At 46.1% G+C, this 547,476-nt stretch overlaps 81 protein-coding genes, 4 long non-coding RNA genes, 1 other non-coding gene and 3 pseudogenes across 121 annotated transcripts; 47 read left to right on the top strand and 42 right to left on the bottom strand.

The window, feature by feature from the left end:
* Window positions 1–21,187: 21,187 nt before the first annotated feature.
* LOC117188567 lies at window positions 21,188–22,580 on the bottom strand. 2 transcript variants are annotated; one of them, XR_004472662.1, is made up of 5 exons: window positions 22,474–22,579; window positions 22,120–22,387; window positions 21,962–22,054; window positions 21,779–21,890; window positions 21,189–21,682 (listed from the first exon to the last, which is right to left on the bottom strand). It is a non-coding gene; the product is annotated as an uncharacterized LOC117188567 (long non-coding RNA). The 2 variants fall into 2 exon arrangements; XR_004472661.1 differs by having other exon boundaries at window positions 21,188–21,682; window positions 21,962–22,387; window positions 22,474–22,580.
* A 15,599-nt stretch (window positions 22,581–38,179) lies between these two features.
* On the bottom strand, window positions 38,180–50,442 carry LOC108163434 (tyrosine-protein kinase Dnt). 2 transcript variants are annotated; one of them, XM_017298718.2, is made up of 4 exons: window positions 49,974–50,442; window positions 39,267–40,473; window positions 38,889–39,185; window positions 38,180–38,825 (listed from the first exon to the last, which is right to left on the bottom strand). In XM_017298718.2, the coding sequence occupies exons 1-4, from the start codon at window positions 50,113–50,115 to the stop codon at window positions 38,714–38,716; spliced, it is 1,758 nt and encodes a 585-aa protein (XP_017154207.1). In that variant the 5' UTR covers window positions 50,116–50,442; the 3' UTR covers window positions 38,180–38,713. The 2 variants fall into 2 exon arrangements, with proteins under 2 accessions (XP_017154207.1, XP_017154208.2); XM_017298719.2 differs by lacking the exon at window positions 49,974–50,442 and adding an exon at window positions 40,536–40,639 and having other exon boundaries at window positions 38,714–38,825.
* Window positions 50,443–58,432: 7,990 nt separating this feature from the next.
* On the bottom strand, window positions 58,433–59,801 carry LOC108161125 (annotated as a pseudogene).
* Window positions 59,802–62,907: 3,106 nt separating this feature from the next.
* Window positions 62,908–64,063, top strand: LOC108164252. Its single transcript, XM_017299886.2, has 3 exons — window positions 62,908–63,011; window positions 63,073–63,461; window positions 63,541–64,063. The coding sequence occupies exons 1-3, from the start codon at window positions 62,984–62,986 to the stop codon at window positions 63,916–63,918; spliced, it is 795 nt and encodes a 264-aa protein (XP_017155375.2). The 5' UTR covers window positions 62,908–62,983; the 3' UTR covers window positions 63,919–64,063.
* Window positions 64,064–64,207: 144 nt separating this feature from the next.
* On the top strand, window positions 64,208–65,032 carry LOC108164251. Its single transcript, XM_017299885.2, has 2 exons — window positions 64,208–64,373; window positions 64,436–65,032. Exons 1-2 carry the CDS (start codon window positions 64,254–64,256, stop codon window positions 65,003–65,005), a joined length of 690 nt encoding a protein of 229 aa, XP_017155374.1. The 5' UTR covers window positions 64,208–64,253; the 3' UTR covers window positions 65,006–65,032.
* An 8,356-nt stretch (window positions 65,033–73,388) lies between these two features.
* LOC108161446 (parkin coregulated gene protein homolog) lies at window positions 73,389–74,847 on the top strand. The gene is made up of 4 exons (XM_017295708.2): window positions 73,389–73,660; window positions 73,836–73,906; window positions 73,976–74,355; window positions 74,433–74,847. The coding sequence occupies exons 1-4, from the start codon at window positions 73,574–73,576 to the stop codon at window positions 74,687–74,689; spliced, it is 795 nt and encodes a 264-aa protein (XP_017151197.1). The 5' UTR covers window positions 73,389–73,573; the 3' UTR covers window positions 74,690–74,847.
* A 2,471-nt stretch (window positions 74,848–77,318) lies between these two features.
* Window positions 77,319–77,868, top strand: LOC117188708 (C-type lectin 37Db-like). Its single transcript, XM_033392956.1, has 2 exons — window positions 77,319–77,456; window positions 77,518–77,868. Exons 1-2 carry the CDS (start codon window positions 77,319–77,321, stop codon window positions 77,866–77,868), a joined length of 489 nt encoding a protein of 162 aa, XP_033248847.1.
* A 508-nt stretch (window positions 77,869–78,376) lies between these two features.
* On the bottom strand, window positions 78,377–79,083 carry LOC108161522 (C-type lectin 37Db). The gene is made up of 2 exons (XM_017295800.2): window positions 78,941–79,083; window positions 78,377–78,879 (listed from the first exon to the last, which is right to left on the bottom strand). The coding sequence occupies exons 1-2, from the start codon at window positions 79,064–79,066 to the stop codon at window positions 78,508–78,510; spliced, it is 498 nt and encodes a 165-aa protein (XP_017151289.2). The 5' UTR covers window positions 79,067–79,083; the 3' UTR covers window positions 78,377–78,507.
* A 5,314-nt stretch (window positions 79,084–84,397) lies between these two features.
* Window positions 84,398–86,736, top strand: LOC108164067 (hyphally regulated cell wall protein 3). Its single transcript, XM_017299651.2, is given in 5 exon segments — window positions 84,398–84,638; window positions 85,609–85,890; window positions 86,000–86,137; window positions 86,209–86,265; window positions 86,268–86,736. Coding segments are annotated over 5 exon segments (960 nt in total). The 5' UTR covers window positions 84,398–84,556; the 3' UTR covers window positions 86,669–86,736.
* A 4,043-nt stretch (window positions 86,737–90,779) lies between these two features.
* Window positions 90,780–93,194, bottom strand: LOC108164068 (cell wall protein IFF6). 2 transcript variants are annotated; one of them, XM_017299653.2, is made up of 5 exons: window positions 93,083–93,194; window positions 92,793–92,805; window positions 92,687–92,716; window positions 91,076–92,513; window positions 90,780–91,013 (listed from the first exon to the last, which is right to left on the bottom strand). In XM_017299653.2, the coding sequence occupies exons 1-5, from the start codon at window positions 93,129–93,131 to the stop codon at window positions 90,861–90,863; spliced, it is 1,683 nt and encodes a 560-aa protein (XP_017155142.2). In that variant the 5' UTR covers window positions 93,132–93,194; the 3' UTR covers window positions 90,780–90,860. The 2 variants fall into 2 exon arrangements, with proteins under 2 accessions (XP_017155142.2, XP_033249445.1); XM_033393554.1 differs by lacking the exon at window positions 92,687–92,716.
* Window positions 93,195–94,936: 1,742 nt separating this feature from the next.
* Window positions 94,937–97,866, bottom strand: LOC108163433 (putative glycine-rich cell wall structural protein 1). 2 transcript variants are annotated; one of them, XM_017298716.2, is made up of 6 exons: window positions 97,739–97,866; window positions 96,207–96,313; window positions 95,832–96,126; window positions 95,660–95,734; window positions 95,343–95,550; window positions 94,937–95,259 (listed from the first exon to the last, which is right to left on the bottom strand). In XM_017298716.2, exons 2-6 carry the CDS (start codon window positions 96,265–96,267, stop codon window positions 95,086–95,088), a joined length of 813 nt encoding a protein of 270 aa, XP_017154205.1. In that variant the 5' UTR covers window positions 96,268–96,313; window positions 97,739–97,866; the 3' UTR covers window positions 94,937–95,085. The 2 variants fall into 2 exon arrangements, with proteins under 2 accessions (XP_017154205.1, XP_017154206.1); XM_017298717.2 differs by lacking the exon at window positions 95,660–95,734.
* A 503-nt stretch (window positions 97,867–98,369) lies between these two features.
* On the bottom strand, window positions 98,370–106,583 carry LOC108163431 (peroxisomal acyl-coenzyme A oxidase 3). Its single transcript, XM_033394204.1, has 6 exons — window positions 106,261–106,583; window positions 100,972–101,139; window positions 99,972–100,895; window positions 99,780–99,905; window positions 99,341–99,686; window positions 98,370–99,285 (listed from the first exon to the last, which is right to left on the bottom strand). The coding sequence occupies exons 2-6, from the start codon at window positions 101,104–101,106 to the stop codon at window positions 98,723–98,725; spliced, it is 2,094 nt and encodes a 697-aa protein (XP_033250095.1). The 5' UTR covers window positions 101,107–101,139; window positions 106,261–106,583; the 3' UTR covers window positions 98,370–98,722.
* On the top strand, window positions 102,142–103,896 carry LOC108163432. The gene is made up of 3 exons (XM_017298714.2): window positions 102,142–103,006; window positions 103,071–103,266; window positions 103,318–103,896. The coding sequence occupies exons 1-3, from the start codon at window positions 102,223–102,225 to the stop codon at window positions 103,805–103,807; spliced, it is 1,470 nt and encodes a 489-aa protein (XP_017154203.2). The 5' UTR covers window positions 102,142–102,222; the 3' UTR covers window positions 103,808–103,896.
* A 1,358-nt stretch (window positions 106,584–107,941) lies between the features above and the next one.
* LOC108162996 (leupaxin) lies at window positions 107,942–132,488 on the bottom strand. 6 transcript variants are annotated; one of them, XM_017298011.2, is made up of 9 exons: window positions 121,240–121,348; window positions 118,940–119,178; window positions 117,941–118,107; window positions 117,641–117,872; window positions 117,431–117,572; window positions 117,269–117,360; window positions 117,039–117,199; window positions 111,071–111,778; window positions 107,942–108,565 (listed from the first exon to the last, which is right to left on the bottom strand). In XM_017298011.2, exons 2-9 carry the CDS (start codon window positions 119,022–119,024, stop codon window positions 108,299–108,301), a joined length of 1,854 nt encoding a protein of 617 aa, XP_017153500.2. In that variant the 5' UTR covers window positions 119,025–119,178; window positions 121,240–121,348; the 3' UTR covers window positions 107,942–108,298. The 6 variants fall into 6 exon arrangements, with proteins under 6 accessions (XP_017153500.2, XP_033250099.1, XP_033250096.1 ...); XM_033394210.1 differs by lacking the exon at window positions 107,942–108,565 and adding an exon at window positions 110,573–110,938 and having other exon boundaries at window positions 121,240–121,347; XM_033394208.1 differs by lacking the exons at window positions 118,940–119,178; window positions 121,240–121,348 and adding an exon at window positions 132,201–132,488.
* LOC108162998 (C-type lectin 37Da-like) lies at window positions 125,647–126,376 on the top strand. Its single transcript, XM_017298016.2, has 2 exons — window positions 125,647–125,761; window positions 125,822–126,376. The coding sequence occupies exons 1-2, from the start codon at window positions 125,671–125,673 to the stop codon at window positions 126,289–126,291; spliced, it is 561 nt and encodes a 186-aa protein (XP_017153505.1). The 5' UTR covers window positions 125,647–125,670; the 3' UTR covers window positions 126,292–126,376.
* Window positions 130,833–133,665, top strand: LOC108162997. Of its 4 annotated transcripts, none has more exons than XM_017298014.2 (2): window positions 130,833–130,974; window positions 132,863–133,665. In XM_017298014.2, exons 1-2 carry the CDS (start codon window positions 130,959–130,961, stop codon window positions 133,594–133,596), a joined length of 750 nt encoding a protein of 249 aa, XP_017153503.2. In that variant the 5' UTR covers window positions 130,833–130,958; the 3' UTR covers window positions 133,597–133,665. The 4 variants fall into 4 exon arrangements, with proteins under 4 accessions (XP_017153503.2, XP_017153502.2, XP_017153504.2 ...); XM_017298013.2 differs by having other exon boundaries at window positions 132,860–133,665; XM_017298015.2 differs by having other exon boundaries at window positions 132,844–133,665.
* A 715-nt stretch (window positions 133,666–134,380) lies between these two features.
* LOC108163778 (tRNA-splicing ligase RtcB homolog) lies at window positions 134,381–136,528 on the top strand. Its single transcript, XM_017299257.2, has 2 exons — window positions 134,381–135,787; window positions 135,860–136,528. The coding sequence occupies exons 1-2, from the start codon at window positions 134,495–134,497 to the stop codon at window positions 136,085–136,087; spliced, it is 1,521 nt and encodes a 506-aa protein (XP_017154746.2). The 5' UTR covers window positions 134,381–134,494; the 3' UTR covers window positions 136,088–136,528.
* A 1,061-nt stretch (window positions 136,529–137,589) lies between these two features.
* On the top strand, window positions 137,590–141,132 carry LOC108163223 (ras-related protein Rab-9B). 2 transcript variants are annotated; one of them, XM_017298379.2, is made up of 3 exons: window positions 137,590–138,095; window positions 139,567–139,761; window positions 139,826–141,132. In XM_017298379.2, the coding sequence occupies exons 1-3, from the start codon at window positions 137,904–137,906 to the stop codon at window positions 140,216–140,218; spliced, it is 780 nt and encodes a 259-aa protein (XP_017153868.1). In that variant the 5' UTR covers window positions 137,590–137,903; the 3' UTR covers window positions 140,219–141,132. The 2 variants fall into 2 exon arrangements, with proteins under 2 accessions (XP_017153868.1, XP_017153869.1); XM_017298380.2 differs by lacking the exon at window positions 137,590–138,095 and adding an exon at window positions 138,616–138,789.
* Window positions 141,026–148,001, bottom strand: LOC108163222 (alpha-tocopherol transfer protein-like). Of its 3 annotated transcripts, none has more exons than XM_017298378.2 (6): window positions 147,833–148,001; window positions 146,719–146,831; window positions 142,635–142,814; window positions 142,145–142,239; window positions 141,925–142,078; window positions 141,026–141,850 (listed from the first exon to the last, which is right to left on the bottom strand). In XM_017298378.2, exons 3-6 carry the CDS (start codon window positions 142,801–142,803, stop codon window positions 141,363–141,365), a joined length of 906 nt encoding a protein of 301 aa, XP_017153867.1. In that variant the 5' UTR covers window positions 142,804–142,814; window positions 146,719–146,831; window positions 147,833–148,001; the 3' UTR covers window positions 141,026–141,362. The 3 variants fall into 3 exon arrangements, with proteins under 3 accessions (XP_017153867.1, XP_017153866.1, XP_033249685.1); XM_017298377.2 differs by lacking the exons at window positions 146,719–146,831; window positions 147,833–148,001 and adding exons at window positions 143,014–143,126; window positions 143,902–144,021; XM_033393794.1 differs by lacking the exons at window positions 146,719–146,831; window positions 147,833–148,001 and adding an exon at window positions 145,490–145,567.
* On the top strand, window positions 142,765–143,615 carry LOC117188990. Its single transcript, XR_004473045.1, has 2 exons — window positions 142,765–142,855; window positions 143,137–143,615. It is a non-coding gene; the product is annotated as an uncharacterized LOC117188990 (long non-coding RNA).
* Window positions 148,002–148,459: 458 nt separating the features above from the next.
* On the bottom strand, window positions 148,460–150,493 carry LOC108163221 (heparin sulfate O-sulfotransferase). The gene is made up of 5 exons (XM_017298375.2): window positions 150,231–150,493; window positions 149,828–150,164; window positions 149,637–149,775; window positions 149,352–149,572; window positions 148,460–149,286 (listed from the first exon to the last, which is right to left on the bottom strand). The coding sequence occupies exons 1-5, from the start codon at window positions 150,343–150,345 to the stop codon at window positions 149,043–149,045; spliced, it is 1,056 nt and encodes a 351-aa protein (XP_017153864.1). The 5' UTR covers window positions 150,346–150,493; the 3' UTR covers window positions 148,460–149,042.
* Window positions 150,494–151,934: 1,441 nt separating this feature from the next.
* Window positions 151,935–154,235, top strand: LOC108162644 (ran GTPase-activating protein). Its single transcript, XM_033393793.1, has 5 exons — window positions 151,935–152,149; window positions 152,213–152,894; window positions 152,965–153,442; window positions 153,505–153,681; window positions 153,759–154,235. The coding sequence occupies exons 1-5, from the start codon at window positions 152,044–152,046 to the stop codon at window positions 154,086–154,088; spliced, it is 1,773 nt and encodes a 590-aa protein (XP_033249684.1). The 5' UTR covers window positions 151,935–152,043; the 3' UTR covers window positions 154,089–154,235.
* Window positions 154,236–154,597: 362 nt separating this feature from the next.
* LOC108162643 (DNA topoisomerase 2) lies at window positions 154,598–160,635 on the bottom strand. Its single transcript, XM_017297467.2, has 5 exons — window positions 160,372–160,635; window positions 158,996–159,592; window positions 158,503–158,926; window positions 155,399–158,418; window positions 154,598–155,338 (listed from the first exon to the last, which is right to left on the bottom strand). The coding sequence occupies exons 2-5, from the start codon at window positions 159,548–159,550 to the stop codon at window positions 154,988–154,990; spliced, it is 4,350 nt and encodes a 1,449-aa protein (XP_017152956.2). The 5' UTR covers window positions 159,551–159,592; window positions 160,372–160,635; the 3' UTR covers window positions 154,598–154,987.
* Window positions 160,636–166,107: 5,472 nt separating this feature from the next.
* LOC108163941 (alpha-tocopherol transfer protein) lies at window positions 166,108–168,882 on the top strand. 3 transcript variants are annotated; one of them, XM_017299479.2, is made up of 6 exons: window positions 166,108–166,211; window positions 167,515–167,674; window positions 167,737–167,831; window positions 167,895–168,239; window positions 168,312–168,490; window positions 168,566–168,882. In XM_017299479.2, the coding sequence occupies exons 2-6, from the start codon at window positions 167,539–167,541 to the stop codon at window positions 168,681–168,683; spliced, it is 873 nt and encodes a 290-aa protein (XP_017154968.1). In that variant the 5' UTR covers window positions 166,108–166,211; window positions 167,515–167,538; the 3' UTR covers window positions 168,684–168,882. The 3 variants fall into 3 exon arrangements, with proteins under 3 accessions (XP_017154968.1, XP_017154967.1, XP_017154966.1); XM_017299478.2 differs by having other exon boundaries at window positions 166,117–166,268; XM_017299477.2 differs by lacking the exon at window positions 166,108–166,211 and adding an exon at window positions 167,038–167,156.
* A 6,752-nt stretch (window positions 168,883–175,634) lies between these two features.
* On the top strand, window positions 175,635–177,878 carry LOC108163942 (transcription factor MafB). The gene has a single exon (XM_033393367.1). It carries the CDS (start codon window positions 176,024–176,026, stop codon window positions 177,533–177,535), a length of 1,512 nt encoding a protein of 503 aa, XP_033249258.1. The 5' UTR covers window positions 175,635–176,023; the 3' UTR covers window positions 177,536–177,878.
* A 16,998-nt stretch (window positions 177,879–194,876) lies between these two features.
* LOC108163917 (nucleoside diphosphate-linked moiety X motif 19) lies at window positions 194,877–196,525 on the bottom strand. The gene is given in 8 exon segments (XM_017299444.2): window positions 194,877–195,313; window positions 195,369–195,576; window positions 195,634–195,715; window positions 195,772–196,029; window positions 196,097–196,280; window positions 196,283–196,315; window positions 196,318–196,339; window positions 196,393–196,525. Coding segments are annotated over 8 exon segments (1,074 nt in total). The 5' UTR covers window positions 196,477–196,525; the 3' UTR covers window positions 194,877–195,110.
* Window positions 196,526–196,639: 114 nt separating this feature from the next.
* LOC108164236 (serine/arginine repetitive matrix protein 1) lies at window positions 196,640–198,611 on the top strand. The gene is given in 3 exon segments (XM_017299869.2): window positions 196,640–197,010; window positions 197,013–197,978; window positions 198,049–198,611. Coding segments are annotated over 3 exon segments (1,632 nt in total). The 5' UTR covers window positions 196,640–196,784; the 3' UTR covers window positions 198,489–198,611.
* A 1,413-nt stretch (window positions 198,612–200,024) lies between these two features.
* Window positions 200,025–201,108, top strand: LOC108163059. Its single transcript, XM_017298131.2, has 2 exons — window positions 200,025–200,936; window positions 200,993–201,108. The coding sequence occupies exons 1-2, from the start codon at window positions 200,080–200,082 to the stop codon at window positions 201,093–201,095; spliced, it is 960 nt and encodes a 319-aa protein (XP_017153620.1). The 5' UTR covers window positions 200,025–200,079; the 3' UTR covers window positions 201,096–201,108.
* LOC108163058 (nucleoside diphosphate-linked moiety X motif 19) lies at window positions 201,105–202,469 on the bottom strand. Its single transcript, XM_017298130.2, has 4 exons — window positions 202,356–202,469; window positions 202,083–202,297; window positions 201,676–202,018; window positions 201,105–201,609 (listed from the first exon to the last, which is right to left on the bottom strand). The coding sequence occupies exons 1-4, from the start codon at window positions 202,449–202,451 to the stop codon at window positions 201,205–201,207; spliced, it is 1,059 nt and encodes a 352-aa protein (XP_017153619.2). The 5' UTR covers window positions 202,452–202,469; the 3' UTR covers window positions 201,105–201,204.
* Window positions 202,470–202,556: 87 nt separating this feature from the next.
* Window positions 202,557–203,761, top strand: LOC108163057 (nucleoside diphosphate-linked moiety X motif 19). Its single transcript, XM_017298129.2, has 2 exons — window positions 202,557–202,662; window positions 202,718–203,761. The coding sequence occupies exons 1-2, from the start codon at window positions 202,570–202,572 to the stop codon at window positions 203,711–203,713; spliced, it is 1,089 nt and encodes a 362-aa protein (XP_017153618.1). The 5' UTR covers window positions 202,557–202,569; the 3' UTR covers window positions 203,714–203,761.
* On the bottom strand, window positions 203,714–205,067 carry LOC108163056 (cytoplasmic tRNA 2-thiolation protein 2). Its single transcript, XM_017298128.2, has one exon. The coding sequence runs from the start codon at window positions 204,969–204,971 to the stop codon at window positions 203,754–203,756; it is 1,218 nt and encodes a 405-aa protein (XP_017153617.1). The 5' UTR covers window positions 204,972–205,067; the 3' UTR covers window positions 203,714–203,753.
* Window positions 205,068–205,087: 20 nt separating this feature from the next.
* On the top strand, window positions 205,088–210,006 carry LOC108163055 (zinc finger protein swm). Its single transcript, XM_017298127.2, has 6 exons — window positions 205,088–205,209; window positions 205,525–205,822; window positions 205,897–206,395; window positions 206,462–208,774; window positions 208,850–208,978; window positions 209,046–210,006. Exons 2-6 carry the CDS (start codon window positions 205,764–205,766, stop codon window positions 209,271–209,273), a joined length of 3,228 nt encoding a protein of 1,075 aa, XP_017153616.1. The 5' UTR covers window positions 205,088–205,209; window positions 205,525–205,763; the 3' UTR covers window positions 209,274–210,006.
* Window positions 210,007–213,594: 3,588 nt separating this feature from the next.
* Window positions 213,595–217,807, top strand: LOC108162176 (DNA topoisomerase 3-alpha). The gene is made up of 5 exons (XM_017296769.2): window positions 213,595–213,829; window positions 213,884–214,517; window positions 214,569–215,030; window positions 215,099–217,297; window positions 217,355–217,807. The coding sequence occupies exons 1-5, from the start codon at window positions 213,671–213,673 to the stop codon at window positions 217,513–217,515; spliced, it is 3,615 nt and encodes a 1,204-aa protein (XP_017152258.2). The 5' UTR covers window positions 213,595–213,670; the 3' UTR covers window positions 217,516–217,807.
* Window positions 217,525–223,288, bottom strand: LOC108162171 (rho guanine nucleotide exchange factor 18). The gene is made up of 3 exons (XM_017296764.2): window positions 222,866–223,288; window positions 222,007–222,794; window positions 217,525–221,545 (listed from the first exon to the last, which is right to left on the bottom strand). The coding sequence occupies exons 2-3, from the start codon at window positions 222,746–222,748 to the stop codon at window positions 218,274–218,276; spliced, it is 4,014 nt and encodes a 1,337-aa protein (XP_017152253.2). The 5' UTR covers window positions 222,749–222,794; window positions 222,866–223,288; the 3' UTR covers window positions 217,525–218,273.
* A 514-nt stretch (window positions 223,289–223,802) lies between these two features.
* Window positions 223,803–226,642, top strand: LOC108162172 (transmembrane 9 superfamily member 4). The gene is made up of 6 exons (XM_017296765.2): window positions 223,803–223,950; window positions 224,089–225,335; window positions 225,397–225,624; window positions 225,701–225,884; window positions 225,938–226,076; window positions 226,142–226,642. The coding sequence occupies exons 1-6, from the start codon at window positions 223,945–223,947 to the stop codon at window positions 226,240–226,242; spliced, it is 1,905 nt and encodes a 634-aa protein (XP_017152254.1). The 5' UTR covers window positions 223,803–223,944; the 3' UTR covers window positions 226,243–226,642.
* A 330-nt stretch (window positions 226,643–226,972) lies between these two features.
* On the bottom strand, window positions 226,973–233,095 carry LOC108162174 (glucose-6-phosphate 1-epimerase). Of its 5 annotated transcripts, none has more exons than XR_004473062.1 (8): window positions 232,563–233,095; window positions 231,010–231,061; window positions 228,967–229,025; window positions 228,725–228,881; window positions 228,318–228,655; window positions 228,098–228,249; window positions 227,824–228,032; window positions 226,973–227,761 (listed from the first exon to the last, which is right to left on the bottom strand). XR_004473062.1 is itself a non-coding variant. In XM_033393854.1 (8 exons), exons 1-7 carry the CDS (start codon window positions 232,648–232,650, stop codon window positions 227,850–227,852), a joined length of 894 nt encoding a protein of 297 aa, XP_033249745.1. In that variant the 5' UTR covers window positions 232,651–233,095; the 3' UTR covers window positions 226,973–227,761; window positions 227,824–227,849. The 5 variants fall into 5 exon arrangements, 4 of the variants coding, with proteins under 4 accessions (XP_033249745.1, XP_017152256.2, XP_033249744.1 ...); XM_033393854.1 differs by having other exon boundaries at window positions 227,824–227,897; XM_017296767.2 differs by having other exon boundaries at window positions 226,973–228,032.
* Window positions 233,096–233,657: 562 nt separating this feature from the next.
* Window positions 233,658–235,587, top strand: LOC108162173 (mitogen-activated protein kinase p38b). Its single transcript, XM_017296766.2, has 2 exons — window positions 233,658–233,674; window positions 233,803–235,587. Exon 2 carries the CDS (start codon window positions 233,920–233,922, stop codon window positions 235,015–235,017), a length of 1,098 nt encoding a protein of 365 aa, XP_017152255.1. The 5' UTR covers window positions 233,658–233,674; window positions 233,803–233,919; the 3' UTR covers window positions 235,018–235,587.
* On the bottom strand, window positions 235,225–236,450 carry LOC108162175 (protein FRA10AC1 homolog). The gene is made up of 2 exons (XM_017296768.2): window positions 235,980–236,450; window positions 235,225–235,906 (listed from the first exon to the last, which is right to left on the bottom strand). Exons 1-2 carry the CDS (start codon window positions 236,418–236,420, stop codon window positions 235,580–235,582), a joined length of 768 nt encoding a protein of 255 aa, XP_017152257.1. The 5' UTR covers window positions 236,421–236,450; the 3' UTR covers window positions 235,225–235,579.
* A 6,190-nt stretch (window positions 236,451–242,640) lies between these two features.
* LOC108162732 (ATP-binding cassette sub-family A member 3) lies at window positions 242,641–254,041 on the top strand. Of its 3 annotated transcripts, XM_033393742.1 has the most exons (16): window positions 242,916–242,957; window positions 243,955–244,028; window positions 244,102–244,225; window positions 244,290–244,490; window positions 244,569–245,039; window positions 245,109–245,261; window positions 245,336–245,514; window positions 245,570–245,786; window positions 245,856–246,156; window positions 246,218–246,530; window positions 246,597–246,748; window positions 246,805–246,991; window positions 247,101–247,335; window positions 250,780–251,403; window positions 251,471–252,476; window positions 252,540–254,041. In XM_033393742.1, the coding sequence occupies exons 3-16, from the start codon at window positions 244,186–244,188 to the stop codon at window positions 252,997–252,999; spliced, it is 4,539 nt and encodes a 1,512-aa protein (XP_033249633.1). In that variant the 5' UTR covers window positions 242,916–242,957; window positions 243,955–244,028; window positions 244,102–244,185; the 3' UTR covers window positions 253,000–254,041. The 3 variants fall into 3 exon arrangements, with proteins under 3 accessions (XP_017153094.2, XP_033249633.1, XP_017153093.2); XM_017297605.2 differs by lacking the exon at window positions 243,955–244,028 and having other exon boundaries at window positions 242,641–242,957; XM_017297604.2 differs by lacking the exon at window positions 242,916–242,957 and having other exon boundaries at window positions 243,672–244,028.
* Window positions 254,042–255,320: 1,279 nt separating this feature from the next.
* Window positions 255,321–257,641, top strand: LOC108163733 (zinc finger BED domain-containing protein 1). The gene is made up of 3 exons (XM_017299190.2): window positions 255,321–255,532; window positions 255,599–255,961; window positions 256,022–257,641. Exons 1-3 carry the CDS (start codon window positions 255,396–255,398, stop codon window positions 257,541–257,543), a joined length of 2,022 nt encoding a protein of 673 aa, XP_017154679.1. The 5' UTR covers window positions 255,321–255,395; the 3' UTR covers window positions 257,544–257,641.
* Window positions 257,642–257,875: 234 nt separating this feature from the next.
* On the top strand, window positions 257,876–263,835 carry LOC108163134 (brefeldin A-inhibited guanine nucleotide-exchange protein 1). Its single transcript, XM_017298248.1, has 3 exons — window positions 257,876–258,955; window positions 259,111–263,150; window positions 263,210–263,835. The coding sequence occupies exons 1-3, from the start codon at window positions 258,190–258,192 to the stop codon at window positions 263,345–263,347; spliced, it is 4,944 nt and encodes a 1,647-aa protein (XP_017153737.1). The 5' UTR covers window positions 257,876–258,189; the 3' UTR covers window positions 263,348–263,835.
* Window positions 263,836–268,350: 4,515 nt separating this feature from the next.
* On the top strand, window positions 268,351–276,261 carry LOC108163775 (carbonic anhydrase). Its single transcript, XM_017299252.2, has 3 exons — window positions 268,351–268,616; window positions 275,197–275,355; window positions 275,422–276,261. The coding sequence occupies exons 1-3, from the start codon at window positions 268,583–268,585 to the stop codon at window positions 276,039–276,041; spliced, it is 813 nt and encodes a 270-aa protein (XP_017154741.1). The 5' UTR covers window positions 268,351–268,582; the 3' UTR covers window positions 276,042–276,261.
* A 63-nt stretch (window positions 276,262–276,324) lies between these two features.
* LOC108163774 (tRNA-specific adenosine deaminase 1) lies at window positions 276,325–278,319 on the bottom strand. The gene is given in 4 exon segments (XM_017299250.2): window positions 276,325–276,894; window positions 276,961–277,306; window positions 277,366–277,444; window positions 277,447–278,319. Coding segments are annotated over 3 exon segments (1,209 nt in total). The 5' UTR covers window positions 278,267–278,319; the 3' UTR covers window positions 276,325–276,894; window positions 276,961–276,996.
* Window positions 278,320–279,402: 1,083 nt separating this feature from the next.
* On the bottom strand, window positions 279,403–280,396 carry LOC108161127 (annotated as a pseudogene).
* Window positions 280,397–280,401: 5 nt separating this feature from the next.
* On the top strand, window positions 280,402–281,512 carry LOC108163795 (UPF0428 protein CG16865). Its single transcript, XM_017299285.2, has 4 exons — window positions 280,402–280,522; window positions 280,585–280,745; window positions 280,801–281,115; window positions 281,197–281,512. Exons 1-4 carry the CDS (start codon window positions 280,402–280,404, stop codon window positions 281,350–281,352), a joined length of 753 nt encoding a protein of 250 aa, XP_017154774.2. The 3' UTR covers window positions 281,353–281,512.
* On the top strand, window positions 281,448–284,129 carry LOC108163794 (kallikrein-15-like). 3 transcript variants are annotated; one of them, XM_017299283.2, is made up of 4 exons: window positions 281,448–281,508; window positions 282,039–282,301; window positions 283,101–283,317; window positions 283,413–284,129. In XM_017299283.2, the coding sequence occupies exons 2-4, from the start codon at window positions 282,076–282,078 to the stop codon at window positions 283,999–284,001; spliced, it is 1,032 nt and encodes a 343-aa protein (XP_017154772.1). In that variant the 5' UTR covers window positions 281,448–281,508; window positions 282,039–282,075; the 3' UTR covers window positions 284,002–284,129. The 3 variants fall into 3 exon arrangements, with proteins under 3 accessions (XP_017154772.1, XP_017154773.1, XP_017154771.1); XM_017299284.2 differs by lacking the exon at window positions 281,448–281,508 and adding an exon at window positions 281,656–281,747 and having other exon boundaries at window positions 283,206–283,317; XM_017299282.2 differs by lacking the exon at window positions 281,448–281,508 and adding an exon at window positions 281,656–281,747.
* Window positions 284,130–286,358: 2,229 nt separating this feature from the next.
* LOC108163133 (protein son of sevenless) lies at window positions 286,359–292,569 on the top strand. Its single transcript, XM_017298247.2, has 7 exons — window positions 286,359–287,859; window positions 287,924–288,281; window positions 288,346–289,268; window positions 289,354–290,202; window positions 290,275–291,198; window positions 291,267–292,026; window positions 292,089–292,569. Exons 1-7 carry the CDS (start codon window positions 286,852–286,854, stop codon window positions 292,130–292,132), a joined length of 4,866 nt encoding a protein of 1,621 aa, XP_017153736.2. The 5' UTR covers window positions 286,359–286,851; the 3' UTR covers window positions 292,133–292,569.
* A 2,109-nt stretch (window positions 292,570–294,678) lies between these two features.
* On the top strand, window positions 294,679–297,677 carry LOC108164040 (cysteine sulfinic acid decarboxylase). Its single transcript, XM_017299618.2, has 3 exons — window positions 294,679–295,722; window positions 296,461–296,828; window positions 296,897–297,677. Exons 1-3 carry the CDS (start codon window positions 294,904–294,906, stop codon window positions 297,492–297,494), a joined length of 1,785 nt encoding a protein of 594 aa, XP_017155107.2. The 5' UTR covers window positions 294,679–294,903; the 3' UTR covers window positions 297,495–297,677.
* Window positions 297,678–299,988: 2,311 nt separating this feature from the next.
* LOC108163696 (DNA polymerase subunit gamma-1, mitochondrial) lies at window positions 299,989–303,936 on the bottom strand. The gene is made up of 3 exons (XM_017299129.2): window positions 301,892–303,936; window positions 301,004–301,826; window positions 299,989–300,940 (listed from the first exon to the last, which is right to left on the bottom strand). Exons 1-3 carry the CDS (start codon window positions 303,861–303,863, stop codon window positions 300,274–300,276), a joined length of 3,462 nt encoding a protein of 1,153 aa, XP_017154618.2. The 5' UTR covers window positions 303,864–303,936; the 3' UTR covers window positions 299,989–300,273.
* Window positions 303,937–304,219: 283 nt separating this feature from the next.
* LOC108163158 (actin-related protein 2/3 complex subunit 1A-B) lies at window positions 304,220–306,016 on the bottom strand. Its single transcript, XM_017298278.2, has 3 exons — window positions 305,914–306,016; window positions 305,573–305,848; window positions 304,220–305,502 (listed from the first exon to the last, which is right to left on the bottom strand). Exons 2-3 carry the CDS (start codon window positions 305,643–305,645, stop codon window positions 304,442–304,444), a joined length of 1,134 nt encoding a protein of 377 aa, XP_017153767.1. The 5' UTR covers window positions 305,646–305,848; window positions 305,914–306,016; the 3' UTR covers window positions 304,220–304,441.
* A 505-nt stretch (window positions 306,017–306,521) lies between these two features.
* On the top strand, window positions 306,522–308,096 carry LOC108163157 (origin recognition complex subunit 5). The gene is made up of 2 exons (XM_033393062.1): window positions 306,522–307,686; window positions 307,756–308,096. The coding sequence occupies exons 1-2, from the start codon at window positions 306,583–306,585 to the stop codon at window positions 308,038–308,040; spliced, it is 1,389 nt and encodes a 462-aa protein (XP_033248953.1). The 5' UTR covers window positions 306,522–306,582; the 3' UTR covers window positions 308,041–308,096.
* Window positions 308,045–309,225, bottom strand: LOC108163159 (DNA polymerase subunit gamma-2, mitochondrial). Its single transcript, XM_017298279.2, has 2 exons — window positions 308,511–309,225; window positions 308,045–308,447 (listed from the first exon to the last, which is right to left on the bottom strand). Exons 1-2 carry the CDS (start codon window positions 309,202–309,204, stop codon window positions 308,053–308,055), a joined length of 1,089 nt encoding a protein of 362 aa, XP_017153768.2. The 5' UTR covers window positions 309,205–309,225; the 3' UTR covers window positions 308,045–308,052.
* On the bottom strand, window positions 309,177–309,683 carry LOC108163160 (glutamyl-tRNA(Gln) amidotransferase subunit C, mitochondrial). The gene has a single exon (XM_017298280.2). It carries the CDS (start codon window positions 309,645–309,647, stop codon window positions 309,201–309,203), a length of 447 nt encoding a protein of 148 aa, XP_017153769.1. The 5' UTR covers window positions 309,648–309,683; the 3' UTR covers window positions 309,177–309,200.
* A 265-nt stretch (window positions 309,684–309,948) lies between these two features.
* On the top strand, window positions 309,949–310,905 carry LOC108162629 (DNA-directed RNA polymerase II subunit RPB3). Its single transcript, XM_017297452.2, has one exon. The coding sequence runs from the start codon at window positions 310,033–310,035 to the stop codon at window positions 310,858–310,860; it is 828 nt and encodes a 275-aa protein (XP_017152941.1). The 5' UTR covers window positions 309,949–310,032; the 3' UTR covers window positions 310,861–310,905.
* LOC108162631 (probable 28S ribosomal protein S23, mitochondrial) lies at window positions 310,854–311,700 on the bottom strand. The gene is made up of 3 exons (XM_017297454.2): window positions 311,565–311,700; window positions 311,340–311,501; window positions 310,854–311,275 (listed from the first exon to the last, which is right to left on the bottom strand). The coding sequence occupies exons 1-3, from the start codon at window positions 311,606–311,608 to the stop codon at window positions 310,912–310,914; spliced, it is 570 nt and encodes a 189-aa protein (XP_017152943.2). The 5' UTR covers window positions 311,609–311,700; the 3' UTR covers window positions 310,854–310,911.
* Window positions 311,701–311,757: 57 nt separating this feature from the next.
* On the top strand, window positions 311,758–373,706 carry LOC108162626 (centaurin-gamma-1A). 3 transcript variants are annotated; one of them, XM_017297449.2, is made up of 8 exons: window positions 311,758–312,533; window positions 365,216–365,448; window positions 370,017–370,158; window positions 370,227–370,361; window positions 370,428–371,822; window positions 371,893–372,010; window positions 372,073–372,448; window positions 372,512–373,706. In XM_017297449.2, exons 1-8 carry the CDS (start codon window positions 312,176–312,178, stop codon window positions 372,833–372,835), a joined length of 3,081 nt encoding a protein of 1,026 aa, XP_017152938.2. In that variant the 5' UTR covers window positions 311,758–312,175; the 3' UTR covers window positions 372,836–373,706. The 3 variants fall into 3 exon arrangements, with proteins under 3 accessions (XP_017152938.2, XP_033248433.1, XP_033248434.1); XM_033392542.1 differs by lacking the exon at window positions 311,758–312,533 and adding an exon at window positions 352,281–353,027; XM_033392543.1 differs by lacking the exons at window positions 311,758–312,533; window positions 365,216–365,448 and adding an exon at window positions 369,110–369,255.
* Window positions 316,313–317,072, bottom strand: LOC108162632. The gene is given in 4 exon segments (XM_033392546.1): window positions 316,313–316,502; window positions 316,505–316,568; window positions 316,624–316,905; window positions 316,961–317,072. Coding segments are annotated over 4 exon segments (531 nt in total). The 5' UTR covers window positions 317,000–317,072; the 3' UTR covers window positions 316,313–316,356.
* LOC108161119 lies at window positions 318,574–320,690 on the bottom strand. The gene is made up of 4 exons (XM_033392851.1): window positions 320,550–320,690; window positions 319,917–320,476; window positions 319,335–319,431; window positions 318,574–319,273 (listed from the first exon to the last, which is right to left on the bottom strand). The coding sequence occupies exons 1-4, from the start codon at window positions 320,617–320,619 to the stop codon at window positions 318,621–318,623; spliced, it is 1,380 nt and encodes a 459-aa protein (XP_033248742.1). The 5' UTR covers window positions 320,620–320,690; the 3' UTR covers window positions 318,574–318,620.
* LOC108162628 lies at window positions 322,285–323,340 on the top strand. The gene is given in 4 exon segments (XM_017297451.2): window positions 322,285–322,407; window positions 322,472–322,492; window positions 322,495–322,636; window positions 322,709–323,340. Coding segments are annotated over 4 exon segments (861 nt in total). The 5' UTR covers window positions 322,285–322,301; the 3' UTR covers window positions 323,301–323,340.
* On the top strand, window positions 323,490–324,572 carry LOC108162627. Its single transcript, XM_017297450.2, has 2 exons — window positions 323,490–323,693; window positions 323,770–324,572. Exons 1-2 carry the CDS (start codon window positions 323,546–323,548, stop codon window positions 324,516–324,518), a joined length of 897 nt encoding a protein of 298 aa, XP_017152939.2. The 5' UTR covers window positions 323,490–323,545; the 3' UTR covers window positions 324,519–324,572.
* LOC108162630 lies at window positions 325,082–326,016 on the top strand. The gene is made up of 2 exons (XM_033392545.1): window positions 325,082–325,309; window positions 325,374–326,016. The coding sequence occupies exons 1-2, from the start codon at window positions 325,110–325,112 to the stop codon at window positions 325,924–325,926; spliced, it is 753 nt and encodes a 250-aa protein (XP_033248436.1). The 5' UTR covers window positions 325,082–325,109; the 3' UTR covers window positions 325,927–326,016.
* Window positions 373,707–376,502: 2,796 nt separating the features above from the next.
* Window positions 376,503–376,918, top strand: LOC108163096. Its single transcript, XR_001775628.2, has 2 exons — window positions 376,503–376,673; window positions 376,729–376,918. It is a non-coding gene; the product is annotated as an uncharacterized LOC108163096 (long non-coding RNA).
* Window positions 376,919–377,258: 340 nt separating this feature from the next.
* Window positions 377,259–382,840, bottom strand: LOC108163095 (protein SMG5). 6 transcript variants are annotated; one of them, XR_004472806.1, is made up of 6 exons: window positions 381,969–382,592; window positions 380,264–381,906; window positions 378,793–380,205; window positions 378,558–378,716; window positions 377,507–378,488; window positions 377,259–377,437 (listed from the first exon to the last, which is right to left on the bottom strand). XR_004472806.1 is itself a non-coding variant. In XM_033392987.1 (6 exons), exons 2-6 carry the CDS (start codon window positions 382,139–382,141, stop codon window positions 378,247–378,249), a joined length of 3,630 nt encoding a protein of 1,209 aa, XP_033248878.1. In that variant the 5' UTR covers window positions 382,142–382,158; window positions 382,743–382,840; the 3' UTR covers window positions 377,259–378,246. The 6 variants fall into 6 exon arrangements, 5 of the variants coding, with proteins under 5 accessions (XP_033248878.1, XP_017153673.1, XP_017153671.1 ...); XM_033392987.1 differs by adding an exon at window positions 382,743–382,840 and having other exon boundaries at window positions 377,259–378,488; window positions 381,969–382,158; XM_017298184.2 differs by adding an exon at window positions 382,611–382,712 and having other exon boundaries at window positions 377,259–378,488; window positions 381,969–382,158.
* A 3,279-nt stretch (window positions 382,841–386,119) lies between these two features.
* Window positions 386,120–389,408, top strand: LOC108163732 (angiotensin-converting enzyme). 2 transcript variants are annotated; one of them, XM_033393329.1, is made up of 8 exons: window positions 386,120–386,218; window positions 387,076–387,137; window positions 387,193–387,739; window positions 387,801–388,164; window positions 388,230–388,796; window positions 388,863–389,003; window positions 389,072–389,244; window positions 389,316–389,408. In XM_033393329.1, exons 2-8 carry the CDS (start codon window positions 387,099–387,101, stop codon window positions 389,330–389,332), a joined length of 1,848 nt encoding a protein of 615 aa, XP_033249220.1. In that variant the 5' UTR covers window positions 386,120–386,218; window positions 387,076–387,098; the 3' UTR covers window positions 389,333–389,408. The 2 variants fall into 2 exon arrangements, with proteins under 2 accessions (XP_033249220.1, XP_017154678.1); XM_017299189.2 differs by lacking the exon at window positions 386,120–386,218 and adding an exon at window positions 386,308–386,481 and having other exon boundaries at window positions 387,078–387,137.
* Window positions 389,409–389,695: 287 nt separating this feature from the next.
* LOC108161508 (angiotensin-converting enzyme) lies at window positions 389,696–391,957 on the top strand. The gene is made up of 4 exons (XM_017295783.2): window positions 389,696–389,924; window positions 389,993–390,939; window positions 390,998–391,558; window positions 391,617–391,957. The coding sequence occupies exons 1-4, from the start codon at window positions 389,901–389,903 to the stop codon at window positions 391,921–391,923; spliced, it is 1,839 nt and encodes a 612-aa protein (XP_017151272.2). The 5' UTR covers window positions 389,696–389,900; the 3' UTR covers window positions 391,924–391,957.
* Window positions 391,958–394,502: 2,545 nt separating this feature from the next.
* On the bottom strand, window positions 394,503–397,144 carry LOC108163596 (angiotensin-converting enzyme-like). Of its 2 annotated transcripts, none has more exons than XM_033393914.1 (7): window positions 396,862–397,144; window positions 396,260–396,806; window positions 395,835–396,198; window positions 395,203–395,769; window positions 395,012–395,152; window positions 394,771–394,943; window positions 394,503–394,699 (listed from the first exon to the last, which is right to left on the bottom strand). In XM_033393914.1, the coding sequence occupies exons 1-7, from the start codon at window positions 396,898–396,900 to the stop codon at window positions 394,683–394,685; spliced, it is 1,848 nt and encodes a 615-aa protein (XP_033249805.1). In that variant the 5' UTR covers window positions 396,901–397,144; the 3' UTR covers window positions 394,503–394,682. The 2 variants fall into 2 exon arrangements, with proteins under 2 accessions (XP_033249805.1, XP_033249806.1); XM_033393915.1 differs by having other exon boundaries at window positions 395,212–395,769.
* A 3,126-nt stretch (window positions 397,145–400,270) lies between these two features.
* On the top strand, window positions 400,271–402,789 carry LOC108163597 (angiotensin-converting enzyme-like). The gene is made up of 8 exons (XM_033393874.1): window positions 400,271–400,361; window positions 400,446–400,505; window positions 400,574–401,120; window positions 401,182–401,545; window positions 401,611–402,177; window positions 402,244–402,384; window positions 402,453–402,625; window positions 402,697–402,789. The coding sequence occupies exons 2-8, from the start codon at window positions 400,467–400,469 to the stop codon at window positions 402,711–402,713; spliced, it is 1,848 nt and encodes a 615-aa protein (XP_033249765.1). The 5' UTR covers window positions 400,271–400,361; window positions 400,446–400,466; the 3' UTR covers window positions 402,714–402,789.
* Window positions 402,790–402,941: 152 nt separating this feature from the next.
* LOC108161129 lies at window positions 402,942–405,332 on the top strand (annotated as a pseudogene).
* Window positions 405,333–406,022: 690 nt separating this feature from the next.
* On the top strand, window positions 406,023–406,849 carry LOC108161551 (acylphosphatase-1). The gene is made up of 2 exons (XM_017295833.2): window positions 406,023–406,600; window positions 406,658–406,849. Exon 1 carries the CDS (start codon window positions 406,153–406,155, stop codon window positions 406,501–406,503), a length of 351 nt encoding a protein of 116 aa, XP_017151322.2. The 5' UTR covers window positions 406,023–406,152; the 3' UTR covers window positions 406,504–406,600; window positions 406,658–406,849.
* Window positions 406,850–408,493: 1,644 nt separating this feature from the next.
* Window positions 408,494–451,588, top strand: LOC108163743 (angiotensin-converting enzyme). Its single transcript, XM_017299210.2, has 9 exons — window positions 408,494–409,041; window positions 409,119–409,640; window positions 410,076–410,234; window positions 410,294–410,534; window positions 410,588–411,312; window positions 411,375–411,478; window positions 411,538–411,636; window positions 450,720–450,860; window positions 451,023–451,588. Exons 1-9 carry the CDS (start codon window positions 408,799–408,801, stop codon window positions 451,327–451,329), a joined length of 2,541 nt encoding a protein of 846 aa, XP_017154699.1. The 5' UTR covers window positions 408,494–408,798; the 3' UTR covers window positions 451,330–451,588.
* LOC108163744 (MAGE-like protein 2) lies at window positions 414,490–417,366 on the bottom strand. 2 transcript variants are annotated; one of them, XM_017299212.2, is made up of 4 exons: window positions 417,120–417,365; window positions 416,356–416,832; window positions 415,701–416,294; window positions 414,491–415,602 (listed from the first exon to the last, which is right to left on the bottom strand). In XM_017299212.2, exons 1-4 carry the CDS (start codon window positions 417,129–417,131, stop codon window positions 415,597–415,599), a joined length of 1,089 nt encoding a protein of 362 aa, XP_017154701.2. In that variant the 5' UTR covers window positions 417,132–417,365; the 3' UTR covers window positions 414,491–415,596. The 2 variants fall into 2 exon arrangements, with proteins under 2 accessions (XP_017154700.2, XP_017154701.2); XM_017299211.2 differs by having other exon boundaries at window positions 414,490–416,294; window positions 417,120–417,366.
* Window positions 425,329–426,204, bottom strand: LOC108163748. The gene is made up of 2 exons (XM_017299215.2): window positions 425,985–426,204; window positions 425,329–425,929 (listed from the first exon to the last, which is right to left on the bottom strand). Exons 1-2 carry the CDS (start codon window positions 426,177–426,179, stop codon window positions 425,489–425,491), a joined length of 636 nt encoding a protein of 211 aa, XP_017154704.1. The 5' UTR covers window positions 426,180–426,204; the 3' UTR covers window positions 425,329–425,488.
* Window positions 427,177–429,570, bottom strand: LOC108163745 (chorion protein S38). The gene is made up of 2 exons (XM_017299213.2): window positions 429,470–429,570; window positions 427,177–428,499 (listed from the first exon to the last, which is right to left on the bottom strand). The coding sequence occupies exons 1-2, from the start codon at window positions 429,479–429,481 to the stop codon at window positions 427,645–427,647; spliced, it is 867 nt and encodes a 288-aa protein (XP_017154702.1). The 5' UTR covers window positions 429,482–429,570; the 3' UTR covers window positions 427,177–427,644.
* Window positions 440,315–443,099, bottom strand: LOC108163747 (zinc finger protein 512B). The gene is made up of 3 exons (XM_017299214.2): window positions 442,993–443,099; window positions 442,683–442,721; window positions 440,315–441,617 (listed from the first exon to the last, which is right to left on the bottom strand). The coding sequence occupies exons 2-3, from the start codon at window positions 442,692–442,694 to the stop codon at window positions 440,769–440,771; spliced, it is 861 nt and encodes a 286-aa protein (XP_017154703.1). The 5' UTR covers window positions 442,695–442,721; window positions 442,993–443,099; the 3' UTR covers window positions 440,315–440,768.
* A 1,306-nt stretch (window positions 451,589–452,894) lies between the features above and the next one.
* LOC108164160 lies at window positions 452,895–461,288 on the top strand. Its single transcript, XM_033392953.1, is given in 10 exon segments — window positions 452,895–454,065; window positions 456,735–456,909; window positions 456,964–457,081; window positions 457,140–457,165; window positions 457,168–457,857; window positions 458,042–458,441; window positions 459,600–459,851; window positions 459,915–460,472; window positions 460,555–460,758; window positions 460,816–461,288. Coding segments are annotated over 10 exon segments (2,985 nt in total). The 5' UTR covers window positions 452,895–453,762; the 3' UTR covers window positions 461,075–461,288.
* A 986-nt stretch (window positions 461,289–462,274) lies between these two features.
* Window positions 462,275–464,716, bottom strand: LOC108163809 (tenascin). The gene is made up of 3 exons (XM_017299299.2): window positions 464,216–464,716; window positions 462,813–463,349; window positions 462,275–462,757 (listed from the first exon to the last, which is right to left on the bottom strand). The coding sequence occupies exons 1-3, from the start codon at window positions 464,623–464,625 to the stop codon at window positions 462,448–462,450; spliced, it is 1,257 nt and encodes a 418-aa protein (XP_017154788.2). The 5' UTR covers window positions 464,626–464,716; the 3' UTR covers window positions 462,275–462,447.
* Window positions 464,717–465,602: 886 nt separating this feature from the next.
* Window positions 465,603–466,283, bottom strand: LOC108163812. The gene is given in 3 exon segments (XM_017299302.2): window positions 465,603–465,812; window positions 465,815–465,918; window positions 465,982–466,283. Coding segments are annotated over 3 exon segments (360 nt in total). The 5' UTR covers window positions 466,143–466,283; the 3' UTR covers window positions 465,603–465,717.
* A 139-nt stretch (window positions 466,284–466,422) lies between these two features.
* On the bottom strand, window positions 466,423–468,454 carry LOC108163808 (von Willebrand factor D and EGF domain-containing protein). The gene is made up of 3 exons (XM_017299298.2): window positions 468,101–468,454; window positions 467,388–467,951; window positions 466,423–467,056 (listed from the first exon to the last, which is right to left on the bottom strand). The coding sequence occupies exons 1-3, from the start codon at window positions 468,388–468,390 to the stop codon at window positions 466,552–466,554; spliced, it is 1,359 nt and encodes a 452-aa protein (XP_017154787.1). The 5' UTR covers window positions 468,391–468,454; the 3' UTR covers window positions 466,423–466,551.
* A 695-nt stretch (window positions 468,455–469,149) lies between these two features.
* LOC108163810 (cell death abnormality protein 1) lies at window positions 469,150–470,441 on the top strand. Its single transcript, XM_017299300.2, has 3 exons — window positions 469,150–469,568; window positions 469,641–470,183; window positions 470,251–470,441. Exons 1-3 carry the CDS (start codon window positions 469,228–469,230, stop codon window positions 470,345–470,347), a joined length of 981 nt encoding a protein of 326 aa, XP_017154789.2. The 5' UTR covers window positions 469,150–469,227; the 3' UTR covers window positions 470,348–470,441.
* A 98-nt stretch (window positions 470,442–470,539) lies between these two features.
* LOC108163807 (multiple epidermal growth factor-like domains protein 11) lies at window positions 470,540–472,891 on the bottom strand. Its single transcript, XM_017299297.2, has 2 exons — window positions 472,563–472,891; window positions 470,540–472,406 (listed from the first exon to the last, which is right to left on the bottom strand). Exons 1-2 carry the CDS (start codon window positions 472,773–472,775, stop codon window positions 470,565–470,567), a joined length of 2,055 nt encoding a protein of 684 aa, XP_017154786.2. The 5' UTR covers window positions 472,776–472,891; the 3' UTR covers window positions 470,540–470,564.
* A 1,630-nt stretch (window positions 472,892–474,521) lies between these two features.
* On the top strand, window positions 474,522–477,141 carry LOC108162213 (multiple epidermal growth factor-like domains protein 10). The gene is made up of 4 exons (XM_033393310.1): window positions 474,522–474,682; window positions 474,751–474,853; window positions 474,989–475,044; window positions 475,113–477,141. Exons 1-4 carry the CDS (start codon window positions 474,612–474,614, stop codon window positions 477,001–477,003), a joined length of 2,121 nt encoding a protein of 706 aa, XP_033249201.1. The 5' UTR covers window positions 474,522–474,611; the 3' UTR covers window positions 477,004–477,141.
* Window positions 477,142–477,229: 88 nt separating this feature from the next.
* Window positions 477,230–489,416, bottom strand: LOC108162221 (leucine-rich repeat-containing G-protein coupled receptor 6). Its single transcript, XM_033393306.1, is given in 15 exon segments — window positions 477,230–478,080; window positions 478,152–479,228; window positions 479,231–479,923; window positions 480,659–481,026; window positions 481,093–481,236; window positions 481,290–481,355; window positions 481,425–481,565; window positions 481,628–481,765; window positions 482,969–483,037; window positions 484,681–484,752; window positions 484,831–484,902; window positions 485,551–485,694; window positions 486,077–486,220; window positions 486,904–486,975; window positions 488,066–489,416. Coding segments are annotated over 15 exon segments (4,113 nt in total). The 5' UTR covers window positions 488,671–489,416; the 3' UTR covers window positions 477,230–477,772.
* An 18,745-nt stretch (window positions 489,417–508,161) lies between these two features.
* Window positions 508,162–509,108, bottom strand: LOC108162222. Its single transcript, XR_001775560.2, has 4 exons — window positions 508,887–509,108; window positions 508,596–508,812; window positions 508,419–508,527; window positions 508,162–508,360 (listed from the first exon to the last, which is right to left on the bottom strand). It is a non-coding gene; the product is annotated as an uncharacterized LOC108162222 (long non-coding RNA).
* Window positions 509,109–511,630: 2,522 nt separating this feature from the next.
* Trnaq-cug lies at window positions 511,631–511,702 on the bottom strand. Its single transcript has one exon. It is a non-coding gene; the product is annotated as a tRNA-Gln (tRNA).
* A 4,115-nt stretch (window positions 511,703–515,817) lies between these two features.
* On the top strand, window positions 515,818–521,549 carry LOC108162215 (very long-chain-fatty-acid--CoA ligase bubblegum). The gene is made up of 6 exons (XM_017296833.2): window positions 515,818–515,980; window positions 518,102–518,352; window positions 518,458–518,803; window positions 518,872–519,371; window positions 520,186–520,777; window positions 520,837–521,549. The coding sequence occupies exons 2-6, from the start codon at window positions 518,114–518,116 to the stop codon at window positions 521,158–521,160; spliced, it is 2,001 nt and encodes a 666-aa protein (XP_017152322.2). The 5' UTR covers window positions 515,818–515,980; window positions 518,102–518,113; the 3' UTR covers window positions 521,161–521,549.
* A 437-nt stretch (window positions 521,550–521,986) lies between these two features.
* LOC108162220 lies at window positions 521,987–523,025 on the bottom strand. The gene has a single exon (XM_017296840.2). It carries the CDS (start codon window positions 522,904–522,906, stop codon window positions 522,235–522,237), a length of 672 nt encoding a protein of 223 aa, XP_017152329.1. The 5' UTR covers window positions 522,907–523,025; the 3' UTR covers window positions 521,987–522,234.
* A 7,236-nt stretch (window positions 523,026–530,261) lies between these two features.
* Window positions 530,262–532,549, top strand: LOC108162214 (long-chain-fatty-acid--CoA ligase heimdall). Its single transcript, XM_017296832.2, has 2 exons — window positions 530,262–531,387; window positions 531,451–532,549. Exons 1-2 carry the CDS (start codon window positions 530,294–530,296, stop codon window positions 532,424–532,426), a joined length of 2,070 nt encoding a protein of 689 aa, XP_017152321.2. The 5' UTR covers window positions 530,262–530,293; the 3' UTR covers window positions 532,427–532,549.
* LOC108162217 (insulin-like growth factor-binding protein complex acid labile subunit) lies at window positions 532,446–534,553 on the bottom strand. Its single transcript, XM_033393311.1, is given in 5 exon segments — window positions 532,446–532,629; window positions 532,688–532,886; window positions 532,948–533,531; window positions 533,676–533,749; window positions 533,752–534,553. Coding segments are annotated over 5 exon segments (1,689 nt in total). The 5' UTR covers window positions 534,530–534,553; the 3' UTR covers window positions 532,446–532,575.
* A 9,019-nt stretch (window positions 534,554–543,572) lies between these two features.
* On the bottom strand, window positions 543,573–544,255 carry LOC108162219. Its single transcript, XM_017296839.2, has one exon. The coding sequence runs from the start codon at window positions 544,188–544,190 to the stop codon at window positions 543,606–543,608; it is 585 nt and encodes a 194-aa protein (XP_017152328.2). The 5' UTR covers window positions 544,191–544,255; the 3' UTR covers window positions 543,573–543,605.
* Window positions 544,256–547,476: the final 3,221 nt, after the last annotated feature.

Raw genomic sequence — 547,476 nt, 5'->3', positions numbered from 1 at the left:
CGCTCTCTCAACAGCCATTCCGTTCCGAACTTTGGATGGTCCGCATCCGCATCCACAGTCTCTGTCTCTGGCTCTGGCTCTGGCTCAGGCTCAGAGGCGTGGCACTTGTCTTTTATTCAATTTGCTTTATTTGATTTGCGATTTTTGCTGATATCAGCTGGAAAAGGAACTCCCACGAGCAAGAGGAGCACAAGAGTCGAGGATAGACCTAGGCAGGAAATCAAATCAAATGGAAAGCAAAATAAAATGCAAGGACATTTATTTTTAACAAAAAATACTCGAAAAGAAATCAAACTAGTTTGCCAAAGTCAACATTGGGTTTATTTAAATGGACCGTGTGGACAGCCCACAAGTAGTCCTGGCCCCCGCCTCCTGGTCCCTGGTCGCTAGAGGACTTATTTTTATTTTTTCTGTATCGGATTTGGTGGGTTTTTGGTCTTCCAGACCAGACTCGTCGAAGAGCCAGCAATTACATTAAGTTGTTCCCCCTCTCAGGCTTTTGCTTTTCTCTTTTAGGCAAATGGTGTAAACACTTAAGATTTGTAGAATGTCATTTAAATAATTGAAAAGTGCATTCCATTCTTGTTCGGCTTGGATTTTTTAGCAGATACATGATTGAAGTGCTTCCGAATTAAGGAAAATAAATAGGAGACGGTCTACTCAGAGGATAATGCCTGATAACTATGACAACTACCATCTCCGCTGTTGTCCTCTCCTCTCCCCTACACTCCTCTCAGCGAGGACAATAAAGCCTAATGGCATTCCCAGCTAATCTCTTAATTGCATTACAATTACCAGTCTGTGAATTAAATAATATTACTAGCCACGTTCTGTAGGTGAATTCAGGCAACTGCAGCTGCGTGGGCAGTTTCAGAAATTATTCGGAAATTAAATCGCAGTGGAGCAGAGTTTCCTTTAATTGGTTTATTTTAAGACTGTTAATGGGTAAAATACACATGTAGTTGAATTCACAATAAAATAAAACGAATTATACAGATATTCCGCGTAGAAAATCATCAAATGACTGTTTTGATGTTGTTTTAAAGAACTTCCCATTAAATTCCCCGCAATATCGTTTTCGGAATACCTACGCGTTCATAGTACAGGAATATTTATCCAATTATTCCATTCAAAACTTCTTCAACTACTCCCGGCCGCGCCGCCAGTGGCTCTTTTTTCTGCCTAGTGGGCGAAACACTTAATTTAACTTTACAAGTTCTTAATGTGACGGCCAGACAGCTTTTCTGTGTGAGGGGTGGTCTGAAGGACACTGCGACAAATGGCAATTAGAGAAACAATGCAAGCAAATGCCTGGAAAGCAAAAGACGAACAGCAAGTGCCAACCAGCCAAGCAGCCAACAAGACAAGACAAGATAACAGGCCGGCGAATCGAAATCAAGGGACACTTTCAAACGCTCCACTCTGGAGGACTTAAAGCCAGTATTACCTCGGGATCCCAGGGGTAACTGCAATAAATGTCGAGCGATTACCTCGCCAGCAGCAACAGTGGCCAAGGAGAACAGCCAGAGGAGAAGGAGCAAAAGACAGGCAGCCGGTTGATTAATACTATAACACATGATTTATTATGCCTGTCAATCGACGAGGAGGAAGCCCATTATGAAAGCTCGCTTCAGAGATTGAAATCGGAGTCAGAATCGGAATCGGAATCAGAATCAGAATCTGAGGTGGAGTCGCAGTCAAAAGCGGACACGGAGACTGAGATGGCGAGGGAATCAAAAGCCGTGTAGCGGGATGGGGATGGGCATGGGGATGGGCATGGGCCTGTGATAAGATGGCAAATCGGCTTATGCCCTGGGACAACAACAATCGTCATCATCAATTCACTTGGTGACATTAATATCCTCCTCCTGCTCGCAGGACGGATCCGAAAGCAGTCGTCTGACATTTGTGACACCTGCATTGATTTGTCTTCCTTTTCTGTGTCGTGCTGTTGGGGGATTAGGGGCTGGAAAGGACAGGAAACCACCTGCCCCTGACTGAGTACCTTTCATGTCGTACAAATGCCTTTTTTATGCGCTAATGTTGCTGTGGCTTCTCCCAACTTAAAGTTCCCTTCCCTGCCCTTCCATCTCATCCCAGTGCCCAATGAGACCCATTAGGGCCGACTTCTAATAGCCTGACGACAAGGCCCTGCAATTAGAGCACACACGTACACTCGTACTCTCGTACAGTCGTACACAGAAGTTAACTACTCGACAGCATTAGAAGAACGCAACGACTTCTCCTACCTCACATAGTTGATAATTTATTCATTTGCCGGCTAGAACCCCAACATTTATGGACCCCCGTCTCCGTCGTCTTCTGTGCTCGGGTCCTGTGTGTTTGCCAAAAGTTAACCGCACACATGCAAAGCCGAGGAGAGCTAAGAACTACCCAGCAACCCTTAACGACTTCATTAGAGATGCGAGGCCAGGAACAACCCTAGACATGGGACCACTGGAAGAAAGGGAGTTTAAATTTTTTAATTTTATTTGATTGAGCGTTGAAATCAACAGCTTAAATAGTTGACAAAATATGTGTTAAACATCTGCGGCATTGTTCCACAAATCCCTATCCCATTGTTGTCAGACCCTCAGCTAGGGCCATGGAACCATTCATTTCATTGTTCGATTTTAAAGACTTTGGCACAACTGTTTGAAAATTGAAATCGAAATTGGAATTGTAAATTTTACACTTATCAGGAGGCATTTGTTCGCTTTTTATTAAGCCGAATTGTGCTCGGCATATGCCCGTCCGTAGAACCTTACATACTCGTGCGTGTGCCTTTTGCTCTCTTGATTACAATTTGCATAAAAATATCATTCAGATTGAAGGCCCTGAGAATTATGTTGGAGTTTTATGGCCCCCGAATCGAATCGAACCCAAACGGAAGCGGCCTGAAGTCGTTTCTCGTTTTCTTTTGTTATCCGGCGACAGGAGATTGGGAGTCTCAGTCAAAAGGGTTAAGATGGATAACAGGAGAAATTTATTATGCCTAATGATTGTCAAATGTGGGTTAGGCAATTTAAGCCACCAGTTGAACCCTGTTTATGAGAACTGCGAGAACTTAAGGGATGATTCCAGATCTCGATCCAACCAATTGTATCTCTCCATATTTTATTGAAAAATACGAGTATTGAAATCGAAACGAGGACACGAGAAAAGCTCACAAATTTATGATAATATTTCCAAAACAAAACAAAACGAGGTGGAACGTTGTGAGTTGCTGCGGACACCGCAACTCTACAGTTATACCCGATACTAAGTTAGTATGGCTCTCCTGCGGCAGACGCCGCTAATATTGAACCACCCGACAAAGAGTGCGTGCGAGAGAGACAGAAAATCAGTCTGAGCGTGACGTCGGGCGATGCGTAGCCACTGAAAATTGATTTCTTGCTTTTGGCTACAAAAATGATCTGATCTGATCCAGATTCAGCAATCTGATAGATATGGTCATTATCTATGATTCTGCGTTTTTAGTTTTCTCGAATGTGCAATATTGTGGATGCAACAGATTTTCGTCTTTTGTGGGGGCGGAAGGGGGTGGGGCGAAATTCTGAGATATACGTTTTATAGTGAGATCTAACAAAAGTGCGGATACCAAGTTTGGTTACTCTAGCCTTAATAGTCTCTGAGATTTGTGGATGCCCCAGATTTTCGTCCTTTGCGTAGGCGGAAGGGGGTGTGGCGAAATTTGGACACAAAACGGTCAAGGTCCGATATCACAGGAGTGTGGATACCAAATTTGGTTGCTCTAGCTTTTGTAGTCTCTGAGATCTAGGCGCTAATGTTTTACTCTAAGCAAAGCCGCCTATGTTACGTGTGTGTTAGAGAGAGACAGGGCGAGAAAAAATGAAATTGTTTTCTTGATGCTGGCTTTAGAAATAATACGATGCAAATCAGATTCCGCAGTCTTAAAGATATGGTCATTCTCTACAATTCTACGTTTTTGGTTTTCTCATATCTTTAAAATTGTGGATGCCACAGATTTTCGTCCTTTGTGGGGGCGGAAGTGGGCGGGGCGAAGTTTTGAAATATTTTTGTAGCAGTGACATATCACAGAAGTCTGGATCCAAAACATCGTTGCTCTAGCTCTTATAGTCTTTGAGCACTAGGCGCTGAAGGGGACGGACAGACGGACGGACGGACAGACGGACAGATCCGATCTGATACAGATTCGGCAACCTGATAGATAATAATTTTCTTTCATTCTGCGTTTTCGGTTAACTCGTATCTTCCAAAATTGTGGTTGTCAGACATGGAAAAATTTTTGAATACACTTGATTCAGTGTGATATGACACGATCTTACACACAATCTTATAGTCTCTGCGAACTACATATGTGTCAAACAGGACGGATGGACGTACAGGCTTAAAAGGCTATATAGACATATAGACATACATATGTACTTTATGGGACTCCAATCGATTCCTTCTGGGTGTTACACACATCCACATCCACCACAATACTAATATCTACCTAAACTCTACCGGAGTCTACGATCTTTGTTTTTATACCCGATACTCAAAATGAGTATTGGGGTATATTAGATTTGTGGTAAAAGTGGATGTGTGTAACGTCCAGAAGGAATCGTTTCCGACCCATAAAGTATATATATTCTTGATCAGCATCAATAGCCGAGTCGATTGAGCCATGTCTGTCTGTCCGTCCGTCCGTCTGTCCGTCTGTCCGTCTGTCCGTCCGTCCGTCCGTCCGTCCGTCCGTCCGTCCGTCCCCTTCAGCGCCTAGTGCTCAAAGACTATAAGAGCTAGAGCAACGATGTTTTGGATCCAGACTTCTGTGATACGTCACTGCTACAAAAATATTTCAAAACTTCGCCCCGCCCACTTCCGCCCCCACAAAGGACGAAAATCTGTGGCATCCACATTTTTAAAGATACGATAAAACCAAAAACGCAGAATCGGTGAGGATGACCATATCTTCTACAGTGCAAAATCTGAACCAGATCGTATAATTATTATAGCCAGAATCAAGAAAACAATTTCATTCTTTCTCGCTCTGTCTCTCTCTAACACACAGGTTTCATGGTCGCATATTTTATTGCAAAGTATGAGTTCAAGGATCTCAGAACCTATAGGAGCCAGAGCAACCAAATTTGGTATCCACACTCCTGTGATATCGGACCTTGACCGTTTTGTGTCCAAATTTCGCCACACCCCCTTCCGCCCCCGCAAAGGACGAAAATCTGGAGCATCCACAAATCTCAGAGACTATTAAGGCTAGAGTAACCAAATTTGGTATCCGCACTCCTGTTAGATCTTACTATAAAACGTGTATCTCAAAATTTCGCCCCACCCCCTTCCGCCCCCACAAAAGACGAAAATCTGTTGCATCCACAATATTGCACATTCGAGAAAACTAAAAACGCAGAATCATAGATAATGACCATATCTATCAGATTGCTGAATCTGGATCAGATCAGATCATTTTTATAGCCAATAGGAACAAATCCATTTGCAGTGGCTACGCAGCGCCCGACGTCACGCTCAGACTGATTTTCTGTCTCTCTCGCACGCACTCTTTGTCGTGTCGTTTAATATTAGCGGCGTCTGCCGGAGGAGAGCCCTACTGACTTAGTATCGGGTATAACTGTAGAGTTGCGGTGTCCGCAGCAACTCACAACGTTCCCCCTCGTTTGAATGTGTAAAATAGGTGGACAACTTTTTATTATTTTTCGATGATTAGCACTTTAAATTTACTAAATTGATAAAAACAAAGAAAGGTACCTTCAGGTTTATCCCACATCAAAATACGACTTGAATCCCGCTCCCCGTAAGATTTCTCGTATCTGGGCCTTTCTCCCACTTGCGGGGGTCCTGTCACTGATACAATCCACCTAGATACATAGACAACCACCAAGAGCCACTCCAAGCCACAACAGAGCTGTGGCTCCAATCCTGCCGGGTCTTGCCACCGTTCGTGGCGTGTAAATATTTATAAATATTGACAGCTTAAAGTGAAGTTTATAAGTGACACGAGGCAGACACCCCCTCGACGAGGAAAAAGGAAGCTTTTTAGGTAACGCCAACAGCACCAGACCCAGCACCAGCACTAGCAACAGCAACAGCACTTGTGGTCAGACCTGAAAGTCTCTTTGATGGTTGGCAGTGGAGATGGCGGTGGAGCCCTCGATTCGGGAGCTGGGGTGGGTAATGAAGTTCGCTCCTTGAAGCTGTCAGAAGTGCGTGCTATAGAGACAGATGGGTGGAGGTGGAGAAGGATGAGGATGCGAATGAGGGGTATGACTTGGAGAAAATATTGACAAAGCAATTTGCTTGTCAGACAATTAAGTGCTTAATTGTATAAATGTATGGCTCGCGGGGGTGATGGAACAGATATAATAATATACAGTCTGTGAGGGGGAGTCAGGGACTGTAACCGGAAGTTGTATAAGTTTAAATCTCCTCCGGCCTCCGGCCACCACCTCCCCTCCCACCACTGAATGCCTTGGCCCCACAGCCAATAAACCAATCCAAACTGACGTAGGATTTATGAGACGGATTCTGTTATATCTTCAGACAAGTGAAGCAATAATCACAGGGTCATAAATCTCAAGTGCTCATCCTCTTGCAAAGAAGAAGAGAGAGGGGGAATGCTAGCATAGGCGGTAATTTTTAATATAACTCAGAGAGATATGGCTGGAATGTCAGAACAGACGACCCTTCCTGACACTTTGTCACGAAACGAAACAACGTTGAGTGCCGTTCCTGCAAAAGTATATATGCTCGTATCAAGTGCATTATGGCAGTCCAGCGGAGGAGGAAGAGTGTCCAGAGCTACTGCTGCTGCTCCTGCTGGCCTCGGCTCAAGGACTAGCTGCCATTTGCATACCAGAGATGTGTCCGAGCCGTAGTTGCAGAGAAGTGAAGCTTAAAGCTGTGTGCTGGGAGCCGGAATACGGGACAGTGAAAGTGCCCTCAGAGGGTCGAGTGAGTGTGCACTCAGCTTAACTGGCACTAAGTGGACTGCATCGCGATGCCAGATAGCTGCATTAAGAGCTATCAAAACGCCATTCAGATCGCTTAGAAAACCGTAATCAAGTCGCCCCAAGTCAACTCATCCTCCCAAAGGAAACGGGGTCAGGCAAATAAAAAATGCCAAGCAAAGGTAAGCCAAAGCAAGGCAGAGCAGTGAAGGGAAGTATCCCCCGCATGTGTGAAAAGTATTTACACAGTGCACAGGGGAGCTCTCTCCCCATTCAGGCGTTTCCTTTTACAAATTGTCGCCATTTGCCGGATAAACGAAGACGATGTGGATGTGGAGCACCCAAAAGATCCTTGGCAGCAAGTCAAGCTCTGTCGTGCCCTGCCCAGCCATGCCCAGCCCTGCCCTGGATAAACATGACTCCATTCAGAGTCCTTGCAATTTACATCTACTCAATTCAACTAGTTTCTGATTTATGTCCTGCAATTGACATGAGATTTTTCGGTTGTCAATGTGATGGACTGATGGACTGACAGCCAAACAAATTGCCAGTCACCTAACATCTCGCAAAGGGTGTTATATCTCTTCGACTTTCCCACTCCTCTCCTTTAAGCTAGTCGTCAGATGACTTTAAGCACTCCCACCACATCGCCTCCAACCCTATTCGCACCTTGATCCGTTCCGTTCCGTTCCGTTCCGACCACAGACCACAGAAACCACAAGCTATGCATAGACAGAGAGCATTCCAAAAACTTAATTACCGCCTGGTCAGCAGCTACTTATGAGTATTGGGTGGGGCAATGGAGGAGTGGGGGATTGGAGGGCCATGATTATTGGCCCCTTCACACCTCATAAGGACGAACGATGTGCGCTGGCGAGATAGACCACAGTAATAAACGCAATTTTAGCAGAAATCCAATTAAGTGCCAAGGCATATGAGCCAAGACGTCTCTCCAAGAAAGTTTGCCAAATAAGAAACTAGAAAATACACAAGCGCTGGGCGAAAGCGACGCTTAAATACTCTAACCAGAATCCCAGAGAAGCTGATTCCTAAATTACATTTATGAGAACATGTGGTATCACATAAATATCTCATAGCTCTATTTAGATAGTAGAGTAGTAGACACTCTCAAAGGGTTATATATCACTTTTCCAAACGTGCATGACAATCGTCTAGCACAATCGCAGAGTATCCCCAGCCCGCCAAAAACGAACACATCATTGTTGTCTCCGATGCCAATGACGATGAGTATTATAACCACGATAGTGAGTGGATAGTTGGGCAATTCCACTCGAGTAGGGGTCGCCTGCTCCCGCCTGGCATTTATTGCGTTCTCTGATAAAAATTGCAATTATTTAGCCAAAACGTCCAACTATGGAGGCGATGACGGAGGCAGAGGAGAGTGGGAGAAAGAAGGCTAAGAGGGCTGACTTGGCAGAGTGGACAACATGACAAAGTCCTCTGTAATTTATTTCCACTTGGACAGTGTTGATTTAGCCCGGCCCACGGGGAGAGTGAAAGAGGAGACACAGAGTAAACAGGCAGCGACAACTTGCAATTTGGGATTGTCATTGATGTGGCCAGAGGACAGATGGATAGATGGCCCTAGCCCTGGGCCTGGACCTGGGCCTAATCGTGGATGGATGTGTGAAGTGGTCTAAGCTGCCATGTGGGCGTCGGAATACTGCGGCTAATGAAGTGCATGCAAATCCCTTGATGTGAGTCTCCCTTGAAGCAGAGCTCGGCGCCTTCTAATGAGTTCAAGTTTGCGGCCAGAAAAGGTGTGGCATCAGGGCCTCAACCTCAAGTCTGGTCCTAGTTGATGCTGTAGCTCCTGAGCCCCTCAGTCTGCTGCTGAGAGTGCAATACCACTTCAGAATGAATCAGAAGGAAGCCCAACTCCTGCCGGCCCTTTGCCGTGCTTGTCCCCTTCCTCGCTGCCCCTAGTTGATGCGGCCAATGTGCTGCCGTTTGCTGTTTTGATGTTGATAAATGATGTTGCATTTTCATTTAGAAAATTTGTTGCCAAAGAAAAGTCATTGATTGACTAACACGATGACGATGTGGAGGCCAACTGCAGCTGGGATGAGGCGAGAGATGGTGACTTGCCCAGACAAGTGGCTGCTTGTCAGCAAAACGTTTAGTGGCAAAGTACACATTGGCAGAGATACTCGAACAGGAGCCACCAACACCAGCAGCAGCACCAGCACCAGCACCAGGACCAGCATGAACTTCAGGAGAAGCTGAAGCTTCAGTGGTTGGCGAATCAATTATGCCACAGACACCAGTTGCAATCAGGTCCGGCAGCAACATCAGCACTGGTAGAAACAATGAGACGGAAAAAGAGAGGGAGAGGGAGATGGACTAGTGGCAGCTGCTAATGCAAAAAGTTTTCAAGCTGGAGATGCTTGACTAGAGTTGGGCTAGGAGTTCGACTCAATGCGGCGCCATCTTTGGATACGCAAACACCACTCTACAGGCACGTAGTGTTAGCAGATTGATTGGGGCGTGGGCACTCCTGAGGAGATTGCAAGCACCTATCTGTAATGGTAGGTGGCTGAACTCTTAGGGCAAGTATACTCAGTTATGACTCCATTAACACATAGTTTCAGAGCCTATTACCTTTAGAGGTAATACTAAGAGACTAGGATGTGCTTAGAACTTCTTAAATATACTCGTATATTATGGATATACTTATAGAAACAAATCTACTGGTAAATATTGTTGTATGGACCAGGCATAGACCATCCTCTGATGGGGTCCACAACACTTTAGTAACCATCAACTTTAGTTTAGCAGATATCTTAAATTACTTATGTCAGACATTTCCCGGCTTAGTCCGGAAGAGGTCTTCCTGCACCAGCTGGTTGAGCAAGGACAAGGCCGTGCACTCACTTATCCACCCACAGCCTCCCTCCCACGTCATCAGTGGCAACAACGTGAGCTCGGCTTGCTGCTGGAGCAGAGCACTGACATTGCAATTCCGCCTGCCATTCTTTTTTGCAAATGTTTCAAGCACTTTCGTTGTGTGTGCGGGCTGCACGAGGGGTTCCTTTCCGGACCAGGACCCGGACCCGGACCCGCACCCGCACCCGGTCCCGTGCCTGGAGCCTGGGGCCCACTTGTAAGCGTCGTCGTCGTACGGCTGGCCGCCCATTGTCAGTGCAACTTTTGTTGCAAGGCGCAAAGCTTTAATCTTAAACATGCCAGCGGAACACTTGAGCACTGTCGAGTGGCTGCCAGCTGCCGCAGTCACAGTCCCCGAGTCGGGGACGGAGATGAAGATGGAGATGGAGAGGAGACGCCCCCAACACGACACCGACAGTTGTCCTGGGCACACGCAAAGTAGACAGTTGACTTGCAGTCAGCACCCAGCTCTTGGCCACAGCTAGATAGGGTGGGAGCAGGAGGAGCAACAGAAGCTCCTGAGTGGGTGCAGCCTTGACTGGGGTCTGGCGTGGTCCCTGCTTGCTGGCTGCTTGCTTTCCGCTCAAGTGTCGCACTGGCTTAAAGTCCTGCCTGATTTCCATTTCATGCCACGCCCGCGAAAGCAGCTTAGACACCCAAAGTCGATATAGAAATCCTTTTTCCATACTCAAGTGTTTATCTATATCACTTACGCGATGGAACTCAACCCAATGGGTTCCCCCAATCCCCCCGGCTCCCTTCCGATTTCTGTGGCTTGGCCCAAACTGGCTTTGGGTGTCCTTTTCGGGATGTGCGCATTTAATTGAAATTCCCAGAGACGCACCATTTTCGAGTCCACGCCTCCATGCCACGCCTTCCCAGCCAGCTCCATTACGCACTCGCCCTCGTCTTGGACAAATTTTAATTAAAATTTTCGTTAAGCATTCGCGCTCTCTCGTTTTTTCCTCATTGCCGCTTTAAAGTGTGAACTTCCGAGACAATTTTCCGGTTACTAGATGTTGTACCCTTCCCCCGCCCGCTCTTTCGGTTTTGGGGAAATATTTAACATGCAAATGAGTTTGGCTCTGCATAAAGTTCCGCTTTAAATGTGTTTATTTTGGCTGGCACACGCCCAGCCGCAGCTCCAGCCCAAGCCCGGGCCGCCCTCTTCTACGCATCGCTCGTTAAAAAGAGTTACAAAGTTGGTGAATATTTTAACACTTCTTCGCTCCGTTTTAACATTTATTTAGTCCGGGCAGGATTTGCCCTTTTCCTTCTTCCTCCCCACGCCACCTCTTGTTGGGCTTTAATGAGTTTTACAATTTCAATGACTTTGCGACAGCCCGGACACATTAGCTGTTACTTCATTAGGCAACACACACCTGGAAATAGAACAGTGGAAAAGCAAAAAGAAACCGAATACTCTTGCAGATCGATCAGTACAGCAGATTAGTCCGTTCTGAAATAAATGATGTAATCAAAGCACCAAAGATTTAGTAATATTTTTTAACTCTCATACATCCGCTATTTCGAGAAAGGCCAAAGAAGTCCTTGGTTTTGTCAAAAGATGGCCTAGGGAATTTTCTTACGGCCCTTGTACGGCCTATATTAGAATATGGTTCCTGTGTCTGATCCCCATATAACCAAAAATATGAAGTTTTGCTTGAGTCCGTTCGAAAACAATTCGATATCTTTGCCCTTTTAGACATCTTCCTTCTTTTGAGAGTCGGCTGCATCTTATTAACTTGCACTCTCTTGCACTTGTCATGGAATTCTATTTCTCCATAGGCTTCTCCTTGGCGAGGTTGAATCCACGGCCCTCAGCAGCCTTATTAGTATCGCTGTCCCGTCCCGCCCGACTAGGCATCACTTTCCTCTCCGTCATCCTCTCTGTCCTTCAAATCTTTCCGCAGCCTTTGCCGCAATTACAATCAATTTTTCCATCTATTTTCCTTCGATACTTGTGCTTCCAAAGTCAAATCTTCATTAATGAATAATTTAAGTTAACTTTCTTCCGTATTGAATTGTGTTAGCAAACAGTAGTTGATAATTTATGATGTGTACATTCTTCATTCTACACAGTTTAACTGATCATAGTTGAACTAAAAACTCTAAACAATAAACAAGCTTCGGTAGATAAAGTATTTGTGGGTAGCCCCAAATTTCGGGAAAATTCATTGATACTTTTCGAATAACACGACCTTTTCTAAGTAAAATAAACTAAACCTGCTCAGGGACTATACCCTATTACATTTGGATGTTGGATAGCTATGGTATAGCTGGAGGTTTCTGCACACAGCAGGTACTATGGAAATCTATATGCATCTACTACGTACATATGCATGAATGAATGTACATCCTCATTTTACCACACCAGCGGGCCTCATCTTCATTATCTTTATCAGAGGATTGGGCCCAATTTCGGCACGTTTCAATTCATTAGCTCGATGACATTTGTCATTTGATTTCACTTGGGCAATAACTCTGTCGCCGCACGCCCCACGCGCCCTGGCCCCAGCGCTTTGGTGCGCTCGCTCATTCATGCATTCATTCACCATTCACACGCACGCCTACCCCTCCACTCCCCCCCTTCATGCAGCTGCCAGCTCCGCCCTTTGGCTTTTGGCTGCAATGAAACGCATTGTGGTCGAAATTGTTAACAAAATGTCAAACGGAAACGACGACAACGCTGACAGCGGCGGCGGCATTGCCAACAGCAGCGCAGCAGACGTAGACGTAGTCCGGCGTCCGTCGTCCGTCGTTCGTCGCTCGTCGTCGGTGCCCAATAAAACTTCAATACCCGGCGACGACCGAATGAGTGCGGAAGGAGGGGCTAGGAGGGGGCTGCCAACTGATTGTGCGGTTGCTGCTACGATTGTTGGCATTGTTGTAGCTGTTGTTCCCACTCGCACGTGATGAGTGCAGCACGAGTAATGATGCACAGAAAGGTTCTGGGACATGGACAGGGAAGGGACTGTGTCTAGAGGAAAGCCGGTGATTTCGCAATCAACGAGATTAGGGAGCAAGTGATTAGGATCTGGCAGAGAGCGCCAAAAGTTATGAACGCGGTAACGACGATTCGGGTTGTTCACTAAACAGTCACTATATTTATATATATATGGAGATGAAATTAAATCACTAACTTAGCTCTTTAATCTTAAAAGACAGGGAAATCGCAACTCGAGTTATGAATAGCCGAGAAGAACATTTTCACAGCAAATGATTGTGTCTTTTATGCGTAACATCCCGTGATCCCGTGATCTACCTGTGATCCGCTTCCCAGCTCTAATGCCGTCGATACATTCCGACGGAATCAACTATGCGACACCTTTGCACTGTGGGCTCAGAGCAGGTTATTTTCGACAAAATAATGCACGATATCGCTGTGTTGTTGTCCATTGCTGCTTCTGCTCACGTTGCATGTGTTGTCGCTGTTGTTTTTGGTGTTGTTTTTGGTGTTGCCACCATTGTCACTGTTGTTGTTGTTGTTGTTGTTGTATTGCTCTTAATTTCGGGTTTCGGTGGCCGGCACGTAGACAGCTGCGATGTAATTATGGAGCGCCCATGTGTTTGCCTGATTAGGCGATAGGTGGGCGTGGCCGCTGCTCACAGCGACAGTGGCTGCAATTTGTATGCAGCTCCACGCGTACGGCTGGGAGCTGTGGGCAGCGAGAGGGCCTTCGGTTTGGCTTTTTCTGCTGGGTGTCTGTGCGGTGCGTGACCGGCAGTTGTTGCGATGTTTGACTTACAATTAAAAGCGAATACATATGTACAACTCATTATCAAATTTGTCGCAAATTTGTATCCAGTGTGTTTTATAGTGCACTGTAAACTGCACCACCATTCATTTATCCTAGCTGGGCACTGGGTGGCAGGTGGTGGGTGGTGTGTGGTGTGTGGAGGCTGGTTGTTTGCGAAAGGGGTACAGTACGAAGGCTGCAGTTGTTGCCATAAGTGCTTCTGGCGTCTGGGCTATGCCAAAATCCATCCCCATGCCATTATATGTAGATGGCAGTCCCTCCTGTAGATGTAATCTATTGGATTTCGATTTATCTTTAACTCTTCGTACTCGTGACTTTACTGAGAACCAGGCCCGTCTTGTCCAGCGTACTCCAGTGTGCAAGTCTTGATGCATGTCGACGTCTGTGTCAAACTCATTTGCAACTTACGAGCTACCTGACGCAGTGCAGTCTCCGACTTACGAGTATGCAGCCTCCACTGCTCCTCCTGTGGGGGGGCCATTTGCGTATCCAGCTAACGAGATGGGAGTATGGGATGAAATGCAAACCAATTTGCGGCAAGTGACTCGGTTGCCATCGTGACACATGCCGCGGACATGGGATGCCTGCCTGTCCGCCTGTCCGCCGCCCGACTCGGCTCGGCCCTTTGCGGAATGATGTATTGCTTCCGAATATGATGACGAGGCGTGCTAAATGTTCCCCCAGCAGTGGCAATGGCAGCAAAAATCAGAGACTGAAATCTGCCAGGCGATGGCGACCAGCAGTCGCTGCAGTCCCGCCAGTTGACGTCAGTCGTGTCATGGGCCACGCTCGGAATTTATTACCCAGTTGTTAAGTACGAAATGCGTCGTAATTAGTTGCAACTTGAGTTATTTGTGCAACAATGCAACAAGGGGAGTTCGTCCAAGGAGCGACTGGGGAGGCAGCACAGGCCCTTTTGCTCATTAGAGCCTCGTCGCATTCGCACATTAGACACGTACTCGCATGTACTCTCCTTCCTCTCCGGCCTCTCCTTCCTCCCCGTACATCTCCCTCCCTCTCTCAACCGGGCTAACTTACATTTTAAAATACATAAATTTTTGTTTGCCATAAATTTGATGGCCTTTCCGTCTTCGTCGTCGTCGTAGTCGTCGTCGTCTTCGTCGCCGTCGCTGCCATTCGCGGCATGCCAATGAGCAAAAGAACCCAATCCGATGCCAAATAGCCAAAACCCCACAGCCATATCCATACCCGACTCTACACGATTTATCAGGAAATTGTTTATTATATTGTATGGTAGGAGACCTTTTTTATGGCGCTGCTCTGCTCTCCCTTCCTCCTTTCCTCCCTACGGGGACAACGCATGGTTTACGACCCCACCATTGCCTCCTCCTCCTCCGCCTCCCCTGCTGCTGCTGGGTGGCAGGCCGTCCGCCAATGCCAAGGCGTGGGAAAAGTCCCCGGGCCGCCATGGGCATGGCAATTGCAAACAGCCAGTGATGACTGCTATTCTGATTTATGCGATAGATCCGAGATAGGAACGTGCCAGCGATGCGACAAGATGGAAAGTGGTTCTCCGTCCATGTGCTGCGGGATATTGGCTGTGAATAGTAATGCTCGAGCAATAATGAACCGGATAATATTCCGCTATAAGATCTGTGAGAAAGAAGAGTTCTTCTTGGATGACACTGTTTTGTTTCTCAATTACTGCGGATACAAACTAGTGCCTTCAAGTGCCACCAGTGCCCCTGGCTGTGTCCCAGCTAATGTTTACCCAACTCCCAGCCGCAGGCATCCCAAAATAGAGCAAATTGCCCCAGCCCAGCTCCCTCCCCCCTGCGCTGCAGCAGCTCCCACGCCAACTCCCCTTGAATACTCCTGCTGCGTGCTGTGTGTGTGGGCCACCCATGAACCCGCCAAGTATATGTCAGAAATGATTTTCCCGTAGCCACAGCCACACGAGCAGAGTGTGGATCCCCGTACACCGTACACCGTACACTCGTCCGTACGTACGTATCCCGTTTCCCCAGTCGCGCACACATGCCTCGGTCTGCTCCAATTATCCCTCGCTCGAATATCAAATTAAGTGCCCAATGCTATGACAGTTTTAATGTCTTTAGCACCATAAAACCGCACACCCCTAAACGGGGTGGGCAGAAAGAACAGAGCCGAGAAAAGAACATGAATATATATACTATATACAAAGGCATAGTCCCCACACAACAACAACTATGGAAATCCGAGCAGTTCCACACCTACGCACAGAGACACAGAATTCATCTCTGTCGGAGAGAGGAGTGACAAAATATGACATGGAAATTCCTTTCCCCGCTCTCACGACAGTGGAATAATTTTTCATAAATAGGCAAATATGCGGCTTGGGTTTCTCAACCTCAGCCCCAACTGCACCCCTTCCGACCAAGGCATCCTCCGGAGGGAAGGGCAGTGTGGGAGAGGATCTCGTCCCGTCCCTTACCGCTGCGTTCCGTTCCGAACAGCTGCTGGTAATTAATGTCTGGTCGCGTTCAATGCACTGGATAATCACGCGGCTGGGACCCAATGGGACGGGGGCCACAACTCTTTCCCCAAATCTCAGCAAATAAATCTTTGTCGATGCTACAAAAGAGTTGTTCCTCCTTAGCCGCAATATAAATGGAAGTCTTGGGTGCAAGGACTGCGATTTGTTGGCCCCGGACTCAAGCCTGGGAGGGATTTCCACTCCGCGAGCCAAGACTTTAATTGAGTTGAGTGAAAATGTTAGAAGAGAGATACTTACTTATCCTGTCCATCTGCGAAAGCCGGCTTGTGGTGGATTTAGGGTTGCAAAAGTTGGAGTATACGTTGAGACCCTTGTCTTGGGGTGAATCTTCGTCGAAACTGAAGTATATTTCGTTTTAAAGAATTTCTGAATGCTTCAAAACGTTTAGCCAATCAAGCTGGAACACATGTATCTGTAATATATATTAGTTTCACAGTACCTAGGACCAGGCCCTGCCGAACAGCATGCCACAGTTGCCATTTGCAGTAACCATTCAGTGCCTAATCCCGATTTGGCCCCGAGCCCACACAGCCATTCAGAGCCCTAGTGCTGCTTGCTGCTCTCTGCTGCTGCTGTTGTTGTTGCGTTCGCTTTAACTAAGTTCTTTGTCAATTTTACGGCCCTGGTCCATCCATGGACCATGCCATGGGGCATTATGTGTGCTCGGTGGGGTAGGAGCCGGGCAGGAAGGAAGCCTCTGTATTCGCACTAAAGCCACGATACAATAAACCAACCGTCCCACCGGACACGCATATTGAGCAATCAAAGCCAACTGTGTTCCAGCTACAGCTCCAATCCCCGCCCCGCCCCAATAAACCGCTCCTCGCCTTTATTCCGGCCAGCTGCTCCTCCCGGTCTCCCTCAACCGCTACCTCTACCTCTACCTCTCATTCTCATTCTCCTTCTCAAATTGCATGTAGTGGGTTCTCGTTTGCATTGTCGCTTCTCGTGCGCTCCATCAGCTGCCTCCATCCTCCATCCTGCGTCCTCCGCTGCCAATCCTCTCTGCCTTCCTCTCTGGCTTCGCGCTTTTGAGTTGTTTTACATTTTTAATTGAATTTTCGCCATAGTTTGCATTCTTTTACAGCACTTGATGCTCTCATTTCTCTCTCCCTCTCTCTTTCTCTCTCTCTATGTCGTCCCCTTTCTTCTATTTTTTAACGCTTTTTTCATTAGAATTTACACTTATTCACTGGCTGGGGCATGCAACAGCTGCAGCAGCGTTGTGTATAATCAAATTTTATTCCATTATTACAGAGACAATTCATTAGGCGACCCGAGCCAGATACTACGATACGAAAGCAGATGCAGAAAATAGTTATCGATGATGTAAGCCACTGAATTGGACCACATATTTTGATCGGATGTGATTTTTATTTCCTCCCAGTATGTCCCACAATATTCCCACCTCGACGCAAATGTGGTCCCTAGATTCCCACAATAAAAACGATTGTTGTTGCCTATCCCGGGGGGTCAAGAAATGTAAATGAGAAATAGACAAGGAAGAACTCATCCTGTTCCATTTTCACCCGTAAGTGGCACTTGAAAACGTATTTCGACTTGGGCGACTCAGACACACTCTGAGAGGCCCATGCCCATAAAAACATAAACAGAACATAACCGAAAAATTGTGAGTAAAGAAATGGCAAAGTGAAATTCGAGTTGATGAGGAGGAGACCCGGACGCAGGAGACGCATCTGCATATTATTAATGACCGGTAATTACCTAGGCGGAGTCTGAGGGCCTGGGCCCGCGGTGGGGATCGGTGGGGAGTGTTCGGGGACCCTGAGAAATGGCGCACATCACAGCCAGGGAGGCAATGGAGCTAATGGCTGGCCATCCCTGCCAGAAATGAAAGAAGAAACTCCAGATTGCCCCAAGAGAGAGAGAGAGAGAGAGCGGAGAATGAGAGCCCACAAGTTTCCGCTTGCCGAGTGATTCATGGGTTTATAAACTGACTCATTCTCTCTCTTAGAATTCGCTCCCGGTTTATGATTTGGGCAACAAAAAAGCTACAAAAATAAATAAAAACTTCAACAAATATAAATTAAAATAAACAACACCAGAATAGTTTCGGTGCAGCCCGCTGACGGGTTTATGGCACAATTAAAGCACTCGTGTAAGAGCCGCACGGATCGGATCCCACAAGTGCGGAGGCAGAAAATGGAAATTAATTTCCCCCTTGACGCTGTTGAAATACACCAGCCAGCCTCCGCCCCGCCCCCGGGCCACAATAATCCTCCCCAGCAACCACCTCAACCCGTTCAGAGGAAACTGGAGGGAGCCGGCGCTCCGCAAGTCTCACGTTTACAAAAAATATTGATCTTCATTGGAACGAAGTGTTAATAAAATATTTTCCTTGGGACTCGGCCTCGGCCACGGCCCTTGCTCCCATCTCCTTTGCCTGACTCTTTTCCGGTGACTTTCCTTTCGATTCTTTTCTTTTATGAAAATTTACGTAATTCGTCCATAAAAAATGTGTAAAAATAAAGAATTTACAGACCTTTATGACGCATTCATGTTTAAATTATAGCTCAAGGGAGTTGGGTATGTTGGCCATAAAAAAATTATAGTTTATATGCCCGATGATTATATGATGAGTGTGGCGGCGGAAGAATTGTGTCTTCAAGTAGCGACGTGATTTACAAAACCATTTATTCGATTCGGTTGGAAAAGTTTGTTTGCTGCGAGAAGTGTAGACTATATAAGCATTGGTTTACCTCTCTTTAAGCTTCCAGAAAAGTGCAAAAGATAATCATAGCCATTTACATCAAGGAGTCTCTTTAACACAACATTTTCATAATTTGTTGGCTAATAATAAAATACTGATTATAATAATAATCTATTCGATATAAGACAGCATTGATCATTTTCCGATTCCTATTTTGATACCTAGCTGGTGCATTCGTGTAACGATCAATCCAGATAGTTCGATCAGAACATAGTCCGTTGCAAATTCAAAGATAAGATTGAGTATACTTTGATAAGCTTGCATCAGAGAAGAGAAAGCTGAAAGTAGAAAGAGATGCGCGCCGTAGATAAGATAGGGAACCAGTATTGATGGGACTTGGACATGTTCATATGGGTGCAACAGACGATACCCCAACACCCTTGATCCCAGCTATACGTATGTATTGTTCTGCGGCTAATCTATCATAAGGAGTAACCCGAAACTATAAAGCCCCCATATCGCATCTCATCTCACCTAAACAAGCCATAAACCAAATGACAAACGATGCCACATAAATTTTCCCACTGCCCAGAAGGGCCGAGGGACCGAGCCGGCAGACTTTGGGGGAACTTATCAAAACATTTAGGTAGAATAAACGCCTGACAATAAAAAGCGCGACAAGACGAAGAGAGAAAAGTTCCTACAAGAATAAGAGCGAGATAATCAAGCGGCACGATAAACAACGACGATAAAAAATGAATGCGGAACAACTTTCTTAATGAGCTGCCAAAGGCGGTCAGTCCCGCTCGAGCCATTCAGATTCAGATTCAGGTATGAACTCCCCTGCAAGTGGTATGGAAAACTAAATCAAATTTGAATAATAAATGGCCCCAGACTGTTGTGGAAAGCCAATCGAAGAGCATTTGATTGGATGACAACGTCTCGAACCTGTGATCAAGTGATTTCGGCCCTTGGCCATGTAACCTCTCCCGCTCCCCGTCCACAGTCCACCGTCGACCGTCCTACAGCTCCTCGTCCTAATCTCCGATGATCTGTAGGCGGCTGCTGTGCGGCCATAAAACGTTTACCATTCGTTCCCCACTGGGGGAGTGGGGTCTCGGACTGTGTCTCTCCCAACGAAATTGGGTCGATTGGATAAAGAAATTGTAATTAATTAAATTTATGCGACATGTTTACAGTTTTCTCATTGCCGGCCCAAATTTACATAATTTTCCATGCTCTTTCGGGGCAGAACCCAAATCGAGTGTTGTGCCTGTTTGGGGCTGTTTGGCTCATAAAACGAACGATGTAGTTCGATTTGATTTCAAATGCTAACAATGGATATGGCTGGGAAATTCTTAAAAAATGGATTACAGAGTTAATGATTATTGTTCAAATTTGAGTCTGAATTGATGTTTCAATTAAAAGTAAGTGTGCTCTAACGAATGATTCTGAATCATAGACACGGGTCATACCTAGCTACCACTAGCCACAGTTTACTTTAAATCTTTTTCCACATCCAAAGCGTTCCACATCAGTTTCTCTGCCGTATTTCAATAAGCTGAAAAAGCCCCGAAGTAAGCAGAATACATCATTCACAATCTGCCGGACATATTGCACTGCAGGCAGCCCAGCTCCCAGCCGATCCGAAAGTATGAAGTGTGGAGCCAAACCAAAGCCATTGGCCTGGCTCCAGCCAGAATTATTAATTCCTTCGCTTGGACCGCTTGGCCCGCTTGTCCGCTTGGCCGTTGGTCGTCTGCACTGCAGGTGATTTTGCTAACAAGACCGCTGTGGATACCGATGGGGTCATCGATTATGAGGCAGGGCACGCACAAAGGACGGGGTAAACAAATACCAGTTGGGGCAATAAATTTCCATTTAACCGGGTCTCTGTTTGAGCCAGTCTCTGGCTGATTAGAATTTTTATGAGCTATTGTCATTGGATGAGACTGCCAGTCCAGTGTGGCTGCGATTTTGGGAATGCATTAAATCCGTTTAGGAGAAGTCCCTTCACAAGGGCATATAAAGACGTGAACTGTTGTTAAACTTCAATTAAGATTTCCTTTGTGATCAAGGGCCGCGACACGCCTTTTTCCTGCATTCAAGTGGCAGAAAAATGGTGACGTGACTGGCGACTTTCACACATCTGGCAAGGGCGGTAGGGGCGATAAGGGCTTATTGTTATGTTGGATGCTACCCTGCTCCTATTCTGCACCAACACCAGAACCAGACCAGATCCGACCAGACCGCGACCGCAGCTCCGTCAAATCAAGAGATGTGACAAATGAACTGTCAAAATAATGCCAGCGACGAAAGGGAATGACGACACATATGTTGGTGGCTCCATCCCTGGGTGTGGCTCGATCTGGTTTCTGGGTAGGGGCGGGGCAGGGGCAGGGGCAGGGCCTTCAGCCAACTATCAAGTGCTGACAGCTGACTAAGCCGCAGGCAGAAGACAGTTTTATCTCTTCCTCCTTTCCTTCCATGCCCAAGCGTCTGTAATTTGTAAACAAAATTAAGTTGATGAAGTTTTTGGAGCAAAGCTCCTTCTGGTAGAGCAAATTATAAAACACTTAATAACGCGCTTCCTGCTGGAGCCGGTGGATAAGTGAAAATGGTCGGATCCATGCGATTGGAATCGCTTAATCGATAGCCCAAGTACAAGCTCGTTAAGAACACACAGAGAATCCACCCAGATCTGCCCCTCACTCTTTCTCTTTCTCTCTTGAGACAGAGAGAGGCAAGACTGGCAATCAAAACAAGAACCCAGATGGAAATGGAGATGGGGTTTGAGTTGGAGCTCGAGACTGGTCTCAAAGACGGAGTGAAAGACTAACGATGCTTGATGTTTATCGCACCCGATCCAGAGAAGGTCCAGAGACGGTCCAGAGACGGGCTGGCGAGGAGAGAAAGGGTTCATTATGGCCCAAACCTTGGGCAGCCCGGGCACGTAGTGTGGACCGAAGCAGCAAGAAGATGCCCATACCCTTACCCAGAACCAGACCCTAGAAAGGGTCGCGAGTCGGCCTCTCTGGTACCCGCTGCGAGCTGTTATTTATCGTGTTTGCTGTTGTTCTCTTGTTGTATTCCAAAGCGAGATTGCCCTGTTGTGATAATAATGCAAGACATTGGATGAGGCCGAGAGCAATCAATTAAAAAGGCAGTCAGCCAGCACCTTTTCTCCGTCCTTGCGTTCCTGCGTTCCTGCGTCCCTTCGTCCCAGCGTCCCCGCTCGCTATCTTTTTACGAGTGGATGGCAAAAAGTTCTCTGGAAAGGAGGTGGACTGTGGCCTGTAATGAAGCAATTCGAGGAGATTTCGGGTCAGCGATTACCTCTTTGTGTGCGTTTCGCTTATCGCATGTAGGGCGCATGTAGGGCAGCTCCTGATAAGAGCGCTTCGAAAGAAAAACCGTGATTTATGGTCAGGTGCAGGGCAGCTATCGATGCGCTTATCGATAATTTACAAGTACTCGGGGGGGGGCTGGAGCCCTTGCTGGAGCCGTTGCTGGAGCTGGAGCTGCCAACGCGGATTATTGTAAAAAGGTAGCGGCAGCCAGCCCGAACTCCTGTGCTGCCTGATTCTCCCCAAGACAAAGGGCCCTGTCGCATAATTATGCAAATTACTTTTTGAATGTTTATCATAAACGCGTAGCGTTTACATTAATCATCTGTTCGGAGCTGCTTACATGTGAGAATATCTCTAAAAATTGTCTTTACGGTGGTTGCTGGCGCCAAATGACAGTTTTCTCCCTTTGATTTATTATCTGGTGTGTGTTTGTTTGTGTGGAAAATACTGTGGAAATGATTTATAATCCTTATCTGAACAGGCTGATCGTGTCAGGAGACGGTCTACGGGTCATGAGATAGCCATGAGAGCCATGGGAGGAAAAAGAAACAAAATGGAGGGGAACACAGGTAGTAAGACCACTTCCATATTCCATGCACCCGATGGGCTAAACCCTTTCCTTTCCCAAAACCAAGATCCAAGGCAGGGCAGACTTATTCCCCTGTTTCTGCTTCCCACCGAAAGCTAGGAAAACTTTCACGGCACACGCCCCAAAGGCACAGGCTCCAACGTGGAGCATATTTCTCTCCGTCTCTGGTCTGCGATTATCAATTAAATGGGCGCTGCACAAAGAGCTGGGCGGGACTCAGAGTAGGAGTAAGAGTCGGAGCCAGAGCAAGAGCCGGAGGAGTCCGAGGAGAAGCGGAGAATGTGTGTCAAAGTTCAGGCATTGGAAACGTGCAGGCCGCAAAAATCTACTGGCCACAAGGGAGACAGCCAGCCCGAGCGGAGAAGACGGGGTCAGCGGGGTTAGGTCTGGTGACGGCACCCACGCTCCCATCCCCGGGCTCCCTGCCTCCCAGCCCTCCCCTGTTGACAAGTCTGTGAGTTATGGCCATGGCCAGCAAATAATTGCGAAATTACATTTCCCCTCTTCTTCCGCCGACCTCCGAGACTCGTATCGAAATTTACACTGAGCAGCAAAATCGGCACCGAAGAGCCTCTCTTCAAAGGAAATACGGGTTGAATGCTCGTATCGTAAGTACTAAGTAACTAGAAAAAGTGTGATACTCAAATAGAGAAGACACAGTGTTTAGCTTAATTCCGAGTCCAGCCGCGTGGCCGGTTGCACAGTGCAATTCCTGAGGTTGTCTTTTTGGTCAGTTCAATATGAAAATGCCTACAAATTGTGGCTGTTGCTGTTGCTGTTGCAGGCGTTGTCTGTGCCGTCCGCTAACCAGTCAACAGTCAACTGTTAGTCAGATGCAGAGGAGAGACACGGGCAGGCGGTGGCTGGGAGGAGAGCAGCTGGATAGGCATGCTTTCAACATAAATTTCCATTAGATTGCGGCAAGTTGCATGTGGCATGCGGCATGGAAAGTTGTCCCAGCCACAGGAAATATCTTTCGCCAACCGCAAATAATTCTCCACGTTTGCGTTCGCACTTTGACATCTGGTTGGAGCGGGGGCTCGGCTCGGAGATGGGAGCTGGGAGCTGGGGCTGGGTATGGGGCTGGGGCTGGGCTGGGGCTGCCGCGGCACCGGAGGTCTTTGGGGTCTGGTCTGAGATGCACTCACGGCCCGTCTCCATTGCCTCCAGGGGGATATTATAATATTTGTCTCTTTGTTGACATTAAAATGCAATTTATGCAGCGTCATTATTATCAAAGTTTGAGTTGAGTGCGAGCTGGGCCTGGACCCGGTCCATGTCCTGCCTCTGGTCCTGGCGGTGGACCTGCAACTTTGTGCATTTTTATGCGCATGTTATGCGAGTTTATCGTATGTGCCGTCTTGAAAGAGTTTTGCATTCTGTTTAATGGTTTCGGGCTGGGCTGGACGAGTGCGAATACGAATCGCTTAAAGGAAGAGTTAAGAGATTCCCCCGAACGAGATATCCCAATCCATTCCCACTCAAAAAAAATCCAAATAAAAGAGCAACGGAAACCTTTGAAGAAGACCTCCAGCTGCTGCTCACGAAACCACAAAGCCGTGTCACGGATGATCCTCCCGCATGTGCGTCGGATTCCTAGGCGTAGCCCAGACACTGATTGCCTCTCAGCAGGGCTGACAGCTCGAAAATTGAAAAATACACACATCCATGTACTGGTACGTATTCTCCCGAAAGGGGCGTGCCTGTCAGCCCGCTGAAAGTGTCACGCTGTCTTTATGAAAGGTCACGATTCGGAAATAGAAAATTGGAATTGGAATGTTTCCCGCTCAGGTAGAAAAGAAAGGGACGAAGGGCCCAGCATCGAACTGCCAAGGTGATTAGGTTAAAACAAAGTGAGTGCCTGGGACTGTGTTTGTGTTTGTGTGTGGAAATCGGATTAGATACGGTTTAATTGAGGTCAACCGTTGGGTTAAGTGGAAGATTGCCTTTTCAAGGGTACCCCGCACGCACAAAGAGGGAATCCGTATCATCCGTATCAAAATATGATTATGAATATAATGATTGAACTGTACGTTGCTAGGGCACAAAGACAGATTTCTGGTAGATGGACTTGGATTTAGCAAAGCCCTCGGTTGCAAGGGTCAGATCTGTCCAGTGACAGATTTATCCAGACCAAAAGCCATAAAAACTTGCTTCGCCAGCAGCCACTAAATGGATCCTGGGGAAGGGGGAGGCGGAGGGACTAAGAACATTCTCTTGTTCGTGTCGCAGCAACAATCAAAACTTTGTAATGCTTCTGCAGTCAGGCCTGAAATTGCGGAAGAGGACGGAGCGGAGAGAATAAAAGATTTGTCCCGCCAGTTGAATGAAAATTCAAAACTGTTGAGGACAGCACCACCGCAAAACTGCAGCAATTGCAGTTGATTAAGCCCGGGCCAGGGACACAAGACAAAAACTGCAATTGGCCAACACCACAGACAATAAATTCTGTGCAGAGTAGAAGCAGAGGGTCACGAGTAGGGGCCAGGAGCAGCAGCCAGGAGGCAGCAGACCTAAGCGCCACAAAAGTTTAGCCAACAATAATTTCGAGTTAACTTTGACACTTGCAACTGCAACTGGAGCTCGGAGCTCGGAACTCAGAGCTCAGAACTGGGAGTCGAGCCGGGGACTCGGACTGGAGACCTCCCGCCAGGCTGCCACTGTTGCCGAGTCCGAGTCCGAGGCTGGCTTACTGCAAATGCAGTTGTCATAATTTTGCATTTCTTTCTCTGGTCCCCCCTCCAGTTCGGTGCATCCCAGCACTACCCAACAATTTGTCCGATCCGACGGCCTGCTGTGACTTTGGCCCAAGCTGTATTTTGGATGTTTGTTGGTTCCGAGACGGAGGCAGAGGGGAATCCCAAGCTTATTGTCGGCTGACAGGACAAAAGGTCTCTCTCGGTTACCGCCACCGCCACCGCCACAGGTGCCAATGTGGATCGAGAATCACATCGTGAATCGCAGCTGCAGGTGCAGACTCCCATTCCGGGACTGTAGTCACTTTTCAGCTTAGCATCGGGCTCATTATGTGTCGGCTTATGTGTCGGTGCCCGGTCCCCGGAAAGTGTCTCCCCGAAAAGTGGGTCAAATCATAGCGTGACTGGCAGCCACTAAATGGCCAACGCGAGGAGCAGAGAGTGGACCCGACCCCCACTGGACGTGGACCGCATAAATCCTGACGCTGCAGTTGAAAAACAATTTTCTACGGGTATGTTAAACATCTCGCTCCCGCTGGGGGAACGACACGGGCAACGGGACGGCGACGGCGCCGGCGACATGCCTAAGCTGACAAACGATACCCAGGCGGGGACCCAACACTCGGGACTAAGCGTCTGTCCAGATTCGGATTCAGAGTCAGAGACGCCAGCGAGGATGATGATGAGAACGAGGATGGGGATGAGGATGAGGATGAGGATGATGATGACGATGATGATGATGACGAGCACCAAACGCAATGTCATGTCTGCAATAGTGGGGATGTTGTAGGGCGTGGCATGTCACTGGTCGTCCATTCTCCAAACACTGAGCGAAGTGTATGGTAGAGCGAGGAAAATCACATGGGAATCATTTAAAGGATGAAGTAAAAAGGTCCGAGGACTAGGCCTTTCGTAGAGGCGGGGAAAGACAACTGTCGGTAGGGTCTTTGTGGTCCTTGCAAGTTCGCAACGATTTCTCTCAGTGCCTCCATTGCAAAAACCGCTTCAACAGAAATGACGTAGCACATTTCAGAGGACAGCATCACCCTCTATGGGGCAACGTTAGTTTTGCGACTCTGATCAATATGTGCCGTTTTCTGGCACACTTTTGGGAGAACAAAGGGAGATATTTGCCCATCTTATAAAAAAATTCTACCGATAATTGTGCATTTGGGGGATAGCTCGGAAGATGCAATCTTTGCTGTCTTCGGCAAGGGTATCCAAGCTTCGGCCATCACGAATCTTCTTCTTCCTTGTGCGACCCTCTACCCCGTCCGCCACAGCTTGAGGCTGCTGCCGGCCAGCGACTGCGACATGTTGCTGATGTTGCAGCAGCAGCAGCGGAGGAGCAGCAGCCGCCACGGCAGCAAAATGCAAACAAGTATGTCAAAAATCTGCATGTCTGCCACCACTTGCTGGCTGCTGCCCCAGCCACAGTCACAGCTAGAGCCCCAGGCGCAGGGGAGCTGAAGGCAGAGACACCAACAGCAACAGCAACAGCAACAGAAACAGCAACAACGGCGACACGAAATCGCCTTTTTAATTTATTGCACAAGTGCTTTAAAAGCCACAGCAGCAGCAGCAAGAGCAGCAGCAGCAGCAGCAACAACATCCTACGCCACCTCCTCCCACTCCTGGCTGGGCTCCGATTCATTTCGGAGCCGCAGGCCTTAAGCAGCAGGAGGCGAAAATATGACTTGCCTGGTTATTAAATTACAACAACGGGGCCCCGGCCACAAAACTGAAAAAGACACAAAAATTATTCAAAAGAAAAATGAAGATGGAGATGGAGTTGCAGTTGGACCCGAAGCTGCAGCTGAAGCAGAGGAGGCTGCAAAGATTCCATGTCTCCTCAATTCCACTGAAATTATTTGCATAAGTAACGCGATACGCGATACGAACAAGCTCCGGCTGCGACGGCAGCCAGATATACATACGTACTTGTGCGGCAGATCCACATCCAACCACACACTCGGAACACGGGACTCGTCTGATGAGATGCCTCCCAAACACGATCGTTAGCCACATAATGCCAACGAGGCAGTGCGTCACGCACGCCTGTAGAGGAGGATGAGAAGGAGTTGGGGTTGGATTTGGATTTGGATTTGGAGAAGGCGGATCACGAGGCAAAGTTGAAGGAGGTGCCGACGCCGACACAGCCCACGCAATCGGTGGGGCACTTTAAGGTGCTTAAGTAGTCGCCGAACTCCGGTTTCCCCCTGCCGTTGGAAGGTCCTAGTCGGGGCTTTGTTATACCGTGCAAACCGAGACAAAAGACACTCGATTTGGTCGGTCCAGAGATTTGTTTTGCCTGAAAACTTTGCAAAGGGTTGACACAAGGTGCTCCAATAAATGGATATTTTAACTCTCGAAAAGAAAACCATTGTAATTTTGAACCTATCTCATTGTACTAGTTTCTTCAGTGGACACCCTGTAGGAAAGCCCTGGGACTGCTACTTGACCTCTTCTGCTATTCAATAGAGTTGAACAAACTGAAAACTAACTCATTGGGTCAGTGGCATCAACGCGAGTCATGAGTGCCCCCGGGAACGGGGGGCCTTTTCAATGCCGGGCCGGACAAATACGGAACATATACGGAACAGGGCAGTCTTCATAGATCTGAATTCGAAATCTGTTGCAGCTGTCTGTTTGCAGCTCTTTGCAACAATTTGCTCTAGATCCTAATCGGCTACGGAAATGTCTCTGGCGACTTATCATAATTAAAAATCACCAAGTTCACCCACCAAATCCTTCCCGTTCCTGCCGGACAGTGTCACGAAGTGGAAAATCTATGCGCATAATTTCTGCCTGTACGTCCTCATCCTCAAATGTATTTATACACACACCCAATGGTATGTGTGCAAGTGCGAGTGTATGTGTGTGTATGCTGTGTTTGGAGAGGCCGAGAGGGTTTTGCCCCAAACTGACAGCCAACTGACAGAAATTGATTAAAAAAGAGCGAGAGAGAGCCTGGAAAAAGAAGGAATTGCAAGGCGCTTTGCAGTAGGCAGCAGACGACGAGCGGAATACGAAATTGAGGACTTGCCACACATAGATTTCCCCTCCCAGTTTTCCCTGTGTGGGACTTTTTTCAATGCAAATGAAGCAACAACGTGGGTAGCACTGCAACAACGTCATGAGAAACAGCAAAAAACAGAAGAGGAAAACTTTTGCATGCCCAAATTTATTTCAGATTTACATTTATGCCCGCCTTGACTTTGATTTGATTTAAGTTTTGTGTCTGCACTAGGGACTCAGCCGCCTAGAATAGAACTCTACATCTACATATTCAGAAACGAAAAAAAAACCCTTTAGATCAGAGTCCTCTATCACCCACGACCCAGAGCCAGAATAATTTAAAAAAGGCTAAGGCTACTGCAAGCAAAGTATATGGGCAGGGCGGATCGCAATTGTCACTGACCATACAGGAATACATTGGTAACAACTACTGTGTTTAGGACCCAATAATTGAACAGTTTTCCGTTCAGCCCCAATCGTAGGGAGTTTCCGCAGAGCTGTATGAAGAAAACCACTTGTCTACTAGCTCTTTTCGTAAATCATCAAACAGACAGGAAACATATGTATCAAGTCAGTTTCAAACTCTGCTTGAGACTACCATACAATAGACCTTCCATAAGATATATGTACATAGCTATTATATTTTGCTTGTGAGACCTTCTCTGATTTCCTTTTTTCTTAATTTGCTTTGCATACGAATCGAAAAATATTCCTCTGATCTCATTCTTTTCTTGGCTATTTGTTTAATATTATTTCATCACCAACATATGCCATTATTCAAATATGAAGTCAAGAATTCCAACAATTGTAGAATAATAATTTCCTGTTTGTTTACAGAAATTCTCTAACTTTGGCTCCAAGCCTAAGTGTGTGTATCGCCCCTGTTGTAAAGCCCTCTTCAATGCCCCCCACCACGTGGGGCCGACCCCCAGAACCGAACCCAATCGAAGCCTAGTGTTGAGAGTTGTCAACTAATTTGCATGCAAATGCCAGCGCGTTGCACCTGCAACATGAACATGAGCATTTGCATAAGGCCATCCAGGAGATGCAGGGAGCCGGGAGAATCATAGAATCAGAGGCATCGGACTCGGAATCGGCATTGGGCAAATGCTAATCAATAGGCCACATGAGTGCCAATGATTATTTTGCCATAAAATTCAGTTAGTTCTCGTGATTTCTAGGATTGCAAATTCCAAAATTTCAATAGCATTTTGGGGAGGTCTGCTCTGACCCACCCGAAGAGGCCGGCAAGGCCCGGCCTGGGCCCAAGTTTGCATACGGAATTAGTTTGCCATGTTTGGGAGTTTGTTCTCCGGCTCTGGCCCGAAACGGGAGGCGGGCCAGAGCTAATACTAAATAAGCCACAGAGCCATGCCCCCACCCTCTGAAGCAGCTGCACAGAAGAAAATGTGCAACAAGAAAGAGAAAAAAAAACGCATACAAAAAAACTTCTGAACCATAAAGGAAAACTAGGAGACTCCAACTTCAAAGTCCTCCCTTTTTTTAATGCTAGTTATTTTTTCGTATTTATTTTATTTCCGCTGGCAGTGCAGCGAATTTGTACAGTTCCTCTTCTCTATATATAGCACATAGTCGTACTATCTATCCGCCCAAGACATCTCTCTCTCCCTCTCTCTCGCTTTCTCTCCACTTTTTTAATATGTTCAACAAACTTGGGCAAATTCAACTCGTACTCTCCCCCCTAGACAATTTTCCGCGCTGCCATAAAGACTCAAAAGTTTGTGCTGTGTGCACTTTATTTCCGCTGCAAAATACCTTGGATCTGCCGCCTGATGGTAGGTTCGGATGGATGCTGGGTGTTGGCAGGGGCTGCAGAAGCTGCAGGAGCTGCAGGAGCAGGCAGGGATGTGGGTGTGGGCGAGAGGAAGTGGCTGGTTCTTCGTGTGGACCGCATCTGTTGACGTCTGATGTTGTCGGCTGCTTTTGTCAACACTTTCGCCGTTGATGGCTGACAGTTGTATACAGCGTCTTCGACTGGAGACAGTGCGTTTCATAACTGCCACACAGTTGAAAGTTTCCCCAGCCTCTACTGTGCAAAGAGGATCGCCTGGAAGTGCATTAAGTGTGAGGAGAACTGGAAAAGCGGTCATTAATTTGAATCCACTTTCCCAATGTCAAGATACGTTGTATCTGCCAAAGGTCAAGCTGTTTCAGCTATCAGATCCAACTGAACCACGGATCTATTTAAATTGAATCACTCTGCGAGACCATTCCTGGCTCTACGCCTCTACGTTGCAGCTCTCGTACACTTTTCAGACGCACTGTATAAATATACGTTTATTCAGTCAGTTGGTTTGGCTCTACTCGAGCCTGGAGGGAAGGTCCTGCCGGTTGGTGGCGTCTCCTCTCCAGCTATTTCCCTGCGCAGAGATGGTGCGGCTGAGATGCCAAGTCAAAGATGTTTTCGAGCAACTCAGTTGACAAATAAGGTGCTTCGAGTGCGAGCTGCTTATGATTTAAATGGAATCCTTTATTGTCGGAGGTTATCTATTCGTAGTTGTGGGACTATCCAAACGGAAATTAGTTTATCTCTCTGTACGAGAACGTGTGTACCATGAACATACCCGATCTAGTCTGAGAACTGTTCGATTATGGGATTCAGTTGCTAACAGCAATATATTACTATATTTTACATATGTACTACACCATATTATATACTATGTTTACATACATAGGAATAATTTCCCATCTCTTAGTTGAAAGACTAGAAAATTACACGATAGCTGAACCGAAGTTGCTTGATACGCTTTCACATTCTGGTTCTGTCTTTTTTCTGACGAGTTTCTGGATTTTTGTACACCCAATGCTCAAGAGGTTAATATTTTGAAAGCATTCATCACTGTCTTTTCTCCCTTCCTCGGTGTAGACTCTCGCTGTGTTTTTCCTACCAATACCCCTTCAATCAGTCCCAAAAATAAAAAGTCATTAATTGAGCGTTTTCACTTCCTCGTTTTGTCAGCCCTTACATGCGAGTATTCTCTCCCTTATTCCGCCGAATGCCGAATGCCAAATGCCAACCCCTTCAACACTCGCCGAGTGTCTTAGGGGAGAACAAGGGGTTTTCCATATTCCCATTCATTAATCAAATGGAACAAATGAAAAGTAGCCCCTCCAGCCGCGGATCTGATAATAATAATCAACATTAATCAGTTGGCTTAAAGAGGCTCAGCCCGAGATTATCGATAAATGAATTGCGTCTGGAAAGGCCTTCCGTCTCGTCTAAAACTCTCTTTTGGCGCGGAGTCTCCACAGAGGGTGCCCTCCATGGAGGACTGGAGCCTCTGTCACCGGCAACAGCAGCATCATCATCAGCAATCATTATGGCCGACCAGTTTTCGAGTCTAGGCATGGCTCGGGAATTGTTTACCTTTTCGGAGCGGCCTAATTGATTACACCCAGAACCCGTGTGGCTTTCCTCTGACCCTGACTGCACTGAGAAAAACAGCGAAGAAACTATGCAAAGTAATTCGATAATATAAAAGAGAACTGAACGGCAAAGCATGGCCAGTCCATCAGTTGTTCCATATTTAGATACGATTGATAGGAATACGTTCTACCTTTATTGGGAACTGTTTTGTGCGAACGGATGGCCTTTAAAAAGCTCTCAGTTCGTTACAATTTTATATGAACCCAACAAGAATGGATTTTGGAAAGCAAGACTAGCAAAGGCCTCATTTTTCGTGGTGTTTTTGTTTCAGTGTACGTTTTAAAATGAATTTAACCCGACTTGCCCCTTGGCCCTGCCGATTGTAGGTTGTAGATTGTGTAGATAAGTGTTGGCCCCCATCCCACTCCCATCCCCCAGACAGATGCTATCTGAGGCCGGAGCTGAGTCCCCTGTGATTGCGACTGTGATTTGTATCGCTTGTTGGCTTTTGATGTTCTACATGTCTACCAGACTGCTCTCGGAGACGAGATATGTATTTTATATTTCATATTTTCCATATTTATTTACATTTTAATGCGGGGGAAATTCAATGCATATTTCCATTGGGTGGGGAGTCTCCTTTGAGATCAGAATCGAAATTTATTTTGGGACACGATGTGGTGGAGTGGGGCTTGGCAGGGTCGGGAATTGTCAACTCAATATAATTTCGCTTGATCTCCTTTCCTTCTTTTGTTTACTCAGCCAGCCAGCACTGGAAATCCTGCCAATATCTGCCGGAGGCTGAGCTGAGCTCGGCTGAGCCGCCACGCCGCTTCTACCCGACTAATTCCTATAAACGGTTCTACTCATCCACGGCTTGACCCACAGAGAGACCCAAAACAAACACATAAATCACTAGCAAAATAAAGAACGCAACAGAACAGAACAGAACGGAAAAGTAAAGAAAACAAACAAACAAAAGAAACAACAGCCCAGCCAAAATTTAAAAGCAATCTGCCCGGAAGAAGAGTCCTTCGTCCCTCTTCCTCTGCACTGTATTGTGTGTGAGCGTGTGTGTGTGGCCTTTGGCCAATTTTCTTATTAAAAACAACAGAGAGCCGAAAAATGTTTACCAAACACAATTCCGGCAAATCCTTAGTCCCTTGCCACAGCCACAGCCACACCACATACTCGTACTCGTACTCGTAGTCGTACTCGGAGTAGCAGTAGGAGTCCACGTACACCCCCGACCCGTAAACTGTAAATAGAGCGCGGAGTGCAGTGAAAGTGCGGACGGACAAATGGACCCAGGGACGGAGGGAGAGTCGGGCAAGGAAACCAAATCCCTTGCACCACATGCTGAGAGGCGACTCTAGCTCTAAATCTCGGGCTGAGCCCCGGTCGGAGGGAGGTCCTTGCGAAACGAGTTTCTGGTAGGGCGAAAGCCATGAAAACGAGCCTCGAAGTGGCACAAGACAGCACATTGCTCCAGTGGCTGTGTTGTCCCTTTGTTTTTCCATGTTTTTCGTTAGTTTTTCCGTGACTTTCACTCCGGTCTGGCTTGGGAGAGACTCGAATAAATATTTGGGCAGGGTTTGATTAGTGGCCACTGTCAAATGAACAAACCAATTTGCTGTCAGCCTCAATTCGAGATCTTTAATCGAAACTTTAAGGCGGCCGCCCCTTCCTTGGGCAGTGGCAGTGGCAGGGCAGGGGCAGGGGCAGGGGAGGTTCAACCCCTGCCCAAACAACAACTAACAGCACAAACATCAATCAAGCCCCGAGTTTGGTTTGGTTTTCTTTTTGGGTGCTTGTATTTTTGTCAACTTCTTGCAAGAAGTGTGTGGGACATCGTCTTGAGCACTCGCATTTCTTTGGAAATCCACCCACAGCCACAGCCCACATCCGAAGTCCTCAGCTCCACACGCTCTTCTCCTCCTCCACTCTTGCCTCACGGCTCCCACATGATTTACTACAACATTTCCTGTGGCCGCTCTCGTCGGCCCCCCATCTCCCCATCTGCACATCTCCGCATATCCACATCTCCGCATCTCTGGCTCGGTTCCTGCCATGTTTGACTTGATTTCGTCTAAATTGAGTTCAGTATCAACAGAAAATACTTCCGTTTCCCTTTCATCCTCCGCCTGTGCTCCTGTCTCTTATGTTCTGTTCTGTTCAGTTCTGTTCCATTCTGCTCTGCTCTGTTCTGTTGTGTGTACCTTTGCTCTGCTTGATTTTTCAGAGTAAAAAAAGGACTCCCAACTAGAAAAGGAACTTTCTCTCCTAGTTTTCGGTGACGCTGTCGCTGTCGTCGTTGTCGGTGACGGTGACGGTCCCTGGCTATGGTACTATATGTGTTTACTTTGGCAGCAGCTCGTCTTCGTCTTCGTCTGGGTTCTCGGCCTGGCTCCTGGCTCCTGGCTCCTGCCTCTGGGCTGCTGCCTCCTGGCTCCTGGCACCTTGCCTGCTCCTGTGCGTCATCGTCGAGGTGTTTGCTTTATTTTGAATGCTTTTTATGTTCAATTTGTTTCAATTTAATGTTGTTTTTGCTTTCCTGCTTGCCAGAGATCAGACCCGCCCGACCGCCCGACCCGGTCGAAGAGATGCCAGTGCCAGGATGCGTTGTATTTTACATGAATTTCCAATGTGTGCGCCTTGTATGATAAATGGCATTAAAGGATTTGCGTGAATAACTCAGTTAGGACTTACACTTTTCCATCTGCCAAATAGTTCCCCCAACGAGTGCTATCCACACAAATGCCAAACAGAACACGCGGTGGGTCGATGGGGATAGGACCTGAACACCCCCGAGCATGCTGCACCGTGCTGGATAGAGGATAGTGGAATAGCTAATACATCTGGACAGATACAACATATCTCGCATAGGAAAATAAATCAATCAATAAAGAGATACGATGAGATAGGATATGACCAATGATTGACAGGATAATTCGGGACCTAAAACCTCTTCTTCGCACTTAAGATTGTCGACAGTTTTTTAAATGTAAATAAATTTGAGCACAGGTAACAGTACTCAGCTGTTGTTCTGTTCTAAAACTCTGAAGTGAGCTCTGCATAATGGGAATAGTTTATTCAAGTTGCGTCGGCACTTCCCCATCCACCTGCCTGCGATATCCCCTCCCCCCTCCCGTGCCAGGTGCCTTCCGATTAAAAACAATTCAAAAATGTTTCTCGTTTCTCTTGTGTGTTTTTCCCCATTTCTGTGGAATTGCGGCGCCAACGGACTAAATGGGCCAACTCTTTTACTCATAACAACAATTTCACTTGTTAGCCATCGAATGGGAGAAATATACATTTATTGGAAACTCTCTCAATGAGGTTTTTCTCCAGCCGCGACAGGCCCCCGACAGGGTCCGATTCTCGTTTTTTTTCTGACCAAAAGCAAAATTTATGCGTCTATTTCAAATGAAACATTAAAATTCCATTAGCGGAAGCGGTGCACATAAATTTGTGCCCCCATTCCCCGACAGCCCCACGATGCCAGCAGGGGGATTCGATCTGCCTATATAATGCCTATATAACATATAGTTGAGAAGTTGAGGAGGGGGCCTTATCGACAAATGACCAGAACTTTGAGTTTTGTTTAGCTTTAATTGCAGTGCAATGTAGTATTTATTCAGTTCTCGGGAAGCGGATGGTAGATGGTGGATGGTGGATGGTGGACGGTGGACGGGGAGCGATAATCGAAAATAATTTATAGAAAATAAATATTTCCACACAATGGCCCGCCCTCGTCGATGGGAAACTTGAACTTCTTTCCCAGTTCGCTCGGTTTTTTCTTGGGACTTTTCCCCCACAGAGTCCCCGGCATTCCATGCCATGCCATGCCGTAGCGTGGTGTGGCGCAGTAGTTGTTTATTTAAGTTGTCATTAGAATGGAGAAAAACAGCAGCAGCAGCAGCCCCGGCAATCCGTGGCAGTTTGGCTATATAAACTTTTTAAATTATCACCGAAGCGCTGTCGGTGGGGGGACTGGAGCTGGAGCTGTTGCTGGAGCTGGGTGCGGCTGCCACTTGAGGCCGTCGTTGTCGTTGTGTCGATGCGATGTACATGGAAATCGCATGGCCATGTGAAATTGAAATGGAAACGGTGGCAACCCACTCCCCGCCCTCCCCTGTCCACAAGTAGCCCCTTTTCCGATTCCCTGGAAATGTTCGAAAAGTACATCCCACTGATGCACTGAGGCACTGATGAGGTGCAGGAGGAGTGCAGCGCCAGCTCTGTGAATGATTTCGTTGTTGCTCTTCTCCGGCGATGGCGCCCGATCTGAAGCCGGAAACGCAAGACAGTATTTTAGTTATCCACTGGAAGCTTGTTTACATCGTGCTTCGAGAGGTCGAAGGGAACGGCGAGGACTGCAGATGAATTGGAGGAAATGTTAAACGCACATGGACAACTATCGGAAGCGATCATAGGATGAGTGCTCTTTATTCATCGAAGATAATAAATAGATCGGGTCAAAATGTACAATTTTCAAGGGTATATCCAGGAATATTCCTTTAGACAACTGCGGCTTCTATGAGATGCCCTGTACTCGAAGACTCGAAGATGCAACCACTCATCGAATCATTCCGTAAACGGTTCCATCAGAATTCCATTAAATTAAAGATTTTCGGCTGTAAAGATACTTAGTGTTTGTCCTTTATGGACACACGGATCTACCCAATTTTTGATCATCAGTAAAAACATCTTCTTTGGGTGCTAATATCTTCTGGGATGTACTTGGAGATTAACCTTCTGGGGAAACAAAACAAAAGTCAAAATTCCCAAAGCAATCGCATCGTACGGATGTATGTATTATGGACATGACTAAGACAATCTGGGCATTGAATGGTCAGGATTATCCAGTTTTGGGTTAACCAAACGGATTTGTTATACTATTCAGTATAGACTGGTGGTGTATGGGGCTTTAAACACTTCATTACTACCTATACCTAAAATATACATACCGCATGTCTGTCCTTTTTAATGGGAACTAGCTTCCATCCATAGAATAATGTGTACCCTAATCCCCAGAGGAAACGTCCAACATCCGACAGAAAAGAGGCAACTGTCTGCAGCTGTCAGATATCACGGCAAACGACAGTCAATCTCCCATCTGACACTCGTATTGCACGAGCAGTTGCACTTGCCACATGCCACACATATTATCCACTAATAACTATAAACAAACTATGAGCTTAAGCAAACTGTTTACTCTTTGGGGTTCCAAATGTCCTGTCGTTTTATGCGGCGAATACACACGCACATACTCCTGCTCGTATCATATCGCTCTTTGAAAACAAGTCACACAAAGCAGCAGGCAGCAGGCAACAGGCAACAGGCAACGGGAAAGCGGCAGCACGAACGTAACTTTAAAGCCGCTTAAGGCTATAACCAGAAATGCCAGGCCAAACGAAGCAGGTCAAGTCACACAAACACAGGGATTACCACTGCAAGGCTGTTCACTGTTCACTGTTCCCTGCTGTGGTTGTTGCTGTTGTTCTGTGTACACTTTCAGGCAGCAGGTGCCTCATGCCAAGGATAAGACGTATAGAAGCTGGCAATACAATGGCCGAAACGCCAAGCCAACAGCAACAGAAACAGCAAAAGCAAAAGGCGATTCTGTCAAAATATTTACGATATGTCGTCGTCTCCGGTCTCTATCCTCTGGCCTTGCCTGCCAGCCAGCCTGCCTGCCTGCCTGCCTGCCTGCCTGCCGCCTGGCTTCTAAAGCGTAAGGACCACCCACACAGCACACACAATAGCTGAACCAACAGCCAGCAGCCCACAGCCAACAGCCAGGGCGGGCAAGGACGTCGCAGGACATGTGTAGCACATGCTATTTGCGGGATACACTTTTCCCAGGACCCGCAACAATATATTCGACCTCGTCCGTGGCGGCCATTACTTAGCCAAGGACGAGGCACACACAGGAAAATTGATTCATCTTACTGCCTCCTCTTAGCCGTAGGCGTAGGCGCTTCTGTCCTTCGGGTTTCCCTCCGTCCCTGCGCTGGCAAAACATTGTCATGTAAAATTAAAATTTATGGCTAATTTGTGTGCGTGAACGTGAATTTGTTGGCTGTCCTTTCCTGTCCTTTACTTGCTCATTTTTTTTTCAAGTAGGGACGTGCTTGCGTTTCATTTGTCTTTTGTCGCATTTCCATACCCATTTCCCAGTTACGCTGCGGCCAGCAGAGTCGTAAATTTCCCTCATTTGCTCGGGCAATTTTCACTGGAAAAGTGGAAAAAAATGTGTGAGAAAACCTCTGAGTTCAGAGGGCAAGGGCGTGACCTGTAAAGTTCAACCATGAGACCATAATAAAATCGAAAACTCGAATAAAACACTCAATTGCGGGAGTCTTTTGGCTCAGTGGTGTATATATTTGTGTATATCATGTTTTAATCTCTCGTATAAACGGTAAATGTACCAAAATTCAGATCATGCTATCGATCCACATCCATGTGCACTATTCAGATAAATACGTGTTCCGTTTTTCTACTCGTAAATGCTATTGATAAATATCACTATATTTGATTTTCGGTTCTGTAGGTTCTTTAGGTTCTTTAGCTAGTGGATTGATGCTGGATGCCGTTCATATGTATGTAAATAAGTATCTGAAATCTACCGTTATATGTGTATTAAATGTTTTATGCTGTATGTTCTATGTGTGATAAAAGTTAAGTCTTTCCTTCGATGATCTTAAAGTAGGTCTATCCATAATCTACATATATGTATGTATATATACAGGCGAACATTCGATTTGGCAGATATCGTTACAAAGCTAACGAAACTAAACTAAACTAAATTAGACTGCAGGACTTCGACTAACTAAAAATAGACAGATGGAGAGGTTCAGGCCTTGGGCACACTCTCCAGATCGTCCTAGACATAGCGCGTGATCTGTGAGTAGAAGTCGGAGAGGCAGGACTGCAGCTGGGCGAAGGTGGGACGCTCTCCGGGCAGAAGAGCCCAGCAGTAGGCCATGATGGTGAACCTGTTGGAAGAGAGGGGAGTCAAGGGAAGTGCTCTCTCTCCTCGCGCGCATTCAGATACTCACAGCTCGTCGGGACAGTTGAAGGGCTGGGCCAGGCGATAGCCATCCTTCAGATAGTGCTCCATCTCGAAGGGATCCACCTCGGCGTAGGGCTGCTTGGCCGAGGTGCAAAGCTCCCACATGAGCACCCCGAAGGCCCACGAGTCGCTGGCCTCCGAGAACTGCTTGTGCTGCAGGGCCTCGAGCGACATCCACTTGACGGGCCGGTTCTCGCTGTCCCCCAGGCAATTGTAGTCCGAGGGGAAGAGGTCGCGCGACAGCGAGCTGTCCGACAGCTTGACTCGCAGCTGGTCGTCGATCCTGAAAAGAGATCCCAATTTCCATCAGCATAGGCCCCAGCGGAAGACTCAAGACTCGTTCTCGTTCATGTTCTGTACTTACACACAGTTCCTCGTGGCAATGTCCTTGTGGACCACCCCATGGCTGTGGAGATGGTCCAGAGCCATCGAGAGCTGGGAGGCCATCATCACGATCTGGATGGTGGTGACGGTGCGGGCGCAGGCCGGGTCCAGCAGGAAGAGCTTCAGATTGCGCGTGTTGTTCAGGGCGGGGTACAGGACGAACGGAGTGGTGTGATCCTCGATGGAGACGCCCAGGACCGAGAGTATTCCCGGGTGGGAGGCCCCGTAGAGCAGCATGCCCTCCTGGAGGAGCAGCAGCACCTGCATCTGGCTGGCGTGCTGGGCCACTGTCTTGACCAGGACGTCCTGGTTGTCGTTGTAGGTGCCGCGGTAGACGCGCCCGAAGGTGCCCTCCTGCAGCAGGCTGGACAGGCGCACGCGGCACCGCTCCACCGTCAGCTCGGAGATGCGGCGATGCAGCTCCTCCGGATGCTGCTGCTGCTCCACGGCAGCCGCCACCTTGCGCGGCAGCGATGACCCGTGCACGGGGGCAATCATCGAGGGCGTCATGTAGGCGGCGGAGCCTCCGCCCAAGGAGGCCTGGCAGGGATGGATCGAGGGATGGGTGTTCAGGCGCTGGAAGCTCGAGGTCCGCATGGGCTGGCCCCCGTGCTGGTGCTGCTGCCGCTTGTTGGCCGCCCCCCGCACGCAGTAGGCGATCATCAGGAGGAAACACACAGAGCCCATGGCCACCGACACTCCCACCACGAGGGTGATCAGGCCCGTCGGCGGGGACAGCACAGTCTCCAGCATCAGCGGATCGTCCACGTCCTCCCCAGCCCCGCTCTGCTGCTGGTCCTCGTCCCCCCCCTCGCTGTCGTTGAGCAGGCAGATCTTCTTCCGCCGGAACACCAGATGGGTCACGTTGTTCAGCGACCGATTGAGCACCACCTCCAGGCTGACGGTCACGTCCACCTCCGCCGCCCGCACTCCGCTGCACCGCAGCTCGATGGCCCACGTCTGGATGTAGGTGGGGATCTCCCCGCTGTGGGACACGTTCAGCGACGGCCGCGGCAGCACCTCCTGGTCGGAGCTGACCACGTTGATGCTGTACGGCAGCCCCCGCCCGGCCAGCGACTGCCACGTGAAGCTGATGTCCCGCACATTCGCGGGCACTGGCACAATGAAGTTCAGGGCGTAGTTGTTGATCAGTCCCTCGCGCACGTAGTACACCTCAGCGGATACACCTGCGGAAAGAGGGGGTTGACAATCGATTAGGAACCACTGACTATTATATCGGATAAGTAACTTGAGCCTGGAGTTGATTGTTTGATGCGCAAGGGCCTGATTAGACTCATTCCCATCCCGCTTGCCTGTACATTAATCCATCTTGCAGATGCACTACCGCCAATGAGATACTATCCCGAAGATACACACATACATACATGGTTGCTTTTCTGGGGTTTTGTTTGCTCAACCCGATCCGACCGACAGTCGCTGGCAACATTTTATATAAATAAATAAACATGGGAGTGGAGTGGAGTGGAGTGGAGTGCGGAGGAGAGGAGGGGAGATTTTAGGGAATTCCTTGGAAACTATTTTCGGGTTTATCCGTATCTGTATCTGTGGCTGTAGCTGTATCTGCAGCTGAACATCTATGTAGAACGACGCGGGCACAGGCAGTGGCACAGCGGGTTTCAGGAGAAACAAAACGAGACAAGAGGCAGTACAGAACAGAACAGAACAAACAAACTGAGATTTCTTCGCTCTCTATCTGTATCTGTATCTGTATCCCTATATCTGTAGATTGTCCGCCTGGATTGTCTGTCTCTGGTTTATTAAAATATTGTTCTTTGCGGTTTGACCCGGTTCCAGTCTCGAGTCTTGCGTCCCGCGTCTCCCGTTTCGAGTTAATGAGGCTTCTGCGGCAGGGTTTCCTTCAGCCTCGGCTTCAGCTTGGATATGTCTGCCACCGATTGCCAACTCATTTGGCTTGTTATGATATCTTATGCTAATGATATGACGCAGTGGCAGTGGCAGTGGCAGTGGTAGTGGCAGGGGCAGCAGGTAGACCTTTCTTCGAAGACCACACACAGGCCCTTAAGAGAATCGAACCCGCGACTGACGGACTCTCGTTGCTCTATTCCGCATCTTTCTCGCCTGCCAGTGCATTCACCTCCCTGATTGGAGCTCCGTGGCGGCTTGCAGCAAACTGTGGCACAGGAAATAATTTACGAAAATTGCAGCAGAAGCAGGCACGAGCGCACTTCCTTCTTCCTTTCTCCTTTGACAACTGGCAATAACAATAAAAATCAGCGGCCAGACATAGACCAGAAAGGGGACGTACGAGTAGATGTGGCAGTGGCAGTGGCTGTGGCTGTGGAGGTTGCCCCTAGGCAAATGACTCCACTGGGTGGCATATAAATTGTGTCAGGCACTGCTGCATATAGACGCGCCCTGGCTGTGGCTGCCTCGCGAACGTGCAACATGTTGCACGTTGTCGTCTGTCGAGTCTGTTCACATTCCTCGCCAGCATTTTAAAAATAGCGCCCATGACTTAATCAAATGCAACGCGTCCTGTCTCCAGGCCCGGGCCAGGCCTCGTTGGGGCACACTCCCATTGACCCCTGCCTCCACGAGGGTACATGGGGCTGGGCTGGGGGCTTGAAGGTGAAGCTGTGGCTGAGGCTGTGGCTGAGGCTGAGGGTTCACAGGTTCATGTGAAAGTTTCGCTTTATTGCATTTGTACGAGGAGAAGGTGAACGGAGAGCTTAGGGACCTCCAAGGGCCAAGGAGGCGAGGCGTCTTCGAGTGGCATCGTCGTCGCTGCCTCCGTCTGCCTCATGTCACGAGCAAATGTCACTTGCATGTGCCCGGCGCATGTGTCGGCTCTTGAACTTCTTTAACCTTTTGTATGTGGCATTATCCGGCATGTTCATAACTGGCTCTGGCTCTGGCTCCGGCTTTGGCTTTGGCTTTGGCTTTGGCTTCGGCTCTGTTGTATTTCTGCCTCTTTTCTGGGCGTGGCGTGCTGTCCGTGAAGGAGCGGCACGGCCAGGGGCAGGGGCAGGAGTCGAGTCTTTCCTCGAGTCGGGCTTGGATCTCTCTCCCAGTATATCGTATGTCGAATTTTCGGAGCGTGCAGTCATGACGCCGTCGATGTAGCTGTGGCTGTGGCTGTCGCTGCGAGTACTTTTTGCAACCTTTTTTTAATAGCTCTCTGGCTACTGCGCTTGCCGCGGTACGAGTGTATCTGCACAGCGTGGAGTCGTGACCATTGTTGCACCGTGCCCCACTGGGATGGGGATGGGGAAGGTGAAGGGTAAGGGGAGCGACGAGAGACCAGATAGAAGGAGCTGCAACTGGAGCTCTGGAGACACTCAAAAAATGTTAAAATGTTTGCGGTTTAGTTTCCATTTTCATGTAATTAGCGTTGCAATTCGTGAAGTGCTTTCCGCAGCGCCGATTTCCTATGCTGATTTTTCCCAGTCCCAGTCCCAGCCTCAGCCCAGAGTCTTCTGTGAGGTCATCCAGGGGTCAGCGGCTGAGCATTCTCATAACTCTGGAGCACTTCTGGGGCAGGGAGTGGGGCAATGGGAAACATGTGGCGGAAACACGTGTGTGTGTGTGTTTTGGGATTGCAAGCGGAAGACTGCGAGTGGATGCAACCTCCACTTCTCCACTTCTGGTGGCACCACAAGATACAAAATGTACCAAAAGATACAGCACATATCTGGGAGGAGCACAAAACATAGATGTATGCGATACGCAAAGACACCGACAGATTCAAAGGGAGCCAAAGAGATACAGCGGAAACCAGTCGGAGATGGCATTCTTAAGTGCTAAGCCACTTTGTGAGAGAGACGGGAAACTTGTTTTCACAATTCTGTCTGTATTACTAATCCGATTGCAACGAGTCTCGAGATGTATAGAGAGTAGTACGAGTATCGTCTGCGGGACTTAACCCTCCAGTAGATACTCAAGGAGAGAGGCCAGGAAAGTGTGTCCCACCTCTGGGCCTAATGACTCCTTCGATGCCATCGAAGTATCCATCCGTTTGCATAAGGTATCTGCTATCACCAGCTTCCCGATTTGACAAATATCCCAGGCTCATCCGGGGACTACCCTCAAGCGATGGCCCAGCAAACGACGAACCCGTGCGTGGCGGCAGGCGACGAACCCTCTGCCGCTCTGCCGCTCTCCCGCTCTCATCTCTTATCCAATCCCCAACCCGAGACCAAATTGCAATAGATGATAAATGATGTACAGGGACTCCATCTGCACCGTGAACCGCATTGAACCCAGCCTCAGCTCCAGCGCCATCTCTAACCCCCATCTAATGGCTAATATGTCACTTTGACTGCTGCATTGGCTCTGGCCTGGGCTTTGGCTCCAGCCCCAGCTCCCCTTCGTGTCTGAGGCTGGGACTCTTTTGTGCAGTTTGTGCCCAAATCGAAAAATAAATAAAACAAATGATCGGCGCATGCCAGGACCCGCCCGCCCCCACCCTTATCCACGCACAACCCACAACAATCTCGCCTCCAGGCCTGCAACTCCACCCCCAGGGACGCCCACCACATGTCAACATTTAACATGTTTTCGAGCCACATCATCTCCTGCCCAGCATCCGTATCTGGTGTCTACTATCTGCGAATCGTTGCTCAGTTGCCTCACGTCGTCGTTATGATAAATGATTCTCCTGATTCGCTTTCCTTTGTCCCGCCCGACAGTTATTTTGCGCTCCCTGCGGCTCCCTGCGCCGCTCGATCCCTGCCAGGCAGCGGCCGCGGCCGCGGGCTTGGGCTTCGGCTTTTGATTGTAACAAATTTGTTGGCAACGGAATTAGCCATTTCCAGCTCCATCTCCATCTCCAGCTCCAGCTTCAGCGATTTGGCACAGTTAACGCGGCGCAGATTTCGTTCTCCCTTCCGGCACTGACGATGGCTCTGTCTTCGGCTCTGTCTTTGGCTCTGGCTTTGGCTCTGTCTTTAGCTGTGGCTCTCAAAATTAGCTCAAATTAATCATTCAAATTTTCGAGTTGACGTTTTCTCGCCGCTCCATTCGGCGGCTCGGCGGCTAGGCAGCTCGGCTTATTGTAATGGCCAAAATCAATAGTAATTAACCTTAATCGTTAGTCATTTCTTGGTTGCTTTTCGTATCTGTGTCTGGGGGGCTGTCGCTCGGTGTTGAGTGGCCGTCAGAAAGATACGGCAGATGATGCGGGTCAAGAGCGAAGAGTGGTGTGGTGTGGTGTGGTGTGAAGATATAATTGGACTTGGACTGGGACTGGGACATCCACTGCACTGCCATGGAACATATTATTAGACACAAGCTTACGGTTTCTGGTTGTACCTCAGAGTGGCAGAGTGTCTGTGGGAATAGGGGCATAGCTTTGGCAGAGAAAGATACAAAAGTATCTCTCGAGCGGACACCAAATTTAAAGATACACATCTATTCGTATCGTTGGCAAATGTATCTGTAGAGCACAGAAACCAGCAGCACTCGAGTCCCAGCATCATGCACATGCAATGAATGTTGTTTTCGCCATTCTCGAGCATCGGTGCGTCTTCCAAAGGTAGTTGTTTCTTCTTGAGAATGGAAATGCATCCCGCAGGCAACAGAGCACCCAAGATGCATCTGCATCCATAAAATGGTGACACTGAGACACAGATTCGTATCTCGGGAGATCCGTATCTCCCATTGCAAGTGCAATCTATTCCAATACTTCAAAACTTGATCACGAATTTCGCATCGATTGTGGGAACTGTGGGCTGTCAAGCGAATCGTGTTGGCAGCCTCACATGCAGCCCACAGATACCACCAGATACTGTGCCGCGTAGTTAACGAAGCATGTGGCAGAGATACAGGCCAAATGCATGTACATTCCATTGCCATTGTGCCGTTGCCCTTCCGCCGGTGGCACTGCCCCTCCCCATGCAGCATGCCCCATGCAAGCGGCGCTTTTCTGCAGCGGAAAACTCCCACGGCGACGCAGCGGCACAGCGGCACAGCGACACAGCGACTCGCGTAACCCAAATAAACAGCATACCCGTACAACTCAATAAACAGACGAGCGGCAGATACATATACACATACGTGGATACGTGCATCTGCATCTTTACTGTTGCACAAAGTTCGATGGAGCACCACGCCCCCATCATGGCACCCATGTCATCCATGTGACATGGAAATAAACTCTCTCTCCAGTCCCTACTCTCCAGCCCCGTCCCAGAGAGAGAGAGGGATCCCCCCCCCCCCCCCCCCCTCTGTTGTTGTTTAATGTAAATATGATTATTCCTTTTTGCCATACTATATGCATATACATACATGTATGCTCGTATTCGTATTCGTATTCGTATTCTGTGGATGGATGCGTGTACAGATTGTACAAATACGCGGCATATAGGACGAGGGCAGGGGAGGGCACTGGAAGGGGAAGAGGATGCAAACAATGGATGATATTTATTATTGACATGCTCCGTGTTACTGCCACTGCTGCATGCCCCGCGGCGGGGTTATCAGAGTTACTGTCAGTGCTCCTCAGTGATAACCGCAGCCCCCAGAATCCAGAATCCAGAGCCCAGAACCCAGAACCCAGAACCCAGAACCGCCTCTCAATGTAAGCCTTTGACGAGCGGAGTCCCACATTGGATCCCCACTTCCACTCCCGCTCCCATTCGCCCCCCACTGTGCGTCGGAAAACCCTTTTGTTTATTTGCGATGGCAGTGTGGCAGTCGCTTTTATTGCTGCACAATCGGTTTATGCGATTTTCATTTATTTAAATGCCGCTCTTTTGCCATTAATAGTTCTGCATGCAAATCCATATGGAAACGGAAATTAAAATGGAAAAGGCATTCGCTTTAAGCGCTGGCTTAGCCAAGTTTATGACGGCCGACAGCCCCGCCCCTCTGCTCCTCCTCTAATCACATCCCAGCCACCTATACAGATAGACATATTCCAAATGTTTCTGTAATGCGACACTCCACAGCCGAAAGAAATCCCAGAGAGAGAGAGAGAGATATTAGAGATCTCCAGAGATCTGTGGTGTGGTTTGTGCCACTTTACGACCTGTCAAGTGGCCATCAAATCGATTTGAAACCGATACGAGGCCGAAGCCCCACCCTCTACGATTCATGATCCATGATCCATGATCCGTGAACCGCAATCCGTGATACACGATTAAAAATTGATTGAAAATCAAATCTATTTGGGAACAAACATTTGGGCAGCCGACGCGCAAGTCACGTACGAAAGGCCTAAGCCTTAAAGATAAAGAACTCTAACGACTGAACGGAGGAAGTGATCAGAGGTCGATGATAGATCATCGGGGAGGCCGGAGATAATCGGTCGATGTCTCGTGGAATCACTTTGCACCACGAGAGAGTAAAGATAGTTCAGATCCAGAAAGGTATTCGACAAGCTTCCGTTTCACTGTACTCGCACAAAGTTGCCATAAACGAACGGAGACATCATCCGATCAGCAGCACCATTCCAGTGAAACGCTGATGGTTCAAGGAGATAACGATAGACGATCTGTGGAGCAGCGACAGCTGTTTGCAGCACTCTTTACGATCTGTCGGGTGTCTGGAGAGCTGTTAACTCTGGCACATCATGTGGCAAAAGGTGACGTGATGTTAATAAACCGCTTTCGGGGTGGGACAGGGCGACAGCTTCATTAGCTAATGGCCACTTCATTATGTGGAGGAGCCACTAGGAGTCACTGCAGCAGGCTCCAATTAAAATATAGATCATGCCTCCTGATCATATCAGAGAGAGAGAGCAGCCTCGCGGGGGATCGGAGGCAGGAAGGAGGAGGCAGTGGAAGGCTTTTAGCACGATAAAGTGGGGAAGGTGGGGAAGATGGGGCGGCTGCCTCTCGTTCCTTCCCAATTATCGTCTTGGCCCGATCTTGGCCAAGAGAGTGGCCGCAGGGAGGAGCCGGGGAGCGCAACGTTCGACAAGAACACGACTCTCGCGACTCGAACATAAACGAGATACGCGTACAAGCCGGGCCTGTGGCTTGTTATGGCCATCCGGCAGATACTCCGAACAACAGCAGCAGCAGCAGCGGCAGCAGCAGCATAGGTGCTAAAAGTTGCCACAGTAGCGCTCGCTCGTTGTGTGTATCTCCCAGATACAGATACTTGCCAGCTTGTTTGCCGTGTAAGCCGCTTAGCCGCGGCTCACTTCAAATACAAAGCCCATCAATACCTAGCGGAAGGGGGGGGCGGAGGGGGATACCTATGCAAATATGAAAATATTTAAATTGGCCTAAACAAAAGCCCCTCCAAGCGACTCGAAGCTCTCAATTTATTTAACACAGTTGGTGGTAGATCTAACACATCCGAGCATTCGAGCACCCGAGTCTCTCCTCCTCCTCCTCCCCCTCCTCCTCCTCCTCCTCCTCTGCCTCTTCTCTTGTGCTACAAAATGTATCGCCGGTTTGTTTGGGAGCTAATTTATGGCTTGGATTGGCCGCCAATCGATCATGGCGCTGCCATTGGTGGGCGTGGCAGCGTTTTAGCACCGCAGCGTTAAATTCCATTCCATTCCACACCAGGCCAAGTGTGAAGAAACGTGCCCGAGAACTTCGTTCCTCCGGGGATCGTCTACTTTCAAGATTCCTTTAATTTAAGTCTAAGTTTAATTTCAATGGCATCAAAAATCAAAGCACAGCCAAAGCACCCAAAGAGGGCCATTAAAAGGCGAGGAAAACTACGGGGAAATTGTTTCAGTGACCCCAAAGGCAGTAAAATTAAATTAAACTTTGAATTGAATGCATTTTTGGGTATTTAAAATGTAGCGCGTGTCACAGCAGCGGCAAACGCGACAACGCGCATTATTTCGGGTGTTTATGATCGGAATCGAAGTGGAAATCACTGGACGGGGAGGGAGTGGATGCTCTTGTGGATCGTGTGGATGGAGTGGATCGTGTACGGCCAACCCATCAGACGGGGATCGTATTTCATATCGCGCTGCGCTGTCAGATGCCTTGCCCCACGGATTTTATGACTCAAAGTTTTTACCATTGAACTTTTGCGGAGACACCCCCCGTGGATAGCACGGGGATGGAGAAGGGGAAGGAGCTGGATCTTCTCTGTGTTCGTCTCCTGTGCGATCAACTGCGGGCTATAAATTAAATGCAAATGAAATATATTTAAGCCTTTTTCCTTTGGCAACTGCCGCAACGGCAACCCTTCTCTGGCACTGCGCCCGCACCGCCCCTGCCCGGCATTCTTCTGCTCCTCGGCTGCGCTGCACACAAATCAAATGCAAATTATGCAGCTTAATTGATTTATGGCAGTCCGCGGAGTGCGTTTGCATTTCTTTATTGTATAAACCGCACGCATTTCCCGGGCGGGCGGGTCTGCAAACTTTTCAGCTCTGTCTTAATTACATACCCCCAGTCCACAGGTTCCCCCCCCCCCACACACACACACGCAGAAGAAGTTTTCCTCCCCCTTCCCCCGTTCCACATGTTGAGTGTTTTGAGCCCACAGTGCACGGTGCACAGAGCCCACAGAGCTCACAGTTAGAAATCCGAATTCGTACCCCCCTCCACTCCACATACGAGTACGAGTATTCTGCATATTTGATTCGACGCCCCCGAAACGAAATGCACATCGCCATAGTTATCGCTTGGCGTTCGGCGTTCCGCGTTCGGCGTTTGGGGCTCGGTGGAAGGAGCGAAGAAGTGCTCCCACACACACATTTGGCTAGAAAAAGGCAACTTCGATTTAACAAGCAGCGGCGGGACGGCAGCACGTTGCATGCCAAAAGCTGCAACAACAAGACCCACAACCGAAACGACAATCACTGCAGGGGAAGGGTGGGTGGGCTGGAAGGGTGAGCGGGGGAGGGGCTTGTCATCCGAAAGGCGACGACGACTGCCAAAAATACTGTTGAGAGCAGAGCCCAACACAAGCGCTGAGCCCTGACAGGCAGATACCCTGCACAGTGGGCAAAACTATCGTGCGCATACGAGAGGATGCAGATGGTTATAGAGATGCTCGTACAAAAAATAATGAAGGGCATGGAAGAAGATGGAACACGAACACGGGCGGAATTGCAGACAGATACGATCGTTCGATATTTAACTGATTAACGGTGTAACTATGCTTAAATTCTCTTTGTTAAATGTCTTTGTTTCTTCGATTCGTTCCACTGTGCCTTTGCATCCACCCCACACACAGCTGACACTGCGTGCCGTGCCCCCACTGGCACCCCTTGCATATTCCCCTCCCGCCACTGCACAAAGTCACGTTTTGGCTCTGCCTTCGCCTCTCGCAGCATGTTCGCGCGTTTCCGGCGAGGGGGGTGGAGGCTGGTGGTACCCCAGAGTCAAGGAATTTCAGTTCCAAGAAATATTCAAAAATACAAAATTGTAATGCTTATTTTTGCGTGTCTCTCTTTGCATCTCCTTCTCGTTTCGCTTCTTCTTCTTTTCGATTTACGAAGCGTAAAATTTCTTCAGCATGGTTGTTTTTTTTTGTTTGCGTTTGTTTATTTATTTTACTGTTTAACAACACCTGTAAGATAGAAAGAGAGAGAGACAGAGAGCAGACAGACGGCATTCAAGGGAAGCAAGACAGAGAGAGGGAATCTAAATTAAGCTAAAACAAATATGTACACATAATTTTTCTGGGGAAAAGCAGCGTGCCTTCCTACGTTGAATGAAAACTTTAATGTTTCCTCTTCGTTGACACAAATTGTTGCTGTTGCTGTTTCAATGTGCAATGTACTCACCCAGCAGCCGCATCACCTCCTCCGGATTCAGGAAGACATTTAGATGCCCGGACACTCCACTGCCCGGGAGCAGGAGCAGAGCAGTCAGCGCCAGCAGCGACAGCGACAGCACTGTTGGGCGACATTTAACGGTGGAATTCATGTGGAAATTCGTGATTTTCCGGCAATTCTTTTGCACTTTTGTAACAACAATTTATTTGTAAACAATTGACTGCAAGACGCACTCACACAGGCACGCGCACAATAGTGACAGGGAGAGAGAGAGCAAGAGAGTGCGCAAACGTTAGCAACGGAAATGCAACGAAAACATTCTCCCCCAGCTTTCACAATCTTGTATTTTTATCACTTTTTCACGGACTTCTATTTAGTTAACTATTCGTTTCCGTCAAACCGATTTTCACCGCTCGTTCAACGCATCGATCGTTTCGCTTGTTGTTTTTCTTGTGTTGTTGTTTGCGATAGAGGTGGAAAAACATCGATGCTACCATCAAAAACATCGATAGCTCCAAGCATCGATGGTTTTCCACCGATGAAAAAACAAATTTAACCCACTTAACCCCCCCTTGATTTAAACAGGTGTGCAGCTTGAGTTAAGCCGCGGAAAACAATACTGTTTGTAAATTCTTCTTGAAAATACTGTCACTTTACTTACAAAATAAAAAGACCACGATATCTTTCCCCTGAACTGAGGAAACTTTATTTTAAGGACATCATATTCGTGGAGAATATTTTAATACCCACTGCTCAACAATGGGTTAATTGTTCTCTGAGCATGATCGGAAGTCAAATTCGTCGATTTTGATATTTCATTTAATATAACTAGCTAGGCAAAACCCTCAGCCCTGAACACATAATTTTACCTGATTGATTAACTAACTTCCTAGTTGACTGGCTCATTTGAAATACTTGCTTTTATTGGATTTTTTCTAAAAAGAGACATTAGCCAAAAAGGACAAACAAAAAAACGAAAGAGAAATATCGTTCCTATTACTCAATTTTGATATTCCGTTGAATAATTATGGCTAACTAAGACTCTTAGCACTGCCCACATATTTGTATCCCATTTATGAGTACATTTTCTACAAGATTGGCTAGTTTTGAGTCCTTGTTTTTATATTATTTTGCCCAAAACAAGGTTTAAACCAAAAAGTTTAACAACAAAACAGTCGCAATGTTGTCCTGTCAATATTGTTGGTATTCGAAAGACTTGTTGCTTGTCAACCGGAGTCATTTGTATACCATATTATGTTAATTTTATATAAAGATACTGTTTTAAAACGTAATTAATAAAAACAATTTTCTCAATATGATATGCTTTAGACGTATTCATGCATTTGATTAGTGTCCTTTATATCATGATCCCGATACTTATTCTTGGTCTCTTTAAAATAAATACCTTTTAAACAGAGACTAGTTTATGCATTCATGAAAGCCTGGGATGACAAACATTTCCGCAATTCTATAATACGCTTTTCCCTAGGGTATGCAGAATGTTGTCTATGTTGCAGGACATGCTGCTCGTTTTCTCGGTACATGAGTCTGGCCCATATATGTAATTGAATGTTTACATGTTTCAACAGTATGCATTTAGGAACATTTAGCTAAAGCAGCATGTTTGAAAGAATTTGAATTTATTACAATAATACTACGATAATACTAATACTAAAAATACTATAAAATATTACCGCGGTATTTTTGAATGTTTGAATGTGAGGGTCAATCGAATTATTTAATTATTAATAATTATAATCAAATTTACCAATAACCTTTCCAGCCTTTGCAAATGTGAAATTGAATAAATGAAAATATTTCCATCTCTATGAATTTTTGGTGGTCCTGAAAAGGACCGATTTGTTGACGCATGGCAACATCATCCAACGTCGACAGGGCCGGTTCCCGGTTTGGGAGTGATCCTTTCGACGACTCCAACGACAGTCGTCATGAACCGATATGGATCTCTCTCAAACTCCAGCCGATATGCAGGCACGACTTCCATATGTTGGACTATTCTGTGCACCTGGCTAGCAATCACCGATCCGCACAGCTCCAGGTTGGTGCTGTTAAGGTGGTTCAAAGTGGTGAACGGTGTCGCCCCCGGGTAGGAAACAACCCGTTCCACAAACCGTTCAACCTGTGCCAACTCCGTGATAGTCCGAGTCCGTAAGGTATTGTCGGATCATAGGTGTACGTCGGGACCGGTGGATACACGGTGTCCTGCCAGTGCTCGGCTGTGAATTTCAGCTGATAGAGCTGCTCCAGCACCGTGTCCGTCACCTCGAACTTCTCCGCGATTACTTTGCGCAGGTGAACGACATCCCAGAGCACAGGGTACTCCTGGGCGGTGTTCGTCTTTGAAAGTATATTGGCGGGGCAGCCATCACATATGATGCACATCAATCTCGGGCCATATCCTCGCCGACGAATGTTGTCGAAGACGAAGGACAAACCGGAGTCGATGGCATGGCTACCCAACACCTCCTGCGATACGAGGGCCTGCAAATAATTAAATTGATTATAATACCAAAAAATATTCATTCTAATGAATATTACCAGCTTCAGGCGGAGGAAATGGAAATTCCTTCCATCCAAGTTGAAGGCTGCTATCATCTTCCACTTGTTGCCACGCACGTCCCACTTCAAATGTATTTCGTCGTAAATCACGACGAAAGGAGCATTCCCATAATGCTGGAGGTTGTAGATCAAGTTGACCACACCAACTCCCATTTCATGGGAATGCCCCTCTCGAGTGACACGGCCGATTGCATTTATTACCCTTTCCTCGCTTACGCGCAGGAATGGCATTATTAAGGAGTGTAACATGATGTTACTGCTCGGTAAGCTCAGTAACAACTGGTAAGAATTCTTGCACATTTCAGCTCTATATATACCAATTTCTCTATTCCTAACTGTTCTTCTTGACAATTTCTTTACTCACTCAACCCTCTTGTAAAACTATATTACAAGTTTAACTTTTAGCTAAACATAGCACAATCATAGAAATTTACCATATCATATCTACCAGATTGCTGAGTCTGGATCAAATCGGAATGTTGGTCTGACTGATTTTCTGTTTTTCCCTTTCAAACTCTTTGTCGTTCAATGTTAGCGCCCTCTGGCGGCGGAGAACCATACTAACTAAGTATCGGGTATAAATGTAGAGTGGCGGCCGTAGCAGCGACTCACAACGTTCCCCGCCCGTTTTATGTTAGTACATAATGGTCAAGCTTTACTTTCGTTTCATTTTTACGGCACTTAGCGTATGATATTTATTAGAAATAATCACTCCTATCTGCAGTACTTCTTTTGGTTTTGGTTGTGCATAGCCGAGTTTAGGAACAACAATTTTCCAACCCATTTGTATGACAATCCACTGGTACAGTTTGGTATTGCATAATTGAGCATCTAAACTGTTAAACCACCGTCAAACAAAATCACCACTGGTCAAAATAATATGTTCATATTTATCGTACTAATTTGATATGAAATAGCTCGAATTTTGTTGAATGTATGGATGTCAATTGTTTGTGTTTGGAAAAGTTACAGTCTTGCTGGATGGGCATATTTTGTTTGGTCAAAATAATAATAAAATATTATTGAGCGACGAAACGAAATAAATCTTTTTGGAGAAAAAGCTATACGTTATGCAGTGGCCAAGTCATTCTTCTGAAACCCAATAACAAGAAAATAATACAAAATGTTGATACGCTTTGTGTTTTTGGTTTTGTAGACTTGCTGTACTTATTATTTTGACCACCTCTTTATTATGTCTTTTAGATTCAATCGAACAAAAACTAAGTATATATTTGAAGTGCGGAATTAATTTGTTTCAGATTCTTATAATCTATTGTAGGTCGGAAAACTAAAAGTGAATTACGTTTATTGAAAAGGTCAAAAGCGTGTACTTATTATTTTGACCAGTAGTGTTTTAAAACCGTTTCAAAACCGTTAACAAAACCGGTTCCGTTATGTACAATATATTTGAAACTGTGGAAAGGGTACCCAAACACATGGAAAAATAAGTTTATATGGATATATTATGTGATAGACATATTAAAAGTAATTCCGAATGTCTCCAGCGTTTGACTATTCAAATGGCTCAGCATGAATACTACTATCCTAGGACAATTTCTGCCGAACAACATTCTGAATCCTGAATCCACCCTTCTAATAGTTGGGATATGTAGTTCCAATCATCACCATATTTCCGATCAATGTACAGTAAAAAAATTACACAATTATATTAAGTACGGAATGTGCCGTAAGTGTGAAATCTAGGGACAGTGTTGAGCTGAAAAGGGACATTGTGACTCCATTCACTATATAAATACATTTTTTGTAAATCTACAAACTTTGGAAGTAGAAAACTTCTGTCCATGGGAGGAGGTGGGCTGAGACTATCATATGGACGTTGACTTGCAATGACTGCATCTTTCAAGAGGCGATGCAATTACTGCACCGTCAAATGGCCCGTGTGACACCATCAGAAGGCTGTTACGCGCGGATCCCAGGCAAAACGCAGCCCTCCTCCCGCCCACCGACCGAGGGGCGCTGCCGCATGCCGCACGACGCGTTAACCGAACCGGAAGCGAACATGCAGGAAAGATAGCTGTTAGACTAATATGAGAGGAAAATTATAACTAAACATTACTAGGAGAACTAAGCATGCATTCAAAATACAAATACCAGCACAATTACTAATTACGAGAAAGGTATGTGAGCATTAGTAATTGAATAAGAGGAAGGGAATTAGTGGTGGAAACCCTAAACGGTTCATGCAAGGAATAATTCGATCAACAAAGTGGAAGGGACAACGGTGTATAGTTTCTAGTGAATCGTGAAGTTTATGCAGCTCAACAGATCAGGGCTATCTACGTCATCAAGTTGTGCATAAAAATCACACCAAGCATTTTTCTACGGTTAACAAAGGATGGGAGGTTTACTAAGTAATTTTTTGCGCCAGACTTGCTACCCTTTTTATGGACAGAAGCAAGAAGAATCAATGTATGGGATGAATAGTTTAAGCAAGGGTCCACGCAGAAAAAAAAGCGATTGTCCCTACAAAATACTAAAAAGAGAATACAGAATACTGAAGAGAAGAATCTTTGTGGTATTGGTTGATTTTTTTGTTTTTATATGAACAAATATGAAGTGACTAAGATTTAAATAATATGATGATAAACTCTGTTAGATAAATATTTAGTTTACCCCATCCCATCGAAAAACGATTGAATTCGTTGTAAAATAACAACCAAAAACGAGCTTGAATATAGATGATAACTAGAGACGAATACTTTAGTGACTGACTGTCCATATACGAGAGCAACAATATAACATCGAAAATATTTTTATTGTTCTTGTGGTCATTTTCTCAGATGTCACAATATTTATTAGGTGCTTACTTATCAGATAAAACGTCAAAATATTTTTCATGTGTTTACAAAATTTGAATCTGCTTTGAAATGGCAATTTACTTATTGTACCCAGAGGAACGCGAGAAGCTCGACAATTGGCTCCAGAAATGGGACAAAAAACTCGACTACCGCACTCGTCACCAGTTCCGGGATGCCATGCCCGTTGCCAGACTCGTGGACAAGATACACAAGAATCTTGTGAATCTCAGCATACACCGAGCCTGCACCAGCGTGCCAATGATGCAGAAAAACTGGAAAATATTCAAAATTCACGTGTTGAATGGACTGAAGATAGGCCTATCCGCTGTGGATCAAAAACAGCTGGAACTGGGCACCGAGGGAGCAATTGATCAAGTTCTCTTTTTTGTAATGTACAGCCAGAAGGAACACCTTTGAATTGGGGTTTGTCCATTCGAAATAATAAACTACTAGTGGGAATTACTTGAATGAATTCGGCCATTTGTAGATACATCTATTTTCACATTACAGGAGGCACTAAGTATTTTTAAGACTATTTGGTATAACACTAATTACTTTTACAAACTTTGATGCGGCAATAGCCGCTGCAGATTGTTCAAATGCTCCCACATCAGCATAGATTTTAATTGCAAAGCTTACTGTATCAGAAAATAGCTTTACAAATATGTGGGTTTGTGGCTTATTGATTTTCGTTCGCAGAATTTTCCACGAACGTTGAGACCCACCTGGGTACGTCTTTCATGTACTCTATTAATAATTTTTTTCAATTTCTCCACATGTTTTGTGTGGGAAAGTAAATGCAATTCCAAATATAAATTCCCATTGAGACCTTCTCTCATCATGAACGAGACCGCTTTTTTTGCTACATGTGGTCCAATACGGTCCTTAGCTGAAAGACCATCTCCTAGATCAGTGAGCCCACAAGCCTTCTCAAGCTGGAGTCTTTTATTAAAAGCTACACAATTACTGTCGATCTGATTCATGTTTTTGACCACTTTCGATAAATGTTTCAAATGATCGTCCTTAAAATCCGGTACGAATCTTTTGAGTGGCAACCTTCAATATTATTTGCTATTCGCAGTGCCCACTGTACCAAATCATTGTTTTACCGCATAAGCTTACGCGCGACAGCTGCCGTTCTTTCGCCTCCCTACCCTCCTTCTTCGTTCCTGCAGATCTCCCCCGTTCCATCTATCTTTCGTTCTTAGCTTAGCTGTAACCCGAGCTGCTCTAGCGCTCTCCTTCTATCGCTCTATTTCGTTCTCTTACTTTTATTAGGTCCGCTTGCCCCTGATCAGACTTTCGCTGATCCATGATGCCCGTGATCGTGCCGTGGGTCGGCTGGGAATTAAATATTCTAATTTCGGTTTTCAAAACGACAAAAATTACTAATATTATTATATTATATTCTTATTATAGTATTACAAATATATTGAACTATTTTTTTAGTTTACAAGGCGTTGAAACTTTTAGAACCAATGTACAATGTATATATGTATATATTTCCTTCTTTCTCATCTTATTTCGTATTATTTCTATATTTCTTCGCAATATTAATTTTTTCGTTTAATTTTTATATTTGTAGAACCATAAAACTTAGTTTTTGAGTAAAAGTAATGGTTTTTGATCAATATCCTTATATTCAATTAATAAACATATATAAAATAATAATTAAGAATAATATATATAATATTCCATACTGAATGTTTTGTGCAATTACATAAACATTTAGTTTCCATTGGGTTAAAAAGAATACATGTGAAATTTTGGCCGGCTAAACGATCTGATCTCGAAACGTATGGGTCTGTCTTGGTCATGTTTGGCTTGTCGGGCGATTGAGGCCGAAATTTGCACTTACATGAGACAAACTTGAACTGGGTTTCTCGACGAGAAATTTCTAGAATCACACTTTCTTGGGCTCAAACTCTTGAGCGAATCGCGTAGACGGAAAATTCCGCATACTAATACCAATCTCTTCCAGCCTAATCCGATTGGTGCGCCTGCTTCCCACCTTCATCCATCGGAACCATTTGTTAATCCGTGTCGTCATGCCTCGCGGTTAGCAGTAAATCCGCCAACGGCAGCTCCGGTGTTTTTTACACCGACCAATGTACTACCTTCGATCATCCAAGTTCCCATCAGCATCAATCCCATCCCTACAGTTTCTACTGCCATCACTACCGACGTGGTGAGTGCTCCTAGTGCGGGTGTGTTGGTTGCTGGTGATGTCTTGCCAATTCCTGATCCAGCCGTTGCTGTCAATTCTTCTGCCCCAGGACCGAGATCTCTTTCAGGAGAGGCTCCACCATCACGATCTCGCTCACTTCAACTTAGAGCAGTGGTCCCTCGCAAGCAATATTTGTTTCCCGTCTTATTCCTGAGGCTACAACGGAGGATGTTAAGCAATATGTTTCCTCTGAACTTAACGCTTCGCCTGATGATATAATTGTGACTTAATTTAATAATTATCATCATTTCAAATTCTCCTCCCTGATTTTTTTCTATATAAATATTTTGAACCGTCTATATGGCCTGAGCATTCAAATATGCATGAGTTCCTTCATAAAGATTCTAACCCGACTGCCAGAATTACCAAACCTGCTGCTTCAAAAAACTGATGTACCATTTTTTTCGCTTTCACTGAAACCTGGCTAAACACTTCTATCAATGATCACGAAATTTTCATTGACAATTACACTATTTATTGAATAGACCGCCCATCGTTCGCTGGCGGGGATTGCAGTCAAATCTGATTTCTCAGCTGAGTTATTCCCATTCAATAACATCCATGGAATAGAAATTGTTGCAGTCAAAGTTCGCATTGCGTCGGCATTTTTTTATTTAACCTGCTCCTACATTCCTCCCAGGTCTGACACTGAGGTTTACTTAAACCACCTCTCTGCAATTAACGTAATACTGTCGTATCTGCATTAGGTTGCAATGATCATATTATTGACATGGGTGACTTGAACCTACCATTTCATTCTTGGCTGCCTTGCGATGACGCTAACCTGTTGCTTCCCAATTGCCACAATGATTTTATCAATGGGCTAACGGAAATTTCCCTTGTCCAAATTAATGCCGTTAAAAACATTAGGGACAGACTTCTTGACCTGATGTTTGTTAATGCTGCTTCTCTAGCAACGTTATTCAGAGCAAGCCCAATATCATTTCCTGAAGATCCTTACCATCCAAGTCTGTCGACAACCTTTGAATTTACTCGATCTGTTCGTGCTGACAGTTCCACCGCTCCTTGCCGCATACAGTGATTCGAAAAACAAACTTTATTGATTTAAATCTACATCTCTCGCTTGTTAATTGGTCTTTTCTTGAGTTTCTTGCCGTTAATAGTCAGTGTTATATCAACACCTTTGACAATGCAGTAAAAACTTTCGTGGGGATCGTAAAGCACTCTTTATTAGGATTCCCAAAGAATCTTCTACATTGGATTTAGTCCTATCCTATCTCTCTAACCGTACTCAACGTGTTATTGTAGCGTAGTGTCTATATATGTATGTCTATTTAATTGTTTGAATTGAAATACAATTAAATGGTATTTCCTTCACAGAAGAACATTTTGATTCCTTCCTGTTATCGTGTTCAAGAATGTAATAATAATAATGTAACACGCGTACAAATTAGCGCGCAATTTTTTTTCCAGCTCCCATGTTGAAATGACTTTTGCCAGGGAGCTGGCGGCGGCGGCCACTCAGGCTAGGGAATTCTGCATCGTTATCAAGGGACCCTCCGTAGACACTGTGATCTCTGGGCACGTAGGCCCTAGATGCGGACTGATGGCTCCTCCACGGTGATAAGTCACGCGATCCCATCTCCTTCTGGATTCGCAATGGCGCTAAATAATACGAATCAAACGAAATCTCGTCAAAGTTTGTCGAAGGAGTGGAATGCCCAGGTCTTCACACATGTAGTCGCTAAAGGTGAATCCCCAACGCTTGACCATACTGTTGGTACAATATTTAGAGCGATCGATCTACTCATGGTAGTCGCACGCACTCCCTTCCGTAAATTCAAAAAAGGCTTTGACAAAAAATTTGTTTGTCATATGGAAGTTGATCCGATTTTTCATCTTCATCATTGCGAACGGATAACCAATTCAAGATATCAATACATAATTTTCCCATGTTAGTCTCGCCATGTCTCGCCATGATGTAGGGCATTGCGGCCTTGTCGGAAGATGATGTGGCCCGGATTAATTATGGTGCTGTAATTAGAGCTTATGCCTCCCTTCAGTGAGTAACGGTATATCCCCAGTGAAGGCCTTGGTAAAATAATTGAAGCTAGCAAAACACAAAAATTTCTCATTCTCCAACTCCACAGAATTTTTTGCTGTCAAAATAATGCGTTCGATCTTTCGCTTCATTTAAAGCTCTGCATTTATGGCCTCGCGTTTTTCCATTTCCATTTCTGCGGCGGAACCGCCAAGACAGTTAAGACGCTCGTTCTTTTCTTATTTGCGTGCCAGTCTGTGACGAAAGTCATGAACGGAGATTATCGATCGCTCGTTCTCTATCGTAGTGACCAGACGTGTTTCTTTTTTTTTTTATAAAAACTTAATTTGATATTAATTCTGTGCGTTGGTTATTCGTGTGTTTGTGTGTTGCTTTCCGTAAGTAAGCTCACGCTAAGTTTTGCCCGCTCTTATCCCGAAAACTTTGCTATAGCTATCACTATCATTATCCAAACCCAAACAAGTGTTGTTTTTCTCTTGCTCTTTAAACTTTTTGAGCAATAGCGCTCTCTGCTTAGTAGCTCTCGCTATAACCGCTCTCCTCCCTGCTCTCTTTTTTCACTAATTCCGCTTTGAGAGTTGTCTGGCACATTGGTCTGATACCAATTTTTTTTGAAATTTTTCTTGCAAATTTTTAAATAAATAAATAATTAAAATGGAATTCGCTGTGGTCTGCGCCAAAAAAAACTTGTAAGAAGCAGATCAATGTTATCCTATGTGTTGTGAAATATCTTTAACGTTACTTCAGGATTGCCACAGGGAAGTCATCTGGGCCCGCTTCTGTTTATTTTATTTGTGAATGACCTTCCTCAAGTTATAACATACTCTACTACTACTACACACGCCTTCAACTGGATCTAAATGAACTACTATTGTGGTGTTCAGCTGGTGGTGTTCTTTTTCTGAACCTTTCTAAATGTAAACTTATGACATTTTACCGTTGCGCCCCACATTTTGTCTCATACGTTCTAGGAAATCATCTCCTGGAGCGAATTTCGAGTTCAAATGACCTCGGAGTCCTCTTTGAATATAAGATGTTTTTTAACAGCCATATAGCCGCAACAGTAAAGAATGCTAAGGGTGTTTTAGCGTTCATCAAGCGTTGGTCCAAGGAGTTTGACGACCCGTACGTGACGAAACAACTGTGTTAGTACGTTCGATACTAGAGTATTGTTCTTGTGTGTGTAGCCCGCAGTGTAAAGAGCAGCTGGTGCAAAAGAAATTCTTATTTTTTGCACTTAATCTTAAACGTAACTTAAACTGGGACTTGGGTAGAATCGTGCCACCCTACCGATCTAGACTAAATCTGATTGACCTGCCGTCGTTGCACCATCGCAGAATATGTAATGGGGTAATGTTCGAGCACAAACTCCTTCTTGGGACTGTTGACTCCCAATTATGAACTAACTAATTTCATGGGTATCCGCTTATCCATACATATGTAGGTCTAATTATGCCCAACATGAACCTTTTAGGCTTATATGTATATGCCACAACTATAACTATAACTCCCTCTGTCATACCTTATCCCCTGAACTATCCCCTAAGCCAATAGCATGTAATATTTACAATCACCTAAATTTAACAAACTTTTAACTTCTCTTCATTCCTTCTTTTGTAACTAAGTTTCATTATTAGCAGATAATTGTTAAATAAATAAATAAATACAATGGAAAGCTTCCGGCGAAATTCGACGAATTGATTCGCTTTACTTTGGTTTAAATTCGGAAGAATCAATCGGGTAACAGCAGATTGGCAAGAAAGTAAAGATGGCGCCATGAAACTGTTATACCCGCAGTAAATGTTTCTTCAACATCTTGACTGAACATGTTCTGCAGCATGCTGACAAAACATCTTTGATAAAATGCTTAAAGTTTGATGACAATGTTTAAAGCAAAACACTCATGTTAAAACCGATTTAAAACATAAACTATTCTTTATGTTTAAAATATTTGTCAGCAAAATTTTGATTATTGTTGTACGCAACTTGTTGAAGCAACACATGCTGCTGAATGAATGTTGCAAACGGGATGGAATGTACATATGTGTGGATAGCACATGTTTGTTCGTATTGTTTGTTTATTTAGTTTGGATATTTTTTTGAAATATATGCTGCAATGGGAGATTTAAAAATGTGTGTTTTTTTTTAAATAGTAAATATTTTCTTTATATTTTAGAAACCCCATATAGAAGATCACTTTCCAGCGAGACGGTAACCCGAAGCACACGGCTAAAATCATGACAAATCGTCCTTATAATTCAAGTTTTCACTTATTCCAGGGACCTGCTCAATAGCCCAGATCTAAAGCTTATTGCTTAAAAAACATTAAAAGAGTACGAGTCTGCACCAAAGGGATTGGATGAGTTTTGGGAGCGCCTGCAGTCGGAGTGGAGCATGATACCTTGCAAGCACATACTAAATTTAGTCGAGAGTATGTCAAAACTTATTCAGAATGTGATAGAAGCTTAGTCCCTTTGGACGATGTGTTAAAAACAATGATTAAAGCAAAAAATTCCAAACGTGCAAAAGTTTGCACACGGGCTTTTTTTAAAAAAAAATAAAATTTCGTAAGGAAACCGATCTCTTTGAATTGAAACTATTTTGTTTTTTTCTTTATCATTACATTAAAGAATCTATGCAAAAGAAAAAACAAGGATTGATTAATTTATAAAGATTTTACAGGTTATAGATTTTACGCTTAAACTTAAAAGTGCTCGCCACCGTATATTACATTGCGACAAAAGTTTGTGTTGCTGCTCCTTTGTGTTGTTTCAAAATATTATGCTGTTTTTTTTGTAATCCAAAAATATCGATATTACTGTATCATTAATGTACTTATTCAAAAGTAAATAAGAGCAAGTCCAGCTTTTACATAGTGCCAATGTAGAAATGTATTTGCCATTAGCGTATATTGACTGCCAGCTTCCAAAAATTAGAAAAATATAATCCACTATTTTTGTATCAACTGTGTGTCCAACAGACTATATTATTAAATTAAAGTTTGATCGGTGCAACAGCTAAAATTCTGCAGCTAGTGATTTCTACGATTTGCACGGTATTGAGCATGAGATGCATAGATGTGTAGTACTCACAATTCTATCCGAACCAAGTCTGAATGCTGATTAAAATATGCTAACAAAAATATCACATAAGTTGTTCTTCATATGATTGCGTATATGTATAGAGAATTCCAATCCAAGGAATACTTGGAATGAAACAGAACATTCGACGAATGAAAGGGTAAATATTCATATAATTATAAGTGAATATAAACACTAACTCAGTGGCAGCAATCAACCCCGAGACAAAGAACCTAGCGGAAGAAATTTGGGTCCTTACTTTTGATTGAGGATGACCAGATCCAACGTAAATGAAAGTGTTCATGGCCCAGAGATGTGGTAAGTGGAGGACAGACTAGCAGAGCCCTGTATCTGACTGAACCTTTACTCTGTGCGACAGTTCCGCGTATGTGGAGAGGCTCTGAGACGTCATTCAATTCTGATAGCATTCGTAGATTCTCTGACCTTGAACCAAATAGTTCGGTGAAGTCTTCTTATCAGCGAGGCCCGAATCTAAAACAGAGCGATCGTTTCATAGCGCCTCTCCCAATGGGCTCGTCGCTGGCGATTGCGCTAGTGGATCAACATCAACCCATTCACAGTTTTACCGAAGCCACAATGCCAAATGGCCAGAATGCACGGAAGAAAGAGAACCTGCTTCTTGGGTTGCTCGGCTTCCTGGTACTCTTCTTGGATCAGTGGGGAGCAGTGGCTGGAATGCGATGCAAGGTGCCCTACGAGAAGGTGCAGGAGAAGTACTGCTACTTCATAGCCGACGAAGAGCCGCTGGTGAGTAGTGGTCCAGTTGTCCGTCTAAGGACTTCGATATGATTTGTCGAATATCAGCCTCTTTTCGCGGGATCTGCAGCACACCTCGTTCCACAACTTCTGCTACCAGGACAAGAAGACTTCGCGCGTCTGCCTAGACAGCGACGAAGAGATGCGAATACTAGCGCGGCACCTCTACGAGAACGGCTTCCAGAACGGCACCCAGTTCTGGAGCGCCGGCCACCGCTGGCCCGGCGACATGCGCTTCTACTGGAACTATTTCGGCCGCGCCCGGGCTCTTAACTACTCGAACTGGGCTCCGGAAGAGCCCACTCCCCTCATGGGCCGTAACTGTCTGATTCTCACGCTACGAGCCGGAGAGCTGTTCATGAGCAGTGAGTCGTGCTACACCCGAGCCGTCGATATCTGCGAGCAGACGCTCAACACCGAAAGCGAGTCGCGAACGGTTATTCACTAATAGAAGTCTTTACAAATTCTCTTGCTTCCACTTTTAAAAGGTCTGTGCAACTACATGAAATCGATGAAATAAGTATTGTTTCAAATAACAGTTAGGCTCGAGGCATCAGATATTGCAAAATATTAAAGATCTTATTGCACACTTTCGTGTACGAGTCTCACTGGGAAAATGCTATCGCTGGAGAAAAAGAGAGAGGGAGACTACTAACAAATCGAGAGGGAACGTTGTGAAACGTGGAAACGTTTATATATATATATATAAATATATATATAAGACGCCTTGAGAGAGTGAAATCAGTTGCTCACACGCTTTGTCAAGTGAACAGCGAAAGTCGGATGACTTCAGAAATGAGAATATTTTCAATTTTATGCCTTTGCCTGTTGGCGGTTTGGCAGAGTGAGGCCACGTTTGATCTGGTCGGCAAAGGGCTCTACTATATAGGCAATGAAGATGGCGTAAGTGGAATATAGGAAAGGGAATTCAAAGGCTTCACCTAAAATCGTTTCAATCGTTTCAGACTTTAAGAAACTGTGACTGGTTTCTTTCGAGAAGAGACTGCTGGAAGCACAACAGCCAGCTAGTGTCCGTGGAAACGATCGAGGAGTTAAAGGCGCTCGAGGACTACGTGCTGTCCAAGGGCCTCGCCGATGGCTGCACCTTTGCCACATCAGGCCACAGCTTCGACAGTGAAATGCCCTACTCCTGGGAGGGCGTCAAGCAGCCGCTGACCTTCACCCGCTGGATGCCCGGTACGGAAAAGCCGCTGTCCAAAAGCTATCTCAGTCTGGTGCTGTCCAACTCGACATTGTATATGAGGAGATCTTTCGGGTACGACAACTACTATATCTGCGAGTATCAGCCAGCGCTTCTGCGTCTTTGGCTATCCCTGAGCACAACGAACTGGATGGTACTGGCAGGTTCAGTGCTCATTTCCATTTGCTGCATGATCTTTTTGTGTAGTCGAAAGACAAGATCGAAGGCAAAAGTATCTGACAAAGAAAAGCTCATATCAACAGCAGATTCAGTACAATGTGTACAATGCACAATGTGCATTCATAAATGTTCAAAAATACTCTTTACACACTGAAAATAAATTTAATTTTTATACCCGATACCCAAAACGAGTATTGGGGTATATTAGATTTGTGGTAAAAGTGGATGTGTGTAACGTCCAGAAGGAATCGTTTCCGACCCCATAAAGTACATATATTCTTGATCAGCATCAATAGCCGAGTCGATTGAGCGCTGTCTATCTGTCCGTCTGTCCGTCTGTCCGTCCCCTTCAGCGCCTAGTGCTCAAAGACTATAAGAGCTAGAGCAACGATGTTTTGGATCCAGATTCTGCTACAAAAATATTTCAAAACTTCAACCGCGCCCACTTCCGCCCCCACAAAGGACGAAAATCTGTGGCACCCACATTTTTAAAGATACGATAAAACCAAAAACGCAGAATCGTAGAGGATGACTATATGTTCTAGAATGTAAAATTTCAACCAGATCGTATAATTATTATAGCCAGAATCAAGAAAACAATTTCATTCTTTCTCGCTCTGTCTCTCTCTAACACACAGGTTTCATGGTCGCATATTTTATTGCAAAGTATGAGTTCAAGGATCTCAGAACCTATAAGAGCCAGAGCAACCAAATTTGGTATCCACACTCCTGTGATATCGGACCTTGACCATTTTGTGTCAAAATTTCGCCACACCCCCTTCCGCCCCCGCAAAGGACGAAAATCTGAGGCATCCACAAATCTCAGAGACTATTAAGGCTGGAGTAACCAAATTTGGTATCCGCACTTCTGTTAGATCTCACTATAAAACGTATATCTCAGAATTTCGCCCCACCGCCTTCCGCCCCCACAAAGGACGAAAATCTGTTTCATCCACAATATTGCAGATTCGAGAAAACTAAAAACGCAGAATCATAAATAACGACCATATCTATCAGGTTGCTGAATCTGGATCAGATCGGATCATTTTTGTAGCCAAAAGCAAGAAATCAATTTGCAGTGGCTACGCAGCGCCTGACGCAATTGTAGGTAGCAAAAATGTAGGGGAATTCCCTTTTTCCGATATATATATATCTATTAGTATATACTATTAGTATACTATACAGTATACTGTATGATTAGTGATTGTAGGTAGCAAAAATGTAGGGGAATTCCCTTTAATTTAATACTATGAGTCTCTCATATCGCCCGTCGCTTTTAATTTAAGCGCTAGCCCTAATCTGCAGGAAATACAAATAAATACCACACTCACACTCGAGTCGAGTGACTTGACCCGTTCGAAATCTCGTTTTAAGCAAAGTACTCGTATGTGCTATAGAGCTCGTCGCTGTAATATAAAGTTCAGTATAAAAAAGCTCTTATATTGTTTACTGTTTATTGAGTAATAACAACTAATTAGGATAACCAACTGTTGGTTTTTTTTGCTCCGAGCCCTATTGAAGTACCTAATCATTGCAGATTTATCGACGATTAACTTAGAAGAACTGTATATAGGTGGTTCTATTAAGTTTATATATTGGATATAATGTAAATATGTACACATATAATATATACATATTTTGTTATCGCTACGCGTGGCAACTCGTCATAAATTTTTTTACAGCCTGAACAAAGATTGTTTTTATAAGACTATAATCAGCGAAATTCGCCCATATAATATTCTACCGCAAAGCGAATGAAGATAAGTTTTTAGCAAGAAATAATTAAATTCCCTCTGCACTCGAGCTTGGATAGTGCCGTTGAAAAGTATACGATTGCAAAAGCACAGAAAAAACAAAAATAATTTAATCGATAGCCGAGCCAACAGCTGAGACCATATAGCCAAGTCCATAGTCCCTACATTCGAAGATCTCAAACGATGGATCTGTAAGGGTATGCAAGAAGTTGACACAGAATCTGGACTTTCCTTCTGTTGAGCTGCTGAGTTACTCAGCAGAGTATTTTTGCGATCTATATCTGTATATATTAAAAGTCGATGACCGATGACTGTTTAATACGGTTTATACTGAGTGATGGTATATGTATGTAAATTAAATAACTGCGGTAGCGGATTGCGTTTTTTAAAAAGTTTTTATTTAACTTCTAAGTTTACAGATATAGATTTAAGTTGAGGGTCACAAAGGATTCCGGACAAAGGGTTTGCGCGATCTTAGTTTTTAGCTCGACTTTTCGGTGTCGCTTCTGGATCAAGACTGACTTGAACTTTTTGATCTTTGCATCGTCGATCCCTTTTGGGAATAGTTTTTCTATAAACATCTCAATTGATTTCGCCATCCCGAGTATTGCATTTCGTCATCCAAAGAGAGAATTGTAAAATGCCCAAAGTGCAGGATCTGCAGAAAGCCGGGTGTGAGATTGTTTATGGGAAGCCGGGTGTGGGCAAACATTTTTTTTTCATTTAGGCAAGTGTCAAAGATTGGGATTGCGGCGGGAGCCCTTGAGATTGTACATCTTAGAAATCAATTAGGCGGAGGCCCAAGATTGAAATTGTTTTCGTTTTAGAAAGCCAAAGATTGTTTACAACTCGTATAAGAGCTCAATAGAATTGGGTACGTTAACTTGTATGTATACTGCGATACAGAGTCGGAAGGGATAGCGAAAAGTATGACGAGAGCATAACGAGTCCGATTGATGATTAGCTCGATTCAAAACGGTGTCGGATTTAAGAGCTATTCCCAATAAACGTGAAAGAAGTGAGTGCTAGGTCCAGACTAAATTTCACTAAAATGTGGCACAGTGGGCAGTGCAAAAATGAAACAATAATAGGGATTTGCTTTACTGCTGCACCACTGGTTACAATCTATGGATCGTTGCTAATATCGAGCTGCGTAACCCAACACCTTCATTATTTATTCGATTGATAGCTGATACATAAGGACTGTTGTTTTATTCCAAATATTACCGATGAAACTACATCCTCCAAGTGTCGAATAGTTTTGAGACGCACTGTACTCCACTATTCTTAGTGCTCCAACACCTGTTCGACCAGCACGCTCTTTCCTTTGGCGAAACTTCTGTCGGTTGGACAAAATTTGTGCTATAATCAAACAAGAACTTAATTCAATAATTCAACGGGCCCCTCCCTCTCCTTGTGGCTATCTCCGCTCTCTATCCTTCCTGCCTTCTCTGTCGCACGCCTGCAGTGCTGGAAGTGTCTGCCGTTTTGGCTTGTTATACAAATAAATTTCGACTAAACGCTTTTAAACAGTCACAGACAATGCGTCGTCGTGTCGTCTGGGAGCTCCAGGAGGCCGGGACAGGCAAGGCCGTCCCGCCCCAAACCGGAAGTGACGACAACACGACCGGCAATGGAGCCCATTCCGCCCACGATAGCTGCGGCAATTAACTCAAATTGATAATGACAACGAAAAGTTGTAGGCAACCTCTCCAGGAGCGGATGATGGTGGTGCTTGTGGGGGTGCTGGTCCTGGGAGAAATCGTTGACGTGATTTCATTTTGAGTGCATGCAAAATGGCGACACATTTCGACACGTCCTTTGACAACGCCCTTTGGCATAATTAAAACGAAATAATTTTCGACAAGTTTGGTTTGCCTTTTTTCGTTCTCTGTATCCTTCTCCTGGCGGTAGCCTGGCCCTGGCCTGGGCCTGGCTTACTCATCGACTCGGGGCACGTAGATTGAGTCTGTCATGTGGAGAGCGAAACTTGCTCCTCCGGAAGCTCTCTGGTTCCGGCTCTGCTATTGCTATCAGCGTTCATGTTGGAATTTTTATTTAATTTGCTTTTGCTGTCGTGGGGCTTTAGCTTCTTTTTCTTCCGAGCTCCTGTTTTGTTGTCTTCACAGCTTACTGCATTGTTTGAAATTAATTTCACTTGTCGTACATTGAACCATCACAAGGGTCTTCTCGAACCCCGCCGAGCCGTGCTTCTCCTTTGTCAAACGATGTGTGCGTGCCGTTGTCAATGCCGCTTAGCACTGCATACATATCTATGTATGTCTGAAGAGACAAAAGGACTAAAGGGAGGTGCTTTCGATCTGAGAGAGTTGGCAAGTCAAACGCTGTTGAGGAAGCACAAATTCTAGCTTGGAGCTCCAATCGCCTGGCAATCAACGCGCTAATCATTTTGGCAGCCGACAGTGCACTTCCCGAACTGGCTAACTGACGGACTGAGTGACATTCCGGGATGCCAACAACTCGTCGTCCGGTCCCAGGCTGGAGCTGGGGCTAGGGCCTGTGGCATTTCTGCCTACTGCACTTTTCTCCGTTTTTACTCCCAGCTACCGGCGAAGGCAGTTTGGGCCAACTGACAGCAACAGCTAACTTATGTGGCCAGAGCTCGTTTCAGAGCTAGGGATGGCAAAGAAGACGCCGATATTCAGCAGGATACGATGGACAGGATTTCTGTGAACAGACCAGGACCACGAACACATACATATGTACATGAAAATTGTATCCAGTCAAGAGAGTTTTCAAGAAAATGCACTGTTTCCAACGATCAATGTCGTTTCCACTCCATATCAGTTTTTTTTACAGATAATACACGAGTTTTCAGTCGTACTTCTTTACTTGAAGACACTTTAGAGAGCCGCTGATCGCCATGTCTCAGGAACAACCACAATCTTAATTGAGGATAGTTTTAACATGTTTATTGATGTAGACTTTGTGAGCGACATCGGTATCTGATGAATTTTAAAATGGATGTTTCATCACGGATCCCCATCATCCCTAGGCAGAGCTCGTGCCGGGTTGCATCCATCTGCGCCTCTCGCGCATTAATCACTGACAATAATGAACTTCCTGGAACTGCTGTTGTCATTAGCGCAATGTTGCAGAATTTATCGTGTGACTTATGAGAGAAACGACGTGGAACCCGGCGTGGTCCAGGCCCGGCCCTCGTTCGTTCTGGCCCAGTCTAGAGTCTAGACTGACTGACCGCTCTCTCTGGTCGTAAGTATTTGCAGGCTGGGGCTGTTTTTGTGTTAGCTTTTCTTATTTTTTGTGATTTTTATCGCTTCGATTTACGACTCATAAAAATGTTAGAGGAGATACTTTTATATGTCGCCGCCATCCCCCATCAGCCATCCTCCATTCACATGGGATAGATATGCTGCTCCGCTCCTCAATAGTCGCCTCTCTTGCGGCCATTTAATGCTCGACTGCTCCTGCAAGCCAGTTGGCAGGGCTGTAGCTGTATGTCTCAATGTTGTTGATTTTATGGGGTTTTAGCGATGCAGAAATTATTCGTACGCTGCCGGCGGCGCAGTTGTTCCAAATAAACATAGTGAAAGCCATTATAAATGGTGAAAGAAGCTTGAACTTTGAATGGATGCCCAGAGGAGTGACCCCTAGGTTGGCTGGCGTATTGGCCCTCTATCGTCCCAGCTTCACTATCACTGTATTTTCAGTACAATACATCTTTGACTTTGAGCTGTATATGATTATAATTACAATTGCAATTAGCAACAAATCTCTATCTAAAGTAGCATCTAAGTCATGTTAAAGCCCATGCATATGGGATTTATGAATGTGACAAGCTTTGAAAAACTAAATAATGGAAATATAAGCAGATGTGCCCCAAGCCCTTTAGCTGAGCCCCACAGAGTGCTGATCACATCTGAATACAATTTGTTATTCCCTGCACACGAGTTAGTTAGTTAGCAGCAATTTCCCTACCAACATCCTGCATTTGACAGTTATTAGATTAACACCTATCTGCCATAGGGCGGCCACGGAAAGGACTCTTCTCCTCTCTCTTCAGCGTGCGACAGACAACGGATACTCGATTACTCTCTCTCAGGCTGGGCCAGGCCTGGGCCTGGGCCTGGGCTTGGGCACAGGCGATGTTGCACGAAATTGGACAAACAATAAAGCGCTCAAAATGTATGCGAACATAAAATCTCGGCCCGACTCCGACCCCGGTCCGGGGTCCATCCATCCCATGAGTCGATGGCCGATGAGGAGGAGCAGGTCGAAACAAAAGGCAACTCTGTCGGCCATGTTCAATGATAAAGACCAAAATGGGAGCTCCTGCATGGGATGTCAATTTCAGACAAACAACCCAACTAAGGCGCATCTACATATATACATACATATGTATGTATGTATGTAGTACATATTGATAGATGAGCAGGATATTGATATATACAATATATGTATATGTATATGTATATGTATATGTATATGTGTATGGCTTATATGGCATTCAAGATGGTGGGCCCTGTTCCCGACTGTCGTCTGCCGACTGTCCATTTTGAGCAGCACATAAAAAGCTGTTGCCGGTCGGAGTGACTCTGGATGTGGGAGTGAATTTCAGTTGAAAGCTGTCAGTGGCTGTTTAGATTTACGTGCCGCACTGCAGCCATGTCAGATGAATGGACAACACCCACAGACCAGCTGCCCCCAGTCCTGATCCCAGGACCCATTCATACTCATACCCATACTCGTCCGAACTCCCAACCCACAATTGCACTTTGTAACAATGCAAAAACACAGAGACCCGGCCACAGACACAGACACACACGCACACACACACACAAAATCGCCCTGATGGCAGACGCCCGTTGTCATCGCTCTGACTTTTTGTTAATGAAAGTGTCAGCTAGACAAACGCACTCAAACCATCCACTCACCTCACCTCACATCACATCACCCCACCTCGCCTCACCTTACCTAACCCATGGAACCCTCCCCAGACCCATTATCCTGGCATGGCAAGCCTTTGTGTCGGCTTTCGGCCTATTTTGAGCTGGTGTTCTATAGGCCTTCCATTTCGGGCCAATAAATTATGATCTGGCTGATTTTCGCTGTGGCCATTGTAAGCGCTCGGAGCCCTTGTGATATTATTGTCTGGTTTGTTCAAGGAACATTTCATTTTCCCATTTTGCCCGAGCGCCTAATGGAGAAAATTTTATAATTATTTTCTACATGACATAATGCCAACTATTGGCCGATCTAAAGTTTGTCTTTAAAATTTTCCGTGCTACAAAACACTGCCAATGCATCCTAAAAGTATGCACCCAATAGCACGTTTTTCTAGCATTGCATTGCGCGTAATTATGCTGAAAAGACAGGTGTTAAAAGAGCCAAACGACAGGAGTTTTGCCTATGCTGGCCATAATAATTTTAATAATGATCCTACTACTTTATGGAGCTTCCCTCTGGCTGGTACTTAAATTAATACAAATTTTTTGCATTCGTGAAAATTAATGTTTATTCGTATTGTATGCAGCTCTCTTTTCAGTTTAAAATTAAAAATTAAAATAAATGGTATTATTGCCTTTCTATCTATTACTCTCACTAGATTTCTAACCGGCAATCAGTCCACTTTGTTTCATATTTGGCTGTTCAATAAATATTTTCTGCCTTGTGAGAGCATTTTCCAGGGTAATATTATCCGAAAACTTTTTCAGCAATTAGCGAGGGAGTTGGCAGCTCTTGACTCTTCCAGTCCTTATGCTCCATAATGCTAAATGCTCCCAACTCAATTTACATGCCAGAAAGCTCAAGAAGCTACATAAAAATGGAAATGGAAATGTGGAAAGGGGGAAATGGGGAAGGTAACAAGTCTTGACTTAGGCCAAGGCACATTATTAAAACGCGGATAAGTCGCGACTTGCAACGATGTGTTGAATGAAAGTGAAAAGCTGTGCGTGGGCAATTAGAGAGCGAAGGAGGGGGAAAAGCCGGAAAAGTCGAGGCTGAAAACTAAGTCGGATAAGGGCGGAGAGATGTAATTCGCATGCTGGATTTTAATTAATTCAGGGCACACGAAACAGAGCCGAGATGGAGGTACTGATAGCACCTCAACCCCAACCCCACTACCCCTCACCAGTTCCAAGTAGGTTAATGCTGTGATGGGAGATGCAGAGATGGAGAGATAGAGAGGGGGTGTCTGGGTCTGAGGGCTAGGGATACGATCCCCACCAGACGCCTTAATTGACGGGCGTTACAAAATATTTACCGGTACGCGTACACTTACCTCTGGCCCACCGCTGACAGGGAAATGGAAAAGATGATAAAGTGCGCAAATGTTTGCACTTTCCCTTTATGACTCTTTAGAGACGCGAACAGTTTTGGGTGTGATGTCGGTGTGTGTGGGTGGGGGTGTGGGGGAATACCCATCCCAAGTGCCCGCACAGCCCCCAACGCATTATTCTACCCAAATTGTTTGGTTTAGAGCATACCCATTCCGTATAGGTATGGGGATGCGGATTCGGATGCGAGTGGTGATGGAGGTATGGGTCGCACCCTCGGCGTGTCGACGTCTTGATAAGAAGGTGTCGCTACATAAATATTTTCATATTTATACGAATAATTTATTTACATTTTCCGGCATGTGTGCCTGCTGCTTGAGGGTGCCCTGAATTTCGGCCCTGTTTGGGGATGCGGAGGTGTGCTTCGGGGCCCCAGAGCCATGTCGAGGCAATCCCCCACCCCACTGTCAACCCCAATTCCGATATTCGACTAGTTCGAGCCAGGCTCACTGGCATTCGTATCTAGTAGCCCATTCATATCACATCTTGGCTGTACATTTCTCATATCAAATCTAAAAAACCCAGTCCGAAAATAGTCTTCCAATAATTCAAATCTGAATTTCAGCTCCAAAAGTGTCCAGATTTTTATACTTTTCTACAAAACAAATCAGATATTTCTTTATTTTCTGCTGTTCAGAAGAAAGTGAAATGTGCTCGAATACTCAGGAACGTGCAACGCGTGCCCACGAGCCGGGGCGAGTGTGCCGAGAGTTTCTCTACTTGCGATCGAAGCGGGTGAGTATTCTGCATTAGAATAGGTTTGAACCGCAAATCCCACACAAGAAGAGCTCAGAGAAGAGGTTCGCGCCGCAATATCCTTTTTAGGGCATTCTATTTCTATAAAGTGGGGCCGAACCGGTCTCTTACGTTCCCAGCATTCCCAGATTGATTTCATCTTCTCTTCGAACAGCCCAATCGCGTGGTTCCTGCCTTCACCTATCAGGCTCTGCAGAAGAACACTGTGGTAAAGCCTCCTGCAAAGTGAGTACGAATACACAGCTGAAAGGGAAGTGGGACTATAGAACTCGATCCTCCGACTGCACCCCTTAGGATCGACATTTTCAAGCGACGACCCGTGAAGGAGACAGTCTTTAAGATCTATTTCAGTCGCGGGGACATCCCGTGCGTCCTGGCCGGTCGCAGCAGCAAGCAGGACCCCACCAAAGATCGCTCTGTGCGCTGGACCTGCGTGCCAGAGGAGCTAGACTACTGCTACTATCTGCCGATCTTCGTAGACGGGCTGGCGGACATGAACAGCGACACGCGGCTGCTGGCCATCAACGGAGCCATCGACCTGATCATTCGGTCGCCCAAGAAAGTGCTGCCCGTGCTGCCAAAACTGATTCTGCCGCTGAAACGGGCCTTCCAGACCCGCGACAAGCGCATCATCATCTCCGCCCTTCAGGTGGTCCAGCTAATGGTGCGACTGGGTAAGATCTGCTGGTGAAGCAATTAAAAGAGATCTATAGCCCTTTTTGGTCCTTGGTCCTTGCTCCTTGCTCCCTAGGTCCCTGTGTTGGAGAGGCCTTGGTGCCGTTCTATCGCCAGCTGCTGGCCGTGTGCAACATTTACAAGAACATCAACGTGAATCTGGGCGAGGGCATCGACCCGGACCGCAGCAAGCGCATTGGCGATGTCATCGAGGACACCCTGAAGCTGCTCGAGTACTGCGGCGGTCCGAACGCCTTCATCAACATCAAGTACATGGTGCCGACCTACGAGAGCAGCGTCTTTCCCCGCTGCGAGATGCCGGCGCCATCGTAATCAATTCGACATCTCGATCTAATCAAGTTTTGGTTTCGATTTTAGTTTATTAAGTTTCGTTTTTCGGCAGGGAATTACTAAAACAAATTTCAACGAAATTGTTAATTTTCTGAATTTTAAAATCAGAGTACATTAAATCAATAGTTACATGCATTCAATAAGCTGAATCGATGAGCTGAGACGGGGCTGGGACTAGTCCCAGACTTTCCCGGAAACCCTGTTCTGTAGACTCATTTCCATAAGATCTGTCAGGTCTTTCGGGATACATAGATCTCGTCTGGGACCGGACTCCTTGCCTGAGAGAGTATTCGTGTTCCGGTTCACTTACCCCGAACTTGTTTCCGCCCCTCCTCCAGGAAAGCCGCCATCTGTTAGATAGTCAAGTGATAAATGCCTAATTAATTTTTAATTTTCAGAAAACAAAGGGCAGACGCTGCAATGGATTCCAGTAGGAGTGCGAGTACATGCTTATTTTTTGTAGCCAATTGAAGGAACGTGCCATAAATAAAAAGCTCATTACCATAAATCATAAAGTGGAAATTTTTCAATGCACTGCGGCACTTTTAATGGAATATCCATGTAAAGAGTGTTGACTGTCTGGCAGATACATTTGTCTAACGGGAGGGTGTTCTGGCCTCCCTCTGCCAGCGTTCGAGCCTGCCTGCATGTCTGTGTCTGTGTCTGCCACCGTGTCTGCCTTCCGTTATCCTGTGCCCTGGTCCCCAGAACCTTATCTCTGGCCAAAATCAAGCAATGGGCCACACACTTTTGACTTTTGAGTACTCTCCCACTCTCCACCATCTGAAAATCGAAGGATGGGCACACTCCAAATTTAATTTACCTAAATTGCTTGGGGTGGATGTGGTTTAGGCATGGCTATTGCTATTGCTGTTGCTCCTCCGACTCCCATCTCGCAGCTCCTGGCTATTGCCATTTGGAAATTGCTCATTGCGCTTTTCAGCGTAATTAAGGACGACCCTCCATAATTTTTGAAAAACAAATCTTGTTATCAACGCGCACCAACACGAAACAGTTGTCCGGAGTCCGGAGTCCGTTCTCTGTTCTGCTCCTTGCGGATAGTGGGATGGATGGTCACTCCGCCTATGGTCTGGTCCGAGATGGCTGATGGCATGGTCTGGGCTGCGACCTCTCCCTGGGCCCCCCGTCCAGACTGGTTGTTCGGCTGCTTGGTTGCTGGGTGGGTCGGTGGGTAGATTGTGGTGCGTAGATAAAAACCTGCCAAGTGTTGCAACTCAATTTGCCCCACACCCGGGCGAAACCAGCCACCCCTCTGGGCTGCTGGCTTCGCGTCGTGTCGCGCCGCGTAGCGTCGTTCCAGCACACAAGTTCTTAATTCACTTTTTGGTAGCGTGTTTTTCCCCGCTGCCGATTCTATTTCGTTTTTTTTTAATCTCCTGTTGACGGTAAATCAAACAGTCCCCCTGGGTGCAGCGTCACTTGACGACCCTCCTGTTTGCTAAATTGCATTTGCTTGCTGCGAATTTTCCATTTTATTGTTTGGCCGTGGATCGGCTTCAGCTTCAGCTTCAAAATGCTGGTAAAACGTTTTGACATTTTATACGCACTTCTCGAGGAGCGGTTTTTATTGCTTCGAGACCCCAGACACACTGACAGTAGTCGCCATAATGGAAGGGCACGACCGGGGATGGGAATGGGAATGGGAATGGGGATGGGGACGGGGATGGTCTGGGAAAGGGGTTCGCTGCAGGGCGCCCAAACTTTGATTTAGATGGTAAATCCTTTCAAACGATTGCTTTCGAAATGGGTATATAATAAGATTCGAGGCCCAGTTTTCCAAAATTGAATACTTTGGAGTTCCAGAGCCAAAGTGGTTGAGATATATAACAGGTAGCATCCGAATCAGGGTTCTAGCTGTATGTGAGTTATGTAGTACTCAACAATTGAAGAGACCTGAAGCTGCAGATGGGCTGGATACAGGAATCCATTAAGTGACTACGTCAAATAAGTTTGAGACCGTTCCAGATTTGGGTGATTTTATACCTGTTAAGAAATCGAAGTAGACCCCGCTCTCTCGCACCATATCCAAATATGATATCAATTTTTGTGCTGCTGCCATAAAGCACTCTAGCCTTACTCTCCTGATGCTCGTCAATTCGCCCACACTTTAGTTACATCGATGCCCAGGAGGGCTTTTCCTTCGCACACACGCACACAGCTCAAACACATCCACATCCATAGAGAGCAGTCATATGCAGGACTCCCCCATTAAGTCGTGCCCATAGCCCATGACAGAGTCTGTGTACTCGTGGCAGTGTGTCCGTGCGCTGTGGCCAGTGGGTTGGAAATTGCTTTAATATACCGGAAATTGCAGGAGAGTTGCATAAATTGACACGAAACGCCTGCGGGCACAATTCGGGCCATCCAATGTAATGAGCATTTCAGACATCAGCGCAGAAAACGAAAGTATTGCCCACTCCACCTCGAGGTCTTATCGATTGGGGACTGCGGACTGGGGGCCGCCCCAAATTTCCATCAATCGATGCCGCGACTCGAGTAAATATGCAGAACAAAGAAGGCCCAACGATGGTCTTCTATATAAATCAGAAAATTACCTGATTGGAACATCACTCGATCCACACACTAAGAGATGAAACTATTTGCTTCGGCTTTGGGGCTCCTTCTCAGCCTGGCTGCTATGGGCTTATCTCGCGTCGAGGGCTTCAACTGCACGCTGCCATTGACCAGAGTAGGGGAGAAGCATTACTTTGTGGAGAGCAGGGATAAGGTGAGTACCCGTTACATAGGCGTCTTTCCTGGAATCTCCTAACCCTTCCCTTCCTCTCCAGCTCACCTGGTACGATGCCAACGAGCGCTGCATTCGGTCGGGCCTCCAGCTGGCCACCGTCGACTCCGAGTACAAGTTCACTGAGCTGACCGACTTCTTGACGAGCATGGGCTATCGCGCCGACTGGATCTGGATTGGGGGCTTTGGCCGGCAGGGCAGCTGGCTGCAGTTTGGTCCTGCCCGGCCCCTGCCCTATGCCAAATGGTACATCAGCCAGCCGGACAACCTGAACAGCGAGAACTGCATGAACCTATATCGCATCGGGGAGCACTGGTTCATGAACGATTACTCCTGCCGTGTCAAGCTCTCGTACATCTGTGAACTTGACTCGACAAGAGTGTATATCAACTAATTTGAATATACATACATATATATTCGAGCTAAAAAAGTACAACTAGTACGATCTATTTTCATGATGCATTGCTGATGGTCTTTATCGGTATCTGACATATCGAAGAGAATACACACTAAATCGTGAAGAAAGAAAAACAAAAACCATGAATTTAGCTCAATGCTTTAATTTTACGAAGAATTATTCCAATTTGTTGTTTTGGTTTGAGTCGCGAAGCTTCGAAGCTGATATCGATAGGTTCAGAACCGATTATATTTACAACGGCGCGATAGTAAGGAATGTGTCGTAAGCATTCACCAGCACTCAAAACACGATTCATGATACATTCTGCTGGAAAGGCATTGAGCTCATGGTCTCATTCGGTATACTAACCGACGAAATTGCTATAAGCAATATTGGAGTACGTATGGGGCCGCTTTCAGCGATCAGAAGCATAATCCTTTGTTTTCCAAACCTAATCCTACAAATAAAAACTCAGGCTAGGAAAAATAAACGAGAGTGATTAAAGTAATTTTAATTTATTGCAAACAAATTTATTGGAAACTAAGGATAATTAACGTTGTGGACATGTATGAACAGTGTACACATGTATCTATGTACATACTTGATATGTTACGATTAATCATTTCAAAGATAGTCCTACACTGCCAACTCGTTGTCCTCTGTCTTCTTGGGAACACCCTCGCATAGATATGAGTATTCTTTGAAGCAACTCAGGTCATTCATGAACCAATTACCACTGTTGGCCTTGATGCCCAGACAGTTTTCCGCACTGTACAAGTCATTGGGTTCGGCGGATGCCCACTTGAAGTACGTCTGGATCTTGGAGTTCGCCAGCGAGATCCAGGCTCCGGACTTGATGCCAAAGCCAGAGAACCACACCGCTTCGTCTGGACCGAAACCCAATTGATTGAGGTATTTCGATATGGCATTGAGCTCCTCTTCGCTGTCGATGGTGGCCAACTGTGTTCCCAGGGCCATGCAACTTCTGGCCGCATCCCACCAGTTGAACTGAAATTGGAGGCTATCATTGCAGTGGTTATACCATCTGGAGCACGGAGTATGGTAGTACCTTGCCGCGTTCTATTTTATAGGCGCTGTCTCCCAACGAGACATAGTCTACCGAGCACTTGAGATCCTGAGCTAGGACGAACTTGAGAGCTAGCTGCAGGACGAGTAGCTGAAGAAAGCCCTTCATGGTGACTGAGTACTGATTATCGTCTGTCCATCTGCAGCAATGCAGGCGAATTTATATGCATGGTCTTATCAGCTAATGGGTGATTAGGAAATTCTCTAGGTTCGGGCTTAGTTTGCTTTCGTCGTTCCAGTTCCCCCATTCCGGGAGGTCGGGGTCGGGCCTAAGTACACTGACAGTGCACTGTCTGTGATCGGTGTTGTTTGAGCAGACATAAAGAGGCCATTCCATCCATTTGCAATCCCTGTTTAGCCGGTCACGACCAGACATAAAGAGTGCAGGGCGCAGCTGGTCGCATTTTCACGAATCACGTGCGCGCTGCGTTCCGTGGAAGCTGCCCGGAAGCAAATCGAAATTATCACCAATTTGCAGTCATCGAAATCCAATTACGGGGCAGGGCGTGTTGGTGTGGGAGTGGGATTGGAATTGGAAGTGGACTGGGGCGAGTGTAACCTCGGATTCCACGTCGGACAATGAGTGTAAGTGCCGACCTCCACTATCCATGCACGCCATATGCTGGCAACGAGATACACAAAAGTGCAGCGCAACAGCGGCGGGACCTGGACCTGGACCTGTCCCCCGGATCGGGAGCAATAATCGGATTAGGTTGGCGGCTGCTGCAGGGGAAAAAAATACATAATTTGCGAGAATTGTCACACGACACGGTCCGGGACCCATGCAGCACTGGACGACTTATTTGCAATTTGCGAAATGGAATCGAAACGAGACTCCGGCCAGCGGCAGGGGCAGGGCAGGGCAGGGCAGGTTCAACAGGACACTAAATCATGCGTGTCAAGTCGAGGAGTTCTTGTCTCTATCAAACTCATCATAATCGCTCCTGCGTACGCATCATTATCGACTGCATTCTCGTCCCTATGGGGGTTGAGTCGACTACCCTTGTGTCGGGTTCCTCTGTTGTCGTTTAGTTCCGGCATGCGACAGATGCAACAGACGTGCAGACGGTCCGGGTCTGGGCCTGGGTCTGGGTCTGAATCCTGGGGTTTGGGGTCTGTGGCACGACCGCAAGCGGCTCTCAATAGAACATCCCGGCGGTGGAATCCTATCCGCTCCACCCCTGGTAGCTGTCACTGCTCATTGTCAGCTAAGTGCCGGGGTGTGGAAGGCGCAGGGGTGACGGCGGATGGTCACCAAGCCGCAGCGGCAGGAGTGGGAGGGGCAGCCCTCGAAACGAGGTTGTCGGCTGCGGCAGAGAACATTTTCATTTTCAAGGACCTTAAACCAACTTTTTTGCACTCCAGCAACCTGCCAGCTCTTTGGGGAAGGTGACCATGGGAGAAACATTGCATGCACAGTGGGACATCGCATGGAGAAACTGGCACTAGAAATTGAAAGATTAGCAAAAGCACAGAAGTTGTTCTGAAATTAATTTAAATAACCCCATGCACTTCTACAGCAAAAGCACAGAACCGAAGCAATCAGGATGTCAGTATGACAGGCATTCTTAAATTATTTCGAGAGACTAGAATCCAAACAGACTCGAATGGGCATACCGTACTATTGCTCTCATTATCCACATCGAAGTTTTGAAGATGCAAGGTAGCCTCCTGCCGTTTCGGATCTCCACCAATACGAAAATCCTGATCTCATTTACCGCCGGCATGGGCGCGTTAGGGGTAGTCTCGCACTTTCTGCTTCGCCGCAGGAAGTACCCGTGCAAAGCTGCTCGTCCTGTAGACGTCCACAAACTTGGCATCATGGGAATGCATGCTCTGGGTACGGCAACCAGTTGCTGGGAGGATGCAGCAAATGTCCACAACTCGTCAGGACGCCATGCCCAGTGCTCGGAGTTTTACCACGAGATTCAGAACCTTCTGGAGATGGCTTACTCGCTGCAGGAGCAGAGTAGGCTGCTCTTTTGCGCCGAGGACAGCGCATCAGACATGGACGAATAGTTATGCAAATTCGAATTAATCGTACTCTTTAAACAGCCGTATATTTTGGAACTTAATAATAACTTTTTTTCGTTTTGATACTCGTACCAAATTAGCTGTAGCTTTAATTCCATTCAATATCGATATGATACGTACCACTGTAAGTATACACAGGGGCCAAATAGGGTAAATATCTTGACAATTGTTCCTAACTCAGCCATATGATTACTCACCCTATTTTAAGCCTTCAGTGGATCTTCAGAAACAATAGAGGCTATTAAAGAGCGAAATTCGATCCTGATTGAATCCAGGATTTATTATTTTCAGACAGAATACAATATGTGTCTGTGCAGGGGTAATGGGGTCTCGGAGATACTCGTTCTGTGGATAAAACGGACTTACAGATAGTACGAGTATTTAAACAAGAGATTGAGGGGTTCTCCAGTACAGTTTTGCATATTTGCATTTTTAGAGCAGTTCAAGTTGGCTTGTGCCCACTGTGCCTGCCACCCCCGTCACACGTTCCCGACCGCGACACAACAAAGGAGACGATAAGACGACAGACGCAGCCGACGCTCTTCGGCTTCCGCTGCGCTGCACGGATGATTTCCACTTGGGCAAGGGAGGGTGCCAGCCCGCTGGTTGGCAGCCGACAACAATAAAAGGAAATTCAATGAGTTTTGTGATAATTTCGCACTACACGAGAAACGATAAACCCGAGCACACGAATCCAAAGAGCAGGCAGACAGAGAGGGGGAGAGAAAAATCCGTAAACGAGCAAATAATAAAAAGTTTATATATAGAAATAATAATAATAATAACACGTATAGAGCGCGATATAGAAATACACGAGTGTGAATAGGCAATGAGGAGGGGGCGGACTCGGATGCGGAAGCGGATTCGGATTCGGATCGCGGTGAGGTGAGGTCGCTGGGATCGGCCGGGGAGGGTTGTTCCGCCGAGGTGTCGGATGGCCCTTGGTGGGTGATTCGGTTGGTGGGTTGTTGGGTTTCTGGGGTTCGAGTGGTTGCAAATCAAACGGCAACAATGCAATCAAAAAAAAAATAGAAAAGAAAAACTCCATCCCATCGTGGGTGCAAATTTAGTTATTGTCTAGAGGTCCTTCTGGGCCTCTGGGAATGCCTTGGCCATAATTTAATTCGCCGGCCCATTATTTCATTAGTTCAGGGATGCCCCTGGAAAATTGCGCAATTTATTCTGGGAGAGCGGATAGAGGGCATAGGAGATGGGGGAGGGGGATGGTTATGGGATAGGCATATTGTAGAAACTGTAAATGGCAGCTAGACGCATAAATTTGTAAATTTCGATTTTGATTTTGGCATTTTAATTGTTGGCAGTGCAAAGCTAACAAGGCCAACAAACGCCGACCGGCGACTGTCTGGTTTAGGTCCTGGCACCATTGTCTTTTGCTGGTCGAACATGTTGTATCTTTGTATCTGCATCTGCTGGATACTGCTACGAGTAGGTGTTGCTCTCGGTGCGGCTCTCAATAGCCATTCAGACTACTGTCTGCTATTAAAATAAATATATGTATATTTGTGTAATTATTATTTATGGGACTAACAAATTTAAATGGCAAGTAATTCCCCAAACCTTTGTTGCATTTGCTCAAACCATACTTTGTGCTATAAGGGGAGCACTGTCCCTCTCCTCCCCGAAATTCAAGCAAGTTTTTCTGGTCTTGAAGTACCCATGGAATTATGCAAGCCACTCGCTGGAAACGCACTTGAACTTCTCTGGTATCTGGTATCTGGTCGCTGGTCTCTGGTCTCTGGTCCGCCGAGTGCAGCACAAATGCATAGAGACAATGAAAATTAAGTTGATGTAAGCAGAGGCAGAACTTTATGCAAAACACTGCCAACGAACACACAGAACAAGAAGCTGTCAGTCAGAGCCAGGTCGAGAGCAGATATCAAAGCACATTCAGAACCGATTCAGAGGGGGTGGCAGAGGCAGTGGCAGTGGCAGGACTACAGTCCAGCCAAGCCGAGAGTCCACAAAAAGTATATTACAAAAGTTGACAAAGAAATCCATCTGTTTAATGGGCTTCTATCCGCCGCCTCCCACGTGTCCACATACTATATGCTGTGCTGAGCGCCTGTCTAATCCCTAAGATTACAAAAGGTCTCCCATAGAGACCCCACTATTACGCTTGATAAATTCGAGATTAAAGTGCACTTGCAGCCGAACCGCACCGTACTGAACGGAAATGAGACCAGGAGCACCGCACCCACAGTAAGAGCCAGGCCCAAAGGGCATACAATTTATGGTCATACATTTGGCAGGATTTCTTTCGCTCCTTCTATGGGAGGAGTAGAGCCGGGAGGCCTTTTAATTATCACACGTAATGACAGCACCAAATGCAATTGCTAATTAATTGCTCTGGACCTGGACCACTCCTGTTCTTGGGAGGATGATCCCCTGAATGGGGGGATGAATTTATGGCCTATACATTTGCTTTGCCTGACATTATTATTCCAACATGTGCGGTTATGGGGGGTTGGACTGGCTTGGCCTGGCTTGTCGTGGCTTGTCCTGGCTTGGGCTGGGTGCAGATCTAGATACTTCTAATGCAATTTCCTTTCTTGAGAAAGTGGTTGATTCGGGGGCGTTGTTTGACAAATGGGAAAATGCTTCATTAGGCTTGAGGAAACTGTCGAATTACTTTGGCGAGGGTAGGATTGTACAATGCAACCCAAGATGCGGATAGGAAAGAACAAAATTTAACCAGATAAACCTTCAGATACAACGCAATTTAGACTCGGACTCAACTTGAACTTGAGACGAGCCGAACTTCATATTCGCTTTGGAGGCTGCCGCCGCATCTGTGGCTAATGATGATAATCGTTTTGCGCTGTCAAAATTGCCACAGAATATAATGACGATATCCATAGATAAACGCACGTCCCATGATTAACGATGAGAGCATTATGAAAAACCCAAAGCACAGAAGCGAAATAAAACTAAGCTCAGAACAAAAAGGTTCACCCGATACACAATGGAATGGAATCTTTAAGATACAACGGAAACTACATCAAAACAATCTCAAAAGATGCTAGCCAACCGATTAGAGACAATTACTGGACGGAGGGGCGGGGGCTACAGTCTCCTCCCGCCTTACACCCACACCTACACCTGCACCCCTGCACCCCTGCCGTAGCCCCAGCCTCCAGTGCAACAGCAACAACTCACTTAGAGACCTGCGACCAAGATCAAGTCAAGATCTTATCTGCAAAGCTCAAACAGCAGAAGCAGAGGCAGAAACAGCAAACAGCAAACAGCAAAAGTCCACTGAAATGGAAACACTTAGAATTGGAAGCAAAGGCAACTTTTTTCTACTCCCCAGCTTTGCCAGTTAATTTTAATGAATCTCTGTAGGTATTCGGACTCGGTTTTGTTTTGTTTTGTTTCGTCTCGTCTCGAGTCTGGTCGTTTTGCTTAGTTGCTTGTCGACGGCTTTCAAGTGTGCACACGGAACGCGCTCAAAGTTCAAGTGTCTATTACGAAACTCCTTAGAAAAACCCCTAATAAAAATACCCCGTGCGCCAGCACTTATTTCGGTTCTCTGCTCCAAGGCGAGATGCTGCCAATACCAAGATCTTTCACCGCCTTCCTCTTGCTGTGGTTCTGCAGCGTTCTGTTAACTCATCGCGGTGTCCAAGGTTGCTACGAGTAATTGGTAGTTAATAATCAATCAAACGACAGGTGGCAGGCAGATCCCTCTGAATCATCTGATCACTTTTAGGGCAGCAGTTACGTGTCTCTTTAAATTGGGGGTAATTCCAGTCGTGGGGGAACTACGACACTGCGAATCCAAAAGATTATTGCTAACAGATGAGTGATTAGACATCGATATCGTATAGGAAAAAAGTCACAAAATCTGGAGCCGAACCCAAAGAACCTCCAGGCTTCTAAAAGGATATTTTAATAGATGCATCCAAAACTATTTCGTCTAATGGGTAACCTATACTTTGTGATGGCGAATGCTGTATTATTTTTAGGCCAAACATATCTAGGTGTTTAATATACCGTACAATTCATGTAAATTATACACGAAAGTATTATTTATGGAGTCAGTAAGCTGCTAGTAAACGATACCGTAAAAGACACTGTTCCTGTAATTTAACTGAGCGAAACTTTAAATTAAAACATAATTGATGTCCCTTCAGTCGTCAGTTTAGAAAGAGGCTGGGAAAGCCGTAAAATATTAAATTCAAGAGCCCAGGGGTTGGCCTCTGGATAGAGGTCACTCCCCGTCGCTAATCCGATTTTGATTAGGACAAATCCAATAATTATAATTCCGCCTGCGTATACGAGTATTCGAGTGTAGTGGCAAATCGAGGCAGTCGACTCGGCTCTGCTCAGCCAGCCGGATTGCTTACGAGCGATGCATCCATAAATAAGTCAGCGTGTGCTAATTGCACCACTTACGAGTATATGCCACGGACGACCGGGCGGTGGCTGTGGCGGTGGCGGACACGCTCCAATTCACCTGATTAAAGTAGAAGCTGAGGATTGCCAGGGACGGGAGATGGTTGCAAGTGTTTGCATAACTTTAATTAAATTTCTGCTAAATCTAATTTCTATGCTAAACCGAAAACAAACAACGACGACGACGTGGCGTGCAACCAGGTCAGGCGAATAAAGTGTCATCCAAGTTGGATTTCGATGAGAGCGATGGCAACTCCAACAGCAACAACAACCAGACGGGGATGCAACCCGGAATGCAGGGACAGGGTGGAAACGGGAGTGGCAGCTATGACCAGGGCACTGGTCGTGGCTTTGCAGAAGGAGACAGGGGAAATGCCAATGAAAGAGGAGGCGGCGGCGGCGGCGGAAACAGCAGCAATCGCCCCAAGATACACGGCGTGCGGGTAACCGTCGATACGGGCGATGGACAGCAGCAAACGAAAGGTAATTAGATTGGCCCACACCCACACCCACACCCGCACCAAAGCATAAGCTTGAAATGCAAAAAAAGAACATGCTGAAAGTAAAAATTGCAATCCCAAAAAATCTAAAGAGTCCAAAGAGAGCGTGGAAATTACGGACCTCGGCAAGCACAAGAAGCGGGTGGGCATCCACACGGACATCACGTTCGAGATAACCTCCGAGGGGGAGGGCAACGAAACCAGTTCGGCCCAGAGCCATGGGGAGAAGGGTGAGTGAGAAAGTGAGAGTCCTCAGTCACTTTCGCCCTCGTCTAACCCATTTCTCACCTTCGACTTTCAGAGGACGCCAGTGTGCCCATCTACAAGGGCCGCGGGGGCAGCGACTCAAAGCACAAGACCCAAAGCCCTACGATCCAAAGTCGCAGTGGAACCCGAACTACTCCAGCGAGCACCGCGGCTATGAGGGAGGAAGTCGAGGCGGGTACTACCCGCAGTACTATCCTCAGCATGAATATACCAGTCGAGGATCTGACTCAGGGAGTATTCATCGCACAGGAGAGACCTGGACGCACTACGTCCCTGTCTGGACCACAGAACGCGCCCCCCAGGAGCAGAGCCAGATCTACCGCAGACCCAGCTGGAAGCCCTGCTACTGCATGTCCTCCACCGATTACCGGCGACGGCGGGACAGCAAGGCCAGTCGGGAAATAGGAATAGGAATAGGAAATGGAGCCAAGAGAGTGATCAACAGTGGGGTGGTCCAGGTGGTCGATGGCAAGCTGGAAAGGCCCTTCTCTTGATAAAGCATTCTGTCACTTTATTCTCTTTTCACCTTTTCCCAGAATAAAAACGCACACTTTTATGTTTATTTATTTGGCGAGTTATATGAGTAATACGCTCTTAGCGTTTCTGGTATCGAAACTATTAGGTATTTCACTTTTCTGCATCTACATATATTACGAGAGCTAGGATCGACGCTTCAAGCCAAGCAGCCGAAAATTTGGCATAAATTATTATCGAAAAATTAGGTTAGAGACTTGAATTTATGTACAGTTGATTGCATCGATCAACAGAATAGACTCAATGCATTTTTGTGAGTTCAGCTTTCAACGACATTTTTTTTTTGTGTTTGTTGGAGCAGTACAGTTTACAAAAGTGGACTGAGAGTGGACTGCAGATATTGTACAGCTATGATTTATTTTAATTCTGCTTTACCCTATGCCGAAAAATGAGAATTTTAGGCGATCATTAGAATAGACTCAGAGGCTGCGGTTTCAGTTACTGATAAGCTAAATATAATAGAGAATGATGGCTTTGAAGATGTTGAATCATTGAACCATGCCATCAAAAACGCCAGGAGCGAAATATCTCTGGACTATTTGAAGTCCCTGTATAATTCAATGCCAAATTGAATTTTCGAAGTCATTTCTAATGAAGGTGGCTACACCCATTATTAAACAGACTTTAAATATCATAAAAATACACTTCAACATTAAGATTCTGAAAAACTTTTTCTTTTATATAGATTAATTTTAAGCACTTGAGTCTATTCCATTGATCGATAAAAATGTCAACTTTTTTTAGGTTCAAAGACAAATCAAAATATTAAAAGAAACCTTTTTTATTAAAGAATAGAATCTTGAATATTAAAAAAAAAAATGATTTCCAAATTCATTCGTATCTTGATTTTTAAAATGAAATTTCCTATGGAATATACATTAAGTCTATTCTATTGATTGGCAGTGTATATAAGAACTGAGATAAATATCAGACCTATCCGACCGCGCCCACCACTACCGCCCATATAACGCGCTATACAGTATTATTGATATTATAATTTGATGAGTATTTATATAATTCTTCTATTAATGGTTATTTAAGACAATAGCCATTCGAAATGCATGTCCTTAAATGTTTGATATTTCAACAGAAACAAACCTTTTTTGTACAAACATTCTACATTCTTTAAATTTAAAACAATTACAAGCTTATAAACTCAAGCTAACGCTTTTTTAACACCAACTCATAGCAGTACGAACATCTGACTTTGAAGGGCTGCAAACATTTCAGGGCTGACTTAAAGTCAAAAATATAAAGGCAGTTTTCCTAGCCAGTGTATGCATTATGATAAGGAATCATTCAAAAGAGGGTTTGCGTTCATGCCATTCCTTGAATTTATGTCAGAATATGGGCCAACTAGACTGCACTAGAGAGATTTTATGAGACATAACGATAAATGTTATATCCTTCGCGGATGATATTGGATCCACTGGGATGTAACAGCCGACAATCGTCTATTTTTTGCTATAAATTGAAAATTGCCAATCATTTGCATAATTGACGACTAATATTACAAAGTCTTTTTTTTTGTTGAATTTATTTGTAAGGTGCACGAATATCTTGGGATAAGTGGTTTCTGGCCGTGCCAAGTGCACTGGTCTAAAAATCACCACTAAGCTCAGGTATCTTCTCTATATTTGCACGGCTCGGGTAAAAGCAACGGGACCGTCGAAAGTAGACACCGATAAGAACGACGCAACTAACACGCTCTCACATATGCATAAATATGTATGTGAAAAACAGATAAAAGCCAAAGCGCGATAATGCATAATGCACTCAACGATAAGCCGGCAGAGAAGAGCGCAACGACAGCGAAAGAACGTACGCCAAGCCTAGGCCGAGAGCGAAGTCCAGCGGGAGCAACAGAATCCCCGAAGAGCGGGCAGAACCCTACGGAGCAGCTCTAGAACAGCCGCCAGAGTGAGAGAGAAGACAATCAGAGGCTGGCTGTGGGCTTCGAGAAGTGCAAACGCTTGGAATCATTTCGAAAGCTACCGTCCCCCGAATCGGGAGTAAAATATTTCAAGCCGGGCCGTGCAAAGTTGATTATGGATTATTGTTGGGGGCATGTCGTTCCTTACCTCTTAAGCGAGATCATTGGAATACATATGTATGTATGTATGTATGTGCACGCAAAATGGGGATCTCGGGAAACTCTGTGCTATCCTCTCTCCTCTGAGTTTTTACTAACTCTGATACAAAATCGATTTGTTTCTTTTAAAAAATTTTAATAATGGTATTTTCTGTTGTTTGCTGTCTCAAAAACCTACAAGAAGGAGATCACCCATGATCAGCCGAGTGTCACCTGCTGGCTCTACGATTGCGTAGTGCTAGCAAAATGCACTGTGTTTTCGAGCCTCGTGGGTTATGATTCCTGACCCCACATCTAATCTTTTATACAAAGCAAAGGTGGAGGAGTTTAACTTTTCTTATGCCAGGGAGATAGCTTCCTTTAAGATAAGCGTCTTCCCAACTCAATTCGATACCATTTGCTCTGCCAAATTTTAACGGGAGCATTTTGTTGTGAATGAGTTTAAGGCTAAGAAGAAGAATAGGCACCCCATAACTCTTCCTTCCCGGTCTACTTCCAACCGTAGAAAGAACTTCTCTTGTAGTGACCTATCAGAATGTTAAAGGTTTTCGCAGGAAACTCAGCACTCTATTTCGGGATAGTGTCTGTTAGTTGTATGTTCGTTATTGGTGTTTCTAACTTGCTAGGTGATGTTTGGTATTCGGTAAATGAGTCTAATAACCTTGTGCCCATGTCACGGCATGACTTTAGGCAGGAAACGCTTTTCTCATGACGCTTAACAGTTTTACAGCTTCGTTAACAGTAAGCATAAACGTCCGCACACCCATCCTCGCTATCATTTATTAATTCGTTGGCAATTAATGATCAGGCAATCGCCGATATTTTTGCCCAATTTTTCAAAGCCACCTATTCTCAGGGAACCTACTCTGGTCAGCCGTACCCATACGTAGCCAGCCGTACTAATCTTCGACTAGTTAAGCGGTGTTTTCAGCAGGTCCAGACGGAGTTCCTGGCTATGTATGTTACTTAGGTACTGCGCTGAAACCCTTGGTTAAACTATTCATTCTATCCATTGATTCTGTATGCTTACCCCGATCTGGAACGAATAGTTTACATTTCCTCTTCATAGAACAGGTAGAACTTGACGCACAGAATTAGAGGTATATCTAAGTTATCCGCTATTCATTAAATGTTTGAGAAAATTGTAACTCCGCACATCAACAAAACCTAGTGGTAACCAGACAGATAGGCCGATATTAACATGGTATTCTGATAGAGGTCATGGCGGTTACATAAATCCGGATCATTTATCGGAGGCGTCGTCAATTAAATATACATTGGGAATGCCAGAGGAGAAGTATTGTATATTGCAACAATCCTTAGTCCAGCATAACGACAACATTCTGCCTGGATATACCAAATATGAGATGCTAAGCAGGAGTCAACCTTCAAGACCTGGTAGTCTTCCAGAAAACCTGACGTCGATCAGCCACTGGGGCTACGATGGATCTTCTGCGCAAAGTGCATTTAAGAAAAGCATAGCCCATGCTTGGTGTGATTTTTGTGCACAATTTGGTCCAGGGCGACGTAGATAGCCCTGACTTGTTGAGCCGCATTAACTTCACGATTCCTGCTAAATCCACTAGAAACTATATATACCGTTGACCCTTCCGTTTTGTAGATCGAATTATTTCCTGCATGAGCCGTTTAGGATCTTATGCTCGGAATATAATAACCTCTACCGTATAATATCTACACATAATTCTCTCCACTTCTTAAATCACTAATATTAGCATACCTTGCTCGTAGTTCGAATTAGTAGTTATATTTTGAATGCATGCTTAGCTATTTTAGCAAGTTTCTAGATTTCCCGAATAATAGCCTAACAGCTATCTTTCCTGCATGTTACCACGCGCCATGCGGCAGCGCCCCTCGGACAGTTGGGCGGAAGGTGGGCTGCTTTGTTCCTGGGATCCGCGCGTAACAGCCTTGTGCTGGTGTCAGACGGGCCACTTTATGTTTATGTAAGTTGAATTATGTAAGTTTAAATGTGAGACATTTAATCATTTCGTTATACATTCGCTGATTCACAAAATCATTATTGCCTTAGAGTAAACTGCTTAGGAGTGGACACTGTAGGTGCTGACCTTGCCGTTGTCATCCACAGAGGCGGTGGCCGCGTTGTAGCCAAACTGCTTTCCATTGATGTTGTAGTTCTCGCTCTCGCCAGTGGCCAGGTCCTTGTAGTTCTTCACGTGGCCGGTCGAGTCGAACTGTGGAGACAGAACCGCGTTGATTATAAATGTGCTCAAATCTTCTGTCGAGCACTACTCACCTCAGACTGGGAGGACCATTTGGACTGCTTCTCCCATTGCTTGGTCTGGTAGCCACCGGAGCCGGCACCACTAGCCCCAAAGTTACCGGCACCCGAATCCTGCTGCTGCTGTTGGCCGCTGGCAAGACCGCCGGAGACACCGAAGTTGCTCTGACCGCCAAGAAGGGAGCCCTGGCTGCCGCCCAACAGAGAACCGCTCAGTAGAGAGCCACTCAGGAGAGAACCGCTGTTTCCGGCATTCAAGGAGCTGGCGGCGTTCAAGGAGCTGGCAGAGTTCAAGGAGCTGGCAGAGTTGAAGCCAAAGCCCGAGTTGGAATTGAATGCGGTGTTGGAGCCGAAACCAGCGTTCGAGCCGTAGCCGCTGCCCGTCTGCGTCTGCGCGACTTGGTTGCCACTCGTCAGGCCGCTGTTGAAGCCGCCGGCCGTGGATAGTCCGGAACCAGTGCTCACCGAGCTGGATGCTGCCTGCTGTCTAGCGGTCTGGTGTACCTGGTTGAGTAGCTGCTGCAGCTGCGAGTTGCTGGCTTGCTGGACGTTGAGCCCTGCCGAATGGCCGAAGGAGCTGCCAAGGTTTGAACTGAAGGCTGCGTTGGAGCCAAAGTTGGAGCCATAGTTGGAGCCATAGGTTAGGCGGCTGGAGGGCTGCTGCTGCACAAGAACCTGGGGAGCCGATGCGGTGGTGGTGACCTTGCGCTGGTAGTAGTGCTGGGTGCTGGCTGGAGCCTGGACGATCTGCACTGGGGCCTGCTGCTCGACAATGCGCTCCACATGCTGGACATACTTCTCGGAGCCGCCGGAGGGGGCGGTGTAGAAAACCTGCCTGGGGGCCGAGACAATCTTCTCCTGGCGAATGTACTCGACGTTAGCGCCGCTCCTTACGGGGGCTGCCTGGACCGTATGGACAGTCTGTTGGGCTCCATTGACAAGCTGGGACTCGGAGTTCAAAGTGTTCGCGCCGCCAAAGTTGACCTCAGCGCCGGCATTCGAGTTGTCGGCAAACTCCACATTGCTGCCCACGTTGTGGGCGGACGAGGCTCCAAAGTTGGACGAGTGGCTGGTCTTGAAGGCGGCGTTGCTGGCGAACGAAGACCCAAACTGGGCCGCGTTCTGGGAGCCGAAGGAAGCAGCATTCTGGGCGCCGAAGGAAGCAGCGTTCTGAGAACCAAACCCGGCAGAATTGCTACCTGCAAAGTTGACACCAGATTCGAGACCAAAGTTAGAGCCAGCACCAAAAGTCTCGCTGGCACTTCCCTGGCCGGAGGCGCCTTCAGCGGCCTCTACGGCACCCACGGAATCGTAGGAGCTCTCCAGGTTACCCAGACTGCCGCCTGCTAAAGAGGCATCTCCACCGACGCCTGCTCCTAGTCCGGCCGAACCACTGGATGCATAGGCATTCTTGCGGGCGGTCGCGATGGCTTGGTTGTGGGCAGTGTAGTGGCTAAAGAGTTTGAGCAAAGGATATATTAGATAAGTCAAATTGGTGTACAATACATCTCCTGCCGAATGATTTCTATTTTGGAGTACCATGTTGCTTGCCAATGGGAAAATTGCAATTTTTTTCAAAAGGAAACAAAAGCGTATTTTTCATCAACATTGCTACACGGCACTTACCGACTATGGAAGTCGTCTCGTTTGAGTCGTCTACCCACACGTCATCGTTGTGGAATAAAAGAGAGATCGTAAGTCGAAGCTCAGCAGTAATTATCGCCAAACTTACCCTCCCTGGAAATCTGTAAAGATCGAGACAAAATACCGCATTAGTTGTTTTAGAAAACAAGACGTAAAAGCCTCTTATCGCCACGTGTTTCGAACACTCAAAATTACACAAGTCTGAAGGGTGTAGTGTAAATCCCCGTAGTTCATTGAGGGAAAATACGCGATGACAACACTTGGGATCCAACAGAGGCAAAGACGAAAAGCGTGCCCAAGGAAGAAAATGCACAACCACAGGATCAGAATATCACTTTTCCCAACACTCTCATGCCTTCAATATTCAAAGATCTCTACCTGCAGCAGCCACGCCCAGACAAAGCGCCAGTATAAGCAGCTTATTCATATTTGTAGAATTTGATTTTAGTGCGGAAAACGTTCGATGCTCGCGCTTGAAAGTGTACTAATGAATCGAGCGAGTGGAATCGCGCTTTAAAGCCGAGACGGCGAAGACACGGCGCGATCACTGATAAGCTCCATATACCAACTCAGACTTGAACCGATTGATTCTTGACCTAGAGAGGATGCCACTCTGGGCCGCGGCACTGATAATGTGTACTATATTCCTCAAAACGGAGCTCGCAATTGGTGCAGAAAGCTGAATGATGAAAGTTAATTGCGACATCACCTCCCTATATAGATGCTTTACTTTACATTTGTGCCGGTTGGTTTCGCAGAACCTTGGTCAGCCTCCTACATAGTATATAGTTGCCATGTATGATTGTGGAAATGAGCAGATCATTGATTGTCTACTCGTATATGCCTGTATGCTTGCAAGAGTATACATATGTGGAAGATGATTGCAATTAGCTTGAGCTTGAACTTAGAAAATTGAGAGTAAGGGGAAGAAACATATAAACAACCTTGAGTCCAGTTTGAGGAAGTACTAATTTCGTTCTCAGCGAAAGTTCTCTTGCGGCTTTAGTTATTGTTTTGTAAACAAACTTGGATACAGTTTTATAGCTTCCGGTAGGGGTTCGATGAGATAGCGATCAATTCAATCAGATTGGAAGATGCCGCCGCTACCCTGGAAAAATACTACTCCCGATCCCATAAGGTAGATATATTCTTGATCAGCACAAAAAGCCGGGCCGATATAGGCTGTTTCTTGTGCTTCTATGGAAACTACTCTCACAGTTAAATAGGCAAAAAGGGGTTTCTACACTTGTATGTTGGATATGTGCTCACACATAATCATGGGTCCCATTTCGACTAAGCATCATCGCTAGGATCTTATAGATAGCGCAATAAATAGATATATAGTGGAGGTGGACCTCAATAAATATGCAACGGGCATTGGAATGCATCCGAAACCCATTGCACACCTCAGTTAACAATTTCAACCATCAAAAATGTATACAAACAGCACATTTAAACAAAGAAAAATCAGTAATCATCGAATACTTATTCTCATTCGTACTCTAATACATATGTAGCTCGTCAAAAGGTGGTGAGAGCTCCCGTAGGCCGCAAGGAAGCCACCGTGGACTAATATCTTAGTGATGAATACACAATGCACAAATTTGTTTCTTGCTGTTTAGCCACTTTATATGGTTTAATAAGCCCCCTTGGTATTAGATCATTTCCTGTCACCCCTGATAAGGCCCACCAATCCAAAGAAACGGACACAAAAAATCAAGTGAGAGTTTTAGTTGGTCTTTCCGACTGAATGATACCTGTTCATCACACTTGCGTATACTCTTCTGAATTTTATGGCAAAGTTTATTATTAACTTCAACATAAAAGGCTTGTCTACGCATGTACAGATCCCGCTGGACTTACAAGAGCAAGGAGCGGTTCCAAATGCTCTTGCTTATCGCATAAAGCGAAGCAATCACCATACGAGCATACTAAACGAGAACCACTTTGAATATAATCAGAAGAACGAAACCATCTAGTTTATATATAGAAACAAATACGACAACTCGAGTAGGTGTAAAGCATAGTACACAAGACTCTTTCCAGCCGCTGAGTCAAAATCAAGGTCATCTCAAAATTTGCATTTGATTGAATTTTGAATTTGTATGTGAATGTGTTACGTATGGGTGTGCCATGCCTATAGAAAGAGAGGGAGCAACTTTCTAATAAAAGAAAGCTCCATATTGAAAAGCCCACAGATAAGAAAGTCCGCGAATATAATCGTATTTATAATAAAATACACATAATATATATTTTCTGTCATACAAATAAAACGGCCATTGGTTAGCTTTTGTTAGACTGGATTCGAGGCTAGCCCAGGCCCAGCTGCCGTCTTCCAGCTTCCAATAGGAGTCGGGAGGACTCTCGACTCTCGAATCCCTCTAAGAGTGCGTTGAGTACGAGGTGACTTTGCCATTGTCGTTGACAGTGGTCTGGGCGCCACGACGGCTGGTGCCATCGCCATTGCTGTGGCTGTAGGAGGAGACGGAGACACCTTTGTAGCCGCCACCTGAGGACGAGCCGCCTCCGAACCGATTCACAATGTTGGGCGAGGCCTGTAGAGGAAGGGAGGAAGGTATATTCATTAGTAAAAGGTTAAAGGAAAACTGCTGCTCTGGAAGGTCCGCTGTCCACTCACCGGATTAGCGGGGCTGATGTAGGCCGTTTGGCGGTACCCATTGGGTCCAATGGAGCCCGAGGCAGCGGCGTAGCTGGGGGCATAGCGATGCGAGTTGTAGGAGCCGCTGGAGGATCCCGATCCCGATCCCGATCCTCCCCTGTATCGGTTCTGACGCACTAGATTGTCGTGGTAGGCCTGCTGTGCGGCAATCTGCTGCTGGATGCGACTGGTAAAAACAATATGGAAACCTATATTAGTATTCTGCTTAAGTGTCAGTGGAGATCTGGAGCTCTGGTTAGGTGGTAGATTGGTTAGGTTTAGCTAGAAGTAATTACGTGTCGTCGTCGTCGACCAGAGAGGCATCCGCAGATGCGAAAGCATTGCCAGCCGTGGCCAGACCCGTTATAGCTCTACAAGAATAGATGAACAAGCGGTTAAGTTGACCCTCATCCCTCACTACAGACTACCAAAAATAACATCATCCCCCAAGACGGGATCAGTGCTCACTGTTGGTTCGCGTAGTTCTGGGCCAGGATGTGGTTGGTCAGCTGCTGGTGGAACAGATACGGGTCGATGATGCCAAAGTTCGGCGAGTTGCCGTCGTAGTCATCGTAGTCGTAGTAGCCCCCACCGCCACCGCCACCGCCGCCGCCGCCGCCGGTTCCCACATAGCTGCTGTGGCCCACGCCTCCGCTGCCGCTGTTGTAGGTGCCCGTATAGCCACCGGCTCCTCCTCCGCTGCTGGCAAAGCCCCCGGCATACCCGCCGGCGTATCCGCGACGTCTCCGGGGCTGCTGGCCAGCTGTGGGGATTGCAGAAGGAGGACAAGAAGAGTTAGTTGCACGCCCTGCTAGGACTGCTGGGACTGTACTTCTGACTTACCCGCCGACGATTCCCCGTTGAGGGCACTCATCACCACACAAATCAACAGATACTTCCACATTCTATTGAACTCGCATTGGCGCACGGAAATTCGGTTTGGGTCTGATCTGAAGGGAAAAAAGAGAAAAAGAGAGACGAGTCGTGAAAAACTGGTTCGACAATTAGTGTAAACGAACCGGTTTACACTCTTAGATGCATATTTTTAAGATGGATTCTGCGTGTGTAAAACGCAAATGCGACATTGATCCAAGCGGAAGCTTATGTAAGCAGAGAAGCACATCTGAAAAAGGCTGGGGCTGGCTCATTGTTTCCCGATACTCTCTCACCCATCATTATCATTAGCAGCCCTCAAGGCGGACGCCATAAATCTGCTTGCACAAGTGTAATGGAAAGGGAAGGGGTCTACAGGGGCTTAAGGGGGATTCTTGAAAGGGCATTGGCTTCACAGTGCATTCCCGGTCCATCCATCCGGAGACAAGCCCAGCCCCGATGCCTATTCGTAACCAATAATTAACCATTTGCAGCAGCCAAATCGCATTTAATTGCCCTTACACGATTTTCCAATAATGAAATTGCAAAAACCACCGACACTCTGTGCCTGGGAAGGGGGGAAGAGACAGAGACAGAGAATGGAGAGATAGTCCCACCAAATTGAAAACGGAAATCCCCAAAATGTAAATTAATGGATCTCCATATGACTATGTATATTATTGACTCAATTTGTTTGTCCGGCCGCAGAGAGAGGACCGAACCGGTTCTCAATAATTTTTTTAGCGTTTAAAAATTGATACCGAATGTATTTCTTGTTGATTGTTTTGGGGGCCTTAGGCAGAATTTATATTCCAATTTGTTTATGTTCCTATTGGTGTTTTTTACAGAAGATCTTCCTACAAGTTGTCTTGAGAACGGGGATTTCTATCCGTATTTCTTTTTGGGTACTCCAAGTGCTCTGTTCTAATTGAATGACTTTTGGAGTAGGAAACAACCGGTCGCGCAAGATGATTTATAATTTGGTTTTTCTAATTTCGGACATTAAGTGCTGCATATGAATTGTAATTAACAACTTTTTGCACAACTTTAGCTGTTTTGCCGGGAGCACAGTCGGAACAAAGGAACGGCACTGAGTCGCGTCGCACTTTAGAAGAACACGTTCTGCTACTTTGGCCTTTACAATGCCATGACATTGATGCTCAGTGAGCTGTTTGATTGGGATACTCGCAGAGCATCATGTCAATCGCTCTGCTGATAAAGCACCGATCGCCCGCCCCACCCATGCACCCAGGCACCCAGGCACCGGAACACTCTACGAGTACCAACCACACCACATACATACTGAACCGACACTGGCCAACTACAAAACAAAAACTGCGCCACAAATTGGCAAAACCAACAACATTACGAGTGTACTATAGAGATCGCTGGAAGAGACGAGTCGGCTCGACTGTCCGATTCGGGGAGCGTTACTTCTGTACAATTCTATTCTCAGCCCCGAAACGCTGCGAGCACCGACACTCCGATTCGCCTCCACTCACTTAATGATGTGCTTATGATTCGGTTCTTGACCAGTTTTCTGTCGGGTTCAGCTTGGATTTCGGTGGCGGATTCTCTCGACCGCTCTCTCGCGCTTCTTCACTGTGCCGCAACTGTGGAACGTCTGAGCCGGATCGGGGACCAGGTCCTCTTATAACCAGGCCGACACCTGTGGCTGGGCTGGCGGTGATGACGGCGGCGATGACACTGTCGTTCGGCGACTGCCTAGAAAAACACTCGGCTCATCGTTCGCTTGGAAGCATCACAGCGAGAGGGGAACTTCACTCCGATTCCATGGCTGACTAATTATAATACAAACAAAAAAAAACGTTTCGTCTGTTTTACTTGTTTTTGATCCAAAGGGTTACATTTGGCAAAAATCTTATAGCAATTTATGGCCAGTAGCTAGCAATACTTTAAAGAAAACATTTTAAAATTTTGTATCTATTTGGTGGCTTACTGTCCTTCCGTATACAGACTTGTACCGTGATGTATCCTAGCTAAAATTTAAATTTATTTCTATTTAATGTTGTTTTTGCATTGTTTACCAATTTAAACATTGTCAGACCGCTCCGAAATTCTCCAAATGGAGCGATGGCCAAATCTTTGATTCAAAAAAGGGAGTACCGAGTGTACTTTTCAGTTTACATATATGTATTTAATGCATCATCGATTAATACAAACAGTGGATGATAAATAATATTTTTTGATGGTGGTTCAACACAGGCTGCTCTTTCCCCATTGCCCTCGCGGGATATCATTTAATGTTTATTTAACTTGTTGAATCTTACCATTCGATTAGTAACAGATTTGATCTTAAAATACTCGAATGTACGGCGTAGTGTATGTGGATTATACATGATTTCCAAAGAGCCAATAACAATAACTACTACATGGTTTTCCGCTAGGATTGGGTTTGGGATTTGGACAACCACCAGGCACTTGGTTTCGGTCTTGACCTCGACCTCGACCTCGATCGATTTCCTTCAGAGCTTGGACTTCTCCTGGGGCTGGGGCTGGGGTATGATGACATCGCGCCACCAAGATGAGCGCTGGAAGGCACCCTCGTTGGTCATAAATTCGTTTTGCAGATTCTCATACAGCAGGCCGTCGGCTCGGGCAATCACCGAGTTGAGGGCAAAGTCGGGGGGTGCAATGGCGTCGGCTACGCTCACGGCCACGTCCTTCAGCTGCAAACAGCTATCCAGCAGGAGCCTGCGCACAGCCGCGGAAAAGTCCTTTCCTTCGGCAAATCCGCCCACATAGAAGGTGGTCATGTGCTTCTCCAGCAGCCACATGGCGTACACGTCGAAGAGCAGGCGCAACACCTTGCAATACGCAGGCTCCACCTGCAGCCGACGCACGTGCTCCACATAGCGGGTCAGGGCAAAGTACTCGGCGTAGGCGAGAGAAAGCTCGCGAGCTCCTGCCACCTGGGAGTTGTTCCGGGCGTCGAACTTGGTCCCTCCAGCCGCCAGCTCCCCCTCGATGTGGGCCGTGGTGTGGGCCATCAGGTGGCACAGCAGCCACTCATAGCACCTGAGCGAGACTGCAAGGAAACAAAGAATTAGTCAGCACACCCGACTAGGCGATCTTCCACTCACACTCCCAGCTGGAAAGCGGACTCTGAGCCACCAGTTGAGCGTATCTGAGACTCATGAGATGCTCCCGTCGCTCCAGGAACCTTACGCTGCCAATTGGCGTCTCCAGATTCTTGGCCGCCCACTGACGGAGCAGCCAGTTCGACGCCTGCTGGCCCAGCACGTTGTTGTCGCCCTCGTAGGTGCACAGGGGATCGTGATCGGTCCGCATCTGACCAAGCTTGGCAGCCGCCAAATAGCCGTGGCCACCGCAGGCCTCGCGCGCCTCCTGAATGGCATCCCGTGCTGCCCAAGTTATGCGCGGCTTGGAGGCCGAGATCAGGGCATGAATCTCCGCAGCGTTCTGGGTCTGCAAGGAAAGCAGAGTTAAATTCGTTATTACAGCGGGTGGCCTATCGTACATGAGGGATGAGGATGAGGGATAAGGGATTAAGTTACTCACCAGTATATCAAAGCCATTGGAATCCGCCTGGGAGCGGGCTATGATCTCCAGATATGTGGTGGTCAGCTCTTCGACGGCAATCTTCTGCACACAGGCGGCAGCCAGGTAGGGGAATATACGGTATTGCTAAGGTCATAGAGAGGATAAACAGATGAGAGACGCTTCCCAGGACACATGTAGTGCTCCACTCACGTGCAACTGGTACTCCAGGATGGCCATTTCTTCGCCCTGACGCTCCGGGCCGAACTGCTTGCGGACCGCAGCATAGCGGACGGCGATGACAGCGGCACTGCACAGGGTGTTGGCCGACTCCTGCATAATGCCGATGCGACCGGCGGAGAAGCTCTCAAGGGCGGCTCCAAGGGCCTTGCCTGGCTCTGCGAAGACGCTCTCGTAGACGCCCTCGGGAGTGACGTCGCCGGTGCGGTTGAGAAGGTTGTCGCGTGGAATGCGGTAGTTACTGAAGACCATAAAGCCGTTGTCGATGCCGTTTAGGCCGCACTTCTCGCCGATGTCGCCTACCAGGACGCCTGGATAGGAGAGAAGTGTCTTAGGATCGCGCACGGGGATGAGGAAGCCGTGCAGTCCGTGGTTCTGGCCATCGGCCGTGTACAGGTTGGCGAAGGTCATGGCTACCGTAGCCGTCTTTCCCAGGTTTCCCACCCAACACTTGGCCGCCTGAAAGTCAGGCGTGTTGATCACAAACTCCTGTGTGCTCGGATCGTAAGTGGCCGTGGTACGGATGCTCTTCGTGTTGCTGCCGTGCGAGAGCTCTGTGATAGCCAGGCAGGTGATCACCTCGCGGTTCCAGGCCGCCTCGATGTACTTGGTGTGCTTCTCCGTTCCCATCGCCCGGATCGCGTTGTTGAACAGTCCCACGCCCAGAGCGATCTTCACGGAGAGACTGGGAGAGTAGCTGGCTAGTGCCTCGTTTATGTACATGAGGTACTTGGTCTTTGCGGAGAAGCTCAGGCTCTCGATCTCCCTGGGCACCAGGTCCAGCTGCTTCATGCGGTTCACCTGCATGGCGCACAGCCGCTTCTGCTCGTCCATGGGGAGCGTGCGCGAGGAATGGGCGAAGAGGGGGTCGCTCTCCAAGCGATGCCATACCTTGTACTGCATTTCAGGGGAAAATGCAGGAGAATGTGGTTAGTCAGGGGCTCGCTCTGAGTGGAATCAGCGCTGCACTCACCTTGATGCGCAGTCCCTGCTCCTTCTCGAAGATCAGACGCAATCGTTTCCAGTCAAAGTTGGCCCGCTTGCGGTAGACCGATAGAGGTCCGCCCGGTGGCAGATCGGGAATAAAGCTGGTGTCCTCGTTGGCCATTCTGTGGTTTGGTTGCTGTGGTTGTTTTGCTTGCTGGAAGAAAGCGAAATCTGTCTGAGTTGAGTCGAGTTGAACTTTGGACAGCTGCCCGTCCACTGAGCAAGTGCGCCCTCACCGGCTCTACGAGCACGAGTGGCTTTAATATTTGCCCAACGCCGCTAGACATCTGTCTGTCTATCTTTCTAACTATCGACGACCCGCCCGCAAGTGGAAGTACTCCAATCGAGCATTATCTGCAAGCGTGCAGTGGGCCGAAGCCATAGTAAGCCCCAACCTCAAGAGCAGTGTCTTTCCGTTGCAACAATTGCAAGTGCTTTCCGTTGCAACAATTGGAACGGCAATAGTCTAGGCTTTACTGGGGCTTTCCAGCAAATATGACCCTTGCGGACATTAGCCCTTTTCCGACTCCATTCAGTCACTTTTCATATGATATTTGGCTTTTAAGGAGAATCTTTCGCTAAAAAGATTAGGAAATCTTCAAAGTGAGCAGTAATACACCACATTGAAAGGGAACACTCAATAAAGTACGGATATATATTGTTATTTATCTGTGTCATACAGTGCTGCCAGAATCTTCTAAGCTAAAATTGCTAGATTTGGGAGAGATATTTGGGATATTTATTCTCCATATTTGAAATGAACGTTGGGCGCGCGAACTCTTTTGAAAATTTGTCTGCTATCTGTTTCATGGCGGCCAGCTTGTGTCAGGTAACATAGCGATATTCTATTCGATACTATTACATCCGATTCGTAGCATATTTTTGGGCGTACGCGCAAAAGTCCATTAGAGGGTGAGCGCGAAATTCAAAGGTGTCGATGGTGTTGACAGCACTTTGTTGTTGTTACGGCTCACCGGATTTAACTGGAACGCGGATTGCATATAATGCATATAACAACGAGTAACAAAAGTTCATGATAAAAACGGAAAGAACCAGTTTTTTACATTTTTCCAAGAAAATCCGATACCCATAAAAGTGAGTTTTATGTAAGGGTTCGACTTTGCATAGTTTTATTGTATTTAGATAGGTATATAGTAGTAGTCTATTTACCTGCTATAAAGCAATCAAGAAAAAGAGCAGAGCTACAACAGAAATACCTAGTCAAACAATTTGCGTCATGGCGCAACGACATAAGGAAATGATGTTCCTTTCGCGGCAAATAAAATCTAAATTCCCGCATCGCGCCTTCCGCGAAATCACCTTCGACCGGGAGGTCATCCGCGAGAGCATCACTCCACTGACATTCGAAGCGGCGCGCCGCGTGAAGGGTCCGGTCTACGAGGCTCTCGAGGACGAGCTGCGCTGCGCAGGTTGCCGTATGCTGCCGGAGTTCTTGCGCTGCCTGGCCATCAAGGAGCAGAGCCTCTTCGACAGCCTTAACATCCGGGAGCGAATCACCGACGACCGCCCGCTGCTCTACGCATTGATTGAAAATCTGAAGCAGGCCGAGCTGGCAGTGCTCCAGCGCAAGCTGAAGGGCCTCAAGGAGTGCTTCTCACTGTTCTACCAGACGATGGTGCTGCTGGAGCCCTACCGCCAGAAGTACAGCTACGCCCTGACCGCGGTGCTGGAGCACATTGTGGGGCTGTGCCACAACATCGATGGCCAGGAGCGGGACGCCGCCGAAATGATCGCCCGCATTTACCACACCTATGCCATGTACCTGGTCCGCCTGGGCCAGCGCTCCTCCGCGATCAGCTACTTCCAGATCGCCATGAATCTTGTGCGGGGCCACGTGTGGACCGCCCAGGTGGACATGCGCGCCGGCAGTCAGACGCTCCACGAACTGGTGGCACAGGACCTGGCGCGCCAGCTCCTCATCCACGGCAAGCAGATTGTACGCCAGCAGCCGCAGGAGGCCATAGCCATAGCCCGCAAGGCCACAGTCCTCATTGCGGAAAGTAAGTTATTCTGCGACCCTGGTCCGCGACTATCCCCATCCTATCCCAATCCCAACCCGTTTAGTTGGCAGGGAAAAGAACCTGGACATCTTTTGCGACACCTTCCTGGAGCGGGCCTTCTTTCTGATGGAGAGCGGCAACTACAACGCCGCCCAGCAGTGCCTGGAGCAGATCAGACCACAGATCATAGCCTGCACAGACTACAAGTTCGTCAAGCTGAACATCAAGTACTACCTTTTCCACGGACAGTGCGCCGAGATGTGAGTAAATCACTCCAAAGTGGGCTGTGACGATTTCTCGCCTCTATTCAGATTCGAGAACCCGGACAAGGCCATATCCAGCTACAAGAAAGCTCTCCGTCTATCCCGCCTGTACTCACACAAGGACACTGAGGCTGAGATCCTGCTCTACCTGGGCAAAATATTCGCCAAGGACACGCAGAAGACGAGCATTGCCAAAAAGTGCTACGAGCAGGCCAGGCGCATCTACGTCGACTTCAACGACGTCCACAGCCTGAAGATGGCAAACTACCTTCTGGCCAAGCTGATGGCCGACGAGATCACTCCCCTGTACATGGCCATGCTCAAGTCCTCCACCTCGCAGTACTGCGCCTTCTTCAACCTGCGCCAATGGAAGAACCGCTGCCGTCCTTTCTGGAAGAAGCTCGGGGGCGAGATCATCAAGCAGGAGACCGACGACATATACTGCCTGCTCGACGAAGAAAAGGAGGATCCCGCCAGCGACAGCTCCTACACCGGCCTGGACCGCAAGGTATTCAACGTAGAAGAGGGCGATGTGTGAGCTCTCTTCGACTTCTCTGACATGACATGAAAATTATATTTGTTATTGATTTTTCCTATGCGTAATGATTAAAGGCTTCGGCAATCATTCGCGGGGCTGCTGTTTTTCACGGCCTGAGCAGACGGCTAGCCATGGAATGTTCTAGGGGCTTCCCACTGAAGTGCCTTCAATTGGGGTCGTAAATGTTGAATGTATCGAAGCTAATCAAGGCGATGATTTAATATTCCCCACATCCGCATATCATATTTTTATTTACTGAAAAACAACGGCTTTGAAGTGCCTTTAAGTACTGATCATGCACGCCTGCATGCTTTGATAATGCCACAATTTTAACTAATCGATTTGGATCAGGATATTTATATAGATGTGTATTCACTCCGCCAGTGGGCTGCAAACTTCTGGCCTCAAAAACATTGAGGGTCAAGGCCAGATAGGGGGGAAATCGATAGAGAGTCCGAAACTGCTCAGCGAAATTGATAAGATGGGCCTCTGTATGGGATTGGTGGATAGCTGGTCCCGAAGCAATCTCAGCTGTAAGAATCGTCAACTGAGTTTGTAAGGTATTCCAGAATCGGATTCCAAGAAACGGGCTAAATAGTATGATAAGGCGCGTGAGATAAGTGAGTGCAAAGAAGTGTGCAAAAATAGTGCTATGATCACAGGTTGCCGAGCCAATCTTATAATTTTTCCTTTAACTTACTCTTACGGGCTCAATCTTTGTACTTTGACAAAGTGGGTGCTAAATCGGACGTAGAAAGTAAGCAATAAAAATATGTCTGTTGTACACACAAAGAATTGGGCGAGAATTGCTTGGCGAGAGATCAAGGTATGACGCTCCTAAAAATATGAAAAATCAAGTTTGGGGGGACCGACTCACCAGCTGGGTGGAACAAAAGCCAACCGATTGATCGACAATTAGCTATAATTATGCCAATAATTATATGGCCCAATGAATGGTGACGGGCACTCGCTTGAAGCTCAGCCATGGTCGTGATAACAGCACATTGTCTAGGTTCGGGCCCCGAGCGAGAAGACTGTCAAGTAACCATCCATAAGTCGTTAAGGTTTATGGGTTTCAGGGAATGTTTACTGGTTCATTTAAATTGCTCGACGCGGTTCGTAATCTCAGATATGCACTCGGGGACCGGCAACGCGCAGTCTTGAGAACATTGGAAAGACGCTCGAATCGCTCGAGTCGCTCGATTGTTTGCCTTTACCCGGTGCGATGGGGAGTCATGGCGGAAATATTTTCCAAGAAACTCGGCTGGGTTTTTGATTTAATAGAAATAGAAAAACCAAGACAGGGGCGGGAACAAATAAATATGTAAACAAGAACGAAAGCTCTGGAGCTGAGCGGCCACTTTGTAGAGTCTGAAATGGATAATTCTCAACCAAAGGGCGATTCGATCGTTGTTTGCAAACATCTGCAGAAAGAACCGAAAATAACTGATAAGCTCCGGCAAGCGTTGCTCTCGGCAGCCCCCAGCCCGCAGACCCCAGCTACCAGCTAAACTGCTGGCTTACGTGACACTCTGGCAGGAGGGGCCCCGGCCACGGGCCACTCTGACATGCGCGACTCTAAAGCACCGGCCAGGTGGAGATTGCATGTAAAATAATGAACAAAATAGTGTACACCAGACCTCAGACCCCTTCCGCTGGCCCACTTGAGGAGCGAAGCTGTTGCGTGCCGTTGGAAATTGTCACAAATCGTTGGACCCTCCCCTCCCCTCCTGACGGGGTGGAGGGGGTGGCCATTAGCCTTGAACATGAAAATAACTGAAAAACTTATTTTTACTCGTTCGCCCCGTTAATTGAGAGGCGGGACACGACTCCGAGTCCGAACCCGAACTGGAACCCGAACCCGAAAACGAACACTGAAGGCCTGTTAAACGAATTATAATGCAATTTGCCGTCCAACTGGCGACAATAACTACTGCACTGCTAATTTCACTTTTATTTACACACCACACCGCTGACAAATTAGCACACAATCACCACCCTCTCACACAGATTCAGATACAGATACAGATATGGGTGGAGGAGCAGAGCCATCTATTGGGAGCACAATACACCCAATTGCCAATTGCCGTCGCTGCTCCCTATTGTCCAGCAATGATTCAGGGCTTGGCCAGACCAGACCAGGTCAGTTGTAGTGATATCATGAGGCCAACGATGACTACTACATGTTTGGTTAAGGACTCGGATTATCAAGGGCTCCTATTCCTACTGCTATTACATCACTGCGAAAACAACAAGTAGGTAGCAAACGAAACGCGTTGGCGAGCAGTAAGAGCGACAGAGAGCGAGAGGGAGAGAGAGGCTGAGGAAAATATTCTCGATAATCGCACAGATGTGTCTGTGAGTATCTGTGTTTATTCTTTTAGGCCTGAGGAGTACAGGTCACACCAACACCACACACACACACACACACAAGCACAAACACTACCACCAACCTGTAGCGCTTCTTCTTCTTCCGGAGTCACTTGATGCTGGCTGCCCGCTCTTTTCCGATGGAGCTGTCTCTGCCGGCACCGGCTGAGCTCACGACACACTGGGCTGGCTGGCTGACGGCTAATTAAACAAACGATGCGACGTCGAGTACGCACGTTCGTACGAGCTCACAGAACACGCCCACGCGGAATTAAAAAAGGCACAAAAATAACTAGAATACAACTAGAAGGCGGCACACGACCGACGGACGACGAGCGATGAGCGATGAGCGAAGAGCGACGCTGGAAACTGGCAACCGACCCGGACGATGGATTCTTTCCGAATGACTGCTGATTCATAACAAACGGACGTGCTGGGAACCCTACAGCGCTACAGCGTTTTATAGGGGCGCACCTCACGCACACATGCTCGTGGGGAACCACGCTTCATTCTGCCCCAATGTCAAGTGGCTGGTGCGAGAGCAAGAGCGAGGCGGCAAACAAACCGGCCGGCGTCGAGCAGCGTCAGTGTGTGTGAGTTAACGTGCAAAGATACAGATACAAAGATACACAAAACCACAGAGCTGAACCGACTGGCTGAGCATGCAGGGGATTCATGAAACTGATTATGGTTAAATTTAGATTTGTTTCGTGGGTCGGGTGCTCCACGCACAGGGTTGCACCCGGCTCTATTTAAGTATAATCTAAATAGACCCAAAGAGTGATTTCATGCAGAAAAGTTAATGGGTTGGCGTGTCGGACGTGTGCGCTTCAAATATACTATATTGTTATTTTTTGTCACAGAACACAGAACAGTCCCTTTCATTGGGATGCAGTATCCGTTGAGATACACTCCACACATATGTACACACAAAAAAACTCATAGAGCAGTAAAGCCCTTAAATGGCGGATTAGTTTATGGACTTCTCTTGCAGAACAAAGTTCGTTTGGCCGAATCTCCCAATCAATTTGAGCACTGTGTTTATCTCCATGCTATTTATAAGAATGATGTCGGTTCGCTTATGGGAAACTTGTTCAGGGTATTCGCATTAGCAAAACACCGTTGTTACAGAAATTGCTCTTTTGTAAATAAGAAGAAATCCGGCATTAATTTTTCGGGTGTACTTGTAGTTAGATGCCCATTTTTCGACCGCTTTGTTCGATATGTTCATTGTATTTGATTACTTTTATTCTTCTACTAGTGCATATATTAAATTTAACAGCAAGTTGTGAGAGTTGAGTCTATGGTTTGTTGGTGGGATGATGGGGCGTAGCTGTGCCTCCTTAATCCTCCGACACTTTCCTTTCCCCTCTCCGTAGCTCCCGCATTATAGTGACGGCGATATGTAATTGTATATGTGTGGAAAATCATTGGATCATTTAACTTATATGATATATGGAAGAGACGGAAGAAAGTCTACGGGTACTATACAACGGGCTCTAAAAAGATTATGCGATAGGTAGAGATTATGTCGCATGAACCGACCAGGGACTTTATAAGCTAAGATCCAGGATTAGCCGCTTGGCTAAGCTTTTTTAACACTTCTGAAATTTAGTATTCCTCTCTTTCCCGATGCAGTCGATCGGTATAACGCGAAGGCAATCGAAATCGAGAAAGCTCCATGATGATGTCCTGTTTCAGGAAAAGAAACCACTATGATCCCAACTAGAGCTGTGGAAGTGAGCAAATAAAATAGACCGAGACTTTCTTAGTTTTCTCATTTGTTTATTATCATTCTGTGGTCATTCTGTGTGTTTGTTGAAAGAGTAGAAATATCTAAGTGACTGACATAATTGATTTGGATTAGTGTCCGCGCTAATTGATCACGATTGCAGGGCGATTCCATCGTTTCGTCCCTCCATCTCGGTCTGCGTTAATTAAATTACTAATTTGACTCGGTTATACAATGCACTGCAAGTTTGTGTGTGGGTAGTGCGTGGGTTGGGTTGGGTTGGGTGTGGGTCGGGGTCGGGGACAAGGTCGTAAATCGTATAAAAAACAGTATTATGTGTGTATATCCATAGCTATTGTATAGTTTGGCAGCTGCGGTCCGACCGGCTATCAACCGAATATCTTATCGAAACAGACATGGCAGTAGGGCTTGTCCTTCTGCTCCTTGAACGTGCCCTTGTTCAGCTGCTTGAGGCAGAAGGCGCAGACGAAGTGCTCCGGGTGGAACTTCTTGAACATGGCCGTGATGCAGCGTCCAGTGATGGGCTTCGAGCAGCCGGCGCAGAGCGATCCCCTCTTGGCGTGGTAGTGCGTCTCGCAGTAGGGCAGGCCCTCGTGGTCGAAGAACGATCCGCCCTGGAAGGGTTGCCGACAGTCCTGCAAGAGAATGCAAGCAAATTTCAGTAAGTCTTCCGCTTCGGACAAATAGAAATGGTTGCTGCGTCATAAAAACGAAACTACAATCTAATGGCACTTGATGAGATGAGAGGATGAGCACATGAGAATTATGATGGGGTTGGACGAGAAGGAGAGCCTTTTTGGATGATCTATTGTGGGCCAAGTGGCGGTGCAGCCGCCGTCCGAGGCTAATTACGACCATAAATTAGTTGCCATAATGCATGACCGACCACCGCCAGCAAACCGATCGAGCTGTTCATATAATATTTTCTGCACTTTCGGCGCTTTTTACGCCTGGCATGAAAAACCTAATTACAATTTATTCAGACAAGAAATGTGCCAAAGTAAAATATTCTCGAATGGACAGCACTCGTACCCAGTCTGGCTCCTGCCCTGCCCCTGCCCCTGGCCCTGGCCCCACTGTCCCCAGTGGATGGCTAATTGGCAACACAAAAGTGAACAGAACGAGAAAACAAGACAGCATGAAATTTAAATATGATAAATATACAAATCTCATACACACATAGTATGGGATCTCTGAGTCCGGCATTTGTTTAATTTTCTTTGGCTTTTGGAAAAACATTTCAGCAACAACAACAGGAGTCTTAAGACAATAACATTTTGCGCACGCTTTTGGCCAACTTCCAAGGAAAAAGAAATGGGAAGAGCGAGAACAAAAGAACCTGTTCGGATGGATGGAAGGGCATTGAAGAGCGCTTCGGTAGCTATTTTCGGGTTCCACTGCCCTCTCTCTCTCTCTACAATCAATCAAATTTCCATAAACAACAGGTGCAACAGTTTCCTTTGAGGCATCTCATAAATGTGCTCTGTGGATTATTCGAAAGTGGACCACAGAGCGAAACAAACAATCAATACCGAATATACAACAGAAATATACCAAAGTGTGGGAGAGTCAATGGGGGATTTCTACAATATGATATCTGTGATATTCTAACGATTGCACTTCTGAATGGCTATTTTTGGAAAATATTTTAAGAATCTTTTGCACTCCAGCGGCCAAGAATGGACGAATTCGTCCGATTTTAGTCTGGCCAATCAATTCGATCAACACCCCGAGATCCCCATTATATCGGGGCCATAAGCAGTGCAAATCCCATCGCCTACACTTATAGTAGACAGGGATGGGGTCTCGGATGGGATGGGATCCGGCCGAGGGACGAGCACTAGAGGCTAGAGCGTACGATTCTCGGAACGATACTCGTACGTAAGCAGCGAAAATAGTTTCCACAAGTAATTTATTCCCCCAGGCTTCCGCTGGGAGATCGAGATCGCTGACCAGAAGATCCAAGTCAACGAATATATAGTACATATATGGCATACAATATTGTAATTTGTTTAACAAGAGCAGCAGAGCAACAGAGCAACAACTGAGGCGACAGGCGACAGACGACTGGCAGACACACATGTCAAGGTCAGCACACGCTGACCCTGACCTTGGCACGAGGTCCGTCCGCCTGTCGTCTGTCGTCTGTGGGGGAGGAGGAAGGTGGGCGTCGAAGCCTCCGCCTTGAAAAACAGAAAAAGCTTTTCCACTTTTCCCTGCTCTCCCCTTTTCACCACTCTTTGGCGTTGTTTCTGCGCCTTTTTTATGTTTTAATATGTAATTATTTAAATTTTATTTACAAAAACAAATTACAATATTGTTGCTCATCTTCATAAACGATTAAATTTAAAAAGTACCTAAAGACTTAAGCCTACCAAAGTTTCATAGAAAAGTTCAACAAGTCAAGAGGGGGACAGGGTCAGGGGCAATCAGAGACCATCATGGAGGGTGGCTACTGTATCCGTGTGTATACGTTCTCCAGCGGCACCTGCTGTGGCAGCGGGCCAGCTTGGAGAGGGATACAGATACAGATACAGATACAGATAGAGGTCAGGTAAGGGCTTGCTCGGTTGCAGTTGGTTCTTGCATGCTGGATGTTGCCAATGCTGTTGTGCTGTGGTGCTGCGGTGCTGTGGTTCTGGTTGTGGTTGCAGTTGCTCGTAGACCCGCAACCCGAAAATAGCCAGAGACGGACGGCGGGCAGCTGCTGCCCCAGCGGGGATGGTGGTGATAGTAAAAAGTGAGCGGCCACAAAAAGTGGCACGCAGCTCGCGCATACTCGTACAAAAATGTGTCTGACTGTATCGTATCTGTATCTGGCTCTGGGTCTATTTTTGTTGGCTGCTGAACTTCAACAACAGTTTCTTGCTTCTTGCTTCTTGTTGATGTGTGTGTGCGTGTGTGTATCTGGCTCCCTATTCCTCCTCATCCACGCCCACGCACTGTGGACACACGGGCTTGCCCTCCATGGCATAGAAGGACTTGCCGCGCACAGCCTTCTTGCAGTCCTGGATAATGGATAATGAAGCATGACGGATGACGGATGATCGTGCGAATGCGGAATAATTACATTAATATGTTCTCGTAAGTATGTGGATATCTTGAGATAGACATCAAGGGTCTATGGCTGCAGAACTTACCCGGCAGACAAAGCAGTCCGGATGCCACTGCGAGTTCAGGGCGGAGATGTAATTCTCCATGATGGCCCGGTTGCAGCCGTTGCACTTGGGGGCAAACATCTCGAAGTAGTCGTTGCGGCAGTAGGGCTTGCCGTCGCGCTCGTGGAAGCCCTCCTCGCCGAACTGCTGGCCACACTGGGCGCAGAAGAAGTGCTCCGTGTGCCAGGTCTTGTCCAGGGCGGTGACGCACTTGTCCAGGATGGCGCCGTTGCAGTAGGCGCAGCGCGGGCTGAACAGGTTGTGGTAGTCCGTCTCGCAGTAGGGGAAGCCGTCGCGCTCGAAGAAGTTGCGGGTGCCCAGCTCCTGGCTGCAGTGGTTGCACGTGAAGTGCTCCGGATGCCAGGTCTTGCCCAGGGCGGTGATCACCTGGCCGACGATCGGCTTCTCGCACGCGTTGCAGCAGCCCTTCTGCACTGTGTTGACTCCTTGGCGACTCATGTTGGCCTGTAGGTTCCCTAGCATAGAATCCAGCTGGTCCTCGCGACTGTCCTCGACGATGGTCGTCTCCTCGATGGTCTGCGTGAGATGTGCCTGCTGGCTGCCCTTGTTCGGTCTGGCGTAGTCCGTTACCGTCTGGTGCTGCACCGTCGAAGAGTGCTGCTGCTGGCTCGAGTTCGGGTAGTGTCCGCTGGCGCCGTTCGTTCCGTTGCTGCTTCCGTTGACGCTGACCTGTGGGGGGCGGGAAGGGTGTATAAATTAGTACTATCTTCCCCTGAACGACTGAAATGACTGAAGCGACATGGATGGACAGACGGTATCCTGGGCCCATCCGTAGCCGTGCTGCGCTCTTACTCGTGCGTCGATGTGCCTGCCTCGACTGAATCAAATCTTGTGCGAGCGCTAGCACAAAAACTTTTGCTTTTAGCCGCCGCCACAAAAAATATCAAAAATAATTCTTCTCTTCCTCTTTCCATAGATTCTCCTGCCTGATTTCTTTACATGAGTATGTGTATCTGTATCTGTATCTGTATCTGTATCTGTGTATTTGTGTAACTCTCAGTATCTGAGTATGTGTGTGTTTGTGTGTGGATCTCGTTGCGCACGACGCTCTCCTCATATGAAAAGCATTTTTCTTGCACGTTGACGTAGTTTTCATTCTGTTCATTGCCAAAAATACAAGCACTTTGTGGCGGGGGCGGGGGGGTCTTGGGTTGTCTTGGTTGTCTTGGGTGGGTGGCGGGGAGGTGCCTTCTTCCATCTGTATATCTGTGTTTCTGTCTGTACATGTGTGTGTGTGTGTGTGTGTGGATCTTGTCTGTCGTTGTGCGAGTTTCCATTTCAATGTTCATTTTTCTTTCATAAACTTTGCATTTTCATTTAGTGTGCTGTTGGTGTCGCCTCTTTTTAACTACATAAGTAGACGCCTAATTGAGCGTATGCTGCTTTCGACAGGTGCGGAACAGGCCCCGAAGGGCAGTTGGGCGCTCGAGAAGGGATTAGGTTTGATCAATTTCACAAATGCCCCTCTCCTCACTGCTGTTGATTCCACTGGGATGTTGCATCCCCGCCTTAACAGGACAGGCGATTGTCCGTTTAATCAACCAATTTTCTGTTGGCAAACAAAAACTCCCTCGCTCCTTCTACTACGTATAGTTGCATTTTCGTATATTCGTTGGAACAATTTGGAAAACTTTTTCTCTTATTCTTACTCAACTTCGGTGCATTTCGGGATAGCACCTTTTAAAATCTGAAATCGCTCGTGGGGAATTGTCCCCTTTCGCTTATGGGAAATTTGTCCAGGGAATAGATTGCAGTTTCCCTTGTGGAACAGAATAGAATACAGGTAATTGGAGAAGAGCTCATCAACGATAATATCCACAGCGACATCCACCGTGTAGGCAGATGTCTTGTTGTCTCATTTTGGGGGCCCAACCCGCAAACGGGCTCGCCCCGCTCCTGTACCGTCGCCAAAGCAATTGCCATTGGGTTGGGCGATGGCGATGGCGATGGCGTTGGCGGGTTGTTCGTTTTTCAATATTCCGTTGTGCTATTTTAAGGCCCAAATCGTACACAAAATAGACAGAAGTAGAAGCCGAAATCGTCGCTTGGCGCGGACTATAAAAATGAATGCCGACCGGCTGGCCAACAGGATTTCCCCATAAAAAGCGCATGGGCGTGTGCCAGAGCCAAACACGATGGAAGCGGTATACAATCGCTAGCGAGTGGAGGATAGAGGGAGGATGGTGGAAGGGTGGAAGGCGGAAGGGCGGAAGGATGGCAGGAAGGAGCCGAAGAGGAAATCTCGATCAATGCGAAACGGACAGAGCAGATGGGGAAATGCAAATTCGGGCACTCTGGCAGTGCTGATGATGATTACGATGATGGCAATGAAAAGCCAACTAAAATATACAAAAAACCTATATATTTTCGTATACAAACACGCACACACACGCACACGAACACACAGGTACGTGTGCATGTGTATGTAGATCGCATAATTATATGGATATTTGGTTATAGAAAAAGAGAGACCTATTCAAAAATAGCCATGCAAATGATTTGCAATGAAAAACTAAAGCAAAGCGGCGCTGTGGAAAATCTCTGTGTTGACAGCGGCCAGGAAGGAGCAGGGGTGTGGCAGGGGGTGGCAGGGGGACAGGCGGAGGCAGGAGGAAGTGCGGCCGACTAACTGTCCGTTTGTGTCTGACCAAAGTTGTGTGTGGGCGACCCCTCACCCCTCCACCCAGCACTCCGCCGCGGAACCAAACGGACCACGAGAATATCCAATGCGGAAAATGTACACGGGCCGTGTGCAATATTGTTTATATCCGAATATATTTTTATGTTTTTCTTGTTCTTTTTTGCGCTTTCCACACACACACACACACACACACACACACGCACGCACACATAGAGAGAGAGAGAGAGAGAGAGAGAGAGAGAGAGATGGAGGGAGAGCCTATTTCATTTTCATATTTATCATATCAACAAAAGTCACGGACACGCATTGCCTTGCCTTGTCCTTCCCGCACCCATCAGTCCCGTGGGGCCGTGTGGCAGAAAATTGAAAATGATATTAAATAATTAACAGACACGACCTCCTCTACATATACACATGTATATATGTATGTATACATATATGTACATGTCTTCTCTCGTCAATGACATTGAATTGCAATTTACTCGGATCCACAGATCACAGATCCCCCTGCCCCCCATCCCCCATCAGACACATTCACTCGCCCCAATCGGTGTCTGCTTGATTGCAGCCAAGATTCTGCTAATTCTGTTGCTGCGCGGCATCGCATCGATTGCCAAAAGAATGAAGAATATATACTTTTCACTTGGTAATTAATTATTAATGAATGCGATTCGAATAACTAAGCGACAGAGCGATAATACCTTCTGCATACCTCTCGCTAAGTGCTTGGAAGAAACACACGAGTGCGAAGGCCGTAGGAAGAGGGATTTACCCTTCCCAGAAGGGCTCTCGCCATTCAGAATACTGAGAACTATCTTCAAGCGTTAATAAGAGTGCGGACTATAAGAGTGGATACTCTTCAGATTCCTTTAAATAGGATACCCTTGAAGAGAGGGTGTTCGAAAATGCGTCCGATATTTGTAGGCAAACTAGCCTCTCAGGTTCGGAGACGTCTGACAAGCCTATCCTTCCATTCGATGTTAACTGGTTTAGTCTCGAGAGCTATCACTTCTAAGAGCAGCTTGGAATCGAAGAATTTAGAGGTTTACTTGTTCCAATCCTATTTAGCACTTCGAAGGTCGATCGGTTTGAAAGAAACAAACTAACAAAAACAATCGATCGAAAATATGTACATATTTATACTTTTCAGCATCGAAGATACTTATGTACTTCCTTCTGTGGGATGCAAACATCTGCTCAAGATCATTATACCCTCTGAAAGGGGATCGCTATCTTGTTATATTAAAAGACAGCCACCACTTTGAGTGTCAAATAAACCACAAGCCATTTGACATTTTAAATATTATCAAAATCAACATAAAATGAAACATTTTTCATAAATCAAATGGTCCTCTGCGGCGGATCAAAATATTTCAAATATGTGCGTTTGATATGGCAATTTGGCTATAAAGATACAGATACAGATATTCAAGAAGAATCTATCTGCTACGGAATTGGGAATTAAAGTCTCTGGACTTCGACGTGCCAGGGCTACGAGTATATAAGAGTGGGAGTGTGCCCTAAACACTTGTTAAGGGCATACAAATCTCCAACCCCATAAAGTACATATATTTATATAAAAATACGTACTATATCCACGCTAAGGACGCCTCCCTCCAGCCCTGACCCAAAAACTGCAACATTTCAAGAGGAAAGGAGCAAACGGGCAGAAGTAAAAAAAAATGTATTTTTAAAAATGTCCGAATAAAATTCAGAAGACATCTGTTAAGATACATCATCTTCAAGATGTTGTGTACACGTTGTGTTCTACAAACGAACGTCGAAGTACAAAAAGAAAATATTCTAATCCGCATGAAGGCTGTGTATCTTTTGGATACACATATTTGAAGATGTGCAACGCAGAAATAATAAAGCGAATGGTTTGTTTACTCGAATTGATTGATGGCTTAATTAGAATTGCAGATACACTGTATAAACAAGCAAGAACGATGGGATCTATGGGGCACAAGCTATTCAAACCAAACCCCTGTCGATACATGGCCACCTGTGGCCCTTACTGTCCAATCAGGATGTGGATTTACTGTGGATGGATGGAGAGGATATTTCACAGCTTCTAGGAATCAAGAATATAGTGATCAAGCCTGCCATCATAGTAATCGGACCTCATTAGCTAGATCAATTTATGTATTCCATAAAAAGATCAGATCCACCTTCTGTGGGCCTTTGTATATCATACTCGTACCATGTCAAAGTCAAGAACCATCTGCCGATGGCACGAGGACGATGTGGACGAGGTGGCATCCGACTAAGGGCGCTTGAATGCGATGGGGTGGGGTGGGATTGGATTGGGTCGGGGAACCAGCCCGCGGTGTCCATTGGGTTCGCTTGGTTGGCCTGCGTCACACGAGTTGCGATGATAAATCTGTTCGTTTTATGGTTTTTATTACCGCCAACAGAGCATTGGACGTGTTGTTGTGGGCTAAAAATATCTAATATCCACCTATTTGAGGGCGAGAGAGAGTGTCGGTTGAAGAGGAGCAGAGACTCCGCCTCCCTCTCCCTCTCCGGCCATATGCAATTTGTTTTGACGCTGTTCAAAGTGAGCGGAACACCCCTCCGACAGGTGAGAAAAGTGAAAACATTTGTTCGGATTGCAACAAACTAACGGCAAATTTCGTTAGACAATTTTTGGGCTTGAAGGAGAATGGAAGGAATATTGATTTGGGATACTAAGTCGTTTATATAAATGCACTCCAATAAACTACCTCTAGATCGGTATCTCTAGATGCCACAATGAACTTTGGATACTGAGAGCAAAGGATGATTGATAAGAGTGATCTTATCTACTGGATACTGGTCTCTCCCTCCACCTGCCGGTGGACATCGGGCGTGGGTTTGCTCCGACTGGTTTATACATATTTTGTGATCGGTAAGCTTCGTTAAATTTAATGAAGGGCATTGCCCAGTGGAATCTATGTTCTAGAATTCTTAAATGGGAGACTACTATTCCATTCCAACTAGATTGGTATCTGAGATCAAGTTAATCGCATTCCGCGCTTCTTCCTTGCCAACTTGCGTCTAGCCGATGCCACATTCCTCCGAGTAACTTTTGCTTTGTTCTTATCTTAATCTTATCTCCTCATGCTATGCTAATATAGAACCATTGTCTCAATGGTATTCCTCATTATCTTTTACGGTGGAGTGCGTGTGCGTGCTTTTCGTGCTTTCATTTAGGTTATTTTCTGATCAAACATAATCCCACACTAAAGTTCTACTCCTGCAACAATCACGCGTCCTCTGGCTGGTCTCTAGTCGCCGGTCACTCACCTTAAAGTCGGATAGCGATGCCATCAGGTCGTCTAGTTCCTTGGTGGCCTGCGATGTGTATTCCTGGTGCTGCTGCTGGTGCTGGTGGTGAGGCCGCGGTGCGACACTGTTCTGTGTGTACGAATCTTTCTGCTGCACAATCTGCTCCTCCAGCGAGCCAACTGCAAACATAAGAGAACACACATCAGCAGGGTAAAGACTGAACGGCTGTGGGATTACAAGGTAAATACCTGGACCGTCGGGTCCTGTCAGCTTCTCCGTCTTTGTTTCGCGCACTGTGATGGTGACATGGCGTCCGGGCGTTGGGGACTTGTGTCCAGATCTGCGTGCGAATAGAGAAGAATTGACTTAGTGGCCGTTCGTTCTGCTCTGGTCTGATCTGATCTGCTTACCCATTGGGCACGGCGTAGATGTGGGCGTTGTCCAGCTCGTTGAGCAGGCTGTCCATGGTGGGGCGCTCCTCGACTGTGGCATAGCTGTTGAACGTATTGTACTTAGAGACTGGCGTGCTGTAGTTGGCTGGCACATCGATTTCTGCGAGGAATAGAAGGATACGAGTCATATATTGCCTTCGATGGAGTCTAAGTTGTGTCGGGCCTCACCCTTCAGTCCCTTGTCCGCTCCTCCGTTGTTGTAGCGGGCATTCTGCAGATCCTGCAGCAGCGAGTCCAGCTCCGACAACCCCGAGCTGTTCTGCCCCACCGCCGAGGCTGCGGGCCTGCGTGGCAGGGAGCCCACGCCCTGGCTCGGGTAGCCGTTGCTCGGAATGGAGGAGGAGCCATTGAAGTCGCCTACCGTTGGGGAGCGCGTCTCTGCGCTATAGTGCTCCTGGTACTGAAGGGAGATCGGTTAGAGACGTGGCTTTAGGCGAAGGTAGCGCGGGTCTCCTCCGCTGTACTCACCACCTGCGGTTGGGCCTTGCCCCTGAGGCTGCCATAGCCTGGTGTATTGTCCACGAACTGCTGCTGCTGCTGCTGCTGATGCTGCTTCGGTTGCACGGTTCCATACTGGGGCTGAGGCTGTTGGGGTTGACCCGGAACACTGTTCTGCAGATCGGCTAGAAGGGCATCTGCAAAGAGGGAAATCACTTTGTAAGTAGTTGGTCTTGGCAATAGAAAGAAAGATCTTAGGGGCTACCAAGATTGTCGTAATCGCCATAGTTGGCCATGGCCAATATGAAACTGTGAATTCACTCTTTCCGGGAACTCTCGTAACTTCTGCTTAACTCCCCAATTCCAAGCACCTGGCACTGCGCCTCTGACGCATAGCTCTTTGATAACTGAACGGAGAATCCATTCACTCGACTGTTGTTGCTGCCTGGCAGTATCTTCGGACAAAAGTTGCTTATCGGAAACGTTCCGTTTGTTTGTTCTCTCTCTTCTTTCCAACTAGCGCTAAGAACTTGGGACCTTTCCACAGCTCTCGCCTGTGGTGTGTGTCTTGGCTAATGGCGAGGGCGGGAACTGAAAGCTTGCCCCATAAGTGCGGCAGATGACCAGATATGGTCGCAGATAGGATCACTCGAGCATCACTGTACCGCGGCTCATAGGAGCGATTAGAGCTGCTGGGAGAAAGGACGTGCCAACCGGGCCCAATAATGGATTGCATTTTGGTTTGTCAGGAATCCTAGGCAAACTGCAGTTGCAATAAAACTTTAATTAGATAGGAATCAACTTGTTTTCTGTAATACAGTATTTGTTGGAGTCTCAAGCTACAGCTAATCATTTGTGCTTGCTGCAGACGTAGGCCTGTTTGTCGAACTTGACCCCACGGCCATTGAGGGGGTTGGCCCCCGCAAAAGGGCATGAATGACTTTATCATTAGCCCCACATTAACACCCACAGCATCGAATCGAACAAACAGTCACGTCACGAGCGACGAGCGACGAGCGACGAACTTACCCAAACGTCTCTCAAACGCGCCCACTTTAAAGCAGTCGTTGAGGGGCGTACTGTGGAACGACGATGATATCAGTTTGGCAGGCATCGCGGGCGGGCCAGGAGGAACACAGAAACACAGTTAGCAGCTAACGAATATGGCCAGAAGCGAAGATGTTGAAATATTCCTCTTATTCGATTCGCACTTTGTTGCCTTTGCAGTATGCTAATGCTAAATTCCGCTTCGGACTTCCACTGGACCACTATAAACGGTATGCGTTTAGTCGCAGCACAACAGCAACAGAAACAGCAACAAAATCAGACACAGACACAGAAACAGAAACGGCAGCAACAACCGAAAGTTCAGTTGCCATCCGAGCAAATTTGATCACTGAAAACTCAATCAACTCGAAGAGTTGGTCCAGAGTTGGACCAAGCCAAACAAAGTCAAGCCGAAAAGACACCCACACTGCAGCCACATCGAAAACTGGCCAACGACGGAGACAGCAAGAGAGGGACACGGGACACGGACACGGGACACCGACGGCTGTCTACACACAATATTTGTTTGATTCAGTTTTCGTGGGTCGAACTTGTCGAACGGGCTAAAAGTCGCACCAAGTCTAGAAATATCGCGATATCTACGCGATGCCATAATACTACGAGCTTGTGTGTGCGTATGGGTACTGGCACTGGTGTGGGTATGAATATGTGGATTCCTTATGGACGCTATACACATATTTGATCAAATTAATGTTGTTTGCATTCTTTTCGCTTATAATTTGGCTGAGAACGGGCAAATGGCCGAGGAAATGGCGGCAAATGGCTATGAAACATGAACATGTTGTTTTCGGATAGGGTGTGGGGCTCAATCATACTTGTAGAACAGGATAGGGTATACCCATTCAATGCAATGCAGAGCAAAAAAACATCGATGACTCTATGAAAGCTCTACAGAAATATCTCCGTTGGCTGTATGTTAATGGTCGCATGCACGAACTCTCAGGGGTAGCCGTCACCTTGAAGCAGCTGTCATCTCATCGCACTCCAACACATCCAATCCGTTTGACCCACCAATAACACCGAAGACAAACACACCAACAAAGTCACTATCCACAAGCAGGGGGAAACAGGGGAAACATGACAGCAGGCGCTTAGGGCATCAAATAAATCTAACAAAATTCTTAAGGTTCAAAAGTTGATGGTCCGACTCTAGAGGGAGCACACAGCATCACACCTGTAGGCCAAACAGAGAGCGAGAGCGAACGGATGGGAGCCCAAGAGTAAACATATTTCCCACTCGCTCAATTGAATGAAACGATTTTGAGTTACATAAAGGAAAATAAGGTGTGACGCGATTTATATTATTTTGTTGGCAGCCACATCTATAACGGATATAATAAAAGCATCCAAAGTGGGGGAGCAGGGGGCCTCTGGGAGGGAGGGCGCGAGGGGGAATATTGGGAAGCGAGATCGAGCAATTTATTTCGCAATATGCTTATAAATAGTACCAAATGGAAGATCGAACATGTGGTTGACGGGGAAATCATTCATTCCGCCATATGTGGGTATGGTCTATACGTCGGGCGGTCGGGCGGTCGGGCGGTCCCAGATGGCTTTCGATTTTCTGGGATGTGTCTGGGTCTGGGAAGGGGGTCTAAAAATAGGACAGGGCAGGGTTATCAGAACGTCACGCAACAGTGGGTCAACGTCGAAGATGAAGACGGGGACACGCACGTACATACATGTACACAACATTTATGTACATTTGTATGAATATTCTATGCGGTGGAGACGGGCCAATGTAACTGAATTTAAAAGACACTCGGAATATTATTTATATGGAATGCAATGGAACAATTGCAATTAAAATCAATTGAAAGCGATGGCTGGGCAGAGTTTCACTCAATCAAGGCGTCGGAGTGGAGAGGAGGGGAGAGTCAGAGCACATGACATACAGCAGCTGTTGAGATGGCAGTGACAGCTTGCTTGCACAATGCTGCAGTAAGAGAGAGGGCACCACTACATGCACAATATGCTGTGCACAGAGCGAGAGAGAGAGAGATAGAGAGCGAGAGAGACGTGGATGCAGGGAGAGAGCGTGGGTGAGCAGGTGAAGCAATGTTGTTGTTCTGCCTCTTCTCGCTTCCACACACGTTACACACGTCCCGACCCGACCACGACTCTTCTCTGTATTTCTGCATTGGTGTGTTTTATGCGGCTCCTTTTTTTGGCCCTTTCGTTTTCATTTGCTTTCTGTTTCGATTTCGGTTTCGGTTTGTTGCCGTTGTTGTTGTTGCTTTAATTGCTGATCGATTGCGTACGGTTTAATTAAACTCCCACACTCTCAGACACACGCACACTCAGGCACTCGCGGGACTCATTCGCGGACTCTCGAGTCAAAGCAAAGTCGCTCGGCAAAATCTTGAAAGCAACTGAACAAACTGTAAAAACGACGACCGACAACAAACGGCGCCGATGCTGAATAACTCAAAGCATAGCCAACTCAAACGGAAAACTCACTCGCCTCGCATGGCTATGTTGTCGAGTGTCTCGACCCGCGGGATATCTCGCACTCAGTGGAGGCCATTGTGGGTACTCTATGTATGCACTTTCTGCAAGCACAGTGTTCGGTGACCAACCACTTTTTGAATAGTTATCTAGGCTCTAGGAGAGCGGGAGTGCCAGCCTCGCCTGGGAGCCTAATTCTGACTGCAATAATTACACGATAGCAATGACAGCACTATTTATGAGTCCACAAGCTCGAGTCCCCGTATATGCTAAAAAAACTTGATCTAATCTGATGTCATACTAGACGCACACCCAAAAATTGGTTGCTGTAGCTCCTCAGGTCTCTGGGAAACTCTTCATTCTGGGTGTTACACTGATAGCTGCCAACACCATATACCCTTGATCTCTACGAGGCCCGGGTATGAGCATTTTACTGTTTACACAGCAATGGACAACATAAGACACAGAGAGCTCTCTCACTCTCTTTCTCTGTGTCTCATTTTCACTCTGATCTTTTAGTGTTTTGAGTGATTTTTTTTTTGGTAGATGAATCACTTGACTTTGAAACGAAAACTAAAATTAGTAAAACAACAAAAACAGAACACAGAAAACAGAAAATGAGCAAATAGCAACAAATTGAAATTGCTTTTATTCATTCTGTTTTGTTTTGATCGCGATTTGGCTCAATTGATCTTGTGGATCAAAGGTTAACAGCGTACATAGATTCCACAGACCGGATTCCACAATGGGCGCGAGATTATCAAAAAGAAGAGCCCGAAGGCCCTCCTTCCCGTGTCAACCATGAGAACTGGTTCTGCATTACCGATAAGCTCTTGAAGTGTTTTTTTAACTCATTGTTTTCTGAGCTTTTATCCAAGTCGACTTCCGCACTGGGACTGTAAGACCTCTAATTTATGGGATCATATCACCCATCAATATCAATGTAATCAATCAATTGGGGCTCAGATACCGGTGCCCGGAGGCGATCACCACAGCAATTATTGTAGAATATCTTTGGTAATCCCCCTACACAGGTGCACAATACTCGTATATACTGAATCAGTATACAGTGCGTTACAAGACTATCCGACCAAATGCGCGGATTATAATTAAAGGAGAGCTTGCATTGAAATTAATTTACTCAGTAATAATTAGGGACATAAACTGGAACCAGACAGAATCTTGTCGACAGAAAACACGTGCTAAGCGACATTGGGAGAGTTAAATAGATTGACAGAGAGGCGGGGGAATTCTACCTGTCAATTTTCATTTGGAATAAATCTTTCAAATTGTGGATGCCACTAGATTACGCGATATCCAGGAGGGATTCAGAAAACAAGGCAACAAGCAAGACGGGCAGACATGCCTATAACCACTCGGCTGGATGCTGATTGTTGCGGATCAAGAATATATATGTACACTTGATGGGGTCGGAAAACGTTTCCGACGAAAAGGATGTGGAGCACATTCACACTATGAAGTTTCTTAATTATTGAGTTATTTATAAATCATGTTCCGATTTCATTTCATGTAGTACCACCGAAGATAAATATTTAAATTCATACTAAATTCTCAGTGTATTTTTAACATCATTTCACTAATGCCTTATATTGTTTTGGGGGATTTGCCTTTCTGATACTTTTGAAACGCGCTACCTATACACTACAGGCATATGGGGATGTCCATACATACAGACAATGTGTACGCATACAGAGTGTACGAACAGAGGGTCGTGCCTGGCAATAAATAGAACAGTGTTCGAATGAAAACCACAAACGCCCACTGCCAAGAATTGGTTTTGCTGTCGCCTCAATGGGAACAATGATCTAATGATCTAATGAATGAGTCGCGTAGTAAGGTCGTCGACTACCAGATACCAGATAGTAATACGAGTGAGCCCCACACCTCCACAGCCCACAGCAGACTCCGCTTACCGATTCTCATTTCAATTGATTCACTTTTCTGGCTGTTTCTGCTGCAGTTGAGAGACCCGACGAGACAGACGATGCGATGAGGACTGCACGGCGACGCAGTGCAAACTGAATTGGAAGTATTCAAATGAAGCTCCGACAGCTGGAGAATTCACTTGGCAAGCAGTCGAGGGGCTGGCTGCTCGTCTTTGGGTCATTAACAGTACTCCCAGCCAAATGTAAACTAAATGCTGCAAGGCGTGTGGGCCAACAGTGTAGCAGTCGCACAGGCAGCATTCCATGGCCAAGCCTCTCAGAGGCGGCAAACTTCAGGTAGCCGAAAGGTATTTACCCTTCTAGTTGGGGTGATCCTAGGGATTCGATAAAACGTGGATTCGTCTAACAAATTTCCCATAAGCAAACTGGCTCATTCGCATAGAGAGTAGAACAATAATAATGTCATCCGAGAACGTAAATTTGCTACCAATGGAGCTTTCTCGCACTCGGAAACACCAAGGAGACCCGCTCTTTCGATTCTCTTTGAGCGAGTCTTTCAGACGCACTCTCTCTCCCACGAGTGCAGCAATGGAATAGAAACTGGAAAGAATAACGCCCAGCAGTAAGGTATAAAGTAAAGAAGGGCATAGAACGGCCACAGTACACTGAGAACAACCGAAGCAGACACTAAGAAGAGTCCTACGATCCAACAAACACATACCTTTACATAGACCTTTAGGAACAACACAGGAAGGTAGACCACGGACAGGCTATTCAAGGGAAAAGAGGGGCGGACGATGTGCATCGTTTGTGTTACAATTACGTCACCCCCTGTGTGTGTGCGTGTTTTGTTTACATAGCCGACGTGTCGGCTGATGTTAACTTGAATGCCTCTCTCTCGCTCTGTCCCGACTAACGATTTACTCCGTAGATTTGCGACATTCCGGCTGCAAGTACGGAAAGCAGCGCTAGAACGGAAAATACCATTCCTTTGCGGACTAAAGTCTGATGTCTAATCTCATCAACCTCTTCAGAGTCTAATTCAAGGAATTTTAGTATGATAAAAGGCACCCAATGCCTGATGAAAATTCGACAGTACCCATTTTACAGTTTTACAGTTTGCTACATTTATTCCCTACAAATATCTACATCCCAACTACATGTCTCCTTCTTTACACGACGAAGATTTTGCATCAAAATTGTCCTCTTTTTGTTTCGAGACCGCATTTTGACGGAGATCAGGAGTACGTACATTTATGTGCTTGGGACACTCCTCAAAATGTAAATTGCACACGATTTTCGCATGAATTCTACACCGAAATGGTTTCTGTTTAAAGCCCCAAAAGTATGCCCCACATACTTTAACAAGCACTGCAATTTATTTTGTTTTCATTTAAACTTATCTCGCACGGGCAATTTTATACGAGCCTTGGTCCTTGTGCCCGCAGCCTCGCCCAATCTGTTAAGCTGAATTTCAAGGCACCCATGGTCCAGGAAACTTACCTTTTAAGAACTTTATTGACCACCTGGACCCTTGCTTCTCGCACTTTTTTAAACGACCAGCCTTCGGTGAAACAAACTCCCGAATACTTATGTATCTATGAGTCCAGCAAACGATTGTAATGTCCGATCTCAATAATTTCGCGACCCTCGTAACTCTCTTAAGAGAACTATCCAGAATAATGTGTTGTGCGATTTTATCCACTACTAACTACCTTCCTCTCCTTAAAATACTAACACAATTAGGCGGCTCCTAGTCAGAAACATCCCGACCGAGGGGCTCTGCCGGATGACGCGCTGCACATATGAATACAAAAAGTCCCTGGCTTGCAGGAAAACCAGAACCTGAAAGAACCCAAACACAAATTAAAGAGTTCCCCCTGTGGAATGTGATGCTTGGATGCCTAGAATCTGCTCGGCTACAGAGTCGAGTCCCATCTCTTCATCGTCCTGCCATTCTGTTCAGCTATTTCTGATATTTGAGTGTCCATGCTTACCGTGAGTCCATCTACTTAAATCCGAATTCCAACAGATGCGAGGACAGCTGGAAGCGAGAGGTTGCAGCTGCATAAAACATCCTTTCGGCTCTCATTAGCAAAATACAAATTGAAAATAACGATGAATAACGATCTCTCCCAATACATTCAGATTGCTTTATTTCTAGTGAACCTTTCTGAACTTTCTTTGTTTTAAAATCGCATCGACCAAAAGTAAGACAATCAGTATTTCTGTGAAATGATTACGAAATGTAATTAAAACGAAAGAAACGCGAAATACAACAGAAATTCGTCCACGTAGTGCCTCGAGTCGCAGTCAAAGCAGTCAGTGGGCAAAGAAATGCTGAAGTACACGGTTCTGTTCCTCGCTTTGGTGTCCAGCGCAAAGGAAGGCTGGGGCCGCGAAAGGTTCACCATTGAAACACATGATGGTAAGGCTCCAAAGTGAAGTACAAATCCGAGGAGGAAATAACGAATTTCTGCGGGAACAGGCAATCACATTGGTGCTGTCCTGAAATCGGAACCATTCATCAAGATCGGCGATGGATACTACTTCTTTGGGAGGGAGTCAGTCAACTGGTACGTGGCCTACGAGAAATGCCGGGAGCTGGAAGCCGAGCTGGTTACCTTCGAGACAGACGAGGAGTTCGACGCCATTGCCAGGTATCTAACGGCAAATGCAGATCGGGGCAACTACTGGAGCTCTGGGAACGATCTGGGCAAGACGGGAACCCACAAGTGGTTCTCCAATGGCCAGCGGATCAACAGTCTGAGATGGGCTCACGGACAACCCGACAACGCGGGGAACAAAGAGCATTGCATTCACTTGGGCTACATATATAAGGACTCCCAAGGATTCGAGCTGAACGATCGTCCCTGCGCCTACGATGGAAACAGTCTGTTTAGGTTTATATGCGAGGCGCCGAAGCTGGAGACAATATCGATTGTTGTGTGGAAGTAGATCGGTGGAGTATCGGTGGAATTCGTTAACAATTATTGTATGGGTTATATATGGTTGTGGATTAAACTTTTTATTAGAAACCAAACATTCACTTGTGTTAACAAAAGATAACTTTTGACAACAAAAGTGTCTGGTGTCTTGCTGGACATCTGGTAGTTATTGGTATTGGCGTGGTGGGAACTAGAGGTCTTCTAGAATGGCTAAAACCGGCATTCAAAATAACAGTTCTTAAAATATAACGCTGCGCTGATAGAGTTTGAATTAATGAGTGCGCTCACTCGGACGCACAACATTTAAAAGAAGTAGCACGAATTGAATGTGTGAGAATTACGATTGGTTTTCGAATGCATTTTCTTACATATTTGCAGCAAAAATCACAAGGATCTTTTCATTGGTCTAGTTTAGAAAAGCAATGCAAGTAGCGCCCATATGCAATTTCTTTCATTTCGTTTTCCGTTCTTTTACCCTAGCTCATATAACCGAATGACCTATCCCATTTACATAAACTCGTTTAATCGTATGCCTCGCACTCGCTCAATTCAATTCGATTCGAGTGCATTCTATTGGAATTACGAGTATGTTGCGAGTGAAACCATGCCGCGCAGATCTCTGGTGGGAAGATACAACTGGTTGGTTTCTCAATCCTCCATCTCAATGGAAAATTAACAAAGCAGGAAGATTAGAAAGAATTGCATATCAATTTCTCTTTTATTTAAATCGGGAGATATGTACATCTGTTACCTCCATCGTCATCTACATCTACCTAGACAACAGATCTCTCCTGCCAGAGGACTTGAATTGGGAATACTATTGTGGATACTTACAGCCAGGCAGGATGCCCTTGCTCCGAGCTGTACGATATGGCTGTCGTGCTCCTGGGTCGATTTTTCCGTACATTGTTCTATCCATTGTTCCGATGGAGTTATTCGCTTTCAACTCACTGGTTTTTTTTTACGGAGAAGTCAATAAATAACCAAGGAACTGTCTAATGACATTTTTATTTTGTATCTGAGGTTTGTGTTTCTTTTATTTTGCCTGCTTTTGTGGCTGGCTCTCATCTACCGGCAGCTAAAAGTTTCATTTGAATTATTTATAAGCGCATTTTTATTTTTGGCCTTTCGGGGCTCGACGACGGATTTGTCGTTTTGTTTGCATTGAGTTCTGCCTGTCAGTGTGGATTTTGTGGATTTCGTCGATGGGTCGTTGTTGTCGTTGTCGTCGTCGACAGAGCTTTGCCCCCGAGCATACATGAAGAAACTATTGTAGGCGCCCCATTCCCTGCTCCAACAAATGGTTGTCTAGGGAGTGTGCCTTCGGAGTGCATTTGAGAGAATGAAGCGACGAAAGATATATTTTGGATGGAAAATCACTGAAGCTGATTGACCATTAATCCGCAGAGAGCGTTTGAGATCAGAAGTAATCAATCAGTGAATGATTTGAGATGAAAGGAATATCTCTTCAGCCGAATAAATGCTCCCCAGACAATCTGCAGACAGAAGATTACATGGGGATCCCTTAGACCAATAAACTGAACCTGGAGGAGTGAGGTGAGGTCTCTTAATCTATGTGATCACCAGATCAAAAGCCAGACAGCATGATCTATAAATCAGCTAAAGAAGGTGCGTGCGTGGGTGGGTGGGTGAGTCTCAATAGATGATCTATGGATCCAACAGAATTTACGATCAACTGCGGATACATAGTACATATACTAGATCTATGCCCAGATCAAGTTGAGCGCCAAACGATCCATAAAGACAGATTTATGGAATCATAAAAATACCCAAACGAACATCCCGGCCACACATTTTGTTTCGTTTCGCGTTTGTTTCAAACAAAACACGCAGCGACGACACATTGGAAAAGGTAAAAAATAATAAAGATAAATTCTGAAACTAAAAACAAAGCGATACCAAAAATACCCGTCAACGGGATGGGATAGAAAGGGAAAGAAAAGGAAAGGAAAGGCAGGGGAAGGGGGGGAATCAAGGTTGCCAAATTACGTCAACACCAATGATTGGCAACTAAAAATACAACCAAAACCAAAAAACAACTACAATTTCTGGCAAATCAAAGGCGACGTCTCGGTCGTCGTCTTTGGATCTCCTCTCTGGTATGAGAACGAACCCGTGACTAACGAAGGGAGACCCAAACTGGGGAGAATGGGGGAGAATTAATTGAAAATGCGGCAAAAGATTTCCGCAGAGCCTTGCCAAAAAAAAAAAAAAAAAAGAAAGATAGAAAGGTGAAAGAAACCTGCGAAACTCACTTTCCACGTTCCAGGCTATTTTATAAACAAATAAGTTTCCCTCCGACCGACAGAAACACCTGTGGGGAGTGGCGGGGAGGGGAGGGGCCTCCCGTTACATTACTCCGTGCGGATGGATGATGGGCAATGACGTTCGTTGGCAATCGTTTCGGCCAACGGTCTGGGGTCTGCCTTCTACTACGAGTCTCTGTATCTAAAAGTCAAAGGCACGAAAGGAAATTCCACGAGATCGGTGCGATCTCAATATAAATATTTTATTAGCAAGTAGATAAAATGTGTGCGTGAATGCGGGTTGCGAGTGTTGACCTTGCTGAAGGCGCAAGAAGGTGAAAAGAACAGAGAGCGGGCCCAACAAAAGCAGGACGGAGAACACACCGCGAGACTCGTGATCTTCGGGCAGATATGTATATTATCCGATCTCTGGGCATATCATTGGCCTTTCTGCCGATAAACCAGCCCAATTTATGGCGTACATTCCCCAACGGATTGTCCATGGAGTACCCTTCTGTAATCTTGCGTGGTGATAAGATAAGTGGGACTTTTGCGTTACAGAAGTGGATGGTGGTGTGGATTGCTCCAGAAAGTACATAAATATTTAACAAGGGATTTTCCTGGAGTTTTCCCTGCTTTGAATGCTTTTTAAAGTGAGCTACGAGGAAGTGAAAATACATAAGGAATGTGCCAACAAGTACCCCCTCCTCTGAAGCAACAGAAACAAACACTAATTGAAATTTAATGGCTTAGAGATAAGAATCATTGTGTTAAATGTGCCGGAGAGCGATCGGCAGAGATGGAGGGAATAGGAATAGGAACCTGCTGAGCAGCAATCGAAATTCGACATTCGAACAGCGATGAACTCATTGCACTAAGAATAAGCTGAGGAGAGGTGCTAAGTAGTGCCAGATTAGGCGTGGACTGAGCCGAGAGAGGAGCTTCAAACGGAAGTTATCGACAGATCTGGCTTCAGGCCAGACAGTGGCATCAGCTGTGCTTCGGTCGCATCCGAGAGATCCGGGAGATTCGAGAGATACAGCAGGGCCAAAGAAAGTGCTTTACGTGGGTGGGCAGGGGCAGGGACAGGGGCAGGGGCAGGCCAGGGCAGTCCGAAAGGGGATTCTCATGAGTGCATTCGATTGAACACCACAACAACAACGAAATGTTTATTTGTGAGCACTTTGTCAGGCGTTTGCGTTTACATCATTCTCCAGCGTTTCCATTTGCTTTCGTAACCCGAGATACTTTTGTAATTTTTCCCCTAGGAAACGCTTCGCTCCCTTCGCTCCCTCCCCACTGCTCTCTTTATTTCGAGTGCTTAAAATATGTGAAATATGTCATAATTTTAATAGATTAAGTGGGCACAATTTAATTGGTTTTGTGTTTGGTATTTTGTATTTCTTTTCAATCATTTCCCCTCCAGAAATACACAAAACAAATTTCCATCTCAACGCCTACGATCTAATCCGTTCAGTCGGTCGGTCCCCCACAAAATTAATGACGGCCAACAAATCTCTATGCGCTGCCACAAGGGGGCAAACGCCTCATCTATCTGGATGTCTTGTAGCTTTCTAATTGGATCCATAATTAGTGCAAATTAAGATGTTTGGAGGAAAGCAAAACATTGTCCGTTAATCTGAGTAGATCCCAAGTCCCCAATGCGATTTTTAGCTACTGGCGACATTCCTCGCCTATCTTTTATCTTTTATCATTGCTTTTCGGATTGTTTTATCTGCTATTTGTCTTACTTTCCTACTCTGATGTTTTCCTCCGAGCAAAGTAAACAATTTCCCACGCTACCACCTGCCGCAATATCACCAACCGAGTTCCAATGATTTTTCATCAATTTTTGTTGACTTTTTGTTGCTTCGTTACGCGTCTGCGAGCATTGAACACTTGACTGATGGATGGCTTTTGCTGGTTTTTATTGTTTTTCCTCCCGATTGCACTTTTCCGCACTTTTCAATGCACTTTGACAGTTTGTTGTCCTTATATTTTGTTAGAACCGATGATACGCGCGCGCACCGCGCTCTCTATTGAGTTAAAGGCGTCGCGAGCGACTAAAACCGAAATGGAACCGACCCCATCAAATGGGGGCTCCATTAGAAATAGTCCGCTCTCTGAGAGCCCCTTCAGACAGAGAGACAGAGAGACAGAGAGAGAGAGAGAGAGGTTAACAATCTGCTGGCGCTCTGAGAGCCAGCCCATTTTCATTTTGCCTTCGGAGTCAGTCGCTTTTCATTTTGTTTCGTGGGGCCTGCGGCTGCCGAAGCATCGACTCGACCAGACCGCAAGTGGGAGGCACACGAAGGAAACCAAAGCGGAGACAAAGATTGTCGTAAGGTTGTTGTTTGTGCGTGTGCACAGTGTGCCAACAGTTATTTGGAAAGGAAGCCACAGTCCGTAAATGGATAGAGGAAATCGTAAGTCAATTCATTTGCATTGGCGGGGTATTAGGAGTACTGCGGTTATAGTGGTTGAATACAAAACAATCATTCGTTCATACTCGTTGCCTCTTGATGAACCACCCTGTAGGTCTCCTTGTGGGGTAGACAAAGACGGTATTTAGGGGTCTAGGGTTCCGTTTTATATCGCATTTTGTACCAGTGTGCGGCTGCTGGGCTCCCAAGCTAGAGAGTGGCTAACCACTCGCTAACCAACGCCAGCGACCCTTAAAGCCAGACACAACCGATCTCAAAAGATCATACCAGACAGCTGCACAGTCAACAGCTCTTACAGTGCGCACACGCAACACGAACAGATCTGGACTGGGCAGACATTGCGTGTCGAGTGGGTAGACGGCTCCATCAATGAAGTGGGCGCGCGCTCACTAATGGCTGCGAAATTGATGCAAGTGTGGCACAATGCGGAGAAGACGAGGAGCAGAAGCATCAGTTTCCTGTACGCGGTCTGGTGATGGCACTCTGCACTTTTCAATTGTATGCGACCCACTGTGCGTAGGTGGATTGTCAGTCAGCTGGAATTTTGGAGCTGCATGCGCGTGCTTGTGTGTGCGTGTGTGTGACCTGGCCTTTCTTTACTTTACTCATTTCTCAAGAATGTCTGATCAGCCAGAAACAAGCTCACACACACACAAACACACAGAGGAACTGGAAAACAGCAAAGAATTGTGTCATAATGAAAATAAAGTAAGCTTCCAGATACACTTATGAGACGACAACTTTTTTTGCTGATGATGACTAAAAGTGTGCGCGAAGTGTCGGTCGTTCCAGAGAATCGAAATGGAAGGAGGGAAAAAACGAAAAACAAATAAGAACATTATGTCGGATGTTCGTCCAGATCATTAACAAATCAAGGGTCCGTTCGCGTTCGCGTTCGGCAATCGGGAAGAACCACACCCTCGCACGACGATATCGTTTTGTGTGCAATTTCCAGGAATGAACAGAGCCCGGAATGCAAATCGTAAATAGGCACTCCGGCTAGTAAATTTGAATAAGAAAAGTAGGCTGATTGGTAATCACTTGGCTTGATTAACACGATAAGAATCCATTGTCCAAAATTATTCATTCGCCACTTGGCGGCCGTTTTCGGGCCCGCACGGAATGCTAATTAACTGTTGACCTTGAGCCGCAGCATAAGTTTGTGGCTTGCACTGCTGGAATGTTGCAGGAAGTTTTGTTTCACTCACCTAAGTCATCCATTGTGTTTGCTAGTGTATGTGTGTGGATAGCGCTTTCTGCTCCAATTTCGCCGCACAGTCAACCCAGGGAATTCGGCACCAGCACACGAGTACCTAATTGATTTTGATTGATGGTAAAAGCTAAGCCAAAACGAAAATTTTAATCCACGCAAACACTTTTTATTTGCACTCCGCCGCCGCGATTCGTGGAGTTTGACTCTGCTCTTGGAATCGAAACAAATTTCTGTCGAGGCAGAGCGACTATACGTGATACGTGAGTTTCGCCGCGAGTTGGAGACGAGTTTTATATGAATCACTAATTTTGGAGCGGCGGCGGCCATAAACAATACAACATCAACACTCGCACACACTCACATACATGGGGGAGAGTAACAGCTGCTTTCGCGAACCGAACTACTGACTCGTTCGCGCCACTAACCATACGTATGTGCCAGTTCATAAAACGCAAAGGTACCAAGCTGCGACAGCTCCCAGAGCCGAAGACCTCTAAAAGCTCTCGATTCAATTTCTGTTGGTCTTAGATTTTGGCTATGTTTTATGTTTAGTTTTATTTGTTGGCTCCAACGAGCTTAATTTATATCATTCATCCCACTCTCAGCGCATGCGTTTCCCATACCAATACCACTAATAGTCCTGCTCCATTTCAGAAGAACCTAAGATGAACTTCTTGGAACTCCACGACGACTGTCTGGACAATATTTTACTTCATTTTGGCTTCGACGAGATACTGCCGCTTTTTAATGAACTCCATACACGTTTCGATGAGGCCATTGAACGTCAGCTGCACCGGTTTCGTGACTTGCAGTTCAGTATGCGGCATCCTCCTCCCTTTCATGAGGGCTTGATGCTGTTGCTGGGTCGCCATTTGAACAGCCTGCACATAACGGTAGGTTACTCGACCAGCGACAGAGATTTCCTTCGATATCTGAATCCCCTGTGCCAAGGGGCGTCGGAGAGCCTGCGCCTTCGGGCCCTCAAATTGGATCATGCCAAGTGGTCGCCTGACATCGTGAATGCTGTCTGTAAGGTGGCACGTTCCCTGCTCTTCTTGGACATGCGTCACTGCGATGTGCGGGATTATCAGATAACACGGCTCTTGGAATCGACGGATAAGATGGAGGCTCTGGCTCTGCTGCATGTGCACAATCAGACGGGAGACTCTTATCTGCAACACAATGTACTCAACAGAGTGCCAGCTCTAAAACTCATCCATATAACAATCCTCGGAATCTTACCGTTTTCACCTGAAGAGCTGTCCCAGCAGTGTCCACATCTTAGCTTCCTGATTAGCGACTTGATCAACAGAGAATTCAAAATCTACGGACCACCAGCTTACTTACAAGACTACTATAAATATTACCATGAATATTTTAAGACCCCCTGAGGATTACTAAGTAATATTTTAAATGATCTCAAAATAAAACAGTTCACGGTGAAACACAGTTCGATTGTGCTTGGTGGTTTTTTTTTTGATAATTCGCAATATCGAGTATTTCAAATCACCAAATAGTGCTGGCTAGCTCGTAAAATTAAACCGAATATTAAAAACGAGGAATATGACTTCTAGTCATGGACAGAGAAGAATTAACCCGATTTCTCGATCAGTGGTTATTAAAATCTTGAATCTTCAAGAATTTAAGCTCAGTTCAGGTGAAAGATGTCTTAGCTTTTTTTATTTTTTAAGTAAAGAGAAAGGATACAGGAAGAATTTCCGCCATTTACCTCAAGTCGTTGAACTGTTTAAATATAGGGGGCTTAAGTGGGTTAAGTTCGTTTTTCCTCATACGAGACGCCATATTTTTGTTGAAGAACAAAAATTTAGGCAAAAACAATCAAAGTCAAGTATTTAAAATAAGCCATTCAATTAGGAAATAGGTTTATTAATTGGATATGGACATTATATGAGGACATAACTAAATGTTCTATCTAGCTAATAATATTTGACGGAATATCAAAGTTGAACAAAATGATTTCCAATCCTTGACGGAGAACGATTAAGCTATTATAAGCCAAAGTGGTATTTTAATTTTTCCCCGAAAATAATGCAAATTTAATAATTTTAGTGCAGTTCAGGTGAAAGATATCGTGGTTTTTTATAAGTTCAGAGGAAAGGTGACATGAATCTACAAGAAGAATTTACAATCGTTAATATTTTCCACCATTTACCAACTGTTTAAATAGAGGGGGCTGAAGTGGGCTAAGTTCGGTTTTTCATCATATTGTTGTTGAAGGAGAACTAAATAAAAACAACGTCCAGTAAAGTCAAGTTAATTGATTTCACAATGGTGGTTCGCTCTTACAATGATGAGCTCGGGTATCTTGAGAAGATCAACGACCACTGCTGGAAGATCAAAAAGGGCTTCCAGCCGAACATGAACGTCGAGGGATGCTTCTATGTGAACAGCCGGCTGGAGCGGCTCATGCTGGAGGAACTGAAGAATTCGTGCCGTCCCGGAGCAGTCGGTGGTTTCCTGCCCGGCGTCAAGCAAATCGCAAATGTGGCCGCCCTGCCCGGTATTGTGGGTCGCTCAATTGGCCTGCCCGACATACACTCAGGCTATGGATTCGCCATCGGCAATATGGCCGCATTCGACATGGATAACCCGCTGTCGATAGTGAGCCCTGGCGGCGTGGGCTTCGACATCAATTGCGGGGTTCGCCTGCTGCGCACCAATCTGTTCGAGAAGGACGTGCAGCCGGTGAAGGAGCAGCTGGCCCAGTCTCTGTTCGACCACATACCCGTCGGCGTGGGCTCAAAAGGCATCATTCCGATGAACGCCCGCGACCTGGAGGAGGCCCTGGAAATGGGAATGGACTGGTCGCTGCGCGAGGGCTACGTCTGGGCCGAGGACAAGGAGCACTGCGAGGAGTACGGCCGCATGTTGAACGCCGATCCCGCTAAGGTGAGCATGCGGGCCAAGAAGCGTGGGCTGCCGCAGCTTGGAACTCTGGGCGCGGGCAACCACTACGCCGAAATCCAGGTGGTGGACGAAATCTACGACAAGTGGAGCGCCTCCAAGATGGGCATCGAGGAGAAGGGCCAGGTGGTCGTCATGATACACTCTGGAAGCCGCGGCTTTGGTCACCAGGTCGCCACCGACGCGCTGGTGCAAATGGAAAAGGCCATGAAACGGGACAAGATTGAGACCAACGATCGGCAGCTGGCCTGCGCCCGCATTAACTCTGTTGAGGGACAGGACTACCTGAAGGCCATGGCGGCGGCGGCCAACTTCGCCTGGGTCAACCGCAGCTCCATGACCTTCCTCACCCGCCAGGCGTTCGCCAAGATGTTCAACACCACTCCGGACGATCTCGACATGCACGTCATCTACGATGTCTCGCACAACATCGCCAAAGTGGAGAACCACATTGTGGACGGCAAGGAGCGCAAGCTGCTCGTCCACCGCAAGGGTTCCACGCGCGCCTTTCCTCCCCACCATCCACTGATCCCAGTGGACTATCAGCTGACTGGCCAGCCCGTACTCGTGGGCGGCACCATGGGCACCTGCAGCTACGTGCTGACTGGCACAGAGCAGGGCATGCAGGAGACCTTCGGCAGCACCTGCCACGGAGCTGTAAGTTATCTCTCGATCTCAAAGATTTTTGTTCCTTCTCATCTCATCTCATCCCTTTCCGACTTTTGCTAGGGTCGCGCCTTGTCACGTGCCAAATCTCGGCGCAATCTCGACTACAAGGAGGTGCTGGACAAGCTGGAGCAAATCGGCATTGCCATACGCGTAGCCTCACCCAAGCTAGTCATGGAGGAGGCTCCTGAGTCGTACAAGGATGTAACCGATGTTGTTGACACCTGTCACGCGGCGGGTATTAGCAAGAAGTGCATCAAAATGCGACCAATAGCAGTCATTAAGGGCTGACAGCGTCTGTACTCGTAAGATATTTATGTTTGTGATTAAATCGAGGATGATTTAAATTTAAAGGAGAAAGAACCCTATTAGCTTCAATGTTGAATATTCCCAGAACTGGAGCACTGTCTGCTCACTTTGAAGACCAAATGCGGCAAAAATTTGTGAATTAAGAGGGAATTCTGGACTTTTTATTATTGTGTTTGGCTTTTTTCAGCTTTTTTTCTGTTGCCCCCGGTTATATAAAAAGTGGAAAAAAAATGTGACCGGTTCATCATTATGTTCAGATAATTTAGAAATTCTAAAACAGGTTGACTTTTTCCCGTCAACAAAATCTTGTGTGCTTAGAAAATTGGAGTTAGCAAAATTTTTGAGTAAAGTTAAAAATATTCAAAAATTTAATGCAAATATAGCTACATATATTCATTAATTAAAGAGAGAAGATATCAACTAGGTTTTGAAGTGAGACTTACTTCTGTAAAGATTTTGGTGAAAACCACAGATTTATTGACCTGACAGTTGTTGCGCTGCAAATGCTATCATTGCCGTGGTCAAACGCGGAAACTAAGCGGGCATTAAGCCAGGAATGCCATGAAACTAAGCAGAGCCAATTCTGAGTTCTGTGCTTAAGGTAAGGTTTTATTGTCAGTGCAAGGATATTACTATTGGTACGACCATGTCGTACGAATGCGAAACAGAAACTAGCCCCACAGAGCTGGATGAGTTAATGAATATTCTATAAAATACATATTAAATATCACTTTAATACAGAATTGTTAACACCATTATTTAAGCTTTTTCTTGGATTTTGATTGAAAACGTTCAGCTTTTTTCGCTTTTTTAAATTAGAAACAGTTTTTTCCTGATAAAAAGTTGGCAGCACTGCTGCTGGCACACTCACGCATGGTAGGATAATCTAAAGGTGCTAACCACTAAGCCAGCTGACTCTTCATTGAGTATCTGAGATACATTACACTTTTTGTTTGTTTTGCCTGCTGTCTGTCCGTCCTGATGAGCGCATTGATCGTAGAGTCGTAGAGAATGGCCATATCTCGCAGAAACACGTTTTGTTAACGAGAATTTAAAAAAAAAAATGCCATTGGATGGCTCCCCTATATCAGTTTCTCGTACAGTGTCACCCCTTGGCGGAGTGATGGAGAGAGTATGGAAACAGATCAGATAGAATATTGCTCATTAGGTGGCAAGAGGTAAAGAGGTAGACGAAGTGCGTAAGAGAGTATACGATAATAAAAAAGACAGGAATGAGTTACTTAAATCATTAGATTACATATGGATCGCGGCACGTGTGGCTGCGATTCAAACGTTTGTTCCCTTAATTATCTAAAACGATTTCAATTAAATCGCTACTGGCTTCATTTTAATATTAGTGGAAGTGGAATTTGTGGGCAATGGAGACAGAGCCAGAAAAAGAGGGTGAATAACAACTTAGGCTACCAAGGTACCTTTCGAGCAATTCGACCATGCTGCCACGCTCTTTCGTGCTTCCCGCTCTGTTAGTTGTCAGCTGACAGCCCCATCGCCCACCGCCCACCGCCCTCCACAACCGAATTTGACTTGTCCCACAGCGCGGTTTTCAGTTTCGCATTTGTTTCATTTAAATTTGACTCGATACACGTAACTTTGTATTTGGCAAAGTGCAGATTCGATGCATCTGGCCAAGTGATAGAAAATCGATGCGAAATCGTGAGTTAATCGAACAAATTGCAAAGTCAGACCGGAGGGCTTTACTAGCTGCGCAATTGTAAAAAAGTTCGACCAAATCCTACACACCGTTGCCGGGCTTAAGTGTGGAAGAAAAACAAACAAAATGGCAAATATGCGCCCACCGCAGAAATCCAAGCTGCTGAAGGTCGTCATACTGGGCGATGGGGGCGTGGGGAAGTCTGCACTGCTCACCCGCTTCGTATCGAACCGCTACGAGGAGAACAATTTCCATACGATTGGTGTCGAGTTCATGAACAAGGATATCGTGGTCGACGGAGAGCAATACACCCTGCAGGTGGGTCTGGTTGTGGGGCTGGTCTGGTCTCTCTGCCCTAGAATATTTCGTAATCTGCGCCACAGTTGAGTGGCTTGAGGCTGAAGAAATCGCCAAGCCAAGCCTAGCCAAGTATATCCCTTCTAGTTTCCGAACGATCCAACGTACCATGCAATGTGTACTTATATATATATACATACATATGTCGTTCACTTGAAGCTATTTGTTTCGATCCATCATGATGTAACGACAGATAAGATATTCCCTTCGGAAGTAGTATAGACAGCTCCCAGTGGAGAGGCTGTGGCGTAACTGTTACACACATAGTCAACGTTTTCGTTGGTCAGCGCAAGTGTTTAAAAGTTGAACAACGATCGAGCATTGTTTTCCCCTCTGTGCCATCCACAGTACTTGTGTTTGTAGTTGTATCTGTTTCATCTGCCCCCATACACACACACACACACGCACGCAAACACACATCAAATTCGTAGTCAATTAACGTACAGTTTAGCATTGCAAAAAAAGAATGACAAATAATGGAAACAGTTCCTTTGCTCGACATCAGATTATTTCATCATTCGCCGCACCCGCCACCTTTCCTGCTCCGAGTTCGTTTTTCCCTTATGCTGTCATGGATACATCGAAATTAGAAGAACCAAAACACACAACACAGACCGTCAAGCTCTGAAAACTTATGAATATTGAGTGCGTCTCAGTGAGTAAGCAAAGTGCTGCAAATGGCATCGGAATGGAATAATGATTATTATAATGGATGCAATCGATGCCCGACCCGACCAAGCGCTTTGGAAAGCATAAGAATGTCAGCTCGTATGAGTAATGCTCGGGAAATGTCACATATTTGAGGTGTTTTTTGTGGCAAGCTCTAGAAAATGATGCTGGTTCACGGTTCGCTTATTCTGGACCCCGACAAGAACCGGGAATCCGACGATTCTCATGTCAGAGGGAAACTACCAAACAGGAAATCCTCTCCGACTATGGGTGGAATGGGTTCCCCCCTATGACGTTTCGGGCTGTACTTGCTTAACGAGTGTATTTTCTAAGAACCGACAGAACCTTGACGTGTTAGTTAATGTAGATTCCGCTCTCGAACTGCATTAGGCATACGCTCAGAAAAAGCATTTTTTTTTGTCGTTTGGAACCACACTACAGGCTGAATTTGCTTCAAGTTATTTTGTTTGGTTTTTTTAGCTTATCACTGAAGCTTCGTTATCAGTCATTTGGGTTGGATTTGGTGGCACTGACTACCTCTGAGGCTGAATATTTGTAGAGCAAATAATATGGCATGATATGAGTCACTAGAGACTCTGATTTCTGGCAAGGTACATACTCATAGTTCTTGAATGCCTTGGGAATGGGAGCACATTCAGAACACTGAATGCCGCACAAGCTATGGAACAATGATGCAAATATCAATAGAATGCCCACTAAAGGTACAACAATTGACGAATTTCTTTGTTTTCGAACAATCTAGATTTGGGACACGGCTGGCCAGGAACGATTCCGGGCCCTACGCACGCCCTTCTATCGGGGATCGGACATTTGCCTGCTCTGCTATGCCCTGGACGACCGGGACAGTTTGAGGGGACTGGGTCTCTGGCGGAACGAGTTTCTGACCTATGCCGACGTGGAGGCGGATAAGTTTCCTTTCATTGTGGTGGGCAACAAGGTGAGTGGAAGAGGCCAAATACGATCTAAAACAATAACCCCCAGTAATGTCTTCTCCCGCGCAGAACGACATCCTGCCGCAAAAGCGCCAGGTCAGCTACGAGAGTGTCCAGCAGTGGTGCGCGGAGCAGGAGATTGTCTCCCACATCGAGACCTCCTCGAAGGCGGCGACGAATGTGAGCGACGCCTTTGTGCTCGGCCTGCGCCAGTGGAAGCACATGGAATGCGTGGCCGAGGCCGAGCTCCGCCACAACGGCGACACCATCGACTTGACACGACCCATACGGCTCGTGCAGCGGCGGCTCTGCTGCACAGGAGGTGGTGGCGCCGGGGACGTCGATAAGGACGGGAATGGGGATGGGGATGGGTATGACGCCGCCATGCGCACCCCATCCAAGAAACTGTTCGGACAGAAGCGCAGTGCACCGAAGGCGCCAGCGACCAATTACCGGCTATGAGCACTGAAGCTGTCAGTGAATTTACGCTTAATTTAACCACTAGGGTGGCTAGGGTCGGCTCCTATACACGCTATTCATTCCAACCGCAGGAGACGGAGGAGACAAGGAGTCGTCAAAGCACAGACCAAAAAGTAAATCGATATAACGTACAATTGTATGAAATGTACGGAAGAAATCGATTGATATTCTAAATGAAGCTAAGGCATAAATGTTAGGTTTAAGCGCTGACCGCCTCTATAATGCAAACATAAGAGATGCAGATTGCTCGTATTGATTGATTCACATGTGCTGTACGCACAATGTTTGGTATAACAAACAATCTGATATTATTTTTGATACTATTAAATTGAATGTAAGAGAAGACAACAGACTGGACTGCGGAACAGTCTAATCATATGTTACAATGCATGAAGATATTAGATATTGTTATCCAGTATAGCGGTTTGAGCAAAAACTATGACTGTCCATTATTTGTCGTCTATAACTTCAACCTCGGAAATGGTTGAACTACTATTTTGCAATTTGTATTCCGCTGATACAAAAACCATTCGAATAACGACTAAGAAACCAGTCATTTATTATAAATAGCTGAAAATTAATTCGTACAAAAAGCCGCTTGAAGGAAAAGCCACTTACAACAAGGAAAATAGATTTTGTATTTATTTTAAGTGCCTTAAACAGGAGCAGAACAGAGTGTATTTATTTGTTTTATGCACGGTCTCTGTCCAGGACATGTACACTGTACCAAAGTGTACGGATGGTACATTGAATCCCTTTGATTCCATAAACAGTATACAAAAAAAATGCTTTATATGGATGTGTGTTTATATTTCAACGATTTGTTTAACATGTATAATAAGTATTAACACAATATAAATACGCTTACCCCGGATTAAATATAATATGTACGAGCATGTATAACACTTTCGCTGGATTGGAATCGGATCGATTAAGACTACGGCAAACTCTAGGCGCTGTCGCTAACGGGACAAGCGTAAAACAGACTGAGTGCTTAACTATTATATGCCTAACTTGCGTGACTGTGAGTGTGCAGTGGAGTGGAGCGGGCATTGTGGGGCATATTGGGGAAAGAAAAGGAAATTATCACTTGCTGCAGACCCGGAAGGCACACCGAGCAATCACGTTACTTTTTTTTGTAGCCATACGAGTTAATGGCATCGAACTCGGTGTCGCACTTGAGAAGGAGCTGGTACCACTGATCGCTTTCCACGCGCTTGAGTTCCAGGATGCCGCCGTAGGCAGGGGGCAGGCACTTGGGCGACATATACTTGTGTAGGGAGTCGCGATCAGTGCCGTGGAAGATGATGCGGCCGCGCAGCTTCTCGCGAAGGAATGGTTTGAAGAGGGCGAAGACCACATTGAACATCTTCGGCTGGTTCACGATGTGGATGGCCTTGATGCGTAGCGGCACCGAATCCTGCAACCAGTCGACTATGCGCTTGGCGAAGGGCGGCGTGAACTGCCAGGTCTGCTGCAGACTCAGGCCATCCATGTCGAAGATGACGACGGCACCGTGGATCTGCGTCTCTGGCTCCAGCATGGCCGCCTCCAGGAAGATGACCGCTCCCTTGAATACCTCATCGAGTGACACCTGCTTGTGCTTCCAGCGTTCTGTCAAGGACAACGAGAGATTATAATCTATATAGCCGAGGTCCACGAAGACTGGGGGGTCCCGTGCCACTTACTGCCCAGCTCCAGTACCAGGATGCGGCGTCCACACTGATCGCGATTGGGAAAAACGGTCAGTATGTTGTTCTTGAAGATGTTGGCCTCGCCCGAGGGCTTCAGGTTGTTGTACACGTCCGAGTGCTTTACCTTGAAGGAGTAGTAGCGTTTGATCTGCCAAAAGAGTCAAAGTTCATTGAGGATCGTTCATTTAGCTATTCATTATTTATTTATTCCTACCAGATCGCGTGCACTCTCCGGATAATACTTGCACGGACGCAGGAATCGTATTAGCCATTCCTCGTTGTCCTTGGGATAGTGCAGATCGGTCTCCGCTGCAATCAATGCTCAGATTAGTATTTCAGGGGATACATTATCACTAGGTCTACAGTCTACAAATTACAGCGCCACTTAGCACCCCTGAACTTTGAACTCTAAGGTAACACAAATATAAAATTTCAAAACTAACATTAAGCTGATTAAGTTCTCGACGTACATATATAATTATGAAGATCTAACGATCGTTGATCACTGATCGTAGAACTTATCATTACATGACAGCAACCGCTAGACAACAATACTATAACCTTCGAATATATAACCTGTGATTAGTGGCATGAGATTGTCAGGCAATGAGGATTTGAAAATATTATTATTACTCCTATCATCCCAGAAATCACAGAAACCCCAGAATAAGATAGATCAGATTGAACTCCTGATCAGCACTCACCCTCCAACAAGCGAGCGAGTTCCTTGACGGCCTCCTTCTGGCGCTCTGGACTCTCGCGCAGCTCCTTGATGGCCACCTCCTTGCCCATGGCCGTGGGCTCGCCCAGCTCGAACTGGAGCGTGTACTCTCCCAGCTGGATCGAGGGCAGCTGATCGATGTCCGACAGCATTGTGGGCACTCCTGGAAGGGCATCGCATCAGTTGCAAGGGAGAATAAATTCGGTTAGTATGCAACAAGCGAAAGCTTCTGTACTTTGAGCTCTGAAGTGTGTGTTTAGGGTCTAAGCCCCTCTGAAACTTCAAGCTACCAAGTAAGTGACTATTAGCAACGATTGGCAATTAGTTAGCCATATTTGTGTAATGACGCTTCAATTACTTACTCATTTTGCAATTTGCTCTCTACTTTTCGCTGCTAAAATTTTTTTGTAATAATATTCAATAGCTGTGCTGTGTCGAACACAATCTCTGTTTGCCTTGTGACAAATTGTGCACTCTATTTATAGGTAGGAGGAGAGAGAATTTGTATTCATTAATTAGACAAACGAATCGGAACCGGCTTGGAAACTGCATCGAAGACTTCCCCACTTATTGATCGCGTTATTGATCACCTGGCCAGCCACCTTCACCTTCACCTTCACCTTGACATTCGCATGGGTATCGGAAGCAGAATTAAAGCAAAGCAAAGCGGATCAAAGATTTTGCAGCATCGGAAGCCATGGACTCCCGTTGAGGGTTATATCCACAATGCAATTCTTGCTAATCTCCGACTCAGGCTCGGCCTCAGGTGATCTTTGATCAGACGAAATGCGAAACACCTTGAACTGAATTCAAAGCTGAATCTCTTGACAAGTTCTACTTGGGCAACAAGTTTTAAATTACGAGTGCAAGCAAGTACTGGATTAAGTATAAGTATCTATCTGTATGGTATGGTGTATACCATAGTATGTATATATTTCAAATGAAATGGAACCATTGGAACAAACAACATAATCTGTTCAGCTTGTGGCGCAGATCCACCATCTTCATGAACCAAAACAAAAGACTTGGAAATTAGCATCAGAGGCATGTGCCTGCGCCTGTGCCTGACATTGAATCACTTTGATTAGATGGGCCGCCAGGTGATAACTTCGAGATCTTTCATACGGAGGTGGAGCTTGGCGAATCAAAACAATTCGCAGATATCACATAATTATTCATAGCTTATGGGTGCATGGGTGTCTGAGGCTGGGAAATACAGAGTTTAGTCGAATAATTTAAGTAGTACGCACAGAGCACAACACAAATGGAAACTTGTTTGGTAAGCGACTTCGACAACCGCGATTTTGGCCAAAGGCGGCCACAAAAAGGGGGCTAGGAGAAACGCGTGCAACGGGGCCGAAAGCGCAGATGAAACTGTTGTGGCCAAAAGCGCGCTGCGGAGATTTTATGCCAGGCCAAGAATCGAAACTGGATTCGGAAGAGAGTCGCAGCCGGAGCTACAGCTGGAGCTGGGAGAGCGAAGCTCGGTCTGGCCTGAACTTGAGCATGACATTCACGTGTGCCAGTCAGAAAGAGAGACAGACGGGGCTAAGTTGGGTGCATCACCATTGGGAAATATTGCCAGCAAAAGCCGGTTTCGATTTCAGTTTCAAAGTTTTCTCAGCTGCTGATGCTGTGCTGCTGCTGGCATATTTCATGGGCCTACCACTATTCGTACTCGTATTCAGTTTTCTTCGAGTGTAATTGTGGAGCACAGCAGAGCAGTCTGTAGTCTGTAGTCTGTAGTGGCTGGTAGGCCTTTCCTATGAATTGACGTTGACCCTGAACACGTTGTACTATCCGGTTTCAATGCTGATGCGCTACGCTCTACGCCAATTAGGGCTTACACCTGTCCAGCAATCATATTCGAGGCATATTTTGTATAATTAGCACGTCTCCAAGCCGCAGCCCAGACCATCACCTCACCTCACCTCACGCCGTAGACATGATCTCTGGGCGCCTCGCCTGCTTTTGGGCAAGTCGCTCAATCGCACAATCGCACGATCGCACGTGCAGAGACTTGAGCCCCATTCATGGTTTCACGCTTCGTTATACTCTCGTTTTCGTTTTTGGTCTATTTTTGGTTTATCTGAGCTGTGCTGGCGACGGAGAGCCGGCCACAAGCTGGCTGCCATAAAACTGAGAATAGTGTGACTGGGGTAAAGAGTTCCCAAAGCACCAGAGAGACGCTGGACTGGGGTTAAGACCGAATGCAATGCCCTTCGTTGAAGTGGCAAAAACAAAAGACATAAAATAAAGGAAGATACTGGAGTTTTAAGACTGGCAATGGCAAGGGCAGTTCCAATGTAAAAAGTGCTTTGACCTTACTCTGCAAAAAACTGTCAAAAGGTACATATGTACATATGTACATATTAATGTATGTACAGATGTACAAGTACGAGTTTTTTTGGCTGTGAAATTCACAATAACCTGTTAAGGGTACTGCCGACTATGGAATACCCGCTAGTCGGGCGTATTTGTTGAGCACTGACTCACGTCACCGTCCCGTCACTTTACCCGATGGGAATGCCATTCGAGTATAAATAGTACTCGTTCTGAGAACTGTGGATAGTACATATTTTCATGGAAAGTCGGGAAATCGGAAACCAAGTAGTACACGAGTAGCGTAGCGGGTGTTGTTAACCAAAAAATAAAATCAATAGAGCAGGAATGCGGTAACAGTACACATACACATGCAAGTAGGAATGTGTGTAGAAGCAGCGTACACATGCAAACATACATACATATGTATATGTATGTGCACATAGTAAAGATGTTTAAACAATGCATATAAGTACTATCAATTTGTAGGCCATGCGAGGCTTCACTGTTTCTCACCCGAATCGAAAGCCGCCACACGAGACAGAGCCACCGCCGCTGACGTTTGCTGTTGGGGCAGGCCACTCGTTCTGAGAACTGTGGATAGTACATACATATTTTCATGGAAAGTCGGGAAATCGGAAACCAAGTAGTACACGAGTAGCGTAGCGGGTGTTGTTAACCAAAAAATAAAATCAATAGAGCAGGAATGCGGTAACAGTACACATACACATGCAAGTAGGAATGTGTGTAGAAGCAGCGTACACATGCAAACATACATACATATGTATATGTATGTGCACATAGTAAAGATGTTTAAACAATGCATATAAGTACTATCAATTTGTAGGCCATGCGAGGCTTCACTGTTTCTCACCCGAATCGAAAGCCGCCACACGAGACAGAGCCACCGCCGCTGACGTTTGCTGTTGGGGCAGGCCGCGGACTGCGGCTGCAGTGCTCAGCATTGTCATGCTGATGCCAGTCAAATGCGATATGCTCGTCGGCTATATGACCACTCACGAACACGCGATGCACCAGCAACTTGCGATATTAGGAATGCAAATAAATTAATATATTTTAAGCAGTACAAGTCGCTGCACCGCTGCGCCGGTCACTTCGAGCTCGAGCACACTCGAAATGGGTCAATGCCAGTAAGTTACTGAACCTTACATGAGATTCTCGAGCGGACAGCGAACCAGTCGCCAGCGACCAGCCACCATCTACCAGCACAGCACCGGCAGAATGGGGATGTAGGAGGAGTGCTCGCAAAAAAACGAAATGAAAAAGGAAAGGAGAACGAATGCACGAATGCACGAAAGCTGAAGCACCGACGTTTATACGATACGATACCCGTGCACTTCGCGGACCACCAAAAGTTAATGTACACCGAATTGGTGTACTAATATTAGTTTTTCTTAAAGGAGCTCTGTGAGATAGTACTTTGAGAGCTTCACTTTGAGATACTCTTACTATGTTACACTATTTAGATATACATATGTATGTATGTACATATTTCATTGCTGTTCGTTACAAACATCTGGCTTGAGCTGTGATACCCTGTGGAGGGGCTTAGCGGGCAAAGCTCAAGTGAGGGATGAGTATTGTTATGTTATTCTCAGACGGACATTGAATTTTTAATTGTTCAAGCTCAAAGAGCAGCAAAACAGCCCGAAGCGAACAAAAGAAACCACAGAGAGAGGTAATGAAAGCGTGAGATATGTGCATAAGTTGAGACTCAAACTCACCGAAAGGTAATTAAGGCTCAGCTAATCCAAATATAGGGGATCCAAGTGTTTGTACAGAGATCCTTTTTGGGCTCGGTGCAGATTGTGTATCTAGCTCGGATCGCGATTATAGACTGGAAATATAAAGCAGCTTGTCAAATCATTTTATACCCCACCGGCCTATGAATAACGCTCATTACACGTACTCGTACATACATATATGTATGTATGTATGTATGTTATATCAAAATTATCAAGAAACGAGCGCCAGTCCAGTCAGAATAGTCTGTCTTATTAAGCCACATTTAATAGGCCATTAAAAGTAGCCGGAGGGAGAGGAAAGTGGCAGTGGCAGTGGCAAAGAGCACGGTTACGAACTACCGATTGCCTTGTCTTGGGTTTTCTTTTCATAAATCAAGTTCAAAAGTCGCGCGTGTGCTTGGGTCGGAAAGCACTGAACAAGCATTTTATATATACATACATATGTATGTAGGCACTTACAATTGTTACACGCACTTTTTTCTCATTTCTTATTTCGAAAAATGGTTGAACGACATAAAAGCGTATATTCTGGTATACAGAAAAGTTCATCATTTTAAGTATTTCAAAGCAATTTCTAGTCTTGAAATAATAAGATCTGTGCCACAACTACACGTTATATCATTGATATTTGATTTGATCGTGAGAAATGTATTTAATCAATCTTCTTTTTGGTCACTTTTCCTAATCGAAGATAGCTTAAATATGCAATAGAAGAAGTGGGGTATTTTCTTACACTTTCCATATAATAGATATATATGTACAAAGTACTAAAATTTCCGTAGTCTGATATGCACTTCACTTAACATTTTGCTGTTAACATTCTAGGCTGTTATATGCACTGTTATATGACATAATATAATTTAATTGCAGTTTCTCGCAGTGTTGTTCATCTTCTACTGGTAGCTTTTTACATAACATACGCGACATAAACGCAATTAGACTTGAACTTTTGAACGCGCTCAGAAAACAGAACGAGTTTAGAGACCAATCACCAGTAAGTACGGCTGCCATATATGAGTACTTGTACTCCTACTCTTATATATGTGGTATATGTACGGGTATCTTTGTAAAACTTGTTATAAATCTCTCTTACGGGTCGCTTAAACGGTCGGTCGGTCAGCTGTAGTGTAGTTAATACTTTAGTAATCAAAGGCCAGCGCGCGATTAATTTCAACTACTGGGATTGCTGGTTCAAGACCTCCAGATCTCTCAAGTCTTGGATATAGTAAGCGAGACGTGCCGAAGTCTAGCAGCGATCAGATGTAGACCTGCGTGCCCGCGATCCACGATGAAATGAACAACTGACGGGTGACGAGCAACGCAAACTCATTTGCCTTTGGTTTCAAGCTCGAGCAATTAATTAAGTATTTCGCTGTGTTGTTGTGTTGTTGTGTTGTTTCCAAATGTATTTCAATTTCATTTTCTTGCACTTGCCTGAGCTGAGCCCATTCTGTACTGTCCGACCCACCTGAGCCACCGCCAGTCCGTCTTATTGTCAGTCAGTCTATCAGCCAGTCAGTCACCTTCATTCGGGTGGTACAGCTACGTCAGCTCTTAAAGTCCAGCGGGATTTCGCCAGGCAACCAATTGCAATTAGCTTAGGCAAAGTACAACATGTTGCTGAAAGTTGAAAGTAACCCAATGATGGCATTAATCAATTTACAAACACGCGATCTGGCCGACAGCTGCTGATACGCAGAGCAGAACAATAGACATTCAATTGTTATCAATTATTTACATGCATTTAATTTGAAAGTCAAATTCGAGAGAGAGAGAGACCCTCAAACAATCTTTAGCTTAAGTTAGATTACAGAGAGAGTTACAATTAATGAGAGAGTTGCTTACGTTACGGCCAAGACCAATATCAATAAATATCGTTACACTTATGGAAAACTACGAGAAATCGATACACTGCAGATCAATGGTTCCAACTACGAATTATCTTTGTATTGTCGAGTATAAAAGAGTACATTTTACTAAACGAAGGATATTGTGCATTCAATTGTTGCTAGATATTGCTTACGATCAACTAGAAAAGCGCTCTGCTCTCGAGTGTTACACAGCGGGGTTTTGAGGCTTAGGCTACATACATACAAAATGTTCGATTTATATGCCAACGATATTCAATGCTTAAGTCTTTAGTGTCTTTCACAAAGTCGTTTCACTTGCTATTAAGTACAGATCAAATCTAATTTGGATATTTACAGCACAAGCATCGGAGAGTGGAGGGGAGTGGACACAACGCAACTCTACACAACGGAAGTCGGCTTGATTCGCCTGCGACTCCTGCTGCGCCTACGCAATCATTTTGGTCGAATCTTCTCGTACATGAACTTCTGCAGATGCTTGTTATCCGGCTGCATCAGTTTCTTCTTGTTGAACTCAAACTGAGCCAGCGCGAACTCGTAGAGGTCGTTCTCCATTTGCCAGATCTTGGTCTTCTGTATGCTTTTGATCGTGGATTCGCTGGGCGGAAGCTTTGAGGACGTCACGCGTAAATGAGATTTATTGGAGGTTTGATAATGCTCACGAAAGCCATGGAAGATTCTTGAAGTCAGAGAGTTGCATTTACAATGTGATTTGGATTCAAAGCGATAAAAGGGCAGCGTTACCTGGGTAGCGATCTCTCCAGCAGATCTACAAATTCATACATTTGCTCTGTGACTCCGACTAGAAAGTATTCGTTGACCAGATTGCGCTTGGCCTGGTCGAGGGCCCAATCGCTGCCGGGTTCCCAGCACTCGGCAGCGTGGCCACAAAAGAAGGGTATCTGCAGCCACATGTTCTTGGGATCACAGTCGGGTTGCTTCTGGACTACGCACTCGTCGAACGTCTATGTACAGAATCGAGAGAAGTAATGTGGATGTGATTGTGGATGGTACTCGTTAAGTACTCACAATTTTATTGCCCGCCTTCTTCCGCACTAAATTCGGTCGATAGTTGTCGCCAAAACGTAGGAAGTAGTAGTAGGAGACAAGTCTGTCAAGGGGCTTGCGCACTAGGTTTATATAGATGGGTTTGTGGGCTATTTGGAATCTGAAAAATTACACTTAAGTAAAGGTTTCATGACATATTATACTGATCCTACTTGGAGAAATCTAAAAACGCCATGTGGCCGTGGTAGAGCGCCGGCTTCATCTCATGCCACTTGGAGACATTTCGCACAAAGGCGATCTGGTTTGGAAGCGACAGAACGTGCATATTGGCAGTTACGTTAATGTGCAAAACATGGTATTTGTTGAGCTTGCACAGATCGTATGCTATGTTGACGAAGCTGGTCGAGCCCGTCTTTGGCACACGGTTATAGAGCACCACCAGCTGTTCCTCGTAGTCGAAGCTGTCCACAGTGGCGGTCGCCACAGGAGCAGACAATGATTGTTCCAGCGCACTACCACCCTCCGTCACCTTGGTCAACGGCTTGAAGGCTGCTCAAACAATCAATTTAGTAAGATGAAGATCGCAGATAAGGGGGAAACAGAACAACAACGAACCATTTTCCAGGCGTATTTCAGACCAGAGCAACCAATAGCCAGCACAGGTCAGAATGCAAAGGGCGATGAGTACTAGCCAGTGTGTAGGACGCAGAAGAATCAACATCTTGAGCATTTTCCTAGATAAGCCGCCAGCCGAATTTCTCTAATGGGTGTCGCTGCAGCACATTTTCAGCCTGTATTTCAGCTAAATTCTATGCTGTTTTGCATGTTTTGTTTGACTTTTTGGCTTAGTATTTAAACAATTCGCACCAGTGTGACCGCCGATTTCTTGTGAAACTTAGAAATATACCAAAATATACCGTTTCATTTTAAAAGTATACCGTAAATATACTGACGAATTCAAGCTCTATTTTACATATTCCTTGATTTTGATATTCCGTGGAATATTACTAGCTAGAAAGAACGTCCAGCTATGCCCACATAATTTTATACAATTTATGAATCTATTTTCAACTTGACTGGTTTATTTTAACTCTTGCTTTTGTTGGATTTGGTCTAAAAAACGGTTTTAGCGAAAAAGGTCAAATAAAAAAAAACTTAATAAGAGAAAAATCAATTCTATTGCTCAATTTTGATATTCTGTTGAATAATGCTGAGTAACTATGAGTCTCAGCCCTTCCTACATAGTTTCATCCGATAAATGAATCAATTTTCTACTTAACTGGTTTGTTTTGAATACTTGACTTGTTTTCTTGCTACGGCGATTGCTGTTTTTAATCCTCAACAACAATATAGCGTCTCGTTATGATGTAAAACCGAACTTAGCCCACTTCAGCCCCCTCTATTTAAATAGTTCAACCACTTGTGGTAAATGGCTGAAAATATTACTATTAGACCGTAATTAATAAACACCTTTTCACAAATTGATATGTTTTAGACATATTAATGCACATGATTAGAGTCTTGTATATATATATCTCGATCCCGATTCCTATTCTTGGTCTCTTTGAGAAGACAATAAGCCGCACAATATCGTTGAAACAGCTTTAAAACAGATACTAAATTGGCCACCGATGACAGAGGTTAACCTTAAGATTAGTTTAACAGTAGCTCAGTAAATACTTCCGTAAATACTACGCTGGGTAGCCGGGGACACTTTGCGTATCGCTGTCCAGTCTGTCAGTCCTGTACGAAATGCAATGATATGGGAATCACGCATATATCTGCAGTGGTACTCATCCTTTTCTGACATTCTGACTCTGGCATAGTTTTCCCATATCCGGAGAATTGATTGTGCTGCGAACTCAGGTAGATATGCTGCGTTTCAAGCGAGAAATGATTTCGCGGAAAGCCTCCTGCAGGAGGAGATTTCGTGCGGCGTAAAGTGCAATGAAAATTCCATAATTTCAACAAAATCTTTCGTATTTCGTTCGGACTTTGGTCGTGGCTGGTGAATGTTGTTGAATGTGCATGCATGTGAGCGAAACAAAGTGAAGAAAGAAAGAAAAAGTCAAGAATTTATAAATTTGCTTATCGATAAATTATATTTTTATTTTTTATTATTTTTATTTCGTTTCTGCGGAAATTTCAACAAATAGGAACAAATATAGTATAGGAATCTAATCTCGTAAATCTCGTATGCGATATAATTTGTAAGCGTTTACGGTAATACTTTTAATACTTTAATACTTTTAGGTATTTTTTAAGATCAAATTTGAAGCGACGGTATATTTACGGTATATCCGTACATAATGCCAATTCTAGCGCCTATTTTTGCGAGGTTATAACGAATTTTGCAGCCGGCGTCCCAAGCGTCCAGAAGTACAGTTCTAGAAGTGTCATTAATTAGTAAGATTAAAATTGTTGAATCATGTCGATGTCTACCTTCAACTTTGCGAGCATGGCGGCCCAAATTACCGAAGAACAGGGCATATCATTCCAGGACAAGGGCAAAACCTGGAACTCTGCATCGGATGGTGAGTGGCGAACGACGCCAAACATTGCAGACTGAAATTTATGCTCTTTATGCTGTTGCACAGTTCAGGACGTGGTGGATGCTCTCAACAGCCAAGCCAAGGTTCATTTCCTGATCCTTGATGGCAACACGCTGGGAGTGGAGGCAGCCATTGCCATTGGGGAGGCCCTGAAGCGTCATCCGGAGTTCCGCAAGGCGCTGTGGAAGAATATGTTTACGAGCCGTCTTAAAAATGAAATTCCAGACGCGTTAAAGCATCTTGGAGCCGGTCTCATTGAAGCAAAAGCAAAACTGACGGTTTTGGATCTGAGCGACAATGCCCTCGGCCCCAATGGCATGCGTGGACTGGAAGCGTTTCTGCGCTCGCCAGTCTGTTACTCGCTTCAGGAGCTGCACCTCTACAACTGTGGCCTTGGCTCCGAGGGCGGTGCCATGTTGTCCAGGGCTCTCATCGATCTTCATGCTAATGCGAAAAAGGCGGGAACGCCGCTCCAACTCCGTCTCTTTATGGGCGGACGTAATCGCCTAGAGAATGCCGGCGCGAAGGCAATGGCCAACGCCTTTGCCACTCTGAAAACGTTCCAGGAGATTGTCCTGCTACAGAACTCTATATACTTGGAAGGGGTTAAAGCTCTGGCTGATTCCTTTAAGGCGAATCCACACCTGCGAGTGCTTAATATGTACGACAACACCCTGAAGTTCAAGGGAGCTGATGAGATCGCCGAGGTCATTAAAAGCCTAACAATGTAAGTATAGTACTGTATGGAATCCTCGCTAATGAAATTACTTATTCCCCCTGCAACTTATGCCACACAGGCTTCGGGAGATCAACTTTGGCGACTGCCTTATAGGCACGAATGGCGCCTACCAAATTGCCGAGGCCTTGGAGAACTCGAATTATGATTTGGAGGTGATTGACCTAAGCTCCAATGAGATCAACTCTGATGGCGGTCTGGTGCTCGTTACGGCCATCCAGAACAAGCCCAAGCTGCGTGTGCTCAACATTGATAGCAATTGCTTCGGAGAGGAGGGCTGCGCGCAGATCATCGAGCAGATGTCCATGTATCCGAATGCTGTTGCTCTGCAACCTTTAGAGAATGACGAGGGTGAGATGGAGGGCGAAGAGTCTATTGAGGAGGAGGAAGAGGAGGAAAATGACGACGAGTACGATAAAAGAAACGACGAGTACGACGAGCACGAGCACGCCAATGATACGACCGAAGAGGCAGACGAAGATGACGAGGAGTACGCCGAAGAGACCGCCTATTTGACCACCACTGCATACACCTCAAAGGTTTGTTACCGCGACAATGCACCGAAGCGAATGATTCTCCTGTAACCCATCTATCTATTCAGTTGTGCAACGAGTCGATAAACTCCAAAGCCAGCGACACCTTCGCCATCGGAAACAAGTCGTCCATCAAGAGCTGTAACCCCGAACAGTTTTGCCTGAGCCAGACGCCCTGCTCCCTTCAACAGTTCGAGTCCCTTGACGACGAGAATAAGCTGCAGGCCCTACAGGGGATTATAAATGTGAGTTGGCCTTTGTCCCACATGCCTCACCACACCGCTGACACGCCTTTCTTTCACTTCTCTATTTTCTTGCACAGCAATTCACCGATGACAACCATTTGCTGCTCCTCGTCTTCACCACCCTGAAGTGCGCGCATTTGTCGCAGTTATCTCAGCCGGCTCTAGAGCTCGCCGTTTCGCTCTTCCAGGCCACCTTCGACTATGCCGTAAAAACCAAGCAGGAGACACGTGTCATGAACTATGTCCTGAAGCAGTTGGCCCTGTTGCGCTGCGAAGAGGCCTTCAAGACAGAGTACGATGTGAAAAGTTGCCGCTACGCCCTTCGCGAGGCTCTGCAAAAACCGCAGTTCGCCAATGACAACATCAAAAATACATTTAAGCTATTTCTGGATAAAGTCGATGCATAAACTGGTCCCAAATTATGACTCAAAATCAGTTTAAATTTGATCAAATTCCCCTTTGTTGGAGAAAATATATGCGTATGACTTATTTATAGTTATTTTATTTTCGGCACCCGATAGTTTGAATAAAACCATGCTCTGCCCAAAGGAAAACACTGAAAACCGCACTTTCCGGCCAATACTACACTAGATCAAACTACGCTCAGACATGAACCTTTTGAATCATACGCCACAATTATAATACCCAATCCAATCCCCGGAAAGTATCTTCAATCGTCAAAAATGCGACTACTCTTTTTATTTTTCCTTTAATGTGGTATGTGGTCTTAATCTTTTGATATGGTTAGCACTTGGTTTTTACCTAGAGAAATAACCAAATCCATCAGCGGGAGATCAACTAGCGACTAGGAGAACTCAATTAGTTCTAATGAGATGGTCGTTCACGCGGTCCTCTGACGTGCGTCCTGCGTGCCATTATGGCTTTGGCTGATGGAAAGAGAGGAGTCACGCTTGAATTGGGTAAAATTATTTATTTACATGAAAAAATTGTACGACTCTAAAAACTATGTTTATAAAACATGTTAATACATCGATAGTATGTGTATGCGTATTTCTGCTGGTGGATTATTCGCTGCTATCCGACTGAGAACAGCTACAGTAGACGAATGTAATGAAGTGGTTTCCTAAAATACAAATTAAAACACCAAAAATAAACATTGATTGATGATCGGGGGGTAGCAGGAGCAGGAGACTCAGCGGACAATGGGTTGTATAAACAATCAAGCCATCGGATTGTGGCCAATGGGACAGGACAGGACAGTCTCCGAGATGCTTGCCAAATACTTTTCATAGAATTATGCGAAACAGGAGACCTTGAAACGATTTTCTTGTGCGTTTCGTTTCCCTCAGAAATCGAAATCGGAATCATCATCCTCATTTACATCGTCCTCATCGCTCTCGATAACGGCGCACTTCTTCTTTGGCTGCGATTTCTTCTTGGATCCGCTACTGCTGTCTTCGTCGCGTGTGCGCTTGACCGGTCGTTTAATGGGAGTGTCGCCGTCATCATCCTCGCCGCCGCTTGTCTTCCCATCAGATGCCGCGGCAGCGGATTCCTCTTCATCGGAGATGAGAGCGCTGTAATCGATTTTCTTGCTTGCCGCCCTGCGACCAGGACGCACTGCTCGCGGCTCCACTTCCGCGACTTCCACGCATTCGACATCGTCCGAGCTGTCATTGGCATGTCCTTTCTTGGCCTAGGAGTGATATAACATTTAATTAATAAATAAGAATTATATTCGATGTCTGATGCTCACCTTGGCCTTGCTGAAATCAAGCTTTCCCTGCTTCAAGGCGCCACCATTCTCCTTCTTCTGGCGCGGCTTCTTCTCGGCCGGTTCCTTCTTGGCGGCCGGCTCCTTTTTGACGGCGGGTGCCTTTTTGGCCTTTGGAGATATCTTTGGTCCAGCGTCGACCAAAGCATCGAACTCGTCCACCTCCTCGACCTTAGTTTCACCCGGTTCAGATTTGACTGCTTTGCCCGTTGGCTCCTTCTTGGCTCTGGTGGCTAGCTTGGCCGCCGCTGCCATCTTCTTGACAATTTCGTCGGTTACCTTGAACTCGACACGCTCGCCATCTGGGTCGGGGAAGACGTCCCCGGTGGGAGCCGCCGCCGCGCCTTTGACCTTCCTACCTTTGGCCGTGGTAGTCTTTTGGCCCTTCATGGCCTTGGCTGTCTTCAGATTGACGCCCTGCTCTTCGAGTCGCTCCTTCTCCTCAACCTCGTTCAACTTCTGCTCCAGGGCATCGAGATCATCCAGCCAGAGCTGGTGGGGAGTCCGCTTGCGCAGGTTGTCCAGCTCGCTCAGCTTATAGTCGCGCTGCTTGAGCAACTCGTTCTTCTTCTCCTCGGTCAGCATCCACATGGACATGCCTAAGAGGTAGTCGAACTTCTTCACGTCCGTTAGCTTCTTAAAGGCTTTGTCGGGGTCGACCTCCTTTTTGACATCCTTCTTGCTGCTGCTCGGAGCCGCCTGTTCGCCCTCTTCGTCCTCCTCCTCCTCGTTCTCCGGCTCGGCATCCTCCATCTTTATGCGGCGCTGCCACTCCTTGACTGGGTCCGGGCGATACCCTCGCTTCGTCAGCTCGTCGCACATGGCCTTGCGCTGCTTGTTCTCCACCACCAGCGTCTTCTCGCACTTTTCCAGAATAAAGCGAGCCTGATCGCTCAGTCGGTCCGCCAATGCCGTCAGCTGGCCCACCAAATATTCCTTCCTGCGGCCGTAGTACTCCACGCGCAGCCGGTAGAACTCCTTCAGCACGTCCGTGGACGAGGCGTATCGCCTCAGGCAATTGTTCTGATCGAAGGCGTGCATCTGATTGATCGACAGGGTGGAGCTCAGCTTGAACACGCGATAGAATCCGCCGTCCTCGGACTGAATGCGTCTGAACTCGCCCGGGGCAAAGCTGATCACGAATCGGACTGTGGTGTCCGTGTGGTATTCACGATATTCCGACACAACGGCCTTGACCTTTTCCGTGCCATTTGAGAGCGCTTCGAGGACGTTTTCCTTGTAGTTCTGCGTCCATACACCGATGGGCAGTTCCGTGATCTCGACTCGTTCGCCGGGCAAGATCTGGATGTTACCAGTATGCACGTAGCGTCCGTCTGAGATGTACTCCATGCGTCCGGTGAAGTTCTTGTACCACGGATGCATCGGCAAGGGCTCCTCCTCGTTGATCATGCGCCTCAGATTCCTGGTAATCTCGCGGGGATTGTAGTTTGCTATCTTGGTGGACCATCCAGTGCCGATGCCCTCGGCTCCGTTCACCAGAACCATCGGTATGATGGGCAGATACCACAATGGCTCGATCCTCTGGCCATCGTCGGTCTGGTACTCCAGCAGCGGATCGTCCAGGGGATGGTAGATGAGGCGCGTCAGCGGCGACATCAGTGTGAAAATGTAACGAGCGCTGGCACAGTCCTTGCCGCCCGTCAGCCGAGTACCAAACTGACCGCGCGGCTCCAGCAAGTTGATGTTGTTCGAACCAACGTAGTTCTGGGCCAGATTCACGATGGTCATCTGGAGGGAGACCTCGCCGTGGTGGTAGGCCGACATCTCCGCCACGGAGCCAGACAGCTGGGCCACCTTCACCTCGCGCTTGTCGTTGCGCTTGAAGCAAGTGAACATGACCTTGCGCTGGCCGGGCTTCAGGCCATCCACCAGGCTGGGGATGGAGCGCTCGTTGTCGGCGTTGGAGAAGAGTACCAGCTCGAGATTGATGAAGTCCGAGTAGCTGATGTGCTTGGTGCCCTTGGTGTAGAGGTAGCGCTCGGGTAGACCCAGCTCCCTGCGGCGCTTCACCTCGTCCATGTGGTTGGTGAGCCAGACCTTTCGCGATTCGATATGCTTGCGGGAGAAGGCCATCATTATGTTGTCGTCATCCACCTGTCCGTCGTACTTGAAGAGGATGCGATGGCGCTCCATGTCCTGGAAGTACTCCTTCGCCTCCTTAGAGGTCGAAGTACCCAGACCCTTGTAGTACTTGACGTTGTACGTGTGGTGATTGGGCGTGTCCATCTTCCACTCCTCGAATTCGGGCAGCGAGTAGAAAGAGAGCTCCTCGTTCTTCTTGCTGACCTTCACAATGGGCGTTATGAACTCCTCGAGGAAGGGCAGGCGCAGCAGCTCCGGCCAGTTGGTGTGCACAAAGTTGATCAGCAGACCCTTGATGTGGGAGCCGTCCTGATCCTGATCCGTCATGATCATCACCTTGCCGTAGCGCAGCGTCTTCAGGTCGTCCTCGGTCAGATACTTTTTCTTATACTGGAGGCCGATGATCTTGCACAGATTGTTGATCTCGGCGTTCTCAGACAGCTGTTTGAAGTTTGCCTCGCGCACATTGAGCAGCTTGCCGCGCAGTGGGAACACCCCGTAGTAGTTGCGCCCAATCACGCCCAGGCCAGAGACGGCCAGCGACTTGGCCGAGTCTCCCTCGGTCAGGATGAGGGTGCAATTGATCGAGTTCTTGCCGCCGGCCTCGTTGGCATCCTCCAGCTTGGGTATGCCCTTGATCTTGCTCGACTTCCTGCCCCCCGTCTTGGCTATGTCGTTCTGGGCCTTGAATTTTGCCCATGCCAGCACAGACTCCACAATGCCCGACTTGGACAAGCTGGATATGAACTTGTCGGACAGAGTGCACTTGGAGCCGAAGCCCTTCGCCTGCAGGGTCATGTTCTCCTTCGTTTGCGAGTCAAAGGTGGGGTTCTCGATCAGACAGTTCACGAAGATCCACAGATGGTTGCGCACCTGGAACGGTTTGATGTTGATTCCGCCTAACCCAGGGAAATAACGGGGGAAACGTAACCATTAGATATTTTAGTTCGATAGCATCCTAGTGCCTAGTAGGCGGGCATTACCTTTATTTTTCTTCTTCAGAACCTCGATGAGCTGCTTGATTACATTGTCGACAACATGGTCGACATGTCTGCCGCCCTTTGTGGTGGCTATGGAGTTCACAAACGACACCTGCTGGAAGCCGCGGTCGGAGGGACAGCAGGCCACCTCCCATCTCTCGTTGGCCACCTCGTGTACTATCTTTATCGGCTGGCCGCAATCATCGTCCTGGCTCTTTACGTGTAGATCGATGTAGTCCTTGAAGTTCTTCACCGTCAGTTTATTGCCATTGAGGAAGACGGAGACGCCCTTCGAAGAGGCAGCCACATCGAAGGCACGACGCGACATTAGGGCCACGATGTCCTCGTCCAGCCTCTCCATCTTGAACTTGGCCAGATCAGGGCTGAATGTGATGCGGGTAAAGTCGGTCCCATTGAAGTCCTTAATCTGTATGGGGGGCGGGAGGAGAAGGTTATAGAATATATGTATAAAGGATAAGGAGCTGGGGGAGTTTACCGTCACATCAGAAGCCTTTGACATGTTGGATCCCCAGGTCTGCTTAAAGTTCTTTTTGTACTGCTTGGTGGCTGTTTCCACAGTGAAGCTGGTGGAGAATATGTTGCAGAGCTTCGCTCCGTAGCCGTTGCGGCCGCCGGTGACCTTCTTCTCGTCATCGTTGTAGTTGGACGAAGTCAGCAGGTGGCCAAAGATCATGGTCGGCACATACATTTTCTGCTCCTTGTGCATGGTTACTGGAATACCCTGGCCGTTGTTCCAGATGGACACGACATTTTTCTCGGCATCAATGTCAATCTTAATGGTGTTCATTGACTTGTCGCGCTGCTTGTTGTCGGCGGCGTTGACCAGGATCTCGTCATAGATCTTGTACAGGCCCGGAACGAATGCGATCTCCCGCTGGATCATGCGCGCCTTCTCAAAGTCGTAGACCCACATCAGCTCCTTGGTGAACTCCACGGAGCCGATGTACGAGTCGGGCCGCAGCAGAATGTGCTCCAGCTGCGACTTCTTCTGGTACATCTGCTCGATGGACAAAGCGTTTCCGTTCTCCATGATTCTGCTCTTGCTCGTGCTGCTGCTTCTGGTGTGGTTGAGCTGTTTGTATTCAAATAAATTGTTCATTATGAATTGTTGAGTTGAGTGCCGTCTATAATCTAACATCTAACCAACGTTACTGTACCCAGTAGAAGTCCTACACTTCGCTAAACAGCTATTAATCACGCGTGGATTGGGACAATGCCGAACCTTCTTGCCCAGACGAGCTCGTGCTCGTGCTCGGGTTCCTACGAGTCTGCGACTGCACCAGACTAAAGCACGATACGGTGAGCAGTCGAAAGTTTGGAAACTATAATATCACAATGCATGGAAATAAAATCCAAGGCATATAAAATATGCACATGAATGCATATCTGAATAAAAGATTGTTGCTACTGTACTGGCGGGCGTCTAACGCGTCTAACAACCCTGGCTTTGGCGGCATTTGTGTGTGTTCGTGAAAAAATGCCGCCGTGCGTGTGCTGTGTGTAAATCGGTCTTTGCCGGCATTCGCCGCATTAAGCAGAACTTAGATATACCGTATCGATTGACACCCATTTTTTTTTTTTTTTTTCAATAAATAGCATTAGACAGCAAGCGTGCATACATTTACTTGTATTGCGGTGAGTGGGGACGGGGACATTTTTGTACAGCGCAATGCAGTTCTTGATGTCTATACCAGCAGCGCCATTTTTAATTTGCGAGCAAAAAACAAACGACGCGCAGGGAAAAATTGAATTCTACACGAATAACGTGAATCACATGGGGAAATATCTGCCTGTTTTCGCTATACAAATTTAATCGCAGCTATATATACAACTATCTATGACCCGGCTTACCTTATTTATTGGTTGCGAGGTTTTAAGTATATTCAGTTGCTGCCGTCGAAAAAAAATTCTCGTCGAAATCGTCTCTTTTACACAAAGTAGAAGACGACGTGCTACAATTTTCGTTATCCGTGCGCGGCCTAGCCTCTGCTGCCGTGGAAGCTATTTTCAGATCGAACTTATTAATTATATTAAAACATTTAAAAGCCTTCAAACACTCCAAACACACAACCAGACGACGAGATGCAGGGAAAAAAACACCTTTTTGTTGTAGGCAGTGTAACCGCGGATTTATCTTTAAAACATACCTCCGATCCTCAGAAATATACCAAAATATACCGTCTCATTTTAAAAATATACCGTATATATACTGACGAATTCAAGTTCTATATTCGATTTTTATATTCTGTGGAATATTACTAGCTATCTAGATCTCTTAGCCCTGCCCAGCCCTACTTGACTGGATTATTTTAGATACTTGATTATGATATTTTTGCCTCAATTTTGGTTCCTTAACAACAATATAGCGTCTCGTATGATGACAAACCGTACTTACCCACTTAAGCCCCCCTATTTAAGCACTTCAACGACTTGAGGTAAATTGCGGAAAATATTAACGATTGTAAATTCTTCCTGTAGATTCAGACCATCTTTCCACTGAACTTAAAAAAAAAAAACACTATATCTTTCACCTGAACTGCGCTAACATTATTGGATTTTCATTATATGCGGTTTAAAATTGAAAAGCCCCCTTGGCGTTCTCCGTCAAGGTCTGGAAACCATATTGCTCAATTTTGTTGTTCCGTCGAATATTATTAGCTATATAGAGCATTTAGCCATGCCCACATAGTTTTATACGATTGATGAAGCATTTTTCTACTTAACTGCTTTATTCTTCATACTTGATTTTATTGGATTTTGCGAAAAAAAAGGTTATAGCGAAATTGGTCAAACCAAAAAAAGGGTTTAGCGAAAATGGGTAAACAAGACAAAAAAAGAGGATAGTCGTTCATATTGCTATATTTTGATATTCCGTCGAATGTTACTAGCTAGAAAGAACGCCCAGCTGTGCCCACATAATTTTATACAGTTAATGAATTTATTTTCCACTTGACTGGTTTATTTTAACTCTTGCTTTTGTTGGATTTGGTCTAAAAAACGGTTTTAGCGAAGAAGGTCAAATAAAAAGAAACTTAATAAGACGTAAGAGAAAATCCATACTATTGCTCAATTTTGATATTCTGTTGAATAATGCTGAGTAACTAAAACTCTCAGCCCTGGCAACATAATTTTATCCGATTAATCAATCAATTTCCTAACAGACTGGTTTATTTTAGTGCTCCGTTTTATTTGAGGTCAACAACAATTTCAACTAAATTAATTATTGTACTACCTTGTAACCTCGCGTTCTACATATTAACTACATAGTTAGAAAAAGTACTGTAACATTGCGCGTCATAGGTTAGACGCACCGAATTTTTTTTTAAATAATGTTTTATTCACCTTTGGCATGCATTATTTGTTGAAAAATTTAGAAAGAAGAAAAGGAAACACTAACTGCAGAAATTGAACATGCTTGGAGCGAGATTTCTACGAGCTACCCTGACACCCTGTATCGTTCTATGAAGGACCGGATATATGAAGTTATTTTAAACAAGGAAGGCAGTACTCATTCCTGAAATTGTTTTTTCTTTTCTTTTTCTAATAAATCTAAGATTCACAATATCTAAAAATTAAATTTTAATATAAGTTACTTTTCTCTGAAAAAATGAATTAGTTTTAGTACGTTATTTAACACATCTTTAAGAAACTTTCTAAAAAAAAATATTTGTCCAAATTACCCTACTTTTTCGAATAATTTTGTTAAAGAATCATAAAATAACCAAAGTTCTTTAAAAATAAAAAGTTATAATTAAAATTTTGATACAACGATGGCTGCGTCTAAACTGTTTCTGTTTTCTGTTGTGTCTCCAGTATATTTAAATGTATGGGTGCACACGCGCTCTCACGGTGGAACCAAAATTTGAGTTTGGTTTTGGTTTGAGTCTTCAACTGATAAACAGATCTGACCGCCACAAAATAAATGAAGAATGGGCAGGGTCGACGACATAGTGAATTTAATAAACGCGCTCAAGCAAAGCGGAATTTAATAGATAAAGGACGTGTTGATTGCAATTTTTGTTTCGCAAGAATGGATTGTCGTCCTTGAGCGCTACAATCCTTGTTACACTTTGCCCCTAGCGAAATGTATTTCACGTTTTGCAGGGAAAACTGTTTTCGGATCTGAGTCCTATGCTTAAATGGTATTTTTTTAATTAGAAAGCTTAATAGTTCCCCGAAACTACAAAGTGTTTGGGTACAATAAATAGTTGCATTTATCAGCTCTTCATTTATCAACCAGATGTAATTTATGTGAAAACAAGAAGTCCCAATGGAAGTCGCTGGCAATAGCTTACTGCCGGATAGGTGGAACACATTCTGAGCGTTGAAAATCTAGCAGATAGCAAGCGTTAAGATGTCACATCGTGAGGAAGGTAATGAAGCTACTAAGTGCGAAAACTGGATGCTTTGCCAATGAGGACGTCCAGAGATATCCCGTCTTGAAGGACATTCTCCATTTACGGCGTGGAATATCGAAGACTTATGGCCATTTGGACGAATTTAGTTTAATCGCACATATCGTGGTAATGATGTTGAACAGCAGTTCCTTACAATTGACTAGGTGAACTCACCGGAAAATGCTCGTTAGGTTCATATTCAGGAGCTGGAGAAGACTCGGGATTTTGAGCGGAAAAAATTGGCCATTCAGGCTGAGCCGAATGGAGAAATTTAGACAGTAAATATGCCGCAAATATGGCGAAAGGATTCTGTTGTTGTTGATCCTGCTGCTGCAATATGTTCAGTATGTCCCTCTTTTGCTGTCTCAATTCGTGGCAAGTTACAGCTCGACGTCGAGGCAACAGGCGACCTATTGCTAGCCACCGCTAGCAAAGACGATGGGGGGCCGTTTGTCAGATTCTTGTTGCTGCTGCCATAACGGCTGTTGTTGTTGTTCTCATCGTCGTCGTCGTTGTGGCACTGCCGGTGCTGATAATTGGGGCAGAGGCTGCCCCACAGCCGCACGTGTGCTGTTTCAGTTTCAGTTCCATGAAATAGGCGAAATGGAGGGAAAATTCTGCTCTCGTTCTGGGGGGCTGACATCAATTCGATACTGAACTAGAGCATTATATACCATTATTTACCTCTCACTATCACTGCATGATTTTTTCCAAAAGGTGTGTAGTACTGGTCTGACACTCTTCAATTGAAATTTATTGCAATACGACGAATTTGCTGCGTGAACTGAGCATGCAGAATCTGTTATTCCTGTAATTAATGAAGAATGTTTTAAATACGAAAAATTAGGTTAGAGAATTGAAACTAGGTACTGTTGATTGTGTTGATATGTATATAAGAACTGAAATATCCTACCTCGCCCACCCCTACCGCCCATATAACGTGCAATTTTTACTAGTTTTTTTATTGGGTAATACAGTTCTATTCATTTATTAATAGTTATGTAAGATACTAGACATTAAAAAAGCATGTCCTTAAATTGTCCTTAAAATCTTTTTTACTTATTTCTTCGTCTTTCTCCGTGACTGAGTTAAATGTACATATCCCTGCAGTTGCTAAAATATCAAGCTTACAACAGTGGAGGCAAGTATCGAGCAGCGTTTTTTTTTTTTCAAATTCAGCCATACGGCCACCTTGAGTCCTTAAGTCCATGGCTTCTAATAATAAAAAGCAATCACGGAGTTGGTATTCAATAAAAAAAATTTCCGTTTGCAGGCATTTGCCACGGTAAATTAAGTAGCGAAGCGAAAAGTCACCGACTGTAAAAATTGTATCGGCTTATTTAATAGCATTAGCCGTATGGAGATGTTTAATCATTTATCAACTTGTTAAGAAAGAGAAGCGCTAGAAACAGTAAAGGCTTGCCAAGTGACCGAACAAAATTATCAAATGTATTATCAAATACTTATCAAATACAAAGCAATTATCAAAATTGCCAAGCAATTCCATAGCAACATTTATCGGCTGAAGAGACTAGTTAAAGGCGACCTAAAAGTAAAAAGGAAAGACAGGATTTACCGAGCAAGCAACCTGGAAAAACCCCTGGAAATTGAAAAACATGGAATTTAGATCAATTGGCTGCCAATTGAGCTCATTCTGATTTACGTGTATTTTTAGGGGAAAAGGAAACCTCACGCCTTAAGGAAGGTGATCATAGAGTAGTGTAAAACTTTCGCGGCAATAAGACAAGTTATTATACTCTTTATTTATTATTTCACTGGCACTGTATGTACATATGGGCAGTTCCATTCTCCATTATAAGGTAGCTCTTGATAAGCCCTACAATTGGTGCTAAGGTCGATTTTGAACAACTATTCGCGGCGATCAATTCAGACTCAGATATCAGCAAAAGTTGAGGCAGTATATTTATGAAAAATGTTGTGCATTGATGTCTCTTTAAATTGGTTATCATTTTAGGCAAATGTGATTTGTTTATATTTTTGTATAAATTTAATTTAGGTCTCTCTCTAATAAAACTCATAAAATTTACCGTTAACCGACATTCAGCTAATTTTCTGGGATTTTATTTTTAACTGAATACGTAGGGAGAGTCTTTGTGAAAGAAGTTTTATCATGATTCATCTCTCTTATATGAAACATGATTGAAAACTATAGCAGTTCTTTTCTGCACATAACATTCTGTGTTTTATAAAATTTTATTATTAAATTCTTAGCAAAACAATTTGTTCTGATTAACGTTTCTACATGGTAACTAAATGTAGACTACACATTTTGCTACATATTAAATACATATGGATGTAATTATCATCAGAATGTTAAGAATAAAATGTTCATAGCATCCTTGACCACAAACATAAATGTTCATACATTTCAGCTTTTGTCGAGCGACTGCCCGAGAATTTACATTTTGTATGTAGCATGTCACACAAACGAAAATGTAAGATGTCGAATGTTAAAGCTAGGTGTCGATGCTCAATTTTTAATTTGAAAATATTTGCTGTGGAGGCGACAATGTTGCAGCAACATAAGGCTGTAATGTTGGCTGGCTGCTGTCAAGTAACAGTTTTTTTCAATTTTATTTAACAACTATATTTTTTGACTATCCTATAATTGTCCTTCAATTAACCACCTGCAAATTGCATTTAGATAGACTGCAATCAATGGCAATTAAAGCCAACTTCGTCGAAGGTAACAGCCAAAGCCATGGCCGATCGAACAGGTTTGGTTTAGCACTGACCTTGCCCAACAAGACGAGACATCATCAACGTAATTTCGCCTGCTCCTGGTGCAATTTTCTCTGTTATCTGAAACCAGTTTCGCTGCAAAAGCAAAGAACATTCTGTAGCTTTGAATGCCCCCTCTGTGACGTCACCGCAGCTCATTGAACTTATCCAGCAGAAGATCTCGCGAAAAGTGCATGTGGTCTCGCTCTCCTCTCTCTGTATAAGCACAACCTTAAAACCGAAATGGACTTTATTATTCACCCTCCTAGAGGAACGGAACGTCATCTCATGGAAGATTCCCATGCCAAGGGTCTGGCAGCTTCGTTTTCTTGTTCAGCTTCACACTCGTACATACAGATTCTTAATTTAAATATTTTTTTTTGTTTTGTATCGAGAGTTCTGTTCAGAGGGGCATAAAACGTTTTGTTCTGAACGATCTTTTGGTCAGTTTCCACTTGGAACTTGGCTTGAGCTCACTAGAAGCAAGCGTGATAAGCGGCAATACCAGAAGTACAATACAAGTACAAATATACATACGTGCATGCCATATATGTATGTATAGTACATATACATAATAACAAAAAAGTGTATCAGATATTCCATTACCTGGTAATGAAAGTGGAGATTCCACACCGTGTGGTTATAAATCGGGTGTTGACTCTGAGGCCATTATAAATAGAGTCTAGTGATTATTTACAATTATGTATAAGTGTATATTATCCAGCTCTCTGTTGAGTTGAGCATTTGCTGTAATTAATTGCCAGTGCGGAGCCAATTACCGACTTCAACTAAAGGAGTTCATTAACACTTGAACCGCGGATCTGTGAGATGATGCATACGGGCTGCAGTTGGTGGGAGTGGGTTAAGTGTCACTGGGGTATTTTAGTGTTAATGTTAGTAGACGTCTTGAAAGGCATGTGAGCCATGTAATTAGTTGCAATTTGTTGAAGATCTTTTAAATATTGGCACGGATACTTTGCACATCTCCAGATATTCACATACATACATACATGTATGTGTGTGCACTTTGAGATTTCTGTGGTGTGGCATCATCACCTGTAGGGTACGTGCTGGGGTCGGTCGCATCGCTGTCATCGGCGTGTTGACGCTGCACCGACCCCACCGACCTGATTAGCAAACACAGTGGTGGGCTGGCCGGCTTATCAGGGCCTGGTCGAATATATTGGGGAAAACGTAATCGTTCGGTTCGAGGTTCAGTTCCAGGGGACAGGGGCACCAGAGCAACGGAGCAGCTCCATCCGGCGATAATCGCTCGTTTGACAGTCGCTCTGCTGTCTCTTTTCCGCTATCGCAGCTCTGGGGTGTTCTTTGTTGTTCTGTTCGGCTCTGTGTACTGTTTATACTTAATATTCAATGGAATGGTCCCCATACATGTGTAACGACAAACAACACTTTGCATGAGACTGGGAACATTTGGCCTGATTCAAGTTTCCAACTTGAAGTCGAGCGGATCGCGGTAGAACAAACGTTCAAATGGTAAAGGAAAAGCCCACCCCACGCCCATAATTCTTACAAAATAATGAATCACACCAAAAAAGTTGGGAGTTGGGAGCTCGGAGTTCGGAGTTCGGATGGGGTATGAGGGAGAGCTGCAATGTCAAAGTTGATTGAAAATTCCCAAATGTGGCTAACCATGAGACACGTGAGGCTAATTGCATTCAAATACAATGTTATGTGGCCTAAGCCAGAGCTTGACGTTTGTATAATTTTTGTTTCTGTTGCTGGTGTTGTGACTCCCGTGTGGAAACTGCTTGTAGAGGTTTAGAGACCTTGAGACAATTTAATAGCTAAATTAGAATTAAGCTTTACGCTTTCCCGCTTTCTTATTTTTTAGACGAGCAGTACCAGACCCCGAGCCATGCCAGCCGTCGAGCACAAACTAAACGTCTCCGAGGAAGAGGTTCCTGAGCACATCCGTCGCATTGCCAACGAACAGGGCGAATGCCCAAAGACCAAGAAACAAACCATCGAACAGTTTCGTAGCTATATTTTGGGTGGGTCGACGCCGAGATTCCTCAGATTCCTCCTCTAGACTAAGCAATCAATTTTCCTTCAGAGCGGAACGAATGCCAGCCACATCGTAACGATGACCAATATCTGGAGAAGTTTTTACGTGCACGGTACTGGAAGATCGAAAATAGCTATCGATTGGTAAGTTTTTTAACTGTTGAGCAAAAATCGAACGAAGGACTATAGCCAAATTATATTTTACAGCTCTGCAGCTATTATAAATTTCGTGAACACAACAAAGGCTACTACGAGAAGGTTCGTCCCCTAGATCTGCGTCATTTGGGCGATTCAGACATCCTGACAGTGACGCCATATCGCGATCAGCACGGCCACCGCATACTCATCTATCGATTCGGAATTTGGCGACCCAATCGCGTCACGGTCGATGATATTTTTAGGGCCACCATTGTCCTGCAGGAGCTGGGTAGCCTAGAGCCAATCTCTCAGATTATGGGTGGAGTGGGAATCTTTGATCTCAAGGATCTAGGCCTGGAACATATACTCCATCTTAGTCCCAGTGTAGCACAGAAGATGATTGCTCTGTTGGTGGTAAGAACCAGATCAAGACCATAAATGGGGCCAAAAATGATAGATATGAAACTATTTTCGTTGTTATTGAAGACCTCCATGCCAATTCGTACCTCTGCCCTGCATATTGTGAACCAGAATTGGGTCTTCAATGCGGGGTTCAAGATGTTCAAGCCCTTCCTTAATTCTGCCATGAGAGAGCGGCTCTACATCCATGGCAGTGATATGAGATCCCTGCACAAGTACATCGCTCCCGAGCATCTGCCCAAGCGGTAAGTCTACCTAAATATCTTTAACTCGTGATACTCGTGGCTATAGCTCTTACGTCTCTTTCGTGTGCCCCTTAGATATGGTGGATTGCATGAGGATTACTCTTACACGCTCTGGTTGGACATGCTGAAAGATCAATGCACTGGTAGCAGTGTGCAAAAGGATATGGAGCAGTTGGGCTTTATTTTCGACTAGGACGCGATGATGATGGTTTCCTTATTAATATTATGAAAGATACGAAAGTGGATGTACTTGATTTACAGCTGGAGTCTGTACCTAAACAGAAAATTGAAGCATGGATATTGAAAATAAGGATAATGTAGGCTTTCTCAGTTCTCAGTCTATCCGGTAGTTTAAGAATGAAAACTCGAAATAAAATCTTCTAAATTTCATAGCTCGTTTGAGGTTATGAGGAGGACACAACAATTTGAGGTCGGAGCTGACATCAATTTTAATGCTTCGCACATTTGCCGGCCTCACAAACGCAAGAATACACCCGGCCACTTCGTAGAGTGGTCACATCAAAGGCCGATGACAATAACAATCTGGCCCGGCATAACCAAATCAAATGAGCAAACGAGCCCACAAGCTGAATTTGTTCCGGTCAAGGAAGCTCCAGCTCCAGCCACACAACGCCTCGCCACGCCTCCGATGACATGTTCGTTTTATGTGTTTTCTATGCAAAATCACTGTAGGTGCGGGAAGGAGACAGCTGTCTGTTCCCGTTATGGTAATTGAGTGTTGGACAACGCATAAAATGCAGTCGGCGACCATAAATATGTTTGCACTCGTAGCCAGGACCCGCGGCATGCTGTGGGTGTGTGAGGGGGACGGGATAGGCAGAAGGGAAAGTATGTGTGATTCCTCTGACCGTTACAAATATGTTTGATATTTTTTATTGAATCCCGTTGTCTTGCCCTACCCCTGCTGACCCCCACACACACCCCCACAGGAAGTTGTTGCCGTCTGTGTCTGTGCCAGGGCTCACAAACAAACAGTAAAAAAGTTTCGCTCTCCCTCACTCGTTCAGACCTGCCCTTTGGTCAATGATAGTGAAATTGATTTTGCTGCTAACGCGGAGAGAGGTCTGAGGGGTCCATAATCTGTATGTGTGTGTGTGTGTGTGTTTGTGCGTATAAAAGGCAGCGACATTTGTGCGATTAAAGCGACAAGATTAAAAAATTTATTGCGCAAATATTTATGGGGGGACAGTAGCAGTCGGAAGAAAAAACGAACGACCACCCACCCACACACACACACACACACACACAGACATACAGAAAAAGCACATATCCCATAGCCTACATTTTGGGAGGCACGACCAATGTCCCGTTATTAGTTGGCTTCTGGTAACACGTGTGAGTGTGTGTGCGTATCTCCCTCCGTGTCTCGCCTTACATGTGAGTCAGGACTGAACTGGACATAATTTATGGCTTGCAAACTGAATTTATTTGAATTTTATTGAAAAATAAAGAAAGTGGAGAAGGACGGAGCCCTAAGGAAATCCTCAACTCCAACATATGGCACACAGAACTGTCACCATACGATGCACCACACCACAGACGGATGTGGACAGTGGACGGACACTCCTCTGGTTGGCAATGATGGACGCCGATAAATGTGTACATATTTCCTAAGGACTTTCGACAGTGCACTCTGAAGGGATACTGCACATACACTTTTCACATGCATATCTCCAAGAGTTTTAATCATTCTGCGTCTCACATATCTCGTATTCGAGTCGCTAACAACGTCATAGCAAAGAAATATCTCTCGCTGATGGTCAACCTGTTCACCACTAAAGATGATGACAAGCAGACAGACAGGACTTATGCAGGTACTTTCATTATCCATGACTTAATTGCCCAATAAATGATAATTCAATAGACGCATGTACCGATTGAGAAAACATCTCCAAACCCTATTGGCGAAGGTCAATTATTAATATTAATAATGGACGTTTAAATGGAAATATTTCATAAAATTGAATAACACACGCAGAAATTTTTTCAAGGCAATGACATGGCTAACGCCATAAGAGTATGTTTTATGTTCTATAATAAACAACGAGATTCGTTCCCTTTAAGAACTTGCCAATTGCAATTTACACCTCCCTTCCGAAATTAACCATATTATTCAGACAACACATTTGTGGGCGTTGCCGCAGCTGTCAACAATCCATTGCACTGTCACACTCACATTCGTTGACATCTGACAGAACGTACGCGTACCTGACCTTCAATTCTTCCCGAAGAGTGTCCAAGAGAGTGACAGAGAGAGAGAGAGAGAGAGAGAGATAGGGCGAATAGAGGGGTGTAACGCAACCCTAAACATATAATTGCTTCCTAATGATCTGGCAAGGGCAGCAACCCCTCGCTCACACCCCTGAGTACCCAGATGCCTTGGGTTGCCTTGGGTAGCCTTGGGTCGTGGTATCGTGGCTTATCACCAAAAGCAGTTTATCATTCAGCGATTGGCAGGCACGAAGCCGGACCAAAACAATGGCAGCAAATAAATTATGTCCAACGATTTGTAAACAGACATAAACTGGTCCTTTTGATTTCATAAATAAAGTCCGGAGCAGAATAATTGAAATATTTGCTGTCAATTTGTTGACTCCGTGCGTCTTTCCGCCTGAGGCGAAGGTGTAAACAGAATAAATGGTGGCTCGTTATGACCCTGGTTACCGCAGACACCACGGATACTACCACAGATCACAGGACACCCACGACCTCGAACGCTGCCTGTTTGCTCAGAGAAGGACTGGCCCGACCTCCCAAGTTGATAAATGGATGGCAAATTTATTTTCCTCTTGCTGCCATTGACCCGTGTGTGTCCAAGGAAATCATTGTGGATTATCCAAAATTGAAACATTAAGAGGGATAGACATCTGGATATGTTGACAAATAAGAGATACAAAATCCTTTGAGATTCCCCATCAATGGTTTTCAGATTACAGTTTCGATAAAAACAAGGAGCTATTGGAGAAAGATTTAACTTCAATTCGTGGAGTAAATCGAGGGACCAATATTAATGCTTTGCTTTTCCAACGATCTTGTGACTTTAGTTACAAGACTCTGCCCGTGACATGTTTCTGCTTCTAGCTTATACCGTCAAAAAAACCTTTATTGAAGAAAATACCACTGTTTAGGACCTAGAGAGCATGTTTCAGCAGGCATAGGCCTCAAACACTTGTATCCCATAGGGGCAAGGTCTGTTCTGCGCGGCTCTGATCCTTCTGCTCTTGCACATGTCATTAAACCCGAGCGAAGACCGTTGAAGAGGAAATTTTTCATTGCCTGGCACCGACCCCCAGGGCGGGCTGCACTCACGCAGAGATGTGCAACGAAAGGGGGCATTGATATGGGTATGCGGCGAGGGATATTAAGAGTGGTGAGAAAGAGAAGTGCGGCACATGTCAACGCTTTGCCCATTTGTGTTGTACGGTGTTGAATTTCCAATCGATTTTCTGTTGATTTACCGGAAATTATTTGTGATAAAACACGACTTTACTTCATGCTTAAAGTGCACTGCACTCCAAGCGATGATCTAAAACCGCAGCCACCATACACTGGGAGAAAATATCGTCTTTATATAGTATAAAGTAGATTATAAATGTGGATGCATGGAATGTAATTTCTATGAATAGGAATATTGCGGTTGTGCAAGACGGAGGAGCCCCCAAAGTGCAGGACGAGGTCAAAAAACCAATGTATATAAGGCAGGTCAGCTGACAACACGCTGAAAAGAGGGTTTATTACAATATCATCGAAGATATTGTACTCAATTTTCTCAGTGCAGTGGGCAGGGCAGACATGCTGCATGGTGGCAGGGTGGCAGGGACAACCAGACCGCCTGGCACAGTCAATCACATCAGGACCAAGAATAAGCGTCTTTTTTCTGTAAGTCGTACGAGTAATGCTGCCTAATCCGGCGTAATAAACATTGTCAATTGCGAGATGAGAGGAGTCCGCATCATCATCATCAACAATTGAAATGCAATTGAAAGGAATCGCGTTCAAATATTTGCACTTGTATTTGAATTCCAGGAATCGAATCGATTGCAAATGAGCAGAGATGGAAATATAACGTTGCATACTTTCCCGCATGAGGGTTAAAGGCAAATAGTGGCGGGAGATGGAGATTGGAGAAAACTTGGCTAGCACGTGGCTGACTCCGTCCGCGCACTGCTCTGACTCGCCTCGAGTTGGTTATTAAAAGTATTTTTAATTGGCCTCAGATAAATATTTGCACACCTTTAACCCTTTTTAATATGCCCAAGTGCTGCCACAGAGCAGGATCAGGAGCAGGAGCAAGAGTAGTCCTAGCCGCCTTTTTCTCCTTCTCTCCCTCTGAAAAAATCTCTTCTTATATGAATATGTATATGTATGGTCTGTCTTCCTCGTGGTCCTGCTCATACGTACCCCAGTTTTCGTCAGAAATCAGCGCAGGCAGCCAAATGGAGCATTCAGAGGATAATTCGATTGTGTTCAATTTAATTCTGACAAGCTTCAGTGAAGACTAGTACTCAACCACCTCCCACCCACCAAACTTGATTTGATTTTGTTTTATGTTTTTCCTGCTGGCAGAAGAGAAGCATGTTTTATGCCTCCTTGCCCTCCCACTCCCACTCCTACTCCCTTTCCCATCCGCCCTTTCCCAATTTTTTCCCGACACAACAATTGCGTGGAGAATGGGTGTGACAGGGGGGAATAAGAGGCTGCGGGTCTGATGGTCTGATGGTCCGAAGGGGGAAGATAACCCAGTTACAGAAGCAGCCAAATGAAAGTTTTTGTGGTCACTTTTGTGGCTTACAAGTTAACCAAATACGAGAATAGTTCTCAAGCTTTTGGCCCGTTTGGGGAAATGAGTTTCGGTTATTGAAAATTCGTATGCGAGAAAAAAAAAAATCAAATAAAGTGAGGATTTCTGAAATGTTTTTATTAAATGTATACATTTTGTTGTACGGAAAGACTTAACCAAATACATGCAGTCTCAAGCATTTTTCTATAATGCAATGTTTACAGCAAATTGTATGTTTATTTATGTTGCAAAAAGAGTTAACAAGTGGAGTGGTTCTTATGTTGTAGCCGGCAACTGGGTAGATCTAGAAATTTCCATATTCGGACTCTATGACAGGCAATGTTTTCGAATTTGTACAGTTAAAGTTTCAAAATCGAACAACCATCTAACAAAAAGATGTTAAAGATATTTAATAACCGGTTACATTTTGTATAAAGGTTTTCAGTTGAACATTTAATAAATAATAATAACATAATAATAAGTTCACATCTGCCTGATACTTACATAAATCGTATATATGTATGGCATATATTTATAATATTAAAATAACGTATCGAAAATGTATCGTGACTTAAATAGCCACCATTTTTGAAAGTCCACTTTTTCTGCTCCTTCCGGGCGGCCCTTCAAGCAAAATTGAACTTGTTGCACAAACAAAAGAGAATCCCAGCTCATATCTCACAACAATATTACATCACGGAAATCTGTTTGGCCAACGTAGACAAAACATTTGCACAAAACAAAAAAAAAACCAGGTCCAAATTAAAATAAAACATGAAAAACTCATGTCGAAGATGGGAGGATGGGGATGGAGGTGCGGATGCGGATGCGGAGGGCGGCGGAGGACAGAAGAAGGTTGGTAAGGTATCCGGGGCCATTTCTGCTGGCTCAGCAAGTAAATGCACCTGTGCACTCTGAAATCCTTTACACAGAGCAAACAGATATACAAACACACAGATACTCTCACACACACAACATTACGTGTATCCATGGAGAAAGAGAGAGAGAGAGACGCGTATTATATACGAGCCAAAACAAATCGAGCGACTTATCAGGGCTAAAACATCTCGCATTGACTTATGCACTGGAAAATGGAACAATGGATGGGACCACAGCCCCTCGGCTCTTCCAGTCCGGACCAATTGAGCGCCAACCAAACGATGGCCAGCTAAATGGGACTGGAAACGATGACGCTCCGCTCCGTTGCGGCGATGGCCAGCGGAAGCGGCTATGTAGGAATGTGTGTGTAGAGAGGGCACAGAGAGAGAGGGCCAGACGGTACGTACAAGCATTCACACATAAGTAAGTATGTATGTACATAGATACTCGTAGATATGGCCAAGTGGGCGGAGCCGAGGCAGCATAATGTGTATATGTATCTATGTAAGCTCGACTGTATGTGTGTGTGTGCCATTTTTTATGCGCTCCATGGCAATTCAAAAACGCCTACTTCAGAGAACAGACCCACAACAGCAGCTATTCCACCACCAAAATTGACCCCAGCCAGAGGCAACGGCAGGGCAGCAGCAGGGGAGAACGCGGATGGAGTCGCCGACGGGAGGCGGGAAGGGGGACACACGAAACCAAACCCAAATGAGAGATAGAGAGCAAGCCGAAGTTTATGCTCCTGCACAGTGGGCCGAATGTTGGATTTAAAGTTCAAGCTTCGATTCTAAGGCAAAGGCATCCTCGCCAACAAAATGATATTGATATTTATGTAATACCCTATTATTATGTACCCCAACATCAAAAACCGAATTCGTTCTTGGGAACGTAACGTCAGGTCGCATTTTGGCTTATATCTTTAAAACCGTACTTATGTATTGTTGTCATTATTTGTTTTTGGTAAGTATAGCGCTAATTAGTTCAAGTAGACCATTATTTGTTTACGTTTTGTCGTACGAATGAAACGTAACGCCAGAATAGGGCAGAATGCAGTGACTGGAGAATAGTGTCCCATAGAGTCCATTTTCTGCGCTTCTGTCCCCACTGTGCACAGCACCGAGATGCGGAGCTTTCTCAGTTGGCTTTTCTTTCTCTCCGCTTGGTTGGTGCTCTGGCTCTCGTCGATTGCTGGTTGTTGGTGTTGTTTCTGCTGCTGCTGTCGACAAGTGTGCGGTGGCGGCAGGGCGAGCTTTTCGCCATACGTTCCGTACCATTTCCAATTCCAGTTCCAGGAGTCAAACGAGCCACCAGCGAATGGCGTTCGAGCTGCCGATGTAGCTGTTGTCGTGGTCGTCGCATTCGGTTTTTGCATTTCGTGTCTCTTAGCTTTACCGTTACACACTACACTCGTACATGTATATAAAATTGAGGCGCTGCGCGCGTCGCGGCCATTCCTCGGCCCAGGGCCACCCTTCAGTCATCAGCCAGACGGAGAGCCAGAGCCAGACTCATTCGCCACCGTTAACTCTTTGAAATTGGACGCAGTGGGCGGCAGAACGCGTTCGCGAAAAAATCCAAAATAAATTCCAAGTGAGCAATAGAAAGAGAAAGTAAGAGAGAGAGAGCAGGCACACAGATAATGCCAAAAAGATAGTGCCCAAAGTGATCAACACTCGAAAAGCGAGGAAAATTTAAGGAAGAAGATAGATTAAAGAAAAACTTCGGCCCGACACGGTACGAGTATCCGAGTGCTAAGTGCGAAGTGGGCCCCCGAAAGCCCCGATAGTTGTCCTAGTTGACCCTGCCCCGACCCTCGCATGTGAGACCGGCTGGTCGCGGTCGATCCAATGAAAATGGAAGATCCCACTATAGCCGATACGTACGTGCAGGAGTTCGATCTGCACCACCTGGAGGTGCCGGCTGCCGGCAGCAGCAGCAGCAGCAGCAACGCCAACGGCAACGGCAACGCGAACAACAGCGCGGCTGTGGCCGCCGCCATCGGGCACGTGAAACGGGAGGATCACAGTCCGCCGCAGCCGGTGGCGGTAAAGTGGACCACTGTGCATGGGGAGCCACCGGTTCCCGACGAGGTGGTGCCGGAGCCCCTGGCCCTGGCTGTCCCAGAGCCAGCCGTTGCCGAGGAGCTGTCACCATCGCCGCACATCAAGCTCCGCTCCTTCTCGGGCCACCAGTGGCACATAGATGAGCGGCGGCTGCAACCCCTCTCGCCACCCCCGGAGCAGTACGGCCCGATGCCCGGCCAGGCGATATTGGTCAACACATCCTCCTCTTCGGCTGCCGGAGTGCCAGGCGGCGTGCCCTCCACTCCGCCGGAGACTCCGCCCGTTGTGGGCTCGCCGACGGGCAGCAGTAGCTGTAGGAAGGAAGTTCCGCCAGTGGTCAGTGCCGGACTGAGCCACGAAATGATGTGGCTGACCAACTCCATACGTGCTGACCAGCAGCCCCTCGATCTGCGGCCGCTGCCCTATCCCGGCTCCCAGGAAGAGGCCGAGGAGTGGGATCGCCAGCGGGACTACGCCCTGCAGGCGGCCGCCGCCCACCATCACCACCACGGACAGCCGCTGATGCAGAGCCAACACCATCCGCACTCCCATCCGCATCCATATCCGCACGGCCATCCCCACGCGCATCCCAACCCGCTCCCGCACCCGCACCCGCACCCGCACCCGCACCAGGTCGTGCTCCAGCAGGCCAAGTATCCGCATCACCACTTCCACAACCTCGACCTGGCCCCCATCAACATGCACTCGAACCCACACGCCCACTCCCACACGGCAACGTACGCGGCAGCCTCCGGCTCGGTCACGCCCACCTGCCTGCCCCAGGTTCCGAGCAACATCAGCAGCGGCAGCAGCAGCGTGGGAGGGGGTTGCGTGCTCACCCGAGCGGCCCTCCAGCCCTGCCGACCCATGTCGGCCAGCTCGACGAGATCCTCGAACAACATGTCGCCCAGGACCTGCTCGGGAGCGTACAGCACCGCCACGCTGGAGGACTGCATCAACGACGACATGCTGACCACGCTGACGGTGCGGGAGCTGAACAAGCGGCTTCACGGCTGCCCCCGCGAGGAGGTGGTGCGTCTGAAGCAGAAGCGGCGCACCCTGAAGAACCGCGGCTACGCCCAGAACTGCCGCTCCAAGCGCCTCCACCAACGCCACGAGCTGGAGAAGGCCAATCGCCAGCTCAACCAGGACCTGCACCGTCTCAAGCATGAGTACTCGCGCGTGTGCCAAGAGCGGGACGCGCTCATGCAGCGTCTCCAAAGGATCAGTGCTGCCGGAGGAGGTGGTCCGCCTGCAGCTGGCGACAGCCAGAACTCGCCAGAGTTCTACCTATGACGCCAGCTGGCGGCAGCCACCTCGTCCTCCTCAACAGCCTCGCATCGCGGCCACCAGTGGGCCGCCCAGCAGCTGGCCAACTGAATGGCTAAATGGAACTGATTCCAAAAGGTATTTTCCCCCAGGAGTTTTCTTCTATCTAGTTTTGTGGCCATAAGCCTAACCCAATTCTCTCTTTTTTAGGATTGTGACAATAAATTCCGTTAACATTTAAGTTTGAAATCTTTTAAAGCTATAGATAGAGAAAGAGAGAGAGAGAGAGATCAGGGAGAGTGGGCATGTTTGGACGGAACTTTTGCTGATTATCAGCCTGACTATAGGCAAAAATTGATTATTGATTATGAAAAAAAAAACGCATTTGTATAGAGAACAAACATTGTATAAAGACGAAAAGCAAAATCAAATAGAAATCGAAAAAGGGAAGAGTGGAGAATCATTTGCAGGTTCTGATTACCGATCGCTACATTGTATTACGATTAAAAATTACAATTACAAATTACGAGTTAGGAACACACGCTTATTTGTTGATTAGTTCTAGCCTTAGTTTCCCCCCTAGTATTAAGCGAGCAGGAGCGAATAGATATCATAACTGACGAAATAAGGGTAGCTGTAATGTTGATGTTAGAGGCCGCGATTCTGTATTTTCTTTCCTCTTCGTTCCACCCTCCGCCCTGAGCCATACACATACTAAACAAAGGTTGTATTACGGTTAAATACTTCAAGTACTTGCACTGACAAAATAGTACCACACTCGAAGCCGAATCTGTAAAAAGTGAAACTGAAGCAAAACGAAACAAATCAAAACTAAACTAAACTAAACTGAACAAACAAGTCCTATACGATGTAATAATGAAAACGAAGAAAGAGCTCATTGCAGACGATAATGTAAATACACACCCACACACCGATTTAAATAAAACGAAGATACAACGCCAATTCTGTACATTTAAGTTTTTTTGGGAAACATTCGAGTCTCTCTCTTTGTGAAATGTCAAGAATAGGACGAATACTGAATACCGAATACCGAATACTGAATGCAAGAAATTATAAATAAATTAAAATTAAAGAAACATTGTGAGTAGTCGATAAGTGTGCATAAATCAAGTTAGTAATAAATCTAATTTAAAAAAATTACAATCCCAAGTGTACTTTTCCTGGGTACATATGTATGTATTTTCGACTGAAGGGAATTCAATTCATAATGAGTAAGCCTAATAGGAGCAGGTCGCAATTGATTGAATTTATGGCAGGGATCCTAAATTCTGGAAACGAGGAGCCGGGTCTAGTCAGAAGGAAGAGATGGGCCTCCACTAAATCTAAATCCACTAAATGATACGAAAAGCGATAAAGGATGGACAGTCATAAGCAAAACTTCTAATTATATGGTAAAGTTCTGAACAAAGCACGCTTCGATCAGCCATAATGTACACACTTGAAATAGCCGGATAGACGGGGGTAGACCGCCGTAGCCGTCGTAGCCTTCGTCTCTGATCATGTATGTATGTACAAGTGTACAATTCAGTGACACCAGAGGAGTTTTGACACTCCGAAACGGAGGAACACGGGGAAAATAACCAACCATGCTTACTTATTCTGCTTACCATGCTTATTTATTTGTTTAAAAAACAAACTAGACTCTAGTCAGGTGAAATCTTACTTTATTCTAACAACAGTAAAAAACGTGGTTGCTGAGTTTAACAAGGACCCCACCCCTGATGAATCATCTTTGATCATTAATTTCAATACCAACTATACTTAAAAGAACAGTACAGAACACAATTTGTGGATACTAATTCTTATCACAGTTTTACTTGGGTACAATATCACAGTGCAACGTCAGCCCAAGTAAAAATAGATCAGTCCAAATCTTTATAATATACGCATATCTGTATTTACTGAACAGCTGTCTTGTGTCTTTGAAAGTACTGGAATCATAAGTGTCCGCCCCACAAACGGCTTTCGCCGGATCCAAAATCGTACGACTTACTGATTTACCAGTATAATAAAGTGCTCGTTACATGATACATAGCTTGGCCGATCTTCATTTATTGCCCCACATCGGGCTTCTTTCTTTTTCTGCTGAAAAACCCTTTGGCTCGATCTCAGCTTGCACCCTTAGTGGAGGCGATCGCGAACACCCCCTCATTTTCACAGAACTGCATACGCTGTGTGGTCTGTCGGCATTGATAAAGCGGGCCAGAATCAACATAAACAAATCCAGTCCAATCCAATCTCCGGAGTGGCCCAAGCTACGAGTACTATCAACAAACAGGGGTCGCGTAACGGCGCATGCAGGAGCAGAAGGAGGCGATGCCGATGCCGATGCCGATGCCCATGTTTATGTCGATGGAGCTGCAGCATCGAATTACAATCATCAACATGAAGATCAACAACATCAGAAGCGGTCCCAAAGAGGGGACCGAGACCACCGCCTTTGACTCTGACTCTGGCTCTGGTTCTGGCTCTGGATCTGGCTCTGAGTCGCAGTCCAAGGGCCCATCAGGCGGCGTAATTCGGTAAAGAGTCGATCCGGCCAGCAGATCGGTTTTGGATCTGGATGTGGGTATGGATCAGTGTTGGCCCGTGTAATTTTTCATTAATAAAACTCTAGTTTTTCAAGTTTGTTTGTATTCATCGCATTTCAGATTTGGCTCTGATTGAGGTCCGGGCTGGGGTTCGGGCGTCTTTTAGCACTCTGGGTCTTGAATTTATTTATTATTTGGATTATATGAGTTTCCTGTCTTCTCCTCCTCCTCCCCCTCTCCGACTCCTTCTCCTCAGTAGCGATGGCGGTCGTCTTTGAGCCCTCGAATGAGCAATGAGCAATGAGACTGAGACGACCACAACCCAACCCGATCGACCAAGTTGCGCAACAATTTTTGTCGAATCTGATTTTTACGAGTATTATTTGCCCATCAAGTGGCCATTTTATTCCGAGCTCTTTTCATTTCGTTCTTTTTTATTCTGTATTATTTATTTTGGTTCCAGCGTGCTTCTTGTCCAGCAGGAAGTGTCGGATTTCGTTTTCGGTCATGAAATCGGCGCATGCAAGAAGTCAAAAAGCGAAGGGAAAGCGAGGGGAAACCACTTCTAACCGCCATTTAAATAAATATAAGTGCGAAACATTTCGGTAAAGCAAAAATGGTTCTCCATGGAGAGCCTATTGCTAGAATCTGGCTTCAATGGTTCTCCATTCCACTTGGACTTTTGGACTGCCGCCCAACTCATGGCTATTCAATATATTTCTCTCTTCAGCTCTGCGACATTTCGGTATTCTTCGGATTCAAGTGCAGATTAAACAATAATTATGAAATTCTGATGCAAATCGCCGGCGCCCGAAAGTCTTTCTCCCGTCTCTCCGTCCGCCGGATCTGCCGCAGCCGGAGGCCAGACACGAGTGAATTCAGGCAGCTTGAGTGGATGTCGAGTGTGGATGGGACGGAGAGCACCGGGCTGGGGGACAGGGATGGGCTCTTGTCAAACAAAATTTATAGACACGACAATGACAATCGGTAAATTGTCATGACCATGGGGCTAAGTTCATCTCGGGCATAATCAGTGCTTAGGGGCAGGCGGCAGAGCCAGGACCATCTCGGCCAACTGGGATGATTGTCAACATTATTATGGTCCGCACACCGTTTGATTATGCTGCGTACTCGGGGCACTCTTTTTATGCCTGCACTGCGACGTGTGACGGCTTTGATGAGCGGTGGCTATGGGATTGGATTAGATGGAATGGGATGCGATGCGATGCGATGCGATGGGACAGGGGGAATCTCTAGCAGGTCCGGTGCGGGGGGATGGTGCGTTTTTTATTACGTTCCTCAAGTGGATGAGGACCAGCCAGCATCGAGCCCCGCACGACGACCGTCAAGCGACACGCTTAAGTGGCTGTCCCTGCCTCATCTCCGGGTCTGTCGTCAGACCAGACCCTCCGGCCCCTGCTCGGCTTGTCTTAATTCAATCGATAGTTCACACATGTAATCGCATGGCCGGATGATTGGGGGGCTTCCTCCGGCTCTTTACTTTTACTCTGCTACTCTGTTTCCTTCCTCTGTTCTCTGTTCCTCTTTCACCGTGTCTGTCGCGTGTTCCTCTTTGCTTTGCATGCCGCACACGTACCTCTGACATTGACGGAGGGAGCTGGGGGCTCCCAGTGTTGGCTCTGTTTTGTTCCCATTTTGCGATCTGACTTTAACCTTAAATCGTTAACACATCAGTTCCCATTCGAAACATTTGCGCCGTCATTCCAGGGGCAGCCACTCATTAGCTTAATGAAGATTTCCAATACTCTGTTCTGCGGTCCTTCAAGCCCTCATTAGTCGCCGCTTTGTTCAGCTCAGTCGCAGTTCTGTTATGGGGAAAGTTTTTCCAAAATATGCTCGTAAATCTCATTTTGGCAGCGCTGAAAAGGGAAATTTATCGCGTCAAAGGACAAGTGCCAAAAAGTTTTTGGCCAAAAGCTTATCAATCATTGACGAACGAGTATGGGCATTCGGGGAAACGTAGGAAACTATAACTAACTTCTGTAACAGCTCGTTTGTACACCACTTTTTTGTATTAACCCAATCGGAAAGCTTGTTTTCGACGACCAGAGCATCTCTTTGAAAGAGGATTTGAAGGGGGTTGTCGTTGGGATTGAGCAGGTGATATTGCCTTTCGACCGATCGTTCCTATAGCAGAAGCTGTCGAATTAGTGATTCGATCTGGCATACTCCCCGCACCGTTTTCTATTCGTTAAAATTGATAGACCAATTTGCATGAAAACAGACGTACAGACATCGCTGGGTCGACTTGGAATTCCTTACGATTCCCTTCAGAGAATACACGTATGGGAATTTCCTCTTTACCTACTCAGCAGCTTGATTTAATTGACAGGCATTCCGAATCAATAAGATGGGCTGTGTTTTCCTTAGGTCTGGTATAAGGAACAGCCGCACAGCTGTTGATAATAGACCAAGCATAATCTCAACAATGAGATCGCGTCACTTCCTTTTTCACTGACTTATTCCCAGCTCTAATCTCTGGGCTGGCATCTTCTGAGAGAGTCTAAAGCTTCCTTCGTCCTTCCCATGGATTACGCTCCCCCAGGGCGGAGGGCTCCTCAGGGCACGGTCCATTGTCTTGCGTTTTTTATTGATGGGCTGCTCTGCTGTTTTTTACGACTTCACCCCAGTCCGTGTCAGTGGGCAGGCCAGTGCCGACCCGTCTGCTTGTCCAGTGTCATTCATACCGTATATCCTTTGCCATGCAGTTGTCGTCGTCCCAGAGGCGATTTTCATACTTCGACTTCCGTTTGCAATGTATCTTTATCGTTTTATACCGCTTCCGTGCCCAGTATATCTACTCTGGGGCCGGTGGCTGGGGGCTGGAGCTGCTTCGGCGTCGCATAATTTCCGTAATGACCAATGATATAAATGGAACTCATTTGCCAGTCCCCGCGTCCTTCTTCTGCCGTTGAATTGATGCGCTGCCGTAAATCGCTTTCGACCCCCCTATCCCTTCCACAGATCCGAACTTTGTCTGGACCCTGTCCAGGGACGTCTTCGTCCTCGACTCCTTTAACGTTTGTAATAATAAATTAAATCACATTTCTGTTTTTCCCCCTCTGTGTCCATACCCTGTAAGTGTAGGCTGCAAGGATAGGCTGCAAATAAGGATCAACAGCCGTGGATCACTTCCTATCCACAATTTTAATGAAGATCTGGCGACCTGGAACAATAAAAAAAACAATGTCTTCCCTTTAATCTTGTTCTGCTTAAATGTATTGTGATAAATTGTGATACGAACCTGAGTGCCGGGTATCTTCTAGTCGGAACACTAGTCCAGAGCGCTCTGAATGGGTTTGGGCGCACGGGTGGTTCTGTGTGTGGGCCACGCAGGATGTCTATCTGGTTCATTGGCTGTGGCCCATAAAAAAGAGACAGAACGAAGAGGAAGCCTTAGCATGAAGCATATGAAGACATTTGCCTTTTCCTTCAATTCCGGGCCATTACAAATTGGTTGAATTTGATTTTGCCCCAAAAAGAACTGTGGTCTCCCCTCCCCGATACTCCCGGTACTGGTGGTAGGGGGAGGGGGCAGGGAGATGGGTGAAGCTATTCTGGGGCAACCTTCACGGAGCGTTCGCGTTTACCAGAAGGTTGAGCCCGCCTCAGAGCCCCGCTGCTAGCCCCCGCTGCCCGTGGCAGCAATCCAAGAAGCCAGAACCAGGTAGTGGTGTCGCCACACAGGTGCATTCAAATTGTTTTTACTTTTATAATTCTTTCTTTTCATATTTCATTTTAGAGTATTGTATTTTTTTTGTTCTCTTTGGTCCGGTGTTTTCTTTCCGCCGATTCGGCAGATTTCATTTTCGTTTTCTTTTTTCTTTTTCCTTATTTTTGTTTTTTTGGGACTTATGTAAAGAGGCGAATGAGTAATGAGTGCAAGCCAAAAGCTACTCTTCTACATATACAGAACTAATGTATCTTAATAAGGCTTGAGATGGAGATGGAGTACAATCCCCTAGAGTTTCGCGGAACCCCAGATGGAATGTGGAAGGTGGGCAACAGGTTCGCCCTGCAGCAGTTGGAAGGAATGTTTTGAATTAGAAGCCTCAACTTTGGAACATTATAGAGTGTCAGGTATTCCTGGAAAAAATGAAAGATCACTGTTTGGAGATCCATCGTGGAGTTGGAATATCCCCCCATATATATATATATGTATGTACGTACATACATACATATTTATAAAACAAAATCACTGAAAGAATTTCCCCCTAGATATGTAAACAGCGAACGTAAAGTCGATCTGTTGATATCGTCACTTAGATTCTCGGTTACCTTGAAATTTATCCAACAACCGTGGGAACATAAACAATGGCTTCCCTCACGTTTTCGCGAAGCGAAACCCAACCGTAAACAGTGCCTTTTCCAGCGACATTCAACAGTACAGACAAGTGCAACGCGATACTCATAGCTTTGAAGTCATCAATCATTTGTAAAACACTTAAAACGCTAAACAGATTGATATGCGATTGAGTAGGATTGTAAAGGATAGTCCTGGTTTTCCAGGGACTGTCTGTATCCTGTCCCTATCATTGAAAACTTAAAGCTGATCAAAGATTTGAGGGATACTCACTAACCCTACGGCAATAGTTCTACAAGAGCCAAAAGGTCATCCAAAAACTATACATATGTATGTATATACATATATCATCTTAGATCATTAAGATGGTATAAATATCAGGTATTTAATGAAGGAGTACTCTTTCAGAGTACGTTCCTGCCCCTCACCAACCATGCGGTTTCCCAATAAGTTAATGATCTTTCAATTAGACTTATACTATTTCCACCTTGCACAGGCGCCCGGCTTTGCTGGTGGAGAACCAATGCATCATTCCACAAATACAACAAGGGAAGATGATCTATCTGTGGATTCTGCTCTCGAGCGCGCTCTCTCGCACAGCTCTTCCCGGGGAAATGATCACCTCAGTCTCGCAACGATTTTCGCTGATTAGGAAGAAACGCAAAAGCAAAAAGACCGGAGACCGGAGACGCGAAGCGAAGCGAAGCGATTGCAACACGAGGCTGGGCAAAGGGGCGACATCGAAGCTCGTGTCAGCACTCTGGGGTCGACACTGTCGGTCAACGAACCCCGGCGGAAAACTAAAATAAAATATACGTACAAAAGCCAACAAAAAGTAACAACAGTGAAAAAGTGATTGGCGCGGCAGAATCGCGCATTCAAGTCGGGCTCGGCCCCGCCCCGCACCTCCTTCTCGACGACACAACGACTACAACAACCAGTGCACGCGCGACTTGAGCGCATAATGAGGTTATAAAATAAAAAAATTCACAATTTTTAATAAATCAATTTAAATATTTCGCCAACATATTGTTACCAGAGCAACTAGCCGCCAAAATTACACAAAAAACGAATGAAATTAAATACATTTTTCGCAAATGGTTTCTGCTGAATTTGCAATAAATTGGAGCAAAAAATATGAAAAAGAACGAGGCACCGAATCGATTGCAGGGATCAGCATTCCGTCAGGCCGCCGCTTAATTTATTTATTGTTGTCGACAATTGGATGATTTAATTAATATTGAATTACACTGCCAACAGAGCCGGCTCGATAATTATACAATCTCTGCCATGGCCAGAACATTTCAATTTCAGGACTTTCCACACTCCGTGACCCTCTCCAACACCGACTCCGATTCCGACTCCGACTCCGACACGTCTCTGTCTCTTATTATCGACGCTTGTCTGCTGGCGGTGGGACTGTACCTGGCTGGAGTGCGAGTGCGAGTGCGAGGGCGGCCTTAACTTATGCCATGGCAAATATTTAGCAAGCAAACACACAACTTTTGGCCGGGCTTATTAATTAAGAGCGAGTCTCAGACACACAGTTTCCACTCTTCCACCGTCCTCTCCTGTCCGTGTACTCTCCGTATGCCCGTACGTCCCCTGGTGTTCTTTCCGACCAAAATCGAGAAATCATAAAAGCGTAAAATCGAAATGCCGCCATTCCGTGGTGGCTGCCAAACTGGTTACTTCCTGTCTCGACCTCCTCTGTCTCTGCGTGCCATCCTGCTCCCTGTTTATTAACACGCATATCAATTCATTTTGATTGTAATTTATGCCGTAGCCAATCGCTGCATATCGCTCACATCATGCCCCATACCCCACCCCGCCAGCCTGCCTGCCCGCCTGCCCACCATGCCTCCCTGGCATGTCCTTGTCGCGGGGTTATAAAATTATTGCTTATAGATAGATGTTGCGGCTGCAGTTAAAAGCAACTCAAATCTCTCCCCACCCCCCCCAATCGGATGTACTCCCATATTTCTCATTTATTCGAAGGATCAACTCATATGCGGATACGGGCTCGGGCTCGGATTTGGCTACTTTTCCTTTTGTTTCCTGTTTAGTGGAGCGTGATCTTGAAATGGAAACCGTTTGATGGCAGGCGGGGAAGATTTATGGGGTTATGTTGGTGTGCAATAGGATTCTTTTAAAAACGGTTATATGTATGATGGTATCGCAACTTTTATATGACTTCTTCCAGACTGTTTGACGAATCTAACACGATTGTATATAGAAACTGGTATGGCTTACATCTTACATCTTTATCAAAGAAAAATATCGGGAAATAAAGTATTAAATACAGTATCCTTATACCGAACCTTGTGTCGACTGAACCGAACCCGACCCTGACCATGATGCACTAATCAACCTAATTGAGCTGCCCCAATGGCCAACTTCTGCCACCAACACCGCCACCACTCAGCCTCCTCCTCATCCATTCCGCCGCAGCCAGCCCCAAACTGTTCCAAATCAAAAGACAAACGTCGACAAATGACCCGGCGCAGTGAATAAATGAATACCAGAAAAGCTGAACGAGAACGAGAACGAGAGCGAGAACTCGGTGCGAATGTATTCGGTAACAATTCATTAAGCAAATAGAAATGTGCGCTAAACGCATTAAGAGATTAGCACACATACGAGTACATCCAGCGATACCGGGGGAACACAATACCCTACCCATCGATAAATGTGCTCTGGCACTGGGAACTGGGGACTGGGCAGCTTAATGACCCTCATTTGATGTAAATACAAGCGGCCTGTACTCCACCACTCGATCCCAAGGAGAGGGACGCGGTTTGGGGGAAAGTCCAAATTTAATTGCGGCCCAAAGGAGACTCTTCATGTGTGGTTAGCTCTGGAATCGGTATTCGGTATTCGGTGTTCGGATTGGTCTCCATGGGTGGAAAGGTGAAATCTGTGCTGCTGCTCGGCTTGCTAAGTGCTCATTGTTTCGCCAACAATGCTGCCACGCCCACTCACATGTGCCGACAGGCTCCGAGCACAGTGCAGAGCGGAAGTTGCCAGTTTAAAATCACTTAAGAGCAATTTTAGGGTTTCCTGTTTTTGATTGGAGGTGGCTGGGTTGATGGTTGGTGGCAGAATGGAGATGGATGATGGGAGATGATGGAAAGCACTCGTAGTCTCATATGTGAAAAGGACACTTACAAGCCAACATAACATGGCATTTATTATTATTATTATGTATCTTATACATAGGAAACCATTTGAAAGTAGTGGAAAGTAAATTCATGCTTTTCATCTAACGACCATTTCCCCTTTATTTTATGGGTTTATCAAAAACACAATATATGTACAAGTATATGGACTATAGTCTCGACTTTCCGTTGGTGCATTTCGAATCGGAAGCTCCTCAAGGAGGGGACTTTCAACAGCAGTAAATGTTATCGGCTCGGAATTGGACCTTGATTTTTATACATACTCGTCTTGAAAACAAAATGAACACAAAACTCGAGGTGAAGGAAATAATTGAATGTATCTGAGTGTTCTACCTGTCTCCTCTACCCCTGGAATCTAGAGTCTAGATGGAGGATCAATCATTTGTTACCGTGCAATTTGAATAAATAATAAATAATATTAGTATTAGTAGGCAGCAGAAAACTCTTCTGGGAGTAGAGCTGATGTCTTAAAATGTGTGTGTCAATTAGCAAAAATCCAGTAACAAAGGGATTTCTTACGGTCTAGATAATCGTGTATCTCCTTTATACTTACTTCTCAATGTTGCCTGCTCAATGGAATACTCTCGTTCCCGCTTCCTGCCCAATCGGTGTTTCGTCCAACCCCACTTGGAGTGACCCACATTGATTCCTTCGCTCCATTGGAGCAAATATCGCGTTCCATCACGTTCCTTTCTTGTTCGAATTTGCGCTATCCTTTTCATCAAATCTCTTACATAGCCATCCCCATCCCCATCCCCATCCTATATTCCTATTTTCTCCTGTCGCTTCTGTCCTGTCCGCTGGTCATGTGATAAACGTTTATGATTATTTTTATGCTCATCCGTTTGAGTCTCGACTCCTGGCTTGCCAATTTGGCGCTGATATATCCGGGACTTGATTTAGTTTAAATAACGTTGGGGATAGCAGGGGTAGGGGTGGAGGTAGAGGTAGAGGACTGTTGGAATCTCCCGGAAAATGCAATTTATGTGTTGGGGAAAGGGCAGCACGACACACATGAAAAAAGAGGGAGGCGAGTCACACGTGACTGCAGTGGCCGTTGCTGGTCAAGTCCTGACCCCCCCACTCCCCCGCACATGTGTGAACAAATATTTTTTAGAGGGTGTCCTGCCCGCCTTGGATGCGGGTCCGTTCTGGGTCCGGGGTCAGCTACGTGTCATTTGTCCTATCTGGCTGTGCAAATCTTTCCTCTCCCTTGGCCTCTACATCGCTGATTCTCCTTCCGCCTCAGACGATTTCCATAATCGTTGGTTAAACAAGACCGCACACCCGCACGGACACCCATGCGGACACACACCCGGACACACACCCGGACACTGACACGGACACATGCTCGGCCAAGCTGACCGCAGGATTCGTCGCCCGACGGTTTATGCTCTTGGTTTTATGTCCATAAGCCTTTCTGCTTATGCTCTAAGTCCACGGATCCATTTTGGACCCTGTTTGAATTATGCTTTTACATATTTTTATTCACTTACCACATTCCCCCGGACAACGGGGTTAGCTTAATCAAATTATGGCTTATCTTGGCGGAGGTCGAAACGCAAATAGCCATAAACATGTAGATTATATCCCCATTGACCACGTCCAGGAGTCGAGCGGTCACCCACATTGCCACGCCTTGGCCGAGGGTTCCGTGTGACCTTGTTTCCTCCGGCGATTTTATTATGTGAGAGAATAAACCCTTTAATGGTCTCCACAGTGCAGCGCATAAATTTCAGCACTGACTCTGGTAATTAAAAGTCCAGTGTTATAGATTGTGTGTGCACAGCAGAGATCTAAGGATTGATCGGGGACAGTACTCGTAACTATCTGACCGAAATAACCATCGGGTGTGCTGGCCCAGTTTGTTGTAGAACATACCAGAGGGTGCAAGCCCAAAGATTTTAAAAATGTGTACATATACGGGGCCAATAGGTCGATCGCTTCTGTTCAATGCTGGTTAAGGAAGGTTTGGTTTGGTTGAAATATCTTAGTAAGCTGTCAAATACGACATAGTCGTACATATATGAAACTTTTCTTTCGATCGATCCTATCAATAATGTAATATGCTCTTTGACCACTCTTATGTAAATACCCGCAAACCTATGCAATCAATATTCATTAAAACTACTCTTCAGTCTAAATAAATGGACACACCAGAGCTTTAACATTCTTGTGGCTATTTCCCGCAAAAAATTAACCAAAACAATCCATAAATATCGACTCGTTAGGGCACATACGAATACGAAAACGAGTACGATGGGATGGGGATGGGGGAGAGCAGCAGAAGGACCAACCGGCATCATTTCATGCTCCATTCAAATGTTGTTCAATCTCATTCAAACAATTTGTATTGTAGTTTTATTACCACAATAAAACGGATAAAGCAGCTCCGTCTTTGCCCGAGAAAGGGATACAATAAGGGCAGACCCGAGAAAAGGGGGCGTGCCGTCTCCAGTCGTGTGTGCTCTCCTTTTAAATTGGTTAAATTTCCGCACGGACTAAATTCTCCTTGCAAACTGAAAGAAGTAAAAATATTTCACGCTTCATGGAACTGACGATTTGGGCATGGGTGAAGAGACGAAGGCCGTTTTATAGAGTTCTTTCCGGAATATTTCACACTTTGCCCCCGTACAAATCGGTGACACGTGGCAAGTGCCATATAATTTATACCAGAAAGAATAAAGCACGGACGAAGAAGAGCTGTGGCGAGACTTTGCCGAGTGTCAAATTTGATACGCTCAATCTGGCCAAGAATTTTTCAGCATTTTTCGTCGCCGGAAACTTTAAACTTTTGCGGGTCTTAGTTTGCGGAACTTTTCCATTGAATGACCCAACTCATTTGGCTTAAAATTCCATTTCCCATTTTCCCCACTCTCAAAGAGAGTAAATTAATTTTTCTCTTTTGTGGCGTTTTGCAACTTATTTTTGAGCGTTTTTCTTTCATGTATCACAAGAAAAAAGTTATCTTCAATCAATTTGCTTGGATTATACGCTGTAGCTGCTCCTTTCAGTGGCCCAGAGCCAGACTTTTGTTGGGAACCCCTCCATATCCATACAGACATATGTATTTCCGATTCATATCTAAATCTATTACAATTCATATTCATATGCCGAGCACACAGATATCCACCCTCCTTCGTCCGACCTTCCCTGACGCGTGAGGGTATCGGATACAGTGCGTCTCGCTCCGATACGTCATGGCATGATGACAATTTATGTTGAATTTGAGGACTAACTTTACTTATTTACTCCTCAATACACAACTAATGTTTGATACGCAAATCTCTTGGGATTCGACATATGTACCCTCTCTTTTGATCATCAATAAATTTTAATAAATTAAAGAATTATTAAATAAATGACCCAAGGAAATTATTACCCAAGGAAAAACTTTTAGCGTTTAAGATTTTTACACAAATTTAAATGGTTTAATAAATCATACTTGATACATTTCTTTATTCATTCCTTCCTGCCTGATTAATAAACATTAATTTTGTAATTGTATTAATCCTTAAGCAAATAAATCCCACAGCTGAACTTATTCGATATCGTATTACTCCTACATACGATCCTACTATATACGATATATAGAATAAAATGGTTATTTTCATATGGATACGGCTACAACTGCCGTATTGCTCTGGCACGGACTGTACTCGCAGAAGTTAAATCAAGTGTTAAAGAGTTTTTTAAGAAACGTCTTCTTCTAGACCGTCTCGTGTCGCAAGTTCTTTTTCGACTTTCTACCCCTTTTATGGGCCTTTTCGGTTCAGTTCAGTTCCGTTCCGTTCTGCCGCTGCTTAGCCTAATATCCAAATAAACATACTTTATCCGTTATTGCCGTCGAATTTATGGTTTTTTAAATGACGGCCCACCTCCTCGGAGAACTCCCCGAATGGAAATATGAAATGCGAGGGCTTTGATAAGGGTATCTGGTTTTCTTTGAGAGAGTCAGCTCAGACGGGTTGGGTTGTGTTGAGTCTATTGGTGGACCGTTTGACAGCTGGCCGAAAATGTTTGGGTGGGGAGCGTCGAGGAGGCGAATCTTTGCTAAATCTTTTCCAGAATAAAGCACGGTCCACCCCTTCGAATGGCAGCACATTCGCCAGCGCATCCACGATAATCCCAATGCATATTCTCAATCGCAATTAAAACTAGTGACAAGGTCACACTTTTTGCAAAGATAACAGAAAAATGCTAAAAGTGACGACGACGATGGCGGCGCCGCTAACGAAATTGCAAATGCTGCACATGGGAAACACATGTACATACATGTACAATCAGGCCCAGACATGCACCGCCGCTTGTGTGTGTGCGTGTGTGTCTGCACTTTTCAATGGAATGCAATGGAGATCCGTGACAACATAATGCCCCTCCGCCCCAGCAGACAGAGAGACACCTACCCCAACGTAGCCAGCCGGGCTTATGCGCAGGCCCGAGACTGGAAAATGAATTACGAAGCGACCCGGTAGGGCGGGGTAGGGAGGGACACCGACACCACTCAGCATCTGTAATGGGGGCTGCTGCTGCTGCTGCTGTTACTTCTGCTTAGGTGTGAATTCTGTTGAGAGAAAGAGAGAGCGAAATTACATAGAAATTAAGCAGAGGAGTGGAGCCGCAGCACCAACAACAGGAACAAACTTGTTGGAGCAAGCGCATATTTCATATTTTGCCAGAACCGTTACGCCCCCAGTGCGTTTGTGTGCGTGTTCGTGTGCGTTTGAGTGTGAAAAGCTTCAGCCATATCTGAACAAGTGCGTGTGCGTGTGCGTGTGTGTTCAGGTAGCTTTCAATTATGTTTTGTGGAATGTTAAATATGCATATGTGTGTACATACATACATACTCATTATTATGTACTCAACTGTTTCTTGTTTGAACCATACCACCTGCAGGCATATATACGAGTACATATTTATGTATACGAACACGTACCACGTACATTTAGTGAAAGCTCCATCCAAGTTTGATGTCCGTACAACAGAGAAGGCTTTCGACTGATCGACGAGCGAAGGATCATCAGAATTGACAGATACAAGACCTACAACTATTCAGACTACAACAAATAAAATGTTCACCAAATATGTACATATGCTCATATTCGATGTGCATTTAATATAAGAAGGAAAATTCAAATTGAGAAGCATTATTTGATGTTGTTTCACGTCCAATCAAATGTGCATTTGCATAGTGCTTTCGTTCAACGTGAAAGAGCGATTTTCATTGTATTTCAAATAGAAACAATAAGTTCGATTGCGTTTCTTTAGTATTTGTATAAAAATCAAATTATTTTAAGAGTATAATCCACAGCTTCCCTCCTTACCTCACATAGAGATAGATGGTCGGGGAGAAACGGAACAAAAATAAGAAAGATACAAAAGCTAGTTACCCTTGAAGATATGTAGATCGGCCCTACTACCCACCAGGTAAGAGCTGGCTTGGTTTTCAGTTCTTTTTAAAAGTCCTCAAACGGAACGGAACTGGTGTAATCAACCGCAATTCAAAGATCCTTTGGTGCTCCATACCTGTTTCTCAGCTACGAAATAAAGACATCATTAGAAAATCATGTAACACATTAGTCCAACTGTCGTCACCACACCCACAGGGGGCAGAGGCAGGCAAAATTGCCATTATGTTGAACACGCAAGTCAATTGATGCAATTTGTCCGACCAGTTGGAGTACAAGGCTCCCCCAGCCCAAGTTTCTGCCCTGGACGGCAATTTCCCCAGTGACAATCTGACATCCCGTAACAGGTTCACGGTCTGACGAGTAGTGGGTGGTTCCCCATCTCCCTGTGGGTTCGGGCTCGGGCTCTGGTTCGGGGGTGTAGATGGAGATGGCTTTCTCTCATCAACAGTTAGCAGCTTCTCCTGCTGCTGCTGGCTGATTTAAGGGTTGCCAGCCCGGTGCCCGACCCTTAAATGAATTGCGGCGATTTATTGCGGTAATACTCATTTAGTTGCCCGCCAAACGCTTTCGCCCCCCGGTTCTGTCCTTGCCTCGAGCGGGCGAACCGAACGAAGTCGAGTTGAGTGCAAACAATGCACGCCATAAAAATAAATCTCTCGCTGTGGTAGTGTGTGGAGTGTGGAGTGTTTGGTTATACCCGTGGGAAGTCCCGGCGAGAAGTTGTCAATTACTTGCGAATCGATCTGGATGGGTTTTGGTATTCATGTCACTTGCAGGTGCAGGACATCTCGGACCTTGTCCGGGTCTGTCTAGAGGAGTAATCACTATAATTGGGCACTGGGCTTGACAAAGACTGAGAAAAAAGTACGTGATATGCATTTGTACGCTTTTGGCCAATTAATAAGCCAATTCCAACAGTACGTACCCACACCTTATCGGCGACCACGTAAATCAGCTTTATATCATGAAAATGAGCTCAAAATTCAATTACATGGTGTCTTGTCTTCTCTCTCGGTATACCATCTACCATATACCACCGAGTACCGCCTACTCGTGCATAAATCAAGAAGTTTTTCAACCTGTCGGCCTGGGATTCTCATTTGCCCAAGCACCCAACATCTTAGCAGCTTCTAAGCCGCTTTGCCTGCCGCCGCTCATAACTCACACAGGCATTTTGTCACATTATGCATTTAAATTTAATTTGTAATTTATGAGAAGCTTTGCAGACCTCTCGGCCTGCGTTGCCAACTAATTAGGATTTCAGTGCTTCAGGTACCCTCCCAGCATCTCCCAGCATAGCTGAACAGCCTCCCTCCCAGTTCCCCGCCACTTAATAGCATAATTAATCGATATTAAATGAACATCAGAACAATAAACGCCGGAAGAAACCCACAAAAGGTTAAATTAAACGAAGTAATTGTTACAGAGGCAAGCTTCCCCTGTCCCACTCTTACCCACCCCCTGTGTGCCAGTCATTCAGTCCCCCCGTCGAGGGTTGGCCTGGTCCTTTACAATGCATAATAAACAGTCGAGCAGGCACGAAGCAAACAGAAGTGGGGAGCAGTGCGCTCAGTTTTTGATTTTTAAACGGCATGCCTGAGAGCCTGGGGCTCAGAACAAGGCTGTAAAGCGCACAAAGTCACACGGCAGGTGGCGGAACGACACAGATTGGGGGAGGCAAACACAAAGTGATTTAAATGCATTCCTAATGGGATGAAATCATGTCCTCTGTCTGGCCATCCACTTGCCCTTCCAGTCCCACTTCGATTTGCGGTTGCCAGGGGGACATGAATATGCATAGAGTTGCGCTTTTGATGTGCGCATCCATCCCCCTCTGAGACAACACGGCTTAAATCTTACGCTAACTTATGGCAGAGTTGAACCTAAACTAGAGTTTTTTAATTAAAGTGTCGCCTATAAAATTATAATTAATGCCGTCCAGAGCAGGGACTGGATATTTTGTTGCCCAGCCAAATCCGCTTAGAATAATTTCATAACGATTTGAGGCCCCGCCGTTTAAAAGGTCACATTAAGTATCTTATCAGAGCTAAGCAGATGGGGTGAGGTTACTGGGGTGGGAGGTCACTGGAGGTCACCTCGACGGGCAGCCCAGCAGGATCTATCTGTGGAATGTGGCTAAAGCTTTTGACGCTCGTTAGAGACACTCTGCGGTCTCAAGTGCCCATTTGGTGGGGGAATGTTAATTTCCAGGTTCTGAACCAAGGCCCCAAAAGTGTACCGGTGCAAGTGCTTTGAGCGCGCCCTAAACTCATCAACGGTGCCGGCAAAACTGATGATCTCATCGACATGTTGCGGCTCTGGCAAGTAGTAGTCATCGCCTGAAGCAGAGAATCTGGTTAGGTCTTATCAAGGTATAATATTCATTAAACCAACCAGGCAAGACATACACCATAGAGCCCTCGCAAGCATAGAGCAAAGGCATGAACACGGTGGTACCCATCCTGCTGCGATTTGTGGCAAAGCCCAGAAGAGATTTGTAGGTCCCGACTCCAGCAAGTCGCGACAGCTCGTAGAATTGAGGGGGCATAAACCAGAGATTCCCCCCTTTGTTCAGTCGCAGAAACTCCAACGGAGTTAGCCACTAAGTGAAAAGGTGAACAAAATTGGTAAAACGGGTAATATTAAAGCCAAAGCTCACCAGAGTCTCCTTGACCTCAGAAGGCTCCTCAAGCAGGCTGGGCTGTGTGTCCACAAAAGCTGCGAAGAAGACAGTCTCATAGCTGTGAAGTTAGTTTTTTAGTTTCAGTATAAAAACTGCAAGCATTCTATTACCAACCCTTTGCGGACGATGGAAGGACTGGCCCAGGCCGACCATTCGTGTAGGGCCCACAAATCCGGAACCACCTGTAGATGCCGACACAGGTTAAGAAATTCGCTGGGTTTGTTGTGCACTCGTCGCTGCCAAGCCTTCCGATCTGTGAGCTCCTTTGGCAAGGCAATATTACCGAAGTTCAATTCATTTTTACTGCGACCCAGGAGAATTCCAACCTCTTCAAAGCACTCCCTCAAAGCGGTCAGGCGCAGTGTAATCTCACTAGACGAAAAGAGTACAAAGATCAGTTCAATAATCTTTGTGATACATGTGCCACCTTTGGACCCACCGCGACCAAATGTTCGAGCGCTTGAAGAACCGGTCATAGCAGCCCGTGCCCTGGGGCGCCAGTATAGCTGGCCTGTCATCCCGGATCAGCACCAGGCGCCTCAGGGCCTCCTGTGGCACACCGAACTCCTCGAAATACTGCAGCCAGGAAACGTCTTCATCCGCCTCGCTGTCCAGCAGGCCCCAGGGAAGACAGTTTGGTTCGTTACGATTGCTGTGGATCGCTGCGCTTGAGCATCAATAGCTGAAAGATCAGAAGGGTTTAATTCCCATTATACACTTGTGCCTTATACTTACATTGTAATCTTGGTGCCTGTTGGCCTCTTTAGAGACTAGGATGAGACTGGCCGAGGCTCGCCACTTGCTAGTTGCAGTAGACATTTCAAAACATTAACAAATTGAATATTGAATATCAGCTGATTGCCTATCGATATCGATATCCTGGTCTGAGCAACAAAAAACACGTTATCTTTACCAGCACTAGAGAGTTTCGAATTCGTGCAAAATTCAAAATTTTGCAGCCTGATAAAACCGTTCACTAAAAATATTTTTAAAGTGGAGGAAACAAGAACAGAACAAAGCAAAATTGATAGCCGCGTGCACACGTGTTGCGAAACATATTTAAGCGCTGAAAGCGAAGCAAAGAAGACACTTCCAGTTGGAATTCTAGTTTGAAAGCAACTTGGGCAATGAATATTCTGCTGTCGCTCTTGTTTGTCGGCTGCATCTGCAGCTGCCTTGGGGATGATGAACGCATCACGGAGCTGCTGACGAAGAACACCGAGGAGCTGAGCGAAACCAATGCTCTGTTGACCAGCATCGACACAGTCGGTAAAAGAATCGAAGCGAATTTGAAAGAGCAGCGCGAAGCTCTCCAAGTCATTGGTCTGGTCGAGCAGCTACTAGCCAAGCAGAATAATTTCCTGAGGCCCAAGCCGAAGCATTATTGGAAACCTTCGCCAATAACTCCCGGCAGGGGCATGATTATGCCAAGAGAACGGCAAAGGAGCTCCACGATCTGGCTCTGCTCCAGGAGGGAACCAAGCACTTGATCCTCCACCTGGAGGCCAAGCTTGACGCCTATCAGAAGCACTTAATCCAAAGTGCCCGCGGGATCGACCGCAGCATCGACGGCCTCACGAAGCTGGTTACGCGAACTGTCTTGCCCCAACTCAATGGACTGCAGTGCTCATTCGACAGTCTAGAAACTTCGCAAATTAACATTGAAGTGGAGCTGAAGAGCTTGTCCGGTGTAAAGGAGTTGAGCGAGGACTCCAACCACAAATTGGGCATTCTGGATCACCAACTCAAGCATCTCAATCGCACCCAGGAGACTCGTCTCGAGGGTCTCTCGAGTGCAGTGAGAGATCTCAGGCCGTTGAACACGAGGCAAATCGAAGGTGCTCTTCGCGAGCTGATTATTTCCCAGAAACGCATCGAGCTGGATTTGGAGGAATGCGGCAAGCACTCCCACAACCCACATCATATTCCTCGACCTGAATCCCACTCCCAAAGCTATGGACCCACACCACCTCAGCACTCGCATCACGGTTCTCAGCGTGAATCGCATTCTCACAGCTATGGAGCCCCAGTCCCACACCACCCGCATCACGCTCCTCCACCTGAATCCCATTCCCAAAGCTATGCACCCGCACCCCTTCAGCACTCGCATCACGCTCCTCAGCCTGAATCCCACTCCCAAAGCTATGTAGCCCCAGCCCCACACCACCCGCATCATGGCTCACAGCAGGAATCCCACCTCCACAGCTATGGAATCGCAGCTCCACAGCCGCACCACCCCAACCAACAGTCGTACAAACAGACGAGGTCCAAGCCCGTGGATCTTGTTCAGGTGTGGAGCATTAAGGAGCCACAGAACCCTGGTAAGTGGAGCATACATCACGAACTCTCCTTCTGAGATTTCTGAGATCATAATATCACATCGATTTCCAGGCGAACATTCCGAGAACCATCGCGTGAGCGCCTATGCCGAGTCGCCGGAGCCCAGGGCAGAGCATGCCTCGTCGTCAAACCCAAGACATAATGAGAAGTCGGAGTCTCACCAGAACACTGGAGCCGCGTCTTCCCACTCGGTGTCCTGGCAACACCCTCTGCCCTGGGAGGAGGTCTCTCCCTACCATTCCGCTCCTAATCCTAGTCAGCCCTGGAAACCAGCGTCTCCCCACCAACCTCTTCCCAGGCCCCAGCCCAAGCAGAAACCATGCGAGAAGGGACATTCGGCTGGATATGCATCGTCACCAGCTTCCCCACAATCCTATAAGCCTCAGAAGGGCTCTAAATCTGGCTCTGGCTCTGTCCATGAACATATAGCCCAGCCGGACGACTCGATCAGGATCTGGTATGGGGATGATTCCATAAAAGATGCTTACTAAAGAAAATTGGAACTTGACAAACGGATTTCTTCGAATAGGAAATTAGAACAATGGATACTGGTTAATTACTAGTACACATTCGAAATATACCATTCATCTTTAAATAAAAAAACAATAATGCAACCCGATAGAGTGTGAAACTAAAGACTATATAATACCAAGATATTGCATGAGGGAGCTGTTTTATGGCGGGGTATTCCGTTACGCCCCGTAGACAGAGGGCGCGCACGGGGATTCAATTCTTTTTTCATCTATGCTTCGTCTGTTCAGCTCGTCTGCGACGACTCAGCTACCTAAAGGCATTGACGAACAGACGAAGCCGAGTAAGCAGCGGAGCCGCGGTCAAAGGATAGCCTTAAAGAGAATTTAAATGGAAATTGTTCCTTTGACGTTTGACGGTTTCCATTAGAATTGGTCTACTAACAGACTCTAACATCTGCCTGAAACTTTGTACAGACCCTTCTTTTAAATCCAGGCAGTTAGTATGTATAAGTCGGAAACCCAAAGATTAACCGATCAGGAGCTCAACAAGGTGGCCAAGTCCGTCGGCAGACATCTGGAAGAGATCGATGAACCTAACCTAACCTTCTTTTAAATCCAGGCAGTAAGTATGTATAAGTCGGAAACCCAAAGATCAACCGATATCATATAAATTCCATAGGAGCAATCAGTCGAAAACAGGTCTTTACCATAATTTGTTTGTTTCTGAATATAAACCAACCAAAATCTGGTAAAAGCTGTTTAATTGGTCCCAGGAATTATCGGATCAACTAAAAAGCAGAATCAAAATCTGATGATTAAATAGCTGAAATAGCAAATGCTCGAGTTACTAGGATATACATAACATATATCTAAGTCTTCGCTAACTTCCTCCCTGGTGACATATTTGTTCAAGAACATTTCGAAAATGTCTTTTCACGTGAACTTACGATAAACTCATAATTCGTAAAATTTAATACATGTATTTTCTGCTCGCCATTATCTCAAATATGGTTTGGTTTTCGAAATGAGCAGGCCTATTTTTGAATGGAATTCAGGCCACAAACAGCTGAGCTAAGATGGAATAGTCACGTTTAGACTCTGGTATCGCCCATGACACACAAAAAAGCCAGAAAATCTCTTCCCTAAAATACCTATTTATAAGAAAAGACCAATGCACGACGAACGTGCCTATCACCACTCTTTTCTAAGCTCTCGAAAAGTCGTTGAACCAAACAAATCAGTGTAGTACACATGGATGATAGAGCATGGGTAAACAAGTGATGTTACATGTTGGTATCCGATTGTGGTCCAAATTCCAGCTGGTTATTATCTATCCAGACGAAATAGGAATCAAGTGCGATCTACTATACGTACGTACATAACTTGTTCCTGTCATTGGGAGGAAGATTAGCCATGAGCAGCTATGAGCTTGCAGCTGTGTCCACTAGCTTAATTTGAGAGTCTTGGGAGATAAAAGCAAACCGAAGCTAAGACACGTTTCAAATTGGATTGACGTTGTTGCCCAGTTAGTCTGGCTACTTAAGGTGCAGCCTACGCCGAGTGAGGGCAGTCAGCCGTGGAGATCCATCACAGACACTCGACGCACACAATGAGGGCCCAATCGGTATTGCTATTGATCTGCATCAGTGGTGTTTGGACCGTTGCCGTGGAGCAAGAGGAGAAGTCGGGCGACAGGAAGATCGTACGCATATTGACGGAGATCAGCGCGCAGCTGGAGACGCTGGACATCAAGGCGAGTGACGTAATCAAACATCAGAAAGGATTCGAGCATAAACTCAAGGATCAACGCGATCAGATAGAGGGAATTGTCAGACTAGAGGCTGGGCTGCTCAAACTGGAACAGGACACGGTCAACAGTTTCCAGTTGACGGCCACAGCAGTGAGGAACCTGACGGCCATCATTAACTCTGCCCATAGCCAGAACGAAAAGGCCATCCGGAATCTGGGCAAGGTAGAGATCGACATCAAAAGAGCCCTAGGCCAGGTCGATGCTGTTCAAAACAAACACGAGCAAGAACTCAACAAGGTGGCCAAGTCCGTCGACAGACATCTGGAGGAGATCGAGCAGCTCCTCAAGGAGTCTGTAATCAGAGAGATCGCCTCACTGGACAGGAAGGCCAAGGGTCTGCAGCAGCAGCAGAGGAACATCGAGGCCAAAGTGGTCTACTTGGATGAGCTGAATGCTCTGACCAGCCGGGCGAACCGGAAAGTGGATCAACTGCAGCAGGGACTGCGCTCTCTAAACTACACGCAAGCGGAGAGCCTGGATGGCATTGAGAAGGTGATACTCGCGGTGCAGGGAGGCAGCTCGCAGATTGACCACAAGCTGGGGGCCCTGCTCAGGAATCAGAAGAACATTGAGAGCACTCTCGACGTCTGCAAGCGAGGCCATTATGCACACCCAGGCAATAAGAAGCCCCAGGACAGATGGTCCTCCGCCCACCAGTAAGTCCTTTGATCAGCAAGATTCTTTGAAACTTATGAAGCTGTTCTCTCTTCAGATCGCAGCCAGGACAAAAGCCGACGGAGTACGAGACCAGCTATGCTACAGAGGAAGAGGCCGAATACCTCTACAAGCTCTGGTACGGCAAGGAGAATGAATAAACGAACATCTGCAGAATCTTATGTCAACTCTCTTGCTTAAACTGACAATCCGAGCATCTCACTCAAATTAAACCTAAGTAAATACACATTTGATCCTGTTCGTTCTGTTCTACATCTTAGTTGGGTCCAAAGGGTTGATCTGTCCATCAGTCGGAGCAAAGTTAATGATTAGTTTCGCTTGGTGCTGGTCCCTGTGCTCCGAACGATGCAACTTAGTTCTGACTTGTGAACGAAAGTCCTCTACAGAGAGGCCAGTGTCTATTTTATCGCTACAGGCATCTGGATTGACCGGATAGGCATCGTCGCCGGGAAGCAGATGCACAATGCCGTCGTTGCATTTGTACATGACAGGATGGGTGAGAACGATGCCTTTGGGGGCACGTTTAATGGCAAATTGACGCAGCTCCTCCAGGGAGCCAAAGTTAAGGCAGCGAGAAAGTTCGTAGAACTGAGGAGGCGGCAGCCAGAGCTCTTTTCTTAGAGAGGCCAGAAGATAATCCAAGGGAGAACGCCACTGTTTAGAGCGAAAAAAGGGTTTAGTGGGTGTTCAGCGACTACTCATTGGATTTGATCGACCTACCGCACAGTCCTTGACCTCATTGGGCTCAATGTGCAGGCTGGGCGCCTGTTCTAGAGTGGTCAGGAAGAACGCCGTCACAAAACGCTTCTTAAACGTCGAAGGCGTGCGCCAGACAGACCAATCGTGGAGTGACCAAATATCTGGCACCACTTCCAGCTGCTTGCAGAGTTCCAGGAACTGGCTGGCATCATTATGGACCAAATGCTGCCAGTGGGCGCGATCGAATTGCTCATAGAACTGCCCATAGCCGCTGGTCGAGGTCAAGGTCTTGGCATCCCGACACAATAAGATGCCCAATTCCTCAAAGGTTTCCCGTAAGGCAGTCAGACGCAGCGACAAGCCGCTGCGTAAAAGATCAGAGGCCTTGACAAAGAAGTTCCGCACTTGCGACAATCTAGCAATCTCACGTGTCTATCGCATCGGTATCTTCCTGCGAATTGAATATCTCGGGACGCGGAGCCTTCACGTGGCAGACGTCGCGCAGCATGGCTGAACTAATGTTATGCCGCTGAAAGTGCGATAGCCATGTAGGGGAGCTGTCCGTGGCCTCGCACACTCCCCCTGGAAAGACGGACGAGTTCGGCATGAAGCTGGACTTTGAGGTCCGCGTGAGCAGCAGCGCCTTAAATAATAGGTTCGATATTTATTAGACTATACCTAATCCAATTAGATTGTCTTACATTGTAGTCGAAGGATTGCCTTGTGGCTCCTTTATCCCTGGCCAGCAGTATCAAGCTAGAGGACGGGCGTATTTTGGCCAGCACCTGCTTCGACATATCGCTTAGGTAACAACCGATATCGATTGCATGTACTCGATAGGTCCATTGGTAATCTCACGAATTGGATCAAAGGTTTTTTTGACTGGAATAACTGATTTCTGATATATGATTTACAATGGTTGCTGCCCACGACACTGGAACGTACAGACCCTCGGCCAGCCTCATATTGGCTGCTAGGGAGGATTCCTCTGCAAAGTTTGACTACAGCGTAAGGCTGGAACGAAAGGGGAATGGTATTTAAATTTAATTTTTTTTGCCCATAGTTACTTTTAATAAAACGCAGCGAGCGCACTTCTTATGCTTTGAATCACTGCGTCTTTCCTGGTGGCGTGTTCGATGCCGGGGCGGACGAGTCTCCAGAGTGGATAACATATTTTCACTCTTTTGGCGTGACCGACGAGGATTTTAAGCGACTGAGCAGCGACCAGGTGTCCGCCAGGTCAAAGTTCCTGTCCTCCGGCCAGAACTTTTCCAGAGATATCTCATTGCGGCTGACCGCTCTAAGGGAGACTTTCGAGGAAGTCGGCCTCCTGCTTTGCTCCAACGAAGAGGGCATCAGGAGTTGGAATTGCACGACAGGCGAGCCGCGGACTTTGCTCCTCCAGCCAGAAGATCGCTCCCATTGGCAACAGCGAGTGCACAACGATGCCACTCAGTTCCTGGCATTATGTAGGCATCTCCGCGTCCTTCCCAATCTCTGGTCCCTCCAAGAATGGTCCATTTGGAGGACACCAGCCACTGCAAGTCGCAAGTACGACACTGTTTATTACATTACCGCTCTGCAAGCGCCGTCGAAGCAGGTGAGCCTTTTGCTAGAGCCGCAAGAGGTGGCCTCGGCGCACTGGCTGGCTCCGGAAGACGCCTGGACCCATTCCCAAGATGGCACTATATGGCTGCCGTTCATGCTGCTCTACGATACGGCGCGCCTGATGAACCTGCATCGTTTGGAGGACCTCTTAAAGTTCTCTCGGGAGCGCAGTGCTTTGGGGACCACATTGGTGCAGCCTGTGTACTACCGCTGCGACGGATGCATGTTTGGAGTGCTTCCAGGCGACGAACTCTACGTAAACCAGCCGGAGAACTGCACACAAGCCATTATCCTGTCCGGCTCTGTTGCCGAACTAAACCGCCGTGCCAGGCAGTACAATCGATACATCATCTACGACTTTCACAAGGTTGTGCTGGCCTCAAACGTTCCTCCCTTGGATGGACATCTCCAGCTGCAGGCGAACGTCAACACCCAGCTAGCAAAATTGTAATAGAAATGGCCCCATTTATGGGAGAAAATATATTTTTTTGCTACGACAGAGTATCATATCCCAGCTCTAGCTGTATGCAGCGGCAGGCGTGACACAGTCCATCCTTAAACTCAAGTCGCTGCTTGGCCAGACTCTCTGAAGCGTCGCCATCCTTGGACAGGCCCACTCCAGCCTCTGAAACGGCTCTCGAGTACTCGATGGCCAAGAGTGTGTCGGAGAGCTTCGCGTCTAGCGGGGATTGGCAATGAGCACAAGAAGTCTGCTCCATGTGGGCATTTACAGCAATTTTATCGCCGGTCCGAAACACCGTGGACACTGTGGCAGGGTAGTTCTGTTGCAGGTTTCCCACAAAGACGGCGGTCAGGTTCTGCAGACTGGCAGTCTGGCCACGCTCCTGTCCATAGCTGCTGCCGCTCTCCCGCAGCGGCTTCAGTTGGCGGGCATGCACATAGAATCGCACTTCCTGTTCGTTGAGATCCCTTAGGGGACGCAGTAACTTGACCCCGGCTGCCAGCCTGTCGTCCAAGAGGGCCACATCCAAAGCAGCGCTTCCTCCGCGCCCCAATGCAATGGACGTCAGCAGCTGTGTGGCCAGGTCGCCACTGACGCTCGGCTCAAAGACGTGACTGCAGCTTAGCTTCTGGGCCACAGAGGCCAGCAGGTTCTTGCGTTGCTGCTGGTGGTAATCCTGTCGAGCTGTCAGGCTGCGGAGTTTCTCAAGCTTCGTGTTAAGACCGTTGGGCTCCTTTGGAGACGTAAAGTATTGCCCAAGACGCTGCAGCGAGCAGGCCGATGCTCCAAGCTCAACCACATAGAATTCAAGTGGTTCGTATCGAGTTCCGAGTGCTTGAAGAGCCTGCAGATTCATCGATTCACCGCCATGCACGGACTGATCGTCTATGTAGACCACTCGAGCATTGCAATGCAGTCGCCTGAATGTGTTTTGTGTCTGCGCGAAGTGGAGCATGTCCAGGAGCACCAGAGACTCGGCAGAGCCATCCACCGCGAGAAGGACTTCAGCGTTGCGCGGCAGGACCTTGGCAGCCCCCAATGACGCTCGAAACTTGTGTCGAGCGTGGTTCAAGAAGCAGTCACGGCACTCGGCCACGCGAAAGTTCAGTTTGTACAGCTCACTGGAGAACACTCCGCACTTGTTGCAATCTCCTGGACTTATCACTATCCCAGTGGGCAAGGACTCCGCTACCATGGCATGGGTAGCGCCCTCGTCGCCAAAATCATCCTCTCCAATGCTGCACATGCCAATCCAAATCAATTAAAATATATTTCACAGATAAACGAAATTCCCAGTTCTGGATAGTTAGACGATAGTCATCGATGACAACACAGATATATCGATATATCGTCTACGCAGCCCACTCGTCAAGCAACCTTGCAACAAGGCAGCAGGAAAAAGTGCAGTGAAAAACACAAATATAGCCATTAAAACTGAAATTTGTTGTAGAAAAATTATTGATAAGTTAAATTTAAGGCCCAAGGTATGTCCAGTTTGTGTTTGTGAGCAGAAATGTCCGCAGAAAGTGCAATAAATTTGGGCGCAAAAAACTGGGTGCTGTCGTACGAACATATATACATGCATATGTAAATTCGCGTGCGTGTGTGTGTGCGTGAGAGTGTCAGTGTGCGTGTAGTTGTATGTCTGCTACTCGTAGGCAGCAAAAAGTATCGGGTAGCATAATCGAGAAACTTTCTTATTGACGATAGCAGAAGAAGCAGAGCAGATAATGAAAATCAGGGAAAACTGTCAGATATTCGAGTAAAATATAAAATCCAGGAATCTCGTGTATTTACAGCGCAGAAAATCACAATCAGCAAATACAATCGTAAACAGCATCGTACCCATCGCGGTCCCTGGCACTGTGACGTAGACAGGACCCCAGCGTCAGAGGTCATATTAAAAATATATAGTTGGGCGCGTGTGCATGTGTGTGCCCAAGCACAATTAACCAACCGATCGACCGACCAAGCAACCCCCCACCCAGCTTCAGAAGAAGGCCGACCAACGCAGCCATAACGACGACCCGTCATCGAAATGATATTAGAAAATTCGGATAAGCTCAAGGACTGGCTGAGCGTAGTGCTGGAGCCACTGTAAGTACACCCTTACTCTGACTGCTGCGTTGAATTTTCACAATTTTACTCCTATTTACTTTTGTAAAAAATAGCTGCGATGCGGACTCGTCTGCTTTGGCGCGCTATGTCATCGCGCTGCTCAAAAAAGACAAATCGGATAAGGAACTCAAACGCATCATGATAGAGCAGCTGGATGTCTTTCTGTCCGAGGAGACGACGCGCTTCGTGGAGCGTCTGTTCGATGCCATTGCCACCGAGGAATACTTGACGCTGCCCGCTCCCCTGCCTGTGGCAAGTGGAGCTGTTGAGCTCGACGTCGATCTGGACTTGGCGCTGGCCATGGATGGGTCCACCGACATTGAGGCTATGTTAGCCGCTCCCTCACCGCCTCCGGCGCCGTCAAACGACATTGTGATAAAGCTCGAAAGCAATCAGCCGCAGCTCGACCAGCAGCAGCCCCAGCCGAGCACCGATACCCAGGAAGCAGAAGCCCTGGCCACCGCCGCCGCCTACGTCAGTCAAGAAGCCAGTATTGCCTCCATCCCCACAACAGATGCCAATTCGACAACACACCCCGAGCCAGCCTTCGATGTGAGTAGAAAGATCATCCCGCAAGACCATGTCAGTGCTCTTATTGTTATCCCTGTCGAATTGCAGCAAAAAACCAAAGACTCGCAGAACCCACAACAGCAGTCTGCGTCGCATTATCATCATGTGCGCAGTGCCAGTCCTCCAGGGCGGAGCAGCGGGGGAAACGGTGCCTTGGGGCTGGGAGGATTGGCGGGAAGCAGCGCTGGATATGCCGACAAGGAGAACCAGCCACGGGAAGGTCGCCGGCGGCGAGCGTCCCTTCGTTCGCGCTCACGGTCCCGCTCACGCTCCAACGAGCGTGCCCTCCGGCGCTCCAGATCTAGGGATCGTCGTGTGAATGAGCGCGAGAAAGGCCAGCGCCAGTTCCGCAACAAATCCCCGCCGGGCGCGGCTGACAACCGTCACCATGGGCGTCGCAATTTCGATCGTCGCCGCATCGGCGGCAACACGGATGAGCGCCAGCGATTCGGCAACAACAAGAGCCGACGCTCGCACAGTCGCTCCGTGTCGCCCGAGCGCAATGCGCGCCGCAACCAGAGCTCCCCTGAGCGGGGACAAGCCCTGCCAGCCAACCAGCCGACGGTCGCGGTTCCAGTCCCCATGCCAGTGGAGCATCCGGCGGCACACCCGCGCCAGCGGTGTCGGGACTTTGACGAGAAGGGATACTGCGTGCGCGGCGAGACCTGTCCCTGGGATCACGGCATCAATCCGGTTGTCTTTGAGGGTATCAACAACTCCGCCCTGATGATGTCCATGCGGGAGTACAATCCAGACGCGCCGGAAATCTGGGCACATGGCGGAGTGCCCCCTCCGACTGCTGGCCAGGGCCCAGCGGGACCGGGAGGACCTAACCAACCCGGCCAGACCAGCATCAATCCTTTCTCCGGAAATGTGCGTCCGAACCCCCTGATGGGCGGCTCTGGACCCAATCCAATGGGCGTGCCCAATCCCGCGGACTATGCGCGCAACCCTGCCGCTCCCCCGCAGCCAGCCATGATGCCATTCTCCTTCAATCCCACGGCCGTGACCACACCGCTACAGCGGCAGCTGATTCCCATACCTGTGGTGGATGGCGACCCCTCTGGTGGAGTGGCCGAAATCGGCAAGCGGCGCTTCGAGCTGGAGGACACCGTGGCCATAGCCGATGTGCCCACAAAGCGCAAGGTCCCGATCAACAGTCGCCTGGGTCCGCGGGTCAATCCGAACATGCAGCAGCACAACAGCTCGCTTGAGCTGCGGAAAGTGCCGCGAGGACTCAACACCATAGCGCATTTGAACAATCACTTTGCCAAGTTCGGAAAGATCGTCAACATCCAGGTGTCGTACGAGGGTGACCCAGAGGCTGCCATCGTGACCTTCTCGACGCACGCCGAGGCGAATGTGGCCTACAGGAGTACGGAGGCTGTGCTCAACAACCGGTTCATCAAGGTCTTCTGGCACAACGAGAGCACGGGAGCGGAGGGCGGACAGATGAATCCCATAGGCGGCGGTGCCATGGGTGCCGGCGGCGGCGGCGGGAGGAAGAACGCCAGTCAGTACCACTTACATAATGTCCCCGCTGTGCCCACTCCCAATGCGGACAGTGCGAAGATCAGCAATGCCACGCCTCTGGCTGAGGCGGGGGCGGGCAACAATGCCACGCCGACGGCAGAGCAGGCCAGCACTGCAGCGCCCGCCTCGATGCGACTCAAGCTGAACACCAGCGCGGGAGCAGGCGGCGTCGGCGGAGCTGGGGCAGCAGCAGGAGGGGCGGCAGCAGCTCGTCCGCTAAATCCGTCGGCCAATGCGGCCAGCATTCGAAAGAAGCAAGAGGAACAGCAGAAGGCCGTGCACCAGCTGGCCAATGGGCTTCGCAAGCGCAAGCAGGAGCTGCTCCAGAGCTACGTGAAACAAATGAAGACCGCACTGGAGCTGGTCGAGCGGCTGGATAACCAGGATCCCCAGCGGGCGAACACACTGGAGACAATTAAAGTCCTGCAGGAGACCATCGACAAGCTGCGCAAGGATGTCCATGCCGATCAGGACCAGCTGCAGGCCCAGATCCAGCAGCAACAACAGCCGCCCGTCAAGAAGACCAAAGAGCAACAGAAGAAGGAGCTGCTCGACATGGAGCTGGAGCTCTTCGCACAGCAGCAGGAGGGCAACGATACAACGGCCATACAGAAGCGTCTCGAGGAGCTCCAGCGCACACTGGGAGGGAGCCAGGCCCCAAACAACACGAAGGCCCCCCACTTTGCAGCCACACCGGGGGCAGCCGGTGGTGGCCGCAAGCGGGCCAACTTCCCGGAGGGCTCGACGCGTGTTGACAGAAGAACAAAGGCTATTGTTGTCACGGGCTTTGCGGCCGAGGAGGCAGACTTTGTCCTGGGGCACTTCAAGGTAGGTCTTTTCGAGAGCGACAAGTGTGGAGTCTAAGAGGAGTCTTAATTACTCTTACAATCTCTTATAATACAGAACTTTGGTGAGATTTGCAAGCATGATGTAGATCGTGAGATTCCACAGCTAATACTCTCCTATGCGACCCGCATCAATGCGGAACAAGCCGTGCACCGTGGAAAAATGTACCAAGACAAGCTTCTCCAGGTGTGTAAAATGTTAAAATTGCATTTATATATAGATATATATTATCTAGTAATATCTGAAATCGTAGATTACTTGGGCGCCCGTGGTGACGCCCACGCCTGCACTGATGGCTGCACCCGCCGAGAAGTCTGCAGTGCCAGCTCCAGTGGCCGTTGCACCTCTGGAGAACCCAAAGCAATTGATTCAGTCCATCAGCGAGAGCGAGAGTCTGCTGGGCAGCGACACGTTGCCGGAGCTGCGTCTCGAGGACGAGGAGGAGGACGAGGAGTCCGAGGATCGTTCCTGGCGTCGTTGATGCACCGCCCTGCGCTGCTAAGTGCTTTGGCGGCAAGCTCCAAGTGGCTCATAAGTGTTAGGCACCCTTAACATGTATTTGTTGTTATTCTATATCTAAAACTAATGATTGAGTGTGTGGAGAAGCAAGCAGAGCTGTGCAGGCGGCAGCCAGAGAGATGGAAGGGATGAGGATGGGGATGGGCCACTCCACCTGCACTAGCAAACTTTGAATATAATTAAACGCTCTACATTTTACTAATATTTTACTGAATATAAGTTATAAATCGCATACAAATGCCGAATGAGTTTTGCGAATCCCAAGTCTAGAAATTGTCAATGTTTGGCCGCCAGCCACTCCATCAACAGGCAACAGCAGGCAAATAGAATGACAAATCATGGAATGGTGGAGCAATTCGGCTCGGATCACATCGGATCATCTAATACTTTGTATTTACATATTTTTCACTCTATCCTTTTCTTATATACACGTATATATGTACGTATGCCTATATACATATGTACACACCTAATTGTTAAGATTTTATGTTGGGTTAAAGCTAAAGATAAAATACTAAAACAACACAAAAAAATTGCAAAACAAAAACCCTTCAAAAACAAGCGCAATGAAAAGTCAAAGGCAAAAACAAAACAAAGCAAAAAAAAAACACGCAGCCACGTGAATACAAAACCGGCAAGTTATATAGAGAGATATAATAAATAAAGTAAATAGTTTCGTATTTCCGGATCGTAAAGACTCTTCATTTTAATTCAGCCCAACAATATGGGATTATAATTGGTACAAAATCGACTCGTTTGTCGCTTGAATCTGCATATATGTATGTATCTTTTTAAAAAGTCTTTTCGGCAGCAAGTATATTTAGTTTTATTAGTAATTCTAGGCATCAAGTATTTTGATCTTTTGTGGAAGATGCCTGTATGTTTAGGCTTTTAATGGAGTCGAGCACTTTAGTGGTGTATTCTTTCCCAAATGTGAGGGAGAATACGTTCCACTTTTTATACCCGATACTCAAAATGAGTATTGGGGTATATTAGATTTGTGGTGAAAATGGATGTGTGTAACGTCCAGAAGGAATATATATATATTCTTGATCAGCATCAATAGCCGAGTCGATTGAGCCCTTTCTGTCTGTCCGTCCCCTTCAGCGCCTAGTGCTCAAAGACTATAAAAGCTAGAGCAACGATGTTTTGGATCCAGACTTCTGTGATATGTCACTGCTAAAAAATATTTCAAAACTTCGCCCCGCCCACTTCCGACCCCACAAAGGACGAAAATCTGTGGCATCCACATTTTTAAAGATACGATAAAACCAAAAACGCAGAATCGTAGAGAATGACCATATCTTTTAGACTGCAGAATCTGAATTGGATCGTATTATTATTATATCCAGCATCAAGAAAACAATTTAATTTTTCTCGCCCTGTCTCTCTCTAACACACACGTATCATAGCCGGCTTTGCTTAGAGTAAAACATTAGCGCCTACATCTCAGAGACTATAAATGCTAGACCAAATTTGGTATCCACACTCCTAATATATCGGACCGAGACGAGTTTGTTTCAAAATTTCGCCACACCCCCATCCGCCACCGCAAAGGATGAAAATCTGTGGATATTCACAAATCTCAGAGACTATTAAGGCTAGAGTAACCAAATTTGGTATCCGCACTCCTGTTAGATCTCACTATAAAACGTATATCTCAAAATTTCGCCCCACCCCCTTCCGCCCCCACAAAGGACGAAAAACTGTTGTATCCACAATATTAAGGATGTCTATCAGATTGCTGAATCTGGATCAGATCAGATCATTTTTATAGCCATAAGGAACAAATCAATTTGCAGTGGCTACGCAGCGCCCGACGTCACGGTCAGACTGATTTTCTGTCTCTCTCGCACGCACTCTTTGTCGTGTCGCTTAATATTAGCGGCGTCTGCCGGAGGAGAGCCATACTGACTAAGTATCGGGTATAAATGTAGAGTTGCGGTGTCCGCAGCAGCTCACAACGATCCCCCTCGTTTTTTGTAAACCAGTGTTATTTTTTTTACTGGTCAAATTTCTGACCAAATCCTTTTCTTTTCAAATATTTTCATTACGTTTTAGGTATGCCGTTAGATCCCGTTACTCGAAATACGACCTTTTTTAACAAAGATTAATAGAATTTTGTATTTTTAACAGTTTTTAAAGGTAAAATGCGCCACTCCGAGGTTTGGTGGCATGAAAAACGAAACTCTAATTTCACATAGCAGCGAGAAATACCATACACACACACGCACAGTACGTGAGACTACGTGTGTAGCCATACCTTAAAATTCGTTTTGCTTTTTGCGAAATGTTCGGTGTAGAAACTGACACATCTATGTATTAATTTGTTTGTGGTACTAGGCGGTCAGGTTCTAGGTTCATGTCCCTTGTTAAATAAATGCTCTTTACTTCACGATCTTTGACTAGTTAAGCCGGTGCTTTCACCGGGTCCAGACGGGGTTCCAGGTTATGTACTCAAGTACTGCGCCGAGGCTCTGTGTGGACCCTTGCCTAAATTATTCACCCTGTCCATCGATTCTTCTTGCTTCCCCCCCCCCCCCCCCCCCTCACATCTGGAAGGAATCGTTTATAATTCCTCTCCATAAAAAAGGTAGCAAGTCTGATGCAAACAATTGTATAGGTATAGCAAAGTTATCCGCTATTCCTAAAATGTTTGAGAAGTTTTTAACTCCGCACTTGCAACATCTCTGCAAGTCACTTATATCTCCAACTCAGCATGGATTCATAAGGCGGCGATCAACCACTACGAACTTGTTAGAATTTACCTCTTTCATTATTAAAGGCTTTCAAGGTAACTTACAGACGGATGTTATTTACACCGACTTTAGTAAAGCATTCGACTCTGTAAACCATTCCCTTTTAGCGCATAAACTTGACCTTTTATGGTTTCCGCCCAACCTCCTGAGATGGATTTCTAGCTATCTTTGTTCCAGGTCTCAAAGAGTCCTCTTCAAAAACTCTCTCTCTTTACCAGTTAAGGTTTCTTCGGCAGTACCGGGAGTACAGGGCAGCCACCTAGGCCCCTTACTCTTCACACTCTTTATTAATGACTTGCCTTCGGTATTAACATACATACTCGGTTACTTATGTATGCGAATGATGTTAAACTCTGTGTCCAGTATAAGGACATTTCATTTCATTCTCGCTTGCAATCCGATCTCAATCTGGATGATCTGGGTGTTATGTTAGACCCCAAGTTACAGTTTTCCGAACACATTTCTACCATGGTAAATAAGGCCATGGGCATGCTTGGGTTTATAAAGAGGTGGTCAAAGGAATTTGACGACACCTATATAACAAAGACTCTCTATACCTCGCTTGTTCGTCCGATCTTAGAATACGGCTCCTGTGTATGGTGCCCTCAGTACAAAGTACACCAGGACCGTATAGAATCAGTACAGAAAAACTTTTTACTCTTTGCTCTGCGGGGCTTAACTGGGATGAAGGTGTGAGACTCCGATCTTACTCTAGTAGACTGCTATTAGTAAACCTCCCATCCTTAGTTAACCGTAGAAAAATGCTTGGTGTGATTTTTGTGCACAACTTGATTGGGGGTGACATAGACAGCCCTGATCTGTTGAGCCGCATAAACTTCAAAATTCCTATTAGACTTACTAGAAATTTTATACCGTTGTTCCTTCCACTTTTTAGATCGAATTATTCCTTGCATGAACCGTTTAGGGTATTATGCTCGGATTATAATTCCCTTTACCATGTTATATCCACCACTAATTCTCTTCCTCTTATTAAATTACTAATCCTTACACACCTTTCTAGTAATTAGTAATTAGTAATTGTAGTGGTGTTTTTATTTTGAATGCATGCCTAGTTCTCTTAGAAACTTTAGTGCTAATTTTCCTCGAATATTAGTCTAACAGCTATCTTTCCTGCATGCCCGCGTAACAGCCTTCTGCTGGTGTCACACGGGCCACTTGACGGTGCAGTAATTGCATCGCCTCTTGAACGATGTCAACGTCCATTAAAATGTCGTGCCTTTTTTGTCTTAAGTATACGGCTTCATCTCAAGAAGACTTTTCATCCAGTATTATTTTCCGCCATCTAATTCAAGTTGCTCACCTTTTTGAATAGAGGGGTGTAAAGTGGCTTACATTCGCTTACTCATATATCGGTAAGTCGATAAGTTCCTTTATTTTGTATAGTATTTTTGAGTATTTTCTAATATTTTCCAGTATTTTATCAATTCCCGTCCGGTGTCTCTGTCGATAATTACATTTGTAAATATGTAGTTAATATGTAGCACATGTGTAGTTATCGTGTAGTTAACATGTACATTAACTAACATTTTGGTGGGCGCGATTAAATGTGTTTGGTTTGTTTTCTTCGAGTTATTATTGAATGACAGCGGTTTTAAAATGTTTACGCACTGCCCGGTACGCCAAAAATTATCGTTACTACGCTAAGCAAACAATAGAAATGAAATTTCTAAACGTAGCCGAGAAGAACGATGCGGCCAAGACGATTGCCGGCCTGCTCTCGAATGGGGCCGCAAATCGGGTAAGTAGGCAATATTAGGGCTTGGATATATTTATACAAATACTATGCTTACAGCGCGAAGGTTATTCCGTGTACAACAAAATCTACGACTTTGAAGCACCAGTGCGCGGTCAGAATGCCAAAATGGTCATGACTTCGGTGTCCGGGCACCTGATGCAGCTAGAGTTTCAGGTGTCCTACCGGAACTGGCGCGTCGTGGACCCGGGCTCCTTGTTTGATGCACCCGTGCGAAAGTCCGTGGGTGAGAGCTATTTGCCTATCAAGAAAACCCTGGAACGCGAGGTTCGTGGTTGCCAGGGGCTTATCATTTGGACGGATTGCGATCGCGAGGGCGAGAACATTGGCTATGAGATAATCAGTGTGTGTCGAGCCATAAAGCCGAATTTAACTATTTATAGAGCCAGCTTTTCGGAGATTACGACTATTGCAGTGCGGCGAGCCTTGCAGCAGCTTGGCCAGCCGGACAAGCGGCAGAGCGATGCCGTAGATGTACGGACTGAGCTGGATTTGCGCACTGGTGCGGCCATAACTCGCTTTCAGACCATGCGTCTGCAACGGCTGTTCCCCGAGAAGATAGCGGACAAGCTGATTTCGTACGGAAGCTGCCAGATTCCCACGCTGGGGTTCGTCGCAGAGCGGTACAAGGAAATAGAGGCGTTTGTCTCCGAGCCCTTTTGGAAAATCAGAGGTAGGTGCATTCACTTCTTCGAAGGCTTTTTCTTATCATTATTCAATACAGTTCTCCACACCATCGAGGACCTCACTGTCGAGTTTAACTGGGCGCGAAATCGTCTGTTCGACAAGGAGGCCTGCGAGAACTATCTCCTGCTCTGCCTGTCGGAGCCAGAGCCCCGGGCCACCGTCGAGAGTGTCACAGTCAAGCCAAAGCACAAGTGGCGGCCCACGCCCCTGGACACTGTAGAAATGGAGAAGCTCGGCTCGAGGAAGCTCAAGCTGTCGGCCAAGGAGACCATGACCATAGCGGAGAAGCTGTACAGCAAGGGCTTCATCAGCTACCCCCGCACAGAGACGAACCAGTTTTCCAAGGAGTTCGAGCTGGCCCCGCTCGTGCAGCTGCAGACGGGCCACAGCGACTGGGGAACCTTTGCGCAGCGGGTGCTGGACTGGGGCCCAAACCCGCGCAACGGCAGCAAATCGGATCAGGCCCATCCCCCCATACACCCCACCAAGAGTGCGGACAGTGAGTAAATCAACAGAGTTTTTCTGTTCAGAAGAGTCGAACATTCAGCATTCACATTTCCCCTGCAGATCTTCAGGGAAACGAGGCGCGCGTCTACGAGCTGGTTGTGCGGCACTTTCTCGCCTGCGTCAGCAAGGACGCCGTCGGCTCAGAGACTGTCGTGAACATAGACATCGCGGGGGAGAAGTTCACCGCCAACGGACTGGTAATCCACGAGCGCAACTATCTGGACGTGTACGTGTACGACAAGTGGAGTGCCAAAAGGATCCACCACTACGAGCGGGACCAGCGTTTCGAGCCCACGGAGGTGTCGTTGCACGAGGGAGCCACCACTGCTCCACCCCTGCTGACCGAGGCGGATCTCATAGCGCTGATGGAGAAGCACGGCATTGGTACGGATGCCACGCACGCCGAGCACATCAACACCATCAAGGAGCGCGGATACATTGGGGTGCTGGACAAGGGCGCTCTGGTGCCGGGTGTCATTGGCATGGGTCTGTACGAGGGCTACGACGCCATGGAGCTGGCCCTGGCCAAGCCCCAGCTGCGCGCCGAGTTCGAGGCCGATCTCAAGCTCATCTGCCTGGGCCAGAAGGACCCGCAGCTCGTGCTCACCGAGCAGATAGCCAAGTACAAGCTCTCCTATCAGCAGATCACTGACAAGATCACGGCCATGGACGCCAAGATATCCGCACGCATCAACGAGGCACCAGCGGCCACCGCTCCAGGCCAGCCAGCAGGCGGCCACAATCAGCTCACAATGCAGACGCTCTTCCAGTGCCCCAAATGCGATGAGGCCCCGCTGGCCCTCAAGCCCAAGAAGAACCAGCAGGGCTGGTACATCGGCTGCAACAACTTTCCCGACTGCAAGAACGTCGTCTGGCTGCCGGAGGAGTGCAAGGAGGTCTCAGTGCTGGACGAATGCTGCCCCACTTGTGGAGCTGGCCACCGCATGCTCAAATTCCGCTTGAGCACGCCCTACTACCGGGGCGTCTTCAATACGCCCCATGGATGGTACAAGACCTGCTTGCCCTGCGACGGCCTCTTCCGGACCACGTTCAACATTAATTTGGATTCGGTGAAACGTGTGGGCGGTATTGTAGGAGCGGCAGGAGGTGGAGGTGGTGGCCCTGGAGGCGGAGGCCCCGGAGGTGGTGGTGGACCCGGTGGCGGAGGCCCTGGGAGAAGAGGTCCTGGAGGAGGTAGTAATCCCTCAAATGCTGGCGCTAGGAGAGGAAACGGCCTAGGAGATGGATCTTCTACCACCAAAGCACCAGCCAAAAACAAGAAGCCAGCCCCCGAACCAACGGCAAAAAAAACCACAAAGACCACTGGAAGCATTCGCAACTATTTCAGCAGTGCCAGCAACCCGGACGGTGCAGGCATGGATGGATTCTTCGACAGCAACGATGGCTTCGAGGAGGCCATGGTGGCGGCCGTGGACATCGTTGAGTCGGGCAATGTCCAGGGGAACAGGCATTCCACGACGACCGGAGCTATCGAACTCGATGATGACATAGCCGCCGCGTTTGCTGCCGACGATGACGCGGACTTCGAGGCATTGATGAACAGGGAAACAGGAAACTCGCGAGGGAATAGCAATGTGCCCGATGAGCTGGACACGAGTCTGTCCTCCTGGATAAGCAAGCAGTATGCATTGGACGAGAAGCCCATGCTGTGGGGCACTCGAGAACAAGCGGCTGCCGCTCCCACGCCTCCTCCGAAACCGGCAGCCAAGCGGGCGAGAAGGGACAGCGCTGAATGGGGTACTCCAGCCGCTGTTCCCGCAGTGATCTGCAGCGGGTGCCATCAGCCAGCTCGACAGCATACCGTGCGACGCGAAGGACCCAACCAGGGACGACATTTCTACAAGTGTCCCAAGCCCAATGAGTGCCAGTTCTTTCAGTGGGCGGAGGAGCAACCATCCACATCGGCAGGAAGCTCTTCCTTCGACAGTGCCAAGAGCATCACAACTGGATCGTCGTGGAACACGAATCGTGTGGCCACGCTGCCCAATAGTCAACAGAGCTCCCATCGAGGCACCCACATACGCTCCAACTCCAGCAGCACTGTCACCATAACCCAGACGAAAACGATGACATCTCCAGCGGACGGCGGCGAGGAGTTAAAGTGCAACTGCGGCCAGCTGGCCAGCAGACTCACAGTGCGCAGGGACGGACCCAATCAGGGCAGGCCGTTCTATGCCTGTCCCACACGGGAAACGTCCTGCGGTTTCTTCAAGTGGGGCGATGAAGATGAGAGCCGAGGTAAGTCAGAATTTCCAATGAATAAAACTCATTACTCATCAAAAATGATTCCACCAGCATCCAGCAGAACATCTTCCTGGGGCACGGACAATCGTAAGCCCCAAGGCAAGCCACCCGCCCCCGATAAATCGGGCACACAATCCCGACGCTGCGGTCTGTGCCGCCAGGAGGGGCACACACGCAACAAGTGCCCCCGCAAAAAGGACTTCGATATGTGACAGAATGGATTAGTGTTTTTAAACATTTATTGGAGAGCTTAAAATATTGCAAAGGTGTGAGGGATCAGAAGGATCGATCCTCCACAATTGGTTACAAGCTTCAGTTGTCCATACATTCAGATACATGCATATATATGTATATATATATATAGATAACATGATATAGGTATAGGGATACGGATACGGATACGGATATGTAAAATACACACACAGAGAGAATTGTATTTATGTACATTGTGTATCGTAGTTTAAGCAAACAGAAAACCGAATGAAAATAGCTTGGAGTTTCGAATGGAATGCTTTGTAATTCATTAAGGTTATATATACTTTTGGGAGAGGGATGCTGCTCAGGGCTCAGACTTCAGGGCTCGCCTGCGCGCATGTCGTAGACATTGACAGACAGTTCTTTGAGTGGAAAACATTTGAAATTCGTAAGGCTGTACACACACATGCACGATGTCTGTTGTTTTCCGAAGAGTACATGTATATAAATAAACGTAAGGTAATAAATAGTTAAGCTACATTACTGAACAATTTGAGATGCGCTGGAAGTATGCGAAGAATATAATACTATTAAGTACAATAAGATCACTAAGACTATACATTCCTCAGCCTTGGCCAAGATAAGTAGGGGACAACAGCTGGGAGACACACACATTTATAGAAGCTATCGGATTGGAACGCAGAACGTGCTACACATTTATATATAGGTTAGGACATCTTTGACCTTAGATTTCGACTTCTGTCGTGAACTGGCGTCAGAAATAGATCTCCTCCTCCTCGGGCTTGGCTCGCGGAGCCGTGCCCGTCCCCGCGTGTCCTCCTGTGCGTCCGACACCCGTTCGACTGCTCGTCGGCGTCCTCTGGCTGTAGTGGGCGGACTCTGCTCTAGTCACGACCGCAGTGGGGGGTGTGGCTGTGGCTGTGGCTGTGCCTGTCGTTGTCTGCTGTATAATCGCCGGAGAGCTGCCAGTGCGCGAGTGCTGCGGCACCAAAGTCGTTGCAGTGGGAGTGGGAGTGGCCGCCGCCGCCGCTTGCCGCTTATCGGCTAACTTGAGGGGGAAGATTTGCTGCACGCTTCCGGCAGAGGGGGCTGGCGAGGCTGAGGAGCTGTTGTTGAAGCTGGCGGACTTATCGACGCGAGAGCTGCCAGCGGAAGAGAGCGAGGAGAGCTTCATGGGCAGCTTCTGCTTGACCAGACCCGAATTGGCCTTGGGTGCATTGTTGGCGCTGAGGAGATTGACTGGCGGGGTCTTGCAGCTGGAGGAGCCGCTCAACCACTTCTCCTTTCTTCGGTCCGCGGTTCCGACCACGCTGGGGGTTCCGATCGCCACGCTCACGCCCAAGCCGTTGTCCGTCTCGTGGCTGTCGTCTCCCAGCGGAGCAGGAGTAGGGGCATTGGATTGGTGATTGGAGGCCACCGGCATGGGCGGCAGCGGGGTGCTGGGAGAGAGCAGAAGACCCTGGCTAGAGAGCAGCTCCATCTTGCGGTAAAGCTGCTCCCGCTGCTGGCGCACATCCTCCTGCTCGGCCTTGATCTCCTGCTGCAACTGGAGCTGCTGAGCCCTCATTTCGGTCAGCTCCTCCTGCTGTTGCAACTTCTGACGTTGCCAGGCGGTCTTTTCCTCCTGCAGCTTGTCCTGCAGGTTGCGCAGCTCTTCCAGCTGGTCCTTGTGCGTGTAGGCGCTGGTCCTGGGACTCTCCCGGTACAGGGCCAGCTGCAGCTGGAGGCTCTGGATGCTGGTCATCTGCTGCGAGATGATGCAGAGCAGGGTGTGCAGATGATGCGACACCTGCAGCACGGCGTAGTTGCTCTCCAGTGGCTCCTCAGCCACTTGCACTGCACCTGCACTCGCTGTGTTCTTGGTCTCCCGCTTGGTCTCTTCTAGCTCCTGGAGTCGTGGCGTCAGCACCAGCTTCGATCCCAGCTTGCCCCGCTTCTCATCGAAGCCAGCGAACGTCTCTGCCCGCTTGGGCAGCGTGGGGGAGGCGTATTGGTCGCTTTGCTTCTCGCCAACGCTGCTGAGGGTGCGGGAGACGGGCAGACCCGTGGCCGCCGTGTAGATGGTGGACGCCAGCTGGCTGATATCCTGCACAGTGTTCAGGACCCGGCGCCAGAGCTCGCCCGTATCGCAGTCTGCGCTGACCAGATCCTTGTACGAGCCGAGGGCGGCCAGGAAGTTGGCGGCGCTGCCGTTGGAGGAGCCGGTCACGTCCCCGAACGGATGCTGCTCCTTGAGCAGATTGAGCTGCAGCATCATCTTCTCCTCGAGCAGGAGGGCCTGCTCGATGTCCTTCTGTCGCATCTTCTCGATGGTCTCCCGCTTGTTGACGCCGATCCTCAGCTTCTCCTCGGCAGTGAGGTCCTCGGCCTCGATGATGTCCGTGGCCGGGCAATCTAAAACGGCCTGGCGTATGCTCTGGATCCAGGCGTTCTTGTCCTTCGGGGTCTGCACCTTCAGTTCGTACATCTCGGGGAAGTCCGGGTTGGAGCTGATGATGTAGATGCCCCGCGACTCGGTGCCGGCCTTCTCGCGGATCAGTAGCTTCTGCAGCGGCACCACCCCGGCCTTGTGCTCGGGCGTGAAGAAGCTGTACTTGTTGTGGCCCGAGTTCTCGCTGAGGAAGCACAGGCAGTCGGTGAGCACCACCACCAGGACCAGCTGCGTCTTGGCCCTGCCCTGCATGAGGGTGGCCAGGCCATCGAACTTCAGGCGCCGTCGCGACGCCACGCCCAGCTCCGCCTTGCGAAAGGGCTTGTTCTTGTATATGGAGAACGACTTGGCGTCCACACGCCCATAGATCTCCAGCTGGCGCTCGCGCAGCTCCTTCTCCGCCACGCAGGCATCCACGTCCACGAGGAGCGACTTGACCAGGTTCAGGGCATGCTGTAGCTTGTCCGTCTCCAGCTTGTTATCGCGAGCACTCTTCAGCAGCGGCTCGATCAGCAGCGGGTACTTGGTGAGGCGCTGAGTCACGAACAGAATGCACTCGGGAATGCCCTTCTTTTTGAGCAGCGGATTCTGCAGGCAGTGCTTGTACCACTCGGCGAAACTGGGCTCCGTCAGGCAGAGCTTGAACTGCTCGAGGGCACTGCGGTGGTTGGCGCAGAACTCGCCGTAGGCCAGCCGCAGGCATTGGGCCTGCTCCAGCGAGAAGAAGTCCAGCAGATTGTCCGCGATGCTGTCGACGACGGGCTGCTCCCGCTGCTTCTGGCGCAGGTGGCGCAGGAAGCAGGTGTGCAGGTCGGTGAGCTGCTGCAGACGCGGGAACATGCTGTTGAGGTTTAGCGCGGGGAAGTGCCGCTCCAGGCTCTCCACAAACACCTTCTGCATGACGATCAGGGTCTGGCAGTGGTGCTTCTCGGTCATGATGAATTCGTAGATGTGCTCCTGTCGCTTGATCTGCAGCTCCTTGAGCGTCTTGAGCAGCTCCTTGGGCACCCCAGGAGTCCATGAGTCGTGCTCTTTCAGGACAATGCCCAGAGCAGGATCGGCTCCCAGGTCCTGGGCTTCGATTGGCGGTTCGTTGAGGAACTGCAGCTCAGACCGTATCAGCGGCTGGTCCTCCGGATTGCTGAAGGTGGTCGCATCCGGCCCGTCGTAGTAGTCCTGGCCGCCCGCAGCCATCCTCCTCGCCTTGCACTCCAGGTGATGCTCCTTGATCTGGGCCAGCGTGATGTTCGCCCCACACAGGTCGCAGGCGCTCAGCTGTCCCCCAACCAGAGACTTCGTCTTGGCCTTGGGCTTCTTCTTGCGGAAGAAGAGGGATCCGCGTTTGGGTCGCTTCTCTACGTTGTCGTAGACCTCGATCTTGGCATGGGAGCGCAGCAGGCTTTGATTCTCATCCTCGCTGTCTGTCAGGTGGCGGGCCAAGGCTTTGATGTCCTCCTTAGCTATGATCGAGGACGTCGAGATGCTCTTCTGCAAGGGGATCCGACTGATGATCTCCGTGGCCAGACTCCTCTTTGCCGCTATCCGCTCAAAGTCGCGGGCCAGTTCCGCCTCGTTCAGGGAGTGGGTGGAAATGCCTGTAACCAAAACCAAAACCGAAACCGAAACGGAGGAGAGTAAGTAATCAGAGAGAAGTTGGCAGCGGCAGTGGTAGTGGTAGTTATTAATCGGTAGTCTGGACTGCTTTGGCTATGTGCCAATGGCAGTGCCAGTAGAGGTGCTACTTCGCCGAGATAAGGGGCTTTTGTGGAATTCCTTATCGAAATCGAAACTAACTTGGCCTGTCCTAGGCCCCTACACAGCGGATCACAGGGCATATCCATTCAGCAGAAAAATACTCTATCTTATCTATTCATTATTCGGCTACACCTCATATAACTTCGGTTTGCTTTAAGCCGTATCGTATCGGGGGGAACCACACCCACACATTTGCACAGTTTATAATTGGTTTTCCACCTTTATGGCTCTTCTGTGTGTTTATGTATCAGTCAGGCAGCCAGGCAGTCTTTTAGTGTGAAAAATGTATTGTTATATCTACCTCCAGTGCTGTTTCGTGCTGAGCGACGCCGCTGCTCGGTGACGCGAATCGTCTCCTGCTCTTCGCTGTCCAGGCTCGAGAGGCTGACGCTCTTGTTGGTGCAATCCCCGCCAGCACTGGCATCGTCCACAGCCGTCCATGACTTTCGCCGATCCGTGTGCAGCAGCAGACACTGTTGGGGCGCCGTGGAGGACCACATGGCGTAGTGGGAGGAGGCATTGCTGCCACTAGGGCCACTGCCACTGAGGTCAGGCAACGAGGCGCTGAGAATGGCGGCACTGAGCAGGCCATGATTGGCGAGGCCCTCCTGCATGTGATGGCCGCTGGAGGACGAGTTCTTCATCTGCACCACCGTTTCGCGGATGTTCTGTAGCTGGCTGAGGGTGTCCTCGAATATATTGTTGTATTTCGAGGCCAGGGCTGGGCTGTGCGGCGTTACATTGATAATGGGAATCATGTTGTTGATATTGTTGTTGCTGCTGGTGTTGTTATTATTGAGAGAGGCAGGAGCAGGAGCAGGTGCCGAAGTTGGAGCCAGAGGTAGAACTGCCACTGCCACTGGGACAGAAACAGGAACAGGAGCGTTGATAACAGGTATACAGTAGTTTTGGCTTTCTACAGTAACGCGCGCCGCTGATCCACCATGGATCAGGGACGCAGTCTTGGGCTCAGTCTCGCTGCAGTTGGAGTTTAGGAAATCGGTGACCACATCGTTGTCACTGTCGTCGCCTGCGTTATCCATAATAGTAGGGCTAGTGTTGGCTTTTGTTTGGTATTCAGTGACGGCCCTAGAAAAAGAAAGTTTAGTATACAATACACACACACACACACACACATCTGCACGCATGCCCACACATACTCAAACAACGTTAGTAACAGAAGCAGCAGCAACAGCAACACTCTTGCATGCACTTTTTCGTTACTATTTATTGATTTTCTTTCGACTCAACCCTCGAACCTGGTCGGGGCACCTTGTTGCGCGCGGGGTAAATTGTTGCGCCTTTTTAAGGACGACACTTGTCCTTGCACAAGTGGAACAACAACAACAGAACAGCAACAACAATGGGGTGGGTGGAGAACAATGCAAAATGAAGCAACTGGGTAGATGGGGGAGCGCGAGGGGGTAAAATGTTCGTTGCAATTATTCGAAAACTAAAAAGAGCTAATAGCTATGAGATATTTTCACAGTTTAAATGCTATTTGAGACACATTATTTGAGGTTTTCTTAGCTGCGTTTTTTGCCTATCGCAAGTCGCGACGGGCTATCGTTATCGTGACGTAGGTGTGACCGTGCCTCGATTACCCACAAAAACCAACGCACGCGACTTTGGCGACGGCTCGCAGGTGATCTAAACATGAATGACACATTTTGTATCGCAAAACACTCGCATGCGAGTGTCTAACAATTAAAACGCGAGCCGTTAAATATATGACCAAACTTAACTGTCTGGTGGAAAACATAATTTCGTTAGAAATAGTGTCTCGTCTCAGTTCTTCGACTGATAGTCAGGAGACGTGCCTAGAGACGGCTACGCATACTAAACTTGCGTTTTGTCTGTGTCTTCGCTGTAGAGTTAGCAAATTCTAATGTCTAATGGCTATAAGGAACTTTTCAATATAAACTTGAAATTTTCAGACTTTATCATTTGATTACAAGTCTCATATTTCGCCCATTTTATTTTCTATCTTTTTCAGAGACAGGTGCGAGCGTTTTGTCGGGTAAAGTCTCGCAAATGACTCATGTGAAATCATTTGCGAGCGTTTGTTTTCTGGGTTATTTGATTACGTTTCCAGCACTGTATCAGTGGAAACTGTGCCACACTGAACGTCTGAAGATTTGCCAGCGAAGGAGGCAAAAAATATACAAAATATCTTGCACATTTAATTCACAACTTCATTTAGTGGTCATTTTGATAGTAAATTCAACCGCATCCAACCATGCAGGTGAGTGCAGCGGCACAGTTTCTCTGAAGCGTTTACCCAATGCTGACGACTGGGACGACTGGCTGCGACGTAGGCAAAGGGACACGCAACCAGAACAAATATAAATAATACAATTTGGATGAATTTTCTCGTTTGCAGTACGTGGCTGTGGCTGTGGCTAGGCCATGGTTGCTGCTGTGCTGCGTGCTGGCGATCCTTGGGTGTGGCGTTGTGGATTGCTTCTATGTTCCCGGCGTGGCGCCGGTTGAGTTTGTCCAGGATCAAAAAATCGATGTGAAGGCCGTGAAAATGACCAGCAGTCGCACCCAGCTGCCTTATCAGTACTATTCGCTGAGGTTTTGCAATCCGAAAAACGGCACGTTCATCTTCAAGTCCGAGAACCTTGGAGAGGTGCTGAGGGGGGACCGCATCGTAAATACTCCCTACGAACTGAGGATGAACCAGCAGATCAACTGCCGACTGCTGTGCAATCAGAAGGACAGACCGCTCAACTGGAGCAAAGAGGACTCGGCCCTGGTGGCGGAGCGAATCCAGCACGAGTACTTTGTTCATCTCCTGGTGGACAACCTACCGGTGGCCACCAGGATCGTCAGCGTTAACAATCCGTCCGAGGTGACCTACGAGCATGGCTATCGACTGGGCCAGGTGGATGGGGAGAACATCTACATCAACAACCACCTCAAATTCATTCTGTCCTACCACATGCACTCGAAGGGCAAGTATCGCGTGGTCGGCTTCGAGGTAGAGACGGTTTCCGTTAACCACAAGGAGCTCAAGTTCCACGGCGACACCTGCAACTTCCCGGACAGCGCCCGGCCGCAGCTGGTGAATCCGTCGGGTGAGACGCAGCTCTACTTCACGTACTCCGTCGAATGGAAGGAGTCCAAGGTCAGCTGGGCCTCTCGCTGGGACATATATCTGGGCATGCGCGACGTCCAGATCCATTGGTTCAGCATCATCAACTCTCTCGTTGTGGTGTTCTTTCTCTCCGGCATTCTCACCATGATCATGATCCGCACCTTGCGTCGTGACATTGCCCGCTACAACACGGACGACAACATCGAGGATACCCTGGAGGAGACTGGCTGGAAGCTGGTGCATGGCGACGTGTTTCGTCCGCCCAAGAACACCCGCCTGTTTTCCGCTATCATTGGCAGCGGCATACAAATATTCTTCATGGCCCTGATCACCATTTTCTTTGCCATGCTGGGCATGCTCTCGCCTTCCTCACGCGGCGCTCTAATGACCTCGGGCATCTTTATGTACGTCTTCATGGGCACCATTGCCGGCTTCTATGCGGCACGTCTATACAAGACGATGAAGGGTCGCGAATGGAAGCGAGCAGCTTTCCTCACAGCCACTCTCTACCCGGGCATCGTTTTTGGGTGAGTTTCAAACTGTGGAATATTCATCTTTACCTATCATCCATCAACAACTATCTTGCAGCACCGGATTCTTCTTGAATTTCTTCATTTGGGACAAGTCGTCGAGCGGCGCTGTGCCCTTTACCACTATGATCTCTCTGCTGTTGCTGTGGTTCGGCATTTCGGTTCCGCTGGTCTATCTCGGCTTTTACTTTGGCTACCGTAAGCAGCCGTACCAGCATCCAGTACGCACCAACATGATACCCCGCCAGGTGCCCGCCCAACACTGGTACATGAATGCAATCCTGAGGTGAGCTTGAGAATTTTCCGACTATTTCACTGTTCTTTACTTACACCTCTTCTGCTTCTCCTTTGGCACTCTGCAGCACTCTGATGGCTGGGATACTCCCGTTTGGAGCTGTCTTCATCGAACTCTTCTTTGTGTTCACGGCCATTTGGCAGAATCAGTTCTACTACCTGTTTGGCTTTCTGTTCCTTGTGTTTTGCATTCTAGTTGTTAGCTGTGCCCAGATCTCCATAGTCATGACTTATTTCCAGCTGTGCGGCGAGGTAAAATTTGGATTAATCGTTGATTTGATTGATTCTAAATACTTCTAATGCAGGACTATCGCTGGTGGTGGCGCAGCTTCATTGTGTCGGGCGGCTCGGCCGTCTACGTGCTCTTCTATAGCATATTCTACTTCTTCACCAAGCTGGAGATCACAGAGTTCATACCCACGCTTCTCTACTTGGGCTACACAGGTGAGTGGCGCGTACGAATTCTGATAAATAAATGTTTGCTAAACGGCTACTTTTCCGTCAAATAGGTCTCATGGTGCTCACTTTCTGGTTGCTGACCGGCTCGATTGGATTCTTCGCTGCCTATGTTTTCATCCTGAGGATCTATGGGGCTGTGAAGATCGACTAAGGAGGGTCTCTCCTGGAGCCCACTCTCACAACGCTGTGCACCAAACTATCCCTGCAATATCATTCGATCATAAACATATTTATAGAGAAACTGAACAAGTCTCGTCCCTCGACAGCTGCCCCCGAACCCCGCTACCGTGTAAAGTGTGCTAACGTTTCCCCTTCTCGTCCCAGCTTCCAAAGGCACCACACAACACATACGAAACCCATTGAGTAGCCAACTATTGAGACGACAGGATGCTAAGTGTGTCTCCCCGGAGGCAGGTGGCTCAATTCGCGAGAGCATTGCGTTTAGGATACGTTCTAGAAATGCCTAATTTATACATGTATGTAAAGAATCTAATCTAAGCAAACGAAACGATACAAAAGAAACTAAATCAAATAAACTAAGCTTAACTGTAGCCATCTCTCACTTGGGCGTACGTTGGATTTGCTATTTTGGTTTCTATTTGCTATGTCTTGGTTCAGAGATTTACTCTAATAAAATTCCAAGGAGTATGAGAGCGTTCTATCGCCTAAAATGAGAAAACGCATAAGATCAAATATAGTGCTATATATTGTATGGTATGGCTAGTGGCTGTACCGTTCTTTTCATTCCTTTATCTTGTATACGTACGTACTGTCCAACCCATCGCTATTGTTCGGCTGCCTCGGCCATTTTAATTGAAACATTTCGCAACAGCTAGTAAAAAAGCTTAGTTACTTAACAAATAGTCTTAACGACATGGATGTACATATATAAATTTATAGTTGGTTTATTTTATAAATTGGCATAGATAATTGCTATTAGTATTTTACACAGATTGAACTTAAAAATATAAGTACGTTATCTATATTCAACCGTATACAAGTTCATCAAGTGGAAGCCGACACATTAGTTTACCTTTAGTTAATGCAATTTTCTAATTAGTGGGGCTTTCGGAGAGCGTGAAGCCATATCAGAATACAATTGGAGAATAACAGACGTTCTTATGTCCTTTTTTATGAAATTTATGAAACCGAACTATCCATACCCCATTTACTCGTGCCGTAACCGTGGCAAGAATATATGTATCTACCATCAACTATACGAGGGTGAACTGAATCATCGCCTACAACTGATATCTTGTATAATTCCCTAAAGCATAGAAGAACCTTTTAGTTTAGTTCAAAGGTATACATTTCTAGGACGCAAAATATCTCAGGCTAAAAACATATAAGGCGACGCCCAGCATAGCCAAAGGAATGTACATTTATTTTAGAGCTGGGAGTACAGAATCTCCTTGAGGCTTCCCATTTACAAAAGATGTGAAATCAGTTCCAAGTAGGCAAGTAAGGATGTAAAAACTACGATTAAGCTACGGGTAAGAATTACTTTCCTTTCAATTTCTTTGCACAACACATATTGCTAGTGAAGGATTTACGATTACTTAAGACATAGGTTAGATTCTAAATTCCATGCGGGAACAACCAAACTGTGTTCTGTGTCTCCCGCTGCGTCTGCCTCCTTCAGCTCCTGCTTCTACTTCCTTGTACTCCACCTTTGGGGAGGGGAGGATCTCCGTGAAAAAGTGCGCTTTAAGCTTGTTGCGAATCGGTTTACCTCATGGGGTTCCGATTCTTTAAACGCTAGCGATTCCTTTTGGTTTTGCGACTGACGTTCCCTTCGATGATGATCTGCGCAAGCAAAGTAAATAATTTCGTTTGTCATAAGGAGATGGAGGCAAGTACGGCGACTGGCTATGAGCGGGACTTGGACTTCTTTTTGGATTTCTTGGGTGCATTAATTATATCATAGGGACACTTGAATTGCTGTACGTTAGGGGATGGGATTTAGGATTCAGGATTCAGGTTAAACATGCCACCGATTGCTCTACCTGAAGGATCTGGCTGGCCTCGAAAGCTGTTCCCGGCAGCAGGATCACGGGAGAGGTCACATTGCCTGCCTCCACGCAGAGCATGTTGGGGAACTCGTCATCGCCAAAGTCGCTCATCTCTCGCGATCGATCAATCCAGGGATTCCAGATGACTGCGAGAAATATTGTAAAGGTTATAGTAGAAATAATTTCATAGATTTCTCCCCTCAAATCGACTCACCCGTGTCGGGGAAATTGTACTTGTGCAGTCTCATCTTGCGGCCGGAGACCACGTTGGTGATGACGTGCTCCTGCGGCGTGTGCTGGTAGATTCGATCGGTCCACTCGTTGACAGTGACGACCTCGCGACCTTCCTGGTACAAGGCGTTCTCCCGCGTCTTGTCGATAAAGTGGCAGCCGTGCAGGCCCGTGATCTGGCAGCGGCGCACATCGGGCACCTTCAAGTAAGTGTGCAGCAGCATGTTGAAGGAGAAGCTCAGCTCCTTGCTCGGGTTGTAGACGCCAATGTGGAAGTGGAGCTCCTTCTCGCGCAGAATGAGGCGGTATGTGATGCGAAACCTACTCGTACGTTATAAGGAGATCAGAGTCAGATCAAACATGACTGTCTTGGAGGTAGCGACCACCTACTGATAGTTCCAGATGGAGCGCGTGAACTCGTTGTCCATCAGCGAGAATATGGCCTCGACGTCGCCGTTGTGCAGCCTATCCGGCGCCCTCTCCAGATGCCATCGCGTGATTCTGGCGAATCCATGTTGCGGCCCAAAGGACCAAGCACCAAACTGGGCTGCAAGATCAAGGGAAATGCTTAGGGGTATGCTTATGAGAGGACAGGCCAGCGCAGGACAGCTCCTGTTACCTTCCGAACTTACGAAAGACAAAGGGAATCCCGCCACGTATCGCCTTCTTGCCGTCGAACGAGGCTAGCTTACTGCAAGGAAAAGAGGACGGAGAAGGAAGAGTCGATTAATTCGGTAAGAGCTACTTGAAAATATTTCAGCCATAAAAACGCTAGCAGACAGCGCCCGGCCCGGGCCCGAGACAGACATTCAGAAATTCAGAAATGCTATTAGCAGAAAAAAGTGTCTGGCAAAATGCTCCTTGCCCCTTTTTTCATGTTTTTTTCCCGTTTTTCCCCTGGCTGCTGATGCTGACGACGACGACGTTGCCCGGAGTCGAGTCTGGATCTTCTTTTCTTCCCAGCTAATTTGCCGGCGCATCCATCAAGCAGTTCAGTTCAGCTCCGCTTCTGCTTCTGCTTTTGTGCATCATTTGTGAGCTCCTTCAGTTGTTGTGGAACGCATTTGACATGGCAATTGTCATTAATATTCGAGTTTTGAGTTGGGGATTTGGCGCAGAGAGCGGTCGTCGTTTCGATGCATGTACAGTGAGGGGCAAAATAATTCCACCAAGCGCAAGTTGGGAGAATATTTATATTCTATTATATTTCGTTTCCTTTCACGCTCGATGTTAAGATATATTTATATTTTTTATAAAGACATTCCAGTCAAAATCAACAGGCTGTCGCTTTGCTCTGCCATATTGCATCTAAATTGGATAACTAATATGAGAAAGCTACCGTATCTTCAAGAGTGGCAAAAGCTATCCCACTTGAGGCTTGCATTCCTTTTTTGTTGGGTAATGCCCAGACAAAAACAACTGATACATATTCCTCTAATTATTCGATTTTTCCTCTGATCTGTTTTAAGATCACTTTGTTAATTCCCAAGTTAAATCTCGTCAGAGTGGCATCATAAAAGTAATTCTATTGCAAGTTTGTAGCTTAGGCTGAAAATACTTTTGATAATCACTGTACGGGGTATTTTCGCTTTTTATGAGTTTCTGTTTGGCATGTTTTTCTTTTCTTTTGAAATAGCAGAATTTATTTAAATGTTCTCTGATAGAACCAGGCAACTATTGTAATTCATTTAGTTTTCAGCTTCATCCTCCCATTGCCATGGCCCCCAATGCCGGGGGTTTTTAGTGGGTTTCCAAATGCGACTGAGAGTGTGTTGAGACCACAAAAACAGTTGAAAAGTAGTGGCAGAACAGACGATGAAGGGGGGCACGAAAGGAGTCAGCGAGAGCAAAAGCGAGAGCGAGAAGCCAAAGCTTGTCCGTGCGATGCGTGTGTTCGTGTGTGGGAGTAGCAGCTGCGTGTGTGAGCAACAAAAACCACAACACGAAAGTGGGCCCAAGAATACTGTAATTGAGAGTGGAAGTTTACGTGTTTGCTCCACTGTGCCGGCAAAAGTGCATGGAAGGGAGACGTGAGACGAGTGAGGACAGAGCAGAGCAGAGCTGCAGTGGGGATTTATCGATCTAGCTCTGCCGCGCCAAAAACTCCATTCATAAAAACTTGCACATTGTTTTGCCACAACGTGGCCGAGAACGAGGGGACTGGGAGAGTGCGGAGGGAGAATACAGACCGGCAGTAGGCAGCAGCAACAGTGCGAAAAAAGAGGCCGCATAATGGAGGAGGAGGAGGATTAGGAGGGAGAAGGCAGCTGACGGCATCGCAGTGCATTCCCTATCCGTTCCGTTCCCTTCTGTTTTGGTTCGGTTCGGTTCGGTTCGTTGGTTCGACGTTTGGGGCCGTCGCTCGGTCCCGACATGTTTTTTGTTGGGTGTCATACAAAAACATTTTGCCGCCAAACAGAATGGCTAAGGCTGCTCCCGGTCGCCTCCCCTTCCTCACTTTGCACCCCTTTCCGCTGTCCGTTCACGTCCTTTGTGGCCAGTTCTCCTCTCCTTTCCTCTCTCGGTGCGGTGTGTGTTGGAAACTTTGCAAATCACTTTTTTGGTTGCATGACCAGCGCATTCCGTGGGCTTGCGTAAGTTCGAGCTTAAAGTCGGACCACTCGGGCGTATGAGCGATGCGATTCTTAAAGAGTGCGAACGAGGGATCTACTCACCTAACAAACAACTGCTCCTGGTTGTTCACTCGCCAGGAGACAACTGTGGCACCTGAAAAAGATATTAAGAAATGGGAAAAGTTTATCTCTTATTATTCAATATTATTCTGGGATAAATTAACTCTATTTAGCGGTTTCCTTGGCTCAAACAAAGAAATTGTGGGAGTAAACTATGTGCACATGACTATAATCGACTTGCGAAAGTTTCGATGCTAAGAAAAGAAGAGAAGATCGAGATCGACGACTGATCTGCACATAACAGATCGGGCAAAAGTCTAAGGAGGCATATCATTGAATGGAATGACTCGGAGTTGGATCAACTGTGGCAACAACTACAGCTACAGCAACAGCAGCGGCAGCCATCCGCAGTACATGACGCACACACTTCTAACCCACATACCCAGACTCACACTTACACTTACACTTACAGCCCGAAGTACTCGTAACTGGCCTGCAAGTAAACTGGCTGGGACTGACTGAGACTGACTGGAGACGAGCGAGACAGCCGCAGAAGCATACGCTCTGGTACAGTTAAATCTTGCTTGGCATTGCTTTGGCTCTGGCTGTAGCATGGATGTGGATGTGGATGTGGCCTACGGCCAATTGGTGGGTGCACACTTGAAGGGTGCGTGGGCGGCGCTGCTGGCGCTGTTGGCGCGGCCGCTGTTCCCAAAACTCTCTTCGGGCTGCCCCCAATGTTTGATGAGATTTGCTAAGCCAGAGGCACAGCTTCGAAGCTTTGGCGATTCGGATTTCCAGATGTAGGAAACAAACAAGTGTAGTTTGGCCAAAGCGTACTCAAAAACTTGTCGACAACGGATCGTTCATGGGCAGTACCGTCGCTAGGTACCTCTGTGCTGTGCTGTGTCTCTGTCTGTTGCTCAAACGACGACGACGACTACGACGTGGGTAGGCCAGACAGAGCGAGTCGTAATTGTTGAAAGTACGCTGGGTACACACATAGGTTTACATACTCGCATAGGCACCTATGTCACTATATAGAGAAATATACATTCATATATAACGCCTAATCGAAATTTTCTGCGAGTAGGAGCCGCTGCCAATGCCTGAGCTGAAACTGAAGCTGATCCCATCGTCTGGAGCAACTGCTACCCCGTTACCCCAACAGCTTTCATATATTATCTCTCGGTGCATATCGCGGGGATCTTGGCCGATAAGATAGGCGATTATTGAAAGATCTCTCAAGAGGGGAACACCAAAGCAGCACATCGACAAGGTTGTTTTCAGTACAAACTGATAACCTCTAGAGGGGTCGTCTCGGTGGGTTACACTACGTCAATGGGGGCGGCAAAACGGGTTTTAACTCTGGAACTCCCCATAAAACGAAAGTCTATAAAATGAGTTCTGTTCTGGCTGTTCTGGCTAATCATGCGCTAAAAATAACGCCAACGACTCTACTCTGGAAAGGCGTCAAACAAATATTGCAGAATCGGCGCTGATTGTTGTTCTTTCCACTTGATGCTTTTTTGTGTGTTGTGTGTGTTTTGGTTAATTATGATTAATTGTTGCTTTTTGCCTCCCGTAGCGCTTACCATGCAAGTTGATGGTGCAGGTCGTGTTATTGCCGCGATCCAAAACGACGACACTGGTGGCGGCCATGGCGGCCGCTGTCGTGGCCATATTTGTTTTGTAGACTAACGGTATTTCACTGGATCTGATCTCGTACTGTTCCTTCGAAGCGCCCTCTGTTGGCTTGTGTTTATTTTTTGTTAACTGTAATTTTTTAGCATGTAACGCCAGGTAATCTGGACTCGAATTTGAAATTGGCCTGTCGACCGGATTGCTGAGCTGAGTGTCGATTGAACTTTAATTTGCGCATTTACATAATGTTTGCAAAAATTATTCTGCACACCAAGCCCCACTCACACACACAGAGATAGTGGTACGGCTACACAAACGCGCGCCACACAACGCACACACACACACACACACTCTCACACAAGCGCAGCTTGAGTTTTTGTCAATGAACAAATACGTGAAAAAACTCGTGCAAAAAACGTTGCGACGCGGAGCGGCGGTACCGAGCTTACAATGTTGCGGGTTCGGGCAGTTTTGGGGCCTTGGCGTTTGGACAAAGTTCCAAAAGCCCCAACTCTTAAAATGTTGCAGGTGCTTAAAAATGTTGATCTGCTACATGTTGCTGGAAAACGTGCTGCCGGCAAGGTATAAAAACAGGCAAGGCAGCCACGAAAATTCGACGCATGAAAGGAAAACTCTACACCAATTCATAACATACCGTGATTGCTTACAAGCAATCACAGCATATTTTTGATTCAACATGGCGAGCGAAATTTTAAGAGTAAAATTGTATTGCTTGGAAGTAGCAAATCCTTGCTATCGATATCGGAATAGACGCAATGACGCAAAATAGGCGTTTACACTGGCAGCTTGTGAGAGTTCTTCCTCACGCTGATCGTCGCGCTGATCGGCAGAAAAGAGAAAAATTTGCTGTAAGGCGCAAAAATAATCGATTAGACTCATCTGCGTTCGAAAAGGACTTAATTGCAACCATTAGCACCCTCGCTTGTCCCATTAGAACAGCCGTATTTATTTTTAAATTTGATTATCGATACTGCTATCGATAGGTTACGTAGCAAAATGTACGACTATTTATAATTTTTTCAGTAATATATTGTAAACGCAAGTACTAAACTCTTAAATGGATTATTATTTTAATCATTATATTACAAAATAAGCACTTGTTTTATGTGAAGTTTGAGTTCGTAAATTTCGTTAAGTGTACTAAGAAACCTACTGATTACTCATTTGCAGCAATGTTGAGGCAGAGCAGTGTGAACCTCAGATAACATTACATACGAAGAAGAAGAACTACTACGAAAAAAGAATTGGGCGAAAAAAACGGGTTAAAAAGAATCCAAATCCAGCGAAATGTCACGAAAAATGCCGAAGTTTTACAAGCTGGACATAAATCGCACGGAGTGGGAGATACCGGAGACATACCAAAGCCTTCAGCCCGTCGGGCAGGGAGCCTACGGTCAGGTGTGCAAAGCTGTTGTCAGGGGAACCAGCACAAAGGTAGCGATAAAGAAACTGGCGCGGCCCTTTCAGTCGGCCGTGCATGCTAAGCGAACGTACCGTGAGCTGCGCCTACTGAAGCACATGGAGCACGAGAATGTGATTGGTCTCCTGGACGTTTTCCATCCCGGACAACCCGCCGACTCGCTGGACCAGTTCCAGCAGGTCTACATGGTGACGCATCTCATGGACGCGGACCTCAACAACATAATACGCACGCAGAAGTTGTCTGACGACCACGTTCAGTTCCTGATATACCAAATCCTAAGAGGCTTGAAGTATATTCACAGTGCCGGGGTGATACATCGCGATTTGAAACCGTCCAACATCGCGGTGAACGAGGATTGCGAGTTGCGCATCTTGGATTTCGGTCTGGCACGACCCGCAGAAAGCGAGATGACTGGCTATGTGGCCACGAGATGGTATCGGGCACCGGAAATCATGCTCAACTGGATGCACTACAACAAGACGGTGGACATTTGGTCTGTTGGATGCATCATGGCCGAGCTCTTGACCGGACGCACCCTCTTCCCCGGCACCGATCACATTCATCAGCTGAACCTGATCATGGAAGTGCTGGGCACGCCGGCGGAGGAGTTTATGAGCCGCATCTCCTCGGAGAGTGCCAGAAACTACATACGGTCGTTGCCAGTGATGCCGAGACGAAACTTTCGAGACATCTTCCGTGGGGCCAATCCGCTGGCGATCGACCTGCTGGAGAAGATGCTCGAGCTAGATGCCGACCAGCGCATCACAGCCGAGCAGGCGTTGGCCCATCCCTATATGGAGAAGTACCATGACCCCACCGACGAGCAGACAGCGGCCTTGTACGACCAGAGCTTCGAGGAGAACGAGTTGCCCGTGGAGAAGTGGAGGGAAATGGTGTTCACCGAGGTGCAAGCCTTCAGGCCCACTCAGGCCTTCGCCGAGCTCCTGCCGAAGGATCCATAAATCAAATCCCTTCAACGATGCTATACCTTTTAGATCAGTCGTATCACCTAGTTCAAGCGGATGTGCTCAATCGTGATTTTTGTATTCATCGAATGTAAACAGTCAAGGGTATTTATTTTAAAGCGTTTAAAGTGTTGTTTCTCCAGTTTATATTTAGAAGAACGTCGATCGTTGCTGGGGCTGAAACGAACAAATGAAACGAATGAATGAATGAGTATGAGAATGTATTTTCGAACCTGTAGCGAATCCGACTTGCACTCGATCAACAAAGGGATTGCGATTGAACTCTAGGTACACATAATTACACACAATATTGTAAAAAAAAACAGAGTCGAGTCAGAGTCACAGCCTTACTGTCCAGTTCAACTTTTTGGTGTTGGTTTTAACAAATAATTGTGAATAGTCTTGTAAATGTGAGTGTATGTACATGCAAGTCCCAGAAAATACACGAAAAGATCATGCATGTACATCTTAGTATATAAGCGAGCGCATCCCGCGGCCAGTAACTTTAAAAAGATCACTAGTGTCTACGTTGAATACAAAAATAAACGTGCTATGTATTTTACATTAGAAGATCTTCCAGATAGCGTTCGAATTCTTGCTCTCTGGAGGGTTGTTCCTCGCTGAGATTGAGCTGATTTATCCAGATTTGGTCGTCTGCGGTGGGTTCCTCAGCTTCAATGTTCCATGTTTCCGGATCTGCCTCTGGCACCGCAGGCTCTTCCTTATTATCTTTCTCGCCCTCATCATCGGCAGTATCATCCAGTTTCCGTCGCTTGTTTCTTCTTCCAGCTCTGCACTCATCCTTCTCCCTACGTTTCTGCTTTTTGTACTCCTTTTTCTTGGTGCGATAGTTAAGTTGATCCGTGTGCGTGGGACAAAGCCGTACCTGCAGGAGTGTGGCAAATGCATTGCTTTCAGATACATATATGTACAGACATATCTGATATAGCGGATCCTACCTTAACCAGCGTATTCATGGGCACCCCTTGCTCGATGTACTTGAAATTCACCTCCCAGCTGCGCAGATCCGTCCGCTCCCCACAGTGGCGGCTGCCACACTGGAATTGTCCTGTTCCTGCCACAACTTCCTGCTCGGTTCGCCACCGGAGGGCTATCTTGTTCTCCTTGTAGCGAGTCAGGTCCGCGATGCAGTATTCCTTGAAGAGTTTCTTGTAGTAGCGCCGCGCCAGGCGTTGATCCCAACTCAGCGATCCGCAATCGACGTCATCGTCGTCCCACAGAAAGCGATGGTTCTCCCGAATGACATCGATGTCGCGCTTGTGCTTTCGCGACTCGCTTTCGGCGGTGGTGTTGAGCACATAGTGGCCGAGAATGTAGCTGTGGCGCTCTTTGTCAGTCAATGTGTTTAAACTTATGGGAAAAAGCTGTGAGCTGCTCATTGTTGTTTTTTCTTTACAGAATGCGATAGTTCGATAACGATATATCGATACGCCATATTTATCGGTCAAATAATAAAACTAATAGTTATTTGACCGACAGCGATCAGCTGTCGCGTGATTTATCGAAGCACTGCCATCTCAAATGCGGCACAAAACAAAGCCACAAAGCCCGAAAAAAAGTATAGGGGTATTTGTGGGGAAATAGATTAGTGTAACGATCAGAAGGAAGCGTTTCCGACCCCATAAAGTATAGATATTCTTGATCAGCATCAATAGCCGAGTTGATTGAGCCATCTCCGTCCGTTCGTCCCTATGAGCACCTAGTGCTCAGAGACTTTAAGAGCTCGAGCAACACTCCTGTTAGATCTCACCGTTAAAAGTGTAACGCCCCGCAAAGGACGAAAATCTGTGGCATCAACGGATCTCAGAGACTATAAGAGCTATAGCATCCAAATTTGGTATCCACACTCCTGTTAGATCTCACCGTCTTAAGTTTATTTCTCCCACCTCCATCGGCCCCCACAACGAAAATCTGTGGCATCCACATCGGATCATTTTTATAGCCAAAAGGAGCAAATCAATTTGCAGTGGCTACGCAGCGCCCTATGTACGCCCTAAAATACTCTAAATCAAAGCAACGAACCAGAATAAATTCGAATTGTATAAATTTTTTTCTCACAAGATTTCGCGATTTGGTATGTCCATCATACAAGCATACATACATTCCATACAGTTGCACGCCCTTTAATAGTACTAACACTTATTAATGTAGCTTGTCACCTGACCTCAAGACAACTGTAATTTTGAATACCCTCATGAAATATACGAATGTAATAAGCGGAATATTTATGTAAACGTGTATGTATGTACATAAGATATTTCATAACGGCGTTTACATAATATTTATATGATTTATAATCAACCTTTTTAAAATAAGGATATAAATGTGTTATTATATTATTGTAATATATTATATTTTGTAATAAAATCAAACAAATAACAGCTTTTATTTTTTTTCCCACGCCCAAGTGTCTCGCACCCCCACCCACTCTGCCCATTCTTTATTTATTTTGATTCGGTGAGGTCAGTGTTGAGACAACGAGCTTTTTCGCTGACTATAATTGTTCAAGAATTTCACAAATTAATGATTTCAGAAACGTTATAAATTTTATTATAGGTGATTTGTGTGTTGAGGGTGGCCGAAGATGCCAGAGCCATTTACAATAGTATTAGAGAGTGATACACTTGGATGAGGCAAGCGAGCCGATCTCGAGCCAAAGTAATAGAAAGGAAAGAAGTGAATTGATAGGCAATAGAAAGATGGTACAAAATTTACAGTCGGACTTCTCCCGATCATACTCCCCCCGTGGAAGGATCCATGCCTTTCACCTCATCTCGAAGAGGCAATAGACATAATTTTGCAAGTGCTCTTCGGCTAACACCTGTAGCCATCCTGATCAAGGCGACTCGAGATACGCCATCAGCTCCTGGAATGAGCTCGAGGATTCTCGCTAGAAGCCACTTCAGAGGAGCGAAGTTCTCGTCCTTAACAAGAACGACATCATTGACGTGAAGCTCAGGATTCCGGGTGCGCCACTTCGTTCTTTCTTGAAGACTGGTTAAATAAAATTGGCGCCAGCGAGACCAAAAGATTTGCTGAAGCTGTGTGACCTTCTGCCAACGGTCCAAGCGATCGACGTTTGAATGAACCAAGTCCGGCTCCAAGAAGGTTGTGATAGGGGCGCCAACCAGAAAATGGCTCGGCGTGAGTACATCGAAATCTGCAGGGTTCTCTGAAAGAGGAAACAATGGCCTTAAATTAATGATTGTACAGATATTGCACGCGAGAGTGCGCAGTTCATCAAATCCAAGAAGCGAGGATCCAAGGGCACGTCGAAGATGATGTTTAGCAAGCATGACTGACGCCTCCCACAATCCTCCAAAATGTGGCGATCTAGGAGGAATGAAACGCGAATCGATGCAATCGTCGAGACAAGCTTGATGCACGGCCTCTTGATGACTGTCGCTTAGGAATAGCGACTTAAGTTCCGCTAGTTCCTTCCGCGCTCCAACAAAATTTGTGGCATTATCTAACCAAATACGAATCGGTCTTCCACGGGTGAAAATAAAACGGCGAAGAGTAGAGAGGAACGCAGAAGTTTTAAGATCCTTCACAAGCTCGATGTGAACCGCCTTAGTGGAGAAACATATAAAAATGCTCATATAGCACTTTAGTGGGGGGGGGGCCGGTTTCGAACTTCTGATTTATACATGAACGGACCGCAATAGTCAACGGCGGTAACTAAAAATGCACGATCTGTCCACCGGAAGATCTGCCATTATTTGCTCGAGAGTTCAAGACTTCACTCTAAAGCATCTGACACACTTTTGGATTACGTGTGCTACGGTCTTTCGGCCACCGATTGGCCAGTACGTTTGACGAATGATGGCTAATAGCGACTGGGGTTCAGCGTGAAGGTGTTTTTCGTGTAAGTGCCGAATCAGAGCAGAAGTGATGGAATGATTCCTGGCCCGTGCTTCGAAGTCCATGGTAGAGTTTTTAAGACGCCCTCCAACTCGAAGCAAATCGTAATCATCTAAAAATGGCGAAAGCGAGGCCATCGAGCTTGAAGCCTTGATGTCCTTTCGAGTTTCCAGGGATCTTATTTCAGTAGATAGACGAGATTGCTGAGTAAGGTGAAGAAGCAGTTCGGTTCCCAAACGCAAATCCTCCACAGTTATTCCATACTTTCGTCGATGAATGAATTTGAATACATACGCAAAATTTTGTTGCATTTTGGGGAAGGAATTTACAAACTTTATTTCTTCCATCAAATATCTTGACGCGCAGTTTGTAATTAGTATGGTTTTTCGTGCCTCCAAAACTGGCTCTGGAAGAGCAGGCGTACTTGGCCATTGATCCATACTGGCTGTCAAGTATGTAGGTCCATACTTCCAAAGATGAGAATTGATGAGCTCAGCTGGTAATGATCCTCGAGAAAGCATATCGGCAGGGCTTAGATCAGTTGGCACCAGTTGGCCAAGACATTCCAGATGTGAGTTCCTGAATAACAGAAAGTCTATTAGCGACAAATACATTGAAGTTGGATGGTTGATTCTTGATTCAAGCCAAAACGACTGCGGAGTCACACCAGCAATAATAAGAGCAATTGAAGTTCATCAAAGACACTTCATGCATAAGCTGGGCGAGTAGCGCTGCACCACATAATTCCAACTTGGGTATTGTGATAGTCTTCCGTGGCGCTACACGAGATCTGGAAGATAGAAGATTTGCCTTGACTCCATTGTCGCCTTGCGAAACAGCGTAGATGCAGGCTCCATAAGCACTCATGCTGGCATCCCAAAATCCATGCATTTCAAGGTTGCTGCTTCGAAGGAACGATAGGCCCGGGAAAGAAAATTGTTGCAATTCGTAATTAACTTCGGCTGAATTGTTGGGCCTGACATAAATATATCGTTGAGGGAATATCCTGTAGATGTACAAGCGGATCCGTCGAAAACTACTCGGAGTTTTGTGGTGGTTTTGTCTTCTCTTAAGACGCAAAGATGAGGAAGCAAAAATTGGCAAATAAGCTGGCTCCAATAAGTACATTGATGCGCTGAGATTTGTTGAAGTGTGGGTCAGCAAGGCTGATATTGGATGCCATTTCCCATTTGGATACATCAAATGAAGAACCAGGCTGGTTTCCTGTAATACGTGGAGCAACGAGAGCTGTGCGACTCGTGAAGTAATCGGAAGTCCTGGATCGAATGACCAAATTAACTGAACCATCCGTGTGAAATGCAGAATCAGCACGGATACCGGATACTGATACCGACCCTTTGGCTCGTTTCAGCTGAAGCTTCTGAGCAAAGCGAGAGGTTATTAAATTAATCTGAGAGCCTGAATCCAGAAGAGCCCGGTAAGGAAGAAGATCACCAAATCGACTCTTTATCATAATGACTGTCGTGGCTAGAAGCACTACGTCTGAGCTAAGATTCTGAGCAGGAGGCGAGCATGATGATGAAGCGGCAACAAGAGAACTTGGAAGATTGGGGCCTGAGATGAGTCTGTCTGAATAGGAGACGTAGAAACGTTCGTATGTTCCGTGACAACTGACGTAGGCAGCGGATTGTTGATATGTAAAAGGGTATGATGTTTTTCACCGCATGTGCGACAAGAGCCGGAACTGCAAGAGGTATTTCGATGTCCCTTCTTCATACAGTTGAAGCAAACTCTAAGGTTCCTTGCCTCTCTGACATTAGGGGGCGACAGCTCCTCCCATTTGGTCCTGGTATCAGAGTCGCGATACTTGTATGTCTATTGTAAAGTCTACCCACTCAGTATAACCTCCACGGAAAGTGGGAAGTTTAATGTCAGGAATATGATATCGTGACCGTACATTTCCGGAGGCAGTAACGTTGAGCTCGGGTTTAATCGTTGAGCGAATACGAACTTCGATTTCCATAGCCAAATCCTCAAAATTGTTGCTTAGGTCGCTGCCAATTTCGTTCACATCAAGCTCTTCTAAATTAGAATGAGTAACATTAAATGAGTCGGATATTTCTTCCAAGAATTTTAAATGAACACTTAGCGCATCTTCATTGATTGGGTTGTTTTCATCACTCAATATAGTATCTCGAAGTGAAACGGCTTTGTTGTATATTGAGAGTGCCTTTCGTTTGTAAAAAGACACCCTGTTTTCCGGCAAGTCATTGGACTCATCCATTTTCGACAGGCAGCAGCGAGCAAAACATATAGTGTGCGTACTGACACATTCAAAGATGTTCTCTCTGCGTTTTTCTCATGATGACTTGTCGGTACCCGAACGCCAGAGCCCAAGTCCCTGCAACCTACTTCTGGGAGCTCGACGTGTGACGCTTTCGGGTATGAGCTGGCACATCATATACTGTATGCTTAGTGGTAAGGGTAGGAGCAGCAGCAGCAATGTTCTAATTGCCTTTTTAGAGCCGCGCTTTCACATTGTAAGGTATTGATCCTGGGCTAGAGTTAGTCTCAGTCAGATGTTGTCGGCGGATCTTTAGCCGTGGCGGTGCAAAACCCACCAGAGATGCCGCACGCCCTGACTCCTGCAGGGTAAAACCCCTGTTGACAGAGCCGATCCGCGGATCCTGTGGAGGGGAAGGAAGGGAAAGGGGCGGACTCGCCGAAACGCGCACCGCCACGGCCGCTCGATCGGTTTTCGAGTCAACGGGACTTTTTCGAAAGAGCGCCGATCTATCTCCCTCTGCTGTTTCTTCGGTTTGCGGTAGCTGGCTGTCTGGCGGGTTTTTGGCTATGTCCATGCAAAACTAAAACTAGCTTATTTGGCTATTACAAATTCTATAACTATGACTTCCGTGTCGCTTCAGGTGGTATGGCGTCTTATGATTGTATGCTTTATCCTAATTATAAACGAAGTGGTCTATAAATGTGAGGCTCCCAGTATGGATCAACAAGTGAATATTCACTAGTGAATGCGTATTGATTTAGGTATTCTTTTAAAAAATCCATTTTTTTTGGCTCTACTTCTCCCCAGCATCTGGCACCTCGTCAAATGAATCCGGGAGTGGAGTCACTGGACCCATGAGGCCACCGATGTCTTCTACGACAATGGTTCAGCCGTCGTTGGGGGTCCAGAAGAGCTTCTGTCGAATTTTAGCATTGTGCTTTTCCAGCCGCTTCTTGTTGCTGTACCTGATATAAACTCGGCCCCGATTGTCCGTCCTTTAGTCGCTTTCCTGGTCCCCGGGAATCAGACTCAGAAGTTCGCTCTCTAAACTCCGGCAGCTCTTCAGCAACAGTGGAATTTTTTTTCAAAAGAACTGATGGTATTTAAACAGTCGCGCGGCCAGGCGGATGCATCGAGCATCGATGTTTTCCGATGTTTTTTCTATCTTGTTATGATCCGCCTCTTTGCCACCCTGGCCTATCGTTCCCAGCTAGCTCACGGGGAATTCAGGGGTGTTTCCGACCCGATAAGCCAGGGGACGGATTAAACAAAACAAAAACAAAAACATACAAAAAAAATTAATCTAACCTATAGGACAGACTTGTCCTCGTTGGCACTTTCGTCAGCGGGGATAGTTGTTTTCGTTATCCCTAGCAGGGTCCCACCCTTCCATGAGCGCCGGCCAGCCGGATGCATCGAGCATCGATATTTTTCTGCCGATGTTTACAGATGTTTTCCGATGTTTTTGCTATCTTTTTTCCGTATCTCTAACTAAGTTTTGCTTACATTACACATTTTTTTTATCAGAATTTGTTGAAACACCCGCTACATATATGTAATGGTAGTTAAGTGGTTGAAGAGGGAGGAATCACAATTAACGATAAGTTTGTAATAAAGTTGGCGCCGCACAGAAAAAAATCGGAGACAATTTCATTGACACCCACAATGGCTTGCAGGGGATTGTTCCATTGTCCCATTGTTCTTTGTTTCTCTGTAAAAACTTTCTATATTTGCGCCCTTACTGTGTATCTGGTCGGTTAGACCTGTGAAGCACAACTTGGAGGAGTTCAAACCAAAAGACTACGTGAGTAGTGTAGATAAGAGTGATAAGATAAGACACTCGCAATCAGCTTTTAGTGAACGAATAAAGCGTCTTTTGCGTATGTATGCGTGCTTGTACGTGTGATGCTTATGGCTACGATCAATTTTTATGAATTCTATACGGTTTGACAATTGGAGCTTAAAATGAATTGTGAAAAACAAAACGAAAATGTTCGTTTGCCAATTTTGCAAATAAATTAATAATAGCCCAACAGATGCGGAAAACATGAATAAATAAACATACATATACACGAAAAAAAACTAAAAACACTTTACTCAGACACTTTGGTTCTGCTCATCTAAAGACGCTTTTGCTGTGAGCGCTTCACCAAAGTGTCTCTCTAAGTTGTTATTGTGAGACACGATCGTGTGTCGGGCTCAACCGAAAACACGAAACACATAACACAAGCGAAGAGACAAAAAGTGTTCTGCTTAGTGAGAGACCGTGTCTGCGTGGTCTTTTTCTGTTTTGGCAGTGACGAGACAGCAAAGGGAAAAAGTGTTGACCGTTGTTTGCGAGCTATGATTTATTTATAAATAAATAAATTTTATTGCTTTTGACCGCATCTGTTAAGTAAATTTGAATTTGAATTTCAGCTGGGCTCGCTATCGCGCGGCCAGCCGGATGCATTGAGCATATCGATGTTTACTGATGTTTTCCGATGTTTTTGCTATCTTTTTTCCCTATCTCTAATAGTTCTTTTTTTTGTTGTGCGATGACTAAGTTTTGCTTATATTACACATTTTTTGTATAAGAATTTGTTGAAACACCCGCTACATATATGTAATGGTAGTTAAGTGGTTAAAGAGGGAGGAATCACAATTAACGATAAGTTTGTAATAAAGTTGGCGCCGCCCATTGACACCCACAATGGCTTGCAGGGGCAGCCCATTGTTCTTCGTGTTTCTCCGTAAAAACTTTCTATATTTGCGATTCAATTTGGTACCCTTACTGTGTATCTTTATTGGGTCTGCGGCAGTGCTATGTGGATATTTGCACTGGTCGGTTAGACCTGTGAAGCACAACTTGGAGGAGTTCGAACCAAAAGACTACGTGAGTAGTTTAGATAAGGGTGTCCACACTCGCATTCAGCTTTTATTGATTATTAATTGATTACTTTGTTTAGGTTGTACTGAAACAACTTTACTTCCCTGCAAACGACCTGGACTATATATATTTTGCACCCAGCACTAACAATGTCGATGATATTATGGACATGGTGCGACAGGAGCTGGAGATCCCTGCAGAGCGTGAGTCTCTCTTAATTTTTGAAGGCATCCGCCGGTCCGGAATACACACAATTTTGCCCCGCAGGTTTCCGTATCTACAACATTAGCTCCGATATGCAGCTGGACATGGAACAGAACTGCCTGGGCAACTGTTTCGCAATCAACTTTAATCAAGTGCCCAACCGGGGCTCTGTTGGCCGGCTCGTGTATAGTCTGAGCTCAAATCAAATGCGAATTTCGCCCAAGAAACGATTCGTGAACGATGAAGAGATAAATCATCAGAAGGGTGCGTACGTTGTTTTCCGAGTTTTTATTTTTTTTAGATGGTTTAACGAACTCTCCTCTTTGTCATGCCCTCTTTCAGATGACGACGACTACATACGGGCGGGTTTTCTGACGCTGCAGCACATACTGGACCGCCAGTATATGAAGTATCAGGAACTAAACCCCAACTATGAGCTCCTGCTTAGTACCATGCCCAACCTGGAGGTTAGCAGCATGGACAGCCATCGTCTGACCTACTTTGGCACACTATGCAGCATCCTCTTCAATGTCGTCCTGCTGAGCACTTTTGTTGTCCCTTTTGTGGAGGAAAAACAGAACGGACTCAAGGAGTTTCTAAATCTAGTCACTCCAATGAGTTTCCTGAATGGCCTCACCTTCTTTTTCATTCGATTTATCTGCTATGCAGCGCTCCTTCTATTTGTCCTTACCGCCGCCTACTTTTACGAGGCTCTGGGCCTGATTGGCTTCGCTTACATCGCTGTCTTGTATCTGCTTTACATATTGGCCACTATGTCATACGCGTACTTAATCTCAGTGTGCTTTCACTCAGGTAAGGACTGCCCTCCGATAAATCCCACAGAATACTCCTTGCATCCGTCTTCTCCATTATCATTTTCAGTTTTCTACGCGAAAATTGGCGGCCTGGTGATGCTGATTATTCCCTACGTGTTCAGTTTTGTCCGCAGCTGGGTCACCTCTTTGGCCTTTTTCCTGTTTAGCACCAATGCCTTCCTTGAGGGCTTGGATGTGTTCCAGACCTTCTCCAACAAACGTAGGCATCTGCAGCAGCGGCAGCCTTCGCTTGAGCTTTCATTCCTCACATTCTGCTCTATTATTCTTTCACAGATCGCCACTTTGGGGCAGCGGACCTTTTCCGTGAGATCAAAGATGACTCCACCCGCATGTTCTGGATCTACTGTTCACTCATTGCTCAATCCATCCTCTACGCTCTGCTTTACAACTATATGACCTGTGTTTTCCCCGGTCCTGGGGGACTCAAGCGTCCTTTTCTGTTCTTCCTGGATGTAATTGTGGCATATCTTATCATTAAAAGGATAACTTCATTCCCCCTAATTCCAGCCCAATACGTACAAGAAGCGACAACGCAACGAGTACACAACTGCACCGCGCGGAACCCATGCCATCATCATATCGGAACTGTGCAAGAAGTTCCAGACAAGTAAACGCGAAACGCTTATTTCAGACAATCTAAATATGACGATTAACAACAAGGAGATCACTGTTCTCTTGGGCCACAACGGAGCCGGAAAGACAACGATGATGAACATGATTATGGGTTCGATCTTTGATTCACCATCTGCCCCTTATCAGGTTCCATATTGATCTTCCTTTTGGCATTGTTTAGGTCTGGTCCCGAAGGATGCGGGCAAGATTGTTGTCTGTAGCGAGCGCGATGTGGCCTCGTATCGCCACCTGATTGGGTTCTGTCCCCAGCACAGTGTTTTTATGAGCTACATGACGTGTCATCAGCATTTGGAGTTCTTTGCCCAGCTGCGCGGGTCACGCCGCTCGGATGCGTGTCTTTGGGCTGATACCAAGCTAAAAAAACTGGGCCTCGAAGAGAAACGCGACGAGTATGGGCGCAATTTGTCAGGGGGAATGAAGAGGCGCCTGTCGCTGGGCATTGCCATTGCAGGAAACACAAAGTAAGTGATACTCGTAGAATTCTAGAAAACCGAACTTAAAGTGTTCTTGTCCGCTGCTCAGAATTGTGATTCTGGACGAGCCCTCGTCTGGACTGGACATCGAGTCCCGACGCCAGTTGTGGGACATCCTGTTGAATCTGCGCAAGGAGAAGGCCATTCTGGTCACCACCCACTACATGGAGGAGGCCGAAGTGCTGGGTGACACCATCTGCATCTTGGCCAACGGAAAGCTGCAGAGCACTGGCTCCCCTCTGGAACTGAAGCGTAGATTGGGCATCGGGTACCGCCTAAAGCTGGAAGTCACCGATTTCACATTCCGCCAACCTGATATAATGAAAATTATACTCGATTACGTTCCGACTGCCCGCGTGCTGGTAAGACTCCACTTCGATGCGCCCTCTATCCAGCGTGTGCATTGATTTTCCTTGAACTTCCCTTAGAATGTGGTGAAGCCCACTGTCTACATTTGCCTGCCGTATGCGTACAAGATGTGTTTCTCGGAAATGCTGCTCAAACTGGAGTCGAAGACAAGTGAGCTGAATATAAGTACCATTTCTATGACGGATACTTCACTAGAAGATGTTTTTCTAAGGTTGGTTAGAGTTTTAGTTATCCCTGGATAGCCCTTAACTTTTATTTGCCTTTAAGATGTGCGGGAGAGCAGGATCAGGTGGACACTCCAGACGGCTCTCGGAACGATGCGCCCCTGCTGACCGCGCTCTACAAGCGACTACCCAGCCAGCACACTCCGCCCAGCACGTGGCAGCTGTGGCTGGCGGTGTTCTACAAGAAGTGGACGTTCCTTGCCAACGAGTGGTTATATGCTGTCATAATGGTATGAAATGCCCCTATCATCAGCGCAGTCGTTCCAGTTATCTACGCACACAACCGAACTGGAAATTTTATTGTAACCGATTAACTGGGTTTCTCCTTATCTTTACCAGCTGTCCCTTCCCGTTGTGTGCGTCTCTGGAGCCATTCTCGCTATGCACGCCATGTCTGTTGTGAAGAATGAGGCGGCCCTACCGCTCAAGCTCAGTCAGATGGGCTCTGGAGTAGTTTATATATACAATCCGACGGGCCATCATGCTCAGGTTGAGCAACAGCTGCGGCAGCAGATCGAACTTAGTGGACTCACGGCCAAAACGTTGCAGCTACGCGGAAACAGTGTGAAAAATGGTGAGAACTCGCGATAATTAACAATATTTGATTTTTGCTTGATTTAAAGTAAGTGAGTATCGGACACCCGGCTGTGTCCGCAATCGGAACACCCCGGAAACACCGAAGGCTGCGCCGTGTACTGCCTTTTTTACCCATTCGTCGACAGATCGTGTTTCGAATTGCAACGCGTCGTGATCCATCGTTCGCCCTGCGCTTGCGCCTGCGCTCCTCTTATTCGCCGAAAGAGTGTCGAACTTCTCTCTATATAAAGCTAATAAATAGTTAAAACTAAGTATTAACAAAGTATGGGGCTATAGCTACTGAGGCGTTAAGCTCACTAGAGTATTTTAGTCTATTAAACTATTTATGTATTTGCATATGTTCAGGGATGATTGTATATGCGGTTATATGTAGTGAAGGATTTTAGAATGATCTAGATAGTTGAGGATTATTTTTGCGTTTTTGTTGGTAGGGTTGGTATGAGGTTATTCTGGGATATTTGTTTGGCTCTGTCTATCGTGCTAAGCAGTCTTTTTTAGGTTTTTTTGGAGGGTGTTTATGGGGTGTCTTTAGCGTGGATGAGGTTTTTAAATATTTTCCCAGTTAGAAAGTCTCGCTTGTGTTCCAAGGTGTAAGTTGACCTCGGATAGAAGGTTGTTAGTGGGTGGGTGTGCGAAATGCACCCAGGGCGGCTCTTGTTGCTGCATTAATCGTAGTTTTAAGCTGGTGGTTAAGCTGGTTTTTAGGTGAGTAACCATATATGGGGAGGCGGAAGTTTACTTTGGATATGATTAGAGATTTGGTGATTTTTACAAGTGATGAGGTGCGGCAGTTGTATTTTAAGGACGAGAGGTGTTTGATAATGCCCAGTGGCTTGGCAAGGTCTATTTTGAGATTATTGATATGAGAATTCCAGTTGTATCTGGAGTTGAGTGTGATGCCTAGTAGCCTGAGTGAGCTGTTTTGAACTGTGAAGGGATACGATTTCGGTGGGTGGGTTGTACGCTACTCGTATTAGAAAAAGGATAACTGAGATGAGGAAGTCTTGGGGTATGCCGTTGGGAAGTGGGAAGGTACTCGAGAGGTTCGGCCACTTTTCACGAGGATTTTCCTCTTTGACATTAAGTTTATGACGTATTGTAACATGCGTGGACCTATTTTACATTTTTTTTTTATTTGCTGGACGATAGAGTTGATACCTATTTTGTCGAATGCTTTGGTGAAGTCAAGGGAGATTAAGGTTCGATTTTTTCTTAGGGCAATGGCTCTGGTGGCTAGGTGGTCTACGTAGAGTAGACTATCTAGTACCGATTTGCCTCTTTTAAAACCTAGTTGGCTGTTGTGGAATAGTTGGTTATTCAAAACAAAACACCATAATAATAATTATATGCAATAATTAAGTGATATGGGTCTGTAGGATTTTATGTCTGTTTGTGGTTTTAGAATCGGAAGGACTAGGCTGAGTTTGAGCGATTGTGGGATGTATGTTAAAGTGGTTTTAAGGGTGTGGGTGTGCGTTTTTTAAGATTAAGTAGGAGATGTGGTCGAGACGGAGGGCTTTTCCTTTTAGGGAGTACAGTGCTGATGAGAATTCTATAAGGGAAATTTCCTTTTCGATTTCTAGTGCTGATGGAGTTGGGGTATAGTTTAGGCGAAGGAGTTGGCTATTTCGGTTTGGTTTATTGTGTCTGATTGGGTGTGGGGGTTATAGATATTGTGTATATTTTTAACTGGGTAGACTCTGCACAGCCGTCTGATATTAGACCATGTTGTGGATGCCTATGAGTTAGGGTGTATTTGGGAGGTGAACTCAAGGATCGATTTCCGTTTGGCTTCCCTGATTGCTATTTTAAATTCTATGTTGGTGGTGTTATTTATGTCCCGTTTGAGTTTTTTCCATTTAGTGACTTTTTCTCTTTTAAGGACTGTTAGCCTTTTTTTCCACCAGGGAACGGAACGGGGGAGGGAGAAAGTGTTGTTTTGAGGGATGGAAAGATTATAATTTTTTTAATTAGTGCGTTTTCCCTGTTAACGTTGTCGCTTGTTTGGGTAGTGGAGTTGAATTTATGGATGAGTTTTTGATGAAGATCGCAGTCAGAACCTTTTAGTTTGAAGGACGGTTTTTTTACGGTCGTCTATTACTTCCCAGAGAAGCTCTGGGGCAATAGTTTCTGATGCTAGGGAGAGATCAATGTGGGTGAATGTTTTATGTGTTGAGGAGTGCTTGGGGGATTTATCGTTTAAGAAAATATAATTGGAATGGTACAGCAAAGAGTCTAAGGTTTTCCCTCTTAGGTTAGCCTTATGTGAGCCCCAGTAGGGGTGCCAGCTGTTAAAGTCTTCTAGTACAAGCGTGGAGTCGTTTGTGGTTAGGGTTAGGACCTTGTGTAGGTTGAGGGCATTGAAGGGTTTGTTTGGGGAGATGTAGGATATGATGTTGACTTTGGATTTGGATTTGATGTTGACACCTACTGCGTCAAAGTCGGAGTTGATAGGGATTTGGGTGTGGGATATGGAGTTGTGTATGAGGATGGCTGTGCCTCCAAATGCATTAATGTGGTTATGTGGTGTTCCCAGTGGTGATATCACAGTATCTGGGATAATTTTGGTGTTTTTGGTTTTCTTAATTTCCTCGAAACCCATTTCTTCTTGGGTGGGTTGCTGGGTTGGTTTGGTTAGGTGTGGGTTTGAGTCTGAGATGTCTGCGAAGTTAGTAGTTAGCCTTTTTTGTTGTGTCATGATGAAGGATGGTTGGGAATGGTTCGTGGTTTTGGTTGTTGGTGATATGCAGCTATCTCGGCGTATTGTGCATTGGTGTGTGTTGCGTTAAAAATATATATTATATTTTTTTTTTTTCAGTTATGAAGTCCACTTTCTCTGATGATTTGATTATGGCTCTCTTTTTGCTTTATAAATTCAGGGCCTTTGGGGTCTAGTGGGCTGTAGTTATTTTGGATGTTGGTGTTGTTGTTGCAGTTGCTGCAGAATTTCGGCTTCGAGCATAAATCGTCGTCCGCGGGGTGCACTTCAGAGCAGCTTTTGCAGATTTTGGTGGTTTTGCAGTATTTAGTTGGCAATTATTGCATTTGAGGGGGCGTGGTTGAGGACGAACGTTTACTCGTTCGTATCGTATCATAATATGCTGGGGCAGTGTTGGTGTGTCGAATGTGAGGATGATAAGTCCGGTTTCTTGAAGCTAGCCGTCTTTGAGTTTGAGAATTTTGGTGTCGTCGATGACCTTTTGTGTTTTGAGTTCGTTTTTGATGACTTCTATATCGATGTTGTGGAAATCGATGGAGTAGATGACAACTTCTGAGGAGTTAAGGGTTTTGTGTTCTGATGCTTTTACAGGAAGATCGTGGAATTTTACGATTTTCAGGAGCTTTGTTGCCTTTCGATTGAAAGTCGCGCTGGTTTCATGATTTTAAATGAGTTTATTATTACATGTGCATTATTTTGCAGAGCTCCTCGAATTGCAACGCGACAACTTGGCGGATTTCCTGGAACAGGTGGTGGGCGCTATCGACATGTACGGCGGGGGCCGGGACACTGGAGGAACTCCGCAGATAGAAATCTTTTACGCGGGCAATCGCTACCACAGCTCAGTGGAGCTGATCAACTTTCTGGACTCCAGCATGCTGAAGATGGTCAGCCCAGAGTCGGACATTGAGACCACGTATGTGCCGGTTCGACGCTTCATCAGCGACATTAGTCCCACGCGATTGGAGTACTATGTGGTGATCGTGTCCGTGGGAATGTTCTTCTCAATGTTCTACTTCATTTCGCTACCCTTCCGAGAGCACGACAACGGCTTCCGCCAGCTGCAGACCATGTCGCGCTACACCTTCTGGCTTTCCACCTTTGTGTTCGACGTCCTGCTGCTGGTCCTCCTCTGTGTGGCGCTTTTTGTGCTTCAGAACTGGCTGATGCCTTCGGAGCTCTACTCCACCTCAGAACTGAGAATCATTGTGATGAGCTTATTCTTCTACGGCTGCAGCTACCTGCCCATTCTGTACTCGCTGGCCAATAACTTCAAGTCCATATCGACGATATCCACCTACCTGCTGCTGATGCTGATTGTGTCCGGTAATATTAGCCCTCCTTAGCTCCCTCCCATCCCCCTGATCTGAATACTATTTATGTGCCCTTCCAGCAATTGCTCCTCTGATCACCTCCAACAATGCGCAGTCCATAAAACTGCACGAGACGAAGATAGCCTTCCTCTGCTTCCTGCCCGACTTCAATCTGAACCACCAGCTGCGCATCATCAATGAGAATTTCATTGCTAACCGACGCTCTGTACCCGCCGCCCATTTGCTTTCGACGGATACGTTCTTTGTCTATGCCATGGCCGTCTGCGTGCTGGTCTTTTCATTCTTCACCATCGTTTTGGAGCACAAGTACCTCCGCCAACGGGTTCACGATGCCATCTGGATGAACAGGTGCCTGGTCACCTTGAAGAAGAACAGCTCGACGGGCACCAGATCTAGCACCCAGCTCACGGTCGTTGACGACTGTGCCAAGGAAGAGCGTCGAGTGGAGGCGCTCATGGTCGATCCGACGCAGGAGTTTCCCTTGATCGTCAGCAAAGTGCGCAAGCGGTACCACAAGAAAGTGGTTGTGGATGGAATCAGCTTTGCCGCCTCTAGAGGCGAATGCTTTGGCCTCTTAGGCATCAATGGAGCCGGAAAGACGAGCACATTCGAAATGATTGCCGCCAATCTGCCTCTGGACGGAGGGAGCATACGAATCGATGGCATCGATATTCGAAAGGACGAAGTAGGCTATCGCCATCGTTTCGGCTACTGCCCCCAGTACGATGCCCTGAATAAGTTTATGACCGCCGAACAATGTCTCCACTATATGGCCCTCCTGCGGGGACTGAGCACCACCAGCGAGGGACCGAGTAGCGTGACGGAAAACGTGAAATACTGGCTCGAAAAGATGCACCTGACCAAGTATCAGCAGGTCCAGGTGCGACATTATTCGGGGGGGACGAAGCGCAAACTGATGGCTGCCATGGCGATGATCGGGGCCCCGACACTGGTTCTCCTAGACGAGCCCACGACTGGCGTGGATCCCATTTCCAGACGCTTTCTGTGGGAGTGCATCAAGGACTTTCAGGGCCAGGAGCGCACTGTGGTGCTTACTTCACACAGGTAGGAAACGGCTGAGAATTTGGATTAAATCAATTTTCAATTACATATAATTTTGATTTCCAGCATGGACGAGTGTGAGGAGCTGTGTAATCGCCTGGCCATCATGGCCAATGGGAAATTCAAGTGCCTGAATAACATCTGCGCCTTGAAGAGACTGAGCGGCTTCACCATAAAACTTAAGATGAAACAAGACACGGAAACGGAGCAGAACGTGGACACCATCACAAATACTCTGAAGGCGCAGTTCGATGGTCTGGAGTTGCGCGAGAATCATGCCGGAACCCTAACCTACTTTGTAAGCACCCAGGAGAACTTGGTCTATTGGTCGAGGGTTTTTAGGATAACCGAGGACAATCTGACCGACAGATTGGGCCACATCGTGGCGGACTACTCGCTGAATGAGTGCACTTTGGAAGATATTTTCCTCAAATTCGACAAAAAATCGAAGACCCCACCCTCATCGCAAACATCGTCGCGCAACTCCCCAGTCCAACACAACCCTGACGCGTCCGACTTTGTTTGATTCGGGGCTAAAGGCAGGCACAGGCACTGAGCACAAGACTGCTGTTGGGAAGGGCTTCGCTTACTTCTCCCTGACATTATTCTTCAATTGTTTAGCCAGAACAAGACCACTAACAATACCCGATACATGTTCATCACTTTTCAGTTTAAACGCCTGTAAAATCTTTAAAAATGCCTTGTGATTTTTTTTTCATAGATTCTTTAATTTAGTGAGAATGAAAAAAGACAATAATTTAAATTCAAATTCAAAGAGATTGAATTATTGTCTTTTTTCATTCTCACTACATTAAAGAATCTATGAAAAAAAATCACAAAGATTGATGCATTTTTTAAGATTTTAGAGGCGTTTAAACTGAAAAGTGATGAACATGTATCCACATGTGCTCGGCACTGTACGGTACTTAGTGGAGTCCACACAGGATTAAAGTGGGGTAAAACCCAACTCTTTTCTGCTCTGTCTCTCGTGCAGAGAGCGAATCTGTAAGTTTGCTCACTTTTCCCTGGCATAGGCCGTCATTTGGATAACCAAAAAAGTAATTATGATCCGGTACTTCACCGCATTTAGGTGAGGTTCTTGAACTCGATTTACGTGGCTCCGAATAGAGGTTATAAAACCCACCTTCTTTCTGCCCTGTCTCTGCGGGAGGAAAGTAGTCTGAAACTTGTTTCAGTCAAGAGACAAAAACTCATCCAATTGCGACGTATGCACATCTGTAGATATCTCATACACAAAATCCCACCCGTTTGTTCGTGATGGTATGGTCCGAGTGTTCATATCGACCAAGCTATGGAAGGATTCCCTTCTGTTCCACGAATAAAGTAAAGTAAACCCTTGTATGTACTCTGTGAGTACGAGGTCCAATGAATTTTAGGCTAATCCCTTAGACAGTAACTTGAGCTCAGCGGCTGTCGTGCCTCTCGGAATTTCTACTTAAAATATTTACATAATTTGAAGACTTACCCACTTGCATACATACATATATCAAAGATATTGACTTTAATCGGTAAAAATAAAGCACATCTATTTACACTCGTACGACTTACATCTTTTAAAGACATTATTGATTAAAGTTGCAGTCGAAACCGCTTATACCAACAGATTAAATCAGAGTAAATTATTTAAAAAAAAAACAAGTGTGATTGGGTTAAATTTTTAAACAAATCATATATTTTCGTCAATACTGGTTTAAAAAAAAATACATGTAGTCTTTATCATTGGGATAGTACTCATAGTACGCATAGTAATAATATTAAAAAATATAAGGGATAGAAACATAAAAAAATCAGCAAAACGGAATTCCGCGGGAGTTATCTTTGGGATTCCGCCAGCTATGTGCGGCGGCAGTAGTGTTGTGTTGCTCATGAGTGAGTGAACAAAAAAGAGTTGTTTACTTAAGTGAGCAACTGAACATGTTCCTTCCAAACTGTTCTTTTTTGCTCAATTACCGGCAAAACTGTTTATTCTTTTGAAAATTCAGTATGTCGCTAATTCGAAGTATATTCGATACTTCGAAAGAATAGTGAAATTTGGAATCATTGCAATTTTTTTTTTTAGTTTTAAATGTTTGATTAAAATTGAAATGTAACCTATTTTTTTTGTGTCAAAATCTGTGGTGCTTAGTGATCTGTGCGTGAACAGTGAGCAAGTAAGCAACTGAGAAAGTGAGCAACTGAGCAATCTAGGTGAACAAGTGAGCAATATGAGTGAGTTGACTCAGTTACTAAAAAAGAACAAGTGAACATGTTGCCCAAAATGAGCAATGTTTACCCAACACTAGGTGGCAGACAGCACGCAAGTCTTTTTTAACGACATCTCGAAATGCTCTCCTCTTTCAGGGAGCTTGAATCAAACTGCCCTACACAACAGGTAAATTACAAAAATCTTAAAAATAAGCTAACCAAAAAAACTCATCAAAATAATAGATAACTGTATTATATTGATATATGTTTTTGAATTTGTAATTAAAGTAATGACATGATTTTATCCACTTCATTATGCTATGGCCAAGTGCTCATATTACCATACATTTATACAAAAAATTGGGTGATATAACAAAATACGATTTCTCGATAAAAATTAACAAATATTACAATCAAAAAACAAATTTTGTATGCCAAAAAAAGTAAATGAAATTTGAAAAAAGCTATATTTCAAGCTATAAGCATATCATATCAATTATGATACATATTTGGTTTTAAAATAAGCCAAATCTAGCTAAATATACCGTCCGACCCTCAGAAATATACCAAACTATACCGTTTCATTTTACAAATATACCGTAAATATACTGACGAATTCAATGAGGTATATTTCTGAGGGTCAGTCACATTAAGCGGCAGTCAAATACAAAAACAAAATAAAAATAACGTCAAGCTGCTGGAGCCGTATCCACGGCCATGGCGCGTAGTAAAGTATGGAAATATTATGATAAGTTAGACAACAACACGGCGCAATGTCAGCTCTGCGAAAAGAGCATCAGAACTTCCGGCAACACGTCCAACTTGATGAAGCACATAAAGACCCATCCGCAGATGTAAGTGCTTCCTTCGAAATATAGCGTCTCCACGGAGGGCTGATGAGTTAACTTTGTAAATTGCAGAGATCTCGATAATAAGGAATCTGTTGTGGTGCGTGGCATATTCAAGCGAGAGTCCCATGTGACAAAGAGGAAAATAAAAAAGGCTCCGCCTTTCAAGGGGCTGTCCTTGTTCCAGGAGCAATATCACAATACCAGTGAGCCTATAATCAAAACCAAAGGGGAGCCAGATAATATCATAGAGCTAGATGATGCCTCTTGTCGGGCAATTGAACAGGCTGAACAGGAACAGGGCGCTGGCTTCTGGACGACTGGTGCAGAGACAGTCAGTGCCGAGGACATTATAGAATTCGAGCCTAATGTGGCAAACGATAGCCTATTCGAAATACAGGATCTACCGCTGGCCGACGAAGAGGAAGAAATCGCGTAAGTCACGGCCTGGAAGATAATTTGCGAATGCCAGCAATAGTAAAATATTATTTGCAGCAACTTTCACAGCAACCTGGACGCTAGAGTACCAGGCCAGCGTTCGTTTCTTCACAACATGGCCTTCTTCGTCTGCCGTGACAGGCAGCCTCTGCAGATCATGCAGGCTGAGGGATTCAAGCATTTGGTGAGTGCGTTGTGCCCTGGCTCCAAACCTCCCAGCGTGGATGAGCTGGAATCGTACATTTGCAACCAGCGACATCTGCACGCATCGAAGCTTCGCAAACAACTAGCACGACTGGCAACGCTTTCCCTAAGCTGTGCCGTTCACACTACACCAGAAAAGCGAAGCCACCTGGTGCTGGTGGTTCACTTCTATGAGGGTCTGGAAAAGGTTTCCAGAACGTTGTCGGTACAAAGCTTGCCTGAGCATTTCAATGCCAGTCAGATTGAGACGCGGATGGCGCGGGTGTGTCGACGGTTCGACATAAGCAAGACAAAGATCACCTGCGTGGTGACAAGAGGCTCTCGTCTGCTCGAAGATGCTGTGGCGGCCCTTCTGGGAGATCATCGACATATGCCCTGCTTCGGATACCTGCTCAACACTATTCTAGAGAACACCATGCTGCGCCCCGAGATTCTTGAATTCTGCGAAAAGGTTCGTCCCTACGTTACATGTTACCTCGACAGTGGGGTCCTCCTCTCGCAAAGGAAGCTACATCTGGATGTGAAGCAACGCCCCCTCAGCAAATTTGATATGCTGGAGCGATACACAAAGTACGCCCCGCATCTGCCAAATTATTTGCAACTCGAGATTAGCCCGCCCCTGTCCGAGGAAGAGCTGGAACAGTGTCGGGAGCTGCTGGCAGTCCTGAAGCCGCTGGCCAGCTCGATGAAGGAGCTCAGTCGAGCAGGAGAAACGTCATTTCCCGTGGCTAGCATGGCCTTGCCCATAGTGTATACCCTCATCAACGAACTGAAGAAGCACCAGAGCTCACCGGAAAATCAGATAACCTATGATCTGCGCATGTTTCTGGTCCATCAACTGCAGGAGTGCTTTGATAGCATGGAAAAGAATGTTCACCTGGCTATGGCCACTCTGCTGGATCCGCGCTTTCGAAGTATGCCTTTTTGCAGTGCAGAATTGGCGACCCAGTACGTGAGCGATCTGTACGAGATTTTTCAGACACACGTGAAGACTGGAGTGCCAGCCACTGTCAAAGAGGATGCGACCGAAAACTATGACATCTGGGCAGCGTACGAGGTTTTGTCGCAGGAGAAGCACAGCCAGAGCACAGAGCCCAATGACCAAGATGACGAGATCACCAGCTATTTTTGTGGACGAATCAATAGTCTGCAGGAGGAGCCAATGAAGCTGTGGGAAAATCTGATGCATTTGCATCCCTTTCTGCATAGCCTGGCCAAGAAGTACATGCACATTCCGGCCACCGCTGTCCCACCTGCGACTCTGTTTACAGACGCTGGGGCGGCCGTGGAAGAGCAGTACACGAAACTGACTGGCGCTAACATGGAGAACACGCTCTTTATGGCAGATGTTCCACTGGACGAGTGGCAATTGTAGTACATGTCTTGGTACAATTTTAATATTGTAGCAAATAGTTCTTAAAATATTACGCGTCTTATTAAATCAGCCATTTTAAAGCGCTGCTCTATTGATAACGCTTTCTCGCTTGGTAGTATGTAGAATAGGCCAGTCAAGTAGAAAACTGATTCATTAATCGGATAAAATTATGTGGGCATGGTGGAAAGTTCTATCTAGCTAGTAATATTCCACGGAAGATCATTAACGAGGAATATGTAAAATATAACTTGAATTCGTCAGTATACTTACGGCATATTTTTTAAATGGGACGGTATGTTTCGGTATATTTCTGAGGGTCGGACGGTATATTTTATCGATAAGGCCGCGGTCACACTGCTCCAGCTATACTTTCTATGTGGAATAAAAAGTGAAATATTTCAATATGCACATGCATATAACACACAAATAACACGCCGCGTGCCGAGTTTTGACATCGAGCATTCGAGGAACACCACAGCTTACGCAGACCAGCCAGCAGCGAAAGTTGCTGTCGTTTCCGCAATCTGCTGAACAACACACAGAAAGCTATAGCAAGGGCGAGGGCGACGGGCGAGAGCAGCAGCAAGAAGAGGGCCACTTGGACAACTCGGGATAAAAACATAAAGGTCGACCTTGGGAGTTGCATATGCACAATATGCAAAGTAACTCCACGAAAACCAAGGAAATGTTTATTGTGCGTGCTCTAGAGAAAATCCTTGCCGACAAGGACATACGGCGCTCCCACCACTCGCAGCTGAAGAAGTCCTGCGACTCGGCACTCGAGCAGATCAAGGCGGAGCTGATCAGCGCCGGCCAGATTGCCGAGGGCAATGAGCTGCCCTGCGCTGCCCTCCCGTTGCCAAAGAACGATGCGGCCAGCATCATCAACGCCGAGACCTACTTCCTGCCCTTTGAGCTGGCCTGCAAGAGTCGCTCGCCGCGCATCGTGGTCACAGCCCTGGACTGCCTGCAAAAGCTGATCGCCTACGGACATCTGACGGGCTCCATCCAGGACTCGGCCAACCCCGGCCACCTGCTCATCGATCGCATTGTCATCACCATATACGGCTGCTTTAGCGGGCCCCAGACGGACGAGGGTGTCCAGCTGCAGATCATCAAGGCTTTGCTCACTGTCGTTACCTCTCAGCATGTCGAGATCCACGAGTTCACGCTCCTCCAGGCTGTGCGCACCTGCTATGACATTTACCTGTCCAGCAAGAACCTAGTCAACCAGACCACAGCGCGGGCGACACTCACCCAAATGCTAAATGTCATATTTGCCCGCATGGAGAACCAGGTGTACGAGGTGCCCCCGCAACCACCCCCGCCATCCGAAGACTGCAATGGTGAGGAGCCGCTGGCGGATACTGACGAAGTCATTGCCTCGGAGCTGCTGGCTGAGATCATATCAGGTGCGTGGCAACTATGAATTGATAAGCAGGCAGGAAGCAGTTAATTAGCGATGATATCGATCGCTGCTATTATGTGCCACATAATAGGTTCAATCTACTCCTGCCTGTTTACACAATTATTGGTTATGGAATAACATCTATTTGTTGTTTTACAGCTGCGTACAATGAGGCCATGAAAGATCAGAACGCCCCCGAAGTGGAGACGATTGTGAACGGCAACGACTCCTCGTCGCATTCGGATCCCGACAGCGTTGAGCTGCACAACGAGAACGATGCCGTTGTCACGGCCAAGTTCACCCACATTCTACAGAAGGATGCCTTTCTTGTGTTTCGATCGCTGTGCAAGCTCTCGATGAAGCCCCTGCCGGACGGGCAGCCGGATCCAAAGTCGCACGAGCTGCGCTCCAAGGTGCTGTCGCTGCATTTGCTGCTTTTGATACTGCAGAACGCCGGGCCCGTCTTCCGGTCCAACGAGATGTTCGTCATGGCCATCAAGCAGTATCTGTGCGTCGCCTTGTCCAACAATGGGGTCAGTTTGGTGCCTGAGGTGTTTGAGCTGTCGCTGTCGATCTTCGTCGCCTTGCTGTCCAACTTCAAGGTGCACTTGAAGCGGCAGATCGAGGTCTTCTTCAAGGAGATATTCCTCAACATTCTGGAGGCGAACTCTAGCAGCTTCGAGCACAAGTGGATGGTCATCCAGGCGCTGACACGCATCTGTGCAGACGCCCAGTCTGTGGTGGATATCTATGTGAACTACGATTGTGATTTCTCGGCGGCCAATCTGTTCGAGCGGCTGGTCAACGACCTGTCCAAGATTGCCCAGGGCAGGCAGGCCCTCGAGCTGGGGGCCAATCCGATGCAGGAGAAGTCCATGCGCATCCGGGGCCTGGAGTGCCTCGTCTCCATACTCAAGTGCATGGTAGAGTGGAGCAAGGATCTGTATGTGAACCCAAACATGCCCGTCCCGGCCCTGCAGGTGCAGTCCCCGACTGCGACAGAGGATCATTCGACGGACAACACCATACAGACCGCGTACAGTGGTTCCAGCCACAGTCTCAACTCCAACCAGGAGCAGCTTCAGGACCTACCCGAAGCGCTGGAGGAGCGCAAGATGCGCAAGGAGGTGATGGAAACGGGAATTGAGCTCTTCAACCGGAAGCCCCAGAAGGGAGTGCAGTTTTTACAAGAGAAGCAGCTACTGGGAGCCACCTGCACGGACATTGCCCGGTGGCTGCACGACGACGAGCGCCTGGACAAGACCGTCATCGGCAACTATCTGGGCGAGAACGATGACCATTCGAAGGAGGTGATGTGCGCCTACATCGATGCCTTCAACTTCCGCCAGATGGAGGTGGTGGCCGCCCTGAGGATACTCCTCGAGGAGTTCCGTCTGCCGGGCGAGGCGCAGAAGATCGACCGCCTGATGGAGAAGTTCGCCAGCAGGTATTGCGAGTGCAATCCGCAGAACCAATTGTTCCAGAGCGCCGACACGGTGTACGTGCTGGCATTCAGCATTATCATGCTGACGACGGACCTGCACTCGCCGCAGGTCAAGCACAAGATGACCAAGGAGCAGTACATCAAAATGAACAGAGGAATCAGCGACAGCAAGGCAGACCTGCCCGAGGAGTATCTGTCCTCCATCTACGACGAGATTTCCGAGCACGAGATCAAGATGAAGAACAACTCGGGTATGCTGCAGCCCAAGCCCAGTGGCAAGCAACCCTTCATCACAGAGAAGCGGCGCAAGCTGCTCTGGAACATGGAGATGGAGGTAATTTCCCTGACGGCCACCAACCTCATGCAGTCCGTATCGCACGTCAAGTCCCCCTTCACATCGGCCAAGCACCTGGAGCACGTGCGTCCCATGTTCAAGATGGCCTGGACCCCCTTCCTGGCCGCCTTTTCCGTGGGCCTGCAGGACTGCGACGACCCGGAGATAGCCACCCTGTGCCTGGACGGCATCCGCTGCGCCATCAGGATCGCCTGCATCTTCCACATGTCTCTGGAGCGAGATGCCTACGTCCAGGCCCTGGCCAGGTTCACTCTGCTTAACGCCAACTCTCCCATCAACGAGATGAAGGCCAAGAACATCGACACCATCAAGACCCTCATCATGGTGGCCCACACGGACGGCAACTATCTCGGAAGCAGCTGGCTGGACATTGTCAAGTGCATTAGCCAGCTGGAGCTGGCCCAGCTCATTGGCACGGGAGTGCGACCGCAGTTCCTGTCGGGGGCCCAGACCACGCTCAAGGACTCTCTCAACCCAAGCGTGAAGGAGCACATCGGGGAGACGAGCAGCCAGAGCGTTGTGGTGGCTGTCGACCGTATCTTCACCGGCTCCATGCGGCTGGATGGCGATGCCATTGTCGACTTTGTGAAGGCCCTGTGCCAGGTGTCAGTGGACGAGCTGCAGCAGCCGCAGCCCCGCATGTTCTCGCTGCAAAAGATCGTGGAGATCAGCTACTACAACATGGAGCGCATCCGTCTGCAGTGGTCGCGCATCTGGCAGGTGCTGGGCGAGCACTTCAATGCCGTCGGCTGCAACAGCAACGAGGAGATTTCCTTCTTTGCCCTTGACTCGCTACGCCAGCTGTCCATGAAGTTTATGGAGAAGGGGGAGTTCAGCAACTTCCGCTTCCAGAAGGACTTTCTGCGCCCCTTCGAGCACATCATGAAGAAGAATGCCTCGCCCGCCATCCGCGACATGGTGGTGCGGTGCATAGCCCAAATGGTGAACTCGCAGGCCCACAACATTCGCTCCGGTTGGAAGAACATCTTCAGCATCTTCCACCTGGCCGCCGGCGACCACGAGGAGCCCATTGTGGAGCTGGCCTTTCAGACCACGGGCAAGATCATCGGCGATCTGTACCACCGCCAGTTCGCCGTCATGGTGGACTCGTTCCAGGACGCCGTCAAGTGCCTCTCGGAGTTTGCCACTGCCCGTTTTCCGGACACCAGCATGGAGGCCATTCGGTTGGTGCGCAACTGCGCCCAGTGCGTGCACGAGGCCCCTCAGCTGTTTGCCGAGCACGCGGGCATGGAGAACGACGCTTCGGTGGCGGAGGAGGATCGGGTATGGGTGCGCGGCTGGTTCCCCATGCTCTTCTCACTCTCCTGCGTGGTGAATCGCTGCAAGCTGGACGTGCGCACGCGCGCCCTTACCGTGCTCTTTGAGATTGTGAAGACCTACGGGGACAGCTTCAAGCCGAACTGGTGGAAGGATTTGTTCAACGTGATCTTCCGCATCTTCGACAACATGAAGCTGCCGGAGCACGTCACCGAGAAGTCCGAGTGGATGACCACCACCTGCAACCATGCCCTCTACGCCATCATCGACGTATTCACCCAGTACTTTGATGTGCTGGGCCACCTGCTGCTCGAGGAGCTATTCGCCCAGCTGCACTGGTGCGTCCAACAGAGTAACGAGCAGCTGGCGCGCTCGGGCACCAACTGTCTGGAGAACCTGGTTATCTCCAACGGGTTCAAGTTCAATGAGGTCACCTGGGATAAGACGTGCCAGTGCATCCTGGACATCTTCAACGCCACGCTGCCTCAGGAGCTGCTCAGCTGGCGACCCAAGGCACACTCCAGCCACCCCACCTCCCTGCAGGAGCACAATCACTTCGAGGCTCTGCACATCCGGTGCGTGGTGCAGCTGGAGCTGATCCAGACCATGGATAATATCGTCTTCTTCCCGGCCACCTCGCGGAAGGAGGATGCCGAGACCCTGGCGCAGGCAGCCGCCGACCTAACGGGCGGCAGGAGCGGGTCCCAGTCTCAGCTGCTGGACTGCCAGCGGGAGGAGCAGGGCATGTATGGCTACCTCAGGACCCGCCAGCTGCTCACCCTGGCCGATTGTCTGACGCAGTCGCACCGCTTCGCGAAGCGTTTCAATGCCGACCAGGAGCAGCGCAGTCTGCTGTGGCGAGCCGGGTTCAAGGGTTCGGTGAAGCCCAACCTGCTCAAGCAGGAGACCTCCTCACTGGCCTGCGTGCTGCGCATCTTCTTCAAGATGTATGGCGACGAGAACCGGCGCAGCGACTGGCCGGGAATAGAGCAGGAGCTGGTGCAGGTGTGCAAGGAGGCGCTGGCCTACTACCTGAGCCTGCAGAGCGAAGCACATCGCGATGCTTGGACATCGTTGCTGCTGCTCATTCTGACGCGCCTGCTCAAGATGTCCGATGCAAGGGTGAGTGCTGCTTTCCAGTTTTCGTACCCAAAATATTCATTCGTGTGTCTCTCTTTCAGTTTGCTACGCACGTGTCCAACTACTACAGCCTGCTGTGCGAGATGATGTGCTTCGACCTAAAGCCCGAACTGAGAAGTGTCCTTAGGCGCGTGTTCATGCGCATCGGTCCAGTATTCAATATAGTGAACGTTAAATAGTCAAGGAAGAGCCTCAGTCGCCTGACAAGATGACTAGACTAGACTAGACTCGGCCATGTTAATAGATTGATCCGATTCCCGATCATCAATTCTTTATTCCCCGGATCACCAATCCAATCATAGTTTTTCCAGCACTCCTTTGGTTCCCTTGGTTTTGTTGTTACATATATACATGCACACACGCGTTGGCATGTATGTGTGTATGTCGTATCCATACAATACGAGTATATATATTTTTATTATATTTATAAACACATACATAGGCAAGATGTATTGTTCAATAGGGTTAAAGAGAAATGTTGTTGTTTTTACATATATATACATATATGCATATATATGCTATGTAAGGCTTTAATGTGTGCGAGTGCGTATCGTTTTCCCGAGTTCCGAATTTGTACTAATTTATCCACTCCAATATGCCCCTACCCTACATACTACTATTACCGATTAAAGTGTAGCGTAAATACCGATTACATCAACTAAATTGAGTTAATTGTGTAGCCTGTACATTGCTAGTGTTAACTTAAATCAAATTCTACAATATATATAAATACATATACAGATATATTTCAAATATACAATATTAATATTATTACCAAATTCTCCGCTCCCGATTCCGTGATTTATTGGATGGTAAGTATGCGTTTACAAGCAAGATCTGTCACGCATAATAAGATCTCGATACTTGAGCTTATGGTACTCGGTATTCGGGATAATCGGGGGTGCGCACACGTCGTATGCGATCTGATTATTTGACCACTTATAGCATTACCCAATCCAAATAATAAAATAATTTTCTTTATATTTCTGTCGCGTTCCCTAAATTTAAGAGCCTCTCACTTGAAAAAAACACAATCGCGCGTTTCGGTTTATGCGAAAAAATCTACAAAAAACAAATTAAATGGTTCGGATTTTTGTATGTATATTTTCTGCGGCAGCAGTTGCCCAGCCGACGCCGATCCTTGGGGCACAGATTTATGGCATTTTTATTATACCCATGTTGTGTGCTGCGAATTTATTTGAAATTGAATAGGGTGCATTCAGGGGGCATCAGAACTTCAGGTCGGATTCTGGGGTGTCTGACGAAATGTTTTCTTCTGTTCAACTTTTGAGCACACTTTCACACCACAGAGCATCTGCAATGCGGTGTGGGCCCCAATGTTCGAGTATATCAAATGATCTTGATTAATTAAACGTGAGCAACAACAAAGAAAAGACCCATCCCATTCCCCGATTTGACCATTTAACAGAATTATTTATTTTTCAAAAATAAATAAAAACTTTGTACCACGAGTATTTTCTGTTCCCTAGTTTGAGAGGTCCAATTCAATTCTGAGACGACACCAAGCGACACCAAGCGAAAGCCTGTCAAGCAGAGACCAGCCTTCCGTTCGCCCAAGCAATTGAGAGGCGCTGCTGCATAAGGCTGAATAAGGTGTTTTGAGAAGAGAAATGGAGTTAGGTGGTAGATACATGGAGTTATAAAGTTTATAGTTCATTTGAACAGGGAACTCAACAAGTCAGGGCTATCACTCCTGATCAATTTAAGCCCACAAACCACACCAATCCAGCTACTATTCTACTAGGATAAGATGTTAATCTATGTATGTAACATAAATTTAAGTAGTATTTTAAGTCGTATTTATTCTCGTTCTCGATGGTCTGCGAGTCTCCCCTTCAGTGCTATATGGTCGTAAATCTCGATGGAATTCAACCAACGACCGAAGCAACACTTAAAAAATGCATCGGCAATCATATGGCAGTAGGAAAGTTGATTAGTATTGGTTACCAATTTATGTAGATTGATAATACCGAGACACCATTAAGTATAGTTATATTTATGTGCGAATGTATTCTTTAAGAAGACTAGAGCATATTCGAAAATGCAAGAATTCCACTAGTCGAAGTCTGAATCTCTTAATTGTTATTTCTTGCAATAAACAAGAGTTTATAATTGTAGTACCTATCTTTTTAATGGCCTCAAAGCGTACTTTTTGGTGCTAGGATCAGATCCACTCCATACGTAGTGTGTACTGTGCATTACATAACAGAGAGGCTATTGGAATATTCCCAACCCAGTCAGATACTGTGTGTTTTGGCCAATTTCGTGGCTTAGTCACAATCCACATGACATGAAGTGATTGTTTTCGTGTTCCTTTCGTTTGTTTGATGGTTAAACAGTTCGATTAACACGCTCTGGCGCTAACTGGTAGGAACAGAGATTATCGGGTGGAATCAATGGAATGGATGTTCCTGGAGATGAGGTTTCCGTGTGGAGCGTGTGTGTTTCTATTGTGTGAGCTGGAAATTCTAGGCCATACGCTAATAAATCTAGTTAATATGTCAATTCCTACGGAAACTTAATCACGCTCTCGATTTCTCGATCTCTGATTCAATTTGCGAAAGATCACAGCGGAAGGTGCTAATTGAGGGCGCTTCATCGCTGGGGGAAGGTAATTGTTTTTAAGAGAAGAGTGCACAGAGCAATCCCTAATCCGCATAAGCCACCACCAAATACAGTTCAAGATCTTTGACTAGCCATGCTAACGAAATGGTTTATGGCACCTCCCTCCAACAACTGCCTTATAAAAGAGAATTAGAGCTCCCAGCAGATGCTGCCAGAAAACAGAATACGAGTTAATCCCTAGCCACGCGTGTTTGTCGCACAAAAAAGAAATAATTTTAAAAGATTCTCAACTTGTATGAGAATATTAAAAAGGTAAATATTAGGAAGCTGGGTGGGTTCCAGCCTGACCGTTTAAAAAGTTCTTTTTGTTGTTGGGGCAAGTGATTAGCTAACAAAAGCTCGAAAATGTTTTTTGCCTGCTTCGGATCTGGCTGGGTTCTGTGTCACTGAGAAAGTTCAGCACTTGTCGCATTTGCCTTGAGAAGTTGCTTGAACTGTATGAAAGTTCTCTCGTGCACGAATCTTCCATGAATCACGATGAAAACAGAAACCGTCTCAGATTAGAGTTATCTAAATGGCATACAAGCAAGTACCGCAATAATTCGCTGACTTTTGGCAAATATTTGTTTACCGAAACTACTACTATTTTGTTGTGATTTAGCTTTATCAAATTATTAGCTTTACATTTTAATTATTAAATATTATCTCCATATGAATTAATTCCTATAGGCTAACGGTGGAGAACTGACTAGCGGTCTTGCAACGTCCTTTAAATCTCTTAAAGAGCCTGACAGGCATTTCCAATGGTTTCATGTTCCACGGAAACAATTCATTGATTGGAGCTTCTGGAGCTATTTTCTGCTTTTCAGATTTGGGTCGAAAAGCTTATCACTGAAAAAAGCGTTTGCCATCATGGCTATCACAGGTACCTTATGATGCACAATCGCCATGTGCTCGTACTGTACCGGTCCTGGACGAGAAATGAGTTCTAAATCATTAGCCTAATTATTGGCTTGGGGTTTTGGGCGAAGCATAATTCCGTCGGGCACTTCATTCGAACGAAATTCGTTATGAATCCGCGCAAGCGGCAACAACAAGTTTTCTAGTTCAGTTTCCGCCTCCTCCCGTTCCGTCCCGTTCCCCCCGTTCCGTTGCCCCGACAGTCAATCTGCACGATCGCAGCGGTTCCGTTCCCTCCCTGAAACCTGGCCGGTCACATGGGCTCCGTTCAGCTAATTCCCATTAACAATAATTACTCGACCTTGAAGTCAACTGTCAGAGCGGGAGCTTAAATCAAATTCCATCCAGATACATTCCCATTTTCATTTTCATTTCCATTTCCATTTGGCAAAAAGCGGAAGCAAAATGCAAACTGCAAACAGCAAACGGCACGTGAGATGTGTTGCGCCGGTGCGCAGCGGGGATAAGGAAGGGGTAGGGTATTCGTAGGGGCCCGACAAAGAGCTGTAAGGTGCCAATAAAAGCCTGGTTAATTAGACTATAAGCTGGATCCACTTGCAAGGGTGGGATAACACTTAAGCCAGAGGCAAACACACGAAGAATACAATTTTTAATTGCGCATACGCAGTGGGGGACGGGGGAAAAAGATAATCAAGTTTCAATCGGATGATCGTGTTAGCTGGTGGCGGTGGATCCATGTAACCAATCTATTCTATTGAGCATCCCAGGGAGAACAACGGAAACGAACGGAAGAAAAGTGAAATTAGTGACAAATTTTGTGCTTAACTCGCTGAAGTGGCTTCGTGCTACGCGGTGACTGTGTGTACCCTGCACTAATGGACTAATGGAATAACATGAACAAAGCGTTGATGGGCTGGAAATTATGGATCCCTGTTGCCCTGCTCTCCACCCTCTCCCGAGATGTCAATTGAGAGAGAGAGAGACCTCAGCTTGGACAGTTTCTCCTCAAAACTGCTGCGATTCCCCTTTGGGATATATGGGGTATGGTATACCCACATATGTATATGTATATATGTATACTTTTGTATGGAGGGATGGATGTGTGTACGTTGTCGAGAGTGCGATCGCGATCACGCTTTAAGTCCCAGAGCAGCAACAAAAACAATGCGAAAAGTTCAGCAACAAAGTCGAAAAAAATGATGGCGAGCAATTTACAAAAAATTCAGCACAGTGGGATGTAACCCAGAGAAAGTGTATGAAAATCAATCGATTAATCTATCAGTATAAACAGTTCAGTTAGGTTTCCGTTACGGACAGGCCACACTAGAAGCAGTTTAGCCAAGTATTCACCTCAGTCGGAAGTACTTTGAGCGTGAACGGATTACTTAAGCACACCACAGTGCCGGACTCAAGTACAGAAAACTATTGAACCCAGCAGCCACTGTCAACAGTTCTAATGACACCTCATGCCTCACTCTCGTTCCGTTCCCGTTCCCCACAGCTTGGGGTTAAACAGTAGTTTAGTTCACTCTCCGCAGTCCCCCTCGCGCGACTCAACCAACTGACTTTGGCGCTCTCTCTCGCTGACGTTCGTCGCTCTCTTCGCTTGTGGGGGCTCTCGCGAGGTGCGTGCTGCGGCGTGCTGTCAAGTTTCAAGTCAGCGGCGCTGCCCCGAGTCGGGCAGTCTACAATCAGCGGACTACCCAAACAGTCGTTGTCTTCTCCCGTCTCCCGTTTTTCGCTTTCCGTTTCCCGCTTCGCGTGGCTCCGATCCGATTCCCACTCCCACTTCCCGGTGCTCTATAAAAAAAATCAGTCAGATCCTTGACAAGAGTCAGACGCGAGCCGCAGTCCGCGAGTGAAGCAACCCACCAAGTGTCCCTCCAAAAAGAAGAAGTCCGAGCAAGATGAGCCACCACTGGGGTTACACCGAGGAGAACGGTAAGCCTTCGCGAGCGATCGCCGCTGTTTGTTGATTTGCTTGCTTTGACCGATCGGTAACCTAAACAGCTTTGGGTTTGTTTACCGATTGCCGAAAACCACTTCCCTTCTCGCTCTTCTGCGTCCGGCCTTCGTTCAGTCAGACAGGTCTGCTTGTCTGCTCCGTCTTTCCCGCGCCTTACCGCCCAGATTGATGGAGATTATTGAGTCACACGCACGCTGCGCCTGCGTGCAACAATCTAGATCAGAGATTTATGGGAAAGTCGATGTTGTCGACAGGTTGCGCACGGGAAATCTGCATCTCCTCTCCCCATCTGCATGAGGCGGGCTGGACAGCCCTCTGCTGGAGGTGCACTCGTGCCGGGTAATTGAGACGTCTCTTGATTGAAGACATCTGCCATCTATTAGATCGGCACTTTGGAATTTTTCTCTCTTGCTTGTTCGGCGTATCTGATAACGGCACGTCATCCCCGAATCAGACAGAATTCTGTAAATGAAATTCGCCACGATAAGATATCGTCTAGATATAGCAGCGCCCAAAGGCGTAGGTATTGTTCCCCGTGAGAATGTGAGGGGATGGACCTAACCCAATAAAAACAACATCATAATATACGTACAAGCTCGCGGGTTCCGACACACATGAGTGACTACACCCTCAATAAATAGGCAATTAGTCAGATAATTAAACGGTTAAAAGTGACTTCAGGGAAATATTCATAGTCACTGATTTGGCTTATCATAAGGGTTAAGATTACAAATGAAAAGAAAAAAAGAAACTATGTTCTTCTATGCACGAAGTACTAGAATACTTCCGAATATAGAGACGGAGAGAGAGAGATCCAGTAGTGATTACACAATGCACGATATTCCGAATGCAATTCACCGCCTTGCACTTTAATTATATGGCTCATAAGCTCAACAAACCCAACGAACAAGCGTCGATCCAGCGGGCAAACAATCCCCCGACCCAACCCGGTTCCATCCGACTTGGACACGTTCTATTCGCTGGCACTCATGAATAATGGGCAAAACGCAGTAATTAAATTGTGCTCGCAGCGAGCTAGGTTCGGGCACTGCGCTGGCTTGGGGGTTTCGCACGAGCCGTGTCTCGTGATCGCCGACGCTCCCCGGGTGCTTCCCAATAACCAGTCTCCACAGTCTTTGGCAAACGAGTTCGACTTTGACGTCGATTCGAGATCTACTTCGACACCAACACCCACACCGAAACCGACACCAACACCGACTTCGAGCTCGAATTCTCGATCCGTCAGCTCGATTTGTCCGACTCTCTACGGTTCTCTTTCGTTCCTGCTTTGAAGGCAGTTCGTTCACTTGTCAAGTGCACGTTCTTGGTCTCTTAAGGACACAGCAGACCGGTTCCACAGTCAGCACTTGGCCAATGTCTGCGCTAACACCTGGCATACGTATCAATAGTATACGAGAATGTCGTAGTGGTCACATAATAAATAAAGATATGGTTGCCTATGTGGCATATCGATGTGGGAATCAAACTTCCAATTTTTGGACAATTTCAATTGATTTGCTTAAATGGCGCTGATTGCTGTGATTGATTCCATACTGGTACTGGTAACTTTCCAATGTAAGAAGCCCCTTCCTCAGGCAGCTTCCTCTTGGCGAGAACAGACTTAGACCAGCACGACTTTTAAACAATATATTAGTGCAACAATTCTTATCAAATCGCTCAGGTTTTCTAACCCCTGACCCTCTAACACATGTACATATATGACAGATACATATGTACATTGATAGTCATACTCATACTCGTACGATTACGGAGGGAGGCTCACACGCTTCGGGGAGATTAAAACTCTCGTGCTCACACGAAGATCAATAAAAAGTTCCGACAACACCGATTTTCCATCAGCTGATCAGCTTGTAGAAGCTGAAGTCAGTGTTTCGATGTACATATGTAAGTCTCTGGTAGTACGGATCTACAACTAACTGGCTAAATTTCATATCTTTATTGAAACTATTCTGATTGGAGTGGTTATATTTTATCTAAGGTTGCTCGAACCAAATACTTGTGTACTTGTGTTTATTCTTTTAACAAAGAAGACTTTGGTTACGGTATTACTATATCATCTTAACGTCATAGTCAGAATGATCGATGGATTTTTAATTTTTGCAATGATATATATTTGTTGTCTTATCGACGTTCTATGTGGATCTAAATTACCTAGAAAATAATTGACTTGCACCTGGAAAACACGCAAGATATTTGAAATCCAACTTCAAAGTACAATTTTATATCTGCCCATCAATGGAAGTCGTACGAGTATTTACCTTATAATCATATCATCAGATCAGATCCCAAACCAGCCATTAGATTCGATATTTATTAGGGGACAGGCTAAAAGAGAAATATAAAAAACTCAAATAGCGAAAACGATTTCTTAGGCATGGAACGTGCAAGAAATCGCCAGTTTGATATTATTTTTGGCCAGATATACAGATATAACGCTTGAATTGCCCATCCTGATTTTTTATTGGGGTGTGCTAATAAAATTTTGCTGAAAATTGAATTGATATACATATTATACGAATGAATGTGTGTATATATGTAGATGGGGGTGCTAAAAAATACATCAATTTATGAGTTGGAAAATTTTCAGAAAACAAAAAACAAAAAAATTTCCCCTGCCCCCCACCACACCTTAGCAGTATCAACAGAGATGGCAAGGAACGATCTGAGGAGTGTTTCCATTAGGCCGAAATGCATTTGAGCTCCGTTTCGGTGGCTTTTTAATGACAATTCAATTATTCCATTTGCGGGTTATTGTCACCGTTTCAGCATTTAATTTCAGAATTTCACATGCAAACAAATAATTACGGCAAATAGAATTTCGCAGGTGCTGTCGAGTGCTTGGACGGTTGGGGATGGGAATGGGAATAGAAGTGGGACGGGGATGGGGCCAGCACTTGGACGTTAGATAAATGCCTTTGAAGAGTCATAGCTAGACCAAGGCTGAGCACTGCTGGGGCTTCTGCCAACGAAGGTGGATGGATAGTGGAACACGGAACAAAACGGTAGACAAGGGTTGTTGCTTTTTAGCCCGGTCAATTGAGTGTGCCTAAAAAAAGAAATAAAACATGGAGACCAGACCCAGACCAAGACCCAGACCCCTCCCGACATTATATCATCAGAATTGGCCTTACTCATAATTCGGGATAAAAGCCCGCTTTTGTGATGGCTACTGGGTACTGGGAAGGGGAGGTACTTGCCCCAAACCAGTTTTGACGAGAACTTCCTTACGATCGTCCCCAGGCCAGGCCACATTTGTCGTGAAAGGCACACGCAACCAACTCATGATTCCCTCCATTTCCGATGATTCCCCCAGATATTATCATGCAAGACTCGCTTAGAATCGCTTAACTCGTAAATTCGTAAAAACGTGAATGCTAATTGCAATTGTATTTTCTGTTTTCTGTTTTATTTTGTTTTTAAGTTTTTGTGCCTGTCGAAATGAGTATTTCGCTGAGTATCTCTCTCTTTTTATTAGCATTCTCCTCCTCTCCTTGCTTTTATGGCAAGATACTTTTTGTTCAACTTAAATGGATGTATTTGGATGACAGCAAGCTTTGTCCGGAATCGTTCTCTGGCTCAGGTGGAATGGGGAAAGGAAATCGAGACTGCGGCTATTGGGGGAAAAGTTCGATTCGTCGAGACTCCAGCGAAAGATCATTATGGATTCCGTTTGGCGGGCGGGCGTTTACTCGCTTCCGGAACCTGTTCTCGAAGACAACTTTCAGCTGATGTCGGCCCGGGGGGATAGGATATGATATTCAATGCAATTGAAAAAAATTATTGGATTCTATCGCAGCATTCATTAATGACCACAATTCGGAGAAATACTTTATTGTTACTTTATTGTTTCTGATCTAAACTGGAACAAAATAAACTGCAAGTCGATGGAATGTGTTTGGATAGCATTCGAGCTTCCATTTCCCATTGAATGAAAATAAATGGATCTACAGTATTTTGTTTGCCTTTCGTGTATGGATAGAGTTACTTTTCGCCAATTGCAGGCGCGTTCTCCGCCTCCCCTTTCCTTCCCATCCCAACCCTTCCCTTTCCATAGCTTTCTTTGTATATTCCTTTATTTTTATACTGTTTGCCCAGGTGTGCCGTTTCTTGATATTGTTTACCCACTCCTACGGTTATTTAGACACCACACCATCCATTGTTAACAGAGCAGACACACAGGCTATACAAAATACAGGAGAAACGTCGCCAGGTGATCTTACTTGAAACATTTACATCAGAAAGCAGCAACAAACTTGATAAACAATCAAAAATAAAAGCTGAGCCGAGCTGAGTTAAGTAAATAAATCAAATATACTACGTACATCAGCCTCTGGTTGAGAAGAGATGCGTATCTTCATAGGTTTTCCAGCTGGCGTCCAGCAGTACTCGCATGATTACGTATTATAAAAGGAAGGTGTTAAATATGGCCCGAAATTTGCACCGGACTGCTAAGTTATCAAAGGATCGTGCATGGACCGGACTCGACACGGCCACGGCTCCCTCCAATTCCTATGTATGCGAGACACGGCGTATACGTGATTTGCATTCGTCATGCGGGCCTTGATTTTTGCTTGATTTTGCGACTCGCACTCAAAATTTTCTGTTGACTGTCACAAGGGGAGGCAATCGGATACGGGAGTTAGGAACTTTCCTTTGATAAATGCATTCCACCTGACTTTTGTTCATTATCAATTAAATATGGGACTTTGGCAATCAACAAAATGAACGCCAAAAGCTACAGGGCTTCTGACGCTTTGAGCTTAGTCATTTATCATGTGACAAATGAGGCTTTGAAGCTTTGCCCTGTGTCTTCTGGTTAGATAAGACCCGCTGGCAGACCAGTGCCGTAGGGTCTGCACTTGGACATATGTATGTTCAATGTACAATGTACATACACATGTATTCCTATGTACTTATAAGTCATTTGTTGGTTTGTCTTAGGCAAAAAACCCTACAATACTCCCTTCTATCCACTAACCCACCCAAAACATACCGCACTCTTGCGGTTTATCTGGAGCGTGCGTCTGCAACGATCCTATCACATGACTACTCGCTCCAAAGGCGGTCTCCAGAGTGATTTTACTGGCACGTGACGTTGTTCTCCGAGTCAACATTTGCTCTCACTTTGCGCACGACCGACAGTAATTAAAAAATTCGTATGGTATGATTACATACTTTTATAAATTATAAACTGCAGCAAACAGGAGAACGGAACGGCAAATACATTTGTTGCCACAGCCGGTTGTTCAGATAACATTTCCACGCAAATATTATGAGTATCAGATGAGCCGTCCCGGAGTTCCGACTGACTGCCGCGGCATTTGCATTCATAACATAAAATGTTAGCTTAACCAAAAGTCTTAGCAAATAACTATAAATATTAATTCAAAACGAGGGGGAACGTTGTGAGTTGCTGCGGAGACCGCAACTCTACATTTATACCCGATACTTAGTCAGTATGGCTCTCCTCCGGCAGACGCCGCTAATATTAAACGACACGACAAAGAGTGCGTGCGAGAGAGACAGAAATCAGTCTGAGCGTGACGTCGGGCGCTGCGTAGCCACTGCAAATTGATTTCTTGCTTTTGGCTACAAAAATGATCCGATCTGATCCAGATTCAGCAATCTGATAGATATGATCATTATCTATGATTTTGCGTTTTTAGTTTTCTCGAATGTGCAATATTGTGGATGCAACAGATTTTCGTCCTTTGTGGGGGCGGAAGGGGTGGGGCGAAATTCTGAGATATACGTTTTATAGTGAGATCTAACAGAAGTGCGGATACCAAATTTGGTTACTCTAGCCTTAATAGTCTCTGAGATTTGTGGATGCCCCAGATTTTCGTCCTTTGTGGGGGCGGAAGTGAGCGGGGCGAAGTTTTGAAATATTTTTGTAGCAGTGACATATCACAGAAGTTTGGATCCAAAACATCGTTGCTCTAGCTCTTATAGTCTTTGAGCACTAGGCGCTGAAGGGGACGGACAGACGGACAGACGGACGGACGGACAGACGGACAGACGGACGGACGGACAGACAGACATGGCTCAATCGACTCGGCTATTGATGCTGATCAAGAATATATATACTTTATGGGGTCGGAAACGATTCCTTCTGGACGTTACACACATCCACTTTTACCACAAATCTAATATACCCCAATACTCATTTTGAGTATCGGGTATAATTATCAATTTCAATGTCTATAGATAAAGCCATTGATTTTAGTTCCTATACTTTTTAAGTACATGTCCTAAAAGAATGCCTTCGTCATAAATGGAGTCCTAATCGTTCGCATTCAAACCTCAATGCAATGATTTGTCTTTTGGGAAATTGAAATTTAATTACAACCATAATGACCCCCCTAATTACTGTTCGGCGAAGAGTGACAATAACTCAAATGGGAATAAAATGAATTGAGTTGATTGATTGTTTCTTATTTATTAATACGTCGCTGAGGGGACTTACTGTTTTGACCCATCAATTAGTGAACAAATATCTAATGACAGTTCAAATTTATTCATTGTATTCCCTAGGACCCGCGCACTGGGCCAAGGACTATCCACAGGCGTCCGGACATCGCCAGTCGCCCGTGGACATTACGCCCTCCAGCGCCAAGAAGGGAAGTGAGCTGAAAGCCTCCGCACTCAAGTGGAAGTATGTGCCAGAGCACACCAAGAGCCTGGTCAATCCCGGTAAGTGGACGATAAATGCCGGACAGCCATGGAGGAGCATAGGCTAATCGAATCAATCGTTTAAAGGCTACTGCTGGCGCGTGGATGTGAATGGGACCGAATCGCAGCTGACTGGCGGTCCTCTGGGCGATCAGATCTTCAAGCTGGAGCAGTTCCACTGCCACTGGGGATGCACAGACTCCAAGGGCTCCGAGCACACCGTCGATGGAGTGTCCTACGCCGGTGAGCTGCACCTGGTCCACTGGAATACCACCAAGTACAAGTCCTTCGGCGAGGCAGCCGCTGCTCCCGATGGCTTGGCTGTGCTGGGCGTGTTCCTGCAGGCCGGCAAGCACCATGCCGAGTTGGACAAGGTCAGCAGCCTCCTGCAGTTCGTCCTGCACAAGGGTGACCGTGTAACCCTTCCCAATGGCTGCGATCCCGGCCAGCTGCTGCCCGATGTTCACACCTACTGGACGTACGAGGGCTCCCTGACCACACCCCCCTGCTCGGAGTGTGTTATCTGGATCGTGTTCAAGACTCCCATCGAGGTGTCCGACGACCAGCTTAATGCCATGCGCAACCTCAACGCCTACGACGTTAAGGAGGAGTGCCCCTGCAATGAGTTCAACGGCAAGGTCATCAACAACTTCCGTCCCCCCCTGCCGCTGGGCAAGCGCGAGCTGCGCGAGATTGGCGGCCATTGAGGTGGATTAATGGGGGGAATTGGTCAACACAGAGCAGTCTTTGGATAGTCAATGGATTTAAGTCGTACGATTAGTTGTTCGCACCTCGCACCACGCAGCGAGCGTGCACCGTTTAGCGAATAGAATAGGCCTATGCCATGAGCAGGACAAGCCCGAGCACATCCCACTGTTCACTTCTCGTCTTTAGTTCGTACTACTCCCAGCAAGCACACATACATACCTCCTATATGTGTCTATCTGTATCTGGTCACGCGTAGCTGTATCTGTAACTTTATCTGTAATGTACCTGTATGTTCGTTTTTTGATTATTTGTTTGTTAAACGTTTGCAAAATGACAATTAGTATAATATTACATATTACATATTATGGTATTATAATCTAAATATAACACACTTGAATGTTGCATATGAAAACAAAGTATATGTTTTTTAATTCAATCGTACGGCAATCATTCACAGCGTTTAGGGACACATGTTCCTCCACTACATGGTATTCCGAACCCTTGACTGTACATATTCCATCATCTCAATCGATGTCACCAATTTTCTACCAATTTCCGATGAATTTAACGCCGTGGCTCGGATTTACTCGGTGTAAAACAGGTGTAAGCGCAGCAGCAAAACACTTTCCTGTGTCGCTGCCGACCCCTGGTGTGAAGTGTCATTCCCAGTTAGGGTTTCCGGCAATTACGGTCTGTTTTAGTAGATATCTGAGCAGAGGTGTACAAAAAGAGGTGGCAATGGCAGCTGACTGGAGTCGGGATTCGACTTATTCGCTATTAACACCTTTCTTTACACAGTCGTATATGGATTTGCCATCAGCCATCCGCTAGAATGATACCATTCACCATTCGCTGTCAGTAGTAAATATAAGATGTCAATAAAAGGGCTCATAAGTTTGCCAAGCTACTGATCCTTACCGGATTTCCCTTGGAAGGAGACGACCAATGCTTTGCTTATTCAGTTTTCGAAGTAAAATTGAGCAACTCATTGGGCTTGCAGGTCCACTGCAGAAAGTATTCCCTTTTCAATTGGCACCACGCTTGCTGATAATCCTCACACAAATCCTTGCAGGAAGCATAAGACATTTGCTCCAGATCGAAAAGGTTTTTTTGAAACTTTTCACGCAATTCTGCATGCGAATGTAGCATGTTTTGGAATTTTAGAAACAGCTTGAACTTGCTAACTGCTAAAGCAGCTTTGGCGGATCCAAGTTTTTTTTTTGTCACGCCTTGGCGCTTGCCATTTACAGAGATCTCATAGGGCCTGCAGGCAGATAGAAGTTAGACGGCTTTTAAAAGGGATTACCTAAAATAAAAACTTACCTGAGATCATTTGGCACCTGTGACCAAACCAATCCATTGGGGGAAGGCTGCCAGTCACCGCGCTGTGCATACTCAAAGAAAGACTGCCGTCGATGCGTATTTGTGGCTGGTGGGGTTGGAATCGCGCGTGCTTAGAGTCCAGCCCTTGTCCTTGCCAACGCTTGTAGATGGCCCGCTCCACGGACTCCTGACGCGCCTCAGTACAGCAAAAGTTGAGGGTGCTGAAATATATGGGCTTGGAGAGCAAAGAGTCGATCAGCGCCCCCTGGACGCCAAGGACGTTCCAGCGGGCTAGCTTATCACTACACGACATGGACAGAGTGCGCACGCCACGACCGGGCTTTGTGCGTAGGGCTCCCGGCGTCTGCTGCATGTCGTCGGTCATATCTTCAGACATCTGACCTGCTATCAGCTTGCCGCCAGTGTAAACTATCTCAGAGTTCTCGTCCAGTCGCTGACGCTTTGCCTTCTTCTCGACTACCCTTGCTACGGACTCGTCCACAATACAGGCGTCCCCACATGGCGTCTGAGTGCTGAAGAAATGATACTCCACGTGCGCACTGAGATCAAATGAACCACGCTTGGCGGCCCATTGGAAGATACGGTCGTGCTCCAGTTCGTGGTACAGATACCGTAAGAAGGCTCGGCGTGCCAGTACTTCAGCATGGGAGTCGTTCAGAATGAATCCTTTCGGGCAGTGTCTGGTGTAACCAATGCACTTTGTCCCACATCCCAGAGCCACCACCCGACTATCTCTCGTCTGACGGTTGTGCTCCACAACGCATGCCAAAACAGTCCATTGGTTGCCCGAGGGCTTGCCGGTTTTGGGCAACGATTTGAATTTTTCATAGCAAATGTTGGCTATATCCTGAATAGATGGATTTGTATTACCATCGCACATTTTTCGATCAGGAGATCAGACTCGTGAAACTCAAGAAAACACTAACTTAGTCCACTAAAGCCCCCTCTATTTAAACAGTTAAACGACCTGAGGTAAATGGCGGAAAATATTAGTGATTGTAAATTATTCTTTTAGATCCATGCTATCTTTCCTCTAAACTTAAAATAAAACACGATATCTTTCACATGAACCGCGCTGAAATGATTTAGTTTTCATTATTTTCGGTGGAACATTAACCCTCTTGGAATACAATGGGTTAATCGTTCTCCGTCAAGGATTGGACTCTATTCCTCGATTTTGATGTTCGATTTCATATTATTAGCTAGCTAGGTTTTTCACACCTGAACACATAATTTTATCCCAATGATAGATACACTTTCTAAGATATGCTAATTTTCAATACTCCATTTAATTGGATTTGGTCTAAACAAAGGTTTTAGGGAAAAAGATCAAACAAATAAAATGTATGTTAATCGTTCCTATTGCTCAATTTTGATAACGGAACAACATGGAGCTTGAAGACGTTTTCACATGACACCCACTAATGGCTGCCCGGGGAAATGATGTGCGTCGAGCCATCAGATATATGGAGCAGCAGTCCCATCTGATCGAAATTTTCAAGGAGCAGCCATTTGTGATCATTTTTGATGAGTTTCACTTCAGGCCGGTACCCAACGTTAGTTCCCTTTTGATCCTCAGACGTTGGAAGTCGTTGGCCATTGCAGCTGCATCTATGGACGGCGCAAAATTTAAGTTTTTGTACCTGCAGGTGGTCCCAACAGACGTGCACGTTTTGGGCAGCGACGCCATTGAAGTTAATTTGAAGTTGCTGCAGTGTGTGGCCAACTACTTCCCATTCCCGTGGGACGTAGGCCACAAGCGGAAGAAATTGTTGACAGATTGGGAATATTTACGAGAGCACCGAAACACATAGGAATCTCAGGTTTCCGAAATAACTAGCACGCCACCAAAGGAATTATAAGACTTCAATTCCAATAAAGTCTTAAATTTAAAAAAGTTATTGGCGCTGAATTTCGGGCAATCGTCCACACCTCTTTATCTTGAGCAAAGTTAATAGCTCGGATTTTGAGCTTCGCGGAGTGATCCTCTCCTCAAATGTGTACTACATCCTTCAGTTTATCCACATTACACATGCGGATGAATTCACCGACACACGGGTGGCAATCAAATTTTTTCCCGCGTGGTAGGAGTTTTAGCTGTTATATATAATTAAGACTCCCCGTTCTCACGGCCATGGCCGGACATCTTATATCCTCTGAAAGGAAGCCAGGGCGGCCAAGGTATTGGAGGTGTTCACCGAAACAGTGCCGGCACGCAGGGAACCGACAATGTAGTTTGCCTTGTCCAGATTCTTGGTGAAAACAGCGGCGACCAGGCCGTAGTCTGAGTTGTTGGCACAACTGCGTCCGGCTGCTGGACGGGCCCGAATATCTCCTCGCGGGCAACGGTCATGTTGTCCTGGACATCGGCAAACACCGTTGGCTGGACAGAGTAACCGGGAAGGCCTTTGGGACGGTTACCGCTGGCCACCAGCTTGGCGCCCTGCTGGATCATGCCAAGGATCTTATCCATCTGGTCCTGGTTGACCTGGGAACCCTGCTCGGTGTTCAGATCGAAGGGATCGCCCACGGTCCTCTTCTTGGCGCGCTCTGCACTGCGCTGTAGGGTTTGCCATTGTCCAGGGTCTCCAAGCTAGCCAAGTAGACTTGATCGCTCGAAGCATCCATACGGCGCCATGGGGAACCAAGCTTGCAAGCCTAGCGGGCAGCCTTCACAGCTATACTAATATCCGCCTTTGAAATATTTTGCCCGATTTTCTCTTGTGCTTTTCTCTGCTGATGAACAGTGCGGTGTAGAGCACTTCCGTGGTGGTCTGGGGCTGAGATCTTCAAAACGGTTGTCTGAGGGCAACATAAAAAAAATTCGGGACTTCGCGGCTTTGTTTTGTTCCGCAAGATGGCAGTGCTTCGATAAATCACGCGACAGCTGATCGCTGGTGGTGGCAGTTCCTCAATTCATTAAATGAACCGAGTTCAGTTCTAGTTCGCCAACTCTCGTCGCCGCACAGCTGATCGAACAACAGAAACACAACTCAATATTCATAAACATTTAGGATGCCAAAAGTTGTTTCTCGCAGTATTGTGTGCTCCGATACAAAGGATCAGGAGGAGTACAGTGAAGAGAAACCCCTCAACATCTACTACTGTCTATGCAATAAGATGGCTTTGATTTTGGGTTCGTATGCCTGATTTTCGCAAACCAAGTTTGACGCTAATGGAGAAATCTCATTTCAAAAGATTGCACCCTGGATCAATTGCCGCTACGAGAAGTAGACAATGCCCGTGTAATAAATGCCAACGAGCACGCCAACAAGTTGACCTACAATCCAACTCCAAAGGTGCTCTACATACGCCGCAAGGGCAGGGGAAACGCCATAGAGAAACAGTACCGGTATAAGGTAAGGTTCTGATAAAATCACTGAAAACAAAATTTTCACTATTGTTACTTGTCAGTGCCGCAGCTGCGATCTTCCACTTTACTACCGCCACAATCCGGACTCCCATGTCACCTTCGTGATGTTCAATGCATTGGTTAGCGCCAAGAATGAGCAGCCATTAGCCCAACTTCTGGGAACAGAAGCAAAGAACAGGGCGAAGCTTTCGACTGCTGCCCCAGCGCAGAGTGCGTCGTCTGCCGGAGGTGAGGATTCCGGTATAGTCGATGCCAGTGGAAAGAAAGTCATGGTCACACGGCACACAAAGAATATGGGCAAGTTCAGCTCGGTGACGGTGTCCACCATAGACGAAGAGGAGGACGAAATTGAAGCGGTAAGCCAACCAACTAAATGTTCTCGATTACCTTCGACATACATACAAATATTCGCTATACTTTCATTCTATTTTAAACAGCGCGAGATTGCCGATAGTTATGCCAACAATGCGCGCATCATTGAGAAGCAGCTGCAACGCAAAGGCGGGAAACTAAGCGACGTCGGTGTCAGAGGAAAGACGGAGGACGCGCCTCCACCGCAGAAAAAACAGCGCGGTACTCTGCTGGAGAGATAGCTACATATTTTTATAAAATATCTCTGTAATATGCATACGTATGGTATAGACGAGATTATGCTGATAAGAGACCCTAAGTAAATAAAACTGCGACATTTCCTTAAGTCCGATCAGTGTTCGTTCGGCATCGATCTTAAAGAGTGGCAAATCAGAGATGTAATTAACTATTGAAGATTCCTTAATTGCTTTACTATTACTATGAGATTAAATGAAGTGTGTTTTGAAAAGATCATCGTATTGAATCCCCCGCGATTGATAAAGTACAATTGACGAGGCCACAGCGATGGAACAGAACAGGGAACGTTCCGCTGTTTTTATTTATGTTTTCGCTTGTCCAGAACGAGTCTTTTTCGGTTCGCGGTGCGCGGAGAACTGTACAAAGTCGTGATGGGCCGGTAATGTTTTCGTTCGGCTCGAGCTTTTGCCAGCCTAATTTCATTATATCTAAGAATAGTTTTAGTTTTCGATAATCGTAATAGCCCTTGGCCCGGTAAGATTTTCGAAATCTTTAAGTTTTAAATTCTCCAAGATCCAGGTGTTCACTGATGTCAGACGTACACCTCTAGTTCGTATTGATGCTGATAATGAATTTCCGAAAAAATTGCTCATTGAAAGTTGTATAGAACAAAAAGATTCATTTTTTTTCAAAAGCTATTTATTTCACTAAAAAATCATTTTAATTTCAGCTATACTATAGATTTGTAACTGCTCTTCAACGACGAAATGCTTTTCAAACTGGTTATTTGGTTAATACTCGTAGTTTGTGTGGTCGAACGGAATCCGGCTGAAGCCAATGAATACTACACTTGCGATTCACTTTCTGAAAAATGTGTATTATTTCATGCCTGCATTCATGCAAAGCATAAAGGGTATTTCAAAATTTGTGCTAGTAACTCCATTTGCTGTCGGGTTCCAAAACAACCGAAAGCAGACACTCGGTCCTCAAGAGGTGAGTATATTACACCTTACAGAATATTATAAATCATTTTGTTTCAAACGATACTCGTGATGATAAGAAAACGAAATATATTTGAGTGGATACATAACAAGGCAGAAAAGGGCGAATATCGGATCAATTCAAAGGAAACATTGCACATTGGGGGAATCCGAAATTGATTCCGAAATTTGTGTAGAAAAAAACAAATACATATTTTTGATTTTAATGCAGCACTGAAAACGGAACGAAATAATGTAAAAGCGAGGCCAAAGTCTATCTACGAGTTTGTTTTTGATATTTTGATATTATATGTTTGATACTTAAGTAGCTGAATACATACATTTAGCTAACGGAGAAAAGCGACAAAATAAGTAAAGAATAATTATCTAAGACACTTAAATAGAAATCAGCTCGCCAAAATGCGGTAGAAATATATAAAATTTAAGGAGATGCAGGGGAGGAGGAGGCTATGAAGCTATTGACTAAAATAAGCATAAATAGAAGAAATATATACAAATGCTCATCAAATAATCGGGTCAATAATAATGGCTTGCTTAACTAGTAAATAACTAGTAGGCAACAACTAAACAGTAGGGGTGGGCGTGGTCGGATCGGTTATTACAATCAACTGTACCCATTTTCAAGTCTCTAAACCATTTTTTTAGTTTATACCAAAATATCGGCTGTCTGGCACAATTTGCATTGTTAGAATCTTTTTGTTTCCGAACATATTTCCACTAGACTAGTCTCATGAATTTGTTTGGTTTTTATGTCTTTTGTCTTTTTACTGATGAACTCAACTCAAACGCAGCATGTCTAAGCTACGCGAGTAACACGACTTTTTGTCCGAGGCATTTGTTTATATCGCATTCGCAAGAATCATATCGAAATGAATTACAATACATGGCGCATATAGGTCTGACGAACCCAAGAGCCTGGATTTGCGGCGGCACCCTGATACATAGTAAATTTGTTCTTACCGCGGCCCACTGTGTCATTCTTGAGCGGGCTGTTGGTACGGAAGAGCCGTAAGTACATTTAAATTCATACATATGTATGTACATATATCAACATCGTCATATAGTGTGCATGTATTAATAGTTGATCGAAAATATTTTCTTAGAGATTTTTTGGTGCGCCTAGGAGGTCACAATAGCACTGACGGCGCAATATATGAAGTAGCTGAAAAAATCCCGCACCCCGACTATAAAGAAGAAGACGGGACAAAAAACGATATAGCTTTATTGAAATTGACTAAAACAGTCGTCTTTAATGACCAAGTAAAGCCAGCCTGCTTACCAACAACTAGTGGACAAGAGCATGCGAAGATGACAGTCTCTGGATGGGGATTATATAGCAGCTACGAACCCAATAAATCAGCCCCTCAGTTGCGCAAGGCTGACGTAATACTGTTTAAATATGCCGAATGCAATGAAGAAAATGAAGTGCTACAGGAAATGAAGATTTGCGCTGGTGGAGAGAACGATGCAAGCGATTCATGCCAGGGAGATTCGGGAGGACCACTGGCCATATGGCATCCGGAATGGGGCTCGTGCCTGGGACAGGTATTCGGCATTGTTTCTGAAGGATCGTTTTGTGATACTAAATCTCCACGGACGATTTACACTAGAGTTTTTTATTATCTTCAATGGATTGAAGACATAGTATGGAAGACCAGAGAAGAAACTGAACTAAACATTACGATTCGCTAACGAATGCATTACCTTGTCAGCGGCAGAGTGGAAATAAAAAGAAATACACAGAACCTCTGCAGGCACTTTCCGTAAAATAAATAATTATGCTGATTTTTCTGATACTTTAACATTTTCATCAACAACACTTAACATTAAAAACATTTACGTACTTTGTTTGTTTGTGCCTATTGGGGCAAGCTGTTCCAACCTTATTTCAGTAAGAAAGTATGTATGTAAAATCTACAATTCAATTTATTAACGAAAAAAATGAGGGAACCATTATTAAATAAAAACGAATCGAACGGGAGCAGCGGAACACAATATTAATGGTAAGATGTACAGTGGCTCCATATCCTAGTCGGACACTAGTTTCCTCAGTACAAATGTGCTAAAAAATGAGGATTATGGTTTTTTCACTTATAATATCGGAAGGGTGCCGGTTGTGGGGTACAGCAGTACTTGTACAGCAAGCAGACACTATTGATCTGAGTGTGCATTGTGAGTCGAGTTTGTTGACAGTACGCAGTTTTTGTGCTGAAAACGATATAACGGAAAAGGTCTTCCAAAATCGATCTGAAGAAGATCGTCCGCAACAAATTCGTTGTTGAATGTTGAATGTTTGTTGAATGAACCGGCACATCTATCTACTGTATGGTTAGTGCCATAGCGGACGACGTCACCTTAGTACTAAATTCATCTTTAGCTGGACAAACGAGCATGATTTTCCCCAAGGGTGTACTTAATTGAAAATTGATTTCTTGGGCTTAAAAATATTTTCCAAGAAGATGAATTCTATACTGAGCACTGTTGGCACTCAGATGAAAGTATCTCTAAAACAAGACTTTACCAAATGCTTTCAATGTCGAAAAAACGTTGAAAAATTTTTTGTTTTCGATAGCTGAACCCAAAAAGATCCCATTAGATGCGAGGAAAGGTCTGCAAGGCGGATGACCCCTTGAATCGATATTTTGGATGGTTCAAAAATGTATTGAGTGGGCCTATATGTGAGAGAGCTCGTATTGTGGTATTCTACAACAACTTCCGACCAGATTCCGAGTCTCTTTTTGCCCGATTTTTAAATTGGGTGGGATCCAAACACATCTGTTTACACACGATCATGGACGTCGTACTAATGTCCAATCCTCAAATATTTCTCTCACAGCATCACAGCATGACCATTGGTCTTGGGATTATCGTGTCATTTAAGTTTTTCTGTATATGATTCTCCATGCTGAGTGCATACAGGGTAATTGTCGTTGTGCATACATTTCAATTGTCTTCACTCTTTTGACTGATACCAGCAATTTATGTACTATACCTTTTGGAAAAAAGCATGCACAGATAGTGAGCGGAATATAATGCTCCTGTATGGTTTGTTTGTATGGTGTCAACACAGCTTAAGAGAAACGATAATTAAGAGAAAACATTTTCGGTCCCCCCCTCGGGAAACCGTGGGTACGCCCTAGTCGCAGGTCATCAAATTCGGAGTTGTAGTTGCAGCCACACCCTTTCAGACCTGCATCAATATTTTTGTAACGATCTCTTGAACATCTCTCCAAAACTCATGTTCGATGAAGCGAGCCTAGCTGGTCTCCTACGTCGAGATAATCCATTACGACTCAAGTAATCCTCGTGTACAGTCCTGGAAAATGGTATCTGAGGACGTTCTCACTGTGGAAACCACTGCATTGCGCGCGTCATCACTGACAGAATCTGTTCAATCATTTCGCATCTTGCGTGCTATGTTCCGTCCGTTCGTTCTGATAGCAGCGATCTGGCCCCGGTAGACAATTATCAGCCTCAATGTAGAATGAATTTTGCAAGAAAGCAAGCAAGAAATAAAATGTGCAAAATTCCAATAAATTCCCACATAGTATATGAACATATGTATTTACATACATATGTATATTGTACATACATACATGCTCTTATTCTATTTGTTCCGCTAGCAACTATCTTTCCCCTCTATTTCGAAGAAAAGTCAAATGTCTTGTTAAAATATACGACTAAATTGATTGGTTTACATATAAATACGCATACGAATAAAATTGCAACTCGATTCTTAAGGCCAGCGAACACTCTAGCTGAAAATGTATTTAAAAGAAAACAAGAACAAAAACTCTGCCGCTTTTGCTGTACCATATAATCGCAACATTGGAGGGAAAAATAGTGTTTTTAACCCTAGTTGTGCTTGTTATTTTCAAAATAAAACGCCGATAATATCCGCTTATCGCACAGAAATACCGATATTTTTAATACATATCGATACACTAAACCAGGGCGATGTTTTCCAGCACTCTCCAGTTTTCATGTTCTACAAATCAAAACTAGAGGACATATATTTGTCTCGCTCACACTGCATGCTTTTCCCATAAGGTTTTAGTATCTGGTCTCACTGCCTTATCTCGAAGTGTTAAAATTTATAAATTTAGCAACAGCCACAACTTTTCGACTTGGCAAATTCCACCTTTGCGAAGGCGGGCGGGCCCAAACAATCACACGCCACTCACGGGGCAGCGCGGCGCGGTAACATAAATTCTTAAGCAAGAAAAAGAAGAAAAGGAAAAAAGAAGATACATATACTGAAAACAAGTACAAGAGTGTTGAAGTGTTGTAGTGTTGTTGTTTTGTTCGCTGTGAATCGGAAATGTGAAAAAAATAAAAAAGAAACACAAATCGATTAAATCGAACATGCAGCTATTTCAAAGTCACAGCTGAACACCACTTTAATCAGTTGGTGTGTGTTGTTCGTTTTTCGTGAGTTTGGTGTTGGCTGTTGCTGGCTAATACAAACAAAAAGAAGAGTGAGCTGAACGCGACGCTGACAACGACAGCGACGCTGGCAGCGACGGCTCTGCCGCGGAGAAAATGTTTTCCGGACCCGGTAGCCATGCCATTAGCTATAGCGGCGGGATCAGCATTGGGGGGGGAGGCAGTGGCCTGCACCAGGATTGCGATGGCTATGACTTCACGAAGAACGAGAACGCGGCGCGTTGGCGTGGCCTGTTCATACCCTCATTGAGGAAGGTGCTAGAGCAGGTGCATCCGCGGGTGACGGCCAAAGAAGATGCCCTCCTCTATGTCGAGAAGCTGTGTCTGCGTCTGTTGGCCATGCTCTGCGCCAAGCCGCTGCCCCACTCGGTCCAAGATGTGGAGGAGAAGGTGAACAAATCATTTCCAACGCCCATCGACCAGTGGGCTCTCAAGGAGGCCAACGAGGCGATCAACTCGAAGAAAAAGAAGTCCGTTCTGCCCACCGAGCGGGTACACACCCTGCTCCAGAAGGATGTGCTGCAGTACAAAATCGATAGTTCGGTGTCCGCCTTCCTGGTGGCCGTCCTGGAATATATCTCTGCGGATATACTGAAAATGGCCGGCGACTATGTGTGCAAAATCTCGCACTGCGAGATCACCAAAGAGGACATCGAGGTGGTCATGAACGCGGACCGGGTCCTCATGGACATGTTGAATCAGAGTGATATTAAGACCAGTCCGCTCTCACTGCCCGCGCAGAGGGCCAGCGCGACCTACGAGGAGACTGTCAAAGAGTTGATCCACGACGAGAAGCAATATCAGCGAGATCTCCATATGATCATACGCGTCTTTCGCGAGGAGCTGGTGAAGATTGTGTCGGATCCCAAGGAGCTCGAGCCAATATTCTCCAACATAATGGACATCTACGAGGTGACGGTAACTCTGCTCGGATCTCTGGAGGATGTCATCGAGATGTCCCAGGAGCAGAACGCCCCCTGGGTGGGCAGCTGCTTCGAGGAGCTGGCGGAGGCCGAGGAATTCGATGTGTACAAAAAGTATGCCCACGACGTGACCTCCCAGGCGTCACGGGATGCGCTTACCAATCTCTTATCCAAGCCTGGGGTAAGTCCACTGCTGACTGCTGATTCCCAACAAATGCCAAAAACTAATGTTGAATTTTTTTTAGGCCTCATCCTTAATTTCTGCCGGGCACGGTTTTAGAGATGCCGTCAAGTATTATCTGCCCAAGCTGCTGCTGGTGCCCATTTGCCATGCTTTCGTGTACTTCGATTACATAAAACATCTAATGGATCTCAGCTCCTCGCAGGACGACATCGAGAGCTTTGAACAGGTGCAGGGCCTCTTGCATCCACTCCACTGCGACCTCGAAAAGGTGATGGGCAGCGTCTCCAAGGAGCGCCTGGTACCTGTCAGTGGGCGAGTGCGTCGCCAGCTGGCCATCGAACGGACACGAGAACTCCAGCTCAAGGTGGAGCATTGGGATGACAAGGATGTGGGCCAGAACTGCAATGAGTTTATACGCGGTAAGTGCGAAAATAAACGAATAAATAATTGTAATTACAAATCGATTCTATTACTTCTGGACAGAGGACTCGCTCAGCAAGCTGGGATCGGGCAAGCGCATTTGGAGCGAGCGAAAAGTCTTTCTGTTCGATGGTCTTATGGTCCTGTGCAAGGCAAACACCAAGAAGCAGACCCCCTCGGCAGGGGCCACGGCCTACGATTACCGGCTGAAGGAGAAGTTCTTTATGCGTCGCGTCGAGATCATTGACCGGGCGGACAGCGAGGAGCTGAAGAACAGCTTCGAGCTAGTCACCAGAATGCAGCCGGCCATTGTCCTGACGGCCAAGAACGCCCAGCACAAGCACGACTGGATGGCAGACCTTCTGATGGTGAACACCAAGTCGATGCTGGACCGCATCCTGGACAGCATACTGCAGGACATCGAGCGCAAGCATCCCCTGCGCATGCCTAGCCCAGAGATCTACAAGTTCGCCGTTCCGGATAGCGGGGAGAACATCGTCTTGGAGGAGCGCGAGAGCGCTGGAGTCCCGATGATCAAAGGGGCCACACTGTGCAAGCTCATCGAACGCCTCACCTACCACATATATGCGGACCCCACCTTTGTGCGCACCTTCCTCACGACATATCGCTACTTCTGCTCGCCCCAGCAGCTGCTGCAGCTGCTGATCGAACGCTTCAACATACCCGACCCCAGTTTAGTCTATCAGGACGCTGCCTTTGGCCCGGGAGCCCTTGGTGGCGGCGGCGGGGGCGACAAGGAGCACAAGAACTCGCAGCGCGAGGACTGGAAACGCTACCGCAAGGAGTACGTTCAGCCGGTGCAGTTTCGGGTGCTCAACGTTCTGCGCCACTGGGTGGATCACCACTTCTATGACTTTGAGAAGGATCCCACTCTGCTCGAGAAGCTGCTGCACTTTCTGGAGCATGTGAACGGGAAGTCGATGCGCAAGTGGGTGGATTCTGTGCTCAAAATTGTTCAGAGAAAGGTAAGCCTTCGGCACACGTATTTTTTTACATTTCGGTTACAATGTGTACCTCTACCTGAACCTGTCCCTGTACCATTTATTGTAGAACGAACAGGAGAAAAGCAATAAGAAGATTGTGTACGCCTATGGCCACGATCCGCCGCCCATTGAGCACCACATGAGTGTACCCAACGAGGAGATCACACTGCTCACCCTCCATCCGTTGGAGCTGGCCCGTCAGCTCACGCTGTTGGAGTTTGAGATGTACAAGAACGTGAAGCCCTCGGAGCTCGTGGGCTCGCCCTGGACCAAGAAGGACAAGGAGCTAAAGAGCCCCAATCTGCTGAAGATCATGAAGCACACCACCAATGTGACGCGTTGGATAGAGAAGTCCATAACCGAGGCGGAGAACCACGAGGAGCGCCTGGCAATAATGCAGCGGGCCATCGAGGTGATGATGGTCATGCTCGAGCTGAACAACTTCAATGGAATCCTTTCGATTGTCGCGGCCATGGGCACGGCGTCGGTCTACCGGCTGCGGTGGACATTCCAGGGATTGCCCGAACGCTACAAGAAGTTCCTGGACGAGTGCCGCGAGCTTAGCGACGATCATCTCAAGAAGTATCAAGAGCGGCTGCGCTCCATCAATCCGCCTTGCGTGCCCTTCTTTGGGCGCTACCTGACCAACATCCTGCACTTGGAGGAGGGCAACCCGGATCTGTTGGCCAACACGGAGCTTATCAATTTCTCGAAGCGGCGGAAAGTGGCCGAAATCATCGGCGAGATCCAGCAGTACCAGAACCAGCCCTACTGCCTCAATGAGGAGTCCACCATACGGCAGTTCTTCGAGCAGCTCGATCCCTTCAACGGCCTCTCCGACAAGGAAATGTCCGACTATCTCTACAATGAGAGCATGCGCATCGAGCCGCGTGGCTGCAAGACGGTGCCCAAGTTTGTGAGTATATCAGCCTCGTGGCCTAAAGGGCATCCCGGTTCTAAATCCTTTCGTTTTGTTTGCACATTTCAGCCTCGAAAATGGCCGCACATTCCGCTTAAGTCGCCGGGCATTAAGCCCCGTCGCCAAAACCAGAATAATAACAGCAGTAAGTTATCCAGCAACGCTTCATCGGCGGCAGCCTCATCGGCGGCATCAACGGTAGCGGCAGCAGCAGCAGCCGCAACAGCAGCTGTGCCCCCAACACAACCAGCGAGCGTGGAAGTGCTACCGAGTGGTGCATCCATTCCCAGCGCTGGTGCTGGCGAACAGAGTCCGCAGCACAATCCGCACGCGTTCTCGGTTTTCGCCTCCGTCATTCTACCCGATCGGAATGGCAGCACTTGGAGCGGAACACCTCTGCATCATCGGACAACAGCGGAGAACAATGAGGAGGTTGTGGTGCCGGCGCCACATCTGCCCAAGAAGCCGGCGGCGCATGTGTGGACCAACAATGTGGCAATGATGAATGCTACGGCGTCGGCGATGGATGTGTTTAGTCCAGTGATGTCGGATCACCATGCGCTGCCCCCACAATCGCTGCCAGACAGCAACCCCTTTGCCGTAGGCTCAGACACAGATGCCCTGCCTTCGCCGTTGCCCAAGCTGATGGTTAGTCCTCGCCACGAGACTGGCAATCGGTCACCATTCCATGGGCGGATGCAATACAGTCCCACGCATAGCATTGCCAGCACTGTGACTCTGACGGGAGTGAGCGGAGTCGGAGCCGGAGTCGGAGCTGGAGGAGATCTCAGCCCTCAGATGGGTGGATTCTACTACAACAACGCCCACCAGGGACAGACAGGGGCAGTGCCCATCTCGCCGCATGTCAATGTTCCAACGGCCTCAATCCTGGACTATCGAGCTGTGCCCCCCCCACTGCCGCCACGTCGCAAGGAGCGGACCGAGAGCTGTGCCGATATGGCGCAGAAGCGGCAGGCACCTGACGCACCGACAGTAAGTATTCCATCCCATAACAAATGCATCCCATTCGGCGCATTCCCAACGTACGTTTCCCATTGCAGTTACCCCCGCGCGATGGCGAACTGAGTCCTCCCCCCATACCGCCCCGACTCAACCATTCCACGGGCACTATATCCGTACGACACAGCCATGGCCAGAGCAAGGAGTTCGCGAGTTCGTGCAAGAGCGGCCTACTCCTGCCCAACACAAGCAGTATTATGATACGCCGGAACTCGGCGATCGAGAAGCGGGCAGCAGCGGCTGCCCATCAGCCTGGTCCGACTGCAGTGGCGACTGCAGCTGCTTTGGCGGGGTCGGTGATGGGGTCCATTAACACGACGTTGGTCACAGTATCACAGTCAGTGCCGACTGAAGAGCAGCCGCCGCAATCGATCTCGCCAGCACTGAGCTCCTCGACAACTACATCACCGCTGACACCCGCAACGCCCATCTCCCCGAACATTCCCAGCCATCCAGTGGAGAGTACGACAAGCGGTTATACGCACCAGCTTCGTTTAAGGTCCCAGCAGCAGCATCAGCAGCAGTCGCAGCAAGCATTGTCGCATCCAGCGGCGTATGCACAGCACCATCATACCCACCACACGCACCATCCACCCCACCACAATCAACAACATCAACAGCATCAGCAGCATCAACAGCATCAGCATCATCAACAGCATCAACAACATCATCAACAGCATGCAAATCAATTACACACACGCTCGTCCCCAAAGGAATTCTTTCCGATTGCCACGAGCCTCGAGGGCACACCCAAACTTCCACCAAAACCTAGTCTAAGCGCTAACTTCTATAACAATCCAGGTTAGTTTTGCTCAATTCTCATTCCACTCAATCGAATATAATTCGAATTGCATTCCACACAGATAAAGGTACGATGTTTCTTTACCCAAGTACAAACCAAGAATAATATAATTGCCTGGCGATGTGATAGGACAAACGAAACTGCGATCCGATCATAGTAGAGCATGCTGCAGCAAATGCAGACACATACATATGTATAAGTACCATGTACATGACACGTGCGATATTGCGCATGTATGGTATGTACAATTTGTAGGTATTCAGTGCATACATATACACATATATGCTAAAACGGACCGAGTTGGATCTGATGACTTGTATTATTCGAAACTCATTGAACACACTACCCAACCACACAACACCCAGCACCCACCACCCACCATTCGCTGACACTCAGTCACGTCACAGCCAATAAACGAAAAATGCAAATACCGAAATTATGTTATTATATAATTCTTATTATAAATATTTGTAAATATCGAGAACATTGTATTGATCGTAGAACGTAAACAAAATAAATCATAACACTATTGTTAGACAGCTGGCCGATGTCTATTACTGTGCTACGTTACATCTTTTATCCCTGGCACTTATACGCAAATCACTGTACTTCCTATTCCTCAATCGCCTCTGTCTCAGCCTCAATCCCAAAACGTAACCAATATATTTTAGTCCGATGAGGTTATGGGTTCTGTCAGGCACATGATCTTTAGGAAAGTTTTATATACATCCTTTTGGGATCGTAACATACTAGGTATCATTAGGCATTTTCCACGAACTTAGAGTAAAACCCTACTACAGAAAACTAAGCCCAGGCTTAATGGCTATTACGGTATACCTTAAGTTTGAGCTATTTCCAAGGCTGTCTTTCGAGTGTAGCCTCTTGTTGCCGCCTATCTTGATGACCTCTCCACTTTCAAAGACTTCTAGGCATTCGTTAAAGTAGGGCCGGAGCCGGTGCCGGTGCCGGTGCCCTTGAGCAAACCACAGAATCAGAAATTCACGGCATCCAGCATAATCATCACCACCATTAAGACACTCGTACATTGCTATTTAGCGCTTGATTGGGAAAGAAACCCCGGGGGAGTCTCGCTTGGAACTAAAGCGATTGTAGACACGGGTTGAGCTAATTGTTTGCTCGGTGCATTCTGTGCAATTAAGCTACACATAAGACTAATACATTGTATGGACATATGTATTTCCTTTCGCTTTTCAAACGTCGCGACGTCATCAATGCTGAGCACTGAGAAACGCTTCCTGATTTTTTGTGATGACTGCCGTTTGCAGTTGTTTTTGCAATTGAATTATTTTTGTATTTTATCAACGCTCTCCAGTGCGTAACTCAATACTGGCCATCGTGTAAGTCAAGCCCCTTGTCGCGTGCAAGACGAGTTATTAAAGGAGGGATGCACCGCACCAATAACACCAACTGTTGTTATTCCAGAAAACTCCCCCAGATGCCCTCTCTTAATGATGCGTCACATAACCGAAATCAGTTAGTGTTTTTGGTAAAGTACCGAAGATTTTACAGATCATATCGGCTGGGATCCGATCAGAATGTTGTTGTCAAGGTGAACAAACCATTGGGGAGAAAACGTCATCATTTCGTTGCAGGCATGTCAGGGAAAGTCCAATTCGTTGGGCAATTCTTCAAACGAAAAATTGTATCTTACAGATACATATGTACGAGTATATGTCGCACTGTCCTATAGCATTGCAGGCATTTGGGAATTTTCCGTTGAATGTGCGCCTTTATTTTTAGAGAATAATGGTCAAGGCCATTGCCCGAGATCAGTTATGGTACTTTCTATGGGGGCGATGAAACGGACTTTGTGATACTGCTCTTTCGCTTTTCTTCAAACTTGACCAACATCTTGACGGCAATTATCCGATCCGAAGGCAGGCGACCTACACCAAACAATTTTCACGTTCACCTCTCATTTCCTCCGACACGTTCGAGTACTATCACGTTTCAGCTGTGTCTCAGCAATTTACACAACGCTCCATCCCATCCATTCATCCAAGCTGCAATTGCCTAAAGAATTATTCAATGAATTTGCATTTAATTCATCTGATGATGGCCGCTAATGAGGGAGAAACTCAGCAATCTAAGCAGCAACAGCAACAGCAACAGAAACCGCAAAAAGTGCACTCGGAACGATGGAGAAGGAGAAGGAGGAGCAGACTGCACCTCATAATCATCTAATGCAATTACTCGTACATTGTGCCTAACATAATTGTCTTACATGAGCATATCAATTAGTGGACAAAAATTACAATTACAATTACAACAATCTCTAGCGAGAATTATAAATTCCGACAATTGACTGATGTAATGTACCAATGGGACCACAATCTCTAGCTTGAATGCAAAATTCCGGGAACCGGGAACACCAATAACAATAAACTCATGATCGACTCGACCCCACATCATCAGCTTCCCTCAGGAACAGTCACCCGAATCCCGAATGCATCGAGCAGCAAGCAGCAAGCAGCTTTCCCCCAACCAAGTCCGAGCACAGCCAGAACCAGATCGGTTGGCATTGTCTTTATGGTAGGTAGCGATCGGCTCGGCTCGGACTCGGATTCGGATTCGGATTCGGACTCGGAATTCGTCTGGGTCTGGGGAAGTGGCGAGCTTTTATAAAAGCGGCAGCAACAGCACAGTTCATTCAGTGTTCACTCAGAATCATTGTCAAGTGCAAGCAGCAACAGCAGCAGAAACAGCAACAGCAACAGCAACGGCGGATCGGAGCAGGAACAGAACATTGTAACAGAACAGAACGAACATCAACAAGAGTCGGAACCAAAGCATTAGCCAAGTGATTTCACAGTGTACACATTAGCCATCCGACAGATAGACAGAGTGCCAACAAAATGCTGGCCAGTGAGACTTTTCCCGCACATCGCTTCAAGGAATCTATATTTAAGCCTTACAGCACGAGTGGCTCGGCCAGCGTCGATGATTTGGCAAGCGTTAACAAAACATTGACATCCGCGGCGACCACGTCGTCATCGCCTGATACTCATGCAGCCGTTGACATCGCGCCCACTGCATCCTCAGTCGAGTTCGAGACTGCCCGCAAAATGTTGACCAACAACAGCAGTAGCAGTAGCAGTGGCAGCGGTAACAATAACAGTAACAATAATAACAACAATAACAATAACGATGCCAAGGATGATATATCTGGTTTCGTGGCCAGCCATCCGGCAGCCCCATTCGAGGGCTTCATCCGGGCCTGCGTCGACGAGATTATCAAGCTGGCCGTCTTCCAGGGTACCAACCGATCCACCAAAGTCGTGGAGTGGCACGAGCCCGCCGAGCTCCGTCAGCTCTTCGACTTCCAGCTGCGCGACAAAGGGGAGCCGCAGGAGAAGCTACGAGAGCTTCTGCGCGAGACCATACGGTTTTCGGTGAAGACCGGGCATCCGTACTTCATCAATCAGCTGTATTCGGGCGTTGATCCCTACGCCCTGGTTGGCCAATGGCTCACCGACGCCCTGAACCCCAGTGTCTACACGTACGAAGTGGCGCCTCTGTTCACGCTGATGGAGGAGCAGGTGCTGGCCGAGATGCGTCGCATTGTGGGCTTCCCCAATGGGGGCCAGGGCGACGGCATCTTCTGTCCTGGCGGTTCGATAGCCAACGGTTATGCAATCAGCTGTGCGCGCTACACACACGCGCCCGAGTCCAAGGTGAGTACACCTCCAACTGCCTGCCCCATCGGCCCATCCATCTCGCCTACCACTCACGCCGCAGACAAGTGGTTTCCCCGCTGTCGCTCGATGCACAGCAACACGGAAACACGAGTGCACAGTCCTCAGCTCTGACCTAGCGCCTCCCCCCCATTAATGGCAACTGGTACTCGTACAGTGGTGGTCAGATTGTTAGTCGGGCATGGGGCACGATATATATGATGCAAGAAACTGAAATCGAAAGTGTTCCCCATCGAAATACTGTAGGATTAATTTATATAAAAAACGACAATCCTTCGATTATTTTATTTCATATGATATAACAAGACTTCGTCAAAATTCAAAAAATATTATTCTTACGCCTTCATAGCACTGCGAGTATTACTGAATAATTATAAACAGATAATTTATGCTTTCCACATAGTTTAGAGATTTTTCTGGCACGTTTCCTTGATTTCCAAGACTTTAAACAGGGATAACAAAATTAAAAAAAATTCTGTTCCTTCGTCTTGATGGCACTAGGAATATTACTGAATAATTATTAGGAGATATTTTATGCTTTCCACATAATTTAAAGATTTTCAATCACGTTTGCCAGATTTTTCAGACTTAATACATTTTCAGCAATCGTCCTTAAGTTATAAATGCAATAATATTTGATATTAATATTTCCCTAGCTTATTCTTAAGAATAGTTATCCATTTTTAATTATCATAATGCTTATCCATTTATATCCAGAAAAACGGACTCTTCAATGCCAAACCTTTGATTATATTCACATCGGAGGATGCGCATTATTCGGTGGAGAAATTGGCCATGTTCATGGGTTTCGGAAGCGAGCATGTGGTCAAGATAGCGACCAATGAGGTGGGAAAGATGCGTCTGAGCGATCTGGAGGATCAGGTTCGGCGGTGCCTGGACAATGGCTGGCAGCCTCTGATGGTCTCGGCCACGGCCGGCACCACGGTTCTGGGCGCCTTCGATGACTTGACAGGGATCGGGGATCTGTGCAGGAAGTACAACATGTGGATGCACGTAGATGCGGCATGGGGAGGCGGTGCGCTGATGTCTAAGAAGTATCGCCATCTGCTGAACGGCATCGAACGGTGAGTTTTTTCCGAAGAAGGATTCGGACGGACTGGTTGAGGTTGACGTGTGGCTAACTCGTTTTCAGGGCTGATTCGGTGACGTGGAACCCCCACAAGTTGTTGGCCGCCTCGCAGCAGTGCTCCACCTTCCTGACACGCCACCAGCTGGTCTTGGGCCAGTGCCACTCCACCAATGCGGCGTACCTGTTCCAGAAGGACAAGTTCTATGACACCTCCTATGACACAGGGGACAAGCACATCCAGTGCGGACGCAGGGCGGACGTCTTCAAGTTCTGGTTCATGTGGAAGGCTAAAGGCAGCCTGGGCCTGGAGTCGCATGTGGAGAAGGTCTTTCGCATGGCCGAGTTCTTCACCGCCAAGGTCCGAGAGCGGCCCGGCTTCGAATTGGTTCTGGAGAGTCCCGAGTGCACCAACATCAGCTTCTGGTACGTGCCCCCCAGTCTCCGCACGATGGAGCGAGATCGGGAGTTCTACGACAAGCTGCACAAGGTGGCGCCCAAGGTCAAGGAGCGGATGATAAAGAAGGGCTCCATGATGATCACATATCAGCCGCTGCGCCAGCTCCCGAACTTCTTCCGTCTGGTGCTTCAAAACTCGTGTCTGGAGGAGTCGGATATGATCTACTTCCTCGATGAGATCGAGTCCCTGGCCAAGAACTTGTAGTGGCGAGCAAGAGATTATTTAAGAGCTGAAGCCGAAGCTGGTTATTTGGTTATGTGGTTAAGTGTTGACAAGCATTCTCTCTAGGCATATGCCGTATATGTATGTGAATTGTATAGTATCTCGTAGTATTTCATTTACTACATCCGCTTAAAAATAATATTGGATATTAAGTATTACCTAAAAGCAAAAATACATATAATATTTATAGGTGATTTGAGTTAGATTGAACGAGATGAAACCGAAACTGAAGGTATGTTAGGCGAGGGTTTGCAATTAGCTGACACTCTCTCACTCCACTACTACCCTTACAGCTATTCGTAACAAATTAATTGGTAGAAGATTTCATTATTCGCCTAGGCCCACTTCTTGCTTAGTACTGGGCAATCCCCCCTCTAAAGTGGACACTCAACCTTTTTTTTTGTGTTGATGAGTACCCGAGCCGGTCCCTCAGCTTAATTGGTAGGGGCGCCACGGAGTGTTCACGCGCCATTCCTAGTGAGACGATCCGACTAGGTCGTCTCTGAGCGTTTCTTTGTTTGAATTAAATTCTAACGACACTCCGCCATAATGGATCGTTGCATCGCTTATGAATTTATCGTAAGTTCACGTGACAAGATATTTTTTAAATGTTTTTGAACAAATATGTCACCAGGGATCAAGCTAGCGAAGACTTAGATACATGTTGAATGGAGGAACGTTGGGAGGAACGGAGGCCAGCACAACCTTGTGAAAGTCGTAGGTGATGTATCGATTGTACTGTCTGGTACGGCGGTGCAGTTCGGCAACAGAGCCGGACAGAATAATGGTTTGGGTGCAGTTTTCTGGCTGGTTTACGTAGAGTTCGTCGCCTGGAAGCACTCCAACGCACGCAGGAGACTCCTGGGCCGGCACCGAGCTTTTGGAGAAGCAGCCCGGAACGTCTGCAAAGAAATGGGAAGGTACCAGGGCTGGATCAATATTATAGCCTGCTGTAGAAAGCAACGGTAGCGCAAGTTGGAGAGGTCTATCCAAGGGGTGAGTCACTTTTCAGCTTCATCTTAACTCAATTTTATTCAGTTGTAATCGGGACAACGACACCACTATTAGAGTTAAAAATCGACAGGAGGTTATTGTCCCCACCATTGTGTCTCACAAACTGTTAAGAGTTTGATAGTCCTAGAGGACTAGAGAGGGAATAGAGGAAGCGTCAGAGACCGCAAGTCTTCGCAAGATCCTCTCAAAAATCACCCTCTCAGTAGGGTACATTAAAAGAAATGATGGTACCTGGTCCAGCTCCAGGGAGGAGTTCTACTAGACACGCATTTCCTAAGATAGGGACCGGTAACCTCGATGGATCACATCCTCACAAAATGAAACATAAGCTGGACAATAAATTGCTTCAAACCGCTGAAATCGCCAGGCCCGGACCAGCTAATTCCGGCCCAACTTCAGAAGGCCGGGAAAACGGCCATCAACTGGCTACAATGTATGTTCAGGAAGATACTGGCTGTGGGCACAATCCCGCAAGCAATCTCTTAAGCAAAAGACTTTAGACTTAAGAGCATCTGGACTGCTAACATTAAGTCTCACAACGCAGGAAAGGAAAGATCCCAAGCGGTATCGCAACGTGGCGAAACTGGTCTAAGTGTGGCAGCCACCTCTACCTAGCTAACCTACATAAGGCTTTTAAGACATTTGTCGATGGTCAATGAAGCTGCAGTGGGATTAATCACAGCAGCAAGACGTGAGCCCACAAACACACCGGCTAACTAATTGTCGGACTAATTTTAGATGACGAAAAACAAGGGATCGACATTAAATTGGGCCAAATAGAAAGCGATATAAAAACACATTTCTACCAATCACACAATTCAATAAGGTTAGAGAAACAGCGTGAAATTTGAGGAAAAAGGGAAAGCAATTTTTTTATTTTAACAGAAAAACTATACATTTCGAAGGAACTCGAGATCCAGCTCACAATGGGCTGTTATTAATTCACATGAAAAGGAAATAATTAACATAATAAGCAATTGTAATTTAAAAGAAAATATATAAATATATATCGAAGGAGCTCGAAAGCCAACTAACTACAGAAATAATCATTTCCCGACCGAAAATGTTGGAGATTTCATGGATCTGAACAGCGGGCGCTCTAAAAAATATACTTTAGTTTTATGAATTGTATACTCATTCAGGATGAGCCCAAATGAAAAACAATTATTTAAAATTATAGAAAATAAACATGTACACACACATATGTACGTGGGCGTTGACATGCAATGACTGCATTTTTCAAGAGGCGATGCACTTACTGCACCGTCAAGTGGCCCGTGTGACACCAGCAGAAGGCTGTTACGCGAGCATACAGGAAAGATAGCTGTTAGACTAATATTCGAGGATGATTAGCACGAAAGTTTCTAAGAGAACTAGAAATGCATTCAAAATAAACAGAAAGGTTACTAGAAAGGTGTGTAAGGATTAGTAATAAAGTCCCCAATCTAATAAAGTCTCTATGTATGGTGTATGTACTCTCTGTTTTATATTCTCAACCCGGAAAATACGAACCGTATAAAAGTAACAATATGTATCTTTGGAGTTTTTTGTTGCAACAAAAGGTTCCCTTTTTTTTTTTGCAAATAGCTGGGAATTAGCTTTCAATTTATGAAAGATGAAATAAAAATGAAAAAATTTAATGCTACGTCGCAACATTATAAACTAATTATATTATATTAAATCCTGAGTTCTGAATTGAATTGAGTTCCATTGCTCAGTAAATTACAGAAAACACTGAAGTGGGAGACTACTGCTGCTTCTGCTGCCTGATCCATGGCCATTGACTCACATCACTGCCACCGGCCTTGTCAATGGCCTCTGTTACGCTTAAACTCTGACCCGGTTGGATGCCATACCCGATGCGCAGGCCATGCGGATTAGAAGGAGTTTGGCAATCCATGGTGCACTCCTTCCGGAGCACCGTGTCCACCTCTACCGAGGCGAAGAATGCCACGGACATGGGCAGATCGTTGAGGCCGATGCGGGACACACAGTAGGAGCGAGTGAGCAGATTGGTGATATGCATTGCCAGGGCCGCCTTGGCAGCCATGTCCTCCTGCACCAGATATCGAAGCTCGTCGTGGAAGCTGAGGCAGAAGCGGACGTGTGGTCCCATCAGCCAGCGCATGCTGACGAGCATCAGGTGGAGAAAGTCGACGGCACCACTCTGCACCACCCAATTGATGCGGGTGGGCAGAAAGCGCTGCTCCTGCTCTGGCTTGCCGTCCGACTCGAGCGCACGACTAAGTCGGCCGCCGAGAAAGGGAGTTTTCGGTTGAGCTCCCGTAGCAATCTCCTCCAGACGATTGAACATGGCACTCTCTGTGCCCCCCTGCCAGTTTGGACGGTGGAACACCTCGCCCAAAGTCCGATTCCGCTGCAGGGCCAAACGAGAGGCCTCATAGCCGCTGTATCTGGGGGGGAAGGGTTAACTGTTAACTGGAGGATCGTCGGTTCGCTGGTACTTCAGTACTTACGCTCGGTCCTCTAATTCGTCGTGGAACTCTTCGCGGAGACGATACACTCGCTTGCCTTTGGTGATGGCGAACATTTTCATGGCCTTAGCCTTGGCCTCCGATGCACTGAACGTGGGATTGAACTGACGGAGCAGGGTCTCGGCAAACTGCTGACCAGCTCCATAGATCCTCGCATAGTTGATCACCTTGGCGTGGTCACGGGATATGCCCACGGCCTTGGCGGTGATAGAGTGCATATCGCTGCCATTCGCCTTGCTGCCGCTCAGCGTCATCCAGCCCAGGGGCGTCGCTCCGTGCTGCCCGCAGGCGTAGGCATCGCCTAGCACAGAGGCTATCCAAAGCTCCTGCGAGTCGACATCGGCGCCCACCAACCTGTATCCCGGTGGGGCCTGCACCATTGAACGGAGCTCCGATCCCAGGCGATTCGGACGCGAATTGGAGGCCGTCATCCAGGTGGGCTCCATGGCACGTCGGGTCAGGGTCCCGCAGGCCACCACTTGGGGACAAATGGCGCCGTAGGATTTCCCACCATTGCCACCATCTACCAGCTCTGACGGGAGGTACTCCTTCTCCAGCCAGACCACCATTTGACCCATGATGCGATCTCGGTTGTTGCGCCAGTAGGACATCATGCGAGCAATGTCGATGACTCGCGCCGCAGCCTGGCACGAGGGATCGCCGCTGGTGAGCACATTCTCCGAGAATTTGTTGAGGAAGTCCTTTGACAGCGGATTGCCCACCCTGAACGACGGTCCGTTCTTGTGCGGCAGCTTCAGAAAGAAGCAGCAATCGTCCAGCACCTGATTGCACCACACGCCAGAACCTGGAAGTCGTACAGAAATACATTTCAATAAGGACATTCATATGCTTAGCTAGGTACAGACGCACCTTGGTACTGGGTCTCTAGGCGCTGCTGTTTCTGAGAGAGCTTCTTGTAGTGCTGCCTCTTTGCCAGATGTTCCTCTAGCTGTCCCGGCAGCATGGCGAATGCCAGATCGCTCTCCGCCGCGGAGGCGCACTGCCGCGCAAACTCTGGTACGGCACAGCGTTCTAGCAGCTCTTTAATTGGGATTCGATCCACTCCCGCTGCATCGCTGCGAAAGGGAACCAGGAAGCCCCAGCCGTGTTCCCGCTGGTAGTGAAGGGGATATCCCTCCCAGCAGAGGGAAAGCAGCTTAGGGGCAATCTGCATACCTGTGCTGATCTCGCTGGCGCCTGGAGTCCACTGTTCATCCTCCTGCTCGCCGTCGTCAGTCTTGTGGCCAGTGGGAGGCTTACGGCACAGTTTGCGGTACCATTGGGGATAGCCTGGAAGCAGAGGACGTCGAGCCGGGAGCAAGGACCGCTGATCGTATAGGTGCTGGAACTTGGCATAGAGGCGCCGCTGCTCAGTGGATAGGTCGGACTCTTCACGATCCGCTCTCGGCAAGGGCTTGCGCTTGGGAGGCTGCTTCAGCTTCAGCTGCTGCACTCCCCAGTCCTCGTCCCAGAGCCAGAGATTGCTGCGATACTGCTCATCGTAGAGCAGGGAGCACGCCTCTTCGGCCCGACGGCCCAAGTGGTACTTGGCCTCGATGCTGAGATCCTCGTAGGTCAGCTGGGCCTCGCGTATGTATCTCTCCCAGTTCGAATTGACCGGCAGATAGGCAGAGCCCATTTCCAGCATTCCCGCCAAGGAGGCAGGATGCGGAAAGCGGTCGGCATACATGGGATAGAGCACCCGCAGCACGCGGTGAGTGGCCTCCACATCTCCGGCGCAGTAGTTGACTAGTAACTGGAAATTGTGCCGCACCTGATCGAGTGTGCCTTCTACAAAAATATTCCGTGGCTCCTTGGACAGCGCCTCCCCACCGCAGTAGAGACGATGGACCTCGAGGAGACTGTTCAGGGAGCTCTGCTCCAGCCAGCCAAGGTCCTCGGGAGCCGGTTCCTTTTTTGATTTGAGCATTGCCCGCTGGTAGCTGGTCACCCCACTGACGCACATGTGCAGCGAAATGGTGTCCACAAAGCGGGTGCCAGAGTCCTCGATCAGATACTGCTCTCTCAGTCTCGCTCTGTCGTAGGAAACGTTGTGGCCCACCACCAGACCGGGTCCCCCAGTTCCCAGGGGTATGAGCTCATCCAGAGTGTAGTGCGGTCGCTCAAAGTCCGCGCCCACATCACAGGGTTCCACTTTTGGCACAGCCAAACGATGTTTGGTCAGCTTCGGACTGACCCAGCAGTACCATCTTTTCGTGCTGACTGCGGTGGCCAGAATCGGCGATTGACCGGCAGAGACGCACACCTCCACATCGAAGACGAGGCCCTTTTCCAGGGGCTGCTTGACGGGTGTGGCTGTGCCATCGTCAGGGTCGTAGGCTGTCCAGCCGGCAAGAAACGCCCAGCGTTTCGGTCTCGAAGGCAGCTCATGGCAGTCCACCAGGGGCAGCAATAGCTCCTCATAAGGTTCCACCTGTTGCTTGGCTATGCTGTGGAAGTGCTCTTCAATATTCTGCCCCTGCAACGCGGGCAACTTCAGCTGCACATCCGGTATTGGCGAGCTGCTCTCGATGTCGACTCCATGGCGGTGCAGCTCCTCTTTGTACTGCCTGGCGGCGGCTCTCTGCTCCTCCGATGTGTAGCGGGATGTTTGCGGGAATATTTGCCTGTGCAAGTTTTGCGAGATCATCTGAACCTTGACGAGGTTCTCCGAGTACTCGGGTGCTGTTTCCTCTTCCACATTTGCATTTTGTGGATGCTGTTTTGCTTTGGCGGCTTTTTGTGGCAGGGGTTTTACCTTGCGATATATCTTGACGGTGCTACTGGCATAATGTTCCCGTCTGGGTTTGCTGGCATAGGAACGTATCAGGCGGAGTTGCATTATAAATCAAATCATTTTATTTTTAATTGCAAAACAAACACAAAAATAAATCCAAAGTATCGATGTTTCGGTACGAAGCTATCGAGTCGATAGCTGAGGAATCTAATTTTTATTCCGAATAAAAGGCATTTAATTTGAATTTTTGTGAATGTTTACGTTCCGTTTGTTCCAACTCCGCAATACATTTTTGTGCTGAGCAGCTAGAAAATTATAATTAAATGCAATTAGAAATCAAAATCCAGTTATCGATTTTCATCGATCGGTTGCTCTGAAAAGAGGCCGACCGCCCAACTCATTCAAGTATCGAATAGGATTCAAAAATTTACCGCTAGGCAGATTTTGAGAATAAAAACACATTTTATTCATTTTTCAATAGAGGGGAAACACTTTAAAACACATATACAGACTTTCGGAACTATTGTGGAAGTACGAGAAAATAACAATCTCTTCAGTTAATTTATATAAAACGGCTTTCACACGGTACAAACGATAAGAAAAGCGATTTTGGAAAACATTTTGGCAAATACTGCGCACCTGGCCAGGCCAACACTCTAACATACATATTAACATATTACACACTAGATCTGCAGGTTGCGCATGCCGCCGTTGATGCCGCCCTGCTCCACAGTCCAGATGACCAGCTGGCCATCCACGCCCGAGGTGGACACCTTGCTTGCGCTGGATTTGTCCCCAGCATAGATGCGCACACTGGTGATGGCGTTCTGGTGGATGGAGTCCACCACAGTGTCCGTGTTCTCTGTGCGCATGTTGCGGTCCATCGACTGGAAGATGCGCATGGCAGTAATTCCGCTGGACTCCCGCTTCTGCGACTTGTCCAGCTTGCCGCTCAGCACCAGTTTGTTGTCCGCCGTGAGGCTATACAGGAGCGGCACACAGCTATAGCCTGCCACAACGACGGAGTTGGGCGAGACCCATTCGCAGGACAGGAAGGGGAGGTAGCCGGTGCGGAGGCGTATGACGGTGTTGCCATTGGTGGCATCTGCAATGCTCACGCAGCTGTCGTGTCCTACCCAGCAGACCTTGTTGCCGTCGCTGGAGAAGCTCACATTGTTGATCCAGCCTCCGCCTGAGGTGAGAGAGTTCTTAAACTCGGCCATCAGTTGGCCCAGGGGCTTTCGGTTACCCCAGGGCGTGGGTGTGGGCGCTTCCTCGACATCCTTAATGAAGGCCGAAAATACGCGCACCTTGTAGTCCGTGGATCCAGCCACCAGCAGAACGTTGTTCGGATGCCAGTCGAGGGACGTCACGGTGGAACGAATCGGCTTTTTGATGTGCTTGGACACCCACCAGTCGTTCTCCGACTCGAAGTAGCAGACCGAGATTAGGCGAGCCCCAGAGCCAACGGCGAACTTGTTCTCCGCCGGTGACCACTTGACGCATGTGGCGGCGCGATTGATTCGAAGCAGCACCAACGTGGGCTTCCACTTGCCGTCCTCGCCCTGGGTCCACACATAGGCATTCCGGTCGGCTGCGCAGCTCACGATGCGATTGGTGTTTTTGGCCCAATCAATGCCCATGACCCGCAAATCGTGCTGATTCAGTACGTCGGCCAACTTCCAGTCGTTGCCATCGCGGCTGTATATATGGATCTCATGGTTGTTGGGCGATAAGGCAATCTCTGTGGGGAAGCAATGAGTCATGAATGAGTAAGCTCCAAATGCCCGACCGTCGGTCGGAAGCAAACTTACGCGTCCGGTCCTTGTTCCAGGCGTGGCATGTTATTGAGGCCAGGGAGGTGCCAAAGGTGAATGTCTCGGCCATTGTTGAGGAATAAATGCACGCAACGCAAGATCCAACCACACACGTAGTTTTGATTCGCCGGAGTTTGATGACCGAGTTAGGGAACGGAACGGAACCGAGTGGGCGTTGTTTCTGCTTGGGCGCTTCTCTCTAGTTTTAATCGCGGACTCTGGGCCGTCTACACGATTAAGCTAGCCTTTGAAAGAAGGAGAACTGCGAATTTCCTGCCGAAATAAACACAAACGTATTGAAAAACCTTTCCAAAATGCAAAGTGCAGAAATTAATCACCCGAATAGAGCTGCAAAAATATCGACACACTCTGCCCTCGATGTCTCGAACAGGGCTGCCGATTTAGCTATTTCCCGTAAGATCTGGCTTTTTTTGGAGGCCATCTCGGGAAAAACTTGTGAATTGCGGGAATCGGGAATGGTTGATTTTTTACAAATGCTTTTTTAATGTGTGAAGAGTATGAAAATGTGGCAGATTCATCATTATTTTTTACCGATATTTGCCCATACCAGGTAATTTAGAGATTCCAAAACAGGCCGACTTTGCTAAGCTAACAAAATCTTGTGCTATTTTCCGTGAAAGGATATTCCAATTTGTATTAAAACATATAGTTATGGCTTGCGGAGACTTGAAAAATGCTGCTCAGAACACGAAAAGACTAATAATTATAGATTCATGTGGTACGAATGCGAATCTGAACCTAATTCCACAGGGCTAGATGAGTTAATGGAAATACGGTAAAAGGCATATTCAATATCACTTTAATAAAAAATGTTTAAAACCATTGGTTATGTTTTCTTTTTTCCCGATAATAAGTTGGCATCACTGGTCTCAAACATGATTGCGGCCCACTATCGATTGCATGCCGGCGCAATCGGTTACAGTGCTGGAAAATGCTCGCACTTTTGCGCGCTTTATCCCCTGCAGCTGTTGGTAAGCAAATCGCAAATGGAAAATATCTGCGCTGCGTTGGAGCCGCTGTTTCCCTGCCGGGAGGGAGCAATCAAAACACTGGGCGAGCTGATTGGCGACTCCCGGGAAGACTATCCATCCGCCCTCTATCTGTTCGGTCACAGTGGGACGGGGAAAACAGCCCTGACCAGAACATTCCTCCGAGAGTGCAGCAGGCAGCAAGGAGTTCGCATTGCCCAACTAAATGCCATCGAGTGCTATACCACAAAAATAATGCTGGAGAATATGCTGGATACACTAGCTCCGCGTCAGTGCACAGAGGAATCCGTTCGCGCCGACAACATGCTGGAGTTTGTGGAGCAGCTGCGTCGTTGGCATGACCAGGGAGGGAGATCCCAGAGCTTCTTGATAGCCGTGGACAACGCTGAGCGCTTGCGAGACATGGATGCAAACGTTCTACCCGTTCTGCTGCGACTGCAGCAGCTGACCAGCCTCAATCTCTGTGTGATTCTCCTGTCCCAGATTCCCTTCGAAAAGTTTTATAACAAAACGGGTCTGACTGAAGTTATCAGCCTCCATTTGGCCCAGTACAACAAGGCAGAGACCCAGCGTATTCTCGGCTCGGACTTTTTCCAGGTGCGAGGGCACCTCCTTGAGCAATTTTCAAAGGATGTCCAGCGCCTCGCGATCTGCAAAGCGGCCCTCACCGAGGACTTTTACAGCAACTACCTAAATCTCTTCCTCAGCGTCTTCTACAAGGCTTGCCGAGACGTGCCCGAGCTGCAGTTGACGGCCAGGAAATGTTTCTCCATTTACTTAGAGCCTGTGTTAGATGGAACGGTGGAGTCTACAGATGTCTCCCGGCTGTGGAGACACATTGCCGGACCCTTGAGATCCGCGCTCACCCAGATATACATGCGAACAGAAAAGCCTCCGGAAGAGCAGAAGGGATCGGCACCCATCGAGGATCAAAGCGTTCGCAAGCTGGCGCAGTCGCTCGAGTTGCCCTACTACGCCAAATATCTGCTTATTGCCGCCTTCCTGGCCAGCCACAACTCCGCCAACCAGGACAAGCGACTGTTCGTCAAGCATCATGGAAAGCAGCGCAAGAGAATGCAGACGGTGAATGCCAGAGCCAAGGTTCGTTCATCCACACCCATCTATGCCCTTCTCAGTGTTTTCTTAACGGTCCAATAAACTTTTTTCCAGACTACGGAAAAGATGTCCACGACCCTGGGACCCAAATCCTTCACCATAGATCGCTTGCTGGCCATCTTCTACGCCATTCTTGAGGAGAAAGTGGGCCTCACCTGCAACCTGCTGTCCCAGATTTCCACATTGGTGCACCTCAAGCTGCTCAGCTTTGTCTCCGGCGAACAGAACATCATGGACGGCTCGGCCCGGCTCCAGTGCACGGTAGGCCTCGAGTTTGTGCTCCACATCGGCAAGGTGGTCGGCTTCAACGTGCGCCAATATCTTTGCGATTTCATGTAGGGGGTTCGATTCTCAGTGTTTAAATATATTCAATAAATAGTCGGGTACATCGCTTATGTGTATGGTCTCCGCCAGCCTGGTGTCCCGGCTGCGCAGCTGCAGCAGTCCGTTTTGCAGAGTTTGCTCGCTCAAGAGCAGCGTATAAGGCACACCCAGCATATCTGATTCGTCTACATGTTCCGTCAATTGGGAAGCATCCTTAGTTAGGGCATATCCCACTCCCTGGCACAGGCGCAGCCCTGCCCTCTGGAGGACGTCTTTTATGTGAAGGCAAAGGTCGCGCAAGTCTCCCGCCTGGGCTGGATCGACCTCCAGGCAGGCGATTCCACACTGATAGGGTGCCAGCACCCTATTCAGCAGTAGGGATTGCGTCTCGCGCCCATGGTCACAGCCATCCAGAAGAAGAGCTGTCCGAGCGGAATATTAACGATCCATTTAAAGAAATTTTATGGAGAATTCCAAGTGCTTACCGCAGGTGGCTGTTTCCAGTTCAATTACGGATCGTATGACAGCCGGCAGCAGGGACTGGTCCGTCCTCGCATCGGGCAGTCGGAAATCATCGCCGTGAAGCATCACCAGGCTCAGTTGCTCCACTGCCACTCTACCCTCTTTGCCGTAGCTGGATATAATGTCGATTCCTTGGCAGTCTTTGGCATCCGCCTCCTCCGGCAGTTCGTGGGGAACGATTCGGTAGCGACTGGGGTTCGAGGAGTACCTCATCCACCAAATCTTGCTCTCGCGCTGCATATTATAGAAGTGCTCCAGGGCGCGATAGGGCTCCACCAAAAAGTCGGTAATCAAATGCGTAACAGGAGCCTTGTGCCTAAGGAAAGGATTGGGTTGGCAGGAGTAGGAAGTGCACAGATGCTTCAGGAGTGTGGGACATTTTGCCTTTCGGGGATGCTCTTGAACCAGCTGCTGGAAGTGGGAACGGAATAGTTCGGTGCGGGAAAATGAAAAACGCTGGAGGTGCGTCGAGGAAACGGCTTCAGTGGAATGGCTGGTGCCCAGATGGGCAGACAGGGGCCGCAGACTTAGCCACTGTTGTTTCAGCAGATCGGCATAGGCGTGCCCGTGCGAAAGGAGTTCGACGTGGCTGTCGTCTAGGACGCGGAAGAAGCCAGCGGATTCCAAACACCTGAAGCAGCGACTCAGACGACTCATTGTTCCAGCGGAATATTGCCAGGCGGCGAGACGTAGTAATCCTCGTCCGTCACCTTGGCGTTTCTCAGCAGCTCCACGCGGCAGTCACCCTCCTTCACCTCGTCGTTGCGTAACTGGAGCTGCTGGTTCTCGAGCACGGTGTACAGCGGCCGAACGTTCTCCGTATTGATGTGAGCTATCTTGTCCGCAAACTGGATGCTACTGTTGAGCGTGGCAAATGCCTGTTCGCTATCCAGATCCACCAGGGAGAGGCGCTCCAGCAATTGAATGGTTTTTGTATCAATCTCCACTCTGTTGGCGGTTGTCTCTGGAAAGACTGTGTCCACCGGCGTTTGTGGCACCTTTGTAGCGTGCCGTAGGTCCTTGAAGTCCAATTTGGCCGGCTTAAAATTCGTTTTGGCTGCAATTTTGCAATAGAAACGTCTACTAAAAACACGCAACATTTCGGAAAAACATCAATGGATGCCGGAATCAGTGTGACCGCGGATTTATCGTTAAAATATACCGTCCGACCCTCAGAAATATACCGAAATATACCATATCATTTAAAAAATATACCGTAAATATACTGACGAATTCAAGTTCTAAATATCGATGCTGTTATTGATTATAAAATTGATATATCGATGCTGTTATTGATTATAAAATTGATATATCGATGCTGCTATTGATTATTTTAAAATATACCAAAAAATACCAAAAAACCGAAAAATACTTCAACCTTTTTTTCTGATCTGTGCCGCATTTACCATCACTACTTCGCCGCTCTTTTACTTCTGCGGCACTTTTCATTTTTTTTTAACAAAAACAAAACAGAAACTAGCAATAATGCCCTACGCCAATCAACCCAACGTGCAGATAACCGAACTAACGGACGACAATGTGAAATTTGTGCTGGAGGACACCGAACTGAGCGTGGCCAACAGCCTGCGGCGCGTTTTCATTGCCGAGACTCCAACGCTGGCCATCGACTGGGTGCAACTAGAGGCCAACTCCACAGTGCTGTCGGACGAGTTTCTGGCCCATCGCATTGGCCTGATTCCGTTGATATCCGACGATGTGGTCGAGCGGCTCCAGTACACGCGGGATTGCATCTGCCTGGACTTCTGCCCCGAATGCAGCGTGGAGTTCACCCTCGACGTAAAGTGCAGCGAGGAGCAGACGCGCCACGTTACCACCGCTGATCTGAAGTCCAGCAATCCAAAAGTACTGCCGGTGACCTCTCGCAACCAGGGAGAGGAGGACAACGAATACGGCGAAAGCAGTGACGAGATCCTAATTATAAAACTGCGCAAGGGACAGGAACTGAAGCTGCGGGCCTATGCCAAGAAGGGCTTTGGAAAGGAGCACGCCAAGTGGAATCCCACTGCCGGCGTGTGCTTCGAATACGATCCGGACAACTGCATGCGGCACACCCTCTACCCCAAGCCGGACGAGTGGCCCAAGAGCGAGCACACCGAACTAGAGGACGATCAGTTCGAGGCCCCTTACAACTGGGAGGCCAAACCGAACAAGTTCTTCTTCAACGTCGAGTCCTCGGGGGCCCTTAAGCCGGAGAACATCGTCATTATGGGCGTTCAGGTGCTGAAGAACAAGCTCTCCAATCTGCAGACGCAGCTCAGCCACGAGTCGCAAAACGATGCCTTGGCTGTTTGAAATGTATACAAACAACAAATATATATATTCTTAGTTTATAAACCATTTCGACTAATCCTTGAACAAGCTGTCTATGTTTATGCCCACGCCGCTGTCCTTTTTCCGTTCCTTGGGCGGGCTTGAGGACTTGGTTTGCTGCCCGCCAGCCTCCATGAAGTCGCTCATTAGCTGGCTTTTCGTCTCCACGTCAAGCTCGACGCCTGCCACAGCAGGCTCCTCCGAGGTGGCGTCCAGCCGGGACTGCTGCCGCTGCTCCGCCAACAAGTCCAATGCCGTCTCGTATATTCTCTGCTCATCGAGGGCTCCCTGCGACTTTAGGTTTTCGTAGATCTGCATAAACTGCTGCGACTGCGTGCTCCGTTTGTTGTCGAACAGGGATATCGTTTCATTGGGTCTGTTCTGCTTGTGGAGCTTCCTGTGCACGGACAAATAGACAAATTATTTCTGGTCTGGGCAATGGCCAACAGTGTGGAACATACGCTCTGACTACATCCTCGGCATAGAATATGTTGCGTACCGGCACCTCGGGAGCAGGCCTGTCGTATCGGGGCTCTGCCTTAGGTGGAAAGGCGGCGTAGACGTCATACCAGATGGGTTTATCCTCCGTTTTCATTGCACCCCCACGCAGCAGACCCTGAACTCTTTAAAACAAAAAAAAAACAAGTGTTATCAGTGTGGTCGGGGCATTGCGGGCCGCCGCTTACCTAGTAAAGATGGTTCCGATTTTCTCGAGCCTGCTTTGCGCCATAATAACGTGTAGTTGTTTGTTTTAATATTAATATTAAATATTACGACACGCAGATTCTTGTACGCAGGTATCGATACTGGTATCGAATTGCCGGCTGGTATCGAATTGGCAGCGAAACAAGTAGTGAGCCCATTTTCCGTTACTCCGGTACGGTCACACTTGCCGCAGATTCCAGCAGAGAAAAACGCTGCTGCGCTGCTCCGTCGTGAACTACCGTAATTTTTGCTGTGTTTTGATTGTTTGTGCAGGTGTAAAAATCGATCTATTGAATTGAGTTGACTCCGGAATTGTCCTACAGATATTCGTCTGACCACTATCCCAATTGACAGTGCGTGCTGTGGAGCCACCCCATATCGTCGTCGTGCCGTCGTTTGATTGTGTTTTTGGAAAATGTTGTTGCGCGTCGCGGTTCAGGAAAATTGTGCCATCGTTTGAGTGTCGTATGCCGTGTGCGTGTTCGTGTGCGTTTGCGTGTGTATGTGTTTAGTTTACATTTACCCTGCTCGATCGGACGCAATTTAAGTTAATTAAAAACGTTGGCTAATTCTCGATTTTGACGCCTCCGCAATGAGTAACTACCATCCGCACTCGTTGTCGCATCCGCACCAGCTTCAGCTCCAGAGCCATCATTTGACGCAGCCCCAGCCCCAGCCCCAGCAGCAGCAGCGTCATCATAATCAGACGCCCACAACCACCCAGCTACTAGGGGATCGATCGGCCTCCTCCTCATCGTCCTCCTCAATGCTGGTAGCCCCCCAGCCCCCGCAGCCGCTGATAAGCAACTCCTTAGCCATACGCCAGGAGATCCAGCGCTTTGAGAGCGTCCACCCATCGATCTATGCCATATACGATCTGATCGATTTGCTGCCCCTATCCGATGCCCAGATAGCCCAATCCATTCGGGACCATGTGGTCTGCATTGAAGGTGAGTCCAAGTCCCACCATTGAATTAAATTTTCCTGCATTTCGCGCATAATGTGCGCATAATGTGGGTATGGGTCAAGACCCTTCCTGGGATAGATTCCTTTAGAGTAGATGGAAATCTCTTGATTAAACATGTTCCACACCTCTTCTGGCTGCCTCCATTGTTATTTGTTATGGACTGGACTTGTGGTTGCCTTTGTTTGGAGTGCTTTATGCTAATCTCTGACCGAAAATCTATGAAGCAACCAGTGCCAACCCCCTTCTGATTGTTGCCAAAATGTCCATTGAAGCGGGAACAGCGGAACAGACGGACGGGAATATAAGAGGGCTATTGAAAGTGTTGTCGTTGTCGTTTCCAAAAAGAAAGAGCTTCGCTATTTGTTTAAAACAAGCTTTTCTGCCCAATTTCCAATGTGTCTCTGTGTCTGTGTCTGTGTCTGTGTGTGTGTCGTGTTCCGTGCCCCTGCCACAGTCACAGCTTCAGCTTCAGATTCAGATTCAGAGCCACCTCAATGTGCGGGGCATGAAATTTGATGCTCAATGCTACCTTCTTCTTCTTCGTCTTCCTCCTCTCGCAGCAGCAGCAGCAGCAACATCCAAAAACCGAATCCGAATCCGCTCACAAACGAAAACCGAAAACCAAAAACCGGTTCTAAAATGGTTTATTAGAAAATCTCTCGCGGCTCCCCGAAAATGTAAACAAAATCGTCAGAGGCCGTCTCCTGCCTCCTGCCCTTGTTTTTGTTTTTGTTGCTGTTGCTGTTGTTGACTGTAGAACATGGCTTTTCTGTCCGCGCTCTTATCGTGCAAACCAGATACATATGTACATTGCATACATACATAAATATGTATGTGGGAAACACGAGAGGAGACAAATCCAATAGACAGTTTTGCACGCGACTTTCTTATTGTCGATTCTAATTCGTTTGTCGTTGCGGGAATCGAGAATCGGGAATGGGACAGAATGATGAATGATGCCTTCGATACCCGCGATACCCTCGATACTCTCGGGCATTAGCACAGGGGTATGCTTCGTCCGTTCATCGATGGGTGACGGACAAGCGATATTTTATCCAAATCGGATACGAATGAAATGTTTCAATATATCTACATCTACATACATATACCATATGTATGTTGTGAGCTGAGGAATGGGCATCTAACAGTCGGTACAATTATCGCATGGCCTTTCTACGTTTTGGCCTGTTTTGTGGCCTGAAAGCAAAACCTACTATTGGCATTTTCCGTTCGAAATGCTTGTTTATTTATAGGCTCCAACAATAACGGGAGAAGGTCGAAGGCACTTAAGTAAAAGCTGAACAAAACTCGAAGAGGAACTTCTTTTGTTTGATGGAATTCGTTTCGGAATGGAATCAATGGCTGTTGTCCGTGGGGCTCCATGTGTCACACCGATTTGCATATTAGCAAAGCTTTAATAAACCACAAAAAGACCAGGTTTTAAACTCCCAATGGCTTGCACGATATCAGCACATCAATACCTAATACCCAATACCTACTAGTTCTATGGACAGAAATAACTTGCGTATCTCCGGGTATGCATGTACTCGTACCCACCTATGCACACATATATTTATTTGTTTTGTTTGTTTATTTTGTTGTGAATAAAAAAAGTAATAGTCGGGGGCCCCAGATATAGATACAGATACAACACAAGAATCAACTAAAGCGCCGCTGGCGGTAGTCAAAAAACAAATTTCCTCTCTTATCTCAAATGGCCCGCAACGGTGTCCGGCCTCCCGGCCTCCCGGCCTCCCGGCTTTCCCATTAAAGCGATTGCAATTAGCGCCCCATCGACTATTTGCTGGGATTACAATACCAGCACATTTACCCTTTGACCACAATGGGTATATTAACTATTAATAAGAGCTATGTTACAGTCAAGAATGGTTCTCAATTAAATAAATAATAATAAATAGTAAGCAGTAGTAATATAGATAAGTGATATTATAGATATTATAGATAATATCTCATAAGTGAACGGACACACCCCTGTGGAACCATAATCGAATAAATGTGTTTCTAATGGAACAATATCGATATTTGATAACTTCGAATCCAGCAATATCGTACTTCTTGCGCTACTTTTTCCCATTAGGCTTTGATAAGCAGTCTAACAGAACAACAAAACCACTTGTCAGCGAAGCTTAAGACGAACATCAGTAAGCTTAATCATGCACACGACATGCAAATATGTTGTTTTGGATCGCTCGGCGTTCTCGGGCATTCTCTTCGGTATTTTTCGAATGGATCTGTGACAAAAATCGGAGTGTAAATATACTCGTATACATACATATTAGATGTAAAATGGAATCAACCTCAAAAGTGTACTTTAAATTGAGAATAATTCCAGTCCCATAGAGACCTTCTTCACAATCACCAACTGAGGCGTGTGCCTGCCGTTTCTATAATTCTGTAATTCCAATTCTATAATGAGAATGAAAGTACCGATAGATAAGGAGTAAGGAGTGGGGTAAGGAGCTAGGCCTGAGCTTCCAGAAGTTGTGATTCCTTTGCTCTTTTCTGGTTAAATGCATGGAATTGATGTCGTATATCAATCAAAGTTAATCAAATTGATACATTTTCTGTGTTTCTTATCAATACATTCGTTCGTTCGCTATCTTGTGCCAAAAGTTCTTTCTTGAGGCTGTCGTTTTGCTTCTTTGTGGGCTCTCTTCATAATTGCATATTTTTTTTAGGGCTGTTATCTTTAAAATAACTGCAAAAGTATTTTAAAAGAATGCGGCAGCCTCCTCCTCCGCCTCAGACCATCGTCGCGGGAAGTTCCGATGATACGTATCTCCGTCAAGTGCCGGGCAGGCCCCTCTTATCGGTCTGCGGACTCGCTCTCGGAACTGCTGTTTATTTATTCTTAATTGTACAATAATATTGACATGCGGATTGTCAAAAGAATTATGGTCCGCCGCCACTGCCATTCTGTCTGTGTCATTCGGAAGTGGAACAATCGCTGTTGTGCGTCGATACGCTCGATAGCGTGACACGGACGGAGATGCCATTGAGATTGGGGGGAAAAAATATCAACGACTGCTGTGCCGCTATAGCCCCGGGCTCCTCAGGCCCCCCCAGGTCCGATTCCCACTCCCCTATCTCCAATCCCCCGTCCCCACTCCCACTCTGCCACTCTCCCATCCGCGAGTCTCGTTTATTTTTAACACAAATTGCATTTAAAATAGTATCGTGCACTTTGCTGGCATTTGCTATTTTTGTCGCTCGGAATTGCACAACAATTTGTTGCGATTTTCAATAAAAGCTGAACAAAAGAAATGCAAATTCGAGAAAGAATTTTGCGGCGAGGCAATTAAGTCTCATAATGTGCCCGAATTTGGTGCTCTGCTCGCCTGCCCGCCTGCCCGCCGGCGAATGATTCACGAAATCGTGACAGCTATGGAGAAATTTATCATTCCGTTTGAGGGTTCTGGTTCTGCCTCCTCCTGCAATGCTCGTGCACTGTATTGTTCGAGTATATTGCGTTTCGAAACTGTTCAATGACATGCCACACATTATAAGTTAATTAAAGCCTATTTCTATACTGTGCAAAAGCTGTAGATATGTCAGGCTATATTGTTATTGAACGCACTGTACCTACAGAAACGGCAACCTACAGAAGTGTTGAATGACAGCGGAGAACGGTTAAAGTGTGAAGTTTACGCTCTCTAATTGAAAATTCCACTCTGGAGATCGAATCATCCCAAAGATGGGATAATGGGACGAGATTATCGCGGCAAACGAGAGATATTCCAATCGAGTGTCGCAGATTTGGGTTTATTGATGGTTCAGTTATGTGTTCAGTTATGTTTAGTGTCACTCGATAGCCCCTCGATGTGGTTCTCCACGACCCTGCCACTGAGCTTGGCCATTTTCCAGAAATATGCCGCCACATCGGAGACGAAACTCTTTGAGATCTCCTGCAGTTTCCCGTCCGTGAGCAGGCCTTGTATTCGTCATCGCTGAGGCCCGTTTCAGACTGTCGGTTCAGCAGCAATGGGGATTTCCTGAACTAAATTGGAGGGAAATCCGTGAGAGGTCTTAGTCCAGCGAGAGCCCACACTTACCTCCTCGAAGATATCGAGCCATATTTGATCCTTCTTGTCCAGATCGTTCTCCGCAATGGCCTCGTTCACGCGCGACACGTAACGATCTATGTCACCGGCCCTCTTCGACTGGGGACTCAGCTTGGCCTTCACCTCCGTGAAGTATGCGATCTGTGCTCGGAACAGGGCGTTCAGCAGAAGGACTGTCTCCTGGCGGGCCTCCTGTTCCAGTTGCCTTTGGACCGGATCGTCCGACCCGTTGCCAGAGGGCGGATCGCGAGATGTGGGTGCCGCCAGCACGTGCTGCCAGAGAGATTGATAGGTCGGTGATGGGCGGGGGACTATCGCCTGCACTCACCTGAGCCAGCAGCAGCATGGGGATATATTTGAGCAGCATTCTCCAGTGTTGGGTCTAGACTCTAGATGCAGTTGCGTCCTCAGTCTTTGGATGTCGATTACGAACTGAGTATCGGACAAAATATATGTACATATGTACTATACATACATATATTCAAGTGGAAGCGATGGGCTGTTCGATTTGCCTAGGAAGCTGCTGATAAGCGCCCGAAGGCTTTGCAGCTTTAGAATACAATTTAGTTCTCTCCCAGCGAGGGTTCCGTGGATGGTGATAATTATTTTCAATGAATTTTCAGAATTCTGTATTATTGCGTCGTACATATGTGCGCGGATTTTCGGCACGTTTCCAGAGAGTGAGAGTAATGCTAAGTACATACATATATACATATGCACATATGTACGTACGAACATACAGTATATTACAGATTGGTCTAGATTCTGGGTCTTCAAGGCCGCCTCCTACTGGTGCCAGAATAGAGCTAATGCTCATAGTGTATCATCTGATTGGTTCATAAGAAGTAGAAAATGTTCAATGTAGTGTGTACCTGCCACCAGCGTAGCAGCTTAGGAATTAGTTTTTTAAATAAAAAGGTACATTCATTCAGCGTGTCAACATCTTTTGTAGAAATCTTTGTGAGGAATTGAGAGCCTACAGTCAAATCTGGTAATACCCTGATCAAGATTTCGACCAACTTAGGGAAACCGAATGATCTAAGGCTCTAATGATACCGCAATGATCTAATGATAAATGATAATGATAATATTCTGATTAGAAAAATTATCAGATAGAGAAAATCATTTTCCGGGAAACTATTCGTTGATATATACTTTTCGTAGCATACTGCTAGGGGCCCAATGCCAACTGAATCTCGTGTATTTTATTTGTAGCATACTTTTGGGCATCCACGAACAACTGATGGTAGAATTCATGTAGAATTAATGTAGAATTGTCATTTGGCGTTTAATATCATAACAATATACATATATACATATTAATTGACCCACATAGAAGTACTGTAGCTTGAAACAACAAATTATAAATAATTAATTAGCTTTGGTTTGATTGTTTAAGAACTACCCACAAAAAAGGTCCACTACTTCATTGCAGCCGCGCAGACATGTATGTAGTTCTGCTGTAGATATCATGTTGCACTATCCAATTACTTGTAATTTTACATTTTCATGTTGTTTGTTTTTTTTCCGGCATACATTGCATAAGAAAATCATAAGAAAATCGCCAGAACCAAAGCCAATCAATTGGCAATCAATCATGTAGATCATACAAGTAGACGGCCCAGGAGCTCCCCGCTCTGATTCCCAGAGTGGGCTCCAGCGCAGGGCCATGCTGTGCACCAGAGTATTGTACTGCACTGCCCCTGGCTCTGGCCTCGGACACGTGCTGCTGAGGGACTGCTCTACAGTCGTACCCTTCTCGGACGACTCTTGCTGGAATAATCAAGCTTTGCAAAGGAAATGCGATTATGAGCCTAATCTGAGCGATTAGATTAAGCAAATTAATGGCTGGCTCCTCTGTTTGGCAGCTGCTGGTGGGCTTCCAAACAACACAACGGGTTTATGGCAGCCTTCTGCAGAGCCGAACGATTATAGACTATATTTAAAATGGGAAATTTTGATCGGTTTTATTGTTTCTTAGTCGTGCATTAGTTTTTTGCGCCGGTAATAATGCCAATGAGGTCGCTCAGGGATCGATCCCCGATGAGCTCGTTGCAGAGGGGGGTCACCATCTCGTTGAGCCAATTGGCCACGAAGTCGGTGTTTTCGTTGACCGTCAGCGTGATGAACTCCTCGACGATCTCGTTCAGCTTGCGGTTGAAGATGCGATACTTGGAGAGGTTCTCGATCTCCGACGCCACATTGCCCACCGAGGGGTAGACGAGGATGCTCTTGACCTTCATTTGACTCGAGATGACGCCCAGCGAGTAGCTGATCCGTCCCTTGAGGTTGAAGTCCTCCAGGGCCATGTAGGCGCCTCCTTCGCGCTTCATCCGATACCCACTGCCCACATCGGCCTGGTACAGGGTCGTGAAGTTGATGCTCCCAAAGTTCAGCTCGAAGTCGACGCGACTCCGGATCAGGTCGACGTTCATGATGATCACCTCGAAGCCGTTTAGGCCCTCCAGCACAAAGTCGTTGATTTCTCCGTTGGCGCTGAACTCTCCGGTGCTGAATTGGAAGGCCTGGTGCTTGATCTCAGCGGGGGCCAGCTTGGGCATGGGTCCATAGCCCGTCTCCAGAAGACCTCTAAACACCTCCAGTAGCTCCAGGATCTCGCTGCTCACGGAGCGACCCTCAACTAGGGGAAATTCTTGTTTAGTTAGCCTCTCGCCACAGCCAGTCGTACATTAGGGTCTTACCAGCCAGCGGTTCGGCCACTTCGGCGCCCTGGCAGTGGCCCAGGGATAGGGCCAGGGCCAGGAGAACGGCAATCAAACCACAGGACTTCATCTTTAATCAGGCACAAGACACGACTTTACTAATTCAGTGACTAAAACACCACTAGTCAAGGCCCAGCGCAGTCCCTGTCTCTTATATAGGCCCCTCATCGGCCAGATAAACTATCTCTAAACATATGTAGTAGCACTCGCTAATCGGCAAATAATTTGGCAAAGTGCTTTATAGCCACCCAACCCGCCCGATAAGGAAAGCTTTGGATAAGTGCTGCAAATCTATCAAATGCGAATGTATCTACATCTCCATGGATGGTGAAGTGGGAAAACAGACAGGAAACCAGGGAAAATAAGAACCATCGTGAATAATTATTAGCTCATTTTAATCAGTGCGTGGATTTATTCACCAATCGAGCTCTGGGGGAATGCAGACCTCCTTCTCGCCACCCTCACCACCGGATCCGGCGATGATATCGGCCACGCTGATGTCGTCGAGCACATTGTTGACCACGGGCAGGGCGATCGCCTCGATGGTGTCGCTGATCAGGTCCTCGTTCTCGTTGACCGCCATCTCGACGGCTCGGCGAGGTACAGGTTCATCTTCTCGTTGACCGCGCCATCTCCCAAGATGCCCTCAATCTCGGAGTCGACCTCGCCCAGGTGGGTGCGCACCTCCAGGGACTTGAGCGTCAGCTTGCCGGAGAGGACGCCCAGGGAGTACTTGAGGGTGCCCCAGATGACCATGTCCTTGATGGCGAACTTGGCGTGTCCAGCGCCGATCAAATTGATGGTGAAGCCGAACTTCTTTAGCAGCACAGTCAGGTCGTAGCTGGTGTCCACGTTCACGTTGCGGAATGTGAACTTGTAGGTGACCTTGCTGGTCAGGGCATTGACCTTCATCTCGTCGATCTCGAAGTCGTCCATGCCATTCAGGCGGAAGTGGTCGATGCTGCCCTTGGCCTTCAAGGCGCTCGTGTCGATGTCGATGTTCTTGTGGTCGATTCTGAGGGGGGCGAGTGGGGGAATGCCCAGGCCGGCAAAGCCGCAGGGCATCTGCTCCTGAATGCCATGGATCAGATCCTCAATGGTGCTGGAGATTGACTGGGAATCTGATAAATCGTTACATTTTAGAGATTATAGAGACAGAGACAGTCACAGAGAGAGGCTAGACTCTTCACTTACCGATCGGCTCGCCCACGGACGCCGCGCTGGCGAAGGCAACGAATGCCAAGAGAGCCACGAAGATTTTCATTATTGCTGCTGACTTTTGAGTCCTACAAACTGATCGCAGTACGAACCGTATTTATACTACTCAATCGTTCGGACGGGCCGTCAGCTTTTTATAGAAACACGCCCAGGTGGGGGCCGATAAGGCCCTGCCTCTCGGCCTCTCTGCTGGTCTCGAGTACGATTTGATTAGCGACACTCGATCGATGCCCATTTGCTGTCTTATCTGGCTCTGGGACTGCTTCTGGGCTATGGCTTCCCGATCCGTTGGCCAATTTTTAATTTCGATGATTAGGTATATAAATCAGGCCACTTAGCCCGAGGAAATAACGATCAGATCTCGAGAAGGGATAAAACTCTCTAATGAAACTTTTCCTTTATTCAGAGAGAGAGAGAGAGAGACAAAGAGAGAGTGAGTAATCAAAGGTTCGTTAGGAGGAGGATTAGGATTTCCATTCCCTGCCCATGGGTTGATTCACGATTCATTCTCTATAAAGTTCCGATGTCTATTACCAGGCAGACTTATATCAGTTAGCAATTTCAGCAGAGGTTGGGGTGACTCCGCCACCTGTTCCACCAGGCCACATCAAATAATGCGAAATATGTAGTTTCCCATAAACGAATAGACGCAGAACAGACCCCATTCTGCATGAGTGATTCGGAATAATATATCGGATAATATATGGAGATCGGAAATGTTGGATCTTAGACTGATTGAAAACAGAAAAATCAGCTGTTTTTTTTTTGCCAGTCACACGTGAATGTGCGATGTAACATTCGCAGTGGAACTGGGAGCATCTGCGTGAATGGGAGTCTGGTGGAATGGCGGGATCGATCGCAGGGATCGATCTTCGTGGCGGTTTTATTTACGGAATCGAGCACAAAGAATGCCAGTGGCTCGGACTAAAATAGTCCGTGCATTTCTCTGGATCTAAAGTCTGCGAATTGTTTGTCGCTTGATTAATAATCACAAAAAATGTTCGAGTGTGATTAAATGCCGATGGACTTGATTGATTTATTTAAAGGATTTAGCAAGGGGGCTATTATGGCCGCCATATAATAAGGTTTAGGCTTATACCAACACCTGCGCCCTGAAGCTCTTTCTCCCTGTAATACCCCAGATAGACATTGGCCTATCGGGTCTTTACAGCACCACGTACGGGAACAGACCCGCAACGCCTCTGTGCGCACACGGAATGTACCCCCAATCGAGCGAGGAAGGAGGACTGATTAGATCGGCGGGTAATCCGGTGGACACCTGCATGGAGTCGTCGTCTGACGCAGTTTTTGGTAGCCAAAGCCAACGGCCCAAGCCATTTGTCTATGTCGAAATGATAGGCCATATATTCTCGTATTTTGATGCGATATTGACACTCGATTGGCCAATTGCGAGAGATTGGGCCAAAACAAGCCACTTGTGTGGTTCGGCACGGCACGGTGCGGTGGGGCGGGTACCCTTCGAGCAATGATTGAATTCCTGCCCTCCAAATCGGGAGCGTATCGTCAAATCCGATCTGCTCCGGCAATACGCGGCTAATCAGGCGTCGTGATTACCATTTAGCTGTTAAGCTTAAGTAGTCGATCCGCCGTCTGGTCCCCCGTCCCACCGGCAAACTTCTCCTGCTTCTCCGACTTTTCCGGGGGTGTCCGAGGCGCCTGGGTATAAAAGGCAGCCCCGCCTGTTGGCATTCAACAGCTGGCTGTACCATGAAAGCTTTCGCCTATGTCTTTGTGGCCCTTTTGGCCTACGTCGCGGCGTACGAGGTGGAGCTCTTGAGCGAGCAGGAATGGGACCGTCTGGTCGAGCGCAATCGTAAGTGTCCTCTTAGAATCTGAAGTGACCGATATTTACTCTCTTGGGACTCGCATGGCCGCAGCTGCGCAGCCCGACACCCAGGGCTGATTCTGAACGGATCGGCCAAGAAGGCCATCTAGGGGCTGCTCAACCAGATGCCCTGCGGCTGGCCCGAGTACGGTATCCCCCCACTGGCCCCCTACACCAATGCCAATCTGGAGATCCATCTGGCCGAGTCCGTTGTTGAGTAAGTCAGCGTCTGGAACGCGGATGCGGATTCGGATTCGGAAACGGAAACTAACTCCATCTTGAACTCTAGCACGCTGCTGCAGTTCCTGCGCTTCCGCTTCGATGGCTTGGACGACATGGAGATCAAGAAGCTGAAGGTCAGCTACACCTTCAGCAAGAAGGTGCAGTTCCACTTCAACTTCAAGCAGCTGAAGGCCAGCGCCCACTTCCTGAACACCGACACCTTCGTGGACATGCTCCGGCAGCTGGGTCTGAGCGTGCGCTACGAGAGCACCGGCCCCATGTCCTTCGCGCTGGAGAACCTGTCCATCCAGGGCCAGTTCAAGTACAAGATGCCCTTCCTGTTCGGCTCCATCAAGATCTCCAAGTTCCAGTGCACCATCGGACTGGGCGGCGTGTCCTCCAACATCGGCGGCGTCATGGGCAACGGCAGGATCAACGAGTTCATCAACGACATGATCGACTACGAGGTGCCCGCGTTCATCAACGGCCAGCAGGAGGCCATCAGCAAGCAGATCGAGGAGGTCTTTGTGCCCATTATCAACCAGAAGCTGAAGGGCCACAAGATCTGGTATCTCCTCTCGATGCTGTCCATAGTCTCCGGCAGCTGCAGCCCCACTCCGGCCCCCTGGCTGGCCGTGGAGTCGAGGCGGACAGCCTGAAGAACAAGCACAAGCAAATAAAAAGCAATTCAACCTCCTACACGACCACGATCTACGTTTTAATTAGCGCATTTCTCCGCCCCATTATCTCCCCGGCCATCCAGTGCCTCCCCGTTATCCTCTTATCGCCCCGGATTTCGATTATTGATTGGATCGGGTATAAAAGGCCCTCGCCGGCGGCTAGGCGTTTCAGTAAGCATTTACTAACAGCCACACAGCCACATAGCCACATAGCCACAATCAACATGCGTTTCCTGGTAGTCTTGGCCTGCCTGGTGGCAGTCTGTGCCGCCGGCACCCTGCCCAATCGGGTGGAGCAGCGTCTGCTCGAGTTGGCCGACCAGAATGGCGACATCGATCTCTTCGCCGAGCCCGAGCCCGAGGGTGTGGAAGGTAAGACTCCTCCCGACCCCCCATCCCCCACCTTGGACAGTTGAATAAATGTGGAAATCGCCATTTATGCCCGCAGTTGCCCCCCAATTCATTCTGTCGTGGCAAGCACGCCGCTTCATCCGCAAGCTGCAGAAGCAGATGGAATGCGGCTGGCCGCAGTACGGCATCCCCGTGCTGGCCCCTCTCCGCGTCAACGAGTTCGACCTGGACTTCAAGCGCGGCATCTTCGAGACCCTCAACAACTTGTTCCACCTGAAGATCGCCGGCCTGGACGACTTCGAGATCACCAAGTTCAAGCTGAACATCATCACCAGCAAGGTGACCTTCGACTTTCTGTTCAAGAACATCGACACCACCGCCGAGAGGTACAGCACTGACACCCTGATCGACGCCCTGCGCCAGCTGGGCCTGTCCGTCGAGTACGAGGGCACCGGGGACCTGCTCTTCGACCTGAACAACCTCCGCATTACCGGCACCCTCAAGTACAAGCTGCCCATGCTGTGGGGCTCCGCCAAGATCACCTCGCTGAAGACCACCATCTCGCTGGAGTCCGTCGAGTCGGACATCAGCGGCTTTATGGGCCACGGCAAGATCAATCGCGCCATCAACAGGCAGCTGGAGAATGTGGTGGTCAAGGCCATCAACGACAACCAGCAGACCATCTCCGACACCATCGAGGACACCATCGTGCCACCCGTGAACAAGATGCTCAAGGGCAAGGACTTCTGGACTCTTGTGGACCTGATCCTCTCCAGCAGCGATGACGAGAAGGAGGACGATCCAATTGTCGTCGACTGTGACCCCCAAGCCGATCCCTGGGCCTAAGCTCATCATCCTAGCGCTTTCAATAAAAACTTTATCGAGATAATGAATTCCTAAGTCCTCCAAGCCAGACGCACAGTAGAATGTGCGAATATGTACAAACAAAATGCATGTCCTGTGCATGACGAGGGATATTGATGATCTACTCGAGACTGGGGTCGAGGCTCGGTCTCACGAATGTAAAAACAAAATAAACAGCATACCTGTCGTGTGCATGACGAGGGTCGTCCCGAGACGCACAACAAAAACACTTGTTCACGTCGTGTGAATGACGCGACATTTCGATGCTAGACTCGACTCTCGCCGATAATAGTTGGTTTTTCTCTGTTGTTGTATGCCCTAAATCCCGGAATCTTGAGGAACGATCGGATGTTTTATTCGAATGTGTGTGCAGGGTGTCCGAGGATCGCATGGACTGGACGTCTGCCTTTTCGCTATCTTTGAAGGGAACACCTGAAGCTAATCCAATCTTATCGATGCCGCAGCGCTACTTAAGTGGCTAATCGTTTTGGCTGATTGCAGGGGCGTTGGTTGGGTCTATCTTCTGGCTGATTTGGGAGTCGGTAGTTTAGCAGTTCAGTACTCGCTTTCACCATGAGAAGTTACTGTGTGATATTTGTGGCTCTGCTCTGCTGCTCCTTGGGCTCCCCGAAGCTCTTCGATGATCAGCTCCGTGAGCTGACGGAGTTCCTGCGCCTGCAGATGCGTTGCGGCTATCCGCCACGGGGTGTGCCGGTGCTGGCCCCCGCCCAGATAGCCTACCAGCAGGTGGCTCTTGCCACCGAGAGCCTCGGGTAAGAGTCGGCATGGGTGAATGGACATGGCGAATATATAACCAGATAACACTTTGCCGTGCAGGTGCCGGGGAAACTTCACGGAACTAACGCTGGAGGGTCTGGACGGCTTCGAGTTCGCGAAGCTCGAGTGGAGCAACATTCTGCACACTATCAAGTTCGACATCAACTTCCCGCGGGTGTCCGTAAGGAGCTCCAAGTACATGCTCGACATTCTGGCCCGGCTCTTCGGCTCCGACTTCACCCTGTGGGGCGACGGTGTCTTCAGCCTGGAGCTGATCGACTTCCGGGCCTATGGCAGCTTCGTTATCCGCCCCACGACAGCCAGCAGCGGAGTGTACGTGAAGAGCTGGCAGGTCAACTGGCAGCTGGGTGAGGCCCGGTCCCAGACAACGGGCATCATGAACAGTCGCCTCTATACGAAGCTCGTCAACGATCTGGTCAAGGACTACTTGGAGCTCCTGGTCAACGACAATCCCGCAGAGGTCTCCCAGTTCATGGAGGGTCTCATTGTTCCGCCCCTGAATGCGGTGCTGGAGAATGTCGCCTGGTACGAGATAACCGCCATCATTCTGGGCCTGGTCGATGGTGTACTGCCAGTGGAGCCGATTTGCTGATTGCTGATTGCTGATTGCTGATTGGCTGGCTCATCAGATCAGCTGCTTTGAAAAGTGCTGAAAAGTGAATAAAAATGTCTTGAAATCGAACTGATCCTTGCTTTTCTGTGTGGTTTTCTCTCTCACAGAGTAGCTGTGCAGTAAAGGGTGAGTTTTCATGTCTAGCATGGGCTCAATGACCGCTCTCTCTCTCTCTCTCTCTACCGCTGGCTCTATCCCAGTGGTTCCCTAATCAAATGATTCCGTCTCTTTCTCACAGAGTAGCTTTGCAGTAAAGTTCTATCTCTCTTTTATCGCTAGCTTTCTCCTAGTGAGACTCGTTCTATATTTCTAAGACCTTCCACGTTTGACTGTGGCACAGAACAGAGGATATTTAAGGTAGATCTAAGTTTAATTTTGGATTACTTGTGGGTGTTTTGCAATATTTTTGGCTCCTCCGACATGAGAACACCCAATATTCGGTTCCATCTTCAGTAGATCGTCATCAGTCTAAATGGTGCTTTCTCACTCAAATTCAAAGGCCATATTCCTGCTTTTTTTGCGGGCCATTGATTAAGGTGTTTAAGACTGACTACAGTTTGGAAGAATCAAGTAGATCAAATCTGTAGGACATTCCCAATTCTTGGCGTACTTGATCTGCCGTGACATCTGCCGCAAAAATAGACCAAAACAATCCTCGAAGCGGATTGCACATGGAATTACTCTTTGAGCTCAATCGGTGCAGAAGGCGTTTTTTGGCGTTTTAGAAGGATACAAAAACCAGCACCGGCAACATTTTCATATAAGCTTATACGATTTCTTCCCTAAAGAATTCCTTTTCCATCTCTTTGCAGGTAAGCTCAACTAGATTTCCGCATTATTGTGAGTGAGTATAGAATGAAATTCCATCGGGGCTCTAATCGTTTTTGGCCATAAATTAATGCTGGTATTTGTGGACAGAGAGCGAGTGGAAGAGAGAGAGAGGGAGAAAGAAGCAAAGTCCATAATCGGATTTGGGAAACGCCAGCAGGACATCTTAATACCCGACCTCGAGCCTCGACCCGAAGCACGAGCCTCGTGAACAGCAGGAGGTCAACGGGTGGTCCCGTTGTCCCGTGGTCCCGTCCGTTGCGACGGTCCAACACTTTCGAGCCTCAGGTTTTGCGAGTGGCAGATGGTTTTTCCACACTCTTTTATTCGGTTTCCCTTTTTTTAGATGCTCTTGTGTCTGATGTCATCATTTGTTGTTAATTAGTGCAAAATACTCTAGGAGAAAGAATCTCTGATCTCTCTGCCACCCCCTCCACTCCTCCACATTCCTCATTCCCCATTTCCCATTCCCCATTCAGTTCTCTAAAAGAAGAAATTGAAATTCGATTTGGCTCATTTCATTTGCAATTTATGGGCCATCTTGTGCCCGTACTCTAGGTTCTGTTCTGTTCTGTTCGGTTCGGTTCTGTTTTGTTTGCTTCCCCCTGGGACACACCTTGCTTGCTGGCTGGTTCTTGAGTTTGTCATAATGCAAAAATGAAACACAGCCGTTCGTCGCTTTTTGTTCCGAGTACGAGTACCGAGTACGTGCTCGGTGCCCATCTGGGAGATGAGAAGAGGATGCTGCTGGTGTCCTGCTGCTTGCGGCATTGTCTTCGAGGAAGTTTTACGACCTACCGGACAGGACAGTCTGTTGCATTGTGGATTGTGGATTGTGCATTGTGCATTGTGCAGTGTGTCCTTGCGGCCGCTCTGATGGCGGACTGACTGTCTGACTCTTTGGCCGCAGTCCAGCCCAAGTTGCCGTTTCAGTCCCAGCCAACAAGTTTCGCATCCATTTGTTGACATTTACGATGCAATTTTCTAAGAGTCATTAAATTCCTCCGCGAAGCCCTCGGCCGTCTGCTTCGTGGCCCACTTTGATTAGCCCCGATTTGTGTGTGTGTTGACCACAGACGAGGCCCCGACCCGTCCCAGTCGCCATCTCCATTCGCTTTCAATGGGAGACCCACTCTTGGCAGAGTATGTGCCCGCGGCTCGCTCGATGGGTGGCTGCTCAGCTGGAAGTAGGAAGTAGGAAGGGCCCAGAAAGGACCTTTATGCGCTCCTAAGAGCGATATTCGAACTTTATTGCTCTGCTCCTTAGAATCGAAGCTGATTTTGGTTGCTCTTTCCCGGAAAATAATGATGTAACGGCCCGACTTTACCTCATTGGCCACATTTTAGTAGAATAATTACCTGGGGTCCTGTGCATAGTTATCCTTTAAGTGCCACTCATCTCCTCCCTTCGAACGAGTCCTCTTCTGAGGCCTCGCCACATCTCTGTGGCTGGGGAATGGATGCCCAAAAACCCAGCCTAAATTGCCAGAGTTTTCTTCGGCACTCTCTCTCCCCCCCTCTCGAGTGCCAACAGCCAGAGGGCTAATTGAAAGCGAGTAAGGCTCGCCTTGGCTTTTCATTTTGCTTTTAATTTTCCTCACTGGCGAATGGCGTAAATATTTGCATTGAGAGCAACCCCTTGGATACACAGAAATTGGGGTTAATTTAAAATTTATGATGCGCCGAATTGTCGAGTACTCGAATTAGGATTCATTAAGGGGCAACGACAAGAGGCAAATAAATCAGAGAGTGCCAGGATGTACAGGCCTTTGCCTCCTTCCGTGGCACATGGAATCGCGTCTTTTTGTTAACTTAAAGACGCTGCTTTCGTTGTCTCTTCGTCTCTCTTGTTGCGCATTAACCCCATTTGGGTTTAATTTGAAACGTAGTAAGATCGCGACTTTGTATCTGTAGCCCTTCTCCTGTATCTGTGCCCCTTCCGCGGCCTTCCAATTGTCCTGGCCAAGTCAACGGTGAGTAAAAGGAGAGAGAGGCAGAGGCAGGGGCAGGGGCACACGGACTCGCTGTAATTGAGCAGCGCAATTTCCCCGAAAATCGCACGCGAAGAAAAGGTGCGCTGTCCTGTAAATGAACAGCCGAACCGCCGGTAAGGATGCTGCAGCAATCCTTAGCTGCTCTGCTTTTTATTTTTTCAATTAAGGATGACATGCCCCTGCACTCATCCTTGGGCTCGTCTCCGTCTCAGTCTCAGTCTGCGTCTCAGTATCGAATGTGTTTCACGGGCTGAAGTCAAGTCAAGCTGAAAATTGCGCATTTGCTGGGTGGAACGGCTGCTGGAAGTTCCTCGCTTGCTGGAATTGGAAGTTCGGGTGCTGGCGAGGCTGGTGTCCTGGAGGGCTGTCCAAAGTTTTGCCTAACAGGATTACAAGTACCGCCTCTGCCTGCAGTCTCCTGTGTCGCCTGTACAGCCTGTATCTCCCCCTCCCACTCTCTTTTTGCTGAGGTGGGAATGATGGGAATCAATCAATTTGTTGCTCTGCTGGCTGCTCTAATTGAGAAATTCCTTGGGATAGTTGGATGGAGGATTATGTTCACAAGAGACAGAGGTCCTCGGGGGCCTTTAATTTCTCATTACTTACACATCTTTAAAGTTGTTTCTTTTTCATTGCATCCACCGCGTTTCATGGACTTTCTCCCTTCATTCGACTCTCATCTGCAGCTAATCGAAGCGCTTGAACTTTTCTGCTGGTACTTCTAATGAATCCTGCCCACATATACACATTCACCTCTCGAGCAATCCATCCATCCATCAATCAGTGATTAATCCTTGCCCGGGATGCACACAAGGAGTCGCTAACAAACATTGAATATGACTTATTAGCCTTTTGACAGCTGTCAAACCAAAGGCAAACCAAAGGACACGCATTGAGACAGACACTTGCATTGGTCGCGATTCCGTTTCCATTTCCATATCCATATCCACATCCACATCCACAGCCGGTATATCGGAGAGAATATCGCAACAAAAGCGACTCAAGCTGCCCCATTAACATGACAATGAGGGAGGTGGTGTCCTGCCGTTATCCTTCTGCGTCGTATGGCTTTCGAGCACTGCCAAGGACACCCATGCTGGGCGGGCAGCTGCCTTAGGGGATATACGTATCCGTATCTCAGGAATGCGCTTTGATGTGACACTTTTGTCAGATGTTTACACCTTTAACCCTTTGGCGCCATTGTCTGGTCGCAGGGTCGCAGGGTCCCCGACCCTGCTCGACCCCTCGAAATGCTACAGAATGCAATCTATGCTCGAATTGTGTGCGGAGTTTTGTTAATTTTATGTTTAATTAGTGCCATTTGTTTGGATTTTATGTCCCTTAAAGGGATCTTCACTTCTGCGGATCTCCAGACCTAAAATAAACCTCTTGCGCGATCCTTGAATGTGAGATAAATAAAGCGCCAGTGGAAGCTCTGCCTCAAACTTGATGAACTTCTGGTGCCTTTCCATTGTCAAGTTGGTGGAATCATGATGCCAATAATATCCGACATTCTAAAGTTGTTTCTGGCCAGTATTCCGTCAGCGAAACCTGAGGCAATATTTCGACGTGACTAATCGAAAATCCTAATCCGTTCACAGCAAGGCAATGATCGGCAGCAAGAAGGTGGCACCTGCCAGTCCTCCATTCTTGGAGCCAAGAGAGGCCCTTCTTGCCCTTCAAGAGGTGTGGGGCCGCCTCCAAATTGCTGGTGGCATGACGCCTCTTCACCTGGCTACTGCCCTCCACATCCGTTGTCTGCTTCTCCATCCGATGGTTTCCAATATCCATTGGCCGTTGGCGGTACCGTTACCGGTGTTATCTCCAGAGTTCTGCCCTTTTCGCCAGCTTCGATGACCTTCTGGTCGCTGACGCTCTGCTGCTGCTTCTGTTTTTGCTGGGTTTGCGGTTTAATGCAATATCGATGTGACTAATTTTAGATAATTTTTCAGAAGGAAATCACTTTGGAATTTACCCAAAACATATATTTTTTAATTTAATGCAAAATTTAATGCGCGGAACAATCATTTCTTGGGTTTATAAAAGACACAAAATATACTGTTAGCCGATGTTTACCATTGTTCTGGGATTTGATATGTAAGAAAAAATTTTGGGGAAGAGGAATTCTATAAAAAAAAAATTAAAAAAAAAACATTTGCTGCCTTCAAAAGGTTTCAACATCAAAGCCAATGAAATTTTATGTCAATTGGTTAAATTTTATTAACTTTATTAATTTAGAAAATATATTTAGAAATATAATACATAATATACATATACATATGTAGTTTTTCCTATAAAGGAATATTATATTAAAATATTAGAAGAAATACCTAACAGGCTTACGAATATTTTTGCTGATTTCAATGGGGTTTTGCTATAAAATGTTATAAAATTATATGCAATTTTTTGGAATTAATTAGTTTAATTAGTTTTAATGATTTACAAAAATGTATACTCGGTGAACCCTTGGGTGAAATTTCCATTTGTTATTGGAAAAATGCTTTGAAAGAGGCGAACAATTTGGGGGTTGCCTGTCATATGATGTTTCCCTCTTGAAGAGTAGTAGAATTGTAGTAGATAATAGAAATATAAACTACTAATAGCCTTGCTGTTTTTCGCTGGAAAGACAGACGAGATGGAGGAAGATCCTCAGAAGCGGACTGGTGGCTGCTCGGGAATAGAGTCTCCATCAAAATAGATTATTAAAATGATTCAAATAGCTTGGGGGGATCTCTCCCGATGCATGCCTGACTCCCATTAACGATTTCCTTTGACCCTCTCACCCCATTTTCCATCCCAAACCATAACGAAATAAAGTTATTGCCGCCTGTCAGCGGCTCTGGCAACAGACTCAAACCCCGCCCCGAAGCGCCCCGAGATCATTCGTCAAAATTATGTCAAATCATGCAAGCGGCTGTAAAAAATGTCGGCTCTGAAAATTCCGCAGGAGGATAAACAAAAGCAAAAAAATAACAGAAAATGCTAATGAAAATCAATGCAAAACTGCATAAAATTCGTGTGCAACCGCCAAGACATCATCCTTGTCCATGGCGCATGCGCAGCTGCCACAAAAAAAAAACACACACACACAGACACGGAGGCACACACAGAGACATGAAGCTGTCATGTCAGACCGCAGTCCTTTTCTGACAGACAACAATTACAGTTTTCCTTCGTGGCAACTGCAGCGTCATTCGTGGTCCTCGGAGGAGAGCTCATCATATTTTCCTTGCGGCTGCCTTCTGCTGGCTGATTTGCATTTTTAATCTCATAAGGATGTGCTGGGTATTGTCCTTAAAACTGTAATTTTTTCGACTGCTGACTGCCGAATGCCGACTGCCGCCGTTGCCGTGTGGTTACTCAAGCTGCAAGCCAAGAAGATCACGGAAAAAAATCACAGCCAAGGAATAGAAAAAAATCAGCCCCCGGTAGGTCGTCTCTGTGTCTCCGTCTCCGTCTCCTCTCCGATCTACATATGTTTAATCCTGGATTTCTGACACGACAGACACACCAGGAGAGGGATTGCTGTCAGTCTGTCTGTCTGACTGCTCTGTGCCTGCCTGTAGTCCTGTAATCCCGACTGTCTTAGGACGCCCCGTTCCATGTCCCGTCCCGTCACGTTACGCTTGAATAATTACAAGTAATTAAAGTTCCTTCGTCCTTCCTACGTGGCATCAACTCCGTTTAGCTTTCGTGTTGTCGGGATTAGGAGTCAAGCGGATTCCCCTCTCGCATCTAATGTTTGCTGACAGATCCTGCGGATGGGAAGACGGGAAGGAAGTGCCTGTCCCTGTCCCTGTCCCTGTCGCTGTTCTGTGGATTCCCATTTTTGAATCGAATCATCTTTGATTGCTTACGAGTACTTTCAGCAGTCGAGAGCTTTCTTTCGATACAAGATACAATGAAACCAAAGACTCCTAAGATGGCTCAATCCATTACCTGTTTCCTCCAATTGCGTCTTATCTTTCTGACCTGATCTGATCCTTTTTTTGCGGTTGTGGCTGTGGTTCCTCAACTCAACATTAGATACGAAACGTTTAACTTTTTGTGGTGTCACAGAAGTTCCTTTTACGAGACACTGATCTTCAGGGATTGCCGTTCAGTCTGGACACAACGGTAAGCGATCTGTTTTTTATCTGCCGTATCTGCTCCTTGCGGAGGGACGAGGAACGAAATAAATCATAGAAAACTTAACAAAATCGAATGACAACACAAATCATGTGAAAGTAATTTCTTAGATGAGAGCACACCGATAAAGACACAAAGGAAAAAAAGGAAAGGAAACAAAAAACGGATCGGAAAACCTCAGGAAAAGTCTGTTCCTTGATGTCATCAAACTTCAATCAATTTGCGGTTTTGATGCCTGCTACGAATTATTTGCAACGGATCAGCGGCCTGCACTTGAGTGCTACACGCAGGCGTAAGGTCCTTGCCGAGGCCCAGACCATTAATCATCTTGCATCCCCCATCCTCCGTGTGTGCAGAGTTTTTCGGCTAATGATGGGGATCTTTTTTGCCAACCAATGAATGGAGTGGACAGGCGACAGGCGACAGGCACCGCTCGACTTCTGCGATGTTCAACACGAATCGGAACGATCATTAATGGGCAACTTCTGGTCAATGGATTGATCCTGCATTCATAGATCTCAGGGCCTACGTTTCACGTGCGGTTTCCAGCACCATTAATCATCCGAAGAGAGTTCTGTTAATGGAAATTTGCCTAAATGGATTTGCCGTTGTGCGAATACGAAGAATGGCCAGGCAAATATTAAGGACAGCTATATGTCCCACTTGATTTGTAATGGATAGCTTACACGATTTATGATGGAATAATATGTGGAATAAGTGCTCTAATTTATCGCATAAATTAGTCACATTAGACTAGGAATTATAGGAAGATATTCAAAATATACTCTGGAGTGCCATTTTTATTATTTTATAAACTAAATAAATTACAGCCTAAACAAAACGTATTTAAAATATAGCGTAGTGCACGTACATTTCTTACTGAATCAAAGGAGAATCAGCAATTAAAATAACAGTGAATTTCTAAGCGCTCGCGCTAAAGCTGTAGCTGAGAAAGGAGCCGTAAGCGGAGCTCAACTAAAGGAGCTTTAAAAATTAAAAACGGAGCTTTTCCAGCCAGCTTGAGCTTGGCTGGGTGCGCAGTGCGCCTTCATTATGCAAATCATTTGTGGGAATGGGGCGGATCGGACATCTGTATTTAAATACATACATATGCAAGTTGATAAAAAAAAGGATAATCGGACAAATCGGACCACTATTTAGTATATTAGCTGTCATAGCACCGAGCTATTAATGGAGGATATTAGCAATGAGCTTCAAGATAACAAAGCCATCATTGATCGATCATTCAAAGCAGAGCTGATTTGGGTGAGCTTTCGAAGTTGTCAGCACAGCAAAGCTAGCAGTGTGTGTGCGCACTTGCACCGGTGGAGTGTGAAGTTTTTCTGAGCTTTAAGCTGACCGTCAACGATGTATCAACGGCATGGCAGCTGCCATGCTGCAGGGAGTATCAAATCCATGTAGTTATTTTCGCTCAGTCATGACGTTTGAGCTTTCGCTCTCTCTTTGTGTGTCTCTGCCTCCGACTCTAGTCCATAGATCACACACAAGCGAGATGGCAACAGTGATAATTAAATTCTGCTCCAAAAACGCAGCAGCGTGTGGACAAAAGTAAAAAAACGAAACGTTGTGAGTTGCTGCGGACACCGCAACTCTACGTTATACCGATACTAAGTCAGTATGCTCTCCTCGGCAGACGCGCTAATATTAAACGACACGACAAAGAGTGCGTGCGAGAGAGACAGAAAATCAGTCTGAGCGTGACGTCGGGCACTGCGTAGCCACTGCAAATTGATTTGTTCCTATTGGCTATAAAAATGATCTGATCTGATCCAGACTCAGCAATCTGATAGATATGGTCATTATCTATGATTCTGCGTTTTTAGTTTTCTCGAATGTGCATATTGTGATGCAACAGATTTTCGTCCTTTGTGTGGGCGAAGGGGTGGGCGAAATTTTGAGATACACGTTTTATAGTTAGATCTAACAGGAGTGCGGATACAAATTTGGTTACTCTAGCTTAATAGTCTCTGAGATTTTTGAATATCAGATTTTCGTCTTTGCGGGGGAAGGGTGTGGCGAATTTTGAAACAAACTCGTCTCGTCCGATATATTAGATGTGGATACAAATTTGTTGCTCTAGCTTTTGTAGTCTCTGAGATCTAGGCGCTAATGTTTACTCTAAGCAAAGCCGCCTATGCTACGTGTGTGTTAGAGAGAGACAGGCGAGAAAAATGAAATTGTTTTCTTGATGCTGCTATAATAATAATACGATCCAATTCAGATTCGCAGTCTTAAAGATATGTCACTCTCTACAATTCTACGTTTTTGTTTTCTCATATCTTTAAAATTGTGAATGCACAGATTTTCGTCTTTGTGGGGCGGAAGTGGCGGGCGAAGTTTTGAAATATTTTGTAGCAGTGACATATCACAGAAGTCTGATCCAAAACATCGTTGCTCTAGCTCTTATAGTCTTTGAGCACTAGCGCTGAAGGACGACAGACAGACAGGCTCAATCGACTCGGCTATTGATGCTGATCAAGAATATATATACTTTATGGATCGAAACGATTCTTCTGACGTTACACACATCACTTTACACAAATCTAATATACCCCAATACTCATTTTGAGTATCGGGTATAAAAACCACGTGCTGCACCGCATGCACCGATTACAGCGAGACCTAAAACCGAACATTTGTGTGCTCCCGAAACAGGAATAAAAGAAGGCGGAAGGAAAACCTTCAAAGATTCGAAAAGCTGGGAATAAAAGAGGTTTTTCCAAAACATCGGGAATTGCTTGGAATTGGCCAATTTGATAATTAATTACTTACCGACATCTCAATAGCCTGACTTTGCAGGGAAGGGACAATTTTTGGTTGATACTCGTATCGAATGAAAACATGTTAGAACGTAAAAACTGACTTATCAACAGAATTCACAGAGGAGTGGGGAAAATTAGGCCAGAAACCACAGGAAAATTAGTCGAATCGATGCAAAATAAGCTGAATAAAGTTATAAACAATAAAAAACTGATTCTTTTAAGATTCGAGCCACTGTACATCCACTCTACTGTCACAGATCAGCTTTATGTTATCTCCCTGTCAGAATCAGATACAACTATTAACTAAAGCACACTGTTCTATTGAACCTTAACCTTTCGTGTCGCTTCTTAAAATTGATGGAAAAGGATCAAAAGCTCAACCTTTTCTGTTGTCACTCACTTTGATGGTACTTTTCAATGCATCAGCACGATTAGATCCCGCGTCTCTTTACATTTCTCCCATAATTATTAGATTATATTCCTTCAAAATACCTCATTCCCTAATACACGATTCGCATCCTTCTATTACCACAAATTACGAGGTTCCACACCTCTCGCCGCGTGTAAATATTCCGCCTCTGGATCCGCATCGGAGCTCAGTTATTATGAGTTTCAGATCAACAAAGTTTGCTCGAACTCAGACTGGGTGGAGTTTCTCTCGGGGAGCGTTGCTATGCAGATCCTGCACCGGTTAGCCGTAGGAAGTCCTGAACGCAGTTCGTCTAAAGTTTTTTTCCTCCAGGGGCGACCGCCAACTGTGCGAGGGCACAATTATTAGCACTTAGGCGACACATTCAGGCCTATTTCGTGCTCTTTATCCTGGCACTGTTGCCTCTTCCTCATCCACTTTCAGGGCCTGTTCCAGTTGCTCTTCCTGAGACGGGGGCAACCCTTAAGGCAGCCGCACAAGTGTCGATGACACTTGGAGGGATTTTTTCGGTGGCTGCTCACCGCAGCCCGCCAACGGCCAACGGCGAACGGCAGGGGCAGGATATGCAACGTTGCACGTTCGAGTTGTGCAACTGTTGCTGTTCTGCATCATTGCAACGTTGCACGTTCGAGTTGTGGCAAGGAGCTGTTCCTGTTGCTGTTGCTGTCAGGTAAAAGGGGTAGGGCCAGGCCACGTCCTGGCAAACACTTAAGCCAAAGTTAAACGCTTCGAGTGCTGTATTCTTGTTTTTGTTTGCGTATTCCCGTTCCCCCATCTCGATCTTATTTTCGGCTGTGTATTTTTTCTTAGGGCACAGCAGGAGACATCTTCGTCCTGGCGGCTCCTCCGTTCGCTTCTTTTTCGGGCCGAGCCAGAAACCTAAATCAATACGAACTCCGTTTTAATTCGCTTAAATTGCCGGCAGGACATCCCCGACAGGGCTGGGCTGGGCTCAGCTCAGCAGCAGATTCTTTGTGCGAAATCCCGAAAGGATTGCTCGACAATTGTTTGTCCCGCGCTGTTGTCACAGCTCTAAGCGCTTTAATTTTGATTGCATTCGATTTGTTGTTGCTCTTGTTTTCCCCTTCTTCCTCGATGTTTGCACAACTCTTTGACAAATTCACAGGCTTCCTTTCCTTTCCGACCGCCGACATCCCATCCCATTCCACAGCATCCGAACCGAACCGAACCAATCCGACCCCATCTCAGGCAGCATCCTTGGCCTCAGCCTGCGCCTTCGGGCGGTTTTCGCAATTTTCTTGCGGCCCGAAGAAAAGGATTTACTATTTAGGTTTTTCCGTGTCCGTTCTTGTCCCGAGGAAGTAGCCGCCTGAATGCATGTGTCCTCTCCCTCTCCCTGTTGCCGTGTCGTCCTTCCTGCGCTCTGGGCTGAGAATGTTGAATGTTTGGCCGTTTGTAAGGAACTCATTTCATTTCATTCACTATTTCTGGGAGGCTTAGGACTGGAGTTGAGACGGCGACTATGACAGGCTTTTCGCAATTTTCGGTCTGGAAATTCCAGCTCAGACGTCTGTTGGGGTTTCTGTAAAAGGCGGCTATCGCTGGGATTTTGTGGTTTATCCTTTCTTTTGATGCACTCTAATTGATGTTGAAATGTTCCAAAGTGCAGCAAATTCGAGCTGTGTGCTCTGTATCTTAAGTTTTTTAATAAAGATACGAGTATCTATTTGGAATACTTCTCATTGAAGTAACAAAATCCTTTTATGCAAATCAAATCCCGAACAATATATCCCTTCCTGAGGTGAAATCCATCTATCTATCTATCAGCTATCTATCATGTATCTGAGTATCTGTCTGTCATCTATGTTTGTACATTGTAAATATATATTTATCTGTATCTATCATTATCTATAAATGTATCTTTCTTTTATCTATTTATCTTTCATCTTTTATTCAATGACCAATACGTTAGATCCCCAATGGATGTTTTGGCTCTTCCCAGGCCAAATACTGAGTGGATCTACAAAAAACATAAAGATTCATCCAGGGAGTTCTGAGGAATCTTTTTGTGTGCACCCGTGAATGTTTCGTTCTCGCACAGAGAATGGATTCCCATCCCGAACATCAATCGATTCAATGTTTTTGCAATGCATGTGTTGTGTGTGTTTTTTTTTAGCGCATTTTGGTCGTCAGGGCGTGCTCTGTTTTGGCTTTCGGGAGGAGACATGTCCACATTGACGTTGACAGAATGTCAGTCTGGGATTTATGGGCTGGCAGGTAGGCCGAATGGATGGACGGATGGCTCTAGAAAAAGGAGAACAACGTGCGGCGGACGGCCATTCATTGACTTGTCCGTGTGTCTGTGCGCGTTGGCCATTTTCGGGGCTTGATCCTGTTGATCCAGCAGAAATCCCTTTAGCTTGGCTTTTTCAAGTAATTAGTCGCCTGTCAGCATTTGGTTTGTGCTCGGGCCTGGGCCTGGGCCTGGGCCCGGGCCAACGAGAGATTTGGGACAAACACCTGCACTCACAAACACACAAACACTCACACATGCCCGTGGCATGAGCAACTCCTCTGCCATGTCCTGCGCCAGACTATGCGGAAATCTATCGGCAACAATGTGGAGAGGATTCGCTGGCAGGGCATGCTGCCGTTCGACCTACATTTGATGGAATGTCCTCCTGTCGTCCTGTGCCAAATGAGAAATCGCCTCCTCCTCCTCCTCCATTGTGCTGCTCTGCTCCCGTTTACTGCTTACATAAAAAGGATAATACAGCAGCGCAGTCAGTCAACATTAACATCAGAAGCAGAAGCAGCAGCAACAGCAGCAGCAGCCACTAAATGAGTTTTGCTCTACATTGAGGCTCCTTCTCCTCCGTCCGGATTCTCCTATTTACGAGTATCCTGCGGGCATTGTGCGCAAAAGTGGGTCGGCGGTTTGTTTTCGCAAAGTTGTCGCCCATTCAGTGGGAAACTGACAATAGCCCGTACACACACTCGTGTAATGTGCAGCCAGAGCCCAACAAAACGGACGAGGGCTAGTCCCATCTACGGGATCCAGGACCCCGAATCCCAAATACCGAATACCGACACATCGCAGGCGACGTCAGAACAAATTAGCTTAAAGGAGTCTGGGCTTTTGTGCCATCCTGCCATCGGAGTCTCCCTCTCACACCTTCTGCTCTCTGATTTACGATACAGGACCTCGTCCGAGTCTGAGACTGAGCCTGTGACCCGCTCAGCTGTCTGTGTAATTGGCTTAGATCGATTTGAGATGATTTGATGATCTGTGACGATTGATTCGCTACAATTGTCCTGGAAAGGCCTGACGCTCACCTCTGGAGATCCGTGAAGAACCAAGGACCGGTTGGGGCCATAAACTATAGTAAAATCTCTCTCCGGACACCCTTTGATTCGAGTACAGTTCAACATGAGCGAGAGAGAGTTCCTCCACCCGACGAGAGCTGTGAGGGAGGCCGATCTACACGGATCGCCGTCGTCATCGCAAACGCAAGTTCCGTCGTCTGGCACAGTGGCCCTGTCCCAGCCCTGTCCTCACAGCATTACCAATCGAAACAAAACACCCAAGTGCTTTATCGACATCTTAATGGTGCTGTGAATATTTGAAATATTACATCAAAAGTCATAAAATAATCATGAAATAGGCATGCAGTAGGAATCCATAAGTTCACTTCTCGATGAATGTAGAGCGGCAGTTCCGATGCTGCATAATCAAATAGTGCTTGGTCGTGATCCGAATAAAACAGATTCCTAAATATTTGTCATTAATTCTTTTATTTATTTATTGCTTTATTTCGAAAACTCTAGCCTAAGATAAATGCAATATTACAATTAATAGTTGTAGTCACAGCAAAAAGGTCTTCAGGCTAATTTGTCATTAGTTATTTTTGGGAAATGGATAGATATGGATCTAATAATGGTTCTAGTTCGTTGGATTTTGGGACAAACTGCATGTTGCCTCCATTTTATAGGCCGCGGACAACGTGACATTGAAGCCCCTAAGATCTTGGCCATGAAATCAATCACTCATTTCATGGATTCGAATAGTTATAAAGAGTGGATTAGAGCATGGCTAAAAAAACAGTAAAGTACAGTTTTGTGGACTCTAGAAAGGCCTCCTCAATATCCCTGGAAAGAAGCCCTCAATACGAAATCTCAATATAAAAAGTATACCCTGGGCATTGTCACTTGAGAAATGAGTTTAAGAAATTAAAACACCTTCAGATGGTCTCCGAACAGATCATATGGGAATGCCCTGCCCTCTATCTAGTGGCATCTCAACATTTGCCGCCCCCAGTCATTGGGCAATGCGACCCACCAATGTCTTTGAGCTTATTAAAATCCTAAGAATAAAGCGATCTTCTGAATAATCCTACCGACCGGTGCACAACACCGGCTTCCGCTAGGCAACCTTTGTCGTACCTGTACAATGTTCCCATAAGTGAATTGGCGCATTTGAATCCTTCTGAATCGAGTATAATACAGACTACAGAGTGTACAGAGTAAAAATATCTCTGCTCAGAGTTCTAGATATTTCTGAAGATGTGAACTTCAGCAGAAAGTGAGTGCATCTCATTGGCAGGCGCTCTCTACTCTCTGTACTTAAATGCACCAAAAAGTACTCTGCTGGAATGGATTTGCAGATCTACCAGCTCGTGCTCGCTTCGAGGATTTGCTTCACTTTGATCCAATTATTTCACTTCACGATTGTCAGAGTAATCCAACATGAATGCAAATGAGAGCGGGATGCAATTGACGAATGACATTGGGCTTGACGACCATTAAGCACACTCAACGGTCAGTTGAGTAATCAATCAAACGCTCTCTCCCCCTCGTTCTCTGCGCGGAGTGAAGTCCATTACAACGTCAACCCTCCGCCGTCCCTTTGGAAAGCTTAGGGCACCCATGCAAAGGGATTTCCAGAGCTGGTCCTGGTCGTTGGTCAACTGACTCTCTAACGGACTGGCGGAAGGACTGTCCACCCCTGAGAGCGTGCAGCACTTAAACTGTCTGCGCCTGCGCTTCGGTCAAATCCTGCGCGCAGGACACGCGACTTGCGCAGTTCATTAAAATAAAATGCAACCGTTGTAATGGGGAAAATGCGGCGTAATGAAATTAATGCGAGCACGCCATGGTCACGGGAGGGGTGTGGGTTGAGATAGGGGAGAGACTGCCCGCTGCTCGCCGTGGCATGTGCAACGTGCAACGAGCTGCGATCCTGCCTGTAGCCAGTAGTCGGCCCTCCACTGGGCATTTGTCAAGTGCCGCGCTATTTTTTGCACCTTGACAGGGCCCGCATACGAGTCCATAATTGGAAATGCTTGCCAAAACTGTTTCTGCCACTCGTACGCTCGGCGTTTCAGGGGCAGGACTCGGTGCACTCATTAGTTCTAGTTTGTTTAGCCAGGACAATGCCCGGGGACTACTATTAGTATATGCAAAAAAAGAACAGAACAAAAAGGAAAATGATGGCAATGCGGTGTTCGGTTCGTGCCCGCTCTATGGGTATGTGGGCTTTGCGATTGTTACAATTCCGCTATCCAGAATCCCGAATCCTTCAAATAATAAACCCAAACACCTAGCGGGCTCCGGGCATCAGAATTTTATATGACAAGCTTAGACAATCAAAGTGTCAAATAAAAATGTCAAGTTTATGGGCCATGGACCATGGACCACGCGGCAGCGATCGCCACTAATCTGTCAACAAAGGTGGCATCGAGCTATTTCCGGTTTCCGCGCAGCGGCAACAACCCCTTTTTGTGTCGTCCGCGTTGCGTGTCCAGATCCCGGACTGACTGGCTGACTGACTGACTTACTGACCGACGGATTCGACGATACGCCCCGACAGGAGGACAGGCCGGCCCTTGGTCCTTGGTCCTCGGTGCTCGGTGCTCGGTTGTTGGTCTGTCGGCTGTCATAATTAAAATATGACGCGTGTCTCGTGCGCAGGACAATTGCGCCGCGGGTAGCGCAGGGCGGTGGATCATAATGCCCCTGTCCTGCCAGTTGCATTCCACACCACTCCATTCGACACGCAAACAGCCACAGAAGCAGCAGCAGCAGAGGCAGAGGCAGAGGACATGTGGACCTGGTCAACGTTCTAGATACGAGTCCTGAGCGGTCGTTGTCCTGCGATTCGGGCAACTGCAGCAAATTGCTTAGCATGCGCCAATTATACAGATTGTAAACGGAAATAGCCTCAAATCATAACGAAAACGGAAAGAAGGAATGTTTCTTTTTGTAAATTGAGCCAAAAATGTCATGGACAAATGCGGCAAAGGACAAAGTTGATTGCGGCAATTTAGATGTCTCCCGATTCGGCATAGTGTACGAGGACGAGTGTGGTTGAGGTACGAACGGTGTGCATGTAGGTCCAAGGACCTCATTTGACTTGTAAATGTCGCTTCAAAGGGAGCCTGGGGTGACAGCCGTCCATTACTTTCTGTCTACTGGGACTGTACGGTCCGCACTCGTTTGTAGACCTCTCATTATGTGTAATTCCGCCAGAAGTAACGTTCACAGAATCGTAGAATTCTACAGATTCAATAAGTACAATATTTATTATGGACTTGAGGGTCTCTTCTGCTCTTGAGGTTAGTGGCACGGCACCTTCGGCATATCTTTGTTAAAAAGTCGATGGAGTATCCAGTACACAGCATTTTCGAATTTGGAAGCAGTCCAACATCAACGAATAGAAAAAGGAACACTTATCAGCGAGAATCGAGTCGAGTCATGCACACAGCGTGTATTTTGCTCTTGCATTCTCGGACATTCTCTTTTCCGAAGAATAAATCAAGGAGCAATAGTAGAAGTTGGGAGCCCCCTTAACACTATAAGAAAGATGCTATGAAACTATGAAATCTGAGTGCTGATTGCGTTATTTGTGTGTAATACCATTCATAGATTTCATGGGGATCTAAATTTGTAAGCTGTGTTCCATCCAATAGATCACCATTTAAGAGAAATGATCGATAAGAAATCCTCTCCCAACCGATTAATTTCCATGGCCAAGGAAATTTATTTTTCAGTCAATTTTATTTTATTTATTCATTGATTTTACATATTATTTGCTTTAAGTCTTAATGACTATAATTTTCCAAGTCTTAAGTATTAATACTATTTTCTGGTTTGAAAATATCTTGGCCTGTTTTCTGTGTTGATTACTACTAGAAATATGTTTCGATTGCTTTTCTCTAGTCGCTCCCCAAAAGTTAGTTGTGTATTTCGTTGGAGTCCATCTAATTGGATGATGTTTGGGCTGCCTTCGCCTGTTGTTGACTTGTGGAGGATGCCAAGGTCTCCCATTATCGTGTCCCATTATATTCTATTACTAAAGCATATCGTAAATATTTATACTGATAGCACAGCACAGTGGCTGTGTTGCTGCCATGCGAACATGCCAGAGGACCTGTTCTAAAAGCACGTAAATATAACTCCTTTGGGGTCACCAGGGTGTCCTTAGGCCAAGTGTTTGCCCCACCCCTCCCCCGTCTATGACTTGCTCCGTGCCACAGACGACTTCCGATGATATCTACCCGAATGAGTGACTCGCAGACTGTACGTGCCGGCCCGCATATGGGTCTGTGGCCATCCCATTAAAGTTCTCCAGAGATCATCGTTTCACGGCAGGCTTTTGCCACCTAAACGGACGAGGGACGGGGGACGAGGGACGATGGAAACAATTAGTTTGCATAAACCGAGTTTTGCTTTCCAATTGAGTGGAACAAAGGCAGCCCTCGTTCCCCCTCGGTCCTGGTCCAGTTAACGGCCAGAGTTAAGATAACAGCAGCAGCTGTTATAACCATAACACACCCAAAGCGGACTATCCATGGACCTATCTGCATATGCATTTACATGTGTGTTTTTTCATCACTTTCACTGGCTTTCACCGGCCCCGGCCCCGGCGAAAGGAGAGCACTGACGAGATGCTTTCAATCGGGAGGCATGCGTCCGTCCGACAGCTGCCCAACCCCCGGAAAAACCTGGAAAAACCCCGGGCAAACACTTTGAAGTAGGTGACGTTTACGCAAACATGAAAGGGAAATCTACGGAGGCTCTAATGTATGGCATCTGACGGATGCTGCCGACGCTGCTTCGGGCAGTTATGGGCTGGATGATTTTCCATAACTGCGGTGGACATGAAATTTCATAACATCAAGATACGAGCTTTGTATTATCTTGGATCTCGGGTAGGGTATGGGCACGGGGCATGGGGCAGAGTCCGACGATGATGTGCCTGGAACGTGTCGTGTCTGTTCCGATACCAACACACGTAAAAAAGTTCGAGGCAAAACGTGCAATGCATTTGATAAGGATAAGCTGCGCCTGGGTTCAACCCTTTCCCCTTTTCCCTCCCATTCCTCCTCTAATGAGCACACTTGAGCGAGTCGGAGCTGCATTGTTTGCTCAGTCCGCTAATGAAGAGGGATCTGAGGGCAGGGGTATGGCATCCTTTGGCGGGACAGGCATTGTCCTGTGGCGACATAAGCGACGCATGTCCATCAGCTCGAATCGCGCAAAAAGTCGAGCGGGGGTTGCTGCCACCACCACTCCCAGTCCCACTGCCAGTCCGAATCCGAAACCAAATCCGAGTCCGCATCCAACCCGCTCATCCAGTTGTCCTTCGTCTTTTGTCCTTCATCCGGACAGCTTTAAACGATGTTTGGCGTTGCTGTTGCTGCTGCTGCATTTTTAATGCCGTGTAAATTTTATTGTTTAATTGCCTTTTTTTTTCTCCTTCTCTTTTTTGGTGGATATCCCCCTCCCCTTCTATTTCCATTTCCATTTCAATTTCAATTATTTTAATTATGCCGCGAGGGAAATATGCTGTCCTTGTTGGCTTCTGGCTCTGGCTCTGTTCGGGGATATACTCGTACTCGTAGAATAATTAACTAATTTCCAGCGATTTGTCAGTGGAACCCGCAATTAGGCATTGGGATGACTAGCCAGAAGCAAAAAATAGAGGAACACAGGGACACGTGTCATGTGTGTCATGTGTGTCCTGTGTGTCCTGTGTCGAAGGACGTTTTCGTGGTAGTTTTTCCCTATTTTCTATTCGGGCGGCTATCTGGGTATCAATTGCATGTTTTTTAATAGCAGGATAGTAAAGGATCTGCGCAGGATCGCATGCTATCCGCACGGTCCGAGGAAGTCAACTGGCAAGCCGCAAGATGAATGTCCTTTCTTCGGTAACCCACAAGATCCCGACATTGAAAAATGCCCAACAGCAACGATCCCCCCTGCCACCTCCCCCTGCCACCTCCCCCCTGCCACCTCCCCCTGCCATCTCCCCTCGTCCCGTGTTGCCATTTGATTGATTTGCCAAAACGATTTCTATTTCTATTTCGATTTCCATCCGTTTTTCGCACATAAATTTCCAGTTTGAGATTTTTGCATGAAAAATGGATTTTCTTTAGCTGGAAATCGGGAAAATTTGCTTTCTTTTTGGGTCAATTTGTTGGCAATTTCCTTTGTTGATTTAGGCGTCTGTGTGCGGATGGATTCATTCGAGAATCGGAGATTCCTGACTCATTCGTGATTTGTTGAGAAATACACAGCAATTTATTACATCGGAAGATTGATTCGCGTGTATTCCCATGAACTAAGACCATCTTTCTCTTCTTTTTTGCAGGTAAGCATCATCGATTGCATCAGAACAGATCAGATCAGATCAGATCAGAAGAGACTGTAGTCACGACTATAGTCAGGCATCTTCTTCGACTCTGATATCATGGCCGATGGCTGACTCAAAACGTGAGCTTATTGAATGATCTCAGCCCTTGTCCAAGCCCGACTCCGACATCCCATAAACATTTGCGCTTACACACTCGTAAATATCGAATGAATTCCCGTAGGGACAGCCGCATCGAATGCCCTGAGAACGAACCTGAGAACCTGGGTAAAAAGTGAACAGCTCTGGAGTCTCTGGAGACTCTGGAGAGGGTTCCCCTCTCCGGTAATGGGATCATAAAACCGTCATCTGATCTCACAACACCGCAGAAAACATATCGCAGAAAGATGCGAATTCGCATCAAAATGTCAAAATCATTTTTTCAATATTAAATTTTGCACGCCATTTAAGGATCTCCATCCCTAAGGAGGGACCCTTCGGCTCGAAAAGGATTTGCAGTTCCACCCCTCGAAACGATTGGTCCAAAAAACGGAGAACAACGACAATGAATTTATGTCCAAAAATATTGGAAACATTTTTATTTGATCTTGTTTCTTTCGAAATTCCTCTACCCCTACCCCTACCCCTACCTCTACCTCTACCTCTACTTAGTGCGTTTCTCGATCCGACCTCTGACCTGTGGACACTGAAGAAAAATCACTCGAGCGTGCCTCTGATCCGATGGAGAAACACCCAAAAAATCGTATCTGTGAAATGCAATTAATTTCCCTTCGCCAGGGATTCGGAAAGGTCTTTGATATGGATAGGGATGGGGATCGGTAGGTAGTTGGAACAGAACCCCATCCAGATAGCCGGTCTCCAGAGAGGAATGAAGGTGAAGAAGGGCTGCACTTGTAATTGGATTCCCACAGCTTTTACTCGCTGGCATCTTAAACGAATTGAACCCCATGGAGCTCGGCCACGAGTATGAATATTCATCACTCGTGTAACCCAATGCGTTGAACCCAATAACGAGCCCCATTGGCCATATTCAATTATCACAAATGTGTCTAATTTTAGTCTCTCGCGCATCCCCCATGACGGATGGATGGATGTATCGCATATCGAATCTTTCACAATTTACTCCACACTTCTACTGTGGCACTACTGGCACTGGCACTGGCACTCGCACTCTTCTGTTTATCCGTCAACAAACATGTTTCGCTGGTGATTTTCTTTACAGAAATAAATAAACAGAAAATTAGTAAAATTCGAAATAAAGACAAGGGCTAAAACCGCGCTGCCCACAGCCACAGCCACTCACCCAGTGACCCTGGATAATAACAATTTACGAGTATATGTAGTACCCCCCATTCCCTAGTCCCCCCATTCCCCCATTCTCCCATTCCCCATTCTTTTCTCTGTTTTCAGTTCAGTCGCTGGGAACTTGCGTCAGATGTGTTCTTGTCGAATTTACGTATGTAAATAATTGAGCATTTTGCATATGAAAGCGAAAATAATTTAATTGTTTCGAGAATCGCAGAAAAGCAGAACAGCAAATACTCACTTGCATATTTATAATTATATTTCATGATGTTTCGTGGCTGACTCGACACCAATCGCTCGACGCGTCGCCAGAGAAGCGCTGAAGGCAGCGCTTTGGGGAACACTCTGGAGTCCGGGGACATCCCTCGACCAAGGGATCACCTCGGAGTGTACTATTGCTCCTTTAGGTGCTTTTCAGGGTACTGCCTTCTTCGCATTTCGCCTGGAACTCCTTGCCTTTCGTTGGGGGAATCTTTTTATTTGAAACACGAAATTCAATTTGACTGCCTCTGGCCTCAGGCGCTCCACTTGGCTCCATCCCCTCCTCCCCACTGGCCCCGGTACTTAACATATTTGCATTAACAAGCAGCCGCACAGATACACGAATATACAGATACTCGTATTTATGTATGTGTGCACGTATATGTATCTGCATTTGATGGGGGCCCCCTCTGCAGGGAAGGCCATTAAAATTATTGATTTTCTGCCGTCTGCAATTTTGCCCTTTGGCCAACAAAGCCAACCCCCCCCGCCAGATGGGGGTCTCCCTAGTCTCCACATTTAAATTAATCAACTCAATTTGCGTAAAAGTGCAGTGGGGAGCCACCGCGGAAGAGCCACCGTTGATTAAATCCGCAGACAGCGATGCCAGATGGGAAGACCAGACGGGACCACCATATTCTTGTTCCCTTTTTGATCCTTCTTGTTCCGCAATGAAAGGTCTGGTCTTCTTGCCTTACCCTAATAATTATGTCACCTCTCGGTGGAAAATTATGGCAAGGAAAATCGGAGGGAGCATCCTCTATCCGCTGTCCTCTATCCTCTATCCTTGGGCAATTTCATGGGCCTCACGGATTTCGCAAATGTTTCCTGAAGCGGTTCACGCTTCATTACGCTGCTCCCGATTTGAAATGGCAGAAAACCTGAAGGAATTGCGAATTTCGGCTAAAATTATGAATTATTAATTATGGGCAAGGGTTTAGGAGAATGCCCCATCCCCATCCACATCCCCTTCCACGTCCCTTCTGCTGGGCCCTGGCCATGGCCAATCTGTAAGCGCATTTGGGCGTGAGAACTAATTCGCTTGTAATTGCATCCATGGTGAATGGGTGGAGAGGTGGAGAGGGGAGGGGGCAGGGGGTCGGTGGTCGGGAAAGGGTGAAAACTCCGAAATGACTTTCCATGCAAATTATTAAAATTATGAATACGAAATTCGAAATTAGCTGCGGATGAGGATGTTGATGGGTATTGAATAGATCTGCCCAAGGATGAGAAATTTAATTGCATATTTCCAAGGGATTGGAAGGGGTACGGATTCCCCGGAACTTCAATACTGTTGTAATCCCCTCCTGTAAATCCGTATTCAAGCAATTTGTACCTAATCCGTGTGTCATTTCGTTGGAGATACATAATCTATTAATAGGTCTACCATCACAGACGATATTCATTTGAAATTTTGGAACAACTCGTGAATCATGCCACATGGACGAGCACACAAAGCTCGTCCATTAGTTTATTCCCTCCACAAATGAGGCATCCACGCCGCAGTAGTTCCCTCCCCTCCGTTTGTGGGTATTTTTTATGGGTTGCCTCTCTTTTTGCGAAATTGAAACACAAGCAAACGAATCTGAATATCAAATACAATCAAATAGGCAGCAAATGCACTCAGCTAAATCAAATGAATGAGTTGTCACACGTTCCCGTCTCCAGAGCTGTGACAAATCGTATCTGAGGCCAGTCCAACAGCCCAAGAGCCCAGCCCTCCCTCTCCTCCCACTCCGACGGCCGCCGAGTGCTAAAGTCATCCAGGATGAACCCGGATAAGCCCAGCAATGTTTGCCCAACAAGCTCTCCGAGTGGGTGGAGGAGAGTATCGAATGTCAGTGCTGGGGTGCTGGGGTGCTGGGGTGCCGGGGTGCAGGATTCGCGGTTAGCCATGGCCCTGCGAGGGAAGCCTAATTTGTTTGCACATACTCATACTCGTATTCGTACTCGTATTCAGGGGAAGATCAGGGAAGTAGTCGCAAAGGGGGTATTCTATTCTCTTCTGGAAAGCTCAACTGGAATTCTCTTTCCTCTTTTGAGGAGTTTTTAATCCCTATTACTATTTTACCCCCTCCAAGGTGCACCCCTGCCTGAAACATTTGCCAGCAATTAAAATTGCCAACGAATTGCCCTTCGAGATGCGGGAACACCCCAAAGCCACGGCGACCAGTGCACCCTCGAGCCACAATTAGCCCGCGGCCTGTCTGGCGGGAGGGGAGGGGGTGCAGGGCGGTACTAGATTGAAAACTTGTAACCCTTAAAGGCCCAGCAAACAGCAGTTTTATTAACGTCATTAATGTAACTTTTTGGTTTCTTGTATCTCGATGATTTCATACGGAATACGGAACCAACAGTTGCCGCCAGAACTGGGACAATCGAAACGGAAAGTGTCGCTCATGCCGCAGGGCACGGACCACGGCCTGCGACCCACCCACAAGTGCAACCAACCCTCCGCTGGGCTGTACTGGGCTGGGGTGGGGTTCGTGGTTCGTGTGCAACATGCGTCAATGCGAAATCTGGGCAGGTCTGGCCCTTGGAATCCTGCCACCCAGACGGGGTGTGCCACAGCGACGTCTTGTGTCGCAGGTTGATTAGAAATTCCATTAAAATTCCATAAAAAAGAGTGTGTACGGTAGCAGCCGCACCCTGCTGGGAATTACAGTTCCCGTCTCCTGTTCCTGTGTAGTTTTCCCCCCGGGGTGGTTTGTCTCATCCACCCACCCACCACCCACCCACTCCCTTGCAGAGCTTCCACTGCAATAGCGTGCGATGTCGTGCCGCCAATGACTGTACCGCCCCGCTGCCCCTCTGCCATTCCATTCTGGACATTTTCTCGGCTGCTTTGTATTTCAATGTCGCCGCCCGACACTGATGTCGTCTAATTAAGTCGCAAAGTGTGTCCCCGTTTGGGATTCCGATTCCGATTCGGTCTCGGATTGGGCCGGCTTCCTCTCTTTTCTCGGCCTTTCTTCCGCTGGCACTCGTTGCCGCAAAGTGCGGAGTGTGGCCCCGATAAGTGAGTCGGCGAGCGTGTCCAATTATGGGCATACAGCACTCGTAATGCAGTTCACGTGTCGTCTAGGGCCAATCCATGCGATTGTGCGATTGTGCGATTGTGGGAGATGTAATCGGAAAGCAAGCTGCACTTTGTTGCTCAACAAAAGGTTAGCGTTTATTTGGTTATAAAAGGGGAGGTTATTTAGCGCGTGATGGATCCTAAATGTTTGATAAAACGATGGTTGTTGTTGACAAGGTGCGAAATCCCAACAAATAAGTGCAAACTAGGGAAAGGTCTTTGCTTCCAGTATCCAGTATCTTTTGCCCAACAGCGAAACCGGAAACAAGGGTATTCACACTTGATTGCCTTTACAGCTTGATTCCATTTCACTTCCACTTTTCATTGGCCACATCCCAGCATCCTCCCAGCTCCCAGCTCCTAGCTCCAAGCGATTCCCCCCTTTCATTTCACAGACAATTTCGTACTTTATTCATCGAACATTGCATGAAACAACAATCCACAAATTGCTCTGCCGCCCGAGATAATACCTATGCTCGAGTACTCGTATTGTGGGCACATGCTCGAGCCCCCATCTCCCCATCTCCCTCTCTCTCTCTGTCTCTCTCTATAGGAAGCAAATTCGCATAACAACAACAACAAGGACAGCAAACATCAGGCCCCAAGCGGCCCACTAACCGAAACCCCAACTAAAAAGAAGACCAGCATCGAGCTGCGAACTATGGATACCCTTGAAAATACATTCTTCCCATTACAGATGGAATTTGTCAAGTTTAGTTGAAATATCCACTTGGCTTGTGCGTTGCAAACAGCGGGGAAACGAGTCATACCCTCGGCAATGGGTACCACAACCACAAAACGGCGTCTGTCTGCATTTGCCGTTGATGCAGGCCACCGGGGGGCCGAGACGTTCGAGTTGCACAGGTCTTCAACGAGTATCCCCCAAGCATCCTCATAATCAACCTCATCATCATCGGCAACAGCAACAAAATGTTTATTATTGCATTTTGATTTCCGTACGATGTTTGCTCTGTCTCTCTCTCTCTCTGTTTCCCATCATCCCCCCAAACGAATAACATTTTTCTTTTCTGTTCGCTCTTTGGCCTTTACATAGCTCTGTTACTGCTAATCTTATCAGCGCATGTGTGTGTGTGTGTGTGTTCTGTGCATCGATGTAAACCCATTTTGACCGGTTGCTTCGGGGATGTAAAAACATCTACAGAAGTAGTTTTTATAAGAGATTCATAATGGAGATAATAGAGATTAATATTACAGAGGGGTATTCACAGCTACAAATCAATCAGCTATATAAAAAAACGATTGTATTGTTACATTTAACAGCATTCAACAAACAAATATACTAACTGAAACGATGTCCAAGCTCCTGGAAGTTGGAACCAATCTTTATCATAGTTTGTAGATTTGACGACTAATTTGCAAGAATTTTCAATCAATAATACGCTCTTTAATGCCGTCATTCCATAATACTAAATGTTTAGTATTCCCATCTCTGCTTCGATAAAGCTTATCGCCTTTGACGGAGTGCTCGTTAATTGATAATAAACTTAATGCAAATGTTTATTAATAAAACATTGAATCAGGCAGCAATTGCGTTGCAACGAAGGGTGCCAGTACCCCTCTGCTTCTCCTCCCCCACAGAATTGGTGCAATTTCTTTTCCATCTATTTTTTTGTTGCCTATAAACGGCCAAGAGTCAGTAGACGGCTTCCGCTGCTGTGGACGGAAGCAGAAAGAAGTATTATGTTTCGAGCAACAGCAACAAGCTGGAAGCGACAGTTCTCTTGTTTCTACCTGCCTCGTGCCGCAGCTGCTAACAGCACGTGGCAACAGCTGCTGCCGCTGCTCTGCTCTGCTCTGTGGAGCCGCTTAACATGGCGCTGTTAGCACACTGTTAGCGCACTGTTAGCGCTCTCTCATTCAATGTTGATTCACATTCATTCGTACTCATTCGTTCCTCAGACAGCGGTCGATTTGGACGTGCAGCGTGGACGTGTTTTCGTTGCCGTTTCCGAGTGTTAGGGCCGCCGCGTATGATTTCGCGTATTTTTTGTGGATTACAATATAAGCAAATAAATTACGAATCGGTGCCGTCACTCGTAAAAATACAGTTCTCTTAGCCCCCGAAATGGTTTTTTAATGAAATAAATGAATGCAAAGTGACCGAAAGTGTTAGTCATGTGCTAAAATGCAAATCCAACGCCGCTCATCGTCTCTCGCCGAGCCAAACAAGTTGCCAAGATGCGGCCGAGGAAGCCAATAAGTGCACACATCATACGAAAATAGACAGAAAAGCACGCGAAGGCAGAAAGGATTACTCTAGACAGAAACAAACAAAACAACGCAAAAGCCCACTGCAAAGTAGCGAAAACACTTTTCATTGCCAACACGCGCAAAAACACGAGCAAATAAGCAACAACGCCCCCAAAGCGAAAACAAAGACAAACCCAAAAGGAGGAGAGCCCCAAAGCCCCAAAGGGAGCACCGCCCACAGAATCGCCACAGTAGATCGCGAGGAACTCGTCGATCATGCTGGCCGTCAAGAACTTCTTCCTGGCGGAGCGCACCAAGGCCCCGGAGACGCCGCAGCGGTTCTCCCGGATGCCCGAAGCCTTCCTGCGCTCCATCCGGAGACGCTCGCTGCGGGTGAAGCGGGCCAAGAGCTTGGTGGTGCCCGACCGCTCCGAGAAACGTAAATCAGGTGAGGTACAGTGTCGAGGTGGAGCGACCATTCAGCAGGGGAGATCATGGGAGTCCTACCAGGGGACCGGAAGACCCTCCACACACCACCGCGTACTTCGCCACTCAAACAATAATCAGTCCCTCCTTATAACTCAAAGATCGTTTAGGCAAAAACATTTGCTGCACTTTCATCTGTCGTTAATTACATCAGTCGAAAAAAGCGGCAGAAAATCGTTAGCCAATGACCTTGCCTCAAGCTCTAGCTCAAGCTCCATTAAAACATTTAATGTGCAACAGTCCGAGCAAACTTTTGCGTTTACTTCTGCGTTTGCCATATTTCCATTATACCCAAAATAACCTTTCGGATGTGGCACATCGCGTGTCATGTGTCAAATGAGGCAAACGCTGGCGTGGTTTTGTAACAGCCACAGCTACAGCGAATATAATGCAATCTGACACAGTTTCCCATTGAGACTTCCTCAGTTCCGACTTCGACTCCGACTTCGACTTCGACTCTGGGGGTCTATTATGCCAAAGTTATGGCAACATCATGTCTTATTTTTTAAGGTTTTTTTGCATGAAAATTACATGAAAAGTTTGCAAAATGTTTTCCCTTTCCTTTCGCCCTTTGTTTTCTATCAAAAGGTGTCGAAGTGCCATGCAAAGAAGAGTGAAAGGTCGATAAAGAAAGAGTAGAGAGCGAAAGTGATGGGAGGAGCAACACCATTTCTGCTGATAGAAGTAGACGGAAGGGAAAGGCGGCGGCCCCATTGTAACACTGACTCACATTTGTGTATTTCGGCATTGACTTGCAGACACAAAGTGGCAGTGTAGCCGTGGCAACGGCAGTGCCCCCAGTGTTTGGCACTTACCTACCGTGCAATTATCGATTCCCGAAACAAGAATGCGGGTCCCCGGTTCTTGGTCAGGGTCGGGCGGAGTGGAATGCCAAGGGCCGGAATGAAGGTGGTAAGCATTGACACGCTGCAACCAATGCCACCTAATGACGTCAAACGGTACAGAGAGGCAGAGAGAGAGAGAGAGAGAGAGGGAGGGAGAGATGTGCCAAGTGCCAAGTGCTGAGGCGATTTCTCGTCTCGGTCCTAACTTATCTCTGGGATCTCTCTGTCTCTCGGTCTTAAGTGTTAAGTGTCCGCCACATCGTGTTGGGGTTAAGGAAATGTGTCAACTGGTTCTGGGCCGAAGAGATCTGCCAGAGAGATTGCTTGATTGATCGGTAGCCTGATATGTGAGGGACTGTAAATGGGTTCACTCTGGTGGGGGCCTATGAATCATTGGATATGGAAAATACACATCCCATGCCGCATTTCCAGCAACTTTCCTTCGTTCTTGCATCTGCCGTCCCCGCCTCGTAGGAAAAGTACTAGTCTTAGGCTCTATTCTAACCGGGTTTTCCATTTGAAAGCCGACCTCTAGGTTTCTGCTGCACATTCCATTCGGACTCGATTCCCATTATACACAAGTGTTTTATTATACGAGTACATATTACTTTTTGCGTTTGTGGGGCCCTCGAGTCCCCCCTCCCGCCTCTGGGGCATTGATAAGATAACGAGCAAATTTCCTCTCTTATTGTGTTTTTGTGCTCGTAAATAAATACTCGTATGCAATAAGTATTCTATTTATTTCCGTTCATTAACGTGGCTTCATTTAATAGAGTTCCCTCTTTGTTCGGCTGATAGGCTGAAAGGGGAGTGGGGAGTACAGATACGAGTTCCTGAGATTCCCAGATATACGAGATAGTGGATATCCCAAGCAAAAGCAAAGGCAAAAGCAAAAGTGCTCCAATTCAGGTGGACAGTTCTGTGACTTTTCAGAGACCTTGACGTCAGACGTCAGACGTCGGGCAGATTTCGGATTTGATATAGTAACCCAAAAGATACATATGTACATATATGTATGTGGTATATGTTCGTCTTCCTCTTGAACCTTTCCCACAATCTCTTCCATGCTTTGTATATTTCTCTCGAATTTGTTTTTGTTTGCGTTTTCGTTCTGTTGCCTCTGTTTTTGTATACTTGAACTTTTTATTTCATTCGAAGCTCGGAAGCTCTAGGAAGATGAATAAAGAGTCAACAACGCTCTTCAAAATAATACATTTAACACATTTTGGCCCAAAACAAATACAAACACAAGGCAGATATTTAGAACGTTTAAATGAAACTAAAACGCAATTCTGTTTGTGCCGGGTACACATGAGAGTGTGAACGGGTTCGAGCGGGTTTTGTGCGATTGAGAGTACATTGTATCTATGCGGAGACGGAATCTTCCGGCTGCTGATGAGCACATGAGATCATGGCATATTCTGCTCGGGGTTGGGTCCACAGAGGTACTTGGAGAGCGGAGGAGGTGACCTCACTCTTGCATGTGGACGGTGGAGTAAACTGGGAGTAAATCCCTTGATTGTCTCCCTCCCACTGGCACTTGCTGTGACATGTGACCTCTGGAGCCCACAGAGAGACCGCAGATAGAGAGAGAGAGAGAGAGAGAGAAATACTCTCACGCGTGCCCCTAATTAATGGCCACAAATTCTGACTGCGACTCCAGCATTTATGAGTGATGAAGTCCCAGCATTTGCCGTCTGAATTTTAATGACCCGCCCACACTAATTAACCCAACGCCCACTATGCACGATCGTCTCGAGCATAGATCAGCATTCGGCAAGCCTTATAAGGCAGAAACAGATACACAGAGACCTAGAGACTCTTGGCTTCGCCTCTGATTTTGGTTAGAGCCAGCTCTTGAGTCATCGAATCATTCGAATTGTCACTCTCGGATGGTGTCAGAGTCTGTGAGAGACACTCAAGAGGTGCGATCAGAGAAGAGGAGGAGTTCATCGATCGGTGGTTCTATTGAGCAATCCATTAATCACTCTCCACTTCACGGTCGCAGACAAACGAGCGGCCTCTCGATATGGCCCGCTCTTCAAATGGTGTCAAATGTGCTACGAGATCTCTGTGGCTGCCTTGCCGCACGCGCCGCCGACCCAGGGACCCAAGTCCCAGAGGAAAGTGCACCTTTTCCTTGCTCTTCTTTAGCTCTGCACGCGCCTTGTAATTATCTGGCCAAAAAACGTTCCGTTTTCCCGTATTCCACATTGTCTGCTCAAAAGCGAAAAACTTGGGACGACAACATGTAATTAATGAAGTTTTATGATCGCTCTCGCGGTACTTAAAACAGGCACTCGTTCGAGTATCATAGTGTCTCTCTTTTATGATGTCTTTATCAAAGATGGTAATATCATATTATTAATGGTTGGAACATGGGGCATGGGTGCAGGGGTTCTCCTTGGTAAGAGCCCAGTCATGGTTTGAGGCAGATGGAATATTTTTTTACATTTTATTAAGAAAATTACAAAGAAAAGAAGCTGTCTCCTAAACTTCTTGTATCCGAAACCTATCCCAATTCCACAACTAATTTCCCGGCATTGCCTGGGAAAATACTCTTAGGAGGTACCCCCACAGGTGCTTTCGAGCATAACACGAAATCCCACCCAATCCGAAACGAAACTTAAGAAACGTTTTCCCAGCCGAAAGTCCGAAGAAACCTGTCGAATAATTTCGAATTTATTTCGACACTTTTCTCCCCGAACGAAAACAATTTGCGTTTTTTCAATTAAATCATTTGAAGACGACTCCCCAGCTCTCCCCCTCCCTCAACCTGTCAAACGGCAAGGGAAAATGGGAAATATGTAAATGCATTTTAAGTGTAATGAGAAAATAGCTTGGAAAATATGCAAATTAGATGACAAACGACACGTCTCGAGCGCCGCTTCCGCCCCTTTGGACTCACGCAGTGGTTGGACACTTGTTGGGAAAACAGAAGGCAGAAAGCAGAAATATATCCATCCGTTGTCTATAAACCGAAAAACATATCCACCACCGAAGCGCGGGCGCGTCTTCCCTCCATCGAGTGGTGGAGTTTTCTCCCCAAATAAGTGCCAGCGGGGAAGAGAGGGAGACAAAGAGAGAGAGAGAGAGAGAGGCAAAGGTTTATTGGTCAAACTCCGTTCAGAATGCAAAGTGTATCTAAATGAATTTCGAGTAGCCATCCGTTGACCATACACATAGGTGGGATACCGATTGGACTGTGGCTTTGTTTTGGGTTCCGATCGCATCCGTTCGGTTCGGTTGGGTTCCCGCTGGAGGGCCCAGGGCCCTTTGTCTAGTAATATCCCAAAAGCGCAGCTCCGTCCCATTATTTTTCATAGTTTTTACCGTATATGGCAACGCACACACACACACACACACACACAAAAGCGGAAGTTCTTATTTAGGTTTTCACTGCCCTGCCCCTTCTGTGCCCACCGCTTCCAATCTATGCTTTAATGCCCATTGAAATTCAAATGCGGACACCGTTGACACCGCCAAATTGTTGATGGAGCATGGGGCATGGGGCTCGGCTCTCCCTTCTACGACACAGCAGTAATAGTAATCAAAATACGAAAATAATAATGAAATTCCAACATAATTTTTACAATGGCAATTCCAAGGTTTGCGCCCCATCCCCCCTTTGGGGGAGCTTCCAATCCGTATTCCCTTCGAGTGTCCGCTGATTTGCTTTCCTCCTTCTGCCAAAAGTTCAATCACACTCAAGTGGTTCTCCTCTCGAGGGGAGGGGGAGGACTTTACATCGAGCATCGAACATCGAACATCGAATGAGTCTTACAACATAACCGGTTCACGGCTGTGTTGTTGTTTTTTGTGTATTTCTCTCATCTCATTCGCATTTCGGTTTCTTTGTGGGCTGTTATGATCTGCTGTGTGTGTGTGTGTGTGTGTGTCTGATATCTACACTGTCCTACAGGATGCTGCGGGCCTCTTGTCTCAAGATTACCATCACAAGAGCCATAAAGCAGAGTCTGTGGTACGAAGGGATAAATAATCATTAGAGTAACTGAACAACAAGATATCCGTTTGATGCCAGAGATAAAGGAGTGGAAGCTATTATTCTGTGGAGACACATTCCGTGTTTACTGTATCCCTGCGGTGAAGCAATACCTGTAACATTATGCTTATAATCCGAGCAAAGATCCGAAGAGCTTCCTCGGCCCAAACCCTGCTGTGGGGTGTAATTCAATAGCCCCTTCTGGGGAGCCGTGCATTGGCGGATGACTGATAGCAGCAGTATGACTTACTTGCCAGTTAGCGGCTCTGTAATCCGTTCCGTGTGTGCCAACAGCAGCACACGGAGCTAATGGCCGAAGGAGTCATTGAACCGCAGACACAGACCCACAGACAGTGGGGCAAGGAGACTCGGAGACTGACTGGGCGACGGGCGACTGGGCGAATGGGCTACTGGGAGGCCAACACCTACGGACGAGACGAAAACTTTGATTGCTAGCAAATGCTCTGGAAAAGAATGCAACAAATGCCATTTCGCACTCGTGCGAACGCACACGACGACCGACGACCGACGCCTGTTTCTGTGACACTCGTCGCACCCATACACCCATACACCCATACACCCGGGTGCTAGTATTGTACGTATGTATGTACGTTTGCCCATAAATAAGATTGTAATGGATGAGGCCTCCGAGAACAATGGGCATCATAATCATTTTTGCTCTGGAAAAAAAAGAAAAGATGTAAACGAGGAGCTGGTCCCCGTTCCCGTCCCCGTCCCCGTCGCCGGACAAAGGCAGATGAGATGAGATTTCTAGGTACTGACCGGCAGTGCAACTACTGCTAAGGAGGCTGCCACTGCCACACCAGAGACACCAGGATGCACGGAACGTGAGAGTGGCAGAATGAGCGAAAGTAAAAGTAAGCAATTTAATAATTTGTTGCGCTTGACCGATCCGACTGGGAAAGCGGAAAAGAAAGGAAAAAGTCAGCTGGTCAGTTTGGATCGTGGATCATGGATCATGGATCATGGAACGTGTAACACTGTGGAAGAACCATCTGCGCTTCTTCGTCGTCGTCGTCTCCTTCGGTGAGGTCTCTAATGAGGCGCCGGACCGTTCGAAATCGATTTAATTGAAGCTAAATTTATGAGGCACAAATGAGCCAACGGAAATCTTCGGACAATTTATGGAAGTTTTTCCCAAATTGTAATGTTTTTGCAAGTCCCCCCGCCCTAACCGCAGATAGGAAAGAAAAGGGAGAAAGGAAACCTCAGGAGCAGACAGGACATACCCCGGAATGCGAACAATCAAATGCTCGTCACCGACAATCTCACCGCATAAATATTAAACACAAATACGAATTGAATTTGTGTCTATTTGATTTTATGACCAGCCATCGACCCAACAGCAGCCAGCAGCCAGCAGCCAGCAGCCAGGAGCAGCAGCTGACAAAAAAGAGTAGGAATCCCAGGAAAAAGGCCATTTCCCAATGCACTTTCTTTCTCTCGTGGCGGCTTTCTTCCCCGGATTTTGGTCTTCCATTGTCTCGCGACTGACACTTCATAAATATGTCATATTTAATAGAGTACGAGTGCGATTGCGCTCCCGAAGGATGGAAGGAGCAAGCGACCAACCAACCACCGGGGGATGTCCTGCTCCTGCTCCTGCTCCTGCGCCTGCATCTCCTCGGCTCTCACTTGCCTTCTCCATTGTCGACTTTTGATTGACTCGAAAGGATCCTTCCAGCCGGGTGTCTTTTTTTGCGCTTTTTTTTAATGAAAAAAAAAAAACCTTCATTGGGATGCAGGAAATTTTGAGGGAAAAATGGAAAAACTATTGCATTTTTTGTGTGTAATTGTAAGATGATCTTTGCGCAGAGTCATGTCATAAATTTGACATTTAATCGCCCAAGTCAGAAATCTGAATTCTGAACTGAACGGAAGATCCCCAGGGATGGATGGATGGATAATTCATTTTGCTCGGATATAGAGTTATTGAGTGAGGTTAAAGAAAGACTCACACAATTCAAATGAATAGGCGACGATTTTGATTAGATTTCGTTCGATTAGATTGTGTTCTTGGGATCTTCCACCCACCGAGCACCCACCACTCCATCCACCCGTCCATTTGGAAAATCCATTTACTTGAATGACTTCTGAATGCACTTTGCTAATTGCTCGAATACCTAAACCCATGCCGTGGAATGGAAATTGACTTTACTCTTGACTCTCGGGGCGATAAGGGCCTCCACCCTAGATGGGGTATGGATGTGGGGTTTCACCTGGAGAAAGATAAGGAATTATAGCTGAAAGCAGACCGATTTGTTTCTCTATTTACTTTTGTGGCTTTTACTGCCGCGTGTTTTGCAACGTTACGTTTTCCTGTGCGCCGCCCTCTGGGTGCCCTGGCGCATGATAAATGGGTTTCGACACACAACTCACACAAACTCAATTTGGCTCCAAAACTGATAAAAGACACACAAAATAAAGCGAACAAAGAAATTGTCTATGCAGATACTCGTATTTGGAGTGGATTTCAGAACAAGTTTGTGGCTGAACAAAAAATGGAGACGACATTGAAGATCTGTCGTGCGAAGATGCTTTATTACCTGAGGACAAGAATCTTCGAGCCAATGACAGAGCATCCTTAAGGGTCGGGTTTTAACCCCTTGAATTGCTCGGGGCGTGGCCTCTCGAGTGCCTGCGTGCTCTCCATCCTCCAACCTCCATCCTCTTCGTGTGGATTGACCTTCAACTGTGTGTTGTTTGGACGGACAGCAAATTGATTCAATTTTGCCATCATCCGACCGCCTCTGGATCCAATTTATCAAATTCCAACACAACATGTGTCTTCTTCTGTAGATGATCTTCTTGATCGCCCCGAGTCCGAGTCCGGGTCCGCATCTGAAGAGATCTTCCCTCCTACTGCCCATTCCCCATGTATGATTGGTCGTTCCCATCTGGCTATTTGTTTGTTTGCTCGCTTGCTAATGATGCGTGAATTTCTGTGTCAATTCCTACTGTTCTGTTGGATTTTTGGCCGATGAAGTCATGTGGATTCCTCAGGAATGGAATCTTCATCCGAAGCACCGCCTGCACGTGACACACGAGTCGGATCTATCTGTCAGAAGCAGGTATTCCGTTAGGTAGGAGCACACTCGTACGTAACCGAGACACACCCATCCCTCCCTCCATCTCTCTCGCGTTGCGTGACGCTGATGATGCCCCAGCCCCAGCCCCAGCGCCAGCTCGGGACCTTGAAGTGTCGCAATCATTCGTGCAGAACTTTTCTATCTACGAGCATGTATCCGGGGCTCTCTTTCGGGGCATCGGTGGACGGGACAGCAGTTGGAGGAGCGGGCCCCTCGGTGCTGCGACGTACAGCTTATTGTTTTGCGTTGTAATTAATGGCTAAACGGAACTGTATAGGAAGAGGTTTGAGATGAGCTTTAACAGATACACTTCGTACCTCCGAAGTATCTTTACAACTCTGCAAGTCGTCTAGCAGCAGCGTTTGGCCTCTCGAAAATCTTTCACCTTATTTATTTTCTATTTTAGGCACCTTTTCCTGTCTGCGCAAATCCTCCTGATTCTCATTCTTACTCCTCTTCCCATTCCCATTCCCATCCGCATCCTCTCTTTCGCCTACTCCTCGTGTAATCTTGTTTGTGCGATCGCCCTTTTTCGCTTCGTATTATTTGTGGGCTTTGCTAATTTTCTTTGCCTTTGTTGCGACGATGAAGAAGAAGACGGGGAGGAGGAGGAGGAAAAGGCCTTCTCTCTCTCCCTCTCTCACTGTCTGTCTGTCGTTTTTGCTTGCAACTTTGCCACCAGTCTCTGTGATCTTCTTTCACCGATCTCTGGACAAACACACATGGCAGGCGAAACAAAGAGAAAGTAAATCAGATTTTGGAGCAGCTGTGCCGTCGTCCTACATAGGACACGAGCATAGGAACGAAAGGAGGAATGGAGGAAGAAGAAAGGTACGTGGAGGGAATAGAACGCCAACACAACGTGGCTCATGGTTGAAGACGGGCCTGATTTATGGCCAGATCCTTGCCTCTCTCGTTCGCCTGAACTCTCGGACTCTCGGACACCCTGTCGACACAGCCAGCCTCTTCCTACCTAAATATTTTCGTGGGTTTCCGTGGGCCAATGCAAATATTATGCCACTCATGCGATGATTTATGCCGCAGATCTTTCTTTCTCCAAGAAGGAATGAATTCGATTTCGGGCTATTCATAATCCCATGAAAGGCGAGGCAAATGGAATAATATTCCATTATTTTGGTTATGGCTTATTAAAATCACATTATTTGACCATTTTCAGGGATACCGAAAGTATCAAAACATACGTGGATGCCACACGGATGGCCGTACCATCAGAGAATGGATCATTTGTGGGATCTAATTAGCGTAAATTGCGGCTCGGGGTCTTCCGTAATCTGAACTCAGGGTTAGTCTCTTTTGCAGCCTGTTCATTGTAGAACCAGAGACTATCCAGGGGCCTACCTTTCCAAATATCTGTCTCTCTTTCTTTTTATTCGAAAACATTTCGTTGCTTTTCGGGTGGAGGAGTCGTAAAGGTTGAAGCGATGACAGTTATAAACGCTTCTTGTTGTGGCTTCCGTAGTAACTAAACGGCCATCAACATTTTATGGCAATCCTTGGCGCCTGGTCCTTCTCAAATAGGACGTACGAAGTGCATGTGTATATGGTAGATAATAGATGGTAGATGGTAGATGGATGGCACGCTTCAAGGTGATAAAACTCAGGCTGGTTCTGGCTATGGCTCTGGCTCTGCTTCGGTTTGCTCCGGTTACAGCTGCTGTCAGTCGTCATAAAACTAAGCTATCTATATCTCGAAGTTCGGGGGGTCGCAGGGTCAGCTGGTTGCTAAGGAAACGTGTTTCCAAAGAAGGTAATGGCAAGGGGGAGGGAATGGGAAGTGAAATATTCATATTGTTCGCTAATTAAAATGCTTAACCCACATCAAGAGCTGTAAATCCAGGACACGGGACGGCATGGCATGGAATGGGATGGGCTGCCCTTCTTATCGCCCCTCAATGGTTAAAGGAGTATAAATACAAACAATCAGCAAAAAACAATCCGAACACAAACCCCTTCCTCGAACAACAACAAACACGGACACTTTCTCCCTAGGTGCATCGGGAGATGGGAGATCCAGAGCCAGGACCAAGATGTGCTCAAGAAATGGAATATTCGGAAATCGAATGGAAAATGGCTCTCGGGCCGGTCCCAGCTAGTTTGCATACGTAATTATGTTGGGAATTTTGACAACGGAGGCGACATTTGACATGTGTTTGAGTTACGATCCCGGAGAGATAAAGACAGAGATGCCCCCTCCCCCCTCCCGGTTACAGCGGGACTGAAAGGGGTTGTGCTGCGTGTGTGACGCGTCCCGGGGCTGCGACTGGACTGGCGGTTTGAACTTCACGCATAAGCCGATCGCTATCCCGATCCCATCAGACGTTTGACATCATTAGTCAAACTTAAAGATGCATTTGTATCTTGTGTCTTGTAACTTTAAGCGCTTTAGGCTAATGGCGAGCCATTAATTAGCCCGGATATTGCTCCGATTGCTCCGGGCACCGATCCACACAATTTGTTACACAATTCGAGCATCGAGCAGCCAGAACGAGGAACCAGTTAGCCAGCCATTCAGCCATTCAGCCATTTTCTGATCTGAAATCTGAAATCTGAAATCCATTCCCACTTACCCCCCTTCTGCCGCCTCTTCTCAGGGGGCATGCAAATTGCAAAACCGCGCTAATTTTTTCCCTGTGTCCCTGTGTCCCTGTGTCCCTGTATCCCTGCGTCCCTGTGTCCTTGCGCCTCCCTGCATATCATTTTCAATCTCATTCAACAATTGAATTGTGCTCTTTTTCTCGGATTTATTTCGGTGTTTCGGTATTTCCAGTATTATATAAATACATATAACAAAGGCATATTTATTTCGTTTTAATTTGTAATTTTGCGCTCTGGTCAGTGAGGTCCAGAGGTAAGAGTGCAAACCAGTTGAACTTGTATTTTCAGTGACTGTCTGTCGTCCTGTCCTCCCATCGCCTTAGTCGATTAACAAGCGGCCTGGAAACAAGTTCCGGCCGTGACAACCCCTTGAGACACGCTGACAAGACACGTATCCATGTCCATGTCTATGGCCATGTCGCTGTCGATGTCCATCTTCTCAGCTCAGTGTTTACTTAAGCAACTCTTAACAACTCATAATAGAGCAATTTTCACATATGCCTGCCTGCCTGCCTCCCTGCCTCCCTGCCAGAGTAGTGCCTGCAGTAAATCATCGCCGGCAAGGCAACAACTACTCAAATGGTCAACTGGTCAGAGACATTGTCACTCCTTCTACCCTTGAAAGGATCCTGCCCCTTTTGAAATTGATCGCAGGCACTTGGAAATCTAATGGCTCGGGCTGGGTGGTTCTTGGTGGCTTGGGAAGATTTATTTTGGCACTTGATGGTGTTTTCATTTCGGGGCTTAACAGATAGTTGCACTCGGGCGTGAAGTGCAGCGCAAATTGTAGGGGCTTTCCACACGGACACGGCACACACAAACGGCAGCTTTTCCTTGTGCCCGGGCTAGGGCGGAGAGCTTTCAAAGCTCACAAATACTAGTGCACAAGCACTGCTGGACTGGCCTGCAAAGCAGCTGTTTCCCTTGCTCTGATCACATGGACATCGAGTTCTTCTCTTAAGGTGCCAGCAACAGCTCTAACCTTGAAACCCAGCGAGCACACAGCTGACACAGTGACTGTTGACTGTGGCCTGAAAGATCTTAAGTCTGATTGAGTGACTGACTGGGGCTGGGGCTCGGGCCCTGGCTCGGGTTCGGGCTGGGACTTGACAATGAGCTAATTTAAATCAGAAAAGTGTTCGAGCAAACTGACAATTTAAAAGTTTGCACACGTCGAGGGACCGCCAGACAGACAATTGCCGAAAATTGAAAGGAAGCTCCGTGGCTCAGCATAGCACAGCACAGCACCCATTTATTCCGCATTTATGTTGTCAATCAAGCGGCACTGGAATGGAACCGAAGGATGATGTACGAGTAGGTACCAGTGCTCTGGGAGGGACTCGGCATTTGCATACGGAGGAAGGGCTAATGATGGGAGGATGGGATGGGCATCGATTGCCTGAGAGAGCAGGGAACTTTGGGCCAGGCGACATGTAGGTCAAAAGGATGTTTTCGGGAGAGCTGAGTAAACGGGTTCCCCGGGATCTGCTGTTCCCTGAGAGCGCTAATTACGCGCCGCTAACTTGTTTTTCTGAAACTCAAACTAATGATGATTTGATTGTTCTTCCCGTTGCAGATTCGTTTGTGAACAGCCAGGAATGGACGATCTCCAGGTCGGTGCCCGATCTGAGGCTGGGAATCGTCGGCTCCCTGAACTCTGGGAAGTCGGCGCTGGTCCATCGCTACCTCACCGGCTCCTACATGCAGGAGGAATCGCCCGAGGGCGGTCGCTTCAAGAAGGAGGTCTTCATCGACGGCCAGAGCTACTTGCTGCTCATACGCGACGAGGGTGGAGCTCCAGAAATGCAGGTGAGTCTCGCACGCGTATTCGGGGTTGTGTTCTCTCTGGAGGGGGGCTCTCACTGTTTTTCCATCAAATATTCAGGGGACATGATGTATTGCCTGCGCGCCAAGGGGGAAGCGGTTCCCGGGGGTAGCACTTTGCTGGCAAGAAAGTTTTTCCGGCTGCAGACAAATACATTTTCCCTTATCATCTTGTAAATATTTGAATTGAGGTCAGCGTGGGACCAACGGGGGAACCTTCTGGGGCCTGTCTGGGGTTGTTATTCGATTGGTGGCAGTTTGCGTGGGACTGGGATGGAGCAAGGTTCTTATTTATAAATATAATTTGATTGAATTGCGTTCCTTTCTTGAACTTTTTGTTTCAATTCCACAGTTTTCTCTGGCAATTATCCAAGTTTTCTCCGCCCCTCCACTCCACTCGCAGAGTACTTTTCTGCAGTTCACTTCATTCGCTGGCTACAAAGTTTGCCTTTACAGAATGTGGGCTATGAGTCACTCTCTCAAGCGAACTTCGACCTTTGGCAGCAGTCAGGCCACAGTGGGAGCCAAAACTTTGTCGCAACGTTGATAAGCGTTTTTTGTCCTGACACCATTTCCTCCCAGAGCTGCTGCTGCTGCTGCTGCTGTTGATGCTGACCATTATGACAGGTCGGAACGTGATGTGCAACTTCATCATCGGTTGGCAGAGCGCCAATAGCCGCCCGAAAGATGCCTCTGCTTGCCATGGCCTGGACAAAGGTTAAAGGTTGCGCAGTGTGTGGCACACAATGCCGAGCACTCGGCTGATTGCCAACCCCCGGGCTTACCTTGGAACCAGCCAACCCCTCCGTTGCATTCGACAATCAAAGTTTCTGTTGCCTCGAACCCGATGCAATTGAATCGGTCTTTTGTCAATACTCGCACGGTGGAGGGATCGTCGACGAGGTTGGAGGCTGGAGGCTGGGAAGCTGGCATAATTAAAGGCAACTTAACCACGGGCTATTTACGGTTATGTACACTTCGACGGGGGCCTTGACTCATTGATTCCCTCGGGGCCGGGCCTCAAGGAGCTTTTGTCGTGCGGCACTCGGCTTTGATATGCTCTGCTCTCCGAGAGTGCGCATATTGTGTGCAAGGATTCGCGATTCGCGATTCGCGACTCTCGATTCTCCATTCGCAAATTTACATTTTTGCAATTGCAATTTCTGATCCCCGCCTCTGGTGCTCTCCCTACCCCCTGGGCGACATCCTGCGCCTGCGGCTTAAAGGGTGAAAGTGAGGATTATAAATTTTAAGCTGCTTTCGCTTTTCTGCCAGTCTGTTTCTCTTTTTATATTTTATTTGCGGTTCTATTTACACCCAGGGGGTGGGGATAGGGGGTTGCTTATAAAAAATGTGCCAGACACGCGACCCATGAAATCCCAATAATATCCCTATAATCCTTGCTCTATCCCTGCCGTGCCTCTCCCTCTCTCTGCCTCTATTTTACTGTCTGCTATCTCCCGTTGTTAGAGATTTTTATTCAAATTGCGAATTTGGCATTTCCTTTTTTATTCTGTTTAATTAGAAGTTTTTGCAAGTCAAGCAGATGATTGACCTAAATTATCGTTGATGGATTTGGACAACAAAGGATTTGGGCTTTACGGATCGGAGGGGAGCCGAACCGTTTCGGGGGGAAGGGTTTCAGAGTCATCGATGCTAGACGGTCTGATACAGTCTGATACTTCGATACAGTTTGAGAGTTGCGGTGCCAGGAGCTCAACTCGAAGCTCCGGAAGAAATGAATAACAGAATAACAGTTTAAGAGCCACCGCCTCATAACAGTTTCAGACGTATAGGGAACGGTTTGAGAGCTAAAGCTTTGTTTAAGCTCTAAGCTTTCAAAGTAGCCGCTGATCGTTAAGAGTACTCGTATTTCGAGCAACGGTAGCTAAAGTCTATGAGTCATTATCATTCAACACATGGCTACAGTTTGAGAACAGCTACAGTTTGAGGGTGCTAACAGATTGACACGAGTTTAGCTACAGTTTGAGACATGGCTTCGAGTCGAATCAAACTACAGCTTGAGATGCACTGTATATGGGGGTATGATATTTTTTGTAAGCCATTTTTCGCGCCTCATTGCACACGGCTGCAACTTTCTCCGCCTGCAGATTGCATATTGCATAATCGTTACCGCTCGCTGGATGCCAAACTGTCAATCAACCCTCTCACTTGAGCGCACACACTCCGCCCCACCCCCAACCTCCTACCCAAACCTTCGCTACATTTGTAATTTCTTCCAATTCACAAATTCGTCCACTTTTCGCCATTCCCTCACTCCGCCAGCGCTGGCCCCCTCCCCTCCCCGATATTATTTCACTTTCTTTGACTAACCCGTGTCATTCACATCTTTATGGAACATAATAGGCCCATATTTCATATTTCATATTACATCGAGCAAATAACCCTCATTTTTGAGAGAGAGAGTTGGCAAAAGTTACACCAACAGCCCACAGCCCACAGCCCACAGCCCGCCGAAAGCCCACCCTCGCGCAGTAACAGTCGCAGAACTTTGGATGAAATCATTCATTCCACGAGCGACGCGTCGCCACTCGGTCGCCTTTGTAGTTGTTTTTCTGTTTCTCTGTGCTCTCCAGCGCATAGAGGATGTCATTACCATACACCGTACTCCCACCACTACCAGACACGACATCGTCTCGTGTGTCGCGGCGACACAGCGTCAACAATATTGCACGCGACTAGCAGTTGTCGATTCCTTATTGCCGGTGGGTGGGGGGATGCTGGAGGGGGTGTACACTCGAGGTGGTGTTTGTAGCATCGAAGGGAGGGAAATTCGTGAAGGAAAAATGAGGATAGATTATAGTGAGTAGCAAAATCGATATGGCCTGCACTTCATTGAATCGGATATTACTGTAGCTGGAAACTATGGATGTTCAGAGACCTTAGATGCCGGAACAGAAGGAACACACCGTACGAGTGAGGATGGAATAGATTATTCTATATAAATACCATTGAAAATGGTATTTTAAACATGCAAATCATAGACTATCGAGGGAATTCAATTAGGTTCGATTGCCGGTAGAAAGTTCAGGGAATCGAAATGGTGCTGTTTTTGTGACCCGCACCGTGTGGCTTCCTCCGGTTTTGTTTTTATTTTGTTCTCCTTCGTCAGCATACATCCGGAGTCCGGGCTCCGGACATACACACACATCCATATGTGGAGTGAGCACTCTCGCACACAGACGGAGGTACGGCCGTACAGCCATGTATCGAGTATCTGTGTGAGATTCAGCATTTCGTCGCCATTTGGTGCAGATTTTTTGCATCCTCCTCTCCTCCTCCCTTTTCCGTTTGCTGTTGTGTTGCTCTTCTTCCTCTTCCTCCCCCATCTTCATCTTGTGCTTTTGCTTTTGCTTCTTCCTCGTTTTTTTCTCTTTGCTTTCCTGTTTCCTCTGCATACATTTTCACAACAAATCATAAAAAGTGGCCATGATGGCGCGACGCCAGCGGCGAGGCAGGGGCAGGGACTGGCGGCAGGCGGCAGACAACCTCCCACCAGCCATACAACCATTGTAGCAAGCATCGAACCAGCCCAACCACCCACCACACAATGCACACAGCAACGAGGACGCCGTTGTCCTCGTCGTTGCCAGGACATTCTCGAAGCCAGTTGTTTGTCGACTGGCGTCGCGTGCGGGCGGCTTTTTTCCGATTGCTCCTCCTGCGACATCGACCTGAAATAGGACCAGCAAAGGACAGGCCCCGAATGGAGTTGAACAGAGTTACATAAATTATTCATCGGTCGGGTCCGGCTCCGGCTCCGGGGCGAAGGTAAAAAGCTTTTAATGCATAATTAATTGATCCGATTCGAGTCGAGTCGAATCGAATCGAATTGAATCTAGTCGAATCGAAGCGGAGTCCAGTCAATCAATAGAGAGGACGAACTCCGTTTGACGGAAGCGGGGAATCCTGCGCAGAAACAGAGGCAGAAGCAGAGGCAAAAACAGATGCAGAGCTGTTTACATGCCGCATAAAAGTTCATTATCCTTCGAAACTCCGACAGTACCATTGTGTGCGAGAGCTCGAGTGTCTGTGTGTGTGAGTGTTTTGTGGTGGAGAGGCATACGAAAATCATTAAAAAGTTTAACACACGTCTGGCGAGAGGAGCAGAGGCAGGGGCAGGGCCAGGGGCAGGGCCAGGGCAGGGGCAGGGCATTCAAGTGCTTCATTAGCGACTTTCTCAAGTGTGTGTGTTGAGTCCTGCACAGTCAGAAGCAGAGTCAGAGACTCCTCACAGACTGAATCTCAGGGCTACGAGGAAAGGAGACCCGCCGAGACGAGAGCAGACCGCCTGGATATGGCTATGGCTATGGTTATGGTTATGGGTCCATTGTTTTGCGCGCTTCCGCCAGACGTCGCACTTTGTTTACTCCTCGCTCCGGCTCCCCCAGAAGCCCACAAAAGCCCACAAAGTCAAGGACTCGCAGCGGCCTCGCTCTCTCGCTCTCGCGCTTTGTTTCCAGATTCCAGATCCCTGATCCCGTGTGCCCCTTCTCATGCATACCTTTCCCTTGCACACATTCTCCTTACAGTTCGCTGGCTGGGTGGACGCGGTAATCTTTGTGTTCAGCCTGGAGAACGAGGGCAGCTTCAATACCGTCTACAATTACTACACGAAAATGGCGCATTTTCGGAACGGACAGGACATACCCATGATACTGGTGGGGACGCAAGGTGAGTCGAATCCCTCCCATTCCACGCTTCCCTACTTATTCCCGGCCTCCCCGGTGCCCCTCTTCCAGATTCGATCAGTGAGCGCAGTCCGCGTGTGATTGACGACACCCGCGCCAGAAAGTTGGCCAGCGATCTGAAGCGCTGCTCCTACTACGAGACCTGCGCTACATACGGCCTGAACGTGGAGCGCGTCTTCCAGGACGGTGAGTCCTTCAAACCACACTAGTCCCTTCCAGAACTAACCAGCGCCCCCTCATTGCCCCACACAGCTTGCCAGAAGATCCTGTCGCAGCGCCTGCCGCTGCCGGCGTCAGTGCAGCCGCCCAGGCCCACAACCCCGCAAGGAAGTCGCCTCGGACTGGCCCCCTACCAGGCACCCACCAACGGACAGCACGGCCAGCACGCGCAACACGCGCAACCTGGACAACATGGACAACACGGACACCATGGAATGCACGGACAGCGGGGACAGCAGCAACTGCCGCTGCGGATGAGCGCGGACTTTGCGCAGGGGGAGCAGAAGCTCTGGTCTCTGCAGGCGAGCAGCTCCTCCTTGGCCTCCTGCACGACGGTGGCCACCAACGAGAACAACAACATAACCAAATACAACCCCGGAACGGCGGCCAACTCCCTGCAAGGCGACTGCTCGCAAGTGCAGCTGCGAGATCCACGGGATCTGGCACCGCCACCCGGCAAGGAGCTGCCCACGCCCACCTCGACGCCCACGACGAGTCGGAAGAGCCGGCGACGCTCGAACCTGTTCATCCCCTCCTCCTCAAAGAAGGCCGACAAGGACAAGGAGCCGAAGGGCAGCGAGCTGGGCAGCGGCCGATCCATTCCCATCAAGCAGGGCTATCTCTACAAGCGCTCCAGCAAGTCCCTCAACAAGGAGTGGAAGAAGAAGTACGTGACGCTGTGCGACGACGGCCGGCTCACGTACCACCCGTCGCTGCACGACTACATGGACGACGTGCACGGCAAGGAGATTCCGCTGCAGTACGTGACGGTGAAGGTCCCGGGCCAGAAGCCGCGCGGCTCCAAGTCCATCATCACAAACAGTGCTCTGACCAGCTCGCTGCTGGCCAACGGCCACAGGGCCCAGAACACGCTCAGCGACGGCATTGGCTGCCTCACCCTGGCCAAGGACAATCAGCGCAAGCTGAGCGAGAAGCTCTCCCTGCTGGGGGCCGGATCGGGGGCTGCTGCCGGCGGAACAGAGCCCCTCAAGTCGAACAGCTCGCAGCAGACGAGCGGGGACGAGGGCATAGCCATGTCCAACTCGAATTCGCAGACGTTCATAGCTGGGGGGGAGGCTGCGGCAACGGCAACGGCCACGGCCAGCAAGCTGGAGGCCCAGACGCCGAACGTGAAGAAGCGGCACCGCCGCATGAAGAGCAGCAGCGTGAAGGCGAGCGAGGCCGACGACAACGACGGCTACGAGTTCTACATCGTCTCGCTGGACTCCAAGCAGTGGCACTTCGAGGCAGCCAACTCGGAGGAGCGCGACGAGTGGGTGGCCGCCGTCGAGCAGGAGATCTTCAAGAGCCTGCAGAGCATCGAGAGCAGCAAGACCAAGCAGGCGACCAGCACAGATCTGGCTGCCATGCTGGCCATCCGTCAGCGGGTGCCGGGCAACGGCCACTGTGTGGACTGTGGAGCACCAAGTAAGTGCAGCTACAGCTGCTATCATTTGTGCCAGCACTCACCTTCTGCTCCTCCTCTTTGTCATTGCAGATCCCGAATGGGCCAGCCTCAATCTGGGCGTGCTCATGTGCATCGAGTGCTCGGGCATTCACCGCAACCTTGGCTCGCACATATCCAAGGTTCGCTCCCTGGGCTTGGACGACTGGCCGTAAGTTATTGAGAAACTCTCTGCCTACTTTGTGGCCTAACACTATATTTTTCCGCCATCAGATCGCCCCATCTCAGTGTGATGCTGGCCATCGGCAACAGTCTGGCAAACTCCGTCTGGGAGTCGAACACCAGACAACGGGCCAAGCCGACGGTGCAGGCCAGTCGCGAAGAGAAGGAGCGATGGATACGCAGCAAGTACGAGGCCAAGGAATTCCTCACTTCCCTCGGCGGCGGCTCATCGACGCACGCCAGCCCCAGTCCGGGACAGCAGCTGATTGAGGCTGTGATACGGGCCGACATCAAGTCGATTGTCTCCATTCTGGCCAATTGCCCAGCAGAGGTGACCAACGCCAATGTGAGCGCCCGGGATGTGCGCACTCCGCTGCTCCTGGCCTGTGCCATAGGCAACCTGGCCATTGCACAGCTCCTGATATGGGTAAGTTACCTAAAGAGAATAAAAATGCATTTACTGACTGTCTTTTTATTGTCTTTTTCCCAGTACGGGGCCAACATTAAGCACACGGATCACGAGGGTCGCACGTGCCTGGCCTATGCCCGGGCTGCCCAATCACTGGCCACGGCCAAGTCGATGAAGGCCGCAGCGGCGGCGCAGGCGGGCACAACCGTTCCCGCACCTGCTCCCCCCGCCAACGGCGGAATACCGGCTCCGCAATACAATGTCGAGGACACGACGGCTCTGGTGGAGCTGTTGGAGGGACTGGGCTGCCCCGAGGCGGCTCCTCTGACCGCCAGCGGAACGCTGCCGCGGAGACGCGACACCCTGGGCACGCCGTACGAGAAGTCTGTGTCGGGAGTTATCTAAATTAGTTAAATTTTCAATAAGCTGACGCGGGTGTTCGAGGATGTTCGAAAATGTAATGGAATTAGTTGAAATGCGAGAGGGAAAATTGTATAGCGATTAGGGCATAGGTTTTTAGGAATATTGTGCAAATGTAAATGTTTTATTATTATAATTGATTAATGATTAATGGTTATTATTATTTTGGCGAGCACTTTTATCGATGTTTTCAGTTTGTTTAGTTCCTAGGTCGTCCCAAAAGCCTGTACAGTCCTCTTGTTGTAATCTCAAGTTTATAATTTATTATTTTCGTATTACGTACTGCTATTATTACACATTATTATTATGATTATTATTGTTTTATCGTGTGCAGGTTTTTATGTCGTTTGCAAAACAACTAATTATGTAGTAATATTATTTTTAACTCTCGATTACCATCAGCGGATTGCGTAAAGACTTCTGAAACATCCATACACTATATACCATACGCCTCTAACAATAGAAACAGTAGGAGAGCTGAAGCTGATGCTGATGCTGATGCAAAACATACGTATAAACATGAATGAATCTAAGATTAAAGCCAAAAACAAACTTATACTATACAACATACACAAACACATACATATATATTATACGAGTGTATGTACACTCATAGTTGAAATTGCTTGATAATCGGTTACCACAAATCAACACGCCTAAACCTAAACATGTACTACTTATGTAGCTTACGCTGAACCAAACTCACAAACAAACAAACAAATTCTTTGCTATGGTAAATCCAACAAAACTTCTTATTAAAAGCACGTTTAACGGATTGCACTAGACCAGAAATGACCATCAGGCTGCTGTCAAATCCGTCTGGGCAACACATTAAACTGAAAGTATTTGAAACCAATTATACAAAGTAGCTATAAATCAATCAATATATATATTACTATATGTATACACCCTCTATATATTGTGTACGCTATTTGTACGCACTACAAACCACAAAACGTGACAAACTCAATCTAATTGGAAGGAAAAGCAGCACACAAAACCACAACAAGAACAACAACAAAAGAAGAAAACCCTTTAAATAAAAATCTATTAAACATTTTAACATTTTTTTTTTAAACAACAACAACCCACACAGGTTTTTCTCCTTTGTTCTCCTGGTCAGAATCTATAAATAAAGTATGTTATGTTCATATATATATGTACATATATTTATTTGATAAGATAGCTACCGGGATATATATGAGAGGGTAGTCCATCTATAAAATTTGGCTATTTGGAGCCTCAAAAACAAAGTGAATATTTTACACAAATCAATTATTCTTATCTCGTTTATTTCTATAAAACTAAACGAAATGGAGTTCAATTAATTCCCATTGTCTTTGAAGAGAAACGAAGGCTTTCTTGGGGAACCTATGATTTGAATACCCTTGCAAGTCGATTGTACCTGTGCGACTTTCACCCGATTTGGCCTACACCTTTCTCAGCTTTTGTTAATGTTTTTCCTCGATACTAGTGGGGGGCACGGCCCCTGCCACCCCACGTCTCACTAGCTCAATCAACAAACAAAGTGCCCTCGATGGAGGATAAAGAGTTTACGTGCAGAAACTATTTGGCGATCAGACATGGTTAGAGTTAGTAAAAATTATGATGATTAAAAAAAAAAAAAATTGTTATTAAGGTCAAAGAATTTGGAGGGGGATATTATTCGGTTTAATATCTGTTCAGGTTTCTAGAGTAGAGGTCCTCTTAGATCATCCTGTTGTGCAGGTCGACTGGGTGTATTCTGGCCAGCCTACGCCGGTGTCTTGTTCTTGCAAGAGGTCTCGCCAGTATATAACGGTGGTTTCTGAGCTTACACATATGGTTCTTCGCTTGATTGTTGATAACATCACCAAAAAGTGGTACGTTAAGGTCCTTGGCAATGTCCCGGCTACGGATATACCACTCAGCTCCGGAGATCCTACGCAGAAATTTACTCTGGAACGTCATGATCCAAGCAAGGTTAGTTTTGGCGGCAATCCCGTACAGCTGAATGCCGTACTTCCAGGCAGGTGCTAGTATGGCTTCGTATATCATAACTTTGTTTTTTAAACTGAGCTTGTTGCTTTGTTTAAGTATCCAGAACATTTTCTGGGCCTTACCCACCAACTTGCTTCTCACGCTACGGATGTGACTGTCGAAAGTCGAACGTGCATTCAGTGTAACTCCGAGGTATGTGTGATTCCTACGCTGCTCCACGAGTTTCCCAAGCAAGCAGACACCAGGGCTAGAGCCCATTCTATTGCACACTTATCAGGGTTTATGGAAATGTTCACAGTTTTCAAATAGCTTGAGGTATTGCTGTAGATTGTCTGTGGCATCATAGACACAGCTAGCCCCCGATAGTACTGCTGTGTCGTCAGCAAATGTTGCCACCTTGAGAGTACAGTGTCGGCCCAAGCACGCTGCCTTGCGGTACTCCTGCCTTGATGGTCTTGGGCGAAGAAACTATACCATCCTGGACTACACGGAAGGTCCTCTCCGTCAGAAAGCTTTTGATAACTTCATACAGCTGAGGGTTGAGCATCACTTTGATTTTAGCGAGTAGTCCCTCGTGCTACACTCGGTCGAAAGCCTGCGAAATATCCAGGTATGCAGCTACAGTGTACTGTTTTTTTTGGAAGCCGTCTAGTATATGTTCCACTACCCTGTGCAGTTGTTCGGGTGTGCCGTGCTGAAGCCTGAACCCAAATTGGTAGTTTGGCATGGCTGTTTTAACCAGCGGCGACTCTAGTACCCTTCGTAGGATGCAGCGCTCAAACATTTTGCCAAAAGTTGACAAGAGACTAATTGGTCTATGTTTGTTGAGGTCTTTCGGTGGCTTTCCTGGTTTTGGCAACATGATTATGTGGGCACATCTCCAGGCTTTGGGAAAGAATGCTAATCTTAGCGATGCGTTAAAGATTAGCAGCAGACACAGAATCGCTCTGTTTGGTAGCGCCTTTGCCACAGGGGCCTTCTTGGACTTGAGTTTCTTTATGTCTTCCGATATTTCTTGTAAAGTGATTGCCGCGACAGGGAGCTCCATCTGGTGGGTCTCATTCAGCCTCTCAGTGACCATCATTGCTGTTCTACTAGATGTCGTCCGAAATGGTGTGAATCTTTCTCCCACACTGTGCATTGCTGTTTTTGCCCATGAGCACGGAGAGTTCTTCTCCAAGCCTCAAAAATTTGTTGGACTAAGTGCTGTCCTATGGCAGCTCAACGTCCATCATCTCATAATCATGAAATAGAATCAATCTCTAATCTGAGCGCAGTTCTCGGATGTCGATGTTCTTACAGATGGCTGTCATGATTAAATAAAACCAATTACAATCGCTTATAAATGGAAAAAGTTGCGTTTATTTCGTCAAAAGACAAGAAAATTGCCCACAAAATAAATTGAAAATTAAACCACATTCATTTTAAAATCTTCCGCATATTAAAGAAATTGTTAAAGCTCAACAAAGAGTACTTAAAAGAGTACTAAATACAATTATGTAAGTACGAATAAAATCGTGTTAGCCAAAGATTTAAATATGACTGACTGACTTTTTGTCGTTGTCCGATATCTTGCTGATACCGGTGAGAGGGATAGCGAGTAGACGATTGAGCCGGGGGTTGGTTGGGGTAGCCAATATCTTACACAATTCGACCGTCACACACCAAAAAGTTATGTCAACTATAACGAATTAATTGGATTCGAAGTGTTCGAAGAACTATAAAAAAGGGTTTGAACCGCCACACTTCACCAAAAAAAATGGAAATATGATTTTGCTGGCTAAATATATATTTTTATCTGTGATGTTGAGCACTTTGTTCCCCTTCTCAAACGGAACCGAGAGTAAGTAAATAATATAAAAAAAATAGTATTAAATAAATGCCACTTCAATTACCAGCTTGTTCGAGCAAAGGAGGATCCTGTAACCCGAAAAAAAAATGTGCAGATATGGAAAAGTTTCCACAACTAACATTTGAGTCGCCCAATTGTTTGAACAACGAACTGTGCTGTATTTTTGTACAATAAATTCGACTAAAGGTGTCCCTCTATTGTATAAACTAGTTTTGGGTCAAAAAGTCGCAACCCTTACTCATTATTCGTATTTCGGGCTGGCAAGTTATTGAGCCAGTTAGCTGAAACTATTAACCAAAGCAGTTAATAGTCGGGTCCACATCTCCATCTGTATGTTTATTATCCAGGGTTGGGACAAATCAATTTGGGTACCTAAGACATCTGGCGAAACTGCACTGTTATGCCAGTGTATAGGCAATTATGGTGCATAAGCATATTTGCAATGCACTGTATCCAGCTTGTAATTAGATATAAACGAAAGACAGACCTCAGGGCAGTGGAGGAAAAAGAGAAAACACCAAAATGAAGCAAAAGACTTTGGCATCTGTGGTCTAAAATAACAAAGAAAGATACAACTGTGTGGGCTGGGTGCTTTATTTAATCAAACGAAATCTAACAAGCCTTCAATTTGGGAACATTTTAAGTGATGAAGAATTTTGTTTACATGTTAGGGGAGTCGCTTCTTCGCTAATGGGAAGTTACAAAGTGTCCGGTCCGAGAATTGAACTTCAGATGGAGCAGCATTATAATGTAAACTGTAATATAACATATGAATGTAAGTCACGCGGGTTGTGTGAAGTGTTAGGCGTGCAATGTTAATTTACTCTGAATGTGCAATTTAAAACGAAACACAACTGCATGTGGGGCGAGACAAGTGTCGCAAACGAATCTGATGAGGCGAAGATACTGGTGGACCACGCTGCGTGGTACAAGAAGCAACAAACCGATCGGAGGCGAAACAGTTCTGCTCGCTGTCATCCTTATCGTCTTCATCCATTCCACTTGGACTCATCGGGATCTTCTCTTTCTTGTCCGCGAACCGTCTGAGGCACTCGCCTGCTCTATGGTTAATTTTGAATTGTTTTTTTTTCCATTTTTTGTTTTGTCATTTTGTATACGTTTTCCGGTGTTTTGTTTGCCGTTTTTCCTTTTAACAGATCCTGGTCGTCGTCATCATTGTTGCCATTGAGTCGAAAGTGAACGCTTTTTGATTGGTATTTAAGTTTTTGTTTTGTCTAAACACAACAAGCAAATTCCGCGCAATGCTTCTGCTGCGGCTGCTGCGTGGGCTGGGGCAGGGATCCTGTTCCCGCTGATGGTAACAGATTCAGTTTTGAATAGGGACACAGCCGCAACGTAGGCTGCAGCAGCGATTGCTGATTTTGATTTGCCGCGGCCCGCTGGCCACGGATTCGTTAACTTTGGAGCTCCATGTCGATTTTGTGGTTGTACAGAGAGAACACGCTCGCACCCTTTGCTTGCAGTGCACCTGATCTGCAGTTGCCTTTGCCTTTGTCTTTGCCGCCTTAGCGCCCGCTACCGATACCGCTGCGCACAGGCCCCTTCATTTTTTGTTGGCCTTGAATTTGGAGTAGAAGCTCTGAATCTGTGCATAGCGCGCCGGTATGGAATCGAGTATACCGGTGTAGCTGAAATTCTGCTGCTGGCGATTCTTCTCATGCAGATTATCTCCCGACAAGTAAGTAACCACGTTCTTTTGCAGCTCGCTGACATGGGGATCGGCATGGTTGGCCACCAGATGGTTGCAGAACTGAGCGATCTGCAGGAAGACCGAAGCATCGCGATCTGTGGCAAGAATTACAACTCAATTAAAGCCCATGTCCACTCAGACATCTCGCCCATCACGGCACTCACCCATCTTCCGCGAAATCTTCAGCAAAGAGAGCGGCTGGCTTTCGTTGTCGCGCTGGGCGCGCAGATGGCGGTTTCCATGCTTGAATTCCTGCTCCAGCCAACGGATGACATGCCGCACATTCTCGCTGCGCTTCTTCAAATCATCCAGCTCGTTGAGTACTGGATGGGGGGAAACACACAAGATAAGTTAATGGCTTCGACCACTCTCCTCTACTCCACTCTCGAGTGCACTCACCTGCATTGGGTATCAGGACAATGCACTTCTTCGTCCTCACCAACGACTTGACAATGCCATTGTATTCGGTCAACGCCTTGGAATCGACCACAACGAATGGGGACATCACCACATGGGGAGGACTGTCTCGCAGCTCCTCCTCGAGTGTCTCCACTTCGTTTTGCAGCCAGAGTTTTCCCATTAGCTCGCACTTCTTGGACTTCGCCTCGGAGCGCTCCTCATCCGCTCCGGAGCTGGACTGAACATTGAGTTTCTCAATGACACTGTTGGTGGTGGTGGAGGCAGAGGTGCCCCCGGCCACTGATGTGCCAGTGGCACTGGCGATGACCGCCGCTGCCTTCTCGGAATTGCGATTCCGCAGGTAGCCTTTGCGAGGCATCTTGCGGCACTCCTCAACGGTGTCCTTCTCCTCGTTGCTCGTGTAGCTCTTGCGGACAATGCCGTTCTTGCGGTCCGAGTAGCGACGCGTCCGTCCCTCGTTCCGCTTCCGTGTGGTCTTCGGAGCAGTGCGACGCTCTCGGCGCCGGTTGCCGCCACCCTTCTTCTCCTCACGCTGTTTCTTCTTCTGGTTCTCGGTGAAGCGCCGCGTCTTCACGCAGAATCTGTAGTTGAACTTCTTCTGCTTGCAAATGAAGAAGCCGAAGTCGACCATTTTGAAGATGCGCAGAATGGACTCCTCTTGAGGCGTGACACGCTCCCTGATAATCGTCTCCCAGTCCAGGGTGATCTGGGTGCTCTGGAAGATGTCAAAGTTTTTGAAGGTGAAGTCCTCGCTCAGCGGAACATTGGCCCGGACATCGAAGAGCTCAACAAGGGCCTCCCGCACATTGGAGGTGGTGAGGAGCTCTCGCTCAAAGTAAACCTTCCTCGTAAAGACATCGATATTGCAGTAATTCAGCAGCTTCATGATCTTGTGGACAAACTCGGGATTCGAGTGGTAGCAGCCGATGAGTATCTCGGGATTAACGCGCAGCCAATCGAAGAGCATCTTCAGGGCTCTGATGGTCGGCTCATTGTGCAGACAGTCAATGATTATGTTCGGATTGATCTTGGTGTATTTGTTGCGATATATGAGCTTCTTCGGTGGCTCCGAGAGACTTACGGGCGGCTCATGTTCAGGATTTGGCTCTGGCTCCCGACATCCCTCCGGGACATCCCTCCTCTGCTTAGGGCACTCCACTTCCACGTGTTTCACCTGCTCTTCGGCGCTCTTGAAGTTCAGCTGCAGCACTTCGAAGCTGTGCAACAACTCTTCGGAGTCTGCTTCCTGGGAGTTGGGTCTGCGCTCTAGCTCGGGGTATACAAGTTTCTCCTCCTCAATGACCACATCCTCGTCGTCCAAGTCGTTGGCTATGATATCGCTGCCGCAGACTCCGTCTGCTGACCTGCGCCCTTTTTTGCTGTAAGAAGCTGCTGGGAGTGGAGAATTAGTTGGGCTAGACCAGACATATGGACAGATGTCACAACTCACCTGTCTCATAGGGATCCTCGGCGCACGGTTCCCCCGGGTCGGCAGCATCTATGTCGCTGAAGTCAGTATCGAAGTTGGAGCTGAGGTCCGTGTAGTCCTCCTCGTCGCTGTAGAAGTCCGTGTCCATGTCGCTCTCACTGTCATAGCAGGAGCTATCGTCAGACTGGGCGATCTTGCGACGACGGCGCCGCAGGCGCATGCCTCGCCGCTTGCTCTTGCAGGAGAGAGGCGTCTTCAGATCGCTCTCCTTGGCCTCGTCGCTGGAACGAGTGGAGATGGGCTCAGGGTTCTTCTCGCCGTCGCCTGTCTCCTGGGTCTTCACATCGTCCACGGAGCGCTGACTGTCGCGCGAATCGGAGCTGCAATCCTTGAGGGAGTGGGGTCGGGGAAACAGCTTCTTGTCCTTGCGCTCGCACTCACCAACGGCGGTCAGCCAGTTCTTGTACTCGTTGCGGGACTTGCGGATCAGAGTGTCGAACTCCTCGAATCGCTGCTCGTAGTCCGCCTGGAACTGCTCGTTGTCTGCTGAGCGGGCCAGAATCGTCTGCTCAATGCTGACAATGCAGGCGTCCATCAGATCGGAGCAGGCGGCCACCAGAAAGGCATGCAATGAGTATATCTTGGGCGAGTTGATCATCTTGAGCTTGGACAGGCAGAAGAACAAGATCGAGATGATCTTGTAAATGCTCGGCTCCGGCATTCGCAGCTGCTGGGAGCAGAGAATCTTACGCAAGTCAATCAGCACACAGTGACAGAGGGCATTGAAGTCGGGAACCTCTTTGTCGAAGAAGAAGATGTCCACGATCAGATAGAATCGGGCGAAGAAGTCCTCAATGTTGAAGTCGAGCTTGTTTGGGTCCATCTGCTCCAAGTACTCGGTGTGCTTGGCGAAGAGCTTGTTGAGATTGTTCTCGCTCAGCTCGAAGGGGATGATGCAGACCAACGAGTACAGATAATGGTAAGTGGAGTCCAGATCGTAGTTCTGGCCGTAGTACAGGGTGCCCAGCTGGTTCTGCGCCATGCCGATGGCCGGGTTGAGCTTAAAGGCCTCCAAATAGTACTTGGCCACCTGTTCCTTGCTGATGCTCAGCTTGCTGTCGATGCGGAAGTCAAGAAAGTAGCGATGAAGGTCGCCCAGGCTCAGCAGCGATGAGTGTATGGTGTCCAGGGCAAAGGAGACGGCTTCCAGGCTCTTGTCCACGGCTTGTGTGCAGGAGTTCGACGGCTCCTTGGGCTCCTCTATCATGTCGCTGATGTAGCCATCGCTTATGATGGAGAAGTCGATGAGATACTTGAGATCCAAGTCATAGATCTCCTCCATCTTGGAGGACAGTCGTTTGTAGTTGAATATCCCCGCGCAGAGAAAGCGCTCCAGCTTCTGCATATTCTCCTGCGCGGTGGCTGCGTCCGCGCCTTGCTTGTGCCAGTTCTTCTTGACGAAGGCTATAAATTCGTAATAGCCGCGTCGCCACATCACCTCCCGGATCTTCTTTCCCACCGATTGATAATCCTTAAAGATGATTTGCTTGCACAGTTGCACCAGCAGTGAGCGCTTCTCTTCAATCTCGTGCTGGAACAGTTGCTCCACGCTTTGCACATTTTTCTTGTCTTCATCCAGCTGCTTCGAGGCAGTGTACAGGGATCTGTCCAAGGCAATCACATTACTTTCGGCTCATTTTCTGGCACTCGTACAAATCTGGATTACCTGTACAAATCCTTCACCTCCTGGCTAAGCAGGGCAGCACCGTTGCCGTTGCCGTTTCCGCAGTGCCCGTTGCTGTTGAACGCGGGCTCCAGGCAGCGGCTTCTAGTGTTTCCCGCCTCCATGGCGCACTCGCTGGAGGCATTCGAGCCGCCCGAGCTAAGTGTCGCCTCCATATCGGACGAACGAAGATCTGGGGGAGAAAAGGAATGCAAATTTTTGTGTTCTGCGCACATGTGACGTGACCATAAAATTTCTCTACAACACTACTATACTCGCATGAGCGTAAAAATGTAGGTGGTGTGGTATGGTCTTCCAGCTGTTTCTCGAAATTCCACCGTATTCTTTTTTGCTGACAAATTGTTGTTCAAATGAAATTTCTTTTCACGTTTACGTTTTACGGCTTTGTTGTTGTTTTTAGCTTCAACTGATGACGCACACACATACACGCGCAGCTTCGTTGATGGTGTTTCATTGAATAATCAATTAAACACGGTGTTGTCTACTTTTCTTGCGCTGCCACTCGCGTGCTTCTGCAGCTGCTGCTGCACTGGTATTTTCAATGTGGCGAAATAATCCATGCACCACCCATCTGCCATCCACTCAGGTAGTCGATAAGCTGTTTACCTGCATGATATGCATTACCTTTTATCAGTTTTAGATTGTTTTATGAGGCGCGTTTCTGCAAATTTGACGTTTTGCGTTTCTTTGTTTGGGCACCAGAAATATACCGAAATATACCATCTCTTTTAAAAAATATACCGTAAATATACTGACTTTTTTACATATTCCTCGTTTTTGATCTTCCGCCAAATATTACTAAAAGAGGTGTTCGGAGCAGAACCCAGCCGATTAGCTGCTTGCCGAATAGCACCTAATTCTTGGCCCTCAGCCGCTTATTTTGTTTGTTACTTATGTCTATGTCACTCATTTGTTTGTTAAAGCTCTGCGCTTGCTTGCCCTGCTAAACGCTCTCTGCCAGCTCGCTCTTCGCTATCTCCGCTTTGCGTCTGCCTACCGACGTCGGCCGAGCGAAGCTGCGCTTAGCGATCGGAGCGGCAATGTAGAGGGCAGGCAAGCCACACTTGCAATTTGGATGTCACGCATTAAAGAACATATCGTAATTTTATTTCTGCGCCGAGTTTTATTTAATTCGAAATAATTAGTCGGCCGATTGGGGATAAAAAACATTATCTCCACAAGAGGTTTTAGCGAAAAGAGAGCTAGTCCCAAAAAGGAGAGAAACGCCAAACGATACTTCTTATGACAGAAAGTGGACGTTCAGACAGATGTTGCATGATGCATGATGCTCTAAAACATGATATATTATTCCTCTTCGCTTAAAGTTTAGATGAGCCCAAAACATATAAAACATGCAGTGTGATCGAGTCCACCAGCACATATTTATTGGGTCTGCCTGTTTTTGAACCTATGCTTGGCATTGAGGTGTAGTGGAATACGTTTCAGGCAAAAACGTGCAGATTCTTGCTTGAACGTGCTTATGGCGTCATGCATAGGTAGTGTTGATAAACGCATTTATTACTTGAAGATGGCATATTGTAGGTTTATGGGCGCGATTTTCAAATGTTAGGTTTTGTTAATTGAATAACAAAAATAACAATTTCAGCACAAATGACAAATTACTATAGCTTGTCGAACCTTGCGGTTACTCTTAAGTGAAAGGGTCAATAGACAGAGTGATCAATTGTTGATTGTCGGCCGTTTTAAGTGACAGACGTGTGTGGCGAGCGAAATTATATTTTTCAGTTGCTCGAAAATCTTTAGTGATCCGGTTTCGACGTTCAAGTCAGTGAGGGTAAGTCCGAGGATAGAAAGGAAAAAGAGAGAGGGACTGCGTGGTTGAGAAGGCTCAGAGTGATATATTAAGTTCATAGTCGAATGTCAGCCGCTAGATTTAAATATATGTATATACCCATTTGGCATGTGAAAAACGCCAGAAATAGCCGGAAAATAACTAAATTGGCAACACCGCCCTGATGTTGAAGAAGGAGGTTCGAATACAGTCCTAGCACCGCCCACTCAACGCCAGCAAAATAAATTAAACGAGGGGGAACGTTGTGAGTTGCTGCGGACGCCGCAACTCTACAGTTATACCCAATACTAAGTCAGTATGGCTTTTCTCCGGCAGACGCTGCTAATTTTAAACGACACGACAAAGAGTGCGTGCGAGAGAGACAGAAAATCAGTCTGAGCGTGACGTCGGGCGCTGCGTAGCCAGTGCAAATTGATTTGTTCCTTTTGGCTATAAAAATTATCTGATCTGGTCCAGATTCAGCAATCTGATAGATATGGTCGTTATCTATGATTCTGCGTTTTTAGTTTTCTCGAATGTGCAATATTGTAGATGCAACAGATTTTCGTCCTTTGTGGGGGCGGAAAAAAGTGGGGCGAAATTCTGAGATATACGTTTTATAGTGAGATCTAACAGAAGTGCGGATACCAAATTTGGTTACTCTAGCCTTAATAGTCTCTGAGATTTGTGGATGCCCCAGATTTTCGTCCTTTGCGGGGGCGGAAGGGGGTGTGGCGAAATTTGGACACGAAACGGTCAAGGTCCGATATCACAGGAGTGTGGATACCAAATTTGGTTGCTCTGGCTCTTATAGGTTCTGAGATCCTTTAACTCATATTTTGCAATTGGCAAAGCCGACCATGAAACCTGTGTGTTAGAGAGAGACAGAGCGAGAAAGAATGAAATTGTTTTCTTGATTCTGGCTAAAATCATTATACGATCTGGTTCAGATTTTGCACTGCAGAAGATATGGTCATCCTCACCGATTCTGCGTTTTTGGTTTTATCGTATCTTTAAAAATGTGGATGCCACAGATTTTCGTCTTTTGTGGGGGCGGAAGTGGGCGGGGCGAAGTTTTGAAATATTTTTGTAGCAGTGACATATCACAGAAGTCTGGATCCAAAACATCGTTGCTCTAGCTCTTATAGTCTTTGAGCACTAGCCGCTGAAGGGGACGGACGGACGGACGGACGGACGGACGGACGGACAGACGGACAGACGGACAGACAGACAGGGCTCAATCGACTCGGCTATTGATGCTGATCAAGAATATATATACTTTATGGGGTCGGAAACGATTCCTTCTGGACGTTACACACATCCACTTTTACCACAAATCTAATATACCCCAATACTCATTTTGAGTATCGGGTATAAAAAATCGAGCACAATATATTTTTCTGGCTCACACTGCCTGCTTTTCTCCAATATTTTGTAGATATGTACAGTGCAAATAGCGAATAATTAAAGACATTTACGTTGGGCTGCGCGACTATGATTTAGGGCTGGGAAACCCGACAACATCAACATTATTGACACATCGATCGTGTGGCAGCTTTATGATATATGAATGTACATATATGTATGTCCGATCCACCCGATTCCGACAAATGATCTGGAAGATGTGATCAGCTTTTAACTCAGGCGACAGTGTGCGCAGAGTGTTGAATGCTTCTTTAGCCCAGGTCCGCTTTCAGCTCCTCTTTCAGCTATTTGTATGTAGTGTGCGCGAGCCTTACGGTTTATCGACCCTTCTGAAGGCACTATAAAACAAAGTTGTCTTCTACATTGCATGGCAAGCATACATCACTGTCGAAGGTATGACCTGGAACAAGCGCTGCACTCAAACTCAAGTAATCCCCTGCGTCAACAGATAAGTGAAATATGGAAAGTGCATTTGCCACGCCCAGGTAGTTATTCCTATCTCCACGCCAAAGAGCCAAAAATGATTTAGAGTTATTTGTTTTTTTATTCTGTTAAAATTAAAAATTATCACCTTGTGTTTGCATCTCTCTGCTTTAATCCTCCTTCGGTATTTGCTAATTAGGGAGCCAGCGAAGAAATGTGCCAGGCATATTAATGAGCCCCGGGGCGGCTGAGACTGGGGCTGAGCTCCGTATCTCCCCAGAGCCTCGGGCTTGGGTGCGCTGCGCTCCCATTTAGAATAAGTAATGCTCGCATATATCTATCTATCTTTATGTTTCTCTCCGAGACGGCCAGTCGGTTGATTAGCTCCGGTCACGTCGTTCGTTCCGCGTCGCGATGCGCTGCGATCGGCTGGCTCAGGCTTATAATGGTTCGGTCGGCCGATTCAGATTGCCGCTCGTGGCTATAAAACCCACGCAATGTCATCCAAACATTTTCATTTTCAGTTCGTTTGCGGGCCGGTGAAGTTCTTTCTGTTCGGCGGAACTCGTTTGGCATATTACACACGCTCAGAATGAAGTTTCTCTTTTTGATTGAGCATTCGCCTTGCAATTAGCGATCAAAACAATTGACTTTAATTGAATTACGATCGCAATTGTTCTCTATAATCAATTTAGTGATCGTGATGTAATTACTTGTTCAAGTTATTGCTTCGTTTGACGGCTTCAATATCAATACGGTTATCTACTATAAATTCCACTTTCCACTATAATCCAACTCCAATCTTATCTGGATCAGCCAATACACGGCTCGGACAATATTTACTAAAAGTCATTGGTACGGACGGTCATAAATTCAAGAATATCTCACATTTGCGGTAGTTAGCCCCCTTATCTGGGATATTTACGATCTTTTTATTGGTTCTTGTGTGTCGGTTTATTGGCTTTCCCTGCAGGGTTGGTAGTTTCTACTTCTATAGGTTACTCTACTTTAGAGCGGAAAATTGCTCACCGAGTAGCTAATGATATGGCTGTGAAGCAGAACTAATTGGAATAAATCAGAGTACGACAGGTTTATTTTAGAACTTCACCGCAAATTGCTTCCATAATTTCGCAATCTTTTTATTTCGTTTGTCGGGCGTAAATTGATTTTGTAAGTTCGAGTACGAGTACAAGTGAAACTAATCAACAGCCTATAAATGACGATTTACTATCGCGGTGATATTTGAAGTGCCATTGCGAATCTGTTGTTGCTGCAAAATCCACTCAGTAAATATTATAGAGAGCATATAGTGAGCGAGCTGACCCCAGAGACACTTTAATTAATTACGAGGAAAGACTGTGCCTCTCAGACACTCTCTGAATGGCACAACATCCCATCAAAATGGAATCGATTATAATCTAAACTAAAAAATGTTGACTTAATTTCTGTAGGCGAGCGCTTTGGAGAACAATATGAGAGTGTTTCTCGTAGCCCTACTGGCTACGTTGGCGGTGAGTCTGAAAACCACATCTTGACAAATAGGTTCCATAAACATTCTCTGATTAGCTCGCGCAAGCCCTGGTGAAGGAGGAGATTCAGGCCAAGGAGTATTTGGAGAATCTGAACAAGGAGCTGGCCAAGCGCACCAACGTGGAGACAGAGGCTTCCTGGGCGTATGCCTCGAACATCAATGATGAGAACGAAAAGAAAAAGAACGAGATCTCTGCTGAGTTGGCAAAATTCATGAAGGAGGTATCAAGCGATATACAGAAATTCCAGTGGCGCAGTTACCAGTCGGAGGATATCAAGAGACAATTCAAGGCTCTGTCTAAGCTCGGATATGCCGCCCTGCCCGAGGCGGAGTATACCGATTTCTTGGAAACCATATCCGCCATGGAGTCGAACTTTGCCAAAGTAAAGGTCTGCGACTACACGGACAAGTCGAAATGTGATCTGGCCCTGGAGCCAGAGATAGAGGAGATCATCAGCAAGAGCCGGGACCACGAGGAGCTCAAGTACTACTGGCGCGAGTTCTACGACAAGGCAGGCACGGCCGTGCGCTCCAATTTCGAGCGCTATGTGGAGCTGAACACCAAGGCTGCCAAACTGAACAGTATGTTGCGACTGGCTGGAGACTTCTCTGAAATCCTTTTCACACTTGTCCCTTGTCTCAGACTTCACCTCTGGCGCTGAGCTCTGGCTGGATGAGTACGAGGACGACACCTTCGAACAGCAGTTGGATAACATCTTCGCCGAAATCCGACCGCTCTACGAACAGATCCATGGCTATGTGCGCTACCGCCTGAGGAAGTATTACGGCAACGAGGTGGTCTCTGAGAACGGACCCATTCCCATGCATCTTCTTGGCAACATGTGGGCGCAGCAATGGTCTGAGATCGCGGACATTGTTTCTCCCTTCCCCGAGAAGCCACTGGTCGATGTTACCGAAGAAATGGAGAAACAAGGATATACCCCCCTCAAGATGTTCCAAATGGGCGATGACTTTTTCACCTCGATGAACCTCACCAAATTGACGCAGTAAGATTGAAGATTGCTATAATTCTATGTTGAGTCTGGATCCAAATCTATTTGATCTACAATAGGGATTTCTGGGACAAGTCTATAATCGAGAAGCCCACGGATGGTCGCGACTTGATATGCCATGCCAGTGCCTGGGACTTTTACCTTCAGGACGATGTCCGCATCAAGCAGTGCACCCGCGTCACCCAGGATCAACTTTTCACAGTCCACCACGAGCTGGGACATATTCAGTATTTCCTTCAGTATCAGCACCTACCCTTTGTCTATCGGACCGGGGCTAATCCTGGCTTCCATGAAGCCGTTGGGGATGTGCTCTCCCTCTCCGTGTCCACGCCCAAGCATCTGGAGAAGATCGGCCTGCTGTCGAACTATGTTCGCGATGACGAGGCCCGCATCAACCAGCTCTTCCTCACGGCTCTGGACAAGATCGTGTTCCTTCCGTTTGCTTTCACCATGGACAAGTACCGATGGGCGCTGTTCCGCGGGGAGGTCGAGAAGGCAAACTGGAACTGTGAGTTCTGGAAGCTGCGTGAGCAGTACTCCGGCATCGAGCCTCCGGTTGTGCGTAGCGAGAAAGACTTCGACCCCCCTGCCAAATATCATGTCTCAGCGGATGTCGAGTATCTGAGGTTTGTTGGGTCATCTCTCGATGATGATGAGCTTCAGCTGTGACGTGATTTGGTGGTTTTTCGCAGGTACCTGGTCTCCTTCATCATCCAGTTCCAGTTCTACAAGTCCGCCTGCATTAAGGCTGGTCAATACGATGCCAACAATGCGGAGCTTCCCCTAGACAACTGTGATATCTACGGCAGTGCAGCAGCAGGCGAAGCCTTCCAGTAAGGACTGCTCTAAAATAAGTTACTTTGTCTGCTAATCCATGGGGTTCCTTTTGTCCACTCCACAGTAACATGCTCTCTCTGGGTGCCTCCAAGCCCTGGCCCGATGCACTGGAGGCCTTCAACGGGGAGCGCATCATGAGTGGCAAGGCCATTGCCGAATACTTCGAACCCCTTCGCGTTTGGCTGGAGGCGGAGAACATCAAGAACAGTGTTCACATCGGCTGGACCGCTTCAGATAGTAAGTTATATACTCCCGATCCACTATTGAACTCTCGAATAATCCATTTCTTCTCTCCCCCTTTACTTCAGAGTGTGTGGCCTCTTAATTAAAATACCTTCTGTTCTCACACACTTCATTGCTCAATAAAGTTTATAATTGCCTTACCAGTTTTAAATTATTTATACGAACGAGTTTTTGAGAGCTTCTACATACAAATGTTTGTGTACACTCGTAACACTCTCTGTGTACACGTCGAATGGGTGGGTATGCTTTTTGCGTGAGCTCTAATTCTCATTCTGGTACAAGCGTATCTAATACAAGGATGGATTGGCTTCGTTGGTCGAAAACACTTAAGCTAAGTTAGTTTATTCCTCGCACACATCTCGCCTCAATCAGCAGAATGCTGAGCACTTGGCACACTGGCACAGTGTCATACCCGCTCCGTGCTCCACTTGATTATAATTAAAAATTGGCTACTGGGTGCTCAGCCAATAGTCGACTGGGCTTCTGGCCATGGCCTCTGTCGTCGGCCTCCGTTGGTTAGTTGGTATCGAGAGCTGCGCCGGCGCAGAACGTCTGAAAAAGTTTGCAAAGGTTGGATATTGTGCGGGGAATTTAAATGAGCCACGACTGAGTTGCGAAAGTAAATTTGTCCGAGTAGAAAGTGTGGGACTATGGGGAGGTTGTTGGTGGTTTTGGTGAGTCCAAGCGCCGTTGAAGTGTTGCCCAAAGGAGATGATTTCAACATGACATCCCTTCCATTCAGATTTTTGTAGGCTTTGTCCTGCCTAGTTCCTCGACTGACTCTACTTTGACTACCTTCCTTGTCGAGGCCAACCAACAACTGGCCGGGATCTATGATCAGGTGGTATTGGCCCAGTTGCAGAATGAGTTGCGTGGATCCAACGATGTTGTAGCTCTCCTCGAGATGGAAATAGCGGACGAAAAGCTGCTGAACTACCTAAAATCTCTGATGCCTCATCTGGCAAAGTTCAAGCGTTTGAAGTTGGGGGATGCCAGCCAGAAGAGGCAGCTGGAGAGGATTCCGAGGCTGGGGTACGATGCCTTGGATGGCATGGAGCTCACTCAAGTATATGCGCTCGCCTCCAACATGAGCGACAGCTACCGCAACGTCCTACTTTGCGCTTATAAGCAGCCAGGGAATTGCACTTTGCGGCTAATACCAGAGGTTCAGGCAATAGTCCAGGAGAGCCGTGACCTGGATGAGATCGAGTACTACTGGTTTGAGTGGCGAAAGCAGACTGGACTGGCCACTCGGGATCAGTTTGTGGCCTTCATGGAGTTGTATAAGAAGACCGCCCAACTCAATGGATATCCGCGGGCCCAGGATTATTGGTTCCGATCGCTGGAGATGGGCGGAGCGCAGACCATGTCATTGCTGGATCGGCTGATGGCTGGACTGAGGCCGTTGTTCCTTCAGTTCCACGCTCATGTTAGGGGTTCCTTGAGAAAGATGCACGGAGAACGGTTGGTGCCCCGGGGCAGACCGTATCCACAGCATCTGGCCGAGGTCTTCATAGGAAACGCCTTTAGACGGGTTCGTGCCGAGTGGTATGTGGACTTACCATCGCCCCTGGCGGGGCTGGCAAATATCACCCAAGACCTCCATCGTCGCGGGTTGAGCACTACGCAGAGAGTGTTCTGGAATGTGGCCGAGTACTTTAGGGGACTTGGTCTGCCATTGCTGGAAAGGTAATTCCGATAAAACAGATATTCTCCAGCAAGGAATTTTCAAAGTGATCTCTTCCAGCTCCCTTTGGACAAATGCTCAGGTCGTGGCTGCAGATGATGACGACCGCTGCTGGCATAAGGTCTGGCGGTATTACACCCTTCCCATAACCAACTTCAGCTACTGTCCCCTCAATGACGAGGAGCGTTTCCTCAATATGTTTGAGGCCCAGAGTGATCTTTATTACAACCGAGCTGCCTCCGGCCAGCCAACCCTGTTGCGCGATGAACCCTTTCCCAGCTTCGGCGATGCCATTGGCAAGTGCTTCTCCCTGGCGGCCACCTCTCCACGCTACCTTCAGAAGTTGGGCTTGCTGCAGGAGGGAAAGTGGCTCGAGTTGCCCGCTCGACTGAACCGTTTGTATGTGCACGGTCTGCGCGTGGTCTTCCTGCTGCCCGTCTTCTATGTCCTCGATCGCTATCGTGTGGAGGTCCTAAGTGGACACATCCGAGCGGACGACAACGAAGCATATTGGCGACTGACTGAACATTACACGGGAGCGGCAGCCCCTCGGAAACGCAGTAACGAACAGTTTGACGTCCCAGCCAAGTTGCTTATGGAGGTGGATGACCAGTATGCCAGGTTGAAAGCCTATGTGGAGAATCACCTTGCAAAAGTCTTGATCAATTATCCCTTTCAGCAACATCCTGAGCACCGTTCTACAGTTTCAGCTGCTCAAGCATTACTGCACAACGACGCTTCAGTTCAGAAAGGATAACCCTAGGAAAGCTTTGGATCTCTGCGATCTTTCCGACCAGCGTCAGATCGGTGCCAGTCTACAGCGTGCCATGGCATTAGGCTCATCCGTGCCCTACAGCGACGTCCTGCAGGAGCTGGTGGGTGAGCCGGAGATCAATATTGATGGGTTGTTGGCCTACTTCAAGCCCCTACACGATTGGTTGGTGCAGCAGAATCAGCTACAAAATCTGGATGTGGGCTGGGCATAGAATACATAGTATCGGGTCAAGTTGGTATTAGATAAGATAATGAATCTATTAAAAGAAAAAATGCATTTTTTGTTTCTGAAATCTCATAAGGTTACAAAAATCAGAGTGAAACCATCGAAAATTGGGGCGTTGACTGTCAAGAGTAATGTGTTGTTGAGCCTTTGTATACGCATATCTCGGGAAAATGTTTCACTTTTGGGGAAGTAGGTCCTTCCCCATACTATTCTGGAGCTAGACGGTAATAGGGAAATATAGTGTATATCCGTATTTTGGTGCCCTTCTCGTACCCGGAAGTAGGGAACAGGATATTTTTCACCTATTATTGAATCTTTTCCGTTTACAACGCTTCTGTTTAACAGCATTTTTATTTTTCGATGAAGATTATGAATGGTTGGGAATTTCCAACTCAGCCTGAAAGTATGCTTATTATTAAATAATCGAATTCATGTTAAAGTCATATGGAAATGTAATTTTTAGAGTGTACGAGCGTACTCAATAAAATAACTTTTTTCACAGGCAAAGCCTGTTTGTTAGAGAGAGACAGAGCGAGAGAGAATGAAATTGTTTTCTTGATTCTGGCTATAATAATTATACGATCTGGTTCAGATTTCGCATTCTAGAAGATATAGTCATCCTCTACGATTCGGCGTTTTCTGTTTTCTTGTATCTTTGAAAATGTGGATGCCACAGATTTTCGTCCATTGTGGGGGCGGAAGTGAGCGGGGCGAAGTTTTGAAATATTTTTGTAGCAGTGACATATCACAGAAGTCTGGATCCAAAACATCGTTGCTCTAGCTCTTATAGTCTTTGAGCACTAGGCGCTGAAGGGGACGGACAGACGGACAGACAGACAGGGCTCAATCGACTCGGCTGTTGATGTTGATCAAGAATATATATACTTTATGGGGTCAGAAACGATTCCTTTTGGACGTTACACACATCAACTTTTACCACAAATCTAATATACCCCAATAAAAAATATAAAGGCAGCCGGCTTCCCCTCTGCGTACTCCTCGGCACCTTGCAGAAAAGAAGGTCTGGTCCAGCACTATATTTTTGGCAGACAGTTAACGAATATCACTACGTTGCTGTGGTTTGATCCCGAATTTTCCCAGAATTTGACGGCCTTCCATATTTTTGTTGCGACACATACGGGGATCGCGCCCGCATAGCGACTGATGAGCTGATCTTCTGCCCCTCCCGCTCTGTGCTGTTCGGCCTAAGCGATAAATCCCTCATCGTTACCGGATGTCCTAATATCAGGGAAATTTGTTGTTGCGAGCTTTCGCAGGTAGCTTTCGTGTTTCCAACTAGGTAACAAAAGTCTGCGCGACTTTTAAGCTGGTACTAACCGACAGCGCACACCCAGCGATATGCGACCACGCCGCCGAAGGCCCCCTGCGAATCTCGCTGCACCGGGCTCAGAGCCAGCAGAAGATTGAACTACACCCCGGCCACCACCTGGAACGGAAGTGGTCCGTGAAACAGATGCATCACAACAATAACAACCACAACATCTTTTTGAGACTATGCGGTGCTCTATGTGTGAGTTTTCTCTATTCTCTCACCAACACCAGCCTCCCCTCCACCAGAGCGTTAACACTGCACAAGGAAGAGTATGCGTGAGAGAGAGCCCGTTAGCCCGTGGCTACGCTATCGTAGCCACTAAAATTTCATTCTGATTTCTTATGAAGTCTTCATTTTCTGCAGCACGAGGGCGTTTTGGGATACTCAGCCGCATTCCATTTCCCCAAGATAAAAACGATATGTAAATACATTAAGCGATAATATGAAATATTTAATTCAAAGCCAACAATAGCCGAGTCGATATAGCCGTTTAGTCCATCCTTCCGTTTGCCGTCTTGCTTGACGCCTAGTTCTCAAGGACTATAAAAGCTAGCGCAACCAATTTTAGTATTCAGACTTCTATGATATCACACTAAATCAAGTTTGTTTTAAGATTTTTGGTCTAGCGATCGGAACCAATAATCCTCGGGCCGCGGATATCCATTGAGGTGGGCGGTCTTCTTATACAACTCCATGAAGGCCACAAACTGATCCCGAGTGGCCAGTCCAGTCTGCTTTCGCCACTCAAACCAGTAGTACTCGATCTCATCCAGGTCACGGCTCTCCTGGACTATTGCCTGAACCTCTGGTATTAGCCGCAAAGTGCAATTCCCTGGCTGCTTATAAGCGCAAAGTAGGACGTTGCGGTAGCTGTCGCTCATGTTGGAGGCGAGCGCATATACTTGAGTGAGCTCCATGCCATCCAAGGCATCGTACCCCAGCCTCGGAATCCTCTCCAGCTGCCTCTTCTGGCTGGCATCCCCCAACTTCAAACGCTTGAACTTTGCCAGATGAGGCATCAGAGATTTTAGGTAGTTCAGCAGCTTTTCGTCCGCTATTTCCATCTCGAGGAGAGCTACAACATCGTTGGATCCACGCAACTCATTCTGCAACTGGGCCAAGACCACCTGATCATAGATGCCGGCCAGTTGTTTGTTGGCCTCGACGAGGAAGGTAGTCAAAGAAGAGTAATAAACTAACTGTTTTCGACCAACGAATCAACTCCATCCTCGTATTTTTAGATACGGTTGTATTTTAAATCAGAATTATATTTTACGCAAATAGCATGCCAACCAAATCGACTTGTATTCTCTATTATACCTAAAGGATTTGTATAGTAACCCTCAAGATCTCGTCCGAATTAAGATTTTAAAACTGAGCAAAGAACTGTTTGAGAAAGGAAGGTATTTTTATTAAAAGGCCACACATTCTAAAGTAAAGGGGAAGAAGAGTAATGGATTATTCGAGAGATCAATAGTGGATCGGGAGTATATAACTTACTATCTGAAGCGGTCCAGCCGATGTGAACACTGTTCTTGATGTTCTCCGCCTCCAGCCAGACGCGAAGGGGTTCGAAGTATTCGGCAATGGCCTTGCCACTCATGATGCGCTCCCCGTTGAAGGCCTCCAGTGCATCAGGCCAGGGCTTGGAGGCACCCAGAGAGAGCATGTTACTGTGGAGTGGACAAAAGGAACCCCATGGATTAGCAGACAAAGTAACTTATTTTAGAGCAGTCCTTACTGGAAGGCTTCGCCTGCTGCTGTACTGCCGTAGATATCACAGTTGTCCAGGGGAAGCTCCGCATTTTTGGCATCGTATTGACCAGCCTTAATGCAGGCGGACTTGTAGAACTGGAACTGGATGATGATGGCGACCAGGTACCTGCGCGAAACCACCACGTCATAAGATCAACAAGAGACGACCCAACAAACCTCAAATACTCGATATCCGCAGAGATGTGATATTTGGCAGGGGGGTCGAAGTCTTTCTCGCTACGCACAACCGGAGGCTCGATGCCGGAGTACTGCTCACGCAGCTTCCAGAACTCACAGTTCCAGTTTGCCTTCTCGACTTCCCCGCGGAACAGCGCCCATCGGTACTTGTCCATTGTGAAAGCAAACGGCAGGAACACGATCTTCTCCAGAGCCGTGAAGAAGAGCTGTTTGATGCGGGCCTCGTCATCACGAACATAGTTCGACAGCAGGCCGATCCTCTCCAGATGCTTGGGCGTGGAAACGGACAGGGAGAGCACATCCCCAACGGCTTCATGGAAGCCAGGATTAGCCCCGGCCAGATACACGAAGGGCAAGTGCTGATACTGCAGGGCATACTGAATATGACCCACCTCGTGGTGGACTGTGAACAGCTGTTCCTGTGTGACGCGGGTGCACTGCTTGATGCGCACATCGTCCTTGATGTAAAAATTCCAGGCACTGGCATGGCATATCAAGTCACGACCATCCGTGGGCTTCTCGATGATAGACTTGTCCCAGAAATCCCTATTGTAGATCAAATAGATTTAGATCCAGGTTCGACCTATAATAATAGCAATCTTCAATCTTACTTCGGCAATTTGGTGAGGTTCATCGAGGTGAAAAAGTCATCGGCCATTTGGAACATCTTGAGGGGGGTGTATCCTTGTTTCTCCATTTCTTCGGTAACATCGACCAGTCGCTTCTCGGGGAAGGGAGAAACAATGTCCGCGATCCCAGACCAATGCTGCGCCCACATGTTGCCAAGAAGATGCATGGGAATGGGTCCGTTCTCAGAGACCACCTCGTGGCCGTAATACTTCCTCAGGCGGTAGCGCACATAGCCATGGATCTGTTCGTAGAGCGGGCGGATTTCGGCGAAGATGTTATCCAACTGCTGTTCAAAGGTGTCGTCCTCGTACTCATCCAGCCAGAGCTCAGCGCCAGAGGTGAAGTCTGAGACAAGGGACAAGTGTGAAAAGGATTTTAGAGAAGTCTCCAGCCAGTCGGAACATACTGTTAAGTTTGGCAGCCTTGGTGTTCAGCTCCACATAGCGCTCGAAATTGGAGCGCACGGCCGTGCCTGCCTTGTCGTAGAACTCGCGCCAGTAGTACTTGAGCTCCTCATGGTCCCGGCTCTTGCCAATAATCTCCTCTATTTCTGGCTCAAGTTCCAAATCACATTTCGCATTTTCCTTGTAGTTGCAGACATTCACTTTGGCAAAGTTCGACTCCATGGCGGATTTGGTTTCCAAGAAATCTGCATATTCCACCTCGGATAGGGCGGCATTTCCCATTTTGGACAGTCTCTTGAACTGTCTCTTGATATCCTCCGATTGATAATTATGCCACTGAAATTTCTGATTATCGCTCAACACCTCCTTCTTGAATTTCGCCAACTCAGCAGAGATCTCGTTCATTTTCTTTTCGTTCTCATCGTTGATGTTGGAGGCATAAGCCCAGGCAGCCTCTGTTTGCACGTTGGTGCGCTTCGCCAGCTCCTTGTTCAGATTCTCGAAATACTCCTTGGCCTGAATCTCCTCCTTCACCAGGGCTTGCGCGAGCTAACCAGAGAATGTTTACCACAATCCATTTTTTAAGATGTCGTTATCGACTCACCGCCAACGTAGCCAGCAGGGCTACGATGAACACTCTCATCTTGTTCTCCAAAGCGCCCGCCCACAGAAATTAAATCAAAATTTTTTAGTTTAGATTATAATCGATTCCATAGATCGGTTGTGCCATTCAGATGACGTGCCTTAGTTGTGAGAATCATCAGAGTGTCTGAGAGGCACTGTCTTTCCTCGTAATTAAATAAAGTGTCTATGGGGTCAGCTTGCTCTTTAATTGGTCTCTATATTATTTATATAATGTATATCTACTGAGTTGATTTTGTAGCACCAACAGATTTGAAATGGCACCACAAGTATCACCGCGATAGGATCGCGACTTTGGATTTGTTCCACTTGTACTCGTGCTTGAATTTAAAAAATCAATTCACACCAGAAAATACAAATAAAATGAGTGTGAAATTATGAAAGCAATTTGCGGTGAAGTTTTAGAGAAACCTGTCATACTATTATATATTTTAATTAGTTTCGCTTCACAGTCCTAACCCAGTAAGTCATTTTCCGCTCTAACGGAGAGTAAACTATACGGATATATTCAATTATCAAACATTAAAGAGGATTAAAAAAGAGAGAGGCAAACGCAAAGTGATGTGTAATTTAAACTGAATAAAAAGGATAATACCATTTTTGAAACTTTGGTGTAAAGGAACCAAGAGTTGAGATTAAAGATGTCAAACTTTGTTATTTATTGGTCATGGATTACATGCATGGTGATACAAAGCATGGCAGGATCAGTTTGTGGATGGAACACTGATAGTCATGGTGAGACTGTCTGCTCTGCTTTTATTTGTTTTCTCAGATTGATTGCTTCGGTCATAGATGATATCTTCGACAAGAATATAAGGACCATGGGGAAATTGACCGTTTTTTGAGTGTTCATCATTGTATTTTTCCGTTTTACGTGCATATACCCAGCGAAAAAAAAAACCCGCACTCTGATATTTTATGCATTTTTGATTTCTCCAGCGTTGGGTTTCCCCAAATGTTATCCGATTTTTTTAATTTTTATACCCGATACTCAAAATGAGTATTGGGGTATATTAGATTTGTGGTGAAAATGGATGTGTGTAACGTCCAGAAGGAATCGTTTCCGACCCCATAAAGTATATATATTCTTGATCAGCATCAATAGCCGAGTCGATTGAGCCATGTCTGTCTGTCCGTCTGTCCGTCCGTCCGTCTGTCCGTCCGTCTGTCCGTCCCTTTTAGCGCCTAGTGCTAGATCCTGTTCGATCTCACTAGTAATCGGCACAATTCGGCAATCTGATAGATACATATGGTCATTATCTATGATTTTGCGTTTTTAGTTTTCTCGTATCCTCAATATTGTGGATGCGACAGATTTTCGTCCTTTGTGGGGGCAGAAAGAGGTGGGGCCAAATTTTGAGATATACGTTTTATAGTGAGATCTAACAGGAGTGCGGATACCAAATTTGGTTACTATAGCGTTAATAGTCTGAGAGAGTCTTGAGATTAGTGGATATCCCCAGAGAATCGTCCTTTGCGGAGGCGGAAGGGGGTGTGGCGAAATTTTGAAACAAACTCGTCTAGGTCCGATATCTTAGGAGTGTGGATACCAAATTTGGTTGCTCTAGCTTTTATAGTCTCTGAGATCTAGGCGCTAATGTTTTACTCTAGGCAAAGCCGGCGAGAAAAAAGGAAATTGTTTTCTTGATGCTGGCTATAATAATAATACAATCCAATTCAGATTCTGCAGTCTAAAAGATATGGTCATTCTCTACGATTCTTTTTGTTTTGGTTTTCTCGTATCTTTAAAATTGTGGATGTCACAGATTTTCGTCCTTTGTGGGGGCGGAAGTGGGCGGGGCGAAGTTTTGAAATATTCTTGTAGCAGTGACATATCACAGAAGCCTGGATCCAAAACATCGTTGTTCTAGCTCTTATAGTCTTTGAGCATTAGGCGCTAATAGGGACGGACAGACGGACGGACGGACAGACAGACAGGGCTCAATCGACTCGGCTATTGATGCTGATCAAGAATATATATACTTTATGGGGTCGGAAACGATTCCTTCTGGACGTTACACACATCCATTTTCACCAAAAATCGAATATACCCCAATACTCATTTTGAGTATCGGGTATAAAAATTGCTGTTTTTTCAGCTCTATTTTATAAATGGTAATCAGAGGGAATCGGACGTCTAATAAAGATCTACTCCAAAATTACAGGGCTTGTGTTGTTTTACCTACGGTCGACTCACACTCCGTAGCCAACCCTCAACATACTATTTGGACGGCCCACATTTTAGCACTAAATCATAAGCGATCCACCACCATGGTTCCACCACTTGTAACAAGTTGGATCATTAGTGAAGCAATTTGACCAGTTTTAATGCCGGCTTATGTCATTCCCTTAATCTTTCCCTGTTCTTTCTTAGTCAATTCAGTACCACGATGAAGTTTTAACTAAAAACGCAATTTTTTGAATATTCTCATTGGTTTAATGCAATAATGGGTGCTTATGTAAGTACTCAATCCTCTTGCCACTTTTACTGAAAAGATTCTAACACTGCGACTCTCAAAACATGAATGCACTACATAAAACGGTTCATGCAAGGAATTATTCCATCTACAAAGAGGAAGTGACAAAGGTGTAAAGTTTCTAGTGAATCTAATAGGAATCGAGAAGTTTATGCGGCTCAATAGATCTGGACTATCTACGTCTTAAAAATCACACCAAGCCTTTTTCTACGATTAATTAAGGATGGTAGGTTTACTAATAATTGCGAAGCCAATATTTCCCCTATCGAACAAAAACGAAACCTGCAAACAGTTTTATTAAACACCGGAAGCTCCAAAAAAAACCCCAGCCATCATAGACCGCACAATAAACCTATGAAATGATTTTAGCTTTCCCTACAAACCACAAAGGCTTATTAAATACAATACATTTACGCGTCTATCTTTTTTAATCCTTATTCGGTATTTGATAATTGGGGTTCCAGCGAAGAAAATGTGCCAGGAATAGCCTCGGGGCTACTACGTGGTTCCGAGTCATAATGCGCTGCGATAAGCTGGCTTAGGACAATATTTACCAAAAGTCATTCGTATGGACGTTAAAAAATTCAAGAATATCTCACATTTGCGGTAGCTAGCCCACTTATCGGGGATATTTACGATCTTTGTATCGGTACTCGTGTGTCGGTTTATCGGCTTATTAATATTAGGACTGTGAAGCGAATCTAATTTGAATTAATAAGAGTATGACGGGTTTATTTTAGAACTTCACCGCAAATTGCTTTCATAATTTTACACTCATTTTATTTTTTTTTCTGGTGTAAATTGATTTTGTAAATTCAAGTACGAGTACAAGTGGAACTAATCAACAGTCGCGATCCTATCGCCACTGCAAATCTGTTAGTGCTACAACATCCACTCAATAGATATATTATACATTATACATTAGATACATTATATAAATAGTATAGGGAGCCTCTGAGTCAGTCAGGCGATACGCATAGCTTAGGTACGTCATCTGAATGGCACAACATCTCATCAAAATGGAATCGATTATAATCTAAACAAAAAAATTTTGACTTAACTTCTGTAGGCGAGCGCATTGCAGAACGAGATGACAGAATTCCTCGTAGCCCTGCTGGCTACGTTGACGGTGAGTCGATATCAACATCTGGACAAATAGATTCAATAGCTATATTTTGGTAAACATTCACTGGTTAGCTCGCGCAAGCCCTGGTGAAGGAGGAGATTCAGGCCAAGGAGTATTTCGAGAATCTGAACAAGGAGCTGGCCAAGCGCACCAACGTGCAAACAGAGGCTGCCTGGGCTTATGCCTCCAACATCAACGATGAGAACGAAAAGAGAAAAATAGAGATATCTGCCGAGTTGGCAAAATTCAGGAAGGAGATGTCGAGCGATTTACAGAAGTTCCGGTGGCGCAGTTACCAGTCGGAGGATATCAAGAGACAGTTCAAGGCCCTGACCGAGCTCGGATATGGCGCCTTGCCCGAGGCTGAATTTGCCGATTTCCTGGAAACTGTATCCGCCATGGCGTCGAACTTTGCCAAAGTAAAGGTCTGCGACTACAAGGACAAGTCGAAATGTGATCTAGCCCTGGAGCCAGAGATAGAAGAGATCATCAGCAAGAGCCGGGACCACGAGGAGCTCAAGTACTACTGGCGCCAGTTCTACGACAAGGCAGGCACGGCCGTGCGTTCCAATTTCGAGCGCTATGTGGAGCTGGTCAATAAGGCTGCCAAACTGAATAGTACGCGGAAACTGGCTGGAGATTACTCAGAAATCATTTTCACACTTGTCCCTTCTCTCAGACTTCACCTCTGGCGCTGAGCTCTGGCTGGATGAGTACGAGGACGACACCTTCGAACAGCAGTTGGATAACATCTTCGCCGAAATCCGCCCGCTCTACGAACAGATCCATGGCTATGTGCGCTACCGCCTGAGGAAGTATTACGGCCACGAGGTGGTCTCTGAGAACGGACCCATTCCCATGCATCTTCTTGGCAACATGTGGGCGCAACAATGGTCTGAGATCGCGGACATTGTTTCTCCCTTCCCCAAGAAGCCACTGGTCGATGTTACCGAAGAAATGGAGAAACAAGGATACACCCCCTTCAAGATGTTCCAAATGGCCGATGACTTTTTCACCTCGATGAACCTGACCAAATTGCCGAAGTAAGATTGAAGATTGCTATTATTATAGGTCGAACCTGGATCTAAATCTATTTGATCTACAATAGGGATTTCTGGGACAAGTCTATCATCGAGAAGCCCACGGATGGTCGCGACTTGATATGCCATGCCAGTGCCTGGAATTTTTACATCAAGGACGATGTGCGCATCAAGCAGTGCACCCGCGTCACCCAGGAACAGCTGTTCACAGTCCACCACGAGGTGGGTCATATTCAGTATGCCCTGCAGTATCAGCACTTGCCCTTCGTGTATCTGGCCGGGGCTAATCCTGGCTTCCATGAAGCCGTTGGGGATGTGCTCTCCCTGTCCGTGTCCACGCCCAAGCATCTGGAGAGGATCGGCCTGTTGTCGAACTATGTTCGCGATGACGAGGCCCGCATCAAACAGCTCTTCTTCACGGCTCTGGAGAAGATCGTGTTCCTGCCGTTTGCTTTCACAATGGACAAGTACCGATGGGCGCTGTTCCGCGGGGAAGTCGAGAAGGCAAACTGGAACTGTGAGTTCTGGAAGCTGCGTGAGCAGTATTCCGGCATCGAGCCTCCGGTTGAGCGCAGCGAGAAGGACTTCGACCCCCCTGCCAAATATCACATGTCTGCCGATACCGACTATGTGAGGTTTGTTGGGTCATCTCTCGATGATGATGAGCTTCAGGTGTGACGTGATTTGGTGGTTTTTCGCAGGTACCTGGTCTCCTTCATCATCCAGTTCCAGTTCTACAAGTCCGCCTGCATTAAGGCTGGTCAATACGATGCCAACAATGCGGAGCTTCCCCTAGACAACTGTGATATCTACGGCAGTGCAGCAGCAGGCGAAGCCTTCCAGTAAGGACTGCTCTAAAATAAGTTAGTTTGTCTGCTAATCCATGGGGTTCCTTTTGTCCACTCCACAGTAACATGCTCTCTCTGGGTGCCTCCAAGCCCTGGCCCGATGCACTGGAGGCCTTCAACGGGGAGCGCATCATGAGTGGCAAGGCCATTGCCGAATACTTCGAACCCCTTCGCGTCTGGCTGGAGGCGGAGAACATCAAGAACAGTGTTCACATCGGCTGGACCGCTTCAGATAGTAAGTTATATACTCCCGATCCACTATTGAACTCTCGAATAATCCATTACTTTTCTCCCCCTTTACTTCAGAGTGTGTGGCCTCTTAATTAGAATACCTTCTGTTCTCACACACTTCATTGCTCAATAAAGTTTATAATTGCCTTACCAGTTTTAAATTATTTATACGAACGAGTTTTTGAGAGCTTCTACATACAAATGTTTGTGTACACTCGTAACACTCTCTGTGTACACGTCGAATGGGTGGGTATGCTTTTTGCGTGAACTCTAATTCTCATTCTGGTACAAGCGTATCTAATACAAGGATGGATTGGCTTCGTTGGTCGAAAACACTTAAGCTAAGTTAGTTTATTCCTCGCGCACATCTCGCCTCAATCAGCAGAATGCTGAGCACTTGGCACACTGGCACAGTATCATACCCGCTCCGTGCTCCACTTGATTATAATTAAAAATTGGCTACTGGGTGCTCAGCCAATAGTCGACTGGGCTTCTGGCCATGGCCTCTGTCGTCGGCCTCCGTTGGTTAGTTGGTATCGAGAGCTGCGCCGGCGCAGAACGTCTGAAAAAGTTTGCAAAGGTTGGATATTGTGCGGGGAATTTAAATGAGCCACGACTGAGTTGCGAAAGTAAATTTGTCCGAGTAGAAAGTGTGGGACTATGGGGAGGTTGTTGGTGGTTTTGGTGAGTACAAGCGCCGTTGAAGTGTTGCCCAAAGGAGATGATTTCAACATGACATCCCTTCCATTCAGATTTTTGTAGGCTTTGTCCTGCCTAGTTCCTCGACTGACTCTACTTTGACTACCTTCCTCGTCGAGGCCAACAAACAACTGGCCGGCATCTATGATCAGGTGGTCTTGGCCCAGTTGCAGAATGAGTTGCGTGGATCCAACGATGTTGTAGCTCTCCTCGAGATGGAAATAGCGGACGAAAAGCTGCTGAACTACCTAAAATCTCTGATGCCTCATCTGGCAAAGTTCAAGCGTTTGAAGTTGGGGATGCCAGCCAGAAGAGGCAGCTGGAGATGATTCCGAGGCTGGGGTACGATGCCTTGGATGGCATGGAGCTCACTCAAGTATATGCGCTCGCCTCCAACATGAGCGACAGCTACCGCAACGTCCTACTTTGCGCTTATAAGCAGCCAGGGAATTGCACTTTGCGGCTAATACCAGAGGTTCAGGCAATAGTCCAGGAGAGCCGTGACCTGGATGAGATCGAGTACTACTGGTTTGAGTGGCGAAAGCAGACTGGACTGGCCACTCGGGATCAGTTTGTGGCCTTCATGGAGTTGTATAAGAAGACCGCCCACCTCAATGGATATCCGCGGCCCGAGGATTATTGGTTCCGATCGCTGGAGATGGGCGGAGCGCAGACCATGTCATTGCTGGATCGGCTGATGGCTGGACTGAGGCCGTTGTTCCTTCAGCTCCACGCTCATGTTAGGGGTTCCTTGAGAAAGATGCACGGAGAACGGTTGGTGCCCCGGGGCAGACCGTATCCACAGCATCTGGCCGAGGTCTTCATAGGAAACGCCTTTAGACGGGTTCGTGCCGAGTGGTATGTGGACTTACCATCGCCCTGGCGGGGCTGGCAAATATCACCCAAGACCTCCATCGTCGCGGGTTGAGCACTACGCAGAGAGTGTTCTGGAATGTGGCCGAGTACTTTAGGGGACTTGGTCTGCCATTGCTGGAAAGGTAATTCCGATAAAACAGATATTCTCCAGCAAGGAATTTTCAAAGTGATCTCTTCCAGCTCCCTTTGGACAAATGCTCAGGTCGTGGCTGCAGATGATGACGACCGCTGCTGGCATAAGGTCTGGCGGTATTACACCCTTCCCATAACCAACTTCAGCTACTGTCCCCTCAATGACGAGGAGCGTTTCCTCAATATGTTTGAGGCCCAGAGTGATCTTTATTACAACCGAGCTGCCTCCGGCCAGCCAACCCTGTTGCGCGATGAACCCTTTCCCAGCTTCGGCGATGCCATTGGCAAGTGCTTCTCCCTGGCGGCCACCTCTCCACGCTACCTTCAGAAGTTGGGCTTGCTGCAGGAGGGAAAGTGGCTCGAGTTGCCCGCTCGACTGAACCGTTTGTATGTGCACGGTCTGCGCGTGGTCTTCCTGCTGCCCGTCTTCTATGTCCTCGATCGCTATCGTGTGGAGGTCCTAAGTGGACACATCCGAGCGGACGACAACGAGGCATACTGGCGACTGACTGAACATTACACGGGAGCGGCAGCCCCTCGGAAACGCAGTAACGAACAGTTTGACGTCCCAGCCAAGTTGCTTATGGAGGTGGATGACCAGTATGCCAGGTTGAAAGCCTGTGTGGAGAATCACCTAGCAAAAGTCTTGATCAATTATCCCTTTCAGCAACATCCTGAGCACCGTTCTACGGTTTCAGCTGCTCAAGCATTACTGCACAACGACGCTTCAGTTCAGAAAGGATAACCCTAGGAAAGCTTTGGATCTCTGCGATCTTTCCGACCAGCGTCAGATCGGTGCCAGTCTACAGCGTGCCATGGCATTAGGCTCATCCGTGCCCTACAGCGACGTCCTGCAGGAGCTGGTGGGTGAGCCGGAGATCAATATTGATGGGTTGTTGGCCTACTTCAAGCCCCTACACGATTGGTTGGTGCAGCAGAATCAGCTACAAAATCTGGATGTGGGCTGGCATAGAATACATAGTATCGGGTCAAGTTGGTATTAGATAAGATAATGAATCTATTAAAAGAATCTATTAAAAGAATCTATTACAAAAATCAGAGTGAAACCATCGAAAATTGGGGCGTTGACTGTCAAGAGTAATGTGTTGTTGAGCCTTTGTATACGCATATCTCGGGAAAATGTTTCACTTTGGGGAAATAGGTCCTTCCCCATACTATTCTGGGGCTAGACGGTAATAGGGAAATATAGTGTATATCCGTATTTTGGTGCCCTTCTCGTACCCGGAAGTAGGGAACAGGATATTTTTCACCTATTATTGAATCTTTTCCGTTTACAACGCTTCTGTTTAACAGCATTTTTATTTTTCGATGAAGATTATGAATGGTTGGGAATTTCCAACTCAGCCTGTAAGTATGCCTTTTATTGTACAGTAGAATTCATGTCAAATTCATGTGGAATTGTAATTTAAGAAAAATACCTTTTGAGACAATATAATCGTTGGAAACGAGGAATCCTAGAATTATCCCAAAATAATTTAAGTTTAAGGATTCGGGAACATGACTACAGACGATGGGCAAGATGTGTTCGAAGATAGAGGCATAGATGCCGAATTATTAGTTGCATACAATTCAACATCAAATTAAAATGCTAAAGAAATCGAAAACTTTGTGAAGGATTCGTCAAAGTTATCATCTTTGAATCGTGCCTTCCGTCATCGAAATACGCTTAAAGTTTCAGTACTTAAACGCACCTTGCTCTCTGATTTTAAAATCAACTTATTACTCAAAATAAAAATGGAATATCAAATAAATGAATGAATACAAAATTCAAAATTGAGTGTCGTGTTGCGGTACCCCAAAAACATGTTTACCGACGGTGTCTTCTCGTGCGAGTTCGAGGTATATGGTAAGGTCCAAGGCGTCTATTTCCGGCATCATGCCATGATCAAGGCCAAGACCATGGGACTTCGGGGCTGGTGCATGAACACGGCAAAAGGCACTGTCAGGGGCTACATGGAGGGGCGGCTTCCCGAGATCGACGTGATGAAAGAGTGGCTGAAAAACACGGGCAGTCCCGAGTCGAATGTCGAGAGGGTGAAGTTCAGTAGGCCACGTGAGAAGGAAGGATATGGCTTTCCCAATTTCCACGTCAGAGCCGATGGCTATTTAGAGACTCCAGTTCCAGAAAAAAAGAAAAGAGTCCGACTATATTGAGTCAACCCCAAAACCAAAAGAATATTATCATTGAAGAGCATCTCGAATGGAAGATGTCTGGGCCTGGGATCTCATCAGCTCGATCTGGACTTACCCGGTAAATATTTGCAATGATGATAAACTCGTACATAGAGCCTCCCATTGTCTTATAAAGATACCGGAAAGAGTCTAAAACAAAGGCACAACACAGGCGTGGAACTATAATTAAAATGCACTTGATTATGATGACTCTCAGAGGCTCTTCACTCGACAGCCACTCATTAGAACCGAACAAATAACTATAGTTAAGAAATAAAAATAAAAATAAAGATTAACTGCAGTACGTGCTTGGAGTGCGTCACTCTAAGCGCTCTTCGCTTTGCCGGGCATTGGGTATTGAGTTACACTAATTATTCATTCGTGTAAATTAATTATTTACGGACAGTTGACAGCCAATACTACAATATTTTCCCACGGTTCGACTAGTCCAGAACTTCTGTAAGATCTGGTATGGACGGGAGTTGAGAGAGCCATGCCTGACCTTGACTCTCAATTAGCTTTTTCCCCCCAAAAAAATGGTGCCTTTATTTCAGGTAAGAATATATCACTGAGCAGCCAACCACATCATAAATCTGGCTAATATTTATGAGCTCATATCCGAGACAGATAGACTTTGCAGATCCCAATCTAATTACAGACTGAATCACATATGTGGGTACATATGTATATTTGTATATGTGTATAGTATATATAGGTACATTCATAGCATGCATTCGCATCTGGACGCCACTGGGATAGCAATCAAGCAACCAAGCAATCAATCAGCATGCCAACTCATTCACTGTACTCGGGTGGCCAGTCACCAAGCACCAGCTATCACCTCTACGGATTGCTCTCTCCTTGTACATACTCATGTATCTGTAAGTTTTCTGTGAGTCAGAACTTTGATCACTAGATCACTGGGTCAGGCCCGACTGAAAATATTCCACATTCCAAAAACAAGGGTGGTAGTTGTTAACAAGCAAACTATATGAATAAACTAGAAATGAAAGCCCGAAGCTTAAACTTCTTCAACACAATATGTTTCCTTATTACGCAACTATGATACGTTCAGGATTCAGACCCTGTGTTTTGGGTAGGGTCTTATTTGGAGTTTAATTGATATTTTGTGTCGCCCTGTTGCTAATCGAAGGCTAAACAGATGCCATCATCCCAAACATTTTCCACATTTCGCTGGGTCAAGAGCGACAATCAAGAAATTCCACAAATGCGGGTGGCGGCGCTGCCTTGTGGAACGCATGCGCAACAGCAGCGCCAGCCGCGGCGAATAGCCGATCAGCAACAAATTTGCCTCGCTCTACGGGTCACTGATTTGCATTCAGGTGCTTTAGGCCGGCCACAGCAAATAGGGGGAAGATTAGTGTTAAATTGGATGGGGGTGGCGGAGACTGTTGCTCAATGAGGGTCTGAGCTATCGTTAGCTTACTTAGCACAGATAACCAGCGACTCACGTTGAGTGACTTCTAGTTGTCCCCACCGACAGAAACAGAAACAGAAACAGCAACAAAAACAGAAACTCACTCAATCGTTATGTACTTTCTCACAGTCGCTGGGGCTTGGCTTGGGGCTACAAGTACGAGTACCAGTACGAGTATTATGCGGTTAAGCTTTTCGACTGATAAGTGCCCTCACCCTCCCTTATAATTGCCAACATGCATGCACAACACAGATACACACGCATACAGGTGCATCATTGTTGTTCACAAGCTTATGGATGATTTGATTGTACGAGTAGTTGTTGCTGCAGCAGAGAGACGGCGACAGAAGCAACATCGCCGGGGACCGAGTCCCAGTGCTAATTGCGATTATCTCACACGAAAATATATAGAAACATCTGACGACAGCGCCGGCAGCGACGCTGGCTGCAGCTGGGACTGCGCTCAAATTTGAATTCATTTTCGAGTTGGAAAAAAGTAACAAAGTAATTTCGAATAATATTCTTACCGTCTAGTCAGTAGAGTTTTAGACGCGATCGTTCCCTGACGTTACGTGGGCGGTACGAAAAAACATTCCCGGATAAATCGGACGAGATATTGTGCTCTGTCAAAGGGAGAGAAAAAAGCGTCTCAAAGAGTGAAAGCTATTGTGTCTCACAGATCACTTTTTCGATCAGTAAAGTTCTTTGACATTTACAGGCATGGTCTAAGAAAATCTTGTGATTGCAATTAAAATACTTAATTGCTTGTGAAAGATTTAATAAGTGAGCTGTCAGTCCCGAACTTGGCAGTGTGAAATATAGATTTTAAGATAAGCATAATGCACGGTGTTTTGCCCACATGCTCTTTTTGGCTTTGCCTTTGTCTTGGCCTAGCCTGGGCCAGTCCACAGCTTAATCTGCCGACCCCACAGCCGGAGATCTCCTACAATGGCTACACCCCCAATGTGGCTACGACGCCCGCCCAGTTGAGGGCGGATCGTAATCGCGACCAACGCTACGGGCCGCCCTATGCGGACGATGTCGGCGGGGGAGCCGCGGATGACGGATCCGATGACTTTAGGGTGTGTTTTTACTTTCAGGCTAGGCTTTCCCTTGGCTCATTGGTATGCCCATTAACCCGGTGATCTCTCGCTTGCAGTACGGCCAGACCTATGACGAACGCATGAGGCTAGGCTACGCCTATCCCTCGCCGCGTGTGAACTTCAGCGAGCACCCTGAGTCACCCTTCAGCGCGGATGCCAATCAGTATGCCAACCACAACTACGGACCGATCTCCAGCACCACCGATCGCAACTCTGGAATTGATCCCAACGCCAACGGCCGATACTCGGATGTCCCCTACTCCACTCCAGACAACAGGAACTACAACCCCAACGACCAGTACAACTATAATAACAATCCCAATGTGGATTTTGTGGGGGTGAACAACCGGAATCGCTTCGAGAACCCCTTCCTGTCCAACCAGGACCGCTTCAACCTCAATCAGGGGTACCTGGAGCGGCAGCGCTACCAACAGGACCGTCGCTACCAGCAGGAGCTGGAGAAGCTGCGCACTCTGTTGGTGGAATCCGATCAGAAGGGCTCCCTGGAGTGCACGGCCAACGTGGCGGCCCAGTGGAATTTCGAGACAAACGTAAACGATTTTACACAGACGGAAGCGGTGAGTAGTCTCGGGTAAACCTCGAACAAGTACAGCTCGTACTCTAACTCTTACTCGTACTCTTACTCGTACTCGTAATTGTGGTTGAACGGCACGCGATCTTCGTGGTGGTGGTGCACCTTTTTCCCATGTGCCTAAGGCTGGCTAGCTTGTGTTCGCAGTTTTCGTACATACCACAGACACACACAGAAAAGTAAAAAAAGTCGCGTTCTGAAGGTCGAGTTGCCTTGTCAGATTCCCAGGCAGACATGCCAATGTCAAAGAGTTCTCATACTACAGTATGAGAGTTTTTGCAATCGTGAAAAGTTGTACGAGTATGTACTAATCGGTGCTGGAGGTAGACATATGAGCGGCCCTAATGTTTTACTTGAGTGAAGACCAAGTTACGAAAGTCCTTCAACTAAAATGTAACCTCTTCTCATTCTCACCCCCCAGCTTAATGCTCAACAACGCTATGTGGAGTTCCAGCGAATCACGGCGGAACAGTCGAAGCGCATTAACAAGGACCTCATCTTTGATCGCCGCCTCTACAGACAACTGATGTTGCAGTCTGAAGTGGGGCCCAACGCTCTGCCCTTGGACGTTCTAGACAGGGTGAGAGCTCCGTGCATTTAGCCAATGATCCCATATTTTTAAAGCTCTTGTTCCTATAGTACAATCGCCTGTTGAATGAAATGCTTTTCCTGTACAACAGCGCCAGTGTTTGCGCCTACCAGCAGCCATTCCAGTGCGACCTGCACTACATACCACACCTCAAGGACATCATGGCCAAGAGTAGGGATTGGGATGAGCTACAGCACACGTGGGTGGAGTATCACCGAAAAGCCGGACGTGGAATGCGCGACAGCTACGAGCAACTCATTGACGTAATGCAGGAGGTGGCCTATGTGAACAGTGAGTTCGAAATGCACACCTTCCTAGTCGGTCTCACAGCTCTGCTCTTGTAGATGTGACCAATGGCGGCGAGTACTGGTACCTGGCTTACGAGTCGGGCAACTTTCGCCAGGATATGGACATTGTGTGGGAGCAAATCCGTCCGCTGTATGAGGCTCTGCACGCCTATGTGCGAAGGAAGCTCAGGGATTACTATGGACCGGACCGCATTAACCGCATAGCCCCCATTCCTTCTCACATTCTGGGCAACATGTTCGGCCAGTCGTGGTCGAATGTCCTCGACATACTCATTCCGTATCCAGGTCGCAAGTTGATTGATGTCACACCCCGCATGGTTGAGCAGGGATACACTCCGCAGCTGATGTTCCAGCTGGCCGAGGAGTTCTTCACCTCCATCAACATGTCTGCCGTCGGACCGGAGTTCTATCGGAACTCGGTATTGGAGCAGCCCCTGGACAGGAGGGTGCTCTGCGAACCCTCGGCTTGGGACTTCTGCAATCGTCACGATTTTCGTGTCAAAATCTGCACCGACATCAATCAGCGGAGTCTGATCAGCGTGCACCACGAGATGGCTCACATTCAGTACTTCCTTCAATACCGTCATCTGCCCAAGGTCTTCCGGAATGGTGCCAATCCGGCCTTCCATCAAGCTGTGGGCGATGCCATCGGGCTGGCCGTGTCCACTCCAAAGCATTTGCAGACATTGGGCCTACTTCAACGATCATTGGATGAGTCCAGCTATGACATTAACTACCTCTTTACTATGGCCATTGACAAGGTACGAGTGATTCGAAAGACAGATTCTTTGAGCTCCAATATGATAACGAAACTATCTCCCAGGTGGCCTTTCTGCCCTTTGCCTTGTCTTTGGATAACTGGCGCTACGACGTCTTCAGCGGAAATGCGAACAAGCGAACGATGAACTGCCATTACTGGAATATGAGGTGAGTGTGGAGCAGTTTGGAAAGTATCCCACGTTTATATGCATTTTCCCTACCCTTAGGGAAAAGTATTCTGGTATCAAGCCGCCTGTCCTGCGGTCTGAGAAGGACTTCGATTTGGGTGCCAAGTACCATATACCGGCAAATATTCCGTACATCAAGTAAGTGCTGAAAGTTCTTAGGATTTCTTTAACCAATCCTTGGATTGCATAATTATTGGCAAGCATTTCTCTAAGTTAATTATTTGCCACATAACCAGGCAATTAAGGCCCGACTATGGCATGTTATTAATTTTGCTATTTCTGATTACAATTCACACACGATTTCAAACATTTTCCGTCAAATTGCCGGCGATTACGCGCTGCGAACTGGCCGTGGAGTTGGCCCACTAACATCACATAATGACCAGCACATACTCATACAAAAAACTCGTGTGTGTGGCTTGGTGGAAAATGAAATTAAAATGAAACTGAAACTGAAACTAAAGCTGAAGCTGAAAACTCACATGTCTGCAATGTTTCCCGCATTCACTTTCCACTTGGCTGCTGCCGCCGACCCAAGCGGGACTCAACCGGGTTTCGGCTGGCCGTCATTTGAATAGGCCGAGACGAAAACTGTTGCGAAAATCTAGACAACACACGATATGTCCATCCACTGTGCAGGCTTTGGTGCCGAAGGCCGGGTGCCTAACTCCAGCCGCTGACCCATTCAATTATAAATGTCTCGAATTTGCCTTTGTCGCGTCAATGCAATTTGCACATTGCGATGTCAATGGCTGGCTTATTTTGGACTGAATATACCGAAAAAACTACTCCGAAGGCTAGATAGAAAAACATGCAGCTGAGACTAGTGGCATGCAATTCCATTAATATTCCGCCTCTTGGTCTCTCGTAATGCTAAATAGTTTTAAAATAGTTCAGTCTGGACTCCAATTTGATTTAAATTGAATTCTGCGGCTTGGCACCTCTTTCAAGGCGACTAACAAATACCCATAGTACAGTTTGTCGTTTAATCTAAGGAATTATTAAAGTGGCATTTTAATAAGGCTCAGCATTTGGTTGAATAAATAATAGCTTCGTAGTTTTCCAAGTACCCTGACAGGCTTCTGTTTTGTTAGGACGCTGATATTGGCCAAATATTATCATGGCTTTGGTTCAGAACTCATGCAGAACTCATGGCATTCAGAACTACGGGATAAATGTGTACTCTATTGAAAGTGAAGTTTAATTAACTGCGAGTCCGATTCTCCTCCAGAGCCATTAGCCAGATTTTTATTGCAGCCATTCTTTTGGCATTAGCCGCACGCTTCTGTGGAATAGGGGAGGCTGGGACGGAGGATTACAGCACCAGTTCAGGCTCTGTGTTGGCGATTATTTATTGCATAATCAATAAACTGCAAGCGCTACAGTTACATAAACAAAGGCTACCAGAAACAACTGGCCGCCGAGAGAGCTCGCCTCAATATGGTAATAAAACGGAGCTGCGGCACAGCTCTCGACGCGATGGTTTTTGTTTTCCTTTTGCATTGGTCTCCAGCTGGTCGACGCGGCTCTAATGCTCAAATATCGGTTAGCAGCACATGTCCTACAAACCGACTGAGGAAAAACGTGATAAATCCATGTCCCACTTTATTTAACCCACTCTGCAAATTGCAGCGGCTTCAATGAAGCCGAAAATGCAAATTGAAACCCAATCTTTGTGGTCGATGCAACAACCCGGGTCGGCCACAGGCAGCGAAACCGCACTAAAAAGCGCATACGTACATACTCGTTGTATACTATATACATATACGAGTAATCGTGCATAAAAGCCCGAGCAAAAGCAAAACAGCGCACTGCTGGTGCTAATAAAAAGTAATGCCCACACCGCACAGTAAACGCTAGGAAGTGGACGCCAGTGCAGCCGGAGACGTAGTCGGACCCAATGCCGGCTAACTCTGGGCATTGGCTGTGGCTGTGGCAGGGGCTGCGGTTGCGGCATGAAGAGCGAAATGATACGAACGAGTATAGTGTGGAAAATGTAATAAACATGTTGAACTGTCTCCGCTGCCTCCTTCACTACTCCTGCCTCCTGGCCGGCTGTCTGTCGGTGGGCGAGACACTTTGAATATGCAATTATGGATGCAAGGCGATGTTTACCTCATTTGAAAATTAGATAAGACATTTATGGGCAATGAACGGGTGAACGACTTGATTTTGGGTCTTCGTCTGCCATGCTTGGTTGCTTGGTTGCTTGTGAGGGGAGTGCAGTAGACTGTCTGGGAGTGTGTGGGGTTAGAAAGTGAATCCATTCTCCCTACCCAAACAACTGGAGAATGTAGCCATGCATTGTACTTTTATGAACAGGCTGTGGGTGAACAGTGTCTGGAAACTCAGTGGAAAATATTTCACTTAAATTTTACTAGTAATCATGCCCCAAGGGGAAAAATTTAATAATTTACTTAGTTTGATTTATCCACTGCAATTAAAATATTACGCGGATCCTAATCTTATTTAGAGTGTATTTTGGTCTATTTGTTGTTTAAAAATTCACTATATTGCTCGCAGTGTGTTATTTTAAGTCGATTGTTTGAAGCTAGGGTTCTGCGATGCTGAGAGTGCAGTTGCTTTTGAGAGATGGGCCACACCACTTTTAGGTAGATGAATTTGCTGTTTGACGTTTCGATATGGAAATAGATTCTACTGAAAACCCGACATATATAAATAATGTATAATAAACCATTCAATGAAACCTTCTTTGCCTTTTGTTGTCGAATTTCCTGCAAATTTTTGTATCCAAATAAATTGATCAATCCGAATATCACATATCACAAAGAAAAAAAAACTTCTTTTGAAATTGAATGTCAATTAATGATTGAAAACTGTAATATAATTTTGCGAATTTATTACAATTCTAAAAAGAAGGCTTACTCTTCTCTCTAGTCTTCATTGTAGAACCTGCCCTGTATTATTTTTTGGTTTCACTGGGATAAGAGTTAGTTTGCTGGTTTGCTAAAGGATTGATTAAACAAAAAAGAATGTTTTCGTTTTGATCACTTGGTTTTGTCGTTTTATTGTGTAATGTTCATCAGCTTCATTTAGTATGAGAATTTTTTGTTTTTACAGAGACAAAAATATTTGGTAAATTAAGTACTTTTTATAAATCCGTTTCGTCTGCTTTTCACTACAAGCAAAATTACATATATGTATGTGTGTATAGATGTAGAAGTATTACAAACTAGGGAGCGAAAATATTAAAACACTAATACAATACGTTCGTTAAAAACTGACTTAAATAGGCGCTTGCTGGACGCAGGCGACTGCGCTCCCCTCGACGTCTCCTTATCGAACTACAAACTTAACGCTAGCAGAAGTCTTATCACACGCTTACAACGCTGGGACGCTGCACACAACTGAATGATCGCTGATGATCGCTGGGAACCGGGTGCACGAGTCGTGGGACCAGAGCAGAGCAGAAGAAGGAGGAGCCGCGGCTGGAGGACAAAACAGCAGCAGCAACCACATCAAGATGCACCCAGGTGGACAGTCCGATCCAAGAATCCACAGCACCAGTACAACATCCATTGGATCCTAGAGAGAGATCTCCCAACGAGATCCAAGTGTCTGTGTCTGTCTGACCGTGTCTTGGGAGGGAAAGGGGTTCTAGTTGTTCTTGGTTTCGATTTCGATTTCGATTTCGTTCTCGTTGTGTGGGTTGTGCGGCCCAAATGTGTCGCTTAGAAGTCTATAACTAAAGTTCATTTAACAATTCTCTCGTACATTTCTCACGGGTATTTTCGTCAACGTTTTATGGTTTGCTTTGTTGGTTTCTGTGTGGTATGTTGTATGTTTATGTTTAAGTTTATGGCTTAGAGCTAGAAGAGAGTTCGGTCTGTAAAACTAAGTTCGTCTGTTTCTCGTCTAATTTTCTCTGAATCTCAATCATCGTTTATCACGTTCTGCATAGCAAGTATTAATCAGTTGATCAGGGGAATGGAGTGGAACGGGAATGATATGGAATGGAGTGGATGGTAGGGTAGTGTTTCGTATCTTTTGGAAAGGGACTTGGAATGTCGGTTCGAAGTTCGGAAGTTTGGATAATTACGACTGCTATTCCATTCATTACCGGTGCGCTTGCGCTTTTCAATGCTGCAAAAGAGAGATAGAGATAGAAAGAAAGAGTTCATTTCACCAATTTAGTAACCGTGATATGAATGATAGTCATGATAAGAAAAATCATGCTCCACCTCGGGCTCATGTTCCTCGATGGGATGTGAGTGCGATGAATGGTGATAGATGGGGGCGTGGTGGTGGTCCTCCTCGATGTGCTTGTGGATGAACTCGGGCTCCTTGTAGCTGATGTGCTTCTCATGGTACTCGGGCACGTGCTTCTCGATATGGACATGGACGGGCTTCTCCACGGGAATTTTCACCGGGTACGGAACCTGTTTCTCGTGCTTGACTGGCACCTCCTTGATCACTGGGTAGGGGGCGGGGACATGAACCTTGACCTCATAGGGCACAGGCTTCTCGACATGCACTGGCACCGGACGATCATAGGGGACATGGACAGGAACTGGCACCTTCTTGATAACTGGCACGGCCACTGGCTTGTCCACGTAGTGGGGGACTGGCTTGTCAATATAGTGGGGCACGGGCTTGTCAACTGGGACCTTCACGGGGTAGTGGACAACCTTCTCGACAGGATAGGGTTTGTCGACGTGCACGTGCTTCTCCACATTGTAGTGCACAATCTTCTCAACAGGATACGGTGCTGGGACATGGACCTTAACCGGCACGTGAACCTTCTTCTCGACTGGGTAAGGGGCTGGCACGTGAACCTACAAGGATATCGTTCGCTTAGGGGCATCGCTTGATGGGTGGATTATCAGTTTAGTTTACCTTTACTGGGACTGGGCGATCGTACGGCACATGGACGGCGTAAGGAACCTTTTTCTCAACTGGATATGGCGCTGCAACTTCATAAGGTACCTTCACGATCTCCTTGACTTCGTAGGGGATGTGCTTGATCACTGGATAGGGCTTTGGAACCTTGACCTTAACGGGCACGTGGATGTGCTTCTCCACGGGGACATGCACGATCTTCTCAATGGGCACGGGCACCGGCACCTTCTTGATCACCGTCAGTGTCTTCTCCTCGTGGATGGGAAAGTGTGGCACATGATGGTGATGGTGATGGTAATCCTCGTAGTGATGCAGGCCGCGCTTGGACTTTGTAGTGTCTTCGCTGGCAGCAGCCTCGGCCGGCTTGGCCTCGGGCTCAGCCTTCTTCTCGTCGGCAGCGGAGCTCTTCTCGCCCTCAGCGTTGGCGTAGCAGGTGGCCAATAGAAGGACCAAAGCCAGCGTTGTCGCTGTGCACTGTAGGATTAAGGAGTACCATTAAAGAATAAGCCTCAACTAGGTTGCTTTTTTTTTGAAAATAGCACTGATCGTTAATGCGTATGGAAAAGTTCGATCAAGGAGTGATCTTCGATCATAGATTGGCTTGAATCACTTCCTTAGTTGTTCACTGATTTAGTTGTACGAAAACAGTCTTGTCATTGTTTGTTCTTTGTCACTGATCCATTTTGTTGGTTTTTTCTCTATTTTGAGTCCTTTCTAGCACTTTTTCACAGTACACTTTGATCCTCGTATCGAATACATACCATTAACTTCATGTTGCCAAGGTTTATCCTTCGATGGTGGGAATGGAAATCCGTATTCCCTGATTGGGTGGCACGCGACTTGCCACGAACGTCGTAGGGGGCGATTTAGAAGGCGAGAACTGATCCCGTCAGTCGCACGATCAATTTGGAACAGTATCGAGGAGGATCTATCTTATATTGGTTTCGACTCTACACGCTCCGAACCACTTTGAACTGTTGAACGGTTAACGGTTTAATGATGCCAACTGCAGCGCCTGCGCTCACTTTTATAGTTGAATCCGGAGCCAGCGAGTGAATGAATGCACGAAGCGAATGCGCGACTACCAAGCCGAAGAGTAGACAACGGCAGACAACAACCACAGCCACAGCCACAGCGACAGGTACAACAAACACATCAGCCGCTGCGAGCAGCAGTAATAATAATCGCAATAGCCCAAAACACATGCGGTGCGGCGAATGGTGAATGGTGGTTAGTTGTGGCTGTGTGGTTGTCTGCCTCTGCCTCTTCCTCTGCTTTTGGTGGTCCGCTCGGCTCGTTGGATCTTGGAGGCGCGAAGTCGACGCAGCCAAGCGGCAAATGCAGCGCCAGCTCCGGCTTAAGAAAATCAAAAATAAGATTGCAATATCAGGTGGCGACCGAGGATCGGGGAGAGGGGTCTTTGATGAGGCAGTGGTACGAGTAGACGAGGGTCTATAGATGCGTGCCATTTTGCTGTTTAATTCGACTACCGTCAGCAGCCGTTTCTTCTCGGTGGTTGTGCTGCTGCTGTTGTTGCTGGAAGTCAATGCACGTAAAAAGCTTGAGAAACCACAAAGCACCAGCAACCGGCACCTCAATTTCTTGTTGGTAATTGAATAATACCCAAGTGGATCTGCCGTCGTCGAGCCACATTCAAGTCGCCTTTGGGTGATGAGGCTTTGTTTCAATGTTGTTTTTATGTTAATCGGAGATGATTATGTGCTTGTTACTGATGGTCTTATACGGCTTTTCACTGACTGGAGATGGTTCTTTGACTATCCGACGAAAAGTGTTTGCAATGCCTCGATCAGCGTGTGGCATGATTCACTAATTGTACTTCCTTTTAAAAAGCAGTACTCATTTTCATTATCAATTTTGTAAATTTTTTATATCCATTGGATTTGTCAAATTGTCCAAAGGGATTGGCATTCGATGGTGGAATCTATTTTTCCAATATATTAATATCTTTAATTATTTTTATCAGGAAGCTGGACACAAACCAACATTAAACGAATTTCTAATTCAATAATCAATGGAATACAAAAATATATTATTACAATTGATACTCGTATTCCAATTCGAATTGTTTCCTTTCCCTTAACCATTCTGTTAAATATTTTTCCAAATTGAATGCTTCACTAATCCTTGTGAGTCTTTAAGCTCTTTTATTCCGCTTCCTTCTCTTTTGTTGCCCCTTTCTTTCTGGTAGTGGAGGCAGACTTTCCCCTTCCTCGAATATCCACTGACAAGCCTCTGACTGCCTCTTTGCGTCCTTTTACTTTTTTGGTCCCGCCCAGTGCCTACCCCCGCTCACTTGACCAGGACTGGCACGAGCCCGGCCCGATATTCCCGGGCCAGTTTCCGCAGGTGAAGGTAAGGGAGGGAAGCTAGTCGCGAGGGGAGTGTGTCAGTCGGTCATTTGGTTGTGTCATTGCTCCACTTGAGAGTGGGGGCGCAGACGGTCGTCAACCATAACCTAAGACAGGGCGGGTCTGTTTCTCGATTCCACGTCTCCATTTCATTCCACATTCAGCAATTGACACCACCACGGTCCAGTCGTCTCCCCAGTCCGGTCTGGTCTTACTTCGATTGCCTTCCTCGTTATTATGTCAATGGGTCTTCAGTCAGCTGCGGCTTGGCACACATGTGGAGTCCGTATAGAGATATGTAGATGTAGATATGTACTAGTATATTTGTTAGTACGAGTACAATCCAAGACTTGTTACGGCGGCGAATATTTTCTCGCTTTCGTTGCATGCATGCAACTTTCGATTTCGTTTCGTTTCGATTCGCGTTTGTTGCATGTCTTGACCACATTGTTCGATTCACATTTCCCCAGCCAGTCCAGCCAGAAAGAGTTTGGCGAAAGAGAGACAGAGAAGGAAAGAGAGCGAGCAGAGAGTGTTGGAAGCTGCCGTTAGATGCTCCAGCTATTGATGATTATGTCATATGTTTGTCGGGATGGCTTGTTCGTGGGGCGACTACTGCCTGGGAGATGATTTTGACTTCATTGTCTCGCCTCATCATAATCAGTTGAAGTGCAATTACTTCCTTGTATTAATTACCACAAATGACAAGATAACACCAGTACACCCCTCTTGGCCCCCTTCTTTGTGCTGTACATTTAAAAATTATCTCTTGACTGAGGCCTGTCTTCTTCTATGGCGATAATCAGGCTGCAGCTCATTTGGTACATTGTCTGCGGCCTGACCTTGCCGTATTCGGCGATAAACCAAGCTTTACATAAATACACAAATATACTTCTTGTGTGGAAGACAATTGGTGCGGGGCCGCTTTATGCGTCAACAAAAGTGTCAAAGTTTAACCAGCTGTCGATTGATCATCAGCATTGTGGCGGATGATTACGATTTGCATTTTTTCTTTGCAGCTCGCTGCCTGATTTGGGTAACAATTTATTGTCCGCTCCGCTGTCTCCCGAGCATTCCATTCCATTCCGTTCCCATTTTGCGTCGCACAGCATTTGATGTTGATGTCTCAAATCTTGGACGCCTTCCAACAATATATAGAGCTGTTACCCATGTGGGCAAAACTGACAGTTATGACATTTTATGTGCCCTTTACAAAAGTATCTTCAAGTTTGTTGCCGACTTTACACCGCTGGAAGGTTGTTGCTGTTGCTTGCCGTGCTGTATAACTGTTTTCGGGTCTCGGGTCTCGGTGGTTTCACCGTTTCACATTTTGTTCACCATTTAGACGGGGGCACTACAGGGTTCATTGCATTACTGGTCAAGGTCGCTGCCGCCTGGGTCTGAAAAGTGGCCCAGCATAGCAAAAGTTGGCAATGGAAAAGGCTATGTATATGGTGGGAAAAAACCCTACAAGTCGGTTGAAAGTTTTCCGTGGAGTCAAGGTGCAAATAAAGGGTACGATGGCAGAGGAAAGGGGGAAGGATACATTTCAAAAATGAGCAAATATTTACGACTTACAAATATTCCGTGGTGTATGTACATATGTCTGCAGAATAATCAATAGATGAATCAAAACAGAAAGTGAATCTCCTTGACACTAGTGTTGCATGCTATTGAAAGGGAAACCCCCAAGGCAAGGCCAAGTCTCGGCTGACCACCCGATATGTTCATTAGGAAAACAAACCCAACTCACTGTCGGAACTCTTAACTATCCACATGATCTCCCGGCAGCCTGAAAAGACCCTTCCAATGAACTTGCAGACATGTAAAATGCAATGCAATAAAAGTGCCCCACAGTGGGGGAAGTGCGATCAGCTCTACCTTTCAGCTCTCCTCTCCACGTTGAACGCAGCAATTAGAGCCCGATCCGAGCTTACGATCTGATCTTTACGCATCTCTCGGATGATAAGCAATACAAAACAAAACAAGAAATAATCAGAAAACGAAAGGAAAAGAGGTCAATGCCAAAAGCATTTGAACTCTTGGTGCTTGAGTGTGGTGTGGTTGGTTTATGCCACTTTTTTGGAGTGGAAATTGTTTAGGTGTTTATTATCCGAAAAATGAAGTCGCGATTTGGTCACATTGTCACGCGCTGTTGAACGCTTCGGCTGCGCTCAATTAGGCCAAAGCAAAAAAAGAAAAATATGTATATAAAATATACATGTAGTATTTACAATAGGTATGTGTCTATGTATCGGGGTAGGTTATGAAAAGCTACCCGCTACCCATGAGATGCAATTAATCAGGTTTGCGGCTTCAAGTCTCTTTTTCGCGGACGGGGATCAAGCTAAACCGATGAATAAGGAAGTCGAAGCTAAGTTGAGCCTTCGACTTCGACTGCGACCCACCTGCGAGCTTATGCAGATTTTTGCCAGAGAGCCAGAAAAACCAGTCAAAGGAAAACTATTTATTAGCGTAATAATTCCGCCTTTGGCCAGTTTCGAGCTGTGCACAGCTGCGAGGGGCGTGATCAGGTTTTCTCCACCGAAAGACTTAGTTGACCCATTGACTTAGTCCAAAATATTGCACAGGCCGCAAAAGTGTTTATGAAATATTATGAGGAAAATCCGCTGGCTGTCGTCATTTTTGCAACGGAAATTATTTTAAATATAGACTTCACTTTCGGTTTCGCTTTGGACTACTACAATCCGTCTTTGTTTTTCTGTTCATAATTACAACAACACCCAAAGCCAAAACAAAGTTGGCAATCAAATGCCAGCCCCTAGTTAATGTTGGTGTAAATTGCGTAAATTCTGTACAAATTATGCTCTATGGCTCGTGGCCTATGGTACTGCGAGTATGAATATAGTGGGCAGACACTCGTCCTCGTCCAAGTAATTTATAAATTGTTGGCGTGTTCGCTTTACATTCGTAAAGTCTACTTAACAAAGCTCTTGGCTTTGCTGTCTTCTGAGTCGCACTGAGCTCAAGTTGTGTATGAAATGTATGGCCAAGCGAGAGGTGTTGCAGAAGTAGCAGCAGAATAGCTGATATCTTTCGAAAAAAGCCAAATTCTGTATTTCGTTTCACTAGGTGCCATGTGCATAGGTCCACTAAAAGAGAGTATCCAATATTATCAAAAAATTATATAAAATACAATTATCAAATTATTAATAGATAAATGTATGTATAATTTTAGTAAACACTTATTCTTTAAAAACTCCACTCGAGACCCTCGCTAAGTCAATAAATACAATATAGAGCGTAGCGCAATTAGGCAGCAGCAAATGTCTACAAACTAACCAAAAAAAAAAACCACAATTAAGGAAAAATTCGAAATTTATTAATTTCCAAGACGTAACGGCAGAAGCGAACGAAAATACATACCAAGTAAATTACAAAATTCAATTTTGATTTTCCGAAAGCTGACAAACCAAATAATAATTTCCAACTCTGTATATCTTGCCTTCGAAATAATATTTCAAAGAAAAGAAATTAGAGAGAAAGGACAATAAAAGCCCGTTTGCATTAACATTTAATTTAATACTAAATTCAATGAAAGCTGAGAGTTCAATGCTGCCGTTCGAGCCTAATTAAATTGAATGGAGTAGGTTGTTGGGGAGTGGTTAATGCAACGGAAGCCACTAACCCAATATACATTTAAAACTATTGAAATAAATAAGTATTTAATATTTTCCAAGGAGGATATTTTTTAATAATGTAGACAATATAACGTATTTGGTTGTTTTAATATTTATCAAATTAATCAAATCTACTCCAGAGCAAATATAAATGGGGCTTGTAATATAAAAATGTATGTTTTAGAATATGAATTTCTTGTACGTCGGATTACCGAGCAATTAACAAATCTGAAAATGAATCTTTTCGCAGCAATTCATATGATTAATAAAGATCAAAGTATAAACTTTGTACCTTGTTACATAAGATTTTCGTTTCGGTATAAAGCATTATCCAAGTACATCCCCATCCCAAACACAAGAGTTGCTTACTTGCAACGCTTCCCCGTCTCCGACTTTTCCAACTGCAATTGTTGCAAGTTTCAGCTGTCCTCCCATATTTGGCATAGTTTATAAATACTCGTATTCGTACGAGTATTCTCTATGATAAATGTTAAAAAATTATCCAGACATGTTTCTATTTATCTGCCAGTCGCTATCGCACTGCTGGTTGCTTATTTCGCTTTTTTGGATTGTCGAAATGTTGCAACTTACATATTTGAGTTTGGAAAATTTCTTTGCAGCCGAAATGTTGCGGCGAAAGAAATTGCAAGTCAATTACCATTAGACGGTTTGCATGGCGCCATGACGCAATCGCCACATGTGGCAGCGGTGGCATGGCAGCGGTGGCATCGCAGCAAAGAAACGTGGCAACAAATACAATAACAGATAGCAAAGCCGACGTCATCACCATATCGCTAATTGATTGCGTCTGCTGCGGCTGTTGTGCCTGTTGTTTCTTGTTGCTGTTGTTGCATTCACTTTGCTGGTTTTTGGGTCGCGCCATTCTCCATTGCCACATGCCGCACGCTCAGATACTCGACGGAGAGCACTTGCGTAGTTTCGCGGGTTAGGACAAGATCAATGTTGCTGATGTTGGTCAATTCGTGCAAGCAGGTTCTCCCGAAGCTAAAGACTCAGGCAACGAACTTGAAATGCGTGCCCGCTCCTTCTGGACTGTTTGTCATTGAAATTGATTGAACCGATAAACGATGCTGGCAACCAGAGATAGCACTCCCCCTTTTATAAGGTAACTGTTGCATCATTTTCACTGACTTGTTTTCCATTTAATTTTTAGCAAATTGCCTGATTTTTTCTGGTCTTAAGTGGTTGAAAAATTATGTGAGAAATTGCAGAGAAGAGAGTGGAGAGTGAAGTGAAGTGAACCGATTGGGGCTTGAGGCAGGTCCAGTTCACTCGTGCAATACGTTTTAGCTGTTTATATAGCTTAGCGCTCCTAACTGTTAAAGGCTTACTGGTCTGTGTCCTATTTGATTTAAGTAAATGTTTTAAATGTACATACATTTCGTTTGCTTTTCTGAATTTACCTTTTTTTTAAATGGAATGGCAACATGAAGTTATCCACGAATATTTTTGTATTTATTTTGCTAAGTTTTTATTCTAAATCTTTTTAGAAGTTCGTTGAGTTCCTCAAGATGATGTTATTGAGTAAGAGCAGTATGTCGGAAGTAGATCTAGCTATTCCTTGCTGGTTGTGAGGCAGTCGTTGTTTCAGTCAAATAGCTCTGCATTTTTTTCATTGTGAATTGTGCTTTTCAGTCTTAACAGCTTTTAAATTCCGATGAAGCACAGCAAGTCGCAAGCGTTTCGTTGTCTCTCTTTCTGCATCCAAATTTAAACTGAATTCTTCTGTACTCATGTGATTTTCTCTTTCTAACTCCTCTTTCCTTCCTAATCCTCTTTTTTCTTCTTTCCACATCAACAACACTTGCCCCATGCTCACCTGCGCGCCCTGAGACTATGCTCTCAGCAACATTGGGACTAGATTAGAAAACGGTTTAAAATTAGATCCATAAGAGTTTGGATCATAAATCGAATGATTTATGTAAATTATTCCCATACTCTATCTATACTCTTTCCACGTATTGACCAATATGCTAGCTGCTCCTATACCGTGCCGTCCGTTACATCTTTTTTCCGTCTCTTCCCACAAGCCATGCGAGAGTTATATCTCCCTTTCTACGATAGGAACAAGGAGGGGAATGGGAGCGAGGCAGGGGATTCCGCTGCGGGAAGTTGTTGTGTTCATTCTGGCTATAATATAGACCCGATCGAAACGTGTTTCTGCATTCTACTGGTATATGTATGTATATGCATTCCTTATGAATCTTCGGTTTTGGTTCATACAACATTCATACAATTTTTGGATGACATAGAATATGTACATAAGTACTGGGGTCGGAAACGCGTACTTTTGGCGGTTTGCTTCATGCAAATGTTCGGATTGAATCACGGATATAATGAATGTATCACGAACAGGGTTTTCGCTGCACGAACTCTTTTATTGGGCGATATTTAAGTGAAGCTATTAAATTCATATAAGCACTAGTGTGTGTGAGCTCTATTTGTTTCGAGGATCGAATCGCCAAATCGAATATGGGGAAAGTTTTATAAATATTGAGATGCATATCGAGATAAGGGGAAAATTTTGCGAGTTTTTCGACTAGTTCTTCATTTGTTTTTTGTTAAGCGGTTAAGCGTGGAAATTTATTAAAATCGGGTAAGGAGTGAATTGGATTCACGAAAGTTACTTGACTTAGTTTTTCGCTTTTCATTTGTATAGAGTTCTTTCTATAGAGAGATTTTTATCTGTATTTAAAACAAGCGGAACATCATAATCTACACAATTAAAAAACTATCATTTTGTAATAATCGTTTCTGCAATCGAAATTTGAACGAGGTTGACACAACCCACTGCCTCTGCTTTATCAATCCTCTGAGAGCATGCTGTATGCAACCATTCATGAGCGAACTTCACAATTGTGAAATAAGCTGATGGGACTTGAGCTGAATTATTTCTGATAAGAGTACATACATGTGTATAAATAAATGTATACATAGTATTTGAATGAGTAATTCGAGTTCATATTTTAATTTCGTTTGCACATTTGATTCTCTTTCTCCCTTTCGGGTTTATAATAAAAATTCCTGGTTATTCTATACATACATATATACATATGTATAAGTCTATATAAGTATGTGTAAGTATAGGTAAAGGGCAGACTATATAAGAGATCTGTGCGCTTCGGCATCGAATTTCACGTGATGATTTTCCTGTTGCACTGGGTACTTCCTTTGCTTCCGCTTGTAGGAAACGAGGCATAGAACTAGCACAATGATGAAAATGGAACAAAAAACATATTCAGCATGTTCAGGAAATTCGAATTCAGCTGGTTTTTCCGTAGTGGTTGTAAGGAGTTTCGCCGTAGTTGTAAGCAACTCCGTTGAGGAGTCGTCCCAGGTGCTCGAGGAAGTGGAGTCGTCCCAGGTGCTCCAAGAAGTGGAGTCCGTCGAAGTCTCAGTTTCATGAGTGTCCTCAGTCGAGGTTGTTGTGAGTGCACTTGCGGTTTTGGTTTGCAGCAGGGGTTTACAGTCTCCATTGCCGTCGGGGGACATTATGTATCCAGGACAGCAAATTTCTTGCATTTCCGTCTTTTTTTTGGTCTGAGAATATTTCTGAATTAAAACCGTCAATGCGCTTTGAATGCCACAACATTACCACTTTTTTTGGACTCCCATTGATCTTCAGTTTCTTGAAGTAGTCCGCGAATGGTCCATATTCATTCAATGGGGTAAATTCCTCTTCGGTATAGCTAATTTCAACGGGCTGACTGCACAAATTCGGATCTCGATGGGCCCTTATCAGCTTGTATGCCAAAATGCTTAGGAAAAATATGAACAGAAACTTTGGCATTATGCTGTATTAGTAGTCCGCACGGCAAAGAAATTAAAATTCAACTAAAAAAAAATTCAACGGAATCTAATTCTTATTCTACTTGCGAGTTCCGATAAGAAAGCTTCTGTAAATTATACTTTTTCCCTCTGGGGCACACAGTAGCCATCATTCCAATATGCTTTCCATTTATCGCATGTGTTTTGAAAAGCAGCAGCTTAAGCCGAGCTTTCTTGATGTAAGTCGAGAGATGTTGCCTAGCTTAGGGCTTCAACTTTTTTATAGTGATTTAAGGTAAAGCTTAGATACTAGGTTTCCACTGTATAAAGCTGAGCTCTTGGCTATGCTATGCTTAAAGCTTGTGCTTATAAAGCATACCGAGCTTTAAAAATGGATATGATATCGTCGGAGAGCTTTCGTTTAGGAGAGCGAGAGCGCGGAACAGTGCTAGTTCAAAGTTAATAATCAGAGCAGGAACAAGTAACATAGCCAAAGGGGGATTGTTTTGCAATGCTGAGAGAGCAGTTATTATTATCATTATTACTCAGAGTAATCCGCAGTTTTGCGTGTCGCAACCGAAACAGATCGGAATTCCGCTGGGAGCCCGACATGTTTATATAAAATTGTGTTTGCTCTACCCACTAGGGTGTTCAGGGTGTTAATCTTTTCGTCTCTACATAGTCCCTGGAAATCCGTTTATTTTCTGTCCATATCCACTCTCATTCCCATTGCTGTTGTGGATGTGGACTATTCATCATACATACATCGCACTATTCACAGCGAAACCGCTGAGGTCAGCACCCTATCACAGATTTACGTACATATTACTCCTACTATTGAAAATAAAGTCTTCAGTTACAATAGAAATCTTTGGTTTTTTCAATGAGTTTTTATATTGCTCCCATGATAACGGAAAACCTAGTACAATTGAAATCGGTAATTTTAATTAAAGAGAAAAACGCAACAGATCAGTACAACAATATTCTTACATTTTTGGCACCAATTAATTCTGGTTATGTTATTTTTTCAAATTTTCTTTTTATTTACATTATTTAAATATGTACAAACATTTCATAGAAAGGAAATTTTCATGTAAAAGTCGAAGGAGCAACTCGTCTGCTGTTTGATTTTCCGTCTCTGTCTACAAAAGAACTGTACACATGGAGGGGAAGGCGAGGAGACAGGCATTGGCAGAGCGACCCGGATGGGCGGGGCAAGCTTTCTAGGTTGGATTAACCCATCGACGGCGCCTGTCAAAGCTCTTCCCCTGGCCCAGATCCTCCAAGAATTTCGGCTGTTATCACAAACTAAAACTAAATTTTAAGTCGTACGTTGAGGGTTGCTTGGCGGGGGAGAGGGTGGCAGATTGGGTGGCAGGGTCCAGGTTGTTGGCCTATTTTTCATTTTGATAATGTCGACTTGCTGATGCGCTCGCCTTTACCCGACTTCGATTCTCCAGTGGCCCTCGTAAGTGTTGCAATTGGATCTACTTTTTGTGGAGGTAGCCGCCGTGGCCGGAGGCGCCGTAGGAGGAGATTCCGTGTCCGGACACGCCGTACGAGGCGATGCCGTGACCAGAGATTCCGTGGCCGGAGATTCCGTGGCCAGAGATTCCGTGGCCGGAGTAGCCGGAATAGCCGGAATAGCCGTGGCTAATGTAGGCTGGAGCGGCAGCGGCGACGGTGTGGGTGACGGCAACGGCGGGCTTCACATGGCTCTCAACATGGACTGGCACTGGGACGGCCACCTTGTAGGGCACTGGTCGGTCCACATGGACTGGGACCTTATGGATGACGCGCTTCTCGACGGTGTAGGGCACGGGCTTCTCGACAGGAACGGGGTAGGGCTTGTCAACGTGGACGGTGTAAGGACGATCGACGGCGATCTTGACAGGAACCCTGACGACCTTCTCCACTGGGTAGGGTTGGGGCACCTCGACTGGCACTTTGACGATCTCCTTCACTGGCACATGGACGATCCTCTCGACTGGGTAGGGCTGAGGCACGGGAACCTTGACAGGATAGGTGACGGTCTTCTCCACGGGATAGGGCACGTGACGCTCCACCTGGTAAGGAACCTGCACGGTCCTGATCACAGTGTTGGTGTGCACCTGGGTGGGCAACTCAGCGACAGCTTGGCCGATGGGTCCGCCTCCGATACCAATACCCGATCCAAGAACGGCACCGCCCGCCGAGGGTCCGTAGCCGTAGCCCAGGCCGTGGCCAATGCCCCGCTTCTCCTGCTTCTTCTCTGCCGGCTCGGCGGGTTCGGCGGCCTTCTTGGGCGCCTCCTCGCTGGCGCTGGCCACCAGCACGCACATGGCCACAAGGCCGAAAATGAGCTGCAATGGACAAAGGAAAGCGAACAAATAAATTAAAGTCAAACGCGTTGACCGCAATCGGGCTGGCCAAATGGGTTTGGTTATGCAAACAGCGACTGCACCCGCTTCCGCCTGTCAGCCCATAATTTGGAATATGACGGTTACGCAATGGCTGGAAAGCTTACTGGGCAACCAGCCAAGTTCAATGGTGCCCCAGGTTAGGCGCGCAAGTGAATTTGCGGCCAAACATATTGGCAATGCGGCGTATACGTAATGGGGCTCGAAATTGGAGCAATGTTGTGGGTGATTGGAATATTTGGATATACTCTTGGCGTGGCGACTAAATAATCAGATTCGCAATTCGTGTCAGTGCAATAGGCATTTACAAAGGGAATGGCTAAAGTATAGGTTGTTGGTCTTCCAGGTGGGAACAGCCTTGAGCGTGTTAAAGCTTAAGGTTTTTCCAACAGTTTGGTTTGGTTTTAAAATATCAATTGCTTGTTGGGTCCTGAATATTTCACAAATATTTGTAGAACTTAGCAATGATGTTTGTTGGAAAATTTACTTTTTTATATTAGCATTCTTACAATACGTGAAATATGTACTTTACAATTTAACAAAAAATGTTTGCAATCTAACACCACTTAACGACAATGAATTGAATGTAAGTTTCAATAATTCTATTAAATGTGTGTTCGACCAACAACTGTTTTTTAATTTTAAAGAATTATTAAAAGTATCGACATTCGCTTTATCTCCTGTCTCCTTTCAAGAAGCGGTTTCAATAATTAACCTCAAACGAGTTTACTTGTCTGAATTATTTCAAATGCACTCGAATTACCACACCGAACGGACTGGGCTATGCCGTAAATAATGTTATTTAAAAGCCACTTTAACCAAGATCGAGTTCTCCAAGCGCGATTTCGGTTGCTTTTGTTTTAATTTGGAAACACTTTGGAACAGAACACTCAATAGCTGGGACCGAACATACCATGGATTTCATTTTGCACTGGGTTTTGCACTAAACAACTTTGGATCAAGAGGGGCTCGTATGTCTCCACCAACCCGCAACAGTAGACTGAATAATATCGCACAGACGTCGCGAGCTTTTATATGGCCGATGCTACTGCGGGTCTGTCTTCTGCGGTGGCTGCGCAGTCGCCGCGAGCCAAGATCGAGTCTTGCAGGCGTTTGCGCAGCAGCCCGACCAAAAGCTCCTTTGCTTTGCTCTCTGCCTTTCTCTCATTCGCTCGTTTTCCGTCTGTGTGAGCCATGGCCCGAAGGAAACGATTCCACGAAAAGCTCTTCTGGGGGTGCCTCTCACGTATACTGTACGTGTCGTTCGTGTGACCATGCGCCTGTGTGAGTGCGTATCTGTGAGAATCCGTGTGAGCGTACTAGAGTCGAGCTGACTTCTTCCACTGGCAGTTGTTAGGGCGCGAGTACCTAGGCCACAAGTCGATAATAATTGAAGAAACGACCTTAAAATATTTCACTAAAAGTTGATAAATAACTAAAGTAAATTATAAATTAACAGCCCAATTGTTGTACATATTATTATACTAATAGTAAATAGAAAAATATAATTAATTGCTATAAGATTTAACCATTTTTCACTTTATTGTTGCACCGGGCTAAGATTTGGAAATCATGTCCCCTGAAATGCTTGATTCAGAGAAGGCGTTACCAGCCGTAAATTATGTTCTGGCATTGCTGATTCATATTCAACCGGTAACACTTCCATCACATCATGAAATTAGGCACAGAAAAATATGCTCCATAGCCATAAGTCAAATTCACATTAGCCACACATCGACTTTCCACAACTTTGGAGTGTTGTTGCAGTTACAGTTGCTGTTGCTACTGCAGTTGCACATTCGATGTAAATGTTCCGCTGGAAAACATGCGCCGCGGAGTCTGCCAGGCTTGGTTCTGTGGGGTTCGTTTCTGGGGGCTTCGTGACTGAACTTTTGATCTCTGACTTGTGTTTTGCTCAGTGTTTTTTTTTTTTTTTGTTTTGTTTTAAATTTTTTGGCAAAACTCAGCCCGAACCTTGATATGGGTGCATTGATTGAATGGGTCTTGTCTGTGGCGGATTCTGTCTGTGTGTGTTGGTAATTTGACATTTTAATGCTGCCTAGGAAATACTCGCCAATGGCCATGTAAATGGAACGTGTGAACAATGACTAGACCACAGCGATCATAAAGGAGAACACTCCGAGCAACCAACAAAAATAGCGCTAGATTTATGTGCATTAAATTAATTGCTGATATAATGTCCGAACATAATGGCATCTGGCGTATTGGGCTTTGTAATGTGCAGTTGAAGGCTAAGGTCGTCCATCATCAATATCAACATCTACATCAACATCACAATCGGTGGCGCGGGCTCTGACTCAAAGTTGAACCACATTCGTGGGAGGTGGCGAGGGGACCGGCGGGTGGTAGGCCTTCCCTTGGTGGCGCTTCTTTTGTGGTTAGCCATCGCCTTGGCGATGGTGGGGCTGTGCTGTGCCCTGTCATGAGCACATCCCCAGTAGCAGCAGAACCACCGCACTGCAATCGTGCGGATGACGTGCGAGCTTCCATATAAATTATGCAGACCAAAAACGAAATCAACAATCGAAAGAGCTCAGCCCCAGCCCCAGCCCCAGCCCGAGCTCAAGTTCAAGTTTATGCATCGGGCCTTTATCTGTTTTGTTCAGTCGGGTTTCTTTGTTTGCCTTCTTTTATGGTTTTTCTAGATCACTTTCATTTTGTTGTTGACTCGCCAACATTGGAATAAATGGACAGAGATGGATCGAAGATCCAAACTAGCGGAGATGTTTTCTACTTGAATACCCGGTATCTAAAACGTTTGAGGAGGGTTTTGGTTTGGTCGACTGTCTTTCAATATGGTTTAAAATTTCAATGTTACTGAAAAAGTATTTTACAGTTCACCATTAAAAAAATGTTTCAAAATAAAGAGTTTTTTATTGTGTAATTTTTTAATATGTTTGCTAATGTGTTTAATGATTTAATGGTTTTCTTTAGCTAGTAACCAATGCAAAATGTTTGAAAGTGTGAGGCGCTTTAAATGATTTGGAGTCTATAAAACGCCGGGTCGAGTCAAATTTGAAAAAGTTCCACTATGAGATGGATACGATGTTCTTTTGAAAATAAATTAGAAAGTAGACCATTTGTGGTCGTCGCAGGAACTGCGAACTCTTCCATCTTGACAAACCAATTATGAAAATATGTTATTATATTCAATATCAAAATAGAAACGTTGCCGTCTCATCAACAGTCGCGAATATGCAGATACATCTGACAGCTATTAGCATAAGATACAAGTAATATTAGAGTCGCTCAACAAGGGAGGTGGGGCATCTTCCATTAGATAATCTGGTATTTGACATTTTGCGTTCACTGGCCGATCGCCTGCTTAATTTATTTAATTAAAACTCGTGTGACGTCAAAGCTGGACTCGTTCTCAAGCTGAAACAAAAGCCAACTTAATTCCAAAATGAATGTAAAATAAATACTCTTGCGAAGAGTATCCTAATCTTGAAAGGGTTGTGAAAGGCTTAGAGTGAACAGGAAAACATTTATGTGTACAGTTGTAAATGAATTTTTATTTATTTTTTAAGCTAAGCTGACCCAAATCAAATTATAATGGATCTAAATAATTAAATGGGCTTCCAAGTATGAAAATGTTGCAGTATTTTTCTTAAACTATTTACCTTCTTTAGAATTGATGTTGTACATACATATGTGCGATTTTTTTTCAAATTGTATTTCGTTCATTAATTAACGTTTCAAAGTTACGTTAAAATTCTAATGGATAGTAGCTGCATTTATTAGCTTTTCAGAGTTAAGAGATCCTCTTAAACTTGTTGTAACATATACTCCATGTTTGCCCAAAAGGACATCGAAACTACATCTGTTTATTACTCCACACACATATAAACGTACATTTGTTCTGTCTAGTAGAAGAATCTCATTAATTGTAGGACTCTTTTTATGGCAGTGTATTGACTTCTATTGATTTCTGAAACTAGTCTTCCAGGTTTTAATGTTTTTTAATCTTTGATTTTCTTGATACACGCCCAAAGTTAATGATCGCAGGGGATTTTTTCTCTAAAATAAATTTTTATTCTAAACAAAAATTGTTGTGGGAATGGTAAGTCTTAGTAAGTCCACTTTCAGTGGTTCTTTGTGCTCCGGTGAATTGTTTGAAAAACCCCTTCCATTAAAAATTCAAATGATTTAAATCTGGGACAGCACAGCAAACCAAACACCTTTCGTGTTAGCAGGCCATAAATTAGGGGAGTAAAGCAGAGTGAAGTACAAAAAAAATCCATAAATAAAAATAAAGATATTCACATTTGTCTTAGCGTCTTTCCATAAGCTTTATTCTTCCTTCGGCAGTCGAAACAATCAACCCAAAAATAAACGTATTTGTTGAAATATCTTTTTGCGAAGCAGATTAAAGTATTATATATTGATGGTAATTAACGAATCGAGCTGCGAGTCCGGCCATATGTTATAGGGCAAGCGATCGATTTATCGATCGCTGCCTAACATTTGTCATTTGGCATTTGAATTGGAAACTTTTTGCACCTCTGCGGGTTTAATGTATAATCTAATATACACAATCGCATAAGATATCTGTAGTCCCGCACAGTCGCTCACGGCTGCTCCAGATTTGAGATGCCTCGCATTTGTCAATCGAATGCCGAACATGTTTCGCCGTCTAATCCGTGCAAATATGCTCGAAAGGTGATTAAGTTTTCTTTGGTTTTCATTCATCGAAACTGTGGAACAGCTTTTTGTGTGGAAGCCAACTAATTGCGGCCTAATGGCATGTGAGTTGATTCCTAAATTGTCCAGAGCGGAGTCTCTCAGATTGATAACTTGATTGGTGCTAAGTGGATTGCATAAACGGAGAATGTCTGCTGAGTTCTGTAGACTGATTTGACTCTACTCACTGAAATTTCTGAGTACACACACAGCAAGGCAATTTTATCTATTAACTCTACTCGAAAGATATCAAATCAAGGAACATTATCACCCTTTTTTCTACACCTAAGATCTAATCATTCATCTGCAAACATTATGTTTGATAATCTATCATAATCACGAGCCCCGAAAGGAAGCGGCGAAGGTAAGGCCAGAGCTAACGTTACTAAAAGTAAATGCAGCAGTTAATTGAGTTTTCGGCTAGTACTTGTATTGCTTGTACTTCATGCTGCTACATCTGCCAAGGTCAGTCCGGGCCTAAATTCACCGAAATTTATCATAATTAACGAGACGCTCGAGCGACACAATTTGACCCAAATTTTCGGAATTGAAATCGGAATGCGAAGTGGCAAAAGATTTTCTTCTGCCGGGCCATCAACGAAATCACCGATTTCGTGCTGGAGCTGAAGTCTTTCGGATTGTGATTGTGGTCTCGAGGTTGTGCTGGGTTCGAGCTAGGTTCGAGCGGGGTCTGGTCTGGTCTGGTCTGGGGCTGGCGTCTGGTGCAGACAAGTAACATTTGTCAATTGAAATGGCCAGAAAAACACAGACTTGTACGGACTGCGGACTGCGCACTGCGGGTCGAAGACAATCGTGCAAAACCTTCGACATTTAATTTGGTTTCTGTTTTTTGTTCGGTTGCACGTTTGGTTAGCAAAGAAAATTGTCTAGAAAAAAGCTGTTTACATGGGGCAATTTTTGTGCCTCTCTTTTTCTGATGGTAATTGTCCGCAAAAAGGTCAAAAAGAGACACACATTTTTGATTTGCAGGCTGGTGCTGATGGACACGCCACTATTTTCGCTACTGTTTTGCCTAATTTGTGGCTGTGACCTCAACACCCTCCTAAACCAACAAAAATGATGACCTCTCGTAACGCTTGTTGGCTATATAATTTCGGACCGTAATATATTTGGGAAATATACAGAAATTTGTTTCTGAATTAGAGGCGCGAACAATGGACTGGAAACGAAAATAGCTAAAATGATTCTCTCGATTTGACATTTTCCATGTAATTGAACCAATGCGGTTAGGGGCCCGGCCCCGCTTTGGACCTTGAATTACCAGACCAAGACAATACCGCAGCACCACCTTCGATCAGAGCCAAACACGAAATGCACGCGGAACCAGACTCAGGCCTCTGACAGAACCTGAGAGGCAGGCCGAAAGCTGGCGGATAAATCTAGCAAAGAACTGGCTGTCACGCCCTCCTATCCGCCCACACCAAGACCTACAAGCCACCGTGCATTGAGAAGCGAATTAGGCTGGCCAAAGATCTGAAATAAACGCAAATAAAGACATTAATTGAGGTGGATCGTGAGTGGATCTCAATCTTTTTGGACACTTCAGAAGCAGCAAAGCATTTCTTCTCGGGCTTTATCGGAAGGAGTTTAATTATTGGTAATTCGAGGAATTAAACAAGATATGTTTGTTGATCCTTTTAAAAGTATTGGGGCTACCTTACTTGGATATACGAGTGACTTGTAATTGAGCAGGCACAGCTTAGCTCTTTAATTCCCATCAGTACAGTCGAGAATTCTTCTGAAATAAATAACAATTGGCTTTTAACATTGTCATTTATATCTCGTACTTCACTGGCATTTTTTCGTTTTCATGTTTGCGCCGAGCGCGTGTTTGGCAATAAAAATAAATAAATAAATCATTTTGAACTCCAGCCATTGTTTGCCCGTACGAAACCTCCGCAGCAATTAGTGCAAAAAAACTTAGCAAACAATAAGATCACAAAAACAGAAAAACAGAACTACTAGTAAAACAGAAACGGAGAAAACAAAAACTTGCCGGCCTGGGAATTATGTCGTTGGCTTTTCGTTTTTCTCGTCTTAGATTTCTTGAGTAAGTCTCGAGTGTGAGTCTCGAGATGGTGTGTAACACCCCGAGATGTGATGTAAATTTATGTTTTAATGTGGCAAGCAGAGCAGGCCAATTCCCAGGCGAAACCCCGATACAAAGAAAACCTTTTCTAGTGTGTGTTTTATAACAATGGATGTGTCACTAGAAAAGGGGAAATAGCAGAACTGATCCGTAGATATATCTGGCTGGAGGGGAGTCGAAGGACGTCGACACTTGGTAAATAAAGAGTTAAATACAAAAATATATATCATTTGTGGCTAACTTCTCAATATTTGATGTTAGGAAGACCTATCTAAATCGGTCTAACTGACAGACTCGACTGCTCGATTGACATTTAGGGCCTGGCTTCCATGCCGTCACAGTTCAATGGAAAACTAGACAAATGATTTGCCTTTACCACGCGGTAAAGTACGCCCACGAACATCAATGAAAAATTAGGCAAAAGATTGGCTGCCACAACATATCATGCCACGACCATGTGAAATACAAAATTACTAATATCAACAGCGCCGCGCAGAAGACAATGAGTGGGGGCTGGAGATGGAGATGTGGCAGAAAACCGAAGCAATCCAAAGCCAAATCCAAATCCAAGCCACTAACTGCTTGTTGCAAATGCCACAGTGACACACTAACTGAGTGACTTCCAAAGCCCCAAACTGCAACAGCAGCAGCAGCAACAACAAAACTTATGCAACTATTCAGAGCTTTGGCTCCTCGAGCTCGACCTGTTTCAGTCGGAGCTGGACTCGTAACTGGACTCCAGCAGTGGGCCGAAAGTTAAGCCAGATTTGGGAGTCTGCTGCCGCTGCTTAACCTTTTTTTTGGGGTGGTGGGGGGTTGTTGGCGAGAGATGTTTTCCTATTCAATTGGGGGACTATTAGATTGTTGAATGCCCCTTAAAGGCGGTGCCTACACTTGGCTCATTTGACATAGTTCGCGGCATAGATAAAGAACTTGAAGGAGTGTCCGTGTCCACAACCCAGAGAAACACTTTCAATACGGAAATTGCCAGGGAATGAGAAATCATTGTGGACTCGGGTTCGTTGCCTGAGTCTTTTGTTTCGTTTGGAGGCAGGTGAAAGGATTCGCTTCGCTTTCGTGCGAAACACACCCGTGGATCAGACCAAACCAGACCAGACCACATCAGACCAAACCATACCAGCCATAATTCATTGAACAATTGCATAATCCGACTGACTGTGATGCGGTAGCGTTTGTAGGCTTAATTGTTTGCAATTTGAATGCGCCGCGAGATGGGGCGGAGACCAACAGCCAGAAGTCAACGGAGTCAAACATAAATTGATGTTCAGATATGATCTGGAGTATGAGGAAGAATATTTGAGTTGAGCATGGGGCTAACTATGGATAAGGCAGTTCAACTATGATATCCATAACCATGCTGATTTGCTCATCCATACATATGTCTCAAGCCACAACATACGAGTATCATCGTGGGTTCAATAGACTTGGCATTTAGCTGAAATCGGATCATGTACCACGTCAATGACTGCAATTGCATTGGGGCTATGCATTGTGGCTATAACGAGTATTTTATTTGCAGTTTGCTGGCCAAATGAAACAGCCGGCCAAATGCAGGGCAGGCCGAAACAGAAGGCACACATGAAGAGGCCAGGTGGGAGGGCCTCCCAGTACCTGGGGTTTCCAGATTGCCAAAGACGCTCGCTTCACTTGACTTGGTCCGCTCCGACTTCGACTTCCACTTCGACTGCGACTTCGATTACGTTTGCAATCGGAGCTTCGGTTTTGGGTTTTGGGTTTTGAGCTTACAGTTTTCTGTTCGAGTAACTGGTGCAACTTTTTCTGATTTTAACTTTGGCTGTCAAACAGACAGGCATTTTGGCAAAATCGAAAAAATAACAGCCAAAACTAAACCAAATTAATTTCGCAATTGGACGACAACTATGCGGCGATGCAGACGCATTCGTTCGGATTTTGGCGATGGACAACTTGGCTGGCGATGACCTTCAAAAACCGCCGACTGGATTGCCGTTCATTAGAGCAGAGTTTCACATTTCGCAACATGTGGAACGTCTTTCGTGGCTTTTCTCAGCCAAGCCACCAGCGACGGAAAGAATTGCGAAAATACATTTTGAGCTTTTCCATTTGCTCCGTTGCCATCTTTTGTCGTCCGCCGTTGTGTCACCATCGTTTTGGGTCAATTAATTAAATTTCAGCAAATATGCGAACGTCCCCCTCGCCCAACTCTTTGCTCCGCCCCCATCGCCGCGGGAAATATTGTTTTAATTGGGCAAGCCGCGCTGGTCGCAGAAATTTGTTGCCTTGCCCCCCGCCCCCACCACCCTTCCCCAACCATCGATTGGGTGCTCATGCCTGCCCCACGGCATCATTGCGTAAATGCTGCTACTGGGCGATTCCTCCAGATGTGCGCGATCGAAATCGATCGGGGGGCGGAGGCTGTGGCTATGGGCGTTTGCAATATCTCTGATTTATGGGTTATCAGTGCTACAGATATGAGTTTCCGCGATGATGAGGATGTGCTCAATGAATATTCATGTTTATCGTTTAAAAGAGGTACGATAAAAGAGAGAGGGAACAATATGAGAGGAAATAATATGCATTTTGACTATTAATTGCAAGCCGAAATAAAGATATGCTAATATATATTTCACAAAATCTGCAGGGTATAAGTTTCTAGAAGTTTCTATAAATAAAGATTAAAGCATTGTACTAGTAATAATTTGTTTTACATATTTGCGATTTTAGATAATCAAAATTCATAAAATTCATTTGTTGTATTTATTGTTTTGTTAAATAATAATGAAGTATCCTTCACAAAATATGATTAGTTCTAGAAATATTGCATCATCCCTGTAAAACATATTTAATTACCCTTTTGTTACATTATTGACTTTATATTTTTATCTGTGTACATAGAGACTTTTTTTTTAATTTTAATATTCTTAAGCAACAATTTCCTATTGCAAAGGCATTTTGTTACCATTAAATTACTATCTTGGTGATCATGAAAATTCTTGTTTGAACTAATTTTATATAATTGGACCCTACGACTGCGACCCGACGACAATTAGGTTCGATCAAGAGATCCGCTTTGTAATTGCGCGCCGTTGCACAACCCGAAAGACAATCCAAGTCAAGAACAAAATAAAACACAATATATTTGCAATGAGAGTGTACGAGTATGCTTTTGAATAACACCTACGAGAGTGCGACTGAGTCTGGTGAACCACCCTCCGACAAGACCAAGAGCAAGAGCAGTTGCCAGTGCAATTTCAATGGCAATTTGTAACAAATTATGGTTTAAGATACGAATTTACGAATGCATGTACATATTTACGTGTAAGTGCAGTGCCACCTTTTGTGCCACCGTCTCCGCCCTCGCCCTCTGTTAGAGGTGTGCACATGCTGTCTATAAAGCCGACGACCTTCAGGCTGATGCTGATCTAAGTGAATTCTTTGGCCTGGAACTGGTTCTACCCAGAGACGGAGATGGAGACGTATCGGCTCTCTTTGGAGTCCAAATCGGAGAATCGGAGTCGAAGAAAATTAAATCACAAATTAACAAGAACGGGCGACTTTTTATTAGAAAGTTGTTTTAGTTCCGTCTGGACTGAGCAGCGTCCTTGGGATCGGGCCTCAAAGTCGCCGTGAGGGCTTTGGCCTCGTCGCAAACAAAAATAAAATGCGAGTGCGGCCAAACCCCCTTCTGAAGATGGACAGATCCCGAAATTAAATCTGTTGATATCATATCATCAAGTATACTGCTAGCTTGCTTAGAAAAACGGTTTTAATTGCCCTCGTTTGGATAATACGTAGGAGAGGCGGACCGGTTCGAGAATCTTTTTCGGGGGTAAACAAATACTAAACAGCCCTAAACTTAATTGATACAATTCATCAAGACACACATTATGTTCAGAACTTTTTTGCATTGTGATGGCCTTTTGAAAGTTGATATTTTGGTATTTGACGAGGAAAAACCCAGCTTGGTTCGTTCACTTGCCGTAAAAAACAGAAAACCGAAATTAAATATCAAGTGTCTTCTCTTCTCTCACTTTTGATCCTCCGATGACCGAGGGGGCCGTTCTACGCATGTGGCTAAATGTTATTAAAATTTACGACCGACTTTTAAACGAACTCAGCGGAGACAGTGCCCTGACGTCGACTGGTGAATGGATCGTCATCTTCAGCAGTGGCTTCTCTGTGCGACCTTGCACGTGTCTCGGCGTCTCTGGTCCCAGCTACGCGAGCACATCAGAGGTAATCTCTGGTGTCATTTACATTTTTGACCCGTGATGGATTATTGAGTGAGGTAGCAACTTGCGATTCCTTCCGATCGAATGCGAATCCGTTGCTAATTTGGGTCATGTCATCCAAAGTGACTGGCAATGTGAGCAGATTACAATTGTTAAATGTCAAAGAGCATCACAGGGACACTAAGTATATGTATTATGTGTGCAATGATGGAGTATGGCATTAAACACCCTGAACTCATTCAATTCAAAAGGTACTAAATTAATTACCCAAAATGGTATTATTTTAAAGGATATTGAAATCCAACAATGGAATGATTTTACGAATAATGTCATCTGTTCTTTCTTGTTACTACCTTTCTTAACTATGCAAAGCATCGTGAATATGGTTTTAAATTCACTTTATAAAGCCTCCAACAATACACCATTGCTTTGCCATTTTCCTCTTCAATATGTTTCCTCAATGCTACTTTGAACTGTCCACAAACCAACTGAAACTATACATGGCTCCAAATTAATTCTCCTCGATCCAAACTTTTAGTTCTTTCGGTGCCAAATATGTCTAAATTCATTCACAAGAAAACAATCCGTTTAAAACAATATTTTCTTTATTTACAAAATATATATACAAGATATTGGAAAATAGGATTTTAGATGCTGGATTATTTCCAAAAGCCAACCATCGGCACGAATTGCCAGTGATAAAACAATGAAATAGTATTTTATACGATTTATTTTATTTATCCTTAAACGATTGTCACATGTGTATTTCAGTTGCTGTCTATTCAATTCATTGTGCGTTGAAACCTTTCACTGATAAACGTGACAGCTAAAATGTCCATAAATATGGGAATTTACGAACATTTAGCTGCTGTTTACCCTAAACGGGACACTCATCCAACACAACTGCTTCCATTGGATGGCTGGATTGGAAATAATTTACAAAAGGCATTTTTGTTCGTCTTAAAAGCTACAGAGAGTGGCAGGGCGGAAGTGCATCTTCCTAGGGTTTGTTTTGTTGTGTTTTGCGGGGGCAGACAGTTGGAGTGGGTGTGGGAGCAGAGACCGTGTGAGAGTAGAATTTAATTGAAAATGTGGCTAAATTTCCTTCCGCTCATTTCTTGAAGGTCCGCTTGCTCCAATGGATCGCTCGGTCGCCCTGAATCCGCTTATTTGTGGTAGCCAGAGTGGTCGGCGTAGACGGAGGAGTCGTGGCCGTAGCTGCTCGCTGGGTAGCTGCTGACGGGATAGCCGTGCACGGGATAGCTGCTGACTGCAACGGTGGGGGCGTGCTTCACCACGGAGTGGGAGACGACTGGCACCTTCACGTAAACTGGGTACGGGCGGTCGACCTGGACGGGAACGGCCACCTTGACGGCCTTCTCCACGTACACCGGATAGGGCTTGGCCACTGGAACGGGGTACGGCCTTGGCACCTCAACGGGAACTGGACGATCGACTGGCACATGGACAGGGTATTTCTCGTGGCGGATAACCTCGTAGGGCTGGGGCACCGGGACAGGGACCTTCACGTACTCCTTGACGGTGACTGGCACCTTTCGGATCACTTCGTAGGGCTGAGGCACCGGAACCTTGACTTCGACAGGCACGCGCTTCTCGTGCACAACAGGATAGGGGCGGTCCACGTGCACTGGTACTGGGATGCCCTTGGTGATAGTGATGGTCTTGTGCACATCGGCCTGCTTGCTGATCACATAAGGAGCGGGGGCGTGGTGGACGGCAACAGCGGGGCCGCTGTGTCCAATGGAGTAGGCGGGGCCGCTGTGTCCCACGGCAATGGCGGCGGGAGCAGAGTGTCCAGTCAGTCCATAGCCATGGCCATAGCCATGTCCGGCAATGGAACCGTGTCCCAGATAGCCGACATCCAGACCGGCGTGGCCGTAGCCGTATCCCAGGTCGAGCAGGCCGCGCTTGTCCAGTTTCTTCTCCAGAGGCACCTTCTCGCCTTCGGTTTTGCTGGCGCAGGCGGATGCCACCAGCAGGGCGGCTAGGCAGATCTACAAACGGGATGGATGGATGTGGGAATAAGTAAGGGACGATTCATAGCGATATCCTAGCAGTGTCCTAGCCCTATCCTATCCTCTTACAAATTTCGTTTACTTATAATCTGATTTTGCCCAGAAGTACGAGTATTATCCGCTTCAAAGGGTTCTTTTGCATCTTCGAAATGGGTACTCGTATTAGCCAACAAAACCGACTATTTTATGCCCCTTTTGGAGTGATCGATCGATTACCCAATCGCATTAGAAAGTGACTGTGATATGACGCCCACTTGATGGTCGTCTCATCGCCCTCCTTTGCGATTCAAATGGTCAGGTGAAATTCGAACGTGCAGCGCATAGGCAATGCACTGCAGAGCTACGCCCAGCCCCCACTGCGCCAACTTCCCCTCTCTTTAACGATTGCGAACCTGACAATATGTCGCGTCCGACTTGCGGCTTGCGTCATGTCACGCATGCGCAGTCGCGCAGTCGGCGCAGTCGGCGCTGTCAGCGTCTGGAGCAGCTCTTCGAGTGCACCTGTAGTCGTCTATTAATTGATCAGTTGGCCCGGCCTGCTGTTTTTGCCGTTTGCTAGACGTGGCCGGCACTCAAATTATGATCGTTCATTTATGAGCCGCTTAGTACGAGTACCCATATGGTTCAAGTTGAAGTTTGTCATTCACCGCCATTCCGGCTTTGTCTTATGCCATATAACCGTTTTTTGTGCTCTAGGAAGTGGCTGTAGCCCATGTTAAGAAATCTATTTGCAATCTTATGCATAGTAAGAAGTGGGGTGCCCAAGCCATATATAAACAGCATAATTCACATCCAACCACTAACAATTCCCAGTATGTGCTCAAGCCGTAATTATTATTATTATTATGCAAAAATTAGTTTAAATCGGAATTATATGTAATATATGTGGGAGTCCTCTACAATTCTATGTCTTTTCCAGAATTCCCACGCCAATTGACATGCTCTCGATCCGATTAATTCACCGCAATTAAGATTTGCATTCAAATTTCTTCCCTTCTGATTGATAAGATTTTAGATTGATTCAGCTATTTCTATTGTACTTACGAAAACTTTCATAGTGGAGAGTGTTGGGACTTGCCAAGGCTGTAAATAAACAAATAAAACAATGGAATTGTTAGCATACAAATCAGCATATATTTTTAAATATTTATCGTCGGAAATAACTATTACTCCTTATTTCTTGAACATGCACTGCGCTTAATTGAAAACTTTTCAGATCTAACACAATCTAACGGCACATACGAGTATATTTATAAATCTTGAAAACTTTTCAATTTTTTCAGCACGTTTGAAATTGAAATATTATTTAGCACAAATTTGTTTAAGTAAACACTTCTTCGGTTCATGCACTTACAAGTAGCGCAGAAATACTATCGAAATATACTGTGTAAGGATTGTAGAATCCCAAGCGATTCCAAACCTCTGACTGGATGCTGTCTGTGGTCAGTGGCGCGCTTTTATACCCCCAAAGAGTTTTTGTGTCAAAACGAAACTGAAAACGCAGCCAAGTCCCAGCCGTCGAGCGGTTACCAAAAGCTTTTCGAAGCCATCGCATCGAAGCGCTCTCTCGAAAGCTCGCTACTCGAAGTGGCCCGGCTTGGCAAGCCGCTCCGCTGTATTGGTGCGCTTTGGTTGTGTGCGGGTGACTCGGAAAGCTGCAAGCGGAAGCGCCCACCACTACCGACACAGACATACGAGTGTGCCACCAATACAACGGCAATGGCGGCTCGGCTGTGCATGTGTGGGTAGAGCGAGCAGTCGTCTTGGAAGTGCCGCATAATATATGAGTGCAAATTCGCCCTGAAATCAATTTGGGATAATAAAAAATACACACTTAAATAAATTAAAAAAATCTAAAATCCAGAAATGAAATTTATTTTGGGAAAATCCCGCAGAATTCTCAATATTGTATTGTTAGCTATTTATGTATGTTTGGATTTCGATTTCAGTAAACAATCTCTTCGGTTTTCTTAAAATCGTATTTTTGTTGAAAAAACAAAACGTATCTGCCATGAAAGGTCATATGTCTATCAAAATCGTCAGGTTTGTAGAGTCGAAAGTAGAGTGGGAACCTGATTCCCGGAATCAATTAGATCGATAATAAAATTATTAGCTCAGCCTTTGTTTTGATTGGATTATGCAAAGCTGCAAAGTTAATATACAATTTATAAGGCTAGATTGTACATTAAATTATGGGGTAATAGATCCGTACATATGAATGAATATTAGTAATATATGTACGTATATTTTGACCCGTAATTCGTGTTCTAAAACCACGAGTGGAATCATATCACCAGATGATGCTTTCATATTGAAATTCTGCTAGCTCTATTTTAAGTTCCTGCAAACAGCTGTCGGCTGAGGGGCAAACAATTCCTATCGATGGTTTTCGTTCTACTCAGACTCCTCGTATTTTATGCCTGCCTTCGCATGCTCTACTTCAACCTCGGATTGCATCATTTGAAACAGATCCATGGCAAACAACATTGATACCTGAGGAATCTCCTCTTATTACACCTTGAGGTGGCTCGAGTTACGCATTGAACTTCCTATAGGAACGCGACCAGTGGAAAGCGGAAGTTGCATAGCTGAAATACCTCGGCATATTTGATGTTGCATGCCTCACGGCACGCACTTTGAGGAAGTGTTGCGGGCTGTGGGACTGTAACCACAGTGCCACATAGTGCTACTATAGTCCAGGGATACTATTTCATACGAGTATTGGAGATCGATTGTTTACAATGTTTTAAATGCTCGAATGGTAGAAGGGGAAGGGGAGTCCCATTCGGGAACTGGGACGGCGATTGTGACTGGAACTCTGACTGGATCTGGGATCGGGTGGCATGCGTGAGATCTGCTCTCTGCCGCAAAAGTGAAAGGCCTTTATGGGTCGGCGTTGCAGTCGCCGCGGCGGAGCAGGCCGTGGCTGTTGCATTTGCACAAAATCAGATTACATATCAGCGGAGCAGAGTCTGCGATTTGGCAATTGCCAGCATAATTATTTGTTAATGCGCAAAGTGAAACCTGTTGGATGTTGGACCCCGCCATAAGACATGAGACAGCCTAAATGATATGCGTGCGCCGTGATTGACTAATCTTATTGTCTGGTCTGGGCTGGCTGCCTGGCGGGAATGGAATTTACATTTTCTATTGTCTTTGCCAAATTCTATAAAAGCAATCGCGCCAAAAACACAACAAGCAACATTTAAAACTTTAGTTGTTTAGTCGGACTGCAAAACGGCTTTCCAAAAGCGATAAAGGGTCAGGCGTTGAACAATTTAATTGAATCACCCTAATGCTGCTCCATTGGGGCACGGAAAATGCCTAAATGCATCTTTAACTTGTATTTACATTTACAGCTTTGTTGTGACATGCTAAAAACGACAAGGGGAGAGATATCATTTTTGACACTTTTTTGAGTAAATTGTGGACACATTTTCATTTTTTACTGATGAATTTTAAATACTGATAGCCATACTAATAAATAAAATAAGTATATAATAATACATTTTTAGGAAGTATATTTAATTTAAATATTAAATATATTCAATTTAAATATGAAAATATTTAAATTCATATTAAAAAACGAAATATAGTTGAAACAAATATTTTCAAATTCCTTTTAATCGTAATATTTTCACTCACGGCTGTAAGTTGATGGCATTAATATTTATGTCTAAATGAAAATATTAAAACTTCATGGCTCGGCTTCCTCCAAATTTTGTTTTATCTTGTATTTCTGTGCCTGCCCAAGATCCCAAACCACTAGGAATAATATCTTTTTTTTTGTATTCTCCTCTATCGAATATCCAAATCGATATGATGGGTCCCCACATAAAGGCTCCCCCAAAATGGAAACCGCTGCTCGGCCGGACAACAGTGCTGCTGAAGGCTCTGCAACTTTTACTTTTTTTTCCGTTAGCAGAAATGTGTTTGTTTTCTATGTTTGGCCAGATGGAACCGACCCAAGCCGAGTCGGGCCGCTGCAGCTGCTTGCCTCAACAGTAAACGTTACAGTTCTGTCAGCTGGGATCGGACAGGCGGATAGGCGGACTGACGGATAAGCGTATCCAACAGATACAATGCAGAGTGAGAGGGGCAGCGATGGAAGGAGAAGCGAGGCAGGTGGAAGTCAGTTCGGTTCGGGTCGGTTCTGTTCGGTTAGCCATGCGACGTCTTTTGGATGCTTTTCTTTTGTTGCATGCGGTTGCAACATCTAAGCCTGCCACTCCACCCCTGTGGCCTGTTGCGCCCCCCCCTACAAGCACTGTCTAACGCTCTCTCGACACCCCTTCCCGCTTTCTGTGGGGCAGCTGGTGCAGTTGCATTTTCAGCGTTCGATTTCAGCATTAACTTTTGTGTGCTTCTTGTGCCCCGCATTTCGGATTCTCATGTTCGGAGTCCCCATAAATTGTGGTCAACCGATGCGACGTAATTCATTGATTATAACGACAACAATAACGGCAGCTTACCCCCATTCCCCCGCCCTTTCCTTCGCTTCTCTGCTGTTGCATTTGGCGCAGGCTGATTTATGGCCAATTGTTTGGAGTGTGTTAATGCTTCGAATGCCCCGACAGCGGTGCATGTTACTGTGGTCTACGTCTGCGTCTGTGCCCCAGAGCCTGGCCAGCTGATGAGCCTCCGGACAGGGCCACCCTGCAGTATGCAATATATGCAATATGCAATATGCATAAGTGCAAATATGCAATATGTTGTATGCGAAAGAGTCGCAAATTAGCCAAATATAATTAAGGTTTATTAGGGCTCGTGGGTGGCTGTTAATATACTTCACACAATTGTAATGCAGTTGAGGTGCTCTGACTCGACAGTTGGGAAATGGTCTGGGAAATACTTCTTGAAGACAGAAGCTGAGAGTCAACGAAGCGAATTGAAATAGTCTGAAAAGTAAAGTATTTAATTCAGGAACAGAACAAGTTACACTTGGAAATTCCCCCCCTAAGGCAGGAATTTATACGGATCTTAACAGAATATATTACAGGACACTACCACCTCAAGAAATTGAGACTAGCACAAAAACCACCCTTGAATCGACAACTGTCCTTTTACTTCTCGTAATATTCCTTTTTTGAAGATCAAAGCGATATCATTGATACCTTCTTATTAAAACAGTCCAAACTCTAATAACTTTCACAACTTTTTGCTGGCGAACAAGAGATAGTAAAATTATAAAAACAAGAAATAAACACACACAGCAGTAACTATAACCACTTTTATGGCGATTCGAAAAGGAATTGGATCAAGTTCGCTGGAAACGAGGCCGGTCGCCTCGAGTGGATGTCTGGCGGTTCGGTTGTGGATTATTGATTTATGCGCACGGATCTGGCGGACAATCGAGGCTTGAGCAAAAGTGAGCTCAAATTAAATGCTAATTAGGTTCGAAAAAGCGGATCTAGAACAATGAATAATTAGATAATTAAGAATGGAATTACATGGCATATGGCAATAGAAATAAACAGCTGCAACTGATTCGAATCGGAATTGGAGTTGGAATTGGATTTTGAATCGGAATCCGAATACGAATACGAATACGAAACTGAAAGTGCATTGTGCAACGCACTGGATCGCGTTCCATATCGCCATCCGACACCGACTCTATTTATGGCCGAGACAAAAACCGGACCGACTTCTCCTCGACTGTCTGTCCGACCTGGCCGCCAACTGCATCCGCAATGTTTCTAAGCGCAAAGAGGGGTAAAACCAAAGAAAAGTGAGGCCAGGCCATCTGAGGCAGCCGCTGCAGCGGCCTCTGAAAGAAGCTGGTGGCCATTCGTTGTCTACGTTGCTCAGACCAAACGCCCATGGCATGGCGCTTAAATGATTTGCTGGCAACGAGGAGCGGCGTGGCCAATCCGGCCAACGCCGCCAACAGGGCGTATGCCTAATGCCTGGTCATTGGCTCCGTTCGACATCGAGCCAGCCACGTTTTGTGCAACGTTTTTGGCATTTTGACATATCAAGTGAAAAACTTAAACGATTTCCGACAAGTGACCAGTTTTTCTCTCTTTTATTTTTTCGGGCAATGGCCAAGATTATATTTGCAACAGAAAATCTCATTGAAAATGCGCATATACTTTGTTTCGGCGGTATTAAAATGAATCTAAAAGTTGTGATTTCATTGGGTCCGTGGGAGCGGGAAAGTTAAATTAACGACTGATCTAATCAAATCAATTTGCCATAGATAAAAAGTTTCCGATTTCCAATCCGACATTATTGAGGGTAATCAGGAAATGTTGGATGAACTATTGCTAAGCTTATCAGTTGGAATTAGGCATTTAACATTTGTTGCTTTACGATGTCGATGCCTGGGTGCACCACTGTTAATCTTAATTCCATATAAACATCGCCAAAAAGTAATAGTTTATATATGATAAAATGTCAAGATACTTTGAAAACCACATCTTTTGTGAATTCTTTAATACCCATTCAGGGTATAAGGATACCATAAATATACAAAAAGTATAGAAATCCTTTTGAGAATACTTCTTGCGTCGTTCAACATTTCGTGTGCCGTAAAAGGGAATGTTGTATCGAAATGATGACCTCCAATCAGTCACTTCATAAATATACATTTTTTGTAAGAAAACGTAATTTTAATTTAACCGAAGACCTAGAGACTCTTAGGTACTCGCTGAATTCCACTCAGACAGTGTCATGAGTTTTATTTCAACAAATTAGTTTAACTTTATTTTGATTCCCGCGCAATTTCATTACAAAACCCGAACCGTTTCCACCTGGCGAGCATGGCTATGAAAGTCAAGGTCAGACCCCAAAAAAAGTAATCTTTTTGTATGTGTCTGGTAGCTTTGTCAAGCGAAACAAAGAGACGAGATATCAACATCAGAGGCAAACTACAGGCCGCAGATAACTCGACGTTGTCTTAAGAGTCGCTTGGGCTCGCAAAGAGATTGAGTGGATACATATACATATATATCGGCATGTCAGTTCGACAGTTTGTCAATTGCTGGGCAATCGGTCCGGTCAGTGCATTGGACATTGAACCACTTTCGGGCCTGGCTAGCAGCTACTAAATGAACAGATCTCAGCCAGAGTTGGCCCAGTGTGACCTCACAAGTGACATTCACATCTAGTGGAAAATTGAAGTGGAATTACTTTACAAGCTCAAACTAGAAATCTATTGGCAGACCGTATATGGAGAACTGGAGTAAGATATGGGTACATGTATACAGGTTTACGAAACATCTCAGCGCTTATCAAATGTTTCCATTTTCTCTAAATTTGTGGCTTTCCTTGAGACGGCTTCTGTGTCTGTCTGGCCTTTGTCTAAGCCACAGGTCCTCAGACCGCAATGTGCCATAGGTTTGCGGCTCAACCTAAACCGAAGAGACCAGAAATGTCCATTCCAATTACTTGCCTGTTTGCAGGAAAATAATCTTCGATGGCTTAGCCATCCTATTCAGCAATTGGCTAAATGAATGGGTCTGGGAAAACCCAATCCGAGCCGAAAACCGATCATTAGTGGCTATCGCATAAACGACATTCGCTCGCTCATACGCCCCGCAGCAGCAGCAAACACAGCAGGCACATTTCAGCTGAATAATTGCACTGGCTTTGTGGCTTCGGAAAATTAAAGATTTTCGCATATTTCTTGTTGATTTCTGGCTCTGGCTCGTCGAACACATGTTCCATGTCCGAGAGGTTGAAAAGAATTTTCGCAACATTTAATTTTAGCACAGAGCAGCAGCAGCGGCAGTTGCAGCAGCAGCGGCAGTGGCAGCAGCCGTAGCAACAGCAGCATGCAGCGGCAACAAAAATTGGACTAATTGCCGACAATGTTGGCTCTGATTGACTGGACCAAGACTGCTAACCCCGTCACAGACTGCCCGAGTGTCTGATTGAATGATTGAATGAATGGCAACCGTCGGGCGACAAGCACACACGAACACATCCACATCCACCGGAGTCAACGAGGCAGCTGCCTAATCCCTGCTATTGGGTCATGTCGCGTCTCTGGGAAAATGTGGCGACGATGTGGCTATGTGGCAACTGCTGCCAAGTGCCAAAAACATAACACACCGCCACCAGACTAAGCTGACGCTGCTGCTGCTGCTGCTGCTGATGCACTTAATGGAGCTGTGGCACGTTGGTACCAAGTCTGCAGCCTGGGAGTCTGCAGCCGTGATCGAACATTGTGAAAAGTGGGCATAAAAATGCCTTTTTTGCGGCTGTGCTTGCAACATTCTCACCGGGGAACGGTGAATGTGTGAAGCGAGGGAGATGGGAGACGAATGGGCAGAGGTCTCGGTTCAACGCTCCGACTTGATCAGTACTGGCATTGCCTCAAATAGGGAACCCCCGAGGCGAAGGCCATACCAACGAAAGTTCGTCTCTTCCCGTTCATCTCAGAAGAAATCAACAAGCAACAAGCAACCATTAGTTGAACTTGTTCTTGGCCCCAAACTATTTTTAGATATGCAAAAAAATCACCGAAAATCTGCCCAAATATTGCAGAACTATTATAAATCAATTCAGAATGATTAAACAAAAAAAAAAAACAATAGTTTCTATACACATAAAAATCAATGGCTAAATTAAGATTTTATGCAAAGTCCGCATGGCTCGGGGAAAACAGAATCGGAATTGCTTTGAATAATTGCTACTTGATTGCGCAGCCGTCGCTGCCGTCATAAAAATGAAGTTAAAATGCTATAAACATAAGTGCGATTAAATGAGCATAGAGCAAACGGCAATTACAAGACCACAAATGTTGACTTTTGCATGATTTCGAAACTCCAAGAAACGAAACTGTTGCTGTTGCTCTTGCTGTGGCTGCTCGGTTTAAGGCTTCAACTGGAGCTCGACCTTGAGCCAGAATGCACAACGACCAGCCAACTCGACAACAACTTGGCAGCAGCCGCATTACCACCAACAACGACAGCAACAACAGAAGCAACAACAACAACTGCGACCGAATCTGATCACAACTCTCACTCGCAACAATTGACAATTCTTACACGGGCCAAGAAGCGTGACCGCGTCCGTTCTAAAGTCCGTTCATATTAATCATACTAAAGCCATGCAATGCCATCCGTCCCATTGCAGATACTTTTTCTCGACGGTGCTGCAGTTCCAGCTCTACCGGGGCATGTGCCGCGAGGCGGGCCAGTATGTTCCCGACGATCCCAGGAAGCCGCTGCACAAATGCGACATTTACCGCCAGCCAGCCGCTGGCAATATGCTCAAGTAAGTCTCAGTTTGAACCCACGTATTTCAGATATATTTAAGATTTATTTAGCCCTTGTCTAAAAAATTCTCAAGCTTTTGGAGCTTCTACATGCGTTTCTGAATGATTCCGCTACCACCGTGTTTATAATTTTAAAATTTCACCCAATTCTTCACGAACAGAAAGCTAATGGCCAAGGGCGCCTCCCAGCCATGGCAAGAGGTACTTGAGGAGACCCTGCAGGAGGGCCGCTTGGACGGCAGCGCCTTGCGGGAATACTTTGCTCCGCTCGAGGAATGGCTGCGCCTGGAGAACCTGCGCACGAACGAATACGTTGGCTGGAACTACGATGGAGACTACTGCAAGCGAAGCATTGAAACTGCTGGTCTTCAGGTCTATGGAGGCTTCTACAACGGGGCCACCCAGGGATCAGCCCTAAACATTCTGATCCTCATGATCTGCTCTTGCTTAAGCTTACGTTTTAGCTAGATTTCTAGAAAGTTGGAAACATGTGTACATACACATATGTTAAGATGTATGTTAAGATAATGTTAACTAACAGTCAAACAAAATGTTGTACTTATACACTCACAACTTCCGCCTATTCAAGTCGCACCTATAGCTACTATATCCATAACCAAGTTGAACTTGAATCAATGCCAAAAAAATACACACAGACATAATTCTAAAATAAAACAAAAAATAAACGCAAATCTGACAAATTGCCAGACCGGCGGCACCCTAAAAACTGCAACCGAACAACAAAGTAACATTGAGAACGCACAACTGGAGACTGATCGAATAGGCGCCACCCTCTAGTCTGGGGCTGCAGCCCACATGTTTCTTAGCAGAGCGGCAGGAGATTGGGATCTCGTCTGGGAGGTTCTTCAATTAATTCTCTTAATCCCTTTTCAAGCTGATAATTAATCTACAAAACCTATAAAAATTACGTTATTCTGGGACTATTCGGACTCCATAACTGATACATGATCAGATTTAGGATATTTATTGTTTGTTGTTGTTTGTTTGTTGACACATATTTAATGGTTTCTCTCACTTGACGATAGTTTCACTTCCTGTCCCAAAAGCAACCAACGGCCTAATATAGCCACACGTTCTATGGATATTTCGCATACAAAACCAGTACCACAGGGGGTTCGCCTGGGCATGGGATGGACTATGGTGAGTGCAATCCATGCGGGTCATTGGAACTCCGGCGTCGCACGCACATTGCTCACTCATTTGGTGGCTCCGCTGCTGGTGTTGTTTTACAATTTAATCAAATAAAATAAATAAACTCTCGGAGCTGCTGCAATTTTATAGTTTCTCTTTTGTTTCTGCTGCAGCTGCTGCCCCAGCCCCAGCTCCTCCTCTGACTCTGCCACCGTTTCAGTATCCAACTGGTTTTCTGCTGTTTGTAAATTTGATTTAATAAATTATAGACAACAAGAAGAACAGCAACAACTGCAACAACCTCAGTGTAAACAAGACAATCAACACTTGTGTGGGTTGGCCCGGGAGGTGTGGCAACCGGTGGGCGGTCCTCTCAGTGTCATTGTTCTAAAGTTTATCTAAGAAATAAGACACTCTAACTAAGTGGATAGAATGGAGCTGGAGTTTTAGATGGACTCGAGTGGACTCCCAATCAACTCAAATACAGAAGTCGTTGATGGGGCTCTGATAAATGAGAAAAGTATTTTAGATTTGAAGAAGCAGAATGCAGATGCAGAAGTTAGTGTGAAGGTTAATAATATGCGACATTAAAGTACTAAACAAATAAAAACCCATGGCCATTTTTTGGCCTTTTAGTTCGTTATGGATTCATGAGCAATTACCAATTCTATGATGGAACTGGTTATACATACGTTAGGCCATACATTAAGCCTAACCTTTATATTCTTAATTTTTACAAATATTAACCAGAACTAATCCACGTAATAATTACCTATTACCAATAGTAAGATCAACTGTTTTGAAATGCTAAAGTTCATAAAAATTTTGGTTCTATCGACTCTATGGTATCGCTTTATATCACCTTTGAGCTAGCTAGTTCAACTGTCCCACGTTTGTTTGGTTGTAGGTACTTTAACTCCCCCAGTTGCGTCCCCCAGTTTGGGCAAAAAACAAAAGCGCAAATCTGACAACAGCAGCCGGAGGGAGACAAGTTTTCGCCCCGCAATGACAGCCGAACGTTAAGGACATGATCAACATTTCAATTAGATGCAATCATCACCATTCCCTCGATCCGGGCTGGGAGACGGAGACTCGATCGCTTTGGGGAGTTGAGTTTCATTCACTTGCATTGGAGACTTTTCCGCCTCTGTCTGGGTGAGAGGGTCTCACTGTGTGTGCCTTTGTGTGCCTGTGTGTGCTACTGAGCCTCAGATTTCACTTTCGTTTTGTAGAATTTACTGTGCAGTGCGTACTTCCGCTCTCCGATCTCAAGTCCCCTCGCACTCGACGCGGCCTTCATTAGCCCGACGACAATTTGCAATGACAACTGTTTTTGTATTATTTGTTCGGTTCGGTTTTTTTTTTCGTTTTGGAGAAGGAACATTCGGGTGAGCAATGGAATCACTGCCAACGGGGAAACAGTTTTATGGAGAGTCGCGTTCCAAGCGTACACGCAATTCAAATCAAGCGGACAGAACTCAGTTGTGAATGAATAAATAACCTTTCTCTCAGACATTGTTATATAGTAAATAAATAAACGGAAAACAATGTTTACTCTAAAACATCAAAGGATAATTATTTAAAGTGAAGTGAAACTACTGGTACTATAGCTACAACGTCTTCAGATACAATCTTCCAAGAATAAAATATATAAAATGGTTGTAAATTAGTTTTAGAGCACATGCACATGTTTTAAGGGCTTCAAGGAATCCGGAATCCCAATCTATTAGAAAAATCACAAAAGTAGTAATGACGAGAAACGGATTCAAACAGCACCTATTCCTGCTGCTAGCGGTTTTGCTCCATCGTGGATCCACGCAGAATAGCAGCTTGAGGATAAATACGAATGTAAAGGAGATTGAGGCAACGGACATTGCCCTGCCCTCTATCCAGGGGCCCGGAAACATTTGCATACGCGAGGAGCCGTACGTGGAGCATATCCAGGTGCCGGAGATGCAGCCGGTGCGCGTGCGCACCTCCAGCTGGTGCATGGAGATTCCTCCGCGCTGCTCCACATACAAGACGGAAATGCGCGAAGTGATGAAGGTTCAGGTGAGTTGCAATGGCGGCATCGAATGGATGCAACAGCCAAATATTCGATCTGGTGCAGGTGTTCAACTGCCGGCTCTGCCTTTGCCGGAGTCTGTTGCGTCATCACACCCAGTGGCAACACCTTCGCAGTGGCCACTTTTCCCCCATGTGGCGGAGCCTGCTCCGCAAGCCTGATTCAGTTTTGCCCAACCAGGAAGCCGCTCTCCACGAAATCCATAAATTGGCCCCATTCGATGGCCGACTTTGATTGCTTTGCTCATATATTTCGTTTATTTTATGTCGTTGTATAGTTCTGTCGGTGGAAAACTCGTTGCGCAAGCTCGTGAAACTGCTGCAGAGTTTCCTTTCCATCTGATCTGCAGAACGGAAGTGCAGATTGAGTGGCTATCGGCTATCGGCTCTCGGCTGAGCCAAGACTCGATTTGACTCAGCTGCAGGCGACCGGTTTTGACCCGAGAGTCTTAGGTTATGGCAGTCTGTGTCCTTGGCTGCTAAACTTCTATGAACTATTGTGCACCTGCTGCGTATACGTAATTCTCACGATAATGATGACGTGGAAGTAGCTTAGTTGGAGATGGAGTTACTCTTCTTTAAGATTTTAATCTTACTCATTCCTCAGAAACAATCCATGATTTATTTATTTATTAACTCCTACGATAAGTAATAACCAAGTGATTATTAGCCAATATGGCAATAGGGTTATTGGGAAGACTCAGTTTAAACAGAAAGAACTTCATTGGATATCAAAAGTTTCTTCTGTACAAACATAGTCTAATAGTCATGATACCCTCCGTCTATCTGTAACAGTATCCAACTGCGCAGTGTGGAAAACCGAGAAAACAACAGCGGCCAAATGTTGTCCAAGCATGGCCAGAATCCGGTTGCAGTTGCCTGAACGGAGGCACCTAATCAGGCTCAGCTGGTTTTTTTTTTTGTTTTTTACTTACTGGTATTTACTCGTACAATATTTGCCTTTTTTTTCCTCGGGTGGTTGGCCGGGGGTAAACAGAAATAATTATGTCATGGTGTCAGTGATGGAAAGTGCAAATGAAAAGCGGAAAATCCAGCGTTTATGGCCGGGCTGGAGAACGACTACGAGTAGGAGCCTGAGAGGCGGGCAGGCAGTCGGACTGATCAGCAGCATTAAGAGCTCCACTTCAGTGTACGGATGCCTGACGCGAGGCGAGTTGATGCCAAAGCTGTTGACACACTTTCGATTGCATCACGAATCAGAGTTGCTTCGAAACTGCATCGCCATCGCTGTGACAAGACGCAGCCAGTTTTGGCTTGGTTTATTTTTTCGGTTTCGTGTCTAATGATTTGTGCAAGTCGAGATCGGTTGTTGCTTGCTCCAAATCAATTTCATAATTATTTTAATTGGAATCGAGCGCTTTGTAGGAGAATAAGGTGTTGGGGGTTGATCCGGACGTATTTTTCGGGACCTGAGGAGATGTCAACGGTTGTCCTACCCTGCAGAAGCCTTTCCAGAGCACAACTTGGCTGCGACATTTCTTGGCCAACACTTCACATGATTTTGGACAGAAAATGCCGCTGCTAATTCGCCAATTTCGTCTAATTAATTAACATGAACACGGACGCATAAAGAAGTGTGTGCCTGCGAAGGGGAAAACTAGTTTGATCTGATCTCCGAGCTCGCTCGAGGTAACTTCAGCCTCAACGTGCCGAAAGATTTTCAGCAGATTTCCAACTTCAATTATGTAAAGAGAAAATGTCGCTGCTACTGATTGATAGGCACCCAACCACAAGCAGCACAAACATCAGCATCACCAGGAAAGGAGAAGTGGGTGGTGCGTGATGCATGATGCGAGATGCCTCATGCGGCTATTCGAGTGGCACATGTAAAAATTGCTCAACTCAGATTCAATTACCAGATCCAGAGGCAAGGGGCATTTGAAAAGCCAACCATAATTATGCAGACACAATGAATCAGAGCCAAACTCGAATCGAATTTCACTGTTTATATTAAAATTTCCGCCTTACTCATTTATGGCGGCCACACAGATATACACATCACACATACACAGACTCGTAACGGACACATGTTCATACGAGTATGTACAGATGTGTACGGATCCATCAGCAATCTGGCGAACAATGCGTAAGTAGGGAAAAGAACTCGGACTCTGGGACTCTGGACTTGCTCTCTGGTCTGGGAATGAGTGTGAGAAGCTTGGCTGGTATTCAGTTATTCACTTAAATTGGCAACCAAGGGCTATTTGAGTGTGCTCGTGGGGAATGGCGTGGGCGGGGCAGTGCCCTTTGCCCGGGCACTTACAATAGTCTACATTTTCATTCTGTAAAAGAGCTGTTTCAAAGTCCATGAGCGGGAATCGTAAACGGGGAAGTGTCGCTGAAGCACTGACAGAGATGATGGAAAGCTCTTCCCGAGTTTATCCAATTAACGGTGTGCGATTCTCAGTCATCTCCTCCTGTCCAGCGTCCGAGATCAAAGAGAAGATTTGGGAGCCATTTGCAACCAATCTCCAACTTCACATACTTTTCTGTGCTATTTTTTTCGCTTTATTTCAAAGCAAGCTTTTGGGCTGTGAGCATTTTGATGCTCAGGCTATGCAAGCGTGGCCGGCAGGTTTCATCCACTCAATCTTATCATCCTGCAGTAAAACTAATCCCACTTTATTGCCTATCAGAAATTGAACAAGACGCGAACGGTTCGATTCTGCTGCCAGGGCTACGAGGGAAACCTGTCCGACAGCCAGGCAACATGCAAGCCCATCTGCAGAGGCGGCTGTGGGCGTGGTAGCTGCGTAATGCCCGAAATCTGCAGCTGCGAGGAGGGCTACATCGGAAAGCACTGCACGCAGCGTGAGTAGAAAATACCAAAATGTATCCGATATTCCATCTGGGATCTCCTTAAAGGCTGCGATCACGATCGCTGGGGCCTCGACTGCAAGAACCTCTGCCAGTGCCAGAATGGGGCCGCCTGCGACAACAAGTCGGGCATCTGCCACTGCATCGCCGGTTGGACAGGTCAATTGTACGTGTTTCCTGCATGGCACACCCAGTAAAAATTGCATAATAATTCGATTTTTCAGCTGCGAACAGACGTGTCCACCAGGAACCATGGCATCATGTGTCGAAAGGCCTGTGACTGCGATGAGAAGCCCTGCCACCATCAGACCGGAGCCTGCATCATGCAGGACCATCCACTGGAGCTAAATGTGAGCCACGTTATCGTGGAGACAGTGAACTCAACGCTAGAGAAAATGGGCATTTTACCGCGCTCAGCGACAGCCACAGCCACATCCACGCCCAGTGCCCTGCCTGAAGTCATACTGATCAAGCAGTCGCCCTCCCAGAACCCTGGGCAGCACACACCGAAGATCATTTTGCATCAGTCGAGTAGTGACCTTCTTGAGAATCTCCATACGGCTGCAGCTGCTGGCGTCCCGGCGCCCGAGGTCATTCATGTCATCACCAACGGAGTAACGTCCCCACAGGAGCACTTGGCTGGCTTCATCGCTGGCGACGGGAACAGCAGCCAGAGTGCGACAGATCAGCAATCGGGCCTAGTGACCACTTTGATCGTCATCATGCTGCTCCTGCTCGTGGCGATAGCGGTCGGCTCCTTGTACGTCTACCAACGCTACCACCACAAGGAGGCGATCGTCTACAATGCCAATGGGACTGTGACGACCCAGCCCTCCAATCCGGAGGTGGTGCTCACCGAAGCTGTCGCCCTGGGCAAGAACTTCCACGAGCCGCTGCCCCAGCCCCCGGTTGTCTCTGCAAAAACAGCCCATACGAACGATGGTATGTAAGTGTCTCTACCGACCTGCTACGAGGGCGGTTCAAAAGGTCCTTAAAGATGTGTATCAAATTTTGCTTTGCTGATGGCAATCAAATTCAAAACCTTGAACTAGTTGTACACTCTCCAAGCAGCACCGAAACTGTATCGGTAACTTTTACTACAATTAACTATTCGATTATCTTGCAGTGCCCGCGGAATTATATGACACGCCCAGCAATAACTCGTCGATAAAAACACCGCCCTATGCCTACGCTAGGAAGGAATCTCTCTACTCCATTGTCACGCCCAAGTCGCGCAAGGGCAGTCTGGACTCGCATCTCTATGACGAGATACGCTATCACCAGCAGCAGCATCATCAACATCATCATCATCACCAGCATCCGCAGACCCGTGCTCATCCACAGCACTTTCAGCACGCCACAACTGCTGCGGCCTACTTGCCGGCCCAAACGCCCGCGATGGACACCCACCACCACCACTCCCACCATCGACCGCACCACATCAGCCACTTGATAATACCGCCCCAGAACTCCAACTTCCTGCAGGTGCCCGCACCCATAACAGCCAAGAGGATAGCTCACCTGTAAGGCGCCAGTTGGATGGAGGGGACACCAAGATAATAACCATATAGCTTGTATAGCTTGTAGGTCTATTCGATCCGAATGATTTCATTCCCGCTCATTCTCTCATCTACAATTATGCCTATGATATAATATGTACGAGTCCAATATGTATGAACTTTGAATATATAGTATAATGTATAGAAGACCCCGATGTGCCTGCTTATTTCACCAGCTGGGGAGCACGTATGTACATATGTATGGACGTATGTAAATTCGTTCCTAAAACTCAAACAATTACATTAATTCCCATGGCTCTTGGTTTATTTTTTTATCACACAGGAAGTCACCGAAAACTGAGCTACAACTACAAGTTATAGGAAGTGCGATGATTATATTTGTACCGCAAATAACCGGCAAAGATGGCTACACCTACAGTAAGAGAAATTAATGCAGCTATGGCGGATATGGACATTCTTATTCTGGGACTGGTATCCACAAAAGTTCCATTGACTTCTTTGCTGTTTTCATCCAAAAATAATTGCTTGTCCTCGTAGATATCCGTATGTGAATAATGTGTTAGGAGTTCCTCGGTGGTCTCTTCATTGAGCTCTTCGTTGCTTGAAGATTCGTGGGACAGCTCTTCCGTTATTGCAGATTGCGTGGATATGGTATTGGCGTTAAACTCCAACGCCATGTTCAGAAGTGTCAGCGATATCACACTGAACCACAAGTAGAGCCGGCACAGTTCCATTTTTTGTTCTTTTTTGATCGAAATACTCGATGTGGACCCGCTGAGTGTTTTATTCAAACTGCGAGGCATGATTTCTTTTCGGCACAGCAAAAGCCACAGCCCCTGAAACATATTTTCCCTATGGACTACTTTAACGATAAGACATGGGGAGCACCCCTCCCCATTCCACACTCAACTGCTGGCCGAATTATGCATTGAATTATGCAAAAAATTGTTTCTTGAATTTGAATTTTGTTGATTTTTAAATTAATAATATTCCCCCGAAAACTAAAAATAAAACTGTTTGAGGGTAGAGTATACAAAAAATAATAATAATAATATAAGATGTGTACAAAGCACGAATTTTCTTGAGTGCTTTTAAGGTTGCTCTCTCGGAGAGAGCATATTGTGATAAGACGCTATAGTACAATATATTCGATTCCCATGCCAGCCGATCATTCGTTCTACGAATCTGGAGCTTTAAACAAGAGGTCGGCATGCACTCGAATGGCCTGTGTCCATTGTCGCCTGTGATGAAGGGTCTGCTGATGCTGGCTGCGGTCATGGAAATGCTAGCGATGATTGGGGCTATGCCAGAGGAAGAGTCGCATCAGCTTTTCGGGGACATACACATCACGAGCGATATGGAATCGCTCAGTCTTACTCGGGAGCGCCAAAAGCATCTCTGCCAGCGCGAGGTGCCGTAAGTACTTGAAGCCCGTTTATTTCGGAGGTGACCCCGTCCTTGTACATCCCTCCCTTGCAGCGTTGTCTTCTTTCAAACACAAAAGGATTCACCGCCTCGAGGCAATGGCTCCACGATTTTCTACCACCGCATCGATGTCTGCTGTCTGGGCTACAGGCGCGATCCCTACTCCGGCAGATGCGTGCCAGACTGTTCGCAGAGTTCGCCGGACAACTGCTTCAACGGCTTCTGCCGTGCCCCTGGACGATGTGAGTGCTTTGCAGAGTTCGTGCGCAACGCGCACGGTGCCTGCATCCACACCTGCCCCATTTCTTGCCAGGATGGCCGGTGTTATCTGAACGGGACCTGTGCCTGCCATCCTGGCTATGCCCTGGATCGGGAGACGCGCCTCTTCTGTCGGCCACACTGCTCCCAGGACTGCGGCACTCATGAGGAATGCGTCGCTCCAGGCATGTGCGACTGTTCCCCTGGCTATCGTCGCACCGACGAACTGGGCTGTCAACCCATATGCACCCCGGACTGTGGATACGGAAAGTGTGTTGGTCCCAACCAGTGCGAGTGCTTTCCTGGCTTCATCAAGCGACCGCAGCGAAGTGTCTGTGAGGCAGAGTGTCATATGTGAGTCTTTGAGTCTAACCTCACCACACTCATCGGAATATATCGTGGGTTATTTTTTTATGGTTGATCTATGTCCTTAAAGTAACTGCGAGAATGGCTTCTGCGAGTCGAGGTACAAGTGCCAGTGTCGGGAGGGCTATCGCTATGATCTGAACACCACCAGCTGCCTCCCCGAGTGCGTCGACGACTGCGGCCATGGGAACGGAGTGTGCATTGCCCCGGGAGTTTGTCGCTGTTTTGAGGGACACGAGGGCCGAGGGAATGGTTGTCATCCCAAGTGTGATGGGTAAGACTAGTAGGGGAACCTGTATTCCATCTATGTATTACATATGTAACCCTCCAGATCCTGTGGCCTTCACGGACTGTGTCTGAAGCCCAATATCTGTGGCTGTCAGCCATCCCAACAGCATTGCTTGAACGGCAGCTGCGATGCCAACGGCCATTGTCATTGCCCCAATGGACAGACGCACTTCGTCGATCGCTGCCTAAGGCCACAGCAGCTCATCCATCAGCTGGTCACAAATGAAAGAAGAGTGCACTTTAACCTGCAACTTGGCTACGAGTTCAATGCCCTGATCGGACGTCACTTTAATCTCAGCTAATCCGTACAATAAAGCTTGGATCACTAGAAGTAGATCTTACCTTAATAAAAGGACCATATGTATGTGCAAGAATTATTTTAAATTTATCTTAAAAAGTAATAGCTGCTTGTTTGGTTTGACTATGCAGCTCTTATCTCTTATTGTTGTAGAGATCAAAGAGAAAAGAAATATATGAAGAAGAAATATATCAAGAAAAGTGACTGATTTGTACGTAAGCACTCATTATTGCATCAAACCAATAAGAAGTTAAAATAAAAATGCATTTTTAGCTAAAAATGCCACATGGTGCAGAAATTTCTGAGTAAGAACAGGGAATGATCAAGAGAATGAAGTTAGCCCGCATCAAAACTGGTCGAATAGCTTCGCTAATGAATCGACATCGAAATATTATTAAAATATTATTAACAAATCCAGACGGTTATCGCATAAATCGACGGCTAAGCCGAGTATAAGCCATAAGAAAATGGACAAAACGGCACTTGCGGCAGTTTGCAACTGAAGACTTAATGAGCTGCAATAAAATCAAGGCGGAACTTGGGTAATCCAAATCCCCAGGTAACGTGTGAGTCAAATTTTGCACGAAAATTGTAACCTCACATATCAAAAGAAAGTTGGCAAACCCCGCTTAACTAAACGTCATACAGATGCGCGCATGGCCTTTTTGAAAATTAAACTTTAGTGATGAAAAAGAATTTAATTTAGACGGTTCAGATCATAAATATTGTAGAGACCCGCGTCATCCACGGCCAACTTGCCACAAGTGGAACCATGGTGATGGATCGCTTATGATATGGGCGGCCTTTAGTGCTAAAGGGAAGTGTCCAATATGTTTTAAACCAGATCGGATAAATGCTCAAGCATATATAGAATTGGTAGGTTTAATTTAATTTGCTGAGCATTTCCCTGGACATTTTAGCAATGGGATATTTTGAGACCCCCAATAAACCGTTGATGAATTGGGCAGCAATGAGTCAGGACTTAAATCCAATTGAGTATCAATTCGGGCTTCCTTGCAGCAAAAGTTTATGCCTTTACAAGGCAGTACGATACCTTGAAGGACTTAAAACAAGCGATCGTTGCGGAATGGGACAGTATTAAGGTATTAACTCTACAAAACTCTACAACATTTTCCTTGGAACTATTTTTCAATGCAAAATATGTATGGCTGATATAGCCATTTTCTATTTGAAAGATATAAAATTATTTATTTTTTTTAATTTTATTTTTTTAAATGTATATTTAACTTTTTTGTCTGCCTTTTTGTTTGAGCTTATTAACAGTTAACCAACTAAAAAAATAAAATAAATCAAGAAAATATGTGTGGAAAAAAACGTAATTTAAATCAGTGCACATATAGCCATTTTACTGAGGTACTAGACAGCCGTACAGCTCTGACGACCCTTTATGCCGCTCTTGATGAATCCTGGCCGGCAAATGCAGAAGTTGGGGGCACTGCAGAAGCCATTGGGACAGCCCTGGGGGCAATGGGGCTGGCAGATGTACCGCTGGTGCTCGTCCCGCACGTAACCCGGGTTGCACTCGCACTGGTTGTTGCCCGCGCAGACTCCGTTGAGGCAGGGTACATCGCACTTCGGCAGACACTCGGCTGACTTACGATCCCACTCGAAGCCATGCGCGCACTCGCAGATGTCCGGGCCAATGCAGCGTCCATTCTTGCAGGGTCTAAAAGAACAAACGTGATTATTCTCCCAATGGATATGTGCGTAGGCCCACTTACTGCTCGCAGATGGGCTCGCAGCGTCCCTGCAGCTTGAGGAAGCCCGCCTTGCAGGTGCAATGGCCAGGGGCCGTACACTGTCCGTTGTCGCAGTTGTCGCAGACGGGCTCACAGCGCCCATCGGGAGCCTGGCGATAGCCTTGCAGACACTCGCACTTGTTGGGAGCCACACAGCGTCCTTGGGCGCAGCCCTGCTTGCACTCCGGCTGGCAGTACTTGCGGCTCAGGGGATCCAGGGAGTATCCTTCCCGACACTGACATTCGTTGCGCTCGTCGCAAACTCCGTTGCCGCAGCCCAGTGGACAGGTGGAGATGCACTTGCCCTCGCTCGTTCGAACGTGGCCGGGAATGCAGACACACGTGTTGGGTGCCGTGCAGATTCCGTTTGGACAATCGTCCGCACAGATTGGGTCGCATTTTCGATAAATGTGCAGGTTGCGCTCGTATCCCTCACAGCACACCTGAACACTGCTCATGTCCGGGGTGGTCCCATTGCCAACGAACCTCTCCCGTGAATTGCGCAGAAGAGAAGCGGTTCTGTAAATCGAAAAGCAATTCGGATTGAAAGGGATAATCGATTGTTTAGGCACAGGAAACTAATCGACACATCGATACTTTTCGATTGAAATGAAATGTGTGTGAACAGCACACCTAAAAAACATGGGTTACGAGTATGAAAACTCAAAATTTCCAAATGAGTGGCTTATAGAGTCAATGGTCAATGGTGATTGTTTTAAGGTGGGAACAACACTTATCTTATAAATAAATTTTCAAAATTTACCTACCCATGTATGTACCTAATTTTTCAAACAATAAGCTACCTTCAGTATAATGTTCGAATATTTGTATTATCCTAGTATTATCCATCGATCTTTTCTAATGTTCCCTCATGCCTTTCCATATCCCATTGACTCAAGATATTCTAGCTTTCATAGATTCTTTTGAACAAACAAATCATTCACGCCATTCTTTCTACAATAATAATAAATGATTTTTCATCACAAATTGTAGTAATTTATGGATGCAATAGTTCGTTGTAAGTTTTAGTAAGAAGTGCCCAGAAAAAAACATTTTTTAAGCCTTTTCTAGAATATTTAAAGCTCCATTCGTACAGAGCTAATCGACTGCATTCCCTTCGTATCGTTGCATCATATCACTTGAATTGCTTGCGACTTTGCATACGTCGTTTGAATCCGAGTACATTGTGCTATTATTTGCCTTTGCCCGACACACAGAATGGGCCGAGGCGCACTTCATTATCAGGCTAGTGGAGGATGTCGAGGTCGATAGTTCACTGTTTTAGTTGTTGGCCTTGTTTTCGATTTCTTTCGATTATCATTAGTTTTTAGTTTAATTATAAGGTTGTTTGTTCTGCTCGTAGTAAAAGTTATTCCCCGACTTACGGAACTTCCTTATAGCACACACCGCTGGCCATGGCCGATCGGGTCTTGTTGATGAACAGCGCCGTCTCGTCCAGAACTTGTGGGGCCCGTGTCACTGGGGGTCCAACCGGCTGCACGTAGTGTCCGTACAGGGGAGGCGAGGTTGCGGGCTGATAGGTATCGGCGGGGACGAAATCGCTCCATCCATGGCTTGTCTGGTTCTGCGCATTGGCATTCCAGCCGTAGTTGCTCTGGTTGTAGCTGTTCCACCCGTAGCCGGTCTGGTTGTACTCACTGGCATTGCCCGAAAGCTGAAGATTCCCCGAAGGCGGCTGACGCGTTTTAATGCCCGCCGTCTTGAACTGTGCCTGGCCAAGAGAGCAGATGGCCAGCAGAAGAGTCGGGACGAGTATCTTACACGATGACCTCATGGTGATGTCACTTTTTTCCCGTATTACAATTTTTAAGTACGTACTTATGCGCCCACGTCCGTCGGCGTCTGCTGTTGCACTTCGACTAATCGACTCACAATAAACGGGCTCTAATGCGAAAGCTGAGTCTGTGAGTCGCAAATCGCCTCCAGCGACCTCTTGCCCGTCCCCTAATCAGCACCTCGCCATTGGGCTATCAATGGGGCAGCCGGAACGAAGGTTTACTCTCAGTAGCTGAACAGATGAATAGTTTTATGGTAAAATAAATTGATAATTAACAATTTGTGTTTGCTCCTGCTTATTGCTTACTGTCAAACCATTTGTGAGCAGTTCCACAAAAAGCCAGCAACAAATGACTATGATTGATCTGGCTTTGAACATTTAAGCGAGTTCCACAGAATATATGTATGCACCATAGATGTTAGAAATTTGTACCCCATTTGGGTTTAAAGAAGATTTATGTATGTACAATTTTATAATGAACCAGTCGAAACGTTGTGACTCGTACCACGACTCTACTTATAAGTACAATATATTCCTGCACTCCTTCTTTCCTTTTTAACCGGATCGAAAATAATCTCTCTCTTCCCACCAACCATACGTCCGTATGGAGTCAGCCACAAGAAATTGTTTTCTTTATTCTGGATAAAGTAATTATCGTAGCATTTCCGCATAACATATTATATTTTATTAGATATGATAATTTCCTATTATTCTGCGCTTTTCGGGTTTCTATGATCTTAAAAATTATGGATAACCCAGATTTTGGTTGCTCCAGCTCCTATAGTCTAAGAACAAGACATTAATCGATTCGGCTGATCGAGAATATATGAAAGTATATACTCTAAGGGGTCGGAAACGCTTCCTTCTTCCTTTTTCATTTAAAATCTACACGTATCTAATATACCCTTCTGCTCTTTGAGTAACGGAGGTGTATTGCAAAGGTGATTTGCAGGGTATCGGAAAAATTAAGAATATTTATGAAAAGTAGTACTTGTTTTTATTTTGGGTGAACGGATGAACAGATTCGACAATTGTTGAAATAGATCATTGGTATTTGCTTTCTTTTCTTAATGTCTCTATAACATTGATTTACATCTGCTTGCACCGCCGCTCCTCCCGATAGTAGCCCGGAGCACACTCACAGTAGCCTGGCGAGAGGCACAGGCCGTGCGCACAATCCTCGTACAGATGGGCTGGCATTTCAGGTTCTGTGGGCTGCCATGGTTCACGTAGCCTTCGCAGCAGTAGGAGATCTGACGGAGTCTCGCATTCGGGTTGATGGTTTCCACCCTGCAAGATAATTGATGTGATGTGAGACTCGTTGTGGGAACTCTGGGAGAGGCCTAAGCCTACATCTCCTCCTTGTAGCAGACGCCGGAGTCTCGTGTGGCCAGCATCTCACGCTCCCAGTTTTGTTCGGGCAGCTTTAGCCAGAACTGAGCGGCAGTGGGCGAGGGTCGCTCAATCGCTAGGCAGACGATAAGAAGGCCAATCAGTGGGGATTTCAAGTGCATTTCGTTCAGCTCTACAATTGTGAATGGGGCCGTGAATGGCAATAATCGTCAGCGCTGCGATCGCAAGTGTCTCCGAGCTACTAAATTGTCTTCCCAGTCAGGCTCGGCTTTTATGTGTATGGAGAAAGAAATTGTCTATGTTCATGAATAGATAATTACTCGTACTATTTTAAAATAGACAATACAGCAGGGGCGTCGCTCATAGGGGGCTACACGACCCATATGTATGCATGTAGGTACGATTGTGCATGAGCCCACTGATACTGATAAGCCCACTCTATTTGAGAAATATTTAAATGTTTATTACAATTTTCTTTGTGACTGAAAAAATGGGAGAGAGTATACGGCAAATAGAGTGATTTCGAAGAGAACATAAACTCTTATCAGTCCATGTAGCAACGCGCTCCCCTCACAGCCACCACATCGAGTTGTGGAACCTCTCGGCTCCGCCCAAGATGAAGTGCCTGCCAAGTAGGAGCTCGAACTCCAGGATTAGGGAGCTATTCGCCCGCGTTGGATCCACCGAGGCATATGTGGTGACCGTGTCCGGCGACATACACTTGTCAATGAACCGCACCTTCCCCTCCAGACAGCGACACCGCCCCAGGGAGCTGCACAGTCCCATCGCACACTTCTGATAGCTTGTCTCTGGTCCGGGCACTATGGCACATCCACACACATTTGGAGCAATGCACTTGCCATAAAAGCCACAGCCTCGATCGCAGACGGCCTCACACTTCTCCCGGTTCCGCACATATCCGTTGAAGCAGCGACAGTTTCCCGGGGAGATGCAGACTCCGTTCTCACAGTTGTCTCCGCAGTCGGGCAGGCAGCTGGCAGTATTATTGTCGTACCGGAATCCGTTCTGGCAGACACAAGTGGTCTCGTTCGCACGGAAGCCATTCTCGCAGCGCCTGGATGGAGAGTTAAAATTGTCAAAAAGGTAAAGCCTTTGTTGATACTGGTTCTATAAAATTACTGTAAATTTCAAACTTTCGAAAGAATCTTCAAATAACCAACAATTATAGAAATCGCGATGAAACTGCTGAGAAATATTTCTCACTTTCTCAAACATCATCAGCGTCACCAAAATAAGTCAAAGAAGTGTGAAAACCACCTGAAATGTCGGAGATTCGGACGGACATAAGTAGCTAAGAAATGGTGTAATTAAAACTCACACTTGATATTTGAGAAATTTATATGGCTTATTCAGTGGGTCGTTCGCGTTTCCCTCCCAACACTTACTTATAGAAACCGTTTTCGCAGGAGGTGCCATTGATGCGTTTGTGGTAGCCGGGAAAGCACTCGCATTGATTCGGAGCCACGCAGTGTCCGTACCCGCAGTCGGGAATGCAGATGGGTTGACAGCCCAAGGCCGCCGACTCGCGCAAACCCCTGACGTAGCCCTCGGCACAGGAGCATTTTCCAGGCTCCAGACAGACCTCGTTGTGTCCACAGGTCTGATTACATTGCGGCTGGCAGAAGAGTCGGGACCCATCCAGCTCGTAGCCTTTGTCGCAGAGGCAGGTCCCGTTCAGATAGCAGCGACCATGGGGGCATCCCAGTGGGCAGGTCGGCACACAGTTGTTGCGGTAGTTAAGCACAAAGTCGTCAAAGCACTGGCAAATCCCGCCGGCCAGACAGAACCCGTTCTCCTGGCACCGATCGTCGCAGTCGGGGACGCACTTGCTCCAATCGTACTCGTAGCGCCGCCACCCCTTGCAGCACACTTCGATCACATTGAAGTGAGGGTTGGTGGTGCTGTTGCCCACGATCTTCACCTCCTTGTCGTACTGAAAGAAGACAGCCCTAATCAAAGGAGTGAGTAGTGGGTGCATGAGTATATGAGTACATCCGAAAACGGCAATCCCGCCTTTTATTCAATGTTGCTCTACTATAAATACTCGAAACAAATAAATCTGAATATTTTGCGATCTGCTACGAAAAAACCTACTCACGGAACTTCCCGGTAGCACTTGTCCGGATGTTCTCCTCGTCGAGGCAACGACAGGCCATTGGGAATGATGAAGGGCTTTCGACTGGTGGTCGTCGAGGAGTGGCGCCGCTGCTGTGCCTGCTGCTCGCGCTGCTGCTGCTGCCTCAGTTGCTGTTCCCTGAGGCGCGCTTGGTCGTCCTGCTGCTGCTGCAGTTGCTGCTCATGCAGCTGTAGCTCCATGGCCTGCAGCAGACAGAGGAACAGAACCAGCAGTACCGATTGGATACCCAACGTACGCAAAAGCTGCGACATTTCAGCCTTGTTGGGCGAGTTACCGAAGCGTTCAAGTCGCGATTGCCGACTGTTCCGGCACCGACGACTCACTTGGGTCAGTCAGCGTCTTAATCGCGGCCAGAGGCTGAGATAAGCGGGCTTGACTTTTAATTGAAATACGAGAGCTTTGGCCTGTGCTGAGGACCGGGAGAGAGATTGATCCAGAGCCACGATGCGGGGCACTTCATGTACGAGTATGTATGTCAAGTGAAAGAGTGAACTGCGCCGAAGTATAGATTGTTGTATGGCATTTCACAGCTAATTAAGGTACTTGCACTTGTTTTATTGATCAAATGAATACGAGTATGTATAAACAATATAGAAACAATTACTTGAATTGCAAAACTACGCGGACGTGGGATACACAGTAAAATACACCTTTTCGAAGCATAAGGAGCAACACGTATAAATTGTTTTCTAGATTTTATTGCAGTTATGTTTTAGAATATTGGACGATAAGGTTTTTGTGGAATTTGGATCTTGGCTAAGGGTTAGAAGGGGATCAATCAAAAGATCTAAGATGACATTTTCGTATAATTTGTACATATCTATACATATCTATCCCTGCATACATCAATCAGACGCCTCTCCTTCATCTGTAACGTAATTGTATTTACTGTTTCCTAATCATCTCTAAAACCACAACCGAATTCCGCTCTATTTCGCCTAGGCTTTCCAGAGGCCCTAAACTGATAAGCCCACGAGCAAACTCTGGGTAGGCGGAGAGCTCGCTAATCTCAGGCACATTAGTAGGATTTTAGCAAGCGTATTGCGAGGAACGTAAACAGCAAACAATTAAAGAAGAATAGACGGAAAATGTGGTTACATGAGACGAGCCAACATCTGGGCCTGCTGCTTCTCTGCCTGGTTTTGGGCCTGCCCCCTACCCAAACGAATGTGCCCAACTACTCGGAGTATGATGGCCCGAATCGCTACGACCCTAGGCGTCCCCAGTCTCAGGACCCAAGTCAATTCGGACGTCGCTATTCGCCCAATAGACAACAGTCGCCCTCTCAGCCGCTTTTCAACCGTCCTGGGGGAGCCAACTATGAGGTTTTGAGGCCCTTGGAACAGCAGCCAAAGCGGCGTGAGTACCTGGTCCGCTCCCACGAGACGCTATTCGACAGGGAGCAGCACAAGTGCCGCATTTGGGTGCCGTAAGTAGATGCAGCGTCGCATTCTGCGGGATAAAAACGAGTACATTTTTACTACCCCTCCCACTGCTTCAGTCCCGAAACGGCCACAAAGTACCCGCACGCCAACACCATTCAGGCAGACCTGGCCAACAAGCTATCGCTGATCGAAGTCTGCTGTACTGGCTACTCCGCCAGCCGCCTGCTGGGAGTGACCCAGTGCCGTCCCCTGTGCGGGTGTCAGAACGGAAGCTGCCGTGCTCCGGGAGAATGCGACTGCTACGAGGGATTTGTGAAGAACGACAACGGGGACTGCGTTTTCGCCTGTCCGCTGGGATGCCAGAACGGCCGCTGCTTCCTCGACGGCAGCTGCCTCTGCGATCCTGGCTACAAGCTGGACGAAACGAGGCGCTTCTGCCGGCCCATCTGCAGCAGTGGTTGTGGCAACAGCCAGCGCCATAACTGCACGGAGCCCGAGGTTTGTGGCTGCTCCAAGGGGTACCAGTTGACTGACGATGGCTGTCAACCGGTCTGCGAGCCGGACTGCGGCATTGGGGGCCTCTGCAGGGACAACAACGAGTGCGAGTGCGGACCGGGATACATGCTGAAGGATGGGGTCTGTCAAACCGACTGTTATCAGTGAGTACTCGTAGTGGTGCAATATACTGGTACGCCTTTCACTTCACTTACTCTTTCCTCACCGCAGAAAGTGCAGCAATGGAGTGTGTGTCAGTCGGAACCGATGCATCTGTGATCCGGGCTTTAGCTACCATGAACCATCCACAATGTGTATTCCTGTTTAGGAGGGAAGAGAACTATTTTATTACCAAATTCTTTATTTATACACTCCCCAAAATGGAATAGGACTAGGCAGTTATATAATAAATTCAAATATACAAGCCGAAGTTGCAGTTATCTGAGAGCCATCTACATTCGCGGGCATGAAAAAACTCAATTAATCATTCGATAATTATATTTAAATACGTATGTATTTAGTTTTAGCAAAACAAAGTTATTATTCTAATCAGCATTCACGTAAATGGCTTCATCGGGCTGGTAAACACGTCTGGGGTAATACTTTGGATAGCATTTAACGGCTGTGGCTACGATGGCCACAAGAACGACGACAGCGATGCACCACCCCACTCCAGAGAGCCAGCTGGATGACTCCAAGCTGGTTGTCTGGGCTATGCTGGACTCGGCCTTGGCGGCATCATTCTTCCCTTGCTGCGCGGCCTCCTTGGGTTTGAGCACCTTGCATATGTAGCGCGCTACCTCGGAGCTGTAGTCCCCATTTCCGCCACATACTAGTTGTCCACCAGCGGGATCACAGAGGCACTCCAATAGATCCAGGCAGGGCTTGTCATGATCATCCACACAAACGTTGACACACTTGGCGTTGTTCAGGGGACCCAGTTCGTCATACTCATTCCAGCAGAGGCAATCCCTAGAACAGTTTGAGACTGGAATTTGAAGAAGGCCAGCTAGGGAAACAGCAGCGGTGGAGGTGGAGCCATCGAGAGGTATGGAGGTCGTAGTAGATGTAGAGTCCGCAAAGGACGCAGAGGTGGAGGTAGTTTGGTGCTTACACCCCACGTCTGTCTGCTCATAGCCAGGCCGGCAGGTGCACACCTCTGGCTCCAGGCAGTCCCCGAACTGGCAGCCCTTGCTGCAGTGGGGTACGCAAGCGGAGGGGGAGATGTGCACGTAACCCTCCAGGCAGCTACAATGGTCCGGTCCAGTGCATGTAGATTTCGCACATGGGGATTGACAGACGGGTTGACACACCACGTTGCCAGATTCGTTGGCCACCGGCTGGTAGCCCACGTGGCAGAGACAGATGTCCGGCTCCACGCAATCACCGTGCTTACAACCATTCGCGCAAACCGCCTCACATATATGCTGCGAGTTCGCCTGGAAACGGTAGCCAGCTGCGCAGGAGCACGTCTCTGGGTGGGTGCAGTGTCCATGCACGCAGTTGAGACTGCACTGGGGTTCGCAGGTCTTGTTGGGGCCCATCAGGTAGCCTATGCTGCAGACACAAACCTCCGGCGAGAAGCAGAAGCCGTTGGCACAGCCTTGGCTGCACTTTGGCTCGCACTTACCGTCTTCCCCGGTAGCCACATATCCGGGGTAGCATTCGCAGACTTTAGGGGCCGTGCATCGCGCATAGTCCGAGCACTGCTGGGGACAGTACGGCTCACAACGGTCTGCCTTCATGGTATAGCCCGGATCGCAGATGCAGACGGACGGTGACAGGCAACTGCTATGCTCGGGACAGCCCTGGGAGCAAACGGGCCGACAGTTCTCCCCGGAATACCCAGCCTCGCACTCGCACACTCCGGGTCTCACGCACTGACTGTGTTCACCACAACCAGCGTCGCATATGGGAAAGCACTTGCCCTCCCCATCGGCCTGATAACCCTTCTCGCAGACGCAGACGTTCGGCTCCTGGCAGAACGAGTTGGGATCGCATTGGGGCAGACAGACGGGCTGACACGTGGAGTTGATCTCCGACTTGGTATAGCCGTCGATGCACTCGCAAACTCCCGGCTCGGCACAGAAGCTGTTATTCCCACAGGGCTCTGGGCATACAGGCAGGCATTCGCCGTCGTTGTGGACCTTCTGGTGTCCCTCGTTGCAGGCACACCGATCCGGCATCAGACAATACTCGTTCTTGCCGCAGTCGGAACAAATGGGATCGCAATCGGCTCCGCCATAGCCATCCTTGCAGCTACACTGATTCGGAGCGGTGCAGTAACTGTTTCCGGAGCAGCCTCCAGAGCAAACGGGCTTGCAGTTTTGGATAGATCCCTCGTAGCCGTCACAGCAGGCCTGTTTTGTTTCAAGTCTATAGTTCACCTGGGGGTGTAAAATAACTTTTATTAATATTTGATTTACTCAGAGCATAAAGAATACAAAATGCATCGTTGTTTTTTTTTTTGATTAATGAAGGCTATGGGTTATTTACCCAATTTCTTCTTATTTTTAGATACTTCCGAGTAGTTTAGAACTTACTTCATTTTGCCATCCATATACTGTGCGAAACTTGGTTTGCCAGCCTTGCCAGAAGGAATGCTTCTGATACGGCTCCTGGCGAGACCTGTAAACCGATCGCGTGTACGGAACATTCTCGAAGCTCGTACAGATCTTTGGATCATAGGCTCGAACCGCACAAAGGAAGCCAACAGCCAGCACAAAGCCCATCCCAAGACCTACATTGTGAGTCATGGCTTTGGTGATCAATGTTCTCCAACTCTAGTATAATTCTGGGGCCCACTCGTATCTCCAAGTAAGCGTTCAGTTCTGCGTTCTGTACAACGTTCCGAATTGAACTGAGCCCTCAAACTGGAATTTCCATTCAAGTTCTCGCATCTCCGGGTATTCGTATTCGGCCACATCCGTTGGATGCGAGATAAACTATGCTTTTGCACTCGCAAATATTAGGAACTCGATTTGATCTCAGTAATACTTTGTGTCATGGTTCTGGTATTGCACTGTTTAATAGGAGAAGTGATAAAAAGAAACTCTTTCAGCGACCTTGATCCCTTAAGTAAATCTTTTCTTGGAGCTCTGTTTTCCCAGATGTCTTTTTATATTTGCACAACTTAAAAGAAGTCGCTTATCTGACCATAGCTGTTCTCTGCCTATCTGTGCCTTACAAAGTATTTTTCTTCCTAACAACGCATTATCGAACAATGTTTTGCATGATAATAAAGTTGTATATGTATAGTATTAATTACCATATATATATATATATATATATCTGGGCACTATTATGTACGGACCTCTCAAGCTACTTCGTGGGAAGATTAGCTGGAAACAATCAGCTGGAATTTCATTAACAGAAATAAAACGGAAAAGTTACTAAGTCGCGTTCGGTCATTGAGGTCATAAAATTCAAAGTAAAAACTAAATAAATATGGAATTATGTATACTTAATTACTAGGTGATACGCAAACCTTTTTCCGCAGTTTGTGAGCAATTTCAGTTGCTCCGAACGACGTCATATTGAAGCATTAATTGAATATATACTTCAGGAACAGATTCGATATTGGATCCGTGCCGATGAACATGCCGCTTAATGACATTATTTATCCACAACAACAATCAGTATTCGGGTGAGCGTAATACTCAATGTTTTGATCCTACTCGAATGCGAGGCGAAGAAACAACTCAGATGTAACGGCTCAATGTACTTGCTGGATTTGTCTGCAATTTTTTCTGTGTGTGAAATTGTCGTTGTTTATTTCAGTCATCTCGTGCCTGCTTACACGCACATTTTTGATATCCTGCTGGATGCGCTCTTCTTTCTGCTATACTATTTCGCATTCGTGAGTGAACTGCATGCTTTTCAGTCATAAAGCACGTGACTAACACACACAAATAGTAGAGACCAAACTTTATTATGTTTACATGTTTTAAGGGATATTTAGAGATTCTTCGTACAAAAACCATAAAATCCCGTTTAACAAATGGTGGGTCGCGATAGGAAGGGGAAGAATAGTTGGGAGCCTTTTCGATAATATACTAAATACACAAACAAAACTTCATAAAAATCGGTCTATCCGTTTGAGTGGAAATAAACCACAATCAACGTGACACAAAATTGTAAATTGTAGATTATTTCAATATTATTTTATCACTAAATCAAAGTCGATGCACCAAAGCGACAAAGTATACTCACATCATGTTTCCATTTTGGGTCTCATAGAGGAATCTTATTTATATGCACGATAAGCGAGACCGCAAAAGTCATTTACATACGAGTATTCAATGTTAAGGATCTCAATTTGCGTGGACTGCACTTGGACTCGTATCGCAATCTCTGCTTTGGGTTCAATAAACACATATAGCACATGGGGTATCTGTCCTATATATGTATATATAGAGTACATGAAGACGCAGAAAAATATAAAGCTAGGATGATAAGCGCTCATGTCGGGATTGCTTGTCCATCTTAATGTAATTGAGAACTCACTTGTCTGATCATTTGTCAAGTGTATCTTAAAGTGAGCAGTTGCCCCGAGCGTTTAGTCCAGTGTTTCTACAAGATCATTCCCGAATATGTGGGGCCTTGTGCTAATAATACTCTCAGGTGTTGGTCTGCAGGTTTATGCCTGTGTCGATCGCGTCCCGTGAGTAAAAATCTATGGATCGCGTAATTTGCATTCTAACTGACGTCCATCTCTTAATGAATTTCAAGTCTAATGAAAATGCGGGGCACCGTGGTAACCATGCGAAAATATCAGGGGTTAAACAATTGCACTGGGAACTGTGGATCCTTGGTGGGCAGACCTAGAACTGAGGTAACCAAAACTTTGTAAATCAAGTGATGTGAATTGAAGTGATTTACTCTTCGATAAATTTAAAGTTCCTTTGGTATCTTATAAGTTGAATATGCACGTTTATTGTATTCACACGTTTTGTTTGTTTTTCCGTAGACTTACATGTCGTATGAAGAGGTCTGCTGCGAAGGATACTTTCGCAACGAAGATGCGTGAGTAGAGAAACTACCGTCTGGTTGCGCACCTCACTTAAGCTCTATTTCCACTCGTACTCCCACAGTGAATGCGTTCCCCAGTGCGTGGATTGCGGGATTACTGGCAGATGCCTCAGCCCCCACGTATGCCTGTGCGGCAAGGGCTTTTCCAATCGGAACAATCGCACAGTGTGTGAGCCAGAGTGCGGCGATCCATGTGTCAATGGCAGCTGCGTGGCGCCGGATGAGTGTCAGTGCCGGGATGGGTATCGCTTTCGCGCTGACTCTCGGACGGAGTGTGAGGCCATCTGCACGGTGGACTGCGAGAACGGCCACTGCCCGAGCCCAGCGACATGTGTCTGCAACATCGGCTATCAGCGAGACGAGGAGTTGAAGAAATGTGTGCCCTTTTGCCAGGATCAGTGCTTGAATGGCGACTGCGTGGGGCCTAATGAGTGTAAGTGCCATGCAGGACACGAGAAGCGAGTTTCACAGCCCTGGAAATGTGATCCCGTCTGTTCGAGCGGTTGCAGCAATGGGATATGTCTACTACCGGAGAATTGTTTCTGTAGAAAGGGGTACACCCGCATTACTGATCATATTTCTTCTGGCTGCGCGCCGCTCTGCGATCCTGCCTGTGTTAACGGCACTTGCATCTCACCTGGTCATTGCGCGTGCTCTGAGGGCCATGCCTTCGCCGACGACTCCCACAATGTGTGCGTGCCTAGCTGTGGGGCGGGCTGCGAAAACGGGTTCTGCAGATCCCCCGGCCAGTGCGAGTGTCACGAGGGGTTTGTCAAGAGCTCACTACATCGGTGTTCCCCCACGTGCAATCCTTCCTGTGGAAGCAACTCGCACTGCATCGCTCCGGACACGTGCGCCTGTAACTCCGGCCACATCTTCGTAAATGGCAGTATCACGGAATGCGAGCCATTCTGCCCGCGAAGCTGTCGGAACGGCATCTGCAGCAATCCCGGAGTTTGCACCTGCCTGGAGGGTTACCAGGCCTTGCTCTCCTTCTACTGCATACCCATATGCACGAGACCCTGCGTGCACGGCAGCTGTGTGGCCCCCAACGAGTGTCGCTGCTTTACCGGCTACCGACCAAGTCCCATCCTGGGGTCGAGCGTCTGCGAGCCAATTTGCAGCCAGGATTGCGGAAATGGCCGCTGCATCGCTCCGGAGATCTGTCAGTGCGACTCTGGCTACTACAAGCGCTGGCCGACCGGCACCTGCCAGCCGTACTGCCCCCAGAAGTGTGTCAACAGCCACTGCGAGGGCTCAGGCCAGTGTCGCTGCTACGAGGGTTATCGAATGAGAGCCGGCTCCAGCGCCATCTGCGATCCCGAGTGCTCCCCCAGCTGCATCAACAGCACCTGCGTGGAGCCCAACAGCTGCGCCTGCCTTGAAGGCTACGAGGATACCAGACTCCACTATCAGTGCGTCCCCAGCTGCCGACCGCGCTGCGAAAACGGCCGCTGCTCTGCCCCCGGCCAGTGCGACTGCCAGCCGGGGCACGTGGTGACCAACTCCAGCAAGCCGCACATTTGTCAACCTCAATGTGAGCAACAGTGCATCAATGCCGAGTGCCTCAGGCCGGAAACGTGCGTCTGTCTTGATGGATACAGGATGCTTCCTTCCAGCACCAGCGAATGCGAACCCATCTGTTCTCAAGGCTGCATCCCGGGACAGTTGTGCGTAGCCCCGGAGACCTGCGAGGGTTCGGAATCGGATCAAACCAGTTCTATGGCATCCACCGGCAAACACCTCGCCTTCCACTGGTCAATGCTAGTTCTGGCCATCCTTCTCTGCCTGGCCCTGGTGATGATTCCGCTGCTGGTCGTTAGAGAGCTGCAGCGTCGTCGTCGCAACGGCGACAAGCAGCAAGTCCATCTCATCGAAAATCCCTCATACGGAGTGATTTTGGCCAACAGCGAGGAAGCGACCATCGAGGAAGGCATTGGCCTGGGGGACTAAGAAGCCTCTTCCTTACAAATCTAAGGGATTCTGTTGTCGTGTGGAACTAGTTTAATTTCAATATTTATGGCTTGGTTTCGCTTTCAGGTTTAAACCGATTGATGCTTGGCATCGTCGAACATACTCGTAATTCACACATACATAAATACATATACATACCTATACATACGAATATATATATATATAGCTTCACTAAACAGTTATGGGTAAATGTAACGAATGTATCTACTATAATAATTTATGTAATACATAATACTCTTTAATCCACCTTCTCTGATCCCTTTAACTATGACTTCTTTTGGCGGCTCTGGGTACTTAGCTCTAGTACGCACATATGTTAGTATATAAATGCAGTTGTTGGGGTCTTAGAGCTCTTTGAGGCTTACACACAATCGAGTATAAACATTATTGACTGATGCGCTGTCGCATCCTTATGTTCGCCAAATAATCAAATTTTCCAACTATTTTGAACAAAAAAAGCAATTTCTTTGCAGATCCGTACTAAGCTTGAAGTGGATCAGAGTCGGCATTGGTTTTGCTTAACGAATTGACTACTTAAGACTACGTACAATATATGTTTGTATCGTGTTTCTTGTGCCTAATGGGGTTTTTGTTTTGCTTTGTCCTTAGCTATCCTAAGTTCCCTATTCTTCGCCCGCCCCGCCCCCGAATACAATCTATGAACACAGTTTGCTTTCTGTTCCCTTGTCCTCTACAAGAAGGTCTCCCGGTTGGCTCTGCCCATCCCCCGCCAGCCCCAGTCCCACCATCATGGCGGGGCATCGTTGGGATCGGGTGGCGGCTTTTCGGGCTGCAGCACCGCTGGTGGTGTGGATGTGGGTGCTATGAGGAAGCCGCTAGAGGCCCCCGGCTGGGGCATGCCCAGAAATCCAGCAACTCCACTGGTGTTGGCCGAGTCACCATCCTCCAGGATGACCGAACTGTCGGCCGCCGACGGAATGGTGGGCAGGAAGCGCACTCCCAGACGTGGCGGCGAAGAGTCCTCCTCCTCTTGGACCGCCTCCTGTCGCACCAGACGGGGCTTTGTCACCTCGTTCAATGTCTTTCCGTTGTGGGCTGTGCAAGAGAGCATAGTTACAAAATATAAAATTCATAATTGATGACAGATTCAAAAGGATTTCCCGTACCTATGATCGATGGTAGAGGCGTGCTGCTTCCGGCACTAGAGCGGGATAGTCGGAAGGTCGAAGTGCTGGCTGTGGTGGCTGAGGCCGAGGAATCGTTCCTCGAGCTTGACAGATTCGAGTCCTGCGAAGTCTTTCTGGTGATCAGCCAGGCGGAATGTCTGCGCCGTCCGTGCCCGTGCATATGCCCGTGGGGCTCCATCATTTTCAGCGGCATGCTGCAGTTGCTCTGCGGCACCGGAGCGGAGGAGGGCGGGCCATGCCTCCAGCTGGACGATCGCGAGCTGCAGAAGTTCTCGCTAGAGATGGAGCTGGCCCGGTTTTGGCGCTGCTGTCGCAGCTCAGCGAACTGGTACTGGTAGGGATTGGCGGCTGCGGCGGTGTAGGCCCTGGGGCGTCGCTGCTGCGGCTGTCGGCGTTGCTTACGGCGGCGGCGCCGGTCGCCACAGCAGAATGTTCTCAGGCGCTGCCAGATACCCGGCGCCTGCTCCATCTTGTGCCAATTGGGCATCTCGCTGGGCAGCATTCTCAGGCAGCGGCAGCCCGGCGGATGAGCCGCCGTCGCCGGTAGAAGTGGCGGTGGCAGCTCCCCCCTCTTTGCCCGGGCCACGGCACCTCTTGCGACCGTGCCGCCTCCCATTACGCGCGACTCTTCGAAGTGTTTGCAGAGTGTGACGCAGTCCTTCTTGAATTGCTTCGTCATGATGGCGTAGAGGAAGGGGTTGCAGCAGCTGTTGAGGGGCAGAACGAACACCGTGAAGATCTTGGCCTGCTCCAAAGAGATCAGCTGCAGGCCGAAGATGGCCGTGATCGAGAAAAAGGCGATGGGGGACCAGCAGAGGAAGTCGGTGAAGACCAGCAGAGCCATGCGCTTGGCTATCCGGGAGTCGTTCGTGTTCCAGGCCTGGCTGCCCCGGATGGCCCAGTACATCTTCAGGTAGCAGCCCATCAGCGTGAGGAAGGCACACCCGTTGATGACCATCAGGGATATAACGTAGGTCAGGCTGGCCACTCCCGTCGTCGTCTCGAACGGCAGACACACAGCGAACTTCCGGTAGTCCGAGACGCCCAGCAGGGGAGAAGAGCCATGATCAAAGCGAAGACCCAGCCCACGCTCATGATATAGCCAGCTTGCCGGAGAGAAAGGCGCTTGTTCAGGTGAATGGCATGGGTGATTGCGTAGTTCCGCTCCAGCGTGATCACGGCCAGAGTGTAGACCGAGAGCTCAGAGCTGAGCACTGCCAGGAACCCGGCCAGCTGGCACAGCAGCGACATCTGCCAGGGGATGGCAAACATCCGGAACTCCCCGAGAGTGGCTGCGTCGACAATGGCCAGAATGCCCAGGTAGAAGCCCATGAAGAAGTCCGCGGCCGCCAGGTTGCACACCAGGAATCTGGGCACATCCATCTTCGAGCGAGAGCAGAGAAGCACAAAAACCACTGTGCCGTTTCCGAGGAGGGCCAGCAGGAAGACCACCCACACGCCGCAGCGCAGAGTCCACCAGTCGAACAGATCGGCGCACGGCAGGAAGGGCCCGGGCATTGGCAGACATTGCACCGACCCCGGCTGAAAGTCATCCGCGGACATGCCCGAGAACAGACCCGTTCCAAAGCCATAGCCCGTGGCAGGCCCGCTCACGTCGTGCTCCTCGAAATACTCCTCCATGTAGCTAGTGGGCGATTGTCCACCCGTCGGGGACTGCAGCTGATCCTCGCCGAATGTGGCCCCCTCCCAGGGATCGTGCATGGCTGCTCCCAGCTGCTTGCTGAGATTGTCTGAAGAGAACAGAAGAGAAAATAATAAAAATGTCACTACTTCGTGCATGTTTGGAATTTGTATTCTTTAATTTTGCATATAAAAACTCTAGAAAACGATCGGGAACATTGTGAGCCGCTGCAAGAGATACTATAAAGGCAAAGGGTTACCTATATACGGATGACTACAGCATTCTCTCTCTCTCTCTTTGTCTTAACTTCGTTTGCGAAAAAAAGGGACGAATTGATCTGTTGGTAAATGCGGGGAGAGAGGGCTTTGGTAGGATCGGTAAAGCAGACCGCTATGGCTCTCAATTTTGCTCGCACTTGTCATGAGAAAAAAAATGGAGAAAAATAGATGAAACCGCGACCGCTAGCTATGTTCTAATGAAAATTCTTGCACTTCTTCTAGCTGCTTTTCATCTAATAACCTATTTTATTAGAATTTTATAATTTTCTACTATTCCGCCTCATTTGTCTCTCTCCCTCTTCTCACAGAAACTCCAGCCGTTATATCTCACTCCCCTCCGCTAGGGGGCGCACACTGAAGGAGGATAGCAAGTATGTGCAATTTCATTTGCTGCTTCTGGCTGTAATATTGATCCGGTCTGATCCAGGTTCGGTCATCCTGTCCATCTTTATGGTCAACTATTCAGTTTGTTCTGTGTGCTGGGGAACTATGCTAACAAAATACCTCTAGACTAAGACTGATCTGCTCCATGATAGTGTGTATGGGTTTACTTTTGAGCTACTTACGCATTTGTGGCCAGATATTCATCATGCTGTTGTTCCATAGCGTCATGTCGAACTCAGCATCGGAGGGAAAGAGTACCGCCTCCTGCACTTGTGAGGTTTTCCTCTTCGCGGACATCGCAACTAGGGGCAGAAAGGCGCAGCAATGATAGGCATAGGACAGAATCAACGTTTGGATGCGCGGAAAGGTGTCCGGAGGCGGAAATTCCCTCAGCTTGGGATTGTTGAAGGTCTTCAGATGCAGCAGAGCTCTCAAGCCCGACTCGGGCAGCTCAGGGAAGATGTTGTTGCCCAGATTGAGATCTTCGAGGGCGGTGAAACCGGCAAAGGCCTCTTTGTGTATGGAGGTAATATCATTTCCCTCCAGATCGCTGTAGATACAAAATCGAAGAACCTATTAGAGGTTTCCTCATAGTTCCCCAATGATCTTAGCTTACAGCAGCTGCAGCTTGGGTATGCCTTGGAAAGAATCCTGTGGAAGTGCACTGATGCGGTTGTACGAGAGAAGCAGATCGTTCAGCTTCTTCAGACCATGGAAGGGTTTGCCCTGAAGGGTCTCAATTTGATTGCTCGATAGATCTCTGAAAGGAATGGAGGTCAGAGGCAGTTCCCTAGTACAATGTCCAATACTCACAACAGCCTTAAGTCTCTGCAGCTACTTAAATTTGGGATGCGTTTCAGGGAATTGGTTTTTAGTTCTCTGTGAGTCGAAGAAACAGAATATCTCAGTTTATCATGGGCTAGTTCTATGACGTTCTCCCACACTTACAAACTCTTCAGTCTTGGCGTTTGACGGCACAGATTCGATGGCACCTCCTGGATGCCGGCACGGTCCAGCTTGAGTACCTCCAGTGCGTGGCAGGCCTCGAGATCGGGAAAAGCGCGGAGAGTCCGCACATCCGAAAGGATTCTACAGGATGGGAGAAAGAGATACTTCTAGTAAATATCCATCAGGGTCTGCTCGCAACTTACAGCTTCCTCAGCTTGGTCATTCCTCGAAAGGCGCCTGCCGTAATGGTGGAAAGGGGATTGGCTCTCAAGTCCAGCATTTGCATGCTCCTCGGCAGCTCCGTATCGTTTATCCATCGCAGTCGATTGCTGGTCATAGAACTGGAAGGAACAGTGTGGCAGTGTGGCAGTGTGGCAGTGTGGCAGTGGGGGAAAGAGGGGGTTTCAAGGAAATTTACTAAAACCGTTTACCAACTGCCAAGAAAAGTATCTTTTGGATGCACACTCCTGGCAAGTGGCACTCGGAAGCAGCTGCATTTAAAAGTCAAGTTTGCCAAGCAACCAACACAGCAAGAAACCCAAAAATAAACTGTGACAACTGCATTCTTTTCGATTCTCATATTGTTAACGTCTTTTCGTTTTTCTTGGCCACCATTCAGGCGCTGGTCTGGCAAGTGCAGCTGAATGCAAGCTCTCAGAACCGCAATCAGCAGCCACAAAAGTTGCTTCGATGCCCGCATCCTTCTTTAAATTTTGAACCAAACAAATGAACTTTCGTTCATATATTGTCTCTCTCTCTCTCTGTGTGTCCCTCTTTTGGCGACTTTCTACAAAATCCCGTTGCTTATCTAGTTTAATTTGTGGCATTTTCTGGGGCTCCCATTCGGCTCCTTTCCCGACTGAAAAACTGAGTCAAGAAATAGCAGACGCTTAGTGAATGTTTTAATCCTTTTAAATTTGATTTTTTTTGTCGTTGCCAAGCCGCACACATGCCAGGAAATGGAGGAGTCTCTGCCCTGCCCTCCGCCCAATTTATTTTCCAGCTTAATTCCCCAATCATGGTCGCGATGGCTCTGGGATGCAGCGCAGCGTGGCTTTTATCGCAACATTTAACATGCTCATAATTATCCTGTTTACCAGAAATTGAATTTCCTTGGGGAGCTGCAATCGCAAACGATGTCAACATTGCCATGACAGTTGCCACTGACTGTTGCCACATGATGTGGCTGCTATAGTGCAGCTGGAGCTGCTCATGGAAGCGGGCGTGTGGCAAAAACAAAATGCAACTTTCAGCTCTCGATTGGAGTTCTCGGTTGGTTTTCTTATGACATTCGAATAGAAAGAGGACTCAGGAAGGGAAGCTTGGGGCAGGGGCTATAAATTCCACAAGTAATGATGCGTTATGATTTTTGCTTTCCGCCTGTTTGCCGCCCGACAAAGTAGGAAATGTTGTGGCAAGTCAACAACCACAGCAGCAGTTGCATCCCATCCGTGCTTTCTAATCTCGGCCGGGCACCTGTTTTCTTATAGGATATCTGTGTATGGGAGTGAGGATGGGGATGGGAGTATCTGGGGAAAACTTACAGCTCCTGCAGCTGCGACAATTTGTTGAGACCCTCGGGCAAACTGCTTATTAAATTATCATCCAGTTCCCTGCAAAGAAAGACAGCACAGACGCATATTTAAAGTATATTTTTGTATATTTCGATTACAGTAGGAACGGAGTCTCCTTCTCGTTCCTGGAATATTCACAATCACATTCTCATGGCTTTGTTTGGGGTCAGTTTGGCTACGTGACAGCACGTATTTCGAACCGGAGGGTTTCCAATTTCCTCTGGCAGGGAGTGTGCAAATTTATGCATGAAAATAAAGTTGACGAGTATTTTAAAGTGCATTGAAGTGCATTGATTTTCGACCATTTCTACCTGGGGATACTGAAAGATTGAATATTCAAATAAAATGTAGCATAATGGAGAATGCTAGATCTCTCAAATAAAATACGATTTGATTTGGTTTGGTTTTTGGTTTTTCACACTACTTCTCTTTGGGTAATACTTTTCTGAGACATCGCACATTCATTAGGCAAATACTCTAGATAGATCAAAATACTTAACATGCAAGAGGCATGTTCTTCCTTGTGCTCCTTGTACCACCAAAATGTTATTGCACAAGCTCGTCCCCTCTGCGGTAGAAACTACAAACAACAGCTGCTCTGGCCCCCAGCCCCAACTTCTGCGTATGACCCACTCCGAGTGCAGAGGAGTCTCCCCTAAAGGTGGGATGTGGGCGGTGTTTCCCATGAATCCCGAAACAAATGCTAGAATGCACCCGGAACGTTCTCCCCATTCTTCTTCAATGCTTAGATTTACGCGTTGCACGGCTAAAGTTTTTCACTTTCACTTGATGCATTCCTCGGAAGGTTTGCCACGCCCCTGCCGCCGCACCCCCTCCGTATCCTCCTTCACAAAGAGAATGGAAGTCTGTCAGCCACAACATAAATTTGCATATTTGTCTGCTGTCCCGCCCAGAGGGAGGCCACGGCTAAGGAGCGGAAGTTTTTATGGGCCCACGGAGAAGTGCGAATATGCAGTGGAAAAGCCAAAAATTTGCGGTAAACAGCAGAGCAAAACGTCAACGCGGTCGACGACAATTTAAGTTGCTGAACCAAACCGAACCGAACCGGGAGTAAAAATAAAAAGGAAAACGAAAACTTTTTCCCACACTTTTGGTGGAAAATTGAAATTTATTCGAGCCATGGCCGCAAAACGGATAAACACCATTTCCACTTGGCACTTTGTGCTTGACTAAAGTTGCCTCGCGTTTTCCTCGTCCTAGCAATTGATACCATTACATTGCAGAAGGGGTACACTGTAGCCCCCCTTGTCATGCTTCTGGTCAGCGCTAAGAAATATTGGGTTTTTATTTAAATAAAAATGAATAAATGATATGAGCGCTAGCGAACTGGTTGGAAGTGTCACAAACATTTAATGGGAATATCCTACAAGGACGAACATTACTTAACACATTTCCGTAAACTGTTTAGATGCCTATATTGATGCTGCTCTGAGGTCGAAGGGGTTTTATTCTATTCATTACAATGATCCAGTGGCTTGAGTATCCGCAACTAGTGTATACACACTTCGGACTCACTTGTTACGATTTTTGTATTTTTCTATTCGATATCAATTGCAGTTTTGTAGGTCGAAGCGGTGTCAGGGGGCTTATGTCATGTCTGCCCTGCTCATGTGTGTGTAAAGTGCTGAAAGTATTTCGGAGGTCTTGCTTTTGTTACTTACAAAACTTTTAAGGCGGTTAAATTTTTGAGAGCCCCCGCGGAGATTTTCATGATTTGATTTCGCTTCAGCAAGCTGCAGTAAAAACGAAAGAAAATTAATGCTGCAAATTGTGCTCATAGGGAGCGGTGTGGGGCGACTCCGATTACTTACAGCACGATCAAGTTTGGCATTCGGGGAAAGTCCTCGTCGTTTATTATTGTCAACAAATTGCTGCCCAAATTGCTGGCGATGGTTGGCGTAAAGTGGAAGCAGACGGGGAGAATTATGAGCAATGGCACGGTTTTATTATCCCTTAACTTTCATTTATAATTCAATTCTTTTTGTGGTTGGAGTAAGTTTATAGATCAAAAATGGTAATACGATGGCAAAACTTGAGGGGTCAAAGTACGCGGATAAACATGCACATAAAATTATTATTATTGGTTATGGTTCGTTTATTAAAGATTTACTATTCATCGATGAGAACACTGGCATGCAATTTAAGGCTGAGTATGTACGTAAAAGATTAATGCATTGAAATGGGTATATGTATATGATGTAGACCCATTTTATTCCCTGAAAATTAGTTAGTTAGTTAAACCTAAAAATTAGCATAATTAGTTTGAAAATGCAAGCCGCACATAAATAGTCAGACTTAAACACTTCTGCTAATTGCGGCTCAAAAATTGTCCAAAAAATTACCCGAACGCATGCCAAAAAATACTCAAGGGTGGAAAAATAAATATTCATAATGGCCCAACAGCGACATGGATTAGAAAAACAAGCCAACAGTTTGCCAATTTCGTTTGGTTAGATCAACAATTTTAGCTGGACATGCAGAGGGAAATAATTAGTGTGAAAAGTTTGGAAATAAGCAAATCAAAGGCTCACAGTGCTTCGAGGGTTCTGAGTCCGGCCAGGGCGTTCGTCGGGATGCGATAGAAGAGATTGCCCTCGAGTCGCAGGGTGCGGAGCCGCTGCAAGTGCCCCAGACAATCCCCATCCAGACTGGCCAAGGCGTTGCCATTCAATTGACTTGATGGGTCGTGGGTTGGTCGGGTGGTTTGTGTTTTTTTAGCCATGGCAAAAGTATCCAAATATAAACGGAAAAACAGGGGGAAACAGCGGGAAAAGTATAAAAGGATTGCGAAAAAAAATGAGAAAATAGCGTGTAATTGCTGTGCTGGTGCATGTGTGTTCGCTTCTAAGTTTGTGTGAGACAAACAAATGCGAGTAGATGTTGATCCAGCTGAGGAGTCCTTGATCTGCTTCTCCGTCTCGACGATATCCTATGCTCAACTTAATTGCAATGCATAAAAGCAAACATCAACGTCCACTCCACGTACCCGCACAGATACTCAAGCAGACAGGAATGATGGTGCTTTATTTGTTAAATACTTTTCTGTTGCATACTTACAGGCTAGTCAGCTGGCCAAGTCCTTGGAACGACTGCGGCGGCAACGATTTGAGGCCACAGTTCTGCAAATTCAAACGTTTCAATTTGCCCAAACCATAAAATGCATTGGGATCCATATTAATGATGCTATTGTCCGACAAAGTCCTGCAAATAAACCTTCCCTTGGTCAACAAAATATCCGGAATAAAGTTAAACTAAAGTCGAGTGTCTCCGGCTAAAGTGCAGGAAATTGCAAGGATAGCACAGTCAGGAGTAATTAATCGTGCCAACTCGCTGAAATATACAGCGTAATCAAGTAATTTATATTACCAAAGAGTCGGCCCGGCCCAGGACAGTGGTTGAAGTTGAGGCTGAGGCTGGGGTTAGCTTTGGTCAGGAATGGGTAGTGTGGTGACCGCTGTGATTTTTTCTTTCTCGTTTTTTTTTTGTTTTTCTGTTTTGTGTTTGTGGATTTGTGGATGGGAGGGGTTTGCTGTGAAATTGAATAATGAGTTGCCACGCCCGTGAAGGGCAACTTTGCCCGTTAAAATGACGAAAGTTTTTTATACTGCTGTCATATTTTCTGCTCCTGTTGTTCGAGTCCGGCACAGATTAAAATGGGGAAGTTCTGCGGTTTCTAAAATACCCCAACGGAGGTCTGACAGACAGGGAAAGTGGGCGAAGGGTGGAATAATCTGGACAATGAATCAAACCGGTTCACTTTATCATTAATTCTTGAAAGCATGGCAATGCTGAAGGAATGTATAATAATTTCAAATTCTTTGTAGAACTTTTTTCGCAATTCCTGCTTCTATTAATCAGGAAATGTTCGATCCACTTATACTTACAGCTCCTCCAGATGTGGTACCATAAAAAATGAGTTGGCCTCCAATTTGGTTAGATTGTTGTTGCCCAAGTCCCTATGTAAGAAGTAAATCACACAAAGAAAGCAAAGACAATAAGCAAATTAATAACTTTATGGAATCATTGGCAGCCCCATCCATTCATCTATCAAAAAGCCACCGAGTCGAGCAAAAAACACTTCCATTGTCATGAATAGAAAACGAGGCTTAAATGATGCCAAGAAAAAAAGATCCCAATGGGTGGGCTATCAATCAAACCGGGTACGGAATAAAAACATATTGAGCGAACCTTAGACCCCTCCAGAAGGGAAAATGGCATAACAATGAAGATGAACTGCCTGGCATGGAAAGAGTTTTCCAAAAAGATGCGATCTGTTTGCCCAGCGAAAACTTTGAAGACTCATCGTTCACGTGATTCGCTGGCATAAGATGCAAGTGATTTAAATGGCTTATGACTGGGGTCCCTGAGCGACGAGCGATGCGTTAATTAATAAGCTTTTTACTTATTTATATATGGACGGTTCGAGTTGGCCATTAATCAGTGGAAAGAAACTTTGGCTCGGCCAAAAACGGCTCCAAACTCCTTTGAGAGAGCCCGTCGACGGCAAGAAAACGTGACTCTCATACGTGAGCACTGGCAGCGTTGACACGCTGACGCTGATGATGATGACGATGGCGATGATTGCGAAACGCTGCACAACGTGGCGTATGTGTAATTAGATTAAACCGCATGCCAAAATCGCCCGAAACCGAATCGGACCGAAGACTGCGAAATTGACTTGTAATTATGCGGATTGAGGAATGCGAGCAGCGGCAAAATGCCTCGAAATCTCGGTTTGTAAGCCATCCTAATCGCTCAATAAGAGGAAGTTTCTGTATCATTCCCAATTTAATTGCTGCAACTTATGTGTGATTTGTGTTGTACTCGTACTAAATAGTGTTGGTTGAACTGATGAGGTAAAAATTATTCGAAAAAGAAATACATACACATAGATTTTGTTGGAATGGTTGTTCATGTAATGAGTATTCTTCTTGAAGAATAATAGAGTGAAATGTAAGACAGAAAAGTTTTTCCCACAACCTTCTGAAACTATTTTCCTCGAATAGCGCTTAGACCCTAGTTTGAACCCCGCCTGGGTATACTCACAGGTAGTAGACCTCGGTGGGCAGGTTGACGGGCACTGCCAGGATGCCGATGCCGCGGCAGGTCAGCTTGACGCTCTCCAGGCTGCCGCTGCAGTGGCAATGCTTTTGCTGCCAGCGCTCGCAGAGCGAGTGCAGCGTACGCTGCTGCGGCCTGCCGCTGCCTGCGTCCGCGGTGGCTGCGGTTGCCATCTGGCTGCCGTGGTACTCCTGCAGGGACTTCTCGTAGAGAATCTGGGCCTCGCGCTCGGGATCTGCCGAGGGCAGCATGACGTTCTCCCTGATTCCCGTCGCCATGGCGGTGCTGGGCGTGTTCAGGGGCGTGGTATTGGGCGTTGCAGTGGGCGTTGCTGACGTTCTGTTAACAGTTATTTGGCTAAATTGTTCACTAAGTGGTTCTCCTCGATGATTTTCTTGCTTGGCTGAAGCTTGGTTCTCTTTGGTTTCCTCGCTTACCGCTAAGGTGGTGTTCGACGCTGTTACTGGCAGCAGAAGCAGATGCAGCAGCAGCAGCAGCAGAGAGCAGAGCTTTAAACGCACCCACAAACTGCCGCTGTCTCCACTGCAAGCGCAGACGCTCTCCCGACGCCGCCGGCAATGCATTGCCATAGCTGTCGTCTCAGTCGCCGTCGCTGTTGTCGTTGCAGTTGCTGATTGATGCTGTCAAGCATTTGTCATTTGATGACAGTTTTGTGTGCGATTCGTTTCTCGCTCATGATTCCCGGCTGCCGACGCCCGACGCCGCTCGTCCTCCCGCTCTCCTCTCCCGCTCGCACTCTATACGTACGCTCTTGCCTCGCGTTTTTCCTATTCAATTTTCGTATTTACCGTGCATTTACTTTCTGCTGCATTGTAGCACTGTTATTGGATTCTCTTTGTGATTTCTTTCGTTCTCTGCTTTGGCTTTACGATTCGATTCACTTTGATCTCTTGCGTTTCACGTCGCCTCGCCTAACGTTTCGCAGATGCACACCGTTCCAGGGTCTCCCTCGGGTGAGATTGATGCTGTCTGCGAGGGGGATAATGGGGGGGTTAATGGAGTGTCACGTTTCGCTTTATGTATTTATAAATGTGTGCATTCGCTCGTGATTGATCGTCACTATCAATCCTCGTTAGCCGAGACAGAATAAGCAAATTATTTCGTGTCATTTTGAATACGTAGTTGGCGATATATTAAGGAATGAGCACGATTTAGGTTAATTGCACAAAGACTTTTTTACGAACGATCATCCTCATGGCAGCCATATGATACAATATCGCATATTGGTTGGATAATCGGTTCAGAAGCAAAGCCTGATTTGGCAGCTCTTGATATAGTGAAGCGATCTTGGATTAAATCTGAAACAGGCCCTGCCTGACACACATGAAAAAGGAAACTCGAATGAGTATTCGATCAGCATAAGCTGATCAATAAAATAATACTTCATAATGGGTTGCGCTTCAAGTATCTCGGATAAATCATAAAAGATAAATCGTCTACAAAACTGTAATAAGATAAGGGGTTCAGTGACTTCGCTGTTACCCCACCGTACAGCCATTTTGGGTGATTTATAATTATTTAATTTTAGGACTAGCTCCTCATCGTACATTCATATGTGACATGTTCGCCAATGCGTAATTATATTTCATTGCATAGCCCTTTCAAAAAGTTTCACATATAGCAACGAACGTCCCTAAAAAGGTAATATGTTTGGGTTCCGTAAACTTTTCGGCACATTACCCTTATCAGCTGCACAAAGAAACTTTTCCAAACTCAATCCGAACTCATATAGGAGAAAATTAGCCAACAGCCCGTCAAACACTTCATATCAACAATGGCCCCAATCAGCCGGGGACTGGACACTGACCGAGGCTCATTCACACAGAGCCGTGTTTCTGTCAAAAACAAAAGGCCTGAAGGAGCCCACTCCAGCACACAAAGGCGGAGCTGATGAATGACAAATTTGACACAGAATGCTCCATGCAGAACGGTTGGTCAGGCCCATTTTTCAGCACTATTGCCGGCCATAATTAATGAGTCTGTTGACAGTTTTGGATTTGCAATGGGCTACAAAGTGTCGACGAATCGCTTTTTTATATGCGAACCAACTAAATGAATCTTTACTTCACATTCTGGCTGCCATGCTCTGTGACGGCGACGGGTCGCGCAGGATGAGCAGGGCAAAAATATGTCCAGAAATAAAAGAGATTTCCCACCGTTATCCGCAGCACGAGCCGGCGGCTCCGCTCCCACCTCGCGCACACTCCTGCTCGATGATTTATGGCATGTTTATGTTCCACTGACCTCGCCAATAGCAACCAGCCATCCTCCCCCGCCACCAACAACTTGCGGATAGTTGGCCACCTCCGAAATGTGGCCCGTGGATAAGGCAAAGAGCCAAAACAGCATGAGAAAAAAATGCCCAAAGGCTATCTTTTGGTTGTCGAATTTCATATACCCTTGCCGCTTGTGAGCTATTTTAAGAGTCAGATCTTCACCAAAATACGATATTTATGTCTGTAAATATTCATTTGTTATGTTTAAAAGGCCTATTCGCAAGGAATTAAAGCCAAAGAATTTGGTAAAAACATATTATTTATTTATCAGTTTTACAATCATCCCATTGATATATGCATTTGATAATTATTAGATACTAAACTATGTTGATTTAATAGAAAAAAACTTTTCCCTTAAGATACTTTTTTTTGACACCCATCATAGTGGTCGAATTCCGAAACAGAATCTGATTAAATAGAGGTAAAAACTATCCTCATGTTCAATTGAGAGTAAAATATAAATATAACATAAAACGAGAATACCTTTTGAAAGGGTACGAAAAATAGCACTAAAAATACAGCAAACGATGGCATGAGGGATTTCAATTGCCGATAATCGAATCTGGGGAGTATTTTATGGATTTGCCCATTTCCATTCATGACTAATAATTCGTTCACTCCTCTCGACTTTGCTAATTGTAAACAAGCATCAATTGTTATTTGCTATGAATATCAATGGTAAACACTCGGGTATTTAGTATCTTTTATGCGATTTGAAAGATTTTGAACAGGTTGACGACAAGGCGATGAAAACTTCTGCGTAAACTAAGAGATATGTAGATATTGTGCGAGGGTACAAAGGAAAAATGGAGGTCTTACTCTTCTTACGTATATCTTCCCCTAATATAGAAATTATTATGATATCCGCTAAATTAATATCATCTTCCCCTAGCAACAACGCAAATGCGGGCCCCCAAGAACTTTAAACCATCTGCAAACGAATCTGAAAATTCAAATATTTGCACTCGGAGTGGGGTGTGAGGCAAAAAGAAAAACAAAAATAAACTGAAACTGAAACTGAAAAGGTGAAGCCAAACATAGCCACGAAGATAAAAACACAAAGTATGGGACAAAATCAAAACCAAAAGGCAGCCAAAAGGCATGCACACGTTTCGCAGATTGTTTTGTGCGGAAAATTGGCAGCAAAATGGAAACATTTCTCCGAACCTCTTAGGCGGCGTATTGGCGGGCTTAAAGTGCTTCATGTTACTCTTCCAATACCCGTAGGTGGTGAAAGGATTTTGTTTGCTCACGACTCAATATCATAAGTGGGTATGGGCTATGGGTAAAGTTCCACAGTGTTTTAGAACGAGATACTCGGGCTGTAAATCATAAAAAAACTTGGTTAACGCTTTCACTGAAAGGATTGACTAACTAGATAATTCAGTCCTTATTTTGTTATGAATGCTCAAGGAAGTCCCCTTGAAGAATGTGCGGAATTTGAAAAAATCTCTAAGTAATTATGTACCCCTTTATAGTTTCTCTACAATAGATAATTGGGCATTGGAGACAGCAAACGGCAAAGCTCAATTTCTGGGCAACTTTGACAGGCCTAAACTCAACTGAATATGGCGGTATTAGCTGCTCAATTGATTGGTTGACATTGGCTGGGTATTTTGACAGATCAATCTCAATCTCGTTTATCAAATAATCGTTAAATCGCCTTATCGCCGGCTCGGCTGAGGCTGAGCCATGCAAATATTCACAGTTGAACGATTGCCGAGCCCATAATCGCACTCGCACTCGCACTCGCACTCGTACTCGTAGTGGTAGTTGTGGTCGGGTACGGGTGTCTTGGCGAGTTAATTGTCACACGATTTTGTTGTGACTGTGACTTTAATTGATATATGGTCGGTCGCACGTGTGTGCTTTTCTGACGCACTTTTCCACGCACTTCAATGCCACTTCGGACAGCGGTCAGCTCAGCCCACATGCCCTGCCCGTAGCTACGAAGCTCTGCAGCCACAGAAAGCTTCAAAAACTCATGGAAATCTCATAAATTTTTGCATTCGCAGCGATTAATTACAAGAGCGCAGACACTGACACGCCCCAAAAAAACACGCCGTGTGTGTGTCCGTGGAAAATATGAAAAATATGAAAATGAAACCCGATCTGGCAAAGTTTAATCAAAGCTGAAAATTGATTTTGACATGCAGTGAATTTATATTTCCCCCAGAAAAGAATCCAGCCAGCTCTCCTCTCGACTCGAAATGCAAACTTGTGTTCTGGCTTGATTGAATCAATTTCGGCTCACTTGATATGTAAAAGAAATCAACGCACAACCGCAACAGCAGCAGCGGCTCGAACGTCAGTTTCAGTTGGTTTTTTGTTGTTTTTGCACTTTTTGGATTGTTTGCGAATTTTTTTCAAGTGCAGCTCACCAAATACAAAACTGGATTTTCAACACAAAATGCAACTTTAATTTGTTGCCGAGCTGCCGCTGCCACTGCCACTGACTCTGCCTCTGCCACTGCCGCTGCAGTTATGCTGCCTTATGCTGACCTTGATTCATTGTGGGATATTTTCGATTTTTGTTGCGTTCGTATTCATTTTGGGTTTTTTTTTTTGCGCTCGACTTTATTAATGACAGTTGTTGCATAATTTATTTAGTTTTTGGCGCGCTCAAAACTACTTTAAGAGCAAAATAATTAAATGTGATTTCTGTTTAAGGAGAAAATCAATTTGCTTGTATAAAATCAAAGAAGAAAAGTCTCTGCTGGCGATAATGGGATTCAATAGGTTGGAAAACTTTAAGAATGCAATTCTGAATTGAAGTCTCAGATTTGTTGGGATGGAATCATAGCTGACAGAAAATTGTTGTCTTCATTTTTGTTTATTCTTCCCATTGCATAAATAAGAAACAAAATTCTTGAATTTTCATCCATATCCCATATATTATACAGCACTCTCGTGTGCCGTTTACGATAATTCGGAAATATAATAATGAATGCAGAAATGTGGAGTCTATTTTAAGAGCTGCCAAACAATTATCAGTTTGGGTTTACTTCAATCAAAGCAAAGGCCACACGAAAGTTCACACCTCCGAACCGTTTATGATCCGTTTATGTGTCTTAAATCCAGCCATAGCCCATCGATCCCACTGATCGTGGCACTTCTGATCGCTTTGATCTCGGAACTCTCCTTCTCCTTTCGCCGGCCCATTGTTAAGATTCTCACATGTATTCTGGGCTGTTATTACTCGAATTGCTGGCTTGCTGTCGAATCGATTTCGTGTGGCTTGAAGATGATGGCCCGAGGGCGGGATGGGAACAGCTCTCATTATTGGAGATTATTCAACTGTTTATTTTATGGCTTTCTCGTTACATTCTCCTCGGATGGCGAATTGGCAGCGTCATCGCCATCATAATCGAGCTATTAGCCAGGAGGAGAGAAGGCTTCTTATTTACATTTCTTGCTACTCAATTTTATTGGCAGTTTGGGTCAATTGTCCGCCGACTGAGATGTGCCTGCTTGGATGGTGCTGGCGTGGAGATTCCCAAATGTGTAATTAATGCTTGAAATGTTGATTCGTTTGTTAACCATTCTTTTCTCCCTCTTTTCGACTAATTTACGGACATGTAAGCAATCCATTTTGGCAAATGGAAATGGAATTTTGTTTATTATTGTTACATGCTCGTACAGTGTAATTTTTTGTATGGAAATCAATAGAACATCGAGCACAAAGGCAGCTGCCAACTGGCAACTGACCTGAAAATGTGTTCGAAACTCGATTAAGTAGATTGTGGCTGTGGGAGGGACTCGGAGATAGTTCTGGCCATCTCCCAGAGACGTGACAAAGCTGCAACAATTGATTACGCATCCGACCCGCCGAACCCTGTCAACTCTGACCGCTGCACCAGACATGACAACAATACGAGTGTAACGCGGGGCCAGAGCCAAAAATTTGTTTGTTCTTTTTTCTTGCAGACGGTTTTATGGCTCCCAAATTGGTAACGCCTGAATGGGTGAATGGGTGAATGGGAGAATGGGTGGGTGAAGATGTCAGTGGCAGGCCACTAGAATAGACCAGATCCCCTCTCTACCTTCTCCCTCCGTCTTGCCATGTAATTGCCGACTGTGCTCGGTGGATTGCTACTCGGCGGCCCTCCACTGAAGCTGACACTTATTTCACTCCGTACAGGAGGAAGAACAGCCTTTGCCCTTTGAGCCTTCGAGCCGTCCAGAGATCCCTTTAATTAATCGATTAAGCAACTCTGACACCCACTCTTGAAGGAATAAAGAAACTCAAACCTCATCTCGAGTCGACAAAAAGAAAACTCTCTCCATTCTTTCACCTTAATGGAGGTGCGGTGAGATGGTCCTGCCAATGGAGCTGCTCCACGCCAAGTAGAAAATTTTCCATTTGTGGCAAATGCGCAAATTGCATTAGGGCAAAAGTTTTCCTTTCAACTTGAACGATTTTGTCAGTATCTTCTGCCCCATCGTTCCCTCCCAGTGCCAGTGCCAGTTCCAGTCTCCGTTCCCGCTCCAGTCCCATTTACCTAATTACACCAAAGTGGCAGCATCATTAAAAAACTTGCACAGCTCTTTTGATTAACACCAGGGAAAGACCCACACATATCCATATGCTCGTATAATGTGCGTAAACGAGTGAGCGAGTGAGCGAGTGAACGAGTGTCTATATGTCGTGGCACATATTTGGGAAATCGTGTCAATTGCGTTTTCCCACTGCGAAACAATTTCCGCCAACGACAGATGGAGCCCACGCCTACGCCTTGAGTTATCATATCAGAAGAGATGTCGCCGTTCAATAAATATAACATTTTAAGTGAAAATGTTTAATTTTGCGCTACCAAATTGCGATTGCAGTCGCCGGACTTGTTTGCTTGCGAAATACCCTATTCCGTGGATGCAAGGAGAATCGCTGAACGGATATCCCAATGGCAAAAGAAACTCTGAATGAAGCCTCCTCGTTGGATGTAATATCTTTAGGTGGAAATGGAAAGAGTATTCTTCAATCGGAGTGCACAAACGGCGGCATTTATCCCACTTCAATCTGTCGTTGCAGCGTTGTTGCTGCTTGCTGTTGTCTCTTTGACGCTTTTCATAATGAAAATTAGTTTGCTCATGCGTAATTTTTATAAACTGTCGTCATCAATAGAAAACCGCTCACTGCTCCGAGTCCCCGCCCCCCGTAAGCGGCTCGTTAACTTGCCCCGGCTCGCCTTGGAAATGCACTTAGGATTCGGTTTTTCCATTTGTTCAGCACACACTTTTCAATTAGATGCAATTTGCTGGGTCGCGGCAGCGGCCTGAGAAAGAACATTTGCCAAAATTGATGACGCCCCGAGCAACCTTTTTCTCTCCGGCATGGTTTCTGTCCCAGCTTGGAATTTGGACGGGTTTAAGTTGAGCGAAACTTGGAGCTCGTAAATTATAAGAAAAAGGTTACGCTCTGGCTGCTCATCCCCGGGGCTGCTGATGGATTACAAATTAAGTTGGGACTGATGCGTGCTGCATCATCGAGAGGTCTGCGAGGCTCTGATTAAACATTCAAGCCGAGTGGGAATCGGAATCGTGGGGAGCTGTCTTTCGTCTTTCGGCAGAGCTGTCTCCAAAGCCTAAATGGAAACCCGAACACGCGTCAACACTTTGTGGACAGAGCGGTCACTGGTCACTGGTCAGTGGTCACTGGTCAGTGGTCGGTGGTCGGTGGTCAGTAGTCAGTGGGTGGCGACTACTCGCAAGTATTTTTTCCTTTTGTCACAGTTAATGAAATGCATGAGATTTCTGATGTCTGCGGGTATCTTTAGCGCTAAAGTGTTATGAGTATTTCTGGCTACCAGATTGGCATACATAATTAACAATTGCACTCGGGGCGCGCTCCACTCTCTAGGTTGATGTCAGCGTTTCTGATGGCTCTCGGTCTGGCAGTGCATTGACACTTTCTGTGGCTGTTTCTTGTTTTGTTGGCTGTTTTGGCTAAACGAAATCTGACTACTGATAACCAAAGTCGCAACGAACGAGAGGTAATCGTGTTCCCATGCATTATGCTTGCCTTGGGAAATCTATTCTGAAGACATTTGGCTGGCTGTAAACGGTGTGTGGGGACCAAATAAATCGTTGCTCTTTGTGTTGTTATGTACTTGTATTCGCACGACTTATCAGAATTTTAGATTCGTCCAATGTTCTATTTTTTTATTTTATCTAAGTTTTCAGGAGAGAAGTTTGGATAAAGTTTTAAGCTTGTTAAATTGTTAATTTGGAGTTTATTTAAACCCTACTGGCACTGGTCGTATAAAGAAGAATCCCCAAAATACTCTGCATCATATATTATATGATAAGAAAATAATTGTTATTTAGTCGCATAATCGAAATATTTTAGTTACGTCACAAATATTTTATTTTATTTTATTCTCATTTTTGGCTTATTTCTGTTTTCTATAGAGAATACTGAAGCATCTACAGTTCATTGCAAAACCAGAATTAAAAATTGGAATAAGTTTGAATATTCAAATGTTTCAAACGTTTGAAACTATTATATTTTTGTTTAATATATACACTTTTAATAGCTTATTAGTTTTTTTTTAATTTGTATATTTTTCATTTCCATTATTTAAGTAATTGTATAATTCACTATATACGAATATTATTCAATTTAAATTTGTCACTATACACCATTCAAACGGAATCAAATCAGCTGACACAATTTCCACATTTCACTAGAACGCGTGTCACAGGGGATTCGAATACTGCGAGAATCGAATATGTATTAAAGCTTATGCGTGCTATCATGATCGTGAAATTCTAGGCACAAAAGCGTCACGAGCAGCGTCAAATCTCGAATCGACGTCATCGATCAGTGTGCGATTTTTGTGGGTTATTTTGTGTTTGGGGCTTGTGTTGACTTTTGTTTTATTGAAAATTGAAAGTGTGCTATAAGCGGACACACACTCACACTTTGATGCACTGACACAGGCACAGGCACAGCACAGGCACAGCACAGCACAAACACATATACAGACACAGGGGAGATGAAAATCAAAGCAGCAACAAAAGTTGTTGATGCCGCCAAAAAGTAAACGACCTTTAACGCCAATAAAACACACTGAAACAGCAGCAGCGCCAGCCACTGCCACAGCCACAGGTTCGAGGGGAAAGCGGCAACAATATTGTCGACTCCTTGCCACAAATCGCTGCTGCTGGTGCCGCTGCTGCTGCTGCTGCTGCTGGTGGGTCCGTTAAGAAACGCGGTCAGCGTGTTGCAGAAACGTAATTTATGCGTAACGAGTTCACGCGCCTACAAAACTTTTGTGGCACCTCAGAATCGGAGTCAAGTTATCCGTTGGCTCGAATCTGCTCTCAGCTTGTAGCTTTCCAGGTGTTTCATTCGAGGTTTCCGTCAGAGCGAACCGCACGCGTCGAACGCACAAAGCGTATTGAACCGAAAGTGTTTTCGGAGGAGCCTCCAGACACCAGACAGCAGACAGCGGCAGCCGAGCAGCAGCAACATCGGACGCTTGTTGCCAGCCACACGAAGCACGAGAGTACTGTTGCCAATCGCAGTGCTTGTGGTCGCACTGTGGGCTTCCCCTCCTCTGGCTTCCTACTGACTTTGGGTTTTCAAAGGTTTTCCCAGCGAATGCAAGGGGATATGCGTGTGTCAGTGCATTTTTCAAGGTTATAGCCAATCATAACTCTTTATCTTGAATGCAAAAATAACTACAAAGAAGAACATTTTTAAAATATATATTATAGGATAGAGCCCAAAGTCTGGCCGACAAGATATCTTCAAATCTAGAAGATCTTGGCTTCATTAATGGTTATCTTTTCGTAGCCCAATACCACGCCTCTAAAGCGGAAGTAATCTTCCGTACTGTACTGTAAACAAGCTCAAATAATCTACAAGAAATATGTATATCTTATTCAATATTTCCAAATATATCATTTAAGTGTAAACTATACCATCATCTAATCCCCAATAAATTTCCAAGAAGTAGCCCGAAAAGGCAAGTCTCCCAGTCACATGTTGCTGAGACGGCGCACTGCTACCACACCATTGAATATGTATGTTTCCCGGTCTGGCACGACTCCTGGTTCTGGCTCTTCCACGCCGGCTACTGCTCGGGAATGTTCCCAGAGTACTTTTGGGGTGTGGAGGGGCGTGGGACGAGGGGAAATGGTTAATGCAAGATTTACGCCGGCATTCATTGAGTGGCCATAAACACCTGTTGCTTCCACAGCTCCTGGACCTCTGGAGTCCTCGACTCTGCCCCTTTCCGCTTTTCGCAACATTTACTACATCTGCTGCTGGCTGCAAGGAAAAGTTTTTATGGGCCTGGAAAAAACAGGGCAAAAGTTTCTTTTATTTTTAGTCATTTTAAAGCGGCTTATGTGAAAAATATAAAATTGTGTGATTGTTTGGTAATTTATTTGTTGAAGTAAGTAGTTGTTGCCAGCCGCTGGAAATATTTCCTAGAATTTCCGCCTCATTTCGTTATGTCAAGCCAGAGGTCACGAAAAGTTTACTGCCCTGCCCTCCCGCCGTAGAATGAAAAAAAAGATGTGTAAATTGTCAAAAAGTCAAAAAACTGTCTCTTGTTAATTGAAAAGCATTTAGTTTGAAATGTTCGGAATTCAATGTCGATTGTTTTGTTTTGTGGTCGGAGAGTGTTTTGTTGTTGTGTAATTATCGAAACAGAACAGTGTGCGGGGACATTCATCTCAATTAGCATATGATGTCATTTAATTATTTAGTATTTTTAGGTAATTATTGGTCATGAACAACCTAGAAGGATTTATTCATGTGAACATGCTCGATGTTGGCACTGCTTTAGCATAAATGTTCTCTATATTACTTTTTTTCAACAGAGCAGAGCTGGATGCACCCTTTCCTTTTCATTTGCAAATTCTCGCATTTAGCTGACGGCCCATAACTTCCAGCCGTGAATGGGGGGGAGGTGATACCAAAAGGCATGGCGGTCGAGAGCATTATGCATAAATTTCCGTTAATTAAAAGCGCCACAAAGTGCACGCGATAGCAGTGGAGGAAGGGCGCGCAATAGATATCCCCCTCGTTGAGGGCGGGCGAGCGATATGGACCGTAATGCAGGCCCAATATAAAATATGCGTGTCGGTAATTTGAGGAATGCAACAGAGGACCAAAGGACTCGTAAATTTTCAAGAGCCCGCCCTGCTGAGTGCCGCAGTCCGAGTCCCTGCTGCTCCCCATTGAACTCGACCAACCCGAGCGGAAGCGGAAGTTGCAGCAAATGGCGTATGAGATTGAGTGTGTGGGTGTTTGAGAGTGTGAGAGCGAGTGCAAGTGTGAGTGCAAGTACAGGATCCGGGACATTAGGAGCAGCGCGGAGAAGAAAGCTCTGCTGCCGGCTGTCCTTGTAACAAGAGTCCTCCTGACCATGCACACAAACAGGATAACGACGATAACTACAGCAAGGAGCCTTTCATGCTGAAGGGGGCCTTTGGAGAGCAAAATATTTACACATACTAAATCAGTTGGGCGAGGGCAAGAGGGTGTGCATGTGTATTTGTGTGTGTAATGACCTTGTAAGGATATATTCCTTGGGCACTTTTTGTTGATTAAAGTACTTCAGTCCAAACTGTGCAGAGTTTTTCTCACAATTATGCAATTCTTTGGGCAACCGAGTTGTCGGCCTGATTGAACTTAATTGCATATTAATATGGTAGCCGATAAACTGTGAAAATTATACCCCACCCCAGACCCACACCCCTACCACCCATGGCTTGACAAATAACCTCAAGGGAACGCCACTCATTGTGAGTTTTTTCATGAATCTCCACTCCACCATTCATGGAGGATAATAAACTATTCATTAGCAGTGGAAGCACTGTCAAACGCAGAGCCGCGCACACTTTATCAATAATTCATCAACATTTTATTGGCCCAAAGAAAATCCTAGGGGTGATAAATAACTCTTCTGTCTTGGAAATTATAATAAGTTTCATGGCCTAAAAGTGTTTTCAGGTCAGGGAAAAGGTGCCAAATTACAAAAAAAAAAACCTTAATTTCGATCATATTTTAATTTGAGCTTGAAAAAATGCAAATCGTATAGATAAATCGCAGATGGCATAGCATCACGACTAGCAGAGCCAAGCCCGCGATGAGTTGTCCTGCATTATATAGGCAAATGGCTTTAGTTTCGAATAGAGATGGCCTTGCTGGCAAGTCTGTCCAGTCTATACCTTATGAGTTGATATATGTCGCCTTAAAGCCTTACATTGGGGTCAATTCACATCCAGTTTAACAGTTCTCCCCAAAAACTTTGTAAATAAAGTGTAAGCTGGTACACAGAATGGGGATGTCTCCTTCACTAACACTCAGACTCATTTCCTATAGATTACTGTCTGATATGACTCTTTTTTCTAGACTCCATAGCAAAGATCGATTCAGGTTTTTGGTCTTCTGGTGAATGTGGATGTGTGTAACACCCGGAAGGAATCGTTTTCGATCCCATAAAGAATATATATTTCTGATCAGCATCAATAACCATGTCTATCGATCTCAGACTATAAGAGCTAGAGCAAACAAATTTTGCATCCCACTGTTACAAGTGTATTTCAAAGTTTAGCCCCTTCCTAGCGGCGCGCACGTATAAATGCGTTTAATATATACTGTCTAAGTTACATAAATCATAAGCTGTATGGATAATGATTGAGTAGCGGGTATAAAAGTAGAGCCGCGGCCCTTGCCGCGTTGCCGCTTGGTGCCATTTTTTAAAGCGGCACTGACTCATGATTAAAAATATAAAAAGTACCTTAATTTACGCTGAGGCAGGAATATTTAAACTTTATTTATGTCTATGTGTATAAGTATATAAAGCTTATACTCGTCCAAAGTTCGCATATGAAATGAATGAATGATCAATTTGACTCGTGAATTTCTCAAAGGGTAGAGAATCAGTCCTAGAGTCCAATAGAATTTTGAGATAGTTGTATGTCCTTATAAAAGAAAGAAATGACTTTGTTTACTGGCAGCTTGGCATTCTGAAAACTCGCGGCCTACCAGAATAGTTTCCTATCTTTTTGTGATTTATGCATTCCAAAACATTTTGCAGTCACCTTTGACCAAAAGTACTGGACTCTGTTCCCATTTATTTGCATACAGAATACATTCCGCCAAGGCCCGTCGCCTGTCAACAGCTCCGCGGTTCGGACTTTCTTTCATTCCTTTTTGGCAATTGATAAATCATGGCGATTTTCTTTATGAAGCGTGTCGTGTCGTGTCCACAAAACAAATATGGGGAATGTCCGAGAAAAAGTTTTGGAAAAAATGAACCCGAAAGAGCAATTCAGAAAAAACAAAGAGCAGTTTTCATAAAAAATGAATGCTGCAATTTCTGTTGGAGCCACTTTTAAGTGCTTGTAACTGAATGCATATGAATAAATATTCGTTCGATATTTTCTGCATGGAAATTTGTATGGTTATAGGGAGAATGCCAGTGAGATGGAGGAAGAGCTCAATGAAAAAAGAAGTAAATGGAGTTGACGCATTCTGGAAAGTTCCTCTTTGACAAAAATGTAACTTTAGTTTAATATCTTTAATTCCTTTTTCTTTCCTCAATTTTTCTGGAACACAGACTGGACAATCTCCGCATCATCTAATAAACATGCCAACCCGAATTTGTGCCAGAATTTTCTCTTTTCTCTTGAAACGAATGTGTGACACTCCTAATCTGATTCCGTTTTGTGGCTATCTACAGTCCTAGTTAAATTAATTAACTTTTTCAGAGATTATCAGTATGACAAATTTAATACAATCATAAAACCTTACCAAATGGATGGGATGGGATGGGCTGGGTCAAGAGCCCTCGTCTTGTTAGCCGGAATGTTTAACCTTTGGAGGAGACAGTGTTGTCATTTTTTGAGCTGTGGCAATTTATCAACAAATTAGCGTCTAAGTAGAAGAAGCCACAAAGGGAGGAAAAATTGCCGCCTCATTTGGGAAGCAGTGTCATGGGTTGGCCTTTTGAACAGGGTCAATGACCAATGGGCCAGAAGTCTAAGCTCTACAGCAAATCCGCGGAAAGCCCTGACCAACATCCAACCAACAACAACAGCAGCAGCAATAATAATAATCAATATTTGCTTTGATGGAAAAAGCCAGAGAAGAGGACACCGCAAAGTCGGAAAACCCCTAAATCGCCTCAGTTGCGTGTTTGACATGTCACTCGAAGACAACCGGACAAACACGAGACCAGAGAAAGTCCTACACACAGTGAATTTGTGGGAAAGAGTGTCCACAAGCAACGTCCACGTCCACGATACGTACGGCATCGTCAACAGGAAGCACATTAAGCATGGAATTCCCCACTCCCAAAAGGAAACGGAAGGAGGATAATGGAGAAGGTGCTGCTGGCCAGTGTTGGTGTTGGTTTCGGTCGTGCTGGGGGCGTAGATGTTTTTGGGGACATTTAAATTGAAATGGCCTATGATTTGGCAGATTTTTTTCGGCTTGACTTGCCTTAAGTTGAGCCTCCTCAAGGACAACAACGCACGAAGCACGCACTCCGAGCAAGAGCCAAAAAAAGTAGAAGGCATTGCGGAACGGAATGTGCCAGGTCGAAGGGCATTCAAACGATTGGATTTTATGGTGATGGGAATAGTTCTTAGCAGATAACAACTTTCAGTTAACTTCAATATGAGTTGGGTAAATACACATACATACACATATATCTTGTTTTTGAGAGGGAGAAAGAGCGAATCAGGTCTTTAAAGGGAAGGAAAAGCAAACATCTGAATAGGAAAAGGAAATCCTGAAAACTGCTAGATCTCTGATGAATGCAAATACCTGAGGGATCAACATAATTTTTTAATATTTGTAAGCGATAAATAATTATTGAAATGGGCGAAGTCTGAAAGGAACATGTACTTGTAATGTCACTGTCTATAGGATGTTTTTCTGCTAGCTCAATTGATTGATTTACTCCACAACTAACATTTGAATTCGAAGATGAAGATGCTTAAATTTAATTCCACAATAATAGTAATAATATATTTGTATTTTCCATATAGTATCTAACAGAAATCTAAATGCCATCCCCCATATGTCCAATTATGTCAAGATAGAGATAATCATGAGCACACAAATCCTTAGAAATAGGATTGTTCCATTTAGCTGAAAAGGCTCCACCCACCTCTCCGTAAATAATAAATATACATTTTAGTGTTGTCCAACAATTTTTGCAGCCACAAGCAATCTACTCGTACATGTACAGCGCTCAGATATATGTCCAACTGAGATTGTTCCCATTTATTTCCATTTTGAATTATGGGACTCGTCCCCAACAGCGAATCCAGGCTAGAGCCAACGAAAACGCAAACACAAAGGAGAAGTAAATTAAAAAATAAATAAATATACCACAAAGGCAGAGCAAACAAAAAACCAATAGAGATATAGATTTAGAGAAACAGCCTCGTATATAACAGCCCGAATGGGGGAGGGGGTGGAGTGGGTGGAGCCCGCAACCCCGAACCCGGAACCCTGACGTGCGTGGAGCCGATAAAAATTGTTTTCTGCTGCCTATTTTCTGGGCTACTTTTTGGGAAAAGGGTGAAATGGAACTAGTCGAAAGTTTTGAGGGCCACGGCGCGTGTGTCGGTCAATGAACTGTGGTCTGTGGTAATGAGCTTACACTTCTTTGTGTGATTTATGTATCTGCAAGATACCGAATCTCAGCTATGCCTCAACATGCGAAGCTCACAGCTAATCGCACTTTATGTGTGCAAAACATGTCCTGTACCTAATGCGAGTATGGAGGACAGCGTGGGGGCTGCTGCTGACTGACATGCAGTTTATTTGCATATTTATCTAATCCCGGTCGCCTGGCGCAGAACGAGAGGAGTGGCAACTGGTGACAACATCGCAGCTGCCCTTGTCGGATCTGCTAAGGGTAAAAGTAATGACAGTTTGATGAGTTGCTCGGCAGGGGTGCGGTCGGGTATCGATATGGGGGTCAAAGGTGCAGTGCCAGCGCGAAAATACTCGGGGATTACGTCGAGCCAGTTTCAGTGCAGTTGGAAAGCTAAGCTGCTGCATTTAACCAGATACTCGTACACTGGGAGAAAGTGGACTGAAATAAATACTACATCACTATGAATTAAATGATTATAATTAAAACATAACTATTGGACTATTACCACACTTCTACAGAAGACCGGAGATCAGCTTTGGAGAGGGAACTAGAGAAAGCGAAATTTCATTGTATTGGGGCCCACCGATAGACAAAGTTTGGTCGATCTGTAAACAAATCTTTCTTTTCATTGGGTGTATCTTTTATTATTTTAAAAATTTGCAGTGCACACAACTGTTGAGTAAGTTAGTTAGAATTTAAAATCAAATATTTGTGCTGCGGCTCAGTGGACCAGGCCGGGATGCTGGCGCCCAAGCCCACCCAGAGCCCATGGGGGGCCCGGGACTGGGACTGCCAGCAAGACAATATCCTTAGATTGGTTTGTGCCAAAGTGCGCCAGGAACGCTGCTTGGGGATGGCAGAAACTGGTCCAGAGCAGAAGCAGACATGACAAGGCAGCCCAGGACCGTGCCACCGTGCCACCGTGCCACCAGGCAGGCAGCATCCCCAGTTAACCCGGCTAAATGGCAGGGACCGGGCGCATGCATTGGCATTGGCAAACAGGATCAACAGGAATTTGCATTTTATGGCGTCTGCGAATGCATTACCCTCCCTGCCCGATCCGACCCTCGCTAGGGACGGCGCCTGACCCTGTAATTGTTTAAATTAAGTTTTGTCGAAAACTCCAAAATGCAATTAAAGTCACGCGAGAAGCCGCAAATTATGTGGACACTGTCATTTGATGCACGGCGGAGGCGGCGGAGGCGGAGGCGGCGGCGCCGGAGAGCATGTGCCATGGTGCTCACTGACACTCGGCGGAGTGGTGTCCTTGTGTCGTGTCGCTCTTCCTCCGCATTCCGGGGGCAATTAAAGCGTCAAAAATGCTGTGACAGGACTCGTCCTCTGTATCACTTTACTGCTTTTAATTGTCCCTGGCAATGTAGCTTGTTTATCTTATACTCGAAAGCAAAAACAGCGAAAAATGTGAGTGTGCGAGAGTGCAATAAGTTCACTGGCCAGCAGGATGTGACTGATGGGGAGACACAGTGCGGTTTGTTCCAGGAGGGCGCACACAGAGGATCGCGGACTTCAGATAAACAACAACAGTTTTAAAGTTTTACTTAAGACATACTTTTCATAAGAATTGAATAAGATCCAAGTACATTCAACGTCGCAGTGCTTTGGATAATATCAATCTACTATTACATCCATGTATTTCATCTACTAGACATGTGGGAAAATAAATAAATATGCTACATCTCTAAAATCTACATAGGTTAAATCAAACCCTGGAATATTAATCATCAATTAGCTTGGGTGTCTAACAATTTCCTAATGGTTCATTAGCATCGTCAAAAACTGACGTTTGCCTTGCAGCTCTTCAAATTTATTTCCGCTAAAGCAATATATGTTGCGCTCTATTGTTGTTGTCAAGATCATAAAGTATTTGTCAAATAAAAGCGGAATCCATTTGAAAGTCGATTCTTTGCGGTCCCCATTCCCCACCACCGCTCTGACCCGACCTCCCCTCCGCCTCTTGTTAAGACCTTTTTCGTTGGCCAACGATATCCACAAATTTGCTGTAATTCGAGTTTTATGCAGTACTCGACATGCAATTCTGTGTGCGCCATGCTCAGCGTGGTCGTCGTCTTTGGTTACAGCTCTCGGCTACCCAAGCCCCATTCTTCCTTCCTGCCTTCGCAGTCCCTGCATAGTCCTCAGTCAGCTGTCACACAGACATAACGAATGGGAGCTAAATGCTGCTCTCTTGGATATTTTTCCTAGCCATCAATATGCCAAGGTTCCTAAGTAGGTCGATGTGCGGTAGGACATGCAGAGACATGCCGAGGGGCGTGGGATAAAAAGGTGGCTGCTGCTTTCTGCTGCATGTTTATTGTTTAGAAATGGATCCCATACCCCCAAATGAACATGAAGCAAACGAGTGTGGACAGTAATGTCTCCTCTACACCACTCTTGGGGGCTAGTGACGAGAGATAGCATCCGAAGTCTAAACTTGTTCACTATAGGCAGCTCTCCGCACAAGTGTCACGGTAGTAAGCATCCAGCTCATGGACCCTATAGCTTTATTTTCATAATCAACTAACGCCAATCCTCCGGAATAGTGACACTGGTGATAGATGTCAGAATACTTTGAAAACAGGCACTCCGCGAGTGTGTTTGTTGGGTGAAGGAGCAGTGGACCAAAATCACAAATTAGCCGCTGCGATCCCCAAAAGTCAGCATACAACAGACCATTTTACATTCTTACTACGATATGCATATTCAACCAGGCTCCGTTTTTCGCATTAACAAAAGTTTTCCGATTTACTTTTTAATACACATTAATTGGGGCTCCCGTTTTCACATTCCGCAAGATTTATTCGTTTTCAAAAAGAAAACATTTCCGTTGACGAAATGAAAAGTAAACGGCATTTTATACAACGAAACAAACTTTAAATGAAAAAGGAAAAAAAAAAAAACCTATTGATGCTTAAACATAAACTTGATACCTATAACAGGGTAATTTAACTTTTGCTTTCTTTATAAATAATTTTATTTTAACCCAACCTCAAATTAGGCTCGGAAAAAATTGGCCAGGGCAACAACAATTTTCGTTTTGGTGCAAACAGCAAAAATATGTGAAAACTGGAGAATCAGCATCAATAGCCGAGTCGATTGAGCCCTGTCTGTCTGTCCGTCTGTCCGTCCGTCCGTCTGTCCGTCCGTCCGTCTGTCCGTCCCTATTAGCGCCTAGTGCTAGATCCTGTTAGATCTCACTATAAAACTTATATCTCAAAATTTCGCCTTACCCCATTCCGCCCCACAAAGGACGAAAATCTGTCGCATCCACAATATTGAGGATACGAGAAAACTAAAAACGCAGAGTCATACATAATAACCAGTGGTTACGCAGCGCCCGACGACACGTTCAGACTGATTTTCTGTCTCTCTCGCACGCACTCTTTGTCGTGTCGTTCAATATTAGCGGCCTCTGCCGGAGGAGAGCCATAACGACTAAGTATCGGGCAAAAATGTAGAGTTGCGGTCTCCGCAGCAACTCACAACGTTCGCCCTCGTTTATATTTTAAAATATACTTCTTGTAGTCTGGAACTTGAGTACGTCGCTCGATCCATAACTAAACTAAATCTTATTCTATACGCTCTCTGCAAGGAGAGTATATTGACATATGTGTTGGTACTAAGAGTTCTGCGCAGTGGGCTTAAAAAGCAATTACAGCAGTCTTGAGAACTAATAGTATATGTACAGTGATACCTGTGTGTACAGTGTTACTAGGGGATAGTACATGCTACAATATCAATGATTGTAGATGGTCATGGCGTATGGCTCAAAAGAATTGCTTTTCCGAAATGAAAAACTACTATCAAACCCTGGAGCTAAGGAGTTTGTACTCCCGAAATGACGAAGCAACGAGCAAACATATTTATGAGCCAAAAATATTTTCTAAAATCACTAACATTGAAGAGCTGCTCATTGAAACAATTTAGCAATTCTGCTGCCCTCTTCTGCCTATCAGCGCTGGAATACCACAATTTTGTGCACTGTTGCACTCATTGTAAACCAAGAGTATTTATCATTGAATGGTATTTATATTGATCGCATATTCACTTATTGCCACCACTAGGCCCTGTGCTTATCATACGTAAAAACAGCTGAGCACTTGTGATGTGCCACATTAGTGGGGAAATATGTTTAGGTTTATTATTTAATATATGTTATAATATATCCACCAATAATTTGTTGTCGCTACCTTGGCCTGCTCAACAAGCGGCCCAAGTCGTACTCCAGCGATCTTCTAGTGAATATTATTCTGAAGCAATCTGTTTTCGATGTCGGAGGTGGTGTTATAAATGAAGGAAGGTATACGAAGAGGAAGATCTTCTGGCAGTATCTAAGTAATAGACGATACGGAGGAGGATTGAAGAGAAGAACAAAAACCAAATACAAACCGACAGTAAAGTAAGTGAACTGTTGGCCTGATGTAATCTGTTCATGATGTCCGTGGTGGTTTTGCAGTTGAAGGAAGTTCAGACGCAGAAGAAGATCTTCTGGCGGTATCTAAGTAGTAGACGAGAACGAAAGATTCGAGGTAGGATTGAAGAGGAGAACAACAACCTAATACAAACCGATTGTAAAACATGGAAACTGTATATGTACATGGTATATGTATATGTATATGGTACAGTGGTAAACGGATAGTGTCGACACTGTGCTGCATAAAGGGTGGCGGGTGGCCGCCCCTTGCCATCTTCGTCGATTCTAGCACGGTTTCTTGCACTGCATCATACCTGCAGCACAGTATCCGGGAAACTGGACACACTTCAGGAAAAATTCAGCAATACCCTGGAATGGATTGTGATGTTGAATTTTCCAGTTATAGCAAGACTGCAGCTGTGGCTGTGCCTGGATGAACTCACTTCGCAGCAGTCACTGCATTGAGAGAACATATAAGACCAGATATAGAAGAAGGCCCCGAAAAAGGCCACAAAGAACGACAGCCAGAGCAAGACAATGAGCCAGAAAAGGAAATACAGGGGATTCTTCATTCTCAGTTTTGTGGATATATTTGCCTTTGGTTTTTGATTGTTTCGAATACTGAATTACTGAAATTCTGACACAAGTAATTTGTAACAGATCAAACAAGAGCTACTTGATTGGATAACTTGGAAAAATTTTTTATTTACATTTTATTTTAAAATATTGTAGCCTGGAAAAACTAATCTCGCTCTCGATTTTATTCCTTGTTTTTTCTCTTTCTTATTCTACGCGCTCTTTGCAAGGAGAGTAAATTTACATACACACAGTGGGCTTAAGAACTAATAGAATACATATACAGTGGTGTTAGGGGATAACACTTCCACAATCTTCAAATGTTTGACAATTCTTTTGTTTCTTCGATTGCCATAAGTGTCTGCTATATATTTCATTATAAATTCAATAATTCCTTACAGAATTTAGTAGCAGTTTAAGAAGTGCAAGAACAAAGGCTTGCCTTTAATAACCTTTTTGCTCTACAACTATTACATTTTTTTAGTGAAAAGCCCGAAATGGTTCGTGTCGTATATAGAACAGGATATGCCGTCGTGTCCAACTCAAGCAACTTCCACAGCTCCAACCTTAACCTAACAGAACGAAGGTCCCGCTTTGAAGACTGGTGCGTCTTACTGCATTTTGTGCTAAGAGGACTCCCCATTCCAGGTCCCATAAAACTCCATAAACTGGAGAATCAATCTCATTCCCCCGCCGATTAGCCATACCGTACTCGTAAATCCGTTCGAACATTATGTGCAACTGTCGCGCTGAGACATTAGCGATTAAATTTAATAATCCATGTGATGCTCGACCTATCCTGGCTTTAATGGGGACCGCGAACGTGCGTTTTCATTGCATAATCCTCCTCAGAGGGAGAAGGAGAAAGCGGAGGGCCATAACAGTCCCACCTCGCCACATTAAGTGCAATCAACAACATTTTCGGGGGAATTTTTATGGGAGCAAACCAACGAAGCGCATTAAATAAACGCCACGAGACGAATCTCGTTTAGTTTTACTCCAGCAGTTTTCCACCTAGCACCAGCACCCAGCACCCATCCCCCGAGCCCCCCTCCAGCTCCAATCGTGAGCAACGATATCTGGCAGAACAAGTCCGCTTCAGTTGTTGGTGCTGTGGCCGGCCAAGGGGTTAAGAAAATTTGTTGGGAAATGTTCGTCTTTGTTGGTTGTCGTCGTCGTCTGGCTTATCGTTGACAGCCACTGTCTGTCTGGGACAGTTCTAGTGCTAAATTATTGAAATTTGACAAGAGAACCCATGGCTGGAGGGGTCAGGCGGAGAGCAGTGATGGCTGCCGGCTGATGGCTGCTGGTCAAGTGGCTGCTGTTCACGGAGCCGGACCGGACAGTGTCCGAGGGGCCACTTCTCAAGTTTAACAAATCCAATTAATTAGCTTCTGACGTTGCGACACTCGAGGACTGAAATTAAAGCCAGGCATGTTGCAATTGCTGCTCAATTTGTCAAATATCGATTATTGATTGTAGCAGCCCGTTGCGGAATTGCGTCGCCTGTTCTATTATTAGCTCGTGACGAGGACGTCCGCCCATTCATATTGCTCGACGATGCCTTGATTGCTTGTAGGGGTTCTGTTTTGATGGAGCCTAAGGCCAAAGGTCGATTGAGGGGGTGAAATGATAAAAGGTTCAATTAAATTGGTCGGAGCTTAAGGTGTCCCAAGTTGTCTTCAGTGTCCCTTATACCAACCAGTTTCAACCCATGCTTGTATCTATTAGTCCGTATATCCTTCTCTAAATATATCAACTCCCTACGAAAATCGACTAGTCCAACTATAAACATATCTCCTCATGCACATTAATCGCCCCAAAGCTATCCAAATCTCCCCAACTGCATCCCACAGATGCGCATTCTGGTTAAACACTCATAACGGTCAGCTTAGTGTCGGCCATAGTCGACTTGCCTGCTTGTATCTGGCAGATGGACTCTCCCGCCACTGCCACTGCTCGTCTATGCGCATCCAAGAGATGGCTCTGATGTTTGCAAAAACTTTAAGCGGAAGAATTAATCAAAACAATGTTGCGGGGCAAAGTTTCCAGCCAAAGTGGCTAATGAAAAAGCACAGAGTTTCCAATTGTTTGGCTTTGGTGCATTTCGTATCTTTCAGCGCGAAATGAGTTGCTGCTTTTTATGGCCAATGCCGCCGTTTTATTGGAGACCCAAAACTATTTTCTGCAGTTAAAGTTGTAGGAAATAACTGAAACTGTGGCTCAAACTGAAACTGAAATCAGACGCTCCTCTCATACATATGCAAATGCAGCTGTCTGTCTGTCTATCTGTCTTCCTGTCCGTCTGTATCTGTGTTTGTTTGTTGGATTTTGCGTTGAATGAAAGCCGAGCCGTGCTGGAAAATTGAAAAAGAAAATTGAAAGAGCCAAACACAACAATACGAGTCGAGTAGCAATCTGTAGCCAAGGGCTGGCTGATTGGAAGGATAATACAAAAGGATAACTGCCCATTCGGCAACAGAGGCGCTCCAACTACATAATTGCGCAAGAGAAATTCTTTGGTGAGAGTGAGAAATAACATCAGGGTTAACAGAAAGCAGAAAAAAAAGAACAGCAAACAACAAAAAAAACAAAGGTTTGCATCAACATCAGGTTCTACCGAGATTTGAACTCGGATCGCTGGATTCAGAGTCCAAAGTGCTAACCATTACACCATAGAACCAGTTGACTAGCGTCCAGAAAATGGCCCAAAAGACAGCTTGTCGGTGTGTGTGTGCGTGAGAAAGCCAAAGAGAAAGGCATGCTCGCTCGGGCTAAAAATAGAACGATTAACAATAAATATGTATCTACATACATATGTGTGTATGCTCTCCAGTGTGCGTGCGTTTTCTTTGGTACATTTCAGAAAATGTTCGAATATTTTGATTACTATTTATTCAGTATGGAATTTAAATTAAATCAAATTTTATCTAAATGGTATTCAATACAATTAATTTAATATATCATAAAATGTTGCACTTATTTTGTGAGAATAAGCTGGTTATTTAATTAAATCTTACATATGTGTAGTACTGTAAAAAAACCATTAAGAATTGTTCTATTTATGAGCATTACCTATCTTTAATCTGAGTTTAATTATTATTTTATATTATACAAATTTTCTATTACATTACAAACAAAATAAAAAATATATTGCATATCTACTCGCAGTTTATAAAATCTACGAAACATGCAAAAGTTTCTGAAATTCTCGCGAGATTTAAGTACTCTTCATTCCGGCCAAGCCATCCCCATAATTATTGCCATTTCAGCTGCCATTATCAACGCAATGACTGCACTGCATTCGAATAGCCAAATATTAGCCCTGGCCCATTCTTCTGGGATTTCTTTGGAGATTCTTTGTTTGGCTCTCTGGGGGCGTGACGTGTCAATTAAATGCAGCTCTGCTCACTTTCATTCGTCTGACTGTGTCTCTCACTTTGTGTTTGTGTCGCACAATTAAACTGAGCTAATTAGCCAAACACTTGTTATCCTTGCCCCCTCGTTGTCCTCCCCCCGACCCAGAGAGACTTGTTGGAATGCCAGGACACGTTCATTGCTTTGCTTACCTCCAGTTTAGATGGGTTTAATCGTTTATTTTTATACTTACCGGTGGAGTACAAGTATACAATTATACGTACATACTAACGTACCTACATACATATATGTTTGTACATATATACTCATTCTCCTACCGACATTATTATCACATCATTTGCATGCGTTTAGTGGGGGTCGTCGGTTGGTGGCAAATAAGTGGAACTTTGTGCAGCTCAGGCGAACGTAATTCGATGCCAACTTTGACGATGACAATCTCATTAACATGGCATCGAAATCAGAGCATCCCAGCAGGGTAATGGTGTCATATAAATTGGAATAAAATCCAACAGACAATGCAATGATAGATGCTCGCTTTATGTTCGATTCCTGTCTGCTGACAATATGAAAAACATTTGCAGGCGAATTGCATTTGGCCATTTGCGGAGCTCGAATCTCTGGCTTTGGATTCAGATTCGAGCATGTAGATAGATTCACGATACAGTAATTTTACATCTGCTTGTGTCACTTACATGTCGAGAAGCAGAAGCTTTTGGATTTCATTTGAAAGCTTTCACGTGGTTGCAATCTTCGCTTCGGAATTTGTGATTAGCTTTTACAGTCTGAATGAAATGTATTCGTCTTTGAAATGAACAGAAATAGAATATCTTAAATGGTTTTGCTAATTCATAGACTTATTTTAACTAGACTAAGCCTACTTATACTATCACTAACTTTGATAATTGGAGGCTGGGTGAATATTGCTATTACGACGTAGTAGTGACGTAACAGAATGCAGGCTTTAAAATTGTGTTTCCGCTTATCTCTTTTTGCGTATACATATGTACATATATAAGCGAGCCAGCATTTTTTTCAATCACCAGGGGAGGGGATGCGACTAAGCACTGCGCGATTTGGAATGGAATCTGGAAGTAGGTCGACCAATAGGTGAAAGCCTGATCTCGGTACCACGGGAATCTGTGGACACGCTTTAGCTGGCTGATAAGAGAAAATATGTAGCAGCGACCACATAGAGGAATTCACATCATTATTCCCAACGTTCGTTTTGGGAATGTTTTAAAAATAATTCATAAATACTATCGCCCAAGCAATTACGGCCCATTGCGTGAGCATGTTTATAGATAAGGCTGCACTCAAGAGTCAATTTTTCAGATAATCTATGGGAGTACGCTCCCGTTAATCGAATGGACTTATATGTATTATTTGGAACTGCATTTTGCGATTAGCTGGAATTGATTTGTGTGCAGATAATCGGAACAGCTATGGACATTTTAATCGCAGAGATCATGGCAAATTGTGATTTATTCGAAACATGGACTATCTTATCTAATCGGACCTTCGAAGATACGCTGCCGCCAATCGAATGGGATAATCGTTGTATTCCATGGCGGGCACGGGCCCGAACACATTCTTGAATCGCGGTTGAACCCATGGACATGCGGAACTGTGTGCATACATCTGCGGCATAAATTTTAAAAGAAATTGCCGAACTATATACAGTAAGCATTTTTCTTGGCCTTGTGGTCAAGTGTTCGATGTTTATCAGATCATAAAGTGTTGGCAACTTGTACTTAGATAAGCGGCGAAAAAGCCCAAAACTGCTAGCCAGAAGAAATAAGAAATAAACGATTGGCAACAGCGCAAATCGGCTGGAGAATAGCCAACATTTTTGTCTACTTTAAGGGAATGATAGGACTTATCAATCCCCAAAATATTTCCATAATATCTGGATAGTATTTGTGAATCATATGGCTATTATCATTCCATTGTTCATAGAAATTCTGCTTACTTTTCGACCACCAGGTGTCCTGAACAACTTTTCTTATTTGCTGTTTTAATTTAATTAATTTCCATAAATAAATGATATTTATTTTTATTGATTTGTGCTTCCCGGCATATCGTTTATCTCTTTTTACTCCACCTATAACGCTGGGCTTGGATGAATATTTAATCAGACGCCATTTGTTCGTATACTTGCTCGGAGTCATATTTTACTTTTGACAGTGAATCTTTGAGTAGTAGTCCTCCAAAGGATCTCAAGCTAGTCCCGCATATCCCGCGTAATTAATTATACAAATTTAAAATGGTCGCAACGGTAAGTGTTAATCAGCATTTGTTTTAGCTGATAATATAGTTTGTCTCAAGGTCTCGGCTGTGAGTAACAATCGAAACGCTTGATCAAACGCGTGCATTCACCAGATCGAAATCGCACTAACACTCACCATAGAAGCTTGTAGTTTGAGACGTTATCAGTATATTCGTTGCAAAATTAAACTGATTTTTCTAATGATTCAGATGCCAATCAGATTCAATCTTTTCCTGCCTTTGGAACATGAACAATGGTGCATATTTATTTTGATTTTTGTGTCCGCTTGATGCACACCTTAAACATTCCCTAGGTCCTTGGAGTTCACTTGAATAAAACAATAATCTCTCGAAATGCTTGTAAATCCATTTTGATCCTAATAATAACCATTTATGGGAAATATACTGAGACTTTGCCCTGAATTATTATCTGATTCTACTACAAATTTTTGAAAATTCTCTTCAGAAAATCCCTATATACAAATACAAAGATTAATTTCAATATATTTTACATATATAAAGAGCATATGTACATATCTATTTCATCTATATTAGTCAAAATATTAATTTTTTTCCAAAATAAAATAGAATATGTTGTAGCAAAAATATCATTCGAAGATGTATTGTTATTATACGTATGTACATGATGTACTTTATATGTATTTAAGAACAAATTTATCAACAATCCTTATAAATACTCGTACATACATATGTGCTTGTATATATACACAGAAAATATGAATATGGCAACCCCCGTCCATTGCATTGATGCGATAATACCTTTTACTGCCACTTCCCCCCACTGCACTCCCGCATCCGTTTCAGGACGCCCGACCCAATCCCAATAGCAGGCACTGCCACAAATAATGCCGGTACCGATCCCCTCCTCACGGCTCCCACTGATAAGAGCCCATACAGTTATTTCAGTGTCAAGCAAAGAGCAAATATTTTGTTGTAGCGGAGCGTGCGTAACATCGCTTGGGTTCTAATCCGACGCATGGGTGCGAGCGAGCGCGGGGATCGAGTTCTGGCTGATAAGAGCGACCCAGCGCGAGCAGGTAGCAGCCCCCATATCGACATCGACTTCGACATTGACTCTCTAACATCGGCGTCGACGTTGAACCAGAAGCGGCAACTTTTCTATAGCATCAGATCCTGAACGGCGTTCATTTCTCGCTTTGCCTTCGCTGTCTGCGGTCGTGTGTGCTGTCTCTCGCGTCTCAAAAAAGAGTGTGAGAATCGAAAGCGTTTTTGCGTGCTTCGAGAATTCCGAAAGAATCAATATTATAGACTTCAAAAAACCACAAAAGTGAATTATGTAAGTTGACCAACTCAAAAGCGAATGAAATATTGAACTTGAGTGCGTGACTTCCTCGTAACACGTGCGAGAGATCCGATCCGTGGTGTTTGTTAGTTTTGCCTCCATCGTAGCCTTGCCAACATTTGTTTCGTCTAATTCTGTTTAGTGGGTCAGTGCACTGCTGGCGAGAGTTCATTGTCACCTCGGAGAAGATCGCTCTCCGATATCGTCCATATCCTCCATTCCCCACTTCGCTCGCCCTCTCTTTCAGCCCATTGCTTTGATCGAGCCTCCTTTACATCAGACGACGGAACTCTTTCCCTGGTCTCTAGTTTCGGATACCCTACGTTTATTCCTTTTGCACCAGGGTATATTTAGAGTATTGGCCGACTATAAATAGTCTTGGCTGCATATACAATATTAATACATATCATCAATATCGATTGGCAATATTCGTCTCATTGTCGCATTGTTTTTCTCGCTTCTATTGGGATGTAAACGCTTTAGAGGGTATCCTACGTACCACAACGGCCAGAACATCTTGTTGTTCCTCTTTGCGCCTACCTCTCATTCTCGTTCCACGCTTTCGGAATGTCTTCGAGTTGTGCGTTGTCATTGGTGGTGGGAATCGAAGAACGGAATAGTTGCCAAATATTTTTAGATGCTGGCCTATTATCAGTTTTGTTTTCATACGCAGTTTCTTGCTCTTCTCTTACATTTGTCGCTCTCCCCGGCGAAACACTCGCTGCGGGAAACATTCTCAATCACAAATGCGTAATTCTGCTTGAGGCTCAAACATTCGCACATAACAATCGCCTGGCGACAAAGGTTTCGACGTTCCCCTTATCGGAAAGCTGGTTTCCCCTACATACTCGTATTTGTAGTTCTTACAGTTGCTGTAGGCTGCGGTTAAAAATGTTCTATAAAATATGTATTATTTCTTATGTACCGACAAACAAACATGCCTTGCCCGCGTGCCACTTTCATTACTATTCATTTTTATGATTTGCGAGTCAACTGCCATAATCTCAGGGCATGGAGCACCTAACCTAAGCAGGTTTTCCATCATATGGGCCAAAAACAGAAGAGACACTTCCATTAGCCTGATAGTAGAGTGCCTTTGGGGCATTTAACTTGCAATAATTTTAACTGCCAATCATTCAATGTGTGGAATGTGTACTTCGAAGCCCGCCAATCAATCTTAAATAATCGCAGGCGGAACTCGGTAAAAACCTTATAAAATATAGCCAATAATAATGGGGTTTTCACTCATCGGAAATTCATATGTATTCGTACTATGTCTATGCCTATGAATGCGCTGACCCTTTGGACTCTCCTGATTGCCGAGTCAGCTGTTTTAGCTCTTTCATTCTGGACTGAATTCTTCATTAGCGTGTTATTTATTTTGGGTCTTATCTCCCCTTAGTTTTTCGTATGCACCGCTAACTGGCCAACATTTATTGATTAATAAAGGAAAAACAAAACCTGGAAATAGACTTGTAGGTGGTTTTGGTATGCTTTGCAGATACCACCAATTACGAGTCTTGGCCTTTGTACCGGGCCAAATAAAACCCATTGAAAAAAACTTACCACTGTCGGGGCCAATGCCTTCGTGCCAGCATATTCCGATTTGATAACTCTCAACGAGATAAGTGGTGTGCATAATAGCCGAAATTCTGTAAGATTGAAGCGATTGTGTGAAAGCGTTTCCTTTGATATTTAATACGAGTATTCCTTCATCGAGCAGTAACTCATAATCAATTCGCAATACCAGTTTTAACATTCAAATATGTACATAAATATACATATGTATGACACGTTAAAGTTTTGATATGAGTACCACCCCATAATCAGGTGTTAAGTTATATTATTCGAGCGAACGATAAGAGGCTTCATATGAAACGGAAGCCTTGACATTGGCCAACCCAAAGAACAGCTCGAGTGGTGGTCTTATCGGGGATGGAAGAAAAGGCAAAGAACATGTGTGTACATTCGCACTTTAGTCATAGATCGTATGATTTCTCGAGCCGCCGCTCCATTTCCACCCACCTGCAAGTCAATTTGCTTAAAACTAAATTAACCGCGCAGGTGAAAGTGAAAAACTAATCTCGCCTTTGCTTAACTCAAACTCGATTTCAGACCGCCAACGTCATGTCCGCCAACGAAGCGCTCTTTAATCGTCCCGGCCCCAATCGCCTGAGGCAGGCGGAGGTCTATCGCACCACCAATCCGAAGGATGCTGTGAAGATACGCATGCAGAAGGAGGGAATTGGCGCCGAGGAGCCCATCTCCATTCCCGGCCTGCTCAAGCGTACGGTCAACAACTTCCCCGACTACCCCGCCCTGCGCACCAAGACCGGAAAGACTGGCTATCAGACAGTCACCTACAAGTGAGTACAGTACGGAGGACGCTGGCTGGCTAATCCGATTCCGAATTTTTGCAATTTACTTACCTCCGCTAATTGCATTACCACGCCACGCCATCCCCCACCCAGACAATATGAGGAGAAGGTGCACCAGGTGGCCAAGGCGTTCATTAAGATCGGCCTGGAGGAGCACCACTCGGTGGGAGTGCTGGCCTTCAACTGCGCCGAGTGGTTCTACTCGGCGATGGGCGCCATCCACGCCCGTGGCATCATCGCCGGCATCTACACCACGAACTCCGCCGACGCAGTGCTCCACGTGCTGGAGAACTCCCAGGCCCAGATCGTGGTCGTTGACGATTCCAAGCAGATGGACAAGATTCACTCCATCCGTGATAAGTTGCCCCACCTCAAGGCGGCCATACAGATCCAGGAGCCCTACGCGCCGTACCTCAAGAAGGAGGATGGCTACTATCGGGTGAGTGGGGCTTACTATACTTACTGTAATTCGATTTAATTAATGGCTCTACCCTCCTCTCGTTCCAGTGGTCGGAAATTGAGTCGATGAACGTGAGCGACGTGGAGGATCAGTACAAGACCCGCTTGGAGAACATTGCGATCAACGAGTGCTGCTGTCTGGTTTACACCTCCGGCACCGTCGGTATGCCCAAAGGCGTGATGCTATCCCACGACAACATCAGCTTCGACACCCGGGGCATCGCCAAGTCGATGGAGCGCGTTGTGGCCGGCTCGGAGTCGATTGTCTCCTATCTGCCCCTCTCCCACGTGGCTGCCCAGACGGTGGACATCTACACGTGCGCCTCGATCGCCGGCTGCATTTGGTTCGCGGACAAGGACGCGCTGAAGGGCACTCTGGTAAAGACGCTGCAGGATGCAAGGCCCACGCGGTTCATGGGCGTTCCGCGCGTCTACGAGAAGTTCCAGGAGCGCATGGTGGCCGTGGCCAGCTCCAGCGGTAGCTTCAAGAAGATGATCGCCGGCTGGGCCAAGGGCATCACTCTGAAGCACTACATGGCGAGTCAAGGGTAAGTATTCCCCAAACCGTACGAAACGGCGGCCACCAAATACTTCAACTTCTACTTTGTGTGCCCATAAATTATGCAAAAAGGATGCACAGTTAAAGTGGCTGCAGCGCCGACCCGACCCTTTCCTATCCTCCACTTATAAACTCCATTCCATGCCTGCATTTTTCATGCCCCAGCCTCCTGGCCAGCCAGCTCAAGGGCCGAGGAGCAGAGTGTTCTGGCTGCCCGGGAAGACGTGTTTCGGTCCTGCTAAATTATGCAAGCCGAGCGCCAACGCTCTGTGCCTGGGCCGTGCACTGGTTTAAGCGAGAATCACTGGCAACAACATTACTCATACGTCTCGTGCAGCACGCGGGCACGGCTCCCTCCTGTTGCCGGCAATCGCCAGGACATGCCATGCGGGCACGTCCTCGAAAGCGGGGACAGAGCGGGATTCACTGTAACCGTCACCGTCACCAGCAACCAGCCACCAGCAGATATTTTGGCCATCGTGAGAAGCTTCCACCTGAAAATACTTGGGCAGTGATTGGAGCATTAGGAAACCCATCAGGCCCTGTAAGAGCAAAGGAACATCCGCAACGAGAATGAAGGCTTTCTAAGCAACAGCTCAAATATATATTTTCCTAATAGTTTTTCTGTCTATAAAGAGGAGGAGGCTTCTATTAAAAATTCAAAAGCCGACTGTAGGAGTATGAAGAAGGCTGTTAAACATGACCCTGCCCGACCCCTCTTAGCTCACTTTTGTATTGGTGGCAGCCTCGAAAAACTCATCAGCAAACAATACTAATTAAAGTTTTTTTCAACGTTCTTGCAGTAAGAGCTCCGGAGGCTTCCGCTACAAGATTGCCAAGTCGCTCATTATGTCCAAGGTGAAGCAGGCCCTGGGTTTCGATCGGGTGATTACCCTGGTCAGTGCCGCGGCCCCCATGTCGCCGGAGACGAAGAAGTACTTCCTCAGTCTCGATCTGAAGATCCTTGATGCCTTTGGCATGTCTGAGACAGCCGGTTGCCACACCATTTGCCTTCCCGACTCGCTCTCTCTGAACTCCATTGGCAAGACCCTGCCCGGCTGCGAGTCGAAGTTCATCAACAAGGACAGCAACGGCCATGGCGAGCTGTGCATCCGCGGACGCCACGTGTTCATGGGATACATTGACAACAAGGAGAAAACTGAGGAATCGCTGGACGATGACTGCTGGCTGCACTCTGGAGATTTGGGCTTTGTTGACGATAGGGGCTACGTCAGCTTAACTGGCCGCTCTAAGGAGATCATCATTACGGCTGGCGGCGAGAACATTCCGCCCGTTCACATCGAGAACATGATCAAGAAGGAGCTCGATGGCATCTCCAATGCCTTCCTGGTGGGAGAGCAGCGCAAGTATCTGACAGTTCTGGTCACTATTAAGGTGGGTTCATCGTAAGAATTTGCTGAATGTACTGCATACTGACTCCTTCTTTCCTTCAGACCGAAATGGACAAGGATTCTGGCGAACCTTTGGACGAGTTGAGCCACGAGTCTTCTGTGTGGGTGAAGTCGCTGGGAGTGGAGCACAAAACGGTCTCGGACATCCTCAAGGCCGGCCCCTGCCCCAAGGTGTGGAAGTCCATCGAGGATGGCATCAAGCGAGCCAACAAAGTCTCCATCTCTAATGCCCAAAAGGTCCAGAAATTCAGCATTTTACCGCATGACTTCTCCATACCCACCGGCGAGCTGGGACCCACACTGAAGGTCAAGCGCAACGTGGTGTCCAAGATGTATGCCGATGAGATCGAGAAACTCTATGCATAGACCATTAATCCCAATCCCAAGGAACACACTGAAAAACAAAGAAATAGAGAGCTATGAAAGAGCGGAACCTGAGCTTTAATGTGAAATTGAATTTAACGGACTTTCAAGCCAATAGAGTGCCACTTTATATAGATAGGATATAGGCTGATGTTAACTGTTGGATATTATACTTAACCTACACACGCGCTCTAGAAGAATGCAGTTGGGACCACTACTCGTATTCCTGCTGTCCTGGGCTCTAGCTTTCCGCCAACTGGATCCACAGATCTTCTATTTAGTACCTAAGTTTTAAATTTGTATATGCTAAATTGTTTTACCTACTGAAACGCAATGAATTGATTATTGTCTGAAGTGCCACAATAAATTTATATAGATATGTACGTATGTAACTCTTGCTTTGGCAATCAGCATATCGCACTTAAAGGATGGATAAGGTTCCAAAGCTGAGGAACAAGCAGCAGGAATGACAATTTCAAACATAATGCAGAACAGAGAAGAGAGCGACAGTTCAAAATATACAGAACACAACATGGAAATGAAACCCGCACGTTGGGGTCACCAATATAGTGGAAGCTGACGAGCTTTTTCGACAAGTCTGTCTTCACATTTGGGAATAAGCTTTCTTCGTTGTTAGATTTTCACCCATGATTTTATAGTTCCATGTTTTAGTGTAAAAAGTAATGTTTATTGGATGGCCGTGAACTAAGTAGTGTTTAAAACTGTACATAAGGCAATGAGGATGAGGCAATATATTTGTGCGTGTTCAAGTTGCAAGTTGTACTGCTGCTTGTACTGCTCTCCCTTCTGTAGAAGATGGAATGACAAATAAACCAAAATGTATCTGCACTTTATTAAACATTTTCATATTACATCTGTATGTCGGTTAGACTATACATAGGTTCAATCTCGTAATCTCTATAAAAAGAGTCGAAACCGAATAGTTATGTTTATTCGTAGTTTTAGAAAATTTACAATCGATTTCCATCACATTTTATGGTACTGTTTTCAAGATTGTCATATTCGTATGTTACTTGATTTGATTCAGGCACTCATTGAGAGCAAGGAGCAACCAAACTAAGGCTCATTGTTGTCCTCTCCATCTGACTGGGTGGTCGACTCTAGGCCCTGGGCCAGGCGCTCGGCCACACGCTGCATTAGCTCCTCCATGCTCATCTCGATCTTGACGCAGGTGTGACGGGCGGGGTCATAGCGCTGCTCCTGGCCGCACTGGACCCGCTCGCAGATTAGGCTGAGGCTGAACCACCTGCTCACGTCCTTGTAGCCGGCCCGGCACTCGCACTCGTTGTGCGCCACGCAGTGGCTGTGCTCCGGACAGCCGCCCTGGCAGATGGGGCGGCAGATGAGCTGGTGCTGCTTGTTCGGGTGGTGGGAGTGCTCGTAACCACGCATGCAGTGACACTTGTTGGGCTCCACGCAGTAGCTGTAGGCGGGGCAGGCCTCCAGGCAGATGGGCTCGCAGAAGCCAAACAAAATGGCGCGATACCCGGGGCAGCACACCTGCACGTTGTCCCAGCGGATCCGCTCCTCGTAGACCACGTACTGCTCCGCGTGCGACTCCGCGCTGGCGTTGGCGGGCATGCGTGTCCTGGTCACCGGCACCTGGTACTTGACGCTGATGTTCTTCTGGCAATGCCCGTTGGTGATGGTCAGAGCCAATACCTGCAGCTGCTCTTCCGCCAGCAGCAGCATCAGCCCCAGGCCGAGGGTCAGCAGTTGGACCAGCATCTTTTTGGGCGTGGAAGATTGTACGCATGTACGGTACGTCGCTCCGAGTGCACTAAACGCAGCCAGTCTTTCCGATTAAAGTGAAGTCCGCTGAGCCGATGCAGTTGCTGCCGCTGTGCATCACGCTCTTCGGGTCTGCCTATATGTAGGCTTCTGTCGTACGATAACTGACTGTCGGTCTCTTATTATTATTCATATTATTTTCGCAGCCCTTATCGGCAGCGTTCAGTACCATGGAGTCGCGCCACAGCATTGGAAATGTACCGATACGGCCGTTGTAGAGTGGAGACCTTTCCAATTCGATCGAATCTTTTCGAAGCCGAGCGTGCGGAGAGTAAGGTCTTGAGGTTGTTGAGGAACTCATTTCGAAATGATCGGACCAACATTTTTCATTTCATTCTGTCACACTTTTTTTATGAACTCGATTTATCACAACTTTTCCTTTCTTTTCCCAATATTCTTTTTGTAACATTTTTCCAAGATGGTTAAAGTTTTTATACTCTATCCGAGGATATTGCGATCTTGATTATAGCTGTTTGGAGCTGCCAAAATGGTACAAATAACTGATTTGAAAAAGTAGTAGTTCAAAGAACCCTCTGAAAATAAGAAAAATATAAAAACCCTATCCATAAAATAAAAAAAAACCCCCTAATTCATTAAATATTTATTTAATTTCCCCCTAAAAAAAGTTTTCAATTTTGTTGAAAATAAAATTTCATAAAATATATAATTGATGCAATATGCAATAAAATAGAAAGAATCAGTAATTCAAGACCTAAAGTGTCAAAGCAAACGTTAGAACTGAATGATGTGTATAATAATTCTAAGTTGATATAAGGCTCGGATTCGAAGAAATAAAATCAGTTTTAATCTTTAATAAAAGGTTTTCCATTTTATCCATCAGGAAGGGGACATTTGTACAAATGTGCCATTCAACTCAAGTCGTGTTTAGCTAAAGTTGAGTGTTGTTAGTGATAATATTTCAAAGTTTTACTGGTCTTTTATAAGATAAGCGTGTGACAATCTATACGGGGACTATTATCTGAGTCATCGTAATAACCTAAATAAAGCCAACTGAGCAATTATGTTTGACTGTCCCTATCCACCGAGTCACATTGTTCCACAGGGATATTCTCATCGATATCCTATCATCGTGAATCAAAATCGAATGTGGAAACATTCTTCTTTGATTTTTCAATAAACATTTATCAGGTTTCAGATTATTCCAAGCTATTAGTTAATATATAGATTTAAGATAATGCTGGGATGAAGATGATTTCTCGAAAGCCTAAACATTTTTTGTATTATTGCTGGAAGGAATGTGATCAACCGAAGAGCATCCTTTATCAATATCCCAGCGCCTTATTCATCCCTTCCACTGGTTCGCCGCTCTTCAACCTTTCCACCTTTAAAGCTACATTCATACATAAATACTCCTCTGTGCGCTAACATGTGTTGTGTATGTTACAGCTATCTGCATAAATACAGACACAGATGTTCAAATGCTGGCTGTGACGGATACTCGGGAGGGTATTGTAGTATCGTCGTATAGTCGTATCGTTGTATGTACGCGAAGAGCGGGGGCTTTGCATATGAGTCGCCGAGTGCGTTTGTGTGCTCGATATATACAAATAAACATAAGCAGTGAGCAGGCGAGCAGGAATGATTAGCAGAGGCTGGCAGAAAAACGTAGAGTCATCGACATAGGCAGCGGCAGAAGCAGAAGCAGAGGCAGCGGAGTGTGTGTGTGTGTATATGTGGAGACGGGTGGAGTGTGCGACGGATGTTAATGTTACCCCATGAAAGCTAAAAACGGTAACAGACGACGCGACTGCGACGTTCTCACAAATTTGTACGTACATATGTTTGTATGTACAAACGTTCGTACGTACGAGTATGTAACATGTAGACATCTACATCTACAGATGTACATATGTAATCTTGTCTGTAATGAGCAATAACAGAAAAAAGGCAGTGACGCTGGCAGAGCGAAAGCCAAAACCAGAAATGGTATGAAAATGAAATGTAATAGGCAGCAGCAGCAGCAGCAGCACCAACGTCAACAGCGGAGGCCAGAGGGAAACGATATTTAAATATGTACAGGTACAAGCAACACACATACCATATGTACATATTTACAAACATAGATACGTACGTTTCTCTTGCGTGCATGAAAACATATGTAACCGTAAGTATGCTGTCTGACGACTCGTTCATACACGTAAATGCATACATACATGCATAAGTATGGTTGTATGAAAATAGCATGTGCATGATGATGATGACGTACCAACAACAACAGCAACAACTTAATTTTTTGTGACTATCAACAGCATTCGGGCGGCGTTTAGTGATTTACCTACACTGGCCGCCAATAAAGTTGGGAAGGTTTCACAGGCGAGGTCAAGAATGTGGTTATGTACGAAGAAGATTGCGTAGGGTAATTCTCCTAATTCATGAACGTACACTTGGTCTCACAAAAAGTTAGGCAGCCCGCGTACTGGTTTTACAGGCGAGGTCAGAAAAAAAGGTCATGTCGACAGAGATTTCTTATAAAATTTAAGGCTATACTATACGTGCATACATTGTTTTTCATCCCTTCTTAAATACTTCGTTAAATATATTCAAAGAAATGCACTCCGTTTTGTTTACTTGATCTAGGGATTATCAGTTACGAGTCTGAAATCAAAAATCAAATGACGGGACCAATCAGAGACCCATTTAAACTAATCTCTCACGTCGTGGAAGTTTTATTTTGATTCGGCGACTGTTGTTTTCCATTGTCTTAAAATCATACCCATATCCCGTATTATCGTGAAAAAGTCTGCTAGCAATGAGACGACGTTTGGAAATATTGGGGTAGTCCTGGTCATGTTATCGTGACGAGGCACAATTCACGGACAATCGCATCCATTTAATCTGGAAATGTTTCCAGAATTTTCCACTGATCAGCGGTGGCAGCAGAGAAAATTGCAGCATCATTGAAAACAAGCACTGTCAGACGTGTGAAGAACGAGAGGGGCAATCCACTATCGTGGTACGTGCGTGGCCAAAAGCTGATAAGTGAGTGCGACAAGGACTATGGAAAGCTGTCACCGATGACAGCGACAGTAATGACAATCACGAGTGCTGCACAGATGCAACAGTCGAGTCAAACGAACCGATTAAGTTATGAAAATGATCAGCTTCACTGACGCTGTGCCGACGTCAGAATTGGAAAAAGGGGGACAATTTGCCTTGTATTTTTCCGTCAGTCTCCCTCCCCGTCCTGTGATTACAATAGCCTACATATAGTGTACACCCGACAATTGGGTAAATAGTGAGTTGGTCAAAGTGAAGTAAAACTGGTTTTTTTTTTTTTTTAGCTATGTTCACATTTGCTGAAGTTCCATCTGAAGCATACTTAAACAAAAACCGTGTACAGCATAACTCTTTCGAATATTTTGTCACCTGCACAACTGAATTTCAGTACGCTCCGTTCTCTTACCCTTGTAATAAAGTAGGTATTAAACAGCTTTAAATTCAGGTTATTATTGTACTAGTAATTGGTATTTATGCGGCCAACAACTGGTCACAGAGACTGAGAGAAGAGCACACGTTCTTATCCGCTGATTCTGAGAGAACCACAAGTTAGGCTAACATATGCACCGACATTCATTCCCCTCTGACCATGCTAGTGTTGATGTACATACGAGTATGCTGTGTGAGTGTGTAGAAATGAGTTTGAATGAGTTGCTGCAAGTGTTTCGTTTTGAATGAACGGGTGTATCGGGAGGGAGAACTGCATGAACATACATATGTACATATGTATGTACTTGTATGTAAGTACGGTTGTATGTCGCTTGTTTGTCGATATGTACGTACACGTGTTATTTGATTTTCGTTTCGCTTTTTATGTCCGTCTCTATCTCTGTCGGTGGTGTCTCTGCTGTGCTATTGGCGTTGTTGTTGGTACATGAATATAAAATGTTGTTTATCTGTCCCCGCCACCCCACATCTCCCCCTTTCGATTGGAACATTGCTTCGTGCCCGCCCCGCCTCTGCTGCCTCTTTTAGTAGTTTTCTGTGAGCGAGAGTGCGAGTGTGTGTGCGTGTGTGGGTTTTGTATCGTTTTTGTATGTCGTGTGTGTATGTTTCCTTATTGTTGTGTGTACTTGTTTGTTGGCTCTGCTTTCCCTCTGCCACTGCCTCTGCCACTGCCACCGCCACTGCTTCTGCCGCTGCCTGGTTGTCTGGCTCACTTCTCACTTGTTCGCATGAACTTTTTGCTTTGGCTCTGTGCTGACGCCTGCTAATCAATGCTGAGCGCCGGGTTATTTCGCTATATCTATATGTACACAAACAAATCTACAAAAGTCACCGACGACATGCACATGCTCATGCTCTTTTGTTGCTCACTCCCCCACCCCCTTCTCGAACAATCAGTGAGAACACACATTAGGTCATGCATACACACACAAGTTGTGGTGCGTGTAAATATGTACAAAACATATTGTTACACATGCCGAAACCGATGTACCCTGTCTGGTGTGGCAGCAGTGTGGGTATGCATATTAGGATTCTTATGACCACAGCCCAACATATGGCAAATCGCATTAAATACGTATCAGACTCTGCTAGTGCGTGTCAATTGGGTTTATCATGTGAACATGTACAGTGGAAAACCAAAGTTTAAACAAAGACACTCATTTGACTACCGAGCATAGAAGCATCATGAAAATATTGATGTAAGGATCTGATGACTCGTATAATGGGTAGCAGGTTGGTTCATATGTTTCTTGCATTGTTATTATGGCATAGACACTTGGAACGAATTGGTATAGTATTTATTCCGTTATTATACAGGATAAATTGTGTCCCACTCACACTTGACACCACTTGAGGTCTTTTGATCTCAGCCCTTTCAGTAAGGTGTCGTATTTAGACTTCAGTCGTCCACTGTAATTGCATGACGTGTGCTTTCTTAGTGGCCGACCATTTATTGAGAGCCCCAACAATGTAGGTCTTTAGGGTGGACCTTTATATTTCTTGTGGTGTGAATGAGCCGTGTTCAGTTGCTTTGAAATTATACTGGTGGGCAATACATCCACACAATTGGTCTTTGCTATGTAATAATAATTCCCTCCAGTATCAAAAAATTGTCATATATACCATGTGAATAATAAACTTATATTTTAAGAACCACCCTAACCTTATTCGATGCAGGTTCAATGTCCATTTTATTGTTAGCTTTATTGCTAGTTCGCATTTGAGGTGAGCTCTTCTTTTCCACGTGCCTATGTGTTCCACATGTATTTCGAATTTTTATATGTTTTCTTTACGCTACCCGATATAATTCTCATGTACCGTTACACTTGTCGCACTCACACTCGCCCGAGCAGCAGAACATACAACAACTTAAAGTATATGTACATACGTGCAGATATACGTATGTATATATTATGTGTAGCTACATAGTTACATATGTATTTATAGTTGAGGAAGTGAGAAAAAAAAGAAAGCTCAATATTGCAACTATTTGTGTTGTAGTTTTGATGCAATAAAAGCCCCATTCCACTCGGAACCGCACGCCGTACACCCGTCGACCCATAGACAAGGTTTACACTTGTTACCGATTCATGAGCTGCTGTTCTTTGGTAAATAATTTCATAATAATGTTGTTGTTGCGCGCATAACAAAAGATAAGCTGCAAAATACAAATTGCAACAATTACAATTGGGTTAATAATATATCGTTTTATCGCTTATCAGAAGGCGGTCCCCAACATATGAGTATGTAAGCTCCCCACTGCGCCCCAGCCCAGCTCGCTCGAAAGCAACACACAAACGCAGTTCTCACTGCTGCACGCACACGCACAAATACACTCACACACACACACACACACAGTGTGGCGAGAGGCAGGAACGCTTTTGACATTTTGCAATAAAATAAATTAAACAATAAATTATAAATTTGTACAAAAAATGACTGTTGGAGGACCAGGCGCACAGCAAGGCGCAGCCGAATGAAAACGAACAAACGTACGGCCGGCAGCAGCTGAGACGCTGACGGCGACTGAGACTGCGACTGCTACTGCTACTGCGATTTGTTGCTGGCCTGTGTGAAAGTTTTTTTCTCTGTCCTCTCTCTCTGTGCTCCGCCTATTTCCAATTCTCTTTATGCGACGCCGAAGTGCGTGCCCATGTGTGCGGGCTCCGGCCCCCGCGCCTAATCCGTCCGACTTCGAGTGAGTGACCAACTGGGAAGCCCGGTTCGGCTAAGGTGGGGGTAAAACCCTCATGTACGATGTTTTATGAGCTACAAAGAGCACACATGTCCCGATATGCGCTACCTGGAAGGTATCCCGGCTGCATGGGGTTTATCTGTATATGGGCGGGAATGTCCACTGCCATTCGATCGATTCGATTTCCCAGCTGCTTGTCTAAGGTCAGTTTCGGATTAAATTAAAGAACTTACTATTAAGAATGCAGCAATTGATTGTAATTATTTTGAAGAAGACACCAGACTATGCTTGGAGTCTGAATACAAAAGTAGATTAAATATACTTAATAGTATTATTATATTTCTTAATTAAACTCTCCTGGACCACGTCGGTAATAAACATTTTCCAGATATGGACATACATATGTATACATATGTACATTTAAATACATATTTATACCACCAATTATTTGAATAGGTGCCAATCTTATGACCTCAGATCAAGGCAATAAATTGAATTGGTTTGTTGTTGCTCTGAAAAGATAATATTCAAGTTACGTACATATTATTTGTCTTGGCAAAATGATACTTTTTTTTAATTTAATTGAGAAATTCTATCACTTTTAAAGTTTGATATTATTGTTATTATATTATTCTTGAAGTGAAAAACGGAGTATTTTCGTTATAAAAGGGGTTGTAAAGATACATATTTAATGTTATCTTAATATATGAATTGAAATGAATAATACAAAATAATGATTAAATTAAAAAATATCCTTGACTGGGGTTCTATTATGTTTGAAAGTCTTTAATGAATCAAGCCATTTTTGTTTAACCTATGACACTTATAATCTGCAACAGAATTTGGGTCGCAATACTACATTTTAGGCTTATCTGCCAGGACAAACCGGAGCAAACATGTGTCTAAGGGTCAGTCAATGAAATCGAAGAACATACCAGATCAAAGACCGAGCTGTTGACTAATCGTCGGCTTGGCTTCTCGAGAGATTACTGGAGCCGGTAACCTATTTATCGCCCTTGTTCGCCCGATGTTCGAAACCACAACGTCATTGCCTGCTAAGCGATCCGAACCGATGCTGGGCAGTCTTATCAACGTCATGGACCGATGCTTTAAATAGCGGCCGCTCTAAGAGCCCGGAGTTTATTTGACGAGCACGCCTTCAGGATGAACGACATAGACTTGGAGCGGAGAAACCTTAAGCCTGCCACCAGCTACACCAGTACCTCGCTTCATGGGGCTGTCAAGCTGTGTCTGGATGTGGGTAGGACCGGTGCCTTGTCCCAGCTGCCGCCACAGACCATACCCCGACGCTTCCAGGATGTGTGCCAGCAGTACGCGGAGCATCCAGCCCTTGTCTGGGAGACGCCCGGAACGGGAGGGAACGGGTGGACCACCTTGACCTATGCCGATTATCAGCGGAGAGTGGAACAGGCTGCTCTGATGCTGATTAATGTCGGATTGGAGGAACGCAGCTCGCTTGGCGTCTTGGCTTTCAATTGCCCCGAGTGGTTCTTTGCCGAGCTGGGAGCCCTGCGAGCTGGTGCCGTTGTGGCTGGTATCTATCCCAGCAACTCGGCGGAGGCAGTGCGTCATGTGCTGGCCACCAGCGAGGCCACGGTCTGTGTTGTGGATGATTCCCAGCAGATGGCCAAGCTGAGAGCCATCAAGGACACACTGCCACGCCTGAAGACAGTCATTCAACTGCACGGACCTTATGAAGCCTTCGTTGACAAAGAGGAGGGCTACTACAGCTGGAAGCAGCTTGAGGAGAAGACTTACTCAAACGATCTAAAGAAGGAGCTACTAGAAAGAGAGAGTCGGGTGTATGCCAACGAATGCGCCATGCTGATCTTCACCTCCGGGACTGTGGGTCTGCCCAAGGCGGTGATGCTCACCCACGACAGCATTGTCTTCAATGCGAAGTCCGCATCTGCCAGCATGAAGGACGTACAGGATGGCGAGGAGCGCATGGTCAGCTTTCTACCCCTCAGTCACATCGCTGCCCAAATATTCGATGTCTTCCTTGGCCTAGAACACGGAGGTTGTGTGACATTTGCCGACAAGGATGCGCTCAAGGGAACTCTGGTGCGAACGTTCCAGAAGGCCAAGCCGACGCGTATTTTCGGTGTGCCGCGGGTCTTCGAAAAGTTCCAGGAACGTCTGGTGGCCGCAGAGGCCAAGGCCAAGCCCTACTCGAGACTGCTGCTGTCCAAGGCCCGTGCGGCGGTGGCTGAATACCAATTGGCAGTGATGGCAGGGTGAGTTTTGGAACTTCGATTAGAAGTGGATCCGAAGGGTTACTAACTTTCGCCATTTTGCAGAGAGAAGCCTTCGATCTACGCCATTACCAAATACTGGTTAGCCTCACGCATGATCCGACCCATTCGGCAGATGATGGGCTTGGATCACTGCCGATGCTTTTTGACTGGCGGGGCCCCCACCTCCGATGAGATGAAGAACTTCTTCCTGGGCCTGGACATAGCGCTGGGCGAGTGCTACGGAATGTCAGAGAGTGGCGGAGCCATCACCCTGAACACGGAGATCTCGAATCTTTTCAGCTCAGGTCAGCCGATTGCTGGGGTGGCGGTGAAGGTCCAAGAGCCCGATGCTAGTGGGAAGGGGGAGATTATCATGCGGGGACGCAGCAACTTCATGGGCTACCTGGGCCAGCCGGAGAAGACCAAGGAAACCATCAATGCGGACGGTTGGCTGCTCTCTGGTGATCTCGGCTACTTCGATCAGCACGGCAATTTGGTGATCTCTGGCCGACTCAAGGAACTGATCATCACGGCTGGCGGCGAGAACATTCCGCCCGTGCACATCGAAGAGCTGATTAAGAAGGAGCTGCCATGCGTAAGTAATGCCCTGCTGGTCGGCGACCATCGCAAGTATCTCACAGTTCTGCTGTCGCTGAAAACGAAATCCGATCCCACGACGGGCATCCCGCTGGACGACCTGCGGGAGGAGACTATCGAGTGGCTGCAAGAAGTGGGCCTCAATCAGACCCGTCTTTCTGAGCTTCTGAGCATTCCTGCCGACCTGCAATTGCCCAACGACACGGCTGCCATGTCGGCGGCTCTGCAGATAACGGCGGAGCCAAAGCTCCTGGAGGCCATCGAGGCGGGCATCAAGCGGGCAAACAAGAATTCCATTTCGAATGCCCAACGGGTGCAGAAGTTCGCCTTCATGCCGCACGAGTTCTCCCTGGCCACCGGCGAGCTGGGACCCACACTCAAGATTAGGCGCAACATAGTCCATGCCAAGTACGCCCAGATCATTGAGCGTTTGTATAACTGAATGTTCGCTTTTAAGACGATTTCGTAGTTTAGGTTTATATATATTAATGAACTTTGGCACATGTAGTTGTGTGACTGTGTCTTCTAGACACTGATATTTATATTATATATTGGCTTGATTGAATTGAAGTTGTTGCTACGGCCTGTGGACTATGATCTCTCGCGATCATGTCTGATGGGCTGCGATTCCATTTTGCTGATGTACTGAAGTATAGAAGCGGTTAAGTGTGGGCTCGAAAAGAGATCCGGTATATCAACTGACCACTTCATTGATGGCCTTCAGTTTCCGTTTGCTCTGCTCCTTGCGATCCACAAAGCGCCTAAGCCAACGCAGACAGGCAAAGGTGATTGCTATGGCCACCAGCATCCAAATGATCACCGATCGCGAGTCAAAGCGGTCTGTGGGAATCTTGGGCCATGTCAGTGGCGGTGGCGCTGGATTTAGCTCGTCAAACGATTTCTATTCACCCAAAGAAATTTTTTATAGATGTGATCTACTTATGGGATCTCGATTGGACTTACCCACACTGAACTTTGCTATGGATGACCTCGCCGATACTCAGGAGTACAATCGAACGGTTGCGTGCGTCCTCGATACAGTCTATGCCCTGAACCTTAGTCAAGTCCTCGCTCCAATCGCTCAAGAGGCTCCAGTTCCGAGCAAAGTTGAGGGAAGGAGGAGCTCTAAGTAGCAAATTCTTCACCAACCAGGCACAACTCCAGTGGTTATCCGCCAGATTGATGTGCCCAAAATGAAGCAGACTGTTCAAATTGACCGTTTGAAGGCGATTCGAGCTGAGATCCACAATCAGGGACAGACGATTTAGGGCTGGCGGCAGTCTTTGCAAGAAAGAGGCTTCGATAAGAGCATTTCCGTCCAGTTTTAGATGCCGCAAATGCGTCTGATATTGCATCAGCTTGGGCGATATATCTCTGATTCGATTGTGGGAAAGAATTATCTCCTCCAGTTGGGTGTTGGCATGGAACAAACTTTCCGATACGGATGTCAGTTGATTAAAGCTGGCGTCGACTTGGAGCAGACTGGCAAGCGACTCCAGACTGCCATCCTCGATATGGGAGAGATTATTGTGGCTGATGTTGAGTCGCTGTGGATGGAGGATCAGCATAAAGGATGTACAAGATGTTTACAATCGGACAGAGGCTCAGAGGTAATAACAAGTTTTACAACTTTTGTATTGGAACAAAGAACAATCTGTAGTCTATTTTATTGACCGTTCATAACCACTCACCTCTAAGGAATCCAATCCCACTAAGCTTTCCTTCGTTAGTTCAGTAAAATTGTTGCGACTCAAGTCCAGGTCTGGAGCTCAATGTTTGTCACAAATCCCTGCGGCTCCAGCTTCTTCAGTAGGTTGTTCGCTAGATTCAGATGAACCAACCGAGCAAGACCGCTTTGGGTGAGGAATTGAAGACAGTTTAATAAATTCCCGTCCAGACGGAGACTTCGTAGATGTGTATTGCTCTCAAAGGCGCCTGGATCCACGCCTTCGATCAGATTATGTTGAAGCGTCAGAAGAGAAAGACGATGCAGGCCGTGAAACTGGCTGCCATCGATGAGCATCATTCGATTTCCATTGAGCTGGAGATGCTTCAAGTGCGAGAGGCCATAGAAGGTGTCATCTGCGATCTGATTGATCTGATTGGAGGCCAAGTCGAGCATCTGCAGTTGGGGGTAGAGCACGAAGCTGTGGGCGGCCAGGCTGGACAGCCTATTGTGACTGAGATCCAGGGATACAAGTGCTTCCAAGGGATCGCTGGACCACGATCTCAGTTTGCTCAGGCTGTTGTGGGCGAACGAGAGGGACTGCAGCCGGGGCAGACCATGTAGGGAGAAGTCCTCCAAGCTACTCAGACCACTATGTTGCAGCTCCAGGTGCAGGAGGTTGCCGAATCGCATGAAGAAAGCGTTCTCAAGGTGCGGCAGGCTGCAGTTGCTGAGAGTCAGTGATGTCAGGAGCTCCATTCCCCGGATCATCGTCACCTCTGTTTTGTTGCAATTACTCATTTGCAGGCAGCTGACCCTGGAGCCGCTGTAAAGCAGCATCCAGAGCCAGAATAATATTTGGTACACCGCGTGGCACATTTCGCTGGAGACTAACCCAATGGCTCGGCGCTTCTGTAACTACAGGGCCTTATCTCATTGCAGCTGCTTGTGGAGCCAGTTGACAACCCGTCAAGATAGTGAATCTGTTGATCAACTACCCGACGTTTGTCCGAAGACAATATTTACTCCGCTTCCAGTAAAAAAAAAAAACATACATGCCCACCGTTTCAAGATTTCGCCAAATGCATCAGGTCGGAAAATGTGGGGTATGGCAATGAATTCTAAAGAACTTCTGGGGAAACTCCGATTGTATAGAGCAATGTAATATCTAGGTTCTAAGATAAGGATCCAGGTAAAAAAAAAGAGTTTTACTACATAAAAGATATCATGTTTTTGTCATATCATAGTTTTCGTAGCTCCTAACTCTTCGTATAGCACACTCATATAATGCTTTAGAAGTAAAATTGTGTAGACTTAATTAGATCAATACTATCCTTTACTTCAATTACAGCTTATTAAGGTAAATTATTTTTATAAATACTCCAATGTATGTATTGGAAAGTAATTTTTGCGAAATTGAATATATGTATTTTACTCTAATACATAAATGTGGTAAGACATACTTGTCTTTGAAACGTATGTGTATTGCATGTACGAGTATTCTTTGCAATGACACCTGCATTTATTATTAAACAAATCAACAACATTTACAAACCAAATATAAATACTCAAAATTAATTCAGACGCATAGTGCTTCCTACAGACCTATGAATATTTCAATTAAAATATGCAATTTCCACAATTGAAATCTCCTCCACTGCCAACCCCCAGGCCCACTCTTGTCTCTGTTTCTGTTTCTTCTCTTTCGGTCTCTTTCATTCCGTCCTGTCCTATGTCGGTTTGGTTTATTTGTATATTTGCTTTTCACCTGCATTTCAACTTTTACTTTATCCTATTTGCCTGCGGATTTTGACGGCATTACGAGAATGTCTGTGTGGCAGCACCAGTAGCAGCTTAGAGCTGTCCAAGAGAGAGAGAGAGAGAGAGAAATAGCAAGAGATTTAAAGAGTGAGAGGGCTATAGAGGAAAAGCCGCAACAAGCAATGCACTTAACCAATGGATAGGACAGAGGCATCCACACAAAGCCCGGACAGAACCACCAAAACTACCTGGCAAGTAAAACGATTATGACTGTACAAATTTGCCCGTTGCCACAATTGTTGTTATGTACCATATTAATTTGAGTTTTGAGCCTCGGCCAAAATTGTTGTTGCTGTGGCACGAGCTACAAATTGAAATTGAAGTGTGGCAAGTACTGGATCCAGGGCAGCGAACCCAAAGGCTTACCATTGGCACATACTTGTTACTGCACTAGCGCTGCTATCGGATAATGCTTGCATTGTGGTAGACCCGATGAGCCCGAACCAACCGTCGACGATTGCAACAAAAGAGTGGGAACATATCGATAGGTGCTGGTTGCCGTATATGACTGGGAGTCACGCAATTGCGACATGCTCACACGCACATTTTTGCATCATTTTTGGATTCTTTGGATTGTTCGCCTCTTCTTTCTGCTCTACAATTTTGCATATTTGTTGGTTTATACGTTGGACGGTGCAACTGGACTGCCTTGCATGTTACTAGAATTGCTTACTGTTACACTTGCACAAAAATTGATCCAAGCAATTATTCAAAATAGATTATTCATATTCATTAGGAAATATTCGAGCTATAAAGAAATATTACAAAGCTTGTTGTGTTTTTCCCAAAAGCTTGCAACAATAAGACGGAAGCAGCTCCACCCTTATCTGTAATATATTTCACATACTTATATGTACATAAATATGTGCATTTCAAGTGAATGTTTAGTGGAAATCCTTATGGTATTCACACAGCCCGAGTATTATTTTTTATATTTTCATCAATTCATCTGATCAGCAATTCAAAAATGTTTAATATCATATGGAGATAATTTGCAAGCGTGCGGGCTTTTATTTGTTTAATCGAACCTTAAATTGTATTTATATTTCTTCAATCTATAACGATGTGGTATTCAATAGAATAATAAAATATCAAGCTCTGATTAGGGGCCAAACCAAAATATTAATATATCTCTTTCATCTTTTATAGTTAACTTAACACTCTTAAGTCTTAAGACTTTTACACATGATTTGACTGCTCCGAAAGCTTCAGAACTGTTGATCACAATTGGTATCTATTGCATAATTTTATTCGTACTTTTTCATCATACTGAATATAGGTTACTGTGTTGATTAGGTGATGAAAAGGCAATAATTAAATATTAAAATAGTACCTCAGTCCTCCAACGCTGATAACAGCTTTAAAAACTAATATGGTATTTTTCTTTGGTTGATTTTTAATACGAATGACCAGCTTCAGCAAAGGTTTCCGTTGCACACTTTCGAGCTGTAAGTTATATTGATTAATTGATAGCCCTGTGACACCTTCACTAGCAGACCGATTAAAATGTTCCCTCTCCTTTGTAGTGGAAGCTTAATTCGATTTCCATGGGCAAATGCGCTTTTCAACTGCCACTGCAACGACTGCAATTGAGTTGAACTTTGGCTGGCGCGCCCCCGCGGCCGGACCCAGCCACTGTGCTAAAATGACAAATTTAATATGTACTTCTTGTCTGCACTGCCGCTTGCTTGTTTGCCTTCCCGACGCTTTAGCTGCGCTCCAGTTTCCTTTGGCCAATAGACAAAAAAGCTGAAATTACGAAGACTTGGCCCAATGCCAGCGGAGCCGTAGTCGTCGAGGAAGGCAGAACAGAACATAACAGCCAACATATTTGCCAGAAGCACTGCAGATGGTCTGGAGGAATAGTTGGGAAAAGCAAAACTGTTTTTATTTGCAAAAATAAGTCTGGGACGGTACTCTCGGCTCCATTTCAGGGACTCCAACTCCTTCCATCTTTGTGTGTGTGCCTGGTATTAAAATATTTTTGTACACATTTCAGCTGCCAAAATTATTTCAATTTAGTTCCGCAAAATAAATTTTCCTCCATATTTTTGCGCTAGTCTTTTTTGGAGCTTCTCTGATTTGCTTCGTTTTTATGCTGGAGCTCACCCATTTGGCTCGCGTAATGAACAGAAAGTGCCATATGATTTACTTATACGATATGAGTGATAGTTACGCGAAATGAAGTTGCCGGATTGCCGGAGATTTGGCTCAAGTCGGATGCAGCACATGATAAATGGAATATATCATCTAACAGTAGTTCAACGTGAACTTGAAGTGCAATTTGAGAGGAAACTATGGCAGGTACAGGGGCTGGGGCTGGGGTTGGGCTGATTGATATAGAGCATCGCTCAAGTTAAAGAAAAATTCGCTTACGTTTATTTTTGCACTTAAAGGAAGGCATACGTTTTACAGGTTTAAAGAAACTGTTTCGAGGAGATACATACATACTATTATTTTACAGTTATTAAGTACCTTTCTTTTCGCTCTAATTATTTTGGCCATTTCACATTAATTTCCCTAGAAATCAGCTTCATTTGAAACTCCTCGCCTTCTTTGCTATCACTATAAATATTTCAATAGGAGCATTGTCCGTCCTCTATACGGTTTATTCTTGTTCCAGCCCTCATCCGGCATGAATGGACCTTGGCCCGTGGATCCCCCTTCACAGCTCCTTCTGCGCTACCCTTGGCTCATTGTAATTGCAATTCTGACCGGTGGCGAAGTCCAAACAACGGCCAGAAAAATACTCGTAGAGGCTAAGCTCGCTTCGTGACTGTTTGTTGCCGAATCCCTGCCCTTTCAATTTTAATAGAATTTTTACTTTATTTGCTGGAACAACAATTGCACTGCAACACAATGCGAATTTCTCAATCTATTTTTCCTCTTTTTTAAGCCAAAACAAAACTAAAGAAGACAAGAAACCAAGTAGGAATGCTTTTTTTTTGGGCCCGAATCGTAAGATACTCTTGCAGATCTATTGGTTCAAAAACGTAATGGTCTGTAAACTAAGGTCTGCAAGGGTATGAAAAAGTGACAGAAGAGCAAAAGTTCTAAAGTTTTCATTACAGGAAACACAGGACTGCATTTAGCTTGGGTTTCCTTTTTCGTCTTTGATGTTGCAACCATTTCTTCTGCACATGTGTGCGTGTGTATCTATGTATTTATTTATTTTGTGTGCAGCTAAAATTTTGGCATGCGAACAATAAACGAGGGAAACGACACGGACACGAATGCGGATGCGGATGCGGATACGGACAAGGACAGGACCTGAAATAGCTCTGCCACGGACTGACTTTCAGGAAAATTCCGCTTTATATGTACAGCCTGCTTGCTGGTCGGCTGACGCTTTTCCGCCCTCATGCTTTTCCGTATTTAATTTCATTTTCCCTTCGCTTCCCGGACCACTCCCACTCCCAGTCCCAGTTCTTCGTCCAGCCATAGGTCCAGTTCTAGTTTCAGTCTCAGTCCCAGTCGTAGGTCTAGTCCCAGGGCCAGTCGAACATATTCCATCGGTGGTGTGGGAAGCCAGGCTTCAATTTGGTTTTTGTTTGCAGTTTTCCGTTTTTGTGTTGGCTTTTAGTGCAGCACAACTCTCGTAATTTCTGTGCATTTTTTAGTGGGCTTACTGGGAGTGGGAGCAGGGGGCGGGCGTAGGCGTTGTTGTTTTAATTGCTGCTGACAACGAAACTTTCAACAAATCAGAGTCATGTCTGTCTGCATTTGCAGCCCCCTGTGGCTGCGCCAACTGCTGAAAGCGAATTGCAAAAAGGATGATAGCAAAATGATTGAATAATCGACGTAATTTTCTGGGGATTTGTGGTGTGGGGCTTAACAAAAACCAGAAACCAAATAAAATGAAAATAAAGTGAGTGAAAAGTTTTGCATGTGCATCATTTCCATTCCAAATGAAGTTACGATTAAAAGCTCTAAATGAATTTTGAGAGATGCTCGAATCACGTGGAATTTAATAATTTATTAAGGGCTATAATAAAAGGTTGAAAATGGTTTCTAAAATTTTCGAATCAGTAAGAAACTCACGCTTAAGAGTTTGAGTAGTGAATAGTTTATCATCTAGCAATAGATTTAATCTTTCGTGCGTTTGGAATTGAATAGAAAGTTTCGATAAAGAAAGATGCATAGATATCATATGTAGGTCCAGAAATCTATAATGTATATCTGGTACACTTTTAGCTTTATTCTAGCTACTCGTTTGGGCAAATTAATATCCATTGGCTGGTCTTTTCATTGTATTTCCTCATCATTGTATTTTCATATTTTGAATATTAATATTTTATAGGGCAGTAAATTACTTCTGCCCCTCAAAACACACCGTTCAGCCATGACAGAAAACTTCCTTCCATGACGACCGTTCGTTCAGCAATTAACCCAACACAGACGCCAACGGGGAATGCTTCCTAGTGTGGCATTGCAGATGGATGGAGATGCAAATTTGTTGACAGTCGTTTGCAAAGGCAATCCGTACCGTACCGAAACAAACCGAGTGGTATCTGAGCTCATGGTTGCAACAGCGACAACTGGCTGCTGCAGTGCCTCCGGGCTGCCGCAGTCAACCCTCTTTCGCATCAAAATGGCTGACTGCACACACATTTCCGGGAGAGAGCTCCGTGTTGCATGCCAATAAATCATAACGCTCCAGCTGCAGACTGCAGGCCAAAATACATACATACCTACATATATATCACAACGAGTCAAATTGCTATAGTCGAGGGTTCCGAATGTAGGATACCCCTAAGAGTCTGTATTTTTTATAGTGAAAATTATCTGCAAAGAATATTTCACAATAAATTTCTACTTGGAAAAAATCCACTTTATGGTGAGAATACGAGTAGTTATTCGATTTTCACTTTGTCCGGCAGTTAAATAGGTAACGGACCTACAAATAACTTCAACGATTAGACCCATACAAGTGTATACACCATGAATCAGCACAACGATATATGTATATGCTTCTTGCTCTTATAATTGTCAATAAGTGCAGATCATGCTGAAGAACACAGTATACCCTTGACATCCACGAGTACCAGGTGTAAATGGATGAAATATAAGGACAAAGGAGCAGAGCTGCAGAGCTGCAGAGGGACTCGAGAGTGTTCGTAGCGGTAATGGTGCAATCGGCCATGTTATTATTATTGCAGTTGTTGCATTTGTTGCACCTTTTGCAGTTGCAGTTGCTGGTGTTGTTGTTGTTGTTGTTGTTGTTGCCATTATTCTTATTGTCCGCCATTGGCACGATTGAGTCCTTTTCGTTTGGCCGCTATGTTGTTGGCGGCTGGAAAAGTTGACTTGTCATAAAAATTGAAATTCTTATCAACTCGTTCGTGCGTCCGACATTCAAGGATTATTGCATTAAAGCAACCAGAACGCCTCAGACAGAGCAGTGCCCGGGTATGGGTAAACGAGAGTCGGAGCGAGTGAGAAGGACCTTTCCGAGCGTAATGGAAAATTCGCGTAAAGGTGCCATGTCCCTGCGAGTAGTTGCAGTTGGTCAAACTTCCGCTGACCAGTGCGCCTGCCATTGCCTTCCTTTGAAGCCATCGAAGGGAATAAAATTCCGATAAAGTGTTTGTCCTTGTTGGGCCTGGTTCTGCCAGACTGCTTCGGTCTTCTCCCCATCGCCTGATAAGCCCATATCAACGTGCCCTGAATTAAAATGGCAGCCTCGGCCATCGCGGGTCCAATAGCATAAGTCCCTTCAGTCGCATATCATTTATCATATTTACTCGATTCGCTATGAGTAATGTGAACCCTACCTCGAATCGAAATGCCAAATGAGCTCAGCCCCGACCGTCAAGTGCGAGTGCAATTTCGGCAGCCATGTTCTCGTATGTTTGCCACACGGATTTAATTTTCATTCCATTTTCTCGGAGTCGAGGAATGTGTATTGCAATGGCACGACTGTCTTCTAAGGTATCGACAAAAAATAGAACATTCGTGGCTTCCATGCAGGAATATGCAGTGCAGATAACTTCAAAAATCACATTTTTCTTGATTTACTCGTGTACTAAAATTCTTTCTCACTTGATCAGTTACAATCTGATATTGTTGAGTTGAAATTACAAACACCCGAAACAGCCGCTAGAATAAGCTCACAGCGTCAGGGATTTGCTGCTCATGAAAGAGTATCTTTTCTTTAGAGAATTGACCAAATTTATTTATGAAGCCAATTTGGAATTTTGAATCAAAACACAGGAAAGAAATTTGATTACCCGGAACTGGGTGCCATCGGAAGTCGTCTGGATGAGCAACCTTTTGTCGATCCTACTTTCTGGTGCAGCCTTCTGTTGGTTCCTTTTGAAGGGTACCTTCTGTTATTTAAATACTTTGTAAAACGCATGTACACAACCACACTAGACTTCTCTTGTCAACTTTATTGTATAAATAACACAACATCGATAAACCTTCCTAATGTACATTGTAAAACACACCTTGCAAGCCCTCCGCAACTACATATAACAAAACATCGATCGCAACAGTTACATCAACCAATTAATCAGTTAATCTCACTACAACAATAAAATAATGCAACACTAACCATTCTTGCCCCGAGCCCTGCAATTATCTGGGCATTCCAGCTTCATCGTCTTGCGACCACTCAATTCGCTCCAAAAGCGGTCAAATATAAAAAAAGAAAACAAAATAATTATGTTATGTAGAAATGTTTAGAAATCTATGCCAGAAACTAAGGAAAGGTCACCCAAGTTGTCACAGTCATCCAAATCATCGTCACTCGAATTATTTATGGCATACAGCATTTTTATACCCGATACTCAAAATGAGTATTGGGGTATATTAGATTTGTAGTGAAAATGGATGTGTGTAACGTCCAGAAGGAATCGTTTCCGACCCCACAAAGTATATATATTCTTGATTAGCATCAATAGCCGAGTGGATTGAGCCCTGTCTGTCTGTCCGTCCGTCCGTCTGTCCGTCTTTCCGTCCCTATTAGCGCCTAGTGCTCAAAGACTATAGAAGCTAGAGCAACGATGTTGTGGATCCAGATTTCTGTGATATGTCACTGCTACAAGAATATTTCAAAACTTCGCCCCGCCCACTTCCGCCCCCACAAAGAACGAAAATCTGTGGCATCCACAATTTTAAAGATACGAGAAAACCAAAAACGCAGATTCGTAGAGAATGACCATATCTTTTAGACTGCAGAATCTGAATTGGATCGTATTATTATTATAGCCAGCATCAAGAAAACAATTTAATTTTTTCTCGCCCTGTCTCTCTCTAACACACACGTAGCATAGCGCTGCTAGAGTAAAACATTACACTAGATCTCAGAGACTATAAAAGCAAGAACAAATTAGTATCACACTCAAATATATCGACGAGACGAGTTGTTTCAAAATTCGCCACATTCGTGCAAAGACAAAATCTATATTCAAAATCTCAGAGACTATTAACGATAGATAACAAATTGATATCCGCACTTTAGTTCACTATAAAAAGTATATTAAAATTTGCCACCATTCGACAAAGACAAAATCTGTTGCATCACAATATTGCACATTCGAGAAAACTAAAAACGCAGAATCATACATAATAACATATCTATCAGATGCTGAATCCGATCAGATCGATCATTTTATAGCCAAAAGGAACAAATCAATTTGCAGTGGCTAAGCAGCGCCCGACGTCACGCTCAGACTGATTTTCTGTCTCTCTCGCACACACTCTTTGTCGTGTCGTTTAATATTAGCGGCGTCTGCCGGAGGAGAACCATACTGACTTAGTATCGGGTATAACTGTAGAGTTGCGGTCTCCGCAGCAACTCACAACGTTCCCACTCGTTTAGTTTGATTAGCTGTTTCTCATTACTGACTCTGGCCTGTTAGACGCGGTTGACAAACCGCTCGTAGAGTCTCAGACGCGTCAGTATTCATATAACTCTCTTTGTACAAATTCTGGTTTCTCTGATCTTGGTTGTCACAAGCTCATTAGCTCATCTAGCTCATTGATGAGGTTGGAGGTCAAATGATTATCTTTAATGGATTGCGAAGTGATTGAATGGATTGAATTTTCCACAGTGTTTTACCAAACTTCTTTGTGGTGGAATAAATGAAAAAGCCTCTCAAGTTTAATTAGTCTTTATATATATCTGTAATTATAGCTTGTATTTCCTCGCAATCTTTATCCTTTTTCTTATTATGCGATGGTCTCTTACACGTAAGCTTTGAGATTGAACAGCACAATGCATCAATCTTCTTTTTGAGCTTATTTGTCTTTGCCCTATCACAGAGTGGGCATTCCAAACGCGACTGGCTAAACTACCGAATAAACCCAGTCCCGAGAAGATCGCAAAAATGGTCGTCTCGAATAGTAATGTAAATATTGTGCGTTTCTGCACAGGAAACTTTTTTGTCAACTCGGTGGTGCTGTCAGCGTCTGATTCCAGCTCTGGGTGCAGCCGAACACCATAGACCTTCTCGTAGTTGTTGTAAGCCATGATTTTTTCATCCAGCTGGAGGAATGGCAGCTCGGCAGCCTCCTTGAGACTCAGGTAGCTTTCCTTAGCCTCTAAAATGCTGGAATCTTCAAGCTCCTCCATCGACCTTTTGATCTTTTTTGTCACAACATCGTTTAGATTCGTGAGAAACTCTAAGCCCCACACTGGATCGGAGCTGGACGGGACTGGAAGTCCTTGAAAAACTAGTAGGATTGCTGGTAGAACCGCCACTAGATTCCACATGGCGACGGAGATCTTTTGGGGGCTTCTTACTTGCTGGCACTCGTGAATAGAAATGATTGATGGCTGTGTCTGATAGGCATTTAAATATTTAATACAGTGTTCAAGGTCAGAGTTTAATGTTTGATTAGTTGCAGAATATCTTTAATGAGTTGTGCAATGTTTTCAACTTGGATTTCAAATTGATTATTCACAGTTTTCCTTCCTGTAAAGCAAAGGTGGTCAACGTCATAGCTCTCATCAATCTTATAATTCATATTCAGGCTTGACTCGAGATGCACAAACGCATGATGAAAAAGAAAATAAACGAGAATTGCAGAGAGCAATTACATGTCGTGTGCAGGATTTCGCTTATAAGGGTTGTAATACCCTATACTCAAAAGGAGTATAGGGGTATATGAGATTTGTGGATAGAGTGGATAGAGCAATGTACATATGTCTGTCGGTTTGTCCGTCTGTCCGTCTGTCCGTCCGTCCGTCCATCTTGTTTGACGCCTGGGTCTCAGAGCAACGAAATGTTGTATCCAGACACCTGTGATATCACACTGAATCAAATTCATTTCAAAATTTTTCTGCTCCCCTCTCCACCCACACAAATAACGAAAATCTGTATCATCCACAATTTGCAAGATACGGAAAAAACCAAAACCATAGAATCGTGAAGAATGACCATATCTAGCTGACCGCCGAATCTGGATCTGATCGGATTATCATTATAGCCAGAAGGAACAAATCAATTTGCAGTGGCTACGGAACGCCGTCCACGGGGCTTTCTCTCGCTCACGCTTTGTCGTGCATTATATTAGCCCTCAGGCGCAGGGGAGCCATACTCACTGAGTGTCGGGTATAAATGTAGAGTCGCGGCCGTAGCAGCGACTCACAACGTTCCTCCTCGTTTTGTTAGTGTTTTTGGAGTGCTTCAAAATTCAAAAAGCGGCTGTTTTAGATTTTGCTTTCTTTTAAGTTTATTTATCGAATATATACTCTGATAATGCAGAAATTGCATTTTACTTTTTGGATTCCCTGATGTACTCCTCCTAGTCCTTAAATACATAAAATTTTTGCGGTTCCTCAAGTATTTCCATCTGTTCAGCTTTTTGTTTCTGGAAAAAAAGAAACACACCTTTAAAACTTCAATCCTTCAATAAATACTATCCAAACACAAAGCTTTTTTTGTTCGAGGGTAGTCAATATCCTGGCATGAACAACACCTAGAGGCCAGGAAAAATTTCTCTGGCTAGATTAGTGGACATATGCACATTTGGTTTTATGGGAACTGGGTGCCATCGGAAGTCGTCTGGAGGAGCAACCTTCTGTTGTTTCCACTTTCTGGTGCAGCCTTTTGAAGGCTACCTTATGTTATTAAAATACAACCACACTAGACTTCTCTTGTCAACTTTATTGTATAAATAACACAACATCGATACACCTTACTAATGTACATTGTAAAACAGCACTCCACAACTATAACAAAACATCGTTCGCAACAGTTACTTCAACGATTTAATCAGTCCATCAACAATAAAATCATGCATCACTAACCAATCTTGCTCCGAGCCCTGCAATTATCTGGGCATTCCAGCTTCATCGTCTTGCGACCACTCAATTCGCTCCAAAAGCGGTCAAATACAAAAAAAGAAAACAAAATAATTATGTAGAAATGTTTAGAAATTTACGCCAGAAACTAAAGAAAGATCTCCCAAGCTGTCACCGTCATTCAAATCATCAAATCATCGAATTATTTATGGCATACAGCATTTTTTAGTTTCATTAGCTGTTTCTCATCACTGACAATGGCCTGTTAGACGCGGTTGACAAACCGCTCGTAGAGTCTCAGACGCGTCAGTATTCATATAGTTATATCACAAGCTCATCTAGCTCATTGATGAGGTTGGAGGTCAAATGATTATCTTTAATGGATTGCGAAGTGATTGAATGGATTGAATTTTCCCAGTGTTTTACCAAACTTCTTTGTGGTGGAATGAATGAAAAGTCTCTCAAGTTTAATTAGTCTTTATATATATCTGTAATTATAGCTTGTATTTCCTCGCAATCTTTATCCTTTTTCTTCTTACCTTTCTTCTTTTTCTTATAAGAAGAAGAAGAAGAAGAATAGTAAAAAATATCAAAAATACCATAATAAGAAGAAGAAGAAGAAGAAGAAGACTTATGCGATGGTCTCTTACACGTAAACTTTGAGAGCGAACAGGACAATGCATCAATCTTCTTTTTGAGCTTCTTTGCTTTTCTCTTATCACAGAGTAGGGCATTCCAAACGCGACTGGCTAAACTACCGAATATACCCAGTCCCGAGAAGATCGCAAAAACGCTCGTCTCGAATAGTAACGTAAATATTGTGCGTTTCTTCACAGGAAACTTTTCCGTCAACTCGGCGGTGTTGTCAGCGTCTGATTCCAGCTCTGGGTTCTGCCGAACACCATAGACCTTCTCGTAGTTGTTGTAAGCCATGATTTTTTCATCCAGCTGGAGGAATGGCAGCTCGGCAGCCTCCTTGAGACTCAGGTAGCTTTCCTTAGCCTCTAAAATGCTGGAATCTTCAAGCTCCTCCATCGACCTTTTGATCTTTTTTGTCACAACATCGTTTAGATTCGTGAGAAACTCTAAGCCCCACACTGGATCGGAGCTGGACGGGGCTGGAAGTCCTTGAAAAACTAGTAGGATTGCTGGTAGAACCGCCACAAGATTCCACATGGCGACGGAGATCTTTTGGGGGCTTCTTACTTGCTGGCACTCGTGAATAGAAATGATTGATGGCTGTGTCTGACAGGCAGTTAAATATTTAATACAGTGTTCAAGGTCAGAGTTTAATGTTTGATTAGTCACAGAATATCTTTAATGAGTTGTGCAATGTTTTCAACTTGGATTTCAAATTGATTATCCACAGTTTTCCTTCCTGTAAAGCAAAGGTGGTCAACGTCATAGCTCTCATCAATCTTATAATTCATATTTAGGCTTGACTCGAGATGCACAAACGCATGATGGAAAAGAAAATAAACGAGAATTGCAGAGAGCAATTACATGTCGTGTGCAGGATTTCGCTTATAAGGGTTGTAATACCCTATACTCAAAAGGAGTATAGGGGTATATGAGATTTGTGGATAGAGTGGATAGAGCAATGTACATACGTCTGTCGGTTTGTCCGTCTGTCCGTCTGTCCGTCCGTCCGTCCATCTTGTTTGACGCCTGGGTCTCAGAGCAACGAAATGTTGTATCCAGACACCTGTGATATCACACTGAATCAAATTCATTTCAAAATTTTTCTGCTCCC

The sequence above is a fragment of the Drosophila miranda genome, chromosome 4 (assembly GCF_003369915.1).
Source record: "Drosophila miranda strain MSH22 chromosome 4, D.miranda_PacBio2.1, whole genome shotgun sequence".
Classification (NCBI taxonomy): domain Eukaryota; kingdom Metazoa; phylum Arthropoda; class Insecta; order Diptera; family Drosophilidae; genus Drosophila; species Drosophila miranda.
The sequence above is the reverse complement of the archived record's forward strand: the minus strand, read 5'-3'. Positions and strand labels throughout refer to the sequence as shown.

Bases quoted from the DNA above. Each gene is read 5' to 3' on its own strand.
- LOC108163059 (XM_017298131.2), top strand. From the start codon at position 200,080: ATGAGGGCCCAATCGGTATTGCTATTGATCTGCATCAGTGGTGTTTGG. The intron at 200,937-200,992 runs GTAAGTCCTTTG...TTCTCTCTTCAG, and splicing joins AGATGGTCCTCCGCCCACCA to ATCGCAGCCAGGACAAAAGC.
- LOC108162996 (XM_033394205.1), bottom strand. From the start codon at position 127,200: ATGGATAGAACAATGTACGGAAAAATCGACCCAGGAGCACGACAGCCA. The intron at 117,200-117,268 runs GTATTTACCTTG...TTATGTTTGCAG, and splicing joins GACAGGACCCGACGGTCCAG to TTGGCTCGCTGGAGGAGCAG. The intron at 111,779-117,038 runs GTGAGTGACCGG...CGCCCCCCACAG, and splicing joins CATCGCTATCCGACTTTAAG to GTCAGCGTCAACGGAAGCAG.
- LOC108163058 (XM_017298130.2), bottom strand. From the start codon at position 202,451: ATGTCGAAGCAGGTGCTGGCCAAAATACGCCCGTCCTCTAGCTTGATA. The intron at 202,019-202,082 runs GTGAGATTGCTA...TCTTTTACGCAG, and splicing joins GATACCGATGCGATAGACAC to CGGCTTGTCGCTGCGTCTGA. The intron at 201,610-201,675 runs GTAGGTCGATCA...CGCTCTAAACAG, and splicing joins ATGAGGTCAAGGACTGTGCG to TGGCGTTCTCCCTTGGATTA.
- LOC108162998 (XM_017298016.2), top strand. From the start codon at position 125,671: ATGCTGAAGTACACGGTTCTGTTCCTCGCTTTGGTGTCCAGCGCAAAG. The intron at 125,762-125,821 runs GTAAGGCTCCAA...CTGCGGGAACAG, and splicing joins CACCATTGAAACACATGATG to GCAATCACATTGGTGCTGTC.
- LOC108163732 (XM_033393329.1), top strand. From the start codon at position 387,099: ATGAGAGTGTTTCTCGTAGCCCTACTGGCTACGTTGGCG. The intron at 387,740-387,800 runs GTATGTTGCGAC...CCCTTGTCTCAG, and splicing joins CAAGGCTGCCAAACTGAACA to ACTTCACCTCTGGCGCTGAG. The intron at 388,797-388,862 runs GTTTGTTGGGTC...GGTTTTTCGCAG, and splicing joins GCGGATGTCGAGTATCTGAG to GTACCTGGTCTCCTTCATCA.
- LOC108163744 (XM_017299211.2), bottom strand. The intron at 416,295-416,355 runs GTAAACTAAACT...ATATCCTTGTAG, and splicing joins ATCGCCCAGTCCCAGTAAAG to GTTCACGTGCCAGCCCCTTA.
- LOC108162631 (XM_017297454.2), bottom strand. From the start codon at position 311,608: ATGGCGCAAAGCAGGCTCGAGAAAATCGGAACCATCTTTACTAG. The intron at 311,502-311,564 runs GTAAGCGGCGGC...TTTGTTTTAAAG, and splicing joins ATCGGAACCATCTTTACTAG to AGTTCAGGGTCTGCTGCGTG. The intron at 311,276-311,339 runs GTATGTTCCACA...GTCCGTGCACAG, and splicing joins GCCGAGGATGTAGTCAGAGC to GAAGCTCCACAAGCAGAACA.
- LOC108163433 (XM_017298716.2), bottom strand. From the start codon at position 96,267: ATGTGGAAGTATCTGTTGATTTGTGTGGTGATGAGTGCCCTCAACGGG. The intron at 96,127-96,206 runs GTAAGTCAGAAG...CAATCCCCACAG, and splicing joins CAACGGGGAATCGTCGGCGG to CTGGCCAGCAGCCCCGGAGA. The intron at 95,551-95,659 runs GTAATTACTTCT...TGTTTTTACCAG, and splicing joins CTGGTCGACGACGACGACAC to TCGCATCCAGCAGCAGATTG.
- LOC108163158 (XM_017298278.2), bottom strand. From the start codon at position 305,645: ATGGCCGAGACATTCACCTTTGGCACCTCCCTGGCCTCAATAACATGC. The intron at 305,503-305,572 runs GTAAGTTTGCTT...GCTTCCCCACAG, and splicing joins CTGGAACAAGGACCGGACGC to AGATTGCCTTATCGCCCAAC.
- LOC108161446 (XM_017295708.2), top strand. From the start codon at position 73,574: ATGTGCTCGAATACTCAGGAACGTGCAACGCGTGCCCACGAGCCGGGG. The intron at 73,661-73,835 runs GTGAGTATTCTG...CTCTTCGAACAG, and splicing joins TCTACTTGCGATCGAAGCGG to CCCAATCGCGTGGTTCCTGC. The intron at 74,356-74,432 runs GTAAGATCTGCT...CTTGCTCCCTAG, and splicing joins CCAGCTAATGGTGCGACTGG to GTCCCTGTGTTGGAGAGGCC.
- LOC108163807 (XM_017299297.2), bottom strand. From the start codon at position 472,775: ATGACTCACAATGTAGGTCTTGGGATGGGCTTTGTGCTGGCTGTTGGC. The intron at 472,407-472,562 runs GTAAGTTCTAAA...TTACACCCCCAG, and splicing joins TATATGGATGGCAAAATGAA to GTGAACTATAGACTTGAAAC.
- LOC108161508 (XM_017295783.2), top strand. From the start codon at position 389,901: ATGGGGAGGTTGTTGGTGGTTTTG. The intron at 389,925-389,992 runs GTGAGTCCAAGC...CCTTCCATTCAG, and splicing joins GGAGGTTGTTGGTGGTTTTG to ATTTTTGTAGGCTTTGTCCT. The intron at 390,940-390,997 runs GTAATTCCGATA...GATCTCTTCCAG, and splicing joins GGTCTGCCATTGCTGGAAAG to CTCCCTTTGGACAAATGCTC.
- LOC108163095 (XM_017298180.2), bottom strand. From the start codon at position 382,201: ATGTGCGCAGAACACAAAAATTTGCATTCCTTTTCTCCCCCAGATCTT. The intron at 378,717-378,792 runs GTGAGTGCACTC...CCCCCCATCCAG, and splicing joins TGTCCTGATACCCAATGCAG to TACTCAACGAGCTGGATGAT. The intron at 378,489-378,557 runs GTGAGTGCCGTG...TTCTTGCCACAG, and splicing joins GAAGATTTCGCGGAAGATGG to ATCGCGATGCTTCGGTCTTC.
- LOC108162215 (XM_017296833.2), top strand. From the start codon at position 518,114: ATGTCCGCCAACGAAGCGCTCTTTAATCGTCCCGGCCCCAATCGCCTG. The intron at 518,353-518,457 runs GTGAGTACAGTA...TCCCCCACCCAG, and splicing joins TATCAGACAGTCACCTACAA to ACAATATGAGGAGAAGGTGC. The intron at 519,372-520,185 runs GTAAGTATTCCC...ACGTTCTTGCAG, and splicing joins CACTACATGGCGAGTCAAGG to TAAGAGCTCCGGAGGCTTCC.
- LOC108163056 (XM_017298128.2), bottom strand. From the start codon at position 204,971: ATGTGCAGCATTGGAGAGGATGATTTTGGCGACGAGGGCGCTACCCAT.
- LOC108162732 (XM_017297604.2), top strand. From the start codon at position 243,846: ATGGCTTGCAGGGGCAGCCCATTGTTCTTCGTGTTTCTCCGTAAAAAC. The intron at 244,491-244,568 runs GTGCGTACGTTG...GCCCTCTTTCAG, and splicing joins AGAGATAAATCATCAGAAGG to ATGACGACGACTACATACGG. The intron at 245,262-245,335 runs GTAGGCATCTGC...ATTCTTTCACAG, and splicing joins CCAGACCTTCTCCAACAAAC to ATCGCCACTTTGGGGCAGCG.
- LOC108162220 (XM_017296840.2), bottom strand. From the start codon at position 522,906: ATGCTGGTCCAACTGCTGACCCTCGGCCTGGGGCTGATGCTGCTGCTG.
- LOC108164068 (XM_017299653.2), bottom strand. From the start codon at position 93,131: ATGAATAAGCTGCTTATACTGGCGCTTTGTCTGGGCGTGGCTGCTGCA. The intron at 92,514-92,686 runs GTAAGTGCCGTG...CAAACTCTTTAG, and splicing joins CGAGACGACTTCCATAGTCG to CCACTACACTGCCCACAACC. The intron at 91,014-91,075 runs GTGAGTAGTGCT...CTGTCTCCACAG, and splicing joins AATGGTCCTCCCAGTCTGAG to TTCGACTCGACCGGCCACGT.
- LOC108162630 (XM_033392545.1), top strand. From the start codon at position 325,110: ATGAGAAGTTACTGTGTGATATTTGTGGCTCTGCTCTGCTGCTCCTTG. The intron at 325,310-325,373 runs GTAAGAGTCGGC...TTTGCCGTGCAG, and splicing joins CTTGCCACCGAGAGCCTCGG to GTGCCGGGGAAACTTCACGG.
- LOC108162176 (XM_017296769.2), top strand. From the start codon at position 213,671: ATGACAGCGGTTTTAAAATGTTTACGCACTGCCCGGTACGCCAAAAAT. The intron at 214,518-214,568 runs GTAGGTGCATTC...TATTCAATACAG, and splicing joins GCCCTTTTGGAAAATCAGAG to TTCTCCACACCATCGAGGAC. The intron at 217,298-217,354 runs GTAAGTCAGAAT...TGATTCCACCAG, and splicing joins CGATGAAGATGAGAGCCGAG to CATCCAGCAGAACATCTTCC.
- LOC108163157 (XM_033393062.1), top strand. From the start codon at position 306,583: ATGGAAAATATCTGCGCTGCGTTGGAGCCGCTGTTTCCCTGCCGGGAG. The intron at 307,687-307,755 runs GTTCGTTCATCC...ACTTTTTTCCAG, and splicing joins CGGTGAATGCCAGAGCCAAG to ACTACGGAAAAGATGTCCAC.
- LOC108164040 (XM_017299618.2), top strand. From the start codon at position 294,904: ATGCTGGCCAGTGAGACTTTTCCCGCACATCGCTTCAAGGAATCTATA. The intron at 295,723-296,460 runs GTGAGTACACCT...ATTTATATCCAG, and splicing joins CACACGCGCCCGAGTCCAAG to AAAAACGGACTCTTCAATGC. The intron at 296,829-296,896 runs GTGAGTTTTTTC...ACTCGTTTTCAG, and splicing joins CTGCTGAACGGCATCGAACG to GGCTGATTCGGTGACGTGGA.
- LOC108162214 (XM_017296832.2), top strand. From the start codon at position 530,294: ATGAACGACATAGACTTGGAGCGGAGAAACCTTAAGCCTGCCACCAGC. The intron at 531,388-531,450 runs GTGAGTTTTGGA...GCCATTTTGCAG, and splicing joins CAATTGGCAGTGATGGCAGG to AGAGAAGCCTTCGATCTACG.
- LOC108162644 (XM_033393793.1), top strand. From the start codon at position 152,044: ATGTCGATGTCTACCTTCAACTTTGCGAGCATGGCGGCCCAAATTACC. The intron at 152,150-152,212 runs GTGAGTGGCGAA...GCTGTTGCACAG, and splicing joins CTGGAACTCTGCATCGGATG to TTCAGGACGTGGTGGATGCT. The intron at 153,682-153,758 runs GTGAGTTGGCCT...TTTCTTGCACAG, and splicing joins CCCTACAGGGGATTATAAAT to CAATTCACCGATGACAACCA.
- LOC108161522 (XM_017295800.2), bottom strand. From the start codon at position 79,066: ATGAAGGGCTTTCTTCAGCTACTCGTCCTGCAGCTAGCTCTCAAGTTC. The intron at 78,880-78,940 runs GTACTACCATAC...CTCCAATTTCAG, and splicing joins ATAAAATAGAACGCGGCAAG to TTCAACTGGTGGGATGCGGC.
- LOC108163942 (XM_033393367.1), top strand. From the start codon at position 176,024: ATGAAAATGGAAGATCCCACTATAGCCGATACGTACGTGCAGGAGTTC.
- LOC108164251 (XM_017299885.2), top strand. From the start codon at position 64,254: ATGACTTCAGAAATGAGAATATTTTCAATTTTATGCCTTTGCCTGTTG. The intron at 64,374-64,435 runs GTAAGTGGAATA...CAATCGTTTCAG, and splicing joins ATATAGGCAATGAAGATGGC to ACTTTAAGAAACTGTGACTG.
- LOC108162173 (XM_017296766.2), top strand. From the start codon at position 233,920: ATGTCACGAAAAATGCCGAAGTTTTACAAGCTGGACATAAATCGCACG.
- LOC108163160 (XM_017298280.2), bottom strand. From the start codon at position 309,647: ATGTTGCGTGTTTTTAGTAGACGTTTCTATTGCAAAATTGCAGCCAAA.
- LOC108163159 (XM_017298279.2), bottom strand. From the start codon at position 309,204: ATGAGTCGTCTGAGTCGCTGCTTCAGGTGTTTGGAATCCGCTGGCTTC. The intron at 308,448-308,510 runs GTAAGCACTTGG...CCGCTCGGACAG, and splicing joins ACTGGAAACAGCCACCTGCG to CTCTTCTTCTGGATGGCTGT.
- LOC108163778 (XM_017299257.2), top strand. From the start codon at position 134,495: ATGGTGGTTCGCTCTTACAATGATGAGCTCGGGTATCTTGAGAAGATC. The intron at 135,788-135,859 runs GTAAGTTATCTC...GACTTTTGCTAG, and splicing joins GCAGCACCTGCCACGGAGCT to GGTCGCGCCTTGTCACGTGC.
- LOC108163748 (XM_017299215.2), bottom strand. From the start codon at position 426,179: ATGCCAAAGTTTCTGTTCATATTTTTCCTAAGCATTTTGGCATACAAG. The intron at 425,930-425,984 runs GTAATGTTGTGG...AAATATTCTCAG, and splicing joins ATGGGAGTCCAAAAAAAGTG to ACCAAAAAAAAGACGGAAAT.
- LOC108163597 (XM_033393874.1), top strand. From the start codon at position 400,467: ATGACAGAATTCCTCGTAGCCCTGCTGGCTACGTTGACG. The intron at 401,546-401,610 runs GTAAGATTGAAG...GATCTACAATAG, and splicing joins AACCTGACCAAATTGCCGAA to GGATTTCTGGGACAAGTCTA. The intron at 402,385-402,452 runs GTAAGGACTGCT...TCCACTCCACAG, and splicing joins GCAGCAGGCGAAGCCTTCCA to TAACATGCTCTCTCTGGGTG.
- LOC108163223 (XM_017298379.2), top strand. From the start codon at position 137,904: ATGGCAAATATGCGCCCACCGCAGAAATCCAAGCTGCTGAAGGTCGTC. The intron at 138,096-139,566 runs GTGGGTCTGGTT...CGAACAATCTAG, and splicing joins GAGAGCAATACACCCTGCAG to ATTTGGGACACGGCTGGCCA. The intron at 139,762-139,825 runs GTGAGTGGAAGA...TCTCCCGCGCAG, and splicing joins TCATTGTGGTGGGCAACAAG to AACGACATCCTGCCGCAAAA.
- LOC108163775 (XM_017299252.2), top strand. From the start codon at position 268,583: ATGAGCCACCACTGGGGTTACACCGAGGAGAACG. The intron at 268,617-275,196 runs GTAAGCCTTCGC...TGTATTCCCTAG, and splicing joins GGGTTACACCGAGGAGAACG to GACCCGCGCACTGGGCCAAG. The intron at 275,356-275,421 runs GTAAGTGGACGA...AATCGTTTAAAG, and splicing joins CAAGAGCCTGGTCAATCCCG to GCTACTGCTGGCGCGTGGAT.
- LOC108162626 (XM_017297449.2), top strand. From the start codon at position 312,176: ATGAGTAACTACCATCCGCACTCGTTGTCGCATCCGCACCAGCTTCAG. The intron at 365,449-370,016 runs GTGAGTCTCGCA...TTCTCCTTACAG, and splicing joins GTGGAGCTCCAGAAATGCAG to TTCGCTGGCTGGGTGGACGC. The intron at 371,823-371,892 runs GTAAGTGCAGCT...TTGTCATTGCAG, and splicing joins TGTGGACTGTGGAGCACCAA to ATCCCGAATGGGCCAGCCTC.
- LOC108163221 (XM_017298375.2), bottom strand. From the start codon at position 150,345: ATGCTCAAGATGTTGATTCTTCTGCGTCCTACACACTGGCTAGTACTC. The intron at 149,776-149,827 runs GTAGGATCAGTA...GTAATTTTTCAG, and splicing joins GCGTTTTTAGATTTCTCCAA to ATTCCAAATAGCCCACAAAC. The intron at 149,287-149,351 runs GTAACGCTGCCC...TCTGACTTCAAG, and splicing joins CTGGAGAGATCGCTACCCAG to AATCTTCCATGGCTTTCGTG.
- LOC108162174 (XM_017296767.2), bottom strand. From the start codon at position 232,650: ATGGCCACGACAGCGGCCGCCATGGCCGCCACCAGTGTCGTCGTTTTG. The intron at 231,062-232,562 runs GTAAGCGCTACG...TATCTTTTTCAG, and splicing joins CTGCACCATCAACTTGCATG to GTGCCACAGTTGTCTCCTGG. The intron at 229,026-231,009 runs GTGAGTAGATCC...TTTTCCTTGCAG, and splicing joins CAGGAGCAGTTGTTTGTTAG to TAAGCTAGCCTCGTTCGACG.
- LOC108163808 (XM_017299298.2), bottom strand. From the start codon at position 468,390: ATGTCGCAGCTTTTGCGTACGTTGGGTATCCAATCGGTACTGCTGGTT. The intron at 467,952-468,100 runs GTGAGTAGGTTT...TCCTTTGATTAG, and splicing joins AAGTGCTACCGGGAAGTTCC to GGCTGTCTTCTTTCAGTACG. The intron at 467,057-467,387 runs GTAAGTGTTGGG...CTCTCCATCCAG, and splicing joins TGCGAAAACGGTTTCTATAA to GCGCTGCGAGAATGGCTTCC.
- LOC108163133 (XM_017298247.2), top strand. From the start codon at position 286,852: ATGTTTTCCGGACCCGGTAGCCATGCCATTAGCTATAGCGGCGGGATC. The intron at 287,860-287,923 runs GTAAGTCCACTG...AATTTTTTTTAG, and splicing joins ATCTCTTATCCAAGCCTGGG to GCCTCATCCTTAATTTCTGC. The intron at 292,027-292,088 runs GTTAGTTTTGCT...CATTCCACACAG, and splicing joins TAACTTCTATAACAATCCAG to ATAAAGGTACGATGTTTCTT.
- LOC108162219 (XM_017296839.2), bottom strand. From the start codon at position 544,190: ATGTGGAATCTAGTGGCGGTTCTACCAGCAATCCTACTAGTTTTTCAA.
- LOC108161119 (XM_033392851.1), bottom strand. From the start codon at position 320,619: ATGAAAATCTTCGTGGCTCTCTTGGCATTCGTTGCCTTCGCCAGCGCG. The intron at 319,432-319,916 runs ACCTGATCAGCG...TCTTGTGCCTGA, and splicing joins GGCGGTCAACGAGAACGAGG to TTAAAGATGAAGTCCTGTGG. The intron at 319,274-319,334 runs GTAAGACCCTAA...AATTTCCCCTAG, and splicing joins AGTGGCCGAACCGCTGGCTG to TTGAGGGTCGCTCCGTGAGC.
- LOC108162172 (XM_017296765.2), top strand. The intron at 225,336-225,396 runs GTGAGTTTCAAA...ACTATCTTGCAG, and splicing joins TACCCGGGCATCGTTTTTGG to CACCGGATTCTTCTTGAATT. The intron at 226,077-226,141 runs GTGAGTGGCGCG...TCCGTCAAATAG, and splicing joins TCTCTACTTGGGCTACACAG to GTCTCATGGTGCTCACTTTC.
- LOC108164252 (XM_017299886.2), top strand. From the start codon at position 62,984: ATGAAAGTGTTCATGGCCCAGAGATGTG. The intron at 63,012-63,072 runs GTAAGTGGAGGA...TCTGTGCGACAG, and splicing joins GTTCATGGCCCAGAGATGTG to TTCCGCGTATGTGGAGAGGC. The intron at 63,462-63,540 runs GTGAGTAGTGGT...CGGGATCTGCAG, and splicing joins TAGCCGACGAAGAGCCGCTG to CACACCTCGTTCCACAACTT.
- LOC108163809 (XM_017299299.2), bottom strand. From the start codon at position 464,625: ATGAGGTCATCGTGTAAGATACTCGTCCCGACTCTTCTGCTGGCCATC. The intron at 463,350-464,215 runs GTAAGTCGGGGA...TTCGATTTACAG, and splicing joins GTGTGCTATAAGGAAGTTCC to AACCGCTTCTCTTCTGCGCA. The intron at 462,758-462,812 runs GTAAGTGGGCCT...TTGTTCTTTTAG, and splicing joins TGCGAGCCCATCTGCGAGCA to ACCCTGCAAGAATGGACGCT.
- LOC108163222 (XM_017298377.2), bottom strand. The intron at 142,079-142,144 runs GTAGGAATAAAT...CTCTTTTGGCAG, and splicing joins CGGAGAGTGCACGCGATCTG to ATCAAACGCTACTACTCCTT. The intron at 141,851-141,924 runs GTAAGTGGCACG...TGTCCTTGACAG, and splicing joins CCTGGTACTGGAGCTGGGCA to AACGCTGGAAGCACAAGCAG.
- LOC108163431 (XM_033394204.1), bottom strand. From the start codon at position 101,106: ATGGCCAACGAGGACACCAGCTTTATTCCCGATCTGCCACCGGGCGGA. The intron at 99,687-99,779 runs GTGAGTAACTTA...CTTTCCTTGCAG, and splicing joins CCAATGGCTTTGATATACTG to ACCCAGAACGCTGCGGAGAT. The intron at 99,286-99,340 runs GTGAGTGGAAGA...GTTTCCTTGCAG, and splicing joins TCCGCTTTCCAGCTGGGAGT to TCTCGCTCAGGTGCTATGAG.
- LOC108162213 (XM_033393310.1), top strand. From the start codon at position 474,612: ATGTGGGGCCTTGTGCTAATAATACTCTCAGGTGTTGGTCTGCAGGTT. The intron at 474,683-474,750 runs GTGAGTAAAAAT...ATGAATTTCAAG, and splicing joins GCCTGTGTCGATCGCGTCCC to TCTAATGAAAATGCGGGGCA. The intron at 475,045-475,112 runs GTGAGTAGAGAA...GTACTCCCACAG, and splicing joins TACTTTCGCAACGAAGATGC to TGAATGCGTTCCCCAGTGCG.
- LOC108163810 (XM_017299300.2), top strand. From the start codon at position 469,228: ATGTGGTTACATGAGACGAGCCAACATCTGGGCCTGCTGCTTCTCTGC. The intron at 469,569-469,640 runs GTAAGTAGATGC...CCACTGCTTCAG, and splicing joins AAGTGCCGCATTTGGGTGCC to TCCCGAAACGGCCACAAAGT. The intron at 470,184-470,250 runs GTGAGTACTCGT...TCCTCACCGCAG, and splicing joins TGTCAAACCGACTGTTATCA to AAAGTGCAGCAATGGAGTGT.
- LOC108163432 (XM_017298714.2), top strand. From the start codon at position 102,223: ATGGCGCAACGACATAAGGAAATGATGTTCCTTTCGCGGCAAATAAAA. The intron at 103,007-103,070 runs GTAAGTTATTCT...CAACCCGTTTAG, and splicing joins CACAGTCCTCATTGCGGAAA to TTGGCAGGGAAAAGAACCTG. The intron at 103,267-103,317 runs GTGAGTAAATCA...GCCTCTATTCAG, and splicing joins CACGGACAGTGCGCCGAGAT to ATTCGAGAACCCGGACAAGG.
- LOC108163941 (XM_017299477.2), top strand. The intron at 167,675-167,736 runs GTGGGTCGACGC...ATTTTCCTTCAG, and splicing joins GTTTCGTAGCTATATTTTGG to AGCGGAACGAATGCCAGCCA. The intron at 168,240-168,311 runs GTAAGAACCAGA...TTGTTATTGAAG, and splicing joins AGATGATTGCTCTGTTGGTG to ACCTCCATGCCAATTCGTAC.
- LOC108163743 (XM_017299210.2), top strand. From the start codon at position 408,799: ATGCACGGTGTTTTGCCCACATGCTCTTTTTGGCTTTGCCTTTGTCTT. The intron at 411,313-411,374 runs GTACGAGTGATT...ACTATCTCCCAG, and splicing joins TTACTATGGCCATTGACAAG to GTGGCCTTTCTGCCCTTTGC. The intron at 411,479-411,537 runs GTGAGTGTGGAG...CCCTACCCTTAG, and splicing joins TGCCATTACTGGAATATGAG to GGAAAAGTATTCTGGTATCA.
- LOC108163596 (XM_033393914.1), bottom strand. From the start codon at position 396,900: ATGAGAGTGTTCATCGTAGCCCTGCTGGCTACGTTGGCG. The intron at 396,807-396,861 runs GTGAGTCGATAA...TTCTCTGGTTAG, and splicing joins CCCTGCTGGCTACGTTGGCG to CTCGCGCAAGCCCTGGTGAA. The intron at 394,944-395,011 runs GTAAGGACTGCT...TCCACTCCACAG, and splicing joins GCAGCAGGCGAAGCCTTCCA to TAACATGCTCTCTCTGGGTG.
- LOC117188708 (XM_033392956.1), top strand. From the start codon at position 77,319: ATGAAACTATTTGCTTCGGCTTTGGGGCTCCTTCTCAGCCTGGCTGCT. The intron at 77,457-77,517 runs GTGAGTACCCGT...CTTCCTCTCCAG, and splicing joins TTGTGGAGAGCAGGGATAAG to CTCACCTGGTACGATGCCAA.
- LOC108163794 (XM_017299283.2), top strand. From the start codon at position 282,076: ATGCTTTTCAAACTGGTTATTTGGTTAATACTCGTAGTTTGTGTGGTC. The intron at 282,302-283,100 runs GTGAGTATATTA...ACTCAAACGCAG, and splicing joins AGACACTCGGTCCTCAAGAG to CATGTCTAAGCTACGCGAGT. The intron at 283,318-283,412 runs GTAAGTACATTT...ATATTTTCTTAG, and splicing joins GCTGTTGGTACGGAAGAGCC to AGATTTTTTGGTGCGCCTAG.
- LOC108163795 (XM_017299285.2), top strand. From the start codon at position 280,402: ATGCCAAAAGTTGTTTCTCGCAGTATTGTGTGCTCCGATACAAAGGAT. The intron at 280,746-280,800 runs GTAAGGTTCTGA...GTTACTTGTCAG, and splicing joins AGAAACAGTACCGGTATAAG to TGCCGCAGCTGCGATCTTCC. The intron at 281,116-281,196 runs GTAAGCCAACCA...TATTTTAAACAG, and splicing joins AGGAGGACGAAATTGAAGCG to CGCGAGATTGCCGATAGTTA.
- LOC108162997 (XM_017298012.2), top strand. From the start codon at position 132,638: ATGTGCCAGTTCATAAAACGCAAAG. The intron at 132,663-132,859 runs GTACCAAGCTGC...GCTCCATTTCAG, and splicing joins CCAGTTCATAAAACGCAAAG to AAGAACCTAAGATGAACTTC.
- LOC108162627 (XM_017297450.2), top strand. From the start codon at position 323,546: ATGCGTTTCCTGGTAGTCTTGGCCTGCCTGGTGGCAGTCTGTGCCGCC. The intron at 323,694-323,769 runs GTAAGACTCCTC...TTATGCCCGCAG, and splicing joins CGAGCCCGAGGGTGTGGAAG to TTGCCCCCCAATTCATTCTG.
- LOC108162175 (XM_017296768.2), bottom strand. From the start codon at position 236,420: ATGAGCAGCTCACAGCTTTTTCCCATAAGTTTAAACACATTGACTGAC. The intron at 235,907-235,979 runs GTAGGATCCGCT...ACACTCCTGCAG, and splicing joins CCATGAATACGCTGGTTAAG to GTACGGCTTTGTCCCACGCA.
- LOC108163434 (XM_017298718.2), bottom strand. From the start codon at position 50,115: ATGAATTCCACCGTTAAATGTCGCCCAACAGTGCTGTCGCTGTCGCTG. The intron at 40,474-49,973 runs GTGAGTACATTG...CTCTTTCCGCAG, and splicing joins GGAGGTGATGCGGCTGCTGG to GTGTATCCGCTGAGGTGTAC. The intron at 38,826-38,888 runs GTGAGTATCTGA...CTCTTCCAACAG, and splicing joins TTCAACTGTCCCGACGAGCT to GTTCACCATCATGGCCTACT.
- LOC108163696 (XM_017299129.2), bottom strand. From the start codon at position 303,863: ATGCAACTCCGCCTGATACGTTCCTATGCCAGCAAACCCAGACGGGAA. The intron at 301,827-301,891 runs GTGCGTCTGTAC...TACGACTTCCAG, and splicing joins CCTAGAGACCCAGTACCAAG to GTTCTGGCGTGTGGTGCAAT. The intron at 300,941-301,003 runs GTAAGTACTGAA...CTTCCCCCCCAG, and splicing joins GACGAATTAGAGGACCGAGC to ATACAGCGGCTATGAGGCCT.
- LOC108162629 (XM_017297452.2), top strand. From the start codon at position 310,033: ATGCCCTACGCCAATCAACCCAACGTGCAGATAACCGAACTAACGGAC.
- LOC108161551 (XM_017295833.2), top strand. From the start codon at position 406,153: ATGTTTACCGACGGTGTCTTCTCGTGCGAGTTCGAGGTATATGGTAAG.
- LOC108163134 (XM_017298248.1), top strand. From the start codon at position 258,190: ATGCACAATATGCAAAGTAACTCCACGAAAACCAAGGAAATGTTTATT. The intron at 258,956-259,110 runs GTGCGTGGCAAC...GTTGTTTTACAG, and splicing joins GCTGGCTGAGATCATATCAG to CTGCGTACAATGAGGCCATG. The intron at 263,151-263,209 runs GTGAGTGCTGCT...TCTCTCTTTCAG, and splicing joins TCAAGATGTCCGATGCAAGG to TTTGCTACGCACGTGTCCAA.
- LOC108162171 (XM_017296764.2), bottom strand. From the start codon at position 222,748: ATGGATAACGCAGGCGACGACAGTGACAACGATGTGGTCACCGATTTC. The intron at 221,546-222,006 runs GTAGATATAACA...TTTTGGTTACAG, and splicing joins AGCACGAAACAGCACTGGAG to GCATTTCCACCCACTCCCTG.
- LOC108163733 (XM_017299190.2), top strand. From the start codon at position 255,396: ATGGCGCGTAGTAAAGTATGGAAATATTATGATAAGTTAGACAACAAC. The intron at 255,533-255,598 runs GTAAGTGCTTCC...TGTAAATTGCAG, and splicing joins ATAAAGACCCATCCGCAGAT to AGATCTCGATAATAAGGAAT. The intron at 255,962-256,021 runs GTAAGTCACGGC...TATTATTTGCAG, and splicing joins GACGAAGAGGAAGAAATCGC to CAACTTTCACAGCAACCTGG.
- LOC108163057 (XM_017298129.2), top strand. From the start codon at position 202,570: ATGGTTGCTGCCCACGACACTGGAACGTACAGACCCTCGGCCAGCCTC. The intron at 202,663-202,717 runs GTAAGGCTGGAA...TTTTGCCCATAG, and splicing joins CTGCAAAGTTTGACTACAGC to TTACTTTTAATAAAACGCAG.
- LOC108163055 (XM_017298127.2), top strand. From the start codon at position 205,764: ATGATATTAGAAAATTCGGATAAGCTCAAGGACTGGCTGAGCGTAGTG. The intron at 208,775-208,849 runs GTAGGTCTTTTC...CTTATAATACAG, and splicing joins TTGTCCTGGGGCACTTCAAG to AACTTTGGTGAGATTTGCAA. The intron at 208,979-209,045 runs GTGTGTAAAATG...CTGAAATCGTAG, and splicing joins ACCAAGACAAGCTTCTCCAG to ATTACTTGGGCGCCCGTGGT.
- LOC108162643 (XM_017297467.2), bottom strand. From the start codon at position 159,550: ATGGAGAACGGAAACGCTTTGTCCATCGAGCAGATGTACCAGAAGAAG. The intron at 158,927-158,995 runs GTAAACTCCCCC...CCCCCCATACAG, and splicing joins CAAAGGCTTCTGATGTGACG to ATTAAGGACTTCAATGGGAC. The intron at 155,339-155,398 runs GTGAGCATCAGA...TATCACTCCTAG, and splicing joins TTGATTTCAGCAAGGCCAAG to GCCAAGAAAGGACATGCCAA.